This window comes from Homo sapiens, chromosome 22, assembly GCF_000001405.40.
Source record: "Homo sapiens chromosome 22, GRCh38.p14 Primary Assembly".
NCBI lineage: Eukaryota > Metazoa > Chordata > Mammalia > Primates > Hominidae > Homo > Homo sapiens.
This window is the reverse complement of record NC_000022.11, coordinates 49,223,051-49,786,135: the sequence shown is the minus strand read 5'-3', so window position 1 is coordinate 49,786,135 and position 563,085 is coordinate 49,223,051. Positions and strand designations below refer to the sequence as shown.

The following is a 563,085-nucleotide window of genomic DNA, read 5'->3' as shown; positions in this document are numbered from 1 at the left end:
TTTCTCCTGGCTGTGCTGGTGTGCCGTGGTGCCTCGTGCACTTGAGCAGTGAGAGAGGGTGGGGCTGGGTGGGTGTTGCTTATTTCCCAGAGTGGCAGCAAGTGAGTCCTGTGTCATGGAGCCTCACCAGGCCGGGTGCAGATGGAAGGCTGTGGTGGGCAAGACCTGCCCAGGCCACTCCCTCACATCTTGTCCCTGTTCCTTCTGCTGGTCTCTGGCCTGAAGCGTCCGGGGAGGGGAGTGAGACCAGGCACTGTCAAAGGTCTTTGTGCAGAAGGAGGCTCACTTCCTACCCTTGCCAGCAAGCAGGTCATGCGTCTTGTTGCCAAAGTAATTTCTGGTAAATTTCATTTTGATTTGTATGAAAATTTTGCACGTAACTGAATGTGTAGAAATTTTCTACCCATGTCCTTTTACTTTGATGGATTGATGTTAAATTGGCATTTTAAAATAATTTGAAAAAGCTTTTTTGCTTTCTAAGTAATAGGAAGCTATTGAAATGTTTCACAAGATACCAATAAGAATAGATGTCCTTGACTCAGGACTGGGGGATGTGTCTTAACCACGTTGGTCTTTCTTAGCCACCTTTGGTGAAAGACTCTGACCTGGTTTTCCAAGCACCCCGGAAATTCTGTGATGAATCGGGTCAGGGTGCTGTGCACTGGGTACTAGAGGTTGGGTCAGTGTAATTGTGGGCGTCCCCTCTGCATGCAGAACTTGGAGTTCGGCTGACGCTCCACTTCCTCGGGGTTTCACGTCTGTCGGCGGCAGAGGTATGGGGCTGCGTGCGTGGAGGCCCTGCCGGCCGTGGGGCTGGGGTTTGAGGCGGCCTCCCGTCGACACTCAGCAGGATGCTCACGTGGTGGTTTCCACCAGGTGGCCCCACCTGACCGGGCCCTGCCCCAGCTGTGGGCTCCCACTGTGGACAGTTTTGCCGGCTGGCGGCCACGTCCTCAGCAACCTCTCAGGCTCGTTCATCAGATGTCCCTTGTAGAAGAGCACGTGTCCCCTCCGGGCCACTGTCTTACATTGGAGTGGAGTGTTTTGCGGGCTTCCCGTGGTGACGGTGGTGTAGAGCAGTCTTACTGCAGACCTTCAGTGAGCGTGGCCCATGGTGGCTTTTGAGAATCATGGTGCCCTCTGATCCTGACTGAAGTGGAGATTTCTGCTCTCTCATTTCCGAGTGACAGTGGATTTCCGTGGAGGTGCGGTGAGTTCCTGAGCTCTCTCCTGAGCAGCCGGGAGCCTCAGCAGCATTAAGACCAGGCCCTCGGGAGTGGGAGGCATTCCACTGCTGTGGCCGAGGCGCCCGGGGAAGGGCTGGGCGTGCTCTGAATGGTGCCAGTCCCGCCATCCGCCCTCGCTTTGGTTTCACCGGAACCTTCTGGTGCTCTGCACATGGGGGATTTCTTGCCCAGAGCTGCAGTTCTTCGCAGTCTTAGGACAGGAATTATCCGGAACCTTCTGATGTTTTCCATACATGCATCTGTGTGCTCTGAACTTTAGGGAGTTATCTGGCATTTTCCAGCACACGCACAATTCTGAGTTAGGCTGAACAGGGTCGCTGGTCCTGAGGCGACGCACTCACTGTGGGCCTCCTGCCCGTGTCGCCCGCGGGCCGGCTGTGCTGTGCGCCAGGCTTCTGTTCCTGCGATGGCCCAGCCCCAGAGTCTGGCCCTGACTCGTGGCTTCCTTCCTCCGTGACTGCACGCTCACCAGCAGTGAACCGTCACCTGAAGCGGCCTTCCACTCGCCGCCGTTGCGGAGACCCCTGCTGCGAGTCTCTGTGTGCACGTGCTGGGGCGTGTGAGAGCGTGGGGGTGTCTTTGTCTACTCGCCGCCGTTGCGGAGACCCCTGCCGCGAGTCTCCCTGTGCACGTGCTGGGGCGTGAGAGCGCGGGGGTGTCTTTGTCCACTCACCGCCGTTGCGGAGACCCCTGCTGCGAGTCTCTGTGTGCATGTGCTGGGGCTTGAGAGTGTGGGGATGTCTTTGTCCACTCGCTGCCGTTGCGGAGACCCCTGTTGCGAGTCTCCATGTGCACGTGCTGGGGCGTGAGAGCGCGGGGGTGTCTTCAGTGTCCTTCGGCTGTTCAGGGAGGAGGCTGAGCTGTCCTGCCCTTTCATTCAGACTAAATGGCTTTTTCACTGTTTTCCAGGTTCTCACTTTAACCACTAATGTGCTGGGTAGTTCACTCTTTGGACCCTAATCATTTTCTCTTACCTCAACTTGGACTGGAGTTCTGCTAAGCGGCCGTTTTGGAATGCACAAAGATCACTGCATCTTGCCTTTCACTTAATTCTTGCGGATCACATTGGAATCATCAGCTCAAACATCCTCTAGACAAAATCACAAACAGCAGCCCTGGAGGAGCTCTCCCCCACCCCAGCCCACCCCCTCTGTAAGTCAGAGCCCGGCAGTGGGAATGGTGCTGGCGCCCGGTGCACGCCTGGAGCTGGCGGGATGTCGTGGCACCTCAGCCTTCCCTCTGGACAGTCACGAAGGACGCAGAGGAGAGCCCGGCACCGACTGGGAGCCTGCTGCAGCTGACGACACAGTGGACAGCATTCTGAGGCTGTCCTGAGCATGTGCGGAGCCGTCCCATAGTGACTGGTGGTTTGGGTGTGACGGCCATGCCCAGGCGCGTTGTGCTGTGTCTGTGCCATGGGGTATGGAGGAACTTGGCTCGGCACTGTCTGAGGATGTGGCATGGACAGTGCGTGCTCACTCACTCGCTAGCATCTTCTGTATTTCTGGGTTTTCTACCTGATTTCCTTCTCCCCTTACTTCCCCTTCCTCTGTTTTTTCCCCACAATGCCCAGTGGATTCTTGAGCAGTGCTGCTGTTTGTCTCTTGCTGGTCACCACGCTGAGTGCCCCTGCGGCCAACTGAGAAGTCCTGCTCGTGGGGTGGGGCATCTGTGCGTGGGATCTTGTGCAGGCGTCTGTCCTGGGCCTTGGGTCTGTCTCTGACCATCCCAGCTGCATTGTCATGGAGCTGGGTCCCAGCAAGAGCAGGTCTCGTGCAGGCGTCTGGCCTGGGCCTTGGTTCTGTCTCTGACCATCCCAGCTGCATTGTCACGGAGCGAGTCCCAGCACGATGGGCCTTGGGTCTGTCTCTGACCGTCCCAGCTGCATTGTCATGGAGCAGGTCCCAGCAAGATGGGCTTTGGGTCTGTCTCTGACTGTCCCCAGCGGCATTGTCACAGAGCAAGTCTTGTGCAGGCATCTGGCCTGGGCCTTGGGTCTGTCTCTGACCATCCCAGCTGCATTGTCGCGGAGCGGGTCCCAGCACGATGGGCCTTGGGTCTGTCTCTGACCGTCCCAGCTGCATTGTCATGGAGCAGGTCCCAGCAAGATGGGCTTTGGGTCTGTCTCTGACTGTCCCCAGCGGCATTGTCACAGAGCAAGTCTTGTGCAGGCATCTGGCCTGGGCCTTGGGTCTGTCTCTGACCATCCCAGCTGCATTGTCGCGGAGTGGGTCCCAGCAAGAGCAGGTCTCGTGCAGGCGTCTGGCCTGGGCCTTGGTTCTGTCTCTGACCATCCCAGCTGCATTGTCACGGAGCGAGTCCCAGCACGATGGGCCTTGGGTCTGTCTCTGACCGTCCCAGCTGCATTGTCATGGAGCAGGTCCCAGCAAGATGGGCCTTGGGTCTGTCTCTGACTGTCCCCAGCGGCATTGTCACAGAGCAAGTCTTGTGCAGGCATCTGGCCTGGGCCTTGGGTCTGTCTCTGACCATCCCAGCTGCATTGTCGCGGAGTGGGTCCCAGCAAGATGGGCCTTGGGTCTGTTTCTGACCATCCCCGGCTGCATTGTCACGGAGCAGGTCCCAGCAAGAGCAGGTCTCGTGCAGGCGTCTGGCCTGGGCCTTGGTTCTGTCTCTGACCATCCCAGCTGCATTGTCACGGAGCGGGTCCCAGCAACATGGGCCTTGGGTCTGTCTCTGACCGTCCCCGGCTGCATTGTCACGGAGCAGGTCCCAGCAAGAGCAGGTCTCGTGCAGGCGTCTGGCCTGGGCCTTGGGTCTGTCTCTGACCGTCCCAGCTGCATTGTCACGGAGCGGGTCCCAGCAACATAGGCCTTGGGTCTGTCTCTGACCGTCCCCGGCTGCATTGTCACGGAGCAAGTCTTGTGCAGGCATCTGGCCTGGGCCTTGGGTCTGTCTCGGACCGTCCCGGCTGCATTGTCACGGAGCAGGTCCCAGCAACATGGGCCTTGGGTCGGTCTCTGACCGTCCCCGGCTGCATTGTCACGGAGCAGGTCCCAGCAAGAGCAGGGTGCTGTTGGAATCTTCTTCCGTGTGTGTTTTTGTTGAGAGGTTGAAAAATGCACCAAAACTGCTCTTCTTTTAACGATGGTAAAAGTGAAACTGAAAACAGGAGATAGTGGGCTCTCCTTTGTCACTGCGTGGGGCCCTCAGGGCTCTGGTCTTCAGGGTGCAGGCTCAGCCCACCTGCTTCATACGGCCAAGCTTCCCATGAGCCGGAGAAGCCGAGGTGGCAGCTTGGGTGCCAGCGGCAGGGGCGGGCAGGGGCGGGCTTGTATCCCGTGTTGTGGGGTTGCGTTCCCATGGCTCCGTGCCCTCAGGTGTCTCGGCAGCCACTGATCAGGGCCTGGTGTTCTTACACCTGTGGCCTGGAGGATTTGTGGTGTCCACATGGGTTGGGGGCTGGGAGCCTGAGACCAGAGGAGACTACGGCCCATCAGTCAGACCTGCAGGCCTCCGCCTCCCCAGGTGGGCCCTGGGGCTTCTCTTCCCTGTGGGGAGGGGCGGTGTCTCAGCCGCTGTGGCCTTCAGTCTCTCAGAAGACCCTTTGGGGACCTCCCGGGACAGTTTCAGGTGTGCTGTGGACGTACCTGGTGACGGGCAGGCTTCCGGGGACTGCGCTTGGCTGGGCTGTGGGACACCTTTGCGCCATCTCCTTTGGGGGCAGAGAGGGACATTTCTGTGTTCAGTCTTTGGCCTCCTAGGAGGTCACTGGGAAGGCCCTTGAGGGTGGGTGGACCCTGGCCGCTGTGGGAATTCCGTGCAGCTCCTGTGTTGATGGGGCAGCGGCTCTTTCCTGGCAGCCGCCGCCTCTTTTAACGTATTTCTCACAGTCACCAGCTTTACTTTCAGCGTTAAAAAAAAACCTCGTGCTGAAAAAGTTGCTGAAAGTTGCCCCTTGCTATTTACATGATTTAGAGGCTTGGGCTCGGCCTCAGTGCCTGCTGTTTGCAAATGCCTCATGGACCGGGCACCCATCTCTGCAGACCTTAGGCCCTGGGTTCCCCACGTTGGGCCCCACCTCAAGGCTGGCCTGGGCTTCAGAATGTTCTGGGCTGAGGTCCTTGCAGGGGTGCTGAGGTGCGGGTCATGGTGGACATCTCCCAGCTGGCTGGAAGAGCCTCCCAGGGCGGGAGTTGGCAGGGCCGAGATTGAGAGATCTCAGAACCATAGCTGTCTTAGATTATTTTCTGGTGGTCCAGGTGGAGGCTGGGAGGGTCCGGGCAGCGCAGGCCACCTTGCAGCTCCCCCGAGGTTCTGGGGACTCCAGGCGGTGGCTGCAGAGCCTCCCGGGATGTGTCTGTGTCCTGGTCTGGCTTCTTGGCTTCCTGGGTGACCCCGCACTGCCGCAGCCCCCAGACCGCCTGTTAGCAAGCCTTGCAGCTGTCCCACCCCCGCCAGGCCTCCTGCTGGGTGGTGTCTCGGTTGGGCTGGGTTTGTCTGTGCTGCCCACGTCTTCCCGGGTGCTGTCACATTTTCATGGGTGACACGCAGAACCTCTGTGTGTTCTTGCGTCATACGCGCACTCACTGAATGCTTAGGAAAATTAAGAGGGGCATTTTATCATTCTCCTCTTTCTGAGAATTAAGGACTTGCCTTGTGTTTTAATCCCCTTCCTGGCCCCACTCCATGCACACGGAGCCGGGGCCGTCGTGGCTGCTGAGTGGTCTGTGCATGGCTTGGCTGTGTTGGTGCTGGCACAGCTGCGGGTGATCTCGTGCTAGGGCCCTCAGGCTGGCACCTCTGGGCAGTCTTGTGAAGGCCGCACTGGTCATCGTCTTCCCCCAAGTGGCCGTTGCTCGGCCAACCAGTAACTACTAAAAGCCTCCCCACCCAGGCCCTGGGCTGCGTCTGTTCAGCCTGGAGCAGGCTCACCCTGCACCTGGGGTCTGGAGTGTGCTGGGGGCCGGGCTGTGGGGTGTGGGTCGCCAGGCTCGTGGCTGCTCTCTGGAGACGGGTCACACGCGTTGGCAGACCCCTCTCCGGGCCTGTGGGCTGAATGCTGGCAGGGGTGCTGGGCTCCGTCCGTCCACTGCTGATGCGAGCTGGGTGGGCTTCCCTTGCCTTCACCCACTCAGGTTGGAGTAGGGATGGAGTCGCTGCTCCTGAGGGGTTCTCGGGGGCCAGGACGGGACTTTTAATTCCCTCTTGAGACATCTTCGGGGCCTGAGTGTGCAGGGTCTGAGCCCACTCTGTGATGAGTATGGGGAGCATGTGGAGCCCCAGGGCAGCTCAGCGTGTGGCTCAAGGCCTTCTCCTGTAGGTTTTTAAATTTATTTGTTCCCTTGCCAGAAATGAGTATGACACCCCCAACTGGCCACAGTTCCTGCCTTAAAATGACCGAGGTTAAAATGAGAAACACAGAGCTTCCCTTGGAGGTCACGGTACATTCCAGTCCAGGAGAGACGGAGCCGGTGTCTGACTTGAGTCTGTGGAGGGCAGCAGTGCACCCGCCCAATCTGTGCATTCCCTTCTGAGCTTGATTTAGCCCCTCTGTTTCAGTCAGTCATGCTCATTGAGAACAGACAGCAAGTGTATGAAGCGGGTGGAGGCTGATTCAGCCCCTGTATTGAAAAGTCGGTCGTGCTCATTGAGAACAGACGGGAAGCGTACGAAGCGGGTGGAAAATCCCGCAGTCCAGCCATTCCCTTCAAAACATGCCTCCCAGCCACTCAGGAGGCTGAGGCAGGAGGATCACTTGAGCCCAGGAGGTCAAGGTTGCAGTGAGCCATGGAGTCCATTGCACTCCATCCTTGGTGACAGAGTGAGACATCGTTTCCAAAAAAATTCTACAGAAATGCTCTATTTACAAATTTACATAATTTCCTTTGGAAATAGATTTAAAAATTTTTTAAGGATGAGGTAGGTAGGCAGGAAAACGGGGTTCTTTTTGGATAAAAAAATTCACATGGCCGGGTGTCATGGCTCATGCCTGTAATCCCAGCACTTTGGGAGGCCGAGGCAGGCGGATCACGAGGTCAGGAGATTGAGACCATCCTGGCTAACACGGTGAAACTCCGTCTCTACTAAAAATACAAAAAATTAGCCAGGCATGGTGGCGGGCGCCTGTAGTCCCAGCTACTCGGGAGGCTGAGGCAGGAGAATGGCGTGAACCCGGGAGGTGGAGCTTGCAGTGAGCCAAGATCGTGCCACTGCACTCCAGCCTGGGCGACAGAGTGAGACTCCGCCTCAAAAAAGAAAAAAAAAATCACACACCCCTTTAGCTCTGACACCCAGAGGGCCCCCAGCAGGAACATCATCCCCCCGTTGTGACTCCCATGGGGGACCTCATCGGGGGGCCTTGGGCAGATGTGTTGTTTCCCGTTGACTGACAAAGTCAGGATTTTTAGGGGGAAAATACTGAGATTTGCCTTATTTTTTAAACATTGAGATGATGGAATTGTGAGTGGTGTTTTGTTTAGCTGTGTACAGTACTTGCAGCTTCATGGTGAGTGAGGCCAGACACACTCAGACACGGCGATGGCCCCGGATTTTGTGTTTTAAAGTGTTTCGTCAGCATTTTTGACTTCATGTTAACACTTGTCTTTTGAACCAAGGTTTTTTCTTTTTAAAACCTGATTTCCTATTCCCTGGAGCTCTGCTCCTGTGAACATGTTTTTGTGTCTTTGGTGGCCCCTTCGGCCTGGTGAAGTTTCCGTTCAAACGCGGCCGGTGCCCACGTGGACAGGCCGCCCCCGTGTTTGCACTCACAGGTTGCACATCTGCCCCCATGGCAGGCTCACGGCATCCTTTCTTTGCCTTCACAGAGCCTGTCTAAAGACCCGGGCTTGTCAAGAGGAGCATCTTCATGGTGCTCAGCAAACTACTACGATCGGAGCCGACTGCAGTTTGTTAAGTTGATTTCATTTAACGAGTAACTTTGGTGTCTGCTTACTGTAAGGACTATGCTCGGGAACTTGGGAGTGAAAAGGAAGATGCTGTCTTACCTGTCTGTGAAACGTGCTTTGTAAGATGTGTTCCAAGTGTAACGTCGTTGAGTCATGCTTCAGTGTGCCCTGGTTGTGCTGAGCTCAGGGCCTGCCCGCCTGTGTTCCAGGTCTCACCAACGGCTTTGGGGGTGCGAGGAGCGAGCAGGAGCCGGGCGGCGGCCTGGGGAGGAAGGCCACACCCCGACGACGCTGTGCCTCCGAGTCCAGCATCTCCTCCAGCAACAGCCCGCTCTGCGACTCGAGGTGGGCACCGCGGCCCTGCGCTTCCCACCACGCAGCTCCCAGCACCGCCCGCCCCGCCTGGCTGTCCTGGAAGCCGGGACATTCCAGCTCCCATCTTAGTGTTCTCTGAAAAATTCTGGCCTGGGATTCATGTGTGCTCTGCCCTTGTGGACAGTTTCCCATGCTGCATATTAATCTGCTTTATAGAATTCAAGCAGAAGTAGGAAAAACACTGCGTGAAATAGGAACACAATTTTAGAATCTGCAATGAAGTTTTACACTTGATCTTTACCTCCCAGAATCTGGCAATGAGCACAGCCCTGCCTGTCTGCCCTGTGAAGGCCACTTTGGCCTCCTGAGTCCCCCCTGCCACAGGTTCACTCCCTCCAGACCTGCGCACCCACAGGCCCGTCTGGCCGCGGGGGTGTCAGGCAGGATGCGTGGCCAGCTTGGTGGCGGACAGCTCACGGGACGAAGCCCGAGTGAGGCTGAAGGCAGGGGCGGGGCGCCTGACTCCCTCTGCTCTTCCTCCCGAAGCTTTAATGCGCCCAAATGTGGGCGGGGCAAACCGGCTCTTGTGCGACGGCACACGCTGGAGGACCGCAGTGAGCTGATCTCCTGCATCGAGAATGGGAACTACGCCAAGGCGGCCAGGATCGCAGCCGGTGAGTCGCCCGGACCTGCCTCCATGGCTCTCCACACCTCCTGGTTAGCGTCTTAGGGCTCGACTGCTGGGGACTGGACTCCGGCTCAGGGAGCATGGTGCCCTGTGTGGAGCCCCACCCTGGCCAACCTCCCGGGGAAGGGTTCATCACACACCGAGGGGCTCTGGGCTGTGGCCCTGCCGGGGTGCCTGCGGAGGTGGCGCCTCCTCCATCCTGCCTTCGTTTCCCTGTGGAACGTCCAGCTCTGTGTGGCTGCTGGTTGCCAGGCACTGTCAAGGCTGTCTGGGGTTGTTTAGGTTCAGTGGTCATTTGCAGCTGCACAGGGGACTGACTGCAGGGTGGGTGCCCTCAACTTCAGGCCCCTGGGGGAGGGGGAGGCCCCAGGGTTTGGGGTCGCACAGCCCTCACTGTGGAAGGCAGCCATGCTGTGAGGGGGCATCAGGACGGAGATCCCCCAGGTGGGAGGGACAGCAGGGAGCTGGTCTGGCGGAGGGGGAGCCAGGACTTTGGTTTCCCATTTGGGGTGTCAGTTGTGTAAATGAGGCAGGAGCATGCTGGGAGCCCCGTCCTTGCGGCAAGGAGGGCTCAGAAGGGACTGTGCTGGGCACCTGGAGTTGGAGCCTTGTAGCCTGGAGGGCAGGAGCTTCCCTGGGTCCGTGGGAGGCTGGTGGCCCCAGGTGGGCTGCAGGGACAGTGGGGATGCAAGGGCCTGGACCCCACAGGGGAGGCAGTGGTGCTGCCGGGGTGGCTGAGAAAGGCCTGGGAGCTGGGCTGTGCTCGGGGGACCCACCCTGTTGCTGCACCTTTTGTGGGGGGGCGGGGCGTGCCCCGTGTCCTGCTGACGCCTGTGTCCTGCTGACGCCCCTCTCCGCAGAAGTCGGCCAGAGCAGCATGTGGATCTCCACTGATGCCGCCGCCTCGGTGCTGGAGCCTCTGAAGGTGGTGTGGGCCAAGTGCAGCGGCTACCCCTCCTACCCGGCACTGGTGAGTACGGCTCTCGTGGCGCCTGCGGGTCCAGAGGAGGCTCACACAGCTGCGGGGCGGGGGTGGTCCGAGGAGGCTCACGGCGGTGGTCCAAGGAGGTTCCACAGCTGGCGGGGGGGCGGGGTTGGTCAGAGGAGGTTCACACAGCTGGAAGGGGCAGGGGTGGTTCGGCGAGGGGGGCGTGGGGGTGGTCTGAGGAGGCTCACACAGCTGGGGTGGGGAGGCGGGGGGGGGTGCCAGTGACAGGTGGGGTTGTTTATGGGTGTGAGCCTCACAATGACCTCAGCGGGTCCTTCTCGTGCAGATCATCGACCCCAAGATGCCCCGTGTGCCTGGCCACCACAACGGCGTCACCATCCCGGCCCCACCCCTGGACGTGCTGAAGATTGGGGAGCACATGCAGACCAAGTCTGATGAGAAGCTGTTCCTCGTTCTCTTTTTTGATAATAAGAGAAGTTGGTGAGTTGAGAGGCCTTAGACTCCGGGGACCGGCTGGGGTGGTTGGGGGCCGTGGGCTCGGTGACCTGAGTGTCCCTGTGGTGAGCAGCGTCTTTGTCTGCTGGGCCCTGGCACAGCTAAAGTCGGAGGTGAGTGCTCCGCTGTTTGCCTGGTGGAGAAGGGCACTGCCCAGCCCCCTCGCCGGGACTGTGGGACGGGCACTGAGCACCGGGTCTGTCTCTGCCCGATGGCTTCCTCTCCCTCTCGCCTGAGCCCCATTGGTCTGGACTGTCTCTTCCCTACTCCTTACCCATGTGTCCGCTCCAGTGTTGGGGGTCCCTCTGCTGTGCTCCCGGACCCCTGTACTGCAGGACATGGCCCCTGCCCGGGCCTGGCCTCTGGCCCTGTTCTTAGAGCCTTCTGTCCCAGCATCATCCAGCTCTGCTCAGACATCCACCCCATCACAGGAGGCTCCCCCTGTGCCCTGAGCTGCTTTTCCCCAGAGCGTCTGGGACCCTCATGTGCCAGGGTTTAGACCCCAAGATCCCTCTGTGCAGGACACGCTGGCAGCACATGCCTCTGGGAGGAGCTGTGGCCCCGGCTGTGCCCTGCGCACGTGGCCCGGGCAGGTGCTTCCTGGTTCCCCGTGGAGCTGGCTGCACTTGGGACCTGGCGCAGGGGCTCGGGGCCACCTGCCTATGGTGTGCCTGGAGCAGGACTGGCAGCACAGGCATCCCTACCGTCTTTCTCTTCCTTGCCTCGACCTCTGCCTCTTTGGCCACGTGGCCACTGCTTCTTGTCAGGCCTTGAGCGAGGCCCACACCTTGTCCATCCGAGGGCCCCTTTGATGGGGTCTCCCCAACCACCGGCCTCTGCTCCAGGGCCCACCCTGACTCTGGGCTTGGTGTGTGCATGTCTTGTCACTAAGCAGGCACTGGGAAACGTTTTGGAGGTGGAGGAGGAGGTGATGGTTTTTATGCCTTACTTAGCTCCCCGTATCCCCAAGTCGGGGAGGGGAAGGGAGGGGTGCACTCCTGGCCTCGGGCCTGTCCCTGCACGGGGCCCAGCTGTCTTGGTGGTGCTGAGCAGGGCCCCTTTCTATCGGAGGGCAGTGAATTTGTTAGATGATTACATGGAGCCTGCTGAAATACCATGTGCAAGCAATGATTTTCCGCTTGTTTTTCCTTTTAAAAAGGCAGTGGCTTCCTAAGTCCAAAATGGTTCCCCTTGGTATTGACGAAACTATAGACAAGTTAAAGATGATGGAAGGGAGGAATTCCAGCATCCGGAAGGCCGTGCGGATCGCTTTTGACCGCGCCATGAACCACCTGAGCCGCGTCCACGGGGAGCCGACCAGCGACCTCAGTGACATTGACTGACGGCCCGGCCGCCAGCGCGGGTCTTGTCCATAGTGTTGATAAGCTGTACATGTTTGTATATTGTTCAAAACTTAACTTATTCTGATTTTTAGTTATAGCTCTTTAATTCTTTTTCCCCGGGGAGGGGGGAGGTTTTATTTCCAAGTTTTCTAGGAACCCATCTCCGTCTGGGCGCTGTGAGTGGGGTGGGCACGTCCGGGCAGCCCAGTGCGTCTGTCGCACGTCCCCAGGCCGTGCTGCTGGCGTCACTTTCTTTGATATGTAGCTTTTTCTTAAAGACTTTTGAATGTTTAATAATTTTGTAAATCATGCTCTTTACACAGAGTACCACTTATTTAATAAGACGGGATGTAAATTTACAATGACAAATGTGTATTTTAAGAAAGAAAATGACATTATTTTGAATGGTACTTTGTGGAAAGAGGGGAGAATAAAGTTATGCTGTGTACATCACTTGCAGATCACCAAAAACACTCCGCTGCCCGTGACCGCCGGTGGGTGTGTCCCCGCTCCCGTCGTCCCGCCCACCTCAAACCCCGCAGGTGTGCCTCCCAGCGGATTATTTATTGTAGAAAGTGTATTCATTTGCTTTATAATGAAAAATACATTTGCAAAGGTATATTGATATGCATTTTTATACAGGCACATAAAAATTCAACTTGGCTTGGGAGCAGAATGCATTGCATTGTATAAATGACTCTGGCCTGTGTGTACTTTGATTTTATAACTTGTAATCTTTTGTTTACAATGAGGGGCTTTCTGTAACTTGTTTTAATTTAGAACACTTTGGTAGCAATAGAAACTTTGGATACATTTTTGTATGGTACCTGTGATGTATATAGAATTAGTACTTTATTTTTATTTTTAAGAGGTAAAGCATTATGTTGGGGAAAGTAGGGTGGGTTTCCAAATTTGCATTTTTTATATTAAAAATAAAGTCAAGATTTGGACGGTGTGGCCATTTTATTCCTACAGCCCTAGACGGCTAGGTGAGCCCCAAGGACGGGTGGGGTGCTGGCTGCAGGGGGCGGGGACACGCCTTTATCTTGAAAACTGTCATGGGATGGCATTATTTGTTATTTCACCTGATCATATTTTTATTTTAAAACTTCAGTTACATAAAAGTTTTAAATGCTTTTTTTAAGCCTACACCGTTTGTAACATCTCCATAGAAACTTGGAAATCAAGTCTTCCTTAGATAGTTGCTGTCCTGCATCTGGCAGGTGCTTCCTATCTGTCGTGGCTCTCCTTCCCACAGCCAGCCCCGCCCGGCAGGCCCCTCCCCACCACGAGCAGCTGGTGGCCCCCAGGATCACTCACCGCCCACGCAGAAAGGAAGCCCACGCAGAAAGGAAGCGGGTGCAGGAGCCAGGTGGGGACAGGCCGTGGAGCACTCAGGGCTACCACCGAGAAGCCCAGCTAATGGCGGGTGCAGTTTGCACCCCTTCTCTGCCACCCACAGCCTGATCGTGCTGTCGATGAGAGGAATCTGCTCTAAGGGTCTGAGCGGAGGGAGATGCCGAAGCTTTGAGCTTTTTGTTTCTGGCTTAACCTTGGTGGATTTTCACCCTCTGGGCATTACCTCTTGTCCAGGGGAGGGGCTGGGGGAGTGCCTGGAGCTGTAGGGACAGAGGGCTGAGTGGGGGGGACTGCTTGGGCTGACCACATAATATTCTGCTGCGTATTAATTTTTTTTTGAGACAGTCTTTCTCTGTTGCCCAGGCTGGAGTGTAATGGCTTGATAGCTCACTGCCACCTCCGCCTCCTGGGTTCAAGTGATTCTCCTGCTTCAGCTTCCGGAGTAGCTGGGACTGCAGGTGCCCGCCACCATGGCTGGCTAATTTTTGTATTTTTATTAGCAATGGGGTTTTGCTATGTTGCCCAGGCCGGTCCCGAACTCCTGCCCTCAAGTGATACACCTGCCTCGGCCTCCCAAAGTGCTGGGATTAGAGGCTTGAGCCACTGCGCCTGGCCAGCTGCATATTGTTAATTAGACATAAAATGCAAAATAAGATGATATAAACACAAAGGTGTGAAATAAGATGGACACCTGCTGAGCGCGCCTGTCCTGAAGCATCGCCCCTCTGCAAAAGCAGGGGTCAGCATGTGTTCTCCGGTCCTTGCTCTTACAGAGGAGTGAGCTGCCTATGCGTCTTCCAGCCACTTCCTGGGCTGCTCAGAGGCCTCTCACGGGTGTTCTGGGTTGCTGCCACTTGCAGGGGTGCTGAGGCGGGGCTCCTCCCGTGCGGGGCATGTCCAGGCCGCCCTCTCTGAAGGCTTGGCAGGTACAGGTGGGAGTGGGGGTCTCTGGGCTGCTGTGGGGACTGGGCAGGCTCCTGGAAGACCTCCCTGTGTTTGGGCTGAAAGCGCAGCCCGAGGGGAGGTCCCCAGGGAGGCCGCTGTCGGGGGTGGGGGCTTGGAGGAGGGAGGGGCCGAGGAGCCGGCGACACTCCGTGACGGCCCAGGAACGTCCCTAAACAAGGCGCCGCGTTCTCGATGGGGTGGGGTCCGCTTTCTTTTCTCAAAAGCTGCAGTTACTCCATGCTCGGAGGACTGGCGTCCGCGCCCTGTTCCAATGCTGCCCCGGGGCCCTGGCCTTGGGGAATCGGGGCCTTGGACTGGACCCTGGGGGCTTCGCGGAGCCGGGCCTGGCGGGGCGAGCGGAGCAGAGGCTGGGCAGCCCCGGGGAAGCGCTCGCCAAAGCCGGGCGCTGCTCCCAGAGCGCGAGGTGCAGAACCAGAGGCTGGTCCCGCGGCGCTAACGAGAGAAGAGGAAGCGCGCTGTGTAGAGGGCGCCCACCCCGTGGGGCGAACCCCCTTCCTCAACTCCATGGACGGGGCTCATGGGTTCCCAGCGGCTCAGACGCGGATCCTGGCCTCGCCCGCCGTCCAGGTCGTGCGCTCTCCAGGGTTCTGTCTCCCAGGGCGCGCCCTCGCCGCGGTCCTCCTTACTCCAGGGCGGTGCGCTCGGCTTGAGCGTGGGGAGGGTGGGCGTGTTGGTTCGGGGAGTTGGTGCGTCTTGGCTTTTCAGAACCAGGAGGGAGCAAGAGGTTCCCTACCTTTTCCCCCAAAACCAGAGCCTTTGACATCTCCCTGAGCCCACGGGGCTGGTGCCCACCTCATGAGCAGATCCGTTCTGGCCCAAGGCCACCGGGACCGGAGCCGGCTGGGGATGGGGAGGTGTCCACACCACCCGCACCCCACTGACTTCCCCGCAGCCTCCCTACCTTGCTAGGACCCCGGGCCCTCCCAGCCCCCGGAGGAGCGCCTCGGCGTCGGCAGCTGAGACCCAGAGCACTCAGGGCAGGAAGCCGCCAGGGTTTCATGTTTGGGAACCAAGTTCACAGTGTGGCCTCCTGTTCTGACTGACACCACTCCGCCCTGTCTTGGCTGAAAAACCTGTGGCAGTTGGGTTAAAAAGAATGAGGAGGAACTTAGTACGCCGATGTGAAAAGGTCTTCAAAATAGAGTGCAGAGCAATCCAATTTCCCTCGGTTCCAGGCTGTGCCCTAGCGAAGCCCACCCACTGTGGGGGCGCCCACTGAGTCATGCTCACCTCCCTGGGTTGACTGGCTGGTGGGGGGTCTGGAGTCTACACGATGACTGGCTGGTGGGGTTCAGGCAGGGGGTTCAGGCAGGGGGCTCCGTATCCAGCGTGGGATCCTAGCTTCCCGCTCAGGTGTGTCCAGCTGGCCTCGTCCCCTGCACCCACTCCTCCTGGGTGCAGCTGCCCACCCAGCTGTGCAGGGTTGTTGCATGGAGTCCGGCTCGTCCTTCCCTAAAACCAGCACTGTTTGCTTGTGAAATTGGCTCAAAGTTGAGCTGCTCCTTCCTAGCTTGGGGCGTGAGCAGTTTGGGAAAGCCGATCTGTCTTTCCCATTTCTGAGGCTGTGGTGGGCCTTGTATGCAGGAGGACGGGCTGCTCGGAGAGGCTGGGATGATTCCAAAGTGTCCGTCAGTGTGTAATGCTGTGGACATTTTTGGGGGGTCCTCCTGGATAGTGTCGGAGTCCATTTTTCCGGGTCTCAAGCCCCTGCCAAGCTGCCGCCGAGCCCTGGGCTGGCCCCCGGACCACTCCTGTCCCTGGCCGGTTCTGTCACCGGCCGGGGAGTCCCTCTGGTTTGGGGAGGTTATTCCTGCCTGACTTCAGGGGAGGAGGAAACAGTCATGTGTCTGGCAGTGCGGGCAAGAAAGGGAGGGCAGAAACGTGAGGCTTAGGGAGCTGGGGGTTCAGCCAGGTGGGGAGAGCCCCTTAGTCACACGGGGAGAGGACAGGGGCTGCAGGGAGAATGCAGTGAGGAGCTGAGCCCCAGGTCCCCTTCGCTGTGGGTGGGCCCTGCCTTGGGCCACATGGGGGTGGCAGGAACCAGGGGCAGCAGGTAGGGAGTGAAGACCCTCAGTCAGACCCCCAGGAGGTCCAGCCCAAATCTGTGTTGCTCACTCCATCCCCTAGAGACCCACTCGGGCTCCAAATCCTTTGGGCCCAGGCTCTGAGCACCCAGGTTGTGCTTGGACTGCGAGCACAGGGGGTGGGAGGCCCTGCAGCCCCTTCCTACAGATGCGCCCCTCCCCTGAGGCTCTCTCAGGGTGGGGGTCCCCTCGGGTCTCGTCCCTGACCCCCCGGCCTGTCCCCATGCCCGGTCAGTGCTACCTCTGAGCCTCCTCTGTGCGCCATCACCATCTCCATCCCCACAGAGCCTCGGTCCAGCCCTGCGGTCTTGTGGACAGTGACCCCTGGCCTCACAGGCCCTGTCCTCTGGGTGCCCACTGCACTGAAGAAGTTGCTGGGGAGGAGCGAGGGGTGAGGGGCCCCACCTGATGGCCGAGCGCTCACCCCCAGGCTGGGCCGTGGCACTGAGTCCTGTGAGCATCTGGAGGAAGGGAGGTCGGTGGAGTACCACGGTGGCCCTCAGGGGCCTCCTCCCCCCTCCCCCAGTGCTCCCCCTTCTGAGGGATGGCTCTGAGAGGGACTCAGAGTGTCTTCCTGTCTACCTGGAGATGAGAGCCGGTCAGGCGGTGTCTGTGGCCGGAGCTGGAGGCTGTCAGAGTGTCTTCCTGTCCACCTGGAGATGACAGCCGGTCAGGCGGTGTCTGTGGCCAGAGCTGGAGGCTGTCATCCTGTTCCCTCTGCTGGGCTCACTTCAGGGCAGCAAGGCTTGGCTGGGCCGAAGGCCAGGCGCCGGGCAGCACAGCTGTTCCATCTCTGTGAGCTTCGAGGGCCTGTGGATGCCGGGGAGTGGGGGCTGGGAGCAATGTGCAAAGGCTGGAGGATCCCAAAAATGACCCCCACACCACAAGTAGGAGAGAAGGCCTCTGCTAGTTTACAAAAATCACATTGTTCTCATGGAAAGCAGAAGATTACGGCCAAATTCTATGCATATTTCAGTATAATGAGTGTCCAAAGTGAAGTGCCCAGAGGTCCCCCTGCCCCCCCACTCTCGGGACCTAGCCAAAGTCCCCCCTCCAGGGGGCATGGTGGGGTGCGTACTCCACTGTGTGAGTGGGGGCTTCTGGGAGCCCTGGGGCTGGGGCAGCCAGACTCAGCGACGCAGTAAGAAGCCTGGACTCCCTGGAGGGGGCCTGCACGTGAGCTTGGCCCTTGACCAGGCCGGCAACGGCTCTGCGGAGCTAGGACCCCTCCTGCGTGGATATTTCATGACATTAGCATTCACTTACAATGTCTGCTCACTGACTCTTAGTGCAGCTCTACCTCATCTCATTACAGTTTCTCCCGTTGCAAATGAAGCACATCTCTTGTTGATCTCTCGCCCCAGAGTTTTAACATCAGCTCAGCTGTGGGGACTCCCAGTCTGAAGCACCAAGACCCTCTACTTCCTCCCTGCCTCCTCTGACTCCCCACCCCATCCTGTCCTACAGGTGAGGACAGCCAGGTTCTGGGGCTCAGCAACCGGCCTCCCATGGCGCCCCCACGGGCGAGCCAGGTGGGGGGTGGGGAGTAGAGCCCAGGGTGGGTTAGCCAACCCCCACCTTGGAGGATCAATATGTGGCAAATGCACCCACACGTGGCGCCTGCTGGTTTATGGAGTTCACTTGTTATTATCACCTATAATTAAAAGCAAATGAAAAAAGAATTGAGGAGATGGCTAGTTCCAAGATGGCAGCATAGAAGCAAGCTGGCTTCACTCTTTGCCACAGAAAATCCAAAACAAATATTCAGCACCAAGATTATCTCCAGCAACATCCCAGAACTCAAATACGAGGATGAGACAGTCCCCAGGGCCACAGAGAAGTGAATAAACTCTGAGCAAGCAGTAAGAGAACTGGAATTCTATATCTATGATGTCCCTTCCCCCAGTCTACCTGCACCAAGTGTGGGCAAATCTCCCCTGACTCATGGCTTCTGCACTGGAAAAATGAGATCAAGGTGGACTACCAGCTTCCCAGTATCTTGGGCTCCCTGGCAGGAGACTTGTTCTGCTTCAACCCAAGGGAAGCATTCAGAATGCTTAAAGGAGAAATATCCCTGAGGCCAGCCAGAGACAAAGGGAAGAGGTGGGACTAGCATCTCCAGCTCTAAAAACTGCCCTGTAATGCAGCCAAAGGAGGCACCAAGTCAGGCTGTTCAGCTACATGGTAGGAGGCACAGTCCATAGGTTCCCTGGGCATGGACCGCCAGCCAGTCTTCCCACACTGCCGGGCTATCCCCTGTGGGACCTTCCCCATTTGGGACGGGAAGCCCCACTCTGATCCTTTATTGGAGCTGAGGAAAACCTGGACTTATGTTGCCCTCTAGTGCCGAAGAAGGAGGCAGCAACCTAGCAGAAAAAAAATTCAACAGGTACATGGCAAAGAGTCTCTAAGCAAACATACCCAGTAAAAACCAAAACAAGCCAGACAGAGAAGACTGGAATAAATAACTAATCCTTCAATGCAAAGACGCAGATGTGCATTCACAAGAAACAAGCAAACGGGGAACTGTGAACCACTCAAAGGGACAAAGCAAGGAACCAGTGACTAATGAGATGGCCACATGTGAGCCTCTGATCAAGAATCCAAAATAGCAGTTGTAGGGAAACTCAGCGATCTCCAAGATAACCCAGAAAATCAATTCAGAAACTTATCAGAGAATTTTAACAAAGATATTGAAATTAAAAAATCAAACAGAAATATTGGAAGTGAGAAAAACATCTGCTGAACTGGAAAATTGATAGAGGCTCTTAACAGCAGAATGGGTCAAGCAGAGGAAGGAATCAATGAGCTCAAAGACAGGCTATTGGAAAAGACACAGTCAGGGCCGGGCACGGTGGCTCATGCCTGTAATCCCAGCAGTTTGGGAGGCCGAGGTGGGTGGATCACGAGGTCAGGAGTTCAAGACCAGCCTGGCCAACATAATGAAACTCCATCTATATTAAAAATACAAAAATTAGCTGGGTGTGGTGGTGTGTGTCTGTGGTCCTGGCTATTTGGGAGGCTAAGTGGGGAGGAGCACCTGAGCCCAGGAGGTCGAGGCTGCAGGTAGCCACGATTGTACCGCTGCACTCCAGCCTGTGTGACAGAGCAAGTCCCTGTCTCTTTGTATCTATCTATCTATCTACATAGATAGATAGATAAAGAGATACACTTTACATATATAAAGATAGAAAGACTTCAAGTAAACAACCTAACAGTGCACCTCGAAGAAACTGAAAAGCAAGAATGAGCCAAACCCCAAATTAATAGAAGGAAGGAAATAATAAAGATCAGAATAGAACTAAACAAAATAGAGACTAGAAAACAATACAAAGAATCAACAAAACAAAAGGTTAGTTTTTTGAAAAGATAAACAAAATTGACCAATCTTTAATTAGACTAAAAAAAAAAAATGCATGACCTTGTAGAGGTCGGGGCCACCTGCCCACACCTGCCCGAGGAGGCTGTGCCAGCCTCCCACTCTGGCTCCTGGGGGATGCGCGGCACTCTTGCTTTGACGTCCGTTTGGCCACAGGGCTGGTCAGCGGGGCTGGAAGGCACCTGTCCAGCAGCCCGGTTGGTTTGGTTCCCGTGCCCGCTATGGACTCAGGTCCAGCTCTCTCCTGAGGGCCTGGGGTCCCCATGCACCCTGCCCTGGGTGTGCTGCTGTGGGGGTGGCTGCAGGCCCCAGGCCCACTGGGCTCCTCCCCATCCCGCTCCCATCTGACTTGGCTGACCCGGGTGGCCATTTCCTCCCAACCCTGCCTCAGGTGCAGCTGCTACAGGCCCACCTGCAGTGGGGCGGCCTCCCTCCCCACAGGGGCCACCAGCCCGGGCTCAGGTGCAGCTGCTACAGGCCCACCTGCAGTGGGGCGGCCACACTCCCCACAGGAGCCGCCAGCCCTGCCTCAGGTGCAGCTGCTACAGGCCCACCTGCAGTGGGGCGGCCTCCCTCCCCACAGGGGCTGCCAGCCCTGCCTCAGGTGCAGCTGCTACAGGCCCACCTGCAGTGGGGCGGCCTCCCTCCCCACAGGGGCTGCCAGCCCTGCCTCAGGTGCAGCTGCTACAGGCCCACCTGCAGTGGGGCGGCCTCACTCCCCGCAGGGGCTGTAAGGGAAGCCCCTGGGCGGGGCACTGTCCTTTTCTGTTTGCAGATACTGGAGGTTGGAAACGGGCCTGGGGACAGGAGGGTCAGGGCAGGCCAGGGCCAAGGGCTCGGATGATGCAGTCAGGCTGTGAGGCTGAGCCAGGGGCTCGTGGGGAGCTGGCTTCCCGGGCTTCTCCCCACCCTGGCACGAGTAGCTGGAGCCAGAACGAGGTGAGTGGTGGCTGACGGATGCTGCTGGGCCATGATAGCAGGGTCCTGGTAATTCTTGGCCCTGCGTGGGAAACACTGACATGGATAACGTGGAACCTGCACCAGGCCTGTGTCTGGCACCCGCGGTGGGGAGGTGGGGGCTTTGGGGTTCATTGCCAGGGAGGGTGACAGCAGCTGGAGAGTCGTTGTGGCCCCCAGCCCTGCAGCCCCCCAGCTCCTGCCTCTGAGAACCCAGGCATGGCCAGGAGGCAAGGTCAGAGTGGCCGAGGTGGTCCTCTCTGTCTTCCTCCCTCTCCTCCTCCTTCACTCATCCTGCAAGTGTCCTGAGCCCCAGCAGTGCCCCAGTGACTCCCGCCTGGTGGCCTGTCCCCACCTGGGTGGGGGCCTGCCAGGTAGACACAGGTCTGAGGCTGCCAGCTGGAGGCGGCTTCTCCCAGCCCCTCCATTCAGCAGGAAAAGCCAACAGTTGGGTTTGGTGTCAACCCAGGGACTGAATTTCTGGCAGGTAAGCCATTGGTTTCATGAATAAATAAGCATCATAAGAATCGGCATTCATGTCTCTACATATATATATATATATATATATATATATTTTTTTTTTTTTTTTTTTTTTTTTGAGGCGGAGTCTCGCTCCGTCGCCCAGGCTGGAGTGCAGTGGTGTGATCTTGGCTCACTGCAACCTCCGCCTCCCGGGTTCACGCCATTCTCCTGCCTCAGCCTCCCGAGTAGCTGGGACTACAGGCGCCCCCACCACGCCTGGCTAATTTTTTGGTATTTTTAGTAGAGACGGGGTTTCACCGTGTTAGCCAGGATGGTCTCGATCTCCTGACCTCGTGACCCGCCCGCCTCGGCCTCCCAAAGTGCTGGGATTACAGGCGTGAGCCACCGCGCCCGGCCATCTCTGCTTATATTTTTAATCCATGGAGAGCATTTACTCGACAACTACGTTGTAGCGAGGACGTGAGTTTAGTGAGCAAGTGCGGCTTGGCATCTGCACGTCTGCCTTGGCATCTGCACGTCTGCCTGCTCTGGCGGGGCTGTGGTGGGTGACCCGGGAGCTGGGCGGAGCTGGTGAAGGCAGAAGGCAGAGCCCGTCTCCACCCACTGCCTGGGCTGACGGCTCCTCCCAGGGCTCCCTCGGGCACCACCCATGGAGCAGCTCCGGCATCCGGCCTGTGACCCCCGAAGCTCGGCCTTCCTCGAGCTTTCCGTCGGGTTCTGTGGAGCAGCAGGTCCCCTGGGGGTTACAAATGCTTCCACACCCGGTGTGAGCAGTGGCTTCCTGCGCAGAAATCACACCATGGGACCTGTTGGCTGCGGCCTATTACAGCGGCTGTCCTTAGAGGAAGAGTAAATTCATTTTGATTTATAGATAGCAGATGCTTCAACTTTCTTCCCTGCCTCGCGTTCAGGGTTCAGCAGCTCTCTGCTGCCTGTGTGAATATTAATCAGTGCCCCGGACTCTGGGAGCCGGGTTCCTTGGGTGGGGTGCCCAGGCTGGGGGCTGGTGGGGATGCCAGCAGGCCCCGGGGCTGGAGACTGCGGCCGGCTGCCCCCACGTTGCTCACAGCCCTGCACGGAGAGCCCCTTGCATACCTGGGAGATGCCCAGCCCTCAGGCCCAGGGGTGCGCACGGCAGCGCTCACTGAGAAGTGGATCCCGGAAGAGGCCTGCAAGGGTCCTTGGGGTGTTGGGGTCCAGGTGCTTTGACCTTCCTCTGGCAAAGGTGATGCTCAGCCCAGAGAGGAGCAGGCCTGGGGCCCCGGCTGGGGAGAGGGGGCAGCTTGTGGGGTGCGGCAGAAGAAGCCAGGCCCCAGGGCTGCACAGAGAGGCTGGGGCTGAGCCAATGGACCCCACAGACTCTGCCCACTTTAGCAAGGCCCAGGCCCTCCTCGCTGACCAGGTCTGTGTCCTTCCAGCCTTACTGAGATATCATTGGCACGAGAAAATTCACCCATCTAAGGCACACAATTCACTGGTTTTTAGTACATTCTCAGAGCTGTGTAACCATCATCACAGTCAATTTTGGAATCTTTCAATCACCTCCAAAGGACACCCGTTCCCATCAGCAGTCCCTCCTCCTTCCTCTTCCCCCAGCCCCTGGCAACACTGATTGGCTTTGAGTGTGTGGAGCTGCCCGTTCTGGACATTTCCTGTGAGTGGAATCATACCGTACCGGTCCTCTTGTACCTGACTTCCCACACCTGGTGCAATGGTTTACAGCGCGTTGGCTGTATCAGGTGTCAGAGCTTCACGTCTCCCCGTGGCTGAACGACACTGCGTTGCATGGGGCTTCCACAGTTTGCTTGTCCATTCATCAGCGTACGAGCACTTGGGCTGTTTATACTTTGGGGATTGTGAATAGCGCTGCTGTGAAGATTTATGTACAAGTCTGTTTTTTCCCCACACTGTTTAATTTTTTTATTCACCTGTATAGCTTGGCACTTTCACGTTATCACAGATAGAGTGACCTCACTGTTTTTATTTTTTTATTTTTAGAATTAAATTAATTATTATTATTTTTGAGACAGAGTCTTATTCTGTTGCCCAGGCTGGAGTGCAATGGCGCGATCTCAGTTCACTGCAACCTCTGCCTCCTGGGTGCAAGTGATTCCTCTGCCTCAGCCTCCCAAGTAGCTGGGATTACAGGCGCCCACCACCACACCCGGGTAATTATTGCATTTTAATAGGGACGGGGTTTCACTGTGTTGGCCAGGCTGGTCTCGAATCCCTGACATCAAGTGATCCACCTGCCTTGGCCTTCCAAAGTGCTGGGATTACAGGTGTGAGCCACCACGCCCAGCCACCTCACTGTTTTTAAATGTGGCATGGTTTTCCATTGCTTGGACATAACCTAGTCTGTTTAGCCAAGCTCTTTCTGATGGACATTTGGGTTAGTTCCCATCTGAAGTTGTCATAAACAGTGTTACCATAAATAAACTCTATATTCTGGAGGGCAGAATATAAAGTCTACTCCCTGACAAGAAAGAATAAAAACATTTTTAAAAGGCCTAGCTAGTTTTTCTTAACTAGATTGTAAGATAGACTTATTCAACCTGAAGGTGTGGGCTGATGTCACTTCACACTTGAAACCAAGGGGAGCTTCAGGGCCCAGACAAGCTTAGACTACCAGCCATTCAGAATCTACATTTTAAAAGAAAATTGAAGTGATAAAGCTGTGGTTAAACGTGAAATTGAGTTTATAAAATTTGGGCAGTTACTGAGATCTCCTTAAAGATTTGACTGGAAAGTGTAGACAATGTTTGGATCCCTATTTGATCCAATATATGAGATGACTGGGGAAATTTGACCATTGACAAGATATTCGATGACAGGAACGATTGTTTAATAAAAATGTTAGGTTTGCTAGCGATATCATGGTTATCTTTATTTAGAATCCTTTTATTTTAGAGATACATGCTAAAATATGGGAGGGTAACATCATACGCAGTCTGGGGCTGGCTGTTGAATCATTCACCTGGGAGAACAAAATTGTGTGTGGGTGTGTACAAATGTGAGGGGGTGTGGGTACAGATGATTTTTTTTTTTTTTGAGATGGAATTTTGCTCTTGTTGCCCAGGCTGGAGTGCGGTGGCGCAATCTCGGCTCACTGCAACCTCCATCTCCTGGGTTCAAGCAATGCTCCTACCTCAGCCTCCCAAGTAGCTGGGATTACAGGCATGTGCCACCATAACCTAATTTTGTATTTTTAGTAGAGATGGGGTTTCACCATGTTGGCCAGGCTGTTCTTGAACTCCTGACCTCAGGTGATCCGCCTGCCTTGGCCTCCTAAAGTGCTGGGATTATGGGCGTGAGCCACCGCGCCCGGCCCAGGTGATTTTTTTTTAAATTTTAAAGTTTTAAATATATTTAGGGGATACAAGTGCAGGTTTCTTACATGTATACATGACATAGTGCTGAAGTCAGAGCTTTTAGTGTACCCATCACCAGAACAGTGAACACTGTACCCAATAGGTAATATTTCAACCCTCACCTAAACCACATCCTGGGCCCACTGCTCCCACTACTAGCTTCTAAGCAAGCCACCTGGAGGCCCAAGAATCAGCCCCAGGACCCACCAACGCTGCAGCCAGTGTAAGCTGCTCTAGAGCCTAAAAATAAGCACATTCACCCCATCGCTACCAACGGGGCAGCTGCTGTGGTTTGGGTGATGGCGGCAGTGGTGGTGAAGCAACCCACTGGGATCCAAACAGTCTGTGTTCTTGTTGCTGGAAGCTGCGATGGGTTGGGTAGGGGAAGTCCCCAGTCCTGCAGCTGCCCATAGCAGGGCAGTGGGTCTTGTCTTGAGTATGTGTAGGAGAGCCTAGCTTCCCCGTCCTTCCTTGACTGGGCAGCAGCTGCAGCCATGTCAAGTCAAACTTGGCCTGAGGGCAGGGCACAGCTTTGCGTTAAACTCTAAAATTGGTGCCTCGGGCCTGAGACCAGGGAGGGCGGGGCTCCTCCCAGGCAAACAGCATGGGCAGGACGCTGCAGGAAGTGTGGTCTGGTTGGATCTCAGTCTCACGGCAACCTATTGCAGGGCAGTGGGTCTTGTCCTAGACATACATAAGGTAGCCTAGTTTCCCTGTCTTTTCTTGGTTGAGTAACAGCTGCAGTGGTTTCAGCCCAAGCTCAGGCCGAGGTCAGGGTGCAGTTCAGTGCTCAACTCTCCAATTGGTGCCTTGGGCCTGAGACCAGAGTGGGTGGGGTTTCTCCTAGGCAAGCAGCTTGGGTAAGAAGTTGTGTGGAGTGTGGTCTGCTCATGCATCGGTCCCAACAGCAGACCACAGCAAGGTGACAGGGCACCTCCCAGGAGTGTGTGGTAGTGCCCAGTCTCCCCTGTCTCCTTGGAGCAGTGCAGTGGCTACAGCCATGTTGTTAGATCCCTGGTAGTGAGGCTCTCAAAACGGCCTCAGCTGAGGCTGCTCCAGGTTTCAATGCCTGTGAGGTTCTTTGTGGGTTCCCTTTTCTGGAGTGACGTCTCTGTGTAATGTTCAGGCAGCTCCATATGTCGGGCCCGAGGCATGTTTAGGCATGTCCAGGAGACTCCCACCTGGAGGCTGTCAGTTCCTGGCTGGGCAAGCTGCCGTGAGCCCTCTCCTTACTTCCTTCTGGTGCTTCCTGTCTCATCTCTGGTGAATCCTAGCATTCTCTCTGGGATGGTCTGTTCAAAATGTGCACATCTATTTACTATTTTGTTCCTCTCCATGGAAGAGGTACATACTATCTGTGCCTGTCAGCCATCATGATCTCTCCATGGAGGAGGTACATACTATCTGTGCCTGTCAGCCATCATTATCTCTCTGCATATATGTTTTTTTAGATGTATGTTTTTATTTCCCTTGGGCATATGCCTAGGAGTGAATTGCATGGTTATACATTAACTCTCTGTTTAACATTTTTATTTTTTGAGACAGAGTCTCATTTTGTTACCCAGGCTGGGGTGCAGCGATGCAATCTCAGCTCACTGCAACCTCTACCTCCTGGGTTCAAATGATTCTCCTGCCTCAGCCTCCGGAGTAGCTGGGATTACAGGCGTGCACTACCACACCAGGCTAATTTTTGTATTTATAGTAGAGATGGGGTTTCACCATGTTGGCCAGGCTGTTCTCAAACTCTTGACCTCTGGTGATCTGCCAGTCTTGGCCTCCCAAAGTGCTGGGATTACAGGTGTGAGCCACTGTGCCCAGCCCTGTTTAACATTTTAAGGAGCCGCTGGATTGATTTCCAAAGCAATTGCATCATTTTACTTTCCCACCAGCAGTTTACGAGGTTCCAATTTCCCCACATCGCCACCAACACTTGCAATTTTCTATTTTTTCCTGTGTCTTTTGAGATGATCATGTGGTTTGTCCCTTTATTCTATTAATGTATTGCATTAATTGGTTTTTGGATGTTAAGCCAAGCTTGCATTCCTGGGATAAATTCTTTTTTGGTTTTAGGATATAATCCTTTTTATACATTGCTGAATTCTGTATTTTGTTAAGGATATTTGTATCTGTATTCAGAAGGGATATTCTTTCTTGTGATATCTTTGGTTTTGGTTTCAGGGTAATACTGGCCTCAGAATTAGTTGGGAAGCATGTTACTCCAGTTTGCACTGCCATAAAGAATTACTTGAGGCTGGGTAATTTATAATGAAGAGAGGTTTGTTTGGTTTATGGTTCTGCAGGCTATACAGGAAGCATAATGCTGGTATCTGCTTCTGGTGAAGGCCTCAGGAATAATGAGTGAATTCTCCTCACTCATTTCTGCAAGCCATTCTTGAGGCATCCAGCCCTGTGACCCAAATGCCTCCCACTAGGCCTACCTCCAGCATTGGAGATCTCATTTCAACATGAGATTTGGAGGGGACAAGACATCCAAACCATATCTAGAAGTCTTACCTTCTCTTCCGTTATGTTGAAAAAATGTTTGAAGGATTAGCGTTTCTTATTTAAATGCTTGGTAAAGCCCTTCCCTGCCCTGCGCTGCTGGGCCCGTAGGTCTCTGTTGAGCCACAGACGTGGGTCTCTGTTCCATAGGATGGGGTTTGTTAAAATTAAGAATAAGGCCTGCTTTAAGAGATACCAAGTGAAATTTAGACGATGAGGCGAGGGTAAAACTGATCACTATGCTCAGAAACATTTGGTGATACAGGATAAAAATAAACACCACATATCCAAATACAGGATGATAGTTTGTGTAACAAACAGAGATATCATTTGTTAGATTGCTTATGCCCGTATAGAGGGGGATATGATAGTCTGTGTAGCATATGCACACGAACTGCCAAAATATAGTGTGAAGGTTGGCCTGACAAATGACACTGCAGTGTATTGTCCTGGCCTGCTGCTGGCCCGCAGGCTTCTCAATAGGTTTGGCCTGGACAAGATCTAAGAAGGCCAAGTGGAGGTGACTGGCGATGAATACAGTGTGGAGAGCATAGATGGTCAGCTGGGTGCCTTTGTCTACTCTTTGGATGCAGAGCTTGCCAGAACTGCCGCTGGCAATAAAGTTTTTGGTGCCCTAAAGGGAGCTGTGGATGGAGGCTGGTCTGTCCCTCACGGTACCAAACAATTCCCTGGTCATGATTCTGAAAGCAAAGAATTTAATGCAGAAGTACACTGGAAGCACATCATAGGCCAGAATGTTGCAGATTACATGCGTTACTTAATGGAGGAAGATGAAGATGCTTACAAGAAACTCTCTCAATACATAAAGAACAGGGTAGGCCAGGCGCAGGGGCTCACATCTGTAATCTCAGCACTTATGGAGGTCGGGGTAGGGCAATCACTTGAGGTCAGGAGTTCACAATCAGCTGGTCAACATGGTAAAACCTCGTCTCTACTAAAAATACAAATATTAGCTGGATGTGGTGGTGGGTGCCTGTGATCCCAGCTACTTGGGAGGCTGAGGCAGGAGAATCACTTGAACCTGGGAGGTAGAGGTTGCAGTGAGCTGAGATCGCGCCACTGCACTCCAGCCTGAATGACAGAGTGAGACTCCACCAAAAAAAAAAAAGCTTAACTCCAGACATGATGGAGGAGATGTATAAGACAGCTCATGCTGTGGCCGGGCTTGGTGGCTCATGCCTGTAATCCCAGCAGCTCGAGAGGCTGAGGCAGGAGAATCGCTTGAACCTGGGAGGTGGAGGTTGCAGTGAGCCAAGATTGCGCCACGGCACTCCAGCCTGGGTGACAGAGCGAGACTCCATCTCAAAAAAAAAAAAAAAAAAAAAAGAAAGCTCATGCTGCTATACAAGATAATCCAGTCTATGAAAAGAAGCCTAAGAAACAAGTTAAAAAGAAGAGGTGAAAACGTCCCTTGCTCAGAAGAAAGACTGGGTAGTTCAAAAGAAGGCAAGCTTCCTCAGAGCTCAGGAGCAGGCTGCTGAAAGCTAAACCAAACAATTTCTATGAGGATTTTCCAGATAAAGACAATAAGCTTGTTGACAGCAACTAAAAAAAGAGTGTGGTAGAATTCACAAGTGAAGTCGTCCGTCCTTGTGCTTTTCAGTGTGGAAATTTCAAAAATTACTATTTCAATCTGTTTACTTGTTGAGTAAGTCTTTGTAGTTTCCTTCAGTAATTTGTCCATTTAATCGGTTATGTAATTTGTTGGCATAAAATTGTTCATAGCATTCTCTTATCATCCTTTTTATTTCTGTCGGATCTGTAGTGATATCCCATCTTTCATTTTTGATTTTGATAATTTTTTTTTTTTGAGACAGGGTCTTGCTCTGTCACCCAGGCTGGAGTGCATTGGTGCAGTCATAGCTCACTGTAGCCTTAACCTGCAGCCTGGCCCTGAGAAAAGGCCAGCAGGGCAGGAGGGTCACCCAGACAGGTGGACGGGCTGCTGTGCTGGCCTGGTCAGTCGTGCATCTGAAGGGATTTAAGCTGAGGCCATGACATGGCTGGAGGTGAGTTGTAGAAGAGGCCAGCCCAAAGCACTGGCATCCGCACCAAAGCCCCTGTGGACACTGATGTCTGAAATTGGAACTGACTACAGTGGTCAACAGATGCTCTGGGACCCCTACCATAGCCTGGGGGACACACCAGGGACTGGGGCTTCAGCAACAGGAAGAGACCTTCAACCACGGGCTTGTGGTTCATGGGGACTCGGACAGAAGCACACAGTCACTGTGGGGTGAAGGTGGAGGGACACAGCAGGGGCTGGAGAGGGCGGGGCTGTCATTGTGTGGGCATCAGGGCAGGCAACTCTGAGGAGGGGGGCACTGTGCAGGGTCCCCATCATTCACCTGCAGGAAGAGGGGCAGAGCTGGCAGGATTCCAGCCACATGCTGGGCGAGCACGCGTGGGAGGACCTGCTCTGCTGCTACCATCTTGATTTTCTTTATTTTTGCTTTTATTTCCTTAGAGACAAGGTTTTGCTGTGTTGCCCAGGCTGGTCTGTAACTCCTGGGCTCGAGAGAATCCTTCTGCCTCAGCCTCCCAAAGTGGTGGGATTACAGGTATGAACCATGGTGCCTGCATGGGGCCCACAGGTCTGGAGCTGTGCTTTGCTGGGGGCCCCTGTGGGGGACGTGGGAGTCAGGACCCTCCAGCTGTAACAGGAAGGGGCCGGGGGCTGGGGTCATGGCTGGACAGCCCAGTGGAGGTGAAAGTCAAAAGCTGTGGGGAGGGGAGTTAGGACAGCCAGGCCGAGACTCAGAATTCTCTGGAAAGAGGGAAGGTCCCGTGAGTGGGTGGTGTCTGGGTTCTGGGCACTGCACTTGGAGGGGGAACAAGGAAGGGGCAGTGAAGTGGCAGAGGGAGGGCCCCCTGTTACTGGACAGGCAAGACCCCAAACTAGGGCTTAGCCTGGGAGGGTTCTTGGCTTCCCCAAGGGGAATTCAAGGGTGAGCTAGTGGCGTTGGACAGCAGTCTTTCATTGAACGGTACTGCTTCTTGAGGACAGGGCTAACTCCTAGGCAGTGCACCCACAGCCAACAGTGTATGGGTGCTTGGCAGCTATACTTATACCCATGAGAACCCACTTTCAATTACATGCAAATTAAGGATGGGCCAATGCAAATTGAGGGGCAAGTCATTTTAGAATTTTCTAGGAAAAGGGCAGTAGCCTCTGGGTCATTGCCATGAAAAGGGGTGGCACCTTATGGGTTGTTGCCATGGAAAGGGGTGGCACCATATGGGGCGTTGCCATGGAAAGGGGTGGCACCATATGGGTCATTGCCATGGAAAGGGATGGCACCGTATGGGGCGTTGCCATGTAAAGGGGTGGCACCGTATGGGGCGTTGCCATGGAAAGGGGTGGCACCGTATGGGGCGTTGCCATGGAAAGGGGTGGCACCTTATGGGTCGTTGCCATGGAAAGGGGTGGCACCTTATGGGGCGTTGCCATGGAAAGGGGTGGCACCTTATGGGGCGTTGCCATGGAAAGGGGTGGCACCTTATGGGGCATTGGTAAACTGTCATGGCACTGGTGGGCATGTCTGATGCCAATGAGCAGTGAGGGCAGCCAGGGATCTGCCTCTCATCGTCTGCTGGTTTCTGCTGGTTTTTTCACTTCATCCTGCCTGGACCAGGTCCTGGTTGGGTCAGTGGGGCTGGGACCAGAAAACTAGTCCTGCCAGTCTCTTACCTCACCTGAATGCCAAGGGGAGAAGCTTCTAGAAGGAGGAGGGTCGGTGGGGGGCAGGAGCTGGGCTGGAAAGGGGCTGCAGCGGGGGTGGGGCAGGTTGGGTGAAGGCGGTCGGGGTTGCTGTGTGGGGGACAGGGCATGGGAGGGGGCTTCCCGCGGAGGGCCTGCTGTGGAGGGAAGCAGGAGGGTCTGCTCTGGGAGCAAATGTGAGGCGGCCCCACTCCCGTGTCCGCTCCAGGGACCCTGTCCTCCCAGGGATGGGGAGGTGAGGCTGCCCTGCGATGTGCAGTGGCAGGGGGCTGGGAGCTCACAGAGGAGATGCTGCCGGGCCTGCTGGGAGCCAGGCTGAACTGCAGACAGGCAGGGATGCCGGCAGTGGGGACGCTGGGCTCTGCCGCAGATGCCTCCCCTCCTGCAAGACCCCTCGCAGGGGTGTGGGCTGCGGAGGCTCCCGGCCCCGCCCACCTGTCCGTGCCCTGAGGAGTGGAGGTGAGGGCTGAGCCCTGGAGAACAGGGTTGTTCTGATGATGAGTGATATTTCCAGTGTCCTCTCCTGCGTCCTGCAAGACAGGCTGTGCCCGGCGACTTCCCAAACAAAACACTAAATGCTTGGCATGAGGTGTTGGAGGAGGTGCTGCTGCCTGGCAGCAGATGCTGGCAGGAAGACACTGGGTCTCCGGGCAGAGGCCCAGGACGTGCCCCCAGGAGTCCTTCCCCTCCTGTCCCATGCGATGCTTCTCCGGGCCTTTGACGAGTACTTCAGAACATCTCATCTCATCCCTGCCACTGGGCACAGCTGGGGCCTGGAGAAAGGCACAAACTTATAAGAGGAAAGAGCTGTGAGGAAGGTGATGTTTCAGTGGCTAAACAGCCACTCTTCTCCCAGGAGCCATGCACTGAACCCACGTACACCAGAGGCCCATGGGCAGGTCTGGTCCAGGGAAGCCAAGGACAGGCCACACACATCCACAGCCTGCGGGAGGGTCCTGGCGAGTGTCCCCTGGGACCAATGGCTCCCTCAGGCCACTCTGTCTTGCCAGGGGAGTCAAGAGGTGCCCAGAGGTCAGATTCTCACCAAGGGAGCGCCAGGCAGGCTCTGAGAGCTGCCAGAGGCCAGAACCCATATCCTAACGCATTAGCCGTCTGGCCCTGCCCCATGTGTCTTCAAGGGGACAAGACTGGAGGGCAGAGTGGAGGAGATTCAGGTGTCCAGGCACCTGCTGCCAGGTGGGAAGTGTGATGAGGCCTCTCCCCACACTCCCTGCTTTGTGGAGGAGGCTGAGCGCAGCGGCCCTGGCCCGAGAGAGCCCTTGGGGTGCACGTGCCCCAGCAGGTGCGTCTGTGCAGGAGGCTGAGCGCAGCGGCCCTGGCCCGAGAGAGCCCTTGGAGTGCACGTGCCCCAGCAGGTGGGAGGCCAGCCCCACCCTGGATCACACCTGCCGTCCCTGGCGGTTCTGAGAAATTGCACTGTGAATGATGAGGTTCAGCTGGACTTTCTCCTGATAGATTCCTGCAAGTTAATTGAAAATAAAATGCACAAGCTTTTCTTTTAATGAGAAAAGGCAGATGTAGCTGGAACTAATCAGTGGGGGGCTGGGGCAAACTCAGAGACTGTGGAAGGAAAATAGAAGTTTGAAGGCATTTGAAAAACACGGCAATTCTCCCCAAACAGTGCCACGGTGATGCATTAATATCCTGAGTTCCGAGTTGTTGCTCCCGAGGCGATGACGACCCGTTACCCGGCACAATTCCCAGTTCCACTGTCGTTATCTCTTAATTAAATCACATTACTGTGGGTTTGCTGTCACAGTTTTACTGATGGTCCCTAGGAAGCTGCTTGGAGAGCCAGGAGCTGCAGCGTTCGGGGGCTGGCCTGGGCCTGAGGTCCACGAACCACGGCCCCTGGGCCCCTTCCAGCTCTGCTCCCCACCCGCACCCATCACTCTGCTCTTGGGGTGGTCCTGGCCCTGGCTACATCCCTCCTTCCTTCCCATGGACGTTCTTAGAAATGGGCTTGGCTGGCCGGGCGCGGTGGCTCACACCTGTCATCCCAGCACTTTGGGAGGCTGAGGCAGGTGGATCACTTGAGGCCAGGAGTTCGAGATTAGCCTGGCCGACATGGTGAAAACCCACCTCTACTAAAGATACAAAAATTAGCTGGGTGTGCTGACGCATGTCTGTAATCCCAGCTACTGGGAGGCTAAGGTACGAGAATCGCTTGAACCAGGGAGATGGAGGTTGCAGTGAGCTGAGATTACGCCACTGTTCTCCAGCCTGGGCCTGGGCGGCAGAGCAAGACTCTGTCTCAAAAAAAAAAAAAAAAAAAAAGAGGAAAGGGCCTGGCCACAGTTCGGCAGCAGCTCTCGATGCTGAGGGTGTCAGTGGCTGGTCCTCAGGCGTCTGGCCGTGACCTTCAGCCGCGTTATTCTCTGCACTCAGCCGAAAGACCCCCCCCGAGGTCTCGTGATTAGAACTCCCTGAGCCCTGGAGACCTGCTGTGGGAACCCGTTGTGTTAGCGTCTGTCCTTGTGTAACAAGGTCACCACAAATCTTGCAGCTCAAAACGACACACATCTGTCATCTCAGTCTCTGTGGCCAGCGGTCTGGCGCCACTTCGTGGGGTCCTCTGCTGGGCCCACAGGCTGCCATCAGGTGGCGGCTGGGCTGGAGGCTGAGCTGGGGCAGAGTTCACCTCCACGCTCACTCAGGGTGCTGGCAACCATCCGTCCTTCCAACTGTAGGACTGACGGCTTCATTTTCTCACTGGCTTTTGTCCAGAGGCTGCACTCTGGTGCTAGAGGCCACCGAAGGTCCCAGGTACGTGGTGTTGCCCAGCACGGCTGCTGTGTTCCCGCAGCAAAGGAGACAGCGGCTCCAGCAAGGCAGGGTCACAATCGTGCGTGGTGTGGTCGTGCACACACACTTAGCCACGGACACTCTATCGCTTTGATCCTATGATGTGGCTTAGGAGCAAGAAACAGGTCCCGGCAACACCCAAGGGGAGGGGACCAGGAAGGGGCACAAACCCCCGAGCTGGGAGCGCCGACAGGTGAGGGGCACAGGCTCCAAGTGCATGCTGGGGATAAGAAAGGCCGAGGTACCCACGCTGGGTTTGCAGAACAAGCCCGAACCCCACCCCCTCCTCTGTCCAGTCTGAACCACACCCCTCCTCTGTCCAGGCTGAACCCCACCCCCTCCTCTGTCCAGCCTAAACCACACCCCTCCTCTGTCTAGCCTGAACCCCACCCCTCCTCTTTCCAACCCTGCCCCCTGTGAAGTTTCCTCAGCTTTTGCTTTTGTTATCGTGGGCATCCAGGCCCTTTCTGTTCAGTGTCCTCCTTCCCACACCCACTCCCCCTCTGTCTTCCTCAACATCCATCCCTTTGTCATTGAGAATCCAGACAGCGGCTGTTTCTAACCTCTTTCCAGGGTCAGAGTAGCCCTGGTGTGTGCCTGGCTGGGCTCCAGGCCTGCGCCTCCCGGGTTCTGGGGGGGCTCTGGGATGTGGTCCTGCCAGCGGCCTCTGACAGGGGACGTGGGGCACCATGTGCAACCCCTCTCCTCCCTGGAGCAGCTTTTCTGGCCCAGAGGCTGGGAAACATCTTCCCCTCAGGGTTTGGTCTTCATTCTTCTTGTTCCCGCTGAGAAACCACAGCCAGGTGGGCGCTGGAGGGAGCTGAGGGGCACCTGCCTTCCCGTCTCCTCTGCTCCTCCCAGGGTCACCTGCCCACTCGGCCGCAGGCTTGGCCTGGGCCTGGAGTGCACGGGCCATGTGTGGCCTGGGACTGGCACGCACGGGCCATGTGTGGCCTGAGACACGGTGTGATCACTTTCTGTATGATTTACTTCTGGAGCCCTGATCCTTGACTGATGATCAATGTGAGGTCCTTGCAAGTAAATTCTACCTGTCAGGCTAGATGCCAAAACATGTAGCATTCACAGAAAAGAAAAGTCTGGGCCGGGCACGGTGGCTCACACCTGTGATCCCAGAGCTTTGGGAGGCCGAGGTGGGCGGATCACAAGGTCAGGAGATTGATACCATCCTGGCTAACACAGTGAAACCCCGTCTCTACTGAAAATACAAAAACAAAATTAGCCGGGCCTGGTGGTGGTCGCCTGTAGTCCCAGCTACTTGGGAGGCTGAGGCAGGAGAATGGCGTGAACCCGGGAGGCAGAGCTTGCAGTGAGCCGAGATTGCACCACTGCGAGATCGCACTCCAGCCTGGGCGACAGAGCGAGATTCCATCTCAAACAAAAACAAAAACAAAAAAAGTCAGAAGTGACCCTGCTCCGCCTCCTCCAGATCTGCATTTAGTGTGTGGACCTTCATCTGAGTCTCTGAGGAGGTGGTGAAATGTGGCTTCTCTTCGAGGTCACACCTGCCTGGGGGTCCCGTGTGGGGTCTGCAGGGTACCCAGGAGGCAGGGAGGGTCGCGGGGGAGGGGACTGGGGTGTTTCTTCGCAGCCCGGGGCGCGGCGGCTCATGAGACCTCCGCGGGGAGGCAGGAGACAGCGTGGCCTTTCCCGGGGCTGGTGGGGCTGGTGGGGAGGAAGCTGGAGCCCAGGGCGGGGGTCCGGGGGATGGCGGGGTGGGGTCGAGGACCCTCAGGTGCAGCGGGCGCCTCTGTGAGGGGCCGGAGGGGGCCACTTCTTCCCTGGACCCCGAGGCCCCGCAGGGCAGGACATGGCTGGGAATCTCCCAGGGCAGTGAATGAGGGGCTCCTGCAGGGTGGGCCCATCTGCCTCATGGGGGGCCTGAGACAGGGGTGGGACCTGCCCTGCCCTCAGGGCCTGGCCTCCCCTCCCCTCCCCTTCCTTCCCTCATTCATTCATTCGTTCATTCATTCATTCACCCCTCTTGGGTCCTCCTGGCCGCACTGGGCCTGGCATGGGGGGGGTCCCTGCCGGGCTCTCCTGGTTGCCGCCCACCGTTCCCCCAGGACCCCGTAGCCCTCGCGGACCAAACCACACCTGCGCAGGGAATCGGCTCTGTCCCCTGCCCCATACTGGTGCTGCCCCCACGATCCCAACGGGAGTCCCCAGAAGGCCGCCATGGGGTGGGGACGTTGAACCCCATGGGAGGGCACAGGGCCCAGTGGTCCCTGGCTGGATGTCCCAGCAGAGGGGTCAGGGGTGAAACAGGGACTGCGGTGGGACCCCCGGGGAGTAGCCATCAGGGCTGGGACACCTGGGGCAGTGCATGGGGGCCCTGGCTGAGGACGGGGGCCTTGGGGTGAGCCTGGGGCTGGGGGTCGGGGCCTGCTCTGGAGGGGAAGGCTCGGGCAGAGCTGCTCAGAGACATTCCATGTGATGCCGTGGAGCCCCGGGATGGCCATGTGGGGGGCTGCGGACCCCTGCCCTGCCTGTCCTGCCTGGAGCCCTGTGGGTGGGGTAGGGGTGAAGGGCACCTGTGCTCCCCACGGAGTGGGCGCTGCCTCCTGCCCTGCAGGCCCTGCCGGACACTCTGGAGAGGCTCAGAGTGCAGACCCCGGTTGGCCAGAGGGGAGCAGGGCGAGGTCTTCCCCACAAGGCTTGGTCGCTGTGACTGGTGGGATGGAGGCTGCAGCCGCAGGGACTTTAGGCTGCTGCAGCCTTGGCTCAGAAACTGGCCCTTCTCAGGACAATTGGAGGGTGCCCCCACTTGCCTGCTGTCGCTGGTTGACTCATTCCAGAGCACTGCTCACATTTCTGCCAGGCTCTTCCCCACCGGGAGCTCCTGGAGGCTGACCCCTGCCTCCCCCGGGGGCTGCTTCTGTCCTAGGCCCCCTACTTTCCCCTGGCACTGAAGCCTTTCTTCCCTGTATGATTGTCTTGATGGAGAGGGCAGGAGGCAAGGCCCCCTTACTGGGCGTCCAACCCGGCTGCTGTCCTGGGAACAAGCTTGTCAGGGGAGGCTGGGGTGTCTTTCTCCCGGGAAAAGCTCTGAGAACCCAGGGCCCAGGCTGGACGCAGTCCAGTTGGTGTCCCCAGGAGGGGAAAGGAGGTCCTTTTGAGCCCCTGTATGGCTCCAGGGGCACGGCCCTGCCTCCAGGCTCACCTTCCACGAGACGCCCCCTCCCCACAGCTCTGTGCCTGGGTGGGGCTCATGAACGTCCCCTGTGCTGGTGGGTGGAGGATGTGGGACTACCTAGGGTTGCCGGGCAGGATAACCCTAGGGATTGTGGGTCCTTCAGGACTCCCAGAAGCTGGGTCTGGAGCAGGCTCGCTTGACGGACAATCAATAGAGAAGCTGCATGTGTAACCAGGCCAAGTAAGGCAGCCTCTGTGCCCTGAACACCTGTGGTTGGGAGCACCAGCTCTGCCCTGTGTGCTGTGAATAGCGTCACACACACGCAGTTGGCTCACATCACCTGGAGACAGTGAGAGCTAATTAGGAAAACTCCAGACAGGCCCTGAGTACAGAAGGTGGAGGGCCCTGCAGCCTCCTTCCTCTGGGGCTGGGGCTGGGGCTGGGGCTGGGGCTGGGGCCGGGGCTGGGGCTGAGCCCACGGTCCTCGGCCTGCAGGGGGTGGGGATGGCACTGGTTGTGGGGACCCCAGGCGTGCACTGGGCACCCAGGTGCTGCTGTCCTTGGTCTCTTCCTTCCTCTGGGGCTGAGGCTGAGCCCAAGGTCCTGGACCTGTCAGTTTCCTCCTTCCTCTGGGGCTGGGGCTGAGCCCAAGGTCCTGGGCCTATGGTAGGTGGGGTGGTACTGGTGGTGGGGACCCCAGGCGTGCACTGGGCACCCGGGTGCCATCGTCCTGGGTCCTGTAGGCAGCCTCCTCCTGGGGAAACAGGAAGACAAGGGCAGCATCTGACCTCTAACCTCTGAGCCCAGGGGCCTCGGGTGTGTGTAGGGGTCTCTGGTCCAGTTTCACACTCCATGAAAATCACCCCTGAAGGGCTGCCTGCCTCCCAGCAGAGGCCTGACCTGCACCTTTCAGGCTGAGCTGGAGCCTCTAAGCCTCACAGCACCCAGTCCCTTTCCCAGGGGCAGGCTTTGTGGGTTTAGACCCCCAAGCAGCCCTGCCTGCTCCCTCTGCCTTTAGCCTGCATGAGACAAGTGTAAATCATACGTTATTGTAAGAAAGCTAAGTCAAAAATTCAGGAAACCGTTGAGTTCCTTCCATATATCAGGTGCTGTTAAAATTGAGGGTGGGAGGAGGGAGAGGATAAGAAAAAATAACTATTGGGTACTAGGCTTAGTATCTGAGTAATGAAATAATCTGCACAACAAACCCCCATGACAGGAGTTTACCTGTATAACAAACTTGCACATGTACCTCTGAACCTAAAATTAAAGTTAAAAAGAAAAGAAAACAATAGTTCCTAATTAACAGCAATGAGCTGTTACCACGGGCCAGCTAGTTTGCTGGAAGAACTAAGTAAAGAGATAGCTAAGAAGTGCCCTCCTGGGTCAGAATCAACCTAAGACTGGAACTCAAAACTATTTCTGCCTGGATTTAATTGAATTAGTATGCTGAGCAATTAATGCCCCAGGGCTTAGTGAAAAACAATAGAGCGACCAGCAGGTAATTAGTGGAGCTTAACAGGCTGAGGGTAATGGCAAATGAGGCAGAGAGCTTAACAGAGAGATCAGGGAAAGAGACAGGAATAGCCCCAGTGAAAACAAAACTGCTGTCATCTAGGGTGGTTGTGTATACACCCAAGGCTGAGCCCACTAGAGAATGCCACTGAAAGGGGAAATGCCATTCTACGGGGGAAATAAATGTTACTAAAGTAACCTAGCCAAGTCAGAAATAAATACTCAAACAACAACAAAAACAAGCCCTAGGGGGTGGGGGGTCGGGAATCAGTATCCAGAGTTACTATAAAATATTATTTAAAATGTCCAGTTCTTAACAAAACCTAAGAGACATTAAAATAAATAGGAATGCATGACGGATACACAGGGAAAAGAGCAGTAACAGAAGCTGCCCATGGGAGGGATCAGATGCCAGACTTAACAGACAGGGACCTCCAAGTATCCATCATTAATACAGTCAAAGAAATAAAGAAAACCATGCAGAATTGTTATATGTAAATGCTTGCTCCCCGGTGCTGCAAAGAAATAGCACTTGAACATAAATTTAATTCTCTCAGCAAGGCAATCTTTACTTCCTGCAGAAAGGGTGCTCCTCGCAGATGGAATAATGGTGAGAGCACACCTGAACAAAGGAGGGAAGCAATTTTTATCCCTTATGCAGTTTGTCCCTGTTACTGTGTCCTGTCTCCATTGGCTAGAGCCAGACAGCACAATTTAAACTAAAACCCGATTGGCTAACAGTATAAAACTTTTCTAAATAGGTAAAAGTAATGGAAGGATAAAGGAAAAGAGGAAGCTGCTTATGAAAGAATTAGAAAAGTAATAACATTCCCAAATAAGGAAGGGGTATAGGCTGCGAGCTGGGACATGCCTGTGAGCACGTCCAGCACAGATATCTTGGTTAAAGTACAAGGACACAGAATGTACTACATGTCCATGAGCATGTCTAGCATAAAGTTAGTCTTTAAAAGAAACTATTATTTCTAACACTCATGATTTATTCTTTAACAAGAAGGGAAACTTTGAAGAGGAACTTTTACTTTCTACAAGAAAGAAGTAAAGGAAGACATGAAGACAGTGAGAGTATGAATAGAAACTATCAATAGAGACTCAAATACAGACTATGAATAAAAAGAAACTATGAAAGAATCAAGTGAAAATGTTGGAGTTGAAAAATAATTGAAAAAGATTTTTTTAGAGGGGGTCAATGGTGGTTTAGAACTGGCAGAAGAAGGAATCAGTGAATGTGAATATAGATTCATAGAGATATGCAATCTGAAAAACAGAAAATGGAAGAAAAATGAATAGAACCTCAGAGCAATGTGGGACAACTTTCAGTCACCAACATCCTCATCACAGGTTTACTTGAGAAGAAAAGGAGAAAAGACAGAACAAATATGTGAACAAATAATGCCTGGAAATTTCCCAGATTTGCTGAACACATTCATCTATACATCTGAGAAACCCTGTGACCTCAAAGTAGAATAAATGCAAAGAAATCCCCATGCAGACTCATCATAGTAAATAGTGAAAGCCGAAAGCAAAACACAAAACAAAACAAAAAACAACCAAAAAACATCCTGAAAGTAGCAAGAGAAAAAAATGACTCCTCATGGTCATGGTCATGGTCACTCCAACAAGATTAACCGGTGACTTTTCATCAGAAACAATGAAGGCCAGGAGGCAGTAGGATGACATATTTAAAGGACTGAAAAAAAAACCCAAACAAACCTGTAAATCAAGATTGTCATAGCCTGAAAACGATCTTTCAACATGAAGGCCAAATAAGTTCTCAGATAAACAAAAGCCAAAATAATTCATGGTTGGCAGATCTGCCTTGAAAGTGATCCCAGATGGAAATGTGAATCCACACCAAAAAAAAAGAGCCCTAGAAATGTAATAATGAATTACAAAAGACAGTATAAATGCACATTTCTTCTTTGAGTGATTTGAAAATCAATTGTGTAAAACAATATGTATATGGTTGTATTCCTGGACCTGTAACAAACAAAAATTGAATATATTTGACAATAGCACAAAGGAGGTATGGGGAACAACATTGTATTGAAGTAAAGAAGTCACAACAGATGGTAACTCAGACCCACAGAAACAAATGAAGGTGGCCAGGGTGGTTCATGCCTGAAATCTCGGCACTTTGGGAGGCTGAGTTCCAAGACCAGCCTGGTCAACACAGTGAGGCCTCATCTATACCAAAAAAAAAAAAAAAAGTTAAAGAAAAGACAAATGAAGAGAATAATAAGTGGTAAATAAGAAAGGATAATATAAACAAGGAAAATATAACAAATAATATAAGGATAACATGCCAACATATAATTGGAGTTCATATAAATCTGAAGTAGATTCTGATATGTTAAGCATATGTGGTAAGCTGTAGAGCAACCACTAAGAAAATAACTTAAAATATGGTGAAAAAGCCATGAAAGGAATAAAAAAAATTACACTAGAAAATATTCACTTAATTAAACAAGAAATCAGTAAAGGAGGAATAGATTAACAACAACAACAATAAAAAGACATGAGACCACGAGACATATAGGGAACAAAAGGTAAAATGCAGACAAATTCAACTATATTCATAATTACATTAAATGTGAATGGATTAAACAATCCAATAAAAAGGCAGAGATAGATTGGATAAAGAACCAATATCCAATTATATACTGTCTAAAGGAGACAGATTTTAGATTCAGAGATACAAAAATGCTGAAAGTAAAAGGATGAAAAATACATACCATGCAAACAGCAACCATAAGAGAGCTGGAGTACTTACAGAAATTTAAAACAAAAAGTGTTACTAGGGATAAAGAGGAATATTTTATAATGATAAAAGCCAATTCTTCAGGTAAAATAACAATTGTAAACATAGGCACCTAACAACAGAGCCCCAAGATATGTAAAACAAAAACTGACAGAATTGAATGGAGACATAGACATTTCAACAAAAATAGTTGGAGACATCAATGCTTCATTTTCAATAATGGATAGAACAATCAGGCAGAATAGCAACAGGAAATGAAAAACTCAAACACATTGCAACCAAGTAGATCTAAGTGGTATCTGCAGACCACTCCACACAACAGCCGAACACTCATTCTTTTCAAGCACACGTGGGATGTTCTTCATGATAGATCACATACTAGACCATTAAATCAGCCTCAGTAACTTTCTTTTTTAAATTTTTTATTTTACTTTAAGTTCTGAGATACATGTGCAGAATGTGCAGGTTTGTTACATAGGTATACATGTGCCATGGTGGTTTGCTGCACCTATCAACCCATCATCTAGGTTTTAAGCCCGGCATGCATTAGGTATTTGTCCTAATGCTCTCCCTCCCCTTGCCCCCCACCCTCCAACAGGCACTGGTGTATGATGTCCCCCTCCCTATGGTTCATGTGTTCTCATTGTTCAACTCCCACTTATGAGTGAGAACATGCGGCGTTTGGTTTTCTGTTCCTGTGTTAGTTTGCTGAGAATGGTGGCTTCCATCCGCATCTGTGTCTCTGAAAAGGACATGAACTCGTTCTTTTTTTATGGCTGCATAGTATTCCATGGTATACATGTGCTACATTTTCTTTATTCAGTCTATCACTGATGGGCATTTGGGTTGCTTCCAAGTCTTTGCCATTGTAAATAGTGCTGCAATAAACATACATGTGCATGTGTCTTTATAGTAGTATGATTTATAATCCTTTGGGTATATACCCAGTAATGGGATTGCTGGCTCAAATGGTATTTCTGGTTCTAGATCCTTGAAGAATTGCCACACTGTCTTCCACATCTTTCACAATTGTTGAACTAATTTATACTCCCACCAACAGTGTAAAAGTGTCCCTATTTCTCCACAGCCTTGCCAGCATCTGTTGTTTCCTGACTTTTTATTAATTGCCATTCTAACTGGTGTGAGATGGTATCTCATTGTGGTTTTGATTTGCATTTCTCTAATGACCAGTGATGATTAGCTTTTTTTCATATGTTTATTGGCCGCATAAATGTTTTCTTTTGAGAAGTGTCTGTTGATATCCTTTGCCCACTTTTTGATATGGTTGTTTGATTTCTTCTTGCAAATTTGTTTAAGCTCCTTGTAGATTCTGGATATTAGACGTTTGTCAGATGGATAGATTGCAAAAATTTTCTCCCACTCTGTAGGTTGCCTGGTCACTCTGATGATAGTTTCTTTTGCTTACAGAAACTCTTTAGTTTAATTAGATCCCATTTGTCAATTTTGGCTTTTGTTGCAATTGCTTTTGGTGTTTTAGTCAGGAAGTCTTTGCCCATGCCTATGTCCTGAACAGTATTGCCTAGGTTTTCTCCTAGGGTTTTTATGGTTTTAGGTTTTACATTTAAGTTTTTAATCCATCTTGAGTTAATTTTTATATAAAGCGTAAAGAAGGGGTCTAGTTTCTGTTTTCTGCATATGGCTAGCCAGTTCTCCCAGCACCATTTGTTAAATAGGGAATCTTTCCCCATTGCTTTTGTCAGGTTTGTTAAAGATCAGATGGTTGTAGATGTGTGGTATTATTTCTGAGGTCTCCATTCTGTTCCATTGATCTATATATCTGTTTTGGTACCTGTACCATGCTGTTTTGGTTACTGTAGCCTTGTAGTATAGTTTGAAGTCAGGTAGTGTGATGCCACCAGCTTTGTTGTTTTTGTTTAGGATTGGCTTGGCTATACAGGCTCTTTTTTGGTTCCATATGAGATTTAAAGTAGTTTTTTCCAATTATGCAAAGAAAGTCAATGGTAGCTTGATGAGAATAGCATTGAATCTATAAATTACTTTGGGCAGTATGGCCATTTTCATGATATTGATTCTTCCTATTCATGAGCATGGAATTTTTTTTCCATTTGTTTGTGTCCTCTCTTATTTCCTTGAGAGGTTGTTTGTAGTTTTCCTTGAAGAGGTCCTTCATGCCCCTTGTAAGTTGTATTCCTAAGTATTTTGTTCTCTTTGTGGCAATTGTGAATGGGAGTACACTCATGATTTGGCTCTCTGCTTGTCTATTATTGGCATATAGGAATGCCTGGGATTTTTGCACATTGATTTTCTATCCTGAGACTTTGCTGAAGTTACTTATCAGCTTAAAAAGATTTTGGGCTGAGACGATGGAGTTTTCTAAATATAGAATCATGTCATCTGAAAACAGAGACAATTTGACTTCCTCTCTTCCTATTCAAACACCTTTATTTCTTTCTCTTGCCTGATTGCCCTGGCCAGAACTTCGAATACTGTGTTGAGTAGGAGAGGGCATCCTTGTCTTGTGTCGGTTTTCAAAGGGAATGCTTCCAGCTTTTGCCCATTCAGTATGATATTGGCTATGGGTTTGTCATAAATAGCTCTTATTATTTTGAGATATGTTCCATCAATACCTAGTTTATTGAGAGTTTTCAGCATGAAGGGATGTTGAATTTTATCAAAAGCATTTTTCTGGATCTATTGAGATAATCATGTGGTTTTTGTCATTGTTTCTGTTTATGTGGTGGATTATGTTTATTGATTTGCATATGTTGAACTAGCCTTGCATCCCAGGGATGAAGCTGGCTTGATCGTGGTGGATAAGCTTTTTGATGTGCTGCTGAACTCGGTTTGCCAGTATTTTATTGAGGATTTTTGCATCACGTTCATCAGGGATATTGGCCTGAAATTTTCTTTTTTTGTTGTGTCTCTGCCAGGTTTTGGTATCAGGATGATGCTGGCCTCATAAAATGAGTTAGGGAGGAGTCTCTCTTTTTCTATTGTTTGGAATAGTTTCAGAAGGAATGGGACCAGCTCCTCTTTGTACCTCTGGTAGAATGTGGCTGTGAATCCATCAGCCTCAGTAACTTTCAAAGGATTGAAACCATTCAAAACACAATCACTGAGTATAATGGAGTGAAATTAGAAAAAAAAATAGAAAGAAACTTGGGAAATTCACAAATACGTCTACATTAAGTAACACACATTCCTAAATAACAAAACAGATTAATGACAAAATCACAGGGAAAATAAGAAAATACTTTGAGATAAATGAAATTGGAGATACAACATACCAAAACGTATGGAATGCAGCTAAAGCAGTGCAGAGAGGAAGTTTACATCTGAGAACCCTTACATTTAAAAAGAAGAAAGATTTCAAATCCACAACCTAACCTCCCAACTTGAGATAGTGAAAAAAGAAGAGCAAACTAAACCTCAAGCAGGCAGAAAGGAGGAAATAATAAAGAATAGAAAAAAAGTTAGTGAAATATAGATTAGAAAATAGAGAAAATCAGTAAAATAAAAGCTGATTCTTCCAAAAGATCAGCAAAACTGACCAACCTTTAGCTAGACTAAGAAAAAAAGAGAGAAGACTGAGCTTACTAAAATCAGAAATAAAAGATGGAACATCATTTAGGAATATGTTTAACAAGAGAGTGGAGAACTTAAACTCTGAAAACATCAAAACATTGTTGAAAGCAATTAAATTAGACCTAAATAAATGGAAAGACATTTCAAGTTCATGGACCATAAGACTGATACTGAATAGATGGCAATACTCTCCAAATTGATCTTCAGAATCAGTGCAATCCCTATCCAAACGCAAGTTGACCTGTTTGCAGAAACAGAAAAAAATCCATCCTAAAATTAGTATGGAATCTAAAAAGACCCTGAATATAACATCAAAACTCAAAACTTTACAAAGAACAAAGCTGGGGGACTCACACTTCCTTATTTCAAAACTGAATACAAAACACCAGTAACGGAGACAGTGTGGTAATGATACAAGGCTGGACACACACATCAGTGGAATAGAGAGCCCAGAAATTAAACCCTTAGTTGGTTTTTGGCAAAGACATTAAGACCATTTATTGGGGGAAAAGAATAGTTTTTCAACTAACCCTGTTGGGACAGCTGTATATCCATATGCAAAATAATAAATTTGAGTTCCCACTTCACACATACAAAAAATTAAGTCAAAGCAGCTCAAAGATCTAACTGCAAGAGCTAAAACTATAAGACTCTTAGAAGGAAACACACATGTAAATCTTTGGATAGGTAATGGTGTCTTAAATATGATACCAAAATCACAAGCAACAAAAGAGAAAACAGATATGTTGAACTTCATCAAAATTAAAAACGTTTGTGCATCAAAGGACACTATGTCTCTATTATAGCAAATGAAAAGACAACCCACTGAATGGGAGAAAATATTTGCAAATCAAATATTTGATCATTTATATCTAGAACATATAAGAATTATAGAAGGTACTATTACAGCAGTAATAGTTCCCATACATCTTCTGAAATCTAGGAGGAGGTTCCCAACCCTCAATTCTTGACTTCTGTGCACCCTCATGCTCCATGCCACGTGGAAGCTGCCAAGGCTTGGGGCTTCCACCCTCTGAAGCCACAGCCCGAGCTCTACTGTGACCCCTTTCAGAGTGGCTGGGATGCAGGGCACTAAGTCCCTAGGCTGCACACAGTGCGGGGATCCTGGGCCCAGCCCGCGAAACCACTTTTTCCTCCTAAACCTCCAGGCCTGTGAAGGGAGGGGCTACCATGAAGACCTCTGACATGCTCTGGAGACATTTTCTTCATTGTCTTGGGGATTAACATTCGCTCCTTGTTACGCAAATTTTTGCAGCTGGTTTGAATTTCTCCTCAGAAAATGGGATTTTCTTTTTTATCGCACCATCAGGATGCAAATTTTCCAAACTTTTATGCTCTGTTTCCCTTTTAAAACTGAATGCCTTTAACAGCACCGAAGTCACCACTTCAATGTTTTGCTGCTTAGAAATTTCTTCTGCCAGATACCCTAAATCATCTCTCTCAAGTTTAAAGTACCACACATCTCTAGGGCAGGGGCAAAATGTTGCCAGTCTCTTTGCTAAAACATAATAAGAGTCACTTTTGCCCCAGTTCTCAACAAGTTCCTCATCTGCATCTGAGACCACCTCAGCCTGGATTTCATTGTCCATATCACTATCAGCATTTTTGTCAAAGCCATTCAACAAGTCTTTAGGGAGTTCCAAACTTTCCCACATTTTCCTGTCTTCTTCTGAGCCCTCCAAACTGTTCCAACCCCTGCCTGTTACCCAGTTCCTAAGTCACTTCCATGTTTTTGGGTAACTCTTCAGCAGTGCCCCACTCCACTGGTACCAATTTACTGTATTATTCTGTTTTCATGCTGTTGATAAAGACATACCCAAGACTGGGAAGAAAAAGAGGTTTAATTGGACTTACAGTTCCACATGGCTGGGGAGGCCTCAGAATCATGGTGGGAGGTGAAAGGCACTTCTTACATGGCGGCGGCAAGAGAAAATGAGTGCTAAGCCTAACGGGTTTCCCTTTATCAAACCATCAGATCTCGTGAGACTTATACACTACCACAAGGACAGCACAGGAAAGACTCACCCTCATAATTCAGTCATCTCCCACTTGGTCCCTTCCACAACACGTAGGAATTATGGGAGCTACAAGATGAGATTTGGGTGGGGACACAGAGCCAAACCACACCAATGGACCACTAGGGACATGGACATATGCTCAACTTCAGCAGCTGTCAGGAACAGGCAAATCAAAGCCACAAAGAGACAACGCTTAACATCCACTGGGATGTCTGTAGTCTAAAGGGCACAATGACAGGTGTTGGGAGGATGTGGAGAACCAGATTCCTCATCCATCACTGGCAGGAGGGGCAAATGGTGTAGCACTGTGGAAAACAGTCTCATTTTCCCTCCAATGTCAAATATAGAGTTACCAGATGACCCAGGAATTCTACTAGGCATTTACCCAGGAGAAAGGCAAACGTGTCCATGGACAAAGCTGTACATCTGTGTTCATAGCAGCATGATTAGTGATAGCCAAAAAGTGGAAACAACCCAAATTTCTGCCAAGGGATAAGTAGTTACACAAAATGTGATGTAATCCATACAATGGAATCATATTAAATCCTAAATGGCAACAAAGGTCTGATTCCTGTTGCACCATGGATGGACCTCGAGAGCTTCTTTGGAGGTTCTAGCAGGGAAGCATGGCTGCTCGGACACCCCGGACTGAAGAATGGTCCTTTTCTATTTGGGAAGGTCATTTTCTTTGGCTGAGCACACAGTTTTGGGAGGGAGGCACATGGAGTGGTCAGGCGGGAAGGGAACGCCGCTGAGCTGGCCACATCAGTGGAATCAAACCTGGTAATCAATGGGGTGACAGATGCCACAGCCAGATCGCCCCCACAGAGTCTCGAAAGCATCATGCTGAGTAAACAAAGCTGATCTCCATGGACCACATGGTGTATGATTGAATTGATGTGAAATGTCCTGAACAGACACATCTACAGAGACAGAGAGTGGCCTCATGATGGACAAGGGCCGGGGAAACGGGAGACTCGGAGTGATGGCTGCTGGAAGCAGGATTTCTTTCTTTTTGAGGTGATAAAATATTCTAAAATTGTGGTGATAGACGCACAGCCTGTGAATATACTAAAAGGCATTGAGTTGGGCACTTAAAGCGTGTGAGTTTGAGGGTATGCGAATGATATCTCCATGCAGCCATTAAAAAACCTGGCAGCTCAAAGATGATAACCAGAACCAATGTCCTTTATTCAATCACCCCACTGAGGAGGCAGGGGCAGGCAAGGTGGGGATGTGAAGGGGTCTCTGCCTCGGGCCGGGGTGAAAAGTGGCATGGCTGCGGGTGCTTCCCGCACAGGTTCTCACAGCAGGTGCCTCCCATGTGGGTTCTCACGGCGGATGCCTCCCGTGCGGGTTCTCACTGCAGCTTGAGCCAAGTCATCACTTTTAGGGAGTGGCTTTTCAAGTATGGCCATATTCGTAATTAGTTTGGAAATCGTTAAATGACTTCTTACTCTTGTTTCTTCAAGAAAAATTCTGCGCTCATTACTAATCATAATTTTAAAGACAGAAGGGGCATCACTGGGAAGAGCTGTGTGTCGCCCACTGCCCATGCACACGCATGCCCGAGGCTTCTCATCAGCATGCAATGAGGTTACGCATGTGCACGAAGGGTATACTCTCCTCTTTGTGTATGCGGGAATGGAACCCTCTCCTCTCTGTATATGCGGGAATGGAACCCTCTCCTCTCTGTATATGTGGGAATGGAACCCTCTCCTCTTTGTGTATGTGGGAATGGAACCCTCTCCTCTCTGTATATGCGGGAATGGAACCCTCTCCTCTCTGTATATGCGGGAATGATACACTCTCTGTATATGCAGGAATGGCAGTCTCCTCTCTCATATATGCAGGAACCCAGTCCAGGGGTGATGGTCCTCCTCATACTCCCAGCTCCACTCTCACTGACCTCCAGGAAGCCCTCCTAAGTTCGGTGTCCTCCCCAGGGCTCTGCCGGTCCCTATCATGGATGCAGGGCCTATGGTAGGTGCCCGGCGAGGTTGACCAGCAGCGGGAAGGAGAGACCAGCACAAGTGCGCTGACTGATGCGTGCAGATGTGACACCCAGGGTGGGAAGAGGAAGATGTGTGCTGAGAGGTGCCTGGACAGCCAAGGAAGGCTTCGGGGAGGTGACAGGCGAGGAGAGACCACCAGGAAGTGAGGAACTAGGGGACAGAAAGGAGGGAGCCCGTGGCCACCTGGGGTCTTCAAGGGTCCTGTGGGCAGGGTGGGCATGGCACGGGGGGTCTCAGGCTTCCCTGTGAGGCCTCTGAGGCCATCACATAGGGGAGGCAGCTCAGGCATTGCCAAGCAGGGCAGGAAGTGGGGGCTCAGGGGCATTGCTTGCGGGGGCAAGTGAGAGGGCTGTGGGAGGCAGCGGGTGGGTCACCCGAAGGTGGGGAGCTGTCACCTGCCTGGGGGTGTTCCCTTCAACCTCTACATGAGGCCGAGCAAGAGTTAAAGGAAAGGTGGGGTGGGGGACAAGCCAGGGGTTGGGGACAAGCTGGGGGTTGGGGATAAGCCCGGGGTGGGGGACAAGCTGGGGGTGGGGGACAAGCCTGGGGTGGGGGACAAGCTGGGGATGGGGGGCAAGCTGCGAGTGGGCAAGGTGCGCCTTCCCGGAAGGCTTCGATGGCATAGCTGGGTTTCCAGATGCCCAGGGAAGGATGAGGATATTTGTCCTGCTATGGGGATCCTGGAACCTCTGCATCCTGCTGCTGGGCTGGTGTACCTGAGGTGCTGGTCAGGGTGGAGGTGGCATCCCCCCCATGGCAGCCAGCCCTGCCCCTGCCAGCAAGCCTGTGGGCACAGAGCTGCATCTGGCGACCCCACTGCACTGGGCCTGCAGGGGGCAGGGGGTGTCCAGGATGCAAGCACCACCTCCCCCACAGGTAGAACTTTGAGAGCTTAGAACCTCTGAGAGCTTTGAAATTCCTCTAGAATTTGAGGGGAAGAAATCTGTCAACACACAGCTTCTTTTTACAAAACAAGACATTTTCTCTAAATGATATTTGCAGCTGAAAGACAACTTTGTTTTTCAGATCTGTAATCTGTAATCTTATTCAGAAACAGACTTCCATTTGGCCTCATCCTGTGTTTTATGAAATAAAGTCAAAATTGCTAACACATTTCCTTATATTTCCATTTGGGAAGAAGATATATAAATAACTGGGCTTGGTAGAAGCGGCTTCCAATATAGACACACAGCTGTGAGCTATTCCCGTCAAGAGCAGAAAACCAGGCCCCCGGCATCAGGCCTGGCTTCAGAGATCAGCACGTCTGACTTTTGTGATGAGGGCTTAGTGGCTTGGAAGGGGCCCAAGGTCAGCCAGCAGGGCCTGGGCAGGGGGTCTGCGTTCCACTCCACATGGAGACCATGCTTCTGTGTTGTCTGACTTGGGTATATGTGCCAGTTTGGGGAGCCACGGAGCTGACGGGGAGCTCATTCCTCCAGGTGGATGCCTGGCCCGTTTGTGGGCAGCCTCCCAGGGGGCTGAGTCTCCCAGGAGGCTGAAGCACAGCCGGGTCGCACAGCACGGTGCCCCTTCCCTCTGTTCTGGACCCCAGGCTGCTGTCACGCCCCGGCTGGACAGCTCTCCTCTAGGAGATAAACCCTTTCTCCTTCCGAGGCTGGCATCCCCTCCGTGTCCACCACCACTGGTCTCTCTGGTGAGGCTCTGCCCAGTCCTGCACTGCCCCTGGCCGGAGCTCCAGGTTGGACTGACTCAGGCCTTGTGGGGACCCACAGGTGCAGTGCATGGAGGTAACCCTGAGGCCACTCAGTCCCTGGACCTGGCCGGATCCCTGAATCCGTCTTGACCCCATGGCCCCTGAGTATCAGAGATGCCCAGGAGCCCCGAGTCTGCATGACAAGTGCTGCTGTGAGCCCCATCTCCCCCGTCTCTGCCTCCTTGGACCCCTCTGTTCTCGCTGCTGCACAGGTCCTCTGAGTCCTGAGCCTGACGTAGTCAGGCCCTCCAGAGACGTTCAGGACCTCGGACAGCGCCCCACATTCCCCCATTCTGGAACTGGCGCTCACCAGATCTCACCAGGCGCCTCCTGCCACTGTCCCCTCCCCAGAACCCCGAGGAGGCCGACCCTCTCTGCGGGCAGTGGGCCTTCTTCCGAAATGTCTCAGCCCTACCCGGCCTTTGCAGTGAGAGTATAAGGGCAGGGGAAGGCTTCTCCTCTTGGGTGCCCTGAGGGAGAATAAGCCCGGGAGGGTGGGGGGCAGGGACGGGCCACCAGGCCTCAGTGGTGTCCCTGGCCACACGGCGGAGCTGGGACCTGCTGCGGACTCTCCTCTCTAATATCCCCGACCACCCCCTCCCTGAAGCCTGGTGCTGGTTCCTCCCTCTGGGTCATCCCGGCCTCCCCTGCAGCCCCAGCAGCCCAGCCGAGGCCGAGCTTTCTCAGCGAGCCTGAGTCTTCAAGTGTGGACATGGCTTCAGATGACTGGACCTCACAGGTGCCCCCATAGGTCCTCAGCTGAGACCTCTGAGGCCATCACGTAGGGGAGGCAGCTCAGGCATCCGGAGCAGGGTGGGTAGAGGGGTGTCAGGGGCGTTGCTGCAGGAGGGTGAGTGGGAGGGGCTGCCTAGATTCACCTTCCTTATCTGTAAATAAGGAAAATAACGTCCCCTCAACTCGTGGGAGTCGATATTAAAACAGAGCAGTTGTGGAAACCGCAGCATTATCTCTGGGTGAGTGTTGCAAGCGCCTTTCAGGCACCTTCCTTTGTGCTGCTCTTCAGGTTTGGTGCCTGTGTGGAAGCAGCACCTGGACTTTTTCTAGAGGCTCCACTGTGTTCCCGTGGGGCAGGTGTGCGACCGAGGGGGTGGGGCGGGTACAGTAGGGTGGAGGTGGGAGAGTGACTGGGGCCCCAGAGGCGTGAGGCTGTGAGTCAGTTCCCCGACTTTTCTCTACCCGAGAGGCTGAGGTTCCCCTTCTCCCCTGGAGCCCTGGCCGTGGGACACAGCCCGGCAGGCAGCAGAGCCAGGCGAGAGGGGACAGGGATGTCAGAATGTTCCAGAAAGAAGGGGACCAGGGAGGCCAGAGTGTTTCAGAAGGAAGGGAACTGAGAGGTCAGAGTGTTCCAGAAAGAAGGGGACCGGGAGGTCAGAGTGTTCTAGAAAGAAGGAGATGGGGAGGTCAGAGTGTTCCAGAGGGAAAGGCCAGTGCAGCTCAACACCCAGAGATGGTGGTGTGGCTACATGGGTGAATACCTCAGTGAGTATAATAGAAAAACCCTAAAAATCTCTGCTGCTGCACACAGTCAAGTGTATTTTACTCTCGAGTCCAATGCTGCTCATGGCTGGCTCTGTTCCTAACGGTCAGGAACTGGATTCCTTCTCCTAGGGTTCCTCCACCTTCCATACATGGTTCCAGATATGGCCCTGGGGTCACTTTGGTTCCAGACAGAGGGAAAAAGAGCCCGGGAAGAGCTTCCCAGGGTGTCCTGGAGACCAGGCTGGTGCACCTGATGCCCATACTCCTTTGCCAGAACTCAGTCCTGTGATAATCTTCAATATCAAGGGAGGCTGGAAAACATAGTTTGGTTGTGTGCCTAAGCACAACAGGAAGTGACTTTGGTGACAGCTGCCAGCTCCTGCCACCCACACTCTTCTGATCATCAGATGATCAAATGGTGGCCTCACCACTTTTCCCACACGTGGAACCCACAGGACCCCGTCTTCACCACCACAAGACACCCCAGGGGCCTGGCCAGCCCTGCATCCAGCTCAAAGCCCTGGGTCTCCGAGGATCTCTGCCTCTCGTGACTCTCTCTTGCTCTTGGTCACAGGGATACCGAAGACACATATGAAAGGGATTCCATGTGCATGTTCGATATTTTCCCGAATAGGAGAATGAATCAATGAAACATAAAAACGTTTTATTTTGTAATAGAATGGAAAGTTCAACAAAATACTAGCAGAAACCCAATTCAGCAGCATATTAAAAGGATTCTACTCCAGGACCAGGTGGAATTTGTTCCTTAATGCAAGAACGGTTCAACATATGAAAACCGATCGATGTTGTACACCATGTTAACCAAATGAAGGAAAGAAACCACGTGACCTTAATCAATGCAGAAAGAGCCTTTGAACAAACTCAACACCCTTTCATGATAAAAACATGGAAAAAACCAGGCTAGAACGAAACGACCTCAACATAACAATGGCCATGTAGGAAGAACCCACAGTGAGCGTTGTACTCAATGGTGAGAGGCACAAAGCCTCTCCTCTGAGACCAGGAACAAGGCAAACGTACCCACACTCTTCACTGCTGTTCAACACAGCACTGGAAGTTCCAACCACAGCAGTCAGAGGAAATAGACAAAAGGCATCCAACATGGACAAGAAGATGTGAAATTATCTCTGTTCACAGACAACATGATGGAATATGCAGAAAATCCTAAAGATTCCACCCAAAACCTGTTAGAACTAACAGAACTAATAGGTGAATTCAGCAAAGTTGCAGGATACAAAATCCACGCACAAAAGTCAATTGCATTTGCATATACTAATGATGAGCTATCCAAAAAAGAAATTTAAAAATTCCATTCATAATAGCACCACAAGGAATAAAATACTTATGAATTAACCAAGGAATTGAAAGACTTGTATGCTGAAAAGCACAAAACATTGCTGAAAAAATAAAAAGACATAAATAAATGGAAAGACACCCAGTGTTTACGAATTAGAAGACTTATTATAGTTAAGACATCCATCTTGTCCAAAGCAAGTTGTAGATTCAATGCAATTCCTATCAAAATTCCAAAGACTTTTTTTTTTTTTTGAGACAGAGTCTAGCTCTGTTGCCCAGGCTGGAGTGCAGTGGCGCAATTTCGGCTCACTGCAAGCTCTGCCTCCCAGGTTCATGCCATTCTCCTGCCTCAGCCTCCTGAGTAGCTGGGACTACAGCTGCCCACCACCATGCCCGGCTAATTTTTTGTATTTTTTTAGTAGAGACGGGGTTTCACTGTGTTAGCCAGGATGGTCTTGATCTCTTGACCTTGTGATCTGCCCGCCTCGGCCTCCCAAATGCAGACTTATTTTTTTTTTCCAGAAATAGAAAAACCCACTCTAAAATTCATGTGGAATCTCAAGGGATCCTCACTAGCCAAAACAGTCTGGAAAAGAAAAAAAAAAAAACCCAAAGTTGAAGAACTCACACTTTCTAATTTCAAAATTTACTACAAAGCTACAGTCATCAAAACAGTATGGTACCAGCATAAACACAGGACATATAGACCAAGGGAATAGAATACAGCCCAGAAATAAGCCCTCATATATACAGTCAAATCATTTTTGACAAGGGTGCCAAGACCATTCAATAGGGAAAGAACAGTCCATTCAACAAACGCTGCTGAGAAAACTAGATATCCCCATGTAAAAGAATAAAATAGAACTTTTATGTAGCACCAGACTTGAAAATTAACTCAAAATTTATCAAAGATCTACTTGTAAAAGCTAAAACTCTCAGAAGAAAAGATAAGGGAAAAGCATTGTGATACTGATTTTGGCAATGATTTCTTGAATATGACACAAATGCACAGGCAACAAAAGAAAAGATAGGTAAATCAGACCTTAACAAAATTAAAAACTTTCTTTCTTTCTCTCTCTCTCTTTCTTTCTTTTTTTTTTTTTTCTGGCAGAGTCTTGCTCTGTCACCCAGGCTGGAGTGCAATGGCACAATCTCAGCTCACTGCAACCTCCGCCTCCTGGGTTCAAGCTATTCTCCTGCCTCAGCCTCCCAAGTAGCTGGGACTATAGGCATCCACCACCACGCCCGGCTAGTTTTGGTATTTTTAGGAGACACAGGGTTTCACCATTTTGGTCAGGCTGGTCTCAAACTCCTGACCTCAGGTGATCCGCTCGCCTCAGCCTCCCAAAGTGCTGGGATTACAAGTGTGAGCCACCGTGCCCGGCCCCAAATTAAAAACATTTGTGCTTTGAAGGACACTATCAAAAAGGTGAAAAGGCAACATGTGGAATGGGAGAAAATATTTGCAAATAATCTACCTGATAAGGGATTAATATCTTGAATGTGTGAAGAACTCCTGCAACTCAACAACAACAAAAACCAAACAACACAATAAAAAACGTGGGTGGAGAAGTTGAGTAGGCATTTCTCCAAACAAGATACACAAGTATCCAAGATCCACATGAGGAGATGCTCCACATCACTAATTACTAGGGAAATGCAAGTAAAAACCACAGTGAGACCCCACCTCATGCCCATTAGGATGGCTCTTACGGAAGCAAGAGAAAATAACAAGTGTTGACGAGCACAGAGGGAAATTGGAACTCTGTGCACTCTTGGTGGGGATGTAAAATGATGCAGCAGCTATGGAAAAACCGTGTGCTGGCTTCCCCAAAAAACTGAATGACCATGTAATCCAGAAATTCCATTTCCGAATATACACTCAAAATAACTGAGAGCAATACTTGAACAGACATTTATACATTTATGTTCACAGCAGCGTTATTCACAAGAGCTAAAAGGTGGAAGCAACGCAAGTGTCCATCAGTGCATGAATGGGTAAACAAAATGTGGTCTGCGCGTCCGGTGGGATATTATCCAGCCTCAAAAAGGAAGAAAATCGGCTTGGGCAATGTGGCAAAATCCTGTCTCTACCAACAACACAAAAAATTAGCTGGGCGCGGTGGTCCACACCTGTAGTCCCAGCTACTTGGGAGGCTGAGGTACGAGAATTGCTTGAACCCAGAGGAGGGGCAGAGGTTGTAGTGAGGCATTACTGTGCCACTGCACCCCAGCCTTGGTGATAGAGTGAGCCCTCATCTCAAAAAAAAAAAAAAGGAAGAAAATTCTGATACATGTTACAACATAGATGAACCTTAAAAATTTACTAAGTGAAACAAACTGGACACGAAAGGGAAATACTGCATAATTCTGCTCATGTGAGGAGCCTAGAGTCATCAAATACACAGACAGAAAGTAGAATTTGCGGGGAAGGGGGTGGTGAAAGGGAAATTGTAAGTTAGTGTTTAATGGGGACAGAGTCTCAGTCTGGGCAGATGACAGGTGCTTGAGATGAATATGGCGATGGTTGCAGAGGGATGTGGGTGTACTTAACGCCACAGAAGTACACGCTTAAAAGTGGTTAAGATGGTACATTTTATTTATTTATTTATTTATTTATTTATTTAAGATGGAGTCTTGCTCTATTGCCCAGGCTGGAGTGCAGTTGTGTGATCATGGCTCACTGCAACCTCAAACTCCTGGGCTCAAGTGATCCTCCCACCTCAGCCTCCTGAGTAGGTAGGACCACAGGCATGCACCACCATGCCTGGCTAATTTTAAAAATTTTTTGTGGAGATGGGGTCTAGCCATGTTGCCCAGGCTGGTCTTGAGCTCCTGGGCTCAAGTGATCCTCCCCGCTTGGCCTCCCAAAGTGCTGGGATCACAGGCGTCTCTCCTAAAAGTATGAAAAATTAGCCAGGCGTGGTGGTGCACGCCTGTCATCTCAGCTACTCAGGAGGCGGAGGCCTGAGAATCGCTTGAACCTGGGAGGCGGAGGTTGCAGTGAGAGTTAGCCGAGATCGTGCCACTGCACTCCAGCTTGGGGGACAGAGCAAGTCTCCATCTCAAAAAAAAAAATTATTTGCTGGGTGTGATGGTTCATGCCTGTAATCCCAGCACTTTGGGAGGCCGAGGCTGGAGGGAGGATCAATTGAGCCCAGGAGCTCAAGACCAGTCTGGGCAATGAAGTGAGACCCCATCTCTACAAAAAACACAAAAATTAGGCAGGCATGGTCCCCGTGACTCGGGAGGCTGAGGTGGGAGGATCACTTGAATCCAGGGAGGTTAAGGCTGTGGGGAGCTGAGATTGTGCCACTGCACTCCAGGCTGGGCAACAGAGTGACACCTTGTCTCAAAAAAAAAAAAAAATTATTGAGGACTCCAGCAAGCTTTTGTTTATGTGGCTTATGTCTACTGATATCTACCCTATTGAAATTAAAACTGAGAAGTTAGACCATATTCATTCATTTCCATATAACAAAAGTAAACCTATAGCATTTGAACACATTTTTGTAAAAAGAAAAATATTTCAATATTTCAAAAAGAAGTTGGGTGCCAAGAGTGGCCATGTTTCCCGATTCTGAGATCTCCTTTGTGTAGCTGGAGCCCACACCTGCTCCCGGGGCTGGGGCTGCGTCTGCCTGTGCCTGCTATCCCGGGAGCAGCGTGCGGGCTCGGCAAAGACTGTGCTCCCTGCCCTCAACCACGGAGAGGCCCTCGCTGTCTGGAGCAGGACGGGAGAAAGGGGCGCTACAGACCATGGCTTGGGGGATCTAGAGGGTAAGTTGGCCCAGTAGATAAGGTCAGACGAAGCCACCCAGGCTCCGCCGGGCCAAGTGTGATGAGTACGCAGGGCACGTAGCCACCTGGAGGCCGTGCACTCGCCGATGTGATGCGGAATCGAGGTGTCACCATGGCTGGGCTGTGAGGAGGACACTTGAGTCCATGGGTGAGTAACGCAGTGGTCCCTCCCCAGCGTGCAGGGCCTCCTTGGGTCTGTCGGAGGCATGGCGCCTTCTGCCTGGACATGGGCTCGTCCTGCCTTCAGATTTGGACCAGGACTAGAGCTTGCAGCACTGGCTCTCCCAGGCTTCTGGTTCCCCTGGCTGGCTGGCTCCCCCGGGTGTCCGGCTCTCTCGGGTGTCCGGCTCTCCCGGGTGTCCGGCTCTCCCGGGTGTCCGGCTCTCCCGGGTGTCCGGCTCTCTCGGGTGTCCAGCTTGCCAGCTGCAGATGGTGAGCTCTCAGCTTCCTAACTGTGGGAGCCAATTTTTAAAAATAAACCTCTCTCTGTGCACGACCCCCTGGCTCTGTTCCTCTGGAGAACTCTGACTAACACAGCCAACATCTGGAGAGAAAGCAGGGCCTCCTCACCCTGAACCAGGTTGGTGTATACTTTTCTTTTGAAGGTTTAAACTTACTTTCCCTTATAAGGGTCCATTTTACATGATTCTTCAACAAATTCAACAGAAAACAAATCAGCTTCTGAGCAGCCCCTGTTCTGTGCCCCGGGCAGAGGAAACAGATGTTACAGGGTGAGTGGAGGTGGAGAGGAGCCCCCCACCCAGGGGGAAGCCCCTCACGACTTGTGGCTGTGGGAAGCGGGGAAGGAGGTGGGGAACTTCCTCAGAACAATGGTTCACGGGGCCGGGGAAACCTCTCGGGGTGAAGCAGGACCTCCTCCAACTCAGTTGTTGCCTCTGATAGCCGAGCTCTGTTTGATGTTTCAGAATTACTGAGATGCTAGAAGTGGATTCAGACAAGTCTGTGTTTTCTCTGCTCTGGTTCCTGTGAGGTGTCCCTTCCCCTGGGGTCTCAGTGACTGTCTCCACTGCGTCTCCAGTTAACGGAGGGATGGAGACCCCTATTCCAAACATGCAGTCCCCATGGCCACTTCCGAATTGCCGGGTCAGAGCTCACAGACAGCTATCGGTTCCCAGGAGGGAGCGCTGACTCCAGAGCCGGGGCTGCCACAGGCCTCCCACGAGGGCTGGGACCACTCCCAGCTTCCCCACACCTGCCCTGCAGAACACTTGCCCTGCAGAGGCTGCCTCAGACATCTTCTCCTTTTCCTCCGAAGAACTCACTCTCTCTCTAAACGGGCACTGGGAGCCACCGTGAGAGGGGCTGAAGTCGGCTTTGGGCAGGCGTCCCCTTGGCACCGCGGGGATGGGTACCAGCAGGGCCTGGGAGGACTGGGCTGGGGAAATGCTGGACAAAATTGAAAGGAAAGGACCGGATGGCCGATGGGCTGCGGGCAGGGAGCTGGAGTCTCATGGTGGCTGCGGTTTCTTGTTCCAGGGTGGAAGGCAGCGGTGCCTCCTGAGAGCTGGCCTGAGCTTGGCGTGAGAGGGCTGGCTCAGGCCTGGGACCAAGGCTACCTGGAGAGTGCGTCCTGCGCTGGGGCTTACAGAGGCTCTTACACACTCTGCTGAGCCACCAGATGTCCAGCCAGTCAGTGAGGAGGAACAGCTGGACCGACCGCGGCCATCAAGCCTTTACTCACTACGGTGGTGGCCACAGACCAGAGGCAGAGGGAGGCACTGGCTTCCGTGTCCCATTCACCCCACGGAGGGGACGGGTGAGGGTTGGCCGGGTGCAGTGCAGATGTGGGGATCGCCTCAAGAGGAGGAGCCCCCAGCAAGAGGCTCCTGGCAGAGCTGGGCACAGTGGCGGCTCACGTCTGCAATCCCAGCACTTGGAGAAGTCAGGCAGGAGGATCGCTGGAGGCCACGAGTTTGAGGTCAGCCTGGGCAACACAGCAAGACACTGCCTCTAAAAACAGTCTGGGGCCAGGGACAGGAAGGGCATGAGGGGAGGAAGGTGGCTCAGCTGCCACCCCCACCCCGCTAAGGAGGCCTCTGGATGTCGGTGCCTGGCCTAGGACTCTAGACGTGAGTGGGAGCTGGCCTTCTGGTGCTGGGGTGGCCGCTGGGCCCGGGACTGCAGCTCCCTGCAGACGCCGTGATGCGCTGGCTGCAGAAGACTGGTGCGGGGAGGGTAGCTTCCCCGAGGCCTGCCGGGCAAAGCCTCATCAGGCCTGTGGTTGGGGCCAGATTCTAATCAGGAACCAACTCATTAAATCTTCACAAAAGCCCAGTGCTGAGTTTCCACGCTGCAGACTGGGGTGGACTTGAGGGTTAATGCAGGTGGCCTAGCACCAGCGTCCAAGACGCTGACTTCCCCTGGTCCAGCCTGTCCAGCCGCTGTGGGCATCGGGTTGGTGGGACGCAGGTGGTGGGTGTGAGGGTCCGTCACTCTGAGTCATGCTGCCCCTTCTTGCTGAGTTGAACTCTACGCTGTGTGTTTCTTGCATCCCTCCCTCCCCTAGGAGCTGGGTTATCGTAGATCCTGGAATCTCTTACTTAGATCTTTGCCTGAAGTCTTCTTTTTTTCATGAGGGCAGCTGCACTGCACCCACACCATCATCAGAGGACCCCCTCGTCTCCTGGCCCCAGGGGCCACCACTTCGTCTATGGCTGGCCAGGGAAGGTGCCTCATCTTCCTGCCCACAGCAGGGCCAACTGGGGAGTCTGCATGAAGCTGGCTGCGGGGAACAGCGTCTTCCTCATGGCTGTGGGTAGGAGGGTTCAGGGGCCTGACCTGACTCAAAGAGAAGCAGGTTCATGGGGGCTGGGGGGCATGGTAGTGATAGTGGTGGGCAGAGGGGGAGACAGAGCGAGAGGAGAGACAGAAAGAGAGAGAGATCTGATAACGTCACATAAGCTCCTGGATCCAGCCATTCCTGAAGCCTCCGAGCCACCTAGCATTGGGTCCATCCACCCTGGGCTTCCCCTTCAGCTTAACCTTGGTTTCAGACACTAGCAACTTAGGCCCATTCCTAATTCTCCATTTTCAGCTTCCTCATGACATTTATACCACAGACAAAAGCAAATAAACAGATGGAACGCCAAACCCAGCCAATAAACCTTTTGTTTAAGCTCATTCTGAACCAGGAACCCATGCTCCTCATACCCTGCTGTGTCCTTGGTTTTCTCCAGGATGGTGCTCTGGGGATAAAACCAGACGACCCACCTGACACGCGGAGTTGCAGGGGGTCAGGTGACACGGCGGCTGAGCTCCGAGCCCAGATGACACCCTCACAGCCGAGCTCTGCCGTGCCCGTCCTTCGTGCACCCAGCCCATCCCTTCGGCTGCGTGTGACCCCAGGACCCGGGTTCCGGTTTTCAGGTGTTATTTCTGGTCAGTGGTTTGGATCCCTCCCAGGAGGGCCTGGGTGGCCAAGGCAGCGGGAGGTGCCCTGCGGTGGCACAGCGGCACTGTCTCCACTCGCTGTTCAGGTCTGGGACACACAGTGCTGTTGCTCAGCTGGAGACGGGGCATCCCAGTGACGGTCACCTTGCAAGGACAGGAGAGACCCCTGCCCAATGTTCGATTCAGATGTCAAGACTGAAGATGCCACACACACACCAGGAGGGTGAGAACGTCCCATCCCTTACACCACTGAGGTTTCCAGGGGAGCAGGAGCCCCCCGCCGCGCCCCATCCGAGCTGGTCCAAAGGCCAGGGTTTATCGTGATTGGGGTGGGGCCGGGGCGGGGGTTCCCCGGGATGCCAGGGGCTTCTGTGCTTCGAATCTTCTACAGGCACTAAAGTGAGGCCTGGCCGGTGTGGGGCCCAGGGAGGAGGGAGAGGGGAGGCATCAAAGCCATCAGCAGCCAGTCCTCAGACAGTGGAGTGAAATCCTCCCGACCCTCCCTCAGCCAGGCGGTTTCCAGTCCCACAAAATCCCCCGATAAATCAGGACCTTTGACTGGGACAGACCAGGGAGGCGCGGGGACCACCCGGCCGGGCTCCCGGGCGATTCTCAGGGGCTGGCCGGCCCGCGTGTCTCTGCACACCGGCTCATTCTGCAGACAGCGCCGAGTGCCGCTGTGCAGGGAGACGCTCGGCTGCGCGCGGTCCGGGCACAGTTCTCGGGGAGTCCAGAGGAGGGAGCACGAGCTCCAGGGATGAGCATCGGGGCCGGACTCAGCCGTCCGTGGCTATGGCTGGAGCGGCTGGTGTGAGGCTGTGGGACCGGCCAGGGGTGGGGTGGCCGGGGCTGTATGGAGCAGGGCCACCCATGCCCGGGTCCCGCGTGCGACTTGGGAGGCCACCCTCCCTCCCCGCTGCGAGGTGGGGAACACCGGGCGGGCTCCTGGCTCCCGTGGAGAGGGAGAGACCGCGGTTTCGCCCTGGAACGGGGCCGGCGGTCGGCAGGTGCAGGGCACGGACTCCCGTCATTTCTGACGGTCTCAACTCCCGCTTCTCCTTCTCCAAAATGCCCTGCATGTTTTTCTGTTCTGGAGTTCCTCTGGAAAATGCTGGTTCTGTTTATGTCCAAGTCTCCTTTTTCCTGGTCACCGGGGTCCCGAGGTTGCGGCGCCTGACGACATGCGTGTTGCAGAAGCTGCTCTGTGGGGACAGTGACCAACGGCGTTGCCACAGTGACCCGGCCATGATGCTTCAGGACAGGACGCACGGGGCAAACGCCTGGGCACCGGGGACGGGGCAGCGCCCTCAGGCAGGGTGTCCACGGGGTGCCCCAGGGCTGCCGGAACAAAGACCCCAGTACTGCGGGGCTTAAAACAACAGAAACGTGTTGTCCTCCATTCTGGAGGCCGGGAGTCTGACTTCAGGGTGTGGGCAGGGCCGCCTTCCCTGCGGTTTCCGGGAGAAGCTCCTTCCTGCCTCCTCTTCCGGCTTCCTGCCTCTTCCGGCTTCCTGCCTCTTCCGGCTTCCCGCCCCGGTGTCCCCAGGTGTCCTCAGCAGCCGCTGCATCGCTCCGGTCTCTGCATCTGTCTGCACAAGGCCATCTTCCCGGGCACCTGTTTCCTTTCTGTGTCCCCTCCGCTTCCTATATGGACACGAGTCATAGGACTGAGGGCCTACCCTGCTCCTGTGTGACCTCATCTAAACTTAATCACTCATATCTGCCAAGAATCTATGTCCAGCTACAGTCACAGTCTGAGGTTCTGGATGAACATTTTGGAAACTATTCAACCCACTGCATTACCCAGCTGTGGCTATATATATATATATACATATACATATTTATTTTTTAGTGACAGGGTCTCGCGGTGTTGCCCAGGCTGGAGGGCAGTGGCTCTTCACAGACACAGTCACCGTGTGCTACAGCTTCCAACTCCTGGGCTCGAACCATCCTCCTTTGTCAGCCCCATGAGTACTGGGGAGCACAGGTGTGGGGCACTGTGTCCGGCTGTGGTGACAGATGGAGCCCCCGACACAGGTTTGTAACTCAAGGCACTGACATCCAACCTGAAGGGCAAGAGCAGGGCAGCGAAAGTGCTGCAGACGGAGGCCGCTTCAAGCCTGGACACCTGCGGGAGAGAAACCCCCAGGAGCCAGGATCACCGAACACCCAAAGACGTCCCGCTCTGAAAAGAGGCTGCCGCCTCAATAAACAGGAGGAGTCACAGCTGAGAAACCAGAGGTAATCAAAGTAGTCAGAACTTCACAGTGAGTCCATTCAAAATTCAATCTTCAGAGAGATGAAGACAGATATCATTCATAAAACAAGAACAGAGTATTAGGAACAAGAACAACTGGCTAGACAAAGAACATAGTAGAAATTGTTTATTATGTATTTATTTTTGAGACAGGGTCTCACTCTGTTGCCCAGGCTGGAATGCAGTGGTGTGACCACGGCTCACTGCAGCCTCCACCTCCTGGAGTTAAGTGATTCTCCTGCCTCAGCTTCCTGAACAGCTGGAACCACAGGTGCATGCCACCACACCTGGTTAGTTTTTTCTTTTCTTTTTTTTTTTTTTGAGATGGAGTTTCACCTTGTTGTTCAGGCTGGAATGCAATGGCACGATCTCGGCTCACCACAACCTCCACATCCCAGGTTCAAGCAATTCTCCTTCTTCAGCCTACTGAGTAGCTGGGACTACAGGCATGCACCACCACGTGCGGCTAATTTTGTATTTTTAGTAGAGACTGGGTTTTCCGTGTTGGTCAGGCTGGTCTCGAACTCCCGACCTCAGGTGATCTGCCTGCCTTGGCCTTCCAAAGTGCTGGGATTACAGGTGTGAGCCACCACACCTGCCCCTTACTTTTTTTTGTACAGATGGGGTCACACTGTGTTGCCCAGGTTGGCCTCAAACTCCTGGGCTCAATGATTCTCCTGCCTCAGCCTCCCAAAGCATTGGGATTACAGGTATGAGTCACTGCGCATGGCCAAAATATTAAAAACAAAACATAATTTAAGTTAGAAGCTCACATGTGGCTAGAGGACCAGTGTCAGTGAAAGAGCATTTGTTCAATGTTGGAAAAATTAATAATGAAAAGACAAATAATTTAGTTGCAGTTCAAGATCCTTTAAGACAGCACTGGGTCTGGTTGCTGACACTTGTTTAGATTTGCACATCTGCTCATGAGGGCTGGCCCCATAGCCACCTTTCCTTTGGTCAGGTTTTGGCACCAAGATTACGCTGGCATCATTGTGCCAGCAGTGTGTGTTGGGCTTATTTCTTTCTTGAATGTTTGAAAAATTTCACCAGGGAACTCACCTGGCCTGGAGACTTTCTGTGAGAAAGTTTTAGGTTGAAGGTTCATTTTCTTTCTTCTTTCTTTCTTTCTCTCTTTCTTTCTTTCTTTCTTTCTTTCTTTCTTTCTTTCTTTCTTTCTTTCTTTCTTTTTTCTTTCTTTCCTTTCTTTCTTTCTTCCTTTCTTCCTTTCTTTCTTCCTTTCCCTTCCTTCCTTCCTTCCTTCCTTCCTTCCTTTCTTCTTTCTCTCTCTCTTTCTTTCCTTCTTTCCTTCTCTCTCTCTCTCTCTCAATGCAGTTTCACTCTTGTCGCCCAGGCTGGAGTGTGCCATGGTCTCGGCTCACTGCAACCACCACCTCCTGGGTTCAAGCGATTCTCCTGCCTCAACCTCCTGAGTAGCTGGGATTAAAAGCACCCGCCACCACGCCAGGCTAATTTTTGTATTTTTAGTAGAGACGGGGTTTCACCATGTTGGCCAGGCTAGTCTTGAACTCCTGACCTCAAGTGACCTGCCTGTCTTGGCCTCCCAAAGTGCTGGGATTACAGGTGTGCTCCACCAAACCTAGCCTGAAGGTTCATTTTCTTTAACAGACAAAAGATCATTGAGATGTTCTGTTTCTCTTGTATCACTTTTGTACATTTTCTCTATATTTGTTTTGCCATCTAAATTTTCAAATTTATTGGTTAATCAGTTAGCTTTTGTTGTGTAACAAACCAGCTGAAAATAAAAACTTAAAAAGGAAAGCAATAAGCACTCACGTAGCTCAGGACTCCGAGGGCCGGCACTTTGGGTGGGTGAGCCAGGCAGCTCTGTGGCCCCCGTGGCAGCGAGGCATCTCTGCTTCTGGGAGTCTCCAGTTAATTTTGGCAGAGCTGGGGGATTGAGCCCTTAGTTCTCCACCCGGGAGTCCAGTTGGGGCTTCTTTGCACAGCGGCCCTGGGGTCCCAGGATGTGCAAGCAGAGGCTCTGGGTCCCCTGGAGTTCAGGCTGGGAGCCCCCCGGGGGCACGTCTGACCTGGTGCCCCAGCAAGTGACCCACCCAGATTCACAGAGAGGAAATAGATAGACTCTGCATCTTGGTGGCAGGTCTCCCTCACATGGCCTCAGGTTGCCCACAAGCCCCGCTTGCTTCCTTTGGGGCCGTTGGCTCTCCTTCCGATGTGGGTACTCAGTGCATTGTCTTCATGTGAGTGGGCGACCATCAGAGGGACTTTAAAAAACTGGACACTTGGCCGGGCGCAGTGTCTCACACCTGTAATTCCAGCACTTTGGGAGGCTGAGGCAGGCAGATCATGAGGTCAAGAGATCGAGACCATCCTGGCCAACACGGTGAAACCCTGTTTCTACTAAAAATACAAAAAAATTGGCCAAGCATGGTGGCACGCACCTGCAATCCCAGCTACTCGGCAGGCTGAGGCAGGAGAATCACTTGAACCTGGGAGGCAGAGGTTGCAGTGAGCCAAGATTGAGCCACTGCACTCCAGCCTGGTGACAGAGTGAGACTGCATCTCAAAAAAAAAAAAAAAGACACTTGAGCATACCTCTGCCACAAAGACTGGGCTCGTTATGACTTTTACAAATTCTGGTAAAAATACATAAAATTTCCCATTCTGACCATGTTTAGGCCTCCATACCGTGAGTTGGCGCCAGGCGCAGGCCCGTCATTGTGTCATCATCACCACCCTCCACGCAAAGAACTTCTCATCGCACAAAAGCGAAATTCTGCCGGGAAGGACCTTGTATGTCACTGCCACGCTTGATGAGAGAGAACTTCTTATTTCTGTTTTAATCCTCGCCTCCTGTTCACACGGCAGCCTGTGCTTTGGAATTGCTCCAACCACAGCGTCTGCATGGCAGCCTCCCTACCTGCTCAGCTGGGAAGTGCAGGCCCCCCAGGGGTCCAGCCCAGGAGGTGGGGGCTGCTGGGCTCCACCCAAGGAGAGGAGCCTGTGCCTGGGCCCATCCCCCAGCCATGCCAGCCACACCCAGCTGGGACCTGCGGGACCCTGGGCACAGGCAGGACTCACCCCTGGAGCTGTGGCACGGGCAGAGGGGCCGGGCAGCAGAGGCCACCTAAGTCCAATTCCCCAGAATAGTCACTGCCACAAAGGGAGGCAGAGGTGGAAATCCCTCCTGGACTTGGGAGCTTTGTGAAATCGACGCTTAGTCAAGGTGATTCTCCCAGGAGCCTGTGTAGCTACCGGCAGATGCCGGGCACTCTCCTGCTGGCTATGCACAGAGCTTTCCCCACTATTTATCCAGTCAGCTTCTTACAGTCGTCACTTTCTCTAAATGTGAAAAACCACATGCGTTTCATATGTCTCTTCCTCAGAAATACCTGACTGCGAAGTGGAGACTCTTTCCCTCTCAGTATGTTCATTCTCTTGACAATGCCTGCTCCTTGCCTTCGTGTTCAAGCCGACAATGTTAAACACACACATTGAACACATTTATTGACATTTCTTCTTCTTTTTTTTTGAAATGGAGTCTCGCTCTGTCGCCCAGGCTGGAGGGCAGTGGCGCGATATCAGCTTACTGCAAGCTCTGCCTCCTGGGTTCACGTCATTCTCCTGCCTCAGCCTCCTGAGTAGCTGGGACTACAGGTGTCCGCCACCGTGCCTGGCTAATTTTTTGTATTTTTAGTAGAGATGGGGTTTCACCGTGTTAGCGAGGATGGTCTCGATCTCCTGACCTTGTGATCTGCCCGCCTCGGCCTCCCAAAGTGCTGGGATTACAGGCATGAGCCACCGCGCCCGGCCCAATATTTATTGACATTTCATAGAAGAGCCCTCAGCCACAACGCTGATTCTGTGGGTTAAATTAGTTCATACCCCTCCAAGTGGCAGTGATGTTCAGATGTGTCGCTCATGTTCCTGTCTCATGAAATGCGGGTAAAAGTGATGCCTGCAGCTGCCGTTTGCATGTGTTTGGAAATTAAGTGTGGGGTTACTGATAGCCCATCGAAGAGAAGGAATTACTTATTCCCTGTAATATTGAGACCTTTCCAGTTTATCCTGTAAGAAGGCTCTGGAGGACGTCACCGTGGAGAGAGCTGAGACTGCTGTTGACCTCATGGGTCTTCATGGGGAGGCGTGTTCAGCAGATCAACTTGTTAAAAGCATGAGGCCCTGGCTTTGAGCAAGTGGAGGATTTAGAGACAGACCAGAGTGGACTCACTGTCTGTTCTCCCCCAGGCAGTTTTGCTGCTTACAAGTATTTGCCTTGAGATGCCTTTAATCAGCTGCTTCCCTGCGGTTCCTGCGGGATCAGCCAGCTGTGAGCATCATCACGTGTGCCAGGCTGGCTGGGTCGTGATGCCATCTTCTCCAGTGGCCCCAGACTCAGACGTGTGGTCCGGAGAAGAGACACCAGGATAGGCAGCGGGGCAGCAATGGCTGTTCTGCTTTTGAGGCCAGGGGATGCAGCTCTGGGGCCCACTGCAGCCACTCGGCTGTGGGGGACAGAAAGGTCTCCCAGGTTCCACACCCTCTGTCCTGTCACCTTGCAGCTTTGCCCCCCAAAAGACATGGAGGCTCTTTCGTCACTCCTCGAATCTGGGCTGGGCCTGAGGCTTACTTTGGCCAATAGACTGTGGGGGAAAGAAGAATGTGCTGTCGTCTGGGGCCTCAAGGGGCCTTGCAAGTCTCTGCTCTCTCAGACCCCTGCTGGACCCGGGGGCTGGCCTGCTGGAGAATGAGAGAGGAGAGGGGAGTGCCCATTTGTTCCAGTCAAGGACATCCTAGGCCAGCTGACACCCAGCCGATTCCCAGACACGGGAGAGAGCCCAGCTAAGTGTGGCAGAACCGCCTTGGGACCCACAATGGACCTCAGACACATGAGTGGACCCAGCTGAGACCACACCTGCCCAGCTGTCCACAAACGTGTGAGCAGTACTACCTGTTTATCACTTCAGGCCACTTACCGTGGGTTGCTTGTTATGCAGCAGTGGCTGACGGATGCAACTGACCACTGTGAGTGGCTGCACAGATAGGAGTCCAGGCCTAGCTCATAGCAAGGTATTTCTGCAGTTTGCCAGGAAGGAGAAAGGAAGAAAAAGGAGAAGAAAGGGAAGTGGAGGGGAGGTGCAGGGCTGGGCTTCTGGTTCAAGCCCACAGGTGCTGTCCTCACGGGTGTTCTGTGGCTCCCGAGAGGGCGCAGTGGCTCTGCTGGGCTAGGAACTGAGCGAGAACTTTCCTGGTGCCTGAATATTAGCAACATTCCTTCCCAGCACTGACTGCAGAGGGTAAGAGCCGGAAACTACAATTTGGAAATTTAATTATATCTCCGGAAGAAATGTATGCTTCTTAGAATGATTTTATTCAAAAAGCCTTCAAAAAATAGAACCTACTTTTTCCCTATATTGTGATTAATTCAAACCAAATAAAAGGAACCGTTGAACTCTTATTGATACCCTACGGAGAGTTTTCATTTGCAATATCTGTAAACCCTGAAATCTCAATTTGTGTCAAATAAGCTCCTACAGGTGTGGTGCCAGGTTCCAGTGATAGCGTGTCACGTTTTGTTCCATTTAAATAAATTACATACTGTATCGCCCGGCATTATTCTGTCTCCTAATCAAATTGCCAATCAGGCGGGTCCCAGGCCTGATGGGGAGGAGACGGTGTGCGTTCCCCGGGGCAGGGCGCACACCACTGGCCGTAAGTTATGCAAATGCGCGGCTCCCAGAATGAAATCAAGATGTAAATAGGACTGTGGATTATGGTGATCAGCCTCGGCCTCCAGGGATGGGCTTGCCAAGCTCCAGGTGACTCGGCTGCTGCTTCTCGTGCGCAGCAGGTTTTCATTAGCACTTCCAAAAGCAGTGACCACGGCTGTGTGGGAGGGCAGACGGGCGGGGTCAGACCCCAGGGCACAGCCAAGTCCCCGGGTCTGCAGGTTGTGTGTGTGTGATGTGGACACGTGTGTGTACGTGTGTCATGCTGTTTGGGTGTGTGTGTAAGTATGCATGTGTGTGTGCATGTACGCACGTGTGTGTATATGATGACCCCTTCACATCTGTGGGCTCTTCGTCTGTGGATTCAACTAACTGAATATCAAAAAAATTAAAAAATAACAAAACAACAATTAAAAATAATAAAAATATATTAGAAAACCTGTGCCGTGTAACAACTGTTTACACAGAATTTACACTGGACTCGGTGTCACGGGGGGCCTGGAGATGATTGACAGCATCCAGGAGGATGTGCCTGGGTTTCAAGCAAATGCTGCACTGTTTTCGACAAAGGACGTGAGCACCTGCGGATGTTAGTGTCTGTGGGGGGTTCTGGAACCCACGGACACGGAGGGATGACTGTATGTCTTGTGTGGTGTGAACACGTATACCGCATGTCCTCGTGGGTGATGTGTGCCTAAGTTGTGTGCATGTGTGCCCTGGCGTGTGTGTGTGTGTAGACGTGTCATATTGCATGCATGCCTGTGTGGTGTGTGTGTGGCATGTGTCATACATGCATGTGCATAAGTGTCTCTGTGTGAAGTGGGTGGATTTAAGTGTGTGTGGCTCCTGCCCACTCTGGCACCTGCCCAGAGCCCTCGTTCCTGTGTCTGGTCTGGTCGCATGCCCGCTCAGGTGGCATCGCTGGCCCTCCCTTCCTGACCCTGGGTCTTCGTGTTCTTCTGTCCTAGGCCCCTGCCATCGTCCTAGATCTGGCCACTTGGGGCTGCTGGGCCCCACCTGCCTGGGCTTCCTCTTCCCTGGGCCGGATGCTCCTCTGAACCTGCCCAGAACAAGGGTTCTGTGCTGGGGCTGGTCTGGCGCTGGGGAGAAAGAGCCGGGGGGCAGGGCTTGGCAATGGGAAGCATCACAAAGCAGCGTGGCCCCACCCCTGGAGCGCTCCCCTCCCCTCTCCTGTCCTGAGATGCTGCTGCAGACTCACGTCTTCCTCCCCAAAGGTCCTGGGAGCCCAGCGAGGGAGCCCAGAGTGTCTACCATTCACAGAGAGCCTTTCCAGAGCAGCAGGTGCGCCGAGGACGGGGACTCAGGCATGCACCAGGTTTGCAGCACCAGCAGCAGCGAGGGAGGAAATCAGAGGCTTCTGGGAGGAGGAAGGTGGGCTGTTCCAGGAGACTCAGTAAAGGAGACGTGAATGTCAATGGATTCAGGCCCATCTCTGTGAGTGCAGAGAGGACCAGGGCCTGACAGAGCCTGATGTATTTCATGCGGACGTTTAACCGGGTCCCAGTGGGATCCAGTCTCTGCTGGGGGCCCTCAGGGCAGATGGTGCGGATGGCATCTGGCAACCTATGTGGTGGTGTCTTTTCCTAAACCACAGGTGCCGCTTCCTTCCCTTTACAGGTCAATTCTCTGATAAAATCAGAAAGCTGATGGCCAGGCATGGTGGTGTGTGACTGTGGTCCCAGCTACTCACAAGGCTGAGATGGGAGGATCGATTAAGCCCAGGAGGTGGAGGCTGCGGGAAGCCATGACTGAGACACTGCACTGCAGCCTGGGCAACAGAGCGAGACCCTGTCTCTAAAAAACAAATAACAAAACCAAAACAAAAGCAAGCAAGCAGAAACTGACGACTACTCAAACACCTGGGAAAATAAAACGTCGGATTCGAAGCGCCTTTCTCCCAAACCGGCTCTGAGATGTGCTGGCCTCTCCTCTCCAAGACTTGGGGATGAGGGCTGCAAGTAGTCTGGGACCACCTTCAGGTGAGGCTGGGCTGTGGGTGCTGGCAGGAGCCTGAGGACCCCAATGACACAGGCCACCCTTCACCGCCAGTGCGGGGGTGCACTGGCCTCCCCTGTGGGGCTGACCCTGCTCATGAAACCACACATTCTGAGCTAGAATCCTGAAAACACAGAACACAGAACAGCCTCTCCTAGGGCTGCAGTGTGACTCACCACCCATGGTGCTTTGGCCACTGTGGGCTCCTTGCGTCAGAATAATGTCAATAGTAAAAGTTACTTTGGACATAGCTAAATCTTTTGACTTGTTTTTTTTTCCATTATAGGCAGAATTCAATAGGTTTTCATGGGTGCTAAAATTTTCGTTTTGTTTTCCAGTGTGAGAAAAAACTAAAATACTTGCTTTGAATCTACAAGGTCACACTCCCCCACATTTTAAAAGAAACGAAAACATTTTCATGGGTCCCCAAAGCATCCTGGACGCTGCTGATGCCCTGTGCCCAGTGGGGAGTCGAGTCTGGCTTTATCGATGTGTAGCCGACATGCAGGAGCTGCTCAGGACTGAGCAGTGCGCACTTTGGTAAGGCTGGACGTGAAACCATGTCCACCATCGGGAGAATGAACAGACCGCCCCCTGAAGATTCTCTGTGCCCCTCTGCAGACTCCCTTCCTAGCCCACCCGCCTCCCCACACCCCTCCCCAGGCAACCACTGCCCTAAGTGCTGGGTGGGGCCTTTTTTTTTTTTTTTTGAGACAGAGTCTTGCACTGTCTCCCAGGCTGGAGTGCAGTGGCGTGATTTCAGCTCACTGCAACTTCCGCCTCCCGGGTTCAAGTGATTCTCCAGCCTCAGCCTCCCAAGTAGCTGGGATCACAGGCGCCCGCCACCACGCCCAGCTAATTTTTTGTATTTTTAGTAGAGATGGGGCTTCAGTATGTTGGCCAGGCTGGTCTCGAACTCCTGACCTTGTGATCCGCCTGCCTCGGCCTCCCAGAATGCTGCGATGACAGGTGTGAGCCACGCGCCCGGCCGTGTAGGGGCTTCTTTAGGGCTTTATGCCAATGGGGTCGTGTGCCTTGCAGGGTTTTAGCTTTTCCGTCCGGCTTCTTTCACTCAGCCTAATCATTTTGAAATTCATCTATGGCATCTTGTGTATCAGTCCTAAGTCTTTTATTTCTATGTCTGAGTACTGTTCCACCGCCTGGCTATAGTAAAACTTGTTTATGATTTTCCCATTGGGAACATTGGGCTGTTTTCAGGTTTTGGCTATTGCAAGGGGAGCCGCTGTGAACATGTGCGTGTTTTCACACAGACACATGGCGTTCACCCCTCTCGGCAGATCGCTGGCCACGGGATGGCTCAGTCCTGTAGGCGCATCCCCCTCACTTCCGCAGAAACCACCAAACTCCTCTCCAAAGTGCTAGAGCGGCAAGCAGGGTATCTGCCTCTCGGTATCCCCGATTCCCACCAGCCTTCAAATGCGGGAGCGGCAAGCAGGGTATCTGCCTCTCGGTGTCCCCGATTCCCACCAGCCCTTGATATGGCCCGTGTCGGAGTTCTGGGCATTCGAAAAGGTGTGGTCTAGAGATACTTCGTAGTTTGTATTTCTCTGATGACTCACAATGTTGAGTATCTTTCCATGTGGTTATTGGCCATTTGTATATCGGCAACATATGAATTCAAATCTTTTGTGCATTTATTTTTTCTTACTATTCTTTTATCAGATTTGTGATTCACAAATATTTTCTTCCGGGCGGTGGATTGTCTTTCCAATGCTTAAAAATGTCTTTAAAATTTTTATGAATTTATTTTTATTTACTTTTTTAAAGACAGGATTTCAGTATGTTGCCTAGGCTGGTCTTGAACTCCTGGGCTCAAGCGATCCTCCCACCTCAGCCTCCCACAGTGTTGGTTATTTGTTTCCTCTCTCTTTTTCTGTTATTAATTGGATAGAGATTTAAAATTTGATCGATCTTCTCTGAGACCTTTGCAAACACACACCCTCTTCTTCCCCTGCAGACTTTCCTCTGTTTGCAAAGTCTGACTCTCAGGATTCCGCCGGCCACGCTCTCCTGCTCCTCTTGCTCCCTGGGGGCTCCGTGACTCCACAGCTCCCTGTGCTTCTTAGTTCATTGCCCCTGGGATTAGGGAGGACGCCCTTCTGGGTAGCTGAGACTATGACCGAAGACCCATGCCTCTGAGCAACAGAGTCTTTCTTTTTGACAATAGAAAACTTTCCAGCAAGGGAGCAGACAGGCCCGGGGGCTTGATCACCCAAGGTGTCTTTGATAACACAGGGCGTCCTGTCCACCATGCCCCGAAAATCTCAGGCTGCCTCTCCATCTTCTCCCATCCAGCAGGAGCTCAGCGATGCCTGCCCGTCTTCTCCCATCCAGCAGGAGCTCAGCGATGCCTGCCCGTCTCCTCCCATCCAGCAGAAGTTCAGCGATTGAAAACTCCGACGGCATCTCTTAGGGAGAGGAGGGGCGGGGGTGGGAGGCTGCTGTCTGAAATGGGATGTCAGGAGGCCTGGGACTCTGCAGGCCCTGATAAGTGGGATTTATCCTCGGGAATGTAATGAGAGCTGACACCTATTTCTGACGCGACTGTATCATAGATTGCCGGGGCAGGATAGCGTCGCATTCCGAGCAGGCAGAGATGTATTTGCTGAAGGTGAAAATGTCATTTAAACTGTTGATACCTTTCAAATTGTCTTGGCAGGATGCCACAAGTAGCCCAGGCCTTTTCCAAATAAATATATACAATCTCCAATTCTGCGCCGAGGACAGGGGTGTGTGATTGTTGTGTTGACTCTGCTGCTCTTCCCAGCAATTCAAGCTCTCTGCGGAGGGAATTTGATTTTGTGTGATAAAGATGCATAATCAATATTGCCTCGAGGTTCCGGCCCTTAACTCAGACATCCTGAGCCTCCTGCTGTAGACTAGACCCAGAGCCCAGCCTGGAGCTGGCAGCTGCCTCAGTCCTGGTTTTGGAAGCCCTGTCTTTGTGTCAGAGGCCTCTGGGAGGAGGAAACTAAAGAGGTGACAGGTGACCCGTGGAGGAAGAGGGGGGCTTTAGTGGAAGCAGCTCTTGGTATCCATGAGGATTAGAAACGAGCTCAGTTAGGAAGTGAGCTTTCTGAATTCCTCCCTCAGGACAGTCGAGGCAAAGCCCTGGCCCCAGCCACAGCTCAGAGCCCACTGGGTCTTGCCACGGTGGCCACCATGTTGCTGTTCTGAGCCGTGCCCCGCCTCAACCGCTCTCTGGGAAAAGCCCTTCTGACCATGTTATTCAAATAGGGGACTGTGTCTCCCCATAAATGCTTTTAGAATCCCGAGCTTGAGAAAACTCTGGTTTGGGAAGGCTGGAGCTGGCCTGGGAGCCGCGGCCTCCACGCGAAAGGGGCTCCTCCTCGCTGCCCGGCCAGAGCTGTCCGTGGTGCTGACTTCAGGCCCAGCCTGGCCCGGCTCTGGGGCCAGCCTGTCTGCGGGCGGGCCGGGCTCACCTGTGTTCTCCCTGGCCACAGAGGGTGGGCCAAGAGGGCCCCGGATCCCAGCTGGGCCGGTTTGAGCCTCTCCCGGGGATTTGTATAAAAAGAGCCTTTTATTATAAAAAACTTCAAACATATTTAGAAAAAGCATTAGACCATCATCCGCTATACCCGTCTCCCTCTGGCAGGGCCTTAGGACGCTCTCATTTCAGAGCTCCTTTTGTTGGAACATCAGGGAAGCACCAAATCTCAGCATTTCATGGATGAGGCATTCCAGTTTGTATCTCCAAAAGACAAAAACTCCTTTTTAAAAGTAACCACAATATCACTCCCACATCTAAAAGTTGCCCACAATTTCTTCATATCAACAAATATCTGGTCAGTGTCCACATTTCCCCAGCCATCTCCCATCTCATGTTCTGCTTTGTTCGGTCAGGGCCCAAACCTGGCCTTGGGCTGCCTTGGCAGGTGGGTCTTGGGTGTGTCTCAGAGTCCTGTGGAAATGGCTCTCTTCCTTCCTTTTTCCCTGGAACATGTTGAAGAGGCCGTGTCGCTGGGCCTGCTGATTTCTCTACATTTAGGATTTTGCTGGTTGTGTTCTGTGATGCTGATTTCAGATGCCTTCTTCTGCCCTGAATTCCCTGTGAGGTTACAGTCAGATCGTGGGCCTGCTGGGCTTTTTTGGTGAGCAGCATGGCCCACGGCAGTCCTGTGCTCTTCATCAGGGTGCACTCAGTGTCCGGCAGGCCCTTGGCCACGTGACCACTGTTGACGGTCAGTGTCCAGACCCACCGTTGCCAGTGGAGTTTGCAAAGGTGTGAGCTTTAATTCCACTGTTCCTTCCCCACGCAGGGCTGGAATTCTTCTCTTAGGAGACACTTTTCCTCCTTGACCACTTGACTACTTCAAGATATCATTTGTGTAGGAAAGTGAGGTTAGGGCTTGATTCTTCCTTTTATTTACTGGTTTTCAAAAAACTAGGAACAGTGGGGTTTCTTTCTTTATTGTTTTGAACTAGCGGATTTTACAGAATTGACTCTTGAATCCTTTTGATGTGACGCAGCTCTGAAGGCTTCTTTTCTCTCTGCTATAACAAGATGTTCAAGGTGCCAGGTCTGTATCCTACCCCAGGCCTGCAATCAACCATTTCTCCAGGGAGCCTCATCCCTTCCACCACAGGAAGACACAGTAAGAAGATGCCATCTATGAGCCAGGAAGTGGGTCCCCACCACACAGAGCCTGCCAGCCTCCAGAGCTGTTCTTGGACTCCCAGCTTCCAGAGCTGTGAGTAGTGAATGCCTGCTGTTTATAAGTTATGGTAGTTCGCTGCCGTGGCCCAAACGGACGAAGCCATCACGTATGTGCCCAGCACTGGGGATGAACAACCGAGGCGTGGTGCCAGGACTGGAGCAAGAGCTGGCCTGGGAACAGGTGCTGGGACACAGCAGGACCCAACATAGGAGGGTGGACATACAGGGGCACCCAGGGAGGGTGGGACTGGTCGTGGCTCAGAAGAGAAATATGTGGGTGTCGGGTGAGGCAGGAGCATGAGAGGTGGGTGTGTGTGATCAAAGTTCCCAAAGACATGAGTGCTCGGGGGTCGAGGGTTCACAGGTAGACACGTGGATAACTCTGGAGGGCAGTGTAGTGCCGTTTTGCCAAGGGTCTTGGATGCCCAGTAGGATTTTGGGTTCATCCTCTGCAATTAAGTTTCACTCAATTGGGAAGTAACCTGATTGCATTTGGGCTTTAAGGGTAATATTGCTGCTGAGGAGATGGGGGGCTTGGGGACCAATGCCTGTGGTGGGAGGTGTGGGTCTTGGGTTCCTGGCTCGGGAAGCATTTGGGAGCTTTCCTGAGATTTAGAGAATGCCTCCTCCTTGTCTCCTTTCTTCTTCCTCTGGTCATTTCTTTTCCCAATCAGCCAAGCCCACCAGTTTCCACCTTGCTTCTCCACAGGTCTTTGGCTGGTTGACTGCCATCAGCATCTGTCAACAGAGTGGGAGGCAAGGAGTGTTTTCATCTGGGAATCTTTTCATGTGGTGAACCCCTCAGCTCAGCATTAATGTGACAGATCCCACGGATTGATTTTTAAATGTTAAATCAACCTTGCATTCCCAGGTGAACACACTTCCAGATGTATTTGTGATACATTCCTTTTTGTCTATGTTAGTAGGTCTGGTTTGCTAATATTTTGCTGTGGAGTTTTCATCCAAGTTCATGAGGAAGATTGGCCTTTATTTCAATTTTCTTGTAATTTCTTAGTCTTACTTAAGTATCAGTGACATGCTGGGTTCAAAAATGAGTTGGGGCATTTTCATGCTTCTACAATTCTCTGTAAGAGTTTGGATATAATCAGCATTTTCTTCCTTAAATATTTGGCAGAATTCAGTGGTGAAATCCCTTGGGGCTACAGTTTTCTTTGCGGAAAGGTTTTAAATGTGATACAATGTATTTAATAGATAGATATAGGGCTGCTTACATTTTCTTTTTCTTCTTATGTCAGTTTTGGTGAGTTATCTAGGACATTTTCCATTGCATGTAAATTTTCGAATTCATTGGCATGACATTTTAAATAATAGGTTTGTAACCAGAGAAATGACCCCGCTTAGTCCAAAGTGTGCTGTTGGGGATACGTCATCACTCCCAGGCTCTTCTATTCCTTCCTAAGGATCTATGACCTTAGTTCTTTACCTGGTTATTCTTAATGGCAGCTTACTGAGGTCCAGTCGATGCCTGATTTCAGGCCTCTGCCTAATTTCCCTGTGAGTGAAAGAATAATTGTACCATATGATTGGGAAACTGTGCAAATGTGGGGTCAGCCCAGCCCCTTCCTGGCTTCCCTTGGAAGGAGGTAGCAGCAAGGACAGCTCCAGGGCAAGGACTGGCCAACCCAATGCCTACTGAGATGGCCATTCTTACTGGGCACTTGGGCTCTTCTGGGGACAGGTATCCCTCCTCCCACTAGGGACAACCGGACACCTCTTATTCCAGTAGCAGCTGGTGAGGGTAAGCCCTTCTTTTCTTTGCAAATCCTGGAAAAGAAAAGGGAGCACTGCAGTTTGGACTCGGGTCTGAGTCCTAGGGGAACACCTTTATTCCCCTGGGAAAGCATGGGCTCAGGGCCTGGGCAGGACAGTGGGGTGTGGGTGGTGGTGCTGACCCTGCTGAAGGCTGCATGGGCAGCTCCCAGGGGTATTTTTGCCTCATGGTACCTCCAAGTTCAAATTGTCTGATTCTTCCTCCAGGAAATCATTCCCTTATTTCCAGGCTGTGATACCATGAAATATGTATTTGATCTTCACCTAGTTTCCTGCCTATAAGTCCTAAAATCCTTGGACTCTCGAAAGCGATGAGTGTGTTTTTGTATGTTAATGAGTTGACAGATGGCTGGCATCCCCTAGGTGGCTTCAGGATGGGGGCTGGTGACTGGAGAGACCAAGGCAGGATGAGAGGTTGGGACTATCAGCAAACCTCCAATCTGTGGGAAGGGGAGGGGCTGAAGTTGAGCTAATCACCAATGGCCAGTGATTTAACCAATCATGCCTACATAATGAAGCCTTCATAAAAACCCAAAAGGACAGGTTCTGGGAGTTTCTGGACAGCTGAACACATGAAGGTTCCTGGAAGGTGATGTGGCCAGGGAGGATATGGAAGCTCCACACCCCTTCCTCCATAACTCACCCTATGCATTTCTTCATCTGTGTCCTTTGTAATATCCTTTATAATAAACCAGGAAATGTAACTAACTGTTTCCCTGAGTTCTGTGAGCCCCTCTAGAAAATTTTATTAATTTTATTAACCCAAGGAGGGGATTTGGGAACCTTGATTTACAGCCTTTTAGTCAGAAGCACAAGCAAAACAACCCAGGGCTTGTAACTGGCATTGAAATTAGGGAGATTCTTGTGGGACTGAGCCCTCAAGCTGTGGGCTCTGATGCTATCTCCAGGTAGACAGTATCAGAGCTGAATTGAATTAGGGGACACTCAGCTACCGTCCACTACAGAGGCAATTGATTGGTTGTTGGTGGGGACAACCCACCCCTGACCTCTGTGACTCCAGAGGTCACAGAATTCTTCTGTATTGATGGATGTGGGATGACAGCAGAGGAAAAACAGTTTTGTTTTTTTCTACGGAATTGGTATCAGAAGTGGGATTTGCTAGAAGGGCCTGGCTCATAGAAACATGGGTTTGGGAAGAGAAAGGATAAAAGGGTGGGGGTTGAGGAACTTTGATTCCTAGGTGGCCACATGGTCACCCCTGGTATGGAGCTGCAGGTGGTCTGGGCTCAGCTACCAAAGGTGAAAGTTACCAGTGGAATTTAAAGATGGATCCAACTCCTGGGGAGCTGGTTTGCTGGATACATAAGGAAATGCAAAGTAATAAAAAAAGCAAAACAGTCAGTCCCTTGGTTATGTTATCTGTACTAGCTAAAATAAAATTAAGAGTGTGTTGGCTGCGCATGGTGGCTCACGCCTGTAATCCCAGCACTTTGGGAGGCTGAGGTGGGCAGATCGCCTGAGGTCAGCCTGACCATCATGGAGAAACCTTGTCTCTACTAAAAATTCAAAAATTAGCTGGGACAGGGTGTGAGTGTCTCATGGAGAAGGACATTCTGACTCTGAGACGCAAACAGGACCTGCTTCCTCTGCCAGGCTCGGGCCCTGGCTTGGTCCAGGTGCCACCAGATGGTTGAGGCAATGTGGACTTGGGTGGCCCCAGAATCACCAGAGGCCTGGAGAAGCTGGCCCAGCAGGGCCATCTAAGAACTTTTTAAGCTGCTTTTGTAGAGTACTTCTGACTTATTTTGGTAGTTCAAATGATTTGTCTTGCACATACAATATTTCACACGTGATCCATCGGATTTATTCTTTTGGTGTCATCTATCCTAGCGGGGCTTGCACCTGCAGACTTAGCTGATAGATTTGTTAAGCCAGATTGCAGATATCCAGGGGCTGCTCCAGTGTGGGGCTCTGCTTTCTTAACAGTATTTCTTTTTTTTTGAGATGGAGTCTCGCTCTGTTGCCCAGGCTGGAGTGCAATGGCTCAATATCGGCTCACTGCAACCTCTGCCTCCCAGGTTCAAGTGATTCTCCTCCCTCAGCCTCCCGAGTAGCTGGGATTACAGGCATGTGCTACCACGCCCAGCAAATTTTGTATTTTTATTAGAGATAGAGATGGGGTTTCACCATGTTGGTCAGGCTGGTCTCAAAGTCCTGACCTCAAGTGATCCACCCACTTAGTTAATAGTATATCTCAATCTAACAAGGCCTGGCTCCAGCAGGCACTCAATAAAACATTCGTTCATTCAGCTCCTATTTCCTGGAGCCACCAAATTCCAGGGGCCACATCCGGGACAGACGGGGGCAGGGCTCCCCTTCCGCAGAGCCTTGCACGGCCCAGGGAGCCTCGGCCCAAAGAGGAAGGGAAACAGGTTTCTCCCTTGTGCTCTTCAAACACATCGGAAGAATAAATATCCTGGATCTTAGAATACTTATCATTATACTTATCAATACGTACATTACCATATTATAAAGGTAATGTGTGCTTATTTAAAATAATTTGTGAAACACTTGAACTTAGAAAAAATTAAAAAATCATCTTTAGATCCATTGACCAAAGATGACTTCTGTTATAGTTTGGTCTATTTCAATCGAATGGGTTTTTTTCCTCTATGGGCTTTCACACACACACACACACACACACACACACACACACACACACACACACAGACATAATCATGTTTTAAAGACATTGTAATTTTAAATGTACACTTTATTGTAAATAAAGTGTATTTACATATACACTATGTAAATAGTGATAACATAGCATAGTGTCTATGCTATTTTATCCACTCTAGGATCCCATCTGTGCCTATTTCATTGGGCAGATGGATATATAGTAATTTTCCTATTTCCTTATTGATGGACACTGAAGCTGTTTGTGAATTTTTATCTCATGAATGAGACTGCAACAAATATCTTTGAGCATAAGGATTCTTATCTTATGCTTTGGATTAGTTATTTTGAAAGGTGGGTTAATGGGCACATACACACATGTGATTTAGAGTCTCCAGTGTTTCCAGGAATGGTACCGAATGCTCCCCACCTGATCTTCTGGGACAGCCCCGGAGCTGCGCACCTGGAGGCGACATGCGTCACCTGCGCCTGGTCCACGTGTGCGGCTCTCGCCTCATGCTGGCGTGATGGTTTCCCCTTTCTCCGTCTCAGCTTCGGCAATTTTGTTGCTGTTTCTCAGCTGAGCAAAATCTTTCCCCTGCGAGGTTCCATGCTTGTCTGTCTTCTGTTTCCCCCATTTTCTCCCTGAGTTTTTAGATCTCCTGGGCTGTGAGCCAGCGAGTGCTCTGAGTGGAGGCTGTGGGGAGCTTGAGGCCGAGCTGCCATGCCCGCGCCAGTGCCTGCGCCCAGCTCTGAGGGGGCCCCTCCCATGCAGGTGCAGGAAGAGACACGAGGGGTGCTGGCCCCTCCCCTCGGGCAGAGCGGCCCCTCCCATGCAGGTGCAGGAAGAGACATGAGGGGTGCTGGCGGCTCCCCTTGGGCAGAGCCGCCCCTGTGTCCTGCACATCCAGGGCTGGTTCCCTGTGTGGCCTCCTTATCAGTTAGCAGGTTGGATTCTGCTTGTTGCTTGAAATTAAGGCAGTGGTGTTCATCAGCAAACTACTTAAACAATTCAGAAAATACACCCAAGTAGGCAAAAGAGAAAAAAGAAATCTAAAGGGATGCAAAATCTCAAAAGGGAAAAGAAACCACCTTAATCCAGATAAGCCTTCGGTGAGTGAGTATTGATTGCCAATCGCTTTCAGGTGCCTGCGCTGAGCCAGGTTTGTCATTAGGAGAACGAAGCGGCCCCTCCTCACTCCCCTCCGCCTTCTTGGCCTCTCTCCACTGCCTGGGCTAGGGGGCCCCTTGCCCCACACACTCCCGTCCTCCTCGTGGTTCTCCTGGGGGCTCTGGGCAGAAAACCCCCCTCCCTGGGGGGCCGCCACAGCTGGAGCTGGGGCCTGCCCCGCACCCCAAAAGGAAGGTGACGAATGCCTCCTCCATCCCCCTTAGCGACCCCAGCACCTGGCTGGTGCCTGAGCTGGAAGGGGAGTCCGCAGAACAAGGAGCCCCTTGGCCACCTGTGCAGCATGGGTGGAGCATGCAACGGCGCCCGCGCTGGAAGGGCTGTAAGGCGATGGGGCAAGGGTGTCTCAGGCCTGGAGCTGTATTGAGGACGCACTCATGGAACTTTCGTCTTCACAGGAGTCTACGTGGGCCCCGCAGGTAGGAGCTCTGCCCAGATCCACCCTAGACCAGCCCCGCCAGACCCACGCTGCCTGTTGCCCCCGTGTCTGCGCCGCTTCCTGCTATGGGCATCTCAGGGGCCTGGGTCCCTTGGCATGCTGTCTCCCAGCAGGCACCTCCCTCTCCCAGGACCGGGAGTGGCCCCAAAGCAGGCCCCTGGGGCTGGGGTGGGGAGCCCTGAGTGGGGCTGAGGTGCTGAGGCCCGGCTGGGCTGGGGGAAGCTGTTCTTGCTGATTATTTTCCCGCAAACCCTTATCTGGCCTCCAGTACCTACCGGAAATGAGGCTGGGCTGGGGGCAGCAGCAGAGATAATCAAGACAAATGAGCTGTCTGGAAGCCGGGGGCTGCGGGCTGCTTGGGCCTGGAGCTGCGTCTTTCTCTATGTGAACCCCGGTCTGGCGGGAGGAGGCGGGCACGGCTGTCGGGAGGTGTCCTGGCTGCCCAGAGGCCACAGGGGAAGCCGTCTCAGCCCTCACCCCACATGCCGGACCCTCACAGCTCGGCCCGCCGGGCAGTCTGCACCATTCCCTGCCTTGCACCCGGGTACTGCGGCCACTTTCTCACCCAGCGACTGTGATTCCCGGGACGCCCTGTGGTCATTCAGACCCTGCACAGCTCACGGCCCTATCCGTAGGGTGTGTATAGAAGTTAGGGGCCAGCAGGGCCCTTTTGAGAAGGAAAGCAGGCCCCGCTGGCCACACGGGGCACGTGGGTACAAACCTGGATGGAGTTGCGCCGTTTATTCACCTGTTCAGGACCCAGCCCCGTAGCAGGCCAGGCACTGGGAAAAATCTGGCCTCACTCAGACCAGGCGACCCCTTCCCTCGGCTCGGTGACCTGGAGGCCACTCTGCCTGCCCCTTTTCAGGACTTCACTGCTTGCTAAGGATAAGAACAAGGATAATGATAAATAACACTAATAACGCAGGCTGTCCTTGAGCTTCCCCCTGGGCTGCACCCCTTCTTCTCTCCTGGGGAGTCTTTTGAAAAATTCAGTATTTTATATAAGTAATTGATATGTGTGTTTAAAATGGTGTGTAGTTATACTCAAAACAGAAGTCGCAATTCTCCACAGAAATACGTTTTTGTGCATAAACAAAATAAATCACAGGCTGTAACGAGCGTGGCTGGAACGGGGGGATCGTAACGATGCGACGAGCGTGCGGTGACCCTAATTATCGTGCCTGCCGTTATTTCAGTGAGAAGCAGGGTCGGATTATTTGTGAATGCTGACACAATGACTCATAAAAGGGGCTGCGTTTCTTGAGTTATTGGCGGCACTGATGTGTCTGATGATAATTCACATATGAGGTGAATGAGCTTCAGGGAAGGGGCTAATGCCAGGACCATCCAGGCCTGTGGCCCCTCCCTGCCCCATGGGAGGCCAAAGGGGCTGCTCCTGCCGGTGGGGTGGGACCCCAGGGTCTGGAGGAGGCATGGGCTGGGGAGGGTCTTGTAGAGGGGAGGAAGGGCATGGAGTCCCCTGGAGCTGGCTGCTGCCCACCCAGCCGTGGACGGTGGTGGGGAGATCAGAGACAGGCGGGTCGAACCCAGGGGACTTTTAATATCTTTTAAACTCTTATGTAAATCTATAATTGTTTCAAAATGAAATGTTAAATAGGGAGGATACTTAGTGAGTGAAATGACTTACTGATTTTTAAAAAGAACAAACTTCACTTACCTAAGAAGCTTCTAAGCAGATATTGGAGTCTTTGAAGATTCCAACTGGATTCTCTGAAAATGTGAGTAAAGTTTATTTCTCTATAGAAATCAAAGGCCAGGTGCAATGGCTCATGTCTATAATCTCAGCACTTTGGGAGGCTGAGGTAGGCAGATCACCTGAGGTCGGCAGTTGGAGACCAGCCTGGCCAACATGGTGAAACCCCATCTCTACTAAAAATACAAAAATTAGCCGGGTGTGGTGGTGGGCACCTGTAATCCCAGCCACTTGGGAGGCTGAGGCAGGAGAATCACTTTAACCTGGGAGGTGAAGGTTGCAGTGAGCCGAGATTGCGCCATTGCACTCCAGCCTGGGCGACAGAGCAAGACTCTGTCCCCCACCCCCCAAAAAATCAAAAAAGCATGTGAAACTGTAAAAATATAATGAGCAAAAATATTTAGGAAATAATATAAAAGACATAAGAGACTGCAACTTATTTATCAGATTCTGCATCTAGGGAAACTGTTTTCCAAAGAGAAGAGATGTCAAACACAAGTCATTTAAAAAAATCTAGGGGAGAGTGACTGATTTCTTAAGTAAACTGGGATGTGAAGTCAACACTCTAGAAGTTGTTCTGTGCCAGGACTCAGGGGCTGATGAGACTGAAGCCCAGTGCCAAAACCTGCCCCACTTTGCAGGGAGATCAGGAAAGACAGGTCATTTTGTTTTAAACCCAGGGCTTAAGGTAGATTCCCTGCTTGTAATGAGATCAGAACATTTCACAAAAGCAAGAGTTTCAGCCATTCTCAGAGAACTCACAGAAGTTCATCTTTAACCTCTGCTTGTCTTGAAAGATGGGAGGGAAACTTAAGATGGGAAAAAAGGTTCTAATTTCTCCAAATTTCTTCATCTTAGAAATGCAGCAAATCTTTCCTGATTCTACTCCAGCATGTTGGGGTTTGGGGAGATTCATCCTGGAGGAACCCAAATTCCCAAAGCACCTAAAACTGTTGGTTGAACCAATGTCACATGTAGCAAGGGGATTGCCTGCACTGCAGGAGGGCCATCACACCCATTCTGGGGACTCCCTTCTCAGCAGTCTCTGGATCCAGGGCTTCTCACGCTTCAGTGATAAAGCACTGCAGTGTCTTGTTGAGCCTCAAGGGACAGGCACACACTTCACCTAGGTCTACTGTTGGGTGTCCAACAGCCAAAGGCCCCTCCTCTGGTTCTCATTACAACGGCACCATCAGTTAGTGCTGTTCAGATGAAGCAAATGAAAAAGACAGAGGGGCAAAGGAACATTAATTCCCTACATTGTTATATATTGAGATTTGCCATTCAGTACTAACAAAACGAAACAAAACAACTCCGCAGCTATTTTCCGTCTTTTCCTGCATTTTGAATCTCTTGCCACCAGGGGGCAGTGTTGAAGTCTGAACACCAACATCTGAGCAGTGAATTTTAACCCCACATGTAAGCTTGTAGTCTGTTATTGATGGGGTTAACACAAGCACTATTACCTGCAGTAGTGGCTACAGGGGGCCAGGGCTAGCCTTGAGTTAGCATGTACCCAAACACCTTTCTCCTCAGCTTCCTGTGGCTTTGAGCTCCAGATTTCCCATGATTCAAATACAGTTTTTCTCCTAGCTCCGCCTCCTCATCCCATGGCTCTCAGCAGCTTCAAATTGCGCAGACAGCTTCAGACTTTAAAAAACGATAAACTTCCCTTAAGTTGTTTTCTTAAAGGGCCAATTTCCCTTACACAGCACATTGTGAGAAACATGTAAATGAAGTTTTTGAGTATAGATTCAAATTGGTTACAAGATAATTGCTAACAACAAAAATGTACAGCATTGCAGTTGAGTCCTCAAATTCTAATTTTATGCAAGAATTAATTCACAAATATATAATTCCAGCTAGCATATGTTGTCATTTTTATGTCTGTGCAACTTAGACTTTTACCTCCAAAGTTATTTTAAATCTGTCTTGGAGGATGTTTAATATGAGTTCGGCAAATGACATTTCTGTGGACGCCTCTGGGGATGACACTTGTCAGGAGGCCGTCTGAGGTAATTTGTGTAATTTGCTGGGGTTCATTATTGCAGATATCAGCAATCAATATTTTTTTCCCTCAAAAAAGGACATCAGTTGGTTCTTAAAAGCACATGGGAGTCTTCTCCTCCTCTATAACCCATCCTGGAGCGTCCACAGCAAGGACACTGGTCACCCCTCTGGGGGGCAAAGGACAGTCAGGGCTGTCAGACCGTAGGGGCTGAGGGTGAGAGGGGGCCTGAGAGGAAGAGAGAGACAGAGACAGAGACAGCAGCAGAGACAGAGAGAGACAGCAGCAGAGACAGAGATAACAGCAGAGAGAGAGAGACAGCAGAAAGAGGCAGAGACAGGCAGAGAGACAGTAGCAGAGACAAAGAAAGAGATAGAGACAGAGAGAGCAGCAGAGAGAGTCAGAGAGACAAAAAGAGAGACACAGCAGAGAGACAGACACAAAGATAGCCCAGTTTCCCACTGCTATAAAGAAATACCCGAGACTGGGTATAAGGGAAAGAGGTTTAATTGACTGACAGTTCAGCATGGCTGGGGAGCCCTCGGGAAATTTACAGTCATGGAGAAAGGCAAAGGAGAAGCAAGGACCTTCTTCACAAGATGGCAGGAGAGAGAAGTTCAAGCAGGGGAAATGCCAGATGCGTATAAAACCATCAGGTCTTGTGAGAACTCACTCATTATCACGAGAACGGCATGGGGAAACCACCCGCATGATCCAATCACTTCCACCTGATCCCTCCCTTGACACAGGAGGATTATGGGGATTACAATTTGAGATGAGGTTTGGGTGGGGACACAGCCAAACCATATCAAAGAGAGACAGAGAGAGGGTGAGAATGAGAGTGAGCACTGTGGTGCGAGAAGGCAGGCAGGACAGCCCACGGAAGTCCACGGTCCTCCCTGATGCGGCCACTTGGCTGGGCTGAGGACACACTGAGGAGGGACAGGGTTTCCTCTGAAGGCTCCATGACTTCAGAGCAGGCCCGAGTGGAGGGCTGGATCCTGCAGGCTGCCAAGGCCTGGAGCTAAGTGTGGGCCGATGTGGGCAGCAGCTTCCTCCAGCCCATGGGGCTCAGGAGAGACTGCAGGAACTGGGGCCAGACCGAGGCCAGTTCCGCCCTGTCCACAGCTGCCTGGGGTTCCTCCCTGTCCACAGCTGCCTAGGGTTCCTCCCTGTCCCCTGAGGCCTTGAGGGGGGACCTGACCTCCAGGGTCTCCCTGGGGCCTGGCGGCACACGTGGATCCAGCGGTGGGCAGGAGAGGGGGAGCTTCTCTGCCCAGGGACCACACATCAGAAACGTGGGGAGACCCAGATGCCCCTGAGTCTGTCCCCCTGGCTCCAGGCTTTCACAGGGGTGCAAAGCCACCTTGATTCTTTGCAACCCTTCCCATAAAAGGGTGGACTCTGCCTCTTGTCTACTCCCTCAGCCAGGGCCAGCCTGTGGCCGCTTGGCCAACAGAATGTGGTGGAAGCATCACTGTGAGGCCCAGCCGGGGCTTGAGAGCCTCCTGTTTACTGTGGGATCCCTGCCGAGCTGCTTGGCAAAGGAGCCCGGGCCTGTGGAGCAGCAAGGACCCCAGCTGGGGTCTTCACACCAGGCCTCCACCAGCCCAGCCCCAGTCATGCCGGCCACTGACCAGCAACATGTGAGGGTCAAGTTGAGATCAGAAGCCACCCCGCTGAGCCTGGCCTGGGCTGCTGGCATGTGAGTGGGTGCAGGTGCACAGCTTCGAGAGCCCTGATGGCTGCTGTGAGAAGCCACTGTCTTGGGGGTGGCTTGCCGTGCAGCCGAGGGAGACCGACTGGTGCAGGCATGTGGCGTGTGGATTCACACTCTTTCTTCTTCAATAGATGGAAGGCTGTTTAGATTAAGTGCATGGTACCCATAAGAAATGCAAACCAACCTGGGTATCTGCCACTCAGCCTCAAATAAACAGACAGAAAAACCCAAGAATTCCTGAAGAGCCCTGTGGGGCCCTGCTCAGCTCCATCCGTCTGCCACCCCCACGGGGGAAATGCCACCATGAATTTTGTTTCCCGTTACCTGGCTTTTAAAATAATGTTTCCACATTGGCAAGGACCCCTAAGCAATGTCTTGCCGGATCGCCTCGTCCTAGATGGATCACCAGCTGGGACTCCTGCCCCCACATCCTGCTGATGCTGTCTCTCCTGGTGGGATGTCCCTGAGAGCCCCTCACGCTGAGCACCTGCCTGGGGTTCCACCCTCTCCACAGCTGCCTGGGGTTCCGCCCTGTCCACAGCTGCCTGGGGTTCCTCCCTGTCCACAGCTGCCTGGGGTTCCTCCCTGTCCACAGCTGCCTGGGGTTCCGCCCTGTCCACAGCTGCCTGGGGTTCCTCCCTGTCCACAGCTGCCTGGGGTTCCTCCCTGTCCACAGCTGCCTGGGGTTCCTCCCTGTCCACGGCCGCATGGGGTTCTGCCGTCTCGATGAACCACAGCTGGTGTATCCAACCTACCACCGCCAGCAGCTTGGGCTGCTCTCATTTTTCACAACATTATAGAAATGGCCACATTGAGCATTCTTGCACAGACCCACATGCCCAGGGTGGGAGTTTCTCTAGTGCTTCCCACAGGTGGGCAGGGAGATCGTGATGCCCCCCATTTGACCTGCAGGGTGACTTGGCCAGGCCTGGTGCCCCTCAGCACTCCCCTCACTCTGCCCTTTTCCACCTGTGCTATGGTGAGAAATGCTGGAAATTGCTCATGGGGCCACACGCGCCCAACATTCCAGCCGCTCAGAGGAACGCACGTGCAATTGTGCAACCGCAACATCTCTCAGTTTCACTTAGTTTCTTTAAAATGATCCAAACTGATGTTCACTGCGCCAGGGCACCTTCCTCATAGTCTCACCAACGCTTGATGTTTCCAGACTGTGGACAGTTCTGTAACACGTTTTCAAATGATGGTTTTAATTTGCATTCACCTGAATACCGAGTGCTTCTTAACTGGCCACTTATATTCCTCTTTCACATTCAATCTTGATTGTTTCTCATTCATTTGGTAGAGTTAGTTATGCATTCTGGGCACTAATTCATGCCAGCTGAATGCATTGCAAGTATCTTTTCCCAGTTGGTGGGTCTACATCCCATCTATTTATGCTGCCCCTGACGAATTTTAATGTCACAGACTTTGTCAATCTTTTCCCTTAGTATTTGCACTGTTGGGGTTTTGTTGAAGAAAGTATTCCTTAGGCCATGGTCATAAGTATGTTCTCCTATGTTGACCTTCGAAGTTTTGTAAACATTTATATTTCCAGTAAGTCTTTGATTCATTTGGAACTGATGTTTATGTATGAAGGAAGTAGAAATCAATTTTCCTTATTTTTTTAAGATATTAACCAGTTTTCCCAGCACCAATTATTGAATAAGCTTTCCTTTCCCCTTTAATCTGCAATTCCAAACTCTATTAAAATACTGTTGATTGGTATATATACATGTATTATACCTATTACACACATATAAATATGCGTGTGTGTGTGCGTGCATGTATGTGTGTATACGCATTTTCATGAATACACTTACATTGTGGATTTCCTCCTAGACCCTCTCCACATCGTCAGAACCTGAAGTCTGGTCACCAGAGCTCCACCCCTTCTTTGGGAGGGAGCCTGTGTTCAATGTGAATTCACCTCACAGGATGTCCACTTTCACTGTGGTTCTGGACTCTGAGGATGTCTTACTTTCCAGATAGTTTTGTGATTTACTGAGAAAGATCTTTAAAGCGTATTGTATCTAGCATTTATAGGCCTTTTCAATTGGTTCATATTATGCACTTCATCTGCCATACTGCTGGATATAGAAGTCCTTCACTTCTATATTATGCACTTCGTTTACACTCAATACTTAGACTTGCTATCAAGTTGACCAATTTATCTGATCATGATCATTTCTTGAATCCTATTGCTTCATTTTAAAATACATTCTATCAAGTTCTTTCACTGATAGTAAACTTTTGATCTTGGTCTAAAACTGCCTTTACCTTCACTCTAGAGTAATTTAGCTGGGTATAGAATTTTTGATTGACAGTTGCTTTCTGTCAGCACATTGAAGATTTGAAGATATTATCCCACTGACCTCGGCAATCACTGTGGTTGATGAGAAGTCTTTCATTTCAATACGATCAAGGCATGTATTTGCTTTTATTTATTCTCTAGTAGAAAATGTTTTCTTCAGTTGGAAGTGGTGGCTCATGCCTGTAATCTCAGCACTTTGGGAGGCTGAGATGGGTGGATCACTTGAGATCAGGAGTTAGAGACCAGCCTACCCAACATGGTGAAACCCAATCTCTACCAAAAAATACAAAAATTAGCCAGGCGTGGTGTTGCATGCCTGTAGTCCCAGCTACTCTAGAGGCTGAGGCACGAGAATCACTGGAACCCAAGAGGCAGAGGTTGCAGTGAGCTGAGATTGTGCCATTGTACTCCATCCTGGGCAGCAGAGTGACACTCTGTCTCAAAAAAAAAAAAAAAAGAAAAAAAGAAAATGTTTTCTTTAATCTTAGAAAACTTTCATTGATTATCTTTCAAAACATTGCCTGTGCACTCTTTTCTTTCTTTTCCCTTTTTTGGAACTCTTAGAAAATGTGTGTTGAATTTTGCATTCAATTTCCTTTTCTTATTTTCCTTTTCCTTGTGAGAAAGTGACTTCCTCAGATCCACCTTTAAATCCACATTTTTTCTCTTCAGCTGTGTCTAATTGACTATTTAGCCTGTCTATTTAGTTCTTACACTCAATGTTTTTATGTCTGCAAATTCTTTCTGCTTCTTTTTCATTTGTTTACAATCTATCTCCTTTATTTTTATTTATTTATTTATTTATTTTTGAGATGGAGTCTCACTCTGTCACCCAGGCTGGAGTGCAGTGGCACAATCTCAGCTCACTGCAAGCTCTGCCTCCCGGGTTCATGCCATTCTCCTGCCTCAGCCTCCTGAGTAGCTGGGACTACAGGCACCCACCACCACACCTGGCTAATTTTTTTGTATTTTTATTAGAGATGGGGTTTCACTGTGTTAGCCAGGATAGTCTCGATCTCCTGACCTTGTGATCTGCCTGCCTTGGCCTCCCAAAGTGCTAGGATTACAGGTGTGAGCCACCACGCCCGGGCTACCTCCTTTATTTTTAGTGTCCTTTTTTTTTCTTTTTCTTTTCTTTTGTTTTTTTTTTTTCTGAAGCAGGATCTTATTCTATCATTGAGGCTGGAGTGCAGTGGCACAGTCATAGCTCACTGCAGACTTGACCTCCTTGGCTCAAGCAATACTCCTGCCTCAGCCTCCTGAGTAGTTAGGACAACAGTACATCTACCGTGCCTGGCTAATTTTTTAACACTATTTTTTTTTTTTTTTTTTTGTAGAGATGAGGTCTTGCTTTGTTGCTCAGGCTGGTCTCAAACTCATGGCTTCAAGCAATCCTTCTGCCGTAGCCTTCCAAAGCACTGGGATTACAAGCATAGTGTCCTATTCTTGTCTTACTGTTTCTGTATTTTTTTTCTTTAAACATTTTGAACATATTATTTTAAAGTATCTCTTAGCAGTTCTGTTTTTCCCTTGCTTTTGGGGTGCACATTCTCCAGTTCTTTGGCCAGCCCCTAGGGCTGCCTCGAGTAGTCACTGCCTAACCTGGTTTTCATCTTCACTGTGAGAACATCCCGTGGGTTCTCTTCATAGCAGCCTCTTGTGCCCTGATTTGTGGAACTCTCTTCTTGCATGATTTCCACTTCTTGCAGGGGTTTCCACTAAATCTAGGAGTGTTTGCATTTTAACTTAAGGAGTTCTTCCCATGGAACAAGGAATGTAAACCCCACCTTTACACACATCCATGGTTTAGGCCAAGGCCTAACCATTCCATTGATAAATATTAATTTTCATTCCATTGATAAATATTAATCCTTGTTGAGTACCTGTCTGTGCCCAGCAAAGCTCTCAGCTGGCTTCTATTTCCTTCCCAAGCCCTGGCAGTTGACTGGCTGCCTTGCCATTTCCTCAGACTGGCTGTGAAGTTTTTAGTCTTTTTCATAAGGAGGGAATTCTCTGGGACTCCCAACCTTATGCAAGGAGTGCATTCAGCCCAGCTCCCCTCCACGCCCGGTTCTGTGGCCCCAGCTCCCATCCAAGCCCGGTTCTGTGGCTTGGCTGTGATGCCAGTGTGGGCCTCAAGCCCAGCCCCTGAGGCCCACATCAGAGTCTTTGCTGCTTCTCATCCCTCCCCAACCCCCAGGCCGGCTTTGAGCTCTGGATCCTGGCAGCTCCGTCCTTCCAGTCTCCTACATGTGTCCCTGCAATTGTCATGCCATGGTCAGCATTTCTATGTGTCTGGACCAGGGAGGGGCTGGAGGGAGCTGGCAGCTGGAAGGGACGTGGACCCAGCCCTGGCCACCCCTGCTGACCATCGCCCTCCCCTTCCTGTCCCATAGCTGCCAGGAAGGACCCCTCTGCCCTGCACCCCTCCTTCCACCCCACTTGCCTGGAACAGCTAACTTGGATCTGCCACAGGCACCCCCTGGAGCTCCCTGAGCACCCCTGTCCTCTGCATTTGGGCTGAAATGTCCTCTGTGCTCCAGTGGCTCTGGGCCTGCCCACAGCTGCCTAGATGCTGGCACCCCAGATACCCCAGGCACCCCAGACACGACAGACACAAAAGGCACCCCAGATATGCCAGGCACTCCAGGCACCCCAGCCACCCCAGACACTCCAGGTACCCCAGTCAATGCCAGGAACCCCAGACACCCCAGAAACCCCAGATAACTCAGGCACCTGAGACACATGAGGTGCCCCAGACACACTGTGTGCCTCCCTCCGGCTGGACACAGCCCCATTGCTTTTCTGCAATATCTGATTAACTCAAGCATTCAGCTCTCTTCCCACCAAAAGAGGGGGAAAAACAGCTCAAAACTGGGAAAGGTTTCTAAATGGGCATCTGTTGGAAGCACAAGGCCAGCAGACTCAATTAGAAGCATCTCCAGAAACTGCAGAAAAATCAATCTTCTTTCATCATGGAAATAATGAAATTTTCCCCATTCCTGTCCAAACATGGTGCTCACAGGCCAGATGGCAGCTCCACTCCTGGGCACAAGGGGTGTGCTCTGTGGGGTGGGTGCAGGTGAGTGCAGGGGCTGGAGGGCTGGATGGGGCCACAGCCTGGGGGACAGGCCAAGCCCCTGTCCACCTGGGCCCCCCAGATCCTCCTGCTCAGAACCAACTCACTTGAGCTCCATGCTCGGGGCAGCCAGGGTCCGGCCGCCCTGTGAGGCCTTTCTGTCCATGGGTGGCCCTCGCTGGAGGCCACTTTATTAACGGACACAAGTCATTGCGACCATAACGCTGCTTGCTTATGATGACACCTGCATGGTCCTCGGGGTACAGCGCTCACCTCCGTGTTCTGTGGTTTTTCTATTCTACACAGAGGTTCTTCCTGGCCAGACATGGAGGAGATGGGGAGATGGGGGTGCCAGAAGGATGGGGTCGGTTAATGCTGGTTTCCTAGAGGGTCCCCCTCTTCTTCCCAGACCCCCCCCGCCGTTCCCTCTTCCCTCCAGGGATTTGTATTCACTTTTTCAAACCCCTGCAGCCTTGTTGCACACGGGCAATGACATGCACCCACATATGTGTACACGCACAGGCACGCAGCTGGAGGCACAGCTGTCTGCAGCTGGAGGCACAGCTGTCTGCAGCTGGTGTCTGATGAGCCTCGGGGGAGTGAGTCACCTTTCGACAGTGGGCAGCCTTGGACCCTGGGCCTCCGCACCCTCCCTCCACTGGGAGCCTCAGGGCCCACACCCTCTGGGCCTGCCCGAGAGCATTGAGGCTGATGTGGTCCTGAGCCTGGGCCTCGCCCTGTCACTGCCTGGGGTACAGACAGGGACGGAATATTCGTACCCTTCAACATTCTTGCTGAGCCCTAACGTCATCCAGCTGATGGTGTTAGGAGGGAGGGCCTTTGGGCGGTGATCAGGTCGTGAGGGTGGGGCCTCCTGAAGGAAGGTTATTGCCCTTATATCAGGGACCACAGGGACACCACCATCTCCGCGACCACGTGAGGGCATCTATCAGGAAGAAGAGACCTACACCAGACCCCAGGGAGGCCTGTCTCTGCCTCTGCACTTCCTGCCGCCGGAGATGTAAGAAATAACATCCTGTTGTCTGTGCGTTCCCTAGGCTGGGTCCTCTGTGACCTCCCCCAGGCCTGGACCTCTGTGAGTCGCCCAGGCCTGGTCCTCTGTGAACCCCCCGGGCCGGGTCCTTTGTGACAGCAGCTCAGCTGAACCAGGGGCCCAGCACCACCATGAGCTCGCCACGTCCTGCAGCCGCAGGTGACAGAGGCAGGAACAGGCTGTGGGGCTGTGTCGACAGGGAAGGGCCTGGGCTGGACCGTGAGTCCCCTGGAGTTGCTGGTGCTTCCCTAGTCCTGCCAAGATGACCTGGACCCACCTGGCTGTGCAGACGTCCAGTGTCCGGTGGCAGACGCTCCCTGGCTGGCTGGGTTTCCACCCCTGTCCCTCTCTGTCATTTTGAGTAGTGTCAGACCTCGTGGTCGGCACCTGCTGAACTCGCCTCCAGCTGACCAGTCATTAACTGACACCATAGGGGTCATGTGACTGCTCGGCTCAGGGGTGGCTGTGGGCTTGCCCATGGCATGGTCTCTATGTGAGCAAGTCCCTAAGCCCATCACCCAGGGAGGGGAGTTTAGCTCTGCCCACTAGAAGGAGGCACATCCAGGGATTTGTGTTCACTTGTTCAGACCTCCACAGTAATTAATAGCAACTTTAAAGACACTTCCAAGCCACGTAACTTTCCTCTTTCTCCTGCACTTCTGCTCACCAATCTCGGCCTCCAGCACAGGGTGGCTCCCGTGGCCATTCCTGCTCCGTGCTCTCACCGACTTTCCGTTTCCGTCAGTCCTTCTATGTGGGTGATTTGGAATTCTATAACGAAGACTTCTCTCTTCTTTCCCATTTATCTATTTATGTATTCACTAATTAATATTAATAGGGGCTCTTGGATACATTTTCTTTGGGTATCATCTAATAGGGTCGCTATTTATTTTACGGCTGCGCTGTTTCCACACTTGACCGTTGGGGTCTCCTGTGTGTTTCTGACATGCCCCACCATCCTTTTTTTTTTTTTTTTACTTTGCACTTCCCAACTTTCTGGCACTAGCAGATGCCACAGGCTCATCTTGTATATTTCCCGCTGTAGACCCAGAGTCAGATTCCTTCTAAAGAGCCCTGGTTCCTTTCCTTAGAGAATGGGATTTAGAAGCCATGGTCTGGGTGCTGGCTGTGCTCGAGGATCCTGGGGTGTCACTGCTTCTAGGCCTTCTCAGGGGCAGAGCTGGGAAATACATGTGTGTCCACTAGCCCATGTCCACACACATCTGATTTATTTCTGTATGCATCTAACTGTAAATAGATACTTATTAAAACAAGCTCAGCCTCGTGCTGACATCTCAGACTCAAATCCACTGCCTCAAAGCCCATTCTGCCTCCCCCTAGCGTAAGTGTAACTGTTCTTCCTGCACTGACTGGTTCTCATCTCTACAATGTATGTGCTTGTTTAACTCTAGGGTACATAGTGTCAGAATTGCTCATCTGTAACCCTGCCGGACACTGGAGCACACTGTGCACAGGCAGCATCAGTTGAAATACCCTATTCTGGAGTTACTTACTTACTCAGCTCCTCTCCTCCCCACCCTGTTGGGCAAGATTATTGCGCCTGCCTTTAAATACAGGTGGATCCACTTGTTAGGTGCCACATGCCATCCTGAGGCCCCCACCTCCTGGCTGATTTCTTGGTTTGCATACTACCAGTCAGCCTGGGTTGCCCTCACAGAATGCTATGGACTGGGCCACATAAACAGCAGACATTGATTTGCTCACAGTCCTGGAGACGGGAAGTCCAAGAGCAAGGTGCTGGGGGGTGTGGCTCTGGGTGGGAGCTGTCTCCCTCACTGTGTCCTCTCCTGGCTTCTCCTCTGTGCATGTGGACCTCTGGCATCTCTTCTTAGGAGGACACCGGTCCTGCTGGGCCAGGGCCCCACCCATGTCAGCTCATTTAGCCTCAGTTACCTCTAGGACCCATCTCCAAATATACTCCCCCCGGGGCTTAGGGCTTCAGCATCTCAGTTCGGGGAAGACACACTTCAGTCCATCGCACACGCAGTGAAGTGTCTCAGAGTGTTGACAATGCCCGGAACCACTTATCCACTGCCAGGGCATTATACAGAGCAGCTCCACTGCCCTAACAACCATCTTCTGTGTCCCTTTTTAGCCAATTCCGCCCCCTCCCCCAAGCCCTGGCAGTGGCCAATATGTTTTCTGTTCTATAGTTTTGTTTTTTTCAGAATGTCATACAAATGGGACCACCCACTGTGTATCTGCTGCGGTCTGTTTTTTGTCTCTTGGCAAAATGCACTTAGGATCAGTGCGTGTTGCTCCATTACCCAGACTTGCTCCTCCCGTGGCTGAGTGGTGTTCCCAGTGTGGACCTGCTGCAATGAGTCTGTCTGTCCATTCCCCAGGCTCGCTCCTCCCGTGGCTGAGTGGTGTTCCCAGCATGGACCTGCTGCGATGAGTCTGTCTGTCCGTTCCCCAGGCTCCCTCCTCCTGTGGCTGAGTGGTGCTCCCGGCCTAGACGTGCTGCAGTGAGTCTGTCTGTCCATTTCCCAGGCTCGCTCCTCCTGTGGCTGGGTGGTGCTCCCAGTGTGGAAGTGCGGCAGTCTGTCTGTCTATTCTCCGGCTGGACACTTTGGCGATTCCCGGTTTTGTCGATTATAGACACAGCTGCCCTGAGCAGTCATCGTGTGTGGTTTCTCGTGTGAACAGTTCTCAGTTTGCTGGACTCAGTGCTAAGAGGGTGATTTCTGGGTTGTATGTTTAGCTTTGTCAGAGTCTGCAAACCATTTTTCCAAATTTTTTGTCCCCAACAGTGGCCGGATAGAGTTCTGCCCCCACCCTCCCTTTCCTTCCTGCTCAGTCGGGAAGCTGCCCCCTCTGGAACAGCGGGGAGCTCTGCACGCCCCAACAACGGACTCTGGGCTGTGACAGCTTCGGGGAAGTGGACGGGCAGGAGGTGGCCAGGTTGCCCTTTACGTGTGTGGGCTGGCTTTGTCATTCTTCCTGGGCTCCTAGCGGCTCCCTGGTAGAGCCTCAGGCAGGGACCACCCCACCCCTGATGCCTGCTACTCCTAATGCAACTCCAGGCCCAGGAAAGGTGGCTGTGGCTGGCTGGTCGTGCCCCCTGGAGCGGCTGCAGGGGCCCTGGTTGGGGGCACGGTATTGTCTCTGGCAGGACCCTCAGTCCTGGGGTGATGGCACGGCCAGGAAGGTTGCACAGGCCTCACCTCAGGTTTTGTTGGAGAGATCCCTGGGTGCTACTGACCCCCTTTTTTGGGAAGTCCGTTCTCCCCTGAGCCGTTCCCCCAGGGCTCCTGTGGTCTCCTTGCCACAGTGATCAGTCAGGCAGGACTTCTGCCAGTGCGTCCTGGGGCTTCTCACACTGAAGGTGGAGGGAGAGCTCTTCCCATGGCCGAGCTGGGCTGATCTCAACTCAGGGGAGCCCAGGTCTCCTGCTGGAAGGAGGGGCTGGGGGAGGGAGTGTGTAATGAGCTGATGGTTATTGCGACCCTGAGGCCCTGGAGCCTCAGCCTCAGTTTCCCTGTTCTTGAAGCTTTCCTTGTGCGTGCAAACTACAGGTGTCCTTCCAGGAACTCCCCTGCTGCGGACATCTCAGGCCAGGCCAAGTAGAGTTTGCTTCTTGGATCTGAGACCCTGCCTGTAAGGCCATCTGGTCTACTAGTCCCACGCAGCCAATGGCATGGGAAGGCACTGAGCACAGGGGGCCCTGAGGCCAGCTCCCCCTGCACTTCTCAGAGTTCTGAGGGACTGAGTCCCAGCACAGGGGCTGTGAAGCCAGTTCCCTCTGTACTTCCTGGAGCTCTGAGGGATTGAATGTCACAGACCCTCTCAAGGGGGCCCTGGAGGGGCCATCACCAAGGGACACAGTCTGTGTTCTGAGATCATGGGTGGGGAACCAGAGGTGCTTTGCAGCAGAGGGATATTTAGGGGTCTTGGGGACAGATAGGACTGTCGTAGGCAGTGATGAGTGCCGGGAGTGTTCTGCAGGCGGGAGCCCCAGATGAGGATGAAGGAATAGGATTGGGTCTGGAGCTTGGGAATTGGCAGTAGGGGGCATTGGGAAAGGGTGCGTTCTCGAGGGCCCACATCCTCTCTGGCAGCGACTTTGAGCCCGTTTCTCTTCACCCGCCCAGAAAGGGGCACAGAGCCGGGCACAGCCTCGGGCCCAGGAGACGCAGTCTGGCCCTGCCCTCTCCTCCAGGTGTCTGGCCTGAGTATGTGTCCTTTGTTCTCAAACTCGCAGCTTGCCAGGCTTGGTGCCTGGTAACGGGAGCTGACTCGCATGTGGGGTGTGGGGCGGAGGTACCACGCTGATTTAACATTCTGGGGAGCGCCGCCTCCTTCCCAAGCTCCATATCCATTTTCCGAGGTTGAAAATCCCTAGAGCTTTCTCAAGAGCCCCGCCAGGCACCACTGCAAGGAGAGATCCTCTGGGAGGCCTTCTCCACCCTGGTGAGGGATTTAGCACCTTTGGGCTCCTGAGGCAGCTGCTGCCTTGATCCCACCCCCACTGCTAGTCAGCAGCACCTGTCCTTACTCCCAAAGGGAAGGTGTTTTTTGTAGGGCTCATGGCTATTGAAGAAGCCAGAACCCCTCCTGCTCCCCTTCCCCAGGACCTCCTTGGTCTGCACACCTGGTCCCAGGCCTGGCTGGTGTGGGGAAGGGCTCTGCACGGATGGGTCCTGGGGACCTCGGAGCCTGTCATCCACAGTGGCCGGGAGTGGAAGGCAGGGCCCCTGCCCTGGTGAGGCCAGCGGATTGAGCGTGGAATTGTGATTCACATATGCTGGCTGCCTGGGTGCCAGTGGACGCCGGCGGATCTGACACATCCAGGGGATCAGTGGATGCCGGCAGATCTGATGCACTCAGGTGACCCAGCTCCAGACAAGTGGGGCCGGGTCAGGAAGCTTCTCAGGTCGGGGACTGGGAGACTGACTCCAGGAGGGCAGCTGTGGCCCAGGTTTCCTGTGGCCGCCCTCAGGGGCGGCAGAGCAGGATCTGGACCCCACGCAGTCACAGCAGAGGCCTCCCTGGGCCCCATGGGAACGCTGGGCCTGGATGGCTCTTGGGTGTCCGAATCTGGGGAGCGGCCAGCCCTTGCATCTGCACTGATAGTCCCTGGCTTCGGGCTCAGGGCAGAGGCCAGTGTGAGATCTGGCTTTCTCCCAGTGGCTGCCCCCAGCCCTGCTGTGTGACCTTGAGGGGTTTGACAGGGGTCCTCGCAGGGCTGGTGGGAGACGGTTGGGGGCAGGCCAGGTTGCCCACAGAAAGGAGTCCGGTTTGGGCGGTGAGTGCGGGAAAGTGGGTGTCTCTGAATGGTGGCCTCGGCTCCAGGAGCAGCCCAGGCTGGGGTGGGAGGTGGGAGGTGGGGCTGCTTGCACCAGGAGTGGTAGGTAGAGTTGGTGAGAAAGGGTGAAATTGAGGATGTTTTTCCAGAGGAAGAGATGAGACCTGTTGATATCTGGGGCCCAAAGAAAAGAGACATCCTGAGATGGAGGGAGGGGGCCTGAGACTGCAGGGCCTGGGAGGTGGCGCTCCGGGGTCCCAGTGGTCCTGGCCCTGCATGTCCATTTGATTGATGGCTCTGCTGTTTGCCTGGATGCTGCCCCTCCTCCCAGGCCAGCAGCAGCATCCCGCCCAGCCCCAGCTGTGTGCTCCATGTGAGCTTGCACTGTCTGGGATAAGCCAGCTGGGACCCCAGGCAGATTGGGGTGCTGTTAGGGGCCTGCCTGCTTTCCTTGGGGGACAGCAGTGTGAGGCCTGGGACCCACCACCTTGCCTGAGCCTTCAGGGCCTCAAGAGCCTATTGCCCACAGTCCTCTGTGGCTCTCCGAGGTAGACGGTGGTGTTGCTGCTAAAACGATGGTCACTGGAGCTTTGGGCACCGAGGTGATGAGACCACACATTGCCCCAAACCGTCATTTCAGTTGGCCAGGCAGCTGGACTTGCGACGCTGCCAGACGCTTTAGGCGAGGGTTGTCAGGGCTCACCCAGGTCTGCAGGGAGTCTGGCCTCAGGCTCATAAACCCTTCTGCAAACCTGGGTGCTCCCCACAGAGTCAGACCTGAATTCAGATGGAGATGACTTGATCCCTCCCTCAAGTTTCCAGTAGGGGATTCCAAAGGCCACGCTGCACCGAGGAGGAAGGATGCAGCTCCCTGGGGGTGGTGGCCATGGTCCCCACCTGCTCCATGGGCAGGAGGAGGGGTGTAGCTCCCGGGGTGTGGCGGCCGTGGTCCCCACCTGCCCTGTGGACGGGAAGAAGGGTGTAGCTCCCGGGGTGTGGTGGCCGTGGTCCCCACCTGCCCTGTTGGTGGGAGGAAGGGTACACTTCTCACAGGGTGGTGGCAGTTCCCCACCTGCTCTGTGGTCCTCACCTGCTCTGCGGGCGATCACCTCCTCTTCGCCCCTGTGGGTCTGCAGGTGGAGGGAGCTGGACCATGTAGCGCTCTCCCTGGTGCCTCCCCACTTGTTGCTCCCAAGGCAGGAGGGGGCCTGGGGTGGGCCTGGACTGCCTCCGGATCCGGATCCTGATCCCCCTCACTCCTGTCCAACCCGACATTCACAGCAGCCCAGCGTCCTTGACCAAAGGCTGGTGTCCAGGTCCTGGGCTCCTCATGCCCGTCCACGGGGATCCTGTCCTCACTGGCTCACACCTCCTGTGGCTCAGTAAGAGCTGGGCCCTGAACTCTGTACAAGTTTGTTCTTAAAATTATAATCCCCCTGCTATCTAGGGATCTGGACCCTAATTTCCCAGCTGGAAGCCTCAGGTTTTTTCGGAACCATCCATCCAGCCCCTACCCTTGCTGATGAGCCCACTGTCTACAGTGTCATTCCCTCCACCAGCCAAGGGGCAGGTGCGCCCACTGGAAAGTCCCGAGGAGGTTCCCCGCAGGTGCTCCTGGAAGTTGGGGGCATCTGGGGTTTGGGGCACTGGTGGGTTGTCCTTCTCACCTCTTTACATTTTCACTCCGGTATGCGGAGTTAATGCTGGCTTTATTTTATTTATTTTTACAAATAAAGAACTTTGTAAGCAAGGGTTGAGCACACGTTATTACATGTTGCTTTTCCTTCTGCATTTTAAACCTCCTCTACCATGGTTTACTGTCTGTCACTAAAAGCAGACTCCTGGACGGGAGGCCCTGCGGGGAGGCCTTGGCCACCTGCAGAGCCTGGGAGGGGTTTGTCCAGGTGAGGTGCTCACTGGACCACTGCCGGGTGAATGGACACATGCCGGCAGCCGGTATCAGAACGGGACGCTGTCCTGCCCTGGGCTTCAGCACCGTGCTGGCTGCTGAGCCTCCTTATGCAGAGGGAGGTCGCTCTCCGGTCTGCTTGGCAGTGCCGGGCCACGGTAGGTACGTGAAGACACTCAGGGGCCCATCATCTGGGTTTAGATTCCGGCTTCGCCAGCTACTGCTGCGTCGCCTTGGGGGTTTGATTGACGTCTCTCTTCTCAGTTGTCCCATCTGTAAAATGGGGTTGATAATACTGCCTCCTAGGCTGCCTCCTAGGCTTGGTATGAAAAGACAGAGTTCATGTAAGGAAAGTGCTCAGAATGGTCCCGGATAGTGGACAGCATATGTGTTAGCTGTTTAAAAGTTATTATTATTTTTAAAATTTCAGAACTGGGTATAGACATGTATCAGATGGATGCTGTATTTGTCATGTGGTCACACAATCACATGATCTCGCAGCACCAAGAATCTTGGGGGCGTCTGATCTCCTTCCACGGGTGGCAGAAGAGTCCAGGTGGGGGTGAGGGGCATGGGTGTGGCAGCAGGAACACAGCTGCTTCACGCTTCTGGGCTGGTGGCTCCCCCCAAGGGTGGGAGAGATCTCGAACCTGCCAGCACGCCTGCTGCATAACGCTCTGTGCCTTGGGTCAGCTGAGTATTCTGCAAATTGGATCTGGGGCCTGGAAATCCCAAGTCATCACCTTGGACCCCATCCCTGTCTAGAGACCTGGGACTTGAGTCTTGCAAGTTCCCCGCTGACTGGCCCATCTACGACAGCCTACAGCCACCATAGCAAAGTTCAAGAACTTCACAGCCAGTGAGACAGAAGCAGTAGATATCTGGGTAAATAGATTCTTCTTTCCCTCTTGCGTTTGAAATTATGCTTTGAGAATTATGATTGAAAGTACAAATTATAACTCTGTCTGATGGGGTTTTCAATGAACATAAATGTATTATATAAGATGACCACAAGAAGGGTGAGGATAAAGGGGCCTGACTGGCAGTAAAGTCTCTGTAATTCACGTGAAGTGGTAAAGTACGATTCTAAGAAGACTGTGAAAAGGTAACTGTATGTAGTATAATATAACCCCTGGAGCTATCACTAAAGAGGTTATACAAAGAGATACAGTCAGAAACACAATAAAGAAATTAAAACAGAATACTTAAAAAAGTCCAGATAAACCAGACAGAAGGAAAGGAGAAACAGAAAAATGAAAACTAGAGGGAGGAAACAAAAAGCAAAGAAAATGGGAGGTCTCAATCTAAATCTCAATGCAAATTATCAACAGTTACAATAAATGTAAATAGTTTTATTAGACTGGGTGTCGTGGCACATAACTGTGATCTCAGCTGCTCAGGAGGCTGAGGTGGGAGGATCTCTGGAGTCCAGGAGTTCAAGGCTGCACTGAGCCATGATCACACCACTACACTCCAGCCTGAGCAACAGAGTGAGACTCTGTCTCAAAAAAAAAAAAAAAAAAATAGAAAGAAAGAAAACATGTCCTAATCATGTGCTATGTACAAGAAATTTACTTCAAATATAATGATAAAGGTGAGTTGAAAGTAAAAGATAAAGAAATATATATAATGGAAGCAATAAACAAAAAAAGCTGGAATGGCTACATTAATATCAGACAAAACAGAGTTTAGAGCAAAGAAAATTATGAGAGGAAAAAGAGGGATATTATGTAATGCTAAAAAGATCAATTCACAGAATACATAATAATCCTACATGTATATGTACCTAACGAACAACAGAAGTTCAAAATACGTGAAGCAAAAGAGACAGAAATGAAATGAGGAGGAGACAAACCCACACTTGTTAGAGATTTTGGCGTCTCCTTGTACTGGATAGAATTAGTAGAAAGCCAGGAAGGATATAAAATAACCGAACATTATCATCAACCAACTGGATCTAATTGGCATGCTTTTCAAGAGTACATGAAACATTCACCAAGATAGACCATATTTTGGTCATAAAACAAACCTTAACACCTTTAAACGAATTGGAATCAAACGATGTATTATTTCTGAGTACAATGAAATTAAACTAGAAGCCAACAATAAAAGATAAAAAGGAAACCTCCAAACACTTGTAAATTAAATGTTTGAACAACACCCATCTAAATAATCCGTGGATCACAAAGATGTCTTAAAGGAACCTTAAAAATACTTTGAACAAAAATTAAAATACAACATATAAAATACTAATTTTGTAGAGTGTGGCTAAAGCAGTGCTTAGAGGGAAATTTATACCATAAATGCTTAGATCAGAAAAGAAGAAGAAGGCCTAAAATTAATAATCCAAGCTTCCAACTTTAAAAGCTAGCAAAAAATATTAAAAAGTCAAAAAATAACAAATGCTGGCGAGGTTGCGGAGAAAAGGAGATGCTCCTACGTGCATGTAGGTGGGAATGTAGATTAATTCAGCCATTGTGGAAAGCAGTCTGGCAATTTCTTAAATAACTTCAAACAGAATTACCATTTGACCCAGCAATCCCATTATTGCATACATACCCAGAGGAATATAAATCATTCTATCATAAAGTCACATGCATACATACATACATCACAGCACTATTCACAATAGCAAAGACATGGAATCAACCCAAATACCTATCAATGGTAGACTGGATAAAGAAAATGTGGTACATATTTACTGTGGAATACTACACAGCCATTAAAAAGGACAAGATCACTTCCTTTGCAGCAATGTGAGCGTAGCTGGAAGCCATTATCCTAAGCAAACTAATGTAGGAACGGAAAACCAAATACCGCATGTTTTCACTTATAAGTGGGAGTTAAACATTGAGTATACATGGACACAAAAAAGGGAACAGCAGACACTGGAGCCTACTTGAGGGTGGAGGGTGGGAGGAGGGCAAGGATCAAAAAACTGCCTATTGGGTACTATGTTTATTACCTGGAGGACAAAATAATCTGTATACCAAGCCCCCATGACATGCAATTTACCTATATAACAAACCTGCCCATGTATCCCTGACCTAAAACAAAAGTAAATAAAAAAGCTAACAAAAAATAGAGCAAGATAACCAAAGTCAGCAGAAGAAGAGAAATAATAAATAGAAGAAACAAATAAAATTGAAATTGAAAAACAACGGAGAAAATGAGTGAAACTTAAAGCCGTTTCTTTGAAAAGATAAATAAGATTCATAAAACTCCGTCATGACTGGCAAAAGAAAAAAAAGAAAGAAGATACAAATTACGAATACCAGGAGTGAAGAAGTGGCTCTCGTACAGGCATTAAAACGACAATAAGGCAATGCTACAAACAACTCTACACGCGTAAATGCCACCACTTAGGTGAAATGAACAAAACACAAACCACAGAAATGCACCCAAGATAAAATAGATGATCTCAACAATTCTACAACTATTAAAGAAACTGAATTTGTGATAAAAACCCTCTGGAGTGACTATTTTAACAACTGAATTTGTAGTTAAAAATCTTCCTGAAAAAGAACTCTTTAGGCCCATATGGTCTCACTGGCAAACTTCGCCAAATATTTAAAGAAGGAATAACACCAACTTTATACAATTTCTTTAAGGAAATAGAAAAGCAGGCAACACTTTCCAACTCATTGAATGAGGCCAGCATGACTTTGATACCAAAACCAGATGAAAAATTAAAGAAAACTATAGACCAATGTCTCTCATGAAAACAGAAAGTCTCAAAAAATATTAGCAAATGGTATCCATCTACCTATCTCAACAAGTGACATTTATCCTAAGAATACAGAATCAATATTCAAATATCAATCTATGCAATTCACCACATTAACTGTCTAAAGAAGGAAAAAACACATGATCATATCAATTGATATAGAAAAAGTAACATTCTTAAATGATAAAACTTCTAGAGTAGAAAGGAACATCTTCACTTGGATAAAAGATAATCATGGGCCGGGCATGGTGGCTCATGCCTGTAATCCCAGCACTTTGGGAGGCTGAGGCGGGTGGATCACCTGAGGTCAGTCAGGAGTTCAAGACCATCCAGCCTGATCAACATGCCTGATCAAGACGGGGTGAAATCCTGTCTCTACTAAAAATACAAAAATTAGCCGGGCATGGTGGCACATGCCTGTAATCCCAGCTACTCGGGAGGCCGAGGCAGGAGAATCGCTTGAACGTGGGAGGCAGAGGTTGCAGTGAGCCGAGATTGCGCCATTGCACTCCAGCCTGGGCAACAAGAGCGAAACTGTCTTAAAAAAAAAAAAAAGAGATAATCATGAAAACCTTTCAGCTAACATTATACTTCATCGTGAATGACTGATGCTTTTTTCCCGAAGATCAGAATCAAGACAAGGATGCTTAGTCTCACTACACTTATTCAACATCATGCTGGAAGTCCTAACCCCATGCAATAACATAGATATATATATATGACATGTCATATACATAAGATATATGTAATATGTATGTATGTATTTTTATATAAACATAGGCTGAATAAAGAATCCAGAAATAGACACATACAAATATGGCCAACTGATTTTTGACAAAGGTGTAAAAGCAATATATATATATATATAATAGAATATTTTATATATGTATAATATACACTAGAAAGGAAGGAGTAAAAATGTTCATCCCTAATCACAGATAATATGTCTACATAGAAAATCCCAAGGAATCTGTAAAACAATTTCTATAGTAAATAAGTTTAGCAAGCTTGCAGGAGAATGGTGAAAAAAAAAACCCAACAATTAGATTTCTATATGTTAGCCATGAACAATGAGAAACAAAAATAAAAAATGAATCAATTTACAATGGTTCCAAAAATGAAATATTTAAACATATATATATATATTTTTTAGATGGAGTCTCTGTCGCCCAGGCTGGAGTGCAGTGGTGCCATCTCGGCTCACCGAAACCTCTGCCTCCCGGGTTCAAGCAATTCCTGCCTCAGCCTCCAGAGTAGCTGGGATTACAGGTGCACGCCACCACTCCCGGCTAATTTTTGTATTTTTAGAAGAGACCAGGTTTCACCATGTTGGCCAGACTGGTCTCAAACTCCTGACCTCAAGTGATTCATCCACCTTGGTCTCCCAAAATATTGGGGTTACAGGCATGAGCCACCGTGCCTGGCCAGATATAAATATTTTTAAAAAGTATGTTGTATGCTGAAAACTACAAAATGTTGGTGAAAGAAAGCAAAGATCTAAATAACTGGAAAGCCATGTCATGTTGATGTATAGAAAATTCTGAAGGGAAGATGACAACTTTCCACAGGTAATCCATAGATTTAACATGACACCAGTCAAACTCTGCACAAATGTTTTGTAGACATAGGTAAGTTGGTTCCAAAATTTACATGGAAAAGCAAAGAAACAAGAATGTCTAAACCAACTCTAAAAAAGAAGAAGGAAGTTGGAGGAATCTTTGATTTTAAGACTCACGATGAATCTACAGTAGTTGAGAGAGTGTGGTGTTAGTGAAAGACAAGAAACATAGACCCATGGAACAGAGTGAAGAAGCCAGAAATAGCCACACAGAAACATGGCCGGTTTTTGACAAAGGTGTAAAAGCAATTCGAAGTTTTAATGAATAGTGTTTCAAAAATGGTGTTGGATCAACTGAACATCCATGACAAAAAAAATGAGCCTCAACCTGAAGCTTACACCTTATGCAAAAAATAACTCAGAAGGGACCATAGACATAAATGTAAAATGTAAGACTCTAACACTCTCAGGAGAAAAATCTTTATGACTTGCAGTCAGGCAGAGCTCTTTTTAAAAATATTTAAAAATTTTCATTGTATTCTAAAGTGACAAATAATTGTACTCAGCATTGATACTCTGGGCCGCAAACCCTCTTCTGTGGTGATTTTTGGATAATCATTACTATCCAGTTAGCTGCTTATTCTTTCTACATGGCAAGCTCCTTTCAGAAAATTACACTTTTCCCCGGAAGTCCTGTGTGCTACTGACACTTTCAAATACGCTCGCCGAGTTGTACAACATGTTCTAAGCAGACATTTTACCAAAAATAACACATTTGCCATAGTGTTCTTTTGCAATTAAACATGTTTTGCTGGTTGATATGTTGTGTTTTCCATTGGTTCTCAGAGGTTTAGCTAGTTTACTGGCTTTTTCAAAAAGGTGTGATTTTTCAATGATCCAGGGATAAAAGTCCTGGTTTTCCAATTCATTATGAAGTGCCATCTTCCTCCCATTTCTCTGTTTTAACTTCTCTGTTCTCCAGAGCTCCTCTGAGAGTTTCGACCCTGTGATCCCCTCCTGTTTTCTGAGTTGATAATTACGGTATCCGAACTTGAGGCGTCCCCTCTGCATTGAGCTCTGGCCAGGCCCTCCAGGTTTCCGCCCAGAGAATTCTTTTAATTTTTGGAAAGCATACTACTTAAAATTTTTATTTCCTTTTAGAACAGAATCATATATGTTTTAAAATTGCCTATAGTTGGCTTTTTTAAACCGTATTTATTTTTATGATGTTTTTCTGGTCTTCTTGTCTCAGATGAACAGAACTGTCATTTCTGTCTCTTACAATTTATTGTAGTTTTCGTTCTGCAGCCTTATTGATGATGGATATTTGCAAATCTTTCATGAATTTTAGAGGAAAAGTGTGTGCTATGTCTATGCATATTTATTAAATCATCCTTATTAATCATCTTATTTATTTTCCTCCTACAATCTCATCTATCTCTGTCCATCTCAACATTTGAAGAGCGAGTGAAAGGTTAAATTTTTTCACTGTAACTGCTTTTCTGTCAAATTTGAAAATACTTTTGTCTTTGTCTTATATGAACATTTCAGTGCCCTGTTACTGAGCACATCTGAATTCTTGTAGCAGCTTCCGTATGTGGGTCGCGCCTCTCGTCTGTGTAGAGGCACCTGCTTTCCTTCCGTCCACGGCATCTGCCTGGGGTCGTGTCTGCTCCCGTCTGTGGCCCCCCTACACTGTGAGTCTGCGTCCATCTCCTTGGTTTTGTTTGTCCTTTTGCCTTCTTAATCCCCATCATTTTAAAAATCACTCTGCCTTTTGTGAGCAGAATAAATCTGGACTTTGTTTTGCAACCGAGACTGGGGTCTTTGTCTTCCCGTAAGAACGTTTAGTGGCACTGTCACCCTTTGCATTGCATGCCTCTGTGACCTCCCTTCTGAGCTCAGGGGCTGGGCCGTGGGGTGCCTGGGCTCCTGCTGACTCCCTGTGGCTTTCCTGGGGAGTGTCCTGCACGCCCCCCGTGGTCCCATCCCACCTCTCTGGGGGTGGATTCAGACTGGAGCAGCAACATCAACAGCCACTTTCCAGAAACCGGCAGCCCCTGTCCCCGTCATCGTCTGTGTTTGTTCTTCCGCAGAGCCCAAGCTTCCTCTGTGCCCAACAGCCACTTTCTAGAAACCGGCAACCTCTGTCCCCGTCATCGTCTGTGTTTGTTCCTCCGCAAAGCCCGAGCTTCCTCTGTGCCCAGCCACCTACACAGGTGTGTGGGCCCACGAAGGAAATAAGCCTCAGTTTCCCTGAGAGGCCCCTACGGCTCCATGCATCTCAGGGTGGGGGAGGTAGACCAGTGGCTCCTGGCCTGTGCTGCCGGGGGTGCCTGAGCCGGCCTGGGGCTCCAGCTCCCACCCCTGAGCCGATAGGTAAAAAGGCTCCTGGAAAGCAGCGCTGTTCTGATTTTCATCATTTTCAAGGTTAAAAACCTAAATTCCCATATGGAAGAATTAAGTTTAATAATGAAGAGGTAAGGACGTGTATATGTGTGTGTGTGTGTGCGCACACACATGTCCAGGCTGACAGCACGCACAACTGGCTCTGCCCTGGGAAACGTCTGGAATGTAAATATGTATTTATGAAGGAGTATGTTCTCCATAAATCGCTTATAAATAATTTCTTTGGAATGAAAATATACAGGAATTCAATTTCCCAGGTAGTCTCCAGGCTTCTGAGCACCCATAAGCGCCAGGTTGTATATAAACACGTGAAATATTTATGTCAGACACAGCCTGTGGCCTCGGTCTGTGGTGTCTGATGTCTGGGAAGCGCTGGCCCCAGGGAGCTGGACCCCACTCTCTGAGGATGAGCAAGAGCCGGGTCAGCACACTTCAAGGAGACAGCAAGGGCGCCAGCTCAGAGAGGAGGACGCCGAGGCTCGGGCACTGAAGACACAGGGAGTGCCCCCAAAAGGCGTGACGAGCGCTCTGTGGTTGGGGGATGTCACCCACGCGGTCGGGCCACCCACACCCCGGCCAGACGTCCAGCTGCCAACACTTGCGTCTCCACTGATGCCCCTGCAGGCCTCTGACAGCTGAGTCCCCTCTGCCTGGGTGGGCTGCTGGGGAATTAGGCAGCCCCTCCCAGGGTCCTGCTCAGGGGGCGGTGTTTGCTGTGTAGTGCATCCCCAGCTCCCTCAGGCCTCGGTGCGGTAGCACTGGCTCTCATGTTCTCCATGGGCTCTGTGCACCCCCAGCATGGCCTGACCATAGGCCCCTCTCCAGCTCTGTCCCTTCCCTGTTCACTTCCCTGCACCCCCGACGGTTTCCTGGGTCATCTCCCAAGTCAGCTACTTATGCTCAAGCCCTTTTCTCAGGGTGCTTTGGGGGCACCTGGCAGGAAGGGGGAGGGAACCAGCAGCTCAGGCTCCTTGGGGGAGGGCACGTGCCCCACAGTGTCCACCCCGAGTGGCCAGCAATAGCTGCCTCGCCAGGAGACAGGTCACCAGGGCCATTCCTGGGCTCCACCCAAGACCTGCTGGATTAGAAGCCAGGGGAATTGGGCCCAGCAAACCCTGCAGGTGACTCTGCTGTATCCCAGCATGGGATCTTGCTGTAGAGTATGGGGATCAGGGGGCCGTGGGCAGCTCGGTGGACCTGGCCTTTCCTGCTCTGTGAAGGTGGCCCCTCTGCCCACCTGAGGAGGGTTGAACAGGAAGTGCTGAGATCAGCAGGAGGCCACTGTGGGGTCTGCGAAGGTGAGGGCCTGGCATTGGGGAGGGAGGCTGGGCATGTACCTGGGGGCCAGCTTGAAGACTCCAGGGGGAGGTGAATCAGAGACATTGGGAGAGGCGGGGCAGGTGGTATGGACAGGGCTGCACCAAGTTTGATTCTCTGCTGAGCTTTGAGAGCTTGGTGGGTGAGTAGGAAGTCTTCCTACATTTTTTGACATAATTAATTAATTTCTGATGTATCTTACAATCTTGAATGCATCATAGCTTAATGGGAAGCTTTAAAATATTTATTAACAATATGTAGGATAGCAGCTTTGATTTGTGAAATATCAGAAAACAATGTCTGGCTGTGAAACAACCTATGGGTGTTAGGAAATGACAGTGGGTCACAGTAAACTTGGATAATGGCTCTTGTCACCAGTATTCAATATGCAGTTTTGTTACTGAGAAAATTTAACCTTCATCTTGACACCTGTAAGCAGCTTTGAGCTGGCAAATGCTTTTATCGGCCAATTAGCCCAAGAAGCAGCTTTCACACAACAGGGGCAGAAGTATACCTTCACAGCCTCATCTTAGGGCCGAGTCAGTGTTCCTGACGTCTGTCAGAATTAGGACTGGGTCATCTCGGTTCACCATCCCACAGAACATCATGCTGGTCAGCCACATTGGTGGTATCATGCTGCTCGAGTCTGGTGAGCTGGAAGTAGCAAATATCTCAGAGAGGAGAGATCAACCCACACTAACTCAGGACCTCGCGACCTTGTTGAAATGTCCAGGGATCCAGTGATCCGAAGCAGGTCAGTGTGTCTCTACAAAGTAGAAGATACCTTGCTTCACTTTGCCGTCCCTCACGTTGATAAAGAGACACTGTGCTTTGGATGTTTAAGACAATATGAATCATCCTTCACTGTGCTTCTCTAATCCATTTAATGAGCAATAGATAAGCTGTAATCCTTGAAAAAATTTGGTTACTTTTGAGTCTTCTCCTACCTTTTCTGAGATCAGAGATACTTCAAAAATGTGCCCTAAACTCATGCTCTGTATGTATTTTAATAAACGAGGAAAATTACCTGAAAGAAAGAAACCCTGTTTGTCTTGACTTAATGTAATTTATCCTATCCTCCTTCACCTTTGGCCATGCCTGGACCACTGCAAGCGAGTTGTAGGCAGTTGGCTTACAGGCCAGGGTTAGGTTGGGTTGGATGGATGGATACAACCCAAGGGTTGCACCAACTCAGGGCCAGAAAGATGGCGATACAACTGGAACCAATGAAATATTCCTAAGTGGAGAAAGGAAATAACTCTCTTAAAGGAAAACCCATTTTAAGTTGTTAGTTCACATGCAATCTGCCCCTCCTGAATGATTCTGTTTTTAGAGGCTGGACCTCTGGATATGCCATTCAGTTGGAATTCATTTCTCCAGCTTGCTCCCCACGGTGCACCCTCCCCTTGGGCATCATGATTTACTGTTAGACTGGGTAGGTTTTAGCCACACTCCCTGGCAAGAATTTTCATCTCCTGTTTCTCTTTCTTTTTCTTTCTTCCTTTCTTTCCTTTCCTCCTTTCTTTCTCTTTCTTTTCTTTCTTTTCTTTCTTTCTTTCTTTCTTTCTTTCTTTCTTTCTTTCTTTCTTTCTTTCTTTCTTTCTTTCTTTTTCTTTCCCTCCCTCCCTCCCTCCCTCCTTTCTTTCCTTCCTTCCTTTCCTTCCTTCTTTCTTTTTTTTTTTGACAGGGTCTTAGTCTGTAGCCAAGGCTGGAGTGCAGTGGTGCAGTCATGGCTCGCTGCAGCCTTGATTGCAGCCTTAAGCCAGGCTTAAGTGATCCTCCTACCTCAGCCTCCCAAGTAGCCAGGACTACAGGTGTGTATCATCCTGCCTGGCCAATTTTTACAAGTTAAATTAATTTTTGTTGTTGTTGTTGTTGAGACAGGGTCTCCCTATGTTTCCCAGGCTGATCTTGAACTCCTAGGCTCAAGTGATCTTCCCGCCTCAGCCCCTTGTAAAGTGCTGGGATCACAGGTGTGAGCCCCAAGCCTGGCTTCCTCTCCTCTTTCTGAGTCCTCCACCCTCCCAGGGACTGTGCTGTGACACATTGTTACGAAAACACAGTAATTTCCCACTTGAGTAATTGTCTTTATCCACTGGGCTTTCTCTGTCTCCTCTAACTGATGAGTATGTAGCTACATTGCGAATGTGGAGGTCATCTGTGCTCTCAAAGAACCGGCGAGAGTTACAGTTAGCGTCAGCTGGCTTGGCATGGAGTCTGGGCATCTGAGCTGCCTGGGGAGTTTACCAGGATACCAGGAACCCCTGCTACAGAGGAGGGCATTTGTGTCTGCACGCTGGCACCGTCACAGCATCTGATGATCCGATTCAAATGCCCTTCCTCTCTTTGTGTCTCTCTTTTTTTTTTTTTTTTTTTTTTTTGAGAAGGAGTCTTACTCTGTTGCGAAGGCTGGAGGGCAGTGGTGTGATCTTAGCTCACCGCAACCTCCGCCTCCTGGGTTCAAGCGATTCTCCTGCCTCAGCCTCCCAAGTAGCAGGGATTACAGGTGCGTGCCACCACGCTCGGCTAATTTTTGTATTTATGGTAGAGATGGGGTTTCACCATGTTAGCCAGGCTGGTCTCGAACTGCTGACCTCAGGCAATCTGCCTACCTTGGCCTTCCAAAGTGTTGGGATTACAGGAGTGAGCCACCGCACCCAGCCTCTTTGTGTCTCTTTTACAAGCTCATGAAAGACGCGCTGACAATAAGCTGCATCTTTGTTAAGTGGCCACATTTGCGAGGGGATTGACAACCTCCTCTCTGTGTGTTAATGCACTGACTGGAACATTCAGGCTGCGGTGAGGAAAGAGGTTAGAATTCCAAGCGAAGTGAAGTAACATTCCTGGCTTCTCCTTGCAGCTGCACTTCTCCCAAGCCGATGGAGCCCTGAAGCGACATGAGGCTGGGTCCTGCAGAGGCCAAGCTCCGTGAAGCCCAGGGTGCCCCCCACTCGGCCCCGCCCTCCTGTCCCCCTCCATGGCTCTCAGGGGTGCAGCTGATGATGGGGTACAGGGCGAGGAACTGAGGGAGGTTAGGGGTCACTTCACTGGCCGAGGGGAGGTTTTGAAGGCTGAGACACTGGCCAACTCAAGTAGGACTTTCACTGTTGTCCATGTCCACTCCTTGTGCTGGGAGAGTCCAGAGCCACAGTGACCTCTCGGAAGGGAAGTGAAGGGGCCTTGGAGGAGCCAAATGCTGCAGGAATGCCGGCTCCTTTCCTCCATGGGGGCGGGGGCGGGTTCTAGGGACTCCCCCTCCCCCTCACTCCCCCTCCCCCTCCATCCCCCTCCCTCCCCCTTCCCCCTCTCCCTCCCCCGCCCTCCTCCTCCCTTCCCCCCCCTCTGTCCTCCCTCCCCCTTCCCCTTCCCCCTCCCCACCTTCCCTCTTCCCCCTTCCCCTCCTTCCCCCTCTCCCTCCCTTCCCCTCTCCCTCCCTTCCCCTTCCCCACCCTCCCTTCCCCCTCCCCTGCCCTCTGTCTCCTTCCTCCCTTCACTTCTTTCTCCTCTCTTTTCAGAGGCTCTAAACGTGCCAGACACTGTGCTGGGCCCTTGGGACACATCCACGAAATACCACTTTCAAGATCACAGTCGCGTTTTTCAGAACAAAATGTTTTTCTTCTTGGAGAATTAACTGGAGCCCCGTGCGTTTGTGCGTGGCCATCCCCGTGTGACTGCCGGCTGTGCTGGTGCACTGGCCTCTGATGAGACATCCCTGGGTCACTCGTTCACTCGCTGGACAGGCCCCCTGGGCCCCGGCTGTGTGCCAGGTGCTCGTTTAGGATTGCTGCTGAGAAGTGGACTCTTTATCAGTCGAATTCTGTTTTCCACAGATAATTTATTTCAGAATGAATGATTCCTCCTCTTTCTCCTTCCCTTCTCTGTGGAGAAGATGCTGGAGGGTGAAGTGAGGAACAGAACCTGCGCTTATGTCTGACGGGGGTTGAATCCTCAGAGTTCCCCGCGAGAAGATGCTGGAGGGTGAAGTGAGGACCAGAACCTGCCCTTATGTCTGACGGGGGTTGAATCCTCAGTGTTCCCCGCGAGAAGATGCTGGAGGGTGAAGTGAGGACCAGAACCTGCCCTTATGTCTGATGGGGGTTGAATCCTCAGTGTTCCCCGCGAGAAGATGCTGGAGGGTGAAGTGGGGACCAGAACCTGCCCTTATGTCTGATGGGGGTTGAATCCTCAGAGTTCCCCGCGAGAAGATGCTGGAGGGTGAAGTGAGGACCAGAACCTGCCCTTATGTCTGACGGGGGTTGAATCCTCAGTGTTCCCCGCGAGAAGATGCTGGAGGGTGAAGTGGGGACCAGAACCTGCCCTTATGTCTGATGGGGGTTGAATCCTCAGAGTTCCCCGCGAGAAGATGCTGGAGGGTGAAGTGAGGACCAGAACCTGCCCTTATGTCTGACGGGGGTTGAATCCTCAGTGTTCCCCGCGAGAAGATGCTGGAGGGTGAAGTGAGGACCAGAACCTGCCCTTATGTCTGATGGGGGTTGAATCCTCAGTGTTCCCCGCGAGAAGATGCTGGAGGCTGAAGTGAGGACCAGAACCTGCTCTTATGTCTGATGGGGGTTGAATCCTCAGTGTTCCCCGCGCCTCCCCCCAGCAGAGCATTTCCTGCTTCAGAAGCCGCCCCCCGCCCCCACCCCCGCTGGGGCAATTTTTCCTTAAGGGCCTTGAGGCGCTCGGTTTTTGAAGGATAATTGCAGCCCCCACAGAAGCCGAACGATTCCTGGTTGAGGAAACAGTGTCTCCCCATTTATCTCTGTTGGAAGTTCAGATCGGCAGATGCTGGTCAGAGCCCTCTCCCCTCACAGCCTGGCAATAATCCACGTGGAGAAACGTTGAGTGCTAGGATTTCATAAATTCATGAAACGTATTAACCAGAAGTGTTGCCAAAAGACCTTGTTCACAGTCCAAGATCTGAGTGTTTATGCACAGAAGGGGTCTGCTTCCCGCCGGGACCCCCCTCACCAGCATCTGCTGATTTCCCCTCCCGCTAATGGAAAGTAACTGATGTGATGAGAAGGGACAGGTCGGAGCCGCCCCCTCCGCCCTGGCTCCAGCGGGGCTGAGGACGCTTAACGACGTTCTGTTCCGAACACCTGCGATCCCATCATTACCTCCCAAACAGAACATTTTGGAGAGATACTGCATTTCCATAGGTTTCAAGAAGTACTTTCGAACCACTGTTCCCAAGCCAAGGTGGAAAGCTACGTTTCAGCATCTGAGTAGTTTTTGAATGACCCGCAGTGACTGAAGGAAGGAGAGGGATTTCGAACACACTCGGGAAAGACAAACTCCCCCCGTCCGCTTTAGAACTGGAGAGAGAGCAACGCTCGCGGTTTGGAAGGAGCTTGGGGGGGCATCTGATCTGGTGAAACATCTGCCCCCACCCCTTATTACAGCCTCGACTCTTTAACTTTTATGGTAGACCCTGGGCTGGGTGCTGAGGATTTAAGGATAAATGGGATTTTCTTGCTGCTAAAGGGCTAAGTTAGTGGGGGTGCATCCACACCACGGATATTTGTTTCACGACGTGATACATGTGACGGGCTGTGTGTGTGACTATACAGTGAGAACAAGACAGGGATTCGAGAAGAAGCGTCACAATCCGCAGGCCTCTCTCTCTCCGCTGACCTGTGGCGCGGGGCGGAGAATCCTGTGGTTCCTGTCCTGCTTCTCAGCCCCGCCCTCCTTTTGGGGGAATCCGAAACGCTGCCTGGACGCTGGTCGAAGGGTGCCACCTGCCTTCCTTTTCATCTGGGGTCCCGGCCACACCCCCACGTCCCTGCTGCTACCCTGTTTTGTTCCCCTCCGTGTGACAGGAGCGCAGGATTTGCGTGGGGAGGGCAGGAGGTGACGTGAGGGGCTGGGGGTGCAGAGGACGCAGGGACGGCAGGGGCCGGGGGTGACGAGGGGCGTGGGTGGGGCTGGAGGGGGTCAGGGCTTGGCCGGCACCAAGACTCAGCCCTGTGGGAGCAGATGGTGGTCTCCAGCCTCCCTCCCCATCCCCAGCCGGGGTCTGGGTTCCAAGTGTTCAATCCCCTCCCCTCAACCAGCCAGTGCTCCAGCTGGAGCTAGCAGAGGCTCCTGCAGGAAACGCTGACCCCCGGGTTGAGAGCCGAGGGCTGGCTGGGGCAGGCTGCCCGCTGGGAGGGAAGCGCTCTCCCGGGCCGGGTGACAGGTGGCAGCCCACGCAGCCGTCACTCACTCTCAGCGCCTCCTCGGCCTGGGCGTCCGCTCTGGCCACGCCCGAGGAGCCCTGCATCCCGCCACCGCGCTGTGGGGGCCCCTCTCTGGCTGGCCGAGGCCGGAGCCGGCTCCCTCTGCTTGCGGGGAGGTGTGGAGGGAGGGGCGCGGGCGCGAACCGGGGCTGCGCGGCGCTCGAGGGCCGGCGCGAGTTCCGGGTGGGCGTGGGCTCCGTGGGCCTCGCGCTGGGAGCGGCCGGCTGGCGCCGCGGGCCGGGCAGTGAGGGCCTTAGCACCCGGGCCGGCAGCTGTGGAGGGTGCGCCGGGTCCCCCAGCAGTGCCGGCCCCCCGGCGCTGCGCTCGAATTCCCGCCGGGCCTCAGCTGCCTCCCCGCGGGGCAGGGCTCGGTACCTGCAGCCCGCCATGTCCGAGCCTCCCTGCGCCACCCTGGGCTCCTGCGCGGCCCGAGCCTCCCCGACGAGCGCCGCCCCCTGCTCCGCGGCGCCCAGTCCCATCCACCGCCCAAGGGCTGAGGAGTGCGGGCGCACGGGACTGGCAGGCAGCTCCACCTGCAGCCTCGGTGCAGGATCCACTGGCTGAAGCCAGCTAGGCTCCTGAGTCTAGTGGGGACTTGGAGAACGTTTATGTCTAGCTAAGGGATTGTAAATACACCAATCAGCACTCTGTGTGTAGCTCAAGGTTTGTAAATGCACCAATCAGCACCCTGTCCCTAGCTCAAGGTTTGTAAATCAGCACTCTGTATCTAGCTAATCTATTGGGGACTTGGAGAACCTTTATGTCTAGCTAAGGGATTGTAAATACACCAATCTGCACCCTGTGTCTAGCTCAAGGTTTGTAAATACACCAATCAGCACCCTGTCCCTAGCTCAAGGTTTGTAAATCAGCACTCTGTATCTAGCTAATCTGTTGGGGACTTGGAGAACCTTTATGTCTAGCTAAGGGATTGTAAATACACCAATCAGCACTCTGTGTCTAGCTCAAGGTTTGTAAATGCACCAATCAGCACCCTGTGTCTAGCTCAAGGTTTGTAAATGCACCAATCAGCACTCCATGTCTAGCTCAAGGTTTGTAAATGCACCAATCAGCACCCTGTGTCTAGCTCAAGGTTTGTGAATGCCCCAATCAGTGTTCTGTGTATAGCTAATCTAGTGGGGACTTGGAGAACTTTTCTGTCCAGCTCAGGGGTTGTAAACGTACCAATCAGCACCCTGTCAAAACAGACCAATCAGCTCTCTGTAAAATGGACCAATCAGCAGGATGTGGGTGGGGACAGATAAGGGAATAAAAGCAGGCTGCCCAGGGCCAGCAGTGGTAACTTGCTGGGTTCCTTTCCCAGCAGTGTGGAAGCTTTGTTCTTTTGCTCTTTGCGCTAAATCTTGCTGCTGCTCACTCTGGTCTTTGGGTCAGTACTGCCTTTATGAGCTGTAATACTTACTGCTAAGGTCTGTAGCTTCACTTCTGAGCCAGCAAGACCATGAACCCACCAGAAGGAGGAAACTCGGAACACATCCAAACATCAGAAGGAACAAACTCCAGACGCACTGCCTGTAAGAACTGTAACACTCACTGCGAGGGTCTGTGGCTTCATTCTTGAAGTCAGTGAGACCATAGAACCCACCAATTCCGGACACAGGGATAGAGCAGTGACCATCTAAGGGCTCTCAGGGCCAGGCCGGGAGCCAGGAAGAGCAGCTGCGTCGGAGCTGGGCAGCTTTTGGGGTCCGTGGGTCACTGTCAACTGGACTTTGCATCCAGGAAGCGTTGGTTCCTTTTACAGAGTGTCACTGTGATAGTGGGGTGTGTTCGTGTTTTACACGTTTAAAATGGTGCTGGATGCCTGACAGAGCCCTCATGACTGTTTAACACATTTTCTTGAAATCACAAAATTGACTATAAAATGTTCCTCGGAAGTTTTCCAGACTGCGGGCATCCTGGAACACCGGCCAGTTTTCACCTGTTTCTGGACGTTGTGTCGTGGAGCCGTCTTTGTAAGGGACTCGGATCACGCGTTTTCTTTGCTGAGTCGCCTTCCACGTGGCTTTGTCTGTTCTGTGGTTGGGGCGTCTCCTCCCTCCCACACGGGGTGTGCTGTGCCACCCTTGGAGGGCCTTCTCCCATCGGGCCCCGCATCTCCCGCCTGGCCTGTGGAGTGGAGTCCCCTGCCCTTGCTGCTGCTGTGGCCTCATCTCCCAACTCAGCCTTGGCCTCCAGTGACAGGGCTGGAACCCTGGCAGCAGAGCCACCACGGCAGCGACTCAGCTGTGGCCTCCGGTGACAGGGCCGGGACCCCAGCAGGACCTCCACCATGGTGGCAAGGCCTGGACCCCAGTGTGGGATCACGCTTCTGCAGGTGCTGGGGGGCTGCATGGCCGACTTCAGGGGGCAGGAAAATGATGCTTTGTCTTTGGAGAGGGAGGATGTGGGACAAGCTGCCAGGTACTTAGCTCCCCTTCTTCCACCTGCGTGTGCTGAGCCGGGGGCCCTGGGTGGTCAGGACCCTGCCCCTGCCCGCCCCCCCGCCCCCCCCTCGCCCCAACTTGAGCGCTGAGCTGGGAGGCCCCAGGGTGGTCAGGACCTCCTCCCACCTGCATGTGCTGAGCTGGGGGCCCCAGGATGGTCAGGACCTCCCCCCACCTGCGCGTGCTGAGCTGGGGGCCCCAGGGTGGTCAGGACCTCCTCCCACCTGCGCCTGCTGAGCTGGGGGCCCCAGGATGGTCAGGACCTCCCCCCACCTGCGCGTGCTGAGCTGGGGGCCCCAGGGTGGTCAGGACCTCCCCCCACCTGCATGTGCTGAGCTGGGGGCCCCAGGATGGTCAGGACCTCCCCCCACCTGCATGTGCTGAGCTGGGGGCCCCAGGATGGTCAGGACCTCCCCCCACCTGCGCGTGCTGGGCTGGGGGCCCCAGGGTGGTCAGGACCTCCCCCCACCTGCATGTGCTGAGCTGGGGGCCCCAGGATGGTCAGGACCTCCCCCCACCTGCGCGTGCTGAGCTGGGGGCCCCAGGGTGGTCAGGACCTCCTCCCACCTGCATGTGCTGAGCTGGGGGCCCCAGGATGGTCAGGACCTCCCCCCACCTGCGCGTGCTGGGCTGGGGGCCCCAGGGTGGTCAGGATCCCCTCATGCTGCGCTTTCTCTCGGTGCCTCCACCGTCCCTGACCTGCCTTGTCCTGCAGGACCCCAGGCTGGCTGGGCCCATTCCGGGTAAGGCTGGGCTGCTCTCAGAGGGATGGTGTAGGTCCTCAAAGCCTAAGCCGAACCAGCACGGGACCCTGGGGAGCCGGGGTGGAGGGGTGTGGGGGGAGGGTGGGGGTGTTGAGGGGGAGGGTGTGCTGTGGCCGCTCAGTGTTTGGATTTGCATTTCCCTGTGACTTGGAACAGGAAGCGCGTTTTCCGCCCGCGGATATTTCCTGTCTACCAAGTTTCAGTTCAGGACTTTTGTCTCTTCTCTGTTGCTTTTGGTCTTTAAAGAGCTTCTTTTGTTTTTTTGTTTTTCTTTTACATGTTGTGGATAGTTTTTGGGTGAACATAAGCTTTCACTTTTAATGTAGTTGAATTTATCAATATTTTCCTTTTATGGGTAGGAGTTTTTCTTTGTGCCTTTTTAGAGAAATTCATTTCTACTCTGAGATCATGAAGTTATTTACTGCCTGCCTCCCTCCCTCCCTTCCTGCCTTCCTCTCTTTTTTGGAGATGAGGTCTCACTCCGTCTGGAGTGCAGTGGTGCAATATTGGCTCACTGCAATCTCTGCCTCCCACATTCAAGTGATTCTCCTGCCTCAGCCTCCCGAGTAGCTGGGATTACAGGTGCCTGCCACCAGGCCTGGCTAATTTTTGTGTTTTTAGTAGAGATGGGGTTTCACCATGTTGGTCAGACTGGTCTCGAACTCCTGACCTCAGGTGAGCCACCTGCCTCGGCCTCCCAAAGTGCTGGGATTTACAGGCATGAGCCACTGCACCTGGCCTATCTTGTCTTTTAAGAACTATAGAGTTTTGTCTTTCACAATTAGGTCTGTGATTCATGAGGAATGATTTTTGGGCATGGCAGGGGTCAGTGAGCTACAGCCTGAGGGCCAACTCCGGCTGACCACTTGTTTGTGTCAATAAAGTTTTATTGGAACATAGCCATGCACATATTGAGTGGTTGAGGCAGACGCCAACTAAGTGGCTTTCCAGGGCCCAAACGACTGTGGCCCTTTACAGAAAATATGTGCTGACCCCCGGGGTATGGTGTGAGGGAGGGTTCGGTTTTGTTACTGTTGCATGTGTATGTCCTGGGTCGCAGCATCATTCATAGAGGGAACTGCTTTTCCCCTGGCTCCATGGTTCTGCCCTTTCCTACATGGGTATCTACATGAGGCTGGCCCTGCTTCTGGCCACTTCCTTCTCTTCTGGGCTATTTGTTGAGCCTCTGGCCGACGCCACACTGTCTGTCACTGTGGCTTTATGACAAGTCCTGCGTGGTGGAGCCAGCTGTACTATCATTCTTCACTGCTTGCACTCTGGCATGAATTGTGGACTCGGCTTGTCAAGTTCCACAAAGATCAGCTCAGTAGACTCCTGGAGGGGAGCTGGCATCTTGGCTACCCTGAGTCCTCGAGCTGGTTGATAGGAACGTTCCTCCAACTGTGGTGGTCGTCTTTAAAGCTTCTCAGGAAAGTTTCATGAAGGTCTCTGGATGTCTTGGACTCTGTTAGATATACTTCTAAATCTCAACTATTTAAAAAATATTATTGCATATGGTATGTTTTAAAATCTTTCATTTTCTAGTTGTGGATTGCTGTAGAAATAATGGATTTGTTATGTTAATTTTGTCCTTGGCAGTCTTGTTTAACTCCTGTAATCCTATAGATTATTTATCTCATCATCTATGAATACATGCAGTTCTGTGTCTTCCTTTGGAACTCTTATGTATTTTTTTTTCGCCTTGTAAACAGGCCTCCAGCTCATTTCTGATGGGCGCTGATGGAAACAAGAATATTTGATTTTTCTCTTAATGTCAAAGAGGCACTTTCAGTGGCTGTGTGATGTCTTTTGTAGTTTTTTTTTTTTTGGTAGTTTTTTTACAAATGCCTTTCATTAGAGTTACCTTCTGTTCTTCATTAGCCAGAGTTTTTTATTTTGTCATGAAGGAATGATTTTTTTTCAGATTCTTTTTCTGTATTGATTGAGCTACACGTGATCTTTCTCCTCTCTGTTGATGGAGTGAATTGCTTTGATTTTGAGCATTCTATTCTCTTATGTTAAACTTTGAATTTCCAGGATAAATTCAGTGTGACCATGATGTGCTATTCTAGCATTTATTGGTGGATTCAGTTTGATGATGCTTTTTATGATTTATATATCTATGTGTATGAGTGGGATTGATAATGCTTTATGATTTATATATTTATTCAAGCTGTTTTGCCCACCTGCTGCCCACCTTCAGAGAGGGTGTAGAAAAGTGATGTGAGCCCCCCAGCGTCCCCGCTTGTGCCGTGGGTCAGGCCAGCCCCGAGTGAGCCACAGAGCAGCCTGCGGCCAGCGGGGCTGGGGGTCAGCAGGGTCTGGAGGGTCTGCAGGCCTGGGGGCGGCGCTGGGACTGAGCAGGCCTCCGAGCACGGGGGCGCTGCCCTGTGCTCCCCGGGGCCTGCCTGCCTCATGGCTGGATTTCCACCCACCTCGGCTGAGCAGAGAGTGCTGACGGGGCTCCTTGCTCTCCTCTGCTTGGTTCTGAGCTATTGAAATAATAAGGCAGGAAGCCAGAGACACGTGCCCACGTCTCTCCTCTGTCTTGTTAAGGAAAGCGGCGCTTCTGATCAGAAAAACAACACAAGGATCTCAGAGGCAGGACAGAGTGGGATCCGAGGGACCGCGTGGTGTTTCTGGCCCCCTTCCCTCTCGATGGCTGATTATTCAGAGTGTTCACACCCAGCAAAGGAGCAGGCTGCTCGTTCCCGACTGCAGCACGGCGTGCCGGGCCGCGGTGTTCTTTCTGGATCACTGGTTTCCTCAGCAGCAGCGCTAACAGCCGCCCGGCATGTCGGGCTCAATGCATCAGGTCTAATCAGATGTGGCAGCTGCTGAAACCCAAATGCCTCCATCCAACCAAAGCATCTCAATGCTGCCAGTGGTCTCTGGCTGAGCCGCCTCCAATTCAAATGCACGTGACAGGGTCCCTGGCTGCAACCCAGGTTGGAGAATCCGGGATTAGAAGGCTGAGGACTTCGGACAACCAAACCCAGGTCTCTGCCAGATGGCTGGGCCTGGCTTCACCTGTGTGTGGGTGGGAAGGAGCCGTTGGCCAACTGGTCTCTAGAGATGGAGACCCTGACCTGGGTCAAGAGTGACGGGAGATGCCAGGAGGACCTGGCCAGGGCGCCGTCTTGGTTTTTCACCCATTCTGTCTTCCTTCCCTGACCCATGACTCGGGTTTCCAATATTTAAAATACTCTCATCCTGGACCCTGCAATCTAAAGATGATTTTCTTGCAGAGGCTGAGTGAGCTGGCTCTGACCCACCAGATGTACCGGGCCCTGAGCTGGACCCTGGTGTCCAGAAGTGGACACAGCCCCTGTGGGGCTCCAGCCTGTGGGGTTGGGGGGTGATGAGGGACTCCTTCAAGAACGGATGCAGTGCCTGGCAGGGCTGCAGGCTGCTGCCCACAGAGGGGCCTTTGCAGGTAGGCTGGGGGCTCCATACCTGGGCCTGGGCACCCTCTGGAGCTGGGGACAGAACTCGGTCACAGGCAGACACAGCTTCTGCCTCCATGGTTTTGGGGGTGCCAGAATGGTATTCCCTCCTCGATCCTGCTCTGGGGTCTGGGGGCTGCAGGGGCAGGGCTGCTGCTTAAGCAGGGAAGAGACAAAGTCCGGTCCGAGTACTGGGGGGTCCCAGACCTGCGAGTGGACAGGGAGGCTGGTGGCCTTGGGTCCTTGGTGCAGGTGAGAGGCTGTGGCAATGGGAGGGGAGCATCTGTGGGCACCAACCCGCGCTTTTATGTTAATTGTTTAACTTTGGGTATTTCAGATGGAACTCTCCTAAATGTGTCTCTTCCTTTCTCAGCTGTCCCTGATGAAGTTGCCTGGGCACACCAGAGTGTGGGAGAGTGGACGGCGCGGCCCCTCCTGCACTTGGAGCTGCTCTCAGATCTTGGGCTGTGACCCCTGTGGGTGACACGAAGTTCAGTGATTGTCCTCCTTCTGGACTGAGGGACATCCATCCACACGCGCCCCCTCCACAGCCCGATCCCATCACGTCCTGCTCGTCCAACATGGGCCTTAGATCCTGGGGTCTCTGCTGAGTGCCTCCCCTCTGAACGCCCGGCTGGCACTTTCACGGTGAAGCCAGCTGTCATGGACACCGACGGCAGGTGGCCTTTCTGCGTTGTCTACCGGCTGATCTTGAAAGTGAAAACGGACATTGTCTGCCCTGTGGTGACCGTGTTGGGTGATGGTCCTGGGGTCAGGCCCTGCATGCACCTTCACCCAGGGATGGCTTCTTAGCTGACAGCGGCTCTGCCAGGAACCACGATCACCCTCCAGTTTGCTCTTTGTGCTGAATTTTATTGACATGAAATTCGCATGACGCCAACTTTATCGTTTTAAAGTGAATGGTTAAACAGAATGCGGCACTTTCACAGGGCGGCATGACCCCCACCTCTGTCTGCCTTCAGAACATTTTCATCCCCCACGAAAGGAGGAAGCGCAGTCCCCAGGAACAGTTACTCCTCATTTCCCCTCCCCAGCTCTGGCTTCCGCAACCACGAATCTGCTTTCTGTCTCCGTGAATTTGCCTCTTTCGGATATATTTCACGTAAATGGAGTCCCGTGATAGATGAGCTGTGTCTGCCTCTTGCGGGCAGCACAGTGTCTGGAAGGTTCTCCGTGCAGCCGCAGGGGTTGGCGCTTCCTTCCTCCCGAGGCTGACCCGGCCCCGTCGTACGGGGAGTCCACTGTGTGTCTGTCTTTTGGCTGCTGTGAGCCTGGGTGTGCCGCCTGCTCCAGCCCATGTTTTCAGCTCTTTCAGGTGTGGAGGGAGGAGTGGAATTGTGGGATCATATTGTAACTTTAACTTTGGAAGGATCTGCCAAATTACCCCTCTAATTTGTTTTCAATTTTATTCTTATTTCCCTGTCACTTGTTCTTTCTTTTGACTGGTTAAAAAAAATGGCAAAGGTCTTCAGCAAAACAAGAAGTGAGTTTCAATTGAACCGTGAATTAAATATGATACACTCAAAATCTGACCAATAATACATTTTAATTTTCCCCACACATTTACGTCCACGTTAATTTCATGGAAATCAAGATGCTTTTGCCTCTGTTCTAAAGTATTTATTTTTTTTAAGACAGGTTCTTACTCTGTTGCCCAGGCTGGAGTGCAATGGCGCGATCTCAGCTCACTGCAGTCTTGACCTCCCAGGCTCAAGCAATCCTCCTGCCTCAGCCTCCTGAGTAGCTGGGACCACAGGTGTGCATCACCATGCCTGGCTAATTTGTTACATTTTTAGTAGAGACGGGGTTTCACCATGTTGGCCAGGCTGGTCTGGAACTCCTGACCTGAAGCGATCCTCCCACCTCAGCCTCCCACAGTGCTGGGATTACAGGCGTGAGCCACCACGTGCAGCCTGAAAGTATTTTTTTTTAGAGTTTCCTAAAAGTTTCATCATCCCTTTTGTTTTCCTAACAAGCTGTGAAACCCAGTGGGTTTTAATTGTGAATCAGCACCAAAACACATGCAGATTTAATTTTTAATTGAAATGATGGACAATAAACAGAATTAATAACTCAAATGCTTGAAGTCTGTCAAGCATGGTGCTTTGTCTTTGCCATGGACATGAAAAAGCAGCATTCCCCTCCGGACTTGAGGCTGGGGACCTTCTGAGTCAGAGCAGCCCCTCCCTCCCCACCTCCACGGCTGTTTCCACTTTGCCATCTCCCCAGCGGGCTCTGCCCGTCCACCTGTGAGACACTCTGACTCCACGGCTTGGCTTCTGCTTGCCCCAGGCAGTGGGATTCGGTGGCCAGGCCCTCATTTGTTTCCCCCTCCTCCTTTCCCCAGCAGCTCCTGGCCTGGCATGCAGCAGGTGCTCTGCTGGGCGAGTGGGAGGAGGGAGCATAGCCACCGCTGCAGGTGGTCTGTTTGGTGCTGGGAGACGTCATGCGTGTGTTGTCAGGCACTGGAACCCCCTGGGAGGGTGCAGGGCAGGTTTAGGACAGCCACGTGTGCCCAGATCTATGAGACCTTTGTGGGCTCGACTGAGTTGGGGGCTGGGCACAGAGCTTGGAGACCTCTTACTGGGAGCTGTGTGAGTGGCAGGGCCAAGGCTGTGGGGGCTGCAGGAGCTGGTGAGGAGGCATGTGCTCGGCCGTCATGGGACTGTCCCTGGGACTCCTGCAGCTGGGGTAGGCTCCAGGCAGGGCTCTGAGCTGCCCCCACACACCTCCATGCAACCCCAGCTCCATGTGCTGCTGGAAAGTCCCTGAGTACCAGGGGGGCACCTGGGGAGGGGCCTGAGTCCTGCAGACAGACCTGGGATGGGGGTGTCATCCACAGGTGAGGAGTGGTCCGTGCCAGGGACAGGCAGAGCCGCCAGCATGGGCCCTGCTGGGATCTCCGATTGGGAAAACCATCCCGCCACGGGAGGTGGCCAAGGTGCGTCCCCCAGCCTATGCATTGGGGTCCTGGTTCCATCCCCGCCTCTCCTGTGGGCCGCACTCAGTGCCTTTTCCATGTAACCCGTGCCGTGTGCGGTGCTCAGAGGAGGAGCGATCGTCATGGGGAGCTGCAGTGCCTTTTCCATGTAACCCGCGCCGTGTGCGGGGCTCCGAGGAGGAGAGGACGTCACGGGGAGCTGCGGTGCCTTTTCCATGTAACCCGCGCCGTGTGCGGGGCTCGGAGGAGGAGCGGTCATCACGGGGAGCTGCAGCGCGTCTGGTGATGTGGGGCTCACAGGCTCCTAATGAGGCTCTCAGTCTTGTTTATTGCGTTCTTGCTGGAAGATTTTTTTTCTGAAACGTAGGCACAGAATGAACTTGAAATATTGAGCTCTGCTTGAAATAAAAATGTCTTGATAATTAGAACCTTTGCCTGAACAGATTCCTGTGGGGCTGCGCTGTGCAGGCTGGTTACGGGTGGGGCTCTGCTGCCCACCGAGTCATTGCTCAAAGGCAAACGGGTCAAGCCACCGAGGAGGGACCCACCGGGCCCCGAGACCCGGCAGCCGCCCAATCTGGCCATCCTCGCCATCCCAGCCCCCTCGGGCCGGCCAGAGCCCCTCGCTCACCTCCATGGTGTGGGGGCCTCTTCCTGGGGCACCCCCAGGGTGCCCAGGCCCAGGAGAGAGGAGCAGCCACGTGCATGGTGGCCGTACATTGCTTCTTGACTGCGTTCCATTTAAAGTAAAAAGTATCTTGAACAAGTGAGAAACGGCTTGGAAATGTGCCTTGGGAGAGAAAGGTCCTGTTTTAGTCAAACGACTGCCCTCCATGGGCAAAGGCCAAGAGGTCACAGGGGACCCCGAGACCCTGGCTTCTCACCTGAATCCCAGAGTGGGAACCGGTGACCTGGAGGTGCCGCGTGGCGCCCCGCGTTTCTCCCCGTCAAGGATTTGAAACAAGCGTGGCATCAGGATCCGAGGCAGCCTTGTCGTCCTTCAGGGCATCCTGTTCAGCACGGATGGCCGAGTGGGGCCGGATGCCGAGCCCCGCACACTCTCACACTCTGGCTTCCTGACCAGGGCAGGGGGAGCTGGTCAAGGGTTTGGCTTTGTCTCTCCCCTCGTCCTACTTCTGGGCCAGCAGGATGGGATTGGAACTGTTTTCTGGCTGGCTGAAGGGCTGAAATGATTTAAATTCATACCGAGGATCTGCCGCCTGCACCCCCACTGCCTGCGGCCACCTCCAAGACTGACGCCTGCGGCCACCTGTACATCCTGGCCAGGGCCTTCTGAGAACCAGAGGGAACTTGACCCTCGCTCTATCTCAGCATCCCCGACAGCTGGGCCCTTAGCGCCAGCTGAGCCTGCTCTGGAGGCCTGGTGGTGGGCAGCGGGCAGTGGGTGGCTAGAGGGGCAGACAGGAGGGCACAGGGCCAGGGCCGAGTGTGTGTCTTATGGGATGTGCTGTGGATCTCCTTGGGCAGCCCCGTCTCTGCCTGGTGGCCGACCATCTGGTTGAATTGACTCTTGGGGTGTGAGAAGGGCCCCCTCGTCTCTGCAGCCACTGATGCCGGCCTTCACCAGGGGTCACCCAGGGGTCATCTTCTGGATCAAGGCTGGCCGGGTGGGCTTCCAGCTGCTTGTCCACGGCCCTGCCCCTCGGGACTAGGGAGATGTCTGCTTGGAGCACATGTGCTGAGATCCCTGAAGACCTTCTGCTCTGAAGAAGATCCCTACATCCCTTCTCTGGGGTGCTGGCCTTGGGAACTGCGAGGTGTCTGGTTGGAGCTGTCGGCTGCAGCCCGGTGCCCCGGGACTGAGGGAGGTGTGGAGCCTCTTTGTCATTAGGTCTAATTACACAGGCTTTCTTACTCCTAGGTAAAGCCCGCATCTGAATGCAGAGATATTCAACTCCAGCATTCTCCTGGGACCAGCAGCACTGGTTTCCATGCCTTCCTCCACCAGGATTTTAAATTAAGCTTGATGGAATCGCAGCTGCTGCTTATTCATCTCCCTCGGGCCTTCCCGGGAAATCGGTGGCTGTTAATGAATGCTGAAGCTGACTCAGCAATTTCTTCTTACCTGTGGCTTAAAAAAACAGCCTCAACACTCTGCTTTCTTCCTTGATAAGCGCCTGCCCATATGCCCGACTCTCTGGCAGCTGGAATTCTGCTAGCGCTGGTGTTGTGGGTTGAATGTGTCCCCGCTAAAAAGATGTGTTGACATCCTAGCCCCCCGAGGACCTGTAAAGGTGAACTTACTTGCCAATAGGGTTTTTGCAGTTATAATCAAATTAAAGATCTGGGGATGAGATAGTCCCATCCCGGAGAGGGTACGCCTTAAATCCTGTAATTAACCGGTGTTCCTCATAAAAAAGAGAGAGGTTTGAGGCTCAGGCAGGAGGCCATGCAGACACAGAAGCTCCAATCAGGCCATGCGGCTGTGAACCAGGGAATTCCAGGGATTGTGGGGCCCCTGGAAAATGCAGAGACAGGAAGATCCCTCCCTTGGAGCCTCCAGAGGGAACGTGGCCCCGGGGACACCTTGATTTTGGACTTCCGGCCTCCGAACTGTGAGAGAATTTCTGTTGCTTTAAGCCCCCAGTTTGTGGTCCTTTGTCACGGAGGCTCCAGGAAATCACATGGTGGGCCCAGCTTTCCTGGTGAGGGTGCACTCAACCGACAGTGTGGATCTGTGGCGGGAACACAGCTCCCCGATGTTTGCCCTCTGCCTCCCTGTGGCTTCCCTGTACCTGGAGGAGGAGCAGAGGGGGTTAACAGCATCCAGTGAGGTGGAGGAGGTGCAGGCTGGGCCCTCAGGGGCAGGGGTCTCATCGTGGCCCACCCCAGAGGCCATCAGTCTGGGCCCTACCCTTGGAGCAGGTAGGGGACTGAGGGGAACTGGGCACCCATGGTTCACGTTGTGTGCCAGGGAGGAGATGGCAGAGGGTTCCCCTGGGGTGAGGCTGTGCTGGCCAAGGATGCCTGGAAGGGGGCATTCAGGGTGGCGGGAACAGCATGGTGGCAGGTAGAGGCCAGGGTGAGGCTGGACTCCAGAGAAAGCCAGGAGAGGCCTTATGAGGACAGGTGCCAGAGGGCGTGTTTCTCAGGCTCACACTGGTGCTCCGTGGAGAAGAGCAGGGGATAGGTGGAACCGTGTGAGCCTTTGCGGAGGTGACGTCGTCACCGGGTCACTGGCCAGGAGATGGCAGGGGCTGGAGGAAGGGCGGGCCTGAGCTCCATCTGGAGGTGGGAGGGATATAACCTGTGGATGGGCTGAGAGAGGGGCTCTCAGGGAGGGGAATCGCAGGGCCCCGGGGCTCCGGCTGGAGCTCCTGCAGGAGACTGGGCAGGTGCCCAGATCAGGAGCCTGATCTGGGGGGTGTGCTGTGGTCTGGCTGTGTGTCCACACCCAAATCTCAGGAGGAATTGTAATTCCCAGTGTTGGAGGAGGGGCCTGGTAGGAGGTGACTGGATCATGGGGGCGGAGTTCCCGTTGCTGTTCTCGTGATAGTGAGTTCCCACGAGATCTGATGGTTTAAACGTGTGCGGTCCCTCCCCCTCACGTTCTCTCTTCCTCTGCTCCGCCATGATGAGAAGCGCCTGCTTCCCCTTCCCCTTCCGCCATGATTGTGTTTCCTGAGACCTCCCAGCCACGCTTCCTGTACAGCCTGCAGAACTGTGAGTCAACCAAACTTCCTTTTAAAATAAATTACCCAGTCTCAGTTAGGTCTTTCTAGCAGTGTGAGAACGGACACGTAGAGGGTGTGAGAGCCAGAAGACTTTAAGGAGAGGGACGAGCTGGGGCCTGGATGCCCGGGGAGGTGGACCTGGACCAGGACAGGTGTCAGCGGGCAGAGATGGGGCAGAGGTGCGGCTGTCTACCCGCGACCGGGGCCATGCCCTCTCGGGCTCGGTTGAGGAGCTGCTCTTCCTCCAGAATGCGCTCGGACGGAACGTTAGGAAGGCCCTGGTGAGTGGCCCCGACCTCCTCCCCCAGGACTGGCTTCTCCGGCCCTCTGCCCTTTCGGGCAGAACAGCTCGTGGCTCTTCCAGGACCTGGGGCTCCATCTTGCAGAACAGCTCGTGGCTCTTCCAGGACCTGGGGCTCCATCTTGCAGAACAGCTCGTGGCTCTTCCAGGACCTGGGGCTCCATCTTGCTGAGGGGTGCTTTCTTGAGACTCCTTAGGGACGATTCTGATTTTCCCTGGAGCTGTACAATGGCGGTTTATCTTTCAAGGTCCCCTGGGCCTGGGCTCCGAGGCAGCCACTTTCCCTGGAGCCCGTGAAGGAGGTTTGGACGCCAGCTGGGCTGCCTGCCTGTGGCGGGGCAGGAATGAGAGCTGGTGCGGCTGGGGCCCCTGGGTGCCTGGTCCTGCTCTCATGACGCCCACCCCTTGAACCCTGACATGGGCGCCCAAGGATTCTCCCCGCAGGCTCGCAGACTCACCTGATCACCGGGCAAGCGCGGGGCGGGCCTGGGGTTGGCTCTGGGAAGCTCTGGAGCTGTGGACCCTGTGGTAACCTCAGTGCCCGTGGCTCACGTCGTGTGCCAGGCAGCAGATGGCGGAGGGTGTCGGGCTCCCCTGGGGTGAGGCTGTGCTGGTCAGGGATGCCTGGAAGGGGGCATTCAGGGTGGCGGGAACAGCGTGGTGGCAGGTGGAGGCCAGGGTGAGGTCCAGGCCCTGCCTCTCCGGGGCTGCAAAGCAAGGCTGTGCCAGGCCAGGCCGCAGGGGCCTGGGGGTCTCTGGTGCTTTGTGGCGCACACCTTTGCCCTTTGCAGCGACTCACGCTCATGCCGTGGGTGGGTTTGGTCTCCTCGGCGGCGCCGTGCTGCGACTCACACCTGCCATGTTACTGGGACATTTGACTTGCTTTTAGTTTTTTCTTCTTATAAACATCTTTGCACATCAGGCGGTTTCTATTTTTTTTTTTTTTAAAGAATGTTCTTCTAGGAAGAGGAGACCAAGACAAAGTGTCTTGAGGTATCTCGGAAAATTGGCTTCTAAAAAGTTGGGCTTCATCTCCTCAATGCTCTCTACGGAGCTTCTGACACCAAGCATGTGGTTACGGCTATCAAATCCTAGGGAATCCCATTTCACCTGTCTTGTTTGCTTATTAATTTGAAAATTAAATCCCAGAGGAGTATAAATGAGTGGAGGGAAACCCGATGCCATATTTGCCTCAGATCGTTTCTATTTCTTTTTAAAGAAAGGAGCACCGCAGACCTTTCCTCCTAAGACGTGCCTGTCCCTCTGGCTGCCAGGTGCCCCGTCCTTGGCTCTGCTGCACGTCCACACTGTACCTGTGCGGCCGTGGGTGACTGGCCATCTTTTGGGTGAATGCTGTTTTAATCTTTGTAAAACGTCATGTGCTACAACTTGCTCTTTTATGTTTTCCAGAACTATCTTTTTGATTCTATAGGTCGGCTTCATTCAGGTTAACCGCAGTTTGTTATTGCACAATATGAAGGCACCAGCGTTAATTTCTGTGCCTTGCAGATGTGCAGGGTTCTCTGTTTCTAGTCGCAGACGAGGCTGGAGTACATGTGACGGTGTGTGTCTCACGGAGCTCAGCGGCAGGGTCTCTATGCGGCCTCCCCAGGTGTTGCACTCACAAGCGACTGCAGACCCTGTTGACGTGTCTCACGGAGCTCGGGGGCAGGATCTCTGGGCGGCCTCCCCAGGTGTCACCCTCGCGAGCGACCGCAGACCCTGTTGATATGCAGATTCCGACACTGGTCCCTGGGCCACACTTTACCCAGCAGAGCTCCAGGGGGTACATCTGGGAGGAAAGTTCCTGGGCTGGAGGTGTGCGTGCTCCCAGCAAACACTGCTCGGGTGCTGGCCAGGATCTTGGAGGTCATCGCCCCAGTGGACGCTCAAGCCAGTTGTGTGCGGGTTCCTGGCTCTGTGAATCCTCCCATCACTCCTATGTCACGCTGTGAAAGTTTTCTTAATTTGCATCTCTCTGCGGTTTAATTTTGGATTTTCAGATGAATAGACAGACTGAGCCGCTTATGATTTTTATTTTAGCTATTGGGGTCTCCTCTTCTGCAGTTTGCCTGTTCATCTGGCCAGATTTTAGGGTTGTTTTTCTTTCACTTATTTCTTTGCAGGAATTCCACATATATCTGGATATTAGTCCTGTTTATGTTGTGTGTATTGCAAAATTTCTCCCAGTCAATGGCTCGTTTTTTAGAACAAATGGTGTGGTTGTTTGTCAGAAAAAACTTCAAATGTAGAGTTAGAGGTATGGAATCTTTTTCTCTAGGATATTTTATTTGTTTTGTTTGAAGAAATCCCTCCCTATCCCATGATTTAAGATATTCTCTTACTAGTCTTAAAGATTTATTTACTAGTCTTAAAGATTTTTTTGATACGCAGAATTTAATTCTGTGTACAGGAGGAGGCAGAGATCTGCTTTTTAACTTTGCTGTTTGCGGAGCCTCAGCACCCCATCCCCTGAGCCCGACGCCATCACGTCTGCCTCTCAGATGAGTGCTGAGCTGCCTCTGGGCTCTTTCATTCCTAGCACCTGACCAAAGGTGGTTAGTTCTGCTAATTGTTCAAGTAGTTCTGGTAATTTGGATTGTTTATACAGATCATTACAGCACCTGAAAGCATTTCTTTTTTTTTTTTTTTTTTTAATTCTTATACCTCTCAGTTACTTTGCTTTTCTAACTGTCTTGGCTATGGCACCCAGCAAACGTTATAGGATAGAGAGAGAGAGAATCTTATCGTGATTCTGATTTTTATGGAAATTCTTACAAAATTTCTCTAGCAAGCAAGCAGTTTCCTCTAGGTTTTGGTAGTTCTTCTGTGTCCATTTAGGCAATTTCTTTCTGTTTCTAGCTTGCTAAGAGGTTTTCCTAATTAGTGGTTGTGGAAACATTGTTTATGCCCCCTTTTTTTTTTCTTCCAATCTGTTGAGCTTGTGGGGCAGGCCGGGTTTCCATTAGCAACCAGACAGCCAGTTTCCACTAACCCTTTACTATAATTCTGACAAACGCATAAGCTGAACATTAAGGAACTGGAGAAGCTGGCGCCTGAGGGGGGGCTGCAATGCCACAACAAACCCGTTAAGACCCTGCCTGGGTTTTCTCAGACCCTGAAGTCTGATCCAACAATAAAAGCATCGTTGGGCCGGGCGTGGTGGCTCACACCTGTAATCCCAGCACTTTGGGAGGCAGAGGCAGGCAGATCACCAAGTCAAGAGATCGAGACCAGCCTGGCCAACAGGGTGAAATCCCGTCTCTACTAAGAATACAAAAATTAGCTGGGCACGGTGGTGTGCACCTGTAATCCCAACTTGGGAGGCTGAGGCGGGAGAATCACTTGAACCCAGAAGGCAGAGGTCGCAGTGAGCCGAGATCGCGCCATTGCAGTCCAGCCTGGGTGACAGCAAGACTCTATCTCGGGGTTGGGGGCGGGGGCGGGAAGGCATCCTTACACATACACCTCCTACCAGAGCCCACTTAAGACTGAGAAACTTTCCAAGGCTCTAGAGAAAGCTTTCCAGACCCCAGACCCTTGCTAAAGATGAGATAGAGATTGAAAGAACAGTCCTGCTGGCAGGTGCAACCCCACACACAGCATGGATCTCAGAGTGTATACAAGCTCTGGAGAGAAACTTGTCACTTGGAGTTGGTCTGGTGAGCTACTCCGACCTCCTCCTTGTACCTGGCTGCTGAAATAAACTCCCTCCTTCCCCAGTGTCTGCATCTCATTATCGGACCTCGATAACAAGCAGCCGGGCCTCGTGCAGCTGAAAACACTTGGACAGACAGTCTCTTTCATCTGCTACTGTAGTGGAATATTCCTATAGGTTTTCTGACACAGGGGCAAAGCCTTCTGATTTATTTATTTATTTAATTAATTTATTTTTTAATTTCTTTTGAGACAGAGTCTTGCTCTGTCACCCAGGCTGGAGTGCAATGGCGCAATCTTGGCTCACTGCAACCTCCACCTCCTGGGTTCAAGCAGTTCTCCTGCCTCAGCCTCCTGAGTAGCTGGGATTATAGGCGTGCACCACCACGCCTCGCTAATTTTTATATTTTTGGTAGAGATGGGGTTTCGCCATGTTGCCCAGGCTGGTCTCGAACTCTTGACCTCAGGTAATCCACCTGCTTCGGCCTCCCAAAGTGCTTTAATTACAGGTGTGAGCCACCACACCTGGCCAGATTTTTAAATAATTCCATTTGCTAACAATTGACTTAGTATTTTTCCCACTTTGGGTCTCCTTCATTCGGTGAGAATCTCCTGTGATTCTCTTCTCTTCATTGTTGTTGTTTTGTATTTCACATGCTGTTTTCTTCTCTTTCTCTCAAAATGGCTTTTTTTTTTTTTTTTTTGGAATCTCGCTCTATAGCCAGGCTGGAGTACAGTGGCGCCATCTCAGCTCACCACAACCTCTGCCTCCCAGGTTCAAGAGATTCTCTTGCCTCAGCCTCCCTAGTAGCTGGGACTACAGGTGCACACCATCACGCCCAGCTAATTTTTATATTTTTAGTAGAGACAGGGTTTCACTATGTTGGCCAGGATGGTCTCGAACTCTTGACCTCGTGATCCACCTGCCTTGGCTTCCCAGAGTGCTGGGATTATAGGAAGTGGGGGCCACCGTGCCCGGCCTCAAAATGGTCTTTTTATCTTTGATTTTTAGAAGTTGGCAAGATGTATCCAGGACTGTTTCTTTCCCCTGTTTATCCTGCTTGGGGTTTGTTGAACTTTTTGTGTCTGTAAGTTAACATTTTCCACCAAATTCTGGAAGTTTTTGGCCATTGTATGGACCTGGCCAATGCACGCCCTTCCCTCTCCACTCCTGTGACGGCCATTGTCCACACGCAGGGTCACTGGCTCTTGGCCCTCAGGTCTCTGAGGCTTGGCTCATTTTTCTTCAACCTCTGCATTTTGCTTTTTTTTTTTTTTTTGAGACAGGGTCTCACTCTGTCACCCAGGCTGGAGTGCAGTGTTGTGATCACGGCTCACTGCAGCTTCGACCTCTCAGGCTGAAGCAATCCTTCTACCTCAGCTTCCCAAGTAGCTGGTACTACAAGTGTGCACCTTCACGCCCAGCCATTTTTTTTTGTACTTTTTGTAGAGGTGGGGTCTCACTATGTTGCCCTGGCTGGTCTCCAGCTCCTGGGCTCAAGCGATCTGCCTGCCTTGGTCTCCCAAAGTGCTAGGATGACAGGCGCGAGCCACTGTGTCCAGCTTTCTCTTCATTTTGAATCCAGCAAATTCTATTGCTGTGTTCTCAAGTTTATTTTCCTTGGCCACCTCCAAAGTGATGTCAAGGCTGTCTAGTAAATTTCTGCTTCATTTATTGCAGTTTCCACTTCTAGAATTGCCATCCATTTTCTCTAGTTTTCATTTCTCTGTTGAGATTTCCCATTTATTCATTGATATAATATTTTCCTGTACTTATACATGTTTTATTATTTGGATATACTTTATTTTTTATTTTTATTTTTTTAAGATAGTTTTTCTCTGTCACCCGGGCTGGAGGGCAATGGCGCGATGTCAGCTTACTGAAACCCCTGCCTCCCGGGATTGAGAGATTCTTGTGTCTCAGCCTCCCAAGTAGCTGGGATTACAGGTGCCCGCCACCATGCCCAGCTAATTTTTGTATTTTTAGTAGAGAGGGTTTCGCCATGTTGGCCAGGCTGGTCAACGGATCCACCCACCTCAACCTCCCAAAGTGCTGGATTACAGGCGTGAGCCACCACGCCAGTCACCTTATTTTAGTTTTTTAAGAACGTATTTATAACAGTTGCTTTGATGGCTTCTTTTGCTAAATTCACCATTTGGGTCCACTTGAAGTCAATGTCTATCAGCTGCCTTTTTTCCTGACTGTGGGTCAACACTTCCTGTTGTCTGACAATTCTGGGGTAAAAAGCTGACGCTGTAGGGAATGCGTTCTAGTGACTGAATTTCCTTGTGTTTTCCTGGGGGTGGTTTTTCGTTTTGCTTGGTAGGTGGTGAGCTGTTCCGGATTCACTCTGCAGACTTGGTGTTCCTGGCTCCAGGGGGCCGTTTCGTCCCCGCTCGGCCTTGGTGGCGCCTTGGGGCTGCCCTTCTCTTTAGCCCGGCTCCTGATGCTCTCCCCGCTGCCTGTGAAACTGGGCAGACATGGGCCTAGCCTTCCCACTGGATTCTTCATGCCTGTGGTTTCTGCTCTCTCAGCGTCTCAGCCAGGGGATGTGCTTGGTTCAACACAGCAGCTGACTCGCGGGTCTGGCCTGTGAGGCTCTCCTCCCAGGAGTGAGCTTCTCCTGGCCTCGCCTGCGTTGCCGCCGGCCCCAGGTGTCTTCCGTACAGTGCAGCTGTGGGTCGGGCTGGGTTTATGCCCAGAATTTGGATCTCACTCTGCGGCTCCCTAGGTATTCCTCACCATGCTCCTGCACCCTGAATGCTCACCTCTGACTCTTTCACCCAGAAAGGTTGTGGTTTTCCTCCACCCTTCTCCACACACAGAGCCGCAGAGCTGGTGGCACCCTCTTTCCAGCGGACGCTCATCCGAATGGACTCCTCTGGCCACCTTTGTGCACTGGGAGCCCCCGGCGTCGTTCAGTCTGTTTAATCCCCTTTCTAGGATTGTTGGTCAAGGAAAGGGCCGTGCGTGCGTCTCACTTGCCTTCCCTTATCTGGAGTAGTCCCAGCACTGTGTTTAGTTTCTGTGGGACAAGGTCCTTCCCCATTCATTTTTTCCAAAGCATTCTTAACAACTTCAGTGTATTTTTTCGAGGTTCAAATTCACTGTTGTGTGGAACTGCATTAACACGAAGGTGTTCGAGTCCGCCTGAGCGCCTCCAGAGCACTGCTTGTGTGATGGTTCGTGGTCTTTCCCTTTAGTCCGGTGGAAGGCCTTGGTGTGTCCAAGAGCCTGAGTTTTTTTAGTGAGGTAGACAGTGTAGCTCTGCGTTAAAGCAAATCAGTTGGGGGAAAAGACTGTTGGTATTTGCATTGGGCTTTGTTAACTTACCCTTGAGCTGAGAGTACATTTCCCATCAAGTTATCTAAGACAACTACAAAGATGCTTACTCTGGATCAATTTCATCCTGGAGTGGCATCCACTTAACACCAGGAGCCCCCGTGCTTTTAGCTGAATAAAGGTCAAACCGTCAGGCGGCTGGATGGACAGCTCATTCATCACTCGGCGACAGACGTACCCAGCGCTGGCCTCCGTGCCGCGCGGGAGGGCCACACAACAAAGGGTTAATGGATGCGGGGAACCGGATTTCACTCGATGAGCACATAATGATGCCTCAGTGCCGTATTTCCATTTTTATTCAGTTTAGAGGATGGATATTTGCGATTCTCAGCTCTAATTACCCCATTTAGGATGTTCGCCTGGGAAACCGTGTCTTGCAGGGGTCAAGACCACCCTTTGCAAGAAATCTTCTCCCTGATTATCTGCAGAAGTAGAAAAAGTGTCCCTGATGGAAACTAAGATGGTAAATTAATAGATGACAGGCCCCTTTCCAATAAATCCCAATAAATCATGTGCATTTTAATCAGCTCCTGTCTCCCATGATGGGGAGAGAAGAAGGTGGCAGGTGACTCTCTCGGCTGCCTGTCCCCCAGTGCCCTCCCTGGCTGTGCCTGGGGTCACCAGCGGCTGAGTTCAGTGTGATTAATTAAACCTGCTGCTTTGCTGCCGTGCCCTCCAACCCAAGGAGCAGATGTTGGGGACTCCATGGGTCAGCGTGTCGTGGATGGGGTGGCCGGGAGGCGTGCGTGCTGTCTACTTGCAGTGGATGAAGACGGGGAAGTTTTCAGGGACTGGAGGGGCCGTGGCCAAGGGGCTCAGTGCAGTCTTGGGTGTCCCCAGCTGCTGGGAGAGTTTTATTTAGTTATTTATTTATTTTTGAGACAGTCTTGCTCTGTCGCCCAGGCTGGAGTGCAATGGTGTGATCTCGGCTCACTGCAACCTCTGCCTCCCAGGTTCAAGCTATTCTTCTGTCTCAGCCTCCCAAGCAGCTGAGATTACAGGTGCCCACTACCATGCCCAGCTAATTTTTTGTATTTTTAGTAGAAATGGGGTTTTACTGTGTTGGCCAGGCTGGTCTCGAACTCCTGACCTCAGGTGATCCACCCGCCTCAGCCTCCCAAAGTGCTGGGATGACAGGTGTGAGCCGCTGTACCTGGCTAAGTTCTGAGAGGGATGTTCTGGACACAGCCCATGATGTCCAGGGGCAGGAAATGCAGACTCCCGGGGGGGGGGGGGCGGGAAACGCAGACTCCTGGGGGCATGGGAAATGCAGACTCCCCGGGGGCATGGGAAAATGCGGACTCCCTGGGGGGTGGGACACGCGGACTCCCAGGGGCGGGAAATGCAGACTCCAAGGAGCTGATGGACACACTGTGTCCCTGTTTCTGTACTGGGGCTGAGTGCTCGTTGGAGAAGCCCCCCCACCCCAAGGGGGAACAGCATCCTACAGATACCCCTCATCCTACCGCAGGCGTATCCCTTGGAAACTCAGGGCACTGAGCCTGTTTCAGACAACACTTTGGGGGTCTTCCATGACCCTGAAGTCTGAGGCCTCTGCAGATCTGGAGAGGATCAGGGTGGGAGCTCCCCTCCATGTGGGTCCCTCTTGGAGCCCCCAGTTATCCAGCCTGTAAGATGGCCTTGGCTTCCTACACCTCTGTGGCCATGCCTGGCTCAGAAGGGTGTCCAGTCTCCTCTTAACGAAGCCGTCAGCAAGGGGTTCTTTTCAGGATGAGCTGCATCCAGGCTGCGGCTCGGCCACGGTAACAGTGTTTCTGTAGCTGAGCCAACGCGGGAGGAGCAAAGTGCCAGACAACGTCCCTGAACACTGACTGGAGGGTCTGGGGGCTGGGCAGGCACCCCTGAGCGGCCCTGGCTTGTGGGCCGGTTACTCATGGGGCCCTCACAGGAGTTGGGGAGGCTCCAGGGAGGTAGGTGCAGGCTGGGCGGGTTACTCATGGGTTCACCGTGGGGCCCTCACAGAAGTTGGGCGGGCTCGGGCCGCATAGATGGGCCGCCCTCCCAGGGGCTGTGGGGGCCCCAAGGCCTTGCGGAAAGGTTTGTTCGCCAACACTACCATCTACCTCTCTCTATCAAATGGGCCCCTCTGGCTCAGCAAAGTAGGTGGGCACCATCCTTAATCTGAAAGGGGCAGGCAAGGGAAAGGCTGAAAGTGACCAACTGTCCTGGAAAGGTGTCCTCATGGGCCCATTGCATCTGCCTGCCCTGCCGCCTGGGGGAGCCCTGGGGTTGGCTGCAGGGAAAGCAAGGTATGTTTCTCAGCCCTTTTTATTTGCGGATGCAGACTCGCCTGTCTCAGGAGGCAGCTGTGTGGACTGGGAGTTGGTGATGCCTCCCACCTCCCCTGGGCCCTCTGGGTTGGGATCCCCCTGTGTTGGGGAGGGAGGAGACCTGTCCCCTCTCCTGCCACTTCCTTCTATAGGGCCTGCAGTGTGTGTAGCTGGTGAGATATACAACCTGGTTTTCCTGGATGAGAGACCCTCTGACGTATACTTCTTACTCCGTCCTTAGTGCAAGTCCCTGGGGCACAGCAGCCCCTTCAGGGTCTGGTTACACTGCAGGCTGGGAGGACACGCAGAGTGGGTGTGGCTCCGAGTGGAGGGGTGGAGGTCGGGTTGCTGCATACACTCACTCCAACATGGTCCAAGGTGGGGCTCTGTCACCTCTTGTCCCCTTCCCAACCCAGCTCCCACGCCCTCTGTCTCCCGGCCCCAGCTCACATCCCAAGGCTCCTGGAAGCCGCCTCTCATTCCTACAATGAGAGATCTGGGCTTGAATCCTGCCTCTGCCTCCTTTCAGCTCTCTGGGTTATCTCTCTTTCTACCTTAGAGCTTCCAGGGCCCCTGTACTACCCCCTATAGGGCATGCAGGTGGGAGGATGGCACAGGAGGTGCTCTGTGAATGTGCCCTATGCCCCTGGGCCCCAGCCTCCTCTGCTCCCTCTGGGCCCTCTCCCTGAGGTTGTGCATGGTCCAGTCCAGCACCTGTCTGCCCCACTCACGGGGACTTGGGGGTGGGGCCTGCCTCAACTGGAAACTCCATGGAGGACTGGCTCCCCTGTCCCTCCCACACCTGGGGGGCCTGGTGTCACAGGGGTGAGGCTCTCGTCTCCCTGCCCCGGGGCTCATTCTCTGAATTCAGGATGACTCAGTTTGTAGAGCCACTTGGCAATGGGAGGTCAAGATGCAGAAGTTACAGTCTGTCTCCCTCCCTCCCTCCCTCCCTCCCTCTCTCTTTCTTTCTTTTGTTCTGTAAAATTCCTCGAAGCACCCTCGATTCAGTCCTCTCTGTTGTTTGGAAGATGATCCGAGTTCTTAGTTCCATGTTGGATATGGGCACACACCTGGCTGGCAGATGCTGTTGGACTTACCTCCTAGGGCCATGTGGCTGGGGTGTGAGGGCATGGGGTCGGCCTCATCTGTGCACACGGGACGGTGATCCCATCCCCTAAGCCCCCAAGACACCACCTGGAGGGGACAGGACAGCTAGAACTGGCCTCACAAACACAGTGTGACCACCGTACCCAGCTACAGGACCTGGGGCATGCAGGGGTGGGGAATGGCAGGGGGTTAAGAGTCCATGGACCTGGATTCAACCCTCATCCAGGACAGGAGACTCTGGGTGTGGCTTTGACATGGGACCTAGGACAAGAGCAATGGCTTCCCCAGGCCACGGTGGGCACTTGTGGGTTCCATGCTGTGCTGGGCTGGCGCGGGACTCCTGTACTTCCCATCAAGCTTGGGCAGCTCCAGTAAGGTCAGTGGACCTGGCCATCAGCCCCATGTTACCAACTCTTCTGCCATCGTGGTCCTGGGGGCGAGGCTCTCATGTTCCCTCCACCCCAGACCGAATGGATTGTCCCAGAAATGCTGTTATTCCAAACACATATTTATTCCACGCATTAGGTTGAGAAAGTGTGGTCTGTGCTTGCTTCATCCATCTGATAATAAATATTCCTAATGTATTCCTACCTGACACTTGAGCAGGTGCGGAGCAGGGTTCATTACCACCGTGTCCCTTCCAGCATCCCTCACCATGACATCCTGGCACCGCTGGTTTATTTCCTGTGGACCGCTGGTTTATTTTTGTTTGTGGACCCTGCTTCCATGACCAGGGCCTGATTCATGGTGCTGCAGATGGGGGCCATTTGCTCTTTCCAGGGTGCCCTGGCGGGGCTGTCCACAGCGGGTGGCATTGCAGATTTGAAAAATAACCAGGAGAATATTGGGCTGCCCTCTCTCTCCCCTAGCACATTTTTGAAGCACTGTCACTCTTCCCCTTTTCTTTTGGGAGGAGAGGTTCTAGGCATCAAGGCTAGGTGTTTCTCCGTTCTAGAAATTCCTTGATCTTCTAGGTTAATGGAGAGGTTTAACAGCAATATTAGAGACCAGCTGCCCTCGGGCCGCTCCTCTGCCACACGCTGCTCTCTGGGTTTGCAAGCACTATGTCACTTCATCCTCTACTAGCCCTGATAGCACCACATCCCCCAACTGTCCTCCATCCCTCATTGCCCATGGACCATCCACTACCCACCTGTCATTCCATCTACCCATCCATCATCCACTATCCACTCACCCACTCATCATTCCATCCACCATCCCCCATCCACTATGCACCCATCCACCATACACCATCCACTATCACTCGTCATAACACCTACCCAACCGCCATCCACCATCTACCATCCACCCATCATTCCATTTACCAATCCACCATCCACTATCCACCCTTCTACCCATAATTCCATCCATCCATCCACCCATCCACCATCCACCCATCATTCCATCTACCCATCCACCATCCACTATACACCCATCATTCCATTCACCCATCCACCATCCACCCATCATTCCATCCACCCACCCACCATCCACCCATCATTCCATCCACCCATCCACCCATCATTCCATCCACCCATCCACCATCCACCCATCATTCCATCTACCCATCCACCATCCACCCATCATTCCATCCACCCATCATTCCATCCACCCATCCACCCATCATTCCATCCACCCCTCATTCCATCTACCCATCCACCATCCACCCATCATTCCATCTACCTATCCACCATCCACCCATCCACCCATCATTCCATCCACCCATCATTCCATCCACCCATCCACCATCCACCCCTCATTCCATCTACCCATCCACCATCCACCCATCATTCCATCTACCTATCCACCATCCACCCATCCACCATCCACCCCTCATTCCATCTACCCATCCACCATCCACCCATCATTCCATCTACCTATCCACCATCCACCCATCATTCCATCCACCCATCATTCCATCCACCCATCATTCCATCCACCCATCATTCCATCCACCCATCCACCCATCATTCCATCCACCCATCCACCATCCACCCCTCATTCCATCTACCCATCCACCATCCACCCATCATTCCATCTACCTATCCACCCATCATTCCATCCACCCATCCACCATCCACCCATCATTCCATCCACCCATCCACCATCCACCCATCATTCCATCTACCCATCCACCATCCACCCGTCATTCCATCTACCCATCCACCATCCACCCCATCATTCACCCCATCATTCCATCTACCCATCCACCATCCACTATCCACCTATCCACCTGTCATTCTATCTACCTATCTACCATCTACCATCCATCGGCAGAAGGGCAGGAGGGCTGTGAGCTCAGGGCTGGGCTGTGGGTGCAGGGACTGCCCATGATGAGGTCTCTTCGATGACCAGGGCCTCGGGTGGCTGAGGTTGACTGGAGTGGGCAGAGTCAGAAAAGCCTAAAACCCCACAGAATGCCTGGCTCGCTCTCTGTCCACATGGCCCGCCTGGCCCCCATGGTGGTCACCATCCTCCGTCCCCACACCCACTGACCCACCCCCATCTCCAGACCCACAGTCTGTATGCTTGTCCAGGCATCCAGCTGAGCTGGGTGGGCAGAGGGGTCAATGCTGGGGGTCAGGGTGAGCAGGGGATGCACTTTGGCCCTGGAGGGCGGAGCTTGTTGGGGACCCAGTAGGTGCCCAGGGGCCAGGTCTGGTGGCCTCTGTGGGGGTTCCATGGGTGGAGGGAGGTGAGCCTGAAGGCTGTGGGGCATCCCACCAGGCAAGGCCGTTTCTGGAGTCTTCTGGAAGCTCTGGGCCTTAGGATGGGGTGGGGGCAGGTGTGTGGGCTGCAGCAGGTGGAAATAGGACCCGGGTTCCTGTAAATCAAATGGGCGGCGGCATTGCTGGTCAAACCCAGTTCCAGAGCGAATTACCCAGAGCTACAGATGCAGTGGGAGAAGCCGAGGGCCTGGCTGGGACACTGGCCCTGCTGGATGCCCTGCACAGCGCGGAGGCAGCCTGGAAGGACAGATGGCCTGGGACGCGTCCGCAGCCAGGTGAGTGACTGGCCCTGCTGGATGCCTCACGCGGCGTGGACACAGCCCGGAAGGAGAGATGGCCTGGGACTTGTGTCAGCAGCCAGTTGAGTGACTGGCAGTGCTGCCCACGCCTTTGGCTGGGTCACAGGGACCCCTGCTCACCCCAGCTACCCAGCTGGGAGCTTCCGCACCAGCCTGAGCTGTGTGAACGGCCTGGAAGGGAACTGGGCCTGGCTCTTGGCTTCGGTCATTTCTCAAATGCTTTGCTCCCCAACCAAATATGGCTGCCTGCCTCCCCATTTCAGCTGTGCAAGGATTTGATTTAGAATTCCAGCAGCAGGAAATCAGAGATGAGTCTGAGAACAAGGGGGCATTGACGTTGGGCTGGGCAAGCCCCTGGGGGGGCATGTGGGTGCCCAGTGCTGCCGGGGGAAGGAACTCACACCTGGGTCAAACTGTGTGTCCAGGGGGTACTGTCTTCTTCCTGTGGAGCTCCAGAACCTGGGAACTGGGGCAGGGCCACTATGGGCCACCCCTCTGCTGTTTGGGTAGGGAAAACGAGGCCCTGAGAGATGGTGGTCTGCTCCCCAGCTGGCGTCCACTCAGGCTCTTTGGCACTGAGTGAGAGGGCCTGCCCTTTGTGGCTCGAGCCTCTAGGAGGCTTGGGGCGCCTCTCAGGGAAGTCTGGATCTGCAGGCAGGAGGGACCATTGCCTGTGGGAGGCGGGACCCAGGGCTCTCTGTCCAGGCCCGGCCACAGGGTTTGCTGACCTCTCCTGAGGACACTGTCCCCGTGGGAGGGGCGCGGCCAGCTGGGTTCAGAACCACAGCTGAGGGGTGGGTGGGGCTGCTCCAAACTCCCTGGTAGGTAAGCATTGGTGATGCTTTCATGAGGATCAGAGGCCTAGCAGCTCAGGCCCTTGAGCAGGGTGCTCAAGCTCTATGTGCCTCAGTTTCCTCTCCTGATGTCCTGGTACCTGGGAGTCGCTGGTCATGGGTGTGTGGGGACTGATGGAGACAGACAGATGAGCCTGTGCTGGGGTGATGGAGGAGTTGGCAGAGGGGACCCCTCAGTTCAGCCCTGACACAGTGTAAATGCGGAGCCCAGGCTCAGGGGATGGCCACCTGCCAGCACTTTCTGTAAATACCCTGAGTCAGTCACTCACGCTTGGCCCAGGGGCAGGCGGCACATCCTCATGTACTGTCAGCACTGCGAGGGAACTCGGGCGCCACTAGATGCCCAGCCCTGGCTTCCCTGGGAGCTCAGGTTCCAGACACCAGACAAGGGGGTGCTGAGATCCAGCTGGACTGGCCCTATAGGAGGCTGGAGGGCAGTGAGTCTCAGAACTCCACACTGAGGTGTTCACACCACTGGGCAGATCTACTGAAACCATCAACCTCCCCTAAAAACGGGGTCCTGTTTACTCCTTGGGCCCTTCCCTCCTGTCCCTGCCTCTTGTGCAGGTGACACCCCCCACACACAGGGCCACCTGTGCTGTCCAGGAGCCTGCCTATCTGGGGGGAAGGTGCCAGGCGACTCTCGAGGCCGGACTTCAGGCCTGTGTCCAGTAGGCTGTCCTGTGATGGGGGCTGAGTGCTGGCCCTGGATCCCCCCTGGACCCACAGACAGTGGTGGGCTGCCCAACCCCTCCTGAGGCCCTTGAGCCTACGCGCCTGGGCTGAGTCTCAGCTGGGCCCAGGGGAGCTGGATCCTACTCGCCTAGGGGAAGTTTCCAGGTGGCAGGTGGACCCCTGCCAGGTAACACAATCGCACCAAGGGACTGAGAGCAAGGTGCTGGCCTTGAGCAAGTATGAGCTTAAAACGTGACCATCCTTATGTATGTGTTTAAAACGCCACCATCCTCACGGCTCAGATGGCACTGTCCTGTCTGATCGCCTCCCTTCCCCCAGCATGCCAGGTCATTTCAAGAAACTGGATTTGAGGCTCACATTCCAGGTGTGCACCATTGCCTGGGTGAGGGTGAGCCCAGGAGGGATGAGCGTGTCCTCCCCGCAACATCTACACTGATTATTTTACCTGATTGGATTCCCGGGCCTGCGATGGGGCTTCTCGCTGTAGTGTAGTTGCAGGAATGCCTGGGGACCCTGTGTGGATAGATCAGACATGGAGCAAAATACATTTTCAAAATTAGGGTAATAAGCCCTTCCAGTCCCACTGAGCAGAGGAGAGGAAGAGAGGCTCCATCTGGCTTTTACTGTCGCCCAGCCAGTCCTGTGTTTAGGAACGTCACAGAGGGACAGCATGGGTGCACCTTTTCTGCTTGCCGACTGTGGGGCCAGGGCCCTCTGGGGGCCCCAGGAGGTCCCTACTAGAGTCTCTGGCCATGATGGAGGAATCTGGATGCTCGTCTCCGGGGCAGACGAACTCTCTTCTGAAAGGCGGTTGTTTGCATTTCAGGTGGGATTTCCTGGGGACACCGGAGCAGACATGATGACAGTGCCCTTGTCCCTGGGGTGTCTGTGGGCAGGCCCCAGCTGCAGCTCCCACACACGTCTGCACCGTCCTGCTCCCGAGCACAGGGTCTAGAAACAGGAGGGTGTGGGCTCTGTCCTGGATCAGCAGGTGCTGATGGGGGCTTCTGTGGGCAGGCGTCTTGCAGGCCCATGGTCAGGTGCAACCGCCAATGCCAATTGATTGACCAATCTAGGATGCATCTTCCTCTGACCAAGATACGGGCCGGGCAGGGAGGTGCCAGCCTGTGGAGGCTGGGGGTGGGCCTGGGTGCCTTTGGCTCCTCCTGCAGCCTGTGGCCTGGCCTTGGCTCTCTCATCCAACCGTGAGATGTCCTCATCCGCGGTGGGGCTGGAGGAGCTTGCGATGCTGCTCCAGTGCCTTGTGCGTGTTGGGACCACTCCGCATCCTGCCAAGTCGATGGCGGGTGTCTTCGCACTCCCAGCTTTGCTGGGCAGGAGCTCCACACCTGCTGGCCAGAGTTGGCAGAACTGGAGGCCTTGGCTGGCCCACATCCCCTGCCAGGCTCCCGACACTGCCATGGGACCCTGGCAGCCTGGAGCCGGTGGCTGTGGGAGAAACTCTCAGACACAGGTGTGACCCGAGCGTCCTGGCCTGGCCTGCGGCATCAGCCGGTGAGCAGCTCCAGTGTGCTCAGCAGTGGGGAGGTGTGGGCTCTGGAGGGGTCGGCACGGCAGGCCCTTGACCTCCGTGCTGTGGCCACAGGGCTCCTGTGTTGGCTCAGTGGCAGTCTCCACGCTGTGTCCTAGAGGGTGGGCTGGATGGGGTGGCAGCCCAGTGGTGACACGCAGGCCTGAGGGAGCCCCCTCCCGAGACCCGCACCCTCTGGGGGCCTCAGTGCCATGGGGGCTGCCTGTGCCTCTTCTATGGTGTCCCAGCCACGGCACCCAGCCACATGTCAGCTCTGGTCCTTATTACACGACACTGGCAAAGGTGCCTCTGCAAGATCTGAGGAGAGAGGGGCCCACTGCAGGGCCCAGAACCTTGGCCTCCTGGAAGCTAGGCTGGGGCCAGTGGACCAGGTCGACCTGTCGCATGGCAGCCCCACCCCTCTCCCAACCTGTCCCCACGGCAGCCCCACCCCTCTCCCGACCCGTCCCCAGGGCAGCCCCACCCCTCTCCCTACCCGTCCCCATGGCAGCACCATCCCTTTCCCGGCTGGCCTCTGCCTCCTCCCTTTAGTTGCCGTAGGCCGGATGCTCATCCTGACTCTGGGGGCTGGGGGCCCTGCACGTGGCTCACTCTGGGTAAGGACCCTAGAAGGCAGGTGGGGTGGGAGCTGCCCACACTGTGAGGGCAGCTGGCTCCCTGGGAAAAGCTTGATTCCCCCTGGACCCAGCTGGCCCCAGACCTAGGCCTGGAGGGGCTGCCCTCCTGGGGGCCTTTACAGACTGGGGGTAAGCAGACCCTATCTGTTCTGGGACACGGCCTCCCCCACATGACTTCCCTGCTGACCTGCTGACATTCCGGTTACTTCTGGCTGCCTGTGGCATGGGCACCAGCCACCAAGGACCTCATCCTAGGCCCTGCACTTGGGAAGCAGATTTGAAGTCCGACCAGGGCCTCTGTGTCTGGAAGCCAGATGCATGTCAGGGTGCCACGGAAGCCACACAATTCCCATGTGGTGTTGTGACTCTGAACGGGCAGAGGAGGTGCAGAGGGGCTGTGGGTCCTGCCTGGGGGCTCCAGGAAAATGTTAGGATATGACAGGCCACCTGGGTTTGAGGTTGTTTGGCAGATGAGAGACACCAGGCAGGGAGTTCTGGAAAGACAGACCCACCCATGACAGGCTGGGAGGCAGGGCGGGGTCCGAGGTGTTCTGGGGTCGGGGTCCTGGGGTGTGGGTGGGGTAGGAAATGACAGGGGTAGAGAGGGGGCGTGAGGGCAGGGGGATGGGCACGGGGCCCTGGGACTCCTGAGGTCCACCTGTGCTGGGTCCCTGCCCCTCCCTCCCCAGGAGCCTCTGTGTGGCTGCAGGGAAGGCCGGACTCAGCCTCAGTCCCTGCCAGTCTTTGATGGCAGAGGCTTAGCTTGATTTAATGAGCTCTGCTCTTTGTCTTTAAACCCTATCAAATGAATTGATTGCTTATTCTGAGATCTATGGAGAGAGCTGATTTGAATAATCGTGGTGCGACCGCCCGGGTCAGGGGCGCTGGCGGCCACTGGCGTTCCAGGCAAGGCCAGACTGCAGATGAAGCGGGCTTTATCCGGCCTGTGGCCTGGGCTGGTGCCAAATGATTCATTCTTTGCCAGGACCAAAGGACACTTGATCCGCCTTTTCAAGCCTGACATTGAACAATTCAAATCAATGGATGGGATTACCGGCTGATAGAAATGGGGGTTCTCCACGCTCAGAGAATGACAACAGGGGCTGCTGGGGGCTCCGTCCGCCCGAAGAGCCGTGCTCGGGAGATGCGGAGGGGAATGAAGTGGAGCAGGCTCACCTTTGGACGTTTTTAATGCATTATTTCAGAGTAACATATTCTTATTTTAATTAACTTTTGATGTTTCTGAGCTTTCAGTTATCCACAGAGCCGAGAGAACCACTCCGCCGGCTGGAGCAGGCTCTGTGATCCTAGGATGTGTTGTGGATACGCCTTGGGGCTCGTCACAGGCTGCTGAGCCTCAGTTTCCCTTCTCACAGAGCCTCCTCTCTGACTGATTCTTGCGGTGACTCCCCAAATCGACTGTGAAATCAGTTTTGAGTACCTTGAAAAATTTCTAAGAAGTTATGATTTTGACACAGAAAGTTAGCTAAATAATGCAGCAGGCTAAATCACATCTGGAAGAACTGAGAATTCGATCCAAGAGTCTAAACACTGAATCAGCAAGCGGTTTCTCTGGCTGTTCTGTGGCCTGTGTTTTGGGGGCACCCGGGGAGGTCTCAGAGGCCGCGGGGACCTGTCCTGTTGGGTGGTGTTGGATGAGGCTGGGCTGATCATTCAGGGAGCTGATGGCCCAGCCACAAGGGGCGGCCCTCACAGAGGATAAACTCGAGACCCAGGAAACGGCGAGAGCTGTCAGCGGGGAAAATCCGTGGCTGGAAAATCCAGGTGCCCAGACAGGGTTCCCGGGGCAGCTGCCCAGCAGGCAGCGGGTGGGTCTCGGAGCCTGGACTCTGGAGCCATGTGGCTTCCTTTGCATTTCTTGTGCGACCTGGGGCTTGTTCCTGACTCCCGTGGGCCTCCGTTTCTTCGTCTGTAAATTGGGGACACTGAAGATCCCTCCCAGGGTGGCTTCGAGGCTCCACTGGGGACACTCCTGTGGGACCTTAACAAGAGTCCGGGCAGGAGGCGCCGTCGTGGAGCCCATCCACGCTCTGCTTCTTGGCGTTAAAACATGACCATGGCTGGGCAAGTGGGGCCGTGCAAAGTTATCTTTAAAACATTTCATCAAAACATCGAACATTGTCTTGCTATTGGTTATAATGTATAAGGAAAAAGTAGTGAAGTCAATAGTGTAATTTAAACCCCTAGAACCTTGAGCACTAAACCACTTCGTTCCCTGTGGGACCTGCAGCGGGAGGCGTTAGAGCAGCGCTGCCTCCCCGTCCTGCGGCCACACAGAGCGCACTCCTCCCAGGCCCCGGAGCTGCCTCGCGTCTCCCCTGAGTGTGGCCCGGCCTCCAGCGTTCTGTCCTCAGCACCGTCAGTGCTGGGAAACATCTCCGAGGGCCTGCAGCGAGAAGGCGTCCAGGCCTGGCCTCACCCGGGGCAGGGCGGGTGCTCAGGGAAGGGAAGCCAGGCTGTGTGTATCCCTGGGAGGAGGCTGAGTGGGTGGGCTTGCCGCCGTGTCCCTGGGCTACACTCCTGGGGTGTCGTGGGGTGGGTTAGCTCCCGTGTGCTCCTGTGCTGGCAGCAGTGGCGGTGGGGCCCTCTTAGTGGCCCTCCCGGAGGAGGGTGCAGCGAAGGATGCTCCCGAGCTGCTCCTGGTTCTGAGGGTGCAGGCGTCCAGGTCGATGCTGTGCGAGTGGGCCTGTGTCTGCACTACCGCTCCCCCGTCCTGCCTCAGATTGGAAAGAGACGGGTGGTCCAGCTGTCTCTGCAGAATTCCCGTGTGCTACGAGCAAGGCATTGGTTTGTGGCTTTATCTGGTTTGTGTCCAGTGGGTTTTAATGACTGACCCTCTGCTTGCTGGGAGGCCTTCTGAACAGCAGCTTTGGAGAAGTCAAGAGTGGTCGTCCTGGGTCCCGGGCCCAGTGAGATACCAGGGGGTCCAGCTCTGAGGAATCCCCTGAGCCCAGGCCCCTGGCATGCGGCTGGAGGGATGTGGCTGGGCCTCAGGTGAGGCAGGAGTGGGAGGCGGGTGAGCCCGGGGCCAGCTTCACAGCCGGACATCCAGACAGAGCCCTGTGGACCTGCGTCTGTGTCAACACCGAGGGGCGGGTGGGGCGAGAGGGCGGTCACCGAGGGCAGGATTCTGGAAGCTTCTGGGCAGCGTCAGAGGTGCCTGTGATCATCACGGGCTTGGTTTGTATCACAGCTGCCGCCAGGATGCACTCAGCAGTAGGCCGAGGGTGCTGCCCAGGCCCGGGCACTCCTATGGGTGGGGACCTGGGCTGGTTCCTCCCCTGGACACACAAGCCCCACCCCCCCTTAATTTTTGCCTGAGGACCTTATTAGGGTCTTTAGGTTGTGAATGTGAGTCTGAATCCAAGTAGGGAAAAGCACTGTCCAGATTTTCTGACCCATGCTTTCCCGAGGAAGGAGGCCTCATGGGGCTTGGCTGCTCCGGACCCTGGGGGAGGCTGGGGGCCTCCCTCCCCCGTCGCCTTTGCAGGGTCCTGTGTTGTTGGCGAGGCATTCCCCACATTGCTGCGCTTCTTTGTGACCTTGCGTTTCTTTTGTGACCTCGGCTTCATGGGACCTTGCATGGTGGTCAGCTCCTCACTCCCTGGGGTGCAGAGGAGGAGGCTGAGGCTCTGCAGGGAGCCCCCTCCCCAGGGCGGCCCACCCTGGGTGGGGGTCTCCTCGCCCTCCATCCATCTGCATGGCTGGGATGCCCTGGATCCACCTTTTGTTCACACTCACTGCCTTTTCAGCTGGTTGGTTTTTCTTCTACCAAGGATATGTGCCCTTAAAGAAAATGGTCCCAGTGCAGAAGCAGGTGGTGGGCTCGCTGGTGCCTCGCCCACCTTCTGTGGACAGGACCTCCATGGCCTGCCTTAAGCTTCTGGGCAGGTGCGTGTGGACCCTAACCCCATTGCCCTGCGCCCCCACCTGGCTACGGGACCTCCCCTTCTGTCGTCCTGGACCCTCCCCTCCCCAGGCTCCCTCCAGAAGGTCCAGCCCCACCCCCACCCGGCTACAGGACCTCCCCTTCCCTCGTCCTGGACCCTCCCGTCCCCAGGCTCCCTCCGGAAGGTGCAGTCCCACCCTGCACCCCTCACCCCTGCAGCACCCCAGCCCCGCGGTGGACAGAAGCCATGGAGGTAAGCCGGCAGCTGTGCCAGCATCTCATTTCAGCGAGAATGCAGCTCAATTTGAGTAAAGCCACCGGCCAGGAATCCATACTTTCCCCATAAACCTCTGGGCTGGCAGATGTCAATACTGTCGGGATTGAGGTGCCATTCAGACGTCAGTCCTGTTTAGATGAAAATGTCTAATCAGAAAAACATTGGGGGCTTAGAAGAGATGGACCAAACAATTCCAAAACAATTTATCTTAGAAATTAATTCCAAGGAAAACTTTACCCAGTGGGGCTGAAGCTTTAAAGTTTTATTTTCAATTTATTAAAACCCTGACTCCTCGTGTTCTGCGCGAGTCTGGGCTGAGCCCTGGGTGGCTCAAAGTCAGCGTGCTCCTGGGTGGGATTCTCTGTCCCCCGATGGGATTCTGTGTCCCTGAGTGGGATTCTCTCTGTCCCCAGGTGGGATTCTCTGTCCCCCAGTGGGATTCTGTGTCCCTGAGTGGGATTCTCTCTCTATCCCCTGGTGGGACTCTGTCCCCAGGTGGGACTCTGTGTCCCCAGGTGAGATTCTGTGTCCCTGAGTGGGATTCTGTGTCCCTGAGTGGGATTCTCTCTCTGTCCCCAGGTGGGATTCTGTGTCCTCAGGTGCAATTCTGTGTCCCCAGGTGGGATTCTGTGTCCCCAGGTGGGATTCTGTGTCCCTGAGTGGGATTCTGTGTCCACGAGTGGGATTCTCTCTCTGTCCTCAGGTGTGATTCTGTGTCCCCTGGTGGGATTCTTTGTCTCTGAGTGGGATTCTCTCTCTGTCCCCAGGTGGGATTCTGTGTCTCTGAGTGGGATTCTCTCTCTGTCCCCTGGTGGGACTCTCTGTCCCCAGGTGTGATTCTGTGTCCCCAGGCAGGATTCTGTGACTCTGAGTGGGATTCTGTGCCCATGAATGGGATTCTCTCTCTGTCCCCAGGCAGGATTCTCTCTCCATCCCTGGGTGGAATTCCGGTGTCCCCAGCCACCCAGGAAGCTACACCCTCTATGTTGCACATCCCAGACACTTGTGCCACCCCGGGTCACCTTTGCTCTTGGCGACTTGTTCTTCAGCCCCCGTCACGACTTCCAGTGGTCGGCAGAGGCCCGTTGGCTCCTCCTGGGTCTCCACGGTGGCCCCGGGCGCTGTCCTGACACCCACGCCCTGAGCCAGATCCTTGGGTTGGTTCTCAGCATAGGCTGCCACCCAGTCTGAGCCGGCCCCTCGGCTGCACACCCAGAGAGTGGCTCTGGAGCCACAATGTTGCCAAAGAGCTGTGTGGCCTTGGGCAAGATGCCAAACCTCTCTGGGCTCCACTGGCGTTAGCTGTAAGGTGGGATGGTGGTGATGGTGCCCGGCTGGCAGAGCTGTGATGAGGATTAGAGGTGCAAGCAGCTCAGCTCATGGAAAAGACTCAGGGCTGATGGGTGGAGACACATCCATGGACCCCGCAGACCCTGCCAGGAGCTTGCACAGACCCCACCAGGAGCCTTGGGGGCAGGTTGGAGTGGCCCAGGTGCTTGGACAGCTCTGGGTTGGCAGCTCACTTGGAGGTGGAAGTGCTGGAGGAGGGGAGGCCCCAGATGTGCCCCAACCCCACCCCAGGCCCCGTCCCCAGCGAGGAGGAGAGTGAAGGGCCGTCGGCCCTCCCTGAGCGGGCACCTCCCACTCCTGCGGGCCTGGTGGTGAATTATAGAGAAAATGTGCTCTCGGCCTGACTGTTAGCTTTGAGCTGCTCTGGTTGGGAATTGAGTTTCTTAATAAACAGGAAAATGAAAAAAGTTTTGAGCTACTAGAAATTCAAATAAATTCTCAGTATGTAATAAATGGAGCTATCTGGAAAAATGAAAGAGAATTTGCTCCCTCAGACCAGGGGCCTCTTGCCTTAAACCTGAGTGACTTCACACATGATTCGGGGGGCATTTATTGAAATGGGGGGCAACTGAGCTGCCATCAACATTTGAAAAACACGGTGGGGCGCAGTGGCTCATGCCTGTAATCCCAGCACTTTGGGAGGCTGAGGTGGGTGGGTCACTTGAGGTCAGGAGTTTGAGACCAGACTGGCCAACATGGTGAAACCTGAATCTACTGAAAATACAAAAATTAGCCAGGCGTGATGGCGGGCGCCTGTAATCCCAGCTACTCAGGAGGCTGAGGCAGGAGGATCGCTTGAAACTAGGAGATGGAGGTTGCAGTGAGCCGAGATCGCACCACTGCACGCCAGCCTGGGAGACAGAGCGAGACTCTGTCTCAAAACAGCAACAAAACCCCCCCCCCCCAAAAAACCCAACAACTTGAAAAACGAAGGAAGGAAGGAAGGGACCTGGCTGTCATCCTTTTCTGAGATCCTGGGCAGTCCTCGGTGCCTTCCCAGGGTCCAGACTCCTTCACAGATTTTGAGGGCCGAAGGCTGTCTCCACCTCAGTTTCTGCTGCTGGCTCAGCGCCCTGTGGGCAGTGGGAGCCGGTGGGGGGATCAGAAAGAGCAGAGGAGGCAGGGAGGCCAGGACTGGGGAGGGACGCAGCTGCCCGTGGGCCGGACCCTGTCCCCAGCGTCTGCCTCCTGCGGGGTCCCCGAGGGCCCAGGGCTTCCTCCAGCAAAGGGAGGCCTCTTGCAAGGCCTGGCCTCCGCCCAGTGGCTTTGCAGGGATGGGGATTTTACTGCCACAAACACCAGAGCCAGGGATTGTGTTTCTCCCGCTGAGTGGAGGCTTCCAACCCAGCAGGTGTGACGCAGCTCGAGCGGGGACTCCAGGCCCTGGAGGATTCCTCTCCCCAGGACCTCTTGTGTGCAGCTGGATTGCTTCCCTCCGGTTCTGAAAACAGCCCCGCAGACCCCAGGCCGTGCTCAATGGCAATGAAACCCACTTCTGCTAAACGCAGGAGCGCCTATTTGGAGGAAGATTTTTTCCTTGAAATGATTCCAACTAATTTCATGCCTTTCGTGTAAGAATTCTTCGAACAGCCGTGGCCCTCCTTTCCTCCTTTGTTCCTGCAAACAGCTCTGTTTCCTCCCGAGGACCCGAGGCCTCAGGCCTCCCCCGACACCGGCTCCCTTGGCTGCCGCGTCCCGGCAGGTGGCGCTGAGCCACCGCCTTTCATGGCGACGGTGCTTCCCGCGATCGGGCTCGCTTAGATTTTCCTCTGACGCAACAATTTACAGAATCCACTGTTGATTTAGGGATCTGGGGAGCCTAACTTAAAATTAAGTAAATACATAAACCAGGGAGCCAGTGTCTTCCGAACATGAGCGTTCATCGGCACCTCGGTCCTCGGGTGAGGCCCGGCCCCGGCTGCTGCTGGCCGCTGGTGCCTGCCGGACACCCTCGCTCCGGGAGAGCAGGATCCCCGGCCTTGCGCGGAGCAGAGGGACGAAGGCGCCGCAGCCCAGGCCTCTCCCAGGGTGGTCTTGAGACACTTCCCAGACTGGACACGGAGCGGGAGGACCGAGACGCACGCCCTCCCTACGGCCTGCAGCGCCTGCCTGTGCAGTGAATGGAGGGAGGGGCAGAATCGGCTGGAAGCTGAGTGCATTCAGGGCAGGGTCCACACCCTGCCTGGCCCGAGGAGGGGCTGCTCCGATCTGGGAGCCGTACTCTGGTGGCTCGGGGAAGGAGTTGGGGGCTTTGCACCCAGTAAGAGATCTGCATCCTGGTGTGCCCCGAAACACGCGTGTGCCCCAAAACACCTGCACCTGGCGTGCCCTGAAACACGCGTGTGCCCTGAAATACCTGCACTCCGTGTGTCCTGAAACACGTGTGCCCCGAAACACCTGCACCCGGCGTGCCCCGAAACATGCGTGTGCCCCAAAACACCTGCACGCTGTGTGTCCTGAAATACGTGTGTGCCCCAAAACACCTGCACCCGGCGTGCCCTGAAACACACGCGTGTGCCCCGAAATACCTGCATTCCGTGTGTCCTGAAACACATGTGTGCCCCAAAACACCTGCACCCGGCGTGCCCTGAAACGCGTGTGCCCCAAAACACCTGCACGCTGTGTGTCCTGAAATACGTGTGCCCCGAAACACCTGCACCCGGCGTGCCCTGAAACACACGTGTGTGCCCTGAAATACCTGCACTCCGTGTGTCCTGAAACACATGTGTGCCCTGAAACACCTGCACCCGGCGTGCCCTGAAACACGCGTGTGCCCCAAAACACCTGCACACTGTGTGTCCTGAAATACACGTGTGCCCCAAAACACCTGCACCCGGTGTGCCCTGAAGCACACACATGTGCCCCGAAATACCTGCATTCCGTGTGTCCTGAAACACGTGTGCCCCGAAACACCTGCACCCGGTGTGCCCTGAAACACACGCGTATGCCCCGAAACACTTGCACCCCGCGTGTCCTGAAACACACATGCTTGTGCCCTGAAACACACACACACTGGGGTTCAGTCCCGAGGCCGGCTGGACCCTGAAAAATCACATATTTCAATTTATCTTCCAGAACTGCTAATTACAAGGACATTTTGGCACAAGAGTAATTATTTTTGCTTCCCAGTTAGCCCAGATCTTCAGGAGAAGGTGGGCCCGCGTGGCTTGGGTCCAGGGCCTCTGTCCTCAGAGCCAGGTGCTGTCCGAAGCATCATACCCACAGGCAGAGCAACCGGCCTCAGTTCAAATCTTCAGAGAAACAGAGAAGAGCATAGCACTGTTTCCCCAGAAGGATGCGTCCCAAACACTTGCCTTGCCAAGGAAGGTGCTCAGGGTGAGCCCCTCAGAGGGGCTGGTCCCAGCTCAGATGCACCCTGGGGCTTGTGGAGCTGTAGATGAGGCCAGATTCCTTCCCCACAGGAGTCCCTATAGGGCATGGGGTCATGGAGGGGCACACTGGCTCCTGCCTTCCCTGGGGGCTCCAGAGGAAGAGGGAGGATTAGCTGCTGACTCCTGGGCTTCTTTCTGGGAAGGAGCCTGTAGCTCCTCAGAGCCCATGGGGCAGCCCCTTGTGGGAGCTGGAGCCCCTGCGGAGGGTGCCCAGGGCCCACGTGGTGCCCGCCTACTCCTTGCTGGAGGGAGGCAGCTCTGCCCGTGCAGCTGCTGCAGAGGCCTGGGATAGGCAGCTTCGTGGAACCCAGACCCCATCCAGGGAAGAGCAGAGTGCTCAGGGCCCTCATTGTTACCCCGTCTGTGACCTCGCCTCCCAGGGCTGCTCCTGACTGTCCCAGCACCCGCTCGTTCTGGGCCCTTCTCCCGGGTGCGTAGATACCCTGGTATCTGTCCGGCGTCCCCACACTCCAGCTCCGATTCCAAATCCTCCCGCTGAGTCTGCGCAGAGCTTGGTTCCCTGAACTCCTCCCCCCAACACCCAGGCTTCTTTCTGGTCTTGCCGGGGGTGGTAGTGGGGGGCTCCTCCCCAAGGGCCAAGGGTGCAGCCATCCCAACCCAGACTCCCCTCCCACCCCTCCAGGTTGTGGGGCACGGAGCCTTGCTGAGCTTCCTGGGAACAGGGCCCAGGCCCCGGCCACTTTCCCGGGAGCTCAGAGCCGCTGGTCTCCATCGGGCTCCGGGCGTGACTACCAAGGCTCGTGGTGGACGTTTCTGTGGGGTGGGGCTGTGGGCAGGGGGATTGCAGAACTAACCCCACCCTGAAGGGACAGGGACTGGTCTGTGGCTCGAGGTCTCCTCTGGGGACTGAAGCAGGGAGGAGGCCTGGCCAGCACCTGCCCTGTGGACGCACAGGGGCCGCGGGCATTACCACCCTCTGTGGCTCAAGGGCCATATGTGTGTCCAGCAGAATCTAAGGGGTTGGAGAGGCTGCCTGGAGCTGGGCCAGGGAGAAGGCTCTGGAAACAGCACATAGGGGATTAAAGCCCTGCCCGTGGGCCTCACAGGCCGGAAGGGATGAGCTCATGAGAAAACAGTAGATCCATCTGAGTGGCCCAGCAGGGAGCCCACGCCTCCACCTGCCAGGGTGGAGGCTCACACATGTTCTGAGGCTGGCCAGCCCTGCACCCCAGCCTCCCTGTTCCAACCCAGCCCTGCACCCCAGCCTCCCTGTTCCAACCCAGCCCTGCACCCCAGCCTTCCTGTTCCAACCCAGCCCTGCACCCCAGCCTCCCTGTTTGAACCCAGCCCTGAACCCCAGCCTCCCTGTTCCAACCCAGCCCTGCACCCCAGCCTCCCTGTTTGAACCCAGCCCTGAACCCCAGCCTCCCTGTTCCAACCCAGCCCTGCACCCCAGCCTCCCTGCTCCAGCCGAGCCCTGCACCCCAGCCTGTCTGCTCCAGCCCAATCCTGCACCCTAGAATCCTGCACCCTAGACTCCCTGCTCCAACCCGGCCCTGTACCCCAGCTTCCCTGCTCCAGCCTAGCCCTGCACCTCAGCCTTCCTGTTCCAGCCCAGCCTTGCATCCCAGCCTCGCTGCTCCAGCCCAGCCTTGCATCCCAGCCTCGCTGCTCCAGCCCAGCCTTGCACCCCAGCCTCGCTGCTCCAGCCCAGCCTTGCACCCGAACCTCGCTGCTCCAGCCCCGCCGTGCACCCCAGCCTCCCTGCTCCAGCCCAGTGCTGTTTGTTCTGTGACAGGGTCTGAGAGGAGCACGGACTCTCCCCATTCTCTGCCTCCTGCAGGCTCAGTGAACAGGGACCCACACAGCAGCCTCCAGTCCAGCCCAGGAGGCATTGCTGGCTCTGGGTGGGGCTCTGGGACCTCCAGCCGCTGCCCATCATCTTGCTCTGTGACCTCCAGCCGCTGCCCATCATCTTGCTCTGTGCTCCTCCCACTCACACAGCGGAGCCCCCCACATGGAGCCCCTGACTCTCCCAGAGAGCCTCACGCTCTGGAGCCAGGGCTGCTGTCATTAAGACCTAGGACTAAAATTTGGCAGCAATTAAAGGTGTGCTTGCTGCCGTCCACCCACAGCTGTCAGGCTCCGCCAGAGGCCGCGCGCCTCCTGGATGCATGCACAGAGCTGCCCCTGGGAATCCTTCATTAACTCGAATTACGGAGTAAGTCTCAGCGCTTGACCCATGACCCCTGCCTGCCTGCAGAGAAAATGAAGCATTCAGTCCTAATTAGGAGGCCTGGAAGGCGGGGTGGCCTTCCCTGCAGGGAGCTGGCCTCCACCACCCAGATTCCTGAGTGCATCAGTTCAATTAGGAGGCGTCTCCAAAACACACTCAGTTGTTTCTGGCAGCAATGTGTCCGGTTGGCAACGACGCTTCCTGTATGCACAGCCGGGGCGTCATTGGGTGGGTGCCCTTAACTAGGCCATTGTCGGAGCTGATTGCAATTTGCTGAGTGAGGATGAGCATGGGAGCCACGAGCGCAGACGACAGTGGCCGCCCTGGAAGGCAGTGATGGGGGGTGTTCCCACAGAGGGCGAGGTCTGGAGGACTGAGAAGGACTCAGTGCCACCTGCAGTGCTTGAGGCAATGCTCTCGTTTCAGGGGGTGTCCGGTGCAGTCAGGGGGCCGGGGAAATAGGAGCAAAGATATTCTGGGACAAAGGGTTTGGCTCAAGTTAAAGGAAATGCTACACTTAGGGTCCCCAAAAGTGAGAAGCCAATTTACGACCCAGCTGCCTCTCATCCTGGAGACTTAAGCGGCCGATTCTCTGTCGGGTGGCAGATGTGGGGGTCCCTGCCTGTAGGAGGTCTGTGGGCTGATCCGAATCCTTTCCATGAGTGTCAGAGTGGGCGGTGTTCCCTTTGTCCCAGCCGGTCCCAGAGCCGGGAGCCGCGGTCCTGGAGTCATGGGTGGGCCGACTACAAGGGGCCCCCCTGCCTCGCTCCCATCCATTGTGCATCCTGGGCCCTGCCTGGGGCCTGGAGTCATGGGTGGGCCGACCGTGAGGGCCCCCCCGCCTCACTCCCATTCATTCATTCTGCATCTTGGGCTCTGCCTGGGCTTTTGTACCCAAACAGCTGCATGTGCCATTTCCCTGTCCCTTCCCTGTGAGGGCAGTGTGGTGACATTGCTGGGCTGAGGAGCCTGAAACAGGACAGGAGCCTCCCAGAGACCTGGGCAGCTCAAGCCGAGCTTCCTGCCTCTGCCTCCTCTGGGATCTGTGAGCCTGGTTGGCGTGAGGGCTTCATCCCCCACTGAGAGAACCTGGAAGGCCTCCTCAGCCACCTGCCCCTGAGTTCCCTGGCAGGGATGACCCATGTTCCTGGGCGGTGCCCGGGGTTGACCCGACCATCCCTCCTGTCTCCAGCTGCCCTGTCTCGTGCCCTGTTGCCCATTCTCTGACTCTCAGCTTTTCCTCTCCAGCCCCTGGGGGGGCACCCCTGCCCTGCCTTTGTGGGGGTCCCGAGCCCTGACTCATTCTTTCTGAGATTCCAGCGGCGGGCGGGACCCTCGTCCAACAGTCCCCCAGGGATCCTGTATGTTCGCCTGAATTCCTACCTGCCTGGGAAAAACTGGAAAGGAAACCGTTTACATCCAAAACGTACAGTTTGGAGTGGAGCCTGTGGATGGAGCCCCCTGCATGGAGCATGGGCCCCTGGGTGGATCCCCCTCTGCACGGAGCGTGGGCCCCCCGGGTGGATCCCCCCCTGCACGGAGCGTGGGCCCCCGGGTGGATCCCCCCCTGCATGGAGCATGGGTCTGTGGATGGATCCCCTGTGCACGGAGCATGGGCCTGTGGGTGGGTCCCACCTCATCCTCGCTGTGGATGGCCTGGCTGGGTGTCCTCGTCCCCCACCCCTGCCCTCCTGGTGGGAGGAACTCCCTCCTGTCTCCTTGGTGTGGCCGGGCTGAGTGGTGCTGCCTGACACTTGCCTTCCGTCCGCAGGAGATGTTTGAGAAGGAGCCTGTGTCAAAGTGTAGGCATCAGATGAAAATTTACCTTCTTGTTACCTATGTAAATGGGCCGGGCTCCACGAAGTCCTTGGCTGAGAACGGTGCCACTGACCGACTGAGCTCCCGATCGTTCTGAGAGAGGCTTATGTGCACAGTGGACGTGGAAGGCTTTGATGATGTTGGTGAAACTCTCTCTGGTGAGCTGGGAGGCAGCCTCGCCATGCCCACCTCTCCGACCTTGCTGTGGATGGGTCACAGGTGATCCCACTCTGCTCAGGAGGAGCTGGCCCCCCAGCCTGACATGACCACACCCTGGTCTCCCCACCCTGCGCCTCAGTGGGTGGGTCAGGCACATCCAAGCCCCTCCCCTCCTTAGAGGCTGGACCTGGAGCCGCACTGCACTGTGGGGTCAGCTCCCACCATGCTGCACAGGCAGGAGCAGACCCCTCCAGATGGTGCTTTCAGGCCCACGGCTCTGTGGCAGGGAAGCCCAGTGTCTCCCTGGGATGGGCCTGGGCCACCACTGCAACCATGTTTAACAACCGCAATGTCCCCTGTGCAGCCAAGGGGGGTGCCGGGGGTGGGTCCAGAGGTCTTGGGACAGGGGCAGGAGACAACAGGGGCTGGGGAGACCCCCCAGGGTGGGGTGGGGTTGGGGGCCCTGCTGTCAGGCAACACCCATTCAGGATTGCTAGTCTCCCTCCAGGGGACTGACCCCTGATCACCACGCAGTGCCCCTTTTATCCCTGATACTGGTCCTGGCTGGGATTAATCACAACTCCTGTGTTTTCCGTTAGTGTTAGCGTGGTGTATCATTCTCCAACCCTTTCTTTTCATCTATGTGTGTCTTTATATTTGGAGGGAGCTTCTTGTGGATGACATAGAGTCAGGTTTTTTTTTCTTTTTTTTTTTTTTTCGAGGAGTCTCTTTCTGTCACCCAGGCTGGAGTGCAGTGGTGCCATCTCAGCTCACTGCAACCTCCACCTCCCTGGTTCAAGCGATTCTCCTGCCTCAGCCTCCCAAGTAGCTGGGACTACAGGCACCCGCCACCCCACCTGGCTAATTTTTTTTTTTTGTACTTTTAGTAGAGATGGGGTTTCACCATCTTGGCCAGGCCGGTCTCAAGCTCCTGACCTCGTGATCCTCCAACCTCAGCCTCCCAAAATGCTGGGATTACAGTCGTGAGCCACCGCACCTGGCCCAGTCTCTCTCTTTTGATGGATGCACGTCAACCCCTGACTTCTGAAGCGACCATCCACATAGCTGGATTCCTGTTGGCCACATTGGTTACTGTTTGCTGTTGCTCGGTCTCTGTTTCTTTTTTTGTCTTCCATTCTTTTTCTGCCTTCTCTGGTTTTGATTGAGAATTTTGTATGATTTCATTTTCTCTCCTCTCTTAGCAAATCAGTTACACTTCTTGTTTTCTTTCTACTTTTTTTGTTGGTTGTCATAGAGTTTGCAATATACATTTACAGTGAACAGAGAGGTTCACTTTAAATAGTGTGGTGCCACGTCACAGGCAGTGCAGTTGCCTCATGGCAGAGTGTTCCAATCCCTTACAACTTTGGTGTCATTCATTTTACTTATCCATAAGCGATAATCGCCAAATATGTGGTTACTATTATCCACTTCTCCATTTCTCCATTTATTTCTCCATTTATCCGTTATTTCTCCTTGACTTTAAGAAGATAATTTAATTGGGTACAGAATTATAGGTTGTTGGTTTTATCCTTTCAACACTTTAAATGGATACAAACGGTTTATGGCTTGGGTTAGTACTAAATGTGTAGCATCGGTGGCTCAGAAATGTCGCCCCAGAAGGCACTTCCTCTGGTGGGAACAGGATGGGAAGTGGGCCAACAGGGAGAGGGTCCTAAATGTGGGAGCAGGGATGGGAAGTGGGCTAACAGGGAGAAGGTCCCAAAGGTGGAAGCAGGGATGGGAAGTGGGCTAACAGGGAGAGGGTGCCCAAAGACCTCACAGCAGAAGGTTCCTGGAGTGAGGCCTGGTGCCCAGGCAGAGATTGTCCCAGGATGGCGCCGTCAGCCCGGCGTCAGGGTGGCCGTTTGGGGGCTGGTGGCAGCTTTGTGCTCCTGTCTGCAGACGCTGTCAGAGATGGATTGGGGACAATCCTGCGGGGAGGTGCTGAGGAGGGCAGCTACGACAACTGGCCCCACACCAGGTGGGTGTCATCAGAGGCAGCTGTGATAAATGGAGGGGCGAAAAATATATTTACAACTGGGCAGTGTCCAAGGCCATGAGATTTATGTTCCTCTGGTCTTGGTGGCCTCCTGCGTCCCTGAGGGCTCTGGAGGGAGCCTGGCCGGCCTCATCAGTTTTTTGTGCTGCGTCTTCCAGGAAAAGCTGGGGGCCGCTGAGCCCAGGCCACCAACGGGAGCTGTGGACCCAGCCTGACCCCTGGACCGAGGTGCTTTCAGGGCACAAGGGGGATGCGGGAGCCTGTGGCTGCTGTTGCTTCTGCTCTCAGTTCATAAACGCACGCTGTGCACATCCCCTGTGCTTGGCAAGGGGCCTGGATAGAAGGGCCAGTGAGGAGATGCCCATCCTCCAGGCACTGTGCCTCCTCCCAAAGGTCAGCACCCCGAGCATCACTGTGCTCTCCCCACAAAGGTCAGCAGCCCCGAGCATCACTGTGCCCTCCCCTCAAAGGTCAGCGGCCCCGAGCATCACTGTGCCCTCCCCACAAAGGTCAGCACCCCGAGCATCACTGTGCCCTCCCCACAAAGGTCAGCACCCCGAGCATCACTGTGCCCTCCCTCCCAAAGGTCAGCACCCGGAGCATCACTGTGCCCTCCCCACAAAGGTCAGCACCCCGAGCATCACTGTGCCCTCCCCACAAAGGTAAGCACGCCGAGCATCACTGTGCCCTCCCCACAAAGGTCAGCACCCCGAGCATCACTGTGCCCTCCCCACAAAGGTCAGCACCCAGAGCATCACTGTGCCTCCCTCCCAAAGGTCAGCAGCCCCGAGCAGGGCCCTGGGGAGAGGCCAGGAGAGTGGAGGATGGGAGGGAGAGTCGTAAGCGAGGGGCCCGGACTTGAGTAGGGTCTGGGTGGCACTTGAGGGTTTCTGCGAGGTGGACTCATGGGCGGGAGAGCGGCATCCCCAGGCCCTGGGAAGCTCAAGGTGCCAGGAGTCCTCGGAAGGGGCGCTACATCTGTAGGGGGCCTGGCTCTCGGTTGCGGCCCCCAGGCATGGGACCAGCTTGCTCTCAGGCCAAGGGGAGAGGGGGCAAAGCGCCCACAAGGCCAGTGTCTGTGACCCTGTGTCCCTCACCCAACGTGGGACCTCCCAGAACCTTCCTCCAGTGGCACCAGTGACCGGGGGCAGCTTTGAGGTGGTGGGAGATGATTTAGAGCAACAGTGGGCAGTTTGCCTACAGCCACCTGGCTTGACACACTTGACCAGGTCACCACAGATGTCCCTGAGCTCTGCAGCACGTGGGTCCAATACAGATGTGGCAGGTTTGTCTGTTGGGGAGTGGCCTGGCTGGCAGCTGTGGGGAGAAGGCCAGGACGGGGCACAGCAGAGGCCTCACCTGCCCAGCGGGGGCTCTGGGGCTGGGGTGGCTCCTCAGAGATTGCCCAAGTCCAGAGCTTGCATCCTATGCAGCCGTCACGGGGCACAGGGCCCCTGGGTTACTGGCAGGTCCGTCAGCCATAGCCACTGCCCCATCCAGGGCCTGCTGGATTTGCAGAGGCCAGACTTGGGAACTGACTGGGGGAGGACCAGGCCCCTCTGCACCCCTCAGGATTTATGTGGGGGCCGGCCTCTGCCGTCCACCTGGGGCGTGACAATGCATTTGATTCACTGTCTCTCTGTGTCACTGTCTCTATGTCTGTCTTTATCTCACTGTGTCTAGGTTTCTGTCTCTCCCACTGTCTCCCTTGCTCAGCTGGGTGGGAAAGGGACATTCTGGAAGGTTCCACATGGTCTTCCCTACAGGTCAGGACAACTGGGCTATTCCAGTGACGTATTGGGGATCTGGGAAATGACCTCTGGGAGTTCCGTGAGCTCCGTCTGGAAGGTCCCCATTCATTTCCCGTTCCCTGCTCTGCTCTATGGGGGCGCGGCGGGGCTGCAGTTCCCTGATGCTGGCGTCTGCTCTGTCCCCAGCCCACTGCCCTGACCGTTTGGACAGACCCTTCCTCCCCAGCGCCCCTTGGGAGGGCCAGGGGGACCCTTGCCCAAGGCTTCTGTGCATTTAGGGTTCTTTCTTCCCCTCTCCTGTCTGGATTCTGCATCTGGAACCTGCCCCAGGGGGGAGGCTGCGTGGGATGCTGGGTTTGCTGGGCAGCTGCCTGTGGCCCCAGCCTCCGTCTTGACTGCCTTAGTGGGGTGGGTGGAGCTGCTGCCCACCTCTCCTGCCCCCGGGGCTTGGGTGCTACCGGCTTTCACTCCCACCTCTGTGGGGCAGGCCCCGGTACACCACTCAGTCTGCTGCTCAGCCCCACAACGGCCCTGCCTTCCTTCTGACAGTCAGGCCCCCTTCTGCCATCAGGGGCCCGGCTCTGTGATGGTGTCTGGCCGCCAGCCCTGCCCACACCGCCCGGCCACCCCAGCTTCCAGGGAGGCTGCTGCTGCCCACTCTTCCCAGTGGCCAGTGCAGGGTCTCCTGGGCCCCCGGGAGCAGGTCAGCCGGCAGTGTCCAGCCTTACACCACGCCTACCAGCACGGTCACTTCTCAGGGCCTTTGGTCCCCGGCGTGGGCTGAGCTGGGCTCTCGCTCTCCTGCGTCACTGGCATTGCTTATGTGCTGTGCCTGTCTCCCTTGACGGCTCTCAGCCCTGCAGGACCATGGACGTCCCTTCCCTCTCTCAGCAGGTACCTTCTGGAAGATTCCATGTGGTGCACTTCCAGGGACAGGCATGTTCAGGAGCAGCTGGGGGCAGGCCCTGGGGTGGGGAGGTGTTACCCGAAAGGTGGGACCATGCATGGCCCCTAAGCCGGGGCCTCCAGCTTAGAAGGCTCAGAGCAGGGCCTCCACCACCTTCCCCATCCTGAGGCCTGGGTCCCCGTCCTTCACCACCCGGGCCTGGCTGTGGCCCAGCAGGTCTGGTGTGCACGGCGTCTGCCCTGTGGCTCTGCGGTGCTGGCCGTGGCCTGAGGCTGGGGTTCGGCTGCAGTGCTCTTTGTGCAGGGGAGGAAGAGGAGGGTGCCCCAGCGAGTGTGCACATTCATCCAGCATTTCGGGGTCGACCTGACCTTGGTGGAGGTGGCTGGTTTTCGCTGAGGGCATTTCCTGAGGATTCGGCTGCAAATGAGTGCCTCCGCTCCTGGCAGCCCTTGGTCTGGGGAACCTGGCATCCACCGTGGCTGACCTGTGTGGTCGGCCGGCCGCTGTGGGGCTGTCAGTGACCCAGCTAATGACAACTTCAGCCAGATGCCTATTGCCTCAAATGCCTGGAGTTCGCCTTCCTTCTCCTTTTTGATTAATATTTATAATTAGAATTGATCAAAAATACGGGTCATGTTCACAGACTAGAACCACGCCCGTGAGGATAGCTCTGTGACCGGGCCATGGGGAACACACACAGACAGCAGCTTCCCCAGAATCCCCCGAGGGCCCACAGCCCCGACCTGGCTCTTTCCTCCCTGATTTTCCCCCAAAGGGTGCAACAATTCCTGTTTTCCCAGCTCTGCAATCTTTCCCATCTATCAAATGGGAGTTAAGATGCAATTACTTATTTATGAATGAAATTAGAAGAGGCATATTAATAAATTATGTGAATCCATTTGTTTCTAAAAATATGATGGAGGAATTAGTTGACATATTAGAAATGCTGTGATTTTTATATTGTGATTACTTGTTCTTTTAAAGCAAAATGCATTTTAAACAGCTTAGCGAATTGTCTAATTAACCACTTTGTTTACATAAAAACATGCCTGGAAAGCGGGGGGAGCTTGCCTCTGGGATTAATGGGAACAGTGGGAAAGTTCTTGACAGGATCTCTACCAAGGAGACAATTCCTGCTGAACAGGGAGCAGGTGCTGGGGTCAGTGAGTTTGAGCCACGTTTGGTGTGAGCTCTGTCAAGGCTCAGTTCTGCGGCACTAGGGGCCGGAACCTGACTTGTTGTCAAGGTGTTTCTCTTGTTGTTTGGGAGAAGTCCCAGGTAAGCAGCATTTGTGCCCCTCCGGCCACAGCTCCCAATGTGAGCAACGGCCCCCCGTGAACTTCTCCTTTCCAGCTCCTTCAGTCTCAGGGCCTCACGCGTCTGCGACCTGCCTCCTCCACTCGGAAGCCCGTGGGCTTCCTGGAGATGTTCTCAGCTCCCAAGCACAGCCTGGGAGGCAGAGAGAAGCCACACTTTCATGCATTCAAACTGAGTGAAGCTCTGTCATGTTCTGGGCACCAGGAAAATCTCCATGATGCCAGCAGGCGTGTCCACAGAGGAAGGGGCGAAGAAAATGTCGAATGGACAGGCGACCTGCATCCTGCCCAGCTCGGAAGAGGAGGACGTCCTGAGATTTGCCACAGCCTGGAGGCGATTGCGCTCGTGACAAAAGCCAGACACAGAAAGACAAATACCACGTTCTAATTTGTGCATGGGAGCTAAAATAGTTGAGTTCATAGAGGCAGAGGGTGGGGAAGGGCTGGGCAGGGGGGAACTGGGGAGAGGTTGGTCGAATGGCACCAAGGCTCACTTGGGAGGTGACAAGCTTGGGACAGCAGGGTGGCCGTGGTGAAGGAGAACGTGTTGGGTACATGGATTTGCTGTGACCTGACCTCAAGTGCTCTTGCCACAGAACCCAGGTGCTCCCTGCTGGAAAGCCACACGCGGCAGAGGAGAGCTGGCAGGAGGAAAAGCGGGTTCGAGTCAGCAGCCTTTGGAGACGGCAGACTGAGAGTGTCACAGAGACCATCTCAAGTCTGCACGAATTCCAGGCTCTTTTATGTTAAGGGCAGGGGGACGGGGAGGGGGTTGGGATCAAGAGGTGACAGGTGACCGCACACATGTGGGTGCCAGCGAGGGTCCGAGGAGGCTGGCGATGCCTTCGTCCTTGGTCAGGTCACGAGCACCTGTGAATCCACAGCAGAACAGCTGTTCACAGCTTCCCCTTTCATCCCGGAGTGAGTTTCAAAACCTGCATCACGACTGCCTCTGTGTATTTTCTCCGTCCTCTAGAAGATCCTAGGCTCCGTGCAGGAATGGGTGAAGGCCCCTTACACAAAAACAAAGTCAGGTCCTGAGTTCTTTTGCTGTTTCTTTGCTTTCTCCTGCAAAGTCACTCGAAAGGTGACTGGCGGAGGTGAGGCTGCGCTAATTAGCTTGATTGTGGTGACCCTTCCACAAAGCACGTGTATGTCGGCATATTCACTGGGTCATGCACCTCGAATACATATTTTTACTTGTCAAATACATGATAATAAAGGAAAAGAAAGAAAAAGACAGAGTGGAGCCTGCCCCCGCCCCGTGAGGAGCTCGCTGCCTTGATCCTTCCTGGGAAGCGGGTGCAGATGCAGGGGCGGCCCCTGGACCTGCCCTGGGTCTGGGCCCTCCTATTGCCCTGTGAGGCCACCCCTGGGCCTGGTGCTCCGTGCACCCCTGCGTTCTCTGGGCCTTTGTCCCTCGTCCAGGGCCCAGGCTGAGTCGAGGCTGCCTGCAGCCAGGCGCCTTCCGTCATGTGCACATGTGCTGTCTCAGCTGCCTGGGTCAGTGCCTGAGGAGTAGAAACTACCCAGGAAATCCTGCTTGAGAAGCTGCGTTCAAAGTGGCTCTGTCCACCGAGCACACGGCATGTGGACTGCACGTGGCCGCCTAACTCAAAAGCCCCCAGAAAGCCCACGCCAATGCCCAGGTTCTGAGAAAACCTCAGGTTCCCTCTGTCCTGGGGTATGGGGCATAAGATGCCTTCGAGTAGACATGAGAGGCTGGTCATGTCAAGTCCTCCCTCTTCTGACGGCTGGTCACTCCGTCACCTTCTATTCTCCGATGGCTGGTCACTGTCTTCCTCCTTCCTCTGATGGCTGGTCACTCTGTCACCTTCCATTCTCCGATGGCTGGTCGCTGTCTTCCTCTTCTGACGGCTGGTCACTCCGTCACCTTCTATTCTCTGATGGCTGGTCACTGTCTTCCTCCCTCCTCCGACGGCTGGTCACTGTGTCCTCTCTGCACTGGTCACTGTGTTTTTCCTGTATTGGTGACTCTGTGCTGCCTGCACTGGTCACTCTGTTGTCCTCCCCCTCCCCGCATCTACAGCCCCAGTGAGTGCTCCACACCTGCCTGAGCCGAGCCTTGCTCTGATGGTGCCGCATAACCAGGATGTGGCCACAATCACCTGTGCCCCGATGACATCCGGCCCATCCGTCACCCAGGCCTGGAGTTGGGGCAGGAGGTGACTGGTCGTTTGTATTTGTCACAGCCTTTCCCTTTCTCCTGTCCGTGAGCCGTGCTCCAGGATGGGAGCTGTGGAATTCCCGTGGAACAGCCTCATGATGTCACAGGTTCCCTGCATCGTGGCTGGCAGAGCCCCGCATGCACCAGACGCCTGGTGCCTGAGTTTCCTCCTGGCTCTGAAGCAAGAAGCTGCAGCCTCTGCATTCTTTGGGTGGAGCTTCGAGCTCCTTGTGAAAGCTCTTGGGACCCCTGAGACTGCTCCCCCAGGCGCCGCACTCAGCCCTGGATGTGGGTTGAGAAGGAGACAGTGGTGAGAACAGGGATGCTGTGGGCTGGGGGCCCGGGGCTTGCGCTGGGGGTGGCAGGTGGGCAGGAGAGGAAGAGCTGTGGGGATTTTAGGCTCTCAGGACTCTGCATGAGGCGGCTCCCCTGCACCTTCAAGCCAGCATGGCTGGTCGAGAGGGCATGTTCATCAGACCTGCAGGCACGCACGTTATTCTCGGGATGTTCAGGGATGTGTGGGCTGAGAAGGGGCTCCGCATCCTCCTGGTGGGTAGGGCTTGGGCCGTTGTGGTGGAGGACATGGTACGTGTGATGCTTCTGCTGTCCGGGAAGGCAGGGGGCAGGCAGCATCCCGGGGGAGCTGCTCCAGGAACTGGCTTCTTGGCTTCCTGCAGTGGTGGGGGCTGCTGTGGGGATGGCCTGTGTGTCTCAGACACCTGGACTGTGCACTGAGGCCTGGTGTGGCTGTTGCAGTCTTTGAGGACTGGAGTAAAGCCCCCCGCTTCCAAGTGAGCCTGGAAGAAAGACCCTGAAACCCCCCAGGCATCAAGGGTCCCACAGTGGAAGCCTAGCAGAATGACAAACCGGGAAGGAAAGGGCTCGCAAAGGTGACAGACCTGATTTTAATTCCTCTGGACTTTAATGTTTCTGAACTTTAAATTGCAAGGGAACTTAGCATTTAAACCTTAATTTCTCCTTAAAATTTTTGTAAGGGGAGAGAACGCCTGCATTCAAACAGGGGACGTCTCTTGTCATTCATCATAGGAGTGCTTCCTGTGTCTTTATTGGATGGTTTCACTGCAGAGCCTCAGTAAGCCATGCTGGACAGAGCGCTGGATGTAGTTTGGGGTGGATGAAGAACTGGGAGTGGACCTGGAGGGGGCCGCACTGTCCCCAGAGGCCCAGGAGGACCCAGAGCCACCGGGGCACAGCCTCCTGATGGGGGAGTGCCAGCTCTTTGCTCAGAGCCAGCTGCATCTGCTCACCCCTCATCAAGGGGATGCTGAGGCTGGTGGGTAGAGAAGGAGGGAAGGAGGCTGGCGAGGGGTGAGTCCTTCCCACTGTGACATTCTCTTGGGGGCACACATGCCCCTGGGAGGCAGCTGGACTTCTCAGACTGTCAACACGAGGACACGAAGTAGATACAAGGGCCTGGCTGGCACCTGGAGCAGCCTGGGGCAGCCTGGTCAGCGTCCTCAGCCGTGCCTCCTGCCCTGTCTGCTCCTTCTCCGTGGGGACCACAGCCCACACCAGCCAGCGACGTGTTGAAGCTGGGGCCTCAGAGACAACTTCGGGGCCTGGAAGGTGCCCTGATGTCAGTTATGGGTAGGGACAACCGGGTTGGGCTCAGGGAGGCGTCTGGGTGGTGGAGGAAGTCCCTGGAGTTGAGTGGTCCAGGCCAGGGTAGTGGATGGAAAGTCGCAGGGATGCCCCTTCCTCTGGGATGGCAGAGGGGTGAGAACCGCAGAGTCGAGTGCAGTCGGGGGCTGGAGACCACTGGGACAGGGACAGTCTGAGGGGCTCCCTGCCACCCGACGCTGTCTCTGCCTGGAGGCTCCCGACGCCGCCTGTGCCTGGAGGCTCCCAACACTGCCTCTGCCTGGTGGCTCCCGACGCTGCCTGTGCCTGGAGGCTCCCGACGGCGCCTGTGCCTGGAGGCTCCCGAGCCTGGGGCTCCTTGGGTAGCTTCAGCTCCAGCCCCGCGGCACCGCTGTCTGCAGTAGATGCCCTTGCTTCTGGCCTCCTGTTACTCTTGTTTCTTTCTTTATCTTTTCTTGAAAAGATTCTAAAATGTCCCCGCCTGTCAGTGCCCGGATCTCCCGCAGGCCTGGTCCAAGTGGAGGGGAATTCCGCTGCTGGGACCTTCTGCTCCCGGGGCTGTTTCCCGTCCTGCTCTGCGCTGGCGCAGGCTGCGAGGAGCTCTGAAGCCAGTGGGGGCCGTGCCCGGCCTCCCTGCTCCCCACCTTTAGGGAGACCCCCTCTCAGAACACATGGTGCTGTGGACCACCCCTCAGTCCCCTGGGTAGCATCCAGGGACTTTCTGGGGTCTCTCATTTCTGTCCCAGAAAGCACGACCCCGGGATTAGAGAAGATCGCCCTCCACGCTCCAGAGACTTTGGACCACATGATGCCAAGTTTATGGACAGACCCCTGAGTCGTTAGGAAGCATCTTCCTCCGTGACGTTTTTAGAAAGTGGTGTCTATTTGGAAATGGAATCGGGCTACGCTGTTGGATTGCGGGAATTCTAGGAGATGCACTTTATTTTGCCTGTATTCTCTTCAGCCCTGAAATATTTTGCCTGTATTCCCCCTCTGCCCTGGTATATTTTCCGTGTATTCCCCTCCGCCCTGGTATATTTTGCGTGTATTCCCCTCCGCCCTGGTATATTTTCCGTGTATTCCCCTCCGCCCTGGTATATTTTCCGTGTATTCCCCTCCGCCCTGGTATATTTTGCGTGTATTCTCCTCCGCCCTGGTAGCAATGATGTCCCGGGTTTGGATTGACCTGCCGCGCCGCAGTGTTTTCCGGGGATTCAGATTGACCGGCCGCGTCGAGGTGTTTCCGGGTTCAGACTGACAGGCCACGCTGCGGTGTTTCCGGGTTCAGATTGACAGGCCGCGCCGCGGTGTTTCCGGGTTCGGACTGACCTGCCGCGCCGCGGTGTTTTCTGGGGATTCAGATTGACCGGCCGCGTCGAGGTGTTTCCGGGTTCAGACTGACAGGCCGCGCCGAGGTGTTTCCAGGTTTGGATTGACCTGCCGAGCCGCAGTGTTTTCCGCGGAGGCGTGGACTTTCTTCTTTGCACGTCGTGGTGTTTGGTGAATCTTGAGGGGAGGTGTCTCGGGCAGCCGGGTGGGAGCTCCCAGCTTCTGCCGTGTTCTGACCGCACCTCATTCTGCACAGGAGACGATCCTCCCTGGCCGGCGGGATTCATGACCCTTCGCGCAGTTGCCCCGTCCAGATCCACGTGCAGGACTGGTCTCGCGTGACACACGCGGCCGGCACCTTTCAGACGGAAGTGGAGGGGCTGACGTGCCGTGGGCAGAGCTCTAGCCAGGCTGCCCAGAGCGCGTGTCATGTCCGTGTCCATGAAGATGGTGTCTCTGTGTATAGGTCACTGCAGGGGGGAGAGGAAAGAGCTCCGTGGACCTTGCAGGACGCAGCCTGTGGGGAAGGGGCTCCCGTTCTCGCCTGCATCCCGCAGCCCTGGGGTGTGGTTTCCTGTCTTAAACCACCTCCATCAGCCTGGATTATGTTCAAATTGTGGAGCGCAGCGCCGGAGGGGGCCTGCATCCCCACCGTCCCTTCATGTCCAGGTGCGGTGTCTCCGTCCCAGAGAAACTGCATGGAGTCCCCCCACGGTTCCCACTGGAGCCAGACCTCAGACTCGGAGCTCCTCAGTCTCTGCTGGGTCAGAGGCAGTGCGTTCATTTTAGGAGCAAAGTTGAATTCAAATTTGGATGAGCACACGAGGCCCCTGGTGGAGCTATTCCTTCTGCCTTTGAAAGTTCTGTTGAGAAGTTGCACATAATGACGTTAGCAGTCTTCGCTAGGCATAGGATGTTTTAATGAATAGTCTTCCGTTTCCAGTCATCTCTTACTTTAAAACATGTCTCTATTATAGAACTAAAAAATGCCCATCATAGAGGGAAATATTGGAATACAATGAAATAAAAAAGAAAATTCAAATAAATAATCCATAACTTGGTTATCCAGAGGCAACTCCTGTTAATTTTTTTGGATATATTTCATTCCTAAAGTTCTATCTTTTTAAGATTGTCATGTAGGGAACACAGGAATCACATCCCGTGCCCCCTTCCTTTCTTAAAATAGCATAGTTGATGCCTTATTAAAATCTTTTTTTATTATAGTAAGTAATAAATTTCAGCCAGATTTGCATGTGTGGATTGCATATTCTCTTATTTTCTCTCTTTTCATGTTAAATTATTGATGCCGTGAATACAAACAACTCCCTCCCACGCTTGCTTTGCTTTCCAATTAACGCAAAATGCGAAGCCAGTCTCGTGTGCCGTGTGCCGCAGGTCGTTGGGGCTAACTTTTGAAGAGCAAGAGAGAGGAGCCCTTTGGGAGGTGAGGCGGCTCCAGGGAGGGGCTTGGTAAGGAGCTGCCGGGTCTGAGTCACAGTTTCTGCAGTTTCGTGGGGATCCAGGTGTGCTGGCTGAGAAGCCTCTAGGAAAAGATGGGTGAATTATTTCAGGCAGGGCCCAGCTTGCTGTGTGACAGGGGCAGCAGCTGGGAATGAGAGAGGCCTGGCTAAAGTCATTCCAAGACCCCTCCCGGGTCCTTCCTTCACTCGGGGCCACCCACCAGGAGCCAGCCCGCCACATGTTCTTGGGGGCATCCCAGCACGGGTCTGGGTGTGCCGTGCAGGAGCTGTGAGTCTAATTTCAGGGTCAGCTGCTGGACTCAGCTAGGTTTTCCCAGCGTATGGGGTGAGAACGCTCCCACCTGGGCTGGGGGCTCAGACACTCGAGCTGGCTTGACAGAGGCAGCCCCAACCCATATTCTCCTTGGCTTTTTTTTTTTTTTTTTGTTACCTCCCATCCATCATCCAAAAAAACACATGCCCAGCAGAGAATCGCTGCTTCTGCTGCCTGCTCCTGGCTGATTTCCAGGCGACCCATGCCTGTGTGGCTATGCTTCTTGTTAAGATATTGAAAAACTCCAGTGCCAGTTGGCAAATAGCGCAGTAGTAGCTGGAATGAGTAGTGGCGTTAATTAGTAACGAAAATCCTAACGTAACTGCACTCGTTTGAGCCAGTTGTCCTAAGTGCCACAATTACCCTTGGTAAATGGGTCTCTAATGGTGTGGTTTTAGTCAATAGTAGAATTATTAAATACGTAGAATTCTTTAGTAGCATTATAAGGTCCAGACAAATTGGGGATATAACTGCTGTTAGTTCAGGGGAAGCTGAAAGAGGATTTGCACTGCAAACAGTATTTTTGATGCAAACATACATTCTCCCCTGTAAGTTACCTAAGGACGTGGTCCACAGGAGATGGGCTTGGAGCCCTGATGGCTGATGCGGTGGTCACCGAGTGGACAGAGGTGGAGCAGGTGGAGGTGGGTGTGTCTGCACTTGAGGAGGGGTGAGCAAAGGCTGGGGTGGGAGAGCAGGGAGCAGGCAGTACCCAGTGGGTGTTGAGGGGTCAGGAGGAGTGCAGGCACCCAGGTCCATGTCATGTGGGTGTGTACCTGGCCATTATGATTCAAAGCATGTCCAGCTGTGCTCCCGCTGGCACCAGGACTTACGACTGCCCATTCCATGGGAAAGTCATTGGAAAAGTCCAGTGCCGTTCCCTGTGTCAAAATGTGACCCAGACAGGGTCATCATGTAGCTAGCAATGGCCACATCAAAGATACTATGAACAATTTTAAACAACACCACCAACAAAATCATTTATAATAGCATCCGAGACAAGAAATACTTAAGAATAAACAAATGTGCAACACACACACACTGACAAATATAGTGCATTCATGAGAGAAATTTAACAAAGAACTAAATAGATGGAAGGATATACAATGTTCATGGATCATAAGACTCAACACTGTTGATTTCAATTCTACCCAACTGGTCTGTAGATTCAATGTAATCCCCAAAGATGTTTTGTAGAAATGGCAAACTGATTTTAAAATTTATGTATAAATGCAAAAAATTGAAAATAAGAAAAATAATTTTGGAAACAAAAAATAAAGTTGGAAGACTTATCCTACCTGATTTTAAGATTTACTATAAGACTACAATAAAGACAGTGTGATAGTGGCATAAAGACAGTTCAGTGGAACAAAACCGAGAATCTAAAAATAGGGCTAAAAATTGATATCTGTATGGAAACAAAGTGAATTTCAACCCTTACCTCATACCATATACAAACATTGACTAAAAATAGATCCTAGATTTAAATGGAAAAACTGGAAACATGTGGAAAAAAACCTGTGTTACCTTGGAAGGCAAAAATGTCTTATGTAAGACATGAAAAACAAAAACCATAAAATAAAATCAATAAGTGGTATTTGATCAAAATTCACTGTTTGAACAGACACTTAAAAATAGAGATATTTAAGCATATGAAAATGTTCAACATCATTATTAATCAGAAAAAACAAATTAACTCTGTAATGAGACACCACTACACACCCATAAGAATGACTATAGTTCTAAAAAGTTTGGCTAAACCAAATATTGATAAGAATGAATAGTCACTGTCATACATCATACATGTGAACTATTATACATTTTGGTAGGATTGTGGACTGATTCATGTTTTTGCAAAATAGTTCGGTATTTTTTTTTTTTTCTTGAGACAGAGTCTCGCTGTATCGCCCAGCTGGAGTGCAATAGCATGACCTCAGCTAACTGCAACCTCTGCCTCCTGGGTTCAAGTGATTCTCCTGCCTCAGCCTCCCAAGTAGCTGGGATTACAGGCACCCGCCACCATGCCTGGCTAATTTTTTGTATGTTTAGTAGAGACAGGGTAAACTCCTGACCTCAGGTGGTCCAACTGCCTTGGCCTCCCAAAGTGCTGGGTTTACAGGCATGAGCCACTGCACCCGGCCTGGTATTTTTTTTTTTTTAATAAAGTTAAACATACACTCATTATATGATCCAACAGTTACATTTCTAGATATTTACTCAAGAAAAGAGAAGACACGTGCCCCACAAAGACTTGTACATAAATGCTCATTGCAGCTTCATTCAAAGAGCTAAAAGCTGCAAACAATCCACATTGCTATTAACTTGGGAATGCATCCATATATGGTTTTATAGATGATATGCTCAGATACTGTGTATATAATGTGCTCTATACAGCAGGAAACCACTTGGATATAACAAGGAATGAACTATTGATACACACAAGAGCATAGATGGCCACAAACACGCCAAGTGGAGGGAGCCAAACACAGAGGACATGCTGTGTGATTCTACTTAAACTAAACTCAAGAAACTGTAAACTAACTGGTAGTGATGGAAAGCCAGTGGATGCTTGCCTAGAGCTGGGTCTGGGGGCTGGGTGGGTTGGGGCTCAGGTAAGCCTTGGGATGAAGGAAATGTTCTATATCTTGATTGTGGTGCTGGGTACACATTGCACCCATTTGGCAAAACTCATGAGTGTATTTATTTTATACAAATTATACCTGAAAGTGGATTTAAAATGATTTGGAAATAATTAGATGAGCTGACGGTGCCGCAGCACATGGCATTTGTTAGGATACACATAATTGCCAGGAATGTGACATGCATACACATGCATGTATAGACACACACATACACACATGGGCACACATGCATGTATAGACACACCCATAATATACACACATGGGCACACACATGCATGTACAGACACACCCATAATATACACACATGGACACATGCATGTACAGACACACCCATAATATACACACATGGACACATATGCACGTACAGACACACCCATAATATACACACAGGGACACATATGCATGTAGAGACACACCCGTAATATACACAAATGGGCACACACATGCATGTACAGACACACCCATAATATACATGGACACACACGTACAGACACACCCATAATATACATACACGGGCACACATGTACAGACACCCATAATATACACACATGGGCAGACACATGCATGTACAGACACACCCATAATATACACACATGGGCACACACACATGTACAGACACACCCATAATATACACACATGGACACACATGTACAGACACACCCATAATATACACACATGGGCACACACATGCATGTACAGACACACCCATAATGTGCACACACAGGCACACACATGCATATACAGGCACACCCATAATATACATGCACGGGCACACACATGCATGTGCAGACACACCCATAATATGCACACATGGGCACACATATGCCTGTACAGACACACCCACAATATACACACATAGGCACACATGTATGTACAGACACACCCACAATATACACACATGGGCACACATACCATTTTAGCTCCGGCTGCTACAGCAGAATACCGTCGCCTGTGGGCTTATACACAGCAGACAAGGATTTCCTAGCATTCTGATGGCTGGAAGTCTGAGGTGGGGATGCTGAATGGCCCATTCTGGTGAGGGCTCTCTTCCTGGTTCACAGGCGGCTGTCTTCTTGCTGTCTCCTCCTGTGGTGGAAGGGATGGGCGTTTCTCTCGGGTCTCTTTGTAGGGGTGCTATTCTCATTTATGGGGCTCTGCCCTGGTGACCTCATCACCTCATAAAGGCCCCACCTCCTAACCCCATGATGCTGTGGGTTGGGTTTCAACATAGACATTTTTGGGGGACACATTCAGTGTGTAGCACATACATACATACAACATGTGTGTAACAAAGGGGATACATACATATAGGTACATAAACAGACACAAATATGCACACATACGTAATAAAGAGAATACAGACATATATATATGTAATAAAGGGAATAAATATACAGTTACGTATTATACAGGTTTACTTAGAGCATGAAGGGAAAACTGTCCATTTGGATGGGCGTGGATACTGATTGCTGTTGCCACCGCAGTTGTGGGACCTTCCTGCCCTCCAGCCTTTAGGCCCCTTGACCAGCCATTCCCTGGCCTGGGGTGGGGGCTTGAGCAGGGACTCACAGTTCCCATATTCCAGATGCAGGAACGCAGTGTGGCCTCCAGCAGCTCCAGGCCTCCCGCCCCGTGGACGCGTCACGCTGAAGTCCTCCAGGTGCCATTACTCTGAGGAGGCACAGACTGCGGTCCCTGTTTTGTGTCCACCCCTCAGAGACCCTGTTCCAAGCGTCTCGTGTTTGGAGGAACCGAGAACACAAATGCAGCTGTGTCTGATTCACTCATCCCACGTGCCAGCTTTGTGCCTGGCTTGCCTCCCCTCTGCTCTCCCCTGGCGGGAGCACGTGTGTAAAACACACTCTTCTCTTCCCAGGAAAGGCGCGGGGTCCATCTTCCCAGTTTCCAGCAAGGTCTTGTGAAAACTGCACTTGATTCTAGCAGGCACGGCCCGGGCGGTTCCACTTTCTCCTGAGATGGGACCTAGATGACTGTCTGTCTTTCAGAGGGGCTCTGACTTCTCACTAGGAACTGAGAAAAGCAGAATCTCCCTCCAGCTCATCCGCCTGCACGTCCCTGTGCCGCCGGATTTCTAGGACCTTCAGGGAGCCCCACCACCGGCTCCCGAGGACACCGGCTGCGTGCACTTGGCCGCGTGTTCCTGGGGAGCCGAAGCAGGGACTGTCCTGTGTGCTCCCTTGACTCTCCCAGGTGCTCTCAGCGCAAAGCCAAGAGGAGTCAAGACTCACCTTGGTCCTGAGTCACTCACCTTAACATACACAGCACTTTTACCATCACTGAGAAAAAGGCAAACCCACTAGAAAAACATCGTGCCGCTTATTTCTCAAAGGAGCAGAGCTGTGACCGTGAACACGAGAATGTCTCCAGCTTCCCGTGTCATCGGGGGAGCTTGCGCCTTGTCCTCTAACTGGAGCATGTGTGGGCGCCGGGCAGACCAGCACCCTCGGCTCCATCTGGACGCCTGGTCACTTAAGGTCCAAGTGGAATTTGGAGAGAGACAAAGACGCATTTTTGCCTTAACTTGACAACTTTCTTGCCATACTTGCTTTGCTTTTGTCTTTTCCTGAAAATTCATGACGAGTGGATGGCCGTGAAACAAGCACTTTTGGGCACTGCTGGGACAGATTTTTCTGGAATGCACTTTGGCATCCAGAAATTTGCACCAGGATCCAGCCATTCCAGTGGCAGGACCTGGAAGCTGCGTGAGTCACCTTTCCTCTCCCTGACCTCTGGTTGCTCACATCGGCACACCCAGCCCTGTTTTCAGGGGCTCTTGCCCCTCTTGCCAAACACAGTCCCTGCCCTGGCCGTGGCCCCAAATGGCCCTGAGGATGGAGCATCTTTCCTGTGTCCATGGATCTGGGCGGGGGCTGAGAGGGAGCCCCCCCGACCCCCGCCTCAGGTGTCCACTCTGCTTGGGCCAAATCAGACCACATGTCTCAGCCCTCTGGAGCTGTGAGTCTTGGTGGCCCCACCGCTGGGATGAACACAGCACAGCTGTGCTCCTGGAGGGAGCCTCTGCAGCTAGATCCCCACCACCTGTCCCAGCCCCGGCCTTCCCACTCCTGCGAGTATCCATGTGAAGGCTCCCAAACCACAAGATCAGAAACCCAGATCTGTCGGAATCCCTGTTCCCGGTTCTTGGCTTCCATTTTCTCTGTTGTCCTCCCTGAGATCACCCCCATGCCGGTCCCATGAGATCTGGACTTTGTCCTGTTCATCGCAGCTGAATCCCCGGCACCCAGGAGAGGCCTGCGCACGACATTAATCATGGTAACAATAATCACGATCATGTCTCCTGTACAGCAGACACTGTTACAAGCAGTCTGCGTGAACACAATCAATGGGTCCTCATGCCAGCCCTTGGGGGAGACGTCAGCTTCCTGTCCCGGTTTGTGGATGAAGCAGCAAGGCTCTGGAAAGCTTGCTCCCAAGCCTGTGCACCTCACCACGGGCCGAACTTCTTTCTTCCTTGGAAACTTGTCAAGTCTCCCAAACAGAAAGACCTCCTTGGAGAGCTGCACAAAGATCCATGGATGAGGATGTCCCTAACATATTTTTAATAGGGAATTTGGCAACACCCAAGTGTCTACGACAGAAGTGGGACTTGGGTGAGGGCGGCTTACCAGCACATCAGGGCTGTCTGCGGAGAGCGGCTTACCAGCATGACAGGGCTCTCTGTGGCCTTGGGAGTCCTGGCTGAGGGATTCTCATGTTCACGGGATGTATTTTAGTCTATTTTGTGCTGCTATCTTAGAATACCACAGACGGGGTAATTGATAATGAACGAAATTTACGGGCCCACAGTTCTGGAGGCTGGAAAGTCCAAGGCTGAGGGGAAGCATGGGGTGGGACCCTCTTGCTGTGTCATCCCATGGCCCAGGGTGGAGGGCAGCAGGCAGGGGGAGGAAAGGGAGTACCCAAGAGAGGGTTGAGCTGGTCCTTTAGTGAGGAACCCACTCCTGCCATAATGGCATTGACCCATTCCTGAGGGCGGAGGCCTCATCACCTCCTAGAGCCCCCACCTCCCCACGCTGTTGCTTTGGGGATTCCGTCTCCAGCACACGCTTTTGGAGAAACACATTCAGACTGTAGCGTGTGGAAGATGAGGACGCACCAGCAGTGAAGAAGCAGAACGCCAGGCGTTTTTACAGTATGATTCGCATTTAACTTAAAAGCACGTAAAGAAAAGAGATTGGAAGGAAACACACCAAAATATTTACATTGGTGACAGCAGGCTTGGAGAACACAGATGAATTCCACGTTCTCCTGTATACTTTCCTCAGTGCAGTACATTTTCTACAAATATTATCTGCTACTTCCTTAAAAAGGAAAATGCAATTTAGAAACTTTGAATTCCAGATTGTGTCTCCCTGAGAAGCAGTGTTCCCTCCAAAGATTCTCCACCCTTCACGTCTTTACACATGCGGGTGCCCGGTAGTGAGACTCTGCACGTGGGGTCAGGATTTAGGGGCTTCCAACCTGGCTGGCGGCTGCTGGGGTGGAGGGCAGGGCTCTGTGTTTCAAGTGGGGAATCCCCGTGCTCCCCAAGACACAGCAGGGTGCTGGGAATCTGCCCACCATGGGACCCAACTCTCCAGACCTTGCCTTGTCTCTATTTTCTTGGGGGGCTTCTCCGAAAGCCAGTTGTAAGGGCAGCGGGAGGTTGGAGGCTTAGTTCCCCAGGCCTGAGATTTTGGGACATAGAAGGCCTGCAAACAGAAGGCAGTATTGCAGCATCCAAACAGTGTCTGGTGGCACCTTAGCCAGAACTCATCTCAGACTAGGCATGGACAGGCACCTTGCTAACCCGCACCATGGAACTAACAGTGCCATGGCAGACACAAAACCAACTGTGTTCACTGATGTAGTGCCTGGACGCCACAAATGATGTGCTCACTTTTTTTGTTGTTGTTTAATTTTTTTTTTTTTTAGATGGAATCTTGCTCTGTTGCCCAGGCTGGAGTGCAGTGGTGCAATCTTGGCTCACCGCAACCTCTGCCTCCCGGGTTCAAGCGATTTTCCTGCCTCAGCCTCCCCAGTAGCTGGGACTACAGGCGCGTGCCACCACGCGTGGCTAATTTTTTGTATTTTTAGTAGAGATGGGGTTTCACTGTGTTAGCCAGGATGGTCTTGATCTTCTGACCTCATAATCTGCCCTCCTCAGCCTCCCAAAGTGCTGAGATTACAGGTGTGAGCCACTGCGTCCAGCCACTTACTTATTTTTACTGATTATAGAGATTATAAAGCTATTGCTTGTCTATAAAAGAAAATTTAAAAAATTATGTACGTATGTATGAATACATGAACATGCGTAGGTGAGTGCATGCACGTAACAGAATTTGCTTATAATCCACTGGTATAGCTAATGGCTAAACTCTTGGTACCTTGAGTCATTTTCTCATTATGTCCATAGATAAGTACTTTATTTTTACAAAATGAGAATTATGAGAAATGTACTATTTCATACAGTTTTTTCCTTTAATAATATACGTGGTCATTTTATGTTTATTAAATGTTTTCCTCTTATATACATAAAAATAATTGCATCTTATTCTATCATGTGGATGTATAAAGAATTTATTTAACAAGTTTCTGTTGCTGTGCATTTGACTTGGAAGTCCAAGGGGCCAGCATCTGGCCAGGGCCTTATTGCTGTGTCAGCCCATGGTGGAAGGTGAGAGGGGAGAGGGTGGGGAGATAAAGTAAAAGGTGTGTGTGGTGGGGGGGGAGAGAGAGAGAGAGAGAGAGGAAAGAAGAGAGGAGAGATTGGAGTTGAGGAAGAGAGAGAAGGAGAGAGAGGGAGAGACAGAGAGTGGAAGAGAGAAAGAGAGAGACAGAGGAAGAGAAAGGGAGGGAAACAAAGAGAGACAAACAGAGAGAAAAGAAAGAGAGGAGAGAGAGATATGCAAGAGAGGCTAAACTTGTCCTTTTATAAGGAACCCAGTGTTTGATAACAGATACAAACCCAATTGTATTCACTGGCTGAATTCTTACTCCTTTGTGGTTTCAGTTTTTTTCACTTTTTTCATGATGTTGATACACACATCTTTATATGGCAATCTTTGCATTTCATTATTTGCTTAAAACAAGTTTTCAGAAATCAAGTGACATGCTAAATATACCAACACTTTTTAAGGTTTGAATATACCCAGTCAAATTTGCACCACATGATCTTGAATCTATTTGTTTTCTTACCACATGATGGTGCTGATTTGCCATGTTCTGGACAACTGTGGTTTTAAATTATCCTTCAGTTTATACTGTAAGTGTCATAAAGCCTAATGGTTTTAATTGCTATTCCTCCGATAATCAGTGATGCTTTTTTTTCCTATCGATATTGGGCCCTCATCGTTCTTTTTTGTTAACTGCCTGTTCATGCAATTTGCCCATTTCTGTTGATGAAGAGTATTGAGAATTTTGCTGTCAAATAGGTTGTAAATATTTCCTCCAGGTTTTTCTTTTGCCTTTTCATTTTGTTTTGGAGAAATGAGTGGCATTTTTTCAAAATTTCCATCATCTTCTTTGCTTCATTGTATCTGTCTCTACCTGAAAGGGGAGCATCACTCTCAGCAGGATATGAGGCCAAGTGTTTCTTTTCATTTAACTTTTTCATCTTTAACATTTGCCCATCCATTAGGATTTTATTTTGGTGCAGGTGTGAGGTGAGCATCTAAATGCATGTTTTCTTGCCTCAGTTTTTAAGCAGGGAGGACCTGGCAGGGTGGGGGCTGTTCTTTCTCCCCTGATGAGAATCCCCACATTTTCACACAATGAATGGTTTGACATATGTCCCCCGACACCAGACTTTTCGTTCTTTTTATTCCTTCCTAGAACCAACATTTCAAAATTATCCTAGTTTTATAATTTGTAAATGTTGTAGTAAAATTGTCCTTACTCACTAATCTTATTTTTTAACTTTTTTCTTTTTTATTCTCACCAGTGAAAATGGCAATCATTTTGTGAGAGTCCCCTCAAACTTCCACTGCCAATATCATAGAAATTGCATGTAATTTATAGATAAACCAGCAAAGAATCATAATATTAAGTCTTTTTGGGTAGGAACTGGGTAGGTCGCTCCATCAATCCACAGGATAACTCATGGGTTGCTATGTCCTTTGATGAAATTGTGCCTTTTCTGACATTGTAGGTCTTGAATATTTACCCTGAAGTTTACTCCTTGGTATTTGATATTTTGTTGAAATCATGAGTGGGGCTTTTTTATGCCTTTTTCTAACGAGTGACTGTGTTCTGTCAGTGGGTGTAAATGGTCTGCAGGTGGGGATGAATTCTGATGTCATCAGCGTTTGAGGAGCACTGGCTCTGTTCTAACAGGACTGCAGCTGATTCTCTTAGGTGACAATGGCATGAATTATGAATAACAGTATTTCTTAACTCCTTTTTTTTTCTCCTGAGACAGGGTCTTGCCCTGTTGCCTAAGCAGGCATGGAGTGGCACCATCATATCTCACTGCAGCCTTGAACTGGCCTCAAGCGATCCTCCCACCTTAGCTTCCCAAAGCCCTGGGACCACAGGCATGAGCCACCGTACTGTTCCTTCTTTACTCCCTTTCACATGTTCATACCTCATCTGTGTGCCTACGCCTGTGTTATCATGTGGGCTGGATCATGGGAAGAGGCAGTGAGACTTCAGTGTCTTTAGTAGGAACAGCTTACTCACACGTTGGGGGACCCCAGCACTGCCTTTCTGCCATGCTCTCCTCCTCCCAAGGCCTGAGATAACAAAGCAAAATGAGAGTGGAGAGGCAGCCTCTGGGACGTGGGGGCTGGAGGTTCCTGGCCCCCAACACCACGGATTCTGGAACATTTGTAGTGGCAGCAACAGGGTGAGAAAAGTAATAGCTGCGCCTCTGGTGGCTGAGCCAGCCATGCCACTGAAACAGCTGCTGAAGACCTGGGTGAGGCCTGCCTGGCTCTCTGCACGGCCTCTCTCCAAATGCAGATGACATCAAAAGTGATCACCACCCGCAGACCATTCTGAAGCCCGCACCAGAGTGGCCTCGCCAGGGCCTGGGGTATTTCCTGTGGAGACTCTCCAGGCAAACTCTCTGCAGCAGATGTGGTGCTTTGTCCTTCAGGTCGCCCAGGAAGGTCTGGGGCAGGGTCCTCAGCCTCCTCCCCGCCAAGTGCACATTTCACACATGGAGAGAACGTTTACAGCACAAATCAGGTGGCAAAGTGCACATTGCACGGCCGGGTGAAAATGGACGACAATAAACCAAGAATCACATATAATTAGAACTCCCCTTCCTAGAAAAGCACATTTAAGTTTATACACAAATTTTGCGTTTAATTTCTGAGGTTTCACAGCTGCCTCACAGCAAAGAAATCTGTCTATGGCTTCTTTGATCAAGCAGGTTCTGTGCCATTGCATCATTTATTAACTCAACCAGGAAATGTATTCTGAAACATAGGTGACCTGGGAGCAGTCAGTATCTTGGTGGCATCCTGGGCCTTGCTGCAGAGGTGCTGGTGTCCACCTGCCAGTATCTTGGTGGCATCCTGGGCCTCGCTGCAGCGGTGCTGGTGTCTGCTTGTCAGTATCTTGGTGGCATCTTGGGTCTCGCTGCGCTTTGCTGGTGTCCGCCTGCCAGTATCTTGGTGGCATCCTGGGCCTCGCTGCAGAGGTGCTGGTGTCCGCCTCCCAGTATCTTGGTGGCATCCTGAACCTCACTGCAGCGGTGCTGGTGTCCGCCTGCCGGTATCTTGGTTGTATCCGGGGCCTTACTGCAGCAGTGCTGGTATCTGCCTCCCAGTATCTTGGTTGTATCCGGGGCGTCACTGCAGCAGTGCTGGTGTCCGCCTCCCAGTATCTTGGTGGCATCCTGGGCCTCACTGCGTGGTGCTGGTGTCCGCCTGCCAGTATCTTGGTGGCATCCAGGGCCTCGCTACAGCGGTGCTGGTGTCTGCCTGCCCGGAAGCTGGCCCCTTGACTCAGTCGAGGGAAAGGGACATCAGATCTGCAGCTCCTGGTATTTGGTTTTAAGAAAGAATAAACGCCAGGGCGGCTTAGGGCATCACGCTCTGTGGATGGGAGCACCAAGCACAGCTCTAGAGCGTGGGGAGGAGGCTCCCGTGGCCATGCCTGTTCATGAATCCCCATAGCTGGTGGAATTTCACGCATCAGAAACAAAGGGCAGACGAGGGCAGTGCCAGGAGGAGCACAGGTGAGTGGCTCTGCGGCTCCGCCTCGCTGGGTGGGGCTTCCCAGGCAGGGAGGGGCTACACACCTGGGCGTCTCACCTGAGCCACCTGGGACAGCCTTGGAAGCCCATGTGCTTTCCCCCACTGCCCCTGCCCTCCGGGAATTCCAGGCAGCAGGGAAGATCCACCAACAGCTGTTCAGGGTAGAAGATCTACAAGGCAGTCATGGGCCCAAAGTGGGGCCTGTCAGGGCTGCGGGGGGCCGGGGGAGGGCGAGGAGACCCACACCAGGCTTGCTTCAGAGATCCAGGCTGGAAGAGGAGGTGCAGACGAGGAGAACGACGGCTCGGCCGTCCCCACGCTGGCCTCCAGAGTCCTCCCAGCGGCCACTGTGGATGTTGTTGTGTCTTCTCTGTGGGCCACGGGTGCATTTCTCATGCCGGTGAGCTGGCATTGATGAACACAGTGCTTGGGTTTGTACAGGGCCCAAGAGGCCCATTTCTGTTGGAAAAATGGGAGGAGTAGGATCTTAGATGCATCTGGAAATGATAGAGTCCCAAGGCCAAATTAATTTCCCATAGGGAATATTGTCAAGAAACCTTCTTACTCTCTAAATGGAGGCTGCATTAAAATGTGAGTTTTAGAGGGTTTTAAAATTCATAATTCCAAACGCCGTCCCGGCTGTGAGTGACGCTTGTGCAGCAGGGCCCTGCCTGCAGAGCTCGGGCCCTGGGGGCCGTTCCTGGGGTCTGGGGCCTGCACCTGGAAGCTGTTCTGGGCAGCTGAGCTTGGCACTGGCAGGGCAGCCTGCAAGTCTGTGTCTGGGCACAGACCCGGCTCTGCTGCCCCCAGACCCCTGAGCCCCCTGGCCTTGGCCTTGCTCCTCAGCCTCTCCTGCCTCAGCCTCCCGGTCTGTGGGGACAGGAGCACTCACTCTGCAGGTTGCTGAACAGGAAGTGGCTTCAGTAGTAAGTGCTGCAGTCTCTGCCCAGCTCACAGGAAGCTGTGGAGGCAGGTGGGTTAAGGCAGTGTCTTCCAGGAGCCCGGGGCTACCCAGACTCACTCCTGTATCGTTACCCAGGCAGCTCCCAGAGCCCCCACGGCCCACAGACTCCTCAAGGAGCTCCCATGAGGAGCTGGGCCCTGCGATGCACAGGCCCCGGTGACACGTCGTGGCGGTGGGGTCCCTCTCAGCATGGAGTTGGGGATCTTTGTTGCACAGCGTTGATGTGGTCAGGCGTCACTGGTGGGGCGTCTGTCGAATGGAAACCTAGAAAGATAAAGACCTTCCGGCCGGTTCTTCCCTCCTCCTGCCTCCTGTCTACTGGAACTCGGTTCCTTCCATTCCCGGGCATTTTCCAGAGGTTTGTGAGTCATGTGTTCCTTGCTCCCAGGCTCCTTGCCGAGCTCTTCATCCCGAGGGCCCCGCTGCTGGGCTGCGTTCCCTGCTGAGGGTCCTTTCCCCGCCTTCGCAGCGGGGCTGTGGACGCTGCGGCCCCAGGGCCTGTGTGAGGCCGCCCGCTCTTCACCCCAACACAACAGCCTGGCTGGGGCCTCGTGTCCTTCCCTCGGAGCCTCGGAATCCCCACCGCTCCTCTCAGAATCTGTGCTGATAAAGGAGGTTGAAGGTGGCCTTCATTTCAGTCCTTGGACATGGCTTCGTGTATTTAATATTTAGCCATGATACTCACATATAGTTCTTTTGACTTTTTTTTTCTGTTTTTTGAGACAGGGTCTCGCTCTGTCACCCACTTTGGGAGCCAGATGGGGCTGAGTCTCCCTCTGGGCATTCCTGCATTGGTGCGTGGGTTCCGGGAGGCCAGCCTCGCACCTCCGTCTCCATCTAACATCTTGGGCGAGCGCGTGGTGGAGGGAGGGCAGGTGGAGGAGTGAACCACACACAAAGGAACGTCAGGGGCCTCTGTAGCCCTGATGGGGTTCAGCCTCAGGTTTCCCTTGCACCCCATGGGGAAGGGGCTGAGCCTATGCCCTGACATGCTGCCCGGGGGCTGGGAGTGGTAAGGGCTCCGGTGGCTTTGCGTAATTTTTCTGCCTAGGGGGAGTGTGTCTCAGCAAGTGGACCTGGAGGCCTTGCCTGGGGTCCGAGTGCCACTGGGCGGGGGTGAGTGGACGTATTTGGAGCCACAGGCCTGGATTCCCATCCGTCTCTGAAGGAGGCCTCCTGCCGGCCCTCCCAGGCACGCGTGTAACATCCGTCTGTGAAGCAGGCCTCCTGCCGGCCCTCCCAGGCACGTGTGTAAGGGGAGGGCCCTTTCTTCACTCACAGGGCCTCTGGCACCACGCATGGGGGGTCCTCCACACCGAGCAGTCCTCCTGCTCTCCAGACACCAGCTGGGCATCCTGTAACTCAGTTCAATTCTCACACCACCTTACTGGAACTAGCACAGACCCCGCAGGTTAAGGGCTCAGTCCCATAAGAGTGCTCCCACTTTAGACGCCCATTTCAAGCAGTGGCTCCCAGGACATCCACACTTCTGTCTGACTTGAACAGTCGGGGTTCCCACACCTCTCCTGGGTTTGATAGTTTGCTGAAGCAGCTCACAGAGCTCAGGGACATGCTTTGCTTACAGTCGAGGGTTTGTGATAGGGGACGGGTGCAGATGAATGGGCAGATGAACAGGTACAGGGGTGAGGTCTGGAGGGATCCCAAGAGCAGGTTCCTCCTTCTCCATGCAGTTGGGGTGGCTGCCCTCCCAGCGCTCCAGCCGGAAGCTCTCAGAGCCTAGTTTCGGGTTGTTACGGAGATTTCATCACATGGGTGTGGCTGATTTCATCCTTGGCCGTTGGCAGTTCACTCCATCTCCAGCTTTCACCACTCCCTGGAAGTCAGGGTGGGGCTGAGCACTCTGGTCCTTCTGTCTCACAGTCGGTCCCCCTGCAGCCAGCCCCGTCCTGGGAGCTCCCGGTGACCCTTTCTCTCCTGGCTCAGTGCGCTTGCCAGACACCTGTCCACAGTTGCCACTAACAAGGGCCCCACTCACAGCTCAGCACTGCGCCAGATCGGCCGTGGAGGGGCCGTCGTCATTACTCATGCTGTTCCAAGGTCGGGACTCAGGATTTAAGGCGACTATCCTGGATCGCACAGCTGGTAGGAGGTGAGGGACCCTCTGTGGAGAGCTTGAAGCTGGCCTGGGGTCTCCCTCTGGGGCCTCAGCTCACCCTGCCCTGCCGCTGCACCCCCTGCCTGCTCAGTGACATTGCAGAGTGGGGTACCAGAGGGTGGTGCCCTTTGGCCTCATGGACCTGCCAGGTGCCCCTTAGGGGTGCAGCTCTTACCCTAGGACCTGAGTGGGGCTAATTACTGCGCCATATTCCAGAAATCACTCCTCCGGCGTGTGTGTCTGTGTGTGTCTTTGGAACAAGTGCACTAAAGTGCTAGAGGGGCCTGGGCTGCAATGCTCCCCTACAGGTGCCATCACCTCCCACGCTGGCTGATTTTGAGGCCCCCTGTGGAGCTGGGGGCAGCAGATGCCAGGAAGATTTGTGCGGGGGCAGACAGAGTGCTTCCTGGGCCTCGAATCTGCATTCCATGTGGGACCCAGTGACATGGGGAGCCTGCGGGGCCATGGCTGGGTGTTTTCTAGAGCAAGTGAAAGATGCAGCGCCGAGGGTTCCCACCTTTCGCCCAGTGACCCAGCTGTCCCTGTCTCCCCACACTGCACTGAGCAACCCTTAGGCACCCAGTGCCCCAGCTGTCCCTGTCCCCCCACGCTGCACTGAGCAACCCCAATGTGCCCCAAAAGAAACCCACTCGCCAGGTGGGCAGTGTGTCTCTGCCAGGCTGGGATAGAGTATATCCTGCTGTCTTCTTCTCAACGATCTTCCATCCACACACACTTAACTTAAAGCACTGGGGTTCTCCAGGATCAGAGAACTAGTCAGGAGGCTGAGCTGGTTCTTCCTTGTGCTCCAGAGATGGAATCCAGCAATGTCTGCGTTAATCTTTTCCCTGAGGGTAAAGATGCACTAACTCTACCTAGAGGCAGGAAGATGGGCAAAAGGAACTTCCCAATATTCTAGTAACTCACAAAGCTTTCAGCCTACAGTAAAACCCAGTGATCCTGGTACCTAGTAGGTGGCAAATGAATGACTAAACGGATGAATGAATGAATAAATGGAGGACAGAAGGAATGAGGGAATTGGGGATGGGGGAAGGGGCATGGAGGATGAAAGATGAGAGGATAAAGGGAGTATAGAGGGTGGGGTTGGAGGATGGGGGGGATGGGGAAAGGGAAAATAGCAAATGATGTCAGATATTTGCACAATGCCTTGTAAGTGTTGTGTGCAGCGTTTTCAGCATTATTGTGATTATAACCACCATTGTCATCACCATCATTATCATCATCATCATCATCACCATAGCCATTATCATCTTCACCACCATCACCATCACTATCATCATCATAATCACCATCATCACCATCACCACCATCACTGCCATCATCATCACCATGATCACCATTGCCATCATCATCACCATCACCAACACCACCATCATCACCACAATCACCACTGCTATCAACACTGCCATCAAATTACTATCATCACCATCACCACCATCATCACCACCATCATCATCACCATCACCACCATCATCACCATCATCCCCATCATCACCACCACCATCACCACCATCACCATCATCCCCACTACCATCACCACCATCACCATCATCCCCACTACCATCACCACCATCACCATCATCCCCATCATCATCACCACCATCACCATCACCACCATTACCATTATCACCAACACCACCATCACCATTATCACCATCATCCCCATCATAACCACTACCATCACCATCACCATTATCACCACCATCACCACTATCACCATTATTACCACCATCACCATCATCACCACCACCATCACTAACACCATTACTACCGTCATCACCACACTCATCACCATTACTATTATCAAAAAAGTTGTTCTGTTGCTCTGATCTAGTTAAGGAGTGTTTTAAAACTGAACATATGTGAGTAGAGCACAGCTTTTCCCCATTTTTCTTGCCATTAATATTTCTTTACTAATTTTCCATTTGCTTAATCATCTGTTAATGCTCCCTAGTGCATAAGAAATAATAGGCAGTAAGTTTAAGAAAAAAAATGTTGGGAGACACACAACATTTTAAAAAACTAGTTTTATTTCATTGTCTCTGCATCTTGGGTTCTGAGTGATATTTTCCTGCTTCCTGGAGGAATTTGGTTAACTTACAGCACTGGGGTTCTCCAGGGTCAGCGAGTTTGTCCTGCTGGGTGAGGTATAAGTTGACATCCAAGGAGTTCAAAATAGTGCAGTCACAACAGCTATGAGCCTCCAAATGACAGCACCTTTTTTTTTTTGTATGTATATATTGCTGGTTTCTGCCTGTGTAAGATACAAGGTGAAGAATGCTGAATGAATCCTGAGAGTAGCTGGGAGTCAGGTAGATCTGGCCTCCAGTGAGTCTTCTCCCTTCCCAGCTGTGCTGACTTCCAATTAATAACAACATCTGTCACCAAGATGCTGGGGGGGATTATGCCAGTGGGGAGAGCGCTTGCACAGAGTCAGTACCTCGTGTGTGCTCCAAAATGCCACTCTTATTGCTATGCAGAAAGAAAACACTCTCTGTCCTTGGGGGCAGGCAGGGACAAATGAGGTCAAGCTAGAGAGATGAGGTCTGAAGCTACTGCATCAGTAGTTAGAGTTGATATCAAAGGTGGCAACATGATGTTGCAGGAACAAATAAATTTGAGTTTGGATTACAAGCATCTGATGTTTGCATGTAGAGGACAAGCAGTTGGGTTTGCATCTCCTTGCCACTCTCATAGCACTAGTATGTGTGTATGGGTGGAAGATCATTGAGAGTAAGAGAGCAGGATGTACTCTACTGCAGTCACGAGAATCCCAGCAAGGTTCTGCCTGCCTATGAGCTGCCTTCTCTTTGTGGTGGGCAGGCCTCCCTGGTCCAAGTCCACCTCATGTGACTCCTGAGCATCCTTCAAGTATGTGCAGTTGCTCTGTCACTATCACCAACATCATCAGGATCACCTCACCACCATCATTATCACCATCATCACCATCACTATCATCTTCACCATCACTATCACCATCACCATCATCACCATATCATCATCATCGTCATCATCATCGTCACCATCATCATCAGCATCATCACCATCACCACCATCAGCATCATCACCATCACCATCATCGTCATCACTACCATCACTATCACCATCATCATCATAATCATTATCATCACCACCACGTCATTAACACCATAATCACCATCACCATCATCATCATCATTGCTACCATCATCATCATCATCACTACCATCACCATCATCATCATCATCATCATCACCATAATCACCATCACCATCATCATCATCACCATCACCATCACCATCATCACCATCACCATATCACCACCATCATCACCATCATCATCATCATCACTGCCATCACCATCATCATCACCACCATCATCACCATCACCATCACCATCATCGTCACCATCATTACCACCATCACCGTCATCATCCCATCACCACCATCATCACCATCACCATCATCACCATCATCATCATCACTATCATCACTACCATCAACCACCATAGCCATTGCCATCTTTGCCATCATCACCATCACCACCACCATCAATGCCTTCATCACCAGGTGAACACATGTCCTCATGGTCTGATGCTGTGATGTCTCAGGAAGAGGTTCCTTGCACTGGGAATGCATTTTAGATTCCAGTGTGTATGGCCTGGTGATTTTCCAAAGTGTTTGGAGCCATTTCTACTTCCACCTGCAATAAGGAGTTGGTTTCTTTGCATCCTGCCAGGACCAGATGCGGATGCGCTTTACACAGCTGCCAGCTTGAGGATGGAAGAAAAGCGCATTTCATCATCTGTTATCCTGTGTTTCTGTGACCATACTGAGTCCCGTGTGTCTTCTCATGCTGCTGGCTGTGTGGATCACCTTGTCTAGCTTGTTCTCACTTAAACTACTGGATGGGCTCTCTTTTCCCTTTTCACCATGTTTCTTCGCGACAGAGGCCGTCTTCTGCCCAGTTGCCTCCCACATTTCCCCAGTCTACGGCTTGGCTTTTGACATATGCTTCTTCTCCCCAGGTCATTAAAGACAGCTTTAAATAGATCCACGTGTCCCTGACAGCATTTGAGTTTCCTTCTTGAAGAAGTGTATATAAACATTCTCTTAAGTTTTGGGGTAATATGGTGAGATTATTTATTACTTTCAGATTTTAGTCTATCTCTAGTTTGCTTTTTAATAAAATACTAGTTTTGTTCTTTTTTTCTCCCACGTGGAGAGTCAAATATGGAACCAGAATAGGAAATAGCCATTCTCTTGCCAATTCATTTCTGGATGTTTGCCTGATATATATGTAAATTCAGGAATGTCTTTGAACTGACTGCTTGTCACCCTGATTTTTGCTTATGTTTTGCCTGTCCATGTGCCAATGCCACACTGTTTTGACAGTTAGAGCTTTATTGTAGCCTTTAATTTCTGGTAAGGCAATGTCCTCCTCAGTTTTCATCTTCAAAATCCTTTGTCATTTATATCCTGCAAATTAAGGAGGGTAGAGAGCTTTTCTTATATCTGCTTCTTCTCAACTGCTTTCAGCTCAAAAGAATACCTGGGCCAAAGTGGTGCATTATGGAGTGGCAAATTCCAACACCCTTCAGCAGGAAAGGCTGGCCCTGAGGGAGCTGGGGGGCCAGGGCCACTCGGCTGTCCTGGCGATTGCTACCTGGTCATAGGGTCTCCCATGAATGGTAGGAGTTGCATGCATAGTAGCCTTGTGTGGACAGGGCCCTGTGTGTGGTGGCTGTTATCACCACTGTCTGCAGTCAGCAAGAGGAGCTTCCACAGGCAGAGTAAGGCTTGGGGCTGGCAGGATGGGTGATCGGGCAGGGATGTGTGTAGGGAGCAGGGCAGACGAGGTCAGGTCAGCTGGGGACAGAGAAGGAAGGTCTGGGTCCGGGTCCAGGTACCATGCTGAGAACTCGGCCTCTCTTGCAGGCGGTAGGTGGTCTGAGGAGAAGACTCTGCTGAGTTCTATTTGGGAAAGCTTTCTTGGGATGTGGGGAGCCCTGTCACAGACCAGGGATTCAGACGTGCCAAGGACTCACTCAGAAACCTGTTTCTCTCCTGGATTGAACAAATTCTCTTTTGGTCTCCAAATTCTCTGCCCTGAGGGACATCTGTAGGGGAGGCCTCCTGCAGTCTCTGACTTCTGCTGCCTGGAGCGGTGAGCTCCTCTTGGCTTCAAGGGGGCCGTGGATTTCCTCCTGAAGATGCATTGTGCCTTCAGTGGGGAAGCTAGGCCAGGCACCTTCACATGGGAAGATGCCCCTCGCAGGCCTGGGAAGAGCCATTGGGCCATCCATGTGTGTCTCAGAGACCGCTCCCCCGCTCTGGAACTACGTTTCCTGTCCAGGGTGAGGTGGAGATTGACACAGGTGAAGGGTGCAGTGGCTGGAAGGTGCTCTGTGCTTTCATTTTACTCCCGGAAGTTTCTGCCACTTGAAGGGGTGCCCTTGGGTTCCCTTCTGAGATGCCAGCAGGGAGAGAAGCTCTTACCCAAAGACAAATGGCACAGACATGGCAACATCTGTGGGCTGGGCCTCCCCAGGCCCTTACAATGGGAAGGTGCAGTTACATCTCACTGGTACATTCTATTCCCACAAGACGGCCCTGTGTCCCCTAGAGGCCGGTTCACCGATCCTTCCTGGTGGAAGTCATTCTCAGAATGAGAGCTGCCCCCGGGCGTCTGCCTGGACACTGGGTGTCCTCTCCTGTGGACGGAGACACAGGGTATGAGGTCAGACGCTTCTGGACAGGAAACAGGTTTTAAACACCATGTACAAGTGACTCAGACTCACTGAAGCTGTGATGTATGTTTGTCTTTAGAGGGCAGTTTCAGCTGCAAGTTCCCTGTAGGAATCAAGGCTCTCCAGAGGAGCAGACCGGCCAGTGGCAAGAGGAAGTCCCAGAAGAACAATGGAATAAGGTCCAGTCCGAGGGCAGGAGAAGGCTGAAGTCCCAGCCTGAGAACAGTCAGGCTGGGAGAGTGAATTCTCCCTTACTCCTCCCTTTTGTTCTGGGGAGGCCTCTTCTAAAGATTGGACGGGACCCACCCACGCCAGGGAGGGCCCTCTGTTTGAGCCATCCACTGATTCAAATGCATCACAGCTGGGAAGGCCAGACCCACCTGTGAGTGAGCAGCAGACACTATGATGGAGGAGATGCTCCCTCTAAAGACACTTGGAGTGGGAAGCAGGGGTTTGGGAGAACTTCCTCGTCAGCTAGATGGGATTATTATTATTTATTTTAAGGATAGAGTTTCAAAAGCCACTCATAGCTATTGGTCAGACACTTAGGTGGAAATGGGAAGCTTTCTGCTGGTCTATAGATACATACTGGTCGTAGTGGCTTTGGTCCTGACCTGTACGGGAAGGAAAAGGCCTTCACATTCTATGGGATGACACTTCCCACTTCTTTGCATTGAGTGATGATGGATTTCAGAATGAAGGAGGGAAAAATTCATGGGCTCATTTTTAGGACATGGATCAAGGAACTTGTAATTAGACGACAATCCCGTGCCCTGTGTCAGTGAAAAAGAGACAAACTCTAAAATATTTGAAGGGATTTATTCTGAGCCAAGTACGTGTGACCAGGGCCTGAGGCACAGTCTCAAGAGGCCCTGAGGTCATGTGCCCAATGTGGCTGGGTCACAGGTTGGTTTCATGTATTTTAGGGGACAGAAGTTACAGGCAGACATCAATCAATGCATGCAAGGTGTACATTGGTTAGCTCTGGAAAGGCAGGACAGCTTGAAGTAGAAGCTTCCAGGTCATAGGTGGACTCAGAGATTTTCTGATTGGCAGTTGGTTGAAGGAGTTATTATGTAAAGATCTGGAATCAATAGAAAGAAAGGAATGTCTGGGTAAAGATAAGGGGTTGTGGAGACCAAGGTTCTTATTATGTCGATGAAGTCTCCAGGGAACAGGCTTCAAAGGGAATAGAGGGCAAATGTCTCTTATCAGACCTAAAAAAGGTGTCAGACTTGGTTAATCTCTCCTCCATCAGGAAAATTAGATGACGGGAGGGGATCTTTCTGGAAAGGGAAGGGGATTCTTTACAGAACACAGATTTTCCCCATGAGAGACCACTTTGTGGGGCCATTTCCAAATATGTCAAAGAAATATATTTTGGGGTAAAATACTTTGAGTTTTTTCAGGGCCTGCTGTCTGTCACGTGATCATGTTAGTTAGGTTGGAATTGGTACCTCATTGCTAAAAGAGTCTGTTTTTTCAGTCTTAAGGTCCTCGTTTCAATGTGAATGCCGGCCACCTGTGCCTGACTTTCCAAAGGGAGGAGGGTAGAATGAGGCATGGCCTGAACTAGTGTTTCAGGCTTACTTTGGAATCCCCTTGGCTGAGAGGAGGGATCCATTCGGTTGGTTGGGATCTTAGGATTTTATTTCTGGTTTACGCAGGTGTGCTGGGATCACCTTCCCATGCCATCTCCTTCTGGTTCCACATCCCCCACTGTGTCCCCAGGAAATGGCTACTTGTGAAAGCAACCTTGGAGAATACATTTTGACAATAAAATAAAGCTAGGAACAGTTCTCCCTGACTTTTCAGATTAGGGCATGAGAGGATCTTTCTAGCAGGGGCATTGGAAACATTCATTCCCTTCTTGCAGCTTCTCTGTCTTCCTCAGTAGGTGGTGGGGGCTGGTCAGGTGGACGCTATGTGGCCTCGTTTGGCAGCCGTGCACATTGTCCTGCAGCCGTGCATCTCCCCACAGCCACGCATGTCATCCTGCAGCTGTGCATCTCATGGGCCTGTGAGGCTTTGCCCATCCCTCCCCTCCCAGTCTCCTCCCGTGTGTGGACTCAGTGCTCTCTGGATCTCTGCTGTGGGCAGCCCTGGCCTCCGGCCGCAGGATCCTGAAAGACAATGAGCCTCCTTCCAGCAGAGCTTGAGTCCACGCCGGGGTCTGGATGCCCCACTCTAGACCGATGGAGAGACCCCCCCAGGTCCACGTCCAGGCACCACGTGCAGGGAGCAGGTCTGGGGCATCCCTTACCTGCAGGCAGGGGCCTGGCTCCACTTCCAGGCCAGCCAGGAGCACGTGGCGTGGGACCCTCCTTGAGGAATGGCCCGGGGATGCCTTTTAGGGAGCGGAAAGCTCTGTGGCTTGATGAAGGGCCATTGCTGCAGGAACCCTCAGAGCAGCCCTGAGCTCTTCCCAGAGGCACTTTCTGTTTTGCGACACGAATTTGCTCTGAAGCCTTTGAAACGCTTTCTTGTGAATAGAGAGGGGCTGACTTGGTGCAGCTATGGAACAGAAGCGGCGGTTTGGCTTTTCCCACGAGAACTTTCTGGGAAATCTGCTAACCGCCAACAAATGAGGTGCGGATTCAGTCTGCCATCTCCGGGGTGAAGGTCCCAGGGTGGGGGCTGCTTCCTGAGAGCGCGGAGGCTGCAAGGCCGCCAGGCTCCTTCCCTACCCCGAGCACGACTGCCCACCTGCAGCCTCCCCAGCCTCGCCCTGCAGCCTCCCCCGCCCCACTGCACCTTCAAAGCTGTTCTGATGTTTGCAACAGACTAATCTCCCATCAGAGCCCTCCCTGCGAGGAACCGCTTAACAACGTGGACAGAAGTAAATCTCTTGGTTCCATCCCATTTTGTGAAGGTTCTGGTGGAGGTCAGCATCAGGGTTTTCCATCAGAACAGAACCAAAGCTATGGGAATTTTTTGGATCTGAGGTTGTGAAGTGATGAGGTCTTCTCTGGGTGTTTTTTAGGGAGCCTAAGAACCCTGTTTCAGACAAAATAACATGGAACACTGCCCCAGGAGAGATGCGAGGTGGGGAAGAAACGCCTGGCTGTGCAGACCCTGTGTGCGCTGGACGCTCCACCTGCCGCCGGGAGCCGGGCAGAGCAGGGAGCATTCAGTGTCTCATCTCAAGGGCCCCGACCTCCAGCACAGACACATGCACTGGTCACGCCGGAGGGCAGAGCCCACAGGGAGAATTCCCGGCCCCAGCACTGCCGTCTGCGGCCTCTGCTCATCACAGACCCTGCTCGGGCCTCAGGCTGCTGGGAGGCATGGCTGAGCTTGGGCTTGCCTGGGCCTGTGTCCCGCTGGACTGCCAGGTCATGGGGGTGAGTTTGGGGACAAAGAGGGGCCGGATCCACGGGACGCGTGAGAGTGGGAAGAGAAGAAGGATGGCCATGGAGGGAGGGACAAAGGGAGGGGGTAAAGAGGCAAGGAGGCCCCGCTGGCCCCAGGCCCCACATGGCCACCCTCCCTCACACAGGTGTCTCCAGGGCACCCATCTCCTGCCCCCAGCACAGCAGCCTCTCCCACGGCCAAACCCCTCGTGTGCTCAAGGTGGCTGCAGCAGCCCCGGGGCTCATATCCCATTAAAATATCCAAAGGCAGGAGGATCAGCCAGGGCATGTTCTTCTTGGGTTTCTCTTAAGATCCTTGAGGAACTGCACTGGGGTGGCCGGATCCTACACACATCTTGTTGCTGGAGTCACTACGCAGACCTGCACGGGTCTTGGTGAGGAACGGGCTCCGGGGCAGCTGAGACTCTCTTTCCTCCGCTGGGTAGGCCCTGTGTGAGGCACTCTGTGAGGAGGAGGAGGGAGCTATGTGTTGTGTGGAGGGCAGTGAGAGGTGTTTGCGGCAGAAACCGGGGCTCTGCCACTGAGCCCCGACGAGGGGGAGCTCACAGAGGGGCCCTCCCCGATTTCGAATCACTCAAATAGGTAAAATTCCTTCACCTAAGTCAATTAAACAGTAGTTCCCCTGTAGTTAAACCTGAGGTGTCCCCCAAATCCCCGATCTTTCCATGGTGTTGAACCACATCCTTCCCTGGCCTGGCTTATCTGCAGAAGCATCGCTGTGCATCTCTTGCAGACGGGCCACTCACCATCTATTTTTCCAATCCCTCTTTCCTCTCTGTGTGGGAGTGATAAAGCACAGCTCTGACTCAGTTTCCCCACCCGTGGGGGACAGGTGGTGGCATTTCCCCAGGCTCTATGGGGCGGGCGTGTTGACCCGGGGAGGGACTTGGTCTTGGAGGAGTTCTGTCCGCACACGGGAACCGGGTCTTGTCGGCTGTGTGTGTTGCTTGGACTGAACCCATGGGTTGCGAAGGAAGCAGATGCTGGGTCCAGGGACTGGCAGAGCGTGTCCCACCACCCTCGGGGTCCTGCAGCCCACAATTTTCTGTTGTCACCTGCAGAACCACAAGAACTAATTTATTTGACACACAGCCATGTAATAAAGTATTTAAACGACTGTAGAATTCTCCATATTTTATTTGTTCCTCTTGGAGCTTATGACAGATAACTCAGATTTCATGAAATATATATTTTAAATGTCTTTCCCCACCGAAAGAGCAATTCCCCAGCATGTTAATTAGACGGGAGAGAGGAAACGTGACCACAAAAGCGTATTTATAATGCACCTTATTAATCACCGACTGTTTCCCAGAAAATAATTATGCTGGACAAATGATAATGTTTTGCTCTTCTAACTGTCTCTCCATTTATTCAGAACTCTGGTGCTTCCTATTTGGTATTCGATTAATTATTCTTCTTAGAAAGACAGATTGTTTGTAACTTGTCTCATAGACATTTTTTTGCTAATATGTCTCCCAGGAAGCTAAACGGGGGAAGCGTGTTGCATCTCTGAAGACCTCCTGACAGGCAACCGTCGTCCTCTGAGGGCGAGGAAGGCCAGGGCGACCATCTGGGCAGAGGGTCCAGGGTGGGGCTGGGGGCAGGGTCTTTGCTGGGAAGGACCCCAGCCATGCAGAAACGTGGGTTCCCAGGGGTCCCTCCAGCCACCTCTGTTTTTGGTACCAGAGGAGCTGCAAGCTGGCTCCCCGGAGCTCCAAAGTCCAGGCACCCAGAATCCCAGAGACCTGGCTAGGCAGAGTCTTTCTGTGTCCACCTCCCTGGCCTCATTCACCCCCGACGAGGCTCCAGCTCCCACAGGCGGGGCCAGTGGCATCCAGGTGCTGGCTTTCCTCCCTCGGCTTTAAGGCGAGGTCAGACAGCCTCGGACAGCCTTGATCATGTTCCAAATGTAAGCAAAAAAGAGACAAAACACTTTATTTTGCATTTCTCAACTGAAGCCACTTTAAAATCTACCCTATGGGAGTTCTCTTTACAGACCCTTGGTTCCTTTTAAAAAAAATGGAAAAACAACAACAACCAATTAGGCCCAGTTTGTCAAAAGTTTGTCACTATGTGGAGCATGGGGCCCTGGGTGGGTTCCCAGACCTGATGGACATGGGTTGGTGGCAGCTGCTGTGGAAGATTCTCCGTCTCACCCGACCCAGGAACAGAATCCGCACAGCGGAAGCTCTGGAACCGGTGTTTGCGGAAACCGACCAACGCCGCCCAGTCCTTCTGCTTCTCAGTCAGGGGTGGGAGCCAGGGGATTCGGGGCCCCATGGATACAGGAGCCATGCCTCCCTCTGCAGAAATCCAGAGATGGAGGTGCCCACCTGCTGGCCTGGGCTGGGGAGGGCGGGCCTGGAGGGGTGGGCACGGGAGGTGAGGGGCTGGCTGGGCTGAGAGCCCTGGGATGGCAGAGAAGCTGGGCTGGGTGCCCCGGGATGGCAGAGAACAGGCCTCCTCCTCTGGGTGCCCCTCGTGCCTCATCTGAGGCCTGCACACAGTTGGTGCTAAATCACTGACCTGAAAGAAAAAATCATGGACCTCGCTTCCCCTCCTGTGTTCTTCCCGCCCCACCTCGGGAAGGGTGGCCGGGGTGATCGCTATCCTCTCAGTGGCTGGGTGGCCCAGTGTCTGGAGAGGGGAGGTGCCCCTGCCACCACTGCTCCCTGGCTTGCCAGCTTCTGTGCTCTTCACCTCCCTCTGCTCTTCATCAAAGGCAGGTCCTTGTTGTCGCCGAGGCGTGGGACCACCCAGGCGCCATCTGGAGGCCAGTCCCAGGCTTGTCGCACGCCCTCCTGATCCTCACACCACTGAGGCTTGGCCCATGGCCGTGCCCCAACAGCTGGGCCACAACCCCCTGCATCACCACCCCAAACTCCGGCCTTCCCACCAGACAGTTCAACCTGGGGCCCACGAGAGCAGTGGGTGCACCTGCATTTCTGGCCCTGCCCGCGTCCCCGGGCCAGTGAGTGTTGCCTCTGGCTGGAGTGGGTGCTTCCTCCTCAGGTCTCCCATTAGCAGAGAGGACAGAGCCCAGGGCTCACCTTGCTGCCCCTGCAGCATTCAGGCACATCCTGTTCACATTAACCAATCAGCAGATCACACAGAGCAGCACAAACACCGAGAGAACCTTTCTGAGTGCAAACATGCTGACGTCACGCAGACTCATGCCACCTTCCAGTGACTCTGTGCCAAGCACGCTGATGTCATGCACTAAACACGCTGATGTCATACACTAAGCACGCTGATGTCACACAGACTCACACTGTCTCCCAGTGACTCTGTGCTAAACATGCTGATGTCATGCACTAAACACGCTGATGTCACACAGACTCACGCCGCCTCGCAGTGACTCTGTGCTGAGCACTGAGTGAATGTGGAGTCATCACATGGCTGTGCGCCCTGACACGAGAGCCTGCGTCATCTGAGGTCCTTCGAGCTGCCTGGAGAGGCCCTCCTCGGGAGGCCTGTGGTCCCCGCCTTTCCTGGCTCCGAGGTTGACAAGTCAGGGTTCCTCTTGCTTGGCTGGGCCTGAGCCTGCCCTGGCTGGAAGACGTCTTGGAGGCTGGTGGTACCAAGGAGAACAGGAGATGCTCGGCGCGTTTGTTTATTCTCCTGAATCTCCCTGCCAGCATCGACAAGGGGTCTGTGGTGGGGACACAGGCAGCGCCTGGGCCGTCTCCCCAGGCCTCTGTGCAGTGGGTGGGAAGGTCTCTGAGCTCTGTTTTCGGAGGAAAGAATTTCAGGGCGGCTGGAGAAGAAAGCAGCCCAGGGAGGCGCAGGGAAGGTTCTTTGTCTCCAGTCCAGCGAGGTTTCTTTTCTCTCCAGTGCCCGCCAGCACCCCTGGGACTCACAGCACGGAGGGTGCTTTCGCTGATGACCGGTCAGCCCCGGCCCAGGGATGGGGTCACCCTAGACTGACCGTGTGACTGTCCGGGCTGCAGCCAGGACCCAGGCTGAGAGAAAGCGCCCCTGGGCCCTGGTTTCCCCTCTCAAGGGTGTTTGCATCTCCTGCTGCTCCCTCTCACCCCTGGGCCCTGAGGTCTGCCCCACCCGCATCTGGGTCCATGCACCGAGTCCCACAGCCCTTCCTCTTCCCTGCCGGGAGAAGAACGGCTTCAATTAGATGCAGCAGAAATATTAATCCAACTTCAGCTCTCCAAGTTTCTGCCAGGTGTCTGTGATGTGTGAGTTGGAGCTGAAATGGAAGGAAACGCAGGTGGAAGGAACAGCTGTTACACCTTTCTTATTAAATGAGGAACCGTTAACATGGTTTTCTTCACAGCCAAAGAGATTAAAAATGGATGAGAGAGGAACTTGGTTTCAAATTTAAGTGGAAACAAACAAACAAACAAACAATCTTAAACCAGGAATGGCCGGGACCGCCCTATTATCAGTGAGGGGCTTAATTCATTTCCAGAACTCAGGCGCTGACCCACATGTTCAGGATGCACTGACTGTGCGCTGCTCACACATTCAGAGGGAGACGAGACCACCTTCCTTCCGGGGCTCACAATTTACTCAGAGTGAATGATTTATTTATTGATAGCGAGCAGCGGCCGGCACTGAAGCAGATGCACAATCTCATTTCGCTTGCACCATTTTGCAAGGGAGGCACCAGTGCCACCCCATTTTCGGATGAGGGAATAGCTAGCTGGTGCCACCCCATTTTCGGATGAGGGACTAGCTAGCTGGTGCCACCCCATTTTCAGATGAGGGACTAGCTAACTGCTGCCACCCCATTTTCAGATGAGGGACTAGCTAACTGCTGCCACCCCATTTTCGGATGAGGGACTAGCTAGCTGGTTCCCCAGCTCATTAGGGTCACTGTTAGGGCTTGAATTCAGGTCTGACCACAAAGCATGACAGCTGTGGCCTCTTCCTCCCCTTGGGGATGGCAGGGGCTCTCCCTGCACCCTCTGGGGTGCTTGGCAAACACTATGAGCATCCTTGCATTTTAAGAAGCTCCAGAGAGAAGCTCTAAGGTGGTACAATTTTGTGTGTTGCTAAATCCTGCTCGGAGAAAGCTGCCAATAGGGTTTCACGTTTGTAGATGTTTATCGGAGGTATTGATTGACATTTCCTCATTTTATGGGTAGGATACATGGTTTTATGTGTCCTAAGGATACTGCAAATCGATGCAGACACCGGGCTTTTGCACTGGAAGGTTCTAGTGCGTCTCCTCCGTGCCGCAGGTGAGCGGTTTCCCCGTGTTTTGATTTTCTCCTTGTTCACTTTTAGCTTGTTCCAGCTGCCAGGCTGAGGGGACACCTTACGTCCCTCCCTCCTGAGAGCCGGTTCCTCATGGCTCCTCACACTTCCTGAAGGTTTAATTGTGGATTCTCCACGTTGTGTCTCAGCCTACAAAGACCTGCAGTGGTTGTACCTTGGTTTGAATGGATCCTCATGTCACCCTAAGAGTCTCTTTCCCCATTTGGCACAGTTTGCCGTGGGTGTCATTTGACATCACACCAGGTGGCTCCGGCTTTTCTGCGCGTCGGTTTCTGCCGCGCTGAGTTGCCGCCGCTTGCTCTCTGCCCCTCAGGTTTCCTCTGTGGTTTGGGCTCTGGCTGCCTCTGCAGCAGCTCAGGATATCGGCGTGATTGACACCCACAGCGCAGGGGCCGAACCCCACCGACAGCACAGGTGCCTCCAGAGCCGGCTCCAGGCCCCAGACCAGGAACCTCACCCACATTAACGCGTGACACCCCTGCGGTTCCTCTGAGTTGTGATATGATATGGATAAACATGATCGTCATTACTGTGACTCCTGTTTTCCTTATGTGGAAATCGAGGCACAGAGAACAGGTGACTTCCCCAGGGCAAAGCGGCCATGTGGGGCCCTGACGCAGCTGCCCGGAGCCTCCACCTGGCACGTCCCCTCGCCCATGGCATCGGTGACATTTTCTGTCTGATTTCACTCAGTGGGTTCATCTTTTCTCTCTAAGTGGGAGAGTGTGCCTTTTAGTTGTATTTTGGTAATAGAAGTGCATGGTTTGGGTCTCGCCCTATTTTGTTTTCTATTTACTGTCTCCCATTTCTTCTCTTTCTTTTGGGACAGTCCCCGGGAGTCTCGGCTGTGCTGCTTGTCACCTTTAAACAGTCTGGACACTCCACTGCTTGTTACATTCAACTAAAAACTAACTTGTATTCAAGACGGTGCTGTGAGCCCTGCTGGCTTTGAGAGTGTTCTCTGCTCCAAACAGTTAGGATGCAAGATGACGTGAAGAAAGTGAGAACAGAAAATACATGTGCGCTGCAAACATCCATGACCAATGGGAAGCATGCAGCCCTCTGTGGGCTACAGCAGACAGATGCCCAGCGCCAAGCGAGGGCCAAGGTGGGGCCCAGGGTCTGGACATGGTCAGGAACCGCCCAGGAGGGGAGGGGCCGTGTCCGCCGCCACAGGGGCTGCGCCAGCTTATGCCTAAAACTAGAGCCCTGTGGAGCAATTCCACTTTCTAAAAGAACCTGAAACCTGGTGAAACTGCCCCGAGTGTGGGTTATTTGCTTTTTAAGGCTGTGCTGCTTGGGGCAGGAGAGAGGGGATGCAATGCACGGCAGGGCATGGGCAGGTGCCTGCTGTTTGCATGGCTGCAGACAGAAGGCCGGGGTATTGTCCCAGGGTCCTTCGTCCCTGGAGCTTCGAGAACCTCAGGTCAAGAGGCCACCGTGAGCCCCACCAGGCCAACCCCACTCACCTGCTCTTCTTGCTTTTCACTTCCATCGCCCGGGACCAGGGCGGCCACTTGCATTCCTGCCTCCCATTCTCCAACAGCTTCTTCTCTATCAGCTCCCCCAAGGCTTTCTCCTTAGATGCTGCCTGGAGGTAAGAAACTTGCAGCCAAGACCCTGTGCCGAGGCTGTGCTCTGCGGGGGGCTCTGCCTCTGCCCAGTGGTCCTGGAGGAGAGAGTGGCTGGCTCCCCATCTGCAGGGCCCTTTCTCCCTAAAGGGTGAACCACACCAGGGGGATTCAGCCGCAGCATGTGGAGGTGTGTTCACGGGTCAGTCAGGGAGTAGCGGGTGGGTAATATCTTGCCAGCCACATGGAGCTTGGTGTATGTCAGTGGAGGCAACACGGGCGCGTCACGTATTTTCATATCGAAGAGAGGAAGGTGCACGGCTTTTTCCAGTCTGAAACAGATCTTTTCAGACTATGCCCTGGAAGTAGGGTGCTCACTGGCTACTTTATCTCGGTGTTGCAGTAACTCTACAAGGCCATGGCCTCGGCAAAGAACACTCTTGATATATTTAGGTTTGAATTTCCATGCGCAAGTCATTTTAGGTTCTCAGTTGCTTTCTTCATGTAAAGGGAGGATTGCAAAGATGTTGTTGAAATGTATGCGGTCATTTCTGCTTTGGAGACTCCAGAAGCACTCTGAAAAGATAATGGTGATTTTTAAAACGAACTCTTTGTTGGCTGTAGAATGATGCTTCTGTTTGTGCTTCCTGTTGCCATGGATACTGCCAGGAAAAGCTCCAACTACCCCAGGGCTATGTGTCCATCTCCATTCACAAAATAGCTGCTGAAAACTCCCAGCTGGGGGCTTGCTGCCAGGACACGGTTTTCCTAGGGCAGCAGCATCTTCCTCTGCCCTTCTAAACAAAGGAAACCTGGGGGTGTGTCTGCCTGGGGGGCTCAACCCAGGTGAGAATCTGGACAGTCATCCGGCTTACACTGAATCTACCCAGGAATGAGGCCTAGAAGGGGCTCCATGAATAAGTACCTACCTTCTCCTACTGCCGTACTTTGTCTGCATGTAATTCTGCATGTGTCTGTTGGATGGATGACTGGATGACTGGATGAATGGGTAGATGGATGGGTGGGTGGAGGATGGATAGATGGAGGGATGGGTTTATGGGTGTATGAAAGGATGGATAAATGAATGGGTGGATGGATGAATGGGTGGATGGATGGACAGATGAATAATGGATTCATGGATAGATGGAGTGATGAATGAAGGAAGGACGGATGGGTGAATGGGTGTATGGATGGATGGGTAGATGGGTAGATGGAGGAAAGGATGGATGGGTGAATAAATGGATGAGTAGATGGGTGGATGGAGAGATTAAGGGATGGAGGGATGAGTAGGTGGACGGATGGATGGGTAGATGGGTAGATGGAGGAAAGGATGGATGGGTGAATAAATGGATGGGTAGATGGGTGGATGGAGAGATTAAAGGATGGAGGGATGAGTGGGTGGATGAATGGATGGATAGTTGGGTGGGTGGATGAATAGATGAGTGGGTGGATGAATGTATGTATGTATGGATGGATAGGTGGATGGATGGATGGGTGGGTGGTTGGATGAATAGTGAATTGATGGATGGGTGGATAAATTGGTGGATGACCCACATAGTTTTGGGCTGGAAAACCAAAGCATATACTGAGATCTCCCCCTCTGCCTGCAGTGAGTTTTCTCTTGGAATTCCATCTTGCCCCCATGCCAATCCTAAAGTGTATTTCTGTGTTGCATGTTGCTTGCTGTGCAGACACTATCCCCTAGTAAGGAAGAGGAAGGCAGAGCCAGCCTTCATCCCATAAGTCAGCATTGACTTTCAAAAGTAAGATTTTTTAGTCAAAGCAGGTACAGCAGTCTGAAATCCATAGTGCTTTTGATTTGCCAAGGCCAATCATTGGAAGGAGATAATTTCTTTTTAAGTTATCCAAAAGTTTGCTTACAATGTAAGAATAGCTTCTCGATCCTCCTTATCCTCCCAGGCAAGCCCATGGAATTTTCGGAAAAGGGAGAGTCATCAGACGGGAGAGGACTGGGTGCTGGTGAGCATCCTGGAAAGTGCCCAGCACAACTTATGCCTGGCTGAGCGCCTGTGTGTGTGTGCCTGTATGTGTGTGTGCATGTTGTGTGTATGTGTGATGTGTGTGGTGTTTGAGTATATGATGTGGTGCGTGTTGTGTGTATGGTGTGTGTGTGCTATATGGTGTATGTGCGATGTGTGTGTGGTCTTTGAGTGTATGGTGTGGTATGTGTGGGGGAGTGTGGTCTGTATGCTATGTGTGTGGTATGAGTGTGTTGTGTGTGTATGGTGTGTATGTGGTGTTTGTGTATATGGTGTAGTGTGTGTGGGAGGGGAGTGTGGTATGTGTGGTGTGTGTGGTATGAGTGTGATGTGTGTGTGGTGTTCAAGGACATGGTGGGGTGTGTGGTGTGTTGGGGTGTGTGTGATGTGTATGCTGTTTGTGTGGTATGAGTGTTGTGTATGTGTGTGGTGTATGTGTGATGTGTGTGGTGTTTGAGTATATGGTGTGTGTGTGTGTGGGGGTGTGGTGTGTGTATGATAGGAGTGTGTTGTGTGTGTGTGTGCTGTGTATGGTGTATGTGTATGTGATAAGTGTGTGGTGTTTGAGTATATGGTGTGGGGTGTGTGAGAGGAGGTGTGTGGTGTGTTTATGGTAGGAGTGTGTTGTGTGTGTGTGTGTGTGCTGTGTAGGGTGTATGTGTATGTGGTGTGTGTGGTGTTTGAGTATGTGGTGTGGGGTGTGTGTGTGGGTGTGTGGTGTGGGTATGGTGTATGTGTGGTATGAATGTGTTGTGTGATGTGTTTGTAATCTCCCAGTTAGGCTTGACTATCTAGGGAAAAACATAAAGGCTGACATATTGTAGCTAAGGAGGATTTAACAGGAATTCAAGGCTGGTTCAACATTGATTAATTGACCAGTGTAACTTACCATACCGAAAAGCATATGATCATCTCAATTCATAAAGAAAATGCATTCGAGAAAATTTGATATTCATTTATAATTAAAAAAAAACCCCAAACACTCAGAAAAATAGGAATAGAAGGAAACTTCCTTAAACTAATAAAGGCCGTGGTGTTAGTCTGCTCAGACTGACAGAAGCCACAGATTGGGTGGATTAAACAACAGAAATTTTCTCACAATTCTGGAGGCTGTAAGCCAAGATCAAGGCTCCAGTACAAGGCTGGTTTCTGCTGAGGGCCCTCCTCCTGGCTTGTAGGTGGCTGTCTTCTTCTTCTTCTTCTTCTTCTTCTTTTTTTTTTTTTTTTTTTTTTTGAGAAAGAGTCTCGCTCTATCACCAGGCTGGAGTGCAGTGGTGCAATCTTGGCTCACTGCAACCTCTGCCTCCCAGGTTCAAGCGATTCTCCTGCCTCAGCCTCCCAAGTAGCTGGGACTACAGGCACGCACCACTATGCTTGGCTAATTTTTGTGTTTTTTAGTACAGATGGAGTTTCACCATGTTGGCCAGGCTGGTCTCAAACTCCTGACCTCGTGATCCACCAGTCTTGGCCTCCCAAAGTGCTGGGGTTACAGGTGTGCACCACTGCGCCTGGCCAAGTGGCTGTCTTCTTCATGTGTCTTCACGTGTTCTTTCCTTTGTGTGTGTGTGTGTGTGTGTGTGTGTGTGTGTGTGTGTGTAGAAAGAGAGAGAGAGAGAAAGTCTTTTTTGCCTCTCCCTCTTCTTATAAGGACGCCAGTCCTATTAGATCAGGGCCCCACCCTTACAACCTCATGTAACCTTAATACAGTAATATTCAGGGTTAGGGTTTCAATATGTGGATTTTGGGGGGACATAATTCAGCCTGTAACAGGATTTATAAAAAATCTTTGGTTATCATGGTCTACAACGGTGAGAGAATAAATGCTTATCTTAGAGATAGAAAACGAGGCAAGGATGTACCAGATAGGGCTTGGCTCAGTGTCCCCACCCAAATCTCATGTTGAATTGGAATCTCCAATGCTGGGGGAGGGACTGGGTGGGAGGTGATTGGATCATGGGGGCGGATTTCCCCCTTCTGTTCTCGTGACAGTGAGTGAGTTCTCATGAGATCTGATGATTTAAACGTTTGAGGCTCTCCCTGCTTCGATATTTCTCTCTTGCCAACAAATGAAGATGTGCTCACTTCTCTTTGCCTCTGCCATGATTTCTCAGGTAGTTCTTTACAGCAGTGTGAGAATGAACTAGTATATACCACAAGTATCCTACATCCTGCTGGAAATTTTAGCAGTGAAAAATGTAATGGAAAGAAATAAAAAGATCTATATTTTGGAAAGGAAGGAACAAAATTATCTCTATTCTCAGAAATAACTGGTCTTAGACAAATAAGTTCATTAAGAAAGATTGCAAAATACAAAGTCAGTTTATAAAAATGACTTGTACATCTGTATACCAGCAATGCATAATTGCAAGTCAAAAATGTAAAAATACACGACTATTTACAATAAACTAAAAGAGGGGTACGTATGTCTAAATCTCACAAAATACATGTAGGATCTGTAAGGTGAAAACTATCAAACACTGGTGAAAAAATTAAGAAGACATCAGTATGTGAAGAAGTGAGCCATGTTAATGAGTTAGAAGATCGATCCTGTGAAAATGTTGGCCTCCTGAAACTTATCTGTCGTTTAACACAATCCCAGTTAAAATTTCAGTTATTGTAGAAATCAGTGAGTGGATTGTAACGTAATGTTACAACGTAACAAATGTAATGTAACAATGTAATATAATGTAAATGTAAACGTAAAGGCGTGAGAACTCCAACAGTCAATTTTGTGAAGGAGAGCTACTGGGAGAGTCAAATCACCTGTTTTCGGACTTACTCTAAAACTACAATAAGAAATGTAGTGGTATTGGTAAAAGAATAGAGACACAGATCGATTGATTAGAGCAGAGAGTCCATATATAGGCCCATACATGGATGGTCAATTGTTTTATGCAAAGGTACAAGAGCAATTCAAGGAAAAAAGGACGGCGTTTTCTGCAGTGATGCTGATGGCACTGAATTCCGTAGGCAAAAAAAAGAACCTGGATCCATACCTTGCACCCCTACAAAAATCAGCTCGAGAGGTTCGTGTTGACTGTATTTGTTCCCAAGTTGGTCTTGAGGCCCCTCTCTGGAGAGCGGCTATAAACTCTAGTCCTGCCCTGGTGGGGCCCAGGGTGGGGGGCAGTGGGTGTCTACGGGCTGTCTCTCAGGGGATTCTTCTTTATCTTTGGTAGCAGAAGGCCTGATACTCAAGTGCCCAACCTGTGACCAGATGTCCCTCTCTCAGGACACTTGTTTATCCTGCAGATGCCCTGGGGGCTCCTGTTGGACCTGTGTCCAGTTTATTCCCACAAGACTAGACAGCCACTCCCTGGGAGAGCGCTGGCTGGGAGGAGGGTTCAGTGGTGTCAGTCAGGTGAGGCACGTGGGAGCCGGCGCAGCATAGAACAGCACGTGGAATCACAGAGGCCGTGCGTGACTCACAGAGCCAGAGAGGAGAGGGCAGCATGGCCCACAGGGCAGGGGTGTGGGGAGCCGTCAGAGCCGTTGGGACCCATTCAGCCAGGGCGCGGGGAGAGAGGAACTGTGGGCCAAGGCCTTTGCTGGGGCCTGGGGCGTTACCCAGGCTGTGGGGAGAGAGGGACTGTGGGCCAAGGCCTTTGCTGGGGCCTGGGGCGTTATCCAGGCAGGTTCCTGCCAGGAGTTCTATCTGGTGCCTTTGGAGCAGGCAGGCACAGGCTCCGTGGGGGCACGCTGGGACTGAGGGGTCACTGTGATGTCTGTGCAGGCTCCGTGGGGGCACGCTGGGACTGAGGGGTCACTGTGACGTCTGTGCAGGCTCCGTGGGTGTAGGGGTGAGGAGTGAGTCAAGTGGGCTGTGACCAGCTGTCCCATAGGGAGTTGGACACCAGGGCCAGGGTCACAGTCTGCAAAACATTTAGGATCCTAAACATAAGAGAAAAAGACAAGCAGACCAGCAGAAAAACCGGCAGAAAAGGAGCGACGGGGAGTTTGACAGAACAGGAACCATGCCTGGGCTCCTGGGGGTGCGTGTGAGCAGGAACCAGGGTCCTGGGGGGACGTGCGAGCAGACCCTCAGCTCCTGAGTTGACCAGGGCAGTGCGGGGTCAGCCTGCGAGGAAACATCGTCCCACTGTAGGCCCGGCGGACACTCAGCAAGGAGGACAGCTCTGCGCTGCCCATGGGACAGGAGTGGCTGCAGCCACAGGGGGAAACACGTTGTCATCAGCTGGTGAAATGAGGGGTCCGAAGACCCCCCGAGTCCTGGAGATGTGCGTTTGGCGACTTGGAGGTCTGAGCGGGAAGGTGTGTGCGGGGCTGGTCTTGGCAGCACCATTCGTGACAGCAGATGCTGGACACAGCCTTGGTGTCCTGTGACCAGAAAATAAGCATGAGATCATTGTGTGGCCACACCACGCAATGGCACTGAGTAAACTCGGCTGTGTAGACAGACGTGGCCGGGGCTCAGGGACTTGTGGCTGGGTGGAGAGAGGAGTGTGCAGTGTGCACATGGTTTAGACGGCATTCACAGACTCAGACACCTGAAGTCAACGGCTTGGGGTACGCACACGTGTGCTGGGTGATGCCCTGCAGCTCTGGTTTGGGGTTAACGTGGGTGGGAGTGAGGGTGCCTGTCAGAGGACGGGGAGAGGGGCTTCGGAGACGTGGAGGCAGGCTGTGGGGGAGCCGCCTGTGCGAGTCTCCACTCGTCACAGTTGTATCAAGATCATTCTTTGAAGGGCCTCTGTCCTGCTCCCCCCTGGGGCTCCCACAGGTGGCCCCTCAACCTGGGGCTGTGCCGTGAGTGTGATCCTGTGCCCTCCTCATGCAGGGGAAAGACATGCTTTCTGGAGCCTTTGGATAGAAAAGATGAGACCCAGGTAGGGTCTGATGAAGTGGAGCAGAGATCTTTGATGGCACATGTGAACAGCTGCGTTTCTGCCATGCGCAGCGGGGTGACACCAATAGCACGCGGCAATGAAACCGACTCCAAATGTTCCTTTTGTTTCAAGCTCTAAGGAAATTACAGACCTAAAAGTACAGTTACATTTTACCAAAACAACCCCAATGCGACCCTAGCTGTGCTCCCGGGGCACGTGGCGCTGCGTGGGGCGGGATGGAGGGAGGCTGTGGCCGGAGGCTTCAGGGTCCTCACTGTGCTGCCTGTCCTCGGGATGTCCCGGGGGCGAGTCCCCAACAGGCCTGGTCCTGGGGAAAGAGCGCAGCCCTCAGCACAGTCCTTGCTGCCTGGACAGGAGCGGGGCCGGGGATGCTTCCCCGTGACAGGAGGGAGAAGGGATGAGCAACAAACCTGAAGGCTGCGTCTCACCCCAGACGTGGATTGTTTGAACCCGGAGATGAGCGAGTTAGCCCGGAAACGACTAAGCCAACATTTCAGGAGTTTCCTTTTCCTTGGGCCACCAAGTGTGCAGCCTGAGAACCGGATCTGTTGCCTGCCCTGGGCACAAGGGGAGGCGCCTCCTGGCTCTTCCCAGGATGACCTTCCGGGCACAAGGGGAGGCGCCTCCCGGCTCTTCCCAGGATGACCTTCCGGGAACAAGGGGAGGCGCCTCCAGGCTCTTCCCAGGACGACCTTCCGGGAATAAGGGGAGGCGCCTCCCGGCTCTTCCCAGGATGACCTTCCGGGAACAAGGGGAGGCGCCTCCCGGCTCTTCCCAGAACGACCTTCCAGGCCTCTGGGATGAGCGTGTCCCCAGAATCTGCTCTGTTCACCTTCATCCAGGCCTTTGCCTCTGAAGGTGAGTCCGAGTCCCCCTTTACACCACAGCCTGGCTGAGCGGAGTCTTGGTGCCCCTGGCAGCTGTTCATCCCCATCACTGGCCAACTCCCTCCCAGGGCACTCCCTTCTGCCCTGATCCCATGACAGTCCTTGACGTGACTCCGAGGCACTGCCTGAGGCTCCATTTCACAGCAATCTTGGGCCCTGCCACGCAGGCTGCAGCCGTGGTCAGCTGGGTGTCCTGGACCCCTGGCACGGGCCATTGCTGTCCTGGCTGCGGGGAGATGAGCCCGCAGCAGAAAGTTTGGGAGAGTTTCATTTGCACTGGTCACCCTGCGTGGGCAGCAGACCCACGGGGCAGGCTGGCCACTTCCTGTGGTCTGGGGAGACACACTCACCCCACACATTCCCTGGCTGATGGCCTCACAGAGCCCGACCCCAGACCTGTGCGCGAAGTGTCCTCTTGGTCACATCCATCGATCACCTTGCCTGATTCCGCTGTTCCGGTGAAAGAGCCTTCTAAATCTGGATGCCCCGGTACTAATTATAGCACAGATTGCGTGGGGAATTCGGCGGCCTGCACTGTGGCAATCCAGATTAAGCAATTAACCTTGATGTCACTGTAATTATTAAGATGCGTTAGCAAAATGAACTAATTTCCCCACAGGATGTTGAACCGAAATCAACTTTCACTCTTTAAGATGCCAAAATAGGAAATGTTAATGGAAAATTACGTGCGAATGTTTAATAAATCTCCCAGGCCCGTGGCTCCTTGTGAGTCTGGGCTGTGGCCTGGTTTTCAGGTGCTCACAGGTGACGACTGAGTGGCTGGGGCAGGCACCCATGTCGGGACGGGATGTCGCACCTGTGGACTCCAGGGGCCAGGAAGAGGATCCTTCAGCGACCTGCCCGGGAGCCTGGAAGCTTCCACAGGGCAGGAGGGTGTGTTCTGCAAACTGTACCGTGCAACTGTGAGGGCAGCTGCTGCCTGGCCCCCCGCAGGCCCCGAGGCTCCCGTGCTCCCCTTGCTCCGTCCATATCTTCCTGGCTTCCCTCCCACAGGCTCAAGGGCAAGAGTGTGCACCATGTGGACACCGTGTCCACCCGCTGGCCGTGGGTGCTCCGGCGTCTGGGGAGCGTCTCGGGTGCTCCGGGAGCCATCACTCTCCAGTTTTCTCTGCAAAGGTCCATGATGATGTTGTGGCTGAGCTTAGAAAGAGACTTTTTTTTATCTGCCCAAAATGCTTGGACGTTTTCTGTCCCCTTCACTTCACTCCTGGAAAAGACAAGGCTCAGGACAATCTGTGGGTGTCTCTCTTCTTCTGAAGCCAAGAGCCACTTTTGGGTTTTTTTGTTCGTTTGGATGGAGTTTCGTTTTGTCGCCCAGGCTGGAGTGCAGTGGCATGATCTTAGCTCACTGCAACCTCCACCTCCCAGGTTCAAGTGATTCTTCTGCCTCAGCCTCCTGAGTAGCTGGGATTACAGGCATGTGAGACCACGCCCGGCTAATTTTTTTTTTGTTTGTAGAGATGAGGTCTCCCTATGTTGCCCAGGCTGGTCTAGAACTTCTGGTCTCAAGCAATCTGCCCGCCTCGGCCTCCTAAAGTGCTAGGATTATAGGTGTGAGCCATCACGCCAGGTCAAGAGCCACTTTCTAAAGTAACCTTTGGACATGCTGCCCCCCCCTACCCAGGCCCTGGGTCCCCTCCCAGCTCCTGGGGCTCCTCCACCTTACAGGGCTCTCCCGAGGAGGCCTGGCCCACCCACCCCACTCTCTGCATGGATGGGCAGAGGCTCTCTCCCTGCCCACTCTGGGCCTTGCTGACACCTGGGCCTTGCCTCCATGTCCCAGGTGAGCCTGGCCTCTCTCTCCGGCTTTCAGAATCACACACTAGCAGGTCCCAAGCTAGCGGCACAGAGCTCTTCCTTCTGCCTCAACACCACCCACCCTTCTCAGCAGAAGGCCCAGCACATCCTGCCCCTGCTCCTCCCACCGGGCTCCAGAGAGAGCTGCCCCGTGATCCATGCACACACCAGTGCACAGGGGTCCACACCGCCAGGCGACAGCACGCTGGGTGCAGTGTCTGCTTGCTCTGCCTCCTGCCTCAGGACCTGGGCCCCTCAGACACCCAACTGCTCCCTCCCGGAGGCTCGAAAGCCAGCAAAGGAAGGGATAACCATCATTTATTCATCTATCCATCCATCCATCCATCCATCCATCCATCCATCCATCCATCCATCCATGCATCCATGCATCCATCCATCCAATCCATCCATTCATCCATCCATCCATCCATCCACCCACCCAGCCACCCATTCACCCATCTGTCCATCCATCCATCCATCCATCCATCCACCCATCCACCCACCCATTCACCCACCCATTCACCCAACCATCCATCCATCCATCCATCCACCCACCCACCCATTCAACCATCCATCCATCCACCCACCCATTCACCCACCCATCCATCCACCCATCCATCCATCCATCCACCCACCCACCCAATCAACCATCCATCCATCCATCTTTCCATCCATCTATGTATATTTATGTATTTTAAGGAATTTCCTCATACAATTGTGGAGTCTGAAATCTGCAAGGCAGGTGGCAGCCTGGAGACCTAAGGAGAGCTGCAGTTGGAGTCCCAGGGCCTCTGCTAGCAGAATTCCTTCTTGCTTGGGGAGGTCCATCTTGGTTTTCTTAAGACCTTCAACTGATTGAATGAGGCCCACCTGCATTTTGGAGAGCCACCTGCTTCCCCAAAGTCCACTGATTGAAATGTTACTCTCAGCCAAAAAGCACCCTCCCAGAAACATGAGAACCAGAATTAGTGCTTGACCAAATATCTGGGCACTGTGGCCCAGCCAAGTTGACACAATTACCCATCACAATGCTGGTGCCAGGGAAGGGAAGGAAAAGCTCTTCCCTGTGAGCTGGTGACCTGGGGTCCTGGGCTGGGATAGCTCAACAGGAAGTAAATGTCCCTCTCCAGAGACAGCCCCTCCTGTGTCTACAGATGTCCTGATGTAACATGTCTTTTAAAATGAGGGTTTGTTCATGAAATTTTTTTCTTAACCAATAAAATGGATTAAGTAGAATGCATAGTTTAAATGTTTAGTTCTTTAGTTATGGGTAGGGTTGAATCTTTCTGTACCTTATCAGCCACTTGTATTTCTTTTTTACTTTGTTGCCTATTCATATTGCTTTCCCAGTTTTCATGGGCACAACATTATTTAATAAATACATTTTATAAATTAAGAATTAAAAATTACTTCCATTCCCCACCCCCCAAGTAAGGCTGTACACTAAAGAAAAAGTGAAGAATTGCAGAAAATCAGCACATGCTTTCGGCTGTAGCTGGTGGAGTCTGATTTTCAGTGGTTTGTGCCACTAGGGTATGTATTGTCTTCATGGTGGGATTTTAGGGGATGGGTGGTCCCAGCATTGGTTGAGGGCTCAAAGATGCCCCTGGGACACAGACTGTGTCCCTCCTGTGTGACTGCGCTCAGCTTGCGGCCTGAGTCCCGCCCCACTCACCTCTGGGCACTCATCCCCACATGACAGCAGTATCGAGGGCAGGAAGGGCCGGCGGTGGGGAACAGGCCTTAAATGTCTTTGATTCTCCTGGCCTGAGTTTCATCTGGGATGACCCAGGGAGGTTCCAGAATGCTCTCCTGGGTCTCCAAGAAGAGCCACTGGGGCTACAGCTCTGGATCAATCGTGAAACTGGCCTCCATCGGAAGGCCTGGCGCCTCTGATTCACACGGGCTTCCCTGTTCCCCTGACCTCAGCCACCTGCCTTGGGGTCCCCAGTGGAGCCCAGCGCTTGCCCGCAGGGTTAGGCTTACGTGGGAGGCAGATTGTGAACCTTTGCACCTGTGAAAACAAGCTGCCTGCGCGTCGGGCACACTCCAGGGCCTGCAGTTTGCGTTTCTAAGTCCCTTCCTGTCAGGGTCTGCACCATCCACCCTCCTGCTTTTTAAAAACCCTGCTTTCAGCCAGGCGCGGTGGCTCACGCCTGTAATCATAGCACTTTGGGAGGCCGAGGCAGGCGGATCACGAGGTCAGGAGATTGAGACCATCCTGGCTAACACGGTGAAACCCTGTCTCTACTAAAAATACAAAAAAAAAAAAAAAATTAGGTATGGTGGTGGGCGCCTGTAGTCCCAGCTACTGGGGAGGCTGAGGCAGGAGAATGGCTTGAACCCGGGAGGTGGAGCTTGCCGTGAGCCGAGATTGTGCCACTGCACTCCAGCCTGGGTGACAGAGCAAGACTCCGTCTCAAAAAAAAAAAAAAATGTAGAGGTGAAAACCCTGCTTTCGCATCGAGGAGGCGTTCTGGGAACTAGTGGCTCCACGGCGGGTCTTGGGCCAGAGCCCGGGGTGTGTGAAGTCCCGAGTCACTTTTCCTTTGCCACCAGCAACTGAAGAAAGAGCAGTCCTGACCGTTCAGATTTGAGAACCCACGTCCGTGTTCGCTGCTCAGCTCCCTGGGTCTGTTGGAAAGGGTTAACAAGCTCAAGTAGCGGGTTTTGAAATCACCGTCATCATGGTAACTGTCAGTGAACTGCAGATGTCACTGCATTCAGCATGGGTGCCTGCGGGACATGGAGGGAAGGGGCCGGCTCTTTGCGGCTTCCATAGACGCTTGGGTGAGGCAGGCAGGTAGGAGGGTGGCCTGTGAGGTGTGAGGGGATGAGGGTCTCTGCTGCGGGAAGTCCTCCTGGTCACAGGGCTCAAGTGCTTGCAGGAAGCCAGAGGCTGGTGGGGGGGGTGGTGGCCATGGGGGTGTGGGGGCCAGTCAGGCCAAGCAGAACTTGGAATTCCTGCCTTAGTGACCTTATTCCCCATTTCAAGATGTCATTCCAAGGCCTGCAACTCCACCATGCTGGGGCTTCCCAAAGGCGGCTGACATGTGCATTTGGAGGAAGCTCTCCGAGCAGCAGGGAGACAGAACATCTCGGCCCACGTACCCTTGCAGAGAGAGGTTTGGCTGTCCTGCCTCTGCTCTGGGCCTCATGGTTACACTGAGCCAAGCCCAGTTTTCAGCAGCCACCAGGAGAGAGGGTCACCCTGCGCTGCTCCCCAGAGTCAGGGGTGCTCGGAGAGGCTGCACGAGTGAGGGGTCCCTTGTGGGAGCTTAGGAAATGCAGGGGATGTGGCCCTCAGGTGTGCTCAGTAAGCACCTGATGTCCCTGACTCCCCTTGGAAAATTGCACGATCGGCGTTGGGGTGTAGCCACAGAGGAGGTTTTCAAACAGCATCTCCCGGAAACGTGGTGGTGTGGGGAGCCCTGAGCGGCTGCATGGGGGACCTGGGGGCTAAGGGGCAGGGCTGGGTGCCTCGTCCCCTGCAGAGCAGCCCTGGAGGGATGCCTCGCTGCGGCTGTGATGCCGCTTCCTACACCAAACGCGTTTCTGCTGCTCCCTGCGGATGGAGTCTGAGGCCCTCTTGCCGTCTTTCCAGGACCCCGGGCACTCGGGCCTGCAAGGCTGATTCCTGGCCCCCTGCCTGCTCTGCCTGCTCTGCCTGTTCTGAGCGGGGCCGCTGGGCCAGGTGCACAGCACGCGTTTGCGTTCACGCTGTTCCCGCGCGTCAGAAACCTCCAGCCTGCAGTCCTGGCAGATCGTCCTGGGTGGGCCTGACCCCATCAGGTGAAAACACTTATGAGCAGGGAGTGCCCTGGAGACGCTTCCTTCCCCTGCCAGCCTGGAAGAGGCCGACAGCCATGCCGTGGGGAGGGAGGGCCTCCGGAAGCCAGGGCCTTGGTCCTGTAGCCACAGGGAACCAAATTCCGCCAGTGCTCCGAGCGAGCTTCCGAGGGGACCCCAAGCTTTAGATGCAGCCCCAGCCCTGGCCAACACCTGGATTTCAGCCTGGCGAGACCTGCACGGTCCCCCGGCAACCATCTGTGCAGGTGAGCATCTGCCGGCCTGCGTCTACCACACCAGCCAAGTCGGCCTGAGCCCTACATGTCGGGGGTCACAGAAAACTTCAGGGAGGAAAACCTGGAAGCAAAACTAACTTACACTCCAGGGGAGGATGGGAGCGTTTGGGCCGGAGAGACTCAGGACCCATGGGGCGTTCAGAGGGCAGTGGGTGGAGGGGCCTGCAGGGTTGGCATGGGGAGCTGGCCAGGAACCAGGTCCCATAGGCTCTAAGAGTCAGTGTCTCCCAGGAGTTCAGGCTTTGGCTGAGACGTGATTGGTTTTGAGCACAGAAGGCTGTGCTCACGGGCATGGAAAGCTGAACTCTCCTGGTCCACCACGGCCTGAGTTAGAGCTGAGGTGCAGGAGGAGCCGGGGCCTCAGGATGCTGTTCTCTAGGGGGAGGCAGGCTGAAGGTGAGGGCCGGAAGCTGTGGCTCCTGGACGTTGCTTCTTTGAAGCCCAGAAGAGTCTGAAGCACCCTCAGCATGAGACAAATGTCCTCTGCACAGAGGAGAAATTCTTTGGCCGTGGCCCATGCAGTGACCTCTCTGCAAGGCCACACAGAGGGAAGCGGCTGCAGGGAGTTGTCGCATCCTGCAGAGAGCGCTGATGTGGATGACTGGACCCCCGGCAGGCTGGCACGGAAGCAGATGGAGTCGACAGCTGGGCCCTGGGAAGGACTCCGATGCCTGTGGCACAAAACCCTCGAGAAGGGCAGAGGCACAGGGTTGAGGGGACGTGGTGCCCAGAGCTCTCCTGTCTGCCGGGAGTTGGCCCTGGGCCTGGGACAGGGTTAAGGGGACACGGGGCCCAGAACTCTCCTGTCCGCTGGGAGTCGGCCCTGGGCCTGGGACAGGGTTAAGGGGGACACAGGGCCCAGAACTCTCCTGTCCACTGGGAGTTGGCCCTGGGCCTGGGACAGGGTTAAGGGGACACGGGGCCCAGAACTCTCCTGTCCACTGGGAGTCTGCCCTGGGCCCAGGACAGGCTTCTGTGTGCTTTGCGGCTGAGGCTGTTGGAATCTGAACACGGATCAGAGTTGGATGGCGCCGTACGGCCCCACTGCTGCAGGGAGTGCTGGGCTCATTCTGCTGGGGAAGGAGGGGGCCTCCAGCCATTGAGGGGAACAGACAGGAGGGTGCAGACTCAGAGGTGGGTGTGTGCAAGCTGACTAGCATGAGGACCATAGGCAGGCCAGGGAAGCAGCCCATCACCATCCTGATGGGTCAGAAGGCTGCCAGCACAACCCAGGACGCAGTGGTGACATCAACCAGGCTGCTGCCTGGACGGGGAGGAAGTGGCCTGAGCGTGGGAGAGGGAGATGCATCAGAACCTGGTGGCTGGTGAGATGTGGCTGACAGAGCAAGGGGCGTGGGAAGATGGCTCGTGAGCTTTGGGTCCCATGGCGGAAACAGGCAGCTCTGTGCCGAGCCCTTCAGCTTTCCACGGCCACAGTCTTTGTCCATCCTTGGGCACCGGACAAGGATCAGGCGTGGAGTGACACTGGCTGTCGGTGTCCATGATTTCGCTGTCACTGTGTCCGTGATCTGACAGAGCTCTCCAGTACACAGCCTCCCCGTCCTGAGGACCGAAACACTGCAGTGGGCTTGTCTAGTTTAGTAGAAATAGAAAAGAAAATCCCGTAAAATCCTACCTACGGTTCAAATTGCTCAGTGTCCAACCAGCTGCAGGCATCCTTTGGGGAAAGGTAAAACCAGCTAAGGGTGCTGTGGGCTGCTACTCTTATGACACATTGAAATACATTTTAAAATTTACTATTACAAATTGTTGGCCGGGTGCGATGGCTCACGCCTATAATCCCAGCATTTTAGGAGACCGAGGCAGGTGGATCATTTGAGGTCACGAGTTCGAGACCAGCCTGACCAACATGGTGAAACCCTGTCTCTACTAAAAATGCAAAAAAATTACCTGGTGCATGCCTGTAGTCCCAGCTACTTGGGAGGCTGAGGCAGGAGAATAGCTTGAACCTGGGAGGTGGAGGTTGCAGTGAGCTGAGATTGCACCACTGGACTCCAGCCTGGGCAATAGAGCGAGACTCTATCTTAAAAAAAACAACAAAAAAAATTGTCACGAATCCTTTTTAGCCAACTCCAAACAGGTGGCCCGCAAAGGCTCTGCATGCCTGGAAATGAGCGTGAGTGTTGAATGGTTGACACCTGCTGCCTCCAAAGGCACAGGGGCTTGGGAGGTGAGTAGAGTCCAGCAAAGCTCCGGGAACATGGTGCCAGGCATACGAGGCTCAGAGACTGAGCCTGCGAGTTCACTGGTGAGGGGCGCCTGTGGCTGCACAGTTACTTTTCTTTGGGAAGAATAAGGACAGAGAAAAATGGAATGACATGAACACATCACACACATGCGTTTCCCGGCTCCTACTCCACCGTGAGCTGCTGGAGGGGCACTGGCTCCTAGGCTGTTTATTCCTGGTAATAGAGCCTGGGAACTGGCATGCATTCAGCCCCTGATGGGCGCTGGCTCGGGCTTTATATGCCTTGTGTGGGCTGCAGCCCCGGAAAGCAGGGCTTACCATTATTGCCTGCAGTTTACCGATAAGGAGACGGGGACCTTGAGCAACAGACCCACCTGCCCACGCTTTGCCACTGCAGAGGGCGGGACTATGACCAGCCTGGGGCATTAGCACCAGCGACCCTGTGCTCAGGGCTTCTCCCCACGTCTGTTATCCCTCATGACCAGCCCCTGGGCCACACTGCTCGTGGGATGTGGGTGGTGCCAGCCACTCCCCCAGGCCTCCAAAACTAGGTTGTCTGAGTTTGAAAACACACAGGTGCCGACGTATATTTTTATTTGTGCAAAAACTGCTTTATTGCTCCGTCTATCCCCCAAACAACTGGCTGGAGTGCTCAGGGAGGGGTGGCGGCCATCTGCGTGGGGTGTGTCTTGACGCTGCACACGGTGACTCGGGGGTCACCGTGCAGCAGTGGGATGTGGGGTCCTGGGAGCTCCTTACAGGGCTGGGTTTGCACCAAAGGAAAAAAGACACAGGGAGGCCTTTGCCTGTAGTGCATCCACATGCCTGCGTGCAGGTGTGGCTGTGCACCCAGGGCCCCTGTGAGTGACTTCTGCATGTGCTGCTGGTCGGGAGGCACTGGGGGCTCCTCTGAACTTGGTCCCCTGCCTCAGCCGGGCAGCCTCACTAGCCTTCGTGCCCACAACACAGCAGGTGCCTCAGTAGGGGCTGAGGGCCATAAGGGTGAAGTGCTAGCCAGCAGCACACTCCCGGCTCCTCCGTGGAGGGTTTCATTCATAATGAGTTCTGGCCGCGCCACCTGCTCGCCATGTCTCTCTGCGGCACTGGGGATCCAGGGCAGTTTTACAATCCCAATTTATTAGCTTGCCATGCTTCACTTTTGACCTCAGGAGCTTATTTTTTTATTGAAACTTTAAATAATTTCTCAGAGCTTAAAGGAGAATGTAGTCCATAAAATTTAAGGAAGAAGAACATTTATCAGCTCATGTTGGTCACAGTGACCTCAACGCTCTTTTCCGACGCTCCTGGTGGCCTCAAGGCCTCATGAGAAGGCTGTCTTGGAGGTGGCTTGGCGGCTGGTATCCCCACTGTGACCAGGAATGATTTTCCTGCCCAGCATTTGTGCTTTTCTGTCCTGGGGCAGATCTGCAGTTATGGCCTTTGTGTGGTCCCGACCTCTCCTCCCCAGGACCCCTCTGTAGAGGAGGAAGGGAGGGCCTTGGGCCTCGCCCTGTTACCTCTACCCCAGGGAGACCAGCGTCACCTGCCTGTCCCCATGTGAACGCTGGGGTTCCTGCCTGGGCAGCTCCAAGTCCTCAGTGCCTAGAGTAGCACTGGATACACAGTTGGTGCCTAATAAGTGTCTGATGGATCCCACTCCGAGAAGCAGTGAAGAGTATGCCTGTTCCCTACTGGACTGGCTTTGCTCCCCCTGCCAGCATGTGCATCAGCTCAGAGACGCTTCTCAGCCCAGGGACCCTCCGCTGCAGACCACCTACAGCTCACAGAGCCACTCTCAGTTGCTGCGTCGACCGGGCCTCTGCGCCGGGCACCTTGTCCATTGTGGCCCCTGCTTTCCCTCTGGAGGGGACGTGCCACAGGCTGCAGGACCTGGATCCTGGGCTCTCCTAGGGGGATCCCAGCACTGATGGTGGCTGGGACACAGGCGCATGGGGGACCTGGGAGAAATGGAGCCCTGGTGCAGAGGTGGCCATGCCCTCCCGACCTCACCACAGGCTTCCACAGTTGGGCCATGCATTGTACAGGGGCCTGGATGCTGCTGGGCTATGGTGCTGTCCTCTCGCACACATAGGCCACTGTGGGGTTAGGACTTCCCGGGGCCACTGTCCCCGCCCCCCACCAGTGTGTCCTCATCCGACTTGCTCCTTGTTCACATGGGGTCTTCACCACTCTGGGCAGGCAGCAGGAGAAACAGGGGAGGTGGTCCCATGGATGATGCTGAGGGACAGGGCCTGGGAGGATCGCGCCTGCCCAGCCCCTCCGAGTGCCACCATCTTCTCTCACTTCCTCGCCGTGTGCACTTCCATGGTGAAGACGGAGCCTGGCGTTAAGAATCTCGGGTCCCCGAGTGAAACAAGAAAGGAGAGCGGTGTGTGGCCCGCATGTAGGGGCAGTGACAGGGCGAGGGGGGCTTGCTAGGAAGTGAGTTGGTGGGCTCCTGAATCGGGGCCAGGATAAATGACAATTTACCCAGGGTCACTGTCACATGGTGGCTGTGGATGCTGCCACCGCCCAGCACAAATTCACAGCCTGCCCTGTGGCTTCTCCTGTGGTTCTCTTGTGGTGGTTAAATTTTCATGCAGGGATGTCTTGTTTCACCAACCAAATTATAAAAGTCCTCAGGGCAGGACCGTACCTTGCATCTCTTACCCTCTACCTCTGACGGAACTTGGCATGCATGTTGCTCTCAACGGTGCCCGATCAATCTGTGGGGTTGAACTGAAGAGAAGCCAGATGATGACTGAGACCCTGAGGGACCTCCATGGAGGTGGGACTCTGGAGCCAGGGGGAGACCACACACAGCTGGGGGTTGGTGAGCAGTCTTGTGTGCTGGGCTGTCTCTGCCAGAGATGGCTCATGTTCCCGTGTCCCCACATTTTTCAGCTTTGGCAAAACTGAGTTGGGAGAGCTGAACTTTAAGATGCCCTCCAGCTTGAAGCTTCTTGCTGGGGGAGCAAACATACAAAACGGGGGTGGGCAGGAGTGTCCGGCAGAACTGTGTCTAGCGCTTAGTAACTGCTAGCCCGTGACTAGTGAATAAATTAGTGGACAGCCAAGGGAATGGTGTGTGCTTTAAATGAGGGAGAAACTGGCAGAAGGCATGCTTGATTTCCTTCATAATTTTAGCTTCCAAGTCTCCCCAGGCTGAGGGACTTATAACAAAAGCATTTATAGCTGAGGCTACTGTGTCCCAGGTACCTCATACGTGTTATCCGACGGATAGAGTTTGGATATCTGCCCCTGCCCAAATCTCACGTTGAACTGTAATCCCCAGTGTTGGAGAGGTGAGGCCTGGTGGGAGACATTTGGATCATGGGGGCGGATCCCTCACAAATGGCTCAGCACCATCCCCTTGCTGCTGAGTGAGTCCTTGCTCTGTGTTCATATGAGGTGTGGTCGTTTCAAAGTGTGTGGCCCCTCCCTCCTCCCCCTCTCTTCCTTGTTTCTGCTTTCGCCATGTGAGGCACCTGCTCCTACTTCACCTTCTTCCACGAGTCAAAGCTCCCTGAGGCCTCCCCACAAGCAGATACTGCTATGCTTCCTGTACAGCCTGTAGAAACTGTGAGCCAATTAAATCTCTTTTCTTATAAATTACCCAGTCTCAGATATTTATAGCAATGCAAGAATGAACTAACACACCTACTAATCCTCATTCTCCAGCATCCCAACTGTGCCCTGTGTGCAGGTTAAATGATATCATGTGAGAAAGCTCCCAGCAAGATCTCTAATAAGAGGAGCCATTATTACTATTATTATCATCATACAATGGTGAGAAAGAGGAAGGCTATGAGGGCATTGATAGTGATGATAATGGAGATGGCGATGATGATGGTGGAAATGAGGGTGATGGTGATGATAATCTTGATTGGGGTGATGATGGTGGTAGTGGTGGTGACTATGACGATGATAGGCATGATAGAGATGGCGATAATGGTAATAATGATAGAGATGGTGGTAATGATAATATAGTGATGGTGGTGATGATGACAGTGATGGTGGGGATGATGATGATGATAGGCATGACGGAGATGATGATGGTGGTGATGATGGCAACTGTGGTGATACGGTGATGATGGAGATGATGGAAAAACGGTGGAGATGATGGTGATGGTGGAGATAATGGTGATGGTGGTGGTGATGGTGATGGTGGTAACTATGATGATGATTATGGTAGACATGGTGATGATGATGATGGCAACTGTGGTGACAATCATAGTGATGATGGAGATGATGGAATAACAGTGGAGATGATGGTGATGGTAGTAACTATGATGATGATGATTATGGCAGACATGGTGATGATGATGATGGTGATGGTGAAAACTGGTGATAATCATAGTGATGATGGAGATGAAACAACAGTGGAAATGATGGTGATAGTGGAGATAATGGTGATGGTGATGATGATGGTGGCAACTGTGGTGATAATCATAGTGATGATAGAGATGATGGAATAATAGTGGAGATGACGGTGATGGTGGAGATAATGGTGATGGTGGTGGTGATGGTGATGGCAGTGAGCTATGATGATGATTATGATAGAAATGATGATGATGATGATGATGATGATGGTGATAGTGGCACCATAATCAAAGTGATGGAGATGACAGTGATGATGCCAGAAATGATATTATGGACAGTAGGAAACAGATTTCTTTGAGGAAACTGGAGATCTGTAGGGGCCACAGAGGAGAGACATAAATACTTCCCCAAACTTCAAAATAATGGGCTCCCAATTCCACATGAATGAGACCCAATAAATTTCAATTCCATTTAAGATCAGATTAAAGACATTTCCAACTCTTGTAGGATGTTGAGGGAGAATTTTAGTTCCCCTCATTGGTCCAGACACACATTTGAGCAACTCACTTCCTCATTATGGACATACCACCCCAGATATCTGGACTTCCTGGGCACAGAAGCACTACCAAGACCACAACTGATGCTGACAGCAAACAGGGTAAGAGTTCAACCGTGGACTAGATCACCCCGGCTTTGACCTAGCGGAGACCTGGCGCCCACTGCCGGAATCCTTGTCGCTGGTGGTATATCTTCTGCAGCTAAAAGCATGAACATTTGCATGGAAGCTGGTTTTATGAGACATGTAAACATTTATTTAAAGAGAATTGAAAATAGCAACATAGAAAATAACTACTTCCTGGCTTTAAAATGCCCTCACCATGAGTCTTGGCAGTATAATTATGCTTGTGGAAATTTTGCAGCTACTGTCAAGTACATCTATGAGAAACACGATTTTTAAAGACTTTATAATGCAGCAGTGAAATTTCTGCTCTGGGCTAAAATATCATGGATCAAGATGTCAGCCCAGCAGCTAATAATATTATAGCCTTTCAACTCACATCTTTAGGTTTAAGTTGTAAATGGAGAATTAATATCAAGGTAGGCATTTTCAACAACTGCAAGTTTTTCTGTCCCCAAATTTGGTGTTGTCTAAGTTAAGAAATTCTTAAGTGTGTCAAATGCTAATTTCATCCTTTCAGAAGTGTTTCCTTTACAGCCCTCACCCCCTGTTCCTGTCTCTCCCACTTCATGATCTGGGCACACTCTGTCTCTTGCCGTGACCTCTGATGTCACCGGGTGCAGTCTTCCCTCTGGCTTGCTGTGCTCCAGTCACACTGGCTTCTTTCAGCCCCTCCTGCCCTCTCCTGCACTATCTTCTCCTGGGCTTTTCATGCAGTTTTCTTGTTGGGTCTCAGTGTGCACATCATCACCTCCAAGAAGCCTTCCCTAGGTACCAGACACACAGCAGCCCTCCCGTCTATATTGTCTGTCTGTCTCAGCTATCGCCTTAGTAAGATCTAACTGGTTACCTTTATTTTGTTTACTTGACTTAGAAATCTGTCTTCCACGTAAGAATATCAAGCCGTCTTAGTCTGTTTTGTTCTGCTATAACGAAATACCTGAGACTGGGTAATTTACAATGAACAGGGTTTTATTTCTCACAGTTCTGGAGGTTGGGAAGTCCAAGATCAAGGAGCCAGCAGGTGTACTTGTCTGGTGAGGGCCACTCTCTTGGTCTCCAAGGTGATAGCTTGTTGCTGTGTCCTCCAGAGAGGACAAATGCTATGTCCTCACTTGGCAGTGGGTGGAAGAACAAAAGGGATGAATGCTGCATGAAGCATTTTTTTTTTTTTTTTTGAGATGGAGTTTCACTATTGTTGCCTAGGCTGGAGTGCAATGGCGTGATCTTGGCTCACCGCAACCTCCACCTCCTGGCTTCAAGCAATTCTCCTGCCTCAGCCCCCCGAGTAGCTGGGATTACAGGCATGCACCACCACGCCTGGCTAATTTTTGTATTTTCAGTAGAGAGGTGTTTCTCCATGTTGGTCAGTCTGGTCTTGAACTCCCGACCTCAGGTGATCTGCCCACCTCATCCTCCCAAAGTGCTCGGATTACAGGCGAAGCCTCTTGAATAAAGGTCTTAATATCATTCATGAGGGAAAAGTCCTCATGGTCTAATCAACTCTTAAAGGTCTCGCTTCGTAATACCATCACACTGGCTATTACACTTCAACCCCTGAACTGTGGGAAGAAAGCATTCAAACCACAGCAGAGCCCCAGCATCCCAGGGCTAGCAATGTCCCTGACACATGGTTAATTCATACACATTTGTTCATTGAGTGGATCTTTGCAATGACTTTCCTGATTCACATTTTCTGTGGATCTCTCTACACCCTGGACCCACAAACCCTGAGACTCTTGTGACCTCCATGACACCTAGTACTGTGCTGGGTATTGAGGGAATGCTCTGTAACTCGGTTGGATACAAATTTGTGGATTCTCTCCTGGTCACCGCTTCTTTCCTGTTAACCACGCTACACTCTATTCATTGGACCATGCACATGAGCTGCTCCGTGGGTACTTCTGATACTACATTAGAGAACTCAAACTATGCTTTGTCAATTCTGAACATTCTGGACTTATTTCGGGGTTATATTGGTTTACTATATACTTACGGTTTTAATGTTATATTTTATGATTAGAGTATTTGACGTTCGCATAGTTATAACTTTGAATAATCTGTAAGCCAATTCCGCTTTTAACATCAGTGTTTGCAAAGATACTTGAGGTCTGAAATCAATAGAAATGTCTTTGAGTATATTTTTCTAAGAGGGTATGTGAGTAGATGGCGTCTGCATGCTCATACACCTGTATTTCATTCATGGGTGATTCACTTTTGTGAGGTTAAGAATTCAGAGACCACAGATATCATCCTCAAACTTGGTAGCTGTAGCTGCCTTGTCAATTGCCATAGAGAAATTAATTCATAACCTTGAGATTTTTCTTTCTCTGGAAATAACATGTTTGTTTTGTCTGTGAGATTAAAATATTCTTTATATTCTTGGAATAAAATAAGCCAACCATTTATGCCTAAATATTGGTCTTATTTATTAATTTTGCCTGAAAGGGAGTAAATATTTTCAATTTACAGTGTCAGGAAATTTTAAAAACATCTTTTTGATCACAGCTAGTGCTCCTTTTCTTAATGTGATGTCTTTGTCATTCCAAAAGTCCTACATTTTCTGCCTGGGTCTCTGTGTAATTTCCACAGATCTGCACATTTTTTAAGCTGAAGGAAAATGATCTCACATGGAAGCTTTTGAATGTTCATGGATGAATGAAGAGCAAAATAAAGAGTAAGTTATAAATAAATGCAAAGACTCCCTTAAAGTTCTGTCTCTCCGTCCTGCCACACTTTTTTTAAACAATATTTGACAGTTTATAGAAAAAGCAATAATGCATTGAAAGATTTATGACATTTGTAGAATTAAAATATATAATTACATGAACATAAAAGCTTGGGAGGGATAAAATGGAATTTTACTGTTGCAAGGATTTTGTGTTATGAAGTAGTATAAAATCATTTGAAGGTAGATTTTTATCAGATAAAAGTGCTGTAATCTCTGAAACTTTGTAGGGTAGTGACTAGCCAATAGCTAAGTTAAAATTAAATTAAAATTAAATATTAAGTTAAAATTAAATATTCAAAGCTCAATTCTTCAGTTGCACTAGTCACATTTCACTATTAAGTGGCTGTATTGAATAGCCCAATTATCAGAGAAAGTTTATTGGGAATAGCGACTCTAAGTGAAGAACTAAAATAATAACACAAAGAGGCATGGCTATAAAGTCAACAGAGGAAATAATATGGGATATTAAATGTACTTAATCCCAAAAAGGCAAGAAAAGAAAAGCAAAGAGCAAAATAACCAAATAAGACAAATAGAAAACAAATGCCAAGATGACACTTTTAAAACCAACCCCAAAAATAATCACAGTAGATATAAATGGACTAAATATTACACACAAAAGGCAAAGATTATCAGACTATAAAACAAAACAAGACCCAATTGTCTGATTTTCTCAGGATCTGCATTTTAACTCTGAAGATGCCAACAGTTGGAAGTAAAGGGATAGCCAAAGACACAGCATGCAAATATTAAGGATGAGAAAGCTGGAACCACTACATTAATACCAAAGTAGCCTTTAAGACAAGGAACATTACCAGAGATAAAGAGTAATATTTCATAATGATAAATGGTCAATTCATCAGCAAGACAAAATAGCTCTAAATGTGTAGGTACCTCATAACAGAACTTTAAAATACATGAAGCAAAAATTGGCAGAACTAAGGGTAGAAATAGACAAATCTACAATTATGGTTGATTTCTGCACCTTGTCTTACTAATTAATAGAACATACTGATATACAACTTAGTAAGTATATCCAAGATTTGAACAACAGTATAATTGATATTAGGAGAACATTACAGCCAGGAACTATGGGGGACGTATATCCAAGATTTGAACAACAGTATAATTGATGTTAGTACAGCCAGGAACTATGGGGGACGTATATCCAAGATTTGAATAACAGTATAATTGATGTTACGAGAACATTACAGCCAGGAACTATGGGGGACGTATATCCAAGATTTGAACAACAGTATAATTGATGTTAGGAGAACATTACAGCCAGGAACTATGGGGGACGTATATCCAAGATTTGAATAACAGTATAATTGATGTTAGGAGAACATTACAGCCAGGAACTATGGGGGACGTATATCCAAGATTTGAACAACAGTATAATTGATGTTAGGAGAACATTACAGCCAGGAACTATGGGGGACGTATATCCAAGATTTGAACAACAGTATAATTGATGTTAGTACAGCCAGGAACTCTGGGGGACGTATATCCAAGATTTGAATAACAGTATAATTGATGTTACGAGAACATTACAGCCAGGAACTATGGGGGACGTATATCCAAGATTTGAACAACAGTATAATTGATGTTAGGAGAACATTACAGCCAGGAACTATGGGGGACGTATATCCAAGATTTGAACAACAGTATAATTGATGTTAGGAGAACATTACAGCCAGGAACTATGGGGGACACATTGTTTTTCAAGTGCATACAGAACATTTACTAAGAGCGTATCATGGGCTGTTAAATAAATCTGAATAAGTTTCAAAGCACAATAACATCAAATTAATTATTGCTAATAATAAACTATAATAAGAAAATCACCAAACATTTTCAAATTAATGAACATATTTGTAAATAACCTGTGGATCAAGGTAGAATCAGAAAGTATTTTGAACTCTCATAAAACAGGACATATCAATGTTTGTGGTATGCAACTAAAATAGTGGCTGGAGGAAAATTGATGGCTCTAAAATGCCTGTTTTAGAAGAGAAGAAGGGCGTAAATTAAGTGATCTAAACTTCCATCTTAAAAAGCTAGACAAAGAAGAGGAATTACACTAAAGTAGAAAAAAGAAGATGATGAAGAAGAGATCAATAAAATAAAAATCAGACAAAAAGGAAATTGACAATGTTGAGAGTTTTTTTTGTTTTTTTAAAGATTGATCTGGTAAATAAATTACTGGTAAGACGGACCAAGGAGATAAAAGAGGAAACAAAAATTCCAATAACAAGAATAAACGGCATCTCTGCATTAAAAGAAATGTCACAGACAAGTCTATCCTCATTAATCCTGCAACTTAGATGTGAAGGACAGACGCTTTGAAAAACACAATTATCAAAACTGTCACAAGAAAAAACATAAAACTGAAATAGCCCTGTACCAACGAAAAATATTGGACTTACAAAAAACAAACACAAAGCTACCCATAAGGAAACGTACGGTCTCAGATGACTTTGCCGTAAATTCTATCAAATATTTAAGGAAGAAATAACGTCCAGGGTATAAAACCTCTTTCAGAAAATGAAGGGACCACTTCCCAACTCTATGAGGCCAGTACAACATTAACACCAAAACTGAGAAGCACATTATAAGAAAAGCAAACTTCAGACCAATATCCCTTATGAACTCAGAGGCAGAAATGCTTAATAAAATATTAACCAATGAGATCCAATTCTAGTAATATCTACACATTATTACATTATGACCAAGTGGGGTTTCTCTCAGGAAAGTAAGCTCGGTTTAACCTTCAAAATCAATCAGTGTCACTCTCCATAGTAACAAAGTAAAGGAGAAAATAACCCCCTTATGATGACCTCAATAGAGGCAGAAAAAGGACTTGACACATGTTGACACCCATTTGTGATTTTAAAAAACATCAGAAAGCTGGGAATAGTAGGAAACTTTCCGGATCCGATGAGAGGCATCTGTGAAAAATCTCCAGCCAGTATCTTTTTTTTTTTTTTTTTTTTTGAGATAGAGTCTCGTTCTGTCACCCAGGCTGGAGTGCAATGGTGCGATCTCGGCTCACTGCAACCTCTGCTCCCACGTTCAAGCGATTCTCCGGTCTCAGCCTCCCGAGTAGCTGGGACTACAGGTGTCCGCCACCACACGCAGCTAATTTCTGTATTTTTAGTAGAGATGGGGTTTCACCATGTTGGCCAGGACGGTCTCAATCCTTTGACCTTGTGATCCACCCACCTTGGCCTCCCAAAGTGCTGGGATTACAGGCGTGAGTCACTGTGCCCCACTGCCAGCCAGTATCTTAACGTGAAACAGCAAACACGTACCCACTAAGACTGGGGATAAAGCTGGGCTTTCTGCTTTGACCACGACTTCTCAACATTCGACTGGACATTCTAGACAGTGTGTGAGGCCAGAAAAAGATGTAAATGTATAGAGCTGGCTGGTCAGGGTTTAGGCTCGGGGGAAGCATGAGCGAGCGAGAATGGCAGCTGTCTCTGTGTGGCTTTGGCGTGAGCCTCCAGTCAGAGGAGCCACCTCTCTGGATGTGCTTGGGGCTGGCCCAGTCTCCTGGAGGAGCTGTGGACCTCATGTTCTTTTTGAGGCTGTTTTTACAGCATGGTACCTGGGCTGGGGAGTGGTGGGCAGGGGCAGAGGTGACGGGAGGCCCTGGTCAGTGTCGGAGGCCCATGCCAATGGCGGTGAATGTGCCTGGAGGAGTTTGCTTTGCTTCCACATGGAAGGACCACAGGCTGGGAGCAGGAACTCACTGCACAGGTCTCTAGAGGCCACCTGTCCGAGGTCAAGGTGTGGGCAGGGTGGGTTCCCTCCAAGAGCTGTGAGGGAAGGGTTGGTTCCAGGTCGCACTCCGAGGGCTGTGAGGGAAGGGTCGGTTCCAGGCCGCCCTCCGAGGGCTGTGAGGGAAGGGTCGGTTCCAGGCTGCCCTCCGAGGGCTGTGAGGGAAGAGTGGATTCCAGGCCGTCCTCCGAGGGCTGTGAGGGAAGGGTCGGTTCCAGGCTGTCCTCTGAGGGCTGTGAGGGAAGGGTCGGTTCTAGGCCGCTCTCCGTGGCTTAGAGAAGCTTCACCCCGATCTCCGCCTCCGTCCTCCTATGGCATTCTCCCTTTATGTGTCCAGTTTCCTTCTTTTTATAAGGACACCAGTCATAATAAGCTAGGTGTCCCCCTACTCTAGTATAACCTTATCTTAATGTAGCCAATGATGTCTTTGATGACTCTATTTCCAAATAAGGTCATCTTCGGCAGTGTTGGGGGTTAGGACTTCAACATATGGATTTTTGTGGGGACACAATCAAACCTGTAGCCATCTGAGGTGCCTCCCCTGCGTGTCTAACAGCTGACATAGGGCCGCCCTCCACACCTGGAACTGCTTGGTGCCGGCCCTCCGCAGTCCACCCCAGCCCTAGCAGGGCCCTGGCCCCACATCCCGTCCACCCTAATGTACCCCGTTTGCTGCTGTGGAGAGCCGGGTGGGTGCAGGGAGGCAGCACCGGGTCCCTGATCACCGTGGGTGCACCCGGGGCTGGAGAGAAGGCCGGACTCTGCAGTGGTGGCCTGGAGAGCCATGTGCGTGCAGGGAGGCAGTGCTGGGTCCCTGATAACCGTGGGTGCACCCGGGGCTGGAGAGAAGGCCAGACTCTGCAGTGGTGGCCCTGTGGCTCTGCACCTGTCTGCCTCTACCTGGGCCGGGAACTGCCCGCCGTACCCTGTCAGAATCAATGGTGGGAGGTGTTTCGCTCACAGGGGTTCATGATTCCAAAGGGGACCAACAACATGCCTCCAAAATGAAACGTACTTTTGGAACTTAATAATTGTCCTGTGTTTCTTATTTCAGAGGGAGAAATATACTTTGGTTTGTTAAAGGCCAGAGAATGACCAGTTTTTGGGTTTTGGTGAACTGCCGTCTGTCAGTTTCTCCCTCAGCTCGCGATGCTGTCTCAGCTTTGCTTTCTCCCGTAGGGGCACTCACGTTTCGTCTGTCCTAGTTGGCCTGGTGGGTGACTCTCCTCCCTGAGGCCCCCGGCCCCTGGCCAGCACCTGACGTACTGCACTGTGCACAGATGCGGTCCTGTCTCTCATGATAATCCCAGACTCTCCTTGGGTGGAGTTCCTCCGGGAGAACAGCAGCCCCAGTGTAGGAGCCCTGGCTTCCTCCTTGGAGATCTCACTGGGTCCCCACCCTGTCCCTGTGCCAGGCCTGGCTTCCTCCTTTATTCTCCTTCACGGCCAGATTCTCCTGGGTCCCGACAGGCCCAGGCAGCTTCAGAAGTCTGGCTTGCTTTCTGGCCACAGCCTCACAGAAGGTAGTGGGCGGTTCTGGATTTGGGCAGTTCTGGTCTCAAGCAGCTCATCAACTGAAGTGACACAGGACAGAATGGACCCCAGAAGGCCGGCGTCCATGGGCCACACTGGAATGTTCTGGAGGAACTGAGTAGCCCCTCTCTGGACATCAGAAGGCCGGTGTCCATGGGCCACACTGGAATGTTCTGGAAGAACTGAGTAGCCCCTCTCTTGGCCCAGGCGCCAGCCTCCCTGCTGGCCCTCTCTCCGGACATTTCAGGGACAGGAGCAGCTGGGCTGGCTTCTTGCGGCAGGTCGCTCTGGCCAGGCATTTCCGTGATGCAAGGGGGTACTGTGTCCCTGCTTAGCTTCCTCCCGCCCCATGTCTCCATCTTTACTTTCCGTGTTCCCGGATGCTGCGTGTTCCTAGGATCACGGAGGCCTGGGCTCTGTGCTCCCTGCTGTCCATGGTCCTGGCCTCTTGTGTTTGGGTGGCCGTGTGCTGCCCACTGGCTGAGGGACTGAAAGGGAAGGGACAAGAGCACCTCTGGGGCCTTGTGAAGACAGAGCCACAGGATGGGAAGACGAGGGCCCTGAGTGGCATCCCGAGTTAGGCCGGGACCTGTGCAGGGAGCTGGCACCCCTCTGTTGATTTCCTGAGGGTCTGAGGTTGCCTAGGCTGCAGTTAGCGTGCCTAACATTATGTGGCTGAAGCCAAGCAGTGATTTCATTTCACCAACGAGGAAATTTCTCCCAAGGAATGAATGCCCTGCCCAAGGTCACTGCGGGTGAGAAGTGCAGGACCTGGCGTCCCTCCTGCAGCTGAGCCCCATGTGGCCCCACCCTCACCCTGCTGGGCTGCTTCTGCAAGAGTGGCGGTTGGAACTCTGGGGACATCCCACGGCTGAGGCCTGTGACTCCTGGTGCCAGGCGGCCTGTGTGGGGGCTGAGCCCTCCTCCCCTCCCTGCCCACAGGGCTGTGCCCGAGGAGCTTTCCCAGCCAGCATCCACAGCCCACCGTTCCCTCCTGCTGGATTTTGAAAAATGCATCAGTGCTTTCCTGTTGTTTGTACCTCAGACGAGGCTCCCAGGACGTGTCGGGTGGGGTACATGTTCCTGCAGGCAGGTCTCCCCCAAAGCTGCTCCGTGGGGTACATGTTCCTGCAGGCAGGTCTCCCCCAAAGCTGCTCCGTGAGGTACATGTTCCTGCAGGCAGGTCTCCCCCAAAGCTGCTCCGTGGGGTACATGTTCCTGCAGGCAGGTCTCCCCCAAAGCTGCTCCGTGGGGTACATGTTCCTGCAGGCAGGTCTCCCCCAAAGCTGCTCCGTGGGGTACATGTTCCTGCAGGCAGGTCTCCCCCAAAGCTGCTCCGTGGGGTACATGTTCCTGCAGGCAGGTCTCCCCCAAAGCTGCTCCGTGGAGCCCTTGCAGGGCTTGGTACCAAACGCAGTTGTCGAAACTGAGGTCAGCGCATCCTCTCAGTCAGATTATTTTACTCAGCTCAGTACAGGAGTAACTCCGTGTTTACTGGTTCTTGGGCAGAAAAATAAATGAAAGAAGGTGGGTGTGCTGTGTTTCCCTGGCATCCCCCAAGCTGCACACAATTAAAGTATCCTTGTGGGGTGCCATCCTGTCTGCAGAGCCTCCTGCCGGGCTCCTGTGTTACCCTCTCCTGGAAGCAGACAGGCAGGAGTTCCCCGGGGCAGGGGCCTCCCCGTCAGCACATCTGGTTACCTGTCACTTTCTTTTGATCCATAATGTCATAGGGAAATAGCTTCACAAGCTAATTACTTTGTGACATTCACGGGGGAGGTGGAGACGGGGCCTGCGTGGTGCAGGCAATTGCAGCAGCCAGTGAGTCTGGCCATGCTCCTCAGTGAGCTCGGGCGGAAGGGGCTGGGCACAGCAGGGCCTCTGTCCTCACTCCAAGTGAGCGCAAGCAGAGATCTGTCCCTTAATACACACAAAAGGAGACTTTATATTTTGAATGTAAACTAAATTATGTGAAACGGAATGAGCCCCCGAGAGTTGCAAATGTGCCCTCCAAGCTGGTGTCCTCTGGGTGGCTGTGAGAGCCCCAGCTGTCAGGATGCATGGCAGGTGCTCTTCCCGGGCATCCCGGGGCCTGGTGCCCGGCTGAGGCTGTCTTCTGGGAGACCCTGAGCCCCAAGTCTGCACAGAGTCCCACTCAGACGAGCAGGGCTTATGAGGGGGAGAGTGGCCTGGGGAGACCCAGTGCTCCCCCATGCTGTGCATCCTGGATGTGGGTCTGTTCACAGGTTTCAGAGCAGTGAGCACCATTACTGAGCATGGTGCATCCCTGCATGGTGTCCTGGGACCCTCTGAGGCAGAGGGAAGGCTCAGCACCCAGCTTTCCATCCTATCAGAGATTCAGACGCAGGATAAGGGAAGCGGTGACCCTGCTCGCAGGCGCTGGGTGGCCACAGCCCATCCCTGGCCTCTGTCATTGCTGTGATCACCCAAGCCTGCCAGCTCTGCCTTCTCCTCCCGAAAACCTGACGTGAGCAGAGGAAGGCCACTGCGGCAGCTTCATGGCAGCACAGCAGGCACCCTGTGAGGCTCAGGAGTCATCCCCGAGGGCCTGTGCTGAAGCTGTCGTCAGGGAGGCTCCCTGGGGCCTGGGCACTGGCAAGGAGGGAGGGTCCCTGCTTCTTTGCCCTGAGAGCTGGATCCACATGGGTGGTCCCTGCACCATGGGAACCCCTTCTGCGCACCAGCCCAGCTGGGGCAGCCTGGAAGAGCGGAACTGAAGCGCCCCCAGGCAGCTAATGACAACTATTATTATTTTAGCATCTTCCCTGAGGCAAGGGCGATGACTGAGATGTAGTCTTTGCCCTCATGGAGCTTATGATCCACTGGGGAAGAGACAGAGAGGAGACACATAAATAGCCAAACCAGATAACATTAGGAATTCAGCAGTCAATTGCTTGCAAAGTGATGATGGTCATCCCCTCCCAGAGCCTGCACCCCGTGAGGTGATACTGCAGCCTCTGCCAGCAGGGGGAGTCACTCTCCCTACCCCTTGGGACTGGGGGCCTGTGGCCACTTTGGCCAACAGCAAAGAGGAAGGACAGGGTGCACATTGGAGGTCTCATCCCTCTGCTTCTCTCTGCCTTGTGTATGGGGATAACCAGCTGGGGGTGCAAGTCCGTGTGAACCACAGCAAAGGCCAGAAGAACCGCCCGGCTGAACTCAGCCTCGGTGTTGGCCCACATAACTGTGAGCTGTTGCATGAAGCCTCTTAGTTTTGGGATGGTGAGCTGTGCAGCAGCCGCTAAGGATGATGAAGTCCCGGGAGAGCACGCCGTAGGGGCTGCTCTGGCCAGGGTGACAGTGAGGGTGCTGCTGAGGAGACGATGATGCAGGGTCCAGATCTGCAGGATGTGGAGGACAAACTCGTGTGATGGTACTGGGGTAGGAGACAGAAAGTTCCAACCAGACAGAAAAGCAAGTGTGGAAGGACTCAGAAAGACTGAGCCTGGAGGTGGAGTGTGAGGTGAGGACAGAGGGATGCACTGTGGGCTGAGCACTGGGAGAGGACGGGGCTGCTGAGGGAGACGCAGAAAGCTTGGGGAGAGCGTGTCAGGCAAGGGCAGGGGACTTTGTTTGTGGCTTGGTCATCTAAATTGGAGATATCCTTTAAATATTCAAGTGCATGTGTGGATTAAGAAGTTGTGAGTGTCAGAAGCTCAAGAGGAATATTTAGAATCACAAATGAAGGAACTGTCTAGGACAAGCACAGATGGGGATAAGAAGAGGCAGAGGCCTGGCCAGGCACAGGAGGAGCAGGTGGGGCCCAGAGCTGATGAGGAGGACCTGAGGAAGACCAGACCATCCAAGGGCAAAAGGCGGCCATGGCCATGGGCTCCATGCCTGGCGCTCTGCACACACCCTGCCCTCTGCCCTTGATCTGGGCCACTCCTATTTACCCTGCAGGATCTGGCTTTAGTTCTACTTCTCCGCAGCAGCCCTTTCTGGCCCAGGGTCAGAAGCATCCAGGACCTGGGCCCATAGTGGCCTCTCCTTCCCTCTCTCGTCACCTGGAGCCCTGCCTTGTGCTTTCTGGGTAGGCTGCCATGGCCTCCACTGTTCTGTGAGTCTCAATCCCATCCTCAGCTCACTCCCTGCCGTGGAACAGGTGCCCCAGGAAGGCTCAGAGGAGGCTAGCAGTTCCCAGTGCAGGGTTCAACCAAAGTGGGTCCTGAGGCATCCCCTACTTCCTCCATGCTGACGTCTACTGGGGAAATGGTGAAGCCCACTGTGTCTCTCTTCCCCTTCCTGGCTGGCACTCAGTCTGGCAGTCTATGGCTTTAATTATAAGGTGCTGCATATTAAACAGAAGAACTGGCCGGAATCCAGCATTTTGGAAACTATCGGCTCAGAACGCTGTCCGTGTTCCCTCAGCAGCATCTCTGCAGTGATTTCAGACATGCTGGCTGGTGACAGAGCCACACGAACTCCGGCTGCTGAGCTCACTCAGGTCAGCTGGAGGATGGCAAAGTCAGAGCGAGTGCCTTAAGGGGAGCAGCCCTCTTTTTGGAGGAGAGCACCGCTCTGGAGTTCTGAGATTTGAAAAAGGGAGAGGGGGAATGGGCCAAGGAAGCCCGGTCTGCAGGAAGCCGCCCCCGACTCTGCATCAGGCAGGGTCCCCCACTTGCCCGCTGCTGTGAAGCCACCTCTGCCTATGCGAGGCCTTGTCTGTCACCATCTCCAACATCAGCATCAATGCAATGATGTCCATCGGGTGCTTTGCGCACCATGGACCACTCAGGAGGAAGAGCAAGGGCCCCATTGGCCCCCAGAGCTCCGTCCTCAAGACCCCTCCTCTCCATCTTCAGACACACGGCCCTCACCAATGGCTGTGCTGTCTGCACGTGGCCTGCAGAGTTGTAAGGGGGCAGTCGGAGTCCTGCGTCAACTCTGTGCTTTCCAGGTGAGATGAGGAGAAGGCACACCTGGCAGGGAAGGGGGAAAGTGCTCAGGGCTCCTCAGTGCAACGTCAACAGAGGGGACTGTGCTCCAGCCACCAGCACTCAGACAGGGGGTCCAGAGAGTGAGTCCCCTCCCGACCTCTCCTCCTCTGAGATTTCCCGATCTCTTAACTACCCACAAAGCAAAGGGCTCAGGTAGAGGGCGCTAGAGACAGAGACAGATGGAAGAGGGAGAGAGAGGACGTGCCCACCTCCCTTTCAGAGCCACCTGGGCTGTGTGGACGGTCCCACTGAGAGGCCCAAGGTGTGTAGACAGAGAAAGCAGCAGAGAGCCGCTGCTCCTCCCTCCTCCACCCAGACCTCCGGGGAGCGGACCCTGTAGTGGGTGGGAGAAATGGCCACCTTGGTGCCTTGAAGGGGGCGCTGTGCCTCTGTGCCCCTGCAGTAGAGCCCAGGGGGCAGGTCCCTGCAGAAACTCACCTGCCAGTAGCCCCAGATTCAGAGAGGAGCTCCTGCATCTGGACAGGCCACGGTGAGAGCAGCCAGGATGAGGGTTCATTCCCAGGGCCACGGAGGGTTTGGCAGCAGGGCTGGAACTCAGTTTGCATAGGTTGCAGGGATATCCTGGGTCAGGGTGCAGAGCAGCTGTGGGGCCGTAAGTAAATAGAAGCTGCTGCCTACAAAGCACATATTGAAGGCAGTGGTTGAAAGCTTGGTATTTGGAATGAAGTTAAACAGGATTCGACCCCACCCTGCTATGCTGCAGCTCTGAAACCGTGTCACTTTCCCTCTCACCCTCCATTTCCCACCTAAGAAATGGAGATTACAAGCCCACTCCAGAGAACGGCAATGGGGGTTTCAACAAAAGAAAAACGTGCAGGGCTCTGGGAGCCCAGGGCGTGCTCAGAAATGATAGCTACAATTCTAGCTCCTTTTCCCCTTTTTTGAAAGATACGCATTCAAGACAGGTGCAGTTAAAATAAAAAATTAAACGGGACACCTTCAGATGCACCACAGAGCACGACTCTGCCGACAGAAGGGAGTGCCCAATGCAGAGGTGCGCTGACAGCGGCGGGACTTGTCTGGGAATGGGGGCCAGAGCAGGGTGGGAGCAGAGCCAGGTGTGCCCGTGCCACCCCAGGGGAGGTGATGCGGCAGGTGTGGGACCCTGGAGGGAGGCGGCCGCGTTGCTCTGAGCACAGGGCAGGGCCCCCGCCAGAACAGGGGGCCGGATGTGAACACAGGAGAAACTAGGAATGTGGATGAGGCCTTCCACTCTGCCACGACTCACCTTCATCTCAGGGACTGGATTTCCTCTGGCAAACGATGGCCTGGCTGGTTGACTCAAGCGTCACTTAACGACTGATGACTGAGCATCTATGATGGGCCAGCACTGGCAGGCACCTGGGGTACATGAGCATCAAATGAGAAGGTCCTAGCCCTCCTGGAGCACTGCCAGGCACCTGGGGTACATGAGCATCAAATGAGAAGGTTCTCGCCCTCCTGGAGCACTGGCAGGCACCTGGGGTATATGAGCATCAAATGAGAAGGTCCTAGCCCTCCTGGAGCACTGGCAGGCACCTGGGGTACATGAGCATCAAATGAGAAGGTCCTAGCCCTCCTGGAGCACTGGCAGGCACCTGGGGTACATGAGCATCAAATGAGAAGGTTCTCGCCCTCCTGGAGCACTGGCAGGCACCTGGGGTACATGAGCATCAAATGAGAAGGTTCTTGCCCTCCTGGAGCACTGCCAGGCACCTGGGGTACATGAGCATCAAATGAGAAGGTCCTAGCCCTCCTGGAGCACTGGCAGGCACCTGGGGTACATGAGCATCAAATGAGAAGGTTCTCGCTCTCCTGGAGCACTGCCAGGCACCTGGGGTACGTTAGCGTCAAATGAGAAGGTGCTCGCCCTCCTGGAGCTCACAGACTAGCACTGCGAGGAGGAATGAACAGACCCAATACCCACATTCCCTGGTCACTGAGAAGGGGACGTGTGCTTGAACACAGTGAAGAGAGGGCAACCCAGGCTTGGTAGGTAAAGATCAGAAGGAGGGATCATGGCAGAGGCACATGGGCGATGAGATCGGGCTTCACTAAAAAGGTGAGATTGGAACAAACCTGAATGAGAGTTTGATAAGTTAGCTATTGCTGCGTGACAAGTTTCCCCGAAGTTAGTGGCTTCAAGCAACACACCCGGCCGTCTCACATTCTCTGTGATCAGGAGTCCGGGTGCCTAAGCTGGGCCCCGCTCAGGGTCTGACAAGGCTGCTGTCAAGATGTCAGCCTGAGCTGTGGCCTCATCAGAGACAGGGCTGGGAGGAATCTGATTCTCTGCTGACTCAAGTCACTGGCAAATTTTGGTTCCTTAGGGTTGTAGGACTGAGGGCTGCAGTTTCTCGCTGGCTGCCAGCCCCAGGCTGCCCTTGGGTCTCACAGGCCACCCTGTTTCTTAGAGTACCGAGTTCTCCAACGTGATGACTTTCTTTCTATTCTTTCTTTCTTTCTTTTTTTTTTTTGGAGATGGAGTTTTCGGTCTTGTTGCCCAAGCTGGAGTGTAGTCGCGCAATCTTGACTCACTGCAACCTCCGCCTCCCAGGCTCAAGTGATTTTCCTGCCTCAGCCTCCTGAATAGCTGGGATTACAGGTGTGCATCACCACACCGGGCTAATTTTTTGTATTTAGTAGAGGCGGGGTTTCACCATGTTGGTCAGTCTGGCCTGGAACTCCTGACGTTAAGTGAGCTGCCCACCTCAGCCTCCCAAAGTGCTGGGATTACAGGCATGAGCCACGGTGCCTGGCTGACTTGCTTTCCTAAAGCCAGAAAAAGAAGTATGTGTGTGGGAGGTGGAGAAGAAGGGGAGAGATAAAGATGGAAGCTCAATTCCATGTAACATAGTCACATAACCATACACAAGGGGTCGTGACCTTGACTGTGGGCTCCCCTTAGAAGTTGGCCCCAGGTGCTGCCCACACTGAAGGGGAGGGGTACACAAGGGTATGGCCAGGGGGCAGGAGATGGGGGTGACCCTGGAGTCTGTCTACTACAGAGAAGCTGAGACGCTTCCTAATAAAACACTGTCAGTCTGGACAGCCAAGGGATGCTGTCCGATTAAAGTGGAACAAACCTGAGGGGCTGCTTCTGGCAACATTCCTCCCTAAGCCTCCTCTCTTTGGTCTTTCAATGTCTACAAAAGTAAAGGCTGCTTAAATGCAAGCAGCAAGGCCTCAGCGCTCGTCCATCTCCAGGATGATTCCTCCCTGGCAACAGTCTGGGCCTCAGGGAGACCGTAAAGAGGGGCCAGCAGAGGAGCCTGCAGGACACAGGCAGGAAGAGCCACGCTGGCCCCTGCAGCTGACACTACGGGGGGTGTGGAGAACACATGCAGGAACAGCCATGCTGGCCCCTGCAGCTGACACTACGGGGGGTGTGGAGACCCAGGGTCCCTGCCTGTGGAGACAGGCTGACTTGGGTGCCCAAGTGTGACCCTACCATCTCTCCCTGAGTTTCGGGGGACCAAAGGAACCTACAATTCCACAACTGACACGGTAGACACAGGGTATCTATCCAGTGGTAACTAGGAGTGAGATGTGATGTAGCCTTGCTATTTTTTTTTTTTTTTTGAGACAGAGTCTTGCTCTGTCGTCCACGTTGGAGTGCAGTGGCGTAATCTCGGCTCACTGCAAGCTCCATCTCCCGGGTTCATGCCATTCTCCTGCCTCAGCCTCCCAAGTAGCTGGGATTACAGGCGCCTGCCACCATGCCCGGCTAATTTTTTGTATTTTTTTTTAGTAGAGACGGGGTTTCACCGTGTTAGCCAGGATGGTCTCTATCTCCTGACCTTGTAATCCACCTGCCTTGGCCTCCCAAAGTGCTGGGATTACAGGCGTGAGCCACTGTGCCCGGCCTATCCTTGCTATTTTATAAGCTTTATTGAGATGTAGTTCACACACCATATAATTCAACATTTTAAAGTATATGAATCAATCATTTTCAGTTTATTCACGGATACGTGCAACTCTCACCACAGGTAAACTTTAGGGTATGTTCATCACTCTGGAAAGAAGCCCCATGCCCTTTAGCAATCACTCTCCCTACTCTACCTCACCCCAGGTTCCCAGTCTCAGCTCTAGGAAAACAGTAAGCTACTTTCTGTCTCCATAAATGTCTTTGTTCTGGACATTTCATATGAATGGAATCACAGAGTATGTGACCTTTGGTGACTGGCTTCTTTTATTTCGCATAATTTTTTGAGGTTCATGTGTGGTGTGCATTGCCTCACCAATTCATTCCTTTTTACTGCTGATAAGATGCTACTGTATGAATTTGTGACATTTTGCTGTCCATCCATCCTTGGATGTGTACCTGAGTTGTTTCCATCTGTTAGCTGTTTGTTGTGAAGGGTGCTGCTAGGAACATTGGCGTGCCAGTTTTGTGTGGACGTGTTTCCAGTTCTTTTGGGCACCGTATCTTGGTTGATCTGCATCCATTGTGCTCTACCCTGAGGTTTATGAACCACAAAACTTGAAAATACCTCTTGTTGGTTCCATGATTGAAACCTGCTTTCTTGCTAACGTGAAGGTGACTGTGTGGTGACCGAGCTCCACGTTCACACTCATAGCTACAGCCATGTTGATGACGGGTCTCCAACATGCCACAATTTGAGCCAAAAGAACCTTGGCCTCCACACTGCAAATCATTTCACTCTGTTGCCGAAATGTGACTGGGGAGACAATTATCTCAGCATCAATCACAGATAATGTTGGAAGGCAGGCCAGCGCCCTGGGGCATTCTCAGAGCTGGAGATGGTAGAGGCTGTCAGATTAAATCACGTTTTACAACTCTTGAAGCTAAATGGGGATCTGAGCAGGAAAATCAGAACTTTTCGCTCTCAGATACGTGTGGCGTTTATTTGGAAGATTACAATGTCCATCTGATTTGAACTATCCCTACAGATCTTATCTTCTGCCTGTAAGGTCGAGAGCCTGAGCCAATGGTGTGATTTTGCTCACGTGGGATTAAACAAAAGCTCCCAATAAAGGTTCATACAGGTGGACGCTGCTGGTTACCCTCCCACTGAGTTTCCATTCCCGCACCCTCCTTTCCAACGGATCCTGACTTTGTTTAGCTATCCACACAGCCAGTGCCTCAGGGGAAGCCAACCTCGCAGCTCGGTGCAGCGATGGGGTGCAATGATCCAAGTGACTCTAGTTCCCCTTGCCAATGGGGAGAAACGGGCATGTGACCTAGCTCTGACTGGTGAGATATGGCAGGAGCTCCACTCTAGGGATTCAGAGAAGTTTCGTCACTCCTAGGAGATATCTACAAGAAGAGACAGTCCTTCCTGAATTTCTGAATGTTTTGCATCTGGATGTGATGCCTGGAACTGTTAAGGCTATCTTTCTCCCAGCCTGAGGATGAAACCCACATGGAAGATGCAGAGGACAGGAGAGGACCTGGACCTTGGTTCGCATCCTTGCACTGCTTGATCAGCCACCGGAAATCCACCTTACACCTTACTTCTGAATTTCCTGTCTTTTGAGATGCTGACTTTCTGTGGTAGATTAAATACGGTCATATATTCTTTGCTGCTCCTCCTATCAAGAATTGGGGTCTTCTCCCCACCCTCAAATCTCAGCTGGCGACTTGCTTTGACTCCTAGAATGTGGTGGGAATAACACTGTATGGTTCTGAGCCTTGGCCTTAAAAGGCCCCTACTCCTGCTGTCTTAGATGCTTCCATAAAGAAGTCTTATCTAGCTTCTCTGAGGATGAAAGACCCATTGAGGAGAAGGTTCTGCTGGCTGAGAACCTTCCTCTCCATGGGTCTTTCATCCTCAAAGAACAGTTCCCAGCCAACCTGCCAGCTAAACACAGCCACATACCTGAGCCCAGGCAAGAAGATTCACCTAGGAAACCTGGATTCACGAGAAATGATAAATTGTGGTTATTTTAAGCCACTAAGTTTTGGGATGGTTTGTTACACAATAAAATCTAATGGACACACTTTCCTTATTGTTCAGGCCATTATGAGTCTGCATTGTTTGTTCCTCATTGGTAGAAGCATCCTAATAGGGGACAATTGTCCAGCTCAGGCTCCAACCCAAGGCAGGGTTTTCATCTACAGAATCCGGTTGCTGCCACTTTGCTGATGTCTCTTCAGAGCAGGCTGTCATTGCTAAACTACATCCCTTTCTCTTTTGAAAATGCTGGTGCGTATTGAGTAGAGCCCTCCGTGTCATGCCCATGAGTTTGCCTGCTCACCTAAGCATCATAGAGTGAACCTCGTGTTTCCTTCTGCAGAGCAGCCAGGGCTTGCTTCCCCCTAGCCTTTTCATCTCCTCTGTGACCTCTTTCCTGAGGGTGAGCTCACGGGACCTACTCAAGGTCTTATGACAAGGAGGCTACCACAGGGGACCCCAAACCTTGCAGAGTGTGAGAGATACGTTTACTAAGGCCTGGGTTTATGTTCTTAAGATCCGGCGAGATCCTTAAAAAAATTATTTTTAATAAAAATATTTTATACTGTTAAGTAAAACAAATGAAGAGAATTCTGGAGAAAAATGTCAAAGCATATGTATAGAAAAAAGTCCTCCATTTTTATAATTAGTGCTAAAATAAACCCAACATTGACTGGGCACAGAGTGCTGGGCACCGTTCTCTGCAAAGGTCACAGAACAGTACCCTCTGGTCTTTCATGACAGTGCTGCCCAGAGCTGTTTCTGTTGCATGAAACCTGAGACATGTTTGTCATAGACTACATGACATTTAAACCTAACATTTTATAATGAGCATTTTCCACAACTATTAAAAAAACTTTCAATGTAACTTTTTAAAGACTCCATCGCATTCTGTTTCACTCTTTGATGGTTAGACACTTAAGCTTTTCCCTACACCTCGTTTTTATAAACAGTGCTGGATTCACCAGCTCATTCATTCCTCCAATCAATAAATAAAATCGTACCAGCTACACTGCCAGGGATTTTGTAATAAACCGCGCTTGGCCTGGGCCTCTTGGGGCCTAAAGCTAGAGAGAGGCCAGCAGGAAAGCAATCGGGTGCCTGGGGCCAGGCTTCGGGGACTGAGCTGCTGGAGGGGCTGATGGCCCCATGAGGGTGGCCTCCTGGTGGCAGTCATGGGGAGAGGGTGGTGGGGCAGGTGGGCCGTGACAGAAGCTGATGACGTGAGGACCGTGAGCCCAGCAGCCTGGGGGGCGGGGGTCAGGGTCAGCATTAGCGGCCAGGCAGGGTCATGAAGGGGGCCAGGATGGCACCACTACCACCAGCCCTGCAGCCCTCTCCCTGTGACTGCCTCTAGGAGGTCAGGGTCAAGGTCAGGGCCCAGGCGGGGTCAGCAGGGGGATGCAATGACACCATGGCCATGTCCCCACCTGGCAGCCTAGGGGTCAGGACGGGTGGGGACACAGGGCAGCAGACAGTGGGCTGGACACAGGGAGGATGGCGGGGTCAGCAACCCTCTGGGCCATAGACCTCAGCTCAGGCGGACACAGCCAGCGGCCCGCCCCGGCGTGAACAGCAGGTCCCGGCGTCTGAGGCCCTGAGCGGAAGTCCCAGCGCGAGCAGAAAAGATGGTGGGAAGGGGGTGGGGCTAGAGTCGTCGCGTGCAGCCGCGAGGGACGACGGGAAGAAGGTGCCCAGGAGCCGCCCTCCCCTCGCTGGGCAGCCAGGCCTCAGGCTTGGCGGCCTTAGGGGCTGGGCCGGGAGCCCGCGGAGAGGACAAGGAGGAGGCTGCGGTGATTGCCCCCGAGGGCTCCGTGGGTGCGTACTCACCGCCCGGGGCCCTCGGGAGGCAGCGGCCTGCTCTCCACTCCACACCCCCAGGGCCGCCATGGATCTGGCTGCTCCGCGCGGGAGCTGCAGGTGAGGCGGACTTGGCTGTGGGCTGTGGTGGGGCCGCGCCCGTCCGCAGCTGGGCAGGCCACGTGCCTCGCAGGCTGGACCTCCCGGTGCCCGCGCCCTGGGCACACCCTGTCTCTGTCTCCGCTTTCTCCGCTGCCCCAGTCACCCCCTTCTCACCCCTAAGAATCGCGCGTCAGCCTGTGACCTGGGTGGACTGCAGCCGCCCAGGGACTGCGCATTCGCTCCCCAAGTGCGCAGCTGAGGAGCGAGGCCGGGTTCGGGGCTAAGGAGCCGGGAGGAAGCGGCCGGGCTCCTGACCCTATACGGAGGTCATCTCGGAGGAGTGGGATGAAGGGCGGCGTGGTGGACTGTTCTGACTGCTAAATCTGCTGTAACAGTAAATGCATGACTTCCATCAGGAGGGAAGACACTCTGAATGAGTGGAGAGGCAGCTGGCCTGGAGGGGCCGGCCCAGGCCATTCCTGGCCCAGGCAGAGCGTCTGCACACGTGCGAGGGCAGATGTGAGACCCGGTGCCACCTAAGAGTGCTCTCCAAGAACCTGCAGCTGCAGGTGCCGTTGATCCTCCACTGGAGCCGGCTTCCACCAGGAGTGGGGAGCAAACAGGAAACTCTGACGCTCCTGTGATGGCCCCATTACTCCGCGTCTGACTCCTCACCCAGCAGACCACTATCGTGGCTTTTCGTGAATTTCCCTCAGACCCTGTTTCTACCCTGACTTTGTCTGTGAAGCTGAAGGCAGCCTGGGGAAAACGTGCAGTTTCTACAGGACATGAGCTGGTGACTTACATAATGGCTTATATAAGCCCCAAACTCAAATAAGCTAGAATTCCCTTGGCCCATCAGAGGCCCATCATGAAGTTCCTAGTTCCATCAAATGAAGTGTGAGAAGCCCATAAACATTTAGCATTGAGCTCCTCTCTGATGCAGGAGGGAAAGCAGCAGGAAGGAAGGCACCCGGGAGACCCAGAGGAACATCTTTGTTTATCCAGCGTGGCTCTGTGGTCCTCCTGCGCTTTCTCACCGCTGGGCTGGGGTAGACAGCAGCCCACCACCAACATCCTAAAATACAGACGGTAGTTCTGCTATGCTTGAGGTGGCTGGAGGTCAGGATGCCAGGCTGAGGGCAGCCCGCAGATGGGGGCCGGCTCTTTCTTCCAGAGGAAGAGTAGGGAAACATTCACTTCATTGCATAAACGAGTCCCAATTTGCATTTTACTGTATCGTAAAACCCGAAGGCCTTACTTTAGTGTCTGATTTAGGCAATCACAGTTTCAGTAGGTTTTATTTTAGCAATATTGGAGTATTTTACTGACAGAATGGCATAAAACTTGACAAGCAAATTAAAAATGGAAAATTAACTCCAACTGGTCATCTTCCAACTGCCATCAGTAAACAAGAGGATGAAGGTCAGAGAGATAATGTGTGTTCGCGAGGGGAGTGTGTTTGAAAGGACCATAAGCAGTTGCAGTTGCCGTTGGAATCAAGATAATCTACTTTATCTCACCAGGCGTTTTATCGGTATTTGTTTTACATTAGATTGGGAATGGGATCCATTCCAAATGATGGTTTTAATCTTAGGAAACATAGTTGAAAATTGCTAGCCAGAGTGCTATTAAGAGGTACACACACCACTGAATTTTATACAGTCCAGTTCTGTTTTCTTTTCCATTTCTAAGTTTCTCCCTTGGCAGGTCTCTTCTTCATTTTGTGGGTGTGCCAGGATTGGAGGCTGGGACTACCTGGTGAAAGGATGGAGATTTCCTCTGCAGAGACTGGAAGGACAGCAGGTGTGGGAAGTTGCTAGAGGGTGAATTGTGTTCCTTCCCAGGTTAATATGCTGAAGCATATTAAGGTCACTAAGCATAAATAATGTCACTAAGGTTGGGCTCTGTAGGAGATAATTGAGGTTAAATAAGGTCACTAGGGCTGGGCTCTGATCTGATGGGACTGATGTCTTTACATGAAGAGGAAGAGACACCAGTGGGGCTCTTGTCTGGGGAAAAGGCAGAGTGAAGACACAGTGAGAAGCCAAGGAGAGAGGCCTCGGGAGAAACCAGCCCTGCCAACACCTTCATCTTGGATTTCTGGCCTCCAAAACTGTAAGAAAATGAATGGCTGCTGTTAAGCCACCCGGCCTGTGGTGCTTTGTCACTGGAGTCCCGGCAGGCACATACCGAAGCTAATGATGGAGACGAAGAGAAGATGAACTGGGATGTGTCTCCGTCAACCCTCAATTGTCCAAGGACTTAAACACAGAATTGAGCAGGGTGGGGATAGTGTCCTCGTTTTGCTGCCCTGGGAGAAAGCTGGCTTAGCCAGTCATGAGAGGGCGGCACCATACCCAGGGTGGCTTGTAGGGGTCCCATGGTGTTGGAGTTCTGAAGAGCTGGCAGTGCTGGGGCTCCATTTGGTGGGTCCAGCTATCACATCATGATGGAGGGTAGGGGGCAGGAGGAATGGCAAGTCCTCTGCATTCTCTGTTGCTTGTCCAGACTCTGTGCTGCCTGACTGCAGGATCTCAATACCACAGTCACCTGGAGAAAGGCCCCAACTCTTCTCCTCAGCCCCGTGGGGGTGCAACTGTCAGAACCCCCTGAGAAGGGCCCTCCTCACCTTTGTCTTCCATAACCTCCCAGCCTGTCTTTCTGGATCTCCTCCTGCTGGGATTAAGCCAGATCACTTGGAGCCAAATCACTAACTGTCAAATCACCTAAAACTAATTGGCTTAATTATCAATTTGCCTAATGGTATATTTAACTAAAATCTATATTTATCAAATTTACATTGCTCACATGACAGAGCAATTCCGGCTCCGTCAGAGGTTCCACGTCGATTCAGTTGTCTTCTGTGTTTGCTTGTTTTTGATAATATCACAAATTTTTAGCTGGTCTAAGGATATTTCTGTCTCATTTTAATATTTCAGATAAGAATTGGTCAAATTTGTATTCACCTTATAAGTGAATATAAATAAGAATTGATCAACTTTATATTCACCTGGTAAGTTTTTGAGAAGCCTTTTTGTCGCCTTTGTGAACCGTATTGTTTGTTTGCTTGTGTTTTGAGACAGGGTCTCAGCTGTGTCAGGCAGGCTGGAGTGCCATGGCGCCACCATGGGTCACTGTGGTCTTGACTTTCCAGGCTCAAGTGATTCCTCTTCCACGAGTAGCTGGGATCACAGGCGTGCGCCACCATGCCTGGCTAATTAAAAAAAATTTTTTTTTTCAGGAGAGACAGGGTCTCACTACATTGCCCAAGCTGGTTCTTTTTCTGTTTTTAAGATTGTACTGATTTCCTTTTGTTTTCAGCAGTTTTATTATGATGGAAATAAACATTAGTTTTCTGTATGTTAATCGAGTTTGAGATTGACTGAATTTCTTAAATCTGTGGGCTGATATATTTCATTCCTTTTCTCACGTGCTTGGCTGTTCTCTTTTCATACCACCCTCTATTCTGTTTCCTCTCCCCAGACCTTCTGACTGATGGGGCAGGGGGGGAAGGGGTCATCTGTCAGAATCTCATTTTCATTTTATTTTATTTTTTATTTATTTTTATTTTTTTGAGACGGAGTTTTGCTCTTGTTGGCCGGGCTGGAGTGCAACGGCGCAATCTCTGCTCACCGCAACCTCCTCCTCCCGGGTTCAAGCGATTCTCCTGCCTCAGCCTCCTGAGTAGCTGGGATTACAGGAGTGCACCACCATGCCCAGCTCATTTTGTATTTTTAGTAGAGATGGGGCTTCTCCATATTGGTCAGGCTGGTCTCGAACTCCTGACCTCAAGTGATCCACCCGCCTCGGCCTCCCAAAGTGCTGATATTACAGACGTGAGCCACTGTGCCCTGCTAATTGGGTCATTTTTAATCCTATTATGAAATGATAGGCTGGGGCCGCAGGGGGAAGGATCATCTGGTCAGAATCTGATAATTGGGCCATTTTTAATCCTATTTAATTGTGAAATGATACGAATTATGGCATGTAAACATTTTGGTCTGACCTAAAGTATATAACTGATTGTTTTTATTTAAAAGGTAATAAATGCTTATTAAAGGAAACGCCATAGAACTGAAAGAAGAAACCGATGGCCCTGTAGATCCAGGGAAAAGTATCTTTTAAAAGTTTAGATCAAAGGGATTTTAAAAATATCTTACATGAGAACCAGACATTAAACTCACACTTCTCTCTCATCTGCCCCAGTGTTTACTCTGTTAGAAGTCTTCTTCAGGAATGTCTTTACTTAACATCCTGTCACCAAGGAGCTGCCTCTGCCTCCGCATGGAAACCAGCACTGAGGTCTCCCCTCGCCTCCCACCCTGTTAATGTCCTTGCTAGCAGGAGCATAAAGGCCATCACGGCGGGGACTCTGCAGTGAAGAGGAGGCCCCGCTCGTGGAGCCTGCTGTAGAAACACTTGCTAACTGTGAGTCCAGGGATTTGATTCCTGACAGAGATTCTCTCCTTGAGAAACTCCACGCAGCCCCCCTGAACTTTTCAATGAGACCTCAACTTTTGGACTTCTGTGGTTGTCTCTGCCTTGTCCGCTTTTGGCAAGAACCCCCACCTAGATAACTGGTCAGGAGACGCCGCCGTCCCCGGGTGATACCCTCACTTCAGCAAGAATCCTGTTAGGTTGGTTTCACCAGAACCCTCTGAGCGCGGTGTTTTGTCTTGGTAATTTCCCGTCCCCTGCCCCCACGCTGCTCCTTGGCTGTGATCCCCTTATTCCTGCTGTCTTCAGAGCTGAATCCGGTCTCTCTCCCCCTATTCAGGAAGGACTGAGTAAAATCTGCTTTTACTGCTTCGACTACTGCCCAGCTCTGGTTTTCTTTGACGTCTCCCTATAGCCTGGTCTTCCAGGCCATGTTTTAACCACTTTCTCACTCACAAAGGGATGGCCTGGGGTTTCCTCCTTGCGTCCGCAGGGGGCACTGAGGGCTTCCGCCAGGCATTAAAAAGACGTAGTGACCATCTTTCTATAAAGAAACTTTTCTTTTACTAGATTCTCAGAAATATGGAGTCTGTGGTAGATGTGTCCAGATTCTTAGGTTAGTACAGTATGATTTTTGTTCTTGTATTTTGTTTGCCCATTTGCAAGCAGATACAGTTTCCTGCAAACTAATCCAAGAGTCTCATGATGACCCAGTCCTGTTCTTCCTCTGACTTAATCTGTAAACTCAGGAATCTTTATGCTAAGATGACTTTTTTTGGATTTGTAGAAACCTAACAGGAAAACCCCTTAGCCTCCTTGTAGCCTTCTCCCGTCTCCAGTTCTGTAATTAGGCTCAAACTCCCAATCACGCAGTTGTTCACTGCCCCGGCCTGGCTTCCTGAGGCTGCGGTCTTGTTCCCAACCTGAAGGATGCTCCTGCTGCCATGGCCCTTGTCCCTCTCCTGGGGCTCGCTCGGTCCCGTCCCTACTCTCGGGGCTCCCTTGGCCCCTGCCCAGCCTCCCGGGGCCCCCATGGGCCCTGCTCAACCTCCGGGGATTCCCTCAGCCCCCTGCCCACCTTTCTGGGGTTCCCAAGGCCCCTGCTCAACCTCTGGGGATTCCCTCAGCCCCTTGCCCATCCTCCCGGGGGCTCCCTCGGCCCCTGCCTACCCTCAGCCCCTGCCTACCCTCCCGGGGGCGCCCTTTGCCCCTGTCCACACTTCCGGGGCTCCAACGGCACCTGCCTACCCTCCTGGGGCTCCCTCAGCCTCTGCCCACCCTCCTGGGGCTCCCTGGCCACCTGTGTCTGAGCTGGTCTCTGCTCAAAATCCCCCTCAGGGTCTTTTCCTTAAAGGGCCAGACCTCAATTCCATTCTTTACAAACACTGGGAAAACCTCACATGCAGGCCTGAGTGTCCTATCCCACTTCCCCTCACTTTGGCACAGGCATTCTTTGGTCCTTTGGAAGGTGCATATCAAATCATGACAGCAAAAAATGAGGACGAAAATTTAAACCAAAGGAAGATTGAGCCTGCAAAGCTTTTGCCCTGCAGTCCCTGTGGCCCCGGCCCTGTCTGGCAGCTCCTCAGGGCTGTGCAGCTCCATTGATGCCGCGAACGCCCAGCGCCGGGTTGATGTTGCTGTGCACTGGGGGCCGTCATCACCATTTTCTTTAGAAGTCCATTTGGTTCCTGTAATTTGGTAACAGCAATACACAGGGCTGGAAAACTGCCACGAAGCCAGACAATTACCCCTGGCTTCTGTCTGGAAGATAAGTTGAGGATTATAAGGACTTGGTGTTTTGAGAAGTTTACCTTGAGGAGCTCTATCAAACAGCAAATATCGTTAGCAAAATGAAATGTTCTTCGCACCAGCGAAAGGCTGGCAGGTAAATCACTGCTCCTGCTTGCGTGGGTACCTCATGGCTGGGGGGAGAGACCAAATTAAAAAAAGAGGAAGAAAGGAATTAAATTGGTGCTTCAGGTATACTATGTGTCAGCTACAATTTAAAGAATAATGAAGCATATCTTATTGCAGAGGTTAAGAGATTAGCAGTCTCTTAATTATCACAGAGATGTACTAACATCCCTTCCAGGCTCCTAAGTAAATCCCTTAACTCAATCATCTTGCTCCACTCTATGTGATTATGAAAATCTGTTAACTTAATACAGTAGAAGACATCTTTTAAGCACGTGTGTGCCTATAGTTGCTGCTTGCCGTTATACAAATTAGTTTTCTCACGTTTAACCTGCCTGACCCTACATACCTCGTTAAATGTCACGCTGAGCGGGGTGCGACGGTGACCGGGCAGATGGGGTTGTGCAGTCACACGGGGACTCCTGTGGGGACAGGCCAGCTGTGCTGGCGCTTGGTGCGGCCACAGGCAGGCTAATGAAGATGCTGCCAAGGACGGAGAATATCGTGAAGACAGAGAACACCGCGTTCCAGCTCCTCTGTGTGTTCCCAGTGCCTGGGAAGGTTGGGTGGGGTGTCTTCTTACAAATACTATTAAGCTTGTCAAGAAAATTAAGTTATCAGAAATAAGGTAACAACAGAGGCCAAAACATGTTTGCTGCTGAGGCGAGTATAGAGAAATGTAAGATGTTGCTTCCTAAGACTAAATCTCAAATAAGAGGACTTAACAAAAGAGGGAGGCGCAGGGGGTGACGGCGGCAAAACAGCTCCAGAGTCATCAGCGTGAGGGCCGTGGGACCTGTGGGTGTGGCCACGTGCACCTTAGGGTCAGACACAGAGCCAGATGGCTGCTCCATGGTCCCTGCGGCTCAGGGCCTTCGCTCCCTCGGGTGCAGATGTGGTGGCTGGGAGCATGGTGTCGCCAACTTTTTACTGTTAGCCCCAGGCCATGGGGTCTGGGTGTAGGGGACACTCACCCCCTTCAGCCTCACTCCCCCAACTCCCTCCGCTTGGTCCTCCGCTCTGCTGGCCGGGGCAGAGGGTCCCACAGAGGACTCCAAGGCTCTGGAAGAGGCAGGACCCGAGGTGGAGTGAGGTGTCGCCGCGTGCTACGGGAATGAACTAGCGAGACGTGAGGTTATAATGTGTACGATGTTCTGGAAAACAAATCTCCAAGATGCTGCAGGTTTTGTGTCTATGTAGGATGGACACATTTTTAAGCTTCCAAGTAATGAAGAAAAGATTCATTTAACTATATAAACATTTCAACCTTTGGGCCAAAGACAACTCTCACACCTAAAATAATGGCACAAATGGGCTGGGTGAAGGTTTTGCAAAGCGTGTTAAAGGGCCAGCATCTGTATCAGTTGAAGGGCTTAAGAGAAGTGGGCAGTGGGAGCGGGTGGGGCAGCGCGTCCTCCGTGAGTCCTCCTGGTCCTTCGGCTGCTCCAACACCCTCCACAGCTCCAGAATCTGGAGACGGCACGTGCAGGAGCCCTCCTGGGTGTTCCAGGGTGTCTCGGGCTCACTGTGATCAATACCGGACCACATGCCTTAGTCCACCCGTCTCTCTCCCCACTCATTTGACTTCCAAATCCCATGGGTTCTGCCTCCTGCTCCCTCCAGGATGCTTCCATGGTCAGCGTGCCTACGGTGCCATCCTCTTCTCCCACCTGTGACCGGCCCTTGTCCACTCTCAAGGGTCTGCTTTCCAGGGAAGCCCTCCCTGGCTACCTGCAGGGAGATGCAGTCCTCTTGGGCCCCTGCCTGTGTTAGAGTCGGTGACAGATGGCCTGGAGGATGCTGGCCACCGTTACGGCTGTGTGGAGAAGGGGCCGGGGTGGGACCCACTTCACAGCAGGGCGAGGGACCCTGGGCAGTTGGCCTGGAGCCCAGCTTCATCTGCTGCACTTTGCTTCAGAGCCCACACCTGTCTCTTCAAGGCTGAAGCTGGTGTCAGCTGGACTCTGTCACTGGCAACCATTGCTTAATGACAAATAAAACAGGACTCATGCAAAACAAACGCCAAACCAGAAAATATTTGCTCCTTTGCTGTGACTGTGGCTACAGAGTGTGAATTTTCACCTGAGCTGGGGGCGGGGAGATCCCAGGTGAACGTGGAAACTTCATCTGTTGCAGGAGCAGAGTTCCTGGTGGTGGCTACATGTTTCCGTCTTCTGTTTTTGCTAATTACGTAGAATTTGTGTAATCTTTAGGCAGAATTTTAAAGACAGGTCACACCTTCACTTTGGGCGGTCGGGGTGCTCCACCCCACAAAGACTAAAACCCCCTTGGTTCCGTGACCCATGATCTCATCCAGGCCCAGAGTCATGGGCGTGGGGGGGCAGACCATGAGTTTGCTCAAGAGTCCCACTGTGGGGAGTGGTACTTATGAGCCCGTGTCGGTGAACACAGCCTTGATTATGGGTTACATGATCCATAGGTAAACCGTGAAATCAGAGTCTGCATGCTTGGGTCTGGTACTAGACACAGAAGTGATCAATCACACATGAATGTCACAGGTTTGCTACCTGCAAGGAACTTAAGCCCGAGTAAGGGAGAGAGGCACAGAGATAGAGACACACCTGGGTGGGGGAGAAAGGCACAGAGATGGGGACACGCCTGGGTGGGGGAGAGAGGCGCAGAGATGGGGACGCGCCTGGGTGGGGGAGAGAGGCGCAGAGATGGGGACGCGCCTGGGTGGGGGAGAGAGGCGCAGAGATGGGGACACGTGAACTTCACTCATGCTGAACTCCAGCTGCATTGGCTTCCCGGGGTGGCCACAACAAGAGGCCACAGACCGCATGGCTTAAACAACGGAGACTGATTTTCTCGCTGTTCTGGAGGTGGCTTTCTCTTGGGGCTTCCCTCCTTGGCTTGTGGACGGCCAAGGGCTGTCACATGGCCTCCCCTCTGTGTGTGTCCTGCCTGTGACCACATCTCCCCTTGGATGGGATTTCCAGTGATGGGTGGGGGCCCACCCTGATAACTCCACCTTAACACTATCATCTTCGAAGAGGAGACCCTACTTCCAAGTCAGGCCACAGTCGCAGTACTGGGGGTAGGGACTTTAACATCTTTTGGAGGCACGATTCAGTCTGTACACCCACGGAGAGGCTCTCTGTGGTCATCTTTGGCTGGCAGGCTCGATACATCTTGCAGGGCTTCAGAGGAGGGCCAGGATGTGTGTCCAAGTCTGGGAAGCTCTGGAAAGATGTGGGGCTTCAGTTCCCTGTTGGAGGAAGAGCAGAGTGTGCCGGGGTTGGGTAGGGCGGGAGGTGGAGGCAGGGAGGGCTGATTGTTGCCAGCTCGGAGGCTGTGCGGCTGGCAGGGCCTGAAAGTTGGCATGGATTAGAAACAGACAGCCAGGGCTGCCCCTGCCTGGAGCACCCGTACTCGTCTGTCTCCTGAAATCTGTTAGAGTTTCGGTTGCTGGCTTGCTTTCCCCCAGTATTTTCTCCTTCAGAGTTTGAGCTGGTGCAGAACACGAGCACAAAATGTCTTCTTTATAGCAGAGAGTCGTGTTCCCCATGCAGGGGAGAAAGGCCCAGAGGAGAAGGTCTAATACCAGATGTGTGTGGCTGCTGCTCCCCTCTGGCTGCCTTCACTAGGAACTTTGCCAGCTCCTGATTCTTCACGCGGGCCATGCTGTGGCCAGCCTGCGCTTCCTCCGCGGTGCCCTGCTCCCCATGGACTCACGCTCATCTGATGCACGATGCTTTCCTAACGAGTTTCTGGCAGGTCCTCCAGAGACAGGACGGGAAGCAGGGTGTTTTCTTCTATCAGCCGCTCGTGGAGAGTAACAGGTGCACTTGGCCTCCTCCTGCTCTGGGTGCAGTTCAACCATGGGGACCTGACTACACGGGCCTATCCAGACGCCCTCCATCCACAGGCAGGGGTGGGTGCAGGGCTTGCAGGCTCAGCCAGGGTCAGGCCAATGCAGTGAGCCTGGGAGGAGGAAGTGGGACCTGGGACAGACCGACTTTCTGTGTTTGCCTGTTGTGCCGTCTCTTGCTCATATACCACTGGCCTTCGCCCTCCTTCCTCATCAATATGAAATCAAGATAATTGTGGGTCAGGACTGATGGCCTCTGTGCCCAGATGCAGAGTGGGCCTGCTCCATGCGCCAGCTAGGGACGGCCGTGCTGGGCTGACACAGACCCAATGTCGCCAAGCATGGGCTCCTCCAGGAACTGCCAGGGGCATCTGGTGGATGTGTCTGCAGGTGCATGGGCACAGCCGCCTTCCTTGTGGCCCTTTATTTCATTAAAGCACTGGACATGAAAAATTAGGATAAAATGTCTTCACATTGAGAACTAAAAATAAAATCCTAAGTCCCCCAACAGACTGAACAGGCCCTGACTTGACCAAGGGGATCCCAGAGGAACCTCAAAAACTGAGTTCCCAGCCATAATGAGACAAGAGGTCAGACATGCCTCATGGTATAGACAGCAGCGGAGCAGCATTTGTGTTAAAATAGAGATCAGACAACCAGCAGAACGGAGCCTTGTGGCCATAGGATACCAAGCTATGAACAGAGTCTAAGGCCAGGTCAGACAAGGGTTAGGTCATGTACCCCTAAGCTGAAAAAACAAACTGTGTTTCAACTGCCACAAGGTTTTATTTTTTCCTTTTTCTCTAACAGCTCAACAATCACAGGACTTACACAATATCAAACAATTCCAGCTCATGAACCATCAGACAGTGATGGACTCCCCTGCTCTGCCAGCCATGGCTACAGCTTTGACTGGTCAAGAGGCTGATTGCAGTAACTTTCTTCTGGTAGGAGACGCAGACATGACTGGATCTGGCCAGTTTACAGAGGCTGCACCCTGAGGGCCATCGTGTCCCGCTTGCCTTTTGACCTACAGGGCCTAATATAATGTATTTAAATGTTACTTCTCCACCTGCAAATGACAAGGGATGCGTGGAATATGCATGTTTGCTTACCACGCATGTGTGTGACTCCCCCATCATGAATATTCATAACTCCTGTAACCTGTTACATACGTATCCTTGACCAACCATTCAACATAAAGCCCTGTTTCACCCTCCCCTCCTTCGAAGCACCAACTCTGACTTCAGCCAGAGGCTACGCTTCTCAGCCTGTCAAAAAAGCCACCTCACAGATGATACTCTTTATGAAAAGCAAAGTCTGCTTTCTAAATTTATAATTTTTAAATGTACATATTTGGCGATGAGGATGGGATTCAAACCCAAGCACGCATGAGCACTAGGATAAGATACTTAATGTGAGGATGGCCTTTGCTTTAACTTTCTCTGAGTTGCTTAGTGAGGAAGCAGGCCAGCCTCTGTCCCGCAGAGGCCCCGCATGTGGGTTCTAAGGAGCCTGTGGTGTCCTGGTGAAATCTGCAGAGTTCAGCTGTTGGTACTGAGGAGGGGGGGCATGCCAGCCCTGTGCCCACCCCCAAGCACGGGCCATGAGAGATCACAGTGGCAACTCCCTTCCTAACAAAGAAAGGTCAGAGTGAGCTGTGGCCCAAGGCCCAGGGCCTTCCCCACCTGGTCTGGACTCACCTGCCCAGGTGTCACAGGGCCTCCTACAGCCCCCTCCGGACTCACCTGCCCAGGTGTCACAGGGCCTCCTACACCCCCCTCCAGACTCACCTACCCAGGTGTCACACTGCCTCCTACACCCCCCTCCGGACTCACCTGCCCAGGTGTCACAGGGCCTCCTACACTCCCCTCCAGACTCACCTGCCCAGGTGTCACACTGCCTCCTACACCCCCCTCCAGACTCACCTGCCCAGGTGTCACACTGTCTCCTACACCCCCCTCCGGACTCACCTGCCCAGGTGTCACAGGGCTTCCTACACCCCCCTCCGGACTCACCTGCCCAGGTGTCACAGTGCCTCCTACACCTGCCTCCGGACTCACCTGCCCAGGTGTCACACTGCCTCATACACCCCCCTCCAGACTCACCTGCCCAGGTGTCACAGTGCCTCCTACACCCCCCTCCGGACTCACCTGCCCAGGTGTCACACTGCCTCCTACACCCCCCTCCAGACTCACCTGCCCAGGTGTCACAGGGCCTCCTACATCCCCCTCCGGACTCACCTGCTCAGGTGTCACACTGCCTCCTACACCCCCCTCCAGACTCACCTGCCCAGGTGTCACACTGCATCCTACTCCCCGCTCCGGACTCACCTGTCCAGGTATCACAGTGCCTCCTACATGCCCCCCCACAGACTCACCTGTCCAGGTGTCACAGTGCCTCCTACATGCCCCCCGCACAGACTCACCTGCTCAGGTGTCACAGGGCCTCCTACTCCCCCTTCCCAGACTCACCTGCTCAGGTGTCACAAGGCCTCCTACTCTCCCCGCCCAGACTCACCTGCCCAGGTGTCACAGTGCCTCCTACTCCCCCCGCCCAGACTCACCTGCTCAGGTGTCACAGTGCCTCCTATTCCCCCTGCCCCGGACTCACCTGCCCAGGTGTCACAGGGCCTCCTACACCACCCCCCCGACTCACCTGCTCAAGTCTCACAGGGCCTCCTACTCCCCCTGCCCCGGACTCACCTGCCCAGGTGGAGGGGGAGGCTGAGCAGCAGGAGATCTGTAGGCCACCATGCCGCTCCCTTGGAGAGAGGTGGCTGGGAGAGGGGAGGGGAAGGGTGGTATTGATCCCACCCCAGGCATCAAAGGAGGGTATGGCATTTCAGCTGCTGTGTTCTGGGGAGGGTGGCCTGCCCCTCTCAGAGGCTGGAGCCAGGCCCTACTTCCAGAGGCGCTGGTTTTCCTTTGTAGTCTGAGATTCTCCCTTTCATGGCAGGCAAAGCCATCGTCAAACTCCCTGCTCCTTGCATACCACCTGTGGGGCAGCCACAATCTCAGGTAAGAAATTCTCACTGTGGAGGGCAGACTGGGCTGCGCAGCTTGTCTGGGGTCATCTTGCTCCAGCTTCAAGGATCACTTCGTTCTCGCAAAAGGAGGGCCAATCTCGTGGAGGTGGAATGGCTCTGCAGCAATTTCTCGAGTAAATGTGGACATGCAGACCACAAGACCACAGACTGCTCCCACTGAGGTTTGGGAGTGACACTATGTCAGGCAGTGGCCTTGCTTGTTTACAGATCTGCACGTCTGTGCTCGTATATGCACAGGTCAGCATCCTTGCAGGCCCACGTGTACCTCACTCTGTGTGTCTGTTCATGTGCACAGATGCATGCATACAGCTGCATGTGTGCACGTGTCTGTGCATGTGTGTGCGTGTGCCCATGCGCAGGCTTATGTCTGTGTGCATGTTTGTGCGTCTGTGTGCATGTTTATGTTTATGTCTCTGTGCATGTTTGTGCGTCTGCATGTTTGTGCATCTGTGTGCATGTTTGTGCGTCTGTGTCCATGTTTCTGCGCCTGTGCATGTTTGTGCATCTGTGTCCATGTTTGTGCACCTGTGCATGTTTGTGTCTCTGTGCATGTTTGTGCGTCTGTGTGCATGTTTGTGCGTCTGTGTCCATGTTTGTGCGCCTGTGCATGTTTGTGTCTCTGTGCATGTTTGTGTGTCTGTGTGCATGTTTGTGTATCTGCATGTTTGTGCATCTATCTGCTTGTTTGTGCATCTGTGTGCATGTTTGTGTATCTGCATGTTTGTGCATCTGCATGTTTGTGCTTCTGTGCATGTTTGTGCGTCTGTGTGCATGTTTGTGTGTCTGTGCATGTTTGTGCATCTGTGTGCATGTTTGTGCATCTGTGCATGTTTGTGTGTGCATGTTTGTGCATCTGTGTGCATGTTTGTGTGTCTGTGCATGTTTGTGCATCTGTGGGCATGTTTGTGCATCTGTGCATATTTGTACGTCTGCATGTTTGTGCATCTGTGCATGGTTGTGCATCTGTGTGCATATTTGTGTGTCTTCATGTTTGCGTGTCTGTGCATGTTTGTGCGTCTGTGTGCATGTTTGTGTGTTTGTGCGTGCACATAAGTGTCCAGGTCTCCTCAGCCACATGGGCTCCTGGGTGAAGCTGCTGACACTGAGATCCTAAGGAACACGTGCACCTTAGTCTTTGCAAACACTTCTGTGTCTATCACAACGTAGGTCCAGATGCCCCTGGAACCATCTCATTCCCTGACTCTTTGTCCTCTACATGTCTTGACCCTAAGAAATACTGAGGAATCATCATTGAATTTTAATGTCAATTGCTGTTATTTAATTTATACCAAGAAATTCAGGAAAGGAAAAAAGTGCATATCCAAAGAAGTGTAAATCTGATACCTGATCAATCCTTTAAGAGGTGATAAATACAAACAGCCTTACTTTTGACATTTATAAATTATTTGGTTCATTACAACAAACAGCGTGTGACATTTTGTGAGCTGTGCAGGGTGTCTCCAGTGTCAGGGTGGAAAGAAAACCATTAGGTGGGTTTTAGGTGTGTGAGCAGATATGGTTGCATTCATTACGGCAGGAAATGCCAATTAGAACTAGAAAAATGAGAAGAATTGGTTAAATTTTTCTCATCAATTGTTACTTATTTGTGTGTCTCATATGACAAGTCCAAATCTGGAATGCCATTTCTGCTTGATTGATTTAGAAACCGTTTCCCAAAAATAACGAATGCCAGCCTGCTGTAAAACCACAGCAGACAACAGCAGCCTATGTCACGCATCGTGAGTGTACACAGAGCTTGGTGCCTGCACACACAGGTGCACACACACACCTCTCACACAAACTCAGATGCATGCCCCCATGCCCACACGGCTACACACTGCACACCCAGACCTACACCCAGCCCAAGCTCACAGCACATGCCCCCACCCCCGCCCCGATACTTACACAATTTGTCCAAGCCTCATTCAAAAGCCTTCCTGCCCCTGCCAGATAACAGAATCTTAACTGCAAATTTCATATGGGGTTGTACCTTCAGGCATGTTGGGGGCTTTGGAGTGAGACAGACCAGGAGTCAAATTCTGGCCTTGCTGCTTGTGGGTTTTGTAACTGTCAGCAAGTCACGTAACAGTGGAACTGACCTCCCATTTGTGGTCAGCCCTGAATGAGATGCGGCAGATGAGGGGTGAGCACGGGACTGCGGCCACGTGGTGTCCACGAGAGGCTCTGGGCACACTGTGCACTTGGCTGTGATTCCAGCCACCACCCTTTGTCCAGCAGCGCCTGGACTGGCTCCTTTAGTGGAATGTGAGCTCCCCAAGGCTGTCCTGTTCCAGCTCCCATTACTGTCCCCAGGGTCAGCCTTGTGCTAGGCACGTTAGGCAGCCAACAAATATTTGTGGAGGGTGAAGAGGCGTGGTCAGTCGGGATCTCCGAATTTGGGGTAAAATGCAAGTGAGGCCGTGGTGTGCTGTGCCCCCAGTCACCCCTTCTGAGGACCATGGGGCATCCTGGTCACTGCCTGAACCTGAGCAGCGGGAGAAGCAGATGCAGTTTCCTAACAGGGAGGTGGTCCCCTTCATCCCAGAGAGCTGGGAGCAGAGTGGGAGTGAGGACAAGAGGATGGATAGGTACATAGAGAGCTCCTTGGACAGGCCTATCCGGGGCAGCACGTGCGAAATGCAGAGCTCTGGTATGCAGCAGCTGCCTCCCCAGCACATGGTATGCAGTCAGCAGCTGTATAATTTATTTATTTTTATTTTTTTGAGACGGAGTCTCTGTTGCCTAGGTTGGAGTGCAGTGATGCGATCTCAGCTCACTGCAACTTCTGCCTCCGGGTTCAAGTGATTCTCCTGCTTCAGCTTCCCGAGTAGCTGGGATTACAGGGACGTGCCACCATTTTTGTATTTTTGTATTTTTCTTTTTGGATTTTTAGCAGAGGTGGGGTTTCACCATGTTGGCCAGGCCAGTCTCGAACTCCTGACCTCAAGTGATTCGCCCACCTCCCAAAGTGTAATCTGAAAGTGTTGGGATTACAGGCGTGAGCCACTGCACGTGGTCAGCAGCTGTGTATTTTAAAGCAGAGTGTGGTGTGTTCTGACAGATTGTGTGTTTGTCTGTGTACGTGTGTGTGGTGTGTGCATGCATGTGCGTACCCATGTGTGCATGTGGATGCATGGGATATTTGTATATATGTGTGTGTGTGTGCACGCACAATTGTATGGCATATGCATGTGTGCACTTGTGTACGAGCATGTGTGCATGTGGGTGTGTACGGGTGTGTGCCTGTGTATATAAGTGGTATATGCATGCGTGCACTTTTGTGTGAGTATGCATGCATGTGGTGTGTGCATGCTTCTGTGCTTGTAGGTGTGTATGGATGTGTGCCTGTGGATACGTGTGTGTATGCACAATCATGCATGTGTGCAACTGTGTCAGTGTGCATGCACGGGGGAACCAGGGAGAGGAAGATGGGGACAGGGTCGTGTGTGCACATGTGTGAGGTATGTGTATGTGTGTGCACTTGTGTGAATGCCTGTGTGTACATGTGTGAATGCATGTGTGTGCACTTGTGTGAGTGCATGTGTGTGCGTGTGTGCAATGCCCATGTGCACTTGTGTGTTCCAGGGTCAGGGCCTTGGCACTCAGCCCAGTCAACCCTGAAGCTCTTTTCTTTAGTCGGAAGTGATTTTAGAAAAAGTAAATAAAAACGGAACTGAACTCCCTCCTCCCTTTTTCATTCATTGTGAAAATGTTAATCTACTGTGTATGAGGCTTAACAGAACCTCATGCATTACCAGGCCTCCTGCTCCACTGGGCGCTGCTCCATGGAGCTAAAACAAAACGATTTATTTATGTGAATGACCACAGCGTTTAGGCCTCCAGTGATGTCTGTCTTTAAACTCGGTCTACAAGATGAATTGAGGTGTACAAGCGAAATGGAAATGCTTTTATGCCGGGGTGCAGGTGGGAGCATGCTGTCACCTTGTTAAGCTCAGCCTCCCTCAAATCACAACATGTACTCTCACCGTTATGGGGACAGCTCCATTCCAGCCGGATGATGCCTCCGTATAAAACACCAGTTTGTCAACAAAGGTGGCCTCTCTCCTTGAACCAGAAGAGAAAACAGAATAAGAATGAGAAGCTCCGGCGTCTTGTGCTGCTGTGGAGCTTGTGCTGTCTCCTAGCATCTTGGCCCCTAAGTAAGCTCATGCCCCCCACCCCCCACCCCGGGGACCTCCCTGAAGGAGCCTCCAGGAAACTCTGAGGCTGCGCTGCTGCCGGTGCTGGGCCTGGAGCAGGAGACCAAGGCAGGGAGAGCCCACAGCACCCCCGTGGTACCTCCCGGACCTGCCTGGCTCCAGGATCTTGAGCCTCCAGGGCAGGGGCACCACGTGTGCGCAGCAGAGCACACGCCCACCACATTCCCCTCTGTGGTCAGATATCAGCTCAGAGCCTGGTGAGGGGTGAGCCATGGAAGTTGCTTTCAAGTCCTCCTGCCCAGGGCCCGTGTCGTGCACCTTCTGTATCTTGGCTTGGGGGAAATGGGAGGAAAGCACAGACCCAGAGGGAGTTGATGGCAGTGCTCTCTATGGATGTCAGTGCTCCGCACAGAGAACCAAGGCAAGCCCAGGAGGACAGTGCAGGAGGACTGTGCAGGAGGATGGGCTGGCAGCCTGGGAAGAGCCAGGAAGGGTCCCAGGGCTCACTCGACAGAAACACGGCGGTGCTCTCAGAACCCCAGGGAGCTTGTTAGCATCGGTTTCTGTTGTGGCAGGCAGGCCTGGAATGGGCTCTGAGGCTCATGTTTCTACGAAGCTCCAGGGGATACAAAGTCTGGGTCCCTGAGCTGCATGTTGCATGGCCAGAGCCTGGGCCAAGGGGCCGTGGGCTTTCCTCCAGGCTAGAGCTGTGCAGTTGGCTCTGTCCTTTGGAATAGAACCTTCTGTCCTACACCACCTGCACCCAATCCCCTCCCTCCACACCCTTGGCATGACTGTCACCTTTGAGACCCTGCATCTCACCCAGCAGGACCCTTCTCACCCTGATATTCTGTCAGTATTACAGCCAGTGTGGCCTCCTGCTGACCCCCTAATGCAAGCTCCTTCGCAGCCATGAGCTCCTGTGCCCCACCCCAGGACGGCCTTCAGCTGTGCTGGCCTGGGTCTCCTGGTCCCCAGTTCAGTCACTCAGCAAAGCACAGTGGATGACTGAACCCTGGAACTGAGCTTCCCTGAGGTGGTGAAATCTCTGAGTCAGCTGGCTCGGCTACGATGCCCAGAGGTGTGGTCAAACACCAACCAGATGCTGCCGTGAAGGTATCTGCAGGCGTGATGCACATTTACAGCCAGTAGACTTGGATGAACCGTGATGTGGGTGGGCCTTGTCTGATCAGTTGAAGGGCTAGAGAGCAGAGACAAGAAAGACTTGTCCTCCAGACACAACAGTAACCTGCCCTGGTCTTCAGCTGCTGCTTGTCTGCAGGTGTCAGACATGCCAGCCTCCATGATTGCATGAGCTCAGTCTGTAAATCTCCCTCAGCCTCTTCTCTGCATGCGTGTGTGTGGGGGTCTGTGTCTGGGTATTTACATTTATATTGCACTGGTTGTCACGCACACCTGTCCTGGAGGCCTTGTGGATTCCACTTTGCTGGAGGTCTGGTGGCTGCACTCTCTTATGCCTGTAGATCTCCAGCAAGGATTCTTTCTAGGTAGGTGCAGCTGGTGAGGAAAGGGGATCTAGGGGGACACCCCTGCTCTCCCATCGGTGTCAGCTTGGGCTGCAGAGACTTCAATTATGGGGACAGTGTCAGCCACCTTATGTGGCTGCACACATCGGCCACAGCAGAGGCATCATATTTGTAACACATCTACAGGCAGAGATCCACGTGGCTGTTCTGAAGAGCAGAACATCCTGAATGGTGAAGCAAAGGCCTGAGAAAACTCTCCACAAAAGCAATGAGAACATTGACAAAATATGCCCAAGCCAGCTTTTTCAGAACATTGGAGGCTCACCAAAGGCTTGCAGCTGTTCAGGGAGTATTCAGGAAAAACAGCTGAATCTTGGTAAGAACAGTGAGTTTCATGGCATTTTAATATCCTGTCCCCATCTTCCTCCCCCTGGTTCCCTCATCTCATTGAAAGCCCATCTCCTTGCAGTCATGGAGCTGGGAAAACCAGCTGCCTGGCCGCGTGGGAGGGGAGAGACTGGGATTCAGAACCCAAAAGCCCCATCTCCAGAGAACTGTCACAGCGTGACATGTCCAGCAGCTCTGTGGGAGGGCCTTGCTGGCAGGGCCTGTCCTGACTCCATCTGCTCAGAGCTCGTTGTCCCCAGGGCCTGTGCTGACGATGGTGAGTGGTGATTGCTGAACACGGCAGCTGCCTGAGATGGGACTCCTAGTTGGACAGACAAGAAGCGAACAAGCGCTTTAGCAGGAAAAGCAGGGGAATGAGATGTCCACACGACACTTTGAAGCACTCTGGCGTTTTCCTGGGGATCTTAAGGGGCACTGAGGGCCGTGCCCATGTCCAGAAGAGGCCCGAGAAGGCTCTTCTCTCTCCTTGGCTGACTTGCAGCCCAGCGCATGCAGAAAGTGAGGGATGAGGCCACACTGGGAACTGCTGGGCATTGGCGGCGTGCCCATTCACAACCACACATCGATAGGGCCTAGTATCCAGAATATGTCAAGAGCCCTCATAGACCCTGTCATGTATGTGGAATCTACATCCAGGAAGCTGTTTTGCAAATATGATTCCTCTGCTGTGGCCGATGTGTGCAGCCACATGGGGTGGCTGACACTGTCCCCATAATTGAAAAGCTCTCTTCACCCGATCATTGGCAGCCCTGGGTGACTGCATGCCCGTGTGGGAAGCTGCCCTGTAAACCCTTCTGTGAGGAGGAGCTGTGCAGGCCTACACCACACGCACCAGGGTGGGCTCCCCAGTCCTCACAAGGCTGGGTCTGTGGGTGCCCCATGCATGCCCACTCTCCTTCAGGGCTTTCCCCGCATCGCAGTGGAGGGACGGCAATCCTGGTTATCATGGAGTGATTCATAATAAAAACCATAGACGAGGCAGTCTAGCAGTTACCCACATAGGCACGATCATCTACATACAGTCCTAACCCTGAATCATGGAGGTTTCACATTTGTTGGCAAAGTAAAATATCACAAACACACAAAGCCCCTGATGTCCTCCCCGTGGCAGGCAGACCTTAGCGTGTCCCTCACGACCCACCTCTTGGTGCTCATGCCCATGTGGTCCCTCTCCTTGAGTGCGGGTGGGACCTGTACTTTGCCTGCAGCACATGGTGAAGGTGAGGTGATGGCACTGCTTCACGTTACGTGAACAAGACTCTGCCTTGCTGCCTGCCTTGCTCTAGAGATGCCCCTTGCTACCCTTATGGGGCACGGGGCTACATCAAGAAAGTCCACAGGACAGGGGACTGTGGGTGGGCTCTGGGGGCTGCTGGAATCCTCCAGGGGGTGAAGGAAGCTGGAGAGTGGAGAGCCACCTCCAGCCAACAGTCAGCAATAAAGTATGGCGCTCAATCCTACAAATAATGTGAATTCTTCCAGTAATCCATGTGGACTGGGAAAGGGATTCCTCCCCAGCCAAGCCTCCAGATGAGGCCACAGCCCGGATGACATATGATTGCAGCCGTGTGAGATGCTGAGCTGAGGGCCCAGGTGAGCCACACTTGGACTCCTGACCCACAGAGGCTGTGAGGGAATAAACATAGAGGAGTTGTTCCAGCTGCAAGGTGGCTGCAGTTTGTTACACAACAATAGACAATAATATACCTGGCAATGTCATAGTTCTCCTCTTTTCTCTCCAGAGGAAGCCATTGTCTTTAAGGTAATAGCCAATAATTCCTCTTTTTTTTTTTTTTTTTTAAGACAGAGTCTTGTTCTGTTGCCCAGGCTGGAGTGCAGTGGTGCGATCTTGGCTCACTACAACATCCGCCTCCCAGGTTCAAGCAATTTTCCTGCCTCAGCCTCCCGAGTAGCTGGGATTACAGGCACCCACCACCACAGCCAGCTATTTTTTGTACTTTTAGTAGAGATGGGGTTTCACCATGTTGGCCAGGCTGGTCTTGAACTCCTGACCTCAAGTGATCCATCCGCCTCAACCTCCCAAAGTGCTGGGATTACAGGTGTGAGCCACCACACCCGGCCCCTCTTTACATTTTTCTTAGAAGAATCTCTAGAATTTTAAAAATTATTTTGCATTTTGTAAACGTTTTTGGGACTGTTTATATACGTTTAATACATTTCATAGTTTCTGTATGGTTTTCACTCAAGAGTCTGTTCTGTAGGTTTACCCACATGGACACGTGTATCTACGGCATTAGTTCTCACTCCTGTACTCCGGTTCATCTTCCACTACGAGTTAACTTGCTGATTCATTCTCTGCCGTGGATACTGGGTTATTTTAAAGTTTTTTTTTTTTTTTATCACAAGGAACTAATGAAGATTCTTGTATGAACCTCTGTATACACAAGGGAGGATTTCCACAGAGGACGTATCTAGAAATAAATTGCTGAGTTGTAGGGAAAACACATGTTCAACTCCAGAATTTAGTACCGAGGTTTGTTTGGAAAGGGCTTCACTGATTTACGGGTCGGAAACCAGTGCACGCAGTTGGCAGCCGGCACTTGGGGTCATCGGCCGCTTCCAGCTGTGAATCTTCTGGGCTGCCGGTCAGACTGTGATGGAGTTCACGCGTCTTTTCAGTGCTGCTCGAAACTCAGCTTTTCTCTTTGTGAATCGTCTCTTCACATTCTTTACCCATTTTTCTGCGAAGCTACTTGTCTTTTTCTGAGCAATGTGCAAGGATTTTTTGGTCCATTCTGGAGACTATTCCTTTTGTATTGACACAGATGGAAAATATCTTCTCTTATTCTGTAGCTTATCTTTTTACTTCATTTGTCTTTTGTCAAACAGGACATCTTGATTTTGTGCTATCGCACTGATTGGTTATCAATATTTCCTTCATGCCTTAAGTTTTGTGTGGCCCTGAGGTGGAGAAACCTCGCCTCACCCCGAGTCACACGTATTGTTCCCGCGTTTCTTGCTAAATGCTCCTCCGTGTTGGTTTCTTCCCTGAAATCTCCAACGCACCTGAATTTTGTGCTATGCTAGAGGTGGATCCTCCTGCTTATTTGGTCATCACTCTTCCAATTTCTGGAAATTTCTAAAATTTCTGCATAAAATTTTTAGTTAAAAAAACTGAAACAGTCCTTCGTTCCACTGGGCTGCATGTGCATCAGCTGTGTTAACTCTGTTTGTGAGGGGTGAGTGATTGACCATTAAGAGAAGGCCCTCAGCACTGCCCTGCACGGAGACATCAGTGAGGTGAGAGAAAGGCAGGGCCCTCATCGGGGAGAAAGGCAGTGCCACAGATAAGCAAATCCTACGGGGGCCGGGAACCTGCGGGGGCTGAAATCCCAGCCCCACCGCTTTCCAGATGCGCTGCTGGGCTGCTGGGGCAAGCTTCTCTGCACATGAGGCGTTCTTACCTTCGGGGTGTGTACGGCGAAGGCCGTTAGCTAAGAGGACTGTGAGGATGTGAGGTTTTCCCCCGGGGAGCCTGGTGCGGGGGGGCGGTGGGGGGCTGCCGTGTGGACTGTTTCTGTGGCTTGTGCCCTACGCCCCACATGCTTCCGCCCAGAGGGGCTTCCCGGGAACTCTGGGTCCAGGGGAGGTCACGCTCCAGGGGCGTCCTTGGGCTGTGGTGTTCCCCGCCCCGTCCTACAGGCACCTCTGAGAGCCAGGTAGTAAAGTCACTTATTGTCCCTGGAGCATTCATTTCTGGCCTATCCACGTTTAAATAAAACTTTTATATATCTCAATAATTATATCAATAGATCTTAATCTAGGTAATTAAAATTCAACAAGACATCCCCAAGGATGTAACAAACACCCATAAGCTGTTTTAACGACTGCAAGCTGTCCCCCTGAAGGTATGTGTCCTCGCCTGGGGGTGTGGCACGGTGGGGAGGACCTCGGGCGCAAAAAGTGTCTTCAGGCTCTTCCAGGACGTGCACCTGGTGGCATGTTTTCATTAAGTATTTTATGAGCCTGCGTTGGATCCTTTAATAAGATGACACGCAGTGCATGACAGAATGCAGGAGGGCCGGGCCGCTGTGCTTGCACGCTGTGGCATGGCTCGGTGAGTTGCTGGCCTTCTCTGAGCTGCTGAAACTCTGGGAGGATGATCCCCAGCTCCGACGGACATTTATCCATTCGGATGACGTCTCCTGCAAACCCGCTCTGCAGGCACGGGGGCAGTGGCCGCGAAGGTTATACAGAGAGGTGTGGAGGGTTGCGGCTTGATGTTCCGTGCGTTCACCTGGCTCTTTTGCTGTGGTGTTTGATGACACCGGGATGCATGGCAGTTTCCAGTTTTGGTGAACTGCGCTTCACACTGTGGCTGAAGGAGGCCAGGCTGGCCTTCACCATGGTCCATCAGTCAGCCCCCTTCTAAGGGTCTTCTGTAGGGCAGTGGGGAGGGTGGTTAAGGTTGGGGGGCAGTAATGACCAGGGCAGGGCGGGTGCTGTTTTGGGGTAGGGGCCAGCGAGGCGCCCTCTGGCTCAGACAGCCTTGATTCTCTGGTCCTCATGTTTCTCAGCTCTAAAACGGGGGCAATGACGGGACGTGCCTTATAGCTGCGTTGAGGTGATGTGGTGTTGGGAAGTGGCCGGGGAGGTCGAAGAAGAAGCCGAGTCTCCAGCTCTGCGCCCAGGCATCGGGGCTCGGGGACTTTGTCCCTCAGATGGCGTCTGGTCCTGTCCCTTACTCCATGGACTGGGTGTGGAAGTCCTTCAGGGTCGTCCTGTGCCAGTGCTGTGGCAGGAGCAGAGAGGCTATGGGGCAGTGGTCTGTGCTTCTTGGGGACCGAGGGATCAAAGGAAGCAGAGCTGCCCCAGGGCAGGTGTGCCTCCCTTCCTGTCTTCGGTCTGGCTCAGGTGTGGCTGAGATGGGATGGTGCCTCACACCTGCATGGGGAGCCCACCTGGACTAGAATCTGAACCCTGTGGGTCAGCAGGGTTTGGGCCTCCAGCCAGAGGTGAACCTGCTGCCTGTGGTTTCCTGGGCTTCCCACAGAGCCGGGGGCTCTAAGAGGAGTTGGGAGCAGTGAGAGCTCTCGGTAAGGCCTGGAGCCTGATGCCTAATGAGATGCGGTGGCCAGGGCCAAGGGGCACAAAATTATTCAGCAGAGTTGAGAATTGTTGCGGTACCCACCTCTCCCAGCTATTGGATTCAGAAATGGACTGGGGTGCGAGACACTGTGAGCCACGCGAGGGGCTGAGCGTCTGCAGCCGTCATCACAATGCCACTCTTAGGAGGGGACGGGAGGGCAGTAACCCCAGATGACTGTCCCTGAGTAAAATGGAAAGGGGCTTTTTAGGGAAGGGTGGGGCAGGAAAAAACAGGAAGGGCTGGATCAGGCATAGAATCCGGAGGTCAAGACCCATCCCTCCTCCCTCTCTCCCTCCCATTCCCCTCTTCACTCAAAACAGATCTACTCTTAGTCCAAAGTCGCAGCACAGGAAATGTGGGGACAGTTTCATCTCTTTGGGTCCTTGCTCCCTCATCTGTAAAATGAAGGAACTGGATGGTGGGGTCCAAATATCTTTCACTTCTATGGCTTTTTACTTAAAACTCTATATTATTTTACTTATTGAACAGAACTGAGAAGAATTGAGTTTACTTCAGTATCAGTACATTTATGTAAATCCTTTATTGAAACATCCAAGGGTCTTGAAGAATAAATAAAATGCCTATTAAAATGCCTATGTCTTGGCATATAATAGATGTTCGGTAAGTGGCAAGTTACTTTTATTGTTGTTATTAGATAAGACATGAGTGTTATTAATAATGTATAGTCCTTTATAATTAGCATTAATGCTAGCATTGAACAGGACCATCTATACTGGAACTATGACTTCCCTGAGGGGTGCCATGTGGCCCTGATGAGCCTGTAGCATACAGCACTGTATGGGACACATTCGTGCATAGGTCTCTGCCTTGGAGGCTGATGAGCTTTGTGGGCTACCTGAGTGAGATTTTATGCTTTTTATTCCATGGAATCAAAAGAATTAACATTAGGAAGGGTGGAACTATGGAGGAGGGGTTAGCTTAAGCCATTGGAATATCAATTTCAGGGCAAAGATGATTTAACTTGACTGAACAGAGCACTGCTGGGGAGAGTCAGTGGGTTGGCATCAGTTGGATGGGGAGGTATTTAGGGACTTCAGGATTTAGCATCCCTGCAGTTTTGTGACTGAGAAAGACAGGCTGTGGCGATCGGAGGAGGAGAGGCACCTCTGCCTTGTCACTTTGAGCTCGTGAGGAGGAGAGGCGGGATTCATTTATGTGCTTGGTGAGGGATAGGAAACCAGTGTACGTGTATGCCAGATGTTCAGGAGTCGCTTCCTGCAGGGGGAGACAGAACGAACGTCAGAGTGGGATCTTGCTATTGTCCTTCAGCTCAGGCTCAAGTTTGAATTTGAAGCTGGTATTTGTAGAGGCTTATGTTCATGGCATGTCAGAAAAAGTATTGCACAATTCCTCCCTCCATGGCTGCTGATGAGGAAATTCAGAAAGCATTGCCAGCAGGCCTTCTGTGTTACCTTCACGCCCTCTTGGGGGATCCCGCATGGTCCAACCTGTCTCCGATGCTGTCCACAATCTTGCTCTCATTATTAATAAAATGTCACTCCCTAAAGAACTCAATGCAATGATTTTTTTGCTTTATTTACATTAAAATCAACAGATGTTAGCAAGTTAATGTCATTTATTATATAAGATATGATGACAATACAATTAGTATTTCTAAAACTGTAATTGTAAAATTGACCTTATTAAAATTCCACTTCCTCCGTAATTAAAAAAAACTAATTACTTCTAGTAGTTGGACCAGAAATGACATTTTCAGTTCATTAATATTCAGCAAATTGTTGTTGAAGATGTTCTTGGCACCCTGCACTGTCAGGCTATATCATTTCTGTTTGTTTCTTATTTAAAAGTCATCTGGAAATAATAGTTTGCATTTTAACAAGATGTGTATCCATGAATTGATTTTATAAATAAAGTTTTTAATTGCTAATTAATGTGTGGGGCTATGTCTATGTAACAGTTTCCAGGCATGAATGTGGTGGGCCTGGCGAGCTGATCCTGGCTGCCGGCCTGGATGGAGCCCGCCTGCTGCTGGTACTCCTTTTGAAAGCGATGAGGCAGACAGGGACCTCAGGCCACGCTCTGCTGCTCCTGAAAGTCTCTGCCTAATCACTCAGCCTGGAAGGCGGAGGCAAATCAAAATAACAGAGTGTGAACTAGTTTTGTAATTAACTGGGCTCAGCTGAGAAGGTTTTTAAAGGACGGAAATCAAGCCATTTAGGGCTGCCCTGGTGCAGTGGTTCCGTGTTCCAGAGCGCAGACACTGTTTGGACTGGGGGCAGGGGAGGGGCATTCTCTCTAAGATAAGGCGGAGCTTGCTGGAAGGGCTGCCATGATCCCATTCTCCCATCGTCCCCTGCAAAGTGACTGTCTTGCCATGTCCAATATGGGCTTGTTTGCAGAGAAGCATTTTCCTCACCAGCTCCCCTGAGTGTCATGATGTCCTCCTGGCGTGTGGAGAGGAAGTGTGAGTCCTGAACTGGCAGCTGCTTCCGAACAGGGTGGGCAGGGAGCATGGGGCCCCCAAGAAGGGGGATGCTGCTTTTTCCAGCAGTGGGGGTGCTGGATGCCAAACGGGGTCCCTCGCCGCATGCACACTGCACACATTCTGGAGAACCCAGGAGCTGGTGGACATGAGGAGAAGATGGAGTTGGAAAAACACATGAAAAGGAAGGGGCAGGACGAGAACAGTTCTAGGTCTTCACATGAGGCAGGGACCCGGGAAAGCCGAGGCTCGTCAGGAGGGAGCCTGGGCCACGTTCGCCTTTGTTTCTGCAGTGTCCTATTTCTCTAGAATCGACATGGCTTCGAGTAGGGAAAAATGCATGCATGTTTAAAGGAAAGAACCTCAAAGATAAGGGGACACCCCACCTCCCTAGGTGGGGATGAGAGTTGTCCCGGGACACTTTCTGCCCACTGTGCAAATAAAGACTACAGCATTGCTGTAAGGAAAGAGTTTAATTGAGGCAAGGCCAGCCACACCATGTGGAAGACAGAGTTATTACTCAAATTGATCTCACTGAGGCTCCTGGATTAGGGGTTTTTCAAAGGTAGTTTGGGGGAAGGAGCTGGGCTAGCTGGGAAATGGGTGCTTGCTGCTGATTTGCTGGGATGGAGATGAAATAATAGGGAATGGGAGTTGGGGTAGCTGGGAAATGGGTGCTTGCTGCTGATTGGCTGGGGTAAAATCACAGGGGGTGGAAGCTGAGGTAGCTGGAAAATGGGTGCTTGCTGCTCATTGGCTGGGGTGGAGATGAAATCGTAGTGGGTGGGAACTGTCCTCTAGAGTTGAGTTGCCTGTGGGTGGGGCCACAGGAGTGGTTGGCAGTTCCAGGTGGAAACCATGTAGGTCAGACATGCAAAAAAAACCTGAAAAGATATCTCAAAAGACCCATCTTAGGTTCTACTCTAGTGGTGTTATCTGCGGGAGTAATTGGTGAAGTCGGATATTCTGTGACCTCTAGCATAATGGCTGGTAATCCTTTATGCCTGCGTCTTAGCAGGACTCAGGTGCCTCTCCTTCACCTAGCGGGAGGCTCTCTCATTAGCTTTACAAAGGCAAAAGCTACTGAACTTTGGGGAAAGCCTATTATCATTTAAACTATAACCTAAAGGTCTTCCAAAGTTAGTTAGGTCTAAGCCCAGGACTAATTAAGGCAGCTTGAGAGCTAAAGGCAAGAGTGGGGTGGGTGACATCGATCTCTTTCACTGTCATAATTTTCACACTGATAAAATTTCTGCAAAGGTGATTTCACCTGCTTCGTGCAGCTGGCACAGGACTCTGGGTCATGAATACAAGTGTCTAATACCCACAAGCCTGTCCTCCACAGATCCTTACTTGCAGCTCAGACCAGTGGCGCTCTTCGAGGAGTAGAGTCTAAGAAGTACGGGGGTCATCTGGACACCCTCACAGAGGTCTGAATATGCCACGGATGTCCTCTCTATCCCATAATAATGAAACATGTGCACTCAGAGCCGTCCTTCTAAGCCACCTTCTGAAACAGCGGGTGCCATTTATCTTCATGCACTCAGAGTCTTCTCTGCCGAAGACCTTTTTCTCTCTACAAGATCCGCATACCAACTCAACACTGCGGGCTAATAAAAATGCCCAATAAATTCAGAATACACCTTCAAACAAGAACACCATATGCAAATGGCAAAGTAATTCCATTGTTAAATGTTATTCCTGAAACACTTGTGTGAGCCAGAGTTATTTAAATTGTAGGTCCAGCATAATTGCTGTTGTGTTTTCTGGCAGCAACAAAGGCTGTAGTCAAACGGCTATAAAATATAATAGGCAGTGCTCCCGGCTTTTGTTTTCCAATGTAAACTACTTGCATTACTATTTACATATCAATGAAACCTCCTTTCGCTAAATCATGCAAATAGAATAGCAGGGTTCTGCACAGTCCAGGAATGGAACACTGGAGATCACTTCGCAAGCTATTTCTTTTTTATTTATCCCAGATCCCCAAACATTTGGGCTGGCCAGGCCTGTAATGCAATTACTCTGAGTCTCTGGCTCAAAAGTGCTGGTATTTATTGTGCCCATTTGATCTGGCATAGATTTAGAGATGAGAAGGCAAGAGACAACTTCAACCCTTTGCTGAATCGCTGGTGCGCTGAGCAAAAGATGGGATTCATTGCAAAGCCGCCAGGGAATGCTAAAGTGGCCTGGATTTTTTTTTACTTTAGGAATTGCATGAAGTCTTTACACTCTTTTTACAGTCAGTAAAATCACAATTTAGTTGCAGCACAAAATATACAGTTATAAAGGGGATGGCCACTGTATTGGTTTGTTTAATGCTGCTGTAAAAAATACCATAGGCTGGGGGCTTATATGCAACGGAAGTTTATTTCCCACAATTACGGAAGCTGGAGGTCCAAGGCAAGGCTGCAGCAGATATGGTGTCTGGTGAGGACCTGTTTCCTAGTTGACAGATCAGTGTCTCATGAGGACCCACTTCCTGGCTGACAGATCAGTGTCTGGTGAGGACCCATTTCCTGGTTCACTGATCAGTGTCTGGTGAGGACCCACTTCCTGGTTCACTGATCAGTGTCTGGTGAGGACCCACTTCCTGGTTCACTGATCAGTGTCTGGTGAGGACCCACTTCCTGGTTCACAGATCAGTGTCTCATGAGGACCCACTTCCTCTTCATAGATCAGTGTCTGGTGAGGACCCACTTCCTGGTTCACTGATCAGTGTCTGGTGAGGACCCACTTCCTGGTTCACAGATCAGTGTCTCATGAGGACCCACTTCCTCTTCATAGATCAGTGTCTGGTGAGGACCCACTTCCTGGTTCACTGATCAGTGTCTGGTGAGGACCCACTTCCTGGTTCACAGATCAGTGTCTGGTGAGGATCTGCTTCCTGCTTCATAGATCAGTATCTGGTGAAGATCTGCTTCCCGGTTCATAGATCAGTGTCTGGTGAGGACCCGCTTCCTGGTTCATAGATGGTGCCTTCTCTCTGTGTCCTCATATAGTGGAAGGGGCAAGGGAGCCCTCCAGGGTCCCTTTTCTAGGGCACTAATACCGTTCATGGGGGCCCCACCCTCATGATCTCATCACTTCCCAAAGGCCCCACCTCCTAACACTACCGCCTGGGGGGTGAGGATTTCAACAAATGAATTTTGGGGGAACACTAATGAATTTTGGGTCTCCATTTTTTTCATCCATTTTCTCTATGTTCTTAAACATGGGTAATGACAATTATTTTAAAATCTTGTCTGTTAACTCCAGTATAAGGATCTCATGTGGGTCTACTTCTATCATATATGTTTTTTCTCCTGATCACCCATCATAGTTTCTTGCCTCTTTTCTTGTCTAGTAACTTTTTATTGTATGATTTTTGTAATCTTCCAATATCAGCAGAATACTCATTATTTTCTAGTACACGTGGAAAATTCCCTAACATAGACTGTGCCCTGAGTCAGAAAACAAACCTTAATAAGTTGGAAAGAAGTTAAACAAAGTATGTTCTTGGATATCATTAGCATTTGATTTGGGAAATCTGCATTAAAACATCTTGAGGCAGCAGTACATAGTTATTAGAATGGCTAAAATAAAGAATACTGACAGTACTAAGTGCTGACAAGGATGTAGAGAAAATAGAACTTTCAGACATTGCTGGTAGGATGTGAGATGGTGAGGACCACTCTAGAAAATAGTTTCACAGCCCCTTCTAAAGCTGAACATTCACTTGCCACATGACCTATTGATTCCAGTCCTAGGTATTTACCCAAGTGGACTGAGAATTTTTTGTCCACATATAGATCTCTAGATAAATGTTTTTATATCGATTCATCATTGTTCAAAACCTAAAACAGTTCACCAAACAGGATATATGGGAGCAAACTAACTAAATACCCTTGAACAGGTGCATGGTTAAACAAACTTCGGCTGTGGAATGGAATACTACTTAGCATTGAAAAGGAATGAATGACTGATGTACATACCACCTGGGCGAATCTCAGAGACATTCTGCCGAGTGAAAGAAGCCAGTATTAAATAGTTACGTATTATGTGTGATTCCATTTGTGTGATGTTCCAAATAAGACAAACCTACAGCAATGGAGAGCTGATCACTAGTTGTCAGGGTTAAGGTTTAAAGAGCTATGACTGTGAAGAGACACAACATGAGAATTTTGGGGGTGATGGACTTGTCCTGTGTTCTGATTGTGGTGGTGGTCAAATGAATCCATACATACTAAAACTCATTGAAGTATACCCCAAAACAGCCCATTTTACTATATGATAATAAAAAGTTAAAATTAATAAAATATCTATGAGCCACATCCCTGCGCTTGTATTGTTTTCAGTCTGGTAGGTAAGACATACTAAGAATGATCTGAATAATAATTGCACCATTAACTGAATGTCTGCTCCTAAGATCTGTGAGTGATATACACGTGTTTAATTTCTAGTAAAGCTCCTTGAGTTAAGTATGATTATTTTAATTTTACCCACATGGAATTTGAAACTAAGTGAAGGCAAATAATTTTTCCGAGACAAGGCTTCAACTAGATCATTCCTGTTAGTTTTTGTACACGAGTGTCTTCAACTTAATGGAAACAAACCAAAGAGAAATGGAAACCAAACAATAAACAGAAATCTTCTTATTTCCCTTCAGCTAATTGTTTCTCTCTCTCTCTCACACACACACCCACTAGTGCAAATCATAGTCCCAAAGTCACAATCCCAAAAGGTTAAAATCCCAAATGGCTGCAATCCTGAAAGCCACATTCTGGGGAAGGGATTGGTGTGTTTTCGGTTGTATGTAGGGTCGTTGCATTGTGTTAATCAGGGAGAACTACTACCTTGCTACTGTCATTATCTGAAAATCAATATGGTTTAAAGAGACACATATGAGTGCTGAGTGGACAAGGAGTGGACTTACAGCCTTAATTTTAGATGTCAACCTCTCTGGACTAAGGAATACCTAGAAATGTGGTGGGTGTGTCTGTGAGGGTTTTTCCAGGGGAGATGGGTGTGTGCATCTGGGTGGACTGCGCACGGAAGATTTGCCCTCCACGTCGGTGAGCACCATCCCATTGGCCAGGGCCTGCAGAGAACACGTGTGGAAGGTGATGTGGAAGGTGAACTGGTCTCTCTCCGAGAGCTGGGACAGATTTTTCTTCTCCTGCCCTGGACATCAGAACTCCAGGCGTGCTGGCTTGGACTCCAGGACTTATAGCTTAGGCCCCAGGTCCTGAGGCTTTTGGCCTCAAACTGAGAGTTACCAGCAGCTCCCCTGGTTCTGAGGCCTTTTGACTTGGGCTGGGCCACACTGCCGGCTTCTCAGGGTATCCAGCTTGCAGACGGCCTGTTGTGGGACTTACCAACCACCATAATTGTGTGAGCCAATTCCCCTAATAAATTCTCTCTCATATATAGGTATTCGTATCTTATTGGTCTGTCTTTCTAGAGCACCCTGAATCATACAGATTTGATATCGGAGAAGCTGAATATTCGTTTTTCTTACTGTATTCCTTACAACCTAGTAGAAGGGACCTGCAAAATTGTTCCCTCGCAAAAAGGCTGCGGTCACTTAAGTGGACGATGCTACTCAACAGTGGAAGATAAACGTTTAGAAGCTAATTATTATCGGTGCCTCAAAAGCAGAAAATTGCCTAATTGCAACGACTGAGGAATAACTGGGCTTTTGAATGAACAGCAAACACTTACACAATTTGCAGACCACAGCCACTGCGCAGACACACATGCGGCAAGTGTCTTGAAGATCACAGGAGCCAAAAGGCTGGCAACAAATGTGAGGCATCTCTTCTGCCAAACCGTTCAGTGGTGTAGGACTCCTGCCTCTTCACACATGGCACCACTGTTTATTTCATCTCCATGTCATTTCCAATACTGGAGGTATAACTTGTGCAGAGACCTCCAGAGAGTTCTATTTTTTTTTAAAGCCCAGTGTGGTGATGCATGCCTGTAATCCCAGCTACTAGGGAGGTCGAGGCAGGAGAATCGCTTGAACCCCGGAGGCAGAGACTGCAATGAGCTGAGATTGCGCCACTGCACTCCAGCCTGGGAGACAGTGTGAGACTCCATTTCAAAAAAGAAAAAAAAATAAAAAGAAATGTGACCCTATTCCGTGGAATTAATTGTTCTTTGTCATCCCCGGTCCCCCTCTTCTGTTCAATGGGCCCAGTGGGTCCTACTGTTCTGTGCAGCTGTGACGTCTCCACCATCTTCCATCCCCCCATATCTTCTTCAGCTTCTACCTATCCAACCAATGTCAGATTTTTCATTATGAGCGGACAGGGTTCACACCACGATTATACCTTCTTACCGCATGCTGTGTGCATTTCACTGTTATTTATGATGGGTTACCATATGGGCGCTCCCCAGGCTAGAAGCTCATGAGGGCTGGCCCGTTTCTATCGTGCACACGGGTGGGAACAGGGCTGGCATGGAGCACATGCTCAGTAAGCTTCTGTGGAATAATTAGATGAGTATAGAGAAGAACAAAACCCATCAAACCTGCGTGGGATGGAGCCTGCGTTTCAAGCCAGTTCTCATCGGCCAGAAAGTCAGGTCATTTCCATTTTGAATCCAACAAAAGCGAACATCATGAGACTCCATGTGTAAGGAATGGAGAGTTAAACGGCACAACACACCTCCCTGTGCCGCCCATCTGGCCCTACGTGGCCGGTTGCCAAAAGGGTCACCGTGGATCCGTCTGCGGTGCTGGCTGTGACCAGCAAAGCCCCCTCCACCCGCACCCATTTGTTGACTCACTCACCCCCTCTGGGCTCTTCTTGTTGGTGATTTTGAGAAATAACATGAAATGCCGTAAAGACAGAAGCCACAGGAACGAGGAGAGAAATACTGTGGGTCATCGGCATGGCAGTGAGTCTGATATGCCCTGGTTCAATGTCTTGTCCATCGTCATCATCATGACCATCATCACCACCACCTGATGAGGCAGGGCTGCTGCCCCCATCCCCCTATCCAGCAGGGCTAGCCACAGCTTAGGCCTGTGACAGCAAAGGGGTCACCATGCCCACTTCTTATTATTTGAAGTTTCACTATTTGGCAGGTACTTGGCATGCTTTTTACATGCGTTTCTTCATTTAATCTCCATGGATGGGGTCATTATTATTCCCATTTTACAGGGAAGAAACTGACAGGTGCAGGGGTTCATTATAATGCTCAAGATCACGTGGTTAAAGGAGGCATCTGAGATTAGAACCTGTGTTGGGTGGACTCGAGATTATGTGATCAATATCACTACCCCAGATCAACCCATTTTCTCCTAGAAATCACCTAGATTTGAGGTTGGGATGGCTCAGAGTTGTTGTTGTTGTTGTTGTTGTTCTTCTTCTTCTTCTCCTTCTTCTTCTTCCTCTTCTTCTTCCCTTTCTCCTTCCCCTCCCTTCCTCCTCCTCCTCCTCCTCCCCCTTCTTCTTCTTCTCCTTCTTCTCCTCCTCCTTCTCCTCCCCTTCTCCTTCCTCTTCTTCTCCTTCTTCCTTTTTATGAGACAGAGTTTTGCTCTTGTTGTCCAGGCTGGAGTGCAATGGTGCAATCTCAGCTCACTGCAAACCCCGCCTTCTGGGTTCAAGTGATTCTCCTGCCTTAGCCTCATGAGTAGCTGGGATTACAGGTGCCTCCCACCACACCTGGCTATTTTTAATTTTTTATTTTATTTTTATTTTTAGTAGATACAGGGTTTCACCATGTTGGCCAGGCTGGTCTTGAACTCCTGACCTCAAGTGATCCACCTGCCTCGGCCTCCCAAAGTGCTGGGATTACAGGTGTGAGCCACCATTCCTGGCCCAGAGTACTTTTTAAAGAGTTTAGGCCACACTCTCAAAGTCCTGCCTCCCCTCCCTTCCTTCCTTCAAAATGTTTTTTGTACTAGCTCCATGATCTTTTTGGTTGACTCCAGCACATTTTCTAGGGCTGAGCCTAGATGTGCCCTCCCTAGAGAACCTTCTGATCACCCTTGACTATGTTAGGTCGCTTATTTCAAGTTCTTGTTGCAAGCTACAGCTTCCCCTGGCGGCATTCATCACAGAGAGAAAGCGCTGTTATTATTAGATCATTGTTTTCCAGACTAGTGGGAGCTCCAGAGAACAGAGCTTCTTGTGATGGGCCCCTTTACCCAGCTCAGCAGGTTTACCATGGAAAAGGGTGGATACCAGGGCCCGAGCTAGAAACACAGAAACATGAATGGTATGGCCCTCCCTCCAGCCCCCAGTGGAAGAAGCAGCATGGTGGCCCCCCTTTGGGTTAGAGGTGCTGAGTACTGCTGCCATGAAGCACAGAGGAGTGAGGGGCAGGTGCTCAGTGCCGAGGGATCAGGGACGGTTTCACAGGGAGCTGGGGTCAGTCCCCCACTGAAGGTGAGGAGATCTCACCGTGGGGAAATGGAAGAAGGACTTCTAGAGCTTCTCTGCGGATAGTCTGTATCTGGAGAGCTCAGAATGTCTGACTCCGGACATTGTCCCCAGAGGTGCCTCATGCGGAGGGGGATCCATGCATTTTTAATACATGAATCGATTGGATTTGGTATTTCTGGCTGATCACGTTTCCAGGTCTGCTCATGCAGTGGTGTCTAAAGCACAGGCTGTGAAGTCAGAATACCTGGGATTGAGTTTTGATTCCTTGCTCATACTGTGTAACTTCAACCAGATGACGTAACCTCATGTGCTTCACTTTTCCCATGGATGTGTTAGGAAGAGTAAATAGTATAATTGTCATATTAAATGTGATAATGAGTATTAAGTAGAGTTCCCAGTACATGGATTTAACTATCACCATCACCATTGTTATCATCATCATCATCACGATCATCATCACCACCATCACCATGACCATCATCACCATCACCACCATCATCACCACCATCATCACCACTGTTGTCACCATCACCCTCATCATCATCACCACCACCATCATCATTTTTGTCATAACTGTTATTATCATCATGATCATCACATTATCATAACAACTGTGATCATCTCCATCACCACCATCACCACTATCATCATCATCATCACCACTGTCATCATTTTATCATCATCATTATCATCAGCATCATCCCATTATCATAACCACCACCCTAAATCATTACCGTCACCATCACCACCATCACCATCATTACCATTATCGTTATAATCATGACCATCATCATCATCACCATTGTCATCACCATCACCCCCATCATTATTATCACTGTAATCATCACCACAATCATCATTATCATCACCATTACCATCATTTCTACCATCACCACCATGATCACCACCACCATTATTGTTATAGTTATCATTATCATCATCATTATCATCATATCATCTTTATTATTAACACCTATGTCATCACCACTGCCATAAATGCCACCATTATTGTTACCATTCTCATCACTATCATTACCATCATCATGTTAGAATCATTTTCCTTTCTTGGTATCAAAGTTTTGAGCCATGATATACTTATGGGAAATCTGATATTGACTTGTGTCCACAGGATTCTACAGGTAGCAAACACACATTTACTGTTTTCTAAATTGAATTGCGTTTTGCCAAATGTGGACCATTTGGAAACTAGAAATTACAGAGCTGTTGAATCAGCAAGAACAATGAATTTAACATTTGGACCTTGGCCATTGGCGATTGAACTTTTAGTCAGGTGTTGGACTATAAGGTTTCTGAAAAACTAGTAGGGTCTTAACACATGAGATATTGATGGCCTGGAATCAACCAGGGTGAACGAGGATAGTGTTGGGGCTGACCTGAAGTGGGAAAGGGTGGGATGAGGAATGGGCCACTCAGGGTTCAGTTAAGCTCAGCTTAATGGAATAGTATTCAGGGAAGAGTGAGTAGGCCCATGCTGTGGAAGGCTGGGCATCCGTAAGGGCTGGTGGGTAGCAGAGCGCCTGAGAGCTATGGATTCAGACAAGCCCAGGTAGGGGTCCAAGCTCTGCTGTGTTACCTTAGAATGTTCATCATACTTCTCCAAGACTCGGTTTCCCCATCTGGAAAGTCACCATGCTGGGAGACACTGGTTTCTAGGTCTGTTGTGAACACAAGAGGAGATGAGGCAGCTGGAGCAGGCATCTGTGACACAGTAAGGGTAAGATCAGTGGGGATGATCTTGGTTTGTTGCAGTAATCAGAAACCTCAGATCTCTGTGGGTTGACATGTCAAAAGCTTATTTCTGACTCATGCAAATCCAGGCCAGTCCCTCTGTCTCTCAGGTAATCATCCCCCATGACTTGACTCAGAATTCCTCAGGCTGCTCTGACCCTAAGCACCCTCCATTTCAATCTAGGATTGCGGTGGCCAGGCAGCAAAGCACTGGGGGAATCACACCAGCGAGTGAGGGCTCTGGCCCCAAATGGCTTGTCCTGCAACTGCTCAGGACCATCACAGAGCTAGTCACATGGTCCCACCAGCTGCAAGGCAGTGGCAGGCACGAGGGCCCCTTGAGCCCAAAGGGATGAGAGAATTGGGCATAGGGCGGCATGGAGAGCTCTAGCCCATGCCTCAGCTCAAGTTAGGCAGGGTTGCTTCAGGTTTTGTTGTGACTGTTGTAAAACCCATAAAAATGCTTGAAACTATAATAACGTGGGTTTTGTTAAGCCATGTCTGAATGTTCCTGCATCAAGTTGGTCTCATGAAAGTTGCTTGCTCCAGATGGCTGTGCCAGAGTGTCTCGCTTCGGAGGCATAAAGAAAGGAGTGAGTGTGGGAGGTGGGCTGTAGAGTTGGAGGGTCACAGAGAGAGAGGTCAAGTTTGGAGGAGTGGCCAGAGGGCTCTGAGGCCAAAGAGACCTCTGCTAGAGAACCAGAGAGTGGGGCCTTTATCAGTTGAGAGACTCCGAGTAAGTTACTCCAGGCCTCTGAGTGTTGTCTGCATTTAACATTTTGCTGGGGTTGCAACCTGATTTCAAGACTTTAAAAATCTTGATGAGAAGTGAAAGCTGTTATTTATAATGTGCAAATGGCTTTCAACCTCAAGAGACAGACCCAGCCAAACCACATTGAGGCTGATTATAACTTGGTTTCAAGAAAATTAGCAGGACTGGCCTTACATGATAATTTAACCAAGGAGTTACTTGACATGTTCTACTTGACAACATAAAAAAAATTAAATTGTTTAAATTGGTGTAGCTCAGCCAGAGCTGAGCACTTCTTGAATTTTTTTTTCTTGGAAGTTGTATAGGCGAAAAATACATCTTGGCCAAATCGAAACTTAGGTGAACTGGGGTGTGTGGTACAGTTGGTCCTCCAGGAGTTAGGCACAATTTTATCCTAGTAAGCACTTGTAAGATCTGTGCACATAAGGCCATGAGGCCGTCTTCTTGAATTTTGAAATTGGCCCAGGTGAGTTCACACATGGAGGTGGAAAGAGTGATGGGGGGTGCAGGTCTCCAAGATGTCACTGTGAGAGGGGAGGGAATGAGAGCCCAGAGATGTGGCCTTAGGTGGCAGATTTCAGCATTGAGGACAGAACCCAGTGGTGCCATGGGAGGCAGTGACCTTCAAGAGTGTGAGATTTTCCTGGAGCTAAAGGAGAAAGAATTTGGAAGGCGTGGTGTAAATTAAAAGGATATGCTCCACTATGGGCGTCTTCCTGTGCCTCAATTCCCCCTCTTACCTCCACAGTCACTCCTTTGCCTACCCCTGGGGGCCGCATCAAGTATTCAACAAAAATTGGTCTCTGTTAGACATCAAGAGTCTATCATCATCCTAGCCTCCCAGATGGGAAGCTGGCAGAGTTTCCGAGAAGGCAGCTCTATTTGAGGCATCCCAACGATTGTGAGAGTGAGGCCAGAAGATGTCACACAGCATGGGATGTACCTGGTGTGAGGAGGGAGCTGTGTCTTCACTCTGTAACCCCCGAACCCTGCTCTTGGATATCTGTGCTGATGTGGACACGCTGTTCCACGCTCACCTGCCCCTCTCCTCTGATTGTCAGAACTCCACTGACTCGAGAGAAACAGTTGGCATAAGGGCACAAGGAAATCTATTGTAAATTAATAGCGACAAATTCAAGCAGATGGAGAAAGTGAGAAGCTAATCAAAGTGCAGATCAAAGAAGTGGAAAATGAAGATTAAGGATCTGAAGCTCTTGCAGGCGTCTCGGCGGTTTCTGCTGTTTGCGGCTTTTCAGTTGCCCTTTGCACCATTTCCGTGATGTCTTTTCAGTGAGTCACCATCCCTTCCAATACCACCACTCTTCGAATCTCCTCCCAGCTGGGGGAGGTGAAGCTGATTAATTCCCAACTTCCAACCATCACATCAGGGAAGATGAGTCCCAAGTAAAATTGGGCATTTTTGGAATTCAGCAGTGACATCAAAGAACAGAGGGTGTCTGAATATGACTGAGGGGAAGGCAGATGTTTGAGTGTGTTTTCAAAATTGGTGTTTGGCATTTGGGTAAAAGGAATCTTTCCATCTGTAACTTAAAGTCCTGACAACAGAGACAAGTCATCCTGACTCTCCGTCCTTCCAGCAGGTTCACATTGGTGACTCTATCTGGGTTTTCACAAGGTGTCATCCAGATTTACATTTTCCAATTTCAGTGTACATGAAAAAATAATCAATGTGATATTCTCTGCCGTATGATATCCCTGGTAGGCCGCATAAGAATCTAAATTCAATCCTGCCTTTCCCCATATGCTCCTCCACAGGCAGACACAGGCATGCTCATTTTTTGCATTGGAACGTGAGTCTATGAGCATAGGATCCTGCTTTCAGAGCAAGAGCAAATGGTTCTTGAGCAGTGGGTCTCAAACAGGGGCTACTCTGACCCCAGGGGATATACGGAAATGTCTGGAAATATTACAGGCTGTCACAACTAGGGGTGGCAGTTGCTACTGGCATCTAGTGGGTGGAGGCCAGGGATGTTAGTAAATGTCCTACAGCGCACAGGGCAACTTCCCACAACAAAGAATTATCCAGACCTCAGATGTCAATAGTGCCAAGATAGAGAAATCTTGTCCTATGATAATTGTCCACAGACAGTAAAAGATAATTCATTATCTGATGATAGTGATGATAGATGATGGTGATGATCATGACAGTGATGATAGTCATGGTGATGGTGATGATGATGATGGTGATAGTGATAATTATAGTGATAGTGATGATGATAACAATGGTGATGGTGGTGATGATGATGGGGATAATGATAATGGTGATCGTGATGGTAGTGATGATAACAGTGATGATGATAATGAAGGTGATGATGATAATGGTGATGATAGTGATAATGATGGTGATGATGGTGATGGTGATAATGGTGATGATGATGGTGATATGATTATGGTGATGGTCATGGTGATGGTGGTTCATTGTGGTTATGGTGATAGTGATGGTGATAATCATGGTGATGGTGATAGTGATGGTGATGATAGTGATGGTGGTGATGATGATAGTGATGATGGTGAGAGTGATGATACTAGTGATGATAGTGATGATGATGATGGTGATAACACTGGCGATGGTGGTGATGATGGTGATGGGGATAATAATGGTGATGGTAGTGATAATGAGAGTGATGATGGTGATGATGATGGTGGTAATGGTGAAGATGATGGTGGTGATGGTCATGATGGTGGTGATGATCATGGTTTTGGTGATAGTGATGGTGATAATAGTGATGATGGGTGATGATGGTGATGATGATAGTGATCATGGTGATAGTGATAGTGATAGTGATGGTAGTGATGATAGTGATGATGATGGTGATAACAATGGTGATGGTGTTGATGATAATGAGGGAATAATGATAATGGTGATGGTAGTGATAATGAGAGTGATGATGGTGATGATGATGGTGATGGTGATTAAGGTGATGGTGATGATGATGGTGGTGATTATTATGGTGATGGTGATTTAGTCTGATTTAGATCAGACTAAATTATACTACTGGCTTTCCTGGGTCTCCAACTTGCAGACCACATACTGTGAGACTTCTCAGCCTCCATGAGAAGGAGCCAATTCCTGATAATTATCTATTTATCTATTATCTATCTATCTATCATCTATCATCTATTTAATCTATCAATCTAATTATCTATCTATCTATCTATCATCTATCCTATCTGTCTAATCTATCCTATCTAATCTATCCATCTATCTAATCTATCCTATCTATTATCTATCCAATCTATCTATCAAATCTATCATCTATCTAATCTATCTACTATCTATCTAATATATGTATCATCTATCTAATCTATTATCTATCTAATCTATTGTCTTTATCAAATCTACCATCTATGTATGTATGTATTATCTATCTTTATCTACCTATCAAATCTATCACCTATGTGTCTAATCTATCTACTATCTATCTGTTATCTATCTATCTAATCTATCATCTGTCTAGTCTATGCCATCTTATCTATGTATCTATCTATCATCTATCATCTGTCTTATCTACCTATCTAAGCTATCATGTATCTCTTCTATCATGTATCTATCTAATCTATCATCTATATGTCTAATTTATGCTATCTAATCTATCTATCATCTATCTATCTTATCTATTATCTCTGTCTCTCTGTCTCTCTCTCTCTCTCTCCCTATCTAATCCATCTATCCCCTACTGGTTCTGTTTCTCTGGAGAACCCTGGCTAATTACAGTGTCACTCTGGGTATGTGTGGAATTGTCTGCTCATCATTTCAGTCTCAGCTCTGTTGCCTTTTACTGTTTCCTTCTGCAAATGCACTTCATAGTCTCTTCAACATGGCTAAGAGCAGACATATCTGCCATGTCTGGTAGTGAAAACTTTATGGTCCTTTCGTTCAGTGCTAAGCCTAACTTTTGGTTATATACATTTACATAAACTCATGAATGACAGTTGGGTGACAGTAATGCTGTCTCCCATGAGACCACATCAAGAGAGTGCTATGGGCAGGTTGGGGCTGCTGGGGGAGGAGACACCTCCTGGAAACCATAGCAGGGGTCCCAGTGCCTTGACTCAGTTTGACTAGGAAAGAGACTTAAGCAATTTTCTCAGTATCTCCAATTCTTTCATTTCCTGGAATTCATCTAAATATGAGACATGTTCCTTTCTTACTCTAGGAGTCCATAAGACATACTTAAAAACAGTCAGTACCAGTGTTTCTGTACAGAGAATCCATCTCTATCTGTATCGCTCTATCTATCTATCTATCTATCTATCTATCTATCTATCTATCTATCTATTTTTTAGAGACAGAGTTTCACTCTGTTGCCCAGGCTGGAGTGCAGTGGTGCAATCTCAGCTCACAGCAACCTCTACCTCCCGGGTTCAAGCAATTCTTGTGCTTCAACCTACCTAGTAGCTGGGATTACAGGTGTGCGTCACCACACCCGGCTAATTTTTGTATTTTTTTCTAGAGATGAGGTTTCACTATGTTAGCCAGGCTGGTCTTGAGCTCCTGGCCTCAAGTAATCCACCTGCCTTGGTCTCCCAGAGTGCTGGGATTACAGGTGTGCGCCACCACCCCCAGCCAGAGAATCCTTAGATATTTATAGGAGAAGATGCAGGCTGTTTTGGGAGAATTAATCGTGTGTAATCCAAGGCTTTGGACGGCAATTGGTGAGAGAGTTTTCAACACAGTTATTTTTAAGAACCAAGGCAAACAAAAGGGTATTCCTAGATGTGAGGCACTAACAAATCTGGCTATGGATACTCATTCTTGCTCGTTTGTTTACACCTCCGTTCCCTCCGTTCCAGTCTGATTGGCCACCAAGGACTTCCCTGGCTGCCCTGTTTAAAATATGACCCTCCTCGTCCCTGCCGGGAGCCATTCTCTCGCTTCGTGTTCTTCCCAGCACAAGTCAAGTGGTGCTCCCCACTAGCATGTAAGTTCCATGAGGAGCAGAAACTATTTTACTCACAACCCTCTCCCCAGTGGCTGGAAGGGTACTGGCACAGAGTGGGGACTCTAGGAATATTATATTCTGGCAATGAATAAAAAGAGTATGTGATGAGCGAGCTGTCGTATTTCATATCACAGGTGCGCTCAAAGTTCAGAGAAAGGAGAGAGTCATGTTTTCTGGGAAGCCAGCTGACAGGCATCTCCTAAAGCAAATGTGTGCTGAATTGGAAGGTTGGGCCAGCTTCAGGTGAGGAGGAGTGGGGAAAAAGATCAAGGGGTTCTGAGAGGCAGCAAGGACTTCGGCCACAGTGTGAATGAAGGTCAGAAGAACCTTAAAAGGCACCGGCCAGTTCCTGCCAAACGACTTGTGATGGAAAATCCACTGGAATGTTTGCGCCTCTTCAGTGTTAATAAATGTAGGTTGTGCACTTCCATAGGACAAATATGCGCCCTGTTGGGTTCGAGGAGAGGCACTCAGCGTTGCACAGGTAATCGTAAGCCTGTTAATTATGTTATTCAGTCTTCTAAATGCTTACATATCATCTTCTCACTCATTCTTTTTTTTTTTTTTTTTTTTTGAGACAGAGTCTAGCTCTGTTGCCCAGGCTGGAGTGCAATGAATGGCATGATCTGGGCTCACTGCAAGCTCCAACTCCCGGGTTCAAGCAATTCTCCTGCCTCAGCCTCCCAAGTAGCTGGGATTACAGGCATGTGCCACCACGCCCTACTAATTTTTGTGTTTTTAGTAGAGAAGGGGTTTCATCATGTGGGCCAGGCTGGTCTCAAACTCCTGACCTCAGGTGATCAGCCCGCCTTGGCCTCCCAAAGTGCTGGGATTACAGGCGTGTAATCCCAGGCCCGGCCTCTTCTTACTCATTCTATTAGAGTCATGCAGCACATAACAACCTTTTGATGCAAGAGGGACTACATACGTGACGGTGGTCCCATAAGATTATAATACCGTATTTTGACTGTACTTTTTCTATGTTTAGAAATGTTTAGATATACAGACACTTACCATTGTGTTACAGTTGCTTACAGTATCCCTTATAGTACCTGTACATGCTGTACAGGTGTGTAGGTTAGGAACAATAGGATCTGCCACACAGCCTGGGCCTACAGGAGACTATGCCATCTAGGTTTGAGTCAGTATACTCTACGATGAGCAAACAATGACAGAATCACCTAATGACACATTTCTCCCTCCCTCTTCCTATTGTTACGCAATATATGATTGTATTTCCTGACAGAACTGTGCTACAAAGACCCTCCCATGGTGATTGTGAATCTTCCAAATTTTCCCTGTAATCCTTTCAGTTCTTAAAAATATTTTTGAAATTATGTTATTATTTGTATTTAATGTTCACATTCCTGTGTCTCCTTGATCAATTTTCCATTGGCCCTTTTTAAAAATTGGAATTATTCTTTTTGTTGCCTTATGTTATTTTCGCAAGCATATGCCTTGAGTATAATTCTCTCTCTTTCTCTGTGTCTCCTTTTAAAATGGCATGTTTCTTTACTTTTCTTTCTTTTTTTTTTGAGGCGGAATTTTGCTCTCGTTGCCCAGGCTGGAGTGCAGTGGCACGAATCTCGGCTCACTGCAAACTCTGCCTCCCGGGTTCAAGCAATTCTCCTGCCTCAGCCTCCCAAGTAGCTGGGATTATAGACGTGCACCACCACGCCCAGCTGATTTTGTGTTTTTGGTAGAGATGGGGTTTCACCATGTTGGTCAGGCTGGTCTCAAACTCCTGGCCTCAAATGATCTGCCCACCTCGGCCTCCCCAAAGTGCTGGGGTTACAGGCATGAGCCATTGGGCTCAGCATTTAATGGCATGTTTTTTATAAACACCACGTAGCTTGAATTATTTTTAACCTAATTTGTTTGAGAGTCTCTGTATTTTAAAAAGTATATTTAACACACTTATATTTGTTGGATTTTTCATACAGTTGGACTAATTTCTGTCCACTTATTTTGTGCTTTGTACATATCAATCCCTGTCTTTGTTTTTTCTCCCCCGCCACTTTTCTTGACATTATTGTGATTGATTCAATTTTCTTCAGAGGCCGTATTTAATAGTGGTTAAGGGCACGGACTCTGGCCTAGTTTTGAATTTTAGCTCAGTCACTTATCTGCTGAGTGTCCTTGGACAAGTTACTTCACCTCTGAGTGGCTCAGATTCTCCATTCAGGAAATGTGGATGTTAAAGAAAAATAAAGATGGAGGCCACACTTTAGACATACCTCATAACCAGCCACCCATAACCTCACAGCCAAAACAAATCATCCTGATTTCCTCAAAATTCTAGCTCTAGTCGTAAATGAAACACAAAACGTAAGCTTCACATTCTTACCGTCGTGATTCAGTGAAAGTAAACGAATCAACCTTCGACAAAACAGCTCAAACAGCTCTACTTGTGCTAAAAAAAAAAAAAAAAAAGTTAAAGTGGGCCGGGCATGGTGGCTCATGCCTGTAATCCCAGCACTTTGGGAGGTCCAGGTGGGTGGATCACCTGAGGTGAGGAGTTCGAGACCAGCCCGTCCTACATGGTGAAACCCCGTCTCTACTAAAAATACAAAAATTAGCCAGGTGTGGTGGCACAGGCCTGTAATCCCAGCTACTCAGGAGGCTGAGGCAGGAGAATCACTTGAACCTGGGAGGCGGAGGTTGCAGTGAGCTGAGATGGTGCCACTGCACTCCAGCCTGGGCAACAGAGCAAGACTCCTTTTAAAAAAAAAAAAGTTGAAGTATGCTAGTTAATCATGAAAAAGTTGGATTAGTTCCTTTTTATGCTTTATTAACTGTGCTGTGACTGCCATAAGACATGCTTTTTACACTTGGTTTAAAGTTTCTCGGATTGTGAGCTGTGCCTTCTCTAATTGTTTGACAATAGACTTTAAAATTTTTCCTAAGTTGATATGACTCCAATTTTGACAGATATAATAATAACTTCTTACCATAGCATTTGGGTGAAGAGTAAATAAATTAATGTCTGTTAAGTGTCATATAAAACTGCAGAGAACTATATAATTGCTAACCCTTGTTATTTTCAGTTTATTTCCCTCTGTCAGTTTGGTGCATTCTATGTGTGTACATTTGTGTATGAACACACAAGACATATTTATTACCCTTACATTTTAAGCATATCTTTTAAAATAAATCCAAAAGCATTCAGTGTATCTATCCTCCTCCTGGATGAGACGGAAATTAGCGTGATTTAACTTCTGTCCACACTCACCCGTCCCCACAGCACCCACGATTCTCTCATCAATTATTTTGTCAGATGTTGTTATTTTTTGTTCTTATTTATCACCAATGCCTTTTGATATTTATGATGAGCCTTCACCATTTGTTTGCTGAGCCTTGATTTGTTGCACGAATGTGTCTCTGTGTTACCAGCAGTGTAGAATTTGGGGCTCGCCCTGTTGGTTCCTCCGGTGTGAAGGCTGCGTTGTCTCTGCATCCTGTTGTGGGTGAGCACCCTGTTGCTGGTGAGCACCTGCAGTCAGTTCCAGGATGCTGCCCTGTAGATGGCCTGCCTTTGACCTGTGGGAAGTGTAGAATTCCTCTGTGTGTGATGTGTCTGGCTGCCCTAGATGGCCCAGGAGAGGGTTTTCCTCCCGCATTCGCGGAAGGTTCCTACCCATGACCTCTTAGAACAGGACCTCCCTGTATGATCTCCGTCCTCCTCTGGCCATCCTCATGGGTCTGTGTGTCCCTCCAGCCTTGGAGTGATTCCCACTTCCCGTCTCTGGCTTTGGCTCTCAGAGCGTGCCAGCCTCTGCAAGCGCATGCATATCTGGCTGAAGCTGGGAACACAGGCGAGGCTGCCTCTTCTCTAGAAGTGAGAACTTGAGTGGGCTCTCCGTGCTTTGTTTCACTGTTCAGAATGACAGATTCCCCCTGCCCATGTGGATGGGGGCTTCCCATGGCCCAGAGTCTCCAGGTCAGGCCTGTCCGCGCCCCAGGCCTGCAGCCTGCTGGGGTGCGCTCCCACCGCCTGGAGACCCCTGGGTATCTGCCCATCATCTGTATCCTAGGTGCTCCTGCGGGTGAAGCAAGGCTGCACACGGCCCCGGACACCCCTGCCCAGCCCTTCCACACGGCCCCGGACACCCCTGCCCAGCCCTTCCACACGTCCCCGGACACCCCTGCCCAGCCCTTCCACACGGCCCCGGACACCCCTGCCCAGCTCTTCCACAGGGCCCCGGACACCCCTGCCCAGCCCTTCCACACGGCCCCGGACACCCCTGCCCAGCCCTTCCACACGGCCCCGGACACCCCTGCCCAGCCCTTCCACACGGCCCCGGACACCCCTGCCCAGCCCTTCCACTGCACCTGTGCCTCTGCCCTTGCTGCCTGCCTACCTGCCTCTCCCATGGCACCACCCCAGGGCAGGGCTGGGTCCTTCGGCTCTGCCTCTCTGCATCTGCCCTGGGCCCGGGACAGCTGCTTCCACAGGCCTCCATGCCTATGGAAACCAAGCACACAGGTCAAGGTGTCTCTGGCTTCTAGGTCTCAGGTCAGAGTGCCTGCCCTCTGCTCTCTGCTCCAACTGCAGTGGAAGTGGGGGTGGGAGCATGGCCCCCCAGCCTACAGGGCTGGCTGAGCTGCAGTGAGAAGGCTCGGGCCTCCGCTGTGTCCATCCCTGCCCAGGGAGCTCAGCCCATACTCACAGGCTGTTCAGCCAAACTCAAACAATAACCATGGAAGCCACTGGTGTCCCTGGCCCTGCTCTCCACTAGCTCTCACTAGTGCTCCACGTCCTCAGCGTAGACTCTCTTGTGATCCCTATATTGAGGAGCAAAACCAGAAACAGTCCTCAGACAACTGAAATAAAGGAACCTACTGAGACCGGGTGTGGTAGCTCAGGCCTGTAATCCCAGCACTTTGGGAGGCCGAGGCGGGTGGATGACCTGATGTCAGGAGTTAGAGACCAGCCTGGCCAACATGGTGAAACCCCATCTCTACTAAAAATACAAAAATTAGCCAGGCATGGTGGCAGGTGCCTGTAATGCCAGCTATTCAGGAGGCTGAGGCAGGAGAATCGCTTGAACCCGGGAGACGGAGGTTGCAGTGAGCCGAGATTGCATCATTGCATTCCCTCCTGGGCAACAGAGCAAGACGCAGTCTCAAAAAAACAAAGAAAGGGAGCCCACCAACCCGGGCCTCCCAGGGCAGCAGCCCAGGCCTGGGAACAGGGACACCCATCCTGTACTAAATCTAAAACCCTGATCTCAAGTGACAAGCCCCTTCCTCCTGCCCCTGCGGGAAGAAAGGACCCTGATGTAACAAGAGAATAAGGTGTGGCTCTTGAGGGAAAAATTATCAGTGACGTTCTCAAACCATCTCTACAAAAGAAAAAAAAAGATAAATAAGTCTGATGGATGGGTCTTTTACTATAATTTTTTTAAGAAAATAATTTTGTAGTAGGTTCATTACTTTACTTGACACTCCTTCTTCAGCTGGAAAATCAGCTCCAAGCTAAGATAAACTTCAACTAAACAGCGGAATGGAATCCAATTTAGATGTTCCACTAATTCAGTAAACCTAATTAACTTGGTTCTGGTTTTTGAATCCATTTGCTGGGTGTAATGTTTCTGTTTGGTAAGCAGATAAGGAGATAAATGGGTCACTGTATTTATGACTCACTATTCCCTTTAATATCTACACTGGAGACAGTACGTTCTGATTACAATTAAAATGCTTTTATACCATTTTAGCAGTAATTGAGTGAACCCGGCAATTTGTACTTTGATTCTCTCGGTTAAGTAATTGATGATCACCAGCCATCATTGGATAATAACACATTCAATCCCTCGGCCTCTGCCGGCGGACTTAAAAATAGCTCGGGACTGCACTGGCACGTTACGCGAGGAGACGGCCTCTCAGGAAAGGTGGGCACTTAGTTACTGACAGTGGCTTCTGGAGGTCACTGCTGTTTGCACAAACCTTCCCGGTTTAAGAGTTTGATGTTATCTCCGAGGGCTGTGGGTGAGCGTGGGTGACGGTGCAGGCACAGGAAACCATGTGGAGGTCTCAGCCTCTCCGATGAGCCCTGGACAGGAACCAAATACACACGAGTCGGAGGATCCACGGGCAAGTTCCCAACCAGCCTGTGGACCCTGCTGGAGTCCGGAAGCGACAGGTGCCACCAGGTGCACAGTGGGCCACCTTCCTTCCCGGGCAGCTGGCCGCGCAGAAGAGGAAACCCGCACAGGAGTCAGGTTAGGAGATTTCGTTGGCGCCTTGGAACAGAGCCTGGAGGGGCCACTGGGTACAGCTGGGGGGCCACGGGCTTTGAGTAAAGGCTTGAAAGGGTTATGAAGTTGACCATGGGAATTTCCAGGGAAAGGTGACAGCTCCTTGAAGGCCCTGAGGCTGGGGCGGTCAAGAAACAGTAAAGATGGAGGAAGAGCAGCTGGGGAGGTAGGAGGAGGGCGGGCTGTGCCCACCTGGGGGCCTGAGCAAGGCGTTTTAGAGATGGGGCCAGGCACAGGAGGGCTGGGGACCTGGGGCTGACCTCAGCCTGGGGGAGAACCGTCTGAGTGTACTTTGGGGGCCTCCTGGGGTCCAGGCCAGGTGAGCCCCTGATGTGAACCCCGGCGCTACACCTTCACGGCACTTGCAGAACGCACTTGGAGGGGGCGCAGCCCTCAAAGTAAGCCGGGGCCCAGTGCCTGACTTGGCTGCTTCACGGCGGGAAGGAGGGGACGGAAGCTGGAAGACTGCTTGGTTGTGGGCAGCATCCCCAAACCACAGCTCACGCCCCTGCGAGGACCCGCACAGCCGGGAGTGAAGGCCAAAACACCAAGGGCTTCAGAGGAGGAAGGGATGGGAGTGCAGATGGCCGGGGAGGGCTTCAGGGGAGGGAGGGATTGGAGTGTGGATGGCCCTGGAGGGCTTCAGGGGAGGGAGGGATTGGAGTGTGGATGGCCCTGGAGGGCTTCAGGGGAGGGAGGGATTGGAGTGTGGATGGCCCCAGGAGGCCATGAGAGCCACATCAGGCCCCAGCACTTCCAAGGGGCGCCAGGAGCACTTGGGGCTGCTACAGAGAAGGGGCTCCCGGCTCACTTTGGACACAAACCCCCGTCTGAGCTGCCTGGTCTCAGAGGCCCCGGACAGGAGGGACTGGAGAGGAGTGTTCCTGTGTGGGATGGAGTGGCCGGTGGACTGAGTGGCTTTCCTGGGTGGGATCCCTTTCTTGGATATCCCAGAGCCATGGGAAGCAGACCTGGACCACATTCCTGGCATCCAGCTGGGGCCAGAGGGGCAGCCAGTCCCGGGCGGCAGAGAGGATGGTGAGGCCAGGCCTGGGAAGAGGCAGCTGCAAGGAGGACCCCTGGCTCGTGGGAGGGCCTGGTTGCAGCCTGGAGGAGCTGGGCCTGGAACACAACCCCTGACTTGATGGAGGACGCAAAACCAAACATCCCTGCAGGCACCTCTGGCCTGCGCTGGACAGGATGGTGCTGGCCTCCTTTCCCTGTTTCCTGGGGCACAAAGGAACGGGCAGGGAGGTGTTAGGGCGCTCCTGTCCTACCCAGGCCCTGCCCCTCAGGACACCGGTCCTGGGCCTTGTCCGTGAGCTCCCATGCGCTGCCTTCTTCTGGTGCTGGCCTGGGAACTGGGCTCATCCTGCCGGCAGCAAACACTGCATCCACCTTTCAAACCTGCAGTGACGGATTTGCTCGAGGTCTCCGCGGCTGGGCCTGCCGGGCTCCTCCTTGAGGTTTTAGTTGCGCTATGGGCGTCGGGCTCGCCGTTCACATGGGTCCAGGCGGTCTGTGGGTTGGGACCCAGGCCATGGATGTCTGGGAGAGGGGGAAAGGGGGATAGGACTCTTGGTTTGGGATCCAAAGACCCAGCGCTTGGGGCTGAGCCAGGCTGGGCTGCTCCAACCACGTCCAGCACCAGGGTACGGCTGCCTGCCCTGAGGTCCCTGCAGCCCCCACACTCAGCCTTTCCAGCAGGGCCTGCGGTTCTGGCTTCTCCCCACCTTCCAGGGCCTCCTCCAGGCCCCCAGTGAAGAAGCTGCTGTGCAGAGGGCGTAGGTGTCTGGCTGTTCATTTCCATGTTAATGAGGCCTTCATGGTGTCGTTATCATAGATTCTTCCGCGATCTGGGGATGGGAATTGGGAGAAGACCGGGCTGCTCTCTTTAGGGAAGTACCAGAAGAAGCGCAAGATATAGGGCGGACCTGGCTGGGGTCCAGGATGCAGCTGTGGGAAGATAAAGAAGGGAAGGGGGCCTGGGGGAGACGGGAGCGGGGCAAGGCTGGGAGAAGGTCAGGGCCCCAGCAGAAGCTCCCGCTGACAGGCGAGTGGGGTCTGCCTGCTCTCCTGCCTGGCCAGTCCGCCTGCAGTGCCCACCTAGACCAATCCCCTTTCCTTTCCACAGCCTCGCAGCAGCCTCAGGATGCAAGACCCTGTTAGGCAGTTATGAGGTGGGCCTCTTGTTCCAGGTGAGTGTGACCAGTACCCCATTTCAGCACAGAGATAGTGACATGAGGCTGGTTCAACAAGACCACCTGGGCAGAGAGGCTGAGCTACCTGGAGTGGGGCCGTGGCAGCCGGGGTTGAAGCCTGGGGTCTGCTGGACCCTGGATGAGGCTGAGGATACCCCAGAGTCAGGTGGAGGTGGCCCAGGCCTCTGGCTTGGCAGCAGGTGGGGAGTCACGCCCAGGCAGTGGGTGAGCTAACGAGGACCTTGGAGGGCTCCATGGGCCTGGGGAAGCGATGAGACCAGGCCCGGGGTTCCTTAAGGAAGCAATGGCTGCTGCCAGTCACCAGCAGAGCCAGAGGGTGTCTGTACCCAAGGTGCGGATATCACAGTGGGAGGGCATCTGTACCCACAGTGCAGATATCATGGTGGGAGGGCGTCTGTACCCACAGTGCAGATATCATGGTGGGAGGGCGTCTGTACCCACGGCGCAGATACGACGGTGAGAGGGCATCTGTACCCACACAGCGCAGATATCACAGTGGGAGGGCGTCTGTACCCACGGCGCAGATATCACAGTGGGAGGGCGTCTGTACCCACGGCGCAGATATCAGAGTGGGAGGGCGTCTGTACCCATGGCGCAGATATCACGGTGGGAGGGCGTCTGTACCCACGGCGCAGATATCACGGTGGGAGGGCGTCTGTACCCACGGCGCAGATATCAGAGTGGGAGGGCGTCTGTACCCACGGCGCAGATATCACGGTGGGAGGGCGTCTGTACCCACGGCGCGGATATCATGGTAGGAGGGTGTCTGTATCCATGGTGCAGATATCACGGTGGGAGGGCGTCTGGACCCACGGCGCAGATATCACACTTGCTCCCCGCCAGTCCCCCCAGTGAGGCCCACAGGTGTCCATAGATTCTGCTTCTTTTCCTGATAAGCAGGTCGGGGGGCCCCTTCCGGTTCTCTGTCTCCAGGCATGGGGTGTGTGTCTAAGCAGCCCTGAATTCCATCTGGCTTTCTGGAGCCTGGCCTGAGGCAGAGGTGCCACCTGCAGACCAGGGTGCTGCTTTGGCTGGGCCTGGGGATCTGTGGAACCTGCCTGTTCATGACCCTGGCCAGAGTGCTCAGGACGACGAGGACAAACCAGCCTGTCCTTGGCACACCTGAACGGTCACCACCGATGCCGCGGTCAACTGCCAGGCAATTTTCTTGGAGAATCGTCTGTGAGCCTGCAGAGGGCATGTGGTTTAGAAGCTGTTGTTTGAAGGTTGATAAACTTGCACCCATTTTAACCTCCAAGGAGCACTAATGTCTTTTCTGGAAAGCAGACAGTCATGTGGCCCCATGGGGGAACTTCGCGTCCGGCATAATCTTTATCTGAAATCTTCCTTGTCATGCCTAAAATAAAGTGTCATCATTCATTCAAATGAATATTCAATAAATATAAAAGTTTGCCAACTTTCTGGGTCTGAGATAAGCCCCTTAAGCCCCTTAAGCCTCAATCTCATATTCTTGCAATGTCTAAATATCGCTTAAATTTGGGGCTGGATCCCACTGCTGTCATATTTTACAAGTTACAAAAGCTGTGACTTTGTTTCATTGTTTAATGAAGTTGTAAATGTCAAAGCCGATTTAGTGCCTACAGCGAAGGTTCTTTCTCTTTACTGGGCATGTGATTAAGAATTTATATTTCATTTAATTTTCTGTGTGCAGACTAGAAATAAAGCATTTCTCTCTGATTTCTTTTATGAACAAAACTATAAAACTTATTTTTCCAGTAAGTTCTTTGATGTCTGGGGGAAATGTCTGAGGAACATGGGGGCTGTTGTGTTGGGGGTTTGGCGCGTGGTGACCTGAGCAGACGGTGTATCTGTCATTGGTCACCATGAACTCGGCACATGACAAAGACCCCAACACCTCAGGGACAAGACATAGTGGACACTGGGCTCAGCTCAGGGCTGTGGGTCTGCGATTTTGGCAGGGGTTGGCTGGCAGTTCCCTGCCCTAAGCCGGGCTCTGTCATTCGTCTGGGTCGGCTGAGAGTCGACAGAACTGGGTTGGCCTGGGCTGGGTGGCCGAGGTGAGCCGGTTCAGCAGGCCAGCCCAGGTATGCTCACTAGGAGAGGATGAGGAATCATACAGGAATGCTGATGTCCCCTGCCGTGCCTGCGGGTCAGGAAAGTATAGGAACTTCCAGTGAGCTGTAAGAACTCAGTAGGACTCCCACATTTGAAAGAAACAGACACAGCACACAGGAACTTGGCAAAGCATCAGAAAAGAGGAGAGGAAAAAAGATGGTACCAAAAAAGTAGAGTTTAAAACAAATAAGAGAAAAGAAAATCAAGAATATGGACGAGGTCTTAATGAGAACAGAATAAATTCCCCTTTCAGTGAAAGAATCACTGATTCATTTAGAAGACAAAAGTCAGCTCCATGGCTTATAGGAAACACCTGAAACTAAGTAGCAGAGGAAGGTCAAATATAAATTAGTGGCAATTTTAACTTCGTTCAAGGAAGAATATAGACTTAAAAGCAGTCAAGGGGAAAGTAGATGATTACATAATGAAAAATTGTCCAGTTGGTAAGAAATTTAATTAAATTGACAAAAACTGCTAAGTAACAAACAGGACACCCACTAAATGTATGGAGCAAAAACTACCAGAAAATCCAGAATAGTGTGAACAAAAACAGAAGCAGAGTGGGGTGTCTGCATACATCTCTTGGAACCCCAAGCAGAAAATACATAAAAAAGAATATAGAGGACAAACAATAAACAATACAACATAATTTATGTTCTTCAACAAGAAAAAAAATCATGTTTTGTCCTATCAGTTGAATATTCCAAAAAATAGATTGCCTTTAGCCACCAAGTCAACCTTAACAAATTTAAAAAGGAAGAATCTCACAAATTGTAAAAACTCTGTTTATAATCCAGTAAGTTGAGATGCAAAAATGGTTAGAAACCAAAAAATCTGGCTGGGCGCTGTGGCTCACGCCTGTAATCCCAGCACTTTGGGAGGCCGAGGCGGGCGGATCACGAGGTCAGGAGATCAAGACCATCTTGGCTAACATGGTGAAACCCCATGTCTACTAAAAATACAAAAAATTAGCCGGGCATGGTGGCGGGCACCTGTAGTCTAGCTACTCGGGAGGCTGAGGCAGGAGAATGGCGTGAACCCGGGAGGTGGAGCTTGCAGTGAGCCAAGATCGCGCCACCGCAGTCCAGCCTGGGTGAAACAGCGAGACTCCATCGCAAAAAAAAAAAAAAAAAGAAACCAAAAAATCTAACATCATGCAATATATCAACAGATGTAGAGAGAAAATAAAGAATTTGTTTGTTTGTTTGTTGTTTTGACAGAGTTTCGCTCTCTCGCCCAGGCTGGATTGCAGCGGTGCGATCTGGGCTCACCACAACCTCCCACTCCCGGGTTCAAGCGATTCTCCTGCCTCAGCCTCCTGAGTAGCTGGGATGACAGGCGCCCGCCACCACGCCCAGCTAATTTTGTATTTTTAGTAGAGATGGGGTTTATCCATGTTGCTCAGGGTCGTCTCTAACTCCTGACCTCAGGTGATCCACTGCCTCGGCCTCCCTAATTTGTGCTAAATATTATTAAATTTGTGCTGGGATTCCACGTGTAATAATATTTGGAAGGTATTCTTAATAAAACCTGTGGTAAACAGAGTTCCGCGGTGGTCTGGGTGCACAGGGTCTGTATCATCCCCTCCCTTGCTTGTTGCTGGAACCTATGAGCTATCTGGGTGGGCCTCTCCTAATCAGGTGATCCCTTTACAAGCAGCATTTTCTCAGGCTGGATGTCGACCTATCCAAGGCCCATGCTACCACTGGCTATGAAGAGCAGCCATGTTGAGTCCTGCCTAGAGCCAGGTGGCAGGACCTGGGGTGGCCTTCAGCTGCCGAGAGTGGCCCTTCACCAAGAGCTAGTTAGAAGGTGGGGCCTCAGTCGTACAGCAACAAGGAAATGCATTCTGCCAGCCATCCCAGGAAGCACCCCCAGTCCAGCCCCCCAGTGAGGATGCTGCCAGTGGACAGTTTCAGCCCGATGGGACCCTCGGCGGAGGACCCAGCTGTCTCAGTCAGCCCCAGTGTCTAATAAAATACCACAACCTGGATGCTCAAATGACAGATGTTTACTTCTCAATTTTGGAGGCTGGAAGTCTGAGATCGAGGTGCCCTCAGGGTTGACCTTTGGTGAGGGCCTGATACCTGGTTTGCAGCTGCCCACCCTCTTGCTATGTCCTCACATGGCAGAGACAGACAGAGAGGGAATGTGCCTCTTCATGTAGGGACACCAGTCCTGTTGGATCAGGGCCTCACCCTAATGTCCACATTGAACCTTAATTACTTCCTTAACGGACCTGCCTCCAAATACAGCCACACTGGGGGTCAGAACCTCAATCGATGAATTGTCAGGGGACACAGTTCAGCCCACTGCACCAGGTAAACTAGACCCTGCCAATTCTTCGTCCATAAACCTTTAATATAATAAAATTTATGTTGTTTTAAGCCACTACATTTATGGTAATGTCATGAAGCAATAAAAACCTAACACAAAAATCCAAAGCAAATATGTGCTTAGACAGGAAATTAGGAAATGATAGAGACGACTGAAAACACTAAGGCACTTCCTTTAAAACTGGGGCCACTAAACACCGTTATTCAGCACCACTTTGGAGGCTCCAGCTAACACAAGAAAGCAAATAATAGTTAGTATAAATATTGGGGAATCAGAAAAAAGGCATCCTTTTAGCCAATGGGCTGATTGTGCAGCTAAGAAACCAAAGAGATATTTTTACAAAAGAAAAAGCAAAACAAAAAATAAACCAAACAACAACAACAAACCCCCTACTATAATTAATTTCAAAAATTTGAAAAAATTGCTGGGTATAAGATGAATTTTCAAAACCAATAGATTTCCTTTATATTAGCAATACGGAGTGGAAAATTAAAATCGGAAAAATGTTTAGGCATGGGTTTGCTGTGAAAAATAACCGTGGAGCGATGGGATGCTGTCTCAGCTTGGTTGCTGTAAGGGAAACACGGCTGGGCCGCTCAAACAGCAAACATTTATTTCTCACAGTTCTTGGAGCTGGAAGTCCAAGGTCAGGGCATGGCATGTTTCTCCATGATGGTGGGTTTCTCCGTGAGGGCAGGTTTCTCGGTCAGGGCAGGTTTCTCGGTGAGGGCGGGTTTCTCGGTGATGGCAGGTTTCTCGGTGATGGAAGGTTTCTCGGTGATGGAAGGTTTCTCGGTGATGGAAGGTTTCTCGGTGATGGCAGGTTTCTCGGTGATGGAAGGTTTCTCGGTGGTGGCAGGTTTCTCGGTGGTGGCAGGTTTCTCGGTGGTGGCAGGTTTCTCGGTGATGGAAGGTTTCTCGGTGGTGGCAGGTTTCTCGGTGATGGCAGGTTTCTCGGTGATGGAAGGTTTCTCCATGATGGAAGGTTTCTTGGTGAGGGCCCTTTTTAGTTATGGATTCACATGACCTTTCCTTGGTGGTGCACAGAGAGACCTCCTGGCTTTTCTACCTTTTGACAAAGGCACTAATTCCATCATGGGACCCACTTTCCTGACCTCCTCTGACCCTAATCACCTCCCCAAGGCCTCACCTCCAAATGCCTTCACAGTGGGGATCAGGGCTTCAACATGCGAATTCTGGGGGCACAAAACATTTAATTAATTACAGCAGTGATCCCATGTCCTTGGAGAGAAAGGCTTCATAGAAAAAAACAAAGTCAATTCTCCTAAACTAAAATAAAAGTTCAGTGAGATTCAGGATGAAAGTCCCTATAGACTGATTGTGAGGAGTGGATAGGATGATCTTCCAGTCCATACGGCAGAGTCTCAGAATGCCAAGAAAATCATAAAAGGAATCAGCGGTTGTCTCAGTCCGTTTGTGGTGCTATAAAGAAATACCCAAGACTGTGCAATGTCTAAAGAAAAGAGGCATGTCTGTCACCTCCGGGGGATGGGCATGGTGTCACCTGCAGAGGTGTGTCTGTCACCTTTGGGGGATGCCTGGGTGAGGTTGTGGGGAATCTGCACTGTCATCCAGGATGTACTTGCTGGGAGGAGACTCACCTGAACCTGGGAGGCGATTCCACCTGCTATGAGCTTTACGCCATGGTGGGGGGCGGGCAAAGGAACACAGCATTAACCCTGCATGGTGCTATACTGTGTGTAAACTGAAGGGATCAGCCACACCCCCAAACAACCCCCAGTGTAGCAGGAGAGGAAAGCACAGGTCCATGGTTTTAGGACATCCTGTGTTTAAAAGCCACAGGCTCCTCACCAATTGCAGGTTCCTGGGCCTGGATCCCATCTGGGGTCAAGTCTGGGGAGCTGTGTGTTAATGAGCAGGTTGAGTGGTTCTGTCGCACAGGCTTTTGGACTACCAGCGGGCAAAACCGAGATGATCAAAGAACCGGTGGGTCACGGGATGCAGGCTTCCGGCTGCTGCATGCGGGGCCCTCGCCACACACCGCGGAGGAGGTCCTGTTTTATTGATAATAGTGCTAATAGTACCTTTCTACTATCTCTGTTATTATGACAGCCGGCTGCTTCAGGGAATCAAGACTAGCGCAGACTTTGCACCTTCCTCAGAGGCTCATGGGGAATGGGATGGGCTCTAACAGACAGGAATGGCAAAACCCCACATGTGTACACTGTAGGTCCCCGCGGAGGCCTGCATCCAGAGGTGCGAATGCCATCTTGGCTCATCGCTAGGGGAACAGGGCAGCTCTGGTAATGCCCCTGCCAGGTGAGGGGTGCTTATCACCCCAGGAATCCGGAGGCAAAGGGCCTTCTCACTGGCCTAGATTTATTTTGCAAGTAACTGCCTACCAGGGTGAATAATTCATTTGTTGCTTTGCTCTGACTGTAATGGGCTTATTAAGCCATGGAGTCCAGGATTCCTTCCAGGGCCTCATCTGATGTGCAGTGGCCTCTTCTCACACAGGCTCCCGGCTCATTTGTGCCAGGGAAGGGGTGGCTCACACCTGCAGCTGACCTAGACCTGTGGCGGGAGGAAGGGGTGGGCCTCCAGGCACAAGGACCCCTTTGGAAGGTGACACCTCCACCACATGTGTCCGAAGCTCTTTCTGGTGGCTGCTCAAATATTCTCCTCCCCTGTTACCAGCTCCGGCCCCGCTCACTCTTCCCTCCTGCCTTAATTTTGCTCATGACCCTGACCGTCGGCGTAAACTGTGGAAGTGCGGCCGCAGCTTCGCTCAGGGTCTGCCCTTTCCCAGCGAGTGGGACCAATGGTTGTTTCATCCACGGCTGAATCCAGGCATCCAGAGGGGGGACCCCAGTAAACCCTCATGGGATAAACAGTGACAGCCACACCCCTTCCCGTCTCCAGTTCTTCTGACTTGAGGGAGAAGTCAGACAGAGTTCTAGGGAGGAGCAGGTGCTGCCCTCCTTCCTCTCACACTGGGGTGACTGTGAATTATTAGCGGGCTCCCGCACTTACAGGGAGGAGGTAGCTGATTAATAAGACTCAGGGTTTTCTTCTGATCGTCTATTTTTTCCTGCATAAATCCTCTGAATGACATGTAGATAAATTCTTGAAAGAGTGCCCCCCCTTGAGACAGGATTTCATCATCTCACCTATTTAATTAATTTATTAGTTACAATTACAACTCAAAATGGCACCAACTTCAGCATAATCAAAACTACATTTCAATTATTCATTGAGCCTTTAATTAAGAAGCCCTACTAAATTAATAAAAACTTCAGTGTGAATGAAATGAAAAAGCCCGTGGAAAGTCTTGGCCAACTTTTCTCCATCTCAGGGATTAAGTTTCCTTCTACAAATGGCCGCGAGCTCCCTCCCGACAGGCGGGGGTCCTGCCGGCAGGTGGACACGCGTGTGTGAAGGGAGGCGGCCGGGTGGTGCTTCTCACCTCGACAGCCAGGAAGGAATTCTAAGTAATCACTTGTGTAATGGCTGCGGACGCCCAGGGAGGAGGATCCCAGTGGAATGGAGGTGGGCTGCGTGCAGCCTCGGGTGGGAGATATAGTGTTACATGCGTGCAGAAACCGGCCTCCGTCTCCTTTTCGCCCTGCCCAGAAGCTGCCTGTAAGCACAGGTTTCAGAAGCTGGAAGGAGGGAGCTGACTGTGATGCCGACGCCCGTTCGGGCTTCTTAGGACCTGGCAATTCTCCCCGCAACTCTGTCCTGCCCACAGCGGAGGCCCTTCTGGGCTCCTCCTTTGCTCCTCCTCTCCGTTTCCTGCCGTGGGAGACACGTCTCCTACCCAGGGTCGGTTTTCCAAGTGCTCAGCCTTAAATTCAGGGAGGAAATGCAAATTAGGGTGAGGCAAGGGGCCCGTTCAATCTTGTCTCCCACTGAAGGCTCCATGCCAGCCCCTCAGCTCAGGCAGCTCCTATCCCTGACTTCCCGACGGACAGAATCCGTCCTGCTCTGCTCATCACCAAGAGCTTAATTCTCACGCGGCTGCAATCAGCTAAACTGACACCTCCCTTGTCCCTAAAGCTGCCACCTCCGCACCCTGCTGGGGAAACCCAGCTGGGTGTGCGCCAGACGAGACAAGGGTGTAGCAAAGTGCCCACACAAGCAAACCCCAAGAAGACGCCCTGACAGTGAGGAGAACACAGGCTGCTCTGCTTGCCTGTCCCCTGGAAGGGTGTGTCCACATCTCCTTTAAAATGCCCCCACGTCCTGAGCACGCTCTGCAGCTCTGCGAGTTGAGGCAGCCCAGCCCCACATCACCCCGAGGTCAGGCGGGGGCTGGAGTCATAGCCTGCGTGGGAGGGCTCCCTCTCTCTGGCCACGTCCCAGATCCAGGGGAAGGCACAGATATGAGTCTGCTATTTTCTTTTTCTTTTCTTTCTTTCTTTTTTAGAGACTGAGTCTCGCTCTGTCATCCAGTCTGGAGTGCAGTGGCACGATCTTGGCTCACTGAACCTCCGCCTCCCAGGTTCAAGCAATTCTCCTGCCTCAGCCTCCTGAGTAGCTGGGATTACAGGCACCTACCACCATGCCCAGCTAATTTTTTTATTTTCAGTAGAGACGAGGTTTCGCCATATTGGCCAGGCTGGTCTCGAACTCCTGACATCAGGTGATCTGCCCGCCTCGGCCTCCCACAGTGCTGGATTCCAGGCGTGAGGTGCCGCACGCAGCTGAGTCTGCTGTTTTCAGAACTTGGTCCCCACTTGCAGGGAGATGCCACTGAGGACACCGCTGAAGAGATCTTGAAAAATTGAAGAACAAAAAATTTATGCGAGATTAATTCATTGCACTTTAGTGCTTGTCAGAACATTACTGAGATGGTCGCTGCCAATTAATAATGAATCTTTATGTAGCATCATTTATTTTATTTTCCTTAGCATTAGGGGCTCGAGTATTGCAGTCAGCATATGTATTCAATTATTTATTAAAAACACAGGCAAGAAATGACAATACAAGCAGCATTTACCATCCAAAAACAGTAGAGAAGAATACTGCCCTAGAGTACCTGGTTTCTGTGCAGAAAAGTAAAATATGTGCAGCTTCTCAAGGGGACACTGTTTCTTTGGGTTTTGTGTCAAAAGGGTCTTAAGAAACAAACATCCTGGTTTTTGTCTGTGTCTATTGATGCTTCCCTGAAGCTACGCTCACGTGATACATCTCCTCTCATCCCTCTTTTCATGTTAATAAAGAGATTATTTTAACCCGCCCGGGCCTAAGACCAGAAGAAGGGCAGTGCGAGACTTCCCTCCCCATCTTCCCCTCCCTTCCTCTCAGTCCCTCTCAATCTCCCCTTCTCTGTGTGTCCTTCACACACACATGCACGCCCGCACGCACACAGACACACACACACCCCTGTACCTGATCATCTCCCGCTTTCTGGGGGAGAATCTCAGAATCTCAACCTGGAGATGCTCACCTGTCCCTGAATCTCCTCTAGAAAATTCTTTGCTGGAGTTGATTCTGCCATTGCTCCGGTGCCTCCAGTGAGGTCAGTCTCCAAACAGAAGCAGCTTACGGTGTCATTGCAGGATAAGATGATGAGGAAAAACCTCTAACGGCACAAGTTAAACACAGAGAAATGCCATCCATACGTTCAGCTGTAATCTTTCTCTCACTTCCTGACCCTTCTGGATTTCAGGTTGGCCCCTGGAGAGAACACACACACACAAACACATTCTCTCTCTCTCCTTCTCTCTCTCTTTCTTCTACTTGAAATTTCCTCCAATATTTGAAGGACTCTTTCATGCATCCTCTTCACCTTTTCTGAGCAGGGCAAACCCAGGCCCATCCATAGATTCAAGGGTCCCAGACTCTGTCACTCTAACATCGACCCAGCTTCAGCAAACACCATGGAGCACCTGCCACAGCCGAAGAAACATTGGTGAACACGTCACGAGTCCCTGTCCTGTGTGGGTGCTGCGTCCCAGCAAATGCCTCCTGCCCAGTGCTCCTGCCATGTCCTCCTGGAGCGGGGGCCCTGGACAGACAGAAGTCTTAAACACTGCGTCAGGGACCCTGCAGACCACAGGATCTCACACTCTGAGTTTTGTACTTTCATTATACAGCCCAGACTTACCTACGTGCTTCTACGTCACATCACATGGACTTTAATGCAAAGTTCTTTTCCTTTTCTTTTCTTTTTCTTTTTTTTGAGACGGAGTTTCGCTCTTGTCACCCAGGCTGGAATGCGATGGTGCTCTCTGGGCTCACTGAAACCTCCACTGCCCAGGTTCAAGCAATTCTCCTGCCTCAGCCTCCTGAGTAGCTGGAATTACAGGTGTCTGCCACCACGGCCAGCTAACTTTTTTTTTGTATTTTTAGTAGAGATGGGGTTTTGCCATGTTGGCCAGGCTGGTCTTGAACTCCTGACCTCAGATGATCCACCCGCCTCAGCCTCTCAAAGTGCTGGGATTACAGGCGTGAGCCACTGCACCCGGCCAATGCAAAGTTCTTTTTCTTTTTCCTTTTATTTATTTATTTATTTTTTCCGAGACAGAGTTTTGCTCTTTTCACCCAGGCTGGAATGCGATGGTGCGATCTGGGCTCACTGCAACCTCCACCTACCAGGTTCAAGTGATTCTCCTCCCTCAGCCTTCCGAGTAGCTGCCTGCCACCAAGCCCAGCTATTTTTTTTTTTTTTTTGTATTTTTAGTAGAGACGTGGTTTCACCATGTTGGCCAGGCTGGTCTCGAACTCCTGACCTCAGGTGATCCTCCCACCTTGGCTCCCAAAGTGCTGGGATTACAGGCGTGACTCACTGTGCCTGGCCAATGCAAAGTTCTTAGATGGAGTTTTTTGGTTCTTTGAAAGATTTCTTCATGATATGGCTTGGATTTGTGTCCCCACCCAAATCTCATGTAGAATTGTAATCGCCAGTGTTGGACGAGAGGCCTGGTGGAAGGTGATTAGATCATGGGGCAGACTTTCATCTTGCTGTTCTCATGATAGGGGAGTGAGTTCTCGCAAGATCTGGTTGTTTAAAAGTGTGTGACGCCCCCTCCCCTCTCTTCCTCCTGCTCTGGCCCCATGAAGGCCTTGCCTGCTTCCCCTTCACTGTCCGCCATGATTGAAGGTTTTCGGAGGCCTCTGCAGTCATGCTTCCTGTACAGCCTGCGGAACTGTGAGCCAATTAAGCCTCTTTTCTTTATAAGTTACCCAGTCTCAGGTAGTTTTTTACAGCAGTGTGAGATGGACTAATACACTTCGTTTAATGATTTAAAGCCTAGAGATGCATCCTTGAAGCTCTTTTACGTTCTTTTCCAGGTGAAATCAGAGAAGCATGACTGGAACTAAGAGGAACTTTAGACTCCATCTGACCCTGTGCCCCCATTTTACAGGAGTGAGAACAGGGGGCCAAGGCATGAGCTTCTTCATTCATTCATTCACTCACTCATTCATTCTGTGCAATAATTTTATTGTTGCTGTAGCCATCTTCTCTCCATTAAATTATTTTTTATCAAATAGCATAATTTTAATGACTAAGTTCACTGACTCCGAATTCTTCATATTCAAGGTAGACATCTCAGCACAGCCTTGTGGCACATTCATTAATTGATTGTTTTACTCAACAAAATATTTTAACTTTTTATTATAAAAAATTTCAAAGCTCAAAAAAAAATCAACAATGTGCCAATGTTTCTTCACCTATTTTTACAGTTTTTTTTTTCAAATATTTTAAAGCTTATTCTGGACATCATGTCATTTCACCTATAAATACTTGAGTATGCATCTTTACTTAAAATAATACAAAACACAATATCTATATGTATCTTTCTATCCATCTAGATGCCTATCCATCCATTCATCCACCATCCATCCACCCAACCATCCATCCATCCACCATGCATCCACCATCCACCCACCATCCATCCATCCATCCACCATCCATCCATCCATCCATCCACCATCCATCCATCCATCCATCCACCATCCATCCATCCATCCATCCACCATCCATCCACCATCCACCCACCATCCATCCACCATCCATCCACCATCCACCATCCACCATCCATCCACCATCCACCCACCATCCATCCATCCATCCACCATCCATCCATCCATCATCCATCCATCCATCCATCCACCATCCATCATCCATCCACCATCCATCCATCCATCCACCTTCCATCCACCATCCATCCATCCAACCATCCATCCATCCACCATCCATCCACCATCCATCCATCCAACCATCCATCCATCCACCATCCACCCACCATCCATCCATCCATCCACCATCCATCCATCCATCCATCCATCCACCATCCATCCTCCATCCATCCACCATCCATCCATCCACCTTCCATCCACCATCCATCCATCCATCCACCTTCCATCCATCATCCATCCACCATCCATCTGTCATCCATCCATCCAACATCCATCCACTGTATACCACCCATCTATCCATCCATCCATCTATCCATCCATCCATCATCCATCCACCATCCATCCATCCACCACCCATCCATCCATCCATCCACCATCCATCCACCACCCATCCACCATCCATCCATCCATCCATCCATCCACCATTCATCCATCCATCCATTCACCATCCATCCATCCACCATCCATCCATCCATCCATCCACCTTCCATCCATCATCCATCCACCATCCATCATCCATCCATCATCCATCCATCCACCATTTACCATCCATCTATTCATCCATCCATCATCCACTCATCCATCCACCATCCATCCATCATTCATCCATCATCCATCCATCCACCATCTATCTATCCATCCATCCACCTTCCATCCACCATCCATCCACCCACCATCCATCCATCCATCCACCATCCATCCATCCATCCATCATCCATCCATCCATCCATCCATCCACCATCCATCCATCCATCCACCTACCATCCATCCATCCTCCATCCAACCATCCTTTCATCCATGCATCCGCCTTCCATCCAGCATCCATTCATCCATCCACCATCCAGTCATCATCCATCCACCCACTGGTTGCAAAGCACACCATGCTATTATCACATCTATCAAAGGTTATAGTAATTCATTGTTATTTTATAATTTCCAATGGAAATTCAAAATTCATATTCAAAATATTATTGTCTCAAAGCAGTCTTTTAAAAATTAATTTATTCTTTGAGTTTGGTGGCTATGTATTTTCAGGTTTTTATTTTTGACAACAGCTCACTTTTGTTTATATACCAGTGGTTCATTTATTGGAGAAACTGGTGTCATTTGACTTCTGTGTCATATAAACTGCTCGCTTGATCTGACGCTCGATTTGATTCTAGTTCAGTTTTTTTTAGCAAGAATTCCTTGCAGGTGGCACCAGTGTTTGCTTCACAGCAGGAGGCCCATTAGGTCTTAATGACATTAAGATTGGCAGGGTCAGACTTACCCTGCTCCCCGCCTCCAACCACCATTTTACTTAATGAATGTGGAAAGCAGCCGTTTGTGATTATTGAATAGATCAGTTATGTCATTAAGAGCTGCAAAACAGTGACTTTCTAATTCTAACTTCACTTTTGAGTAATGCTGGAAATTTTCTCTCAATAAAAATTTTCTTTCATCCATTTTTAGCTAAAAAAAGAAAGATAAGCATTTGAACCCTCTTTCATTTCAGAGCCAAGAGTTGGTTCTATCATCCTCCCATTTTGACCAACAAGGGGAGACTTTATGAGCATCAGGTGCACATATGGGTTTTATGCGTTTGATGTGTTTCAATCTATTGCAGTTATCATTCTTTCTGATTTTCTTTTTGTTCTACACCAGGCTGGTGAGAACACTTTTCTTTACATGAGAGTTTAAAGTTTGCATCAAATTTAGAAAAAAAAAATAAGTCTACCATGTCTTCAAATATTTTTCTGTATCTTTTTTTTCTGGAACTTCAGTTATGGGCAAGTTAGATTGATATTGTACTATGTGTAACTGAGGCTCTGTTAATTATTTTTGTTCTTTCTTTTCTGTCTATGCTTTGCTTTGGATAATTCCCATTGCTATATTTTCAAGCTTGATTTTATTTGCTTCTGCTGTGTTTTATCTGCTCATAAGTCCGGTAAGCGTATTAGTCACTGTGGATATTTTTTATTTCTTCTTAACAGTTCCTTTTTCTCTCTTCATCGTGATCATGTGTTCTTTTAAATCCTTAAACACATTTATAATAGCTCTTTTAACATCCTTGTCTGAAAATTCCAACATCTCTGTCATTTCTGGGTATTTTTCTATTGACTGCCTTTATTGGGGTTACAGGTCATATTTTTCTCCTGCGAACATGGTGACTAATTCCTAACTGGATGCCTGACACTGATTGTTTTGGTGATGAGTTTTTGTGTTTTATTGTCTTCTTTAAAGAGTTTTGAGTTTTGATTCGGTGACATTTATGTTACCTTCAGGCTATGCTTGTCTCTCCTGAGCTTTATCTTAAGACTCAAGAGCACAGGTCTGGGACGTTCTCTCCTGGGAGGCTGGTTTAGCCGCAGACTCTCCGGTTTACGCTGAGCACACTGTGTATTCATCAGGTTCTCTCTACGTGGGTGGATGGAAACACGAGTGAGTCCCAGCCCTGTTTGGATTCCTCGAATTGTTGAACCTATGGATCCTAGGATATCCGAGAATGGCCTGATGGAATTTTGCCTTCTGTCTACCTACTTCCACATTGAGCCACAAACTCAGGGAGACCCGTGCCGATTTCTGGAGCCCTCTCTCTGCATAGATCCTTTATTGATGTTGTTCTTCCTTCCAATTTTTAGCCACCTCAGCATCCCAGAACACGGGTCTCTGTACCCTCAACTCGGTGAGACTTGCATTCTGCCCGACATCCCTCTGTGTAGTGGGGTCAGCCTCCAGGCGGAAGGCTGGGCAATGGTAGCCTCATCGTATTAATTCTCTTCCCTCAGGGATTCCTTCCATTCTTGGGTTACCTGCTAGTCAATATCTGAAATCAATTGTTTCATGTGTTTTTCTAGTTTCCAAGTCTTTTATGGTAGGAGGGAAAGTCTGGCACCATTGATATTGTCTCAGTGAAACACGGAGTCTTGTCAAGGTTTGTGTTGGGATTACTTAGCATAAAACATATCAAGATGATATCAGATAGAAATTCAAAAGGAAATGTAAATAAGTTATCATGGGAGATTGCAACGTCTTTTAAAATCATGGATATATAAAGTAGACAAACAATTCAAAAGACTGGCATGTGAGCTTGTATTCGTACGCTTGCTTCGTGGAGTCACTCTTTCCACAAGTGTTTACAGCATGTTCATTTTATATGAGGTGCTCTGTTAGGAACCGCGGCTGTAACAGTGAATAAATCAGGTCCTATCTCCTGTGTTCATGATACTCACTACAGTGCAGGTGGGAAAGACAGACAAAAGTAAGCAAATGAAACAATAATGGAAGTTACACACAAATTTTCCCTCCTAAGGAAACAATGCTTTACATCTCCCTGGCCGGATGAAACATGGGAAAATGAATACTAAAAAGGCTCAAAGAAAGTCTCAATTCCACCAGGCAGACATTTTATGGATTGAACTGTAACCCCTATGGAATAAAGTTTGATGTTAATAGAAAAAATAAATGTTGGGGAGAAAAGGCTGTTTTCCTGAAAAGTGTACTTCATTTTTTACTGGTCAAATTGAAGAAAGAAAGCAAAAATTCTAAATTATAGTCTATCTTAGAAAAATCCTGGGCCGGGCACGGTGCCTCATGCCTGTAATCCCAGCACTTTGGGAGGCCGAGGTGGGTGGATCATGAGGTCAAGAGATCGAGACCATCCTGGCTAACACGGTGAAACCCCATCTCTACTAAAAATACAAAAACAAAATTAGCCGGGTGTGTTGGCGGGCGCCTGTAGTCCCAGCTACTCGGGAGGCTGAGGCAGGAGAATGGTGTGAACCCGAGAGGCGGAGCTTGCAGTGAGCCAAGATCGCGCCACTGCACTCCAGCATGGGGGACAGAGCCAGACTCCATCTCAAAAAAAAAAAAAAAAAAAAGGAAAGAAAAAGAAAAATCCTGAAGACAACGTGACATCCTCGCCAGCTGCAGAGACGTTTGGTTGGTGGGCACAGGAAGGGCAGGTGCAGGGCCCGGCAGGGGACTTGGCCCACTCACTTCTCAGCTCAACTCGGCCCTGCACCAACTCCCTCCCAGGCTTTTCTCCCTGGGGGAGGAGCAGAACCAGCAGAGTCCCCAAAGCCGAGTCCTCCTGGCTCCAGTGAAGGGCAGGAGCTGCTCTCCTCCACACCCACTCCTGCCCCAAACCAGCTCCGGTTGCAAGACGGTCCCTCTGCTGACCTCTGGAGATAAGCCCGTTCCTGTCTCCCCCTGTCTGGGGACCGACTGAGGGGGCCCCATTGTCAACCACCCTGGCCCGTCAGGCCTCAGACATTCACAGTGACAGGAGTTCAGGCCAAGGAGCATTTGCCACCGACGGTGAGGGGAGCATGAGGTTCCAGCTCCCACACATTGTAGGCGAACCTGCACTTAGGGGGAGATACCAAACTTTCCGCACTTCAGCGTTTAAGATGGAAGACGAAATTAGGTGAACCAAGTATTCAATTCATAAGCTAGAAATAGAATAACAAAGTAAAAGTAAAGAAATTGGGATTCCTGAGTAAAGAAGAAAATAATAGATTACAAGAGATGTATTAAGTGGCTTTATAAATAAATTAAATAACTATTTCTTTTAAAAGACTAATAAAATAGATAAATGTCTAGCAAATCTAATCAAGAAAAAAATAAGAATGTGACCATACACATTTTATGGATTTTAAGAGGGGATTATAACTACATAAAGTGGGTACTCAATAAACATTTGTAGGATTAATGAAAATATATTTTAAAATGGAATTCTCTGTACAACTGTATAGTAACAAATTTGAAATCTGGATGAAATGGCTCATAGTCTAGGAAAACATAAATCACCAATATTGACTCAGAAAGAAATGTTTACTCCATGTTGGTGAGATAGCCGGGCAGGAGATGAGCTTACAAAAATCAATAGTTTTTCTTATGCTAGAAATAAGTATCTAGGAATGGAAATGAGGACAAATATGTTGCGCACAGCATTGGCAGAAACTATAAAATGCTCAGGAATCTATCTTGAAAATAAAGGTGCAAGATGATATAAGGCTAGGGTTAGACTAACCTTGTACAATATATATAATATATTATATTATAGTCTTATATAGAATAATACTATATGGAAAGTCTTATTAAGGGACATAAAACAAGATCTGAAGTCGCGGAGAGATAGCTCGTCCTTATAGGGAAATGCCTAATCTCTCAAGACAGCAGTTCTTCCAATCTTAATGTAAAAGTTTAATGTGATTCCAGTGAGATTACCAGGCGTCTTATTTCACGAACTGAAAGTTCATAGGGAAGAATAAATTCCCAAGAATAGTCAAGCAAACCCTAAAAAAGAACGGTAATTGTAAAATTGCCTGATGTGAAAATGATAACTTGTTTCCAAGGCGCTTAAATCAAATCAATATGGTACTGGCCCAGGAATGGAAAAGCGAATGGGGGAATCAGGGCACTGAGAACCAGAACCTAGTCTATGAGGTCTGATTTGTGATAAGAATGGTGTCCAATTCGGGGGAAGGGACCGGTTCCCCTCGTGAGTGTGTCCTGCACAGAGATGCCCATCAGGATGGAAATGACTCAGTCCTCAACATCAAACCAGTGACAGACACAAATGCCAGGGGAATCAAAGGCTTAAACAATAAAGATAATAATAATAATAATAACAATAATGATATTTACATCCAGAAACTTCTAGGTTCTGCAACTGAGGAATCTGCAACTGAGGAAATGACTTTTTTTTTTTTTTTTTTTGAGACAGAATCTCACTCTGTCACCCAGCCTGGAGTTCAGTGGCGTGATCTTGGCTCACTGCAACCTCCACCTCCCAGGTTCAAGCAATTCTCCTGCCTCAGCCTCCCAAGTAGCTGGGATTACAAGTGCCCACCACCATGCCCGGCTAATTTTTGTATTTTTAGTAGAGATGGGATTTTGTCATGTTGGCCAGGCTGGTCTCGAACTCCTGACCTCAGGTAATCTGCCCGCCTCAGCCTCCCAAAGTGCTGGGGTTACAGGTGTGAGCCACCATGCCCAACCAGGAAATGATTTTTAATAAGGAATTTAGAAGCCATAAAAGAAAGTCATTTGTGCTCAGATAGTGATAAAAGTATTTTCATGGCAAAAACGATACTTTATGTCAAGCCAATATAAAAGTAATCTATTAGTAAAATATTTTTTAATGTAAATGACATTACATGTGTGACATTATTATTTGTAATATCCCAGAAACATATATTATTAGAAAGCTGGCAAAGAATAAAAGCAACAAACTAACAAATGTCTGAAAGAGATGTCCCAACACACAGCTGCGTAGAGATTTGCCAGTGAAAGAAACCATATGTTTTATCACCCTCAGACTAAAGAAAATAAAGGGAAACATAACATCTCTTGTTGGCAGGGAAAATGGCACTGTTTTTAATATTCATGTAAATTTAAGTTGTTAGGGCATTTTGGAAAGCGATGTGGAAATGACGCCCGTGCCCTCTGAAGCTCTTTGGTGCCACCATCCCAGTCTCTTTTGTGTGTATTTGTGGCTGGCAGGGGAGTGGTAACGCAAACATATGTTTCCACCAGTCACGCTGCAGTCACACCTTGGGAATCCACCACATAGGAATAAAGTGCCAATAGGAAACCACATGTGATGTATGTGGATGTTTCTGGAAGCACGTATGTGTGTGTGTGTGTGTATTTGTGTGTGTGTTTGTGTGTGTGTGTTTGTGTTTGTGTGTGTGTGTGTGTGTGTGTTTGTGTGTGTGTGTTTGTGTGTGTGTGTGTGTGTGTGTGGCGGCAAAACAAACAACAGAGCCATCCAGCCACAGCAGCCCAGGAAACGGCGCGGACACCCGTGATGGACGGGGTGGGACCTGGGCTCGGCCTCCACCATCCCGCCAGGCACCTCCCTCTCCTTTGGTTCCCGTGGGTGAAGTCAGAGGAAAGGTGTTTGGAATTCCCGCCTTCCCCTGACGTCTGTTCATTCCTTACACCTGCTGCACTGGCTTGTCACCAAGACCAATGATGACCGCCCGAGGGGAACTGGCTCCGTCCTCCTTCCGCAGTTGGGGCCTGTGGGGTTCCTGCTGTTTGGAAGCCTCTCCCGCGTGGCAGGTTTGCAGGCGAGCACGTGCACACATTTCCCTCTGGTGTCCTGGGCGCCTTTCCTCGGCGTCACCTGCATTTCCTCTTCGTCCACCTTCTCTTTTGAATCTCAGCCGGAGACACATAGAACTGAGAGGCCCATGGAAGCTGCTCGGTTTATGTTCTGTTTGCTACTACCTTGAAACATTTCACAACCGGCTTCTCCTGAATAAGCAGGAGGACTTGGCCATCTTCCACCCACATTCTCACAGGGACACAGGGCTGAAGCTGAGCTGCAGCCGCTCCTCTGGACAGGGGCACGCAGGTCCGCTGGCTCCTGGACATGGGGCCACCTCGCGGTCTCCTTCCTTGCCAAGTCCTGCAGGACCCTTCTTGGCCGTTTCCTCTGAGTGTTTACTGCTCCCTCTGAGACAAAAGGTCCCCTGTGGCAACACAGGGCCTGGTTTCTGTGTCTCTGACTGGCCCCGAGGGGATTCGAGAACTTTCCTGTGTCCTAGAGACTCAGAAGCCCTGATTGTAAACCTCGTCCCCCCGGTCACCCCTGTGATTGGACATGAGCGCTTCAACCACTGAAAATAGCCGGGGGCTTCCCTTGCTTTTCTTCGCCTGGGAGTGACCCTGCCCCCCTCCCTCTTCGCCACCACCCGAGGGTCTCCATAATTGCCCTTTCCACCCCAGCTCCTCCCCCAGGGTCTTTACCATGGAGGCTTCTGGGCCATGTCAGCCGTGGCCTGGAGTTGGGCCTCTTTCGTGGTGAGATTTTGAACGACCCAAGCCAAGCGTGGTGTGCCCACCCTGATTCTCCACATCTCTGGGGGTGGCTGATCACCGGCTGTCCCCTGACCAGGGGCTGTTTCTTATGGTCTCATGGAAAGAGCCAGGCAACCACAGAAATCTCCTGAAATGCTGCAGATTTTAACCCAGATGGAGGCCACCTCTTCGCTCTTATTCTGGAAGATCTAGGAGAGAAGCCTGGGGTTGGCGACACCTGGTCGCATGTTTCAGATGAAGTTCTGGGATTGGAACCTGGAGTTGGTGAACACCCGGGTCCCATGTCTTAGATGAATTTTTGGGACAGGAGCCCGGGCTTGGTGAATACCTGGTCCCACGTCTCAGATGAAGTTCTGCGATTGGAACCTGGGCTTGGTGAATACCTGGTCCCACGTCTCAGATGAAGTTCTGGGATTGGAACCTGGGCTTGGTGAATACCTGGTCCCACATCTCAGATGAAGTTCTGGGAATGGAACCTGGAGTTGGCGAATCCCTGGTCTTTCATCTCCTAGAAACACAGGGAGACTAGAACCCAGCCTGTAGGAGAGAAATTGAAATACAACGGGGATGCCTGCCATCCTGCCACGATCAAGTCCACTATTCCGGCTTTCCCAAGGCATAGCCCCTTCTTGTCTACGTTTTGTGTTATCCAGCTGCTTCTCATGTTGGAGGGGAGACGGTGTGATTTCTGTCCTTCATAAGCAGGGCTTTCTGACTGCCGCATTCCTCAGGCTCATTTGGACCCTCCCCTGCACTGCCAGCCTTTGTTGCATTGTGGGGCTACCGTTTATCACACTGTTTCCAGAGGAAAACGTCTTTCAAGTACCAAGCACATCTTACAAATAAACCTAGGGCATGACTCATGTGGTTTATAGGTGGAATTACACAGATGATCGGGAAGTTGCCTTAGAAACAAAATGTTAAAAACAATGAAAAATAAAATAGAAACACTATGTTGCATTTGGAGTTTGGAGATTTGCATATTTATGAAGTTCTGCAATTTGAAAAAATATTTCTCTTCTTTCCTGGGTGTCTATTCGGAATACATTGCCATGTGTCAAAATCAACGCAATCACAATCAAGGCTGCCAGCCTGCAGCAGCCTCTGTTACAATGCTGAGATGACTTATTATTCATAGATTCATCTGAAGATAAGATTGGAAATAATTTATCTAGATCCGTGTGTGAATTGCATTTATTTTAAAGGTTGTTGCATCAGAGGCTTAAACATACCCAGCAAATTATGCCAGGAAAGGTTTTCCTCAAATCTTTCTAAACCCAGGGTGCTTGTCGGTTTAAATCTCTTGGACTGGTTTTTCTTTTAATCACTCCAATATTTGGAGACTCTTCTCCCTGTCTAGAGAGTGTGGCCTCTGGCCATCTACGGGTTCGGGTTCCTCCTCCTTTTCCCTCCACTGACCCGCACATCCCCACGGAGAAGCACGAGGAGAAAACACTCCAGCCAGTGGAGAGATGATGGCTTTTACTCTCAAAAGGAAGAAAATGAAGACGTACGGCCTTGGAGGTCCAAGATGTTGCAGTGAAGAGATTGTGTGTTTTCAGCAGTGCTTCCCCTGTGGAGATCTCTTTCCCCCACTGCGCCCAGCACACGTGTGAACGAAGCCAGGGTTCCTCTCCTCTCTCTGGGAGAGACTGGCAGGAACCGGAGGATTTACATTTGTCACCAATGATTAAGGGAATGCAAACCAAGGCCCCCCAGTCCCTTCGACGAAGCCTCTAAGCTCACTGGAGCAATCGCACCACAGTTAGGGGAAGAGCAAAGTTCAAGCCAATGGTCAAGCTCATTTTCCCGATTGACCATGGAGGGCTGATGGGCCAGGGCTTGTTCTATGTGACCCTATTTTTCAGGGAGTTGGCCATAAGCTGTTTGTCTCTCCAGGAGGAATGCTTTCTTGGCAGGGGAAGTCGAGGAAGGTGGTATTCAGGGTCGGAGAAGGAGTGTGCCAACACCTGGAGGTTAGCTCGGGGAGACAGTGGCCCTAAGTTGGCTATAATGTCCCAGGGACAGCAAGCTGGCTGGAGAACTTGGAGATATGCTGATGTCACTCAGCGGTCCCCTTCCTGATGGGGGATGGTAACTGGGACCCTTTGAGCTCAGGGCTGCTCACCTGTCCAGGATTCTGTCCTCACACTGAGGCATCACTGGTTCTGTGCCACCATTCACTGAACTGGTGTTTTCTCATGCCTTCCTGCAGGCCGCTCCTTCCACCCAGAACGCCCCGTTCCAGGCAGGCCTCTTTCTCAGCTCTGCCTTCTCTCTTCCCAGAGCCTTTCCTGACCCCACTCCCTCACCCCACACCCACCAGTGATGCAGGAGGCTGGGGTGCTTTGCATTCTGGGCACGCCTCTGTGGTTCCGTCGCAAAGCTCATCATATCACACATGAGAGAGCAAGGGCTGGAGCTGGGGCGGTGCTGGGCTCAGGGATCAGGGGGTCACGGAACTGCCCCATTCAGGAGGGTGGCAGGGGCTTGCCTGCCAGGTATGAGGTTGTACCACTGTGATGAGATAGTAACCGTGGTGGGCTGTGGATGCCTGAGCTCCGTTTGCAGAGGCTCTCCCTATGTCCCTTCCTTCTTCTATTGTAACTTTTGATATTCACAGGGCTGCTTTCATTTCCGCATGAGTTAATCACGAAATAACAGAATACAGCTTTGAAACTGTAGGCCCCTCTGCCTGCTGGCAAAAGCAGGCTTTCTGCTGAGCTTCTGCTAAGCTGCAGAAAAGCAGAGGCTGTTCTGTCTTGTGAAACCGCCCCACAACCGAGGACATTAAACTCTGGAGCCCGTAGTTCCACCCGTGACTGTATCAGCCAGGATTCAGCCACAGGCAACAGAAACCACTTGTTATTTCCATGGGGACAGAACGTAAAACAGAGTGTCCAAGGATGACAAAAGCACAGGGGCTGGAAGAGGGGGCTCCAAGCCCTCTGCCAGTGATTTCCAGAACAATCCAGAGTGGCCCACCAGTCAGGAAGCGTGGCACACTGGAAGCCCCTTGTGAATTTGCTGGCTGCAGAAGCCACGTTGCCTTCACTGGTTCGGGGAGCAGAGGCTCTGAGGCGAGGCTACTGACCACAGCTGCAAGCTCCATCCCCTCACTGCGCCAGGGAAGACCCAGACCAGCCAGGACATGGTGGGCCGAGCCCTGGCCCTGGACACGCCCAAAGCCAGAGGCTGATATGGGAACTGCTGAGGCCACAGCAAGAATGCTGGCCAGGAGAAGCCGGGGCTCCTTCCACCTCTCACTGCCGCAGCACACGGAGTAAGGTGGGAGCGTCATGCCCAGGTGCAGAGAACTCCCACCCACCCCAGCACACGGAGGAGCAGGGGTGGAGTGCCACATCCAGTGCAGAGAACACATGTGCGATTCCTGGCACCCCGGCCTCTGTAGTTAGGAAGGCCCACGAAAAGGAGAAGTGAGCTTGGCAAAGGCCGACCTCTACAGCTGCCTTAAAAATATGTGTGCCTAATAGCAAAGACTTGGAACTAACCCAAATGTCCATCAATGATAGACTGGATTAAGAAAATGTGGCACATATACACCATGGAATACTATGCAGCCATAAAAAGGGATGAGCTCATGTCCTTTGCAGGGACATGGATGAAGCTGGAAACCATCATTCTCAGTAAACTATCACAAGGACAGAAAAGCAAACACTGCGTGTTCTCACTCATAGGTGGGAATTGAACAATGAGAACACTTGGACACAGGAAGGGGAACATCACACACCGGGGCCTGTCGTGGGGTGCGGGGCTGGGGGAGGGATAACATTAGGAGAAATACCTAATGTAAATGATGAGTTAATGGGTGCAGCAAACCAACATGGCACATGTATACATATGTAACAAACCTGCATGTTGTGTACATGTACCCTAGAACTTAAAGTATCTATATATCTATATATAAAATATGTATGCCCTGGCAGTGGCCCTTAAGCTCCTGTTTGTCTTCTGACGATAGACAGACTTAGGAGCTTGCTTTGTTTAAGCCAGATGTAAAGGGTCATCCCTTCTCTCTTTCCCATACACATGGCAGTTAGAAAAAAGGAAAACCAATGATTTAGTTTGATTTCTTACATAATGAAATAATGTAATCCACTGATTTCATGTCAGTTGACACAGAGGTGCGGCACAGAAGCAGATACACAGACCAGTGGGCACGGCAGCCGCCCTGCACCCGCTGAGTCCCTCGGTGAGGGGTGTGAAGGGGAGGCTGGCTGGAGAATGGGTTTTGGAGAATTGGTGAACTCTTGAAAAAGAAACAGAACTCGTTCCTTCAGACCAGGTCAAAATTAAATTCTAGATGTTCTAGATGGGGTTGGAGGAAAAACAAAGGAAACCCCAACAGTGTCAGAAGCTGAGGAGGATGAGGAGCAACTGGCCCCTCGCTCATGGCTGGAAGGGGTGTGAAGTGGGGCCGCCCTGGGGAAGACGGGTCGGCCATCTCCTCGTAAAGGTAAATGGACACTCCCTGTCCAGGCAGCCACCCCTGGTGGGCATTTACCCAAGTGAGCTGAAGACCGATGTTCACCCAGAAACCTGTGTGTGGGGCTTTAGAGCTGCTGTATCTATAATTGCCCCAAACCAGACAACCAAGATGTTCTTTAGCAGGAGCAGGAGAAACAAGCTGTCAGCATTCGTAGAGAGGACCCTGACCCAGTGGGAAGAGACACAGACGAAGCAGGATTCACGCGGCCAGACGAGGATTCACGTGGACAGACGGGTCCCAAAGGCATTTTTTGTTTTTTTGAGATGGAATCTCGCTCTATCTCCCAGGCTGGAGTGCAATGGCGTGATCTCAGCTCACTGCAACCTCCGCCTCCCGGGTTCAAGTGATTCTCCTGCCTCAGCCTCCCGAGTAGCTGGGATTACAGGCACCCACCACCACGCCTGGCTAATTTTTTTTGTATTTTTAGTAGAGATGGGGTTTCACTATGTTGGCCAGGCTGGTCTTGAACTCCTGACCTTGTGATCCGCTCGCCTCAGCCTCCCAAAGTGCTGGGATTACAGGTGTGAGCCACCGCGCCTGGCCCTGAAGGCATTTTGCTAATTGACAAAGCCAGGCCCCAAGGCTCCGTATTGTGGGATCCCATTTCCATGCCCTTCTGGAAAAGGCACAACTGTGGAACAGAAAACAGATCCGTAATCACTGGGGTTTAGGGTTGGGGGTGGGATTGGCAAAAAGGGGGCACAGAAGGTACATCTGAGGGTGGCGGAGTGGCCCCTGTGACACTGTGGCGGTGACTGCAGATTCTGTGCTTCGGTCAAAGCCCATGGAATAAAGTGAACTTTATGAAAATGGGAATGATCCACCAGCCGGTGCGGGGTCCTGGGAGGAAAGGCAAACTAACAGCTGAATCTGACGGCATTAAAGAGGCACGGCACACCTTGCTGGGGGCAGGGTGGGGAGTGGGGCTCACCTGAGCAATTTCCGCAAAGAGGTTTTTGACTCAAGACAAAAGGAACTGGTCTGAGTGCTGGCTCCAGGCGGTAAGTTTGTCTCTCTCAGGGGTGCAGCCGAGCAACTATGTAACCACTTCACATGTATACTCAGGTGGAATAAACCAATGAATAAACAGTAGAAGGCAGGGGTCAGATTTCTCACTGTCAGAGGAAAAGTTGCACCTAAGCAAAGGCAATGTGTGAATGGACTCTGGGGCTGTATTTTATTCAGAGACCTCAGAAAAATAACACACATGCATGCAGGCACGTAGTGCACACACACACACACACACAGACACACACGCACACACACATATATAAATGTGAATGACAAACACGCCCCAGCTCAGTCCCTGAGATGGTTGAGAAGCAGTGACATCCTGCGAGAATGAACAGGTCTTGAGTCCCCACCTTGGTTTCTAACACTTCCCTAATATGGGAAAGTTCTGACCTTGGTTTCTAACCATTTCCTAATACAGGGAACCAAAGCTACCTGGGTGAGTGGGTGACTCTAGGGACGGGGCAGGAGAACTACAAGATGAGCCCAGGGCATCGTACAGCACCACAAAACCAGGAAATGCCATAAAGAGGGTGCACATGCGTCTACACTGATGTCAACACATGATTTCATAAGTAAACGAATAGTGGAGAGTCCACCAACATTCCATCTATAAGAATTTTGAATAATAGCCGGGCGCGGTGGTTCACGCCTGTAATCCCAGCACTTTGAGAGGCTGAGGTGGGCGGATCACCTGAGGTCGGGAGTTCGAGACCAGCTTGACCAACATCGTGAAACCCCGTCTCTACTAAAAATACAAAAAAAAAAAAAAAAAGCCGGCCATGGTGGCAGATGCCTGTAATCTCAGCTACTTGGGAGGCTGAGGCAGGAGAATCACTTGAACCTGGGAGGCGGATGTTGCAATGAGCCGAGATCGTGCTATTGCCCTCCAGCCTGGGCAACGAGAGTGAAGCTCTGTCTCAAAAAAAATAAAAAAACAAAACCAATAATAATTTTGAATAATAAAAGGAAAAGGACGGAGGGAGGGAGAGAACCACCCCAAGAACACCACAGTCTTAATTGCTGCAGGAATGACCCGAAGGGCAGGGGCCTTGGAGGAGAAACAGGGCATTCGCATGGCCTCAGAGTGTGTCACCCAAAGCCTGCACTCGTGACTCTGGCCGTTGTACCATATATCCACAAACTGTCTCATGCCCCTTCCTTCCGGAGGTGGGGCCTAACTCTCCTCCCCTGGAGTGTGGGTTGGACTCGTGACTTGCTTCTAACAACGGAGCAGGAAGGAGCAAAACAGTCCGTGCAGCAGAGAGCTGGGCGATGAGCCGGGTGGGGTGGGGGTCAGCCTGCTCCAGGCAGGGGAGGCAGACAGCACCCCGGCCAGGGACAGAGCTGGTGCACCCGGCACGCGTGTAGTGACGTGCAGCCGCTGCGTGACGGGAGACGGAGCCCACCGCCCCTCCGGGGAGCTCTTCCCCCAAACCCACCATGTTGGTCTCACCAGGAGAAAGCATTAGAGAGTACAAGGTTTTATAAAATCCGTGACCAGAATCCAATCTTGACAATTTCTCATTCTTTTACTTTATTGAAAATTTCTCCATCTTTTTATTTTCTTTTTTGGCCAACTTTTCAGTCTTTCTATTAAAATAATCACCTCCAGTTGTCAGAGTTTGGAGGATGCGGTGAGGAGACCCGGTGACCACACGCAGTGTGATATCCTGGGACAGAAGGAGGACGCTGAGGGAAACCCAAGTCCGAATCAAGCCTTTCATTCAGCTCGTCACATGGTATCACCGTGAATTTCTCAGAGCCACAGACGACTTAATAAGCACATCAATGTGAGCTGCGTTAGCAGAGGGGGAGCGGGTGACAGGCATGTGGACGCTCGCTGTGGCGTCTCTTCAGCTCTTCTGTAAATCTAAAATTATTTCAAGACACAAAGCAAAACAAGTAATACTTCCAAGCCTCTATTTCAGTGATCTATATTTGCAGCATTAATGAGCTACAAGAAAAACAACATGAAAAAGTCCAGCCGATGAAGCGTCGGGGACACTCTTGGGGCCTTCCTGAGTGTGGTGGGGAATGAAGCGTGACTGAAGGACAAACCCCCTCAAAGCCGAGCTGCTGTGGACCCCGGGCTCTAAAGTCCCTGATACACCGGCTGCACCTCTCCAGGCCACAGCCTCTGTCCCACCTGGGCTCCATCTGTGGGCTCAGGGGTCACCCAGGCCAGGCCCGTCTGGGTTCCCTGGAGCCTTACCCTATAGTACATGGCCACCATAGCTGAGGGAACCCACGTGTGGGGGATGGATTTCCAGGCTGGAAGCCTCCGGCAATGCTGTCCACCTGGTGGGTCCCCTTCTGTGTGTCTGCCTTTCCCTGTGACAGCTCTGGCCATGTCACCGACAAACACCTCTGGGTCTCGGCCGCCGCCACACGCTCCTGCGCACCGCCCACCTGGAGGCACCACCCCAGAGACACGAGCCTCGTTCTTCTGAAGAGCCGTAGTCTACACCTTTATTTTATTCCGGAGAGTCATTAAAGGGAACCAAATCCGTATCGGGGCAATGTCTGCTTTGGGGCCCAGTGTCCCCCCAGTTTGTCAGATAGCCGTGCTTCTGCGTCGCTGCCTCCTCCACCCTAAAATCTCAGCCGAGGAGGCCCAGGAGGACACTTGGAATATGCAGAGGGGGAGACGTGGACGAGGGATGACCAACAAACCAATAAAACCCTGACCTGGAGGCGAAGGTTCTAAACACGGAGTGGGGAGTCACCGGTGTGGGGTCTCCTTCACAAGCGGCCTTCGAAATCAGAAGAGATTCCTTCCCTGCTTATGCCAGGGGAACTAAGAATCAGCCCACAGGCAGTGGATTGGCCAAAGTGACCTTTCAGGACGCTGGCCTTGTGCCTCTAACATCTCCCGAAGAGCTGATGAAGCCGAGCCACTTGCTGTTGTGTGTTGAAAATGGTGCAAGACCCTACACAATCATCCCTGAACCCATAATGCTGATGCTCTGATGTAAAAGGAATATTTTCCCCTTGAGATAAAATGCCATCAGATGCCATCTGTGCCGCCTGTAATTTTAGCCATAAATCCTCGTTGTATTTATTGGAGATTTGTTTTTCAAGATGGCTAATTTTAGTCTCCAATTCAACCGCACACTAATTTTCTTGTTTCTTTCTTGCTGAGAAATCTGATATAACAGCTCCTCATAGAAAGGGCTTGGCAGGTTTCCAAAGCCCAACAGCCTCATTTACTTAGAGAGAGGTTATTTTTTCTTTCTTCCTCTCTCCCCTCTCCCTCCTTGTTTTGGTAGCACGGTTAGAATTCAGAAGGGTTGAAATAAAAACAGGATTGCCCTTGTAGAGACAAGTGAGGATGAGCTGGGTGCGGTGGGCATGGAGGCGAGGGGTCAGCCTGCTCCAGGCAGGGGGAAGGTGTCCCTGGACTCGGGGCTGTGGAAGGGGCGTCCCTATCTGGGAGCGCAAGGAAATAGAACAGCAGCAGGAGGGATCTCCGAGCCCAGCACCACGACATTCCCCGGGCACAGCGTTACGCTGTGGAAAACATTTGGAAAGCTTCCTTCATTTTTCTGAAATAGCTGAAGTGATGCAGAAGGTTGGCTGAAAGTCTAAATCTAATTACAATAGATAATCTGGAACAGCCCGTCAATGGGGAAGGAATTGTGGGATGGAAGCTTTTTAAAAAGAGGCACTTAGCCATGAAATCTGCATATACCAGTAAATTTCATCTACAGCAATCAAAATGTGCATCTTCCATCTATTTCCAAAAACTCTGAGTTCTCTTGAGAAGCACCATGACTTGAGTGGAAAATTTTCGGACTGGAGGTGCACGGAAGGGCATTCTATCAGTGGGATGTGCCTTCCTCCAAGGCCTGAGAAGGAGCCCGCCTTCTCCCATCACCCAGGACAAGATTCCCCCACACAGGGGAGGACGCAGGGGAGGAAGATGCCCTGGAGCTTCTTAGAAAGCTCAGAGCTCAGAAAACAGATGACTGGGGTGAGGATTCTTTTAGATGCTGGCTTATGTTGGAATGTGATTACTGGGGGGAAGAATCCACTTCACCATTAGGTGAAAGCTAAATACAGCTACCATTGCTGACAGCATCATCACAGCAAAACTGTTCCACAAATATTCTTGCTCTTGCCGTGTTAGAGGCAAGGCTTAGAGAGGCTAACAGCCTGTCCCAAGCTACCTGCAAGTGTGGGGCAGACCTCCACTCTGCTGTCAGCCTGCAGAGCCCAAACTGGTGCCTCAACCACCTTGCGTCCTGAGGCAGGGTTCCTGTCTCCAGGGGGTCCCCTGAGCCTTATGCACTGCCAGGCACATAATAGGTTCTCAAGAACCATCTAGTGCACATTTTAATGAAAATTGATTATATTTATTTTTTGTCTCTTCAATAGAGGCATCTTATGATATCCTGATTCAATCAGAAGTCACCCAAAGCATCATTTCCTGTGAAGTGAACACAAATCACATACAGACATTGGTGGACACATTGAGAAGCTGGCACCTCCTGAGAAGTGAGAATAGGGTTCTGCTCTCCCCTCCCTCTCTCTGTCCCTTCTTCCCTCTCGAATCCCTTCCATCTTTCCATAGCCACACAGGGAGACGTCACACAGACCGTGTCCTGGCAAGGTGTATATATAGAGAGAGGGAATTTATTACAGGTATTAACATCCACAAATGCTAGTTTATGGGATACATGATGTTGAAGGAGGAAAAATGAAAAGTGCAGGTCCCCACGCTGCAGTGTGTGAAGTCTCACTGCCGGGCAAGGCTTCACCGGATGGCCAGTGAGGAAGGCTGGTGCACATCCACAATGAGGGCAGAGAAGCTCTCCAAGACGAAGATGCCAACATGGCAACGAAGCCATCCATCTGCAGCCCTCGGTCCAATGCATCAGACCCAGAGGCTGGAGGAGCCATTTCAAAAAGACAATGTAACCCCCTGCACACGGCATAACTCATGGTGCAGGGCCAGGAGACACGGCACCTGCTCCTCACGAGGCTCCTGCCCAAGTCAGACTGGTCAGTGATGTTGGAGAGAAACGACCCTTGGCCAGCTGTTCATTGACCTCTGCGTCCCATTCCCAGACTGTCTGTGATTCTAAAATCCACCTGCCATTGTCATCTCAGGGAACTGACATTTGACTGTGAATCCTGGACTCTGACTTGACTCCAAATCGTCCCTCCAGAAGGGCTGTTTCACAGAAAGGCAAGAACTTCATGCCGTCCAGAAACACGGCGTTACCTGTCCTGAACAGCTGGCACGTGAGCACACAAAGCCAGGGTGGAAGGAGCGTTCAAGTGCTCTCCCACCGCGGACAGTCAGCCTGGGGTCAGGGAGTGTAGGGCTGACCAGGTGCCCTGGCCAGGGTCGTCCCGTGCCCCACGCTGCACCTGCATCCCTCAAATGCAGAGTGATGTCAGCGCCCGGGTTGGTCCGTCCATTTGTAAGGGCGGGATGGACACCCCGCAGGGGCTGGGGGTTCACATACTCAACACTGAGTCACAAAGCATGGAGACACCAAATACACACACACAAGACTCACACAGACAAAACTGAGACATACCAAACATGGAGACACAATATGGACACACAATGCTGACACACAGGCAATACAGACACACAATACTAACACACACCACAGTCACACAACACTAACACACATCACACACAACAGGGACACATGCAAGCAACACTGACTCACACACATAATGTGGACACACACAGCACTGAGACACACACAACACAGACACAACACTAACACATGTCACACTCACACAACAGGGACACACACATACAACAGTGACCCACACACAACGTAAACACACAGAGCACTGAGACACAACACAGGCACAACACACACACCACACTCACACAAGGACTCACACATACAACACTGACCCACACACAGTGTGGACATACACAGCACTGATACACACACAACATGGACACACACCAGCGGGCTTATGCAAACAACACTGACACTTACACACCCTGCTGACACACGCCACACAGACACACATCACTCGCACTCACGACGCTGACTCTCCTGCACCTGCCCCCTTCTGCCTTGTGCCCTGTGGCCCCCATCCTGGCCAGGCCTCGGCGATTACCAAGGGCCAAGCAGATGTGGCCAGTGGTCGGGAGACTGTTTTCCTTTGTTAAGGGACGCACAGCCGTGGGTGGTTCCCAAGCTCCGGGGCTGTGCCTGTCCTGCAGGGTTAACGGAAGCCCACCAGCCTCTCTGCCCATCTCTGTCTCCACCCGGGCAGCTGTCTGGTCAGGACAGCATGAGGGGCAGGGGATCCTAGGCTCAGAGGAGGGGCTCAGGGTTCTGTGTCCTCAAGCCATGTCCTCCAGGGCTTCTTAGCCAAGGTGCCCCCGTCACTGATGGCTTTTAGTAGAGCATAGTGCTATCTCTGTTAGTGGTTTTTATACCTATTCTCTATTATATAAAATAGATACATCTTTACAGTCACATGTGTGCAAAAGACACATTTTTACCCAAATGGGTTTAATATTTTAGACATTGATTTTTAGCATCTAATAATAGATAATTTATTTGAAAATATTTGAACCCCTTACCATGACCACCCGTGTGGATTTGACATATGACACTGTTGGGTGCAGAGACCATGATTTATTAACATGTCCTTTGGTGGTAGACAATTAAGGCTTTCCAATTTTTTCCTGGTTTCTGAGATGTCACAATCAACATTCTTTTTCACAAATGTTTGTGTCCTTATGCAAATATGTCTATTTTGAAATAACCCCTAGAAGTGGACGTATGTGTCCAAGGTACCTGCATTTTAAGTTGCAAAGAAGTTGTCAATTGTCTCCGGATGGTTGGTGCCTTCCTAAGTTCCACAGCAGTGTACGGCGACGTCTGGTCTCCCACGTCCGCCCAACCCCGGGGGCTGCTCAGTCACGAGCCTTTCCAAGTCCTGTCTGAACAAGGGCTGCTCGTCTGCTGATGAGGGCGTTGCTGAACCCCCGGCCAGCCGACGACCCCTCCCCTGTGTTCCTGCCCCATGAATCCCCGATTTCTGTGGGCTGCCTCAGCTCATGTCCTCGGCTGCTTTGCTCTTCTCTTGGATTGTTTACCTTTTTACAACTTGTAAGCGATCTTTGTGTATTAATGACATTATTAACCTTTTCTGTGATATGTGTGACAATGTATTTCCATTTTGTACCTTTGCCTTTAAATCTTTATGATATTTTTAAATTGCCTGAAGCTTCTCAAATTTTTTCTTTTATAGCTCACAGGTTGTGTATAATGCCTTGAAAGCTTTCTTTTTTGGTATTTTCTTCTTTTTCCTCCGTATTTTCTTCATGGTTTCATTTTCAGCCCTGGTTCCATCTGGAATTGTGTGTGACTTTATATTTAAAGTGATAAATACTCCAACTTTTTTCTTCTGGCTGCTTAGGGCCCTGCAGTGGTTACCAAGGAAGCACCTCAGCTCTGGAGCTAAATCCTTTGCCCTGTGCTAAATCCCACCCGTGTTTGGGACCTGTTTGGATTGTGAAAACCCTGCTGGGTTTGTCTGCCTATCTGTGCCTGCAGAAGTCTAGAAGCACCTTCATCATCCGGTTTAAATTACGTTATTGGCCGGGCGCGGTGGCTCATGCCTGTAATCCCAGCACTTTGGGAGGCCAAGGTGGGTGGTTCACCTAAGGTCAGGAGTTCGAGACCAGCCTGACCAACATGGTGAAACCCTGTCTCTACTATAATACAAAATTAGCCAGGCGGAGTGGCACGTGCCTGTAATCCCAGCTACTCAGGAGGCTGAGGCAGGAGAATCGCTTGAACCTGGGAGGCAGAGGTTGCGGTGAGCCGAGATCGCGCCCTTGCACTCCAGCCTGGGCAACAAGAGCAAAACTCCGTCTCAAAAAAAAAAAAATTACATTATCACACCAGGGAGGTGCAGCCCTTCCCAGCCCTGGTTTCCTTGGTCATACGTTTATTTTTCCAGATAAACTTTAGAATTATTTTACAGCATTTCCAAACATCCTGCTAGTATTTTATTTGGGGTCTTAGTGAGTGTGTGAGTGAATCAGGAAGCATCGCTGTCTGGAAGGCACCTCACGACTTCCGGGAAGGAGAGGCGTTGGCCGCTCTGGCTGTGTCCCCAGAACCTGTGTCCCTAGAATCTGTGTCCCTAGAACCTGAAGCAGGGACTGGGCTCAGCGCATTGTTGGATGTTGGATCCTGATGGCCTCAAGTCTTCCTGTTCGGGACAGATGTGGATTTTTATTTTACATTCCTCAACAGAATGTCAAATTTTCTCTTTTAGGTCCTGCTCATTCACATCTGCTCCTTTGCAAGCTGCTCCTCTGGGTGCTGCTGGTGGGGTCTCCTTTCCCCTCCCAGCCCCTCCCAGACAGCACTTGGCTCTCTAAGACACCTGCTCGGCTGCCTGGCTGTTCTCCCTCTGCAGAGCTTCGCCACGTGTCCGCGTGAATCCCTCCCTCCCTTCCTGCAAGGCTCTGCCAAGAATCACCTTCTTCATGCAACCCTCCCTAGCCACCCCATGTGAACGCACACAGACGTGCACATGTGCCACAAACAAATGTGTGTATACAGACGTGCACACATGTATACGTGCTCACATGTGTGCAGACATTCACACGCATGTGCGTGCACACAGATGCACACAAACACAGAACTCCCCACCCTCCCCTGCCTCACGCTTTGCATAAAGCGCTGGCTGTCTCACGTGATGAGCGTTTTTCTTATGTACTTGATCTGCCGTCTGTCCCCCCACCTAGATTCCAGGAGGACACAGAGTTCCCACAGTTTCTCCCCCGTGGTGTCCCCACCACTTAGAACAGTGGCTTGCAGGCAGTGGGGCTTAATCAGTAGGTGTTCAGCGGCCACGCTGCCCTCCTCTTGTGCCTCTTACGTGAATCTTGCCACTCTCAATGCGTCCGTGACCACTCACTTTTAGCCACTCCCCCGGAAGCTCTTAGCGACTGGATGCCAGATGTGGGGTGGGGGGAACACAGTGAATGACCCCTCCCTCATGAGCTCTGCGTTTGCAGGGAGTGCCCTGTCCTGTGTCCCCCAGAAAGCCTAGCGCTTGGTGTTAATTATACGATGGCTCATGATTCACATATAAATTGATGTGATGAGTGGAAATAACAAAAGTGGCATCCTCAGGAAACCAGGAACGGTTAAGACACTAATTCCAAATGTTCTTATCTGGTTGCTAAAGCAGACCCTGGTCTCTGTTACTAAATGTACTTGAACGTTGAACAGGAGTGTTCCCTGCACTGACTCCACAGCATGCCCTCGTGCTAACGCCTACACTTGGTGCGGGCAGTGGGGATTTTTGGCCCCCAGGGTAGCCCTGATGGCCTTTCCCCAAAAGGCTTCCCATCTGTGACCTCACCAGGTGGCCCAGGGGTAGAAGTGGTCAGTCACACAGTCCTTGCATGGCAGCTGCCCCTGTTCCGCCCGGGCAGCAGCTGGGAGGCCTTCCTCCTTGTTGACTATCTCTGCAGAACCATCTCTTAAGCAGGGGGCTGGGAGTCATCCTCACCTCCCTCCCTGGCCTCTTCTCCCCATTCCAAGCCTTAGGATTCTTTTGTGTGGAGGATTTTGGCTGAGAGATCCTGTGGGTGGCCCTGTCTAAGGTGCGTAAGCTGTCCCAGACTTGGAACAGAGAGAGAGAGAATTGGTAATACAAGCTCTCTATCTGAGATATATGCAAAAAGTAGATCTTCTCAATTATCCATAAACTTTAAATCTCAAGTTTTTTAGTAGAAAATCTCCCTGGACATCTGAGAGCTGCTTCCATCACAGGCAATGGGAACGCACGTACAAGATGCACAAACTCACCATGAGTATTTCTTAAGTACCTACTGAATAATTGGCTCCTGCCAGCATGCTAATGGAAGCCCAGAGGACCCGAAGTTGACTCAAAGCCCTTCATCTACAAAGGCACCTGTTCCATTTGCATTTTCACCTTATGTGCACTCATTACTATTTCTTTTATATGTTACTAATTATGCACCTTCAGACGTCGCTTTCCCTTTCTTCCATGTGAAAGCAGTTGAATTGCTTGGTGAACAATAGAAAGGGAGATGTTTAAAAAGCACATTTGCACACGTGAACACATCTGGTGAGCATGCTGCATCCCAGCCACGCAAGGGCAAAGGCGCCCACTGGAAGGTGAGCCCGCAAGAGACTGGGCCAACACCGAGCACGGAGGGGATCAGAGCGTGTGTGTGTCCCGGCGGTGTCCAGGTTAATTGCACAGACGCCCTTCCCTCCCTGCTCCTTCTTTACCAGCAGAGGAGCTCTGCCTCCTCACAAGGCAGCTGCTGACTGACAGTCCTGGCTTAAAGAGGAGCGTTTGAGCTCTTTGACATTGTCACAGAGCAAATTGGCACAGCCCCAAAGCTTCTTCAGAGCGTCCACTGCCGTGCTTAATGAGAAGCGAGACAAGAAGATCTGTGGGAGGAAGGACAAAGGCCGCAGGAGCTACCAGGTGTCAGAGATGGAAGCAAAGAGGAAGCAGGAAAATGAGATAAAGGGAGAGGAGGCACAGTACTGGGAAGGCCATGGAGGGTCTCAATGGGCAATGCCAATGGGGCTGAATGTCCTTCACACTCTATGGCCTAACCACAGTCAAGGTGCCCTGTGAGACCTGCAGAGAGTAACATCACTTCCAGAGGACTTTAGGGCCTTATTATCAGCCCAGTCCAATAAAATCAAAAGCATCATCCATTCATCCATCCACCCATCCATCTACCCACCCACACATCCATTGACCCACCCATCCATGCTCCATCCATCCATCCTTCCACTCACACATCCATCCATCATCCATTCACTCATTCACATATCCATTTATCCATCCACCACCCATCCACACATCCATGTCATACATATATTCAGGCACCCACCCATCATCCATCTGCCCATCCACACCTCCATTCATTCATGCAACTATCCATCTACCCACCCACACATCCATTTACTCACCCATCCTTTCATCTACACATCCATCCACCCACTCATCTACAATCCAGCTATCCATTCTTCCACCCACATCCATTCATCCACCCATCCATCCACCCATCCACACATCCACGTCATACATACATTCAGGCACCCACCCATCATCCATCTGCCCATCCACACCTCCATTCATTCATGCAACTATCCATCTACCCACCCACACATCTATTTACTCTCTGCAGGTCTCACAGGGCACCCATCCTTTCATCCACACACCCATCCACCCACTCATCTACAATCCAGCCATCCATTCTTCCACCAACATCCATTCAGCCACCCATCCATCCACCCATCCACACATCCAATCCATCCATCCACCACCCATCCACACATTCACATCATCAATCCATACAGGCACCTGTTCCTCTACCTACCCACACATCCATCCACCCACCCATTCATGATCCATCTATTCATCCTTCCACCATCCATCGACTCACTCATCTACCCATGCATCCATCCATCCATCCATCATCCATACACCCATCCACACATCCATTCATTGATTATCCACCACCCATCCATCATCTCTCCACCCATCCACACATCATCCACCCACTCATTCATGATCCATCCTTCCATCCACCACCCACCCATCCATCCATTCATCCATCCATCCACCCACCATCATCCATCCATTCACACATCCATTCACTCATGTACCTATCCATCTGCCCACCCACACATCTATTTACTCACCCATCCTTCCATCCTTCCACCATCCATCCACCTGCGCATCCATCCATCCATCCACCCACCCACACATCCATCTATCCATCCATTTACCCACCCACACATCCATCCACACATCCATCCATCCATCCATCCATCCATCCATCCATCCATCCATCCATCTTTCCTTGCTTCCATCCATCCACCCATTAATCTCAACGTTCAGCTCTGAGGGTCATGGGTGCTATCTGGGTTTGAACTCAGTCTCTGTGACATACAAGCTGTGGGTTTGTGCACAAGTTATTTCATTCTTTGTGTTTTTGATTCCATGCAAAATCATGGAAATGATAGCACCTTCTTCCCAGAGCTGTTGGGAAAATTAAATTAGACTGGAGATGTGGACTTAACACAATGCCTGGCCCACATTCAAGCTCATGGTCGTTAGCTCTTCATGTGGTGGTGGCTGTTATTTTAGACCTGAAGTGTTTATGGAAGGCTTTGGGGAGGCTCTATGTGAGCACAATCCTAGAGGGAGGGCTTTGGTCAGGAGAGGCAGCCTGGACAAAGGAACAACTGGGGAACAACAGAGCACCATGAGAAGCCAAGGCTGAAGGGGAGGGTGTGAGCGTGCTTTGGGCAAGGCTGAAGGGGAGGGTGTGAGCGTGCTTTGGGTAGGGCTGAAGGGGAAGGTGTGAGCGTGCTTTGGGCAAGGCTGAAGGGGAAGGTGTGAGCGTGCTTTGGGTAGGGCTGAAGGGGAAGGTGTGAGCGTGCTTTGGGCAGGGCTGAAGGGGAAGGCGATGGAGGGGAAGGTGTGAGCGTGTTTTGGGCAGGGCTGGAGGGGTGGGTGTGAGTGTGGTTCAGGCAGGGCAGGTGGTAGGGGCCAGTGTGGGTCCTGCCCAGGAGGGGCCTGGCTGCTCTATCTCAGTGGCCCCCTGTTCCAGCTTCTTTATTTTGCCCACGTGGGTCTGAGACTCCAGTTGGCTCCACTCCAGGGTCATCCGCTCCATGCTGGCTGTTGGGGCTCACACTCTGGTAGGTTCAAATCAAGGGTCCTCATGTATTTTTTTCAGTCCTAAGGAAGTGGCCACATCCTTTCCGGGTTTCAGTTTTCTCATGTTGAGAATTAGTATCTGAATATTTTGACATGAATCCTTTGGAAGACATAATGAAATAATTCCCTCACTCAGTAAGGTTTACCAAGCTCTCAAGTATACCAGGCCCTGACCTCAACAATGGGGGACGGCCGTGGACAGGGAAAAATTCCTGGAGTGGTGACATCCATGCCCCGGTGGCCAGAGGCAGACACTGGACACACCACGCATTGACTCTGGGGATGGCGAGCACCATATAGAGAACAAGGTGGCTGGGGACTGGCCAGCCACGGACAGTGGACGGCATCTCCTCTGCTGAGACGACATTCATCACTCTTGGGTACAAGGAGGGTGTGAGCTTTGGGGATGTCCAGGGACGGGCAAAGGGGGCAGTGACCTCAGCGTGGTGACGTTCTGCCTAAAGAAGTCACTGACTCTCAGCCCATGTTGTCAGCTGAAAGAAGGCAAATGCTGGCTAGTAGCTAAAACATTTTCCTTCTGGAATTCTCTTTCTTTCCGAAATACACTGCTTTGAAATTCATGAGTGATTGTCTGCTGATTGCAAACTCTGGGTTTTGTTCCTCTGAAAATACCTTCCTATCTCTCTCCTTATCAAAAATATTTTTGCGAGTTTGCCATTTAAGTTCGGCAGTTATTTTCTTCCAGGGCTTTGAAGATCTTATCCGACTGTCTTCCAGCTTCCAGGGCTGCTGAGGAATCGCCTGCTGGGTGGAGTCCCCTCCCCCTGAGCAGGGGGCCTTCTTTTCTCTGCAGCTGTTGACTTGGTGATTTGCATTTTCAGCAGGAGGTGTTTAGATGTGTGTGTTTAGGGAGTCAGGGAACCTTTCGGGGCGCGGCGCCCATGCCTGTCCCAGGTGCCATCCTGTGAGCCCTCTCCTATTCCCCAGTAAACACCTGCTCACCATCTCTTCTCTTTTTCCTCCTGCGACACTCAGGGACACACTGGGCCTCAATCCTTTGAGTTTCTTAACCCTTTTCATTCACATTTTTGGTCTTTTTGTCCTTCTGCTTCACCGGGAAACTTCGACGACGTCTTTCCATTTTCTTGAGTTGTGTCTGACTGGCAGTTGGTTTTAAATTCCATCCATCTGTTTGTGTATCTTTCACGATGCTCCATTTTAATTCTGAGAGTCCTTGTTCCTCCCCCACGTTCCCCCACCCCGCGCCCCGCCTCCCCTGGACTCAGCTCTGCTGTGTGAATTCTGAGCTGCAGCCTCCCAGTCCTGCCAGACCTCCGCCCTGATCCTGCATTTCTCTGCTTCCCTTGACTCATGGGTGAGGTGGCTTTTCCTTGGCGAGGCTGTGATGTCTGTTTAATGCAACCCCGTGCTGCCTGCAGGTGTGGGGAAGCACAGCCCTGGCCGAGCGCTGCGTCTGTCACTGAGAACTGCGCGTGGACGGCGTGTCGGCCCCGTGAAATCGCTGGCCTTTCCTGTGGGGGGAGGCGGGGGCTGCACACGTCGGTGAGGGTGGAGGCGCTGGGCGAGAGGTGGACGGGTGGGCACACGTCGGTGAGGGTGGAGGCGCTGGGCGAGAGGTGGACGGGTGGGCACACGTCGGTGAGGGTGGAGGCGCTGGGCGAGAGGTGGACGGATGGGCTCTCTTCTGTTTCCTCTGCTTTGCCAGAGCCAGGCAGGGGGACCCTCTCCCGTGAAGTCATGGGAAGAGAGACCAGGATCCCTTTTCCAGCTCATGCTCCAAATTGTGGCCGTTTGGGGTGTCCTGGCTTTATGGATGTCTGGATTCCGAATTCTCCCGCTTTTAGGGTCCTGCCCCTGCTCCTGCCCCCGCACGCTGCCCACAGCAACTAGCTTCAGGCCCAGGACTGAGCCACCTGTGGTGCCCTCCTGCCCGTCCCGCTCTCCTGAGGGCAGCCCCCATGGCTGGCGGCGTTTCTGTCCTTATTACCAGCGCAGCCACAGGCTTCCACATCTTACCCGGCGTTTCGGCTGCTCTGAGTCAGAAGGGCTTCGCAGGTGCTTTTTCTGAATTCAGCCACATAAACATTTCCTTGTGTATGTGTGTATGCGTGTATGCATGTGTGTATGTGTATATGTGTATGTGTGTGTGTGCGTATGTGTGTATGTGTGTATGTGTGTGTGTATGCGTGTATGTGTGTATGCATGTGTATGTGTGTAGTGTATATGTGTGTATATTTGTGTATGAGTGTGTGTGTTTGTGTGTATATGTGTGTCTGTGTCTGTGTGTGTACATGTGTGTCTGTGTGTACGTGTGTGTATGTGTATGTATATGTGTGTATGTGTGTGTCTGTGTCTGTGTATGTGTATGCGTGTGTCTGTGTGTCTGGGTGTATGCATGTGTCTGTGTGTGTGTCTGTGTGTGTATGTGTTTCTGTGTGTATGTGTATGTTTGTGTGTGTCTGTGTGTGTACGTGTGTGTCTGTATGCGTGTGTCTGTGTGTATGTATATGTGTGTATACGTGTGTGTGTGTATGTGACAGGGAGACAGAACAAACCTGCCCGGGGTGGAGGAGTCCTTCCCAGCGCAGCAGCACTTCCAGGGTTACTGCCCCGTTTTATCCCATTTTTGCTGAATCTGTCTAAGCCATGGGATTTTGGAGAGAAGCACCTGAAGGCCCAATCGCTTCTCCCTGAGCCCCTGGATCTTGTGGAAGGCTGGAGGCTGGGCCTCCGCGGCACCGTGTTGCCTTCCCGCTGGGGAGACGGAGGCGGTCGTCTCCCGGGAGGCCTGTGTGTTCCGGGGGCTGCTGAGTGAGAAGCTCATTTCGAATCCAGAGGCGTCGGCCTCAGGATCAAAGAGCTCACTGTACTCCTGCCTGTGTAACAAGGGCCCTTTCTTCTAGATTCTATTTTTAGATGTAATGTTACCACACTCCACTTGTTTGCTAAATGAACTCATTTTTAATCAAAAATTGCTATCATTAATTATCAGCTGTGTAATCAATATTCATTTTAATTCCGCGGATAAGACTCCCCCTTGAGTTCCCCACCTGACTCGCACACACTCACACACACCCCACAAGGAAATTTATTTTCATCAGGGTTCTATGCATCATTAAGAGGTAGTTTGTCTTATTACAGCCTGTTATTAATGTTCAGAATTCATTTAATTTCACTTTTAACTGACTGTAGCAATGGGATAATTGATTTCATCGGGGAGGCCATGGCAGCCGGTGTGCTGGGAAGTGGCAGGAAAGCTGAAGTTGAGTGTCCTCAGGGCCCAGGGGGACCTGAAGCCCCGAGTGCCCCACCCCAGGGCTCTCAGACTTCACCCTCGCTCTCCTCTCCATCCCACCAGCACCTCAGTCAAGGGAACTCATTCACAGCTCACCCTGTTCCTGACTACATGGTATCATGGACAGGGAAAGAGCCCAAGGTGGCCGGCCACACACAGCCCTGCTGAGCCAGGGAGGATGGAAGGTGCCCCGCGCCCCCTGCCCTGTCCGCAACCCCTGCCTGGTCCGCGCCCTCCAGCCTCTCTAGCACGGCCCATCACAGCAGGGGGCTTTCTCCCCGTGGCCCCACAGGAATGGGGTGCTGCCTCCTCGCTGGGCTGGGGGCTTTGTGGGAGCATTGTTCCGACTGCCTGCACTTGTAGGGTGGGCCGGATCATGCCGATCTCTCTGAAAAGAGAGGAGAGATCAAGTTCAAGTTCACTGATGGCCTTGAGGAGCAGACACAGCAGACTCCAAAACTCAGGACCCCCCACTAACCCTGTTCAGATGCAGTGTCTCCCAGACACACATAAAAGCACAGCTGAGATCTGAGGCTGGGCCACGTAAAGCTAGTAGGCTGGTCAGACAGCTGTGACAGGATATTCTGCATTTAACACACGAAAACGATATTTCTGGAATTCTCATGAAGAAAGTAAATGGCCATTTTCTTGTGTGATGATGCTGAGTCTTACACAATAACTGTGTGGGGAAGTCATTCCAGAAGCCCACAACGATGGCGAAAGCCATATATGAACATTTTCGATGCTTGCACAAATAAATATTTATGACTTCTCTATGCCAAAATATAATTAAAAAGCTGCCAACTGGGGTAATACTTCGGATTTATGTGATAAAGAGTGAACGTTCCCTATGTAGAAAGTGCTTCTACAAATCCATAAGGAAGTGATGAAAAATACTTAAAAATGGGCACAGGGAACCGTCTGGCAATTCGGAAAGGGATATTCACAAACGAGCCCTCAGCAGACCAGGAAACACTCAGGCCTTCCACCCACCGATAGTGGAGGACGCGTTGGCGGAACAGCACCCTGGTGTCTATGCTCAAACCAGCCCTGGCTGGGGGTGGAAGGGGCTCCCCGTGACTCAGGGCCCTGGGTTGGGGGTGGAAGGGGCTCCCCCTGACTCAGGGCCCTGGGTTGGGGGTGGAAGGGGCTCCCCCTGACTCAGGGCCCTGGGTTGGGGGTGGAAGGGGCTCCCCCTGACTCAGGGCTCTGGGTTGGGGGTGGAAGGGGCTCCCCCTGACTCAGGGCCCTTGTTGGGGGTGGAAGGGGCTCCCCCTGACTCAGGGCCCTGGGTTGGGGGTGGAAGGGGCTCCCCCTGACTCAGGGCTCTGGGCGGAGAGGGGAAAGGGCTCCTCCTGACTCGAACCAGCCCTGGGCGGAGGGTGGAAGGGGCTCCCCCTGACTCAGGGCCCACAGGGTTGGCTTTCATCATCCTCCTGGGAGCACCCGGATAGATAACATTAGACACCAGCTTTTCTACTTGAGTCGTAATCTTCAAACAGGCAAGCATTGTTGACACACACGTCGCTTATGATGGGAGAAGATGGATGTAACCCAGGGGGTCCTACAAAGGGGTGCTGATTAAGGAATCAGCAGAGCTCAGCTGCAGACCGCCCCTTCCAGATTTGCCGACGCCTTTCGATAGAGGATGAGAAACGGAGAGTGAGCGTGTGTCTGTTACTTCCCGCAGGGGCCTCCTGTCGGGGGAAAGCAAACATGACCTTGTTCCTATCAGTGGATAGAAAGCAAATTTTTGTTTGCTTTTAGTAGTGCCAATTTTTGTTAAAAAAGGGGAGTCAGTGGAGCCAGGGAAGAGACGTGGTCTTCCCCCTGCGGAGCTGGAGAGGGAGGGCCTGCTGAGGGCAGCCCGAGAACCAGCTGCCAGCTGGACGCAGAGGCCCGAGAGCCAGCCACTAGCCGGACGGAAGGGCCTGAGAGCCAGCCACCAGCTGGAGAGAGAGACCTGGCATTCCCAGCCCCTTGGGGAACCTCTAGAGTCAGCCCCATTGAGTATCTGGGCTGCCATCACCAGTCCTCAGCTTTGCCTGCTTTTGAAAAAGAAGTAAACGGAATTTTGCAGTTTGCACCTTTGGATTGTCTGCTGTGTTTTGATACTGGGTGTGGAGGGTGAATGCCTGCTGCTGTGCACGGCAGCTGTTTGTAGCTCAGGATGATACACAGCTGTGAAGACGCTATACTCGATCCACCTTTCCTACCACTGCTGCCCATTTCAGTGGGAACATTTTTAGGTTTAGCTGTTAGGCATGTTGCATCTATTGGGTATAAACTCAGTAGTGGACTTGCTGGGTGATATGGTTTGGCTGTGTCCTCAGTCAAACCTTATCTTGAATTGTAGCTCCCATCTTCCCCATGGGTCTTGGAAGAGACCCACTGGAGGTAATTGAATCATGGGGGCGGGTTTTCCCCTGCTGTTCTCGTGATAGTGAATAAGTCTCCTGAGATCTGATGGTTTTATAAAGGGAGTTCCCTTGCACACGCCCTCTTGCCTGCTGCCATAAGACATGCCTTTGCTTCTCCTTCACTTTCTGCCATGATTGTGAGGTCTCCCCAGCCATGTGGGACTGTGAGTCCATTAAACCAACCTACCTACCTTCCTTTCTTTCTTTCTTTCTTTCTTTCTTTCTTTCTTTCTTTCTTTCTTTCTTTCTTTCTCTCTTTCTTTCTTTCTTCTTTCTTCTTTCCTTCCTTCCTTCCTTCTTTCTCTTTCTTTCTGTCTTTCATTCTTTCTTTCTTCTTTCCGTCTTTCTTTCTTTTCTTTCTTTTTTTGTTGAGACAGAGTCTTGCTCTGTCACCTAGGCTGGAGTACAGTGGTGTGATCTCGGCTCACTGCAACCTCTCCCTCCTGGGTTCAAGCAATTCTCCTGCCTCAGCCTCCCAAGTAGCTGGGATTACAGGAGCCCGCCACCTTGCCCAGTTAATTTTTGTATTTTTAGAGACAGGGTTTCATTATCTTGGCCAGGCTGGTCTCGAACTCCTGACCTCGTGATCTACCTGCCTCGGCCACCCAAAGTGCTGGGATTACGAACCTCTTTTTCTTTATAAATTATCCAGTCTTAAGTATTTCTTCATAGCAGAAGAAATGAAAATGGACTCCTATGAAAATTGACTCATACACTGGGCCATACAGTCGGGGTGTTTTTACCTGTGGTAGATACTGAAATACAGTTTTCCAAGGAGGCTGAAGCCACCAACATTCACACGAGCAGGTGTGAGGACCGCAGTTCCTCTTCCCGCTCCTCCGCAGCACCGGGCACCGTCTGCTCTCACACGCTGGCCTCTCTGGGGAGTGCGACACGGTTTTCACTCCCATGACCGTGAAGACTAGTGGGGCTGAAGATCTCTTCTGTGCTCGGTGCACATCAGACACCCTTTCTGTGAAGTGCCTATTTCAGATTTCACAGTTTTCAGTCGACCCGTCTTTCTTTGTCTCACTGGTTTGTATGTCTCTTCTGTGTGTTGGCTGCAAGTCCGAGGTTGAGAGAAGTCCTGTGATGTCTTCTTCTCCTTGGGGCTTACCTGTCCACTCTTAGAGCTGTGTTTTCGAGGACAGAAGTTCTTAAGCTGAGTGTCTACCAATGTCTACATTCTACATGTGGCAGGTGCTTTCTGGGGCCAAGTCAAAGTTCTCTGTCCAACGCAAGGTCAGGAGGAGCGTTCTCCCACACGTTCCTCTGTGAGCTTTTTTTGTTTTGTCTTTCACATTCAGGTCTGTGGTTCACTCAGAATTAATTATTCAGGGCAATATAACGTAGCAGCAAGGATTCACTTTCTTTTCCTCAAATGGATCAAACAGAATTTAGTAAGAAGATCTCATCTGCCTGTGCCTCGCAATGTCACCCTCGTCCTGAGTTCAGAGACCACGTGCATGTGAGGTGATTCTGCAAAACTCTTCACCCTGGTCACTGAGTCCACCTGCTCTGCTTCCAGAAATATCACACTGCCTGGATTACTAGGGCTTTGTAATAAGTTACCTTCAACGCCTAGCTGTCTAAGGTCTTTTAACATGAATAGATGTTGAATTTTACCAAGCAGTTTTCGCATCTTCTATTCAAACGATCATATACATTTTCTCCTTTGCTGTCAAGGAGTTAAGTGCATTAATTAATTCCTTTAATGTTAAATTACCACTGCATTGGTGGGATTAAATACGTTCGATCATGATGAATCCTATGGTTTGCAAATTGCTGAATTCAATTTACTTGTATTTGGTTTAGGATTTAAACCGACGTGCTCCGGAGGAAGATGGGGGTGTGGCATTCCTGCCCGTAAGTCAGTTGCCAGGCTTTGGTGTCTGGGATGCCCAGCCCCCTGTGACTCTGGGATATTTTGCCCCTTTTCCAATTTCTGAAAGACACTGTGGAATGTTGTTATCCATATTTAAGCAAATTTGGATGAATTTGCTAACAGAGCTCTCTAGGCCTGAAGATTTTTTGTGGAGAGGTTTTTTATTTCAGATTAAATTTATTTTCCAGAGATTAAAGCTTTCAGGTTTTTTTTTTTTTTTTTTTTTTTTTTTTTTTTTTTTGGTGGGCTTTGCAGGGCTGCACTTTTTATCCACCTATTTCATCCAGTTGTTAAATTGACTGGCATAAACCTGCTCATAATTTCCTTTTTTAAAAACTGATTTTGGCCGGGCGCGGTGGCTCACACCTGTAATCCCAGCACTTTGGGAGGCCGAGGCGGGTGGATCATGAGGTCAGGAGATCGAGACCATCCTGGCTAACAAGGTGAAACCCCGTCTCTACTAAAAATACAAAAAATTAGCCGGGTGTGGTGGCCGGCGCCTGTAGTCCCAGCTACTCGGGAGGCTGAGGCAGGAGAATGGCGTGAACCCGGGAAGCGGAGCTTGCAGTGAGCCGAGATTGCGCCACTGCAGTCCGCAGTCCGGCCTGGGCGACAGAGCGAGACTCCGTCTCAAAAAAAAAACAAAACAAAACAAAACAAAAAACAAAAAACAAAACAAAAAAAAACTGATTTTATGTCTTTAGGCTGTGTGGTTGCCCACTCTTCATTTCTGGGTTTGGTAACTGGTACCTGTTGTCTTTGTATTCCTGTCGGTCTTGGTAGGGGGTGATACTTTGAAGGAGGCTTCTCGGGGAGCTAGTGTTTGGCTAGGTTGGTTTTCCCTGCTGTGTGATCGTTTTCTAAAGTATTGAGAACTACTCACATCTTTCTTACTCCCTTCCCACTCCATTCTTTTAGGTATAATTTGCTAATATTTTCTACTATTTGAGATACAAAGCTGGATAACTGCCTTGTAGCCTTCAATCTTTGGTAACATAGTACTTCAGGATTGAACTAATATTTTCTACTATTTGAGATACAAAGCTGGATAACTGCCTTGTAGCCTTCAATCTTTGGTGACGTAGTACTTCAGGATTGAACTAATATTTTCTACTATTTGAGATACAAAGCTGGATAACTGCCTTGTAGCCTTCAATCTTTGGTAACGTAGTACTTCAGGATCGAATTCCCTCTAATCGGGGTTCCGGCTGCACCCACAAGTTTTTCATGGAGAATTTTATCATTAATTTAAAATATTTTCTAATTTCTTGATGATTTCTTCCTTGAACTATGTGTGACTTAGTAGTGTAGTGTTTAATTTCCAAACACTTTAAAGTTTTATAGTTATCTTTAACATATGGCTTTCTGGATGAATTCTGCTGTGGTCAGAAAACATACTTAGAATGATTTAAATCTTTTGAATTGGAAGAGACTTTTTAATGGTACAACATGTAGTCAATTTTGGTAAATATTGAGTAAATATTTACTATGCTTTGACAAGAACACGACTTGGCCATGCACGGTGGCTCACGCCTGTAATCTCAACATTTTGGGAGGCCACAGGGAGCAGATCACGAGGTCAGGAGATTGAGACCATCTTGGCCAATATGGTGAAACCCCGTCTCTACTACAAATACAAAAATTAGCTGGGCGTGGTGGTGCGTGCCTGTAGTCCCAGCTACTCAGGAGGCTGAGGCAGGAGAATTGCTTGAACCAGGGAGCTGGAGGTTGAAGCGAGCCAAGATGGCGCCATTGTACTCCAGCCCGGGTGACAGAGCAAAACCCTGTCTCAAAACAACACCAACACCAACAACAGCAACAATTACACCCACGACTCTGCTGCCGGGCATAGCGCCATGTCTGTCACCAACAGGGATCAATAGGGGCAGTTCGTTGTTTGTGTGTTTAGGTCTTTATCAAGGTCGGCAAACTTTCTGTAAAGAGCCAAATAATAAATATGGTGGCTGCTATGCAAAATCGGCCATAGAAAACACACAAGTGAATGGATATTGCTGGGTTTCAATACAGATTTATTTACAAAAATAGAGGGAAGGCAGTTTGACCCATGGGTCTTGGTTTGCTGATCCCTGGACTATATCATGAATTATTTTTATTTCAATTACTGAGAGCAGCTTGTTAAGTATTCTCACTATAATTATTGATTCATTGGTTCTCCTTTTAGTTTCATCATTTTTTATTTATGAATTTTGATAATCTTTGGTTAGATGTCAGCATTTGGAGTTCTGTTATATATTTCTGGTAGACTAATATTTTTGTTTTTATTAATAACGTTTTGTTATTAATACAACATGTTTCTTTTCTCATTAATGTTTCTTGCCTTAAAACCTATTTTGTCTGACATTAATTGGGCTATACCGGCGTTCTCTTGGTTAGTGTTTATATGATATGCATTTTTTCTATTTTCATATAGTATTTTAATTTTTCTGTGTTCCTATAACAAAATTGTATAAATTTTATGCATGTTTTATGTATTTATTTTCAACTAACAATCTTTAACTGAACATTTAATTTCATTTCTAAAATATTTGTGTTCTAATTGTCAATGGATTCTTTATTTTCTGCTTCCCTACATCATTTATCTTACTTTTCCTCTCCTCGTCTTGCAGTCTTTTGGATGAACAAGTACTTTTCATTATTCTGTTTTCCTCCACTTCAACCGTTGGTTATAAATGGCATAGGGAGGACCGATTCAGCAGAGGCTTTGTCCCTGGCAGGTGCCACGGGTCGGAGACAGCACGGAAGGAGAGACAAGCCTTACAGAGACAACGTCCAGCGCCGGACAGGACGTGGGAGGAAGGAGCGCAGACGCGGTGCTGGTGGGAGAAGGAGACGGTACTAGCACGGTGGAAAACCTGTGGAAGTTACCCAGCGACGTTGACATACGTGCTCTACGATTCCGCCCAATCATGGGGAGCACAGCCCACAGAAAGGCCTGCACACTCCCTGAAAGATGCTCACAGGGATGTCACGGCTCTGCTCTTCCTCACGACGGAAAAGGGAAACGGCCGCAATACCCGTCTATGGTAAAAAAGATCGATAACTTGGAAACGGGTAAGTATTCAGGATGAAATGTTATCTGGCAACCCAAATGAACCCTCTGCAACTACTCTCAACAATGCAGATGAACCTCGCAAAGAAAATGTGCAAAAGGAACTAACTAGAAAATACAAAGTACTTTACGATTCTATTTATGTAATGTGCAAAAACGAATGCGTTGATAAAAGCTAAGATTGCAGTTATCTCTGGGCGTGTGCAGAGGACAGGAAGGACTTCAGGACTCGGTAATGTTCTCTTTATTAATCTGGTGACACGTGCGTCCTGCTGGGTGAAAGTTCACTGAGCTGTACCTTGCAGGCACCGTTTTGTGAATATGTCAGACATACATCATTAGTAATTGACTCGGAGAAATAATAAAAGGATCTGCAAGGATACAGCCAGAGAAATACACACCCAACAAGTAAGAAGTGAAAATTATCGTTAGACAATGTAGAATCTAAGGTTAAAATAATTCCATTGAATAGAATGGCTGCTTGTATATCAATAAAACATAAACCTGGTGACTGTGGTCAAAAGGCTGGCAGGGAAGTGCATGAAGTGAGAACTGTTGTACGCACGAGAAGAAGGTCCGGAGAAAAATCCAACGTGCCATTTCAATGCATCTATCTTAGAATTTTATTTTTTATTTTTTGAGGTGGAGTCTTGCTCTGTCACCCGGGCTGGAGTACAGTGGTGCAATCTCAGGTTACCGCAACCTCCGCCTCCCAGGTTCGAGTAGCTGGGATTACAGGCATGTGCCACCATGCCCGGCTAATTTTTGTATTTTTAGTAGAGATGGGGTTTCATTATGTTGACCGTGCTGGTCTCGAACTCCTGACCTCAGGTGATCTGCCCGCCTCGGCCTCCCAAAGTGTTGGATTTATAGGTGTGAGCCACCGTGCCTGGCCTCTTAGAATTTTAAAGTTGTAGAGACAAGTAACCAAATGCTTATGAGAATTGTGTGAAAAACCCACAAATGTGTTGAGGTTAGATAGGGAGACTTACATGCCTCAAGCAGAGAATGTGCATTTTTATATAGACAGAAAAATTTGCAAAAATCCTTCACACATGTGGGCACACACATACAAACACACACATGGACCTGAACAAACCCCATAATGCTGATAGGATCCACCCCACTCTTTGATCATAAGTCAATCACATTTAAGGTAAATTATTTAAATGGCCACATTCTGGACATAGCTGGTGCTCACTCGTATCTCTGGTTCTTCCATGCGTCCTGTGTTTCAGGAAAGACAAGCCAGGCCATGTGACTTGCTTTGGCCAATGGCGTGCAAGGGGAGGAGAGGTGCCCGCCTCCCAGGAGATGCTCTGAGGATCCCTCCTGGTCCCCATCTAGTCTCCAGCGGTGGTGGTTGCGGAAGCTTATGGGCAGGCGGAGGTGCCCTGGAACTGAGGGAGCTCAGAGGGGAAAATTCAGCAACGTGGCTGGATACAAAGGAAACATAGGCCGGGCATGGTGGCTCATGCTTGTAATCCCAGAACTTTGGGAGACCGAGGAGGGTGGATCACCTGAGGTCGGGAGTATCTAGACCAGCCTGCCCAACATGGTGAAACTCCATCTCTACTAAAAGTACAAAATTAGCCGGGTATGGTGGCACATGCCTGTAATCCCAGCTACTCGGGAGGCTGAGGCAGGAGAATCGCTTGAACCCAGGAGGCTGAGGTTGCAGTGAGCCGAGATCATGCCACTGCACTCCAGCCTGGGCAACAGTGCGAAACTTTGTCTCAAAAAAAAAAAAGTTTTCTCCCTTCTAGCAATCAGTGCTAGAAACAGAACTAGAAATATACTCTCTTGCACACACACAGGCAGAAACATAGGACAGTATTTCTCCAGAAAGACACAGCACACGTGAAGAGAAGTACAGGACATTACTAAATGCCAAGAGAATATCTACAAAATGAAACATCTCACGTGTTTTGGGGTAAGGATACACAAATTTAAAACTGTCACTTCTCCTAAATGCACATGTAAATTTTCGGCAGTTCCAATTAGATTCCTGCACGGCCCTGCGTGAGGCCCAGCTGTGAATCACAGACATCCCCACGTGACAGTGGTTTCAGCAAGAAAGAATTGTATTAAGTGGTATTTACCTTTTAAAACCTGCAAGAATGTTCTTATCATAGAAATGAAAATGGAATCACAGAAGATGAAGGGCGAGGGAGGCCCATTTAGGGCCGGCCTCAGGGAGGCTCAAGAGGGAGCCGCCATCCTCCTATACCGCCAACCCCCTCCTCCCTCCACTGGGCTGTCAATGTCTCAGAGGGGGCTTCTGGTGACCCTCTGCCTCAGGCCAGCTCCTCCTTCCTCTCCCCTCCCATGGAGGGACACCCCATGACAGGACCCCCTTGTGTCATTGAAATCCACGCACTTCATGAGTCGAAGTCATTTGTCTTAATGGGAAATGTTGTTATTCCCCATCAAGCACTGAAACCAAGAATCCCTGGATATAAACGCGAGGTCACTGCATAATAAAAACAGCACAAACGCAGCAATGCTGCTGGATTCGGCCTCTGCGCTCTGGGAGGCTAGAGAGACTTCAGCGTATGTCACCGGCTCCAAATTCCAGACAATGCAAAGACTAAGAAGAAAAATGGGGCCAACTCCTTTCTGAGGCTGCTGTCCAGGGTGATTTGAGCCGGGCGCTGAGGCGCTTCCCTGAAAGCCTCCCGCTCTGTGCGGACGGAGGTCCTCAGTGGCGCTAGGACCCACATGGGAGCCCAGTGTCCTGGACCCGTGTGGACATGCTTTCTGCCCTATGTGGCCTCTGACCAGGAGCCTGCGGGCGTCTGCTGCCTCTGTCTGCCTGGCAGACGCTGCTTGTCTGGGACACCCCAGCTCCACTAGGCCAGCCCACGGCCACCATGGCCACAGAGGATCGCAGCTCTGAGGGCTTTTCCATAGTGAAAGGTGGGAGGAAGGAAGCTGGGCTGGGTTGCTTTTCCTACTCATTCATTCATTCATTCCTAACTGCCAATTTCTCTGGGGAGGAATGGAGGGCTGCGGGAGTCCTTTTCTTTCCTGCCTTCCACCTCCGCACCTGCTGCAGGTGTGGGGTTGGCCATCTGAGTTCCTCCACTGGCTCCTCACGCGTACGAGAAGACCGTGTCGCTACTCTCACCCCAGGCGCTGGAAAGCAGAAACACCGAGGTGCAGCAGTAGGTAATCTTTACTAAAAATGGCAGGAAATGAAAACAGTGAGAAAAAACGGGGAGACACGGTGAAGGTGCCCACAGTCACCTGGACGTGAGGAATGGGCCACGCTGCTGGCAGCTGTGCCCGAGCAGGTGGATTTGGGATCCTCGTGCAGCTCTGGGCTCTGGCGTCGTGACTGGGACGGGGTCCTGGTGGCTTCTCCTCTGAGGGGAAGAGAGGGAGGGCAGCACGGACTCCTCCCCAGCAAGCATCCTCCTTTAGATGCGATCAGACTTCCTGACTCGGTCCCGCTCAGGTCGCAATCGAAAAGCACATAGGTGATAATAACAGAGGTTATTTTTTAGTGGAGACTCTTACAGCCAAACAGATGTGGGAAGCAAGAGGTGTATCTGGCCTTTGCTTAGAATATGAATTCTCCCGTTCTGGTCTTTGCTTCTCCGGGAATTTTTTTGTTTTGTTTTTATCTAGAGTAAGAAGGATTACATCTAATTAGGCATTGTCACTGCCAAGAAATTAATTGCAATCTCTGAATATTTTGGATTATTGAGCTGTGCGGCAAATCTTTAATTACTGTCTACTGACTCTGCCATTTTTGTTAACAATAAATCAGTCCTCCTCGCTGTGGCTGCAAACGGTGCCATCTTTGCTCAGCATCTTACACAACCTTGGCCTTCCCCTTGGGTGACCAATGTCTGGAAGTCACCCACTGCCTTCCTGTGGAGGTCAGATCCCTTAATTCACTGAATAATTAGATTTCCATAAAAATCAAAGAGAGCCACCTCTGACGAGTGACAGCATTTCTGTGCCATTTACGATCCCCACACACCTTGACCACTTTTTATGGATGGCTCTTTATATTTTAATGAAAGAAAGCCAATTAGCTATAAACTGATTACTAAGAACATAATCAGGGTCATTTCTTTGCAACAAATCAATCAACAAAATGCTAATTATGGATGGTCTTTTAGACTTGGATTAATCTATTAGTAATTAAAGAGAAGTGCAAATCCAACCTCGATCTTAATTGTAGCCAAAAGGCACAGACGTCTTTTTGTTGACCCATAAGATGCTGTTATTTAGCTTAATGCGGAAGGAAAACCCATCAATTGTCTGGAACTTCATGGCTCTAATAACATGTTCAGAGGAGGTCTTTGGAGGCGTTCATGGGAAATGTAACTGGGGTTATGCTTTGGAAAGATGGAGATCTTTTTTTCTGATTCATTTATACTTTAATTTGCATTTTTATTGTGCTTGTAAAAGAAGCTTTTTTCTAAAGCAGAGTAGTAAATTCCCAGACCTAAGCCTCGTGAAACCCGACTAATTTCTTTCTTTGACAGAGAATGACGGCTGGACTGGGGTGAGGTCAAGATGACACAGTGTTGTTGGGATGACCCAGTCCACGGGAGAGAGTGGCTGAGAGTGGCTTAGTCCATGGGAGAGAGTGGCCGAGAGCGGCTTCATCTGCAGGCTCCTGGGAGCACTGGGCAGGGGTCACGGCGGATGGGCACTGCTGTGTGGCTCTAGGGACCTACAGGTCTCTCCACATGCACACCGTTTGTTTTCTTTACAAAGCTTGGTATAATTTTGAATGATAATTTAAAAACGAATGTGTGTGAAGAGTCATATTTTACACAGAGAAGAATTCGTTGCTTGAGGTCCTGTGAGCAGCAACAAGGCGAGGCAGGGGCTCAGGGTGCGGTCGGTCTCCCTGATGGTGGAGGTACGGGCATGGGTGAGGAAGGCGAGTTATGGACACAGAAACCAGCAGGGGCATGGCAGCCAACTTAGGCAACAAGCAGGACTTGCTTGGTGAGGACAGTCTGTGGAGAAATGGTTTCTATCCAAGGGAAGCGAAGCACCAGCATGGGTCACACGGCCAGCATGGGTCACACGGCCAGCATGGGTCACATGGCCAGCATGGATCACACAGCACGGGTCACACAGTCAGCACGGATCACAGGGCGTCCACCTGCTGGAAGCCAGGCATGCTGAACGCGGTGTCAGCTTGGGCCTCAGCGAGATGGGCTCACAGGGTGTCCAGTGGGGCCAATTCCTGCAGACACTCCGCTAAAGGAATTGATGTCACCTGACTTGAGTCCATGTGGGCGCTGCAGGCTTTCCCTCCCATGTCTGTATTCCTGACATGACAGGCAGCTCTCGGAAGCCTGTAAGGTGCGTATACATGACTGTGCTTACAGCAAAGAAGGGGGTTCTTGACAGACCGAGGGTTTTGTGAGAAATCCTGCGATGATAAATTGCACACATCAAATTAAAAAGGGAATTTATACCCCTGGGCACCTCTGTTTAAGGCGGGACATTTCTGCTGAAGCATCTTAAGGGAATTGTAATCGGTGCCCCCAGAACGAGGAGGAAAGGCCTCTCCTGACTCAGAAAATCCAGTTCACTCGCCTGTGTCTGTTTCCTTGAGTCTAAAGTTCTGGTAATGGATTCTTTTTTTTTTTTTTTTTTTGAGATGGAGTTTCACTTGTTGCCCTAGCTGGAGTGCAATGGCGCGATATCAGCTCACTGCAACTTCTGCCTCCCGGGTTCAAGCGATTCTCCTGCCTCGGCTTCTCAAGTAGCTGGGATTACAGGCGACCGCCACCACGCCTGGCTAATTTTTTGTATTTCTGGTTGAAATGGGGTTTTGGCATGTTGGCCAGGCTGGTCTCAAACTCCTGACCTCAGGTGATCTGCCTGCCTCGGCCTCCCAAACTGCTGGGATTACAGGCATGAGCCACTGTGCCCAGCCAAGTTCTGGTAATGGATTCTAATGCATGGTTTCCTGAGGGTCGAGTGAGTTGATAGTTATCTGCACAGCACTTAGAATAGTGCCTGAAATGTGGTCACTATAATTGCACTCCATCCACGAAACAAGAACAAGTAACTTTGAAAAAAGCCAATGAAAGATCATGGGAACAAAAACACAGTTGCTGAAATAAAAGCACATCACAGAGCTGTGGAGGCCTCTGACCCATTGCCCCTCTGGGCTTCACTGACCCACCCGCTGCCCTGCCAAACGCACGTGGGCTTTGCCGGAATCCCTTCTCTAGATTCAGCCTTTAACGAGTGAATTGTAGTCATCAGTCAAAGCCCAACAAAACCCAAACACAGAAGCCCTTCCACTCTGGGACCATCCCAAACCCGCCAGGCTCGCCTCATGGGAACCTCCATGGGACTTCACGGAAGGGCGACGACCATCCCAGTGCGATGCCCTCAGCACACTCTGCAGGTGTCACTTCTCCTTGTTCTCGCTTGGTTATTGGTGCAGGTTATTAGGACAGGAGCAGCTCCCATGGGGGACGTGTGAGGAGGCTGTGGGATGGGGCTCCAAGCTCCTGTGACGAGGACAGCTTCAGCCGGTTGTGCCACCTGGCGGCCACACTGCCCTAGAGAGCGGGGCTGGGGAGGATGTGCCCAGTTTCCCTCTTCCTGAGGCTGCCTCGGGCGAGCTCTGCCCGCCTCAGCCTGTCTGAGGACCAGGGTTGCCGGGACAGATCCAGGTGGGAGGTGGATTTGTGATTTGTTCTCCGGCTTCCTGAAGTGCCTGGAGGACACCAGTGCGCCAGCCACAAAGCCAAGAACTGGATTCTTTCTCATCCGTCCTGGGGTCTGCGTCTCAGCTTCCTCATCTGCCCCGTGAGGATGGTCACAGACGTGGAGAACGGCTCATCTGAGGACCTCTGAGGATGAGAATGACACGGACTCAGCTGTGCCCTGAGCCCTCCAGCAGTGCCGCCGGCTCACTCCTGGCCGGTGCTGAGGACTGAGGACGTACCCACGGCCAGGAGGCTAGCAGGGGGTTGGGCGAGCAGGAGCCAGCTCTTCCCTGATGCTGAGCTGCAAAACGATTCTCGTCCAGCCTTCGTCTTCCGTCCTCCCCCACGGTGGCTGACCAACCACCACCCTCTACTGGCCCTGAGCCCTTGGAGATGTCAGCCCCTGTGTGCAGCGCCAATCCACAGAAACTGAGGAAGGCCTGGTGCCCCCGCTTAGATCCAAGACCCCAGGTGCGGGACACCTGTGGAGAGGCCACCCAAGTCCATCCCATTGGCTTTCACCCTCTCAACTCCCCGGCATTTCTCATGATGGGGCAGTACTGGTGACCTTCCCCAGCAGGGAGAGGGCGGATGGACAGCCACTGCCTCTGCTTCCCGGCAGGGAGAGGGCGGATGGACGGCCGCTGCCTCAGCTCCCCGGCATTTCTCATGGTGGGGCAGTACTGGTGACCTTCCCCAGCAGGGAGAGGGTGGATGGACAGCCACTGCCTCTGCTTCCCGGCAGGGAGAGGGCGGATGGACGGCCACTGCTCAGCTCCCCGGCATTTCTCATGATGGGGCAGTACTGGTGACCTTCCCCAGCAGGGAGAGGGTGGATGGACAGCTGCTGCCTCAGCTCCCTGGCATTTCTCATGATGGAGTAGTACTGGTGACCTTCCCCAGCAGGGAGAGGGTGGATGGACAGCCACTGCCTCAGCTTCCCGGCAGGGAGAGGGCGGATGGATGGCCACTGCCTCAGCTCCCCGGCATTTCTCATGATGGGGCAGTACTGGTGACCTTCCCAGACAGGGAGAGGGTGGATGGACAGCCGCTGCCCCAACTCCCTCTCCCCGGCAGGGAGAGGGCAGATGGATGGTCGCTGCCTCAGCTCCCGGGCAGGGAGAGGGCGGATGGATGGCTGCTACCCCCTGGGAGAATTGTCCGCAGCCCTGGGAGGTCACAGAGGCAAACCTGGAAGATGGATGGCCACTGAAAAAAGCCAGAACGCTTGTTTCCAATAGGAACGCTTGCAATTTGCATTAATTAGCAAAGCAGTGGTGATTATAGTTATGACCTAGAGAACAAATGGGAGTACGCATCTGTGTCTGTCAGGCTGGGACATGGACGTTAAAGGCACATGGAGGCAGCTTCACGCCCCTGGGGCCGTTGGGAGGCTGAGTTCCCTAGTGCCCGCCTTTCCAGGGTTGCTTTGTGAAGAGGGACCCAGACAGAGTGTGTAGGCTGCAGGCTGGGGATGGGACCTGGAGGAGGCCAGCCCAGGGCCAGTGCTGAGGCAGGGGCAGGCGGGGAGCTCAGCCTCTCTTCCCCCGCCGGGAATTTCACATGGGCTCAAAGGCAAACAAGGAACAAAGAAATAGCAAGCCCCAGCGACAGCACACCTGCCCCAGAACACCCCCCTCTCAGGCCTCCGTTCTCCTGACAACTTTCTAAGTAACTTTAATATATAGCATTTATTCTAAACATGCAATTTCCTGCCAGTGCCAAGTGGTTCCCAAGGAGCCATTTCTCCACTTGTGTGGATGTCGCTGCCTCCGAAGGGTGGAGCCGAGGGGAGCACAGGAGGTGCTGTCTCCTCCCCAGGAGTTGCCAAGGGCGGCGGTCAAGCTGAGGTCCAGGTGGGATCAGGGCGCTAGAATCTAAGAGTCCAGTCGATCGTTTTTTGCTGTTTGCTTTCCTTTGTGGAACCTCTCCATGCACGTCCTCCTCAAGGCCATGGTTTCTCTAATTATTCCGATGTCTTTTCTTTTAATCTCTTGAGCATATGTAACATTTTGGGGATGCAGATAAATCGGGCTTGGAGGAAATCTTATAGCTTTAATTGCTTATATTAGAAAAGAAGAAAATTTAAGATTGGTAATCTGACTTTTGAACATAAGCAGATAGAAAAGCAACTTAAAGGAGTGAAAAAAATCAATGATAAAATATGAGCTATAAGTTGATGGTGTAAAAAAACTAATAGAAAAAATACAATAAAACAACAATAGAAAAATTTCTGTGACAGTATTAATAAATTGTATAAATGTCTAACAATGTAAGACATGGCTGAAGAATAAACATAAGTTCTGGAGAGCTTGATTATCTATTAAAGAAATAAATTGTAAACCTTCTCCAAAGGGAAACCACAGAGACACAGGTTTTTACTTGTGAATTCTGAAAAACAAGAAGTCAGGAAAAAATCACACCAGTTCTACACAACACTTCCCCCAAATGGAAGAGGAAGTAACACTTCCCAGATTTTTTTTTTTTTTTTTGAGATGGAGTCCCGCTCTGTCACCCAGGCTGGAGTGCAGTGGTGCTATCTTGGCTCACTGCAACCTCCACTTCTCGGGTTCAAGCCATTCTCCTGCCTCAGTCTCCCAAGTAGCTGGGACTGCATGTGACTGCCACCACGCCTGGCTAATTTTTGTATTTTTAGTAGAGACAGGGTTTCCCGTGTTGATCATGATGGTCTTGATCTCCTGATCTTGTGCTCTGCCCTCCTCAGCCTCCCAAAGTGCTGGGATTACAGGCGTGAGCCACCGTGCCTGGCCAGTCAGTTCTTTTTATGAGGTTAGCAACACCATGACACCACACTCAAGAAAGTCATAACGAGAAGAGAAAATGACAAATGTTCTCCGTGGATATGTGTGGAAGAATGCTCTGCAAAACATTAGCAAACAGAACCTGGCAGTCTACAAAGCCATAATAAAGACTACTTACTGTAGATGACGATTGATGGGTGCAGCAAACCACCACGGCACTTGTATACCTATGTTACAAACCTGCATGTTCTGCACATGTACCCCAGAACTTAAAGTATAATTTTTAAAAAAAGATTATAACAATAAAAAAACAGACTGGGACCAAGGGAGGCCCTGCGAGGTGGATTCAACATTCAAAAACTAATCACTGCCATTTACTTATTAACAGAATACAGGAGAAAACCATAACATGTTATTAATAGATGAAGAATAATAATTTGACAAAATTTAACACTTATTCATGACAAAACTCAGCCAAATAAGATAGAACAAAATTTCCTCCTGATGAAAATCATCTCTATGTATAGATGTATAGTGTATATAGATAATCATGTATCTATATTATACAAGTGACACCACACCAAATATTGTGACATTAATTGTTTTGTCTCAAGATCAGGAAAAAGTGAAGAATGTTCACTCACACCTATTTAGCAGTGCACTGGAGGTTCTAGAGAGAGCATCGAGGCAAGAACAATAATTAAAATGCATTTATATAGCAAGAGAAGAAGTAACATTTTCTCTGTTTGCAGGTGACATGATTGTGTATGCAGAAAATTCTAACAAATCTACAGAAAAATTATAAGCATAGTAACAAGGTCAACATGCAAAAATTGTCATAATTGTGTAAAAGAACAATGAACAACTGGAAAGTGAAATAAAAAATCCATTTACAATAGCAGGAAAAATGTATTTAGGAATCAATTGTGTGAAAGCTATCCCAGCTGTTTACACTGAAAGCTAAAAAACTCTGCTGAGTGAAATTAAATAAGAGCTAAAGGTATGGGAATAGATGTATGGCACATGTATGGGTTGGGAGAGTAAATATTTGCAAGATAACTCTTCTTTCCAAATTTACTTATCCTGATAGTCTTTTTAAAAACGAAATAGAGGCCGGGGTGCAGTGGCTCATGCCTGTAGTCCCAGCACTTTGGGAGGCCAGGGCAGTAGATCACCTGAGGTCAGGAGTTCGAGACCAGCCTGGCCAACATGGTGAAACCCCGTCTCTACTAAAAATACAAAAATTAGCTGGGCATGGTGGCGGGCGCCTGTAATCCCAGCTACTCAGGAGGCTGAGGCAGGAGAATCACTTGAACCTGGGAGGCGGAGGTTGCAGTGAGCTGAGATAACGCCACTGCACTCCAGTCTGGGCAACAAGAGCAAAACTCTGTCTAAAAAAACCCCAAAACACAAAATAGAAATTAAAAAGCTGGTATTAAAACATTTACGGTGATGTCAAGGATCTAGAGTAGCGAAACAATTTTGAAAAAGGAGAACTTTCTCTAACCTGTGTCATTTGGATGTATAACTGTATTTTTTTTTTTTGAGACGGAGTCTTGCTCTGTCGCCCAGGCTGGATTGCAGTGGTGCAATCTTGGCTCACTGCAACCTCTGCCTCCCGGGTTCATGCCATTCTCCTGCCTCAGCCTCCCAATTAGCTGGGACTAAAGGCGCCCGCCACCACGCCTAGCTAATTTTGTTGTATTTTTTAATAAAAATGGGGTTTCACAGTGTTAGCATAACTGTATTTTTTACTACATTCTTACAAGTTCTCCTTTTTCACTCCAGGACATAACGTACCTGGAAGTGCTTCCTGTGGATGGTGAGGCAGGGGTACGATTAATCAGGGCAGGATATTCTGTGTTGCTGGGGGAAAGTAAAAGGACAGCAGGAATCTCAGTGGCAGAGATGTTACCTCCCAGGAGTCTCACACCCTGGTGTGGGCTGGGGGCTGCCCTCAGAGCTCTGCAGACAGGTGGTGACTCGGGGATTCAGGCTGCTCCTGGGCCCCCATGCTGCCATCTTAAATATGTTCCTCCGAAGGACAGTCACCAGAGCTGAGGCTGGAGGTGGAACAGGCGTTCTCAGGGTTAGAATGGGAAGCATTTCCACCTACGCTCCAGGAGCCAAAAACTCAGCCACGTGGCCCCCAGTTGGAGGGAAGGAGAGCTGGGAAATGCAGTCTCCCTGTGTCCCAGCAGGGGAGCTGTGACAAACACACAGCGTTTCTTCCTCAGGACCTGATGAACGGTTTTGCATTCACCTGTTTCTTTATTTTAAATTTTTCAGTCAATTGTCTCAGCCATAATATTTCTATAACACCACTAATGTTGTTTCCATACATGTGTGGATCTATTTTTGAGGCTTCTGTTAGGATCTCTTTGTCTCTAAGTTCATACCCCACTGCCTTAATTCCTATAATTTTAGAATGTCCCTATTACCATAATTGCTTGTTAGTGTTGATCATAGGCCAGGCGCGATGGCTCAACGCCTGTAATCCCAGCACTTTGGGAGGCCGAGGTGGGCAAATCACCTGAGGTCATGAGTTCAAGACCAGCCTGGACAATATATGGTGAAATCCTGTCTCTACTAAAAAATACAAAAATTAGCCAGGCACGATGGTCTACACTTGTAATCCCAGCTACTTGGGAAGCTGAAGCAGGAGAATCACTTGAACCCGGGAAGTGGAGGTTGCAGTGAGCCAAGATCGCACCACCGCACTCCAGCCTGGGAAACAGAGGAAGACTCTGTCTGAAAAAGCACCCCCCACCCCCCAAAAAAAAGCCAGGTGTGGTGGCTCATGCCTGTAATCCCAGCACTTTGGGAGGCCAAGGTGGCTGGATCACCTGAGGTCAGGAGTTCGAGACCAGCCTGACCAATATGGTGACACCCTGTCTCTACTAAAAATACAAAAATTAGCTGGGCGTGGTGGCCCGCGTCTGTAATCCCAGCTACTTGAGAGGCTGAGGCAGGAGAATTGCTTGAACCGGGGAGGCAGAGGTTGCAGTGAGCTGAGATTGTGCCACTGCACTCTAGCCTGGGTGATAAGAATGACACTCCGTCTCAAGAAAAAATAACAAAAAGGAATGTTGATCATAAATGATCCTGTATGTTATAAAAATATTGCCCCATTTGAATACACCCTGAGCCTCAGCTTCCTGATTTGCAAGTGAACATGGAGCCTCCGCATGTCTATCTGAGAATTCCGTGATGAAACCAGGCATGGCATGTGACAAGCTCAGCCACAGCGGTCCAGCAGCGGCTCCACGCTTCCCTGAGCCAGTGGTGAAGGGAGGTGGCAAAGAGGAGCAGGTGGGGCCAGCAGGCAGCCCGGGTTTCTGGAAGTTCCACGCCTTCTTTTTACATCGATCTTAAAGAGGATGGTACAAAAGAAACCCTATTCCTGATGGGACCATCCCTTAGTGTGAGAGGTTAAAGTTGAGAGACAGAAAGAGCTTGGACTGAAGGGTCGGGGAGCTTCTGAGATGTGGAGGGTGGCCCCAGGTGAGGACCAACTGTGAGGAGCCAGGGGCTGGGAGGGGCTCCTCATTGGTTGAGAAGATAGTTTTTGGGCTGAGGCGAGGATGCTAGCATGCCTTCACAGGGTACAGCTCAGGAGCTTAGATTCTACTCAGGCCAATGCAGTGGGTCAGGTGAAGGATCCCCCACCCCGGTAGGAAGAGAGGCACAGATTTACACAGAGTCTGTGGTGTGGGCCCAAGTAGGGGGTACCGGCAGGTAGGTGGGGGGGGTCTAAGGGAAAATGGTGGACACCCAGTCAGAAGATCCAGCATGAATTGGTGAAGCTGAACTCCATGCTCCTGATGTCCCCAGGGCTGGGAGCCACAACCCCAGACCCACTGCAGAAGGCTGGGCCAGTGGTGAGTGTGGGGCTTGGATGGGGACCTCCTGTCCTGACACTCGTGGCCCAGCTGGAGTGAGGCTTCTGGTGAGCCCCTGAACGGGACCAACGCTGCCATGATGTTGTTTTTCAGAAAGATGGACTGGATGCAGAATAGCCAGGGACACCTGTCCCAGGCCTCATGCCATGAAGCTCTCACTCTTCACAGAAGGAACTGAGTCATGGCTAACAAGGTTGCAGTCACCATGAAGGGAAAATGCCAGGTCAGCCAACCTGGGGCAGAATTATATACACTTGTATATGTGCACCCACAGATGCACACATGCATGAATGCATGCATACACACATGGACACACACATATGCATACACATGCATGCACGCACACACACACCTACACATATAGAAATGCACACAGATGTGCAGAGACGCACGTGCACACATACATGGACACATGCACACATACGCACACACACACATGGACACATTACATACATGCATACACACATGCACACACATACATGGATGAACACATGCACACACAGACACACATGCACACACACATACACACGGACACACGTCCATATAAGACTGCTGATTTTATGTGTCCGCTTGGCTACGCTGTGGTGCCCAGTTGTTTGCACAAACACCAGTTTGGACAGTGCTCTGAAGGTGTTGTGTAGATATGCTTCACAGCCACAACAGCTGACCTTAAGTGGGTGGCCCTTGAGCATGTGGGGGACCTCACCTGGTCAGCTAGTGGCCTTGAGAGCAAAACAGATTTCCTGGAGGAGATGGAATTCTGCCTCGAGACTAACACAGATGCTCTGCCCAAATCTCCAGCCCACTGGCCTGCCCTACAGATTTCAACCTTGTCAGCCTCCATAACTGCATAAGCCAGTTTCTTAAAATAAATACACACACACACACACACACACACACACACACACACACACACACACACGATCTGCATACATGCCTACCACACATACTCAAGATGGGACCACCAATTTCCAGCCCAGGCAAACCTGCATCTATAGAGAATTTGAGGACGACTTTCTGGGAAGCCTGGGCATATAACACATAGACTCAGCCTCAGGTGCAAATTCGTATCAATGTGGGTGATTGGGAGAAAATGTGATGCTTGAAAAAGCAGAGAGAATATTTTAAAAGTTAAAACTCAGCCACCTGCGTCTAACAAGGGTTGGTGCTGAAGCCACTTCTGCAGGCGCTGGGCGAATTTTCATGCCTCAGTAGCTTTGCCAATCCAAGCCGGGAGGCGGGGGGTGCAGGAGGAACACAGACGGCCCAGAAGCAATGTTTTTTTTTCACTTTGTTTTCCTGGAGGGAATTAAAATAAAAGCTTAGAATGATTTTTTTTTTTCTAAGAAGAAGAATAGAGAAATGAACACTCTTGCTTTCTGCTGGAAAATTAGATTGTCCTCAGGATACAGAATTCATCTCAGGCAGTTTCCATCAGCAGAGAAAGCTGGAAATTCTTACTTCCAAAGTCCCAGAAGGAGTTCTTTCAATGTTTCTCATGATTTATTTTAACTTTTTCTTGAGAAGATCAGGGAAAGAGTCAAACTACACAAAGTTTCAAACTCAGAAAGATGAAAGAAATATTTCTAGTAAGCAATTTAAATGATCAAGGTGTCACTAATTGAAAAGCTACATTTCATATGTTTTTCTTCTTCCTTCTACGTTAGGCGCTAAACATGATTTTCTTAATGTTCGCAAGTCTGTGGGAAAAAGATATTTTTATACATAGTGGGTAGGAATGTCAACTGGAACAAAATTTTAAAGGCCAGTTTAACAAAGTGAATCAAAAGTTAAAAATAATACACTTAAGCAGTGAGCTGTGAGAATCGGCTTTTCCACTTCAGATGTTGAGCCCCCACCCACAGCCCTCCAAGGGTCTGTAACAGTGCGTGATGCCAGGTATGAGTCAGAGCACGGGTCCCCAACCCCACGCATACCGGTCGGTGGCCAGTTAGGAACGGGGCCCTGTAGTGGGAGGTGAGTGACGGGCGAGAGAGCATGACCGTCCTAGCTCCACCTTCTGCCGGATCAACAGCAGCATCAGATTCTCGTAGGAAGGCGAACCCTATTGTGAACTGCGCAGGAGGCTCCAATGCCTGATGGTCTGTCCCTGTCTCCCATCACCCTCAGATGGGATCCTCTGGTTGAAGGAAAACAAGCTCAGGGCTGCCACTGATTCTACATGATGGTGAGTTGTGTAATTATTCTATCATATATTACAGTAGAATAATAATGGAAATAAAGTGCCCAGCAAATGAATCATCCTGAAATCGTTCTCCACCCCACTTCCATCCGTGGGAAAATTGTCTTCCAAAAAACCAGTCCCTGGTGCCAAAAAGTTGGGGACCGTTGCATGAGAGAGCCGCAGGTGATAGCAGAAAGTTGCCGTCCTCATCAGCAGCAGGGTAACTGAGGCAGCCAAGGAGAGGTCAGGAGACTGAGCCCCAGCAGTTAGTTCACTCTGTCACCAGGTCCAAGTGAGGCGGGTCCCAGCTGAAAACCAGGAGGTGCGCCGTGGTCCCATTTTAGCATTTTAAGGTACACAGACATAGAGAAAGCCTGGCACAGCATTGAAGTTTGAACTCTGACTTTCGCTGGGATAACGTTGCAGGTATGTTTGATTCCTCGTTGGCACTTTGTTCAATTTTGCGGGCAGGATTCAGTGCACCTCCTCTGAGATACCAGGGCTCCACACAGCCCTGAGCGGGAGCTTGGAGAGGGACCTGTGTGCTGAGCAGCTGGGGATCAGGGAGGAAGCAACAGTTTTGTGTGTGTGTGTGTGTGTGTGTGTGTGTGTGTGTGTGTGTGTGTGTGTGGTGGGGGTGGAGGTCTCAAGGAGGAGGAGGTAGAGATACCCAATGCCTAGGCGGCTGGAGAAGGCGGGCAGTGCTGAAGCCGGGAGCCTATGGAGCATCCTGGTGGGAATTCTAGCAGAAGTCTCCAGAGAAGGTGATGGTTGGTGAAGAATCGGGAGAGAAAATGATGCAGGGACGGATCATGAAAGGCTTTATCCGTTAAGCTCAGCCTTCCTACCCTATGTGGAAGCCACAGACGCCCCTGAGAAGCTCAGCTTGGAGAAGTGTTGGAAGACTTTCATTCTAGAGCTCCCTGTCTTGGGGAGGGGCTGGCAGCTGTGACAGTCGACAGGAAGAAGGCGTCTCTCTATGTTAGCAGTTGCAATAACCCTTTCTATGACATGTTTACGAGTTTTCAAGTTTGCAAGAGGTTGGACTGGAATAGGAGCCAAATGAAGAGGTGCATTTTTAAAATCCACAGCCCCACGATCCTTCAGACAGCTGGAGCTCTTCCTCACATCGATTTGCAATACATATTTTCAACCTCGCTGACTCACTCCTGTTAATTAACTAAAGCTGTGCCAGTGTCCCAGAACTGGAGCTCATGGGAGACGTGTGTGCTCACACCGATTCAAGGGGAAAGAGAAGATTCAGGGAAGTCAGGTTGAAAATCTCTAGTTCTAAAAACATTATTTTCTTCCTGCAAAATTGTGCATTTCTACAATTATTTTGATAGTATGAAGTCTCAGCCATTGCAAACCAGCATCCGCGTTTTTCCCTTTATTCTAAGTTGGACGGCAGTCCTTCGGACACTCAGTCCTGGGGACAGGCACAGATGCGCTGAACAATGTCCAGGTGACCCCTGAACGTGGGGCTTCCCTGAGCCCCCATATTCTCTTTATTTGCTCATCATGAAGATTCCACGATAGGGCCCATTGTAAAATACTTATTACCTAAAAAAACAAAAGTATCAATGAATTCCACAGTAGACATCTTTGAATGAAAATTCATCTTGCCCACAGCCAACCAGCAGCCCCGGGCATGATGGAGACAGAGATGGCAGCCTCTAGGCGCTGGTGACCTCCTCCCCCTCCCTTCCTGATGTAGTGCGGGAAGATGGGTCCAGGATGGGATTTCCAGCCCCGGCCACACACAGAGACACTCTCCTGACTTTTGGTGCAAGCTCCTCTGCGAACTGTTGAACCAGTGCTGCATCACGGGGTGGGTAGGACTCAAGAGTGACGCCCTCTGCCTTCACCCAACACACAATGGGGTAGGTAAGACTCAAGAGCGATGCCCTCTGCCTTCACCCAACACACACACACGTGCACATGGCCGCTCGTCAGGGTTGCTGCAGGTGTGGGGGCCTCGGGGATGGAGACAGGGATACCCACGGGGCGTGCACCTGCCTCTGTGCCTGACGCCCTGGAAGCACTTTCTGTTTCGAAAGCTGTGCTGACGGGGTGGATCAACGGTGCTCTAGCCTCCACAGCAATTCAGAATGGTTATCACCCTTTCATTCTTACATTGTTGCCCCAAACTTTTCCAAATTGGTAAGCACTCAAGTCAGGCTAGAAATGTCAAAGGCAAAACACGAACAAGTGAGAGGATGGATTTGCTTCAGGCCAAGAGCACCCAGGCCTGCAGATATCACATCACAGCCAGGAGGCTTCCTAAGCAGGAAAACCCTCTCTCACTCAGACAAACATAGGACATGTTTGTCTCTGTGCCCAGCTGGCTTTGGGGTCACAAAGTTCTGTTCCTAGTGAGTCACTCATGAGGCAGACATTGAGGAGTTGGTTAGGGGTGGAAGGGGAAGGGCCCCTGTCCAGTCTTGTCAGCAGGTCCATTAAGGGGAAAGGTCTGTGTCTGGTCTGGCCATAGGTCAACAAGGGAGTCAGAGGTGAGTCTCACAGGAGCTGTGACAGAGAAGACAGATAATCTTCTTGTGGCCGAGAAGGAAGACAGACTCAGGTTGAAGACTGCCCAATGGAAGGCACGGTAAACAATCCCCAAGAAAGGGAATCTTGGGTGATGTGAGTCAGCTTTGCATCACATGGACTCTGGAATTTAATTCCTACGGGTTAATAAACCTCCTCTATGTTGGACACATAGACAATCATATATGTCATATGGGTGAAAGCTACAAGGCATTATGGTAAAAAGAAAAACCTGTGAAACGAGCTTCTAGCCAAACCCCAGGAGTGTTATCCTTTTGTATTGTTCAGTGACTTACCTGTTTTCTATTGATTTTTTTTTGTTTCAGATCAATAGCTTCTTTTGTTAGTTGTACGTTTCTAACTTTATACAGTTTATGACTTTGTCACAAGCTAATGGCATCTTGCTGAACAGGTATTTTACATTTTAACATAAACAATCAGTTTCTAATTTTATGGTTAATGTTTTTATGTGCTTGCGTACTTGGTTGCTTAACGGAATTGTTCTCTACCATGAGATGGTTTTATGTTACGGTATTCTCAGAATTTTAAGGTTTGCCTTTCACATTTAACCCATCTGAAACTTATTTTTGCATATAATGTGTGGTACGGATTAAATTTCATTTCATCTTTAAGGATTCTGTTTGCTACATGTTTCTGGTAGATTAAATTTATTGGGTTAAGAAGGTATTATCCTATTTATATTTTACAAGTTTTTAAAATAATGGATAAACATTAGATTTTATGAAATACTTTTTTGCATATGTTAATTGTAAGATTTTTCTCATTTAATAAGTGAATTTGGTGAGTGAAAATTATATATTTTTCTTATGTATTCCACTCTTGCATTCCTTGGATAAAACAAACATAATTTTTAATTGATTACTGGATTATTCTATGAATATTTTTGCATAGAGTTTTAGCATGTGTATTTGATTTTGTTACCAAAGTTATAGTCAGCTAATTTAAGGATTTGGAGACCAAATTTATTCCTCTTCTAGTCTTTGTAAGAGTTCCTATAAGTAGAGGATGGTCTATTCCTGGAAAGTTGACAGAATTCACCTCTAAAACCATCTGGATCTGGTGTTTATAAGTATATACTAAATGTATTGAGTATTTATAGGACTGTCAGAATTTCTATTTTTTCTTAAGTCAGTTTTGATTTTTTGAAATGGTTTATTTTATTTAGGCTTTCAAGTATATCTTATAAAGTTGTTCAAAGTTTTTTCCTTCTATCTTTCCAACATCTGCTACATTACCAGCTGGTCTCTCAATTGCCTTATTAATAAAATCCAATAGTTTCTTATCTTCTTTCCTCTTTATTAATCTCACAAGACACTATTTATTTGATCAGTCTTTTCACAACACCTACTTTGTTATATATTTTTCTATGTTTTTTTCTCTAAAGTCTTTAGTTGATTTGTTTTCAGCTTTTCTTATATTTAATGCCTTTTGTTTTCCATATTCTGGTTTTATAGTCTATGCTGTTTTCTCAAAGCTCTTCCTGATTTCACATACCTCGTAAGTGATGTATTCACTATCGTTCACCTCCAAGCATTGTTCATTCTTCTTATAATTCCTTCTTTGAATCATGGGCTATTTGGGAATGTGGGTTTAAACATGGGCATTCTTGGCCACTTGCTGGGATTTGCTTTGTACCTGGCACGCCACCTTCTATTCTTCGTCGTCTGTGGCATGGTCTGAACAGATGTGCGCTCCACCTGGCAAGCTCTTATGCTTTCTGCTTTCAGATTTTCCATCTCATTCTCTCTGCTTGATGCATTTTAGGAAATTCGTTCGGATGCACCTCCTGCTTATTGGTGGTCTCTCTTCACTGCGGCACTTGTCCTTTCTCCAGAGAGGGTTGCGTGGCTTTTTGTCAGGACCATTACTCTGCTCGTCAGGAGGCCCCGCGTGACCTACACTGCTCTCCCCACCATAGGGCCGCCCCGGGGCAGCCCCTCCACCTGTGAGCGCCACCTCCAAGCTGCTTCAGCCCAGATCTTCTGATCCCGCTTCCTTGGCAATTTCCATGACTTCCTGAGTCCTTAAAAACAAGAATGCTCTCTGTGGGATCTAATAACGCCTGCTTTCCTGAAAGCGTCTTGTGTTGATTTTTTTTTTTTTTTTTTTTTTTTTTTTTTTTTTGAGACAGAGTCTCCCTCTGTCACCCAGGCTGGAGTGCCGTGTGGCGATCTCGGCTCACTGCAACCTCCGCCTCCTGGGTTCAAGTGCTTCTCCTGCCTCAGCCTCCCAAATAGCTGGGATTATAGGCATGCACCACCACTCCCAGCTAATTTTTGTAGAGATGGGTTTCATCATCAGACCTCAGGTGATCCACCTGCCTCGGCCTCCCAAAGTGCTGGGATGACAGGCGTGAGCCACTTCGCACAGCCCCAAATCATCTTTTAATTGTAATTTCCCTTAGCACTTGGTAATCTTATTCCCTAGAGTGAATGTATTTGATTTTTAGTTTCTTGGGGAAAATGTGAGTTGATTTTGAGGTAAGATATCAGTAAAGCAAGAAAATTCTGGAACAAACCATAATTTTTGTTCTTTTTAATTTTGTTTGTTTGTTTTTTTAGAGATAGTGTCTCGCTCTGTCACCCAGGGTGGAGTGCAGTGGCATGATCTTGGCTCTCTGCAACCTCTGCCTCCTGGGTTCAGGCAATTCTCCTGCCTCAGCCTCCAGAGTAGCTGTGATTACATGTGCCTGCCACCACACCTGGCTAATTTTTGTATTTTTGGTAGAGATGGGGTTTCCCTATCTTGGCCAGGCTGGTCTTGAACTCCTGACCTCAGGTGATTCTCCTCCTTGGCCTCCCACAGTGCTGGGATGACAGGTGTGAGACACTGCACCCGGCCTTGTGTTGATATTGCTGCAACGCCAAGGACCCTGGTGGAGATGGTTCTGCTGCCACCCAACAATGCTGCTCTCCTCCTCCTCAGACGCGAGGTCACCTGAGGCTGCTGGGCACTGTGTCCCATCCTTTCCCAAACCTTATGTACTCTAGATAGTCAAAACATCCAGTGAAGTTAGACTGAATAAATGAATGAGTGAGTGAGTGAATGAACACTGCCGCTGAAGGGCTGCCCAGGAGGGTCTTTAGGAGACGATAAACCATAGTGATCTGTAAGTGGCATTGACTATCAGCAAAGATGATATTTGTGGTTTTGGCCAACTTCTGCTTCTGTGTTTATCTTACACATAAATGTATATTATGTCTTTATACATCAGAAGGAAACAGCTCAGCCAGTGTCTAAATTAACTAAATTCCCAATTAGGAGAATTAAACTTCTATCTGACTTACATGTAATTCTGAGATTATTGAAGTTGAAACTGATTCTTGCTGACCTTCCTTTTGGAAAACTTATTACAATGCAGCGATCAGGCTTTTTAATAAGAGCCGGATGATGTCACATGTTAACGATCTCCCCTCTCTCGATTTAATAACACGTGTCCATATTATTTCCAGCAGTCTAGCTCCCATCCTCCAAAGCCGTGTCTTTGTTTAGTGCTGTGATTGAATTGCATCCTCCAAAACGTAAGGGAAAATCCCAGGCCCCAGTGCCTGTGAACGTGACCTTATTTGGCAATAGGGCCTTCGTAGATGTCATCAAGTTAGGATGAGGTCCTGCTGGGTTCGGCGAGGAGGAGGTCCTAGTCCAATACTGGCATCCTTATAATAAGAGGGCACGTGACACAGACACTGAGAAGAAGGTTCCCTGAAGACAGGGTCAGAGGGTGGAGTGACAGGGTGACGCGTGTCTACAAACCAAGGAAGGCCTGAAACCACCGGAAGCTGGAAGAGGCAGCAAGGATCCTCCCCTAGAGCCTCCAGAAGGAGTGTGGTCCTGCTGACACCTTGGTCTCAGAGAGGGCGTCAATCCCTGCCGTGTTAATCCTCCTGCTCCCACTGTGAAGGTACATTGTCACTGCAGTCCCAGGACCCTCCCCCGAGTCCGGGCTCTGATGCGCTGCCCCGCACCGCCGTGCTCCCCGAGCGAAGCCGAGCGCTGGTTCCAGGAGGCCCAGCAGGTGCAGCGCATCCCTGAGAAGTGAGCTGGTCAGGATCGAGCGGGCCCGGCAGGCGTCTGTCAGTGGCACCTGCCCCTGGCGCAGGTGCTGCCGCTTGTTCACAGAAGGGCCCTGCCGGACGTTCTAGCGCAGAGGCAAGAGTTTTTTCCGCACGTACCCTTTCTGCGCGCCTAGTTCCCCCTTTCCGTCTGGCAGGGCTGCGAGCTGCACTGAGCTGGTCTGCGGCCCACAACAAGCCCGGGTTCCAGCCTGCCCGGCCAGAATAGGTTTTCAGACCCCGTCGCGACAGACACAAAATTCTGCAGGCTCTGGGCTGAGACACACGAGCTCGAACCTGGCCTCCTCAGGCTCTCCTCTGGTCTTCTCAACAGCCAGACGGCCTCGGGCGCGTGGCTTCCTCCTCTCTGGCCTTCCACTTCTTCAGCAGCAAGATAGAGACAGGCACGTGGGAATCTCCCACTTGCCTGTAAAGGATTAAGTAGAAAAATGCCCACAGTGTGATGAAGTTTCTAGGTGTGAGCCGCGATGGATAGACGACCATCTTTATTGGATGTGGATGGGTTGCACAGACACAGCTGTTTAGAGCTTACTATGAATCCAGTGTGGATGGGAAAGTCATGACGATGATGACAAAAATTCCACCCCTCCTGGGGCCGCGCGGGTGCACGTGTGGGGTGTGGGAAGGACTGGCCCCAGCCCAGCAGGCTCCGTCTTCCTGGTGCTGCTCCCCGCTCTGCTTCAGGGACATTTGCAGGCTGGCCACTGGTAAGGGCTGAACATGGGTGTCCCCCCAACATTTGTTTGTGGAAATCCTCACCTCTGTGGTATTATGAGACACGGTTGCAACCCTCGGGGATGGGGTGAGGGTCCTTATGAAAGGGCGCAGAAAGACCCTCCCCACTCCCCTGTAGGATAACACAGTGAAGAGGCACCGTCTGGGGACCGAAGCCCTCACCAGACACCGAGTCTCCCAGCACCTTGATCTTGGACTTCCAGCCTCCAGAACGCTGAATAATAAATGTCTGTGTCTTCGGCCACCCAGTCCACTGTATTTTTGTGATAGCAGCTTGAATGGACTAAGACAGTCGTGTCAGTCAAGTGCCAACAGCCAAGACCCCAGAGGCACCGGCTGAGGGAGCCATGTGGGGGCTTTGGGAAGGGAGTGTGGGGGCTCTCAGGCATCTGGGGCTGGGGATGGGGATGAAGGGGCTTTGGCCTTCTTCTGCCTGCAGTGCCCATCACCTTTGCTGCTGTATTTTGGGTAGAGCTGGCATTGAGCTGGCTTTGGCCTGGATCGATCCTTTAGGAGAAAATGTGAAGTTCCAGAATGAGGTGCATCAGAAGCTGGAGGCAGGCAGACTGCAGAGAAGAACTCGCTGACAATTAGGGCGTCCTGAACAGAGCAGCGGGCCCTGCCAGGCAGCAGGGATCTAATTCCAGGGAACTTCCAGGAAGCCCATTTATCAGAGTTTAGAGATGGAATTTCTCCATCTAGAGATGGAAGATCTCCGGAGGGAGGTCCTTTCCAATGTTGAGCCCCCTGGGGGGGAGTCTAGGATTCCAGGTTTCTCAATGGGAACTGAACACAGTGAATGGAGTTGCCCAGGCTTGGATGAAAACCAGCCTTGCTCCTCCTCCCTTCTTTCCCCTCATCGTCTTGCTTCCACACATCCAACTCACAAGACAATTAAAACAAAACAAAACAAAAAACCAAAATGGTTATTCTTTCAGACTGGAATCTCTGGAGGATTTAACATACTCTCAAACATGCAACACATATTTATGATACCCTTTTGATATTTCTTTTCAGAACCTGTGGCATATTCCTTGGAGTATCTCCAGGTTGAGAATTCATGATCCGCTTGGAATGGGTTTAGATCTCGGAATGAGCTGTCATCCCGGCCCAGCCAGGTAGCTCAGGAAGGTAAGCCGTGTGTAGACTGTCACTGTTGGACGGATGGCTGTTTGCCTACAAAGTGACAGGACGGCCTTTAATTTTCCAGCCCAGCCATTTAAAGATGATGCTAGACAGAACTCCAGATATTCTTGGAGCAGCATCGGCATCGGCACGAAAAGCCCCACGGCCCACAGAACTCCTTGGGAGGCAGCCACGCTTTTCTCCAATCCTGTTTAGTGTGTCAGTTAAGTGACAGTGCCTGGACTTTACAGCCACGTCTTGTGCATTTCTTGACCTATCTGTCCTGAAATAATCAGCCTTCTTGTAACCTGAATCCTGCCGTCATGGGCCCTAAATATTGTATTTATTTATTTTTATTTATTTATTTTTTATTGATCATTCTTGGGTGTTTCTCGCATAGGGGGATTTGGCAGGGTCATGGGACAACAGTGGAGGGAAGGTCAGCAGATAAACAAGTGAACAAAGGTCTCTGGTTTTCCTAGGCAGAGGACCCTGCGGCCTTCCGCAGTGTTTGTGTCCCTGGGTACTTGAGATTAGGGAGTGGTGATGACTCTTAACGAGCATGCTGCCTTCGAGCATCTGTTTAACAAAGCACGTCTTGCACCGCCCTTAATCCATTTAACCCTGAGTGGACACAGCACATGTTTCAGAGAGCACCGGGTTGGGGGTAAGGTCATAGAGCAACAGCATCCCAAGGCAGAAGAATTTTTCTTAGTACAGAACAAAATGGAGTCTCCTATGTCTACTTCTTTCTACACAGACACCTAGATATTGTATTTTTACAGCTGCAAGACCTTCCTCCAAGGAACCTGCTGCCAACTCGCCTGGCACAGACATCCTGACATGACACCACTGCTCATTCCCCACTGGCACAGGACCGGCCATCTCCTCCAAGCCTGAGCTGCCTGTACAGCATCCCAAGCTCTGGGCGCACCTGGGGCAGCCGTGGCAGGAACGCCGTGGGATCTGCTGAGTCCTACGAGGCTGCAGTGGGACCGAGTGGGAACCATGGCCCATGCAGAACTGCTTCTCCCTTGAAGAAGAAACACAGGCTATTGGCTCAGCTGTAAAAGGCAAACACAGGCTATTGGCTCAGCTGTAAAAGGAGATCACGGCATCCGCTTGGATGGGGAGTTGGTGCCAGCTTTCCTGCTACAAGAAAATTCAATCCCAACTGCTACCCAGACCCGCTGTGTCTGCACCACAGCAGTGGGGACCGAGGGCATGCCTGCCATGCCAATCCCGCAGAGGACTTTGCTGCAGCGAGACAGCCCCTTTCTCCCTCCATGATAGAGTTTAGAAGCCTCCTCCTCTTGCTGCCACCGTGGGTATTTAGGTGAGCAGCTGTAGTTGCCGGGGAGGCCTGAGCACAACACTTAACGCTGCTCCTGCAGTTTCATGGGCCATTAACAATTTGCTAATATTGTTTTAGCTTGCAAATTAGTGCAGCTCCGTGGGTAAGGAAAGGCTCTGTGGCTGTCATCAATCAGATGGAAATTCTCCATGCATGAGATGAAAAACGATTTCTAGCCTTTGAGGCTCAGACGGCAATTACTGTAACCAAAAAAAATGGGTGGTGGGGAGCCGGGGGGAAGAGAGCTCCTTGCAAAGTCTGTTAGCAATTCTATGAACTTTATTTCTTGATGCACGAGAGTGAAACTATGAGGATTTCCAGCCAAGGGAACTTGATTTTCTTAGTTACTAATAAAGTGACAATCTAAAGGAGCCCTCTCCAACTGACCTGCTCCCAGAAGGTGGGGAGAGAGGATGTCCGTGTGGCAAGAAGGATGACAAAGCTGTGAGGACCTGGTGACTGTCTTTGCTGAGCTCCCAACTGGTGACGCTCACCAGGAGGATGCCACAGATGGCTCTGCCAAAAGTGCAGACAAACCTTGGCCTTGTTTGTTGGAAACCATGTTGCTTATCCCCCATCCCTCCCACCTTTAAGCACCAACATTTTTTCCTTTTAAATATTGATACGAGACTGGGCTGGGCATGGTGGCTCATGCCTGTAGTTCTAATGCTTTGGAAATCTGAGGCAGGAGAATCACTTGATCTCCAGTTCTAGACCAGCCTGGGCAGTATAGTGAGAACCCCATCTCTACAAAAACATTTCAAAAATTAGCTGGGTGTGGTAGTATGCACTGTGGTCCCAGCTGCTTGGGAGGCTGAGGCAGGAGGATCACTTGAGCCCAGGAGATCAAGGCTGCTGTGAGCCATGAACGCCCCTCTGCACTCCAGCCTGGGCAACAGAGTGAGACCCTGTCTCTTAAAATAAAAGTGAGACTGTTATGAAATATGTTCTTCACAATTGTGTGCCATTTCTGTTTGGAAGGTGGTTCAGAGAGAGGGTTATGAGCCAGGCGATCTAGGGTTGAGTCCTGCTACTAACACTGGAGCAGGTTGCTATTATTATTAGACATCCCATAATGAATAGAACGTAATCCAGCCAGGCTCAGGGGCTTCAGGAGGCCAGTGTGAGTTGCAGCTATGGCTGTGCATCCTGGCTGCAGCAGGGTTCAGGGTACCAAGATGCTTCTTGTGTGTTTGACAGGGCTGACAAGCACTAACTTGCTTGGTGGCCTCAGCCACCTACCTGTACAACAGACCCCACCATTATCGCTCCTTGTTATGGGCTGATTGTGTCCCCCCAGATTCACAGGGTAAAGCCCTGTCCTCCAGTGACTCTCAGAACGTCACTGTATTTGGAGACAGGGCCTTTACAGAGGTGATTGTTACAATGAGGCCATGGTGATGGCCCCAATCCAATATGATCAGAGTCCCTATAAGAAGAGGAGATTAGGACACCCAGAGCCCAGCAGGGCTGCTCCCACACAGCAGAAAGACCAAGGGAGGATGCCGTCCACCAGCTGAGGAGAGAGGCCTCTGGAGGAATCAGCCTTTCCCACATCTGGATCTTGAATTTTCAGCCTCCAGGACCCTGAGGAGGTAACGTCTGCAGTGCACGCCACCCGCCTGCGGTGCTCTGTTACAAAGCCTGAGCAGCACGATGCACTCCACTATACAAAGGAGGATGCAGAGAAACCCAAAGCATCTTAGCAGGCCAACGGCCCCAGGGGCAGCGGGGCTCAGGTGCAAGCTGGGGCAGTGAGAACACAGAGCCGGCCCAGGGAGCAACCTCACGGGTTCCTTTCCCAAAGGAATATTCCTGTAGGTTTTTGAAACCACTATGGGTGTATCTGATAAAGCACTGGAGCTGGTAGGTGCCACCAGGCTGGGATTCCATTCTCCTGTAATCTGGTGGGGAGAGGAAGGGTCTGAGCTTCCTTCCAGCACCCGTCTACACTCGCATCCCGGGTCCCGCTCTTGCTCCACAAGAGCTTGTGGCTCCTTCCTTCTGGGTGCAGAAACAGGCCTATCTCTCCAACTTACGGCCTTCTGTAATTCCTCACTCATTCACAACAAATGGTCATTGGGGAGCTTCTGGTTTTGAGGAATATTCTTGCAAATGCACCTTGTGGATGGGGGAGTTTCTCCTGCCCCCGGGGGCTCCCAGCACGTCACAGCAGGGGGTGCTTGGAAGAGGAGATGCCCCCTTAAAACCAACCTGCAACTGAATTTTGGTCAATTCTGACCCACTGGTCTCGAGGGCAGTCCTGCCAGCTGCACCCCCTGGGTGGGTTGTGGGCCCCCCATGCCTGGCCAGCACTGGGGCTTCCCGTTGTTTCGTCCTGGCCAAGTTCCTGGACAAATAATCCCTTACTGCGACTTCACGTTGTCTTTGTTTTGTTCCTTTAAGGTTGAATCCTTTTTCTTGGTTATTTTCTGATTTTTCCCTTCTCCTGTGATTTGCCTGTTTATAGATTTGGCCCATTTGTTTTCTCAGTCGCGGTGTTCGTGTTGACTTTAAGGAAATTTCATGTTTTATGGATGTGAATTTTTTGGCATATGGAATGCAAAAGTTTTTTACAGCTTGCAATTTATGTATTTGCCTTCTTTGCTCTGCCTTAACACTTTTATACACCCAATTCTTTCTTTTTTATGGTCTGGATTAAAACTTCTAAATAAAAAAGGACTTTCCTTATAAAAACAATAAAATATACTCTATATTTTATTTTGGTTCTTTTTTATGTCAAGTTATTAACCTTTGGTAATTTAATTTGTATTAATGAGAAATTATTTTTCCCCAAATGCTTAACTGGTTGGCTGGTGCCACTTAACGAATAATCCATTTTTAAGACTATGTTTCAAAATAATGCCCTTTTAATTTCGACAGGGCAAGTCCTATTTTATTCGTTATTTATTTGGAAAAAAAACAAAAGCAGTAGCTGCTCTCGGGTCAGCCAAGACATTGGTGACCAGGGTCTGCGTTCGGAGCCTTCTGTCCCATGGGGAAGCAAAGAGGCCCCTCGGGAGTTCGGGGCTCACGTGGGCCCACGGCATTCTGTGCCACCCACGACATTCTGTGCCACCCACGTGCCCGATGGGTCTTTTCTAGTTTTACATTAATATTAAATATACATAATGCAAAACATATAATATATATGCAATATATACGGTTGACCCTTGAACAGTACATGGTTTAAAGTTCATGGGTCACTTATATGTGGATTTTCTACCACCTCTGCCACCCCTGAGACAGCAAGACCGGCCCCCGCCCTCCTCCTCCTCCACTCCCTCCACGTGAAGATGAGGATGGGGACCTTGATTATGATCCACTTCCAGTTAATAAACAGTAAAGGCATCTTCTCTTCCTCACCATGTTCTTAATACAATTTTCACTTACTTTATTGTATGAATACAGCATATAACACAAAGTATGCATTAATTGGCTGTTACTGGTAAGGCTTCTGTTGAGCAGTAGGTGATGAGTAGTTAAGGTTTTAGGGGGGGTCAAAGTCACATGGGGATTTTCGACTGTGCAGGGGTTGAGGGGGTCTTTGTTCCTAACCCTAACATTGTTCAAGGGTCAACTGTATAATATATAGGATTTTATTCAATAATTATATAAGTATTTATAGTATTTGTTAGGTATATAGTATCTATAGGAATATAATATATGACATCACATACTTGAAAATATTGTATATTAGATATATAAATATATAAAATATATTATATAAAATATATAACAGGTAAAAAATAAATACAACTATTCTGCATTTATAATTATATAAATAATACATGTGAATATTTATATTAATTATATATATTCCTGCAAAATGAGTGAAAAAAAAATTAGTATCTGACTCAAAGGATGCCTGTGAAGGTTAAAAGCAACATCACAAGAGGAGCTGAGACCTGGCTTGGGGGAGGCAGCGATAAACTCGAGGCATTGCAGGTTTATGATCCTGAGTCACCGGTCTGGAAAGAAGAGTGAGGTGAGCACATGGAGGGACAATGGAGATGCTCCAGGGCATCTGGGAAGCTGAGGCACAGAGGAAATGCAAAGACCAAGAAGGGTCAGGGCAGAGGGTGGGCGAGGGCTTCACGGCAGGAGAAGGTCCAGGGGCAGGAGAGGACAGGGCTGGGTCCAGACGTTGGGGACATTTAGCAGGGCTGGGGGGACAGCAGTGGCAGTGGGGGGGGGGGTTCAGGAACAGGTGAGCTGAGACATTAGTGCCACCTGCCAGTTTTATATTGTCAATAATAAAGATTATAGTTAGAAGTAGCCAAACCTAAGTAAAACTAACAGTGGCTAAAACTGAGCATTGATTCAAGATTGATGAATGAATGAATTGTGCTTGAAAAATAAATTAGATATGTATAATTTAATACCCTCAAATTGAACTTTATTGGTACAATTGCTCTAAAAATCCCTAAAGGCAAAAACTATCATCAGGAAGATTGACATGGCTGAAAGAACTACTAGTCATATCTTTTTGAAAAATAAAAATGTGAAAAGTGTGATCCAAATGAAAATATGTCAATTTAATGGAAATGGGAACAAAATATTGGGAATATTGCTTTATCTGCCCATGTATTTAAATTTGATTCAATAATTGAATTGGATTAATAGAATATGAAAAATTTCTGGCCAGGTGCAGTGGCTCACACCTGTAATCCCAGCACTTTGGGAAGCTGAGGTGGGTGGATTGCTTGAGGTGAGGAGTTCAAGATCAGCCTGGCCAACATGGTGAAACCCTGTCTTTAGTAAAAATACAAACATTAGCTGGGTGTGGTGGTGCATGCCTGTAATCCCAGCTACTCAGCAGGCTGAGGCAGGAGAATTGCTTGAAACTGGGAGGCAGAGTTTGCAGCAAGCCAAGATCACACCACTGTGCTCCAGCCTGAGCAACAGAGTGAGACTCCCAAAAAAGTATATATATAAAATATATTTAAAACATATTTTACATATAAACTATATATATATAAAATGTATATATAATTTCAACTGAATGGATGCTCATCAGATTTGGTGTGATTCTGATTAAAATATTTGCATCAAAACATCTTTCATGGTGAAATGGCCAACTCCAGGGCTGTGGTGGGGAAGGTGCACTGCTGTGCCAAGGAGTGAGAAACTGCCCCCCAAATGGTGGAGAACTGTCCTGAGAACACAGGAGCCCCTGGCCAAATCCAGGACCACTTAAACGTCAAAATAATTGAGGACAGAAATGAATTATGGATCACTGAGCAACTGATCCGTGAATGGGCTTGGTGGCTACTAGGAAGGCTCTTCCGTAGAGTAGCTGCTGACCGAGGAATAGGGCATTTTGCAATCACCAGAAGTAACTGGCTTCAGTAAGAATGGGGATGCACGCTGTCAATGGATGCCAAATTTAGAGGGAGGATTTTTTACTTCATTATTTTTAACTTTTTATTTTAAAACAATTTCAGGCTTACAAGAAAGTTGCAAATCTTTGTCAAAGAATTCCCGCCCATGTGCCCTAAATGATATAGCTTACATACACATCAATTATTTTTGGTGGAAGCTAGCTCGATTCTGTACCTGTTTAACTTTTTGCCCACAATGTTTAGCATCCAATCAAAAATTACAAGACTTAGTACATTAAAAAGTATATAACTGAATAACTGAAAATCAAGAGGAAGGAATGAAACAGTAGAAACTGGTGACTTTGATATTGGAGTTATTAGGCAGGGAGTTGAACTACCAATAATATGTGCAGAAACTAGAGAGGAAGGTGGAGGTCAGCATCAGAGACCAGGTCATAGCAGAAGGTAAAAAGGAAATGTACATATATAGAACAAGGGATTAGTGAGCTGAAAGCAAGGCATGAAAAACTATCCTTATCTAAACAAAGGAGAAAACGTGAAGAACATTGGAAGAGTGCTGGAGACATACGGGGAGTGGTGAACATGTAATGTGTATGTGAATAGAATCCTAGAAGGAGAGGAGGCAGAGAGTGGAGCAGAGGCAGCATGTGAGAAATGATCCCCGGGAATTTTCCAAAGGGATGAAAGAGTCAAACTAAAGATTCAAAAATCTCTATGACACCTAAGCAAGATAAATACAAAGAAACCCACAGCTAAGCACATGAGAGTCCAACTGGAAAACTAGAATGGGTTTACAACTATCAGACAAAGTAGACTTTGAGGCAACAAAAATATATATTAGAAATAAAACATTTCACCTGTAATCCCAGCACTTTGGGAGGCTGAGGCAGGTGGATCACGAGGTCAAGAGATCGAGACCATCCTGGCTAACACAGTGAAACCCCGTGTCTACTAAAAATACAAAAAAAAAAAAAAAATTAGCTGGGCATGGTGGTGGGCGTCTGTAGTCCCAGCTACTTGGGAGGCTGAGGCGGGAGAATGGCGTGAACCCAGGAGGCGGAGTCTGCAGTGAGCTGAGATCAGGCCACTGCACTCCAGCCTGGGCAACAGAGCGAGACTCCGTCTCCAAAAAAAAAAAAACAAAACCAGAAATAAAAAATTTCATAATGATAAAAATGCCAAATCAATGGGGTGTATGACAGCTATCCATTTGCAAACATTTACTAATTTGTAAATTGTTCAAGAGAAATGGGCAAATCTACTATCATATGTATAGATTTTCATGCTACTCTCTCTGTAACTGTTGGAAAGAGAAAAAAATTGGGGAGGATACTGAAGAGCTGAACCACATAATTAATACATGTCACCTAACAGAGATATGGAGACATTATACCAAAGAATGCAGACTACGCATTTCTGTTCTGTTCTCATGGGGCGCCTGTGCCTCATCATGAAGCAAGTCTCAACAAGGTCAAAGGACAGAAGTCAGAACGCATCCTCTGACCCCAGGGTAATTACAGGGGAAATCAGCAGCAGAAAGTTATAAAACCTCCGCAGAGCTTGGAAAATATGCAGTGATCTCTTATACAGCTCTTGGGTCACAGGGGAATTCACAAAGGAAGTGACAAAGTAGTTCTAGTATTTTAAATGGTGGTGAAAATTCAACCTATGCCTCTACTTCCCGCCAAGCTGTTGAGAGGTGTGAGGATGCTTCACAAAAATGTTCCCCTCCCCTCTCCCCTCACCCCGCCCCACAAACTTCCACTCCCAGGAAGTGCAGAAGCAGCTCTGCAGTTGATCATCCAGATCAGGCCCTGCTCAGTGACCCCAGGACTCTCCCATCTCCGTCTCTCTCTCTGTGTCTCTCTCTGCCCCACCATGCCCGCTCCTGTCATGGTTTTCAGTGATTGGCATATGTGGCTGCCCTCTTCACTGTGTATGTTCTATTTTAGGGAGAACTATTTTAAGAACTGTCTACTTTTCTGCATATTAAACTGGAAGCAGGGGTTGCTGATTCTCTCTCCAAGTGAACAATGTGGTCCACTCACTTGGATGAGCCCCTGATGCCCACAGCCTGGTCTAAGGCTTGGTATCGTCTCCTCTGGGGCACTAGGGAAGCCTCCCGTGAACCCTGATGCCCACAGCCTTGTTTAAGGCTCTGTACCGTCTCCTCTGGGGCACTAGGAAAGACTCCCATGAACCCTGACACCCGCAGCCTGGTCTAAGGCTCCGTCCAGTCTCTGGGGCACTAGGGAAGCCTCCCGTGAACCCTGATGCCCACAGCCTGGTCTAAGGCTCCGTCCAGTCTCTGGGGCACTAGGGAAGCCTCCCGTGAACCCTGATGCCTGCAGCCTTGCTTAAGGCTCTGTACCATCTCCTCTGGGGCACTAGGAAAGACTCCCATGAACCCTGACACCCGCAGCCTGGTCTAAGGCTTTGTCCAGTCTCTGGGGCACTAGGGAAGCCTCCCGTGAACCCTGATGCCCACAGGCTGGTCTAAGTCTCCGTCCAGTCTCTGAGGCACTGGGGAAGCCTCCTGTGAACCCTGATGCCCACAGCCTGGTCTAAGGCTCCGTCCAGTCTCTGGGGCACTAGGGAAGCCTCCCGTGAACCCTGATGCCCACAGGCTGGTCTAAGTCTCCGTCCAGTCTCTGGGGCACTAGGGAAGCCTCCTGTGAACGCTGATGCCGGCAGCCTGGTCCAAGGCTCCATCTGGTTTCCTCTGGGGCACTAGGGAAGACTGCCGTGAAGGCTGATGCCCGCAGCCTGGTCCAAGGCTCTGTCCAGTCTCCTCTGGGGCACTAGGGAAGCCTCCCGTGAACCCTGAGGCCCACAGACTGGTCCAAGGCTCCATCTGGTCTCCTGTGGGGCACTAGGGAAGCCTCCTGTGAACCCCGACTCCACGCCACATGCCCACTCTCTGCTGATGCTCATAAACACACATGGGATGGTGCTGCGAGCCTCAGGGACCTCTTCGTATTCTTGGGATGAAACACACATGCCTTCCTATGACCTTCAATGCCCCTGGGACCCAGCCCAGCCTTCCCTCGCAGCCTCCCTCCCCTCTTGCCCTTCCCAGGAGGAACCCACAGCACCTCCTCTCCTGGCTCAGGGCAGGTCCCGCTCTTCCATGCCCGCTGTTGCCACCATCTCTCCCACCCCGAGGACCACAGCCTGCTCTGGGTGTCCGATGCCCCTCGGGAGAGATGCCTTCCCTGACACCCCCAGCCTTTACCCCGGGGTAGGGGGGCTCCTGCTTCAAGTTCCCAGAGTGTTTTAAATGTTTGGCTTGAGAACCTTCCACTTGGTTTGGAGAATTCCTGGGTGTGAGTTCTTCAGATATTGCTTCTGCTTCATTCTTTGCCTCCCCTCCTTCTACGGCTCTGCTGACACGCAAGGTGCTCCCCACACTCCTACACTCTTTCTGGTGTTTTCCAAATGTCTTCTTCTTTGTCTCAGATGTACCTTCTCATGCTTTGCCTTACCATTCAAAAGGATGGCAATGAGGCTTAAGTATGTGAATAACATAAAGTGCAAAGAACACTTGCCTGGCAGAAAAAAAATTATAATGTTTCCCCAGCAGCCAGTGTTCCCAGCACGGCCCTCACTGCGTTCAGTCTCCCTGAAAGCCCCGTTGTTTTAAGTCCACGCTCTGTTTGATTCCCTCTTCCCTGTTCACACTGTGGCCGTGCATAGATTTGGAACTCGTCACCTCTGAACAGGCTCATAGATTGGACAGGGTTAAAGAATACATTATAGTTTGGAATTCAGCTCAAAACCTCACCAACTGTGTGCCCTTGAGCAAGACAGCCAGGCTCAGAGCTTCGATTTTCTCATCAGTAAAGTAGAAGGAACTGGGGAGTCTCCCTCCGTGGGGGCTGTGAGGATTCAGTGAGTTAAAACCTGTAAGGTTTCCCAGAGAGCACGTGGCGTGTGAGGACCGCAATGGGAGAAGTAGCGGCTGCTATGACGATTGACTGCACACTGGGGTGAGGTGGTAGCACCCAGAACAGGACGCTGTATGAAAATGCCCAGCACAGTAGCTGAGGCATGGGGGAGGCTCCTGTATTATTCATATAAATTAGACAGTAGCTGAGGCATGGGAGAGGCTCCTGTATCATCCATGTAAATTAGATTATCACAGCTATTTTTATTTGTAAAGTAGCATGTCATTTTTATTCTATATAATATATCTTCTTTCTTCTTAATAAAAACAAGTCAGGCTGTGGCTCTCCTACCTGGACCCAGCACACAGGTGGGGCTGTGACTCTCCTACCCTGACCCAGCACACAGGTGGGGCTGTGACTCTCCTACCCGAACCCAGCACACAGGTGGGGCTGTGACGCTTATATACTTGGGTCCACCCATAGCCTGAGAGGAAACTATGATGAAATTGATACTAAAGACCCAGGCCCCTTGAATGAAGACCCTCCCACCCCCATCCCCACCCCAAGGCCCAGAGTCCAAAACCAGGCTTCCCTGTGGTGGCCTGGGAGCCACACACAACCTGAGGCACCTATCCCGAAGATGCCTCTTTTAGGTTATTTACAATCAATGTATAGCCACATTCAGAAGGCAAACACTGTTAGCTTTCCTTAAATCATCTTTTTTGAGACATAATTAGTGCATTCTTATTTTAGAACAATTCGAACATTTATACAAATAGAAGGAACAAGCTGCCAGCCTCTGTGGTTGCACCCTGGGATAAACCATCACTAAATGTTGCATCAGCGACTTCCATCCCTTTATTTGTCACTCACATACTTTACATCTTTGAGGGCATAAGATACATGAAAATTTCCATTCTTACACTTAAAATTAATAAAGGAAACATTTTAAGCTTCTTCTTCTTTTTTTTTTTTTTTTAACTCCATGCATTTCTTCATCTGACCTCCAACATACTGGATGGACACATCCTGCCCTGATCAAGCACAGCCCTGGGAGCTCGGCTTACACAACAAGCACAGCAGCAGGGCCTGGCTCAGCCGTCAGTCATCCCAGCGCAGCAGTCATCATCCCCGGCTTTCAACGCCATCTCCACCGCTGTGGCCGACTGACCGCGCCCCCGCTGAGAGCTGTGATCTTTGCGGCCCCTTTCAACACCCTGAAGGTTCTGCATGTGTCTTTGAAGAGCAGAATGCAGGGGAGCGGTGAGCCGCGGTCTCAGGAAGCGCAGTGCGTCTCTGCCCGCTCTCTGACGGGCTGTGCTTACTGCTCTGGGCTCTCTTCCTCCCTGTGAGAACCAGCCAAGGCCAGGCCTCTGGGGCAGAGCTGGGTTCTCACAGTCAGCCCCAGCCAACATGCCCGCTGTGATGAGCAGCACCATGAGGCCACCCCCAGACTGTGAGCGAGACGAACGGCCCCTCCGTACCCACCCGTGCTGGGTTGCTTTGTCGCCTGGAGGTGGTTCCCAGCTGCAGCCATGCTCCGGATACTGTGACCACAGGCAAGCAGCGGGACCATCCTGTGTGTCAGTGTTCTCACCTGTAAGGTGGGGATAACAATGGGGTCCAGAGGAATGTCACAGGTGTAAATCTGTGAACCATCTACAGGAGAAGGAACACTGCCTGCCAGACATAATTAGTGTGACGTGAACACTCGTCGCTATTACTATTACAGAGCTCACCACCCTCCCTCCACCCAAGCCCCTTCATTCTTAATTCTCCACCTTTTCCAGCTTGAATTCAGCAGTTCCTCCTTGGACTTAGGATTTTTGCCCAAAGAACCCAGCTTTGGAAGAATCTCACCACCTGCCTTTGTGCACCTGACCTCATGCCGCTGAGGCCTCCAGAGAAAACTGCAGAGTCTGGAGGCTGGGGTCATGGTGAAGTTGCCATGGCCGACCTCAGACAAGGGCCCCCATGCTCTGGAGGCCCCGGTGTCCTCCTGGCTGGCGGGCTGTCCACGCTGCGCATACAGGTTTACCCCTCCCTCAGCGCTGGCCCTTCCCCGCCCCACACCGCCCCTGTTTTCTGACTTATCACTCCACCTGGTGTTCCACAGAGAGGTTGGCTGCTGTCATCTAGGAGCTTTTTAAACGCTTTCTGCTACCAAATCTGCAAACCTCCCCACATCTACAGCATCTCTCTCTTCCTCCTGTTACAACACAGGGAGGTCCCACCTCTATCCAGGCTCTGAATCCTGGATTCCAGCCATGTTAAGTCTTAAGGGTTTCACGTGCTTGCTTATCTTCCTTCTTTTTCTTATTTTTAGCACATGCCTCTCTGCGAAATAACTTCCGTTAGCTTAGAAACGTGAGCTAGAACTGTCTGTACTCAAACAAATGAATAGGACATTTACATCTCTTAAACCAACAACACATCCCTACTGTTAGAATTCCCTTTATTTGCTGCTGTTTGAAGCCAAAATCTCACCCATACACCATGACTCCATTTGTCATCAGCCTTTACATTTTTCTGAAATTTTAATATTTTTGGTCCAGGTTATACACATATAGGGTTTTAAAAGTCGAATAACTCTATGAGGCTTATAATGAAAAATTCCAGTCTCTACTCAGTCTCATCTTACCCTCTCCTAATTCCACTTCTCAGGGCCATCATTCTCAACTCTTAAAGAGTTTTTTTCTTTCTTATTCAAAGTTACTCTATTGTGTAAGGCAATGCCAGAGGCTATGGTAGATGAACTCTGACATCCCAGTGTCTTAGCAACACTGAAGTCAAGTTCACCCACCATGCTCTTGACCAATTGTCTGCTCTGCTCCAGCCGGCGACTCAGGGCCTCAGGCCCTCGCATCCCACAATCTCCCCATCTCTGACCTGCGATGCCTGAGGACTCTGAGCCCACCTGCCTGAAGGCTTCCAGAGAGAGAGTCTGAAGGGGGTGCCTGTGCTATGGTGGGTAGCTAGCTAGGTATGAGCAGGGCAGGAGGGGGCTACCCCTCACCACACACCAGGAGTGTCAGGCAACCATCAGGTGTCGGTCAGGCGGTTTTTAAAGGTTTCTCTAAAATGGTCTCAGCTGGCACCAGGATAAGGCAGTCTCCTACTAGATAGAAAACACCTGAAACTCATGATCAGCAGCTTCCTGATGAGATCTCAGGCATGGGGAGAAGGAACACAGGTGCCTGGAAATATGTCAGCATATAAACCCCGAGTCAAGAGGTCGAGCTGGGCACTGGGTCGCTCAAGTCACCTGCCCGGCCCTCTTCCAAGTGTGCTTTCTTTCCTGCTCTAAAGGTTTTTTTTTTGTTTTTTTTTTTGAGACAAAGTCTTGCTCTGTCACCCAAGCTGGAGTGCAGTGACACCATCTTGCCTCACCGCAAACTCCGCCTCCCAGGTTCATGCTATTCTCCTGCCTCAGCCTCCCAAGTAGCTGGGTCTACAGGCACCTGCCACCACGCTTGGCTAATTTTTTTATATTTTTAGTAGAGACGGGGTTTCACCATGTTAGCCAGGATGGTCTCAATCTCCTGACCTCGTGATCCACCCGCCTCAGCCTCCCAAAGTGCTGGGATTACAGGCGTGAGCCACCACACCCAGATCTAAAGCTTTTTAATAAACATTCACTCCTGCTCTAAACCTTGTCTCAGTATTTTCTTCTTCTGCCTGATGCCCCTTGTTCGAATTCTTTCCTCTGAGGAGGCAAGAAATGAGGTTGCTGCAGACTCAACACGAGTTCCTCTCACCGGTAACGTGTGGAGCTTTTCTCGCCAGGCCTGGAGATCTTGGCCTCATTTCTACGACAGTCCACAGACTGCTCCTCAGCGAAGTGGCCACACTCAACTGCCAGGAACACTCGGACATTACCTGGAGGAGGAGGAAGGAATGTGCTTGGGAAGCAGCTAGCTAGACTTTGTGAACATCTCGTGGACTCCCTGTGGGGAGGGGAGTGAGGGAAGTGCCCCAGACACTGGCCCTGCTGGAGGGGGATGGCCGCTGGCCAGTCCTTCCCACCCCCGGGGAGGTCCAAGGTCATCGCTGTCACCCAGATGGAGCCCAGGGACACCCACAGAAACAGAAGCTTGGAACACTGTCCATGTGCAATGCAAGAATGATTGTTATGTTCTAAATGATTGAAAAGTCACTTTTAATATGTGACTTCAAAATACAATCCAGGCTTGTTTTGCTCGCAGAAACTCGTGTGTGTTGAAGACAGGGCATATTGACACTCAGGCCGTCAGCACCCGAGGATTCACACTGCACCTCAGGAAGAGGCGGCTTGGTTTGAGCCACCTTTCGTCAAGGCTTGGGATGAACAGAAATTCCTCGCGCTTTACGCTTCAGGAAGCTTCTGACATTCCGAGGACACCGGCTGCTACCTAGAGCCTCCCCATGTGCATCCCCCGTGGTCAAAAAAGACTGGCGACCCCAGGCCCGGGAAGCAGCCTGCAGGAATGACGGCACAGTGCGTCCCATGCCCTGTGCTCTGCAGGAGAGGGCCCCAGACACACCACTGGGGCTTGGTGGACAGTGGGGCTCCCACTCGAATTCAAAGACCAAATTTCCTCTGCAACATCAAAGACATTGCTCAGTCGAGTGTTGACAAATCCACTTTAATTTCCAATAATTTCCAGGAGACGACAAATGGTGAAGAAGTGGGCAGAATGTTCTAGCTCCTAAGAAGACCTGGGTGGGAATTCCTGTGCCTGGGTTTGTCACGAGACAACCTCTGGTGGGACAGACCATGGTGGGCCTCAGTTTCCCCACCTGAAAAGTGAAACGCTCACGTTGGGGATGTCTTGGGGGCCCTCTGGCAGTCCCACTCACGGGGTGCAAGCTCTCCATCGATGCTCCCTGCCCTGACCACCAGGCCATGCATGGCCACCTCTGGTAGTCCCATGTAGACACAGCCACCCCAGTTAGGGACTCTGCGGTTGGCCTGTGCCACAGTGAGGTTATCACACTTCCTTTTATTTATACCCCGTAATGCAGTCCATCAATCAAAGATGGAATTGTCCTTTTCTGTTTCTTTCCATTAAAAGGGGCATTTCTCAGCTGCGTGACAAAATGAGTTAGGAGCTCCATTTCAAACTTCAGTTTCTGGAGCAGGTTCATTTAGGAGCATCCCCACTGCGAAATGAAACCGGAGGAGGGAGCGGCCGCCACTGCTGGCTCTGCATCCACATATCTTTATTTATTTTGACTATCTTTTAAAACGAAAACACCGTGGCTCCTCTAGGGAGGTCTGGGTCCTGGGAGGAGGTTCATTTTATTTTCCTCGGGGGAGCTGTTTCTTCATGTGGGTCCCAACCTCATGTTGCCTCATGACTAATATTTTCTGTTGCATTTATGAGATCACATAGAAAAAAAATGATAAAAACATGAATCACGTTATGAATTTCCAGGTTGTGAATATTTTACAGTTGAATTCATCAAAAATTTAGTTCAGAGGCTGCTGACTTGGCCATATGCAATGCTAACCTGTGGCGTGGAATCTTGATTCGTGAGAAGGAGGGAAGAGGTTGTTTCTAGAGTCGGCGGGCAGAGGGAATCGGCTCGAACTGCGATCTCCTTTTTCTCTGCATTATTCACAGGAGGCTTATGGCCAGCATGGAACTCCAGGAAACTCCATTTAGAGCAACATCTGAGTTTCTGTAGAAAACACACTGCTCTGGACAAACCTTGTTAACTGAGGAAAGAAACGTTGAGTCTCTGGGACTCTGCTGGGACTCCGGTGCACGGGTGCTGCCCGTCCCCGGGGCGGAGGCTCTGCGAGGCGGCCATCCCTAGGTGGATCTGCCCCACTGCCTCCTTCAGGCTATGCAGGCCTGTTCTGGGCTCCCCCAGGCCCAGGCCGGGGAAGCCAAACTCCTGCAGTGCCGGTCCCAAGCTTGGGGGCCCCATGCACAGCCTGTGTGCAGAGGTCGCCGTCGGCCTCCCTAGCCTGCACGGGTGTACATGACCCCTCCTGCCTCCAGCCCTCCCGGACCTGATTCTAACACATCTCCACTTCCCCAACCCGAACACACTCTCATGGTAGACACAGCAAAACCTTCCTCCCAGAAGCAAACCTCTTTCCAGAGAAAACTTCTCTTTCCTTCTTCTCTGCTTGGATATCGTGTTGTCTACACTTTTCCTAAAGCAATTATCCCAGTCTGCATGCATTTAAGTGTGTGCGTGTGTGTGTGTGCACATGGTGTAGTACATATGGTGTGTGGTGTGTGTGTAGAGTGTGGTGTGTGGAGTGTGTGTGTATGTGTGTGTGGTGTAGCATCTGTGGTGTGTGGTGTGTGTGTGAAGTGTGTATCTCTGTGTGTGTGTGTAGTATATATGGTGTGTGGTGTGTGTGTAGAGTGTAGTGTGTGTGTATGTGTGTGTATGGTGTAGCATATGCGGTGTGTGGAATGTGGATGTATGTGTGGTATAGTGTGTGGAGTGTGGTGTGGAGTGTGGTGTGTGGAGTGTGTGCCTCTGTGTGTGTGTGTGTGGGGTGTAGTATATATGGTGTGTAGTGTTGGGAGTGTGTGTCTGTTGTGGTATATGTGGTGTGTGGTGTGTTGTAGAGTGCGGTGCATGGAGTGGGTGTCTGTGTGTGTGTGTATTTTGTAGTATATGTGGTGTGTGGTGCGTGTGTAGAGTGTGGTGTTTGGAGAGCGTGTCTCTGTGTGTTTGTGTGGTGTAGTACATGTGTGTGGAGTGAATGTGTCTGTGTGTGTGTGTGTGGTGTAGTATATATGGTGTGTGGTGTGTGGAGTGGGTGTCTGTGTGTGTGTGAGTATGTTGTAGCATATGTGGCGTGTGGTGTGTGTGTAGAGTGTGGTGTGTGGAGTGCATGTGTCTGTGTGTGTGTTCAGTGTGCTGTGATGTGTGTGTCTGTGAGTTTCCAGAAGTCACATGACGTGCGATCTCACAGCGGCTTGAACGTGGAAGCAAGGATGAGCCTGAGCCTCCAGAAGCCGTCTATGAATCTGGGCATCTGAGAGATTTGCAGCTGTAGGAAGGGGTGCCTCACTTATCACTAAATGTTTTTTGTTTTGGAAAATAGAGTCATTGTCCATTAAAATATGTATTTACATCAACTGGTAATGGGTGTATGACTGCTACTTTGAAAGGAATTAATGAAAATGTTTTTAAACTTCCTATGTTAGCTTTGAATACAATGGGTATTGACAGACACAACCCACATCACAAAACTCTCCGGTGCCATGAACAACCTTTGGGTGTATAAAGGTGCCCCTAGACCAAAACCTTTTAGAACGGCTGCGCCAAACAATGTTTTGGAGTTGTAGGTGCCTTTGAGCGCCAAGCGGATGGAGTCAGACGTGTATTTGATTCTGGGACTTGACGCCTCTCCCTGAGGGACACCCATCTGGCCTGTGCGGGGGAAATGCACGAGTTTTCACCGACGTGCCGCCCTCTGGTGAGCGAATATCCCCTGGTCCAGTTGCTCTGGGGCTGACGAGCATTGGTTGTGGGCAGGCCACACACCTTGAGCTGTTTCTGGGTACCTGTGTGTGTGTTTCTCTAGATCACGTGCCTAAGAATAAATCTGAGGGCTGTGCACATATGTGACACAGCTCAATTATGCCAAATTCTTTTCCACAGTGGCCATATCCACTTCTCTTCCCATCCACAGGGCGTCAGAATCTCTGCCGCTCCAGGTCTCTGTTAATGCTCAACTTCTGAGGCCAGGGGGGCTCTGACTCCTGCTTTGTGTCCCCTCCAATAACTCCCCCTGGAGGAAGGTGGTGCCACATTCTGAGGACAGGGCAGGATGACAGCGATGTCACAGGGGAGGAGCTGAGGCCTCGCGTCCACAGCCGGCATCACAGTGCTGGCCCCGGGCACTAGCCGGCCGATGCTCGAGTGAGTTGCACAGGGGCACGGGTGGTGTGGAGTGCTTGCTTCAGCTTTGGGTGAGCCAAAGCCCAGGGCCCCGTCAGGAGGAGAGAAGCCGGCCAGGGGGTATGCAGCGGGCGGCAGAGCTTTTGGCTAGTGTCCTCTGCAAGCCCTGTCCCGGGGCTGCCATGAGCTCCACCCCACGGGCTTCTCTCTCTGTTCATCCCTCTCTCTGTCCCTCCGTACTCCTGGCACCCGGGGGGCCTCCCAGTGGTGGTTTGGAGCTTGGCTGTGGCTTCGGTTTACATTATGGGTCCTGTTATTGCAAATGGAGGAGGATGGGGGCCCCACTCAGGTCTGGTCTTGCCCCCTGCAGATGTCCCCTGCCTCAACCTCACTATGGCTGCCTTCCTTTCACTCGGAGTATGGAATGAAGTTTGCCAAGGATGACCAGCCACTTTCCTTTCTTCGTCTATTGAAATGTATGTATGTATGTATGTATGTATGTATGTATGTATGTATTTATTTATTTTGAGACAGAGTTTCGCTCTTGTTGCCCAGGCTGGAGTGCAGTGGCACGATCTCGGCTCACTGCAACCTCCGCCTCCCAGATTCAAGCAATTCTCCTGCCTCAGCCTCCCAAGTAGCTGAGATTACAGGTGCCCGCCATTACAACCGGCCAGTTTTTATATTTTTAGTAGAGACAGGATTTCACCACGTTGGCCAGGCTGGTCTCAACTCCTGACCTCAGGTGATCTGCCCGCCTCGGCCTCCCAAAGCGCTGGGATTACAGGCGTGAGCCGCTGCCCCTGGCTTTGAAATTTATTTTTAATCAGACCACAGCTTATTAAAAATATAACGAAAGTGTGAGACTTCGGGGATGGACTTCAAGGAAACTGTCTCCATTTTAGCTGCAGACGCTTTTACTCTGACATTGAATATTCTGGGTGAATTTCTCCTGTGTTTCCTCAGCTATAAATGCTTACATAAATCAGTCAAACCGTTCAATTTTCTGCTTTGCTCAAAGAATTACAAAGAATGTACTCTTGAATTTAAGGGATAGTTGAGCTGATAAATGTCACAATATATGCCTGAAATTGCACAAAATGAGAATTTCCAACAGTGCCTGATTCAGGCCACATCGTCCCAAACAGGAACTAGAAGGGCATTGCTATTCGCCCGCATAAATTTGAGGACACAGTCGTCTTAGACCCTGACAACCGGCAAGTGAGAGTCCCACGTTCCATTCATGTCTCAGGTTGTTAAATATTTCAAAGATTTAACAGATTCGATGAAGTGAGCATATGCATTGCCAGACAACGGCTGCCAAGATGTGTCAGCTGAAGAATTTGACCACAGCACCCAGGCAGGGTGAAGTTACTCAGGGGCTGACCTCACAACAATGCAATGTCAAGATGGGGGTCGCCTGGCCCCCTGGTGCCTGCTGCTGACTGTAGGATGTTTGTCATCGCAGCCACAGTGATGGGGACACCGGCGTATATGTTTGCCATGACTCTTCCAATTGGACACTTTTGATGGCACATTATTTATACATCAGTAAAGTGAATTAAAATGTTCGTGATGCTATTTGGTGATGCGAACATTGAATATCATGTTGCAACATGATTTTTAAGCTATGTAATATTTACCTGTTGATTCCTGGATGGTGACATTGGGATCGTGCACACGGCAGGATAAAGCCTGAGCAGGCATCCCCGAGGAGTTGCTCGGGAAACACACAGGGGTTGAGACCTGCACCAGGGCCAGGTGAGTTCTTGAAGCTTCTGTTCCTGCCCCCTGCAGAGGGCACTGAGACAGGTCCCGCAAACAGGTCACCTTTGTGGCTTCCTCCCTGGGCGTGGCAGGGGCTACAGTAGCCATGGGAGCTCCATCTGGGTCCCATAAGGAAACCGCCTGGGTGCCCCTGTCAGCCTGGAAGGAGCTGCTCGGGGCACCTGTTACCTTCCTTTCGTCCCTGCAGCACTGAAGCACTTAAAGGAAAAAGTGACATGAATCCTGGATTATTTCAGGCAGAGTCTGTGGGATTGGCATCTCCCTGTGGTCCTTCCTTCTATGTTTCGATATTTAGTTAACAGTTTCATCTGGTTTTTACATTTCATAAAATAAAGTCTCTCGATGTGATGTGAATATAATTCTGCTTTGATCAATTCATTCTTTTCTTTGCTTTTCCTATTTGTTCAAAAAAGCAAAACCAGCCAGTGACCACAGGGTCTCCTCATGGCCTTACCTCTCCTCCTCACCCCAGCTTCCAGGGAAACAAGGTCACACTCCCTGCTGTGGCATGAATGCGGCCCCTCCAAAATTCAGGTGTTGAAACAGCACCCAGTGTGATGGGGTGAAGATGTGGGGCCTGTGAGGGTGATTAGGTTCTGAAGCCTCCTCTCTTGATGGAATTGAGGCCCTCAGGACAGCGGCTTTAGCAGGTGTGGCTGGCAGCTCCCTGCCTACTGCCCTGTAGAGGACACACTGCATGGTGCATCGTGGAAGCAGAGAGGGCAGCCCTCACCAGACGCAGAGCCTGCCCGTGCCTCAGTCTTGGACTTCCAGCCTGCAGAGCTGTGGGAGCTGCATTTATGATGCAATCGCAGCAGCAAGCAGACCCAGACACTCCCCTTTGTAGGAGAGGAGGGGGACGGAGGGGGGCTGCATCATGGCCACAGTCAGGGAGCAGCTGAGTGCTAGACCCCCACATCACACACGAGGGGCTGGTTCCAGCCTCCTTCATTTTGAGTCCAAATCGTCCTAAGTGCTTAGGAAGGTTGGGGTTGGCAGTGCTGGAATTCACCCATCTCTGTGACTGCGGTGCCCCTGCACCTGCATTCACCACTGTGCTGGCTGTGCTGGGGGTTCTTTTGATCTCCTCATGGTTTCTGCTTTGATTTTTTTGAATTAAAAATGTTCCTTTCTGTCTTTTTCTTTCTTGCATCCTTGCTGTACAATGGGTTTTCAATCTTTGGCCGTAAGTGCTATACCTTATTTGAGTTAGAATTCAGTGTTTATCTAGAAAGAATGTGTCCTATTTTTTAATTCTTCTACTGGTTACCCTTCATTAAAAAAGCTGACCTGCACCTGTGTGCCTGAATGACCAACACAAACGCAATGCTGGCCCGCTCCACTGCCTTCCTGTGCTGTATCAATCTGTTCTCATGCTGCTACTAAAGGCATACCCGAGACTGGGTAATTTATAAAGGAAAGAGGTTTAATTGACTCACAGTTCAGCATGGCTGAGGAGGCCTCAGGAAACTTACAATCATGGCAGAAGGGGAAGCAAACACGTCCTTCTTCACAAGGTGGCAGGAGAGAGAAGAAAGCCGTGTGAAGGGGAAAGTCCCTTATAAAACCATCAGATCTTGTGAGAACTTACTCACCATTATGAAATCACCCCCATGATTCAATTACCTCCCACAGGGTCCCTCCCATGACACATGGGGATTTTGGGAACTGCAATTCAAGATGAGATTTGGGTGGGGACACAGCCGAACCATATCACGTACAATGGCTTGGGGCACTCTTCATGCTTCCTCCTGCTTGCCGGGCAAGGTGGATAAATATCTAGTGTTCACGTGTGATCCCTTTAAGTCTGGATTATTGGTTATTATTATTATTATTATTATTTGGCTTTTGTTTCAGAATGAGTTGTGACAATTGCGTTGGCTTTGAATTCATTTTCCAACTGGCATAGCATGAATTCTATGCTTAGATATTCTCAGTGAGAGGACCACAGGTCCCTGTAGCGGGTGTGGTTGGTGCCTCTTAAGATGCACCTCTGGGCCAACACATCCACCTCAGCTCAGAGGCTGATGCAGCTTGATGTTCACAGCTCCCCCTCCTCTGCAGAATGGCTCCCCACTGACCCGGGACTGTCTCATCTGGAGGTTGCAGTTTGTGGTCCTGGATCCTGTCCTCCCTCCTCTTTCCCCACCATTCTGTCACTTCCCTGCTCATGAGCGCCTCCCCTCAGTGGGTCTGTAGCTCAGGCTCTACAGGGAAGTCATGCAGAGAGAGGAGCACTCACTACCAGTGCACAGCACCTTCAGGCGGAAAACCCGAGGCCCAGAGAGGGTGAGTCACCTGCCACAGTCTGCTCGGGAGCCTGTGGTGAGTGGCTGAGGCACATCTCTGATCCTGGACAAATCTCTCTCTCTCTCTGACTCACTTTCTCCATCTCTCCATTCTTTCCTGCTTCCTTTTCCTGGGGATGTTGAACATGTCACTCATTTATCCTCCATGGACCAAGTTGATTCTCTGCAGTACCACTTCTGCTTTTTACTACATTTTCCCTTTGAGTTTTTTTTTTTTTTTTTTTTTTACATTTTCCGCCCCTGCTGTGCAGGTAGGTGGGCATAGCTGCTCTGCCCAGCCCTACCCTATGGGAATGCAGGTATAGTCTCCACATGCCATGCCCCTCGGGATGCGGCATGGGGGTGGGGCAGGTCCTTTCTGACCCTGGCTCCTTCACTAACTACAGGTGGGATTTGGGGCACTTTCCTTTCCCCTCTCTTTCCTCATCCAAAAGTGGAGGTGATGTCAGGTCCAGCTCCCAGGTTGGTGCTGAGTGGGTTATTTCTATCACATAAAACAGGCGGGTGCTTGGAGGGTGCTGTCCAAGGTGACCCCAACCTCTGTCAGTCAGTGATCTGCCCAGTGGCCTGGGAGGAAGCCAAAGCCATGCCCTCCTGCCCAGGGGAACTCCGTCTCTCCGTGGCCTCCCTTTGCTTCCGGCGAGGCCTCTTTGCTAAACGCTGGGATGCTTGTCTCCTTTGGTTTGCTGGGCCTCCTCTCCGAATGCCATTCCACATTTCTCCTCTGTCCCATGTCTATTCTTTTAGGTGAGCTATGCTTGGCAGGAAAACTCATAGTCTCTGGGATCCCACGCTAGCCCCTCTGCTAAGCCCCTCTGAAGCCCACTGACTCTTGTTGGTGAAAGAGATTTCGTGTGGAGACAGCCCCGTGTTGCCCCAGGGCCTCACCTCTCAGACCGGCAGAGTCACACAGCTCCTGCTGGCTTCTCTGGGCTCTAGCTTTCTTGGGGATGGCTTCTCACTGGCCCTCAGCAACTTCCTTTAATTCTGGTCCCCGCTGTGGCGTGCATGGCAGATTTCCTTTAACAATGTCCTGAATGATGGTGATGTGTCCTCATCTCCTAGGGTCACCACAACAAATTGCCACAAGCTGGGGGGCCCAAAGCTGCAAACATGATCTCGCATAGCCTGGAGGCCACAGGTCCAAAGTCAAGGTGTTGGTGGGCAGCACTCCCCTTGGAAGGCTCCAGGGGAAGACACTCCTGCCTCTCCCAGCTTCTGTGGCTCTAGGACTCCCCTGGCCGTGGCTGCTTCCCTCCAGCCTCTGTGTCTGTCTTTGCATGACTTCTCCCTGCAGCTCTCCGTATCTTCTTGTGGGACACCAGTCAGTAGATTCACAGCCCGCCCCGAATCCAGGATGACCTCATTTCGAGATCCTTAACTAATTCCATCTGCAAAGACCCCATTTCCAAATAAGGTCCCCTTCACAGGCACTGGGGGTTAAGAGCTGGACATATCTTCACTTTCTTCTGCCACCATTTAATTATACACATATTTGGCTAAGTCCAACTGGGAGCTGGAGAAGTTAGAGTTTCAGGGGTCCCTTCAGAGGGTGAGTGGGTGTTGGCAAGAGGACCAACTCAAAGCAAGAAAAAATAGAAAACAGCTTTCTTGTGGGAAGATCATGCTCTGGAATCTGGAGCACATGGGGAGGAAAGATGCATTTTTCAGGACTTTCTGTGCCTCCTGAGTCATACAGGATGGAATCACCTCTTGTTTACCTCCCAGGATAACTCTAGGACCCGCATTTAATGAGCAAATTGGGCTTCTTCCAGCAAATTGGTGCTGGCCAGGTGAGCCACGGCGCTGGCCTGGGCTGCTCCTGAGAGATGGGGCCTACGGTCCTGGTTTGGCTGCTGCTGATTCCTCCCAATTCCCTCTGAAGTATGATGGTAGTTTCCGCAACTCCCCCTCTGAGAACCAACACATGGGAAACATTCTGAGTGCCAGGCACTTGGCTAAGGAGCACAGAATTGCACCTGAACAGCTGTGGTGCCCTGGTTAAGTGAAATTCAGGTACGTCTGCTTGAACAAGAGTCATGGGGCCACTGTTCTGTGTGGTGGAGAGACATGATGGGGAGGGGGGTGGGCCCGCATCCCCTGGGTGGGAATCAACACACTCCGTGTGAATTAACCATCGCCAGCCCTGGTTTGTCTCTGCCCGGAGGAGACATGCTGGCACCCACACAAAAGTAATTCCAATTTCCACATTGGCTTCTGCCTCCTAGCTTTACAGGGGTTGATCCTGTAATCTCAATTTAGTGTCTCAAATGCTCATGCCTTCCATTCATGCCCGGCCTGGCCAGGGAGGGTCGCTCTGGCACGTGGGCAGGTGTATTTTTGTGGGTCATTCTGAGTGAACATAGACAAGAATGGCGATGACTGCTCTTCACACTGCCTGGGCTGTTTCTTGTGGTGTGAGGGCCCATGTGTGTCTTGGCGAGTGTTTCCTGAGTGCATCAGGCGCAGGTCCTGAGATCACCCCCATGGACAAGACTCACAGCCGAGCAAGGCGTGACGCCCTCATGAGCCCCTGCTGCTTCCCGGTAGAGTGTGCAGGGCACCGTGGAGGGAGGGCTGGGCGGCGTCCGCGGGCAAACCCTGGCTAGGGAGGCCTCTCTCGGGGGTGCCGCTGAAAGCCATGCCTCTCGCAGTGCCTGGCAGAGTGCAGAGAGAGTGAGATGGGGCTCCGGGTGGCCTCGAGTGCAATGCCGGAGCTGGGGCTGCGTGAGGACAGTGAGGCAGAGATCACCCCCGATGGAAGAGAGTGTGGGGTCAGGAGGACCCCAGCTTCATATCTGATGGGCTGAGTTGAGGGAGCCTGGAGCCCCTTTCAGAGGAGAGGGTGACAGAGGAAAAACAGGTCTGGGCCAGGGAGCAGCACAGACTGGCTTAGACGTGCTGAGTGGGACGTGAACGGCCATGGCTGGGTGTGAATGCTGAAGCTTTTTCTCTGAAGGCATTTGTGGATTCAAAGACAGTGGCTGAGAAACTGTGAATCTGAGCATAAAGTAGCAAGGACCCTATAACTCAAATAATCTCATTTGTTATATTAATTTAAAATACATTAAAGATATATTTAGCATACAATATAATATATTAATACAAAATTGCAATATAAAATAAATGTTTAATGTAAAATAAAACATATTACATATATTTAAAATAATCTTATTTAGCATATTAATTAATGATAATTAAATATTTAAATAACAGTATTTGAAGCAAAATTATTCGCAGTGTACTTTGTAGCATAGCTAGAAATACAACAGGAGACCACGCAGGACGTAAGGATGCCGCGCGGAACTGCGGTTCTGAGGCTTTCTCAGGGTTCTGAAATAGAAAGATGTCCTGTGAATATAATGACTGAGCGATGTGTACTTAATTCCTAGGCTAATATATAAACATAATACAGAGAAAGGCTACAAAGTCAATTACAGACGTCACATAGAATACTAAAAATATACAGTTTACTCACAATCAAGCAGAACAAAGAACTCACTGAATTAGTTTTTAACAAACTTCAAAATGAGAGACTTAAACCCATCATAGCAATAATTATATCAAATCTAAACACACTAAGTGCTCAAAATGAAAGGTAAATATTATGAGACTGAATCAAAACAAAACAGGAACATTCTTCCTGGAAGAAGCAGGTTTAGCTGCAACGACGTGGGGAGGAGGAAGGTGAGAGGGTGAGACGGGCCCGGGAGCTCTTCTGAGTGTGCGAGAGCTGGCGGGGCTGTGCTGGCATCAGACAGTGTGGAGCTGAAGAGGACGAGTGTTATGAGACACCGAAAAAGGGAATTTTATCACGACAAATTTATTAAAGAGGCACAATATTTTCAACATATATTAACCTAACAGCAGAGATTGTCGTTAGATTACCTAAAGCAAAATGGACAGACATAGAGAGAAACAGGTAGCCACGGTCAGCCACCTGTATCACTGATCTAGTAATTCCTTGGTAGAATAGCCAAAAAATCTTTAAGCTTATCGAATAAGAAAAGTACTGTCAACCAACTTGGATTACTTAATATTCAAAGAGCATTACAACCCACAACTACAGAGTATGCATTCTTTTCAAATGCACATGACATTTTCCTTAAGACGGATTATAAAAATGGTCTTATATATTAAATGATTAAAATTATACAGAATAGGTTCTCTAATCATAACAGCTTTAAAGTAGAAATAAGTAGCAATAAGACACTTAAATAATCCACAATTTTTTGCAAGTTAAACAACATACTTCTAAATATTCCGTGCATGAAAGAAGACATTACAAAGGGAATGAGATGGTATTTTGAATTGAATCGGAATGAAAACCTAAAGTATTAGAATTGTGGTAGGCAGTTAAAATGGAATTTAGGGGGAAATTTACAGCTTTATATATGTATGCATTTAAAAAACGGATATACATAAACCATGATCCCACCTTAAGAAGCTAGTAAGGGAAAGGTGGACTTACTAAAGTAAAAAAAAATAATAATCAGAACTCAGCTCAGATCAGAAAGTAATAAAATAGAAAACAGAAAATAATCCACTGAAGCCAAAGGTGGTTCTTTCAAAAGATTAATAATATTAGTAAACCTCTAACAACACTGATCAAGAAAAATAAAAGAAGAAAAACACAAATCACCACTATCAGGAATTAATATTACATAAATTGGAAGTCTAGCAAGGGAAAATTAGCAATTCTTTTATGTAAACAATCTCAACAACTTGATGGAAAAACAAATTCCTTGAAAAATAAGAAGTAACCAATCAGACACAGGAACAAATAGAAAATCTAAGTAAACTTAAATCTATTACAGAAACTGAATTCATACTCAAAAACATTCCCAACAAGAAAACTCCATATTCAGATGGCTTTACCAGACAATTCTTTCAAACATTTAAGAAAGAATGAACCCCAATCTTTAAAAAATTCTTTTTTTTTTTTTTTTTTTTTTGAGACAATCTTGCTCTGTCCTCCAGGCTGGAGTGCAGTGGCGCCATCTCGGCTCACGGCAACCTCTACCTCCCGGGTTCGTGCCATTCTCCTGCCTCAGCCTCCCAAGTAGCTGGGACTACAGGCACCCACAACCATGCCCAGCTAATTTTTGTATTTTTAGTAGAGGCGGGGTTTCACCATGTTGGTCAGGCTGGTATGGATCTCCTCATCTCAAATGATCCACCCACCTTGGCCTCCCAAAGTGCTGGGATTACAGGCATGAGCCACTGCACCTGGCCAACAAATTCTTTTATAAGAAGGGTGGGATCGACTCAAACACCATCAAAGAGATTATGAAGAGGGTAGTTGCAGACCAGTATCATTCCTCCACAAAGATTCAGAAAGACTTAATGAAATTTTTCTATTTAAATCAAGCATTGGGACAAGGTGGGTTTTAACTCCAGAAGGCAAGGTTGGTTTAACATTAAAAAATCAAGGTAATGCACATCAGGAGGATAAAAGAGGAAAAAACAAACGTAATTATCTTAATAGATGTGGCAAAAGTGCATGATAAATTCAGCACCTCTTCATAGCAAAAACCCTCGCCAAAACAGGAGTCAACGTGGAAAATCTGATGAAGGACATTTATGAAAAACTTACAGCTAACACCTTAATTGATGTTAAAATACTGAACATTTCTTCCTGAGGAAGAGGAAGCAGGCCAAGACGTCCACTCCTTCCACTTCTATCAAAATTGTACTGGAGATTCTTGCCAGTAACTTAGGAAAAACAAAGAAATAAAAACAATATGAATTGGAAAAGATGAAGTCCAAGCATTTTTAGCTGCAGAGTCAGTATGACTCTGCACATAGAAAATCTCTTAGACGTGAGTCAGTATGACTGTGCACACAGAAAATCTCTTAGAGGTGAGTCAGTATGACTCTGCACACAGAAAATCTCTTAGACGTGAGTCAGTATGACTGGACACAGAAAATCTCTTAGACGTGAGTCAGTATGACTGTGCACACAGAAAATCTCTTAGATATGAGTCAGTATGACTGTGCACACAGAAAATCTCTTAGACGTGAGTCAGTATGACTGTGCACATAGAAAAAAATCTCTTAGACGTGAGTCAGTATGACTGTGCACACAGAAAATCTCTTAGATATGAGTCAGTATGACTGTGCACACAGAAAATCTCTTAGACGTGAGTCAGTATGACTGTGCACACAGAAAATCTCTTAGAGGTGAGTCAGTATGACTGTGCACACAGAAAATCTCTTAGATGTGAGTCAGTATGACTGTGCACACAGAAAATCTCTTAGACGTGAGTCAGTATGACTGTGCACACAGAAAATCTCTTAGACGTGAGTCAGTATGACTGGACACAGAAAATCTCTTAGACGTGAGTCAGTATGACTGTGCACATAGAAAAAAATCTCTTAGATGTGAGTCAGTATGACTGTGCACACAGAAAATCTCTTAGATATGAGTCAGTATGACTGTGCACACAGAAAATCTCTTAGACGTGAGTCAGTATGACTGTGCACACAGAAAATCTCTTAGACGTGAGTCAGTATGACTGTGCACACAGAAAATCTCTTAGATGTGAGTCAGTATGACTGTGCACACAGAAAATCTCTTAGACGTGAGTCAGTATGACTGTGCACACAGAAAATCTCTTAGACGTGAGTCAGTATGACTGGACACAGAAAATCTCTTAGACGTGAGTCAGTATGACTGTGCACATAGAAAAAAATCTCTTAGACGTGAGTCAGTATGACTGTGCACACAGAAAATCTCTTAGACATGAGTCAGTATGACTGGACATAGAAAATCTCTTAGACGTGAGTCAGTATGACTCTGCACATAGAAAAAATCTCTTAGACGTGAGTCAGTATGACTGTGCACACAGAAAAAAATCTCTTAGACGTAAGTCAGTATGACTGTGCACATAGAAAAAATCTCTTAGATGTGAGTCAGTATGACTGTGCACACAGAAAATCTCTTAGACGTGAGTCAGTATGACTGTGCACACAGAAAATCTCTTAGACATGAGTCAGTATGACTGTGCACACAGAAAATCTCTTAGACGTGAGTCAGTATGACTGTGCACACAGAAAATCTCTTAGACGTGAGTCAGTATGACTGTGCACATAGAAAATCTCTTAGACGTGAGTCAGTATGACTGTGCACACAGAAAAAAATCTCTTAGACGTAAGTCAGTATGACTCTGCACATAGAAAAAATCTCTTAGACGTGAGTCAGTATGACTGCACATAGAAAATCTCTTAGATGTGAGTCAGTATGACTCTGCACATAGAAAAAATCTCTTAGACGTGAGTCAGTATGACTGTGCACACAGAAAATCTCTTAGACGTGAGTCAGTATGACTGCACATAGAAAATCTCTTAGATGTGAGTCAGTATGACTGTGCACATAGAAAAAATCTCTTAGACGTGAGTCAGTATGACAGTACACAGAGAAAAAATATCTTAGATGTGAGTCAGTATGACTGTGCACATAGAAAAAATATCTTAGACATGAGTCAGTATGACAGTGCACACAGAAAATCTCTTAGACGTGAGTCAATATGACTCTGCACACAGAAAATCTCTTAGACGTGAATCAGTATGACTGTGCACACAGAAAATCTCTTAGACGTGAATCAGTATGACTGCGCACACAGAAAATCTCTTAGACGTGAATCAGTATGACTGTGCACACAGAAAATCTCTTAGACGTGAATCAGTATGACTGTGCACACAGAAAATCTCTTAGACATGAGTCAGTATGACTGTGTACATAGAAAAAATCTCTTAGACGTGAGTCAGTATGACTGTGCACACAGAAAAAAATCTCTTAGACGTAAGTCAGTATGACTGTGCACATAGAAAAAATCTCTTAGATGTGAGTCAGTATGACTGTGCACACAGAAAATCTCTTAGACGTGAGTCAGTATGACTGTGCACACAGAAAATCTCTTAGACGTGAGTCAGTATGACTGTGCACACAGAAAATCTCTCAGACATGAGTCAGTATGACTGTGCACATAGAAAATCTCTTAGACGTGAGTTAGTATGACTCTGCACATAGAAAAAATCTCTTAGATGTGAGTCAATATGACTGTGCACACAGAAAATCTCTTAGACGTGAGTCAGTATGACTGTGCACACAGAAAATCTCTTAGACGTGAGTCAGTATGACTGTGCACACAGAAAATCTCTTAGACATGAGTCAGTATGACTGTGCACATAGAAAATCTCTTAGACGTGAGTCAGTATGACTCTGCACATAGAAAAAATCTCTTAGATGTGAGTCAGTATGACTGCACATAGAAAATCTCTTAGATGTGAGTCAGTATGACTCTGCACATAGAAAAAATCTCTTAGACGTGAGTCAGTATGACTGCACATAGAAAATCTCTTAGATGTGAGTCAGTATGACTCTGCACATAGAAAAAATCTCTTAGACGTGAGTCAGTATGACTGTGCACACAGAAAAAAATCTCTTAGACGTAAGTCAGTATGACTGTGCACATAGAAAAAATCTCTTAGACGTGAGTCAGTATGACTGCACATAGAAAATCTCTTAGATGTGAGTCAGTATGACTGTGCACATAGAAAAACATCTCTTAGACGTGAGTCAGTATGACTGTGCACATAGAAAATCTCTTAGACGTGAGTCAGTATGACTGTGCACATAGAAAAAATCTCTTAGATGTGAGTCAGTATGACTCTGCACATAGAAAAAATATCTTAGATGTGAGTCAGTATGACTGTGCACATAGAAAAAATATCTTAGACATGAGTCAGTATGACAGTGCACACAGAAAATCTCTTAGATGTGAGTCAATATGACTCTGCACACAGAAAATCTCTTAGACGTGAATCAGTATGACTGTGCACACAGAAAATCTCTTAGACGTGAGTCAGTATGACTGTGCACACAGAAAATCTCTTAGACATGAGTCAATATGACTGTGCACACAGAAAATCTCTTAGACGTGAGTCAGTATGACTGGACACAGAAAATCTCTTAGAGGTGAGTCAGTATGACTGTGTACATAGAAAAAATCTCTTAGACGTGAGTCAGTATGACTGTGCACACAGAAAATCTCTTAGACGTGAGTCAGTATGACTGTGCACACAGAAAATCTCTTAGACGTGAGTCAGTATGACTGTGCACACAGAAAATCTCTTAGACGTGAGTCAGTATGACTGTGCACACAGAAAATCTCTTAGACGTGAGTCAATATGACTGTGCACACAGAAAATCTCTTAGACGTGAGTCAGTATGACTGGACACAGAAAATCTCTTAGACGTGAGTCAGTATGACTGTGCACACAGAAAATCTCTTAGATATGAGTCAGTATGACTGGACCTAGAAAATCTCTTAGACGTGAGTCAGTATGACTGTGTACATAGAAAAAATCTCTTAGACGTGAGTCAGTATGACTGTGCACACAGAAAATCTCTTAGATATGAGTCAGTATGACTGGACATAGAAAATCTCTTAGACGTGAGTCAGTATGACTGTGCACACAGAAAATCTCTTAGACATGAGTCAATATGACTGTGCACACAGAAAATCTCTTAGACGTGAGTCAGTATGACTGGACACAGAAAATCTCTTAGAGGTGAGTCAGTATGACTGTGTACATAGAAAAAATCTCTTAGACGTGAGTCAGTATGACTGTGCACACAGAAAATCTCTTAGACGTGAGTCAGTATGACTGTGCACACAGAAAATCTCTTAGACGTGAGTCAGTATGACTGTGCACACAGAAAATCTCTTAGACGTGAGTCAGTATGACTGTGCACACAGAAAATCTCTTAGACGTGAGTCAATATGACTGTGCACACAGAAAATCTCTTAGACGTGAGTCAGTATGACTGGACACAGAAAATCTCTTAGACGTGAGTCAGTATGACTGTGCACACAGAAAATCTCTTAGATATGAGTCAGTATGACTGGACCTAGAAAATCTCTTAGACGTGAGTCAGTATGACTGTGTACATAGAAAAAATCTCTTAGACGTGAGTCAGTATGACTGTGCACACAGAAAATCTCTTAGATATGAGTCAGTATGACTGGACATAGAAAATCTCTTAGACATGAGTCAGTATGACTGTGCACATAGAAAATCTCTTAGATATGAGTCAGTATGACTGGACATAGAAAATCTCTTAGACGTGAGTCAGTATGACTGTGTACATAGGAAAAATCTCTTAGACGTGAGTCAGTATGACTGTGCACACAGAAAATCTCTTAGATATGAGTCAGTATGACTGGACATAGAAAATCTCTTAGACGTGAGTCAGTATGACTGTGCACACAGAAAGTCTCTTAGATGTGAGTCAGTATGACTGTGCACATAGAAAATCTCTTAGACGTGATGAATTACACTAGCGAGGTGATCACGGGTCCACCTCTGTCTCGTGACTTAGCAATTTCACTCGCAGGCATTTACCTGGGGGTAGGGGTGCTGCCTGTCACCATAAGCAACTTCATAAGAATGTTTATAGCTCTGTTATCCGTAATCGCCCCAAACTGAAAATAACCAAAAAGTCTAAAAACAGAGCAGAAAGTGTGTGTAGAGACAAGGGAGCTTCCTGGCAGGACGGAGATGGTTTGTGTCTTGCTGTGGGTGCTGGGACACAATTTATACAATTGCTAAAGTTTATCAAACTGAACATTGAAGGTCTTTGTATTTTTGTATGTTCATGATATATTCAAACAAAACACTACAGCAATTCCCCACATTAATAGAATAAACCAGGAGAAAATGATAATCTTAGGCACAAAAAGTCTTTTGAAAAACATCAATATTCTTTTTTTTTTTTTTTTTTTTTTTTTTAAGATGGAGTCTTCCTCTGTCGCCCAGGCTAGAGTGCAGTGGCACGATCTCGGCTCACTGCAACCTCCACCTCCCAGGTTCAAGCGATTTTCCTGCCTCAACCTCCCGAATAGCTGAGATTACAGGCGCCCACCACTGCATCCAGCTAATTTTTGTATTTTTAGTAGAGATGGGGTTTCACCATGTTGGTCAGGATGGTGTCGAACTCCTGACCTCGTGATCCACCCGCCTGGGCCTCCCAAAGTGCTGGGATTACAGGTGTGAGCCGCCGCTCTCGGTCCAATATTCATTATTGATAAAATATTTGACAAACTGGGAAGAGAATGGAGTTTCCTTAATCTGATAATGCCAGGCAGCTGATGACATGATGGTGCGACAGGGATGCTCCCATCCTCCCTCAATTTTCATATTGAACTGCAGATTTTAGGCGGATCATTAAGGGGAGGGGAATAACTCAAGCATGAGGACCAGAATATAAAAAATCAAAGTTATTTGGGTACAACAGAATTGACTAGGTAACACTTCAAAAAGGTCACAGAATAATTATGAGAATTAATAAGTTGCATGTATCTTGGTTCCTGGAACAAGGTAAATATCATGTTTGTTTTTATATAAAAATCAACAATTAAAAATGGAATTTTAAAAACTGTTCTATAAATAGTATCAAAAATAAATAAATCTATGAAAAGTGTGCGTGACCTCTGAGCAGAAAGCGTCATCGAGAGAAAGGAAAGGCAGTCCAAGGGAACTCGAGCTCCACACCGCAGGGGTCAGGCTGGACCCACACGGCAGGGTCAGGCTGGACCCACACGGCAGGCATGAGGCTGGACCCACAGGGCAGGGTCAGGCTGGACCCACAGGGCAGGGATCAGGCTGGACCCACAGGGCAGGGATCAGGCTGGACCCACAGGGCAGGAGTCAGGCTGGACCCACAAGGCAGGGTCAGGCTGGACCCACACAGCAGGCGTGAGGCTGGACCCGCACCAGAGGGGTCTGACTGAGCTTCCATCTGAGGCTGTGAGGGGCAGAGGAGAGGCCATGAGGCTCAGCTGAGGACACATCCCGGGGGCTCTGACACAGCTCCCGGCCTTGGCACTGGGAGAGAAGCGAGGGTGGAGGAAGGATTTGCAGAGCTGACAGCACTTGCTCCTTTATTCCCCCAAATGTGAGCCTGGTTTTCTCAGAACCGCCTTCCCCACTTCCCTCCTAACTCAGGAACCTCCCCGCTTATCCTCATGGCCACCTGCTTTTTGTCTCTGCAGCATTTCATGCAAACTAAAGTTATTTTACTTAGTTTGTTTACATGGAACCATTTTGGTTTGTGTAAAATGTACAGAGACCATAGAAGCAGGTGGCCATGAACAGACACCGGGAAGCTGGGGGACACTGCATGAGGAGAGGAGTGGGGGACGTTTCTTCTGCTGAGACGGAAGCCGCAGGAGCCAGGTCAGGAGAAGCTCTTTCTGACAGAGGTACCCGGTGCTGGGCCAGGCTCTGAGTCAAGGCCATGAGCAAGGTGGGCGTGGCCCTGTTCCCCCAGACTGTGCACGGAAGGCGACCAGTACAGCAGGGGCTTTCAGGGATGTATTTAATTACATGTGAGGTACAAGGAGAGTGCCAGTCCAGAGCCCCACTGCTTCCTGGAATGGAGTGGTCAGAGGAATCCTGAGTAAACTGGAGCCGGAGGGAGTAAGAGTTAACAGGAGAAGGAGGGCGGGAAGGTGGGGCTTCCTAGGAGGCACGCACAGTACCCGAGCCCTGAGCCCTGAGCTGGGGAACAGTGGGGCAGGGTTAGGGAATGAGGACAGGAGGACAGCCAGCCCTCCAGGACAGGAGTGCATACTAGAAGGGATGCAGAGGAAGCAGAGCCAGGCAGGTGGGACATCGCAGGTGGGGTCATAATTTTCGACCCAATGGCAGTGGAAAGCAGCTGAGGTCTGGTAACCAAGAGTGTGACCCAGTGAGATTCATGGTTTAGAGACAGTGTGCTTTCAGAACCAGGAGAAAGATGGGTGGCCACTCGGACCAGAGTGATCGCCCAGAGATGGAGGCCTCATAGACTGGAGAAATGTTTTCTACTCGAAATCACCACACTTGAAGATTGGTTGGAGCGGAGTTGGAGGAAAAGGAAAGGCTGACTGAAAGTGTCTGGGGAGTGATATTGAGAGGAGTGTGGATTCGTAGAACACACACCTGGATGGGGAGAGCGGACACCCGAACTCCATCACGGAAAGCCCTGGAAGCCTTGGGAAAGGATGAGTTGACGAGCAGCTGTGTTGAAGGCCACCCCTGTGGGGGATGGTGGTGTGCTGAGGCCGGCCACTATCAGCTGCTTTCTAGACTGAGTGGCTCTGTTTCATGCAATTTTTATAGAATTTTGTGTGCTAAGTAGGACACATGATCTTTTAATTACAGAGCAGAACCATAACCAAGCTCAGACCTTGGAGCCTGCTGCATTTGGTGTTGACTGAGGACTGCCCTCAGCCTGCCTGGCGAGTCAACACCTTGCAGATCATCACCATCCACTCCCCAAGTGTCCAGATGATTGGGCTTCCTGAAGTGGCTGCAGATCTTGCTCTGACTCCAGGTTGGATAAAGTGAGGTTGAAGGTGGGGGTGTCAAAGGTGACTCAGATTTCACCAGGTGCAGGGAGCTTTCCAGGGATGGGGAAGACACGCCAAGGCTCTCTGAGGAGGCAAAGGCCAGGTGCATCCTGTGCGTGTTGCTTGCAAGAATCTTTGCATACTGAGTGGAGAAGGTCAGGTGCATCCTGTGTGTGTTGCTTGCAGGGATCTTTGCATACCGAATGGAGAAGGTCAGGTGCATCCTGTGCATGTCGCTTGCAGGGATCTTTGCATACCGAATGGAGAAGGTCAGGTGCATCCTGTGCATGTCGCTTGCAGGGATCTTTGCATACTGAGTGGAGAAGGTCAGGTGCATCCTGTGTGTGTTGCTTGCAGGGATATTTGCATACTGAGGGGAGGTGTGCAGATGCAGGAGTGGAGCTCATCGGATCCCTTACAAGGCGATGCATTGATTTCATGTCTAACCTGAGAACTGCAGTTTTTAGTCCCTTTTACGAGGCTGGGGAGCCAGGAGAAGCACGGCATTTGGGGAGAAAGGCAGTCACCTTGAGCTTGGATATGCCACATTGAGGCCTTTGTCACACACTCCATCCAAGTAGAGATTAATCCAGGACAGTGGGGCCTCGATGTGGCCTCTCTCCTTTCGGATTTGTGATCTAAGCCTGCATCCTGCTGTTTTAATTCACCCTTCAGCCTCTAAGCCCCACAGGTTCTGGTCTTTGGTGAAATCTAAGTAATGACCATCCCCTTCCTGGGAGAATCTTCTGTTTTCTCCCACCTGACTGACTCCTTTGTTTCCAGCCACCCTTTGCAATTTGGGTCACAGAAGTACCACTCAAGTGCTCCATCAGGGAACTGACCACATGCAGTGTGGAACCTTTGGTGGGACCACGTTGACAAGGGTGGCCTCTGCGCCTTTGGCTAGGGAGAAGACTTCTAAGTGGGTTGCAATTCTGTGTGCTCAATTATTCAGCAGACTTTTTAGCTGAAAGTGTTGAAAGGATTTGCAATCTGTTATATTGCGGGTGCCTGCTATGAAATTCTCCATGTCCCTCGAGTTCTTTAGGCAACTGACAAAATGAGGGTATGAAATAACTTTTTGTTCCCTGTTAATAATGTCGGGGGAATGCAGAATCGATGCTTTTAAATATTTCATGGCCTTTCATTCTGAGATGGGTAAACAGAGGAGAAGCAAACTGCAAGACTTACATGTTAGTGGTCGGTAAAGACTAATGACCCAGCGCAGTAACTCATAAGACAAGTTGGGCTAAAAAATCTCCCACTGAGATCCCATTCCCCAAGGTGGCACAGACTGGCAAACCAAATGTGTGAGAAAGGGGGCAGGTGCGTTATTCCCCAACTTCACACCCCATGGCCCTGAATACCCTCCTGTTAATGCAGGCAGCAGAGGGAGGGGACACACCCTCCAGGAAGCAAGTGGGAGTCCCCACTTTTGTTTTTTTGTTTTTAGCCACTGCACTGCTGCACACAGATTTTCACTTTCTTTTGGAAGCAGAATGAACCCATTCAACACTTTGCTGATGAGAAAAAAGACATAAGGAGGGTGATATTTCTCAAAATCTAGTTTTTCCTGAAATTTAGCTGATATTAAATGACTCTTAGGCTCGCTCAAACGGGCACCCACACTAAAGATGATAAGAAACTGCCTTTGTCCTCTTCTTCCTATCCAAACGTCTGCTCCATCACCATCAATTCTGTCTTTAACCTCCTGTAACCGGGTCATGTTATTTCACCAAGTCTGCACTGGAAAAATTAACTACCTGGTTCCATATTGTCAAATCCAAGGGGCACAGTGAGTTCTTTTCCTATTTGACACTGTTGATCGCTCCCTCTGGCTTAACTCTCTCCTCATTAATTCTGTAAAATGACTTTATAGCACTTCTTCTTTTATCTCTCCAATCACGCTTCCCATTGTCCTTCAGAACATTTGTTTTACTGAATTTACTCTGTCCATCTCCTGCGCGCCACTGGTCTTCAAGGGTCCATTCTGATCTCGTTTCTTTATTCGCCCTGCTCTGGGAAAAGCACCTGGGGGTAGGTGCAAGCGGGAGGAAGTTCGACTCGGAGGAATTGTTTTTCACTCAAGCCCTGCAGTTTAATTCCAAAGCATCGGGAAGGAAGGCACGGGGGTTTCCACTTCTGGAGGGAGGGAGCGCATGAGGGGTGTTGGGAATTGTCATGACCTCTTAATCCAGGGCTGCCCACAAGCTGGCTTTGACATCTGCCTTGGTGCTGATATGTTAGAGGTGGCGTCTCCAGCCTGGACTGTCTCTGGAATTCACCGATCTGACACCACCCCTACCCACACCCTACACCTGACACAGGCAACTCCCGCCAGTCCCGTCTCAGGTCATCATCCTCATGGTCAGATACCGTCTCTCCCCGGATTCCATGTGTCAGCTGGAACTACCAAGAACATCCAATCCCCCCACAGAAGATTTTAACTATCTGAAGTTTAAATAATATAATAACTATCTAAAATTTAAATAACCAACTCTCTGACCACTGCCTCCTGGCTTTAGCAATCTCTCCATCATTCCCAGAATATTACTTGCACATACTGCAAACAAACCGCCTCCTGATGGCCTCTGTCCACTCCACGAGCTCTCCTGCCTCCCAGCAGAGTCCAGAACCCCAGTGCTTGCTCCGATTTTCTTTCTCCTGAGCTGAGGGGGTGGGGTGTACCCCACCCTGCCGAACCTTATTTTTGGATATCATTGCTTTATCTGCTGAAACTGTTAGAGAAAACTGTAGAATTGTCCAGTCTGATGACATGACTAATTGATAGCCATGGTCTCCATTCCACCAGGTCCCAGCCCTGGTCTTCCTCCTCCCCATGTCTCTGGGATGGGGCACAGAAGCTTCTCCCTGACTGTCATCCCCTTCCCCCGTCATTTGCTGTCCTGAGGGCATCTTTCGCGCCCACAGTCCTTACTCTCTTTCCATTCCTACCTCAGGACATTGTCCCCAGAAACGCATCCCATCATCTTGGCCCCGTTCCTTTCATAAATTCCCTTAGACAGAGATTCCTCTCTCCCGGATTTGCCGCTGCACTTTTTCTTTCCCTGGCAAATTCAAACGTCCTTAAGTTTTTCCTATCTTAGTAAAAAGTAAAGATGAAATAAATAAGTAAAAAATAAATAAATAGATGAAAGAAAGCTTTGGTTCCAACGGAACCCTCCATGTGTCCTCCTCCCGCCCCCTCATGTGTCTTGAAAGAGTGGGACTCAGTTTCCTCAATCCCCAGAGCCCCGAATCCAGCCGGCTACTGACATCTACCCTCATCCCCGTCCGCTGGAAACTCCTGTTGCCAGGTCAACTTTCCTCAAGTCCCAGAGCCGACTAACATCTACCCCCGTCCCATCCACTGGAAGCTCCCGTGGCGAAGTCAACCTCCTGTTGCAAGGCCCAGAGGCTGCATTTAAGGACTGTCTTTTGAGCTCTCTACACGGTTGGAGCTGTTGGCCATTCTCTGTTTTCTTTGTGGAGAGTAGAGGGAATAAGGGGAGAGTTCTTCGCTTCGACCTGACTTTGCACATCTGGATCTAAAATAGCTCATCGTGTGCACCTTTCACAGAAACACTCCCACGCACTCACCGCAGAAGACGGAAACTTCTCCGGAGATGATGCCCTGGGATAGATCTCAGATGGAGACAAGAATCCCACATAATTCCATCCCTTGGGAAAGAAAAACTGTTAAATAGCATTTCATCCCAACAGTGAATAAACTCTTGCACTCTCGCACATATATTTCAAGGTCTCCACTATATAGATTTTATTCTATTTTTTTCACTGATTACACTTATTTTACTGTGTGGTTAAACAATGCCAATAACGTGGTTATAAATTTGATGTCAATAACAATGAATTTGTAAGAGAAATATATGTAATTTTGAAATGTTGATCAAATCATGGTAATATTAAACCTTATTTTATATTAGCCAAATTTAGAAAATTGAATGGAACATGTATAAGATATTAAATTATGATGAATCGTTTTTTTTACATAAAGAACTGGCTTGGTTAAAAGTTAAATTAGTTAGCATATTGAAGGCACCTGTACCAAGGCTAAGTGCTACAAAGATGTTATAGCTGCTATTGTTATTATGAGTCCAATATTTACTTTATACAGTAGACCCTTAAATAACCTGAGGTTTATGGGCACTGATCCCCTACACAGTGAAAAATACTCATACAACTTTGGACTCCCCCAAAACTTAGCTCCTGAGGGCCAACTGTTGACTGGAAGCCTTACAGATAACATAAAAACTCAATTAACACATAATTTGCATCTGTGTTATATACTGTATTTTTATAATAAAGTAAGATAGAGAAAGGAAAATGTTATGAAGAAAGTCCTAAGGAAGAGAAAATCTACAGACTATTCATTAGGTGGGAGTGGGGCACGATCAAGGTCTCCATCCTCGTCGTCTTCACGTCAAGTGGGCTGAGGAGGAGCAGAAGGAGGAGGAACTGGTCTTGCTGTCTCAGGAACGGCCGTGGTGGAAGAAAATCCAAGTATTAGTGGAGGAACATGGGTTCAGTTGGAAACATGGAACTGCAGAAAAGAATGAACAGAATCAGAAAAGGAAAATGTACTGTTTGTTGCTTAGAGTAACAATAATAACCGTATCCTTTGCATTTCTAAAGTAGATGGTGGCAACCGCCAAAGGACAGATGAGAAGTAAATATACTTAAATAATGATAGATTCTTGCATTCTTTAATAAGTGATAAAAAATTAATTTAAGATAAACTGTAAGGATAAGTAAGATAAACTGTAAGGATAAGTAAGATAAACTGTAAATTAAGGATACACATTTAAACCTTCATGCGTTCAGGAAGAAAATAACACTAACATGCATAACTGATAATATAAAGGATATAAAATAATAAAAATACTTGATCACTGGAAATAAGGCAAGAAAAGAGGAAGGAACAAAGAGTAGACGGGTTGAATGCAGCACTCCTAGCAAGATGGCAGACTTCATGCAGTTATATCATCGGTTCCATGACATGGAAATGGGCCAGACATTCTGATTAAAATCCAAGGAGCATTTGTTTGAATGTTATTTTAAATACACCCAGCTATGTGCTATTTGTAATATAAATGCTTTAAATAGAAGGAAACACATTGAACACATTGATTGTAAGGTAAAGGATGGAAAAATACACACCATGCAAACACAAACCAAAAGAAAGTTTGAGGCCAGGCATGGTGGCTCACGCCTGTAACCCAGCACTTTGGAAGGCTGAGGCAGGGGGATTGCTTGAGCTCAGGGGTTTGAGATCATCCTGGCCAACAAGGTGAAACACCGTCTCTACTAAAAATACAAAAAAAATTTAGCCAGGCCTGGTAGCATGTGCCCCTAGCCCCAGCTACTCTGCAGACTGAGGTGGGAGAATCACTTGAGCCCTGGAGGCAGAGGTTGCAGTGAGCCAAGATCATACCACTGCACTCCAGCCTGGGCTACAGAGTGAGACCCTGTCTCAAAAAAAAAAAAAAAAAAAAAAAAAAAAAAAAAGAAAAGAAAAGAAAAAGAAAGAAAGAAAGAAAGTTTGAGACTATACGAAGCTATACCCATTTCAATTTCAAACAAACAGAATGTAAAGCAAGACGTGCTGCCAGAAATAAAGAAGGATTTTTAACAATGACAAAGGGCCGATTCCACAGGGGGAGATAACAATCTTAAATGTACATGCACCTAATGACACAGCTTCAGTTAGATGAAGGGAAACTCGGCAGACTGGGAGAGAAGCTCCCAAGTCTATGTCGAGTTGATATTCCTCCATACTTCCCTCACTAACGCTACCTGCAACCACATCTAAAACCTACAGAACACACATGCTTTCCAAGTTTTTAAGTTTTAGTGCAAGATTTATGAAAATAGACCATATGCTAGGCCAAAAAACAAGGCTTAATACATTTCAAATTATTGGAATCATGCACATTATATATTCTTATCATAATGTAATTAAACTGGAAGTCAGTTACAAAAAGATTATGAAAAAAGCCCCAAATATTTAGAAATTGTGAAACACATTTTAGATTTCCCATGAATTGAAGAAGAAATCATAGCAAAATTAGAAAATATTTAAACTGAATAAAATAAGAACTAGATGTGTATGTGTGTATATATATATATATATATATATATATATATATATATATGTATATAACATATAATATGTAACATATATAGAACAGATCTAAACTTGTGGGAAACAGCCAAAGCAAAACTTAGAGGGAGATTATAGCTTTAAATGCCTATGTTAAAAAGAACAAAATTTGAAAATCAATGATGTAAACTTTCAATTCAAGGAACTATGAAAAGAACAGTATATAAAACCCCCAAAAACTGAAGAAGGAAAATAAAGATAAGACCAAAAATCAATGAAATAGAAAGCAGATTTACCTTTGACAGGTTCGTTCTTTGGAAGTATTAGCTAATAATTCATTTCCTAGGAATAATATTTTAAAAAACCAGAAAGAAAACACAAGTTATGACTGTTAGCAATAAAATAGGAATATTCATTAAAGGTCAATAGATATTAACAGGGCACAAAGAGGATATTAAGAGTAACTTTTTGCCTGTTAGTTTTATATTGAGGAAATGGACAAAAGACCTCCCACCGTAGGATTCCACGGCATTGATCTTATGAAAAAGGCAGGCCGTAGGGAAAGAGAACGCCTCGGCCGGGGAGCTGGTAACCCTCCTCGTGGGATCCTGTCTTGAGGGTCCCAGGACGCTGCAGTCCCGGGGTGGAGGGGCTTCGGGCACCTGGTCGCTCCCTCTGCCTGCAGATAAAACTGCCGTCTCCAGAGCCCACTTGCCAGCTTCCTGGAAAACAGGAGCGGCCTCTGCCTGCCCAGTGCTTGGAGGTCACCTTGGCAGATGATGGCATTCGGTGGCTGCTCCTGTCACCAAAGTCAGGACAGAGTGCGTGGGGAGTGGCTCCGCCTCCTGGCTCAGGACCCGGGCATCTCATGGTGGGTGCCCACTGAGCATCATGGCCTCTCCCAGCAATGCTGGGACCCCGTCTCTCTCTCCTCGTGGCTGTGCATAGGTCATTTCCTTTGTTATTTTGGAGCTCCAAGTTCTGCAGCAGCCACAGCCCGCGTCCTTTCTCGGGGCTTCCTGACTCCACTCTGGGTCACCTGTGTGTCTCCCTTTTTCTGGGCTTGTTTGTGCAGTGGATGCTGCCTCATTACGGAGCTCCACGCCATGTTCTTCTTGCATCAGGATGTGGACAGGGTGAGCAGGGCCAGCTTCGCCTCCTGGGCTGCCCCTGGCTGTTCACTGCTGAGCCATCGTCTCTGCTCTTCCCAACTCCAGTCACACTTGTCCTGGCTTTGGAGCAGTTTCCTGGGTGGACGTCTCCCTGTGCTTCCCCAGCTGGAACCAGCCCCACAGGCCCCCTGTGGCAGCAGCATGAGGCTGGGAGTTGGCCCCTCCTGCAGGGACCGGGACTTTTCTTCCTCTGAAACAGCTCCTTTATCCCCTGTTTTGCTGACTTTGCCTTGTGGATGCCTCTGGCATCTTCTCTGTTTGTTTCTGGTCCTGAGGCCTCCCGGGCCCTGCTTTCCTTCCGGACTCTGGGGCTGACCGTGGCCATACTCCCAGGTGCGAGTGACCTGCAGAGACGGAGGCTTCCCAACCCCAGGCAATGCCCACCGTGTCCCTCTTCCAGGGACCTACCGCCGCCCTGGGTGTTCCTCCTGGCTATGCCCACGTGGTCATCACTGAGGCACTCTGGGCCTCCCTCCTTGGGCTGGGTCTGGCTCTTCTGCACCCTGAAAGCGATGCCTGCAGCTGGCTGGCCTGCCCAGCACCCGGTGCTTCCCTGGGCTTCTGCTCACCTCCCCACAGCTCTGCCCTTTCCAGCCCGAGGACGGCCTGGCAGTCGGCACTCAGGACAGGAGCCCTCCAGAGCAGAGGCTGTCTGGTCATAGGCGGGGGCGGCCTCCAGCAGGGCCACCCAATGGCTGGTCATTCCTGGGGACAGAGAGGGTGGGGACTGAGTCAGACAGTCCCATGAGGGCTGAGCTGCTGCCATCTCCAGGCTGAGTCATTGTTCTTCCCACCAGGCCCTTCCTGCATACCAGGGAGAGGCTCATTCACCTCCCTCAGCCAGTGCCCCTGATGCTGTCCCCCCAGCCAGGTCCTGCTGACTGGAAGGCTGCAGGGAGGACCTCGGAGTGCGCAGGGAAGAAGGACCCAACCCAAGAGCCGTCCCCAGTGCAGACGGCAGAGACTGCAGCTGCGGGAGCCTTCAGACCTGCTCCAGGCCCCAGAGTCCAGGGCCCATTCTGAGCACTCTCCCTGGTGCTGAGGCTCAGGAAACCTGGGGGCGGGGTGGGGGTGATGCTGTTTTTCTCCCAATTCAGTGAAAGGATGTGTCCTCCCCATGAAGGCTGGGGGTGCAGGGAACGGGGCCGTGGTGCTGACAGTGGTGAGCGGTTTCTCTTTCTTCTGAGGATGCCGCTGCTTTCACTGAGTTCCAAGGGCTTCGTTTAAGCAGGCGCCTAGCTAAAGCAGGCAAGAGAGGAAGAATCACTCAAGGCACCCAGGCTCCTTCACCACGACTCCCTGGCTCACGCACTTCCCTCGGGCGCCGTCCTGATTTCCCTGCAGCACCTGGACGTTCCCCGGCCTGGGACTCCGACCACCTGACTCCCACCCCACAGCACCCATCTGCCAGCCCAGAGGCCTGAAGCAAATCTGTGGGGGTCAGTAACCCGCTCTGCATGCGGAAAGCCTGGGATCACCCTGTCCCCGGGCCGTGTCTTCTGTGGGGTCACAGCTGAAGGCACAGACCACAGTGGAAATGCACGTGCTGCTGGGCATGGGGGGCCGGGGTGTGGGGGGGGCACGGGCTGCGGGCATGGGGGGCCCAGCACACAGCTCTCCTGGTGGGGACACACTTAGGAGACTCAATGAGCCCACAGGGTCCAGAGAGTCCCTTTGGGGCTTTTCAGAGAGACTTAGACTGTGAAAAGGATTCTGTAGAAAGTGGAGCCCGAATGAGCCTGGGCATCCCAGCGCCCCCAAGGCTTGGACCAGGTGTCCAGAGGAGCTTTCAGGCTGGGGGACCACGTGAGCCGGGTGGACCTGGCGACAGCCCGGTGCCCGTCTGCTGTCCTGCCGTCCTGTGCAACTACGCCCCATGCCCCTTTCACCCTCGAGTGTGCCCAGGCTGAAGGAGAAAGCACGTCCATCTCTGGATCCGTCTCCTCCTGGGGAGATTTTCAAGGATTCTTTGCCGTTTCAGACATGGCTGGAAACACCCACCCGGGACTCTAAAATCCCAGGGCAGGGCTGGGTGGACTTGCTTTACGAAGCTTGCGAACAGGGTGCTGTACCGGTTCCCATCTTCGTGGTGGCAGGGAGGGACTGCAGGACAGGGAGGGCCGTCACTGGCCTGGAGGTGACAAGGACGCTGCAGAGGCCACCATGTCTCAGGGCAGAGGCCACCAAGTCTCAGTGCGGAGACCTGGGCCTGGTGTTCCATGGCTTTGGAGAGGGCTCCTGGTGGAGCTTATGGTTAATTAACATGGAGTCTTGATTCACACGTGAAGCAAGTTCCCATCTCCACTTGCTCCTCCCTGACATTTGGGCTGTCACGAGCCCCGGCAGGCTGGGGGTGGCCTGCATGAGCTTCTCAGCTGAGCACAAAGGGTGTGGGCTTGGAGGGGTCTCAATGGAGTGAGGAGCATTAGCCCAGGAAACGACGCCTCTCCCGAGTGTTTTAAGAATGCACCATTCGTCCGTGTGCGTGTGTCATGCGAGGTGCGCCGGGAAGGAGCTTGGCTTAGGCAGCACCTGCTTCTCTCTGAAAACCACCGGAATGGTCGGCCTGCATCCCAGGAAGCTCACCACATGCAATAAGGAGGCAGGCATCGTTTGGAAAGAGCGGGCTGTCGGTAGCCCGTCAGGGCACGCAGAGCTGGCCGCACCTCATTTATCAACAAGTAAAAACCTCCTCCTCGCGATGAACAGATGACCCTAAGCGCAAGATCAGAGAGACAGCCGGTCTCCCGCAGCTTTCCAGAGACAATGTGCTTTGAAACAAGGCGCCTGCTCTTCCATCGACAATGCAAAGGCTTGCATTATTAAACAAGCTGCTTAATAATTTAGGCTGAAATAAACTTGGAACACAGAAGAAAGCGCTCCGTCTGCCCTTGCAGTAATGAAATGCTATTGAACTTGGGTTTGGAGGGATGTGGACGTCCAGTTCAAATGAATTATGATACCTTGGGGCAGCCATGGACAAAGAGCCTGTGACTAATGCCTTAAGTGAGCCCACTCAGCGCACCTCTCAGACCTCACAGAGCAGAGAACCCAAAAGCCCAGTCCCTGGGTCTCCTCCAGGCAGTCCACAGGGATTTCTCCTGTGCTGTTTCCACTGTCAGCCGGGAGACCTCGGCAGCACAGCCTGGGGGAAGCCACAGAGCTTCATCGAGGCACTCTTGCCAGACAGAGTCCGCCTGCAGCCCTGTCTCTGCTCTGTGCCCAGCCAGTGTGAGGCTTAGGGGGTCCTTCATTTCCCTCTCCTTGTTGGAGCCCAGAGCCAGCGATGGCAATCCTGCTCTTTCCTCTCGGGTCTTCCTCACTGCTTCTGTGCAGTGAACATCCTCCCTGCTAGGGTCCCCTGTAGCCAGAATCACCTCAGCCCTTCCAGGCTAAAATGCAAGCTGCTTCCCCAGGGCCTCTCATCCCAGGGGCCTGTCCTTCCTCACCCTGGCCATGCGGTCGCCACCAGCTCGCGGTGTGCCCAGGGTCTTCCCAGATGCTGGTTGCTCCTGGCGTCAGAGGCCTGTGCGCTCTCCCCTGCCTGCCAGGCTCTACTTGCCTCTGGAGCCGTCTCCAACTTCTGCAGCCCTGGGCACCCTCCCCACACCGCCATGCACACCCTGGTGCTCCTGAAGCCCCCCAGAGCGCTCCTCAGGTCCGGCCTCCCCTTTATTCCTCCTTCCCTCCCCCGAAGTGTGCTGTGGGATAGGAAGGGAGGTGATTTCCCCTCAGGCCCATCTCGAGTCCCGGTGTCTCCATGTGGGCTCGGGCTGCAGGCCTGGGCTGCCCCTTCAGGTTTGCCAGCCAGGCCCCCACCACGACTGGCTCCTGAGGCACCAGTGCAGGCCCCTGCCTCACCCAGGCTGAAGTGGGGTCCTATTTTGGAGCAGCTTCTCAGCCGTGCTGCTTGCAGGAACCTCTCTGGTGAGGTGAGGGCCCTGAGGGTGGGTAGAACCTGAGCTCCCTTGGGGGGTCGTGCTCTTTGCAGGAACGTGGGGGCAAGGCTGCCCGAGTCCGAGGGGGAGGAGCAGCTGGCGTTGCCCGTTTCATCTTCACAGCTGCCTGCAGCACTTTCCAGTGGTGACTCAGAGTCAGGCTTTCCCCCGTGAGGCTCCACGAGCCCAGGGTCTCCTTGAAGTCCCCTCAGGGGCCCTCCCACCCATGGGGACAGTGAGCTGAGAGCAGGAACGTGACACTGCCTGTGAAGGGGAAGGGCGTCGCCGACGTGGGCGTGGACTGTCGTCATTGGACGGAGTCCGTCAAGGCTGGGGACACGGGGACGGAAGCGATCTGCAGACAGCAGTTCTGTGGCCACAGCCTGGCTGTGTGGCGATTCTCAGCCGAGGACCGGCGGGCACGGGAGGAAGGGCGAGGGAACGTGGCTTCCTCTCACACAGTAGCAGAGGCTCCATGCGGTGCTGTCCAGGAGCCACGTGGGGTCACACAGGAAATACCACGGAGGAGAGAGTGGGCAGCGGACGCGACGAGGGCGTGGCTCCTGGAGGCAGAGCTGAGAGCCATGGGGACGCTCCTGGGAGAGCAGGAGTCGGACGAGGCTTGGCTGTTCCCGGGCTCCTGGCAGCCAGTGTCACCCGAGAACATCAGAGCCCACTGGGTCTCCGTGGATGATTGTTGTGACAGTAACAAAACCAGCAGCCATCATTTGTGGGGCTGCGCTCACGGCCAGCGCCTTGGCTCTTAAAGGCACAGTGCTGGGCATGGCTGGGGGTGCTTTGCTGCCTTAACATGCCAGATATGCCAGTGGTGAGCGGGGACCCTGGGGCCTGAGCAGCTCAGGGGTTAGCTTGCAGTGATGCAGGTGGTGAGTGGTGGAGCTGGGATTTGAACCCAGAGCCTCTGGCAGGAGGGTCCCAATGCTTTACCTGCCCTCTACTCCTGGGGGCTGTGCAGGAGTGGGGAGGCCAGCGCTGGGGGGCCGCACTTGGTGTCTACATTCCTGGAGCCTTTGGGGAGACGCAGAGGCCAGGCCCCCCGAGCATCGCCTATGTGCTGAGGACTCCGGATTCTCTGCTGATGGCAACAGGGAGCCAAGGATGATTCTAAATCAGGGAGAATCATGGTCAGATTTGTGTCTTAGGAAGGTTGCTCTGCAGTGAGCGTTGTGGGGCCATCAGATGAGATGCCAGAAGCTGGTGCCTGCAGGGCGGTGGGTCGTGCAAGGCAGTGGGTCACGCAGGGCGGTGGGACTGCAGATGCAGGAAGAGGTGGCCGTGCTCAGAAGCGGGTTCTGGAAGTGGGAGAATCTGAGCGAGACCCAGGGGTGTTTGGATGTGAAGATCTTGGAGCAAGAGGGGTACAGAGCTGAGCTTCTGTTTGGGCACCTGGAGGATGGATGGAGATGTTCTTCCGTACACCCGGTGTGTGGGAAGGAAGAGGAAGTTCAAAATGTTTCATGTAAGGATCGTGGGGTCTGCCCAACGAAGTGCTCAGAAGGAACCAACTGTCACTCCTGGTAAATTTTATGCTGTTTTTTTACCACAATAAGATATATACATGTGGCCGACTACAGTGGCTCACACCTGTAATCCCTACACTGTGGGAGGCCGAGGCCAGTGGATTACTTGAGGCCAGGAGCTCGAGACCAGCCTGGCCAACACAGTGAAACCCCATCTCTACTAAACATACAAAAAAATTTAGCCAGGCATGGTGGCAGGCGCCTGTAATCCCAGCTACTTGGGTGACTGAGGCAGGAGAATCACTTGAACCCAGGAGGCGGAGGTTGCAGTGAGCTGAGATCACGCCATTGCGCTCCAGCCTGGGTGACAGAGTGAGACTCCATCTTAAAATATATACACACATATATACATGCATAGTGAATCTGTAAATATATACATATAAATTCCAGAGAGTGGGCTTAGTCATGCTTAAGCCATATTTCATTTTCTTTTGAACTGTGATTTTAGGAACTTTCTTCTCATTATGGCTCAGAAGATGGCGGGGAGCATACAGCCCCTCCCTCTGCTCTCATGGGGGTGGTGCACTCAATCACGCCAATCTCCCAGGGAAATTGCCCTCTGTGCTGTGGGCAGGTGGGCCAGATCCCAGGGCTGAGCCACGCCTCTGGTGCCTGTGGGTCCCTGTCCAGCCAATTCCGTGCTGAAACCAGATGCAGGGGCTGCAATGGCAGGTCCCCACTGAAGCACAGGGAAGCTCAGGCTTGCTGGGTGGGTGTAATGCTTGCATTAAAATAAAACCATCTGAAATATTTATGTTGCTCAAAAGCATGAAACTTCAGGGCCATGGATAAAAAGCCAAAGAACATTATTCAATTTAGAATATTATTCTACTTAGTCACCAACCCTGCAGTGCAGGGGCAGGAAGGATAGAGGGCCTTCAGTATGTTCACAAACATAACTATGTGGTCAAGTCCGGGCTCGGTGGCTCACGCCTGTAATCCCAGCAATTTGAGAGGCTGAGACGGGTGGATCACCTGATGTCAGGAGTTCAAGACCAGCCTGGTCAACATGGGAAAAACCCATCTCTACTAAAAATACAAAAAATGAGCCGGGTGTGGTGGCACGCACCTGTAGTCCTAGCTACTTGGGAGGCTGAGGCAGAATTGCTGGAACCTGGGAGGCAGAGGTTGTGGTGAGCTGAGATCACGCCATTGCACTCTAGCCTAGGTGATAGAGTGAGACTCCGTCTCAAACACAAAACAAAACAAAACTATATACATACATATATATATATATATACACACTAAGGTGTGTGTGTGTGTGTGTGTGTGTGTGTGTGTGGTCAAATGCAAACAGAGGCAGTCTTCCACGGCCCGGTTCCCTGCGGATACACACTGAATGTGGGTGGTCATCTTGGAGCCTCCGTGTGGAGACCCCACGAGGTCTCCTTAAATTCTTTCCCACCACACATGCTCCACTGCCTTCTGGCATCGGAAGGCCTCCCTCCTGGCCCAACTCCTCATCCTCCGGGCCCTGGACCCACCGTGGCACCTGCCTCATGGTTCCTTTTTCCAGGAGCTTCTGCCCCTGACTCTGCAGACGCTCCTCTCTTCTGTCAATAAACAAGCTCAACTCCCACCCACTGCAAAATTCATTTCCGGGACCTGCTCCCCCAAGCAAACCCTGACTCTCTCGTGACTCTCTCTGTATTTCCAGAAGGCAGGACATGGAGATGCTCGGCCCCTGAGTGCCCCCACCCAGCTCCTGCTCCCGGCACCGCTCTGCACACTCTCATGATGGTCCTGCCTGGCACACAGTAGGTGCACAAAAAATCTTTGCAGAATGCGTATAGGAGAGGGAAACGGGGCCGTGAACCGGGCATGTTCTAGTCCACCTGCATTGATCTCCGCTGACCCTCCCTCCCTTCCTGGGGTTCCCTGCACCCCAGCTTTGTGGATGCACATTCTCCTTCCTCTTCTTCACCTTAGGCGGTTTCTCCACAGCCCCCACGGCGCCCCTCTGACCCATCAGTAAAACATGCATGGACCCCTGGGTGGTGCTCAGGCGCCCTCCTCACTGTGTGTGCTCAGCTGTCCTCCTCACTGTGTGTGCTCAGCCGCCCTCTTCACTGTGTGTGCCGAGGACCCCTGGGTGGTGCTCGGCCGCCCTCCTCACTGTGTGTGCTCAGCCGCCCTCCTCACTGTGTGTGCTCAGCTGTCCTCCTCACTGTGTGTGCTCAGCCGCCCTCCTCACTGTGTGTGCCGAGCTGGGGCGAGTTCACCCTATAGCACGGCCTCAATCTATGCATCTATGTCAATGCATCGCAAATCCGTCTGAACTGACTGGGCATCTTCCCAGAGATACAACCCTGGACATCACTCAACCTCCTGGAAATCTCTGCCCGAATGTCCCTCAGGTGCCAGCATGCTCCAAAACACCTCTGCAAGCAGCCCCGCAGGACTCTCCTTAAACGGGCAGCCCAGCCCTCTGTCTCCCACCCCAGCCGTCCACCAGCCCTCCAGGCTGCACCGCTGGGCACCGCTCCCTACCCAGCCCCTTCTACATCCCTACATCCATTCTGTTCCAGGCAAGTCTCACCAATTCTGTTCCTAAGTACTTTTCAGACTGGGCTCAGGCCCTCCATGACTAACACCATGGTGCTACTATGAGCCTCCCTGCATTTTCCCTGGAGGAGCAGGAGGATGGTGGGAGGGGGAGCAGCAGGGGGTCTTTATGCTCTGCTGAGGATGTGGCAGATGCTGCACCAGATACATCGCTGGTGGGTCTGCGCCGGCTTCACAGATGAGGTCACCGAGGCTCACAGCAACCTGGCCTCAGCCCCTGCTCCTCGCCCCACGCTGTGCTTTACTTTTTACCTTGCATGGTGTCTGGCGTACACAAAACAGTCAGTAAGGCCGGGAGCAGTGGTTCACATCTGTATTCTCAGCACTTTGGGAAGCCAAGGTGGATGGACTGCTTGAGGCCAGGAGTTCAAGACCAGTCTGGGCAACACAGCTAAGCCCTGTCTCTACTAAAAATACAAAAATTAGCTGGGCGTGGTGGTGCATGCCTGTAGTCCCAGCAACTCGGGAGGCTGAGGCGGGAGGAGCCCTTGAGCCTGGGGAGGTGGAGACTGCAGTGAGCTGTGATCACACCACTGTACTCTCGCCTGGGTGACAGAGCAAGATCCTGTCTCAAAACAAATAAAATAAAATAAAATAAAAAGCCCAATAATGTAATTGTGTCAATAGTAAACATTGATCCTGTACTGTGTTTATTTTTTACTGCTGCCATTAAAAAATCACCTTTGACCGAGTGATGTAACAGCACAGAGCGGGTGCATCACCCCGCAGCTCTCGAGGTCAGAGGTCAGCCGTCCAGCCTGGGTCTCATGGGGCTAATATTGAGGTGTGGGCAGGGCTGCATCCCCCAGGGGCTCCAAGGGAGGATCTGTCTTTCCAGCTTTTAGAGGCGTTTTCCTCCTTTGGCTTGCGGCCCCTCCTCCATCTCCAAAGCCAGCGCCATCGGCCGAGTTTTTCTCTTGCTGGTGTCTCTCTGCTTCCACGGGAAACAGGCCAAAGAGGCAGCAATAACGTGGCCAGGAGGGTCCGAGTGCCAGGAAGGGGAGGGAGGAGAGGGTCTGATGACGTGGCCAGGAGGGTCCGAGAGCCAGGAAGGGCAGGGAGGAGAGGGTCTGATGACGTGGCCAGGAGGGTCCGAGAGCCAGGAAGGGGAGGGAGGAGAGGGTCGGAACAGAGCATTGTCAGCGGGTCACACCACGAGCCAAGGATGCAGAATTTCCACCTGAGTCCAGCCAGGAGTTCACGGAGCTTGGTGATAATTTGTTAGAGCAATGGCGGGGACAGGAGCAAGTGGCAAAGTTGGAAGGATCCAGGAAGATGTGAAGACCAGGTCAGGTAAACGCCTGACAACATCTCCTTCCTAAGGTCCCCAAACCATCCCTTTGAGGAACAGGTTGTGGAAAGCACCAAGGTGCGTGTGGACTCTGCTCCCCCCAAAACCTTCAGGCTTTGGCACTTGAGTCCTGCCCACGACTCACAGGTCCCCGTTCACGGGCTGAGGCCTCTTCGGGAAGGTGAGGCCACCCTGTGTGACACCAACAGGCGAGGAAGGCCGTCGGTTGATACAAGAACGTCTCGTGGGCTCCCACAGACCCTCCCTGAGCTGCAAATTCACAAGCAGTTAACCTCGATGAAGACCTCCGCGGCCTTCGTGGACAGTTTAATCATTTGCTCCACGCATTGCCATGGTGCAGACATCTGATTTACCGGGTGACAAAGAGGAGCAAGCTGGTACTCGCAGCCAGAGGTATCCGGGGGGAGGCTGCCTTCCCTGTGTTAAGAATGAAATAAGAGTGCTTCTAAGAGGACGCCCTCCCCGCAACTCTCCTCACTGAGCCAGAAGACACACAGCAGAGGAAGGCAAGCTCTTCTCCAAGGACCCCGTGGGGCTGTTTGTCGGCTCTGCCTGCGCTGGAGCAGGAGGTGTCGGGAGTGGGAGCCGATGTTCCGTGGGGCCCCTGGTGGTTGGCGTGTTCTGAGTTAAACTCACAGCTGACCCCTGATGTATAATGCACCATTTATTATTATAAGGTTGCAGTTAAACCTTCTGTTGTGGACACTCAAACACATATGTGGGGAAATAACACACATAGTCACTGTGACTACACCAGAGAAGGGCGTATGAGAAAGAGTTAAATCATCCTCCTTTGGGGAGGAAAACACTTAAAAATATTGGTGTGTACTCTTTAAGATAGTATCCATATATAAATATACAGAGAAATTATATGCATTTAAATATCATGTCACAGCACATATCACATGTCACATTATATATCATATCACATCATAAATCATATCAGGGCCAGGCACAGCGGTTCACACCTGTAATCCCAGCACTTTGGGAGGCTGAGGCAGGTGGATCACAAGGTCAGGAGATCGAGACCATCCGGGCTAACACGGTGAAACCCCATCTCTATTAAAAATATAAAAAAATTAGCCGGGCGTGGGGGCGGGAGCCTGTAGTCCCAGCTACTCAGGAGGCTGAAGCAGGAGAACGGCGTGAACCTGGGAGATGGAGCTTGCAGTGAGCCGACATCGTGCCACTGCACTCCAGCCTGGGTGACTGAGCGAGACTCCATCTCAAAAAAAATAAAAATAAAAATAAAAATAATCATATCATATCATAGTAGGAAGACTAAAGCCCTCCTAAAGACACCTGTGTCCTGATCCCTGAAACCTGTGAACCTGTTACCTGGCTGGTACCTGTTACGGGGGCGCTAGGGTTGCAGGTGGAACTTGGAGTAAGGGAAGCGACCTTGGATTATCCAGGTGGGTCCTGTCTTCTGCTTAAAGGTGGAAGAGGGAAGCGGAGCGATACGATGGGAGAAGGACTCCACCCTCCGTTGCTAGCTGTGAAGACAGAGGAGGCCCTGAGCTGCAGAATCTGGTGGTTCTAGAAGCTGAAACAGTCAAGGAAAGGGATTCTCCCCCGGAGCCTCCAGGAGGCCCTGCCTGCCGAGACTCATGCTGGACTTCTGATCTCTGGACCTGTAAATGAATAAATGAGTGTTGTTTCTCCCCTAGAGCCTCCAGGAGGCCCTGCCTGCGGAGACTCGTGCTGGAATTCTGATGTCTGGACCTGTAAATGAATAAATTAGTGTTGTGTCCGGCCACCAAGTTTGTGGTCATTGGTTACAGCAGCTACAGAAAATTAATACAAATGCTTTGTGCTTTTGAAGTCTTAGTTTCTGAGGCAGCAGCTGATAAAACACAGGACGCTGCATGTGTCTGCAAACACAGTCCGGAACAGCTTGCTTCAGGGATTATCTGCTCCTCCAAAGTGTGATAGATTCCCTTTTCATGACAACCTTTTCCAGGTTTTGTTGGACACGGGAGTCTTTGGCTATAATTTTAATTTCTTTAATAAGTATTGGTCTATTTAAATTCCCTACTTATTTTTCAGCCTGTTTTTGCATTTTGTCTGTTTATCCATTTAATCATTTTTCAAATGCATAGGGGTAGAAGAGTGGACAAAATTTTAGCGTGTTTTCATCTCTGCGTCCCTTTAATTCCTCTGCATCACGGTTGCCCTCTTCCCTCTCTCTGTGATTTGTCTTTCTCTCCTCTCCCTGCATGGTTCTTACTCTGATTTGTGGAAAGCCTATTCTATAATCTCTGTAAAGAATCAGATTTTGGTTTCCTTTGTGGTCCAATCACCTTTTCTATTTCACTGATTTTTGAAATAGATTTAAAATATATTTTTAATTGACAAATAATAGATGTATATATTTATGGTATACAACATGGTATTTTGATATGTGTATGCATTGGGGGAATGATTAAATCAAGCTAATTAACATTTTGTTATATAAACTTTTAAATTATATTATCACCTCACTTACCCACCTTTTTTTCATAGAGAGAACATTTAAAGTCTCCTGAAGCAAAGTGAAATGTTTAATACATTACTTATTCTTGACAATAGTCACTGTGCTGTGCAGTGGATCTCAAAACCCTTTTCTTCTGCTTGAAAAACTTTGTACCTAATCCCTATAAGCAACACAGATGGACTTGGAGAACATGAGGCGAATGAACTATTTCAATGATTTTCATCCTCTTGTTTCTCGTTTCTATATTTCTGGTTTCTTTGGGTTGTTCTGATGTGTTTTCCAAACTTCTTGATTTGAAAAATTAGTTTATTGTTTCTAATCTTACTGGTTTCCTGGTTAACACAAGGAAAGCTATACATTTTCTCCCTGAAGATTTTCCTTCCTGACTGCTTTTGCTGTGTCCGCACATTTTACATGTAATATTTTTATCTTCATTTAGTTCTAAATACTTAAATTAGTTTTCTATTCTTCTTCATAACCCAAAGTTTACATAAGAAAACATTTCTTCGTTTCCAAACACTTTGACAATTTAGATACATTTTTGAAATTAATTTCAATATTGATTGTATTATAGTTGGGAGATCTTTTTCTGTATACTATTTAGACTGAGAATGATTGAAACTTTATATGTCTATGCTTATAAATACTTCCTAGATCTTGAAATTATTGATTCAGTCTTTACCTCTCCTTTCTTTCTGTGTTTGGTTGCTTGATCTAAAAATATCCTCAGAGTAGTTAAAATAGCCAACCACAACATTTGACTTAGCTGTCTCTTCCAGCAGCTTTTTTTAGATCTTGCTGATGTGCTTTTCAGCTGTGTGATTTGACGCTTGCATGTTGATGATAGCTATGTGTCAGTTTAGCTGTCCTCTTACTCCTCCATCGCATCCTGCCTTGATCTTCAGGGTATGATGTAGTTGCCTGTGATTTTCTCCAACGTTGTGGTTGCTATCTAGCCTTACTTGGATTCATATTTAGATAGCATATCCTTTCCATCTGTTTCTTGTCCATCATTCCGCATTCTTCTGTTACGTCTCCTACAGATCACATGCTGTTGGCTCTTTTTTATTTTTCATTCAACCTGAAAAGTTTTGTCTTAACTTTATTTTAAATGTTTATTTGGTAGAACTTACCTCTACTATTTTATTTCATTTTTCCATTTGTCATTTATCCTTTTATTTATTTGGTTTACTTTCATTGCATTCTCTGTATTTTCTTCTGTTTGCCAAGTTGCATAACCTATTTTATTTTACTAGTGGTTACCCTTAAGACCATACTCATATTTATTTACCACTATTGATTTTTTACCATATAGATTTTTATGTTGTTTTTCTAAGAAGACAATTAGTTTAGCACGCTCATGTTCCTTTCTGAGTTGTCATGAATATTCTTTCTTTTACCTCTTTGGCTTAGCTTATTTTCTTAAATTTTAAGATAATGGCACATAAATATTAGATCACTCTTATTCTCCATCTTGCTTGTAACATCTCTAGATTTGCTGATTTTACTTGAAAAATTCAAGAATTTTTTTTGTGTTGTTGCTTGGTTACTTGTTTTTTTACACATAAAAGACAACATGACTAGATAATACATTTCTAAACTCAAACTTATTTTCTTTTAATACTTACATCGATTGCATCCGGAGAAATCTGGCATGAGTCTTACTGCTGTTATTGTGAGCAAGCTGCTCCTTCCTCTACAGGCTTTGATCAGTTTCTCTTTGTTTTTGGCGTTCTGGAATTTTGCTATAATGTGTCTAATTAGAAAAAGTTCCTCACTGTGATCTTCAGTCTTATGATTTTTTTTTCGGTTATGTCCATTCTACTATTTATTGTGTTTGTTTTGCATTTCAAATATTGCATTTTCATGCCTAATATTTCCAATTACTTTGTTTTCAGTGAGTTTTCCTTGTCTCATTTTTTTTTCTTTTTTTTGGAGACAGAATCTCACTCTGTCACGCAGGCTGGAGTGCAGTGGGGAGATCTCGGCTCACTGCAAACTCTGCCTCCCGGGTTCACACCATTCTCCTCCCTCAGCCTCCCAAGTAGCTGGGACTACAGGCACCTGCCACCATGCCCGGCTAATTTGTTGTATTTTTTAGTAGAGATAAAGTTTCACCATGTTAGCCAGGATAATCTCGATCTCCTGACCTCGTGATCTGCCCGCCTTGGCCTCCCAAAGTGCTGGGATCACAGGCGGGAGCCACCATGCCCGGCTGTCTCATTTTCTTCCCTTATATTTTGGCATGTATTTGGCCATCCTTATTTTAAGTCTTTCTACCCTTGTTCATAGCAGTTTTCTTGGTTTTCCAGGTGTCTTAGCCTGTGGGAATGTGAGCTTCTCGGTCGCTCCCAGCTGGGGAAGGATCAGAGGGTAAGACATTTTCTACACCAGTCCCTGCCATTTAAACAGAAGAGAGGAGATGTCTTCTCAGGCAGTCACCACGGCTGATTTCACTTGCTTGCCGCTGGGTCAGTCCGCACCTGCTTTCGTTAGCTCCTCTGCAGCAGGCTTCAGACGTGCCCCTTTCTTGAGCAGGGCTATCCTCAGACCTGGATGAGAAGCTGAGAGCACTGACACAGCTGCCTCTGCCCGAATGAAAGTGCCTTGGGAGAATATATTGGTATTAGACTGTACTGAATTGCTAATTCTTGAGGCTTAAGCATATATCTATATCTATCTAGATGTGTGTTTATGTCTATATCTCCTTCAAATAAACAAAATTTATATTACATGAGTGTCTGTGTGTGTGTGTGTGTGTGTGTGTGTGTGTGTGTCCTTCAAATCAAAGAGAAGAACCTGCGACTAACACATTTAAAGAGTGGGCAAAGGACACAAACAATTTAAATAAAGTTGTATAAATGACAAATAAACCTAAAATATGATCGACCTCACTAGACATTTAAAAATTCTAATAAAAACAGGCCAGGTGCGGTGGCTCATGCCTGTAATCCCAGCACTCTGGGAGGCCGAGGTGGGTGGATCACCTGAGGTCAGGAGTTCAAGACCAGCCTGGCCAACGTGGCGAAACCCTGTCTTTACTAAAAATACAAAAATTGGCCAGGTGTGGTGGTGCGCACCAGTAATCCCAGCTACTCCGGAGGCTGAGGCAGGAGAATCGTTTGAACCTGGGAGGCGGAGGTTGCAGTGAGTTAAGATCACACCATCGCACTCCAGCCTGGGCGACACAGGGAGACTCCGTCTCAAAAAAACCAAAAATTTATAATAAAAACAATAAAGACCTCTGTCAAATTGGCAACATTGAAAGGACTCATAGCATTCAGGTTTGACAGGAGGCTGCTGGGGGGCCCCTTTCTGGTTTGCACTGAGGTTCGGAACAGGAGTGACGCTCTAGAAGGGAATCTGAGAGACAAAATATAATCCACACAAAGCTGCGCTCAGCCTTCTCCCCACTGCTGCTTCCAGCCGCCCCCTTTCCTGGCGGGTCCTTCTCCCGCCACAGGCAGCCTCTGGGCTCCCAAGCCCCTCAGAGCTCTGTGGGTGCAGTTGTGTTTGCAGAGGAGCTGGTGGTCCTGGTGGCTCTTGGAATCCCTGCCTCTCTCAGGTGGCCCGGGGGAGTTGGGGGTCTGCTCCCTGCCCTCTTTGGAAGATGCTGCTGCTGCCACTGCCGTGGGGCCTGTGCTCTCCCGTGAAAGCACCACTCCTTCCCATGTGATCCTTGGACGCAGCTCATGAAGAACCTGCTCCCTGGTCGTTACCCAGTTGCTGGCATCTGTTTTCCTTTGGATAATTTTGGCAATTGGTGTTTCTCCCCAGAATGATCCTTTTCAACTACACGGTCTGGATTTGAGTGTATCGCTCTGTAGACGGCGTCCTTGTCATGCAGTGGCTTCGCGGCATCTGAATTCTTTTTCCTGACTCGTTGTTCTTAATTAGAGTTGACAGGGGTGTCTCTATTTGATTGGTCTTTCCAAAAAAAAAAAAAAAAAGATTCTCGGCCTTAATTATTCTGCTGAATTACCGCTCACAAGTCATTACTTTCTGCTTTTGAGTTAATTAAGTTCTTCCTGGCTTCCTTTGGTCTTTGGTTGGTCTCATTCTAATTTCTTAGATTTAATGCTCATTTTATTTATTTTTATTGTTTCTTTTAAAATGGAAATAGTTATAAAAGTAATGAAATTTAACTGAGTGGCGATTTGGCCTCATTTTTAAAGTTCTCAAATGAATTACTTTCTTGATAAATCATAATGACAGTTTTAATTTTTACGTTTGGCCAAGGATTTACTGGAGGAAGTGTGGTGGGCATGGTGGCAGGTGTTTGTAATCCCAGCTACTCTGGAGGCTGAGGCAGGAGTATTGCTTGAACCCAGTAGGCAGAGGTTGCACTGAGCAGAGATTGTACCACTGCACTCCAGCCTTGGTGATAGACCAAGTCTCAAAAAATAAATAAATAAATAAATAAAAATAAAAAGATGTATCCTTACCAACAAAATCCAAAAGAGTCTAGGCATTCATAAAATTCTTTAGAACTGAACCATGTGCCTCTTGAATTGCGTCTAAAGATTAAGCGAGGGCCACTGGATATGAACAGAGAGGACAGCTCACGATTCCATTGCTCGCCGTTGCACCTGCCCTGCCTGATGGGTTTAGGTCGTCTATTAGCTTGAGCTGTGGTCCTTCCCTTTCAATTAAATCAAAGGTAGCTGCTCCAGACTAATCAATTTGGAAGCATTTATTGAGTGTTAAACATAAGCCTAACTGGACTCAAGAGCCTGTGTTTTTGTAAATAAGCTCAAACTTGATGCATCTTGGATTTCACAGCACAAACCAGACTTCGGGCAATTGTAGGCATTCGTATTTGTGATTCACATAAAAATACTATCAGCTTATTCCTGGAACGAATGTTTGCGGTCCCCCACCCCGTTCACATGTTGTGACCCTAACCCCTAATAGGATAGCATTTGGAGATGGGATCTTTGGGAAGGAATTAGGTCATGAGGATGGAGCTAATAAAAAACAGGATTTGAGCCCGCATACAAATATATGAGAGCACTTGCTCTTTCTCTCTCTGCTGTCTTCCAGGCATGGAAACAGGAGGAAGATGGCTATCTGTCCACCAGAAATGGGCTCCCACCCATGGACCTGCCAGCACCTTGATCTCAGACTTCTTGGACTTCAGAACTGTGAGGAGTGAATTGCTGCTGTTTACATCACCCCGTCTTTGGTGTTCTGTTTCAGAAGCCTGAATTGACCAGGATAGGAGTTGGTACTGAGAACGGGGTGCTGCTGTCACAATCACCTAAAAATGTGGATGCAGCTTCAAAGTGCATAGGAAAAAATTCTGACATTGCTGCCAATGGACTTTGCAAGGTGATTGTGACGAGGGCCCAGAAAGGAAAAAGAGCTATAGAGAAAGTTCTCATCTTCTTAGAGAATACGTACTTCACTATGTACTGAACATTGGTGGAAGCAGGGGCGTTAAGAGCTCCTCTGCTGAGGTCTCAGATGGAAAGGGGGAACATATGATTGGAAACTGCAGGAAAAGCCGTGCTTGTCATCAAGAGGCAAAGAAGGTAGCGGAACTGTGTTTGTGTTCTATCATTTCAAGACAAGCAGAGCTTGTCAGTGATCACATTCGATATTTAGCTGAGGATCTCTAAGCAAAATGTTGAAGGAGCAGCTTGGTTTCTCCTGAAGAGAAAAATGAACAGAGATGGAATTACCAAGGAACCAGAAATTAAACAATTGGAAAATTCCATGTTACAAAAAATAAAACATCTTCAGCGAAGAACACCAAGGTTGTGGTGACTTGACGACCTGATAAGGCGATTGGTGTGGGTGTGAGCACAGACCTTCTCCGTCATCTCCGCAGAAACCAGGGCTGAGATGGGGTCAGGGCAGTGGAAGCTCTGCAGAGGGATTCTGGGAAGCAGAGGATGTGGGCAGAATGAAGGGGGACCGTGCAGTGTTCTGTCCTCCAAGAAAAGGGGAGAAGCGCCCCAAAGGTTATTCAGACATCGTCAGGATGGCCTAGATTTCAATGAGGCGGAGGGCTTCCAACAGAAGCCACGGGGCTGGCAATGCCTGGCAGAGCCGCGGCAGGGGTCAGGGCCTGGGCAGCACCCCACTGAGCTTTGGAGGTGGCGTTGCCACCATAGTGGGCCCGGCAGGCAGACTTTCAAGCCAAAGAGGAAATTCTCATGGAACCTGCCTCGCTGGGATTTGGACCCGCTTGGGACTTGTCATCCTTTCCTCCTTCCATTCCTCCCTGCGGGAGGGAGCGCCTGTTCAGTGGCTGTCATGACATTGTGTTTTGGAAGCACGTCGCATTGGGTTTGCAGAGGCATGGCTGGAGAGGAATGCTGCCTCGGCATGGCTCTGGCCTCGGCCTCCCTTACTTTTGATTTAGGCGATGTTAAGGCAGGCTCTGGGTTTTAACCCTCACAGCAGCTGGGGTGAGTTATGGCTGTGGGGGCTGTTGGGATGGAATGAATGTGTTTTGCCTGTGAGGAGGACAGTTGGGGTTGGTGGCAGAATTAGAGGCTGGGTGTCTGCACTCCCCACTGCCAGCATCACATGCTGAAATCCTAATGAGCCTCCTTGTTATTTCCCTGTTTTCTCAATCCCTGAAAACATCTTTGGAATTTCCACCCGACAGATACTGTGATAATAGAAGTTATTTCATCTCCAGGGAATGTTTCCAAACTTCTAATGAACCCATCTGGAATGTACCAATTAACCAGGAAATGCATGACCCTCTCCCACTCTATTTTGAAATGAAAGCTCTGTGTTCACCCCAATCGGACCCTTTACAGGGATCCTTCAGGGTTTAATCACGCACTGTGTGGTCACCCCAGTTGGACCCTTTACAGGGATCCTTCAGGGTTTAATCACACGCTCTGTGGTCACCCCAGTCGGACCCTTTACAAGCATCCTTCAGGGTTTAATCCATGCTGTGACAGGGTGAATGAGATTCAGGGCATCGTGACTTTGCTCAGCTTGACGGATTTGCTGAGGATGGCTTGGAGACAGGCTTGCAGCCAGCCTGGGTGTGCTCAGACCCCTGAGGACGCTGGCCAGTGCCTGATGCTCCAGAGTGTCCTGTTCTGGGGACCACCTGCCGGCACCCAGCCATGAGCGCCTTGAGGAAGCCTCCTGTGACCAGCAGTCAGTGAAACTCTGTCTCCACCCTCAAGAGGAGGAAGGAAACTCAATTCTGTTAGGGTTAGCTCTCTAGGACGTGAGAGAGATCCGCCACGTCAGGGGACCTTTCAGCGGGCACCATCCTGTTTCCTCTCTGATGATATCCACCGTCTGTACTTACCATCTATAGAATTGTTAGAAAACAAATGTTTAAAATCTGTTTATGAACATATTTTTTAAAATTTCACTGTCTTTTAACACAATGGAGAATTTCTGACTGACTCTGGAATGTTTAAATATTTACACATATTTAATGCTCATTGCTTTGCATATTACTATTATCCCATACAGTAAATCCAAATGAAAATGTGAAGACAATGATATAATCAATGTTACAAAGTACAGTCTAAATTATCGCTTATGAATCCATTCTGTGCTTGTTGATTGAAAAAAAGATTGATGAAATTCACTGGTACTGAACTAAATTGCTAAAATCTTTAAGCTTCCTTGAATTAAGATGATATATATATGTGCGTATATAATATATAGATAAATATATATCTCACACTTCAACAAGAAAAATACAACTAAAACAATTAAAGAATGGAAAAAATTATATGAACAAGCAAATTAAAGAAATATGTATAAATGGCAAATAAACATAAAATACAATCAATCAACCTCACTAGTATAAAAACAATGATACCTCTCTCAAATTGGCTAAATTGGAGGGATTCTCAACATTCAGGATTGGTAGGGGCTGGGGAAATGTGTGTCCTCCTGAACTGTGGCTCAGTCCTTGGATTCATTCATTCAGTAAACGTTCCCAGGCCTGGAAAGGCAAGGGGAGATGATAGGAGCCCCGTGTCTGTCCACAGGGTGTCCACAGCTGATGGAAACACAGCCAGGCCGATCGATGGTCAGAACATGGATTAGCTGCAGACAGTGAAAAATTCTAAGGAGAAATCATGAAAATAAACCAGAGAAAATGGATACGTTTCAGGGGCAAATTGGCGGCATCTATCACATTTTAAATGTGCATTTTCTTTTATGCAGCAGTTTTAGGTTTGAAAATCTCTGCGGAAGTCTGTGCATGTGCAGAAAGTGGCCCCCAGGAGGATCCTGCAGCCCTGCTCCCGAGAATGAACATTTGCAGACGACGTCAACGTTCACGGGTTGGAAACCGGTTATGTAAATGATGATGCATCCATGTCGCAGATTCACGTACATCAGTTCCATGAAAGGAGGCCGACCTCAGTGGCAGAAAGGCACCGGGAAGTACTGAGGAAGGAAGGAAGCAAGTTGTGGTGTAGAAAGCGCCACTCCATCGGCACCAGGAGGCGTGAAACGGCCATGTTCACGGACACCAGCACCCTTTCCCTGCCCAGTGCAGGAAACCAGGAGAAAAACACGAGGAAAAAAAAATCAAGCACCACCTCAATTTAACCACAGAGAAGAGGAAGGAGTGAGGCCGAAACCCCTCAGTTCCCTGCCGGGCCCTGCCACATCTGACGTGACCCCTCTCCCCGCGGGTTTGATGCGGCTCCCCTCTGTCCTCCAAGAGAAGCACCCCAAAGGCATTCAGACATCATCAGGATGGCCTCGGTTTCAACAAGGCAGAGGGGTCTCAACAGAAGCCATGGGGCTGGAGATGCCTGGCAGAGCCGCGGCAGAGGCCAGGGCCTGGGCAGCACCCCACTGAGCTTTGGAGGTGGCGTTGTCACCTGCCTCTGCCGGCTTGTCCCCTTGGTCACTTGGCTCCAGCCAGCCTTGTCCATTCCCCATGACTCCAGCCTCAGAGGGCGGCCCCGGCTGGAGGGCTTGTCACAGGGTTGGCCTGCCTGGGACGCGATGCCGGGGGATCAGCCTGGCTGTTCCCTTACTGCATGCGTCACTCTGCCATCATCTGGGTAGGAGTGCAGACTCTGATGCTTGTAACTCTAACTGCAGGCAGACCCACGCTTTCCCAGACACTGCCGTGACCCTCCCGTAGCCCTTCCTCACCTGGGGTACTGCCTCCATCCCTCTGGCCCTAGGAACACTCATCCCAGTTATGACTTGCTCCCTTTATCTGGAAATCAGCCGCTTGTGCCGTGACCGTAAGCCCCTCTGTGGAGGCCGCTGTGGCGTCGGAGCTGGCCTTTCTATCGTTTAGTTTCTACCAGGACAAGAACTTCCTGGATGAGGAAACTGCCTCGGCCACTGCCCATCTGCGTGGAATCCTTTAAGTGGTTCTCCTGGCCATGGAGAACGAATCATGGAACTTAGAGCTCAACCATTTGTCTCTATTTTCCATGTGTGGTACAGAAACCAATTTTCCTGTGACTGTTCCTTAAGGATGAACCTCTAGACGCTGTTTTGGTGAATAATTCTGTAGCTCACTTGCAAACGGCATTGCACTCTGTCTGCCTTAATGAGAGCATAAACAGAGCCTTAGTCACACATCAGAGAGTGAGGGGCTGCCGAGGGCAGGGAGGCAGGGTTGAGAATGAACAGAGAGACAGTCTTGGCAGCCGGCGGTCGCAGACAAGCTTTCTGCTTAAAACCAGGCCACTGCGGGAACATAGACACGAGCCATCTTCAGGAACTATTTGAAGTCAGCTGGAGCTCAGGCGGGCACCGTGCAGCCACGGAGTGCCGACTCCATCTCAGCCGGTGACTGATGAACTGGAGATCCGGAGATGCAGACCTTCAGCGTCCCGCCATCTGGGGCCCAGCGGCAACCTGGTCCCAAAGGCGGTGAGGCAGGAAATGGGTTGTTAAACAGGGAGAAGGTCAGGAGCCGTGGGGCCGAGATCTGCCTCTGAAAGTGGAAGAGAGGACCCCCGTGCTGCAGACACCCACAGCTGCAGACGCCCACAGCCGAGCCAGTGGAGCCGTTCTGGGCAGGTGTAAGGCCGTGGTGTCTCAGGGGACATCCCGTGTCACAGCCCGGAGGTGTGGGGGTGAGAAGTTCCTTAAGGGAAATTTGAATCACTCTTAGCATTAATGCTGGGGGGATTGCAATATGTTCTGCAAAGTAAGCATCAACAGGAACTGTTTTTTCTTTGTAATGTTTTAATTGTGGTAAGATATACATAACATTTACCTTCTTTACCACTGGTGAGTGAACTGTTCCGTGGCAGTGAGCACATTCACAGGGTCCTACAGCCATAACCACCCCCCATCTCCACAACTTCTTCATCTTCCCAAACTGAAACTCCAGCCAGGAGCTGTGGCTCACGCCTGTAATCCCGGCACTTCGGGAGGCCAAGGTGGGCGGATGACCTGAAGTCAGGAGTTCAAGACCAGCCTGACAAACATGGTGAAACCCTTTCTTTATGAAAGAAAATACAAAAATTAGCCAGGGGTGGTGGCACATGCCTATAATTCCAGCTACTCAAGAGGCTGAGACAGGAGAATCGCCTGAACCCGGGAGGTGGAGGTTGCAGTGAGCTGACATCGCACCACTGCACTGCAGCCTGGGTGACAAAACAAAACTCCAGGCCCATTAAACACCAACTTCCTCCCACCCTCCGCCAGCCCTGGCATCCCCCATTCTTCTTTCTGTCTCTGTAAATTTGATGCTCTAGGGCTCTCCTAGAAGTGAAATCATACAGTGTTTGTCATTTTTGTGAATGGTTTGTTTCACTTGGCACAATGCCCTTAAGGTTCATCCGTGATGGACCATGTGTCCGACTTTCCTTCCTTTTCGGGGCCGAAGCTGCCCTCTGTGTGTGAGGACCGCATTGCCTTACTGCTTTTATCCCTCCAGCTGTCGACAGATGGGCCCCTGGGCTGCTTCCACCCTCTGGCCGTTGTGAAGAAGGCTTCTACCAGCAGGGGTGTGCAATGGTCTCTTTGAATCTCTGCTTAAGAATCATAATTGCTAGAAGAGTGAGATGTGCAAACCCCACTTTATCTTGCAGTTTCGCAAAACAGGTGGCATGATCTGGTTGGTCCCCAGGTCTTAGGGAGGCAGGGAGGCCGGGCTGCAGAGAGCAGGTGCCGCAGGGTGCCCTGGAGGATGTGGAGGGGCCGCATCAGAGGCACTGGCAGCGCCTGCGGTCAGGGAGAGCACGGCCAGCCCGGAGTTTCTCCCGGTCAGGGACAGAAGCTCCATGGAGTCTTGGCAGGTGCCTCCAACAGCAGAGGTGCTAACTCTGACTTTTGTTTCCAAGCTTTGACCTTCAGGTCCTCGCTGACCCTGGAGGGACTGCTCCCCCGAGCTCTAATCCCTAGAGATGGTGGGTGACTTGCCTCTGAGCACACCTTTCAATACAAACCACTCAGATTGGAGGCCCCACCTCTCCCTCCTCCCTGGGCTCTCACACCCTGGGTCCCATCCTCCAGCCCTCATCGCCCCGGGCCAGGTGGCCGGCAGCCAGGGACAGCCCCTGCCCAGCTCCCACAGGGGTGTCCACACTGGGCAGTCCTAAGCCCGCTGCCCCACCCTGCCCGTTCCTTCCATGGAGCCACAGTAAAGGCTTTGCCCACGCTTCCCCTTCTCTGCGTGTGATGACCCTGGTGCCCCTGCGTGGCCTGGCGTGGCACGGGTGCCCCTCTTCTGGGGATCTGAGGGGCAAACTCTCTTCCCAAAGCAGGTGTTTCCTGCCCTGCTGGCTCTGCCTGACCTTGCATTTCCTACGCATGCTCTGTCCCTCAAAGCCTGTGGCTCTGCTCCTCACAGGCCTGTGAAGGGAGGGGCTCTGAGAGGCCCAGGGCAGGCGGGGGACCCATCGCTGGAGCTACTCTGGGAGTGGTGGCTGGCAGGGGGCCCCATCGCTGGAGCTACCCTGGCAGTGGTGGCTGACCAAGGGGCCATGCCCTCCCAGGCAGCAAGAGCCCTGTCCCATTGCCCCTCAGGACATAAGCCATTGTCCTCTGGCCCTTACTCCCCAAACCAGGCCCTTCCTTCCACCTTTCTGCAGAGATGTGAGTGCCTGTCGCCAATTGTCTTTCTGCTCCTGGGTGGCTGCAATCCAGCATCCACCTGCCCTTACTCGCTTTGTTGCTAATTGAATTGAGATATGACACTAAGCTCCACATGAAGCTCTGGAATTGAAATGGATTTGGAAGAAAACCCAGGCAGAAGCCACTGGCCTGCTCTCCTCTCTCGCAGGGCTGTGTGGAGGGCTGTTTTGCTGACCAGGCCTCGCCTCACAGCCACCTCTCGTGCCTTCTTCTCCCAGTTCCTTAGCTTCACACGCAGGTCAGCAACCAAACCTCCAGGCCTGGAATCCAGCCACGGCCCCAACCAGCAAGGTCAGGAAGGGGCAAGGAGAGGTGTCGTCCCCCCGAGGCCACCACAGAACACTGAGGGCGCTCTGCCATGTGGGCCGACGTGCCGAGCCCATATCCAGTTTCCGAGGACGGCACGGGTGTCCCCTGCTATGCGCTGGCCACTGCCATCTGCCAACCCTCCATACACCCAACACCAGAATGTCGGTCCTCTGGGTGGTTTTTGAGGAAACCTGGGAGGGAGTTAGAATAGGTTGGTAGGGACCGGGGATGGGAAGATTGCTGGATATAAAATCCTGGGAAATGACATTTTTCTCCCCAAGTCGGGTTTGGCCTGGAATGTCGCCGGACTGCTTCGTGGGTGCCAAGGTCAAGGTCAGCTCCCGGTGTTTTGACCTCCCCAGGTCAGCAGCCTGAAGAAGGAGAGAGAAAACGCCAGGAAGTGGCGGAGGTGCGGGCACCGAGGAAGGCCTTTGTGGTGACCGTGTGGGTGGGTCTGTGAGGTCGGTGGGGACCAGGGAAGGAGAGGGTGTGGCTGGGAGCTTCTCACTGCTTTTCCAAAAAGGCCATAGCTCAGGAAGTCTGGTGGCGTGGTTTGCAGGGCTGAATGGAGTAGCCGGCTCCTCGGAGGCAGCCAGGGTCCTGGGAGCTTGGCCGTTGCTGCTCAGGGCCTTGCTTGGAAGCCTGTCTTGGCTCTTGCCAAGCCCACTCTGGTTTCCCTCTCTCCCCTGCATGGTGGCTGCAGGGGGCTCAGGAGGGGCAGCTTGTTCCCAGGTGTGTGAGAGACGGAACCGTCCTGTCTTCCTTTCTCAGAACCAGACAGTTCAGGTAGACAGCATCCTACACCAGCGTTTCCTGGAATTGTTCTTAGCCTTGAGTGACAATGTCAGCAGTGCTGGAAAAGTGGGCTGAGCAGGCAAAGGGGACAGGAGAGGGAGACTCAGGGTCAGCAGATGCCTCCAGGGTGCAGAGAGGGCCCTGTGAGCTCCTCCATTATACCGATGCCTCCAGGGTTCAGAGAGGGCCCTGTGAACTCCTCCATTATACTGATGCCTCCAGGGTACAGAGAGCGCCCTGCAAGCTCCTCCATTATACCAATGCCTCCAGGGTGCAGAGAGCGCCCTGTGAGATCCTCCATTATATCAATGCCTCCAGGGTACAGAGAAGGCCCTGCGAGCTCCTCCATTATACCGATGCCTCCAGGGTGCAGAGAGGGCCCTGTGAGATCCTCTATGATACCAATGCCTCCAGGGTACAGAGAGGGCTCTGTGAGATCCTCCATTACACCAATGCCTCCAGGGTGCAGAGAGAGCCCTGTGAGATCCTCCATTATACCGGATGCAGACAGGTTCCCTGTGAGCTCCTCTATGATACCAATGCCTCCAGGGTGCAGAGAGGGCTCTGTGAGATCCTCCATTACACCAATGCCTCCAGGATGCAGAGAAGGCCCTGGAGCTTCTCCATTATACTGATGCCTCCAGGGCCCAGAGAGGGCCCTGCAATTTCCTCCATAATACCAATGCCTCCAGGGTGCAGAGAGGCCCTGTGAGCTCCTCCATTATTCTGATGCCTCCAGGACCCAGAGAGGGCCCTGTGAGCTTTCATCATACCAGGAAAACCAGGGGACTGAATCCATGTGGTTCTGTACCAGTGAGCAGTGGGGTCATTTGCTGTCTCTGTGTTGGCCTCTGTCCCTCCGGTTCATGCTGACAAGAGCCAGGGGCCAGTCTTTTGTTGTTGGCATGGGCCCCGCGGCCTGGTTCCTGGGTTGAAGCCGAAATCCTGCATGTGATGTCTGGGCTCCAACTCTCCAGAGTGTCGCTCAGCATGTGGTCTGGAGAGGACTCGAGGGGACGCATTGCTGAAACCCTTTATCATTCCTGACAGCCACCCCTCCCTGCGTTGCTGCTTGTAGCCCCTGGTCTTGTTCAACTTGTCCACCCCCCTCACCTTCATCAGCTCATCCCCAGCTCCAGCCCCACCCACCTCTCTTGAACTGGAGGCCTGGGCTCCTCCTCCCTCTGCCAGCCAGGCCCCACCAGCCACCCCCGCCTGTGGGCCCCCACCCAGAGCTGCATTCTCAACTCTCTGACCACGGCTCCCAGAAACGTCTTTCAGGATTTCTGTTCTGGGCCAGGCGTGGTGGCTCACACCTGTAATCCCAGCACATTGGGAGGCTGAGGCAGGTGGATCACCTGAGGTCAGGAGTCCGAGACCAGCCTGATCAACATGGTGAAACCCTGTGTCTACTAAAAATACAAAAATTAGCCTGGCATGGTGACGGGCACCTGTGGTCCCAGCTACTCGGGAGGCTGAGGGAGGAGAATTGCTTGAACCAGGGAGGTGGAGGTTGCAGTGAGCCAAGATCGCACCACTGCACTCCAGCCTGGGTGACACAGCAAGAGTCCATCTCAAATAATAATAATAATAAAAAGAATTTCTGTTGTGATGTCCAAAGCCGTGCCGCGATGCCCTGGCAACACGTTTCCTTTATCCTTACCTACCTTCCCATCTCAGTGACCTGCGGCCATCCTCCCAGCTGTCTGGGACTGCCAGGCGTATCTCAGAATTTCCTCTTTTAATTCCTGTGAATTTCATTTCTAAACACTTCAAATATCATCCGTGTCCTCTCGATTCTTCATAATTGCACCTTTCACCTGGACCAAGTCTCCAGGAGACGGGATGCTCTCTTTCCTGCCTGTTCTCTCCTGCCCCTTCCCTGGCAGACATCAACAATCGGGAAACTCCACCTCTGGAACCCTTCCCAGTTGGGTCCTCAGGGCTGCCCCCTGGCAGACATCAACAATCAACCAGGAAACTCCACCTCTTGAACCCTTCCCAGCTCGGTCCTCAGGGCTGCCTTGTCCATCTGCCAAGGAGCTGCACCGTCTCCTCCCACCTCTGCAACAGCAGCACCTTCACCGACCTGCTCTTATTCATCTTGTCACCATCGTCCATCTTCCTCCTGCCTCTGTGTGGCCACCTGAGCCCAGGCAATGCTTCCGTATCTTCTGAAGTTGGAGATATGCGTGGACAGCAATTCTACGAACAGACATGCACCCTGAGTAGTGTCCTGTGATTGTGGTAAGATGCTGTTTATCGAAACAAAACCAAAGCCTGGAAATAGACGAAAGCTCCCTCGACTGCAAACAGGTCTTCTGTGTCATTACAGGGTCACACCTGTGCAAGGTGATGTCACACAGCCGCGGATGCGGGTGAGGCAGGCTGACACGGACGCCCCTTGCGGGTAGGCTCCTCCATGCAGGTATTTTCTTTCCGTTTTGTTCATTTCTGCCTTTTTAGGGGCTGGAAGGGTTGTGTAGCTCATGGTGGGAGCTGGCACCTGTTAGCTTTAGCCACAGAGCAAGCCACGCCGACGGGCAGTTGTTTAAAGCAATGACGTCATATAGGTCAGGATGGTGTAGGCTGATGATGTGGGCAGGCGAGGCCCTTTCCGGGTGTCCATGGGTCCTGCGTGCCACATGGGACACGTGCTCACCACAACCTCCTCCCCCAGGACAGCGGTCCCAGCAGGGATGCAGCATCAGTGGCCCTCTCTAGGGTCATTGCACAAAACAGGGCTGGCGTTATCTCAGACTATAAGAATGAGCCACTTTTGAATATCAGTTAATGAATATCTTTCTTTCTCTCTTTTTCTTTTTCTTTTTTTTTTTTTTTTTTGAGATGGAGTCTGGCTCTGTCACCCAGGCTGGAGTGCAATGACATGATCTCAACTCACTGCAACTTCCGTCTCCCGGGTTCAAGTGATTCTCCTTCCTCAGCCTCCCAAGTAGCTGGAACTACAGGTACATTCCACCACACCCAGCTTATTTTTTTTTTTTTTTTTTGTATTTTTAGTAGAGAAAGGGTTTCATCATGTTGGCCAGGCTGGTCTCAAACTTCTGACCTCAAGTGATCCGCCTACCTCGGCCTCCCAAAACGTTGGGATTACAGGCATGAACCACCGCACCTGGCCAATTAATGCATTTTTAATAAAATTAAAAAACATGTAAGAAGACTGATAATTAAAGAAAGTACTCACTTAGAAGACAAAGGTGTCCTGGGTGCCACACCCGCCGGGTACGGCTCCAGGTGTCTTGGGAACAAGGCAATGGGTCTGGGAGGAAAGGGAGGTTTTATTTCTTGTCGTGCAGGTCACTCGGTGACAAATAGAATGCAAAATCTCAAATACAATCTCAAAATTAATCTGCTGGGTTTAGACCCAGGACAAAAACATCACAATGTGTAATAGTCAGAATCACCTAGTTTATAGGGCTTTCCTGAGACCAGACACTAATCCAAAAAAGGCTGGAATTACTTAGAGGTATTGTTTCAATTTCTTCCAGTCCGGCTGGAAATCTCCTGTTGATGATAAATAACTGAATATAATTTCTGATGTGACATCTCATTTCCCAAACAGAAGCAGGATGCACTCCCTCAATCCATGTCTTGCAGCTCCTGCTGCCCAGTGGAGGAAAAAAATATCCCACACAGACAGCTCTGCTCGGATTTCAGCACCCTCTCTCCTTCCTCCAGGTCTGCAGAGGCCTGTTACCCGTTAGGCGCAGCAGGCGCAGTCCCTCCTCCCGCTTCTGTTCCAGCAAAACACTCACACAGGCTGAAACATCCTACACCCCAGAGTCAAAGTTCTTAATAACATTTTCCAAAGGACTGAGTGCTTTTTTATGAATGCATGGGGAAAATATGGTGCGGGTTTAATATTGTACTATGAGCCTCTGACGAAGGATTTTAAAAATATGCTTTATGCATGAATATATAAAATAGGCATATGTTGCAGTAAAGTTTCACTGTTGTACATAAAGCATATTATAATAAAAGTTGTGAAGTTAGCCCTTAGTGGAGAATTGAAGAAAGAAAAAAATGCGATGCTTCCAGCCAGCGGGGATGGAGTCTCCCAACACATTCTTTGTTTTGCCATAGAAGCCGCTTACTCTTGCTGGAATGTCTCTGTCGAGCCAAGGCTGGCTAGGCAGTAATGGTGGGGCAGTTATATGATGAATAAAAGGGTCAGAGAGAGGTGCCCCCCCGGGCAGCCCAAGCCCCAGCCAACGGCAGATGCAAATTTGCCTCAGAAATACACATGGATCAAAATCTTAACACTGCACTTTGCAATGCTCTTGGAATGTCCCCAAAGAAGAAAATGAGAGATTTCAAAGCATGAACACTGATGGCTTTTCTTCCAGGCAGATTAGCTTGAAAATTACTGTTGGGGTTATTTGCATTGCACTTAACACTGACTACTGTGTGTTGAGTATTTAATTCTCAGGACAGGCCAGGAGTTCCTTAAAGGCAGAGATTCCTCATGGGCATTGCCCCACCACCCCCTGGACCACACACACACACTCACACACCAGCTCGTCTTATGCCCGCAGCCGTAAGCATTAGCCAGTGATTAGTTGAATGCATTACTGTATTGATGTCTTTTTTTTTTTTTAAACACACTCAATCAACTAAATATAGGCATACCTTAGAGATATTGCAGCTTTGGTTCTAGAGATATTATAGGTTTGGTTTATTAAGCTAATATTGCCATAAAGCAAGTCACAAGAACTTTTTGGTTTCACAGCAGGGATAAAAGTTATGTCTGCACTATCCTGCAGTCTATTAATTGTGCAATAACATTGTGTTAAAATATAATGTAAATATCTTAACTAAAAATACTTTGTTGCTAAAATATGCTAATGATCATTTGAGCCTTTGGTGCTTCGTCATCTTTTTGCTGGTGGAGGGTCTTACCTCGATGCTGATGGCTGCTGACTGATCAGGGTGGTGGTTGCTAAAGTTGGGGTGGCTGTGGCAGTTTCTTTCTCTTTCTTTCTTTCTTTCTTTCTTTCTTTCTTTCTTTCTTTCTTTCTTTCTTCTTTCTTTCTTTCTTCTTTCCTCTTTTTTTTTTTTTTCTGAGATGAAGGTTTGCTCTTGTTGCCCAGGCTGGAGTGCAATGGTGCGATCTCGGCTCACTGCAACCTTGCAACCTCGGCCTCCCAGGTTCAAGTGATTCTCCTGCCTCAGCCTCCTGAGTAGCTGGGATTACAGGTGCATGCCAGCACACCCAGCTAATTTTTGTATTTTTAGTAGAAACGGGGTTTCATCATATTGGTCAGGCTGGTCTCGAACTCCTGACCTCAGGTGATCCGCCCGCCTCAGATGCCCAAAGTGCTGGGATTACAGGCATGAGCCACTGCGCCTGGCCAGTAGTTTCTTAAAATAAGACAACAATGAAGTTTGCTGCATCGATGGATTGTTCCTTTCATGAAAGAGTTCTCTGTGGTGGGCAATGCTGTTTGATAGCCTTTTACCCGCAGTGGAACTTCTTTCAAAACTGAAGTCAGTCCTGTCGATTTCTGTAGCTGCGTTGTCAGCTGGGTTTGTGAAATACTCTAAATCCTTTGCTGTCATTTCAACGATGTTTACATCGTCTTCACCAGGAGTGGATTCCAACTCAAGAGACCACTTTCTCTGCTCATCCATAAAAAACAACTTCTCATTCATTCAAGGATTATCCTGAGACTGCAGCAATTCAGTCCCTCTTCAGGCTCCACTTCCAATTCTAGTTCTCTTGCTGTTTCCACCATGTCTGCAGTGACGTCCTCCACGGAAGTCTTGAACCCCTCAAAGCTATCCCTGAGGGTTGGAATCAACTTCTTCCAAACTAATGTTCATGTTGATATTTTGACTTCTGCCCCCGAATCACAAATGTTCTTAATGGCATCTAGAATGGTGAACCCTACGCAGAAGTTTTTCAATGGACTTTGCCCAGATCCATCAGAGGAATCACTTTCTATGGCACCTATAACTTTACAACATGTATTTCTTAAATAATAGGGCTTGAAAGTCAAAATTACTCCTTCATCTATGGGCTGCAGAATGGATGTTGTGTCAACAGGCATGAAAACATTCATCTCCTTGTACGTCTCCATCAGAGCTCCTGGGTGGCCAGGCGCATTGTCCATGAGCAGTACAGTTTTTAGTTTTGGGGTGTTTTTTTTTGAGACAGAGTCTCAGTCTGCTGCCCAGGCTGGAGTGCAGTGGTGCAATCTCAGCTCACTGCAACCTCCACCTCCTAGGTTCAAGCGATTCTCCTGCCTCATCTTCCTGAGTAGCTGGGACTACAGATGCGTGCCAGGCTGGTCTCAAACTCCTGACCTCAGGTGATCCACTTGCCTCGGCCTCCCAAAGTGTTGAGATTACAGGCTTGAGCCACCGTGCCCGGCTTGAGCAGTACAGTTTTAAAGAAACCTTTTTCTGAGCAGTAGATCTCAACTGTGGGTTTAAAATATTCCATAAATCATGCTGTAAACAGACATGCTGCCATTCTGGCTTTGTTCTTCCATCCATAGAGCACAGGAAGAGCAGCTACTGCATAATTCTTAGGACCTAGGATTTTCAGAATGGTAGGTGAACATCGGCTTCACCTTAAAATCACCAGCTGCATTAGCCCCTAACAAGAGAGCCAGCCTGTCCTTTGAAGCTTTGAGGCGAGGCATGACTTTTTCTCTCTTGCTGTGAAAGTCTCAGGCGGCCTCTTCTTCCAGTAGGAGGCTGTTACACCTGCAATAAAAATCTTTTGTTCAGTGGAGTCACCTTCATCAAGGATCTTGGCTGGATCTTCTGGGGAACTTGCTGCAGCTTCTCCATCAGCACCTGCTGCTTCACCTTGCACTTATGCTCTGGAGATGGATTCTTTCCTTAAACCTCACAAACAAACCTCTGGTCACTTCCAACTTTTCTTCGACAGCTTTCTCCCTCTCTCAGCCTTCATGGAATTGAAGAGAATCAGAGTCTTGCTCTGGATTAGGCTTTGGCTTCAGGGAATGTTGTGGTTGGTTTGATCTTCTCTCCAGACCACTCAAACAATAACGCTGTTTTGCTTTCTTATCATTCGTGAGTTCAGGGAGGCGTATTTCAAGAAGTTTCCCTTCACATTCACAATGTGGATAACCGTTTGGCATAAGAGTTTTTGGTCTACCCTGGCTTTCAACGTTCCTTCCTCACTCAGCTTAATCATTTCTAGCTTTTGATTTAAAGTGAGAGATGTGTGACTCTTCCTTTCACTTGAACACTTAGAGGCCATGGTGGGGTTATTCATGGGCCTCACACCAATACTGCTGCATCTCAGGGAAGAGAAGAGGACAGGGAGAGAGGTGTGGGAATGGCTGGTCTGTGGAGCAGTCAAAACACACACATTTATCAATTAAGTTCACCGTCTTATGTGGTCATAGTACATGGTGTCCCAAAACAGTTACACTAATAATATCCAAGATCACTGACTGCGATAAAAAATGTAATAATAAGACCAGATGTGGTGGTTCATGCCTGTAATCCCAGCACTTTGGGAGGCTAAGACAGGAGGATCACTTGAGCCCAAGAGTTTGAGACCAATTTAGGCAATAGAGATCTCATTTCTACAAATTTTTTAAAAAATTAACTGGGTGTGATGGTGGCCCCTGTAATCTTAGCTCCTTGGGAGGCTGAGGTGGGAGGATCGCTTGGGTCTGGGAGACTGAGGCTGCAGCGAGCGTGATTGCACCCACTACACTCCAGCCTGAGGAACAGAGTGAGACCCTGTGTTGGGATAATCACCAGAATGGGACAGAGATGCAAAGTGAGTACGTGCTGGTGGAAAACTGGCACCAATAGGCTTGCTCGACACAGGGTTCCCACCAACCTTCAATTTGTCAAATAGGCAACAACTGCAAAGCACAGTAGAGTGGAGCTCAATAGGACACGGCACAGCTCAGGGGCCCTGGGTGTGCTCTGCCATGCTCAGGCTGGGGAGCCAGGGGAGGACTCTGTGTGATGGGCATTGGCACTGGGAGACACGCGGAGGAGACAGGACGTGACCTCACCCTGGCAAGAAGGTTGGACAAGGCACAGGCCGGCCTCCCAGTGAAAATAACAGACAGAAGCCAGGAGGAAGAACCACTCAGGATTGGGAAGAGCCGTTAAATAAGTTACACACAAAGAAGATAAGAACAGGACTCTATCTTAATGCTAGAAGAAGAATATGAAGAAGAGGGAGGAGGAAGAGAAGAAGAAGAAGAAAAAGAAGGAGGCTGGGATTACATGCCTGTAATCCCAGCACGTTGGGAGGCTGAGGTGGGCAGACCACCTGAGGTCAAGAGTTCGAGACCAGCCCGCCCTGCCAATATGGCAAAACTCCATCTCTACTAGAAATACAAAAATTAGCTGGGCATGGTTGTGGGCACCTGTAATCCCAGCTACTTGGGAGGCTGAGGCAGGAGAATCACTTGAACTCGGGAGGCTGAGATTGCAGTGAGCTGAGATCGTGCCACTGCACTCCAGCCTGGGCGACAGAGTGAGACTCAGTCAAAAAAAAAAAAAAAAAAAAAAAAGAAGAAGAAGAAGGAGAAGAAAAGGAAGGAGAAAAAGTAGCTCTGATAAGCCATGGAGAGCCACTAAAGGTGTCTGGAGAAGGATTTCTGCTTTCATAAAAAATGGAGTAAAAGAGCCCAGATATACTCTCCACAGGAAACAAACCCAAATGGGTAAAATATATAAAACCCAACCCAAAATGGGCAAACTATATGAAACAATGTGTTATTCTGAGACTGTTATTAAGATAACAAAAGACAGTGATTCCTGAGCAGGGGAAAGCAGGGTAGGTGAACCCAGGGACTGTCCTGATTATTACCTAGAGGCAGTACACAGACAGGGCCAGTGGACATCCGGAGTGGAGGAGACATTACTGAGAGTTTAGGGAGATCAAAGCAGACAGCGTTCAAAGCTTGGGGTGCGATGGAGGGGAGGCCTTCCGAGAGAAAGAATGACACGGGTCTGCAGAGGGTCTCCCTCAAATATTCCTGAGTGTTTATCAGCATAGGCACGTGAGGAAAGTGCCTGAAGCCAGGAAGAAAACTGCTGGGCAGGACACGTCTGTGCTCACACCGAGCTATGAATGATGCCTGCTCCCCACAGACAGACCAACCAACCAACAAAACTAGGACTTGTGGGCATCCAGCAGGGTGCACAGAAGGGCCCGCCCCTGTCATGGAAATAGACTGAGCATTGCTTCGGTTCTGCTGAACAAATCCTAAAAGCAAGCTCCAAGAAGATGAACCTGTTTCTGTGTAACTTAACTACATCCCAAAACAAAGCTCAAATATATACATACATATATGGGTGTGTGTGTATATATCTATATATACAGAGTCTCACTCTGTTGCCCAGGCTGGAGTGCAAAGGCACAATCTTGGCTCACTGCAACCTCCACCTCCTGGGTTCAAGTGATTCTCATGCCTCAGCCTCCTAAATAGCTGGGATTACAGGCGCCCACCACACCTGGCTAATTTTTTTTTTTGTATTTTTAGTAGAGATGGGGTTTGGCTATGGTGGCCAGACTGGTCTTGAACTCCTGACCTCAGGTGATCCATCCACCTCAGCCTCCCAAAGTGCTGGGATTACAGGCATGAGCCACTGTGCTCGGCCCAAAGCTCAATATATTTAGGAGCATGAAAATATCCATCACCCAACAAGGTACAATTTACAATATCTGGCATCCAGTAAAAAATTACCAGGCATGCAGGAAAACAGGATCCATAATGAGGAGAAAAATCAATCAACTGAAATTATCCTGAAAAGGCACAATTTTGGACTCCCAGTAAAGGATATTAAAAGGCCATTTTGTAATGAGAAAAGGGTTATTGCATCAAGAGGACATAACACTTTTAAACATTTATGCACGTAACAACAGAACTGAGCTTCAAAATTCATGAAGCAAAGACTGATAGAACTGCTGGGAGGAACAGAAAAATCCGCAGTTGTAATTAGAGATTTAAATATGCCTGTTTCAATAATATATAGAAAAAGTCGACAGAAAATCAGTAAAGATACAGAAAATTTAAGCAACACTATCAACCAACTTGACCTAATGGAAATTTATGGAATGCTCCACCAAATAACAGCAGAATACACATGACTTTTAAGTCCACATGGAATATTAACCAAGGAAGACCATATTTTTGGTTATAAAACAAGTCTCAATAAGTTTAAAAGGATTTCAAGTCTTATAAAGTATGTGTTCTTACCACAATGGAGTTAAATTAGAAATTAATAACAGAATGATCTTTAGACAATCTCCCAATGTTTGGAAACTAAGTAACATTTCTAAATGACCCATGGATCAAAGAATAAATCAAAAGATATCTTAAGAAGTATTTTGGACTGAATATGAAATACAAAAAAAAAGAACTAAAATACAAACATTAAAATATATCATCATGTATGAGATGTTATCAAAAGGGTAATTAGGGGAGAATTTATATCTCTAAAGGCCAATATTAGAAAAAAAAATCTCAAATCAACGATCTTCATTTCCACCTTCCAAAATTAGAAAAAGTAAAGAGGGGAAAAAAAACAATAAAGATCAGAGTGGAAATCACTGAAATAGATGAAAACAGAAAAACAGTTGAGAAAATAACTGAAACAAAAAGTTCATTCTTTGTGAAGGCAAATGCAATTGATAAGCCTCTAGCCACACAGCTCAGGAAAAAAAGAGAAAAGATATAAATTACTGCTATGAGAGTTGGAAGAGGAATCATTGCAGGTGCTCCAAATATGAAAGGGATAATGAGGCAATATCATGAACAACTTTATGGCAATAAATTCAACAACTCAGAGGAAATTGAAAAATTCTTCACAAACACAACATACCAAAACTCACTCGAGAAGACATAGGTAATATGAATATCCCTATAGCTAGTAAAGACATTTCAGATAAGGAAAACAAAAACAAAAACAAAAACCAAACTTTAAACTTTCCCACAAAGAAAACCCAAGGCCCAAATGGCTTTGCTGGTGAATTCTCCAATCCTTCCAAACATTTAAAAAAGAAGTAAGGCCAGGCGTGGTGGCTCACACCTGTAATCCCAGCACTTTGGGAGGCCAAGGTGGGCGGGTCACGAGGTTAGGAGATCGAGACCATCCTGGCTAACACGGTGAAACCCCGTCTCTACTAAAAATACAAAAACATTAGCCGGGCGTGGTGGCGGGTGCCTGTAGTCCCAGCTACTCTACTCAGGAGGCTGAGGCAGGAGAATGGTATGAACCCAGGAGGCGGAGGTTGCAGTGAGCTGAGATGGCATCTCAAAATCAATCAATATAATTCACCACATTGCCAAACCAAAAAATTAAAACCGTAGGATCATCTCAACAGATGCAGAGAGATACTCGATGAAACCCAAGACCATTTTCTGATACGAAGCCTCAGTGAGGCAGCTGCCGAGAGGAACACGCTCAACCCGATGGGCCTGCCTTGAAATGCCGACATCTAACACCAAGGCGCAAGGTGAAGGAGTGAGTCCCTTTCCCCCAAGATGAGGAAAAACAGAGGGTTTCTGTTCTCACCACTTTGACTGAACTTTGTATTAAAGATTTCAGCCAGCGTAATAATAAAAGAAAAAGAAACAAAAGGCATGTGATTTGTTAAAAGGAAGCAAACTGTCTTCATTCACAGACAACATGATCATCTAAGTAGAAAATCTGACAGAATGTACAAAAAAGCTTCTAGAACGAATGAGTAAAGTGATAAGTGAGTTTCAAAGGGTGGCAGGATATAAGATTGATAAATGTACATCGACTGGACAACTGGCCATTACTTACAAGTTAAATGCATACCTACTCTAGGGTCCAGATACTCGGTTCCTAGGGAATTACTTACAAGAAACGACATCAGCCGGAAACGGTGGCTTATGCCTGTAGTCCAGCACTTTGGGAGGCTGGGGTGGGTGGATCACTTGAGGTCATGAGTTCGAGACCAGCCTGGTCAACATAGTGAAATCCTGTCTCTACTAAAAATACAAAAATCAGCCAGGCATGGTGGCGGGCATCTGTAATCCCAGCTACTAGGCAGGCTGAGGCAGGGAGAATCACTTGAATCCAGGAGGCGGAGTTTGCAGTGAGCTGAGATCGTGCCACTGCACTCCATCCTAGACAACAGAGTGAGACTCTATCTCAAAAAACAAACAAACAAACAAAAGCCTGACATCATAGCTCCATGAAAAGACTTGAATATGAATAGACATAATAGTTTTATTGTCGTAGCTCAAACTGCAAACAACCTAAAGGCCATCAACAGATGAATGGCTACATAAACTTTAGTCAATCCACATAATGGATGACTATTCAGCAGGATAATGAATGGAGCATTGATAATTTTTTGATAATTGATCATTACATTGATAATGTAACAACATGGGTGAATCCCAAGATAACAAAGCCGTGTGGAAGCATCCCCACAAAAGAGATGATATGTTGCACGATTCCATTTATATAAGATTCTGGTAAACGTACACTAACGTGCAGTGATGGAGAGCAGCTGGGACGTGGGAGGAGCAGGCAGTCTGGGAGGAGGGAGCACAGGAGCTTTTGGGGGCAATGGGTAGATTCATTCTCTGGATTATGGGGATGGTGTCTCAGGTCTGCATATACGTCAGTGCTTAGGAAAGTGTATGCTTTAAATATATGTTATTGCATGTCCACCTCACCTAAGTAAAGCTGGCTTAGAAATGTAAAAAAACATGGGGTAGTGGTTGAATAAAAAGCCTATTTCATCTTAGAATTCTACTGTTAAAATTTGGCTCCGGCCACTATTAAGGTGAAAAAAAAATCCAGCTTTAAATTGTTAAATTCTGTTATTATTTGTATGTAAATAATTCATTCTTTTGGAAGAATGAATTATCTGGATAATTATAGACTGCCAGCACTCATTCCCTATGACCAAGGCGATGGCATACTTCCTTATCCAAACTAGACCACTTCTTCTTCTTCTTCTTCTTTTTTTTTTTCCTCTCTTGCCCAGGCTGGAGGGCAGTGGTGTGATCTCGGCTCACTGCAACCTCCGCCTCCTGGGTTCGAGCGATTCTCCTGCCTCAGACTTCTAAGTAGCTGGGATTACATGCACCTGGCTAATTTTTTTATATTTTTAGTAGAGACGGGGTTTCACCATGTTGTCCAGGCTGCTCTCAAACTCCTGACCTCAGATGATCCGCCCACCTCAGCCTCCCAAAGTGCTGGGATTACAGGCATGAGCCACCGCACCCAGCTAAACTAGGCCACTTCTGAGAACAAGGCAATAGATGACCACTGAGGCTGCCCTGGCAAACTGACCGAAGGTCATCTCATCTGGCCGAGGCCCCTGCTCCCATCGGTCCCCACAGGACATTCGGGACTCACCGTGGGCCACACCTCACTCCTGCATCCTGGACCCCACACCTTCATGGAACCTGCTCTCCCATCCCCACTTCCTGGGCCTTCTAGATTGGTGGTGGGCACTGGGCACCCTCCCCCGATCCCCCTACCATGATTCCAGCAGGGAGTGTGTGTCCCGCAGGGCCTCTTCGAGTTCCTGCCATTCCTGGTCCTCAGCAAATCTTTGGCAGAAGAGTAAATGAATCGTCACAGACCTTGTTGGATACAAAGTTGCTGTGGTCAGTGTGAAGTCTCACGTTTCAGCGAATTTTCCTGGCATGGGCATTTGTGGCACAGAAGCCGGGTGGTCACCCGAGCACCCCCAAAGGCTGCAGCACACGTTCCGGTGGTGGGGGCTGTGGGGGCCTGCACGGGAGGATCCTGGGGAAAGTGCTGGCCTTGTCTGCTCAGCTCTGAATGTAGACACAGCAGCTTCTCCACGGGAGACTCACTGCTTCCTTCCCCAAGGTCTCACTCTCAGACTGAATTAACACGTTGAAGGGTTCCCGTCTCAGCTTTTCCCCAAGGCATGCCTTTCAAAGAATGTTCCCTGAGTTGTGAATGGCAGCAGAGCCCTTTTTAAGTAGAAGGTTATTTTACTTCGGTATCTACTGGTGATTCCCAGCTTAAAACTAAACAGCTGGGGAATCCTCCATGAAACCTGTAGAGTTTCCATGGCAACCTTTGTCCTAGAAAGGCAGGCCAGGGACCTGCCATTCTGCAGCCCCACCTCGCTCCAGATCTCAGGGGTCCTGAGCCTGCTCCGCAGGTGAGGTGGCGGAGGGCGGGGGGCGGGGGCACAGGGTCTGGGCCTGGGGTTTCCTCGGCCGGGGAGGAGGCTCTTCCATGGCATGAGCACAGCCTAGCAGTTCTCTGAACAAAACCCCTTCCCAGCCAAAGCCCCCTTTCCTGAGTGAGGGAGGAAGTCCCTTTTGATAAACCAGCTCTGGTCAGAGAGCACTTGTCTGCATGCAAAGTTGGTCTGGAGAGGTTTCCGCTTCTATTAGGGATGCCTGTAGTCCCAGCCACTCGGGAGGCTGAGGCAGGAGAATGGCTTGAACCCGGGAGGCAGAGCTTGCAGTGAGCCGAGGTCGCGCCACTGCACTCCAGCCTGGGCGACAGAACGAGACTCCGTCTCAAAAAAAAAAAAAAGGATGCAACCATCGTGAACAGTTGCACGACAGCCCCTCCCGAGATGCCTCTCGTGTGTCTGGCACCGACGTGCACGGTCACAGCACCTGGACTCAGTGACTGCGATTCCATCGTTCAGAGCCACGTGAGGCTCTGGGGCCGGCACTCACCTCCAGGCGGGGTCCCTCCTGCCCATGCCCCCATCCGGGCTCCCAAAAACCACTTCACTTTCCTCCAGGATAATTAGAGGAGAAAATACAACGTGTCACTTGAAAGGATTCAAATTCCACCTATTATTTCAGAAGTTAAATAAAAAAGATCCCCAGGGAATGGGAGAGGCTGAGGAGCCATTAGCTAAACAGTGGGACTCAAATCCAGTTACATATTTGACAGCCTGTAAAAGGCTTTGGAAGCTGCGTGAACATTTTGACAAGTCTGAGATGAACAGGAAAACGGCCCCGGGAGATACCTGAGCAAGTGCGGTCCCCTTAGGAGGCTGCTAGGGAGGGAGAACGGCCGGAGAAAGTGGGAGGTTCTCAACCTGACGCAGGCCAGGGGTTGGGACTTCATTTCTTCTCCATCGCAGCCTGTGTCTCCAGCGGGCCAGCCCCAGAGAGAGCTCACACCTGCTAAGCCACGGGGCACTCCGTGTCGACCTGCGGCAAAACTGTGAATGGTCTGACTTCAACATGCCTGAAAGTGCACAGAGAAACCCAGGCAGGAGGCACCAAGTCGTGGCTGATACTCTGGGACCGCAGGGGCCGGGGTTGGGTGGTGGCGCCGCGTCCAGGGCAGCAAAGCTTCCCGCACACGCTGTCCCTTCTGAGCACCAGAGCCGAGACCTGCTTCTAACGCTGGACCCAAGCGATGAATTATTGCTACAGAGCGGCCGCTGGCGACTTGATCCTGGACTTCCAGCCTTCAGGACTGTGAGGAATAAATGTCTGTGGTTTATAATCCCCCAGCGTATGGTGCTTTGTTCCAGGAGCCTGGTTAGACTAAGACACCAAATATTCCTTATTGAAATCCTGCCTCCTCCCTTGCCCCCAGCTCTGAGGTTGCTCAGGAAATCAAAGCTCCTCGTACCATGAGCGTCTCTCTGATGGACCATCAGTTCCTTCCTCATGTAGGCTCCTCTCCAGCGCTGGCCCTTCCTTGGTGGGAGTGCCTGGATCCCACCTGCTGCAGCCTCTTCTCTGTCCCTCAGCCTCTGGAATTATGGTGAGTTGTGAACATCCGGCTTGACAATGAGGCGCGGACTGGCATCTGTGAAATGTGAAATTGCAGATTGTGGAAAGAGGATCCCATGAAGTTGAAGGAGTGATACGAGGCCCTGTCGTAGGTCCAGGAGGCCTCCAGGGACAGCAGAGTCTCGCATGGCGGTGCTGGGGCTGGGCAGAGCAACCCCAGCTTCACAGGATGGGCTTTGGCCCTGGAAGACATGTTTGCAGAGAAGACTTTGTGACAGGATCAAAAACATTGCAGGGGACAGCCAGGGAATCTTATGGTCTTTCTTACAATTGGTTAAGAACAGGACTTAACATTTGATTTTTTCTTCGTCTAGTCTAATAATGACACAAGCTTATGGCTATCATCATAACCCACATTTTGTGAAACATAAAATAAAATGAGCTGATTCTCGTAATTGTTAGTTCTATTTGTAAAGATAAGATCCATATCAGGGGTCAGCCAGCTACAGCCTGGGCACCAGACTCCACCCATAGCCCGCTTGTGAAAATGAATGTTTGCTGGAACACAGCTGTGCTCTATTGTGTCTGTGCCATCTGTGGCTGTCTTTGTGTTTTGAGGGCTCCATGCACCCCACCTTCGGTTCTCCTGCCCCCATGTGCTGTCTCCTTTCCTGTGGGACCTGGGACTTCCCTCTCAGCCACAGAATGTGGAGCAGGTGAGGACATCACTCTTGTGCCTTTTCCATTGGATAGGACGTCTCCTCTGCGGTCGCCCTTGCTGCCATGGAAGACAGTGGCTGCCGTGCACAGGCTGCATGGCTGGGAAATGCAGATGGCCTCCAGGAGCTGTGTGTGACTTGGAGCAGCAGGACAGCAGGACCCGGGTCCTCAGTCCTGTGGCCACAGAGAAATGAATTATTCCAGCACGGGAGGGAGCTGAGAGGCAGGTCCTTCCTCGGTCAAGTGTCCAGATGAGAACACAGCCGCAGGCAGCACCTCGATTGCAGTGGAGCCATGCCTGGATCCAACCCACAGAAGCTGTGAGGCCATGAGTGCGTGTGTAGTAAACCACTAACTTCGTGGCAGTGTGTGAGACAATAGGAAACTCGTGCACTCTGCCACAGCAGAGTGGAGTCATTTTGGTAGGAACCATATGGCCTAAAAACACAAAATACGAAATATTCATTATCCAAACCTGGACAGAGAAGTTGGAAAGGACTGCATTCAAGCACATTTGTTGGAGACCTGCTGACTCAGCAACAAGGCTTTGCAGATGTGAGGTCCTGATGTTTGACCTGGGTTTGGTTTTGGGGTGAGGTTCAGGCCTCTCTAAACACAGGAGACCAGATGTCCATGCATTCTACTCAGTAGCAATAACTGGCTGCTTTCAGGTCATTACACCAGCAAGTTACAGCAAACGTGTTGATTTTAGCTGCCACACTTCCTCCAGGCTGACTAATTGGCTCTCTGATTAGATTGGTGTTTCAATGTATTAGTGGTCAAATCAGCCGACTCCTAGAATGAAGACTCGTCCACCCCGCCCGCCGCCAGTCACCGCTGTTTCTTCAGGAAGCTGAGCCGGGTAATTAGGACCAACCCAGTGAGGCCCAAGGGCTGACAGCCGTTAGGTGACCAGTGGACAGTGAAGGGTAACCTCAAAATTGGCGACTCTGATTAGAACGGATAACTCGTTCCCACGATGGGTGGAAATAGCTTTGTTTACGTCTCTGGCTGCTTGACAGCAGCGATGCTTCTCAGGACACCGAGATTGTCCTGTGGAATGACCCAGCTGTGACCCCAGAAGATCTCCAATGCGTGAGGCCGCGTGTCCATGGTCTCCGTAAAGCCTGACCTAAAGGCTGTTCTGACCGGAATACACAGCGACGCGTCTGACACACAGACTGTGTAAATGAGGCCAGGGGTCCTCATTCTCTTCCCTTTAGATGTTGTTTTTTCTCCCAAGTAGTTTTACTTGGTTTAAGTCAAGTATGTAAATCCATCTTTCTTTAGTTGAGTCAAGGGCTCATGGCCAGGGCAGGCTGTTCATGGCTCCAGATCGCTGCCCCTAGGAGTCCCCAAGTCTTGTCCATGCCCAGGGGATCCTGAGCCAGATCCCACACTGCCCTTCCCCCAGGGTGCCTGCTGGTCTCGGGATGGCCTTGGTCTTGCAGCAGGAGACATACCTGACCAGACTGGCCAAGTGTTACCCACGGTCCATGCCTTCCCCTCTGACCTGGCTTCTCTCCTCCACAGAGGCACCTAGATGCTGGCTCATGCCTGAGCCTGAGCAAGCACTAAAGTGCAGAGTGTCCAATGTCTGCTTTTCCCAGGGTCTCAGTCAGCTGGGGCTGCTGGAACAAAGTCCCATGGACTGAGTAACTTACAAATGGCAGGAGTTTATTTCTCACAGTTCTAAGGGATGGAAGTCCAAGATCAAGGCGTCGGCAGCCCCGGTGCTGGTGAGGACCTGCTTCCTGGTTTAGAGAAGTGCCTTCCTGCTGTGTCCTCAGGTGGCAGAAGCTCTCCGAGGCCTCCTTTATGGCAGCACTAACTCCATTAATGAAACTTCTGCTCCATGGCTTCATCACCATCCAAAGGCCCGCCTTGTAAAACCATCATCTGGGGGCTGGGGTTTCAACACAGACATTCTGGGGGGACACAAACATTCAGTCCACTGCAGCCAAGGAGAACCAGCAGAGAACCAGTCAGCCTCAGAAAGAACACTTGCTGTCCAGCTGCACCGGTCTTGCTGTCTGCGCATGAACCTTGCTCACCCAATCTGCCCTAAGGGTGTCTGCTAAGCCCTGCTCACCCCTGCCTATAGGGGAACAGGCCTTTTCTGTATGATTTTGAGATGCTTGCAGATTCTGAGTGTTCAGCCTTTTGGCATAAAGTTTCTCCTTTTCCATTTGGATTTGTTTAATTTGACGTAATCTGGGAGGGGAAGATGGCATCGCATGGGCACCTGAGGCCCTCATAGAAAAGCTGGAGCCCCAGCCTTCCTGTAGGACTGCATTTCTGTCTCTCTTCCTAGTGTAAAAGGGGCACTTCCCAGGGCCTGGGTCCTCCTGCCTGTCTCCAACAGGAGCCATCCCCAGAGAGGTGCATGTCGTCTCTGCCCTGGATCCACTGGCTGGACTTGGGTCATGCGGCCACAGTCCTGCTCAGGGGCTCAGGCATGAAGTTGGCCAGAGTTTGAGGGAGAAAAAGGAGTATTTGTGGTGGTTTTAGCCGTCTCTGCCTTGCTCCTGCTTGGTTTATGTCATGTAAAAGTGGAGAGGCTGGTCCCTCTAAAACAGATGTGTTTAATGACACATTCACCTCCAATCCCATCAGTCCAACCAGTCTTCATTCCTGCGTTGATGGATAAGACTCATCTAAGTGCTTTCGAGAAACTCAAGTGTGTCTTTTCTGCTTTGCTTGAGTTTGCATATTTGAAGTGTTAGAGCCGGTTAAGCTGAAGAAGTGATTTTCAACCTTCTTAGAGGAGGACGGACCACTGTTTCTTGCATGCAGAGGGCTGCCCTGTGCACGTGGGGCTGCTGAGGGGCATTGAGACCTCCCTGAGATCCAGCAGCAACTCCTCCTCAATTATGATGACCAGAAATGCCTCTAGACATTGCCAAGTGTCTCCTGGGGGCAAATTAGCTTAGCTGCCTTCTCATGTCTTGTCACTCCTGTGAGACATTGATTGGGGAGTGAGACATGTCCAAAGGCCTGGAGGCTTGCACCTCAGCAGACACCTATCTCAGCTCAAATTTACCAAAACAGACAACAAGCATGTTACATTATTCTGAACACAGAGGTCATTGTTCACTTGATAATGACTGGGTAACTACTGCAGGTGTGGCCTGGCCTGCCCTGAGAAAGCACCACAGATTATGTGGCTATCTCAGCCAGAGGCCAGAAATCTGAAATCAAGATGTTGGCAGGATCCTGCTCCCTCTGGAGGCTCTGGGGAGATCCTCCCTTGACCTTCCAGCCTCTGGAGGCTCCAGGCTTTCCATGGCTGTGGTCACGTCGCTCCATTCTTGCCTCCATTGTCCTGTGGCCTTCTCCTCAGGTGTTGTGTCCGAATTCTCCTCTTCTTGTAAGGACACTGGTCAGGGCCTAGGCCCGCCCTCCTGCAGTGCACCTCACCTTAACCACCTGCAAAGACTGCGTTCCTAAGAAGGATGTTCATAGGTGTTTGGGGCTAGGACTTAGCATCTCTTTTTGGGGGACATATTTCAACCTTCGACACCCACCATGTACCACGTGCTGGTAGTCCTGAGCCCCAGGGCCCACACACCCTTGGGTGAGCAGGAGATGGACTTTCTAGAAAGGTCTACAGGCTTATAGGAACCACACATGAAATGAGATTTGAATGCCGTCCAATGAGAACCAGATCCTCTTCTCCCTGAATGCACTCGTTCCCAATTTGCTCCACTGACACTCTTGAAGCATCCCTGGGATGCACGCACTAAGACAGATGGGGCCGTGCTGGGGGCCCTGTGACCCCACTCTGATGCCCCCAACTGTGGGTCCCCTCCACCATCAACCCCTGGTGGTCAGGGCGATGTGCAGGAGGGATGTGTGGAGGGCCCAACAAGTGCTGACCCACATGGCTGGGAGTTCCTCCTGCAGCTGAACACTGGAGGAGCTCTGAGAGGAGGGGAGAAGGTGGAGCCCCTTGCGTCATCAGGGTTGGCCGTGTGTGTCCCTGGGGCTCCTTGGAGTCTGTGGTGGCCACTGAGATGAGATTCAGAAACAGAAAATAGGGTCACACAGGGCTGACGTCCCATGCAGGTGCCACGGAAATAGAGGTCTCCAGACCCAAAACCCTTAAGAGCATCATAGCCTGTGGTGTGGGGTGAGGGGTCCCCACTGGGTTCCTTAGGAGTGCATGTTTGCTCCTTGAACCTTGAAGGCTAGGCAGTGAGCCAAGGCCATGCAGTCCAGCTGAGGAACAGATGTCCCCGAGAACCCAAACATCCCGAAGCATTTCTGGGAACCTACCAAGAAAAAGAGTCTCATTGTACACAGTAGGCAAACAGCCAGAAAATTAGCTTAAAAGCCGCTTAGAGATAGTGGTGGGGCAGATCCCTGGAGCTGTCCTGATACTGCCTGGGAGTGCCTCCTGTGTGAGTCCTAAAAAACTCATCTCCTTACCAAGTAGGGCTTGTCCCAGGCATTCTTTGGCCCCTCAGCTCCCTCCCAGCTTGAGGGTATGTTACAGCCCCACGTTTTTCTTGTAACACATAGCCTGTGCCCTCCTTTCCCTCCAGCCTCCCCTGGGGAGTGAGCTTTGAGCTGACCCTTGCCTGGGCGGCTTTTCTCTAAGCATCAGGAATGTCCTGAGCATCCTGCCCAATGGTCACAGGCTTGACAGACCTCCGGACATTTGGCCAGGACTTCAATTTTCAGATTTAATTTCAAACCAAATCACTCCCATCGCTATTGTATTCCAGTGTTGTATGAACACTCTGAAGAAAGGATGTCTGCACACACTCTGATTTTGTACCTGGGGAAACAGGCTCAGGCCAAGTCCATGCCTTCCTCATGGTCACTGCGTTGGAAGGTGAGGGAACCCAATGTTCTTGCTTTCTCTTCTTTGATTTCTGTCATGACACAGTCACATCCTTTGTCTCCTTTTGCATGTGGGGTTCTCTTATTTTAATTTGCAAGTTTCTCAAACTCATGCATTTGCTTAGCCTGTATTGGGGTTGGTGGAGCAGAAACCTCTTTTGAACCCAAACCCAAAGATCATGTGAGAGTCAGACTTCACAGGGATTTATCATGATTGCACCAGTCATCTTGGACTGCATAACAAATGCTACAGGCTGGGCAGCTTAAACAACAGAAATTTATTTTCTTGCAAGTCTGGAGCCTGGAAATCTAAGATCGAGGTGCCCTTAAGTTTGATGCCTGGTGAGGGCTCTTCTTGTCTTGCAGACAGCACTTTTTCACTGTGTCCTCACATGGCAGAGAGAGAGAGAGGGACAGAGAGAGAGAGAGAGACAGAGACAGAGGCTGGGAGAGAGAGGGAGAGAGAGAGAAGAGAGCCCTGGTACTCATCTTCCAGAGACACCAGCCCTGTTGCATCAGGGCCCCGCCCTCAAGACCTCAGTTGGTCTGAACCTCCTCCTTGCAGGCCCACTTCCTACAACATCACATTGGGGTGAGGGTTTCACCATAGGAATTTGGGGGAACGCAGTTCGGTTCTTGTTTCTCCGTGCCTGCATGCGAGTGTCTAGGCTGCATCCTCACTTTTCCAGCTCTCTTCAGGAGGAAGTCACACTTCATGGCCCAAGGTGAACATGTAGATCAGTCTTTCTGGAGGGATGCTGAGCCCTCGGGCCCACAGCGGTGCCACCCGGCTGCCTCACTCAGGGCTACGTGTGATTGATTTAGCAATTGATTTTTCTCTTTGCACAAAATTCTCATCCCATAGCCTTAATAGGACCGATTATTCATCAATATTAAAGCAGCAAATTCATTATAGTCTAATAATCTGACATCAAATATTAAATCTTATTGTGTGAGGAGCTGGGATTTACAGCCCCATCCAGGGTCTCAGGTGAGCAGCTCAGCTCCCACAGAGGGGCAATAACAGGATTGGTGACTGCATCCTCACCTTCCAGGCGACGTGGCTGCAGCACCCACTGTGAGGCCAGGAAACCTTCGTGACCTGTGGGGCGCTGGCAGTTGAGGAGAGAAGGGCCTGGGAGTCGTATTCTCTGCATCGCCTCAGCACAGGGGATCTTCCAGGCTCTCCTTCTGAGGTCCGCCATCCGGCCATCAGCAGAAACACTGTCCAGCATCAGATGCTGTCTGGGCTCAGGTCTGATCCCCTCAGAGCCTCACTGCCGGGCACTAGTGGCTGCCCGAGGGCCTTGCTGACCCAATAGGTCTTCTAGAAGTTTCCAGAGCACGTGTTTTATTTCTGAATTCTGTGCCTTTCTGCCCAGGAGGGCCGCCTGCTTCCCACCTGTCTTCACATGTGTGTGCTTCTTCTCCGACTGCGGAGCCCGTGGCAGAGCGGGCTCTTCTGGGCTCACACCGCCAGCACGGCAGGCCCCCTGCACCACGTCTGTGTCTCCTGGTGGCTCTGGCTTTAAAGAAAAAATACTGCAACAGAACCTGCTGAAGCACAATGAGGAAGATTTTATTCAGGGCCATCACGATAGACGTGGGGGAAGATTGGACTCAACACCAAATATAGCATGGGAAGTTGGAGTTTATAGCCCGGGAGCAGGGTGGGGGCAGGGCACAGCAAGTCACATAGAGGAGACATCGGGGCAGGGGAATTCTGGCTACACTGACCCAACAGGGTTTCGCTGAGGATGGGCCAGGGCGACAGGCATTACCTGGGTGTGGTGGACAATGAGGAGCCTGAACAGATCATGAGGGTGATGTGGTGTCGAGGGCAGGGGCTCTTGCTGAACTGACTCAGTCGCGTTCTTGCTAAACCCAGGTTTTATAGGGATGAGCCCAGATAGGCCCAGGGGATGTTCCAGAGCCTGGCTGAAATCTGGGCAGGTAGGGCCTTTCTGTCGCCAGAGAGCCAGGACAGCCCCACCCACCACAAGGCGTTCACCGTGGCAGGAAGCAGGTGCCTGTGCTCGGAAAGTCTCACGGGCAATTCCTCCCAGCGGTGGGCATGGGATGTGGCCCTGGCCCCTGATCTGTGAGCCCCCTCCTCTGCGAGTAGGTGTGAAGACCCATCCTGCCAGGCCTGGCTCCTGAGGACCAGCCGAGGATGGGAGTGGAACACAGGAGCTTTCTCCACACGTGCTCTGTGCTGCAGCCGTGCAGTCAGGCTGGGGAGTTTGCTGGGACTCTCTGAGGTGTCCTGACCACTTCCCTGGCTACCCACAAACCATGTGAGCTTTGTTAACATCCGCGAACTTGGCAGACAACAACTGCCTTGAGAGAGTGGCGGCTGGGGAGTCGGCATGGCGCTGGGAGCCCGAAACGCTGAGTACCCTTGTCGGCTCATCTAACCTCACTGTCTGTGCAGGGGGCTGGGGAGTTGGGATGGTGCTGGGAGTCCGAAATGCTGAGCAGACTTGTCGGCTCATCTAACCTCAGTCTGTGCAGGGAAATGGGGTTGTTGCTGATCGGTGGGATACGTATGAGGTAGGTTGGGTGCGGCACCTGCCAAGAAGGTCTTTACCGCTCACCCATGCAGGTCTCCCAGCTGCTCAGGGCTGAGGGGGCCACGGAAACCTCATACGGCCCTCACTCAAGAGAGCAGCAAGAGGGGGCAGTTTGTGAGGTTGTAGAAAAACAATAGTCACAGCCTTTTAGGGTTCACAAAACCAACACAAATATGTTTTCTGTTGACATTTTATAGTGTAATTTGCAATTACCTCTTTAGACAAATGGATTTGGTTTTCCACTTAGCTCAGAGGGAGGACCCAGCACCCAGAAGGTTCTGGAGCACTCAGGCTGCCTGGAAGCAGAGTGGGGACGTGGGTGGTTGTGCAGGGCCTGGAGTCCCCGTCATGGGACTGAAGCTGAGCTGTTTCATCTCGGGGAGTTGTGAGTCTTTCACGTGTGGAAGAGGAACAGTGGCAGTCCTGCCTACTGAGCTGAGGGCCAGGTGGGGTGCACAGCTGATGCCTGAGAGCACGTGAGCAGCTGCCAAGGTGAGACACTGTTCTGCATTTGCTGGAGGGACAGGCCGCCTTCAAGCTTGGCACCAGGCTGAACAGGAGCCCCAGGTGGGTCCAGTCGAGTCAAGGACAGAACCCGTGTCAGCCCTTCAGACCGTTCTTCATGGCTGTTGGTGGCAGCAATTAGGGGGTGGCAGAGCCCAGGCCATGGGAGGTGGGTGCTCCTCTGTAAGTCTCCCTCTGTTCCCTTCTCCAGGGAATGTCCTGACGGCAGTTCTGTGCACCAGGAGGCCGGCATGCTCTCCTGAAACGCCTTTCCCGGCGTGGGCAACGCCTGCGTGCGTGACCTCAGGTGCTCCATTCTGTCTCCCAAGGGGTACAGCCAAAGCTGGCGGCCCACAGGATGCACTCACAGCTGCACTGGGGAGGGAGGGTGGCAGGGACAATGGCGAGTCAATGCGTGGGAGTCCAGGGAGTCTGTCCGAGGCTGCAGGCTTTAGGGGCTGCACAGGGCAAGGGGAATGAATGCCTGAGTTTGCTGCTGCTGAGGATTACTGATCTCTACACTGACCACGCACATCACCTACCACACACAGAGAAACACGCAGACCACATGCCACACACACACCATGCGCACATCACATACCACACACACTACTCCTGTACACACTACATGTCACACACACAGAAACACACCACACACATCACATACCACACACACCACTCCTGTACACACACCCCATGTCACACACACAGAAACACATACACTACACACACCATGCTCACATCACATACCACACACATCACTCCTATATACACACCACATTATACATACACCACACATCACACACACACAGAAAAACACACAACACACACACATCGCATACCACACACACACCACTCTTATACACACACATTACACATCACACACACACCACACACCATGCACACTTCACACATTCATGCTCCTTATGGAGGTTCAAGGTTGACTGTGCTCTTTTCCCTTCCTGTTAAGCCTGACCCCACAGGTCTCCAGATCCTGCAGCCATGAAGTGGGTATGCCACATCCACCCGGGTCTCCGGATCTCAAGGTGTGAGGTGGGGACCCCAGGCTGGCTGGGGTCTCCTGGGCATCAGTCCTGGCTCACTGCCCTCTGCCCTGGGGCTCCTTCTCTTAGGTCGAGGGAGAAAAAGTGTCCTGAATCCCACACTCTGACCCTCAGACTCCAGCTCAGCCGCACCCAGCCCACAGGGAGGGCCCCGTGGCCCGCAGAGCTCCCCGTCTCGGAGGAGGCTTGTTCCTGTGATTCTTCTCCCTCACATCTTCCTCCTTGACCTGGACTGGGCTGTGCCGTCCCTTCCAGTTCACCCACAGCCCCATGGCCCCGAGCTCATCCCCCTCCCCAAACTCTCTTGGGTGCTTTCCCTGGCCATCAGCATCCTATTCAGGTCATGAGGCTGGAGAAGAAGAGACACCAACAGCCCCCAGGCCCATGTCTTCAAGGCTGGGATCCCTTCAGCCTCTCACTGGCATCTGCAGAGCTCGGAGTTAGGAGATTCTCCTTAATTTGAATTGAAAAGTGCTCTGGGCTTTTTACGTTACACGGCATTGTGCAGGCACTGTGCGTCATTCTCCGGGCATAGAATTTATATCAGAATGATTGTCCTCAACTTCCCCTTTACTCCCTGCTTCCTATCAACCACCCTCAGTGAGTGCCGGATGGAGTCCAGGCCCCCGAGGCTGGGGGTCCAGCGCCTGATTTGCCCCCAGCCACTGTCCCGTCTCATCTCTTCGCCCTGCTGGGCAGGGCAGCCCCTGGATTGTCCCTACAGCTTTAGCTACGGGGGCTGCCCCCATCCCTGCCCCCTGCACCTGCACCTGCACGCAGCCCTGGGGATGGAAGTGGCAGAGCTCATTCGTCCACTTACAGGAAGATCCCTCGGTGTCTCCCGTGTGCTGAGCTCTGCTCCGGAGGGGAGGAGAAAAGACCCAGAGCCTGTTTACGTTTCTGATGCCTCTTGTCCCTGTCACCAGGTTTGCCCTCGAAAGTATCACATACCCAGGAGATAGTTTATCACTGTTATTGTATATTTCTGGAAGCAAAATACTAACGTTAACTCATGTTTCTTCCATGCAAATGACAGAACTCGGAGCCTTCCGATTTACATGTCCTATTTCTTGTTTTCAAGCAGGACCTGAGAACAGCTGTGTTTTGGACCAGGGACACCTTCTGAGCAGCAAACTTGGGCAGTTGCGTCTCTGTAAATTAGTAGGACACATGCACACACGGGCAGCGATCCATCCGGCTCCCGGAGACTCTCGGCCGCCTCCATCCATCTCCCTGACGGGTACCAGGTAGAAGTGGCACAGCCCAAGCTGGCGCCTCCGAACGAGACAGCCTCAGAGCTCAGGAGCAGGCGGGGCCGGCCTCCCAGGCGATGCTCCCGTTTTAGACGAGATGCAAATGCCGTGAGTGGAGCCCCACCGTTTCCCACAGCAGATGGAAGGCTGATAATAACTCAGTATTTGCCACGGGAGGGACAGCTTCCTGGAACACCTCCACCGCCGAATCCCCAGCGAGCACACCGAAGTGCAGAAACCGGGCTTGTCGTGGAATGATCAGCACAGCACAGCAGGAAGGCGGGCCTTGTCTGCCAGCGCTGCTGCCCGGAGCCACTCGGGGTATCGGTGTCAGTCATCCCGAGGACAGGGACAGAGGTGCAGGGTGGCTTCCTGGGGCCTGGGGAGGCCGAGGGTGCAGCTGATGCCAGGCCCTGGGGCTCCTGGGCTTCCGTCCTCTGTAATCAGCCCTGCCCCGCTATCTACGTTAGAGGATGAGTTTCAAAGGCAGAGTTCAATTATCTTGAAAAGGATTTCCCAGAGAACACACAGAAAGGCAGACTCCTCCTCAGAAACCGAGCGGGCTCCGTGCTTGAGTGGATGGTGGGAAGCAATGGGTTTTATCCCCACAGGCCCCAGGGTGGGTGTGCTGTGTCCCTGGTGGGTGAAGAAGAGCATGGCACTGGGACAGAGGCAGCGTCCGGGCAGGATGGGAACACGCCCCATCCCACAGGAGGGACAGAGGCAGCGTGGGATGCAGGCAGGATGGGAACGCGCCCCATCCCACAGGAGGGACAGAGGCAGCGTGGGATGCAGGCAGGATGGGAACGCGCCCCATCCCACAGGAGGGACAGAGGCAGCGTGGGATGCAGGCAGGATGGGAACGCGCCCCATCCCACAGGAGGGTCAGAGGCAGCGTGGGATGCAGGCAGGATGGGAACGCGCCCCATCCCACAGGAGGAGCTCGGTGGACCTGACGTTCGGCCAAACCTCACGGCCACTCATGGTTCAAAAGAGTGAGGCACAGGAGGAAATCTCACCCAGAGAAGCAGAGGCTTGTCCAGCATGACAGGCCCTGCGGAGCCAAACCACGGAGCAGAGCTGGGGGATGCGTATTGAACCCAGGAAATGACACTAGATGGTAACTCGCATCCCCAAGTAAACGAAAAAATGCAAAAATATTAAATAAGAGGATTTCTGTAACAAACTCTATAAATCAATATCTACTCTTCTTTCTTCTTTCAACTTTTTAAAAAAGACATAAAACTAAGCAATACGTATAATAGATTGTTGGGTCCACAACTTATAACAAAAATAATAGCACAGGAAGGGGGGAAGAGAGAATGGAACTAAAAAGAAGTAACATTTCTATAGCTCAATGTAATTAAGTTAATATAAATCTAAAGTAGACTCACATAAATTATGAAGTTTATAATAAGCACTAGAGTAACCATAAATGAAATAACTCAAAAATACAGTGAAAAACCATTAAAACATTAAACTAGAAAATATTCACTTAGTGTGAAAGAAAACAGAAAAGAAGGAAGAGAAGAATCCAAAACATCAGACATACAGAAAACAAAATGCAAAACGGAAGATGTAAATCCAAGTGCATCAATAATCTCATCAAATGTGAATGGATTAACAATGCAATCAAAAGACGTATTACAAGACTAGATTAGTAAAGAAGATTTAATTTTATGCTGTCTACAGAAGACAGACTTTAGATCTAAATACACAAATAGGATGAAAGTATAAGAATGGAAAAAAATTATCATGCAAAGAGTAACCATAAGAAAATAGTAATGGTTATATTAATATTAGTCAAAATAGGCTTTAGATGTCCCCCAAATGTTACTAGATAAAGAAATATTTTATAATAACAAAAGGTCAATCTAACAAGAAGATATAATAATTATAAACATATAAAAAACCCATAATAGATTCCCAAAATACCTGAAGCAAAACCAGACAGAGTTGAAAGGAAAGTTAGATAATTAAACAATCATCACTGGAGAATTCAAAACCTGACTTTTAATACTGTATAGGACAACTAGGCAGATGATCAACAAAGAAATAGCAGACTTGAAAAAACACTGCAAACCACTAGACCTACCAGACCTTTAGGAAAACCTCCACCCAATGACATTAGAAGAGACGTTATTCTCATGTGCACATGGAATGACCAGCAGGATGGACTATGTACCAGGCCATTAAGATAAGCTATGTAAGATGATGAGCACTATACAAAGTATTTTCTCTTACCATAATGGAGTGGAATTAGAAAACAATAACAGAAGATATTGGGGAAATCCATACATGTGTGAAAAATATTTACACACTCAAAATAACCAGTGAATCAAAGAAGAAATCACAAAGGAAATTAGATGTGGAGATGAATGGAAAGGCATGTGCAGATTCCAGACTCATGGGAGCTGCAAAAGCAGTGCTTAGAGGGAAATCCATGGCTGTGAAAGCCTGCATTAAAACAAGGGAAAGAAAAATCTTACCTCAATAAAGTAAACTCCCCCCTTTAAAACACTGGAAAAAGAAGAGCAGATTACTCCAGTGCAAGCAGAAAGAAGGAAACAATGAAGATTAGAGCGGAAAGTAATGAAACGGAGAATAGAAAAATCGAGAAAATTAATGAAACCAAAAGTTGGTTCTTTGAAAAAAGCAACAGAATTGACTAATCGTTTGTTAAATTGATGAAGCAAAAAAGAAAGAAGACTCAAATTACTAAAATTAGGACTGAAAGAAGGGACATCACTGCTAACCCTACAGAAATAAAAAGGAGTATAATGGAATACTACAAACACAGTATGTCAACAAATGAGTAAAGTTAGTTGAACTGGAAAAATTTAGAGCAAGACACAAACTCCTGAATGACTTAAGAAGAAAGAAAAGAAAATATGAATAGACCTATAACAAGTGAAGAAATTGTGTTAGTAATCTAAAAACTATCTACACAGAAAAGCCTAGACCCAGATGGTTTCACTGGTGAATTCTACCAAACACTTTAAGAAAAATTAATGGCAATTCTTCACAAACCCTTCCACAAAATAGGTGAGAAGATACTTCCCGAATCGTTTTGAGGCCAGTATTACCCTGATACCAAAACCAGACATCACAAGAAAACTACGGAGCAACATCTTTTGTGAATATAGATATAAAACTCCACAATAAAATACTATCAAGACAAATCCAGCAATATATAAAAAAGGATTTTATGACAAGACCTAGCATTATTTGTCCCAGCAATTCACAGTTGGTTTAACATTTAAAAACCAATTAATGCAATAATGTGTCGTGTCAATAAAAAAAAAAAAAGAAAAAAATTCACACAATCACCTCAATAGACGCAGGAAAAGGCATCCATTTATCAGATTGAGTTAACAGAATTCAATACCCCTGCATGGTTAAAACATGCCACAAAGTCATAATAGCAGAGAACTTCCTCAATCTGATAAAGTGCTTCTACAAAGAAATCACAGCTAACATCATACTTAATGGCGAGAAACTGAACGTGTTCACCCTAAGATCAGGAACAAGACAAGCACGTCTACTCTCACCATTTCTATTTAATATTGTCCTGGAATTCTAGCCAGGAAAATAAGACAATAAAAATGAAATAAAAGGCATCCAGATTGGAAAGTTAAAAGAATACTATTTCTATGTGCAGATGACATTATTTTGTATAGAGAAAATTCTAAGGAATCCATTAAAAAACTATTCAAATTAAGAAATGAGCTTAGCAAGATTGCAGGGTACAAGATCAATATACAAAACTCAGTTAAATTTCTATATACTTGTAATGAACAATCCAAAAATGAAATTAAGTAATTATTTCATTTACAACAGCATCAAAAATAAAATACTTACAAATAAATTTAAAAAAAAGAAAATACCCAGCTTATACCCAGGAAAAATAAAAAGACATGTTGAAAGTAATTTTTCACCTAAATAAATGGAAAGATTCCATATGTTCATGGATCAGAAGATTTACTCCTTTTATGATGGCGATTCCTTTCAATTTGATCTAAAGATTCAATGCAATTGCTTCAAAAATCCCAGCTGAATTTTTTGCAGAAATGACAAACTCATCCTAAAATTTGTATGGCTACTCAAAGTACCCAGAATAACCAAAACTATTTTGAAAAAGAATAAAGTTAAAGGACACACACTTTGCAATTTCAAAACTTACTACAAACCTCCGGTAATCACTTCTGCTTGGTACTGGCATAAGATAGATATAAAGATCAATGGAACGAAATAAGAGCCTAAAAATAGCCACTGATATTGGTGATCGAATGATTTTCAACAACAGTGCCAAGATAGTTCAATGGCGAAAAAGAATAATCTTTTCAATAGATGGCGCTGTCAACTGTATATCCACATGGAAAAAATAAATTTGAATACAAACCTCCCATCATATTAAAATTAGCTAAAATATAATAAAACAAAATACAAGAGCAAAAATTCTAAACCTCTTAGGAGAAAGCATAGATGTAAATTTCTCTGACCAAGGATGTTTTTAGATATGACACCTAAGGCACAAGCACAAAACAAAACAAAAATTAATTGAACTTCATCACAATTTAAAACTGTGCTCTAAAGGATGTCACCAAGTAAGTGAAAAGACACGTACACAATGGGAGAAAATGTTTTCCAGTCATATCTCTGAGAAGGGACTTGTGTCTAGAATATATAAAGAATACAGAATTCAATAATTAAACAGAGACATAATTCAATTAAAACTGGGAAAAGGATATAAATAGACATTCATTCAAATGAAGGTATATCAATGGCCGATGTACACATAAAAAGATGCTCACATTGCTAGCCACAAGAAAAGTGTAAAGCAAACCCTCTATGAGATACCACCTCACAATCATTATGATTGTTGTAATCAGAAAGACAGATAAGCCAAGGATGTCGAGAAATTAGAACCCTCATAGTGCTGGTGGAAGTTTAAAATAGTGCAACTGCTTTGGAAAACAGGTGGGCAGTTTCTCAAAAGGTTAAGCATAGTACCCCAGCAATTCCACGCTAAGGTATTTACCCCAAAGCAAACAAAACAAAACAAAAACACACAAACAAAAAAAAAGTCTATGCAAAAACTTGCACACAAATGTTCATGGCAGCATTATTCATAATAGCCCCAAAGTGGAGACAACCCAAATGCCCACCAAGTGATGAATGAATAAATAAAATGTGGCATATCCATAGACTGAACTGTTATTTGGCAATAAAACAATGAAGTACTGATACATGCTACATCATGGGTGAACCTTGAAAACATTACTTTAAGTGAAAGAAGCCAATTACAAAAGACCACATGTTGTATGTTTCCATGAATATGCAAATCCAGAGTATGCAAATCCATAGTGACAGAAAGTAGATTTTCATGGTTGTTTACTGTTGTGGAGAAAGGTTTGAGTAGACAGGAGGCATAATTGTTAACGGGTATGGTGTTTCTTTTTGGGTGATGAAAGTGTTCTAAAATTGATTGTGATGAGCGCACAATTCTGAAAACACAAAACCACTGACTTGCACAATGGTGGATTTTATGATATTTTAGTTATATCTCAATAATGTTGTTAAAAAGTGAAAATGGTTTAATATTAACATTTGGAACAATAATTGCCTTGGCTTTTAGGCAGTTAGGAATCGAAAGGATTGAGACCCAGATAAATGGAACAAGGACTGGGCATGATGGCACCTACCTGCAGTTTCTGCTACTCAGGAGGCTGAGGTGGAAAGATCACTTGAGCCCCGGAGGTTGAGGCTGTAGTGAGCCAGGATTGCACCACTGCACTCTAGCCTGGGCAATGGAGTAAGAACCTATTTCAAACATACAAAACAAAACAAAAAATGGAACAAGGAAGACAGTCAAACGTTCTGTATACATTTTCTTCCTTTCATTCATTTTCTGAATTCTAAGCTGTGTATGTGTGCGGTGACACAGTAATAAAGCAAGCAGAAAACAATGGCTAACAAGCTAAAGTCTATGCTGTCCTTCTCTTCAGAGCCCACCAAGCAGGAAATGATCTGGCAAATGTCTCAAGCTTTTATTGAAGACTCTCTAAAAAGGCTGCCCATCTAGGATAAGGGCCAACTGAAAACGAACCAACCTGTTTCAGGTAACTGAATCAGGGGCATTTTCCTGTGCTCTATCTAACTGCTAGATGAAAAATAATTCTTATAGATCTGCTAGATTAAAAATAAAGTGAAACTGAAATAATAATAAGATAACATAGTCTCTGTAAATTTTATACACAATGAGTAGAATTCAATAAAAAATGTTCAAGCATCAAGAAACTAACACCAGGTGAGCAAAATCTCAGTGAAGACACAGGAGCACGTGTATGGGATGGTGAAGATACTGGAGTTACTGAGTTTATACTTAACAACCGGGATTCATATATTTAAGTTTTCTTAGATTAAAAGGTTTAGATATTTAAAGTTTCTTAGATTAAAATAATTTTACCAGAGTACTGAAATGGATAAGAACAAAATGAAAATTCTACTACTGAGAAATAAAAAAAAAGAAAACTAAGAATTCAGTAGTTTAATAGTATATTAAACAATACGGAAAAAATTAATAGACTCAACATAGCTTTGAGTTTTAAAAATTTTTAAAACCTTGAGATTAAATCACAGAGTAAAAATGATGTAAAATTAATAGAAAGAAAGTAAGAGACGTGGGGAACAATGAAAAGTCTTATTTATGCATAACTGGTTTTTCAGAAGGACAGAAGAGAAAATATTTGGACAGATTCTTTGATGACATATAGGCTAAGAATACTCCAAAGCCATAAAAGAAATAAAGCCCAAAATTTAAGAAATTATATGAAGCCACAAAAAGATACAATAAATGAAAAAAATCCACCTAGACACATCATAGTAAAATTCAGTACACCGTCAGACACACCATACAAAGAAACAAAACATTAATGGTATTCAGAAAAGACGTAATAATTTACAAAAAGCAGAAATAGTAGAATTGATTATTTAATAGAAAACACTGATGGCCAGAAGACAGTGGAATAGACATTAGTTAAGGATCTGAGCACACATTTCACGAAGGAAGGCATACAAAAGGCCAATAGGCACTCAGAAAGACATTTCATATCATTGATCATCAGGAAAAGGCATATTGAGATCTATCTATGTTTTCAAATTTTATTTTTTGTTGTAAGAAACATAGAATTGTATCATGCTTTCTGATCCAACTTGACAGTCTCTGTCTTTTAATTGGTATGTCTGCATTGCTTATATTTAATACATGTATTCCTATCATGGTATTAAATCAACAGCTTTGTTAGTTGCTTTTTACTTGTTTCATCTTTGGTTATTCTTTTTAAAATTTTTTCTGCCTTCTCTTGAGAGACTGTTTTTATTATAAAATTTTAACTCTACTATTGGCTTAGTATTTATATCTATAGACAACATTAGTGATTGTATTATTTACAATATATGTCTTTAGTTAACCACAGTCCACCTTCAAATAAAATTATACCTCTTCACATGTAGTTAAGAACCTTACTGTGTATATCCAGATTTGCTCTTCTCATTTCTTTCTGCTATGGTGGCCATACATTTCACTTTTACATGAATAAACAATAAATTACTACTATTTGTGTTTTAGAGAGTAAATTGTTTTTTAGAGTGATTAAAAGAAGAAATTTATATTTATTTTCATTATTGTCACTTCCAGCACTTTCATTTCTTTGTATAGAAGTATCTGCCTAATAACATATTGATTCTGCTTGAAGACATTCCTTTAACATTTCTTGTAGTGTAGGTTTGTTAGCAATTCTCTCAGCTTTTCTTTTATTCTGGGAAATACGTATTTCTTCATTTTTCAAAGGTAAATTTACTGGATATAGAATTTGGTTGTGTTTTTTTTTCCTGTTGAATTTTGAGATGCTATTCAATTTTCTTGTGGCCCATATTTTCTGATAAGAAATCTGTTGAAACTCTTATATTTGTTTCTCTGTATAGAGTGTATCTTTTTCTTCTTTCTGGCTGGCTTCAAAAGTTTATATTTGGTTCTGAAAGTTTGAATATGAGGTGTTTAGATATGTACATTTTTTATTTGAGTATTTATCCTTCTTAAAGTTTGGCGAGCTTTTTGGATTTGTGGTTGTGTCTTTTATTAATTTTGCAAATTTTTTATCCATCATGCCTTCAAATATTTCTTCTATGTTGTTATTTTCTCTTCTCTTTCTGGGATTCCAATTATGTGTATGTTATTGTAATAATACTTCATTTGATATTGTTCCAGAGTTCTTGAATGCTCTGTTTTGGTTTTATTACTCTTGATTTTAATTTGAATAATTTCTACTGACCTATCTCCAAGTTCACTAATTGTTTCCTGGACTTTTTTGAATTTACCAATTAACCTCTCAAAGACATCCCTTCTCTCTGGTATGTGTTTTCATTTTTAGATTTACAGTAAATTCTTTCTTACGGTATTTGTGTCTCTGCAAAAATCAAACATTTGCTCATACATGTTTTTCACCTTTTCTGCTAAAGCCTTTAACATACTGATCCTTGTTTATTTACACTTTGTGTCCAATAGTTCTATCTTCTGGATCATCTCAGTTCTGCTGATTTCCTTGTTTTTTGACGGTGTGTATATTTATTCTTCATGGCTTTTCATCTGTCTCACCTTTTTGTTGAAAGGCAGAAGTTTTGTGTAGTATAGAAGAGGACTGAGTGAATGATACATTAGGAGACGGTCTGCCTCTTATTTTGCTAAGTTTTTAGTGTCATGTTTGAGTCCATTTAGTCATGAGTTCAGTTGAGTTGGGGTTCAGCTATGTCATTGCTGTGGTTACCCTAAGTAAACTCAGGTTTCGAATACTTCTAGCATTCCTGTGTATTCAGGGTGAAGGTGGGGGCTGGATTGCTTGTCTCCTAATTGCTCTCTCTTGCAAGGCAAGCAATACAGCCCCCACCCCTCACCCCGAATACACAGGAATGAAAAGCCAACATTGAGGGTGGAACAAGAACTTTTCCTAAAAAAACTGATTTAGACTGTCAGTGAAGGATCATTATTTCCCATTACAGAGGCCAACATTATCTGTCTGCTCGTGAGATCTCAATTTGTGTGTGTCACATAAATTGAGCAACAAGCAGACAGCCCATCTCTGTCATTCCTAGGAAGACTGTGGCTTATTAGTGATCCCCAGTGGTAAGCAGATTGCCATTTTGGCTTTGCTACTGATGCTTGGGGTGACATCACTTACTACCAATCATTAAGGGCCATCACCTTTATTGTGCTGTTCTATGGCCCCACCATTGTGACAATTTTAAATAGTCCACTTTTATGGGATCATCTCCTCCCATCAACCACAGGACAACATACGGGTCTCAAAAATGCAGCCATCTGTCATCAACCTTCTCATCAGTTCTTTGAGGAAAAGTTCTTGTTCCACCTTCAATGTCGGCTTTTCATGATCCTACCTCTCATCCAGCAATGAGAGGTCTCTAATAATCTGTGCCCTGGATGTTTCCTTGTTCTTTTCTTGGGGGATAAAGTATGTTTTATCATCTTCCCCAAGCTATGATGGATCATTGCTTGCAGGTGGCCAGGCTTTTGTAACATGGAGAAACCAGAGGCTAATAATTCTGGAAGGGTCTTGTGCCTTTCCTGCAGTAGCTTCTGTTTCTCTCCCAGAATGCATCATGAAGCAGTCTTTCTCTGGTTTCCACCCTTGACTCCAATCTTTTTTTTTTTTTTTTTGAGACGGAGTCTCGCTCTGTCGCCCAGGCTGGAGTGTAGTGGCGTGATCTTGGCTCACTGCAAGCTCTGCCTCCCGGGTTCACGCCATTCTCCTGCCTCAGCCTCCCAAGTAGCTGGGATTACAGGCGCCTGCCCCCACACTGGGCTAATTTTTGTATTTTTAGTAGACATGGGGTTTCACCATGTTGGTCAGGCTGGTCTCAAACTCCTGACCTCGTGATCCGCTCGCCTCGGCCTCCCAAAATGCTGGGGACATACATTTCAAATAGAGTTTTACATTTAAACTCGTAAGTATTGGTAGTTTTAATCATTTTTTTGTCTTTATTCAATTTTGCTTCTAAAGCTATACTAACTATATAATATTCAAAAGAGAGCTGTTTTTATAAAAAACTTTCTATGTTCTGGAATATTTTAAGTGACAGATTAACTTGTTTTTACCTTAACATAAAAGATAAAATTCAGTCTGAATGCACCGAATTATGGTGATTTTTTTTTCTAGTGGTAGATCTTGAATCAGATTTCTAATATTTCTTATGGGAATGACCTATTCAAGTTTTTCACTTCTTTTATGATATATTTTTTAAACTTAAAAAAATACTTCTAAGAAATGTCCTTTCATTCTAAATACCAAATATGTTGCCATAGTTAGATATATAATTAGCTTATAATTATCTTTATTTTTCCCTTATATGTAATTGTTTCCCATTCTCATTCCTCATTCTCCCCTCCCCATAATTAACTTACAAAGGTTTAACTTCAAAGAATCAAATTTGAAATAAACCATGCTTTCTACTTATTTTGCTTTCAATTTTATTGTTTTCAGCTTTCATGTTTATTAAATTCATTCCTTCTAATGTTTTTGAATTCATTTTGTCATTTTCCTAATGTTTAGCAGAGTACTAAATTCCTTTATCTTTGTTTTCTTTCTAAAATAATGAAGCCACCTTAAATTAATGCATTTTCTTTAATAGAGCTTTTTCCGTATGCAATTCATTTGGACACAAAATACTCTCCTTTTCAAAGCTTTCCAGATACTTTATCAATTGTTTCTTTATTAACTCTGTGATCCAAGGATGATTTATAAAGTGAATTTCTGATTTGTCAGACGCTTCAGTCATCTCATTATTATTTCTACTTTTGTTGTTTTGTGATCAGATAACATGACCAGCAAAGTTTCAAGTCTGATTTTTAATTGTTTTAAAAGATTTTATTCGCAGGCAAGCACATAACCAATTTTTGTCGATAGTTTTTGCAAATAGACTTGCTGTTTCTTTTTGAAGGATGTTAAGGTGCAAACCACTTAGCGTGTTAGTGTGAAGCCTGTTCCTGTCTCCTAAATCTATTTGATCAAGGTTAGAGGTTGTTTAATGAGACTTATCTGTGTCTCTATTACTGTCGTTTTCATCATGCACCAGATCAGCAGGACAATAAAGTGGGTACAGGGAAGTCTCCCTGCAATAGGAGTTTTAGAAAGGCCCCTTGCATTTCTCATAGCTCACAAGTGTCCTGCGCTATGTGCCTTACAGAGTGGCTCGTGAGATCCTTATAGAAGCCCATGGCGGGGAACTGCCGCTGTTAGAGGGACGCAGACAAAGAGGTTCATGCAGGGACCTGTTGGTGACTCCCCGGCTTCCAGGGAGACTCTGCTCCTGCTGGAGCTGGTCCACAGAGAGGCCGTGCAGGTCTGGACCCTTCGTTGGTCATCATGGTGCCAACAGCGGAGCTTTGGATGCAGAGTGTGGAGGTCATCACCTCATCATGACACGGACCTTCTAGTATTATGCACCGTCTTGCTCTCTTATAGCTTTTGTTTAGTAAGTTTTGCATATTAACTATGTTCTGTTTATTTCTAATTTACCAGTGTTTCATTTTTCCTCCCTTCCTTCCCTTCCCTCCCTTCCCTCCCTTCTCTCTCTTTCCTTTCCTTTCTTTCTCTTTCTTTCTTTCTTTTTTTTCCCCTTCCTTCCTTCCTTCCTTCCTTCCTTCCTTCCTTCCTTCCTTCCTTCCTTCCTTCCGTGCAATGGCGTGATCTCAGCTCACTGCAACCACCTCCCGAGTTTATGTGATTCTCCTGACAGCCTCCCGAGTAGCTGGGATTACAGGCACACGCCACCATGCCCAGCTAATTTTTGTATCTTTAGTAGAGACAGTTTCACCATGTTGGCCAGGCTGGTCTCGAACTCCTGACCTCAGGAGATCTGCCTACCTCGGCCTCCCAAATTGCTGGGATTATAGGCCTGAGCCACCGTGCCCAGCCTACCAGCATTTCCATCAGCAAACTTCTCCGATGTGTTCTATTGCTGCTGATACTTTCTCTTTTCATTTTCTAAGCCCGTTCCCTTCCTTTGTTTTCTGCACTTTCTCATAAGCTTGCTTTGCTTCTGTGTCTCCAGTGCTCCATGTAGCTTCTCATCAAAACTGCGAGTCGTGCTCGGTCCCAGGAGAAGACTGTCCATTCGCATTACTGCGATGACTGACATCTTTGATTCTATTGTTTTCTGCATTTGTTACCCTTATTATTCATTTTACTGACTTGTTTTTGCAGGTTTGATCAAATTATTGTCTGTCTACTATAATTTTCCCAATAGTTACATTTTTACTTGAAAACTCAATTGCCATTTCTTCCCTTAGAATTTATGTTCCCTTTCAGGGGATTTTGTTATTGTTTTTTGCTATTGATTGGAAGCACGTTGCTAACTTTCGCCTCTCCAGTATGTCCTTGTCCCCTTGTCCCTGTGGGGTGGGACATTTACGTGCTTGTGTTTCCCTCCACGACTCTCCTCCTCCCACTAATGAGACCTTTCAGACACTTTTTTACTTCTTCCTTCCTCCTGCCCTCAACCTTCTAGATGTTGCTGAGTTTGTTTAACATATCTTCTATCTAGATCATTATGATAATTTCCATTTTGGTGAGCAATTGCATTTGTATTTATTTAGCTTACAGATCTACTCACATATAAGAAATAACATAGAAAAAAGGATGTTCACTGCAGCATGATTAGTAAAAGTTAATTACTAGAAACAACCCAAATGTCCACCAATAGGGGACTGATTATATAAATTATGGTGCTTTCAAGCTACTGAACTCCACACAGCTGTAGAACATAGCTAGAAAGCTTTTCATACACTGCTATATAAATGTCTTTGTGTTGAATGTTAAGTAAAAAGAGCAAAGCACAGCATATTGTATGTAATATGTCACTGTTGTTTTTCATTTGTGAAAAGGGGGCACCTGGCTTTATATATGCACGTGACTTTGTGTGTGCTTCGGGAAAGACAGGCGAGAAATGAACTGGATTCTGTGCCTCTGTGGGGAGGAGACAGTGCTTCTTGCCCTTTCTTCAGCATTTTCTTCCGATGAGGTGAGCAGGTGGTCCCTGCTCTGAAACTTGCTTATCTGTGAATGCTGCCTTTTGTGCTGATGTGGGGCTCTGGGGCTGGATTTCCGGTTCCTGGACATGGTCCCCATCTCCCCGTGGGTGGGACTCGTTACCTTATGGCCTCTGACTTCTGCTGCGGACCATGAGAAGGGTGGCAAATGTGTGATTCTTTTGTTTTTTTCCTTTATTGAGACGGGGTCTCACTGTCGCCCAGGCTGGAGTGGAGTGGCACAATCACAGCTCACTGCAGCGTTGGCCTTTCAGGCTCAGGTGATCCTCCTGCTTCAGCCTCCCAAGTAGCTGAAACTACATGCACGCACCACCACGCCCACCTAATTATTGTATTTTTGCTAGAAACCGGGTCTTACTTTGTTGCTCGGCTGGTCTGGAACTCCTGGGATCCTGGGCTCAAGTGATCCTCCCGCCTCGGCCTCCAAAAGTGCTGGGATTACAGGCGTGAGCCACTGTGCTGGTCCATTTTTCCTTTCTGCCCCCCTTACCTGTGTTTTTTTTTTTTCCCCATCCCAAAGTGTGCACTCCTTGTTATACCCATATTATTTAGGAATTCCTGGGGGAAAGCGTAAGACCCGCCCCTCCCCAGCCCCTCAGCATCCAGGGCTGTCCTGAGACCTTCTGCGCCTTGCCCGCTGCAGCTCCAAGTATCAGCTTCTGCTACCGATTCTGTGGCTGCCTCTCTTCCGCCTTCTCCTTGGGGGATCCGGTGGCCGCGATGCTTGAGCTCCCTGTCTTCCCTTCCACGTCCATCCTCTTCCACGTCCGTCCTCTTCCACCCCACTCCTGTGACTCCTGCTTCGTCGGCCTCTGCCTCCAGGTGTGCACAGCCAGGCCCGGCACGTCCTCACCTTTACACACAGAGTTTTCATTTTGATATGTGTTGACTTTGAAAGTCATTTCCCCTGAGAAGGTTCTTTCCAGGTGCCCCCTCACTGCCCTCAGGAGCCCTGTCTGGTTTTGTTTTCTCTTCCCACTGTGGCTGGTGTGTTTCTTTCATGCCTCTTGTCTGGGGTTTCCTCTTGCTCATCGGGTGGGTGGCAGGTCTGTCCCCTGGGGGCCTCCTCCCCTCCCCATCTTCACCCTCAGCCTCAGATGGCACGTGACCTCCCCTCCTGCCCCTTCCCTGGGGCTTCTGGGGGCCAGATGTCAAGACACAGTCCCAGGTCTGGTGTAGGCTGCACCCTTGGGGGCCACAGGGCCCTGGCACCCTCAGCTACCTCCTGGTCTGAGGGCTGCCTTCAGAGTCCCACCTCAGCCCACCTTGCAGGGGTGCCCAGGACCTGAGCCCTCTCTGGACCCAAAGCTCACCAGGCCCAGCAACTCCCTGCTCCCCAGAAGCCAGGGGAGACCCCAGACGGCACAGAGGCCGGTGCTCTCAGCGTGCTCCCGCCCAGCCCCCTCTGCTGAGCCTGGTGTCCTGGTGGACACAGGGCTGAGCCCTCCTCTCCCTGCCTTGCCGCTGTGTCACATCATCGTCCCCTGCTATGTGGGGCCCTAGCTGAGTCAGGGAGGGGCCGGCTCTGCCCCAGCCCAGGGCTGCCCGGAGCCAGGGTCCTCGTGGTGCTATGCAGGGAGCGCTGCTCCAGGAGGGACGAAGGGGCCAGTTGGGGTCGTTCCAATTCCCGGTCCCTTCCCTGAGCTAACAAGGCGCTTGAAACGGCCCCCTTGGCCCTGGCCTCACTGCCGCTCTGCCAGGACGCATTTTATTTCTGACCCAGAGCACAGCCCCAAGTCCCTGAACAAAAATCTTCAGTTGTGCCAAGTTGATCTTTTATTGTTGCTATTAAACATTTATTAAATACTCTGTGCAGAGCTGGAGCCGGGGAGAGCAGTGATGCGGGATGAGCCAGGCCCAGGCAGTGCAGGCTGTGCCCGGGGCTCCTCCTCACAGGGGCTCACAGCAGCCCTGGCCTCACGTCTGCAGGGGTTCGAGTCTGCCGGGGGTGGGCAGAAAGAGGGGCTTCGGGGGCCCCGAGCAGAGGGAGAGGCAAGAGTGGAGGGCGGGAGACGCTGCAGGGTCGGGGTTCTGGCTTGGCAGTGAGGATGGAAGGAGAAACCACAGGGGTCTTGGCATGTGGGGGGTGGGGCCGGCCCAGCTGTGGGTGCTCCGGGGAGGCACAGGTGCACCCAGGCACACCGAAGGCTGCTGGGTCAGTGTGGGTGATTTTTTTTTTTTTTAAATAGGCTTTTTCTCTTGGAATAATTTTAGATTTACAGAAAGTTTGCAGAGTCCCCGCAGCCCTCAGGCAGCTTCCCCGATGCTCACGTCTCACCTTTCACCGCTGGACAGTCGGCAAACCAGAACAGGGATGTGGGCATCACAGGAGCGGAATTCCAGGCGTTGGGTTTCACAGGCACTTCCACTCATGCTCTATAGAGAGACTTTCAAAAAGAAAGTGAAGTTTAAAACCCCTCGATGTAGGTACAGACCCGCTGGTGCCCGGGAGCCACCACCTGGGAGCGAGCGCTGGACATCACCCCGCCTCCCTCCTGCCTAATCCCCAGAGGGGCTGTGGGTCCTGCCACCCCTGCTGCCTCATTCTGACCCTCCTGTGCCTCCTGCCGCCCCTGCTGCCTCATTCTGACCCTCCTGTGCCTCCTGCCGCCCCTGCTGCCTCATTCTGACCCTCCTGTGCCTCCTGCCCCTGAGGCCTCGTGGCCTTGTCCGTCTTCCTGGCCTCTGCATCTGCTAAGCCTGTGACCTCCCAAAACCCACTCCCAGTGGCACCAGGGCTGCTCTGCAAAAGCTGCCCATGCCTTGCTAACTCCACCACGGTGGCTCCTTCATTAGGAATGAAGTCCATCAGCTCCAAGGGTCACTCTTTATTGAGCGCTGTCTGTACACCTGGCAGTATCCCCAGGAAGGTGCTGTGTATTTCACACAGCCCCTGTGGCAGAGCCAGGGGGCTCTGCATCTTCTTATCAAGTCCCAGAGTGGTCACACAACTTGCCAGGTCACGTGGTAACAAGAGGGTCCAGCTCAGAGCCTGGGCTCCCTCTTTCTGATCCTGCCCCTTTCTCAGCCACCACTTCCCTTTCCACTGGTGCTGAGCCCTCCTCTGGACTGACAGGTCCCGATTCCTCCATCAGAGGCAGCCAGGTCCTCCCCCACCTCACCTGGGGTTGTCCAGCACCATCAATGCCTCACAGCCTCAGCTGGGCGTCACCTCCTCCAGGAAGCCTTCCCTAGGCCCATCTATTGGGGCCCAACTCCATCTGTGCCTGAGACTCAGAGAAGCTGCTGCAGCCCTGGGGTGGGACACAGGATGCAGGGGTGGCCACGGGCCCACGACGGGCCCACGACGGGCCCACGGGCATGCGGATGCAGACCCGGCCTCCTCAGCTCCTGCAGGTGGGCCCTGGGATCCCTTGAGTCCACTGCCCGTGTCCACCCCAGGCCAGACCCAGGGTGGGACCCCGGCGGCAGAGGCGGCAGCAGCCACCAGGGGGCACTGTTGGCCAGCGCTGGCTGAGCTGGCAGCTTCGGAGTGGCCGGACCAGCTCCATGGGGTTCATTTGCTGAGAGCGGCTGCAGCCCCTGGCTGAGGGGGCAGAGGGGCCAAGGAGTGAGGAGCTTCCAGAATCGCACTGGGCTGGGGCTCTCTGGGCTGCAAACGGTGTCAGGGGGCTGGCTGGCCGGCAGGCTCACCCGGATTCTCAGGCCCTCCCCAGGTCCTGCTGTCTTCTGCAAACAGGGCCTGGAGGCACCTCCCGGGCTCCTGCAGTGGGGACCTGGGTGCCGAGAGCCCTGCTGTCCGAGGGGCAGAAGACATGAGAGCTGGACACCAGGCCTTGCTGCAACGCCTCAGCAAGCCCAGGATGGGCAGCTGCGTGATGAGGTCCCCTGCCCTGCCCTGTGCTGCTTTTTTTTTGAGACGGAGTCTTGGTCTTTCGCCCAGGCCGGACTGCAGTGGCGCTATTTCGGCTCACTGCAAGCTCCGCCTCCCGGGTTCACACCATTCTCCTGCCTCAGCCTCCTAAGTAGCTGGGATTACACCTGTGCTGGTTTTATGGAACCGGCCTTCTTGGGGTCCCTTGGGAGCTGCGTGCAGAGGTGAGACTGGGCTGCACTGCCTGGGCCTCGGGTCATTCTGCAGCCACAGCCCAGGGAGGTTGCTCGGGGTGGGCACTGTGCTGTCTGTGCCCAGGATGGGCTTACTGTTTCCACTTGGGTAGCAATGTTCCCCTCCACCGCTGATGGCCTGGAGCAATGTCCCCTCCACCGCTGAGGGCCTGTGATGGGGGTGGGGGTTCTGCTTTTCCTTCTATACTAAGCAGAATTTTCTGGTTTCCCTACAATGAATCTGCACAGTGTGGTGATTGGGTTGAAGTGCTGCCTGTGGCCGGGAGGCAGGGCTGGGCTCTGGGGTCTCCTCTCCTAGCTCTGCCCCTCCAGCCTGTGCTTTGCTGGGAGCTCCACCCTGCTGGGCCTCGTTTCCCCCAACACCGTCCACTTTTCCTTGGGCATCTTGGCTTCATGCTGTCTCGCACAGCCCTTCGTCCACCCAAGCCGCATCTCCCACAGCCCCTAGTTGGTGTTGTCTCCGTCCCTCCAGGTCCTAACCCCTGCCCCCGAGATGGGTGGATTGGCAGAGCCCAGCGTCCCTCCACCCTCCTGTGGCATGGCCAGGTCGGGGTCTCTCCCTGTCCCTGTCCAGGCCTGCATTCCCTCAGCCCACTTCACCTAGGGCTGCAACAGTGATGTTCAGGCCCATCTTCGGCCCCTGTCCTGTCCACACAGCACAGTGACCTCTGTGCCACACCCTGTGTACCCCAGGGTGCACCGCATCCCCGCCCTCCACAGACAGCCGTCCGCAGCCTGGCACAAAGCCGTGGGAGGACACTCACCGTGGCAGCGTTGACCCTTCTTGGGGCCAGCCTGGGCCTGGCGGGCAGGAGGACACATGGGCTGCAGGGAGAGGCCATTGCCTCTCCCTTGGGTGTCTGGGACCGTGTGTGCCTGTGTGCACCTGTGTGCTTGCCTGTGTGCGTGACTGTGTGCACCTGTGTGCGTGGCTGTGCACATTCTCCTCTCCTTCCTGGTGGATTCCAGGCCTCATGAAGCTGCACCCATGCCTCTGCCCTGGGCCCCTCTTCCCATCTCCTCCCTCTCTGCCCCAGGTCCTGGCACACAACTCAGGTCTCTCCAGCAGACCCTGGAGCAGGGGAACAGCTGCTCCCCACGGTGCCCCATGTACTGGAGAGCCTGAGGTCAGGGCTGAGCCCTCCCCTTCCTCACTGCCACCTCCCGGCACCGCCACCCACGCTCACCCCACCTCCCGTGGACCCTGTCTCCTGCCCACTTCAGTCCAGCAGCTTCTTGCGCTGCATTTTTCAGTGAAGCCGTTGCATCTGGCCTGGCTAGACCCTCAGACTTCCATTTCTCCCAAAGGTGGAGGTAATTAATTGCTTGTTCCACCCAGCCTGACTCTTCCCTAATTGCCTGGAGGAGTGATGAGCTTCCCAGGGGACTTCTGTGCCTCTGGGAGGCCCTCCCCAGGGTCGGTGGCTCAGTCATCTCATTCCCTTCACGTCCATTCCCGCTGTGGACAGACAGCACCTAACGAGGCCGCCACCCTGCAGCCCCCAGGCCCGGCAAGCCCCGCCTGCCCATTTCCACCATCCTCCAGGAGAGAGCAAATGGCCTCCAATCTACAGATAGTCACTCTTCATTCACTGCGTTTCCCTCCAGAAACAGACCTCTCAGATGCGCGGGGATCACAAATCCCAGCCCGCTCTGCCTTCCAAGCTGGGCTTCCTTTCCTGGGGTTTTACAATTACATGTTTCGCATGAGCTGGTCTGTGGCAGCTTTTACCTCTGTCTGTGGGGGCAAAGTGCTCCCTGCTTCACGGTCCTTACAGGAAACACGCGTGGGTCTCCCATGTGCTGGACAGTAAACACATGTGGGTCTTCCCTGTGCCGGACGGTAAACACGCGTGGGTTTCCCGTGTGCCTGACGGTAAAGATGCATGGGCCTCCTGTGTGCCGGATGGTAAACAGGCCCCGTGTGGGTCTCCTGTGTGCCGGACAGTAAACACACGTGGGTCTTCCCTGTGCCGGACAGTAAACACACGTGGGTCTCCCCTGTGCCGGACAGTAAACACGCGTGGGTCTCCCTGTGCCGGACAGTAAACACGCGTGGGTCTCCCCTGTGCCGGACAGTAAACACGCGTGGGTCTCCCTGTGCCAAACGGTAAACACGCGTGGGTCTCTCGTGTGCCGAACAGTAAACACGCGTGGGTCTCCCCTGTGCCCGACAGTAAACACGCGTGGGTCTCCCGTGTGCCGGATGATAAACACGCATGGGTGTCCTGTGTGCTGGACAGATGCTTCCATGCTTCCTGGTTTTATTCTCAAAACAACCTCAGGAGAAAGACATTATCTTCACTTTGCAGGTGATAAGCAGGAGCCCAGGGAAGGCAGATGGTTTCCCAGGAAAGAGGAAGACGAAAGACCCAGCCCAGGGTCTCTGAATCTGAGGCCTTGGAGCTGCCCGCTCCTCCCAGCTGACGGACTTCTGAAGACCCTGGAGGGTGTTCGTGCGCTTCCAGCCAAAGCGCGGAGAGGCCCAGCTCAGCGCTCGCCATGAGGACGAGCCTGCAGACTCCGGCCCCAAACCTCCCCTTGCCCTTGCAGTGCTGCAGCCTGGGGCAGCCGTGATGACGGGGCGCTTTCTGGGCCTCAGCACCAGCCACCTCCTGGGCAGGGGTTGTCTCCCCACAGCGGGGCAGAGGCCGCCCTCTGCAAGGTACACCTGGCCCAGGGGTTCTCGGAGCCCTGCTGCTCGCTGCTAAGGCAAAGCTGCAGGCGCCGCCCCCTCCTCCAGAGGTGACCCCGCGCTGGTGTCCTGAGCTGAAGTCTTTCCCACCTCCGGGCCTTGCCAGTGGGGTCTCTGTCTGCAACGCCCGCCGGCCCCGCCACGGGGAGAATTCATGTGTACTTTGCCCGCACCCACGCGTCCCTTGTATGATGTGGGCTCTCATGGAAGCCCGTGGAGATGCCGGGGGCCCAGTCTGAGCCTCGAGGGCCTTTTCACTTCCCCAGCGACGCCTGCCTGGCCTGTCCCTTTCCATGGACATTAGGCAGCCCCACGGGGAGGACCTGTTGGCCGACCTGGTCAGGCCGGGCCGTGTGCAGCGTGGCTGGTGAGGACGGTGGAGGAGGCTCCTGGAGTCATACCGTCCGGGGAGACCCTGCCATGGCCCCCTCATGGGACAGTGTCCTGGACCCACAGGCACAATTAGGGGAGTTTCCTGAGAAGTGGGAGAGTTTGGAAGCACATGTGTGAACAGAAGCAGCTTCGGGAAGAGCCTGCCTGCAGCCTCACCGAGGGGATCTGCGCTCTCTTTGCATACCTGGGCAGGTCTGAGCCTGGGTGGGCGTTTGGGTACCTGGCTGGCCACATCACACCTGAACTGGGGGTTCGAGGGTATCACACACAGGGCTCTGGGCCCTCCCTGCCTCAATCAGAGCTACCCCACTTCTTTCACACCCCAGGATTGTCACAGGGACTTTGAGGAGACGGTCCCAAGGTGAAGAAGGAGAAACCAGGGTTCAGTCAATGCATCCCACGGGTCAGGCGGAACTAGGGGGTACAGGCGAGCACCACAGTGGGCAAAGCAAGACCGCAGGCCTGGGCCCTCCCTCCCGGCCCACGCTGCCTGCCCTGCCCTCCCCAGCCCCCTCAGTCATCTGGGAGTCACCCCTCGGGCTGTAGGTGGGGGGACGGGACGGCCTTCTGGGGTTTCTGTGGACACGGTGGGCACCAACCATTGCCCTCTTCTGTGAGGTCACCGTCACCGTGATATTCAGGGAGGGGTTTTTCCGAATCTTTCCCTCTTCTGTGGGCTCTGCACAAGCCTTGTGTAATCGCCTCCACGTGGGCTCCTCTGGTGCAGGTTCTCACAACAAGATACAAAGAAACTCCTGTTTTGGGAAGAGGCGTCTTCCTGTGTGGGTTTATCAGTATGATGCAGTCAGGTCACTGCCCTATTGACAACGTACACACACAGTTAGCACACACACAGCACACACACAGCATACATCCACACACAGCACACATGCACACACTCAGCACACACGCACACACACAGCACATACACAGCTAACACAATGAGCACCCACATCCACACATAGAACACCTGACACACACACACACACTCACACACACACACACACACACACACACACTCATGCACACAGGGGTATTTTGTTTCTGTTTTGGTGGACGCAGGGGCTTTCCTGGAAGAAACTGTCTGCTCCATCACTTGCCCGCTGTGGTCCCCAGCCTGCTCCAGTCACAAGGCTTGGCTCCTTCCAGCCCTTCTCTCGGGGGCTGTGTGACCTCAGCAGAGCCCTCTGCCCCCTCCAGCGGCTTGGGGGTGTGCATGGCGCCCACAGACGGATGGCGTGGCCTTTGGCTTAGAGAAGCCACAAAGCGTGGTGCCCTCCTGCCGCCTCCCACATTTCCTCTTTGAGAAAATCCTGAAGGTTGGAGGAGGTGCGTGGAAAGCTGGGGTTGGCCTTCACTCCGGATGCTCTTTGCCTTGCCTGGGTAGGAATGAGACTTCATTTCATCCAGTGGTGAGCTCAGAAGCCCCGCCTTGCCCCCTCTGGGACTCTCTGATGTTGCAGTAAATGGCCACACAGCCATGTGCTTCAGATGAAAGCGCCGTGCTGGAGGGGAGTCAATGGCCCGTGGTGCTTCCCACACCCGGGGGAGCCTCCTTCAACTGACGGGCAACTCACTTCAAACACCTCTCAATCGTGGGGTGGGTCCCACAGCCAGATGACAAATCCTACTGGCATCTCATTGGACAATTAATTTGTCTCAGAAGAAACTTCTGCATCCCACTCCGCCCGGGGTCAGGGGTGTTCCAGAAGGGTCTGCCTGCCTGAAGGGCCATGAGGCCTTAGGGGCCGGGCATCCCCGCTGCACCTGCCTCCTTCCCTCCTCCGTCAGAGTTGCCCGCTTCACTCCTGTGCTGCCCTGTAAGGTGCTGCAGAAATCCCTTCTCGAAATTCCACTGTCCCTGGAGGAAGCTGGGCCTTCAGTCATTATCAGTCCACAGCTCATGTGCTGGGAAGGAACACGTGGACAATGGTAGATGGGCATGGTGTTTGCGGCAGGATGTGGGTGGTGTCTGGGGAGGGGAGGGCAGGGGAGGGAGTGCCCCAGGCCAGGATCTGGAGTTGATGGCTGTGCTGTGCTGATGCCCCACGCCCACGGCCATGGCGTCCCGATACAAACCCAAGAGAGGGGTGAGCTCCAGAGGGCACCCTATGGGGACTGGCCGGGCCGAACTCCAGAGGCCACCTCCTGGGCAGAGGGTCATGAGCGTCCTTAGCGTTTCCTTCCTTTCAGCCACGCATTTTTCTGTTGGAAATTGTGATGGAGAACCAGAGCTTGGAGCTCGGAGCAGGCTCCCGGCTCAGACAGCACCAGGCGGCCTGGCAGCCTCATTCCCTCATCTTGCTCTACACGGACCTGGGAAGTTCTAGGATGGGACCTGCTTCTCCCAAGGACGCCAACTCAAGGGTCCCCCTGAGAAGCTGTGCTGGGCACCCCGCTTGGCCCTGGTCAGGAGGAGCTCGACCCTGAACCCTGTACTTTAGATCCCTCAGGGCTGAGCTGTCCTGACTTCACCGCCCAGGCCCAGAGAGGCCTCTCTCTACCTCCTGCAGAGGCCTCGGAATGCCCTGGAGGCCTGCGTGAGGAGCTGCGGGCGGTGGAGAAGCTGCTGCGGGTGGTGGAGAAGCTGCTGCGGGCGGTGGATAAGCTGCTGCGGGTGGAGAAGCTGCTGCGGGCGGTGGAGAAGCTGCTGCGGGTGGAGAAGCTGCTGCGGGCGGTGGAGAAGCTGCTGTGGGTGGTGGAGAAGCTGCTGTGGGTGGTGGAGAAGCTGCTGCAGCGGGTTCTGCAAGGCAGCCTGGAACGGGGAGTGAGTGGTTAGGGCATCAGAAGGACTAAGACCAGCTGCAGAAATAGAACTAATGGAATTGAACGGAACCAGACCTAGACATGACACTGAGGCAGGTGAGGTGAATGTGGATTTATGGAGCTGCACTCGGTGGGCGAGCACTGCCTGAGGAGCCAGCGGAGAGCCTTCCTGCCCCAGGTGTGTCCCCGAGATGGTGAATTCTGTGACTTCGCCATCACTGTGACAGAGCCACACGGTGCCCAGGTGACCAGCAAAATATTACTTCCAGGCTTGCCTGTGGAGTGGACAGGGTGAAGCCGACACCTTCCCCGGTGAGTGGCACGAACGTGGGGGCTGGGTGGGTTCCCACTCTGTCTACCTCTCAGCTGGGCCGTCTGTCTTCTCCTGCCTGCATGTTTCTGGTGCTCAGGCCTTCAGAGTTGGACTGGAATCCACACCACTGACCCCGGCTTTCAGGCCTCTGAAGGACACCCCCAGCTCTCCCGGGTCTCCAGCTCGCGGACGGCGGAGGATAGAACTTCTCCGGCTCCCTGACTTATAAACAGCTTCCTCGTCACGTCATTCTCTGTGCGTTGCTCTTGGTTCTGTTTCTCGGGAGAACCTTGACTGCCCCCGCCGCAGCCTCCACCCGCCCACAAAACGGGCCCCATCTCTCCTCTGCTTCCAGCATTTCCTCACCGCATCTGCCTCTCTTCAAGAAAGGCTCCCAACTCCCGCCTCCTCACGGCCATCCTTCCCTCTCCCCAGACACCCTCTGACCTGGCCCCTCCCACGGCAGGCTACGCCTCTTCCTGGAGCTCCCAGTGTCTGTGTAGTCGTGTCCTTAGCCCAGAATGCCGGCCCCACGCACCCACCGTGGGGAGCCCCCCAGACTTGCACAGGGTCCCGCCTGGCTCTGCAGCCAGCTTGTTCTTCCAGGCTCTGAACTGGAATGCCTGCTGAGCCCCGTTCATCTACAGGCCGCATACAGGCGTTGCCACCACGGTGAGTGCACGGTCACTCCCCATCCACAGCCTGGCATGGGGCCGGGGCATCTCAGAGCCTGGATCCCCCAGCGGGGCCTGGACACAGCGTTCGCAGGAGGCCTTAGGGAGAATACGGACTTTTACTCTTGCGAAGTCATGTGTTGAGAAAACAGTTCACGTTGTGAAGCTAGAAGTGGCTCCCTGGAAGCCCGTCCGGGGAGCCTGGTGTCTTCGGCGTTCTGGGATTGGGTTGGTTTCTCGGCCTCTGCGGCTCCCAGGCTGCTTTGCCTTCTCTGCAGGGGGTGCCTGGGAGGCTCTGGGGGACCAGGGACGCCTCGGTCAGCTGCTCCACCCTCACGGCTTCTGCACTTGGTTCCACACCAGGCTTGAGGATTCCTGGGCAGAAAGGAGCCCAGCCTGTGAGGAGCTGCAGAGCCTCAGGCTCCCCCGCCTCGCCCTCGTCACCCTTGGGGTCTCCCATGTGGCTTTCAGGGGAGGGTGACCCCGTCAGAAGCTCACGTTGCTCCGGAAAGGCCTGGATGAGCTGGTGTTCCGCACTCACACTATTGGACGCCAAGCCCAGCAAGCAAGGATACCGCCCGTAATGAGAGTCCCCACCGATGCCAGGGCCAGGGAGGGAACTGGGCAGAGGGCACAGCCTAGTGCCTTGGAGGACCGGATTAAAGGCCTCTTTCTATAGGATCTCACTCCATCTTTAGCCCCTAACAGGGAATCTGCTGGGAGAAGCTCTCTTAGCAAAATCCCTCCTGAGTCCACGTCTCCTCTCCTAACACATAGAGCCGTGTAATTTGGAACTTCATTTATTTCAACCAATTTATGTTCCTTCTCCATCTAGTGCTGTGAAATTAACAGGAAAAAGTTACAAATTGCTGGAGGACAGAGACCTCTAACCGTGGGCGCGCTGGCTTATGAGGGTTTGATAGGCTGACGACATTAAAAATAGAAGAGACAAGGCTCTAGGTGGACCAGGAGGCTTCAAAATTTAATGAGCTTCAGGCCAGACCCAGCAGTCAGAGGAGAGGACAGGGGCTGGCTGGGACCGTGAGAGCCCGGCCGTCCGTCTGGAGCAGGCCACACCTGCTGGTCCCCAGGCCCTCTGGGCTGTCCTGCTGTCCATGACAGACCCCACCCCTCCCGTCACCCCGCGTGATGCCTGGAGCTAGGACACACTCGCCCGCGTTCATCTTAGTGCCTTATGGAGTCCCTGGCATGTGCTGGGGAGATGACATTTGTGTTTTATAATTAATCAATTAATGAAATACCTGAAAAATTCATAGAAATAAGTCAGTGGAGCTGTTAAGGAAGCACTAAAATTCCTTACAAAAGCCCCAAGAGAGCATGTTTAAGGGGACTTTGGTCTACCATGGAGACCCTGCCCTCTGGGTGCAGAAGGACCACCAGAGCCCTGGGCATGTGGCCTTCCTCTTGGGGTCTCACACAGCCTGCGCCGTGGAACTGTGGCTGCTAGGAGGGTGCCTGGGAGGACAGAGACTCCCTGCACCCTGGCTGCTGTGCTGTGCAGGGCCCATCCCAGGACGGTCCAGCCAGGATGCCTTGGTCGGCCGCTCCACCTTCAGGGCAAGCTTGTGGGGCGGCTCAGGATGGGCAGCAACGCGAAAGACCCTGCTGGCGCTGAGCTGAGATCCTGGTTGTCCTGCTGAAGTCACTTCTGCAGTTAAAGGTCTCAGGGGCTCCCCCAGCCACAGACTTGATGCCTTCCTCCTGGCCAGCAGCCAAGGTCGTCGCAGCGCAGCCCGCCTGCTCCCCCATCTCCCCTCTCCATCTTGCCTTCTTGCAGACCAGCAGCCGGAACCACTGGACGCTCCCTGTGTGTCCATGAGGCTGTGTCTTCTTGCCTCTCCTCCATCCTTGCTTCTGTCTGGAATGTCCTCATTGCCTTGCCCCTTAGCCCAGCTGGCTGGGTGCCAGGACACCTCCCGGCCTTCCCCCTGACATTCCGGGCACAGCTGCCCCATGGTGCCATCTGCGCCAGGCAGTCACTGTTCCTGTTCAGCCTTCTCCTGCCTCTGGCTTGGACTCCGGCTTGCGCCGCCCCATCAGCTCTCCTGGGTCCCTAGCTTGCCTATTGCGGATCTGGGGACTTCTCAGCCTTCATAATTTCAGGAGCCAATTCCTTCTAATAAATTGCTTATAGACCTAAATCTACATCATCTATGTTTCCTGTTGGCTCTGTTTCTCTGGAGAACATTGAGTGCTATGCAGTGTTGTGAGCTGTTGCCTGGGCATCTAGGGAGAGATGGTGGGAGGCGGGCAGGCACCTGAGTCGGATCCCATGGGAGATGCCAGCTGGAGACATGGGGAGGGGTGCGGCTCAGTGGGAATTGGAAGAGGAGCGTGCTGGGGCTTGCTGACGTCATTCAGGGAGGGAACCTGGCTGGAGGAGAATGCCCACCTGACTCCACAGCCCTAGAGCTGGGCAAGGTGGAGGCAGAGAGCCTGAGGGCTGTTCACAGAGTGCTCTTTCCCTGCCAGGCACAGCTCGAGTGAATTGCAGGTGCCCGCAGGTGAATCAGCAGACATAGCTCCGTGCTGATCTACGCCCATCAGATTGGTGAGAGCTCAGGTTCAGGGAAGCCCAGGGACCCACCGAGGGTTCCAGGGCCCCCCGGAGCTGGCTGGCACCTGGAGCGTGTTAATATTTGTCATGTAATTGGATTCACTTGCCAATGGTAGAGACCATGCTTAGAAATTTAGAATGCTGACGCTAGAGAGGCCCTTCCACCTGGCTGGCCCACCCTTGCCTTGGGGCCCCGGCTACCTGTTCTTGGATGTGTTCAGGCCTGACCCAGGGAGCTAGCCCCACTGTTCCACCCTTGCTCATATCCTGGGCTTCTTTCTGGTTCTTTGGAACCTGGACTTTAGCGTCTCTACCTGTTTCCACCCTGCAGCCGCAGTCCCAGCCCTGCTCCCTGCCTCTCGCCTCTGTCTGCACCAAGGCCTTCCCCCCATGCACTCCCAGGGTCCACAGCTCCAAGTTTCACTTTGGGGGCAAGAGGGCTTGAGCCTGCAGCTCTGCCTTCATCGAAGTCCCATGGATTGGTTCTGCTTCCTGTGTGCTTCCCCCAGCGTAGGCAAGGGTGTCCTGCCACAAAGGGAGCTGGGAACCAAGTGGACATGGAGAAGGGTGAGTGATGCTCATCCACTTGGAGTTCAGACAAAGCCAGCCCCTGTACATTGATTCAGCCATGTTTGCCAAACGACATTGACTCTTCAAGTTCTTTTCTTTGGAAAAACATCATCATGGCTGAGAACAACTCACCCTGGAGTACACTGCCCTACCTGTTCAGACCTCGTTCACAGAGGCCACTTTCCTGTCCCCAGAAGGAGCCCAACACAGGCATTCTGGGTCTTATATCTTGGGGGTTGGATCCAAGGACTTTACGGATAGGACACCACTGAGTAACCAAGCGAGGATGCTCAGGTGGTCCCATGCCATCACCCTCACACCATATTTGTATTTTTAAACTTTTATGTTAGGGTTAAAAAACATTTATGTACCATCATTAGAGTGCTACATTATTCTGTGTTTGTATGTATAGTTACTTTGACCAGTGAGATTTATGCTTTTATATGTGTTCACATTGCCATTTAGTGTATTTTTATTTCAGTTTGAAGAACTTACTTAAACACTTTGTGTAAGGCATGCTTAGTGGTGATAATCTGCTTCAGTCTTGTTTGTTTGTTTGGTCTCAGAAAGTCTTTATCTCTCCATTAAAAAAGAACTAAAAGGCAATGTTGCTGAGTATCGTTTTCTTAGTTGGCAGGGTTTTTGAATTCTTTCAATACTTTTAATATATCATCACACTTTCTCTTGGCTTTTAAAGTTTCTGCTAAGAAATTTTCTGGAGGTCTTAAGGGGGTTCTCCTAATGTGAGGAATCACTTTTCTCTTACTGCCTTTAAATTCTCTCTTTGTGACAATTTGATTGTAGTGAGTCCAGGTGTGTCTTCTTTGGTTTGATCCAATTTAGAAACTTCTGAGTTTTGTAAATCTGGATGCCCATTTTCCTCCCAAGATTTGTGAAATTTCCAGCTAGTATTATTTAAATAAATTTTTAGCTTCTTTCTTTTTCTCTTCTCCTTTTGGAACTTCATTAATGTGTGTATTGGTTTTCTTCATAAATCCCTTAGGGTTTTGTCATGCTTTTTCAATCTTTTAAAAAACCTTTTTCTCCTCTGATTGGATAATTTGAAATAACGAGTCTTTGAATGTGCAGATTCCTTCTCCTCCTCCTCCTCCTCTTCTTCTACTTCTTCCTCTTGCATGATCAAATATGCTGATGAAGCTCTCTATTGAATTTTTCATTTCATTCATTTTATTAATCTCTCCTAGTTTCAACTTGACCCTCAAGAAGATGGCCATGGTGGGCCTCACTAATTCCTCTTGAAAAAATCCAGCACAACTGTCTGGAACCCATCTCAAGAAGCTATCTGTATCCATAACCTGCCAAGGCAGAGAGGGCGATTCCCAGGGAGGTGGTGTCACCTTTGCCTGTGAAGCAGCATACAGAAGGCCCTCCTTCTGTAGAACAGGCCTGATGGGGAGGACAGGACATGGGGTGGAACCTCTTGCATTGACTCTGGATTTACCACAAACTCACGAGCCCCCAGGGGCCAGCATCTCCTTGATCCAGCTGTTTCCTCCAGGTTTGTCTCTAACCATCTGCTTGTCAGTCTGGGTTCCTCTGTGTCTAGGTGCTCTGCACTGGGCTTCTTCTGGTATGAGTTTCCTCATGAGAAGGCACGTCTCTACCACGCTGGCTTTTCTCAGCTGGCTGCTCATTCAGATATGCCTTCGAATGGGTGACCTTTGATGGTTTCTCATGCACTGTCTTGCATGCAGGGGAAGCCTCTCGTCACAGCAGGCTTTTTCCCCTGGAGTGTTTTCCCCTCTCTGTATTAGAGGAGACCACCACTCCCCAGGACTGATTTTCATCAAGTTTCATATTCAGTCTCCATGACATGATGATTAAACTGGATTTCTGCTCCTCCTGGTGCTGTAACACAGTGGATTTTCTTTCCAGGTATCCCCCATTCCAGAAGTCTGACACAGAAGCTGCCTTTGGCAATACCTCTACCAGGGAAGTGGCAGAAAAGGCCATGGTTGCTGTGATGGCCAATGCCCTGCAGAGTGGGGATAGCCATCAGCACAGCTGTTCATGTTGGTGTTATTTTATTAACACCTTATTCCACCACCTTTCTGTGTAGGAAGCTGGAACCAGTTTAATACATGAGACTGTGAGGACAAGGAGGCTGAGAGAAACAGAATTTTTTCAAGAGGAATTAATGAGGCCCACCATGGTCATCTTCTTGAGGGTCAGGTTGAAACTAGGAGGGATGAATTCTCAGTATGTGAGTCCAGAACCCAGAGCAGACCTTGCACAGCCATGGCTGAGTGAGCTCCTAGGAGCAAAAGTGGACATCAAACTCTGTCTCTGTTGTTAACTCCAGCCACCAGGTGCTGTCTAAGCTCGCAAGACAAAGTGGTCTGCGAAGGCACGGAGACTGCTCCATGGCCTATAGCCCTGGATGACTTTGTGCCCTGTTTTCTCTGCAGGAGAGGAAGTGGTACTCAAAGGTCAGAACCGAGACCAGGCGATGTTGAAATGTATGGGGATGTATCCGGGAGCTCAGGGACCATCTGCCTCTTATGTGTGCAAGCCTGGGCCACAGATACCCTAGACAGGTAAGCACCTGGGCTGTGTAATGCAGCTGCATGTACCTGAGAGTGTGGAGAAAGGGCCCGTGGATGCCATTTCTGAGCAAGACCCCGTAGGAGGCCGAATGTAACAGCAACGTCAAAGGTGGGTCCTTCCTAGCCACCCTGGGCCCAGAGGAGGTGCAGTAAGCTTGATGTCAGTGCCCAAGTGATATGTCCACATCCTAACCCCTGGAACCAGGGAAGGTGGCCTTTTTGGAAACAGGGTCTTTGCGGATGGATTAAGGTAAGAATCTTGAGATGAGATCATCCTGCATTATCCAAGTGGGCCCTAAATCCAATGACAAGTGTCCTCATTACAGACACACAGAGGAGAAGACACCAACACCAGGAAGAAGGCTGTGTGGGGATGGAGACAGAGACTGGAGCGATGCAGCCACAGGCCAGGGGATGCCTGGAGCTCCCAGAAGCTGTGGGGTGGGGGGTAGTGGGTGGGGCAGGAAGGATCCTCCCTTAGAGCCTTCAGGGAAAACAAGGCTTTATCGACAAGATTAGCCTCTGGCCCCCAGAACCATGAAAATAAATTTCAGTTGTTGTGACGCCCAGTCCGTGGTGTTTTGTTCCAGCAGCCGCAGGAAACTCACACAGGAGGGAAGGATCTTGAAAGAGAAGCGAAGATTCCGGTGGAAGCTGAGCAGCTTTGCCCTCCTCCCCTGCACAGGCCAAGTGTGCAAGTTTCAGAGGCAGGGGCGGGGGATAATCCAGGCCAAAGCATGGCAGGGGAGGTGCTGGAGTGCAAAGCACTGCTCTCTCCTGGACATGCCTGGGCAGCCCTCGTCCTCTGGTCCTGTCCCTGCACTGTGCGTTGCCCCCCACCGCCTCTGTGAGCCCAAACCAGGCAATGCCGAGGTCTCCAGTCCAGCTGTGCGGAATGAACCAACAGATTCAGAGCATGTTCGGGAGCAGACGGCTCTCACCGAAGAGAGGAGTGGGCTGTGCTCACGTGCAGTGCTTTGCTTCTGGGCTGGGTAACTCCTTCTGTTTTTGCTCCCTGTATCTCCTCATCCTTGTCCCGGGAGAAGGAAGCCAGCCAAGCCTCAAGGATTTCTGCTAAGGGTAGAGTAAGGAGGGAAAAATAAGCCTATAATGAAAATAAAAGTAAGAGTAGGGAACATCCCTGAAAAGGCAGATGGAGGAAAGGAGTCTGAGGTTCTCCCGAGCGCAGGGTCTGCCTCCTGCTCCCCGACACTGCCCCTGGCTCCGTGGTGCACTCAGGGGCCCTGGGGGTCAGGGCTGGGATTCTGGGACTTCCCAGAGATGCAGTGCCCCAGGGGGTCGGGGAGGCCAGTTAAGCTCTGAGGCAGGGAGGCACCACCAAGAAGAGGCCCTGAGCTCCTCTGCCCCAGATAATATCAGGGAGTGAATAAGGAGGAGGAAAACCAACAGCAGGATACCTGCATGTCCAAGTTCAAGCCCGATTTTAGAAATAAACAGACCTAAAATGCAAAGGAAAACAGCCTCTGCCTGGAAGCAGAATCTTCGTTATAGGGCCAGAGAAAAGCAGGTCCGTTTAATACCAACCGGTTTTGGCAGGGTCATGCAGGAGAGAGACCACCCGCCCCTCACAGTGAGAGCTGAGCCCAGCCACAGCCGCCCACCTCCCCTCTAGTGAGCACGATGTCACTGTTCCAAGGACAGCTCGCCCAGGAAGACGGAGTTCCAAATGACTTTATTCTTCATTCCAGGGACTGGCTGAAAATCCATTTATCTCAGCAATAGACTGCTAAGCGGACCCTCCTCGGAGCAAATGGCCCCATCTCAGAACAGTCGGTCGCATCTCTCAGCTGGCCTTGTCGAACAGCTGCTCATTGCTCAAAGCTTGTTTGAAAGCCTCCCCCTTGGTGTCCACAAATCCTAAATTATTATCATGCGAACTCTGACCCATTCCAGTTACCCCTCCCCACCAGACACTCACACTCTGAAAGGCGCTGCTGGGGCGGCCCCCAGCCTTTACAAACCCCCCTCCTTTGCTGAGATGTTAGGAGACTATTCCGCTGGCACCCTCTTCACTGCAGTGTGCAATCAGCTCAGCTTTGTTAGAAAAATAGGTCACTTTCTGGGCCCTTCGGGCAGCGAGCAGGCAGCAACAGTTTGATCAGAGAAACCAATTTGACTCGAAGAAAAATAGTTTGCTTGGGTGCCACCACCCAGGACGGCAAGTGTAATCCACGAGGAGGGTCATCTAGAGCTTCACACCCTTCCATGCAGCCTGACATTCAGGCTGGAGAGTGCAGCGCAGCCTCCTGCCCGTCATCCAGCATCCTGAGTGGCAGAAAGTCAGGACTGAAGGCTGCTCAGGAGTGATCTGGGCCACTACCAGACTGGGGGACCTTACTCACTTTTAATTTTTTTTTCAAAGAAATTTTTAATTTTAAAATAGTTTGGGTTTACAGAAAAGTAAAGAAAGTACAGAGAGTTCCTATACACAGTCTCCACCATCACCGTCTTCTACGACTGTGGTACAGTTGCTAGAATCAATAGACCGAGGGTGATGTGTGATTATTCACTGAAGTCCATGGTTAATGCATATGTCCTTCGTCTTCACCTGTTGTCCCTTTTCTGTCTCAGGATCCCATCCAGAATCCCACGTGACATTTAGTCATCACGCTTCCTGAGGCTCCTCTTGGCCATAACAGTTTCTCAGACTTTCCTTGGTTTTGACAACCTTGACAGTTTTGATGACCTTGACAGTTATGATGACCTTGACAGTTATGATGACCTTGACAGTTATGATGACCTTGACAGTCTGGAGGAGGACTGCTCAGGTGTTTTGCAGAATGTCTCTCCATTGTGATCTGTCTGTTTTTCTAGATGGAAGTTGTGGGTTATCGGGAGGTGAAGGGCTATTTCCATCACATCTTTTCAAGGGTACAAGATGGCTCCTCACTGTTGGCATTGACCTTGGCCGCCTGGCGGAAGTGTCTGCCGGGCTCCTCCATGGTAAAGAGTCTCTTTCTTTGCCCTTATTTATACTCTACTCTTTGAAAGAAAATCACTAAGTGGAGCCCACCTCAAGGGGCAGGGAAATGCCCTTGAAAACACTGGGAGATGGACAGATTCCGGGTATTTAAGAAATCTCCATCCAAGCACTAGCTGAGCCCAGAGCTCATCTAATACTACAATATTATTACCCTTCTTGGTTCAGATTCTTCCAGCTTTGGTCATTGGCTGTTTTTCAAGGGCTTCCATGTCCCTTTGACATACCTCAATCGTTTTGCTTCTTGAGGTTTCCTTACTTTTTGGCACCACGTGGTGCTGCTGGCTCATGCTTCTCGATTTCCTGCCCCAGTTTTTGAATCTGCTGTTTTTCCAAGGAACCTTGAATCCTCCAGGGAATGGTGTTAGAAACCAAGGCCTGGGTGCTGGGGGTGCTCATGGATACTGGGGTGCTGATGTGTTTAGTGTTTTTCAAGGGACAGAGCTTGGAAGTATGTGTGCACATACTGTGTATATACATGTATCTATAAATAGCTCTGCATGTAACTGTATGGATCTCTAGTAAGCCCAACATGAGTTCTTGCTGGTGTCTCCAGCCCTAACCCGTGACCTCATGGGTCATTTAGCCTCATGCTGTTATTGATATTTAACTCTCACTCTGACAGCAAGAAATCCAGCTCCCCCATCCACCACCCATCATACGCATTTGTTCTGACTCAGCAGCAGACAAAAATGGCCTCAGAACTGTTAACCCACACCCCTGTGAACAACAACGCTAACATCACTACTTTTGAATTTAAATAACAGGTACATGATGGCAAAATGAATAAACTAATCATTTGGGATTTGGGAAGAATTTTTTTAAGGACATTCTTCTACTCGATGCTCCAAATTTGAATAGGGAAAATTGTAATTGGCACATCACAATAATTTTTCGTAGCGTTTTGCATGTAACATGTGCTCACCTCTGTGATAATGAAGGAAGCACAACAGCTGGGTGCAGACAAGTCCTCGGAGCATCAGGCATTCAGGGAGGCCCCAGGCTCGGTGCCTTATTCCTGGACATGTTTGCATTTTGCACTAAATCACTCTAGAGCTGTAAGGTGCTTAGTGCCGTTTTATAAGAAAATAAAGTGGATGGAAATCTGCCAAAAACATCTGGGATTTCTGTTTGAAGAAATGGGGGACTCTCCCCAGCTAAAAGAAAATGGACCGTGACCAAAATGTGTTAAATCTGATCTGATTTTGTCTTTATAAGAAGCGTACTTGTTGACCTGGTGTGCTATGGTGAAAATTACACAAGCAGGGGTTTTGCTGCGGTAAATCCAGGGTGGTAATTTCCAGGTGGTAATAAGAGGTATATTTCTCTGATGGCCCCCACTGCCTACCTGGGCTTATTTCTGACGGTGTTCAGCTCTTTAAAGAAGGAGCTCGTTGGTAAAATATACTGCAGCTCAGGCCGTTTGGTTTCTAAGCAATCAGAATTCTTCCATAAAATGCCCAAGAGCTCGCTGACACACACACACAAACACACACGTGCCACATGCACACACATGCATGCACATGTACTCACACACAACCCTTGGTAACCAAGAAGTGCAGATCTCAGCCAATCTAGAGGTTTATTTTTGCCAAGGTCAAAGACATGCCCAGGAAAAAGAAACACAAGTTACGGTAAGATCTGTGGCTATCCTTTTGCCAGAGAGGGTTTTGGGAACTTCTTTTTTTTTCTTTTAAGATGGAGTTTTGCTCTTGTCACCCAGGCTGGAGTGCAGTGGAGTGATCTCAGCTCACTGCAACCTCCGCCTCCTGGGTTCCAGCGATTCTCCTGCCTCAGCCTCCAAAGTAGCTGGGATTACAGTGCCTGCCACCACGCCCGGCTAATTTTTTTATTTTTGGTAGAGACGGGGTTTCACCATGTTACCCAGGCTGGTCTCAAACTCCTGAGCTCAGGTGATCCGCCCGCCTCAGCCTCCCAAAGTGCTGGGATTACAGGTGTGAGTCACAGCGCCGGGCCGGAACTTCAATATTTAAAGGGGAAGAAGTGAGCAGAAGGGAAAGGAAGAAAGGAAAAAAAGGGGTGGGGTAGACAGGCAGTGAGGCAAGCAGCTACACTCCTCTGAGGCTTTGGTAAGTGCTCAGTGAATCTACTTTGCACATAAGCCCAAGTAAACCTGTGAAGTGACAGCTCTCTGGGAACAGAAGGAAGGCAGGTTGTTTTCCTCATGACTCAGTTCGCAAGCTTCACTTTCCCTTCAGCACAGTGAATTTGGGGTCCTGACACCCTGCTTTTTCCTTTTGCTCCCTCTCTAAGGAAAACACGCCTGTGGACAGCAGCCACAGTGGCCGCAGCCCCTCCCTCGTGCCTCAGTGCTCCCTAAGGCTCCGGAAGCTTGGCCCGGTCCCTGAGAGAAGACCAGGAATGAGTAAAGCTGACGTTTCCATCACTGAGTCTGTCGGAGGCTGGAGTCAAAGAGGAGCTGATGTACAGGCAGCGGTGCCACAGCTTGACACTCCTGAGCCTGTGACCCAACTTTGGGCTGTGCCGTCATCTCGGCTGCTGAGTGTTCAGGTGGGTGATGTTGAGGGGCTGCACTGAGTGCCTCCTGTCAGGGCCTGGTGGTCTGTGGGGGAGGCTGCATGCTTCACCCAGTGTGTGCCTAGACATCCTCTTTCCATCTCCTCTGTTCAAAGCGACCCACAAGAGCTGCTTCTCACACAGAACAGCCCGCTCTGGAGCCGGGTGGACGAGCCCATCCCCGTTCTCGGAGCCCATCACACACACAGCACTGAGTGCTTGTATGAGATGCAGATGCTCCGACCTTCCCTAGATGCAGTGAATCGGAAGTGATGGATTAGGCCCAGTGACCTGTGCTCCAACCTGCAGGTGGTTCTCATGGATGGGGAAGTCTGAGAACCACTGAGTCGGAGACTCACACTCCCCCGGCCCTCCAGGGGCTCCTGGAACAGGGAGTCAGCTGGGGGTGGGGTGGGGCCAGTGTAACTGGGTCCTGTGGTAGACAAAATGTTTCTGCCCTACCCCCCGGTTTGTATATTGAAGCCCTAACTCCCAAAGCGATGGTATTAGGACCTTGGAGGGTAATTAGGGCCAACGAGGCCATGAAGGTGGCCCCCAGGGTGGGGTTAGCGCCCTTTATGGAGTGGGGTGAGAGCAGCTTCACACTCTCTGCCCCATGAGGGCACAGTGAGGTGGCGTCTTCTAGGAGCCAGGAAGCCAGCTCCCGCCAGACTCCGCATCTGCCTGTGCCTTGATCTTAGCCTTCCAGCCTCAGGATGTAAAGAATTAACATTTCTGATTAAACTGGCCAGTGATGTTTTACTGTAGCTCAAGCTGACAAGACAGGCCGTGAAGAGCAGTGGGTCCTGCTGGCAGTGAGGCTGCGTGGGAGAGGCGCTGGGAGCGGGTGAACATGGAGAACCAGATTCCCAGAGCCCAGAACCTCCGAGCATCGTCCAAGGTGGGTCAGCTGTGCCTCTCCCGCACCTCTTCCCGCCCCCACCTGCCCAGACCAGCCTAACTACCACCTTGGAGACCCAGGCTCCACTGGAGCAGCCAGGCAGGGTGGTCCACCCTCGGCCACAGAAGAGCCCAGAGAGGCAGCCCGAATCCACCCATAATGATGATGCCCTGTGCCCCTGGGCCTGAGCCTGTCTGCTCCTGCAGAGAGAAGGAGGGCATGTAGCTGGCATTACTGGGCTCTGGAATACAGTCTGCGTCCCCTCCCGAGATCCCCTCCCCATACCCCGACCATCCCTGGGCCGTTTGAATCTATGCCCCGCCTCTCCGCATCTCTCTCTCCTTCTGAGAACGCCCTCGCATCTCTCTCCACAGTTATTCCAAAGCCTGTTTCCTCTTATTTCCCAAAGACCCCCTTGAAATCAACTTTCTCCACTTTCTAAATCGGTGGAGACAGAGAGAAAACGTGTTTTTCTTCCGGAATTGAATTGCTCTCCTGCAGACGCATGCCTCAAACTCTGGTCCTGGGCATCCGGTTGGATTTCGGAGGAGCCTGTGGAGGGCAGAGGTCACAGCACCTGAGTTCGGCAGTGTGACCCTGGCACCGGGGAGGCGCCTCGTCCGCCCCTGCCCTAATATCTGCAATGTCCTGATGGAGTCTTGCAGAATTAGCGATGTCTAAGAGTTACAGGTGGGGAATTCACCCTGCCCCGAGCTCTGGGAGAGGAAGCCCGGAGCCAGCCTCGCAGCCTGAGACAGAACATGATGGAGAGGGCAAAATAGCCCCTGGATCACCCAACGTTAGCTCAGATCATCCACAATAAAAGCAAACAAACAAAAAGCAAAAGCTCCTGCGAAGTGTCTACATGTCCACGTAGCAGAATTGGGTCTATAAATTACGTACGGTGATTCCACGCAACCTCGAAAAAGAATGAGATAAGGAATCATCCATAAGATACACTGTGAAGTGAAAGAAAAATTAGCGTGTCACATAGCAGGGTCGTGGCAGCCATTGATGTAAAGTCGCATAAGAATCTATGGCTGCCGCCTAAATGCACCACCAACGCCGCGGCTTAAAACAATGCAAACGCATTCTCTGAGGGTTCTGTGGTCAGAAGCCTGGCGTGGGTCTCCCTGGCTGACGTCGTATGGGTGGGGCCGGGTCTTTTCCTGCACACTCCGCAGGTGGCCCCCACCCCGTGCCTTTCCCGCTCTCTGAGCTCTGGGAGCTTCCTGAGTCTCAGAAAGGTGGGTCCAGTGCTTCCACATCACAGCACTCTGATCTCCCCTTCTGCCTCCCTCTTCCACTTAATAAAACAGAGTTTATTTTTTAGAGCAGTTGCAGGTTCATGTGAAATTGAATGCAAGGCACGGGGAGTTTCTGCAGCCTCCCTGCCTACCCAGGCTCCCCCGTAGGGCCGTTCCCCACTGTGTGTGCATTTGACAGGATCCCTGAGCGGATGACACTGAGCATCGTTATCGTCCGCAGGGGAGATGTGCAATCTGTGGGCTTGGACAAAGCCGTAATGACAGGCATCCCCCATTAGACTATCATAGAGTTTCCCCTGCCCTAAACATCCCTTCCTCCCTCCTCATTCCTGGAAACCCCTGATCTTTTTATTATCACCATGGTTTTCTGTTTCCAGAATGTCATATGGTTGGAATCGTACAGTGTGGAGCCTTTTTAGACCGGCTTCTTTCACTCAGTAATATGCATTTAAGCTCCCTCCGTGTCTTTTCAGGGCTTCATAGCACAGGTTTTCGGCACTGGGATGATGCGCCATTGTCTGAAGGCACCGGTTCATTTCATTCTCCTACTGAGGGGCATCCTGGTTGCTTCCGAGTTTTGGTGATTATGAATAAGGCTGCTATAAACATGCCTGTGTGGGTTTACATGTGGGTACAGGTTTTCAGTCCCTTCGGGTAAATGCCAAGGAGTGTGATTCCTGGATCCGATGTTAAGAGTCTATTGAGTTTTGTAAACTGTCTTCCAAAGCTGCTGCACCATTCTGCACTCCTACCAGCAATGAACGAAGGTTTCTAGCTCCGTGTCTGCAGCATTTGGGGTCAGCGCTTTAGATTTGGGGTGTTCTAATAGGCGTGTAGTGCGGGCTCGTCATCATTTTAATGTGCATTTCCGTCATGACACAGAGTTCCGTACTTCCGGCCCAGGGATGCATGTACACACAGAGTCTTCTAGAAGCAGAAATGCCTCATGATTATCTTCAAATCATAGAGTGTTCTGCTCCAGCCAGGGCTCCCATTTGATTTTCCCGTGAACACACACATCCTTTATGTTGCAGAGCTCCTTATGTTGGCTCTGGGCAGCGGGGCCCACAGGGACCTGATTTTCTTGCTGCCCCTGCACCGATCGCCGAGCAGAGGTCCTCCCTGGATGGATTTGCTGCCGCTTTGATCTGGTGCCTGCTTGGTGTTTATCCTGGGACTTATTTTCTGTCATTTAAAAGTGGAATCTTCAGGTTGGTGGGAAGATAGAGCAAGACCTGGGATGGAGGAGGTGTCCAGCCTGGCCTCCTCTGCCCACCAGGAGCGTCTCCTCACAGCCCTGTGCCCTCCCTCCTGTTCCTGCCTCTTCCCGCCCTAGTGACCTGTACATTCCTTTGGGGGCCGACACTGGCTGGTTCACTTCCCCTGTCCCCCCACACCCCTAGTTCAAACACAGCACAGCCTCCTGGAGAGTATCTGCTAAGTAAAAAGTCAGGTGACATTTCATCCCTGGTTCCACAGTACGCCCACCTACCTCTGGAAGGCCAGCCACTGCTGGCAGGGTGTGGCAGGATGTGATTCTCAATTATTTGGTCAGATCAAGCTATTAAGAAGATGAGATTGAAGCTCCTGTTGTAATGAGCACGCCGGCTGATTCATGATGGACACGGCTGATGCGTGTTCTCATGACCAAGGTCACACGGGATCAGCCGGCGGCTGGGGCAGGGCCTCTGTGTCTCCTGGGGAACCCGGGTCCAGGCACAGGGACCTGGGTGGGGAGTGATGGACCATGGGTCAGTCAGGGACTCGAAGACGCTTGCCTCTTGCTTGAGGACCAGACCAGTGAGAACCGGAGTTACAGTGAGGACAGAAAACAGCCAAGCTCAGATTGGAAAATGAACCTCCCTTCTTGCTTGTTCAAGACTTCCACCTCCATCCCTGCCTGGACCCAACACAGCTGTGAAAGATGCAGCCACGGCAGAATTCATTATCCCGACATATCCGGTTTCTGCAGAGGAGCAGACCCAGTTGCACATTTATATAAAAGGGAAATAAATTCAAGGAATTTGCTTTGGTCATGGTGAGGGCTGGCAGGTCCAAACCCTGCAGGGGAGGCAGGAAACTCATTACGCCCAATCTACAGATGAGAAAACCAAGGCCCAGAGAGGGTAAATGGATTTTCTGAAATCACACAGCTAGAATTGAATGTTGGAATAACAGCCAGGGAGCTGGTATCGTGTTGGCTGTTATTTCTTCCTGTTTCTCAGACCTGTAGAAATGGGATCCTCGGGACTCAGCCCACTGCTTCTCTCTCTCTCTCTTATCGGCGTTCTTTCCTGCTGTCTCATGGCTTTGAACTCCGTCCAGACACTGGCCTCCCCTGAGTCATCTCTGCCTCCAGCCCCGAGCCCTTCAGGCTCCTCCATCCGGCTGCCTCCTGCTCGACCTCCTTAGGGGTCTTTTGGGCATCTCACCCTTAACTCATCAGCACCTGAGAGTGGACACTGGACATTCTCTTCCCCACAAACCTCCACCACCTTTGTTCATATGCTAACTCCCTCCCTCCAGGTGTCTACAAAGCAAGGTTTCCTCTCACAGCGCATGCACAGTCCATCTGCAAATCCGGAGGGCTTGACCTTCAGAATCTACCTAGATCTGAACCCTTCTCACCGTCTGTCTGGCCACCACCCTGGCCCAGTCACTGTCCTCTGCAATCAGGTTATTGTCAATGACTTTCTAAACTGTCTCTCTGCTTCCACTCCTGCTCCGCTTTTAGGGTCCTCTCTGCAGAGCTGCGGGGTAAAACCTTTCGAGTAGTTCTGACTCATCACTCCTCTTACCAGACCCTGCTTGGCTCTGAATTTCTTTCAGAGTGAAATAAGTTTCTTTACAATGAATATGAGGCTCCTAGGTGGCCAGTTCCTTCTCTACACTCAGCCTCATTGCCTCCCCTTACTCAATCTGTTCCATCCTTACAGTGCCCTTCCTTGTCCCTCAGACCACCAAGCCCACTCTGGCCCCAGGACCTCAGAAGCCCCACCCCATGAGACTCCAGTGCTCAGCTCCCTCAGGTCTAATGCACAAAGCCAGTGAACTCTGCAGTGTTTTAACCTGCCCTCTTCTCACGCCCCTTTCTGCAGCTCTGTGGTTGACTTGAAGATCAACAGCCTGCCATCTCTGTGAGCCCAGCAGCCCAGCACTCACAGGGAAGAGGAGCACAGGGCTGGGGCTCCTTCCAAGCCTCATTTGCAGAAGACTGTCATGACTTGACCTGTCTGGCAGTTTCTGGAGGACCTCACTTGCGAGGGTGTTTTTATTTGACCTGACTCAGAACTCGCACAATACAAAAAGCCTTCTCCCTGGAGGTGTTTGTTGAAAATTACTGGAGGAAATTGTTGAACTTTGCACCTACCTGAGGTGGTGGATGAGAGTTGACACAAACATTAGGCTCACAAAATATTTCAAAGGAAAATCTGGGGAATGAGATATCCTCTGCAGTTCGGAAAATCTCTGACATATTCTTGGGAATCTAGAAAGCTACCTGTGTGCATAGAGCTATGTGAATGCTCAGGAAAGATCTGAGAAGTTGTTCCTGAGCTTCCACCCTAGATGACTTTGAGCTTATGCACACACAGGAAGTAAAGCTATGCAGAATTGTACACTTGCTGAGTGTGGCGGGCACACCCCTCATGCACACAGAATATCCCTTCCAAACAGTCTGGGGGACGGACAGATTGCAGGTGTTTAAGACGTCTCCATCCAATCACTGGCTGGCCACAGAGCTAATCAAGCAGAGATGTTAGTGGCCAAACATGACAGAGAAGACATACTTTACAGAACTAGTTAACAAGAGTCACCAAACAACGATGACAACAAAAGCAAAAACAAAAAGCAAGAGCAACAAACCCCGGTTTGGAATCTGATTTGGAATCTGAGGGTAGGAATCTGATTTCCAGAGATGCCACATCATAGTATTTAAAATGTCCAGTTTTCAACAAAATATCGGTGGCATATAAAGCAACAGAAAGTTATGGTTTTATACATATAAGAGAAGCAGTCAGTTAAAACTATCCCTGAGAAAGCCCAGGCATTGGACTTAGAGGACAAAGACTTAAAATCACCTAATTTTAAATATGGTGATTTAACAAAAGGAAACCATGTCTAAAAACTAAAGAAAAGTATGAGAACCATGTCTCACCAGTGAGGCAATATCAGTAAAGACATAGAAGCTATAAAAAAATAAATTTCTGGAGTTGAAAAATACAATGCCTCAAGTGAAAATTCACTAGAGGAACTCAACAGTGGGTTGGAATAGGCAGGAGAAAGACCTTACAAACTTGAAGGTGGGACAATTGAGACTATTCAATCTGAGAAGAGAGAAAAAAAAGAATAAAAAAATGAACAGAGACTCAGAGACCTGTGGCATGTCATTAAATATACCCACACATGCACGATAAGAGGTCCCAAAGGAGAAGAGAAAGATATAAATGATTAGGAAAAAAGGTTTAAAAATAATTCCTGAAAACTTTTCAAATTTGGCGAAGAAAACATTAGTCTATAGAATTAAGAAGCTTAGACAGTTCCAAGTTGGACAAACTCTGAGACACATAGACACGTTATACTCAAACTATCAAAATTCAAGAGAGAATCTTGAAGACAGTAGGAGAGATGTGACTCTTGTGTAATGGATCCTTGGTAAGATTAACTGTTCATTTCTCATCAGAAACCATGGAGAGCAGAAGGCAATGGGATGAAATTTCAAGTGATCTATGCTGGGCGCAGTGGCTCACGCCTGTAATCCCAGCACTTTGGGAGGCCAAGGCAGGTGGATCACCTGAGGTCAGGAGTTCGAGACCAGCCTGGCTAACATGGTGAAACTCTGTCTCTACTAAAAATACAAAAATTAGACAGGCATTTTGGTGGGCACCTGTAATCCCAGCTACTCAGAAGGCTGAGGCAGGAGAATTTCTTGAACCCAGTAGGCAGAGGTTGCAGTGAGCCGAGATCACAACATTGTACTCCAGCCTGGGTGTCAGAGCAAGACTCCATCTCAAAAAAAAAAAAAAAGAAGAAGAAGAAGAAGAGGAAGAGGAAGAAGAAGGAGAAGGGGAAGAAGAAGGAGAAGAGAAGAAAAAGAAATTTCAAGTGATCTAGACTAGCCCAATCAATCTTGACAAGGAAAAACAAAGCTGGAGGGTTCAGACTTCCCAGATTCAAAACTCCCTGCAGAGCTACAGTCATGAACACCGAGAATCACTGAACTGCACACTTTTTTAAACAGGGTGAATTTTATGGTATCTGAATTATGTATTGGAGAAACTCAAGCCCGTCAATATTGCTGATGTCTTCACATGTGAGCAGTATCATGGTTGTGCATGCGAAGATTGAGCCTCCTTACAACGAGTCACTTTAACATCTCTGGCGAGTGCGTGTCTTGGTGTGGAAACATACTGGCATTGCAGACAGTGCTGCAAGTGGAATGGTCTTATAGTGGAAAACATCCATGCTGTCTGCATAACAGAAACACCCACAAGAAACAGCCTCCTGCAAGACGCCCAAATGTCCCTGTCCAATCTGCTAACCAGGTGTGTGGCTCCTCACCTCTTTAAATCTGTACAACATCAGCTGGGCCCAGTGCATGTTTTTGAATTTAAAATTAAAGTCAGATAGCATGGTTATAAAAATATCTGCTCTTTGACTCATTAATCTTGGTAGGAGATGGAGAACACAGACATTTTTTTCTCCCCGAACTCTTAATGAAGGCTTTGAGATACATGGATAATAAATCTGATTTCCCAGGCTTGACAGCAGCAATTAGCCCTGGCCACTCTATTTGCATTCGCAGCCCGGAAAGGACACCTGGGACCCCCAGGCAACCCCTGCACACAGCAGATGTCCACCTCCCCCATCAGCAGGAATTGTGTCTCTGGTCAGCCAACAGCTAAGTGGCCCCTTGTGCTGACCTCATAAACAGTGATGGATTGTGGCTGTTTAACTCGAACCCTGCGGCAGCTCAGGGCCCCATGGAAGGGGCAGCGGTACACGCTCCCAGGTTTCCGGGGTTCCCAGCGCAGGTGGCAGCCAAGGACACAGCTTGCTCATGAAGTCTTACACCTCCTTGACTCCCCGTTTGTCCAAGTGAGTTGGGAGATCGTTTCATTTATGCCTTGAACAGACTGCCCTGTTCTCCCACCGGACACCTACGAAGTCTGCCATTATTACGGGCTGTTTTTCTACAAAGTTTTTAGGGGGAAAGGAAACCCTTCCACCAAAATGAATTATCCTCTTTTTTGTTCTCACAGTGAATATTTAATAAATGAAGCAATTTAGAAGCCATTTAAAATGTTATTGGAGAGGCTGGGCCTTAGAAACCAGCACGAGGGACAGTGTGGGCCACTGGCCTGCCCCAGGCAGGTGTCCAGCCTGGCAACAATTTCAGAACCATAAATAAATCAACACAGGATTGCCAGGACAAGGAGTTCTCTGGAATTAAAAAAAAATTAAAATATACACAAGTGTTCCCAAGAGACACAAGTGTCCTCCGCAGGCACCTGCGTCCCCACTTCATGCTGTGGTCCTCTTCCTCTTTGCTCCTTTCTGTCCACGCAGAGGAGCACACGGCAGAGAGCAAAGCCTTCCTATGAAATGTGGGCGTGCCATCCTGCCACAGGGGAAGTGTCGGTGCAATTTCACGAAATGAAAGGGCCAATATGTGATCATTTTCATGGCCCACCGTCACTGGTTTCTACTTCTTAACTGGCAAACACTCTATCAATATTACCAAGGACTTATCAAACAGGCCACATTAAAAAATGCTGTCTGGCCAGGTGCCAGTGGCTCCCGCCTGTAATCCCAGCACTTGGGAGGTCGAGGCAAGAGGATCACTTGAGGTCAGGAGTTTGAGACCAGCCTGGCCAATATGGTGAAACCCTGTCTCTAGTAAAAATACAAAAATTAGCTGGCCATGGTGGCGTGAGCCTGTAATCCCAGCTACTTGGGAGGCTGAGTCAGGAGAAACGCTTGAACCCGGAAGGTGGAAGACGCAGTGAGCTGAGATCGTGCCTTTGCAGTCCCGCCTGGGTGACCGAATGAGACTCTGTCTCAAAACAAAAACAAAAACAAAAAAATGCCGTTCTTCAAATAGCTAATGCATGCAGGGCTTAATATACCTAGGTGACGACGGGTTGATAGGTGCAGTATACCACCATGGCACACATTTACCTGTGTAACAAACCTGTACCTTCTGCACATGTATCCCAGAACCTAAAATAAAATAAAATAAAAATGCGTTCCTTATCCTCGGGGGCTGTGTGTCCACATCAATGCAATTTCACCGCCCCAGGATGGATCAGGACACACTTCTGAAGTTGGCAGGTCCACGCTGACCCAGCAGAAATCACTCCCCACCTTGTCCACTCACTGTGAAAGGTCCTGCTCACACAGAGGAGCCTGGGCTGGAGGGTCACGGCTGCTTGGAATTCCCCTCGGTTTCCTGAACACTCTGGGTTCAGCTTGTACTCCAACTGCTCCCCAGCTTCAGAAGATCCTGAGAGGCTGGCTCCAAGGAAGGAAGGTAGATGTGCCCTCCCCACCTTGTGACCACATCCAAGGTCAGGCAGAATGTGGTCCGCTGTGTCTTTCCAGCAATGACGCTGAACCTGGGCCAGGCAGCATACAGGCTACAAGGGCCAACACCTGGCCCTCCAGGAAATCCAGGAGGGACGTGGACTCCAGGAAGTCAGGCTGTGAATCCCGGTCTCGGCTCAGGCCATGGGCACAGGCACACAGGGGTGATGCCAGGCAGGATGGGGGTGGTCCCGAGACGGCAGCAGCACATATATATCCTGGGACCTGAAGGAAGACCCTGGATGGGTGGATATAATGTGTGCAGGGCGCCAGCCCCGTCTGCAGTCCCCCCGGCTCAGTGCCGCTCTGAGCCCAGTCCAGCCAGGCTTTCCCAGGGATCTGATGCACACACTTCAGCTGGGGCTGGGGGATGGGTGTAAAAGCCAACTTGGAAAGCAGGAGAACCAAGAAGGAATGCTTGCTTTACCAGATGTTAAGAGTTTTCCAAAATCACAATAATGATGATGAGAATGATAGTAGTGGCGTAAACAATGGCGTAACCCTAAACACTGAGGACCTGTGGGTGGCAACACAAATCAATAGTTGTGATGGGTAATGCTGAATGTCAACTTGATTGGATGGAAGGATGCAAAGTATTGATCCTGGGTGTGTCTGTGAGGGTGTTGCCAAGGGAGATTAACATTTGAGTCAGTGGGCTGGGAGAGGCAGACCCACTCTCAATCTGCCAGTGCAGCTAGGATATAAAGCAGGTAGAACAACGTGAAAAGGCGAGACTGGCCTAGCCTCCCAGCCTACATCCTTCTCCCGTGCTGGATACTTCTTGTCCTCAAACATCGGACTCCCAGTTCTTCAGTTTTGGGACTCGGACTGGCTCTCCTTGCTCCTCAGCTTGCAGATGGCTCATGGTGGGACCTTGTGAGCATGTGAGTTAATACTTAATAAGCTCCCCTTTTTATATACTTCTATCCTATTAGTTCTGTCCCTCTAGAGAACCCTGACTCGTACACTGAGGCAAAGAGGACCCCCCAGTAGGTACTGTGGGTGATCCCGGCTCACTCTGGAGGAGAGGACACCTGGATCCATACCTGATCCAACACGTTAACATGGATCCCAGGTGGATTCAGGCCTGAATGCACAAGGCATAACGTTAAGCTGACAGGAGACCATGAGGACGAATATCCTTGAGGCCTGAGCACAGGGAACATGGGACACCACCAGGCAAGACCTGGGCGACTTCTCCATCAACACGGAGTGGTTGTCTCCAGTACACGACGCTATGGCCCAATGATCAGCTGAAAGAAAGCAGAACGTCAATGAAGAACTAATGTCGTGACTAGAGAGGCGATTCCTACTTCAGAAAGAAAAAGACAGAAAGCCCAATGGGAAGCTGGGAAAAGGCTTCCCAGGCTCATTTGAAATCAGTGAAATACAAAACACATCCTCGTCGCTGCCACCACCACTGCAGAGATGAGAAGCCAAATTACAGGTTTGAGGACCTAGTTATATTCCTTGTAATACCTTTTAAAATAAAATCATTAAACTATTAAGATAATAAACAACTGCCGTGTGCCCCAAAACCCCCTCCCATGCCACCCCGTGCCCTCCTCTTTGGAGTCTCCAAGACCCACCCCAGGGAAAAGTTGAACGTCAGCCAACTTCAGAGTGGTCCCAGTGAGCCGTGGAGTGGGTGGGGAACGCAGGGAGGTGGGGGCCTAGTGAACTCAGAGCCGCGTGGCACCACCCTCTGGTGGGCTGGCCCCCCGGACACCGAGCGGAGTGAAGAGGCCCTGTGGCCGCTGACCAGGCATTGCCTGTCCCGGGACGGTTCCAGAGGAACAGGAGGAAAGCAGCACAGAATCCTCTTGTAGCTGAAAATGCACATCCACACAAACCTTCTGAATCCTACACACAGGCCAGTGCACTTCAGCACATGGCGGAGAGAAACACACACCCCTCCAGAGCGTCCGTGCCAACCTTCCAAATCCTACACACAGGCCAGTGCACTTCAGCACATGGCAGAGAGAAACACACACCCCTCTAGAGCTTCCTGGGGGAGACCTGGCTGGTTGTTTTGGAATTGCTGCTTCCCTATCACCAGTGCCTTGTAGAAGTGTCCCCACCTCTCTGTAGCCTGGCAGGTGCTTGGGGAGGGCTGAGCACCTGGGTCTTGCTGCGGGTCCCAGAGCAGAGTCCCCCCTTCCCCTGACCCCAATCTTTGGGCTGAAGCCCATGACAGGGGCCCCACACCAAGGCAGAAGCAATTATTTGAGAGATCAAAACGTTGCTCCCTGGATAGAAAGCCTGCTGATGGTGTGGCTGAATCCAAGGACGACGTCGTCTGTAGAAACGGACGTAGGAGGTGTGCTTAAGGCAGGATTTCTGTTCCTAGGGTGTGTCTTGGAGACTCCAACGAGGAGGGCACAGGGTGGCATGGAAGGGTGGTTTTGGGGCATGGGGCAGTTGTTTCTTATCTTAATAGGTTAACGATTTTATTTTAAAAGGTATTACCAGGAATATAACTAGGGCGTCAAGCCTGTAATTTCACAGTGATATAAAGTTGTCTTCAAAATAAAAGTAAGACAAGAAATGGGTCGACTGAGAGGAAAAATGTAAGTTTAAGTGCACGAAGGTAAGAGGAGACCAGGCAGACGTGGCTGCGTGGCTCTGTGGTGAGCAGCGGGGACAGGTGTCCCTGGTGGCTAATTGAGTTGACCTTCTGTGTAGGGTTGCCAGATATAGTCCAATTAAATATTGAAGGATTCACACCAAAAGTGTCTGTGTTTGTTTTAGAATAATTGAACTCAGACCTTCATTTCTGACAGCCATTAGACAGCAGATCAGCTGATTTCTGAGACGATCCTAGTTAGTGACAATAAAACCAAGCCGTCAGCGTATAAGGCAATGTAGTCTTCGGTTTAATTACTGTATCAGCCACTTTAGAACTGCAGAGGCATTTCCAATGACACAGTAACGAGGGCCTGAAAGTTTAATGTCGGCCATGGCATTTGCTGAATATCAAGGAGACATTTGCACACTTTTTATTTTTGCCTGAACATTTTCATGCATGATGACGGATTTTGAGCTGATTTTTTTCCGGTAATGTAAACTGTAATCCTGTTTAGAGTTCATTTACCCTATAATTTGCAATGAAATTTATAAATTTAAAACATCATAGTGACACTACCAATAGAACTTAAACAGTTTTTATTTTTATTATTATTTTTTTGAGACGGAGTCTCCCTCTATTGCCCAGGCTGGAGTGCAGTGGCATGATCTTGGCTCACTGCAACCCCTGCCTCCTGGGTTCAAGTGATTCTTCTGTCTCAGCCTCCTGAGTAGCTAGGATTATAGGCATGTGCCACCACGCCTGGCTAATTTTTGTATTTTTAGTAGACATGGGGGTTTCGCCATGTTGGCCAGGCTGGTCTCGAACTCCTGACCTTAGGTGATCAGCCCGCCTTGGCTTCCCAAAGTGCTGGGATTACAGGTGTGAGCCACTGCGCCTGGCCAAACTTAAACAATTTTTAATAACGATCTCAAAATTACTATGCATGGTGGAAAATGGAAGTATTTGATTATCACTGACAATGATAAAAGTTTCACATTTTTAGATGGTAAATCACATATGTATATTTTACTTCTAACCCAAAATTTTTTAAGTTTAATATTTTTATGGATTTTTCAATTTTCATAGACATTTTATTTTTAATAACCCTGTGTCTGTGACAAAGCATCACAGCTTTGGTGTGGGTTAACTCCTGGTGACGTCCACACATTTGGGCAAGTTCTAAAACGTCGGTGCCTTCACCTCCATGGAGAGTCAGGTACCATTAGGCACAGGTGGGGTTTGATGTAGGGTGGGTTCCCAGCAGCCGACGGCTTCCTTCACATTAGCTTCCATGGCAGGTGTTTTTGGACCTGATTCTTTGGTGTGTAGATGCGTGATCCAAACAGTAGATGTAATTGTCACTCAGCAAGTATCGAGCCCCTCCTCCTTCTGCTGCATGGGATACATTTTCCCTCTTGGGAAATCTGGGTCTGGTCATGCATCTGCTAGTCGAGTGCTAGAGGGCGTGGTGTGAGCCGTAGCCCCGTAGATCCTGGATCTGGACACACGCGCCATGATCTGGCCTGGACAGCTGCCGCCCTTCAGCCTGGACTTCCCATCACACCTCACAGTCCAGACTCCAGTTCAGCTTTCAGCTTTGCAACCGAGCTGCCCAGAAAAGCCCAGAGCTGGAGGAGCAGAACTGCAGCCGCCCTGCAGGTTTGTGAGAGTGAGAATGAACACTCCTCATAGAAAACTAGCGGGCCTGGGGATAGTGTTTTCCCCAGCTCCATCGTAGTAACACTGGACTGATGGATTACACGTTGGCCTCGTCAGAACCATGACGAGAATGTGGAAGCTGTGCACAAGTAAAAAGTTTACCCAAGATCCAACATTTATTGAATTTAAAATAAACGTTATATAGGTGGACTTCACTGTGATCTCCTCAAATAATGCATTTGTTAGAATATATTCACCTGAGACCTCAGAAAGCGCTGGAAGAAAATAAGAAACTTAAGAGTGGAAACCATGAATGTAGGTACTTTTCTTTGTAAAGACAGAATTTTAGAGCAAGAAGGAAAGCTAAATTGCATCTAGCCTGGTAGTTTCTGTCTTGGTCTACCGTTTTTCTTACAGGTTTTCAAAGCTAGTAGTGGGGGTCTGAGACCTGTCTATAGTCGCTGAAGAAGCCTGAATGAGCCGCACACCTGCCCTGCATGGTGCACACAAGAGGCCAGTTCCAAGGACACCCAGCTGGCCATGTGACAAAGGTGCCTGTGGGGCCCCTGTTTGCCCGGGGACTTTCCTGAAGTCTTCTGTCCCTGCTGAAGGCATGGGAGGTACTTGGCTTGTCCCCTCCCCGGGGACGCTGGCTCCACCACAGACTTGACCTTGGGGTTTGGATTAGGGTTATGGCTGGGGTTAGAGGTTAGGATTAGGGGTTAGGGTTAGGGCTGGGGTTAGAGGTTAGGATTAGTGGTTAGGGTACAAGTTGGGGTTAGAGGTTAGGATTAGGGGTTAGGGTAAGTGTTGGGGTTAGGATTAGGGGTTAGGGTTAGGGCTAGGATTACAGGTTAGGATCAGGGGTTAGGGTAAAAGTTAGGGTTAGAGGTTAGGATTAGGGTTAGGGTTAGGGCTGGGGTTAGAGGTTAGGATTAGGGGTTCTGGTTAGGGTTGGGGTTGGAGGTTAGGGTTAATGTTGACACCACTCAGCTTTGCTGCAGCAACAAGCAACCTTCAAGTCTTGACTCTTGCTTTCAGGACTCTGGGTCCCTGGAGACTCACCTGCTGAGTCTGTGCTCCCTTTGAGGGTGCAGTTGTGAATGGGACATGAACATGCCTCTCTGCTCTGCAGGGTGGAACCTCAACCAACCTCACACCTCCCTCAAGCTCATGGTCCTGATGCTGAAACTTGGGGCAGTTCAAAAAGCCAGTGGCTTTGCCCAAGCCAACTTCTTCACATCCACAGAACAGGAAGTGCCTCTCCTGGGGGCAGCAGAGCCAGGTGAGGGTCTTTCTTCTGCAGGAAGGGGACCCGATTGGGGGTGAACCTGGACCCTGCGCCCTGCGTGGGAACCCTTGATGACGGGACACTGAACCCCCTTTCCAGGTGCCTGCACACCCCATCGTTGGGTCTCTGCAAGTCTTCCAGGCCCCATAGGGTGAGAGCCTTGGCCTGACTCCCAAACTTGGACTCCAAATCTTGCCTGCTGTTGGCTGGTCTGTGAAGGACTTCATTTAATGTAGGCTCAAGAGTTCCTTACGTAGGTCATCGCTTTGTGAGATGTGAGAAATCATCACAATTAGTGACCACATGCAGAACGAGAGCCACAGCGTGCTGTCTGGGTCCTGGGTCCTGGGTCCTGGGCCCTTGGATGGTGTCGGCTGCTGCTCCAAGCACCCAGACAGGCGCCGGCATCTCTGGTGCTGGGGTGTCCGTGCTGTTGCAGGGAGTTGGTTGTGACTTCTATTCCTCTTACCTTCTCTGTCATCCAGCAAGTTCGTTACTGACTGAGATCTGTTGCCATTGACTAGGCTCACGCTGCCATATTTGGTTAAACCTGGGCGGGAGCTGGGTGACGCATGCTGTTGGTGAGCATTTCTGACTTAGAGTGTTCTAGTAATTTCACTTGAAGACACACAAAATGCTTCAAATGGGAGTCATTTGTTCATTAATTTGTTGGACAGATGGATGAAGAATGCCCCCAAATTTGCCTGTTTGGAAATATTTAGCATTATCTCTGAGTTCCTTTTTATGGAAAACGAACCGGTCTTGTAGACGGGGCCAAGGCTGTCCTTCCGCCCTTCCTAAGAAGCCTTGTCAAAAGCATTTGAGGAGCTTCCTGCAAGGGATTCCATCACGGGGTTCACAGAAAGCTTGGCCAGGAGAAATTAGGGGATGAAGCCTTGATTGGGGCTGTGACTCTGCAGCTTTTGTTCACCAGCAAGCATCTCGTGTGTTCCAGTGAGCCCAGCCCCGACACTCCTGCACTCCTGCACCCCCCACTGTGCACCCCCCCGCCCCCCCCATGCACTTGCTGACCCCAGCACAGCTGTGAGCCCAGCCCTGGCAGCCCTGCGCCCACCACCCACCCCCGTGCACTTCCCAACCCCAGCACAGCTGTGAGGCCAGCCCCGACACCCTGCACCTCACTCCGTGCACTCGTGGACCTCAGCACAGCTGTGAGCCCAGCCCAGCCCCAACACCCCTGCACTCCTGCGCCCCACCCCGTGCACTCTCTGACCCCAGCACAGCTGTGAGCCCAGCCCCCACACCCCTGCGTCCCCCCACCGCCACATGCACTCACTGACCCAGCACAGCCAGGCCCTGTGACCCTGCAGCACGCATTCACCCTTGGCCATGTGCAAAGCTAAATGGAGCTCTTGGACAACCTGTCTGTGGGAGATCCCCCTGGAAGCTTCCCCGGGAAAGCGGTGCGGAGTTTGCATGGAAACCACCACGTAGTTTGTGTTGAAAATGCTAACACTTAATTTCAAGATGTTTAATTAAACAGAGCAGAGCGGCTGGGACATCTTTGAAAGGGATGAAGAGTTGTCACGGACATGAGAAAAGAGTCAAGCAGGGCCTGGAAAATAGAAATCAGCCATGTCTGTGGCCCCGAGAGTGTTTGAGCCTGATGTTGGGGGGGAGCGGGGGTGGGGGATGGTGGGAGGTGAGGTGGGACAGGATCGCTCTGAGAGCTCCTGTCGTTGGGGTGGGCAGATTCTTTGGCTTCAGGTCAGCTATTGTGTTTTAAGTTGACTGTTTGATTTGTAAATTAAGAGGAAAGAGCTCTACGGGGGGCAGCCAGGGAGCTGTGGCTTTGGGTCTCCAGAATGATGCAGGCACCGGGGAGACACAGGATGCCTTATTCTCACTCATAGGTGGGAATTGAACAATGAGAACACATGGACACAGGAAGGGGAACATCACACTCTGGGGACTGTTGTGGGGTGGGGCAGGGGGGAGGGATAGCACTGGGAGATATACCTAATGCTAGATGACGAGTTAGTGGGTGCAGCGCACCAGCATGGCACATGTATACATATGTAACTAACCTGCACATTGTGCACATGTACCCTAAAACTTAAAGTATAACAATACTAAAAAAAATAAATTAATTAAAAAAAAAGAGGGGGCTGCCACCTGCAGACACAGGATGGGGTCACAGATAGCAGCCCTGGACATGCGGAGGCACCTGCCTCAGGAGAGGGAGTGGGAGCTGAAGACAGGAGAAGCCAGAGGACCTTCCCCGGGAGGGAGATGAGATGGGGCCCCAGGGGTATTTGTGGATAGAATCTGCTTTGCTCCAGCAAGTGCACAGGAGAGACCCAGAGACACATCAGGTACATTAATATCAGATAAAATTAAACCACAGAAGGCCGAGTGCACCCTCACTCTGTAGTCCTAGGGAGAAGGAATCGTGATTTTCATTACAAACAAAGGAATCAGAAAAAATGATATGATGAGTGACATGCACCTGTTGTGGTCACTTTGTGTTAGGAATTAAATCAAAGGCAGAAAACAGCAAATATTTCTGGTGAACTTGACTCTGGCATAACAAATAAAAATTACCAAAATAACATGACAAATAACAGACAAGAAAAGACTCTGACACACAGCCAGAAAAAGTTTATTATTGAAGTAGAGGGCCCTTAAAATCAAAAGAAAGGGAAAACACTCTAATAGAACAATGGGCAAAAGTCCCCTTCGTTCATTCATTCATTCATTCATTCATTCCTTCACTCATCTTCCGAGTCTTGGACCTGGTACCTCCTCCAGCCCAGCATGGCTCCAGATGCCAGATGGACACTGCGCTGCTCCATGGAGCTGACGTTCCATGCAGGCTGGGAGAGAGTCAGACAACAGACGCGGAAATAAACTAATCCAACAATAATTTGTTGGTGGAAGATGCTAAGAAAGAAAAAGTGAACCAAAATACTGGGTGGCGAGTGAGCAGAGTTCTCTGCCAGACCTGTGCTCATGCAGACCTCACATTTGGGCAGATGAAGGGAGGGAGGAGGGCAGGGGAGGTGGGGAGAGACTCCAGGGCACCAGGACTCAGTGTAAAGAACCAGGGCTGAGCTTGGGCTGTCCAGTAGCAGCCAATGAGGCTGGGACAGAATGAACAAGATGCTGGGGGAAGAGAGGAGAGCCAGGCAGGGGTGGGTGGGCGGCACACAGGGCCTGGGGCACGGAAGGAGCATGTGGGTTTACTGTGCTTGGCTGAGAAGCCTCAGAAGGGCTCGTCCTCCTTCGCTGCTGCGTTATGGACGGAAGGGATCAGAGACAGCAGGGAGGGACTGGATTTCGCCAGTCCTGGTGAGCAGTAAACAGCAATGCCCACTCTTTTTCTTCCACTTTCTTTTAAACCCGATACTAGTATGGCTCTTAGAAAAGTGGCAGAGTCATGTAGTGCGGCTGAGATTTCCAATTTTTTTTTCCAGGAGGAGATTTGAAAATATGCAATGAAAGCCTTAAAAAGTCTCAAACCATTAGCAGTTTTCATTATATTATGCTCAAGAAACTTTATTCTGAGGGAATATTGATAGATCCGCTAATGGATTATGCAAAGATACAGTTATACGAATGTTCATTGCAGTGTTGTTTATAATAATGGAAATTAGAAACAACCTAAGTATTATATCTGACTCATTCATAAACCCCATATTCATAAAATGGAATATTGTGCCTCTATAAAAATGATGTTGCGGAAGGATGTCCCATAAAATGGAAAGTATGCACACTCATAAAGACGGAAAACAATTTACAAAACAATATATAATAAATAGAGCTAATGAGGGCAATAAAGTTTCTGCTTGAAATTACAGCAACGTTTTAAATCGTTACTAGGGAGGAGGGAGAAAGTGGAGGGTGAAGTCCGGGGAACAGGGACAGGAGACAGGAACGGACGATGCCCGCACGTGATGGCCGGACGCTGACGCACAAACCACACTGCACACCGCAGCCCGGGAGGGCGACCACAGCCTCTGCTGCTACCTGCCCGCGGGTCCAGAGACCCCCAGCTTCCTTAACCTCTGTCTCCACTTTCAACTCAGAGCCAGCCAGAGAACCCCCAATGTGGCCCCTGGCCGATCGCGTAGGATGCCCCCTTCTAGGGAGTGCCCCAGCTTCCCCAGGCCTTGACCTCTGATCAGGGGAGCCGGGAGCCGTCCCTGTCCCATGGTGAAGCGTCCCCTCCGCTGCCTGTCGTTAGGCCTCAGCGGGGCAGAGGGACGATGGAGGACTCCCTGCTGTAGGAAGCACTGAGTAAACGCCTCTGCTTGTTCTCTTGTGGGTGGGCTTCGTTTCTCTGTCCCCAGGGAGGTCTTGCTGGACAGCGACTGTGCTGCCCCTCCCGGCAGACCCAGCCACTTGGCTCGCCCTGAGCCCGCAAAGGCCCCTGCACCCGGGTGTCTGAGCTGGGGCAGAGTCCGCACCAGGTCAGGACTCAGGCTGCCTGGGGCCCTCCGCTGTTCAGTCCTGGTTTGAGGCTGGGTTCTGAGCTTGGGTCCCGCTTGTTTGGCGTCCTCTGCCGATTCAGGCCCCTCCTTCTGTTCCCCTGGTGCTTGTCGTCTGTGGCAAGCGTTTTGTGTTGTGCTGCCTGAAAGTGCTGTTTGCCGCAGGAGAGGCTGAGATACACAGGCTCCTGCCCTCCACACCTGCTCGTCCTGGTCTCACACACAGCGCGTCTGCAGTGCTCACCGCGGGCGCGCACGCGGACTCTCCACGTTGGGGTCACAGATGGGAGTGGTTGAGCGTCTCCTTCTGTCTCAATTTCGCGTCCTGAGAGCTTGGCTGTGATCCAGGGAGAGCGTCTCCTCTGGTTTTCCGCCTGCTGGGGTCACAGAGTGAGGGTCTGTATTTGGAGCCTGCGACCATCAGGACAGGAGGAGCAGAGGCCTCACTAGGTGGGCTTGGCCTCCCCCCTCTCCTCCACCGGGAAGCTCTGGGCCTCCCCGCTCTCCTCCACCGGGAAGCTCTGGGCCTCCCCCCTCTCCTCCACCGGGAAGCTCTGGGCCTCCCCGCTCTCCTCCACCGGGAAGCTCTGGGCCTCCCCCCTCTCCTCCACCGGGAAGCTCTGGGCCTCCCCGCTCTCCTCCACCGGGAAGCTCTGGGCCTCCCCCCTCTCCTCCACCGGGAAGCTCTGGGCCTCCCCGCTCTCCTCCACCGGGAAGCTCTGGGCCTCCCCCCTCTCCTCCACCGGGAAGCTCTGGGCCTCCCCGCTCTCCTCCACCGGGAAGCTCTGGGCCTCCCCCCTCTCCTCCACCGGGAAGCTCTGGGCCTCCCTCCTCTCCTCCACCGGGAAGCTCTGGGCCTCCCCGCTCTCCTCCACCGGGAAGCTCTGGGCCTCCCCGCTCTCCTCCACCGGGAAGCTCTGGGCCTCCCCCCTCTCCTCCACCGGGAAGCTCTGGGCCTCCCCCCTCTCCTCCACCGGGAAGCTCTGGGCCTCCCCGCTCTCCTCCACCGGGAAGCTCTGGGCCTCCCCCCTCTCCTCCACCGGGAAGCTCTGGGCCTCCCCGCTCTCCTCCACCGGGAAGCTCTGGGCCTCCCCGCTCTCCTCCACCGGGAAGCTCTGGGCCTCCCTCCTCTCCTCCACCGGGAAGCTCTGGGCCTCCCCGCTCTCCTCCACCGGGAAGCTCTGGGCCTCCCTCCTCTCCTCCACCGGGAAGCTCTGGGCCTCCCCCCTCTCCTCCACCGGGAAGCTCTGGGCCTCCCCGCTCTCCTCCACCGGGAAGCTCTGGGCCTCCCCGCTCTCCTCCACCGGGAAGCTCTGGGCCTCCCCGCTCTCCTCCACCGGGAAGCTCTGGGCCTCCCCGCTCTCCTCCACCGGGAAGCTCTGGGCCTCCCCGCTCTCCTCCACCGGGAAGCTCTGGGCCTCCCCGCTCTCCTCCACCGGGAAGCTCTGGGCCTCCCTCCTCTCCTCCACCGGGAAGCTCTGGGCCTCCCTCCTCTCCTCCACCGGGAAGCTCTCGGCCTCCCCACTCTCCTCCAATGGGAAACACCCCTTCTTCTCAGAGGCACTTTCCTTACAATCCTAATTCTTGCACCTGTCTTTCTAAACGCCCTAACTTTACCAAGGGAATAGGGTTGATCAGGCCCAGGGGACAGCCATTTTTGATTGGTATTCGGAGGCCTCCAAAGGAAATCTGATTTAAAATCTTGATTCACTAGAAAAAAATTATCTGGCCAAAACTAATCAGCAGTTGGACAAACTTCAGCAACAGCAGGGTGGACTCTTCACTGGGACCCTCCTCCTGGGTCCTCAGGGGCTCCATGTCCCCTCCCCCACCCAGCTCCCCACTGTCCCCGTGCCTCTCTCCACTCCTCCTTCCTCTTCCCCATTGCCGGACACTTCCCTTTTGCCGTGACTCACCTGGGACCCCAGATGCCAGGTGCCCCTAAGACCCACTCCTCCCGTGAGCCAGGACGCAGGCAATCGTGGAACTCGAATCCTGGACCTGAGTGGACAGCTATAGTGAAGAATGTCTCCAAGCCCAGGCAAGGCCAGCAGCTGCCCATAGTGCAGATTTTGGGGGGTTGCACGCAGCACAGGCTTTCCCGACTTGTATGGACTTGTACATGCAATGGTCAGAACCTCCTTCAGATCCTGGAGAGCAAACGTAGACTGGACTGAGCCAGAAAACGATTCCTAGGATCCTCTTCCCACAATAAACCAGAGTGTCAACAGCCAAAACAACACACACACGATAAAAAACCCAAATGCAGGACAAAGACACATAAAAGTCATAACCCAAAACGTTTCCAGTAACAATCAATTAAGCCATGATTCAGTTACACAAATAGAAAAGCAGCAACCATCTGAGATTTTTGGGGTAGACGTGAACACATTTTCCCACAAATTAAAGACTTAAACAAGGTGACTCTTTTACCTCATTCTGTTAATAAAATGAAACCTGAAACAGTCGATCTAATTTAAAACCAGAAATTAGAACAGGAAGGGAACTCTGTGGTTGAACTACATCACTCAGCAGAATATTTTGAGAGAATTTGGTGAGGGAGGGTTGAGGGAGAAAGACGAAGAAACAATCCAAAATAAGGCCACAGCCCTGCAGATCCAATAGCCAGGCAGCCACTTCCCAGCCACCGCCTTCCACGGGACACGATGGAAACTCTTAGCAGGAGGGATGCTGGACAAAATAGTGTCTCAGTGAAAAGCCAGGGCCACACAGGCCGGGTGCTGGGGCTCACGCCTGTAATCCCAGCACTTTGGGAGGCCGAGGTGGGTGGATCACCTGAGGTCAGGAGTTCAAGAACAGCCTGGCCAACATGGCAAAACTCCATCTCTACTAAAAATACAAAAATTAGCCAGGCACAGTGGTGGGCACCTGTAATCTCAGCTACTCAGGAGGCTGAGACAGGAGAATTGCTGGAACCCGGGAGGCAGAGGTTGCAGTGAGCTGAGATCGCGCCATTGCACTCCAGCCCTGGCTGACAACAGTGAGACTCCATCTCAAAAAGAAAAGAAAAGAAAAAAAACAAAAAACCAGGGCCAAGCATACGTTTCACCAGATCAATGAGGAAATTAGCTACGACTATGGACAGTAAACCTCGTGAATTGCTGGTAGTTCTGAGGGCTTCTGTTTCTATGTCAGAGCCTTCCTCAGAGTGAACACAGTGCGTAGGACGTCCAGGTTTCACATCAACTGCTCACGTGTCCTCCCTTCCCGTCCTTGACTGTTGCCCTGGGGGTCCTGCCTGGAAGACATGTCTGTGCAGGGCAGTACCTCCAGGCAGTTACGCCCTGAGCTTCACTTACACTCCCCCCATTTTTCCCAGGTCCTTGATAGAGACATGAGAATGATGACATTTTGGAAATGGAGGAGAGATGAGAGGTTGCCAGGGGTGGTGGAGGGGACGGGGTGGGAGGGCGGCGGTGCGGCTCTGGGGGGACCAGGAGAGGACCCTGCATGATGGGCATCCAGGGTCTTGACTGCATCACTGTTGACATCCTGGAGGTTACATCGTGCTATTGTCCTACAAGATGCCACCCCTGGGCGAAACCGGACGCAGCGTGAACAGGATCCCTCTGTGTCATTTCTTATACCCACACAGGGCTCTACAATGACCTCAAACTAAGACGTGTACTCAAATCAATGAGCAGCTGCAGAGCAGTGACCGAGACGATCCCTCTTGGAGCATCTCAAGCCGCCATATCCCAGGCCTTGGAGGCCTCCCAGATGGCGTTGGGAAATGCCGTGTGGACCAGAGAGAATTCTTCCATGGAAGAGGCTGATGACAATGATCTGGAATAATCTGGCAGGATCTGGAATCACTGGGTCTTATTCCTGCTGTGGCCCCACATTGCTTTGTTCTTGTGAGTCAGTGGCACCCCTGATCCAGACCTCAGTCTCCTCCTCCGTGACACAGAGCAGACTCTGGCAGAGTGATTGAAGAATACTCTTACTTTTTCCCTTTTTTTTTTTTTTTTTGAGATGGAGTCTCGCTGTATCACGAGGCTGGAGTGCAGTGGTGCAGCCTCACCTCACTGCAACCTCTGCCTCCCAGGTTCAAGCGATTCTCCTGCCTCAGCCTCCTGAGTAGCTGGGATTACAGGTGCACGCCACCATGTCCAGCTATTTTTTTGTATTTTTAGTAGAGATGGGGTTTCACCATGTTAGCCAGGTTGGTCTTGATCTCCTGACCTCGTGATCCACCCACCTTGGCCTCCCAAAGTGCTGGGATTACAGGCATGAGCCACTGCACCCAGCCTACTTTTTCTTACTCTCATTGTTAAGGCTCAACAAGAGAAGGAAGAGGTGAGAAGTCCATCACGTAGGAAGCAACGGCCCTCAGTGGCAGCATCGTAGGCAGCCTGATCCCTCGACCTGGACCTCACAGGAGGAAGCCGGGAAATTGCCTCCAGAGATGGCCCAGTGTGAGGAGCAAGGTTTCCAGATTGTTCCATCACAGGGCTTTGGGGTCCCCTGCAGGAGCAGCTCTCATCCAGAGGCCAGGGCCCCTGCGGTACCCAGGGGGAGGGAAGAAGTGAATGAAAGCGATGTCCCCAGGGCCGCTGTCGGGGGTTCATAGTCCCTTACTTGAGCTGTTCTGTGTCCTCAGGGCCAAGGCCACCATGTGAGGCAGAGAGGAGATGGTGGAGGCCGAAATACTAATGATGGTTACACTTATGTGGCGCTTCCTCCAGCCTGTACCGGAGCACACAGGAGAACAGACGGCCAGAGAGAGCGGTGTCAGAAGTCCACGCAGAGTAGACGTCCTCATTCTCTAGTAAATAACGGGGATTAAAAAGTGTAGAATTCAAATTTAAATTACAATCATGAGAATAACTGCATTGTCCTGCTGTTTAGCACAAGCTAATTCCTACTTGCATGCCTAAGCTTGTTCCTGAAACAAGCTGAGGTCGGTGTGAGTGTGGCCCGGCGGTTCGTCTGGCTCAGCTGCCTGGCGCCCGACAGGTAGTCCTGGCAAAGTCACAGGGTGGCTCCTGCACAAACCGAGAGGGTTCCCGGCGCTTCCCCTGGGCCTCGTGCGCCTGCGAGGTTCGCGTCTGTCTCCTTGACTTTCCCATCCTGTCAGTCCAGGCTGGGATAAGCAGAACCTCTTGGCAAGGGAGGCTCCTCAGCCCAGCTTCACAAAAGGGGAAGCTGAAGCCCGTGGGGGTACCCTACCGGAGGTCCCTCAGGTTGTCTCCTGAGCCCCAACTCCCCTGACTCTGGGCCCATGTCTGCTGGTTCTCTACCACGATGCCCAGCAGGCCTCTTTTGAGGAATTTGTCCAGTCCTCGGCTCTTTTGTCTTCTCTAAGTAAAGCCGTCCTCCCGCACCTGCCCTGCTCCCCCTTCCTAAATGACATTTCTTCCTGCATGGTGGCTTCCAGGCCTCACGTGCTTCTGGTGTGACTCCTGGACGTCTAAAGGGCTCCTGACCATCCCCGGCAAAGGCACAAAACTGGGGTCCTTGTGGCCCCTCTTTCTCAGGGCTCACATTCAGTGGGTTGGGAAACCTGGGGGGGTCCACCCTTGAAACACCCAGACTCTGAACCCTTCTTATCAGCTCCACCTGTACTCAAGCCCAGTCACCCGCCTCCTAGCTGGGCTTCCACGCCCATCACCATGCCCCTAACACCTATGCTCACTGGAGCAGCTTTGGGGGCTGTTTACCCATAGCAGGCACTCCTGCGTCCTCTGCCCTCGAGGGGGTTCCCTCTCTGAGGCCCTCCTGATGTCCCCTCTGCCATCTCTGTACATCATGGAGTCTGCTTCTATTTCACTGTGGCCTCTGCTGCACTGTGACACAACCAAGGGCCCTCCTGGCCACCAAGTGTGAACAGTCTCCACCCTCCCATCTCTGTGCACTGCTGCCACCTCTGAGGGTTCCTCCTGGCTGTCAGGTGTGAACAGTCTCCACCCTCCTATCTCTGTGCACTGCCGCCACCTTTGAGGGGTCCTCCCGGCCACCAGGTGTGAATGGGCTCCACCTTCCTATCTGTGTGCACTGCCACCACCTCTGAGGAGTCCTCCTGGCCGTCAGGCGTGAACGGGCTCCACCTTCCTATCTCTGTGCACTGGCACCGCCTCCAAAGGGTCCTCCTGGCTGCCAGGTGTGAACAGCTCCACCCACCCATCGCTGTGCACTGCTGCTCTCAGCAGCCACCCTGCCTCCCTTCAGTGTCCTCGTTACCATCTGACATGGTCCATGCAGTTTGGTTTATTATCCCCTCCCCAGCAAAGACTGCTGGTCCAACGAAGGTGAACATTGGTTTTGTTTGGTTTGTTTCCTGCAACCTCTGCCCATAGAAGAAAGCTGGAGATGTGTTGGCACCATGAGTATGGAGTGAGTGAGTGAATGGATGGATGGATAGATGGATGGATGGATGAATGGATGATGGATGGATGGATGGATAAATGGATAGATGGATGGATGAATGGATGGATGATGGATGGATTGGTGAATGGACGGATGGATGGATGAATGGATGGATGGATGGACGGGTTAATAGATGGATGGATGGATGTTTGGATGAATGGATGAATGGATGGATGGATGGATGTTTGGATGAATGGATGGATGGATGGATAAATGAATGGATAGATAGATGGATGAATGGATAGATGGATGGGTGGATGAATGGGTGAATGGATGGATGGGTGGATGCATGGGTGAATGGATGGATGGATGGGTGGATAGGTGGATGACTCCAGCCCTCAGTGCCCTCTGTTATGCTGCCCCCCGAGTCTGATGTGCTGGTGGTGAGACCATCGGCTTCCAAGTAGCTCCCATCTGTCCCCCGCAAAGTCACAGCAGGGGTTGCTGGCAAGCAGCGAGTCAGGTGGGGAGGCTGGGCCTGGAGGCTTCTCGGGCCCCATGTGTGTAACCAGTGCTGGGTAATTGAAATTGGGTGTCTCCGAGGTCTGTCATCAATTCTTGTAAATGTCACTTTGTGCCTGGGCTTTTCTTGCCATTTTCTTTTTCCTGGAACCAGCATTGTTGTTCTCAGAGTGGCACTTGGGGATTCAGGGAGGTTTCCTATTCATTCCGTTTAACACCCCGCATCTCCAGCTCTGATTAAGCCTGACATTGTCTTTATAGAGTGAGTTGTTAAGAAGTGAAAAACTCTTTTCACAATGATTCTTTTTTGCATCCCACGAGATGACTTGGGAGAAGTGCCCTTGTTAGGACGAGCCCTCTGCTTCCAGGGTCTTCAAGAGCGTTAACATGCAATAGAAAATCTGAGGCCCTCTTGGTAATTATGGATACTTAAATTGCATTATAGAGAGATGTGGAATTGTGCATGATTAACTGGTAGGATCTATTTAGGAAAATAGAAAAAAATTACAGATTTTTTAGTGACATGTAAAATATTCATAGGATGTTGGTACCGAGCAAGAGAACAGAAACCATGCCTGTCTTGGTCTTTGTTGTATCTGCGTCACACAGCATGGTGCCTAGCACCTGACATATGCTGGAAAAATATCACCTGAAATAAAGATCACCTCATGCACAGAACAAGCTGCAGAATCAGGACTCGAAGCCTGGTGCTCGAACTCCTGAGTCTCTCCTTGTGTCTGGGCATCATGCAGCTCAACTGCCTGGGAGGATTCTCTCAAAGCATCATTGCCTGGAAGCCTGACACGCAGCCAGTTCCTCAGCACTCTCTGGAGTCTTAAGTCTTTCAGAGAGCAGCCAGCTGTGCCCCAAATTTCTCAAAGCAGACCCCCGACTCTGAGATCTCATCCTTAGGGAGAATTAGACAATAGCTCTTCATAGGCCAATCGCTCAAATGACTGTGTCCAAGAATGTAGGTAAAATTACCCTCTGCTCTATGATTAAAGTCGAGGCTAATCCTGCTCCAGGATACTTGGAATTTTTCATGACAAAGTAATGACTTCCAGGAATGAGATAAACCCTACATGCATTTTCATGGAAAATGGATCACTTCTGGAAAATAATTAAAATGAGTCCGATGAAGTCTTTTCCAGCAGTGCCAGAATATAGAAGCGGGTCATCCGTAACTACGGGGAGCGTGTTTGGGGCCGGCCGATCACCATGCGTGAACTATTAATAAAGTCTATTAGTGAGTGTCAGGATTTATGTGCTCCCTGCTGCCTCCTCTTCCTTAACTGTGCCATCTGGAAGCCACGAGTGACCTGTGCCAGGAAGGTGGTGCTTCGGAACAGCGCGCAACGCTGAGATGGCTAACGGAAAAGGAGACGACGGCTCTTTTCTCGAAACCTGTCAGAAATCCTTGAAAACATGTGAATCCTTACTCAGAAAGGATGGCACGGCTTCACGCGCAAAGCAGTCAGTTATGGAAATATGTTTGTGGTGTGCAGAAGCGGAGCCAATGTGTCTGACACCTTCGAGGAGGAAGCAGAATGTTGGGATTGAGTGTGAATTCAACGAGGACTTTCAGTTTAAAATAGGATCTGGCAGAATACCTGTGAGGACTCAGGAAATGAAACAACCAGCCCTGTTGAGAGCTAAAAGCAGCAGACGTGTTACGTGTTATGTGTTATGGGCACCCCGGCCGGGGAGGGAGACCCTCCCACTGGGGGCTGTGGCCGGGTGGGAAGCAGGCAGGGCCCTCCTGTAGAGGTCTTTCCATGAGGCTGCACCTGACCCAGAGTCCCGGCCTGAGCCAGCCCGGGGCAGGCACTTCTGAGACCACCGCCTTTCTTCAGATACCCCCATCAACATCTTTTTGAATTTTGTGAACAAAGGAAAGCACAACACAGAAATTTCTGCATTTTTAATTAAAACCTATTGAACATTTTTGGAGGGGTTTTAGGGCATTACTTTTAATGGACTCTTTTCCCCCAAAATAGATAACAAATTGCTGGAACACCGTACCTTGAACAGCACTGGTATATCAGTGCGGCCAGGCTGCTATCACAAAATAGCACAGGCTGGGCGGCTGAAACACCAGACATTGATTTCTCACCGTTCTGGAGCCTGGGAATCCATGATCAAGGTGCCAGCCAGTTCCATTCCTGGCCAGGGCCCGCTTCCTGGTTCACAGACGGCCACCATCCCCACATGCAGGGAGAGACAGTTCTGGGGTCTCTTCTGCTTCTTATCAGAATGCCAGGCTTAGGGGATTCAGGCTTACCTCAGGACCTCATTTAACCTGAGTCACTTCGCTGTAGGCCATGTCTCCAGACACAGTGACATAGGGGGTTAGGGCTTCCACGGACCGGTCCTGGGGCTGCCCCCAGGCAGTTACGCCCATGGCAGGCGGGATGCAGGCTCGCAGGCCAGGCACACACGGATGGGAACCCTGGTCTAGCCGGTGGGTCTGCAGCGTCTTGCCTGTGACAGCATCATGTTGTCTAAAACAGTGACCTCTGCACTTTTGTTGTTATTTTTGTTAAACAGATAAATATATTATAATATATATTATATTTTATAATATGTACAATAATATATTTAATACTATATTTAATGTATTTTAATATAGCATATGTAATACTATATTTAATACTATAGTATTAAAATATAATATATTTTATGACAATATATTATTAATAATGTATTTATGATAATATATTATTAATATAATATATTTTAGATAATATATTATTAATATAATATATTTTAGATAATATATTATTAATATAATAATATAAATGAAAATAATTGTATTATTTTATTTTGTTGTAATAGTTTTATTTCATTAGTTTTAATCTTTTAGGGTAAAATTCTCCTTGTTATAATACTTTCATGGTGAGACTTTCTTTTTCCTTCTAGGTAAGTTTCAAATGAACATGTCGAGTTCCAGGAAAATTCCTTTTGAGAACTGGGTCAAGGGGCAGCTCCTGCCCTGCTTTGCTGAAGGTAGACTTCTCAGCTGTCACTACCATCCTAGGTCCTGGGAACTCAGGAGACACAGAATCAGTGGCCCAGCTGTGCTGGCATCTGGTGGGAGGGTTCCAGCACCAACACTCCTTATCTCCGGAAGCCATTTATGCCCCCCACTCCTTTCCTTGACTTCCCCTTCTGTGACGTTTATCCTCTTCTTCTTCTTCTTTTTTTTTTTTTTTTGAGATGGAGTTTTGCTCTTGTTGCCCAGGTTAGAGTGCAGTGGCAGGATCTCGGCTCACCACAACCTCTGCCTCCCGAGTTCAAGCGATTCTCCTGCCTCAGCCTCCCGAGTAGCTGGGAGTACAGGCGTGTGCCACCACACCTGGATAATTTTGTATTTTTTAGTAGAGATGGGGTTTTACCATATTGGCCAGGCTGATCTTGAACTCCTGACCTCAGATGATCCGCCCACCTCGGCCTCCCACAGTGCTGGGATTACAGGCGTGAGTCACCATGCCTGGCCCATTTATCCTCTTCTTTATATAACTCTTAGTAACTTCTTATTCAACTTATTGATCTACACTTAACCTTCCTGTGACTACCATCAATGAAAATCACTACATTACATGTTCTAACGTGTTTTTTGCTTTCCTTACAGGGAGCTTTGATTACCTATGTTGATTCAGTCCAATTGCTGAATTCTCTGATCATTTCTAGTAATTCTTCAAATTTTCTCTTGAATTTTCTGCACAGCTAACATATTGTTTCCACGCAGTGACCATTCTCTCCCTCGTGCCTGCTCATGTCTTTGTGTGCCTGTCTGCGTTGGCCGTGCAGCTCAAGGGTACAGCCTCTGCATCCTGGTCTCCACCCCACTGCCATCACCATTACTAGGCTGAGACTACACAGCCCCATATCTCAGATCCTCCTCTGCCTCATGGGGATGGTTCTATGATGACGTCAGAGGTGTGTGAGATGGTTAATCTGCCCATAGCCTGGGAGGCCCCTGCGTGCGGAACAGGAAGGGGTCAGCGTCTTCAATCTCCCCATCTTCTTTTCTGATTAAAGGTCCTCAGAAGGAGGTCCCCTAGGTGACAGCAGTGGCCATGGGTGGTGGGCACCGCCGAGCCTGAGAGCAGGGTCCACGTCCTACTCATGCCAATGGCTTCCTCCAGGTGCCTTGAGAACACATCCTTTGTGGGATTGAGGAGGCGCCGGCAAATCGGGCTGAGTTTTACCCACTCCTCTTCAGCAGGCGGCCCTGAGCTTCTCTCTGTGACTGTGGCGAATCCCACTCACAGGCTGTGTTAATGGGAATCATCCGTGAATCCTCCCGGGGGTGCAGGCAAAGAGATTTCTCACAGGACTATGGAGATGCGGCTGTTGATACGAGTGGACTGCAGGGCTTATTAAGAAAGATGGGGAAAAAAAGAAAGAAAAGTCCCCACAGAAGAACCCTGAGGTCCAAAATCCACCTGCCAACAGTTTCAAGGGGAGGCTCAGGCAGGAGCGGGTGGCGGGGCAGCCTACAGGAGACTATGGTTTTGGGGCTCCACAAAGGGCCTGCTTGCTGGGGGCCCACAGGGTGGGGGCATCTGACAAGGGAGGTGGAGGCTCCCAGTGGTGTCCACTAGACCTGGAGGGGCTTCGCTGGGGGTCTGCTGCCGGAGAACAGCACAGTGGTCAGCCCAGGGCAGGGAGGGGCCCCCGGGGCTCTCTCTTCCCACACTCACTTCCCTACTGCCCCCCCGAGGCTGAGCCTGGCTGGGTATAAGAGGGGCTGTGATAGGAGCACCCCATAGAGCGGTCCCTCCAGCTGGCAGAGCAGGAAGGGCCCAAGGGGATGGAGCGGGACGCAGGGCACGCCTGCCACTGTGGTTTGAAAAGAGGACGGAGACATTCCCATCAAGTACGGAGGAAAAGTATGAGTTGAGTTGAGCCATCGCTGGGCAAAGTACTATTAGAGCAAAGCAAAGCTGTGTGTGCCGCCGTTTTCTTCCTTTAAATCCTATAATCATGTGTTACAGAGAGGCCACTTAAGTCCACAAGTGTAGGTTGAACGTTAGTGATTTCTTCTCTGTGGACTGTTTTGTGCTGTGGCGGTGTGAGCGGTGCTCCGTGGGCCTGGAAGATCGCAGGCCCATCCTCGTCCCTCCCCAGGTTGTGGCCACCTCCTCTTACGCATGTCACACCCCCAGCCAAGGGGGCACCGTACTGTGTGTTTTTGGCTTTTTTTTTTCCCCACTGTTTGCTAATTGGCTTTTACCTTTTCATGGTAAAGGCACAGCTAGGCAGGGTCATGTATGCAAGTCTTGCTACTCTAAGGGCAGGACTCTGGGGGACAGCGATTCAGATGTGCTTCTGCCAGAGTGACCAGCAGGCAGATCTGATGGGACAGTTCCAGCCCTGCCCTCACTGCCTCCTGCCCCCAACAGTGACCCCCAACGTTACCAGAACTCTGACCTGAGTCACGAAGGGTTACTTCTGTTTGTTCTCAGATGTCCTTCGAATGGTCATTTAGTGCCTTCAGTCTGTGGCTGTCCAGGGAGCTTTGCTCATCTTTGTGACTGTGAGAACCCTGTGTGGATGCACAGTAGCAGGAGGTCCTTTATGTGTGTGTGTGTGTGTGTGTGTGTGTGTGTGTATCCTCCATATATACACAGAGAGATTTATTCTAAGGAATTGGTCCATGTGATTGTAGAGGCTGAGAAGTCCTGTAGTCTGCTGTCTGCAAGCTGGAGACCCAGAAAAGCAGACATTGTGAGTCTCAGTCTGAGATTGGGGCAGATGGATGTCCCAGCTCATGGAGTCAGGTAGAAAGAGTGAATTCTCCATCACCTCATCTTTTTGTCCTATTTGAGCTCTGGCGGTGTTGGGTGAGGCCCACGCACACTGGGGAGGGCCATTGCTTTACACAGCACACCCATTCACACGCTAACCATGCCAGGAAACAGCCTCACAGACACACACAGAAATAAGGTCTAATCAGCTATCTGGGCACCCCCTGGCCAGGACAAGTGAAACGTAACATTAATCATCACTGGTCATTTCTAGTTTCTGGCTCTCACACCAGAAAGAGCATCTGGGACACCCTTCCCCTGCATGTCATTGGTGAATGTTCACACTGCCTTGGTGGGAGTGCTGGCCACTGGGAGCACAAGGGCAGTTGGAATGGGTGCCGCCAGAGACCCCTCACCATTTGCATTTACGCCCCACCAGCAGTGTACGGACATTCCAGTGGCTTCACGATTTACCAGCACATTTCTGATGTTAGTCTTTGGTGTGAGGGAGGGGTCCCACTGCACTTTCCTGCAGTTTCCTGCTCCCTCATCTGTGCCGAGGGCCAAGATCACTGGAAGCTGTGGCTGTTCTTCTCAGGTTCAGTGCCTGGGAAGAGGAGCTGCATAGGAATGGTTACATTCTGCTGGGCGTGGTGGCTCATGCCTGTAATCCCAACACTTTGGGAAGCTGAGACAGTGGATCACCTGAGGTCAGGAGTTTGAGACCAGCCTGACAAACATGGTGAAACTTCATCTCTACTAAAAAAAAAAAAAAAAAATTAGCCAGGCATGGTGGTGTGTGGTGGTGTGTGTGCCTGTAATCCCAGCTACTCAGGAGGCTGAGGCAGGAGAATGCCTTGAACCTGGGAAGTGGAGGTTGCAGTGAGCTGAGATCACACCACTGCACTCCAGCCTGGGTGACAGAGTGATACTCCATCTTAAAAAAATAAGAAAAAAGAAGAAGAGGAAGAAGAATGGTTACTTTCCAGTTGAATAAATTCCTCTTCTTCAGCTAATCTACTGTCTGACCTTGGAATGGTCACTTCATCTCTTTGGGTCCCAGTTAACTCATCCCTGGGATAAGATCGTAAACCAGTGATTCTTAGCTCCTCTCCAGGGCCACTGCCATGGAGGAATATGCAACTATTTCCTCCCTGATTGTGGATCCATGAGTAGCAATGCCCACTCTGGAGTGGGAGCCTCGTGTCACAGGGCCTGGAGGTCTTCCTGGTCTAGTCTTGCTTATTCCTAACTGATCACTGAGGAGACAGGGATGAGTTGATAACTGTTCCTGGCAGGTGTTTAGTGAAGGAGATGCTAGGGAAAAAGGCATGTTTACATTTTAACACATCCCAGCAGAATTAGACTTTGTCCTGCTCATTGGAAACATGGCCAGATGCTCATGTGTCTTGCTGCCCTCCATGTGACCCCGAGTGGGTCCGAGTGTGGGCTGCAGAGGCACAGCTGTGGCAAAAGCCTGCAGAGAACTCAGTGTCTTCTGGGCGTGCATGCTCTGTCTTTCCCTCGCTCCCTTTCTACATTCTTTATTATGGACTATCTCAAAAATGCAGGCAAGTAGAGAGGCCAATCTCTGGACTCCATCCTGCCCCTACTCTCCTTACTCATCAACACTTTGGTTTCAGTCCATTGCTAATGGCACATCGGGCAGTCAGCTGCCTTCATCCCTCAATGCAGTGTGGCAAAAACTGGCCTTTGTGGCAGGTAGCTGTTGCTATAGTCTGCTCAATTCACTCATCTTGAAGTCTCATTGTGACTGACTCATTGGATAGAAATCATGCATTTGCATGATAATACCTGTTTTGACACTTGATTATGCCTTAACATTACACTGCATGTATCATGTCTTTATGTTAACAAGCACTATGAGATGTATGACTTTCTTTTTCTCTCTTGTTTTTGAGCAACCTACATTGAAGAGCTCTGGATACTTGGGTGATATGCATGATCTAGAAACTGCAAAAATGGTATGGAGTAGAGAATAGGAAAACATATAAAGGATGAAAAAGTAGAGTGATTTGAAGTGTACCAAGATGCAGAGCACTTGCCCCTTGTTTTCTGTGAATTCAAGGCGTGTTTATGGTAGGGTGAAGAAGGCTGACCCATGATATGGTTGGATACTGGGTATTGCAGGGATTGATTTTTCTCACTGCCTCCTCATAAATCTGCAGCAGGCTGATTCTTTCCCTAGCCATAGATGAAACCCCGGTGGGTCCAGAGGGTTTTCCTGACTCTTGGATAACGGAAAGTGATTTGGTCACTTTCAGCTGCAAATACAGTCTTTGGTCAGAAAATGGAATGTTCATTCCCCAAACCTGATTTTATGTCACATTTTCCTCCTTCCCTCAGCTCACACTCCTTTAGGCTAGAGGTCTACAGAGAGAAAGATGGGTGTGATTGGATAGTCCCTGTTTACTTGTCTTATACTTTTCTCCCCCAGTCTCTATCTCCAGTTTGCCAGCCAGTGTCTGACCCACCAATGTTGGAATGGGGGGAGGTGTAGGCAAGAGGGTCTTACATGGTCAGGATGCCTAGAAACTGCTCTCATTCTTCCAGCCTTACAGATGTATGTATCTTGCTCTCTTCTCATGGACGTTTTTGTGGTTCCTCCCACATGGGCAGGCTGAGAGAATCCTCTGCGGTTCCAGGACCCTGAGCAGAGCATCTTTCCAGGTGGTCCTCAGGATGACCTCACAGCCGCTCCTCCTCCTCCCCATGTCTGTCTGCTCCGTGGGGACCACACCCACAGTCCTGCCCTGACAAAGACCAGGAGTGAGGCTGTATCTGAGTCAGGCCCTGCTGTCCTCCTGCCATAGGCACTTGGCTCCCTCATGCCTGTGTCCGGTCAGAGGACGTGTGCCAAGTTCTTTGTAAGGCACATGGAGAATACTCTTGATGGGTATGACATGAAATTCAACAAATATAGGACTCTCCTGACTTTTCAATCCAACCAAGATTGTCTAAGGAGAAACAGAAAGTGATAATTTGTCCATTTCAATGAAGGTGTTAATTTCAATTTGTTTATTGGCATAGAGATGCTCATCACATTACCTTTTGTCTGTTTATAGAATAAATAAAGGTATATTTTATAACCTTAGCACAAGGAATAAGTGGAGATATACTGCGGATCTCTTCTACCCTTTGGGAGTTGGTGTAGTCTCATTGGAAGGCACACTGTGAGGAGTTAAAGATATTTACTCTGACACCTGAAACAGCCATGGGAACTACAACAATAATGACTTAAGTAAACCAACAAAGGAGAAAATATGGAATTACAAAAATAATTAATCAAAAACAAGTCAGAAAAAGAGTAAAAAGGGAACAAAAAACACATAAGACAAATTTGCAAGATGGTGGATATAAAGAATAGCAATATTCACATTAACTATAAATTATTTAAATGCCCCAATTAAGATGAAGAGATGTCAGATTAGTCAAGAAAGCAAGACTCAAATATATGCTGTCTACAATAAACACATGTTAAATAAAAAGACACATAGATTTAAATAAAAGTATTAAATACATATATTCTATGCTAGCACTAATGTTAAATTAGTGACTATGTTAATATCATAGAAAGTACACCTTAGAGCAAAGAGTATTACCGTACATTTTATAATGGTAAATGGGTACATTCACCAAGATCTCATAACCATCTAAACTTCTGTATCTCTAATAAGAAAGCTTCAAAGTATATAAGGCAAAAACTGATACGATAAAGATAAGTTAAAGAAAATCTACGTTTATAGCCTGAGATTTCAAAACTGCTCTCTCAATAATTGATAGAGTAAGTAGACAGAAAAGAAGTAATGATATGGAAATCTAAACTTGATATCATTGATGTTTATAAAACACTCCACCTGACAACAGCAAAACTTACATTACTTTCCAGTGCACAGGAAACACTTACCAAGACATACACCGTGTTATGGGTCATGAAAAAGTCACAATAAATTTAAAAGTCTTGAGGGGATGGATGTCCTATTTATCCTGATGTGATTATTACACATTATATGCCTGTATCAAAATATCACATTCAACCCATAAACATATGTGCCTGCTATGCACCCATCACAATTTTTTAAAAAATTTAATAAATTTAAAAGATTTAAGTCAAACAAAGGCTGTTTCTGGATGCAGTAGAATTATAGTAGAAACCAATATGAGAAAGAACCTTGAAAAATTCTGAAATATTTGGAAACCAAGTAACACATTTCAAAATAACTTATAGGTCAAAGAAAAAATCAAAAAGGAAATTTAAAATACATTTTGAACTGAAACAAAATTAAAGCACTGCGGATCAAAATTTGCATCATGCTGCCAAAGCAGTCTTGAAGGGGAAACTTACAGCAATGAATGTCTCTATTAGAAAAGAAGAAAAACCTTAATCAATGACCACTAGGGATCTATAAGAAGAAGACAGAATTAAACCTAAAGAAAGCAGGAGAAAACAAATCATAAACTAGGAGCAGAAGGCAATAAAAGGTGAAACAAACAATAGAAAAAAATCAACAAAGCCAAAATTTATTTTTTTGAGAAGATTTTTAAAAATGATTAATCTCCCATAAAGAAAACTCCAGGTCTAGATGCTTCACTGGTGAATTCCACCAAACATTTATGGAGGTGAGAGCACCAAGTCCACACACTCTATCTCTGAGCTGGAGGGAGGGGGATACTTCTCTTCTCATTCTTTAAGGCCAGCATTACTGTGATAGAAAAACAAAAACAAAAGAGAGACATTCAAGAAAAAACAACAGCTAGCCTATTCCTCTTATCAATATAGAGGCAAAAATTCTAAATAAAACTTCAATAAATAGAATTCAACAAAGTGTAACAAATGAAGTAATAGTATTGCCAACTAGGATTTATCCCAGGAGCACAAGGTTTGTTTAACATCTGAAAATCAATTAATATAATTGACCATATTAGCAATCTAGAAGATTCAAAGTGTACAATCATCTCAATTGACGCACAAAAAAGCCATTGACAAAATTAAACCTATCTCCATGATAAAAAACAAACCAGAAATAGATTGGAACTTCCTCAGACTAATAAAGGGTATCTATGACAACCTTAAAATTCACATCAAACTCAGTGGGGGGAAAGACTGAATGATTTTCTCCTAAAAACGAGACAAGAATGCTGCTCTCATCATTTATCATCAACATTGACCTGGTGGTCCCAACCACTACAATAAGGCAAGAGTACACACACACACACACACACACACACACACACACACACACACAGGATCTATCTAGATTTGAAAAAAAGAAGTAACACCATCATTATTCAGAGGACATGATAGTCTATTTTAAAAATCCATTAAAACCTACATAAAACTCGCTGGAAGTAATAGCAAGTTTAGCATTATTGCCGACACAAGATTAATATACAAAGATCAATTATATTTTTATGTAATTGCAACAAAAATCCAGAAAATATGAAAAAATACTGTTTACAATAGTATCAAATAATGAAGTATCATGGGAAAAATTGACAGCAGATGTATAAGACCAATACACTGAAAACTATAAAGTGTTGCTCGGAGAAATAGAAGAACGGAAGGAAGAGAATGAGTTTGTGGATCAGACAACTCACAACTGAGGATGTCAAATTTCCTAAATTGATCTATAGATTCAAGACAATCTCAATGAAAATCACGTGCATTTTTGTTGCAACTGACAAGCTGATTCTAAAATTTATATAAAAATACAAAGGACCTAGAATAACTCATACAGCTTTGAACAAAAGAACAAAGTTGGAAGACTTACACTACCTGCTTCATGACTGATAAGATACAGCAATCGAGACAGGGTGATTTGGTTTGGAAACGGACAAATACATGAATGGGATGGAATAGAAGGTCCAGAAATAGATCCATACTTGTATGAACAGCTGATTTTGACAAAGTTGCAAAAGCAATTCAGAAAAAAAAAAGATAGTCTTTCAACATATGGTGCTGGAACATTTGGATATACATATGCAAAAAAAAATGAACTTCGATCCATATCACTCACTATATGCAAAATTTAATTCAAAATGGGTCATAGTCCTAAATAGAAAATCTAAATTCTCAAACTTCTGGAAGCTTACATAGGAAAAAAAATTTTTGTGACCTTGGTTTAAGCAAGTAATTCATAGATACGCTACCAAAAAGTAAAATCCATCAAAGAAAAAATTCATAAATTGAACTTCATTAAAATTAAAAACTTCTGGTTCAAAAGATTATTAATAGAGTGAAAAGACAAGTCGTAGATAGAAAGAAAGTATTTTTCAAGCATAAATTTGATGAAGAAATTGTATCCAGAATTTAAAAGGAACTCTCACAAAGCTCAGTAAGAAAATAACAACCCATTAAAAAATGGGCAAAATATTTAAATAAACCATGCACCGTAAAACACACATGGATAGCAAATAAGTGCATGAAAAGATGTTCAACATCATTGGCCACGAGGGCAATGCAGATTAAACCACACGAGATACCACTACACCTCAATCAGAACGGCTGAGAAAGACGGCGCCCACCCATATCCAGGAACGGGGGCAGCCGGAAGGAGTGGAGCCCTGGCGGAGTGGAACCCCGTTACAGTACTGTGTGGCCATTTCTCAAAATAGGTTAATGGAGTCTATAATCCCAAAGCATCTACTGAAATCCTCTTGTATTAGGAGCAACTCTCTTCTTCCAGGCTCGACATGAGCGGAAAAGAGTTCGTCAACAAAGTTCAGTTGGATCCTTGGGCATCCACGGGAAGATATTCGCAACAATAACACCAAGTGGCCGGAGAGCACAGGAGGGGGCTGTCCCCCAACCTGGCCTCCTGGAGCCCTTTTGGTCAACTCTGGTGTTGCACTTTTTCCTGTGTAACTCTGACTTGAGAAATATGCCCACCTGGTGGGGCTCTCTCATGGCCCAAGGACAATCTCACAGCCTACACGAATCCTGTGGAATGAGATGCTCTAGGAAAACCCTCCAGAGTCTGAAGCCTTGTCACCTGGGAACTGAGTCCAGAGTGAAGGAAACGCCTCCAGGAACCATCTTTCCTATTCCCCAGCAAACTCCTTTTCAGAGGCAGTTAATTCGGGCTCATCTCAATGCATAAAATGCTTTGTTGAGTTGAGGCAATCACATCTGTCTGCACTAGTTTATCCCTTCTTGAAACATTTATCAACATAAAACGCAAACTTAAATGCAAATTATCTTCCATCCTCTCTTTCACATGGTGCTCAAAGGTGATAAAACGATGAGTTCATGGGGGTTTTTTGACTCAGAAAAACGTTGCACTCCTGAGTATCTATTTCTTGAATTTAGTATCTTCAAGTTCCTAATTAACATAAGACTTTTTGCAGTTCAGTAAAGATAATCAAAACGATGTCTGTTTAAACCAAGAACACTTTCTCTTTCTCAGTCAACCATAATTTGATCAGATTTCAGAGAGGGTTTTTTTTTTTGTCCATACTTGTGGAAATGTGAAATAACTAAGCAGTTAAAATTCATGATCTACACTTTTGTGTCATTATTATTGCATTAGCATGAAATTATACTTCTAGTTAGTCATAATTATACTCATAATTATTCAATTTATCACTATAGGTCCTCCTGGAAGTTTTATTGGAGGATTTATTAACATTAATAAATTGTTTTTCTTAATCTCCATATTATGAATTCTTCTCATGTGTGATATGATCTATTACCCATAAAATTATAACAAACCCCAAGCATTGGTGGCTGCCCAGAAATGGGAAGGAAACCTTTTGTCAGCTCATCTGGGATGTGACTCAACTGCCAATGTCAGCGGGGAATAGCTTTGTGCCACCAGAGCTTGCTGCCATTAGAAGGCTCTCCAAGAAAAAACTCACAGTGGATGAAAATGAAATATTTTTCTTCCAGGCCATTCCCATCCAGCCAGTACAGCCCTGATGCTGGAGCCATTCTCTGCAGCTCACAACTTGGCATGGATTGGACGTAACATCTGGCCAGCTGGGCCCTTCCTTCTTCTGGCACACGGTCACGTTCATATCTCTGCTGAGGCTCTTTGGCCACTTGGTATTACTTTGAAACTCCTCTCCTGGAGATAGAGTCTCATTTTCATGAATTTGGTATTCCTTTTAAACTCTCCTCCTAGAGGCAGATTCTCATTTTCATGAATTCATCACTTGCTACTGACCACCTACCATCCTCTCTCTGTCTCTGAACTTGTACAGTATCCTCCTGCCTTTCTGTTCAAAGGCTTTCACGTGTGAACTTAGGGGAGTAACAACATCACTCCCCCAAGTTCATATGTTCATGTGCTCTATCACAGAGCTTCAGGATGTTTGATATTCCTGGTGGGTGTTATGGACGAAATGTTGTTACTGCCCAAAGTTCACATGTTAAAGCCTAATCCCCAGTTTGACTGTATTTGGAGAAGGGGCCTTCAAACATGTATTTAGGTTAAATGAGATTGTAACGGCAAAGCCCTGATTTAACAGGATTAGTGTCCCAACAAGAGACACAAGAGAGCTCCCCCTCTATCCACCATGTGAGGACACAGCCAGAAGGTGGCCGTCTGCAAACCAAATGGAGAGCCCTCACCAGGTACCCACCCTGCTGACACTTTGATCTCGGACTTCTGGCCTCCAGAACGTGAGGAAATTAATTCCTGTTGTTTAGGCCTCCCAGTCTGTTGAGCTTTTGTTATGGCAGCCCAGGCAGGCTAACATGGTGAGGGGCTGGATGATATTTACTTTAAACATGGTGCACCATGCTCTGCACTGGTAATGCACAGGGGTTGTCTTATGCAAAGTGGTTTACATGGGACATGTTGTTTGATCTTCACAGCATGCCTGTGGGGTAGGGTTTATTATTATCATCCCCTTTCACAGGTAAGACTACTGAGGTGAGTGGAAGGTAACCTGGGCAGCGAGTGGACATTCAGGTCACCCGCATTCTCCCATGCTGTGTGTAGGTTTTCATCTGAGCATCCTCATGGGAGCCCTTGTTCCCCTGAGATGGGGGCTGAGCTGGTCTCCTGGGCCTGGCTGATGCCCGGCTCACAGAGCCAATGCCAGATGCACCCATAGATTATGAACGAAGGGAGCAAGGTGTGCGGGGCTGGGGTGCCGGCCACCTCCTCTGGGGCGCACCATCATCATTGGCTGCTCCCTGTGTCTGTGACCTTGAGCAACTATGGGGTCTTTCCCCACAAGACAGGAAGCCAAGGAATCCCCCCTCCATCAACCCCAACCCTGCAGCAAGTGCTTCCGGTTACCAAATCCAACTCAAAATCCACACGATGTGGCACATCCTGCATTAGACGCCGAAATCCCAGCAACACATAACAGCTTCTGATCCCAGGAAACCACAGCTGTCTACAGGAGAGCCCAGCCAGGTGAGCCCAGGTGTGAGGCACACAAAAGGCAGCCATAAGACAGTCCGCAGGCAGGCGTAATTTGGAGGCTGAGGGGCCCTGCAGTCTGACTGGGTTCTCAGGAATCATGAATTCTCACAGGACAGGGCTTCTCACCTTTGCTGCTCTCTCCCAGCCATTACCACCTGGCGAAGGGTGCAGAGAGGTGCCCCTCAGTGTCCTGGGTGTGGCAGCTCTGGGATGGGGACACGCCTCCTGCCCTGCTCCAGTCACTGCCCCCAGGCCCTGCTGGAGGACCGAGGGGTCTGAGGCTCTATCAATCTTGGGTCAGTGCCAGTCCTGGGACCCCTTTGGCCAGTGGCCACCTCAGGATGCTATGTTCACTCCTTGGGAAATTAGTTCCTAATTCATTCTGCTGTAGGGCTAGTGTCACACTGCATTTATTTACATAGCTGCAGGATGAGGAGATAAATGAAAATAATGAATATCCATTAAACAAGATTCATAATGAAGCACACCTCAGTCCTCCTGGGCTCTGCTCTCCCTCGAGGCGCAGCTCCTGCCCAGGGAGGGTGGTTTCATGGCTTCCGTCTGCAGCAAACAAACACTCCATGCACAGTGGGGGGTTCCGAAGGTGCTGACCCCCACTGAGGCAGCCCAGAGACCTGCAAGAAGAACCCTGTGCAGGGTCCTGCTCGGGGCCCAGGCTCCGGCTGGCTCTGCTCATCGGGTCTTAAAGCCCAATGCATCACAGGGGAGTGGTCAGAGGCCTGGGGGAAGCCTGGCCTCTGGGGGCTGGCCGGTTTGTCCCTGTTTGACCCAGGCCCAGGGTTGGGTCACTGTGGATGGGGCTGTGGGTTTTCAGGAAGATTTTGGTGGATGGTGCAGCAAGCTTCCTATGGCTCTCTTCCCTAGCATAAGCAGTAGTCCTGAGGCCAGGACTGGGGAGCGAGGGGTTGGTCTCCAGCAGGACCCTGACTTGGGCCCTGTCTATCCAGCCCAGCCACCCCCTGGTGCCCACCTGGTAGGTGCACAGGGCTCAGGACCACTTGGGACTCTGGGTGTGTGCAAGGACAGAGCTCTTTGTTCTCGTTGGTCTGGGCAGTCTGGGCATAGACACGAATGGCAGGGAGGGGTCTGAGGAAGAGAAAATCACTGTGACCAGCACAGTCCATGCTCATCATTTGCAGGAGCTGTTCTGAAGTGGCTGCAGACACTGAGTGGGTGAATGCTGAACTCCCAGGGGGCATGGACCGGAGGTTCCTTAGAGCCTCTGGTCGCATTTGCATCAATAAACCAGCCCATGGCCTGGTTTTGTGTGCTTCTGCTGTAGACACCTCATTGGAAAATATGTTGTTGAATCATGAACACTGCACTCAGGGACAGCAGCTCTGGACCAGGCCTGAGCGAGGTGTACTCAAGACACAGTGAACAGCATGGGCTGGGGCACTGAGTGCTGCGTTTATGTGGCTACTCAAGTATTCATCCATTCATTTATTTATCCATCCATCCATCCATCCATCCAACCATCCATCTGTCCATCCATCCATCCATCCGTCCATCCATCCATCTGTCCATCCATCCATCCATCCTTCCTTCCATCCATTTATCCCTCCATCCATCTATCTATCCATCCATTCATTCATTCGTCCATCCATTCATCTACACACCCACTCATCCATCCATTCATCTACACACCCACCCATCCATCCATCCATCCATCCATCCATCCATCCATCCATCCATCCGTCCATCCATCCATGTGTCCATCCATCCATCCATCCATCCATCCATCCATCCATCCATCCATCCATCCATCCATCCATCCATCCATCCATCCATCCATCCATCCATCCATCCATCCTTCCTTCCTTCCATCCATTTATCCATCCATCCATCTATCCATCCATCCATCCATCCATCCATCCATCCATCCATCCATCTACACACCCGCCCATCCATCCATCCATCCATCCATCCATCCATCCATCCATCCATCCATCCATCTACACACCTGCTCATCCATCCATCCATCCATCCATCCATCCATCCATCCATCCATTCATTTAATGCCATTGGCCCAGTCATGTGCCAGGCCACAGTGACAGTGGAGAGTCACTGTGGAGACAGTGGAGAGAGAGTGGAGGACAGAGAGCCCCTGTTTCTGGCACCTCACAGCCCAGGGGAGATGGACTCCCACTGATGCTGTGTAACCAAAAGTGAGGACACAGCTTGACATGAAAGAGACCTTCATACAAAGTAACTTGGCTTGGGCTGGCAGCTGAGTCATGCCTTCCTGGGCTATGACTGCCCCCACAACCGATGGAGACCTAAACCCAGTGGGTGCGGAACTAGCAGCTGTGTAGCTACAGTTTCCTTCTTCCCTGGGGAGAGATGCCTTCGATGTGAATTATAAATGGACAGGTCAGTGGAGTCTGACTCGGAGCTACTGTGTTTTAAATACAGAGCTTTTTATTCATTTCCAAAGTGCAGGGTCTGCTCACCCCATAAAGACAAAGGTAAATAAACTGCTTTGCCTTACAAAAATGGCTCCACCATATTCATTACGTGATTAATTTAATGCTCTGATTTACAGTTGTCTACAAATTGCAAATTGCTTTAAAATACATCCTAAATTGAAAATGCATTTAAAATATGAATTCATTATCGTGGATCAGGGCAATATCACCCCAGCTCCACTTAACAAGCCGAGCTGGCCTCCTGACGGTGGGTTTGCTGGCTAATGTGAGTACAGACCTGATGTCAGCTACAGCCGCCCTGACTTCCAGGCTCATCTCTGCGTCTTCCATGAAGAATTGAAAGGTTTTTACGTGTGATTGTCGAGAGATGGGTGGCATTCATTACTTTTTACTTAATTTTTTTCTAAATATGGAAAGTGAGGGGCGGATCACTTTTAAATTATATTCTTACATGATAAACCAGCAGCCCAGAAGTACGCGGAGGCGACGTAATTGAGTGGAGATGAAAGCATGATCGCAGAAGTGATGACCAGCAGGCACCTATTTTGGGCCTGACGCGGGAGCGGCCGAAATGGAGGGCTCCATTTCACAGAGAACCGCCCCCCATTATCGTCTTTGTAAAAAATGGGCTAATTTGGGGACGGAGTCCGTGACCATTACACCGTGGACATCGCTGTGGCTGTCAGTGCCCTGGCCCGGCTGGATGAGGAGTTTCTATTTCTATCCTCCTGCGCACCTCCAGCTTATGGCGCGACAGACAGCTCTCCCGGTGACCGGAAACCTAGGGGCACAGGGACCCCGACTTGGACAGAGCTAGCGTCGTGTGAAGCTCAGTGACCTCCTGGGAAGGGGCTGGAGTCACGAGAAGCTCTGGTGACCTCCTGAGAAGGAGCCGGCATCGTGCAAAGCTCAGTGACCTCCTCGGAAGGAGCTGGAGTCGCGAGAAGCTCAGTGACCTCCTGGGAAGGGGCCAGCATCGTGCAAAGCTCAGTGACCTCCTGGGAAGGGGCCGGTGTTGCGAGAAGCTCTGGTCACCTCCTGGGAAGGGGCTGGTGTCGTGCAAAGCTCAGTAACCTCCAGGGGTGGGGACGGAGTTGCGAGGAGCTCAGTGACTTCCTGGGAAGGGGCCGGCACCACCCAAGCATTATGCTTCAATGTGATCAAGTCCGAGGAGAAAATAAAAAGAAAAACTCACATTTCTCTCCCAAAACCAGGCCTTTCAGGGCCTCCATCACCTAAAAGAAAAGGGAAGAATTGCGACCGTTACAGAAAAGAGAGTTCCCACACCATAAAAGCGCATTTCCTTTAATTAGTCCATAATGGTTTTGGCCAAGAAAACCCCAAAACAAACAAACAAAAACCACAAAATCCCTTTTGCCTGGAACTCTCTGCATTTTCACCGGAATTTCTCCTGGACAACATAGTATCCCGTTGTCTAAAGTAAGAGTATAAGAATTCTCAATCCGTAAGCTATAGAATGATATCAGCTGGAAAGAGCGTTGTAGGAAAGTGAACAACATGGAGAGATGATGGAACGCAATGACACTGATCTGTGAGCTAAATCTTCCAGTGCTGTTAGTCCTATCAGTGCCACCTGCACAGGGCTGAACACGGAGCTGCAAAGTAGAAGTGAATAAAACGGGGTGTCATGGCCGGGAGACATCACGGTGCAGCCCGGGGCGGCTGCTGTGCCCAGGAGGCTGTGCACTTGTCCTGTTAAAGAACCACAGCTCCCACCGGCACTGTCTCCCCCTGGGCTGGCTGTGGAGGCAGAGGGAGGGCTGAGCCTCCACCATTCCTGTTCTTTGTGGAGACGTGAGGCTGGGCCCGGGAGTTGGGGTGCCATGAAGGGGCCACACCTTCGGGTCCGTGTCCCCAGTTGGGTCCCTCCTGGGTGGTTTGGCCACCCAAGGATGCTGCTCACATGGGTCCCATCAATTCCTCAAGCTTTCCTGAGCCCCTTCCGAGTGCAGGCCCTGGGGGGCAGAGACAGACCAGTGGGCTGGGACTCTCACAGGCAGCTCCTGCCCATGCTGAAGGCGAGATAGGCTCAAAATGACACTGAAGCCCCTGGCATTGCTCCCCAGAGCTCCCTGCTTTATCTCGGTTTCCCAAGCTGATGAGAATCTCATCCTTTGCACTGCTGCAGGGGAAGGGAATGTTGTGGGCTCCAAGCTCCTGGTGCCAGCGGCTCATGACGGTCCCGAGAGGCCGGCTGTGCTCTCGACCAGGCTTATCTCTCTCCACTGTCTCCAGGGAGCTGGGAGAGGCAGCAAAGCCATCCGTGTCTGAGACGTTAAGGCACATATCTGTGTGAAATGTGTGCAGGCACACATGTGAGTAGAGATGTATTACAGGAAATAGGCTCCTGCTGCCATGGAGGCAGGCAGCAGAAACCCGGGAAGAGCTGGTGCTTGGTTTCCAGTCTGAAGGCCGGAGAAGAGCAGGGTCCCAGGCTGGAGGTCTCCCCACGCTGGGCAGGGCCATCGGCCATACTCAGTCCCCCAGTTCAAATGTTAACTCCATCCACAGACAGCCTCGCAGGAATGCCCAGAATCTCACTTAACCAGATGCCTGGGCACCCTGTGGCCCAGTCCAGTGGACACGGGAAAGGAACCATCAGAGCCTGTAGCCCAGGGACCCTGGAGGGTGCAGGTGGGCCCTGCGTGTTCTTTTCTCTGCATTTCTTTGGTGTGTTTTTCTGCACTGTCTTCAGGGGTCTCTCAGGGAGGCCCCTTGCTAAGCATGGGCCTTCGAAAGCAGAGAGCGCCTTCTCAAGTTGGTGGAAGAAGATGAAGTCAGAACCTCACAGCATGAGAGGGACCTGACTCACCACCATGGGCTTCAGGGAGGGAGGGGACCCTGTGGCCAGGAATCCCGGCTGCCTTCAGGGGCAAAGCATGGCCTGGGGCCGACAGCCACCAGGGAAATGGGACCTGGGACCCACGGCTGCCAGGACCTGGGTCCACCACACCCCGAGTGAGCATGGAGCGGTTTCCTGCAGACCCTCCCGGCAAGGGCTCAGCCCGGCCCACACCTGGATTGGGGTTTGTGAGGCTGTAAGTTGAGAACCCAGCTGGGCCTGCCCGATTGCTGCCCTGCAGACTGTGAGATAAGGCGTGAGTGTCTGATCCACAGCAAGGAGGGCAAGGTCAGGGCCGGCCTGTACTCCCCCACCCCTCACAGACAAAATGAGGTTTCCAGAGTCCCCTGGAAGCACCACAGCCCCCTGAGCCTCACCGTTCCCGTCCGTGGCCCCCGGTGGTACCTCCTCATCCCCCTGTTGCAGCCTCAGACCCCCAACCTGGAAATGGTGCTGGGAAAGGCTCTGGGCTCCTTCCCACCCCGTCTGGCCTCATGGCGCACGGTCAAGCTGACCAGTGATTGCATTTTAAGGAATGCATGGTGTTTCCCATTAGCCATTTGTGAACCCCGTGCGTGGCTCAGAACGCGGGTGATTCATCACAGGCCTGGGAGTTGCTCTGGGAGTCAAGGGAGCCGGGGCGTTTGGAGCGGTGGGGAGTTGGACGGTTCTCGGAGGCGCAGGCGTGGCAGGCAGCCTCTGTTTCTGTGATTCATGGATGGGCTCTGTCCAGCAAAGGGGCGAAGGCGCCAGGCCCTGTTGTTTGGGCGTGGAAACTGTTCCTCTCCTGGAGCACTGTGTCAACTTCCAGGGTCCACAGCACCAGGAGCTGCCCAACTCCCAAGTTGCTAATGTCACCTCCCTCTTTGTTGCCTGCCCCCAGGCATGCCCTGTGGGGACTGGAGTGTGATCTTCTTACTGAAGGGAGAACTGGGCACTTGAAGCTCTGCAGTGGGCTTTGGCACGAACTGTGGTCTGGTGCCTGGATGGTTCTTAGGCCTCTCTGAGGGACACTTGGTCTGGCCCCATGGCTGGGTCTCCATGTCATCTCCCCAGAAAGCCTGGCCAATCCTTGGTGGCAGGAACGCCCTGTTCTCCTTTGTGTGCCTCTTTCTGGGAGCCAAAAGCAGAAAGCGTCTGAAGAGCGTGGCCTGGGCTGCAACGCCCTGAGAAGCACCTTCAGCTCCTCCACGTCCCATTTCGTGGAGCCTCAGTTTCCTCACCTGGGAGACGTGAGGGACAGTTCTCCTGACTCTCCTGGCCTTTAGGGGACCACTCTGGGACTCAGGGGGGCTCCTGTGAGGCACACAGAATGTGTCCCCTGGTGGGAGGATGGGCCAGGACCTTCCTAGAACCCACAGCTGGAAGGCTGGGCAGAGCAGCTCCCAGGCACCTGCCGTGTAGGAAGTGAATTTGAGTCTTGTGTGGGCATAAGCTCCCTATGGCCTTTATCCATTTGAAGGTGACAATCCCCCTTTCTAATAAAATGATGCTTAGAGCCCTCCAGGGCCCACACCCTCTTCAGTTTCAGGAAGTCCAGGCCAGTTACACAGAGTTCTGACATTTGGGTCTCTAAGAAAAATATCCTCAAAAACTAGCCTCGAGTCGGAGCACAGCCCCAACTCAGCCACGAGCTCCACTTATGGTCTTCGGGCTCCTTGGTGAGGTGCCAGGGGCTCCAAGACCAGGTCAGGAAAACGGTGGGGGCTGCTGGACCGTGGGGGCCCTGGGACCCCCCTCCACATTGCAGTCAATCCCTTCCCCTGAGGCTGTTAAGAATACCTTGCTGCCTCCTCCCTCAGAAACCTCTCCATAGAGGGCAGGAGGCTGGCTGGTGAAGAAGACAGAGCAGGCGGATTCTAGAAGCAGTGAGGATGGTTGCTGGGAGGGAGGGAGGGAGGGAGAGAGGGAGGGAGGGGAGGGAGAGGATCTGAAACTCAGGCACAAAACTTTAGAATGAATACTAAGGATACAGAGCCCAGTCTCCCCCAGGGAGCCTGCATTCACCAATGTGGACTAAGACACTTCATTCATTCATTCATTCATTCATTCATTCAGCGAATACTGTTTCCCACATTCTCTTAACTGATGGATGTTGGTGTGTGAAAATCTTCTTTGTGTATCAGCATAATTGCCAGTCCTACAAAATGGATGGGGCTAAGTGGCCCCTCCCCTGGCATGAAACTGTCCTGGTTACTGTTAGTGTCAAGGACCAGTAGTCTGCTTTAGTGACTGCCGCCCACATTCACACACCAGCTGACTTGTTCCTCACAGCGTCTTCTCCTTGCAGTTTACAAAGTAGAAGAGCCAGCCTGGGAGGCGCCCTGTGAACGCCTGACAGGGCCGGCCCCACTAGTCCCATTTGCCCAGTGTTCCTGGCTCTCTGCCTTAACTTTAGAAATTATCAAAAATGTTCCTAAAACCTATCAGATAAAAATATACCTGCCTCGCTTTTTGTGCAGGGAGGCCGGCCGGAGTCTCTGCTGGGCCCTGTGCAGGGAGGCTGGCTGGAATCTCTGCTGGGCCCTGTGGTGACTGCCTCTGGGGGTCTCAGCTATGGCCCCTGACTATCCCACAAGACAGCCCACAGCTGCTTTGGAGGGGTCCTGGGAGCACCCGTGAGCCCTGAGATTTGGGGAACTGGAAATCTCTAGGGGGTGGGATGTGGCCCCAGTGATCCTGGAGCTGGGACGCCATGGTGCACCCTCACGAAAGCACGAGCTGGACCCAGTGCTAAACCTGAAGCCAAGTCCCACAGACAGACTCAATGGACAGAGATGGCGTGGGCCCTCAACCCTGTGTCCTGGGGTCCGGGGAGGCAAATGGTGAGGGCAGGTAGGAACCGAGGATTGGAGGCTGGGGAGCACAAGAGGAAAAGAAGACAGCAGAGGCCCGAGGGCCAGGTGGCTGCAGGAGCATCCACACCTGGATCTCTTGGTTCTACCCAGGTGGCAGCACTCGCTGTGTGCCCTGTGAGTGGGTGTCGGGCCACAGACCTCCTGGTCTCCCAATCAGGACTCTGTGAATGCATCGATCTCAAAATTATTCAGGAAATAATTATATGTGTATTATGGAGTGAATTGTGCTCCCTAAGTTCCTATGTTGATGTCCTGACCTCCAGCGCCCCGGAATGGAACTGTATTTGGAGACGGGATCTTTAAAGAGGAAATTAAATTAAGATGAGATCCTTGGGGTGGGCTCTGCTTCCATCTGACTAGTGTCTGAATAGGAAGAGGAGACGAGGATGCAGATACACACAGAAGGACTCCCACATGAGGACACAGAGAGAATGCTGTCTACACGCTGAGGAGAGAGGCCTCGGAAGGAACCAACACCTGGACCTTGGACTCCCAGCCTCCAGCACTGTGAGGAAATAAGTGTCTGTTCTTGAAGCCTCCTGTCTGCAGTGCATTGTTGTGGCAGCTGAGCAAAGACAATGTGTAAACACCACCTTGGAGTCAGCCAATAAAAGGGACATTGCAAGGATGTCACATGGCTCCCCTTCCTGCTGTCCCTGGAGACTCCACCCACCTGCCCTTCTCAAGGAGCCAGGGCCTGCTTTATTCTCAATAGAGTCTCTGATTTGAAGGGTCCCCATGCTGGACGAAGCTCCCCCTGCTCTGGGGAAGGCCCAGGTGCCACTGCAGATGTGCAGATGGTGTGGTCCTGGGGCCCTGCGTGCAGCTCCATGACCCATCTGCGGGGAGGATGGGATCCTGTCACCCAGGAAGTCGAGTCCACATACAGAAGCAGTGAGCAGGAGCACAGAGCCAATGACAAGGCCGAACCCAAAGCCTGCACAGCTCCTGGTGGGTTTGAAAGAGGGGATTGGAAGGCTGGTATCCATGTAGGAGAGAAAGGAGAAGCACATCTGCACACCCAGCCTCCCCCGCGGGGCTGCCTCCGGCGAGCCAGCAATACCTCCTGGTAGGAGGCAGGCACCCCAGGGGAAGCTGCTGCCACACCTGCCTTCCTTCAAGGCAAACTGGTGAGACCCGCAAGGGGCCTGGGAAAGGGGAGCCCAGGGAGCCAGGTTCCAGGTCAGAAGGTAAGACCGACAGAAAGACCCTTGCCAGGATGGCTAACCAACCACTCCCCAAAGCTTGTGGGGGTGTGGAGGATGCAGCTTTGAATTTAGGAGAAAAATACAAAAGCCCAAAAAAGAACACAGGCTAGCAAATGGGCAAAAAAAGCATAAATACATGAATTCATGTATCATTGGGTTCTACTTAAAATATTACCGCAGGCTGAGATGAGGGGGAAAAATTAAGCCTATGCACAGAACCGTGCGGTTTCCTGGTGACCTGCCACTGTTGATCCTTCGGGCATGAGATTTCCATGCCTTTCATCAGACACTCCTACATTTTCATATGCACAGTCCTATAGCTGCCTCATTCACTCTTTGCTTCTCATTAAAACCCGTGCTTGGCTGGTTCTTCAGATAAGGTCTAATAAAAACAATATCTTAGTTTAACAGCTAATGGGCAGCAGGCATCAAAATCTGCTGGGCTCTCCTCTTCTCAGACACCAACTGGATATTTAATCAGAGAAGCATACAGGTGGTTTTGTCTCGGTCATACTGTCAGAAGAACGCAGAGAACCTGGTCCGTAACAGGGTTTAGAATGCATGCAGGTATTCAGAATTTGCACCCACTTTTCAGTGCTCATCAGCAGAGCATTGCAAGTCTTGGAGAAGAGTCACAGGAGGGCTTTCTAGGGCCCATCTTTGGGTGTAGCTGGCTCTGACCTGTAGTGCCTGGGGTGAAGAGGTCCTCTTGGGCTGGGCAGTGTCAGCCTCTGCTGGCCTCAGGCTGCTGGGCCACCTCTCTGTGATGTGGGCATCAGAAGGAAGGATCCCAGAGTCCAAGGCCTGGAGCATCCTAGGACGCCACCCTGGGCTCCAGGGAGGAGCCTAAGGTATGGGCTGTTTGCCACCCAGCTGGTCCCAGCTTCCTTGCTGCCTGCTCCCCAGGCCTGAGGGAGGGAACAGGGCAGAGAAAGTGAGCATCCTCAGACCCCACTCAGACAGGTACGTAAGTAAGACAAACCAAGCACCTGTGCTCTGGTGCAGGAGGAAGCACAGCAGACTGCCTCTCCTTCTGGTTCTTCGCAGTGAGTGAGGCCATGTCACAGCCTCAAGGACGGTCAACTCCAGTTGTCTCCGGGCCTCTTCCCCCAAGAGAAGAAACTTGGGAGTCATGCCACTCAATCTGGGGAGTGGCTATTTTGGGGTCCTGTGTATATTTGAGCTTATGTTTTACACGAAGAACCTTGTAAATGGGAGCAACTCCTCCAGAAGGGTCAGCAGGTGAGCTGCCTGAGTGGCTGGGACTCCATGTGCCATCCTCGTGGTGGGGACATTATTTGCTTCCACCTTACCCAATAAGGCCTTGGGCAGCACTGAAGAAACAGGCTGGATGGAGTGTAGTGAATGAGGGCCACCAGGGAACAGCAAATGAGTGGGTGGCACGTGGGGTCACAGATAGGCACGCAGAGTGCAGTAAGCAAACCCGTCAATGGATCCCCATTTCTGCCAAGAGCAGGAGGCAGAACATTCTTGTCTGTTACAACTTTCGAAGTCAGACACTTTGGCCAAAGCCGGCCTCCCACTGCGTGTCCCTGAGGATCCCTGTCAGCCCCTCACCAGCCGTGAGCAGGCCTCCAGCGGTGCTCACTGTGTGGGCCACGCAGCCTGGAGCAGCTGCCGCTCCTGGCATTTTTCTCACTGTGCCCTTGCTCATTTCTCATCACCCTATCGATCACTCAACATCCAACATTGCAGAGCATTACACTTTCCAGATAGCCGAGGCAGGTGCCTAGATCGGGGACAGGTCTGGGCTCCCTCGGGGAGCAGTCTATGCAAACAAGGTGACCCTGTGTCTCCATCCCCCACCTCCCTCTGCTCAGAGGAGCTTTGAAAATCACCCTCCTCCCCACTGGGAAGCCTACAGAGGTCCCAAGAGCTACACTTCTGTTAACCCCTCAACAGACCTGTGGCCTGGGTGTTCCAGGCCACATCAGAGGCCACCTGTAAACGAGAAACCATGAAATCCAGTGTCGGGGGAGCGGGGTCTGTGTGCCTCACTGGTAATAGCTCCTAAGTGCAGTAATGCTTAATGAGAGAGACTTTGTTTACTGACCACGTACCTAGTTGGAATATAGCAAGAAATGGAGATCTTGCTGTAATATCATTTTATTCCGCTTGGGTTCATATTAATAAATGATAAGCAATAATAGTATACGAGGAAAAATGGAAACCTAATGGTCTAGGGTGGGATGACTGCGGCACACACTGTCTGCGCAGCACACTGACGCCAGCGTGGTGCTGATTTTGCATTTCATAAATTGGATGACAGGGGAGCGGCTGAGCATTCAAACAGCCACGGGAACCTCCTTCTGTCTTTAGCTTTATTTGTGGGCTGTGTATTAGCCCCGTGCCTGGTGCTTAATAAATACGCTCTCAATACCAGCTATAGGGATTGGGAGGGACACCAGCACCAGACAGTGTTGGGCACCAGCCTGCAGCCACTGGGACAGCTTTTCTCAACAGGGCAGCCACCAAAAGTCTGCTGGAGAGTTGGTCATTCATTCCAATTCACACCCGCGCCGTCTGCTCCCTGCACCTCCTGCCCCAGCCTGTGCCCCCAGCACAGCATCTACACCCAGGAATGGGAAGCAGCCGGCCCCTCCCGGAAACCTTCCCAGGAGGAGCAGGAAGCAGGGTCCCTCCCACGCTGGACTCTTGGCCAGGACAACCTTCTCCTCATCGGCTCACCCCTGTGCTCGGCACCGCTGCCAGAGCGTGGTGGGTAATGAGTTCCCGGAGCGGCTGAGCCCTGGAGGTCAGTTGCTCGTTAGAGAGAGACAATTAACCACTCTCTGACTTAAACATTGTTTCACCTTTTATTTATCGTGATTTTGAAGAAATTACTTTCACTCACATTAGCAGGCATGCGATGCCAGGGTTTCCCTGTATAAGCAGAACAAGCTGTGTTCAGGGACCTGAGGCTGCAGGACATCTCTCCCCAGCAAGCGCAGGGCTGGAGCATGAGGTAGGACCTGAGGGACTTCTCTTCCTCCACGACCCGGGAAAGCAGCGGGTCAGCGGGTGAATCAGGGCATGGCTCGGGGGCTGTGGAATGTGACTTTGGAAAGGCTTATAAACAATGGGGAAATAAAGCCCTGTTAAGTTTCTGCATAGAGAAAGCCACAGAAGGGCCCTCGTGGGCCTGCGTCACTCTGTCCCCAACCTTCTGCCTGCAGAGTCATAATTCCAGGGGAAAAATGAAGCAATGCTGGTTTTCTTGGGGCCCAGACCCCTCTGTGCCTCCCATGACCGCTTGCAAAATTGTATCTGCAGAAACAGTGGATGTCAGGTCTGAGAGGGGACTGGGAATCTGCACTGGGCTGCCTAGAGAGTGTGGCCAAGATAATCTCAGGCCCCCTGCAATTTTTCCACCACGCATACCGTTCCCACGCTGCCCACGCCACCTGCCACTGGGGTCTCTTCCACTCCCAGCCTAGACCCTACACTGGGGCCTGGCTTTGTTCCCTCCTTGTTGAACACCTGTCCAGGAGAAACTTGGCCCTGGGCTTCAGCAGAGGTATCATGCTTTGGTGATGGATTTACAAAGTTTTCTGTAGACAAAAAGGTGATGAGCCTATGCATTGTGATAAACACACCTCCTCAGGTCTTGGTTCTTAGCAAACAAAACCATCATTCACAGAATCATATTTGTTCATCTAAAAATGTGTGGGTGACACCCAGGAGCCCCTGTAAGGATCTGTGTGGTGGCCTTGGGTTCTAGGAGAGAGGAAGGTGAAAGGAGCTATTCACAGCCTCTTTTGACTCCCAGGTGACAAATGCCCAACAGAATGGTGTGGCTGGGTGCTCTGTGGACCCAGAGGACAAAGCCGGTCTCCGAGTGATGTGTGTGGAGGAAGAGAGTGCTGGAGGGGCTTTAGGGCTGGCCCTTATCAGGAGCACCTCAGCCTTGCAGAGAAAGTTGTCCGGCAGAGAGTGAAGCATGCTGCTGGGTTCTCTCCCAAACCACAGCACCCTACTCTCCTCCGGGATAAGGCAGAGGAAAGGGTGAGTCTCCACCTCATGATTAAATATTCACAGCTCAAAGGAGACAGAGGAAGAGCCAGGCCATATGAAATGAGGGATGCAGGCAGGTCAAGGAAGGAGGCCAGGAGACCCTGGCAGGGACAGAGGATGGGGCGACAAAAGTAAATACAGCTCTGCTGGTGGCCGCAGCATCCTCAAGGCAATCCCACAGCTTTTTATTTATAAAATATATAATTGCATGTGTTTAAATTTTATATAATTCATTAAAGCAAGGGTGGAAAGTGCTTTCCGATAATTAAAATGCAGGGGAGCCCATTCTCGGATTTGAGGCCATGAATAAAAGTGACACTTTGCCAATTGCACCTTGTTGGGTCACCGTTTAGCCACAGCCACGGACATCTCTCAGGTAATTGATTGCTCCTCGCTGGGGAAAAACAAATGCAGGATGAGCTGATTCTACTGCTACTTATGATGCTTCGCTTTAGCATGGAAATTGGGGCTTCAAATGAAACAACAAGTTAACCCATGAGCAGCGAAAATAGCAGTATTTTTTAAGAAGGTACAAGGGGGGCCGGGCGCGGTGGCTCACGCCTGTAATCCCAGCACTTTGGGAGGCCGAGACGGGCGGATCACGAGGTCAGGAGATCGAGACCATCCTGGCTAACACGGTGAAACCCCGTCTCTACTAAAAATACAAAAATTAGCCAGGCATGGTGGCGGGCGCCTGTAGTCCCAGCTACACGGGAGGCTGAGGCAGGAGAATGGCGTGAACCCGGGAGGCGGAGCTTGCAGTGAGTCGAGATCACGCCACTGCACTCCAGCCTGGGTGACAGAGCGAAACTCCGTCTCAAAAAAAAAAAAAAAAAAAAAAAAAAAAAAAAAGAAGGTACAAGGGGAGGACTCAGCCAAGATTTTCCGAGAGCCAACTCCTGGCCTCTGGGGCAGGACAGAGGCAGATTCCCATCCTAGGACCCTCCTTCACCTCCTCCTAGGAAGAGAGGGATTCCTGTTCATCTCGGGAGCTGTCCAAGGCCAGGGTGCTGAAGAGGTGAATGTAATGGGCCAGGGCTGCCTTCTGCCTAGAGCCCCTTCCTGGAATCCTGCCCTGGCTTCCCCGAGGTGGAGCATTGCTGCACCACTTTGGCCACCCCTCACTCTCATTGGACACCCCCACCCTGCCATCCTGTGGCCCACAGGGTCAGAGGGTCATGCCTTGGTCCTCCTTGGAGACCTGAGTGGGCAGGGGGACGCTGGGTTCTAGGAAAGGTGGCCCAAGCTCCATGCATTGTCCCTTCCACTGTGACTGACTGGCTTGCTGGCACCCTGGCCCTTTCTCACCCTGGCACTGTGAGTGCTGGGACGCAGCTATAGGCTTCCAGAAAGCTCTTTGGGCCAACTCTTGCCTGGGCTAAGGGTGTCCTCTCTTTGCCCCATCCAGCCTTCCAAGGTGTCTTGCCAGGATAGGGGACCTATACCAGAACCTGGACAAGAGGGTCCTATGGTCCTTGCTCCCGTGGCCCTGGGGTCTCACTCACACATCCATCCTCCTCACTCAAAGATGCTGCTCTCTTAACTCCTCCTACTGCATGCCAGGTGCTGCCTGGCTGTTGAACAAAGCAACGAACAGGAGGGATGAGGTCACCAAACTGAGAATGTCATCAGAAGGCAGGAAGTTCTGCTGAGAAAGTAAAGCAGCGTCTTCTTCTGGACCAGTGGTCGGGGATGGCAGTGGGCAACTGAGTGGAGGCCTAAGGGAGATGGGGGAAGGAGGTCGGGGGAAGGCACAGATGCTCAGATGCATGGCAGAGCTTGCCTGGAACATTCTGCAAAGAGGTTAGTGTGTATGGCACGGGGAGGGCAGGGGAGAAGAGACCGGAGAGCTGCATTCTGTGCGTGTGAGCAGCAGAGAACGTAGGGCCCTGGAGGGTTGAGCACAGCCTGCATCTTTTCCACCAACTGAGATGAGAGCCTCTGGAGGTTCAGAGCCAAGGACTTGGCTTAAATGACAGGTGTAGGTGTTGAGTTGAGAGCAGGCAGCAGGTGCATGACGAGGGAGCAGGGGGCTCTGTTAGGAGGCAAGTTCGTGGGTCCAGGAAGAGACAATGGTGCCTTGGTCAGGGTGTTTGTGAGAGGGGGTGTTGGGAAGTGATTGGATTCCAGATGTGTGTCTCAGGCAGAGCCAAGTAGGTTGGCTGCTGGATCAAGTGTGAGGGTGGGAGAACGACAGAGGCCTGAAGGGAACTCCAGGTCTTCTTGCCTAAGAGCCTGGAAGGATGGAGCTTTCAGCACAGACATCAGTTAGATCTGATGGGGCAGCTTGATGGCAGATAGGCATGCAGGTATTTACTTTTCAACATGTTAACCTGAAGAGGCCTTTGTGATGTGTGGGCAGAGATGTCAAATATGCCCTGTAGTAAACCACTGGGATTTGAGGGAATGCCTGAGGCTGGAGCTATACATTTGGGGTTTATCAGTATACAGACAGCATCTCAAGCTCTGAGATGGGTTGGGTTTCCAAGGGCAGGGCTAGGAGTGGTCAGAAGGTGCCGACTCCTGCTCACACCACCAGCAGGCACATAACCCAGGACCGAGAGTGAGGTTTTCTGACCCCGATCCCAAAGCCTTTGGTAGGTCTTGCCATTCCACTGCCATTGTATATGTAGCGATGCTGTCCAGACCACCTGCCCCAGAGACCTTTGGGTAACATCAATATGCAGGTACCTGAGCTGATTGAATCAGGTCCTAGAGACAATAAGCCTGGGGATCTGAATTTAAAAGAAAATCTCCCCATTCCCTGGCCCTTGTCCAAGCTGAATGCTATGCAAATAAGAGTTTGAGAACCGATCCTCCATGAGGCAGGGCAGCTTGTTGCAGAAGCCATACTAGGCCTGCAGGTCCTGGGAGCCCCTCCCACTCAGAGGGTCTGAATGGCCACCCTTTCTCCTGAGGTTAGCAGCCCCTCCAGTCTGGTCAGAAGGCTTCTCTCTCACTATGTTCGCTGCCTTAGCCAGCTTCTCAGAATCCTTCAGGGGAGTTCAGAGGCAGTTAGACCACCTTATCCCAAACTCATTGAGTTCTGTACATTAATTATGTACAGCTTTTGGTACATCAAAAAATAGCAAATAAATAAAGATTGTCCTATCACATGAGAGGACGAATGGAGACTTTTTTTTTTTTTTTTTTTTTTTTGAGACAGAGTCTCGCTCTGTCGCCCAGGCTGGAGTGCATTGGCGCGATCTCGGCTCACTGCAAGCTCCGCCTCCTGGGTTCACACCATTCTCCTCCCTCAGCCTCCCCAGCATCTGGGACTACAGGCAGCACACTGCCACGCCCAGCTAATTTTTGTATTTTTAGTGGAGATGGGGTTTCACTGTGTTGGCCAGGATGGTCTCAATCTCCTGACCTTGTGATCCGCCCGCCTCGGCCTCCCAAAGTGCTGGGATTACAGGCGAGAGAAATGGAGACTTTCTAAGTAGGATAAGAGGGAAATGAAGCATGAGGACCAAGCGCCTGGCCTTCTCTCAGACCACGGAGAAGGTGCTCACTGCTAGGACAGTGTCAGCTTCCAGCCTGCCAGCTTCTCTCTTCCTGGGAGTCAGCCAGATCTCGGTTGATGCAGAAGAAACATCTTTTTTCAGATGATGCATTTCTTTCAATGCCAAGGGTGGACCTGTGCCCAGAAAACATTCTCCAGATTGCAACTACAATCCTGGAAGTTTAGCCCTAGCTTCACGCCTTTGATAACTGCTCTACTTCTGTGTTAGAGAATGGATACGTGCCAAGTGTTCACTGCCTATCATTTCACTCCATGCCCATAAATTTATACAAATAAAAGAGAAAGAAAGAGAATATCCTCCAGAGGAGAAAAGTATTAATTTTAATCATCTATTTTTAAAAACAGCAGCTCTATTGATATAAAACTCACATACCAGACAATTCACCCTCTTTAACTACACAATTCAAAGTTTTGTAGTGTATTCACATAGATACGTAACCAACACCACAATCAATTTTATAGCATTTCTGTCACCCCAAAAGAAACCTTATACCCACTAGCAGTCACTACCCATTTTGCCTACACCCCCAACCCTAGACAACCACAGCCTGACATTCTGCTTATTCTGGAAATTTCACATCATTTGAGTCATACAATGCCTGGTCTTGTGTAGCTGGCTTCCTTCACTCAGAACAGTATTTTCAAGATTGATCCGTATTGTATCATGCATCAGTACTTCATTTATTCATAGCCAAATAATGTTCACTACATTTTATTTACCTATTCATTAATGGATGGATGTTCAGGCTGTTTCCTCTTTGCGGCTATTATGAATAATCCTGCCATAAACGATGAACATTTGTGTCCCCTTTCATTTCTCCTGGTATACACCTAGGAGTGGAATTGCTGGTCACATTTTAATGCTATGTTTAACATTTTGAAGACTTGCAGGATTGTTTTCCAAAGTGGCTTCACCCTTTTACACCTCACCAACAGTGTCCGAGGGTTCCCATTTCTCTACATCCTCACCAAGAGGTATTAACATCAGTGTTTATTATGTCAGCCATCCTCATGGAAATGATGCACTTGCTTATTCTGGCCTTAATTTGCATTTCTCTGGTGGCAAAAGATGTTGAGCATCGTCTCGTGTCATTGGACATTTGCACATCTTCTGTGAAGAAGTTTCTATTCGAATCACTTGCCCATTTTTAATTTGTGTTGTCTTTTTTATTCTTGAGTTGCAAGGGTCCTTTTAATATTCTAGACAGAAGTTCACTACCAGATATGTAACTTTTCAAAACTTATCTGCCAATCTCTGGCTCACCTTTTTAATTCATGGAATGGCAATAAAATGCCATTTAGTGCTTCAAAAGACACTTTCTCGATGGTGTTTTCTGGAGCACAAAGGTTTGAAGTTTGAAGATGTCAAATTCATCTACTCTTTTTTTGTTATTGCTTATGATTTTGGTGTGTCACATCTCAGAAATGACTACCTAATCAAGGTCGTAACAACTTACGGCTGTTTCTTCTGAGAGTTTTATCATGTTGTCTCTACATTTAACTATTTGTTCCATTTTGAGTTAACTTTGTGTATCATGTGAGGTGGGGGTTCAGATGAATTCTTTTGTACCATTTGTGGAAAAGACTCTGATTTCCCACATTGAATTGTCTTGGCATCAGCATCAAAATTCAATTGACCGTGAACGTCTGGGTTTATTTCAACATTTCCAATTTTATCTCGCTGATCTGGGTGTTTCTCCTTATGTCTGCGCCACATTGTCTTGAATACTGTAGCTTTGGCACAAGTTTCGAAGTGGGGAACTGTGAGCCCCCTAATTTTGCTCTTCTTTTTCAAGATTATCTTGGCTATTTTAGATCCCTTGATTTTTCCACTTAAAGTTTAGGATCAGTTTATGAATTTCTGCAAAGAAGTCAGCTTGGCTTTTGTTAGGTATCACATTCAATCTATACCTCAGTGTGGGGATTATTGCCATCTAACCAATTTTAAGTTTTAATTCTTATCCATAAATATAGGAAAGCTTTACATTCATTTAGATCGTTTTGAATTTTTAAGCAATATTTTGTAGTTTTCAGAGTATCAGTTTATACATCTTTTGTTAAATTTATTCCTAAATATGCTATTCTTTTTGACGGTATTGCAAATGAAATTGTTTTTCTAAATTTCAGTTTTGGATTCTTTATTATAAGAGTATAGAAATACAGTTATTTTTCATAATGAGTGTGTTTCCCAAAACTTGCTGAATTTGTTACTTCTAATAGTTATTTTGTGGATTGTTTAGGAATTTTTGTATATGAGATCATGACATCTGCAAACTGAGATAGTTTAATCTTCTTTTCCACTCTAGAGGTATTTTTTTATTTTTCTAGGCTAATTGCCCTGGGCGGGACCTCTAGTATATTAATAAAGAAGAAGGTGAGAGTGGACCTCTTGGGTCTTGCTCCTGATCTTAGGTGGATAGCAACCAATCTTTCACCATTAAATATGATGTTAGCCATGGAGGTTTTTAATAGATGCATTTTATCAGAGTGAAACTTTCTTCTATTCCTAGTTTGTTGTGACTTTCTTTCTTTTTGTTATGAGGTGATGTTGAGTTCTGTTATATGCTTTTTCTGTATATCTGGAAATTATCATGTGGTTTTATTATTTGTTCTGTTGATAGGGTATAATAAATTAACTGATTTTTGGATGTTAAAGCAACCTTGCATTCCTGGGATAAGCCCAATTTTGCCACCGTATAGAATCCTGTTTCTATGTCACTGGACTTAGCTTGTTCATATTTTTTGAGGATTTTTGCATGTATGTTCATGGAGAATGTGGGTCTGTGGTTGTATTTTCTTGTGATGCCTTTCTGGTTTGGATAACAAGGCAATACAGGTCCTATGAAATGTCATGGGAAATGACCCCTTTTCTTTGACTTTTGAGAAAATATGTGAATAATTTGTACAAATTCTTTTCTAAGTATTTAGTAGAATTCATCGGTGAAGTCTTCCAGTTCTCGGTATTTCTTTCTGTGTATTTTTTTCATTTTCTATAAAAATTTTTTGTTGTAGTAAAATACATGTAACATAAATTTACCACCTAATTATTTTAAGTGTAGAGTTCAGTAGTGTTGAGAATACTCACCTTGTCATAAAACAAATCTCCAGAACTCTTCATCTAGCAAAACTGAAACTCAATACCAATTAAACAATATTTTCCCCTTCCCTGTATCCTCAGCCCCTGACATCCACCATTCTGCTTTCCATCTCTATGGATTTGACTCCTCTAAATACTTCGTATAAGTGGAATTATATAGAATTTGTTATTTTGTGATGGGCTGATTTCACTTAGCATCATGTCTTCAAGGTTCATCTATGTTGTAGCATATGTTAGCATTTCTTCCCTTTTTAAGGCTGAATAACGTACCATTGTATGGATGGACAAAAACATGTTCATCCATCCATCCATCTATCCATGCATCCATCCATCCATCCAACCATCCATCCATCCATCCATCCATCCATCCATCCATCCAACGATCTATCCATCCATGCATGCATCCATCCATCCAACAATCTATCCATCCATCCATCCATCCAGCCAGCCAGCCAGTCATCCATCCGCCCATGCATCCATCCATCCATCCATCCATCCATCCATCCATCCATCCATCCATGGAGACTTGGGTTGCTTCCACCTCTTGGCTATTGTGGAACAGGCTCCCATGAACTTGGGTGTTCAAATGTCTCTTCGAGATCCTGCTTTTGATTCTTTCATGCATATAACCAAAAGTGGAATTGTTGGATCACATGGTAGCTTAATGTCTAATTTTTTGAGGAAGAGCCATACAGTTTTCCGCAGCAGCTGCCTCATTTCATATTCCCACCAACAACGTACAAGTGTTTGAATTTCTCCATATCCTGGCCAACACTTTTCTTTCTAGTATTTTCTTTGTTTCTTTTGTATTCTATTGTTTTATTAGTAGCCATTCTAATGGGTGTGAGGTGGTATATCATTGTTTCAATTTACATTTTTCTAATAATTAGAAACACTGGGCATCTTTTCAGGTGCTTGTTGGTTATTTGTATTTCTTTGGAGAAATATCTATTCAAGTCTTTTGCTCATTTTTAATTTGTTCCTTTTGTAGTTATTTTGTAGGAGTTTTTTATAGATTTTCGACATTAACCCCTTATCAGTTATTTGATTTGTAAATATTTTCTCCCATTCTGTATGTTGCCTTTTCATTCTGTTGATTACATCCTTTGATGCATAGAAGTTTATAATTTTGATGTAGTCCCATTTGTCTATTTTAACTTTTGTTTTCTGTGTCTGTGGTGTGATAATCAAGAAATCATTGCCAAACTTATTGTTATGAAGCTTTCCCCCTATGTTTTCTTCCAAGAGTTTTATAGTTTTAGGTCTTACATGACATACAATATGAAGCACTTTTTTATATGCTTATCTGCCATCTGTGTATCTTCTTTGGTTTGGTGCCTGTTAAGGTCTTTGGCATATTTTTTAACTGGCTTGTTTTCTTATTGTTGAGTTCAAGAGTTCTTTGTGTATTTTCAATAACAGTTCGTTATCAGGTATGTCTTTTGCAAATATTTTCTCGCAGTCTGTTTAAGAGTTCTTTGTGTATTTTTAATAACAGTTCTTTATCAGGCATGTCTTTTGCAAATATTTTCTCTCAGTCTGTGTCTTGTCTTCTCATTCTCTTGAAATTGTCTTTTGCAGAAAATAAGTTCTTCATTTTAACAAAGTCCAATTAATTCATTCTTTCATGGATCATGCCTTTGGTGTTTCATCTAAAAACACATCATCATACCTGAGATCATCTATATTTTTCTCTTATGTTATAGCCTAGGAATTTTATACTTTTGCATCTTACGTTTAGGTCTGTGATCTATTTTGAGTTAGTTTTTATGATGAGTGTAAGGTGTGTGTTTAGATTCATG

General features: G+C 50.6%; 1 protein-coding gene, 5 long non-coding RNA genes, 1 other non-coding gene and 2 pseudogenes across 42 annotated transcripts in view, besides 59 other annotated features; 7 read left to right on the top strand and 2 right to left on the bottom strand.

The window, feature by feature from the left end:
- BRD1 (bromodomain containing 1) overlaps window positions 1-12,858 on the top strand; it is a 54,596-nt gene extending 41,738 nt beyond the window's left edge. For 13 of the 33 annotated variants that reach the window (XM_047441274.1, XM_017028722.3, XM_017028716.2 and 10 more), the window contains 5 exons: window positions 8,323-8,458; window positions 8,975-9,102; window positions 9,977-10,086; window positions 10,391-10,545; window positions 11,720-12,858. In XM_047441274.1, coding sequence (XP_047297230.1) covers window positions 8,323-8,458; window positions 8,975-9,102; window positions 9,977-10,086; window positions 10,391-10,545; window positions 11,720-11,903 — 713 coding nt within the window. In that variant the 3' untranslated portion in view covers window positions 11,904-12,858. The other 20 variants (NR_146334.2, NR_146335.2, NM_001394550.1 and 17 more) reach the window with 9 other exon arrangements.
- Window positions 14,461-14,755: a silencer, noted in NCBI's record as "tiled region #11654; K562 Repressive non-DNase unmatched - State 18:Pol2". NCBI's record gives its function as "represses a minimal TATA promoter and a strong SV40 promoter by Sharpr-MPRA in K562 cells {active_cell/tissue: K562}" and the evidence as "EXISTENCE:reporter gene assay evidence [ECO:0000049][PMID:27701403]".
- Window positions 21,252-22,034: an enhancer, noted in NCBI's record as "H3K27ac-H3K4me1 hESC enhancer chr22:50157750-50158532 (GRCh37/hg19 assembly coordinates)". NCBI's record gives its function as "activates a minimal SCP1, AML or CMV promoter by ChIP-STARR-seq in naive H9 embryonic stem cells {active_cell/tissue: H9 hESC(naive)}" and the evidence as "EXISTENCE:reporter gene assay evidence [ECO:0000049][PMID:30033119]".
- Window positions 22,035-22,818: an enhancer, noted in NCBI's record as "H3K27ac-H3K4me1 hESC enhancer chr22:50156966-50157749 (GRCh37/hg19 assembly coordinates)". NCBI's record gives its function as "activates a minimal SCP1, AML or CMV promoter by ChIP-STARR-seq in naive H9 embryonic stem cells {active_cell/tissue: H9 hESC(naive)}" and the evidence as "EXISTENCE:reporter gene assay evidence [ECO:0000049][PMID:30033119]".
- Window positions 25,532-25,831: an enhancer, noted in NCBI's record as "active region_19280". NCBI's record gives its function as "activates an Ori minimal core promoter by ATAC-STARR-seq in GM12878 lymphoblastoid cells {active_cell/tissue: GM12878}" and the evidence as "EXISTENCE:reporter gene assay evidence [ECO:0000049][PMID:35858748]".
- On the top strand, window positions 27,087-28,573 carry RPL5P35 (ribosomal protein L5 pseudogene 35; annotated as a pseudogene).
- On the bottom strand, window positions 47,133-47,459 carry RN7SKP252 (RN7SK pseudogene 252; annotated as a pseudogene).
- Window positions 57,024-68,084, top strand: LOC124905146 (uncharacterized). The gene is made up of 2 exons (XR_007068152.1): window positions 57,024-62,625; window positions 65,305-68,084. It is a non-coding gene; the product is annotated as an uncharacterized LOC124905146 (long non-coding RNA).
- Window positions 60,789-61,519: an enhancer, noted in NCBI's record as "H3K27ac-H3K4me1 hESC enhancer chr22:50118265-50118995 (GRCh37/hg19 assembly coordinates)". NCBI's record gives its function as "activates a minimal SCP1, AML or CMV promoter by ChIP-STARR-seq in naive H9 embryonic stem cells {active_cell/tissue: H9 hESC(naive)}" and the evidence as "EXISTENCE:reporter gene assay evidence [ECO:0000049][PMID:30033119]".
- Window positions 61,520-62,250: an enhancer, noted in NCBI's record as "H3K27ac-H3K4me1 hESC enhancer chr22:50117534-50118264 (GRCh37/hg19 assembly coordinates)". NCBI's record gives its function as "activates a minimal SCP1, AML or CMV promoter by ChIP-STARR-seq in naive H9 embryonic stem cells {active_cell/tissue: H9 hESC(naive)}" and the evidence as "EXISTENCE:reporter gene assay evidence [ECO:0000049][PMID:30033119]".
- Window positions 66,840-67,352: an enhancer, noted in NCBI's record as "H3K4me1 hESC enhancer chr22:50112432-50112944 (GRCh37/hg19 assembly coordinates)". NCBI's record gives its function as "activates a minimal SCP1, AML or CMV promoter by ChIP-STARR-seq in naive H9 embryonic stem cells {active_cell/tissue: H9 hESC(naive)}" and the evidence as "EXISTENCE:reporter gene assay evidence [ECO:0000049][PMID:30033119]".
- Window positions 67,979-68,699: an enhancer, noted in NCBI's record as "OCT4-NANOG-H3K4me1 hESC enhancer chr22:50111085-50111805 (GRCh37/hg19 assembly coordinates)". NCBI's record gives its function as "activates a minimal SCP1, AML or CMV promoter by ChIP-STARR-seq in naive H9 embryonic stem cells {active_cell/tissue: H9 hESC(naive)}" and the evidence as "EXISTENCE:reporter gene assay evidence [ECO:0000049][PMID:30033119]".
- Window positions 69,421-70,141: an enhancer, noted in NCBI's record as "H3K4me1 hESC enhancer chr22:50109643-50110363 (GRCh37/hg19 assembly coordinates)". NCBI's record gives its function as "activates a minimal SCP1, AML or CMV promoter by ChIP-STARR-seq in naive H9 embryonic stem cells {active_cell/tissue: H9 hESC(naive)}" and the evidence as "EXISTENCE:reporter gene assay evidence [ECO:0000049][PMID:30033119]".
- Window positions 70,142-70,863: an enhancer, noted in NCBI's record as "H3K4me1 hESC enhancer chr22:50108921-50109642 (GRCh37/hg19 assembly coordinates)". NCBI's record gives its function as "activates a minimal SCP1, AML or CMV promoter by ChIP-STARR-seq in naive H9 embryonic stem cells {active_cell/tissue: H9 hESC(naive)}" and the evidence as "EXISTENCE:reporter gene assay evidence [ECO:0000049][PMID:30033119]".
- Window positions 91,238-91,738: an enhancer, noted in NCBI's record as "H3K4me1 hESC enhancer chr22:50088046-50088546 (GRCh37/hg19 assembly coordinates)". NCBI's record gives its function as "activates a minimal SCP1, AML or CMV promoter by ChIP-STARR-seq in primed H9 embryonic stem cells {active_cell/tissue: H9 hESC(primed)}" and the evidence as "EXISTENCE:reporter gene assay evidence [ECO:0000049][PMID:30033119]".
- Window positions 94,994-95,787: an enhancer, noted in NCBI's record as "H3K27ac-H3K4me1 hESC enhancer chr22:50083997-50084790 (GRCh37/hg19 assembly coordinates)". NCBI's record gives its function as "activates a minimal SCP1, AML or CMV promoter by ChIP-STARR-seq in primed H9 embryonic stem cells {active_cell/tissue: H9 hESC(primed)}" and the evidence as "EXISTENCE:reporter gene assay evidence [ECO:0000049][PMID:30033119]".
- Window positions 108,286-108,785: an enhancer, noted in NCBI's record as "H3K4me1 hESC enhancer chr22:50070999-50071498 (GRCh37/hg19 assembly coordinates)". NCBI's record gives its function as "activates a minimal SCP1, AML or CMV promoter by ChIP-STARR-seq in naive H9 embryonic stem cells {active_cell/tissue: H9 hESC(naive)}" and the evidence as "EXISTENCE:reporter gene assay evidence [ECO:0000049][PMID:30033119]".
- Window positions 115,291-115,340: a silencer, noted in NCBI's record as "silent region_13921". NCBI's record gives its function as "represses an Ori minimal core promoter by ATAC-STARR-seq in GM12878 lymphoblastoid cells {active_cell/tissue: GM12878}" and the evidence as "EXISTENCE:reporter gene assay evidence [ECO:0000049][PMID:35858748]".
- Window positions 116,081-116,130: a silencer, noted in NCBI's record as "silent region_13920". NCBI's record gives its function as "represses an Ori minimal core promoter by ATAC-STARR-seq in GM12878 lymphoblastoid cells {active_cell/tissue: GM12878}" and the evidence as "EXISTENCE:reporter gene assay evidence [ECO:0000049][PMID:35858748]".
- Window positions 116,689-116,889: a silencer, noted in NCBI's record as "peak4519 fragment used in MPRA reporter construct". NCBI's record gives its function as "represses an SCP1 promoter by STARR-seq MPRAs in K562 erythroleukemia cells {active_cell/tissue: K562}" and the evidence as "EXISTENCE:reporter gene assay evidence [ECO:0000049][PMID:32103011]".
- On the top strand, window positions 116,727-124,184 carry LOC124905145 (uncharacterized). Of its 2 annotated transcripts, none has more exons than XR_007068151.1 (2): window positions 116,727-117,766; window positions 122,459-124,184. It is a non-coding gene; the product is annotated as an uncharacterized LOC124905145 (long non-coding RNA). The 2 variants fall into 2 exon arrangements; XR_007068150.1 differs by lacking the exon at window positions 116,727-117,766 and adding an exon at window positions 118,362-122,075.
- Window positions 120,976-121,506: an enhancer, noted in NCBI's record as "H3K4me1 hESC enhancer chr22:50058278-50058808 (GRCh37/hg19 assembly coordinates)". NCBI's record gives its function as "activates a minimal SCP1, AML or CMV promoter by ChIP-STARR-seq in naive H9 embryonic stem cells {active_cell/tissue: H9 hESC(naive)}" and the evidence as "EXISTENCE:reporter gene assay evidence [ECO:0000049][PMID:30033119]".
- Window positions 120,976-121,520: a biological region, named in NCBI's record as "H3K4me1 hESC enhancer GRCh37_chr22:50058278-50058808".
- Window positions 121,341-121,520: a silencer, noted in NCBI's record as "fragment chr22:50058264-50058443 (GRCh37/hg19 assembly coordinates)". NCBI's record gives its function as "represses an EF-1alpha promoter that drives an FKBP-Casp9 reporter gene in an ReSE screen in HepG2 liver carcinoma cells {active_cell/tissue: HepG2}" and the evidence as "EXISTENCE:reporter gene assay evidence [ECO:0000049][PMID:32094911]".
- Window positions 124,568-125,068: an enhancer, noted in NCBI's record as "H3K4me1 hESC enhancer chr22:50054716-50055216 (GRCh37/hg19 assembly coordinates)". NCBI's record gives its function as "activates a minimal SCP1, AML or CMV promoter by ChIP-STARR-seq in primed H9 embryonic stem cells {active_cell/tissue: H9 hESC(primed)}" and the evidence as "EXISTENCE:reporter gene assay evidence [ECO:0000049][PMID:30033119]".
- Window positions 128,336-128,435: an enhancer, noted in NCBI's record as "active region_19279". NCBI's record gives its function as "activates an Ori minimal core promoter by ATAC-STARR-seq in GM12878 lymphoblastoid cells {active_cell/tissue: GM12878}" and the evidence as "EXISTENCE:reporter gene assay evidence [ECO:0000049][PMID:35858748]".
- Window positions 128,539-129,515: an enhancer, noted in NCBI's record as "H3K4me1 hESC enhancer chr22:50050269-50051245 (GRCh37/hg19 assembly coordinates)". NCBI's record gives its function as "activates a minimal SCP1, AML or CMV promoter by ChIP-STARR-seq in primed H9 embryonic stem cells {active_cell/tissue: H9 hESC(primed)}" and the evidence as "EXISTENCE:reporter gene assay evidence [ECO:0000049][PMID:30033119]".
- Window positions 128,576-129,115: an enhancer, noted in NCBI's record as "active region_19278". NCBI's record gives its function as "activates an Ori minimal core promoter by ATAC-STARR-seq in GM12878 lymphoblastoid cells {active_cell/tissue: GM12878}" and the evidence as "EXISTENCE:reporter gene assay evidence [ECO:0000049][PMID:35858748]".
- MIR3667HG (MIR3667 host gene) lies at window positions 128,617-371,612 on the top strand. Of its 3 annotated transcripts, NR_110523.2 has the most exons (5): window positions 128,617-128,731; window positions 344,924-345,260; window positions 369,208-369,321; window positions 369,401-369,534; window positions 370,101-371,612. It is a non-coding gene; the product is annotated as an MIR3667 host gene (long non-coding RNA). The 3 variants fall into 3 exon arrangements; NR_171025.1 differs by lacking the exons at window positions 344,924-345,260; window positions 369,208-369,321; window positions 369,401-369,534; window positions 370,101-371,612 and adding exons at window positions 161,200-161,278; window positions 161,455-161,689; window positions 165,476-166,508; NR_110522.2 differs by lacking the exons at window positions 344,924-345,260; window positions 369,401-369,534.
- Window positions 138,705-139,445: an enhancer, noted in NCBI's record as "H3K4me1 hESC enhancer chr22:50040339-50041079 (GRCh37/hg19 assembly coordinates)". NCBI's record gives its function as "activates a minimal SCP1, AML or CMV promoter by ChIP-STARR-seq in primed H9 embryonic stem cells {active_cell/tissue: H9 hESC(primed)}" and the evidence as "EXISTENCE:reporter gene assay evidence [ECO:0000049][PMID:30033119]".
- Window positions 152,394-152,985: an enhancer, noted in NCBI's record as "H3K4me1 hESC enhancer chr22:50026799-50027390 (GRCh37/hg19 assembly coordinates)". NCBI's record gives its function as "activates a minimal SCP1, AML or CMV promoter by ChIP-STARR-seq in naive H9 embryonic stem cells {active_cell/tissue: H9 hESC(naive)}" and the evidence as "EXISTENCE:reporter gene assay evidence [ECO:0000049][PMID:30033119]".
- Window positions 152,986-153,578: an enhancer, noted in NCBI's record as "H3K27ac-H3K4me1 hESC enhancer chr22:50026206-50026798 (GRCh37/hg19 assembly coordinates)". NCBI's record gives its function as "activates a minimal SCP1, AML or CMV promoter by ChIP-STARR-seq in naive H9 embryonic stem cells {active_cell/tissue: H9 hESC(naive)}" and the evidence as "EXISTENCE:reporter gene assay evidence [ECO:0000049][PMID:30033119]".
- Window positions 156,823-157,783: an enhancer, noted in NCBI's record as "H3K4me1 hESC enhancer chr22:50022001-50022961 (GRCh37/hg19 assembly coordinates)". NCBI's record gives its function as "activates a minimal SCP1, AML or CMV promoter by ChIP-STARR-seq in primed H9 embryonic stem cells {active_cell/tissue: H9 hESC(primed)}" and the evidence as "EXISTENCE:reporter gene assay evidence [ECO:0000049][PMID:30033119]".
- Window positions 157,212-157,403: a silencer, noted in NCBI's record as "fragment chr22:50022381-50022572 (GRCh37/hg19 assembly coordinates)". NCBI's record gives its function as "represses an EF-1alpha promoter that drives an FKBP-Casp9 reporter gene in an ReSE screen in phorbol 12-myristate 13-acetate-treated (for megakaryocytic differentiation) K562 erythroleukemia cells {active_cell/tissue: K562(+PMA)}" and the evidence as "EXISTENCE:reporter gene assay evidence [ECO:0000049][PMID:32094911]".
- Window positions 186,535-187,035: an enhancer, noted in NCBI's record as "H3K4me1 hESC enhancer chr22:49992749-49993249 (GRCh37/hg19 assembly coordinates)". NCBI's record gives its function as "activates a minimal SCP1, AML or CMV promoter by ChIP-STARR-seq in naive H9 embryonic stem cells {active_cell/tissue: H9 hESC(naive)}" and the evidence as "EXISTENCE:reporter gene assay evidence [ECO:0000049][PMID:30033119]".
- LOC124905144 (uncharacterized) lies at window positions 210,100-214,034 on the top strand. Its single transcript, XR_007068149.1, has 2 exons — window positions 210,100-210,791; window positions 211,576-214,034. It is a non-coding gene; the product is annotated as an uncharacterized LOC124905144 (long non-coding RNA).
- Window positions 214,894-215,756: an enhancer, noted in NCBI's record as "H3K4me1 hESC enhancer chr22:49964028-49964890 (GRCh37/hg19 assembly coordinates)". NCBI's record gives its function as "activates a minimal SCP1, AML or CMV promoter by ChIP-STARR-seq in naive H9 embryonic stem cells {active_cell/tissue: H9 hESC(naive)}" and the evidence as "EXISTENCE:reporter gene assay evidence [ECO:0000049][PMID:30033119]".
- Window positions 215,077-215,240: a silencer, noted in NCBI's record as "fragment chr22:49964544-49964707 (GRCh37/hg19 assembly coordinates)". NCBI's record gives its function as "represses an EF-1alpha promoter that drives an FKBP-Casp9 reporter gene in an ReSE screen in HepG2 liver carcinoma cells and phorbol 12-myristate 13-acetate-treated (for megakaryocytic differentiation) K562 erythroleukemia cells {active_cell/tissue: HepG2 | K562(+PMA)}" and the evidence as "EXISTENCE:reporter gene assay evidence [ECO:0000049][PMID:32094911]".
- Window positions 242,670-242,743, top strand: MIR3667 (microRNA 3667). Its single transcript, NR_037440.1, has one exon. It is a non-coding gene; the product is annotated as a microRNA 3667 (primary transcript).
- Window positions 259,811-260,314: an enhancer, noted in NCBI's record as "H3K27ac-H3K4me1 hESC enhancer chr22:49919471-49919974 (GRCh37/hg19 assembly coordinates)". NCBI's record gives its function as "activates a minimal SCP1, AML or CMV promoter by ChIP-STARR-seq in naive H9 embryonic stem cells {active_cell/tissue: H9 hESC(naive)}" and the evidence as "EXISTENCE:reporter gene assay evidence [ECO:0000049][PMID:30033119]".
- Window positions 262,208-262,708: an enhancer, noted in NCBI's record as "H3K4me1 hESC enhancer chr22:49917077-49917577 (GRCh37/hg19 assembly coordinates)". NCBI's record gives its function as "activates a minimal SCP1, AML or CMV promoter by ChIP-STARR-seq in naive H9 embryonic stem cells {active_cell/tissue: H9 hESC(naive)}" and the evidence as "EXISTENCE:reporter gene assay evidence [ECO:0000049][PMID:30033119]".
- Window positions 271,495-272,020: an enhancer, noted in NCBI's record as "H3K4me1 hESC enhancer chr22:49907765-49908290 (GRCh37/hg19 assembly coordinates)". NCBI's record gives its function as "activates a minimal SCP1, AML or CMV promoter by ChIP-STARR-seq in naive H9 embryonic stem cells {active_cell/tissue: H9 hESC(naive)}" and the evidence as "EXISTENCE:reporter gene assay evidence [ECO:0000049][PMID:30033119]".
- Window positions 272,547-273,073: an enhancer, noted in NCBI's record as "NANOG hESC enhancer chr22:49906712-49907238 (GRCh37/hg19 assembly coordinates)". NCBI's record gives its function as "activates a minimal SCP1, AML or CMV promoter by ChIP-STARR-seq in naive H9 embryonic stem cells {active_cell/tissue: H9 hESC(naive)}" and the evidence as "EXISTENCE:reporter gene assay evidence [ECO:0000049][PMID:30033119]".
- Window positions 273,178-273,932: an enhancer, noted in NCBI's record as "NANOG-H3K27ac hESC enhancer chr22:49905853-49906607 (GRCh37/hg19 assembly coordinates)". NCBI's record gives its function as "activates a minimal SCP1, AML or CMV promoter by ChIP-STARR-seq in naive H9 embryonic stem cells {active_cell/tissue: H9 hESC(naive)}" and the evidence as "EXISTENCE:reporter gene assay evidence [ECO:0000049][PMID:30033119]".
- Window positions 281,669-281,869: a silencer, noted in NCBI's record as "peak4517 fragment used in MPRA reporter construct". NCBI's record gives its function as "represses an SCP1 promoter by STARR-seq MPRAs in K562 erythroleukemia cells {active_cell/tissue: K562}" and the evidence as "EXISTENCE:reporter gene assay evidence [ECO:0000049][PMID:32103011]".
- Window positions 322,666-323,663: an enhancer, noted in NCBI's record as "H3K4me1 hESC enhancer chr22:49856122-49857119 (GRCh37/hg19 assembly coordinates)". NCBI's record gives its function as "activates a minimal SCP1, AML or CMV promoter by ChIP-STARR-seq in naive H9 embryonic stem cells {active_cell/tissue: H9 hESC(naive)}" and the evidence as "EXISTENCE:reporter gene assay evidence [ECO:0000049][PMID:30033119]".
- Window positions 323,664-324,662: an enhancer, noted in NCBI's record as "H3K4me1 hESC enhancer chr22:49855123-49856121 (GRCh37/hg19 assembly coordinates)". NCBI's record gives its function as "activates a minimal SCP1, AML or CMV promoter by ChIP-STARR-seq in naive H9 embryonic stem cells {active_cell/tissue: H9 hESC(naive)}" and the evidence as "EXISTENCE:reporter gene assay evidence [ECO:0000049][PMID:30033119]".
- Window positions 327,477-327,976: an enhancer, noted in NCBI's record as "H3K4me1 hESC enhancer chr22:49851809-49852308 (GRCh37/hg19 assembly coordinates)". NCBI's record gives its function as "activates a minimal SCP1, AML or CMV promoter by ChIP-STARR-seq in naive H9 embryonic stem cells {active_cell/tissue: H9 hESC(naive)}" and the evidence as "EXISTENCE:reporter gene assay evidence [ECO:0000049][PMID:30033119]".
- Window positions 351,816-352,698: an enhancer, noted in NCBI's record as "H3K4me1 hESC enhancer chr22:49827087-49827969 (GRCh37/hg19 assembly coordinates)". NCBI's record gives its function as "activates a minimal SCP1, AML or CMV promoter by ChIP-STARR-seq in primed H9 embryonic stem cells {active_cell/tissue: H9 hESC(primed)}" and the evidence as "EXISTENCE:reporter gene assay evidence [ECO:0000049][PMID:30033119]".
- Window positions 352,699-353,582: an enhancer, noted in NCBI's record as "H3K4me1 hESC enhancer chr22:49826203-49827086 (GRCh37/hg19 assembly coordinates)". NCBI's record gives its function as "activates a minimal SCP1, AML or CMV promoter by ChIP-STARR-seq in primed H9 embryonic stem cells {active_cell/tissue: H9 hESC(primed)}" and the evidence as "EXISTENCE:reporter gene assay evidence [ECO:0000049][PMID:30033119]".
- Window positions 366,933-367,480: an enhancer, noted in NCBI's record as "H3K27ac-H3K4me1 hESC enhancer chr22:49812305-49812852 (GRCh37/hg19 assembly coordinates)". NCBI's record gives its function as "activates a minimal SCP1, AML or CMV promoter by ChIP-STARR-seq in naive H9 embryonic stem cells {active_cell/tissue: H9 hESC(naive)}" and the evidence as "EXISTENCE:reporter gene assay evidence [ECO:0000049][PMID:30033119]".
- Window positions 387,926-388,427: an enhancer, noted in NCBI's record as "H3K4me1 hESC enhancer chr22:49791359-49791860 (GRCh37/hg19 assembly coordinates)". NCBI's record gives its function as "activates a minimal SCP1, AML or CMV promoter by ChIP-STARR-seq in primed H9 embryonic stem cells {active_cell/tissue: H9 hESC(primed)}" and the evidence as "EXISTENCE:reporter gene assay evidence [ECO:0000049][PMID:30033119]".
- Window positions 394,017-394,517: an enhancer, noted in NCBI's record as "H3K4me1 hESC enhancer chr22:49785269-49785769 (GRCh37/hg19 assembly coordinates)". NCBI's record gives its function as "activates a minimal SCP1, AML or CMV promoter by ChIP-STARR-seq in naive H9 embryonic stem cells {active_cell/tissue: H9 hESC(naive)}" and the evidence as "EXISTENCE:reporter gene assay evidence [ECO:0000049][PMID:30033119]".
- On the bottom strand, window positions 409,005-413,178 carry LOC124905143 (uncharacterized). The gene is made up of 2 exons (XR_007068148.1): window positions 411,673-413,178; window positions 409,005-409,816 (listed from the first exon to the last, which is right to left on the bottom strand). It is a non-coding gene; the product is annotated as an uncharacterized LOC124905143 (long non-coding RNA).
- Window positions 412,992-413,933: an enhancer, noted in NCBI's record as "H3K27ac-H3K4me1 hESC enhancer chr22:49768106-49769047 (GRCh37/hg19 assembly coordinates)". NCBI's record gives its function as "activates a minimal SCP1, AML or CMV promoter by ChIP-STARR-seq in naive H9 embryonic stem cells {active_cell/tissue: H9 hESC(naive)}" and the evidence as "EXISTENCE:reporter gene assay evidence [ECO:0000049][PMID:30033119]".
- Window positions 413,136-413,430: an enhancer, noted in NCBI's record as "tiled region #4902; HepG2 Activating DNase unmatched - State 20:ReprD, and K562 Activating DNase matched - State 8:EnhW". NCBI's record gives its function as "activates a minimal TATA promoter and a strong SV40 promoter by Sharpr-MPRA in HepG2 cells, with weaker activation in K562 cells {active_cell/tissue: HepG2 | K562}" and the evidence as "EXISTENCE:reporter gene assay evidence [ECO:0000049][PMID:27701403]".
- Window positions 413,176-413,470: an enhancer, noted in NCBI's record as "tiled region #3830; HepG2 Activating DNase matched - State 20:ReprD, and K562 Activating DNase unmatched - State 8:EnhW". NCBI's record gives its function as "activates a minimal TATA promoter and a strong SV40 promoter by Sharpr-MPRA in HepG2 and K562 cells {active_cell/tissue: HepG2 | K562}" and the evidence as "EXISTENCE:reporter gene assay evidence [ECO:0000049][PMID:27701403]".
- Window positions 435,402-435,966: an enhancer, noted in NCBI's record as "H3K4me1 hESC enhancer chr22:49746095-49746659 (GRCh37/hg19 assembly coordinates)". NCBI's record gives its function as "activates a minimal SCP1, AML or CMV promoter by ChIP-STARR-seq in primed H9 embryonic stem cells {active_cell/tissue: H9 hESC(primed)}" and the evidence as "EXISTENCE:reporter gene assay evidence [ECO:0000049][PMID:30033119]".
- Window positions 481,164-481,857: an enhancer, noted in NCBI's record as "H3K27ac-H3K4me1 hESC enhancer chr22:49700204-49700897 (GRCh37/hg19 assembly coordinates)". NCBI's record gives its function as "activates a minimal SCP1, AML or CMV promoter by ChIP-STARR-seq in naive H9 embryonic stem cells {active_cell/tissue: H9 hESC(naive)}" and the evidence as "EXISTENCE:reporter gene assay evidence [ECO:0000049][PMID:30033119]".
- Window positions 484,147-484,708: an enhancer, noted in NCBI's record as "H3K27ac-H3K4me1 hESC enhancer chr22:49697353-49697914 (GRCh37/hg19 assembly coordinates)". NCBI's record gives its function as "activates a minimal SCP1, AML or CMV promoter by ChIP-STARR-seq in naive and primed H9 embryonic stem cells {active_cell/tissue: H9 hESC(naive and primed)}" and the evidence as "EXISTENCE:reporter gene assay evidence [ECO:0000049][PMID:30033119]".
- Window positions 490,678-490,847: an enhancer, noted in NCBI's record as "experimental_63692 CRE fragment used in MPRA reporter constructs". NCBI's record gives its function as "activates a minimal promoter by MPRAs in K562 erythroleukemia cells, with activity observed for the non-introgressed 22:49691300 variant allele {active_cell/tissue: K562}" and the evidence as "EXISTENCE:reporter gene assay evidence [ECO:0000049][PMID:34662402]".
- Window positions 494,402-494,987: an enhancer, noted in NCBI's record as "H3K27ac-H3K4me1 hESC enhancer chr22:49687075-49687660 (GRCh37/hg19 assembly coordinates)". NCBI's record gives its function as "activates a minimal SCP1, AML or CMV promoter by ChIP-STARR-seq in primed H9 embryonic stem cells {active_cell/tissue: H9 hESC(primed)}" and the evidence as "EXISTENCE:reporter gene assay evidence [ECO:0000049][PMID:30033119]".
- Window positions 494,988-495,574: an enhancer, noted in NCBI's record as "H3K27ac-H3K4me1 hESC enhancer chr22:49686488-49687074 (GRCh37/hg19 assembly coordinates)". NCBI's record gives its function as "activates a minimal SCP1, AML or CMV promoter by ChIP-STARR-seq in primed H9 embryonic stem cells {active_cell/tissue: H9 hESC(primed)}" and the evidence as "EXISTENCE:reporter gene assay evidence [ECO:0000049][PMID:30033119]".
- Window positions 502,477-503,676: an enhancer, noted in NCBI's record as "CDK7 strongly-dependent group 2 enhancer chr22:49678386-49679585 (GRCh37/hg19 assembly coordinates)". NCBI's record gives its function as "activates an origin of replication core promoter dependent on BRD2, BRD4, P300/CBP, MED14 and CDK7 cofactors, with strong dependence on CDK7, by STARR-seq in HCT116 cells {active_cell/tissue: HCT116}" and the evidence as "EXISTENCE:reporter gene assay evidence [ECO:0000049][PMID:35650434]".
- Window positions 516,294-516,833: an enhancer, noted in NCBI's record as "NANOG hESC enhancer chr22:49665229-49665768 (GRCh37/hg19 assembly coordinates)". NCBI's record gives its function as "activates a minimal SCP1, AML or CMV promoter by ChIP-STARR-seq in primed H9 embryonic stem cells {active_cell/tissue: H9 hESC(primed)}" and the evidence as "EXISTENCE:reporter gene assay evidence [ECO:0000049][PMID:30033119]".
- Window positions 524,776-525,291: an enhancer, noted in NCBI's record as "H3K4me1 hESC enhancer chr22:49656771-49657286 (GRCh37/hg19 assembly coordinates)". NCBI's record gives its function as "activates a minimal SCP1, AML or CMV promoter by ChIP-STARR-seq in naive H9 embryonic stem cells {active_cell/tissue: H9 hESC(naive)}" and the evidence as "EXISTENCE:reporter gene assay evidence [ECO:0000049][PMID:30033119]".
- Window positions 544,050-544,549: an enhancer, noted in NCBI's record as "H3K4me1 hESC enhancer chr22:49637513-49638012 (GRCh37/hg19 assembly coordinates)". NCBI's record gives its function as "activates a minimal SCP1, AML or CMV promoter by ChIP-STARR-seq in naive H9 embryonic stem cells {active_cell/tissue: H9 hESC(naive)}" and the evidence as "EXISTENCE:reporter gene assay evidence [ECO:0000049][PMID:30033119]".
- Window positions 544,550-545,051: an enhancer, noted in NCBI's record as "H3K4me1 hESC enhancer chr22:49637011-49637512 (GRCh37/hg19 assembly coordinates)". NCBI's record gives its function as "activates a minimal SCP1, AML or CMV promoter by ChIP-STARR-seq in naive H9 embryonic stem cells {active_cell/tissue: H9 hESC(naive)}" and the evidence as "EXISTENCE:reporter gene assay evidence [ECO:0000049][PMID:30033119]".